Source organism: Anoplopoma fimbria, chromosome 14 (genome assembly GCF_027596085.1).
Source record: "Anoplopoma fimbria isolate UVic2021 breed Golden Eagle Sablefish chromosome 14, Afim_UVic_2022, whole genome shotgun sequence".
NCBI lineage: Eukaryota > Metazoa > Chordata > Actinopteri > Perciformes > Anoplopomatidae > Anoplopoma > Anoplopoma fimbria.
In genome coordinates this window covers 7062427-7639142 of record NC_072462.1, presented here as the reverse complement: position 1 = coordinate 7639142, position 576716 = coordinate 7062427, and the positions used below count along the sequence as shown (strand labels likewise).

The 576716-nt window shown below is 40.3% G+C and overlaps 6 protein-coding genes across 7 annotated transcripts; 4 read left to right on the top strand and 2 right to left on the bottom strand.

Moving 5' to 3' along the window:
* The first annotated feature begins 32386 nt into the window (after positions 1-32386).
* On the top strand, positions 32387-50257 carry phf24 (PHD finger protein 24). The gene is made up of 8 exons (XM_054613136.1): positions 32387-32800; positions 34648-34833; positions 40267-40345; positions 41852-42054; positions 43504-43670; positions 46390-46422; positions 48266-48343; positions 50161-50257. Exons 1-8 carry the CDS (start codon positions 32387-32389, stop codon positions 50255-50257), a joined length of 1257 nt encoding a protein of 418 aa, XP_054469111.1.
* A 10883-nt stretch (positions 50258-61140) lies between these two features.
* On the top strand, positions 61141-69352 carry prkab1a (protein kinase, AMP-activated, beta 1 non-catalytic subunit, a). 2 transcript variants are annotated; one of them, XM_054612202.1, is made up of 8 exons: positions 61141-61237; positions 63190-63372; positions 63475-63644; positions 64316-64409; positions 64809-64923; positions 65160-65293; positions 65650-65718; positions 67506-69352. In XM_054612202.1, the coding sequence occupies exons 2-8, from the start codon at positions 63223-63225 to the stop codon at positions 67581-67583; spliced, it is 810 nt and encodes a 269-aa protein (XP_054468177.1). In that variant the 5' UTR covers positions 61141-61237; positions 63190-63222; the 3' UTR covers positions 67584-69352. The 2 variants fall into 2 exon arrangements, with proteins under 2 accessions (XP_054468177.1, XP_054468176.1); XM_054612201.1 differs by having other exon boundaries at positions 63119-63372.
* Positions 69353-72839: 3487 nt separating this feature from the next.
* On the top strand, positions 72840-75541 carry LOC129102638 (phospholipase A2-like). Its single transcript, XM_054612871.1, has 4 exons — positions 72840-72908; positions 73023-73170; positions 73736-73869; positions 75223-75541. Exons 1-4 carry the CDS (start codon positions 72860-72862, stop codon positions 75339-75341), a joined length of 450 nt encoding a protein of 149 aa, XP_054468846.1. The 5' UTR covers positions 72840-72859; the 3' UTR covers positions 75342-75541.
* A 1353-nt stretch (positions 75542-76894) lies between these two features.
* LOC129102622 (phospholipase A2, minor isoenzyme-like) lies at positions 76895-78138 on the top strand. Its single transcript, XM_054612848.1, has 4 exons — positions 76895-77003; positions 77108-77255; positions 77367-77500; positions 77646-78138. Exons 1-4 carry the CDS (start codon positions 76955-76957, stop codon positions 77762-77764), a joined length of 450 nt encoding a protein of 149 aa, XP_054468823.1. The 5' UTR covers positions 76895-76954; the 3' UTR covers positions 77765-78138.
* A 3350-nt stretch (positions 78139-81488) lies between these two features.
* On the bottom strand, positions 81489-83009 carry ppp1r3c2a (protein phosphatase 1 regulatory subunit 3C2, duplicate a). The gene is given in 4 exon segments (XM_054613118.1): positions 81489-81690; positions 81693-82624; positions 82741-82802; positions 82927-83009. Coding segments are annotated over 3 exon segments (999 nt in total). The 5' UTR covers positions 82755-82802; positions 82927-83009; the 3' UTR covers positions 81489-81637.
* Positions 83010-223728: 140719 nt separating this feature from the next.
* Positions 223729-468523, bottom strand: LOC129102766 (leucine-rich repeat transmembrane neuronal protein 4). Its single transcript, XM_054613035.1, has 5 exons — positions 468431-468523; positions 467902-468135; positions 467491-467782; positions 318090-319651; positions 223729-224052 (listed from the first exon to the last, which is right to left on the bottom strand). The coding sequence occupies exons 1-5, from the start codon at positions 468521-468523 to the stop codon at positions 223729-223731; spliced, it is 2505 nt and encodes an 834-aa protein (XP_054469010.1).
* Positions 468524-576716: the final 108193 nt, after the last annotated feature.

Below are 576716 nucleotides of genomic sequence, written 5' to 3'. Positions count from 1 at the left end.
ATTTATTAGGCTCAATGTTTCGGGGTAAATTGGAATTACATAACTCATCAACCTGACACTCAGGAATTATCAGCCTCATATGAATGAATGGAAATGAAGATAAATGATGTAAAAAGTGTTTCTACTGACAGACAGACTCTCCAACTCTTTAACTCTCTCTCTGACTTTAACCCAGTCAGTCTGTGATCTGTCATCACTCTGGTATTAAACTCCAGTGATGATGATCTATATCAGATCAATACGATCGACTGCAGCGTCCAATCAGATAACAGATGAACAATGAGGGGGCGTGTCAGCCCTCACAACACTTCCTGAAAGGATGATCTCGTGCATCCTCGCTCATGGCTCCTCGGTTATCCCTCCTCGCTCCTCGCTCCGAAATAAGAGCTTTGGAACGGCTGGCAATATGGCGGCGCAGAACGACTTCCGGTTCAAGCGATTGAGGAGCGTGGATCGAGGAGCGAGGAAATGACAAATAAGAGACTTGGCATGTACCCTATGTCTGTGGTCTCCACGTTTTTTCAAAAACCTCTAGTGTGGACCAGGCTTCAGAGAGTAAAAGGATAAACCTGCAAGAGATACATGCATATCCATTTCCTAGGCGCAATGAGACAGCTTGCTATCATGTTATCTTTCATCTTCTTATTCTGAGTACAGGGCATTGAACAAAGGGAATAATACAAAGAAGTATGACTCATTATTAGCTGTTAGAGAAGGTATAACTCATTACTTTGCAATATGTCCCGTCTCATCTTCCAAAACAAAACAGAGAGGTGAAAAGAGACGAGCACATGACAAAAGCAGTCATTGGGGCATTGAAGGGATCGGCTATTGAGTGGAAAAGAACACATTAGTCTAATGGATGAAGCCAATGGACTGCTGTTCAACCCCCACAGCCTTCCAAACACCATCTACTACCTCTGTGCACTAATGTATCATCCCTTCAAGGCGTGCTGGACAATTGTTATCCTCCCTAAGAGAATAGACCTGTTCGGGATGCATTTTATAGATTATATGCATTTTGGAAGATAATACTTTCTTGACAGAGCTGCAGTCGGAGCTTTGAGAGCTGGGGACTGAAGCGTTCGTGGAAAAAAACTGTCAGTGGACACATCCAAACATCCAAAGAAAAATCTCAAACCACTGCTGCGGCATATTTTCTTTTGATCATTTTTGCCCATTAGTGCTTCTCATTTGTTACCATTACATTGAACATGACAATTGTCATGAAATGCTATTGGTCTAAAAATGTATTAGTTTCGTGCTGAGCAACAAAGATTTCCGCTTTCTTTGTGTCGCTTGGCAGGACTTCTTTTTCGGGACGACATTATGCTACGAAATGAAAGTTAGGTTCAGGCAACTAAACCTTCTAGTTAGGTTTAAAAAACAAAAACATCATGGTTTATACTGACATAACTACATAGAGTTAGGTTTAGGCAACAAAACCACTTCGTGAGGTTTAGGAAAACCGCCACGAATGCATCACTTTGTTGGTCATTAACCGGTCTCATGGTTGAAATTCCTGTGGTTTATTGAATCTGTCCACCTCCCCTCCTGCCCACAATAAGTTGTCTTTCTCGATATATAATACAACGTCATTAGTACTGAACGTTGCATGGTCACGTCGATGCGAATTTGCGTGTCCACAGCGAAAAAGGATCCTTATGGACTTTTAAATTGCCATTGTTTTTGTGAACAGCGAGCACACACAAAAACATGTTTTGTGGCAAAGTGGCCTGACAGTAGTCTGTGAAACAGATACTCTACCCAAGCAGTTTCTCTCTAAAGCTGTTAATTTAACCATGAAAGTGAATTCATGGATGGCAAACAACATTTGCAGCCAGACTTTGATGTGAGTTTTGTGTTATCTTCTTACTTCCTGTAAAATTCCCCTGACTTTGGCTAACCTGTTTGGGCAGCGGTGCCTAAAAGGATAACATCCACATTGGCATATAGAATCGATGATAATGCTCGTCAGCCTCTATTGATGATAGGGAGGGTGCACAATGTGTCCCACAGTTTGGATGTGAGTAATTAGCAAAGCCACAATTAGAAAGCATCACACTGGGCTTTTGTTGCCCAGCATGATTAAAGGCTGGCGTGTCTTTTGTCAACCTTCCAAGGACATGTCCCTCGTCCCGCTGGCATGTCGCTAGCAGTCAGGCTGTTTGGCTTTTAGAGTGATGCATGCCTTTAAGAACCACTGAATGCCTTACGCTTAAGAGTCAAAGGGTATATGGTTACCTGCTATCTTATTGTCGGTAAGCAAATTAGAGTATTTGATTTGCCCTCCCTATTTTAAGTGCTTCCAAGAAGTTGTAACTTTGACAAAAGAGCACAAAACAAATCTGAGCGCTACTGAGTCTGGAAGTCATCCTTTGAGAGTGCACAGAGCAAAAATTCAGACTAGGCTTAGCGCAAATGTGGGTTATTTTATGACATGTGGTCTGTACTGACTGCAATGTGAAAGCATAGGTATGAATATGCTGCACTCAGAGATAGGAACGTGGTATAAGAAGCAAGAAAAAGAAGAGGTGGATGGATCAAACAAACACAGGACTTTCAACCAGGAGACCGATATTCGTGTTCCAAAGTGTCATTGAGTTATTTGAGTATTTGAGTTATACTTTTTTCGATCTTATGTTACGCTGTTTAGGTTTCACTTAGTTTATGAACTTATTTTAAGCCCGACCATGATGTTTTTCCTGAACCTAACTCGGTGATTTTGTATATGACACGCCAATAGCCTAAAGCTGCTTAAAATATGCTACGCTCACAGAAGTTACAACCGAAAACCGGTGTCTGAGACAGGTGTCCCTAGTGTCGTTGTGTTTTTTTAAAGTTACGTCAGTGACGTGTTTTCTTGTTACTTTGTTTCTGTGAGTATTTTAATTCATTATTTGAATCCCAACTATGATATATTTTAGCCTAAAAATAACCCTGACCCTTTCACTGTAATCATAGGGCATAAAATGACACAAGTAAATGTCCAAAATGTTGTGCTGTAATACGCCTTCTATCAGATCAGGTCAAGGCGACAGTAAGGGGATCAGTTGGATCATCAGAAGTTGGATGAACTTCAATCTACAGTGCAGAACCACACACCAAAAAATAACTAAAATTATAGGGTAAAATAAAGGCATTAAAAGTAAAAGAATTTGTGGAAAGCAACCTCTTCCTGAGAAACTGCCAAAACAACTGGAGGAAATTAAAAGAGCAGACTCAGAAACAGGCATGCACATGATCTGTATTACACTCAAATCTGATTCTGTTCTTACATATCTATGCCTGTGCGCTCTCAAATGTTGACTGTCAGACTGAGTAGCGCCCATAGTTTGTTTCCAGCCCTCTCACATCTGTTGTCGTCAATATACTTTCATGTAGACAGAGTAGATCTTAGTCTCAGATGCCCTCGGGGGACTATAATCATAATAAAGTCCATCCATTGGGGAATGAGGCCAACGTGGCCAAGAGCGGTCCATCACATTCACATTATTGCTGCCGCTGTAAGCAGCCGACAGACAATACGGAAGGATGTAAAAGCAAAACAACATGGTGGAGGCTCTCTCACCTCAGCCACTTATTTCCAGATGGAAGGGAGATCAATACAGTTAGTGAGATTTACTACAGAGAAGAGAAGAGAGATCTTTTACACTGAGAGCAGGACAGTGTTTTAGTGTGTGTGTTTTTTTCTCTTTCAGTCAGTCTTGTTTCTACTCTGCTGGAAATATCTCTAATGGTTGTGAGCCAGAGAAAGCTTTTAACTTCTTTATTTCATCTTGTGATGACAATTAATGCTGCTGCTACTGTATTTTTGGCATTGATATTTTTAGCAGTTACTTTTTTAACATAATAGATCTGTAAATCTAAGTCACTTTTTGGGACTCAAGAAGAGACAATTCAATTCAATCAGGAGAGTCTAACTGAAATTACTGAAAGAGGGGCTAAATAGAAAAACTGAAGACATATATGAAGATATCGAACCACAATACTTTTTTGATACTGACAAGTGTTAGTTTGGTACCTAGACTGATTTACATGGATACGTTTAGTCAATGGATGAAAATATAGGATAGGATACTGTTTTTGTTAATTGATACTGTTTTTGTTAATTGATAACTAAAGAATATTTTAGTTGTGTTTTTATCAGTAACATTTTTATCTTATTTATGCATTTTAATAATAGTAATAATAATAGTAATAATAGTATTCAAAGAATGTCTTTAAACGGAACACAATTGATTTTAGACGTGGGGCGGTTGCATACAGAGTCAATGACAAGACAGTATTAGAGGTTAATTTGCCCTCAGCTGCTCAAATATACACAAAGATGCGAGTTGAAAACTTGAGCGATAAACTGTTCTTGTATCATGGGCCTTAATATGAATGTGCTTGATAAATGTACAGAGAGAAAAGAAAAAGGAACAATAAAAAAATTGTTACAATAACCATCTTGAAGAAGATTGAAATGTTGACAATCTGTATTAATCCTGGGTTTATTTCTACCAGTAGTTTACTCTATTAACATGAAAGATGAACAAACCAATTTAAAGTAATGTTTAGGCTTAATCCACGGCTCTAAATAATGTTTGGTTATAGCTTACCCTGCTTGCTTTTATGGATTTGCCTAGCAGTTTAGTTTAGGGATTCTGGAAGTATTTAGTTGTTACTTTTTCATTCCCTTCCATGTTATGTAACATTAGTCTACTGAAAGAGACATAACTGTATGGAAATGTAAGACGCTACTTACTAGTGGCACATGTTAAACAAATAAAAGTTATAGTTTTTCAGTGTTGTAGTCAAGACCAGCTTAACAGAGACTGAGTCAAGACCAAGACCAGACTGGTGTGAGTCGTTCACTGAATGACAGTCTCAAGATAAAATGTGATCCACATTCCCATAAAAACACCCACAGAAAACAAATCAAGGTTCTTCTTCTTTCACCTCTTTTATTGCCATATATACTGCATATGTGTGTGCATGAATAAGTGAACAACCTGAAATGCATTGATCAATTAATCAGAAGGCATGGCAGTGGTGAATATTATGTTTAGGAATTTTCCTTTGTTTTCTTTGTGCAATGACGTTAATGATGTTTACAAATAAAAAAGACAATACAGGGGAACTATATTAATACCCCTTAAGTTGTGGTCCAGACTTGTCTTGAAAATAAATCCAGAGTCCTCTTTGTCTGAGACCGAGACAAGACCAGGTAAAAAGTGGTCGATTCTGAGATGAAACCAACACGTTCCAAAAGCCAAGACCGATCTTGAGTACTACATCACTGCTGTGTTTTATTCCACATTAGCATGAAGGTCATTAAATACAACTTTACATTCAAACTGTGAAGTTATTTCTCCATTCTTCAGTCTATTTTCTATTTTTACTACTTTTGTATTGTAATGTCATAGTGTCCCTGGAATTAACCCTTCCCTCAGCAGTTTGTGATCCCATTAACAATTGTTGTCAAAACACTGTCACTCTTGTACTCTATTCAGCAATATCCAGACAAACAAACCTGTGTTCTGACCAGCTCGTTTAAGTTCCTCCACTATGCGGGCTGGCGAAAAAGCACTTTTAAATTTTAGTGTTAAAATGGTCGAAGATATATCCCTGATCATCTCCGGATGTGGTTTGGGCAACAGTATCCACTCTCAATGTGTCTTTATTGCATTTACTCCTTTTGGTACCAGAACACCCTAGGCCAAAAGGTCTATGATCGACTTTGTAGTTGTGTCATCAGACCTGCGGCCGTATGTCTTGGACACTCGGGTGAAGAGAGGAGCAGAGCTGTCAACTGATCACCACCTGGTGGTGAGTTGGATCAGGTGGCGGGGGAGGCTGCCGGACAGACCCGGTAAACCCAAACGTGTAGTGAGGGTGAACTGGGAACGTCTGGCTGAGGATCCTGTCCGCAAGGTCTTCAACTCCCACCTCCGGAACAATTTCTCGTGCATCCCGGGGAGGCTGGGGACATGGAATCCGAGTGGGCCATGTTCAAATCCTCCATTGTGGAAGCTGCTGCTAGGAGTTGTGGTCGGAAGGCGATCGGTGCCTGTCGTGGCGGCAATCCAAGAACCCGCTGGTGGACACCAGCGGTGAAGGAGGCCGTCAAGCTGAAGAAGGAGGCCTTTCGGGCTTGGTTGGCCGAGGGTCTCCTGAATCAGCAGGCAGGTACCGGTTGGCCAGAAGGGCTGCAGCTGCGGCGGTTGCTGAGGCAAAAACCCGGGTGTGGGAGGAGTTTGGCGAGGCCATGGAGAAGGACTTTCGAATGGCCTCAAGGAAGTTCTGGCAAACCGTGAGACGACTCAGAAAGGGGAAACAGGGCTTTTCTCAGGCTGTGCTCAGCAGGGGGAGAACTGCAGACCCGGACTGGGGATATTGTCGAGCGGTGGAAAGAACACTTTGAGGAACTCCTGAACCCGACCAACACGTCCTCTGTGGAAGAGGCAGAGTCTGAAGACTCAGGGGAAGTCTCGTCCATATGCCTGGCGGAGGTCGTTGAGGTAGTTAAAAAGCTCTTCAGCGGCAAAGCGCCAGGAGTGGATGAGATTCGACCGGAGATGCTAAAGGCTCTGGACATTGTTGGGCTGTCTTGGTTGACACGTCTCTTCACTGTCGCGTGGAAGTCGGGTACAGTGCCTGTGGAGTGGCAGACCGGGGTGGTGGTTCCCATTTTCAAAAGGGGGACCGGAGAGTGTGCTCCAATTATAGGGGTATCACACTGCTCAGCCTCCCCGGGAAAGTTTACTCCAGGGTGCTGGAAAGGAGGCTCCGTCCGATTGTCGAACCTCAGATTCAGGAGGAGCAATGCGGATTCCGTCCTGGACGTGGAACAGCGGACCAACTCTTTACCCTTGCAGGTCTGTTGGAGGGTGCATGGGAGTTTGCTCATCCAGTCTACATGTGTTTTGTGGACTTGGAGAAGGCCTTCGACCGTGTCCCTCGGGGAGTCCTGTGGGGGTACTGCGGGAATATGGGGTACCTGGTTCATTACTACGAGCCATTCGGTCCTTGTATGACCAAAGTGAGAGCTGTGTCCGGATACTCGGCACAAAGTCGAGCTTGTTCCCAGTGCGTGTTGGCCTCCGCCAGGGCTGCCCATTGTCACCAATCCTGTTTGTGATTTTCATGGACAGGATTTCAAGGCGCAGCCGGGGGAGGAGAGTTTCCGGTTTGGGGACCTCAGAATCGCATCCCTGCTTTTTGCAGATGATGTGGTTCTGTTGGCTTCTTCAGAACGTGACCTTCAGCACGCACTGGGGCGGTTCACAGCCGAGTGTGAAGCGGTCGGGATGAGAGTCAGTACCTCCAAGTCTGAGGCCATGGTTCTCTTCCGGAAAACGGTGGATTGCACCCTCTGGGTTGGGAGTGAGTCACTGCCCCAAGCGGGAGTTCAAGTATCTCGGGATCTTATTCACGAGTGAGGGTAAAATGGAGCGGGAGATGGACAGGCGGTTCGGTGCAGCGTCAGCAGTGATGCGGGCGTTGTACCGGACCGTTTTGGTGAAGAAGGAGCTGAGCCGAAAGGCAAAGCTCTCGATTTACCAGTCCATCTACGTTCCAACCCTCACCTATGGTCATGAGCTTTGGGTAGTGACCGAAAGAATGAGATCGCGAATACAAGCGGCCGAAATGAGCTTCCTTCGTAGGGTGGCTGGGCTCAGCCTTAGAGATAGGGTGAGGAGCTCAGACATCCGGAGGGAGCTCGGAGTAGAGCCACTGCTCCTTCGCGTCGAAAGGGGCCAGCTGAGGTGGCTCGGGCATCTGATCAGGATGCCTCCTGGACGCCTCCCTTTAGAGGTTTTCCAGGCACGTCCAACTGGTAAGAGGCCCCGGGGTAGACCCAGAACACGCTGGAGAGATTATATATCTCGTCTGGCCTGGGAACGCCTCAGGGTTCCCCAGGAGGAGCTGGAAAGTGTTGCTGGGGAGAAGGACGTCTGGAGGACCCTCCTTAGCTTGCTGCCCCCGCGACCCGGCCCCGGATAAGCGGAAGGAGATGGATGGATGGATGGACATCAACAACACACCTGTCTGGTCTGTTTGTGCCCTGGGTTTAGCCTCTAATGCTTTATACAGGATGCCTTGTCTACATTACAGGGGGAAGTTGTTGGGGCTTTATGACTATCAAGTATCTAGGTTTACATGTTATTGCTGTTCTATTATTAGGTTAAGCGCAATAACCAGTTTAATTAGAATTGGTTTAATTTAAATACATAGCAATGAGAAATATATACACATAATTATATATATATATATTCATATCTAAAAATGAAAAAAAAAAACAGGCGAATCTGGTCCTGCTGCTAAAAAACACTTTTGTTGCAGAATGCCACAGTGGACCTATTTTGTAACAGTTTTGCTATCTGAAAGTCACCAGTCAGGAGGAGAGAGCAGTGAATAACAATAAAAACATCAATGCTATGAAGAGTTGTAGCCCTGACTTTCATTACATTCCGGGAGACGAGCTGTCATTTTTTTTTGTCTAGGGACAGATTACATTTTTGGAAACACAATTTGCCGTTTGTACGGTTGCCAATAAATGACACAAACACAAGAACAGACAACAGCTGCCTTACTGTTTCTTTTCCATTTCTCTGCAACCGTGTGCCACACACAACAGTCTGAGGGACACTATAGAAAACTAACTAATAAATGAAAGTATGAGAAAAACTGTAGGTGTCTAACTTTTTTGATGCTACTGAGTTTTATTCAAGTAGCTGTCGGTCCAACTTGCCTCCACAATCCATTTTGCAGTGTTGCGTAGAGCTGGTGGGCACAGACGCTGACAGATTACGTGGAGTAGCAATAAAGCAGCTTCAATAAAGCATCAAATGAAGCACCAGTATGAAGCAGAGAAAAATGAACAGCTCTGTGCTGCTGTAGGATTTCTTAGCTCAGATGAGCAAGATATCCCAAAACCAAAATGCTATAGGTGGAAAGATAGACCCGTCTGTGCCTGATGGCAATTGAAAGCTGCGAACAATTTCAAGCACCATAGACACGCATCTGTCTTAAAAAAGCTTAAAACACCATGATGGAACATACTCTAAATCATCCACCAATCAAACGGAATGTGAATTTATGGATGTATGTGACAGGAATTTCTAGAAAGAAAGCATCACTCTGTCAGCTTTTATCATTTTTGCGTTTATTGCATGAATTAAGTGCATGAATCAAAACAGCATCTTGCTATAAAGTCTGACAGTAAATTGCTATAATAAAAAAATAATTTCACCTTGTGGCTCAGTGCAATAAGCACTTTTCCTTTTTCTACCAATGCATAAAACCATTCTGACACTAAAAAGAAAATACTGGATTTTAAACAGGCGGCAACCACCTTTTCTGGAAAGTGCCAATCAGTTGCATTCTTGCTATGGCCATTAGGGGGCAACGCCTCTGGATGCAAAAATAAGTCAGATTTTATAGAAGTCTATGACAAAATCACCCTACTTCTCCCTTGATTTATTAACTCCTTTAACATTGTAAACATGAGTTTATGGTCTCAATCTCTTGTTTCAAGACTTCTTCATTACAGCATGATAGTCATTAAGTTAATTATTGTCCCATTCAGGTCCCACCCTAATGGGGGCAGCCTTTTGATTGACAGGTCTCTACCAGAGCTGTATACTGCATTTCTACCACGGTGTTACACCTTCACCGTCCAAATCCGTCACCGTCACCGTCACTTCCGTTCACTGGTTGGAAAAAAAACAACAAGATGGCAACAGCCAAAATCCAAGATGGGAATGGCCAAAGTACCTCAAGGCTTCAACCAACAAGTGACTTCACGACTTTGTCTACTTATTATATAAGGATTATGATTTAAAGTTATGGATGCAAACTTGAAAGTAGTTCCTTCAAAAAATATTGTTCTTGTTTCCTTTCTTGAGCGATCCAGGTCAGATTGGGACGGAATGAGGATTGAGCCAAATCCTAGACCCTGCAACATGGTTGGTGCCTCACCCAGCGAGCACTCCTCTTAATCAAACAAGTGCTCAGATCATCTTCATATGACTTGATAGTCAGTCCTATTTATAAATCCACCCTCTTGACCTTTTGACCATGGTGTATCAATTTTGGCAACAGCCAGAGTGGCTTCCGACGAGAAACCAAGACATCCATAACAGTGCATCTGCGATAAGTGGCAGTCCATTTCCTTTCACATTAGGGCCCGGACAAAGGGAAAGGGTATCCTTATTTATTTATTTGTTTTCCGACTCTCATTGTTCACAACAGTATATCCGTCTTTCATCTAACCCAGTGACTCGATCAATTATGCATGCGAGCTAAGCACGCCTTTCTTTCTCAAGTACATGAGAGCATCACGGCTGATACAGCGAGGCGCCAAGGTGTTTTTGTATAATGACGGGGTGTCGTCGCAGTGCTTCATTTCTCTCCTGTTCGTGGTCAGACCTTCGACTTACTTTACGAGTGTCAAGATTAAACTTTTTCTTCTTTTCTCTAAATGTATTCAGTCATTTCCTACCAGAGGTGTAGTGATATATCAACTTGCAAATGTGTGCTAAAGTAGATTTGAGTGATCCTGCGCCCCTAAAAACCTGGTTGAAAAGGGGTTAGTGTGCCACCGTACATCCTGGCAGTAATGGTGACATTGAAACCTACTTTCTCAACCAGTAATGGGATTCTCTATGAACATTTTCTGCCAATGCTTTGCTCAGTTTTACTTATTTTGGCACTTACTTATTTAGTTTTTTTTTCTTCTGTCTTTTTTATAAACTTTTTTTTATCTTAAAAATGTGCCATTGTCTTTTTGCATCACGATACAGTGACACATAATATCTCACCACTAAATACCTGACAAACTCCTGAGGACACTTCACACGGAGCTCTAATTAGCCAGCCTGCTCAGCCGGGGACTCCTCTGTTTGTTTTTTCCGTTTGATGGAGTTGCAGCATGAGATATTTTACTTATTAACATACCCAGTGATTTGGGGAGGCAGCTGTACTGTAACTGTGGAGGATGTGCGGAAGAAAGTAATTAGATCATTGCAATGCTGTGTTTCGCTTGCAGCTGTCTGTTTTTCATCAGTTTTTTTTCCAAATGAGCTTGTCATATCCCTCCTTCTCTGTTTGCACAGAAGTCCAATTATGTTTTTATTTGTGCATGATAATTCAAGGAGAATGGTTGACGGCTGATTAATATGCATTGGATGTGGCAATGGGTTCTAAACAATGCCCATGGGTTGCTTTTGACATAGCTACTGATTGAGTATCTTTCTTTTGTGCTTTAAAACAACAAACCATAAAATGATTTACAGTTAGTTTGTATGTTTTCTTTGTTTCCGTTGCTGACATCCGGAATGTTGACCACATCCTGTCTATTGCGATCTTCCCCCATCATCAGGGGCGACTGAAACCCAGCGTTTCCATTATAGGAATGGGTCCTATCAAATATTAAATCGTGCTAAAATGCTCCGTTGGGTTGCTGCCATGGAAATATGGACTGTCATTTGTACTCCAAACATTATCTACTCCTAATTTCTGAATCATTATCTGCTCGCAAAAGAGGGGAAGGTGGTTCTCATATGCACGGCTAATGGCTTTTCCTTTCATTACTGCCTTCCTGCAAAGAAATGAACCTCCATATTTCAAAAAGATGAAGACGTCATGGGTGGAGGCGATTCGGATAGTTTCTCTGAATAAACCAAAGAGAGAGAACTTCACGAGGCCCTGTTCTCAGTTGAAATTTGGAGGCAGGACCTGACTCTCCGTCTCCGGTGGTCTCAGATGTTGTTTCCGTTTCTGTCACTTCATGTCTAATTAATTAACCCTGCCAGATCCTTTCAGAGCCCTCAGCAGCAGAAGCAGGTTACCTTGGTAGCCACAGATCACACTACATCTCAGCGTGTGCTGGAGCGAGCAGAGAGTAATCCAACATCTTCTCTACTGTGGGATTTATATAAAAACATTTGTTTCATATAAGTAAGCATCAGTATAATACACATAAGATATTTTCATGTACAGATACGGTTTATAATGAATAAATGTATGCACAATGGTTAAAAGATTAAATGTACATTGGCAATCACATTGACCTCTTTATCCACTTACAGCTGTCGTCTGTGTGATTATAGACTAAATGGCACCAACAAGCTTTTGATTTCGCACAACTTTGAGCAAATTAAACAGTATACGGCTTTCAAATGTAGGTTTTCACCCCAAATCCAGGCTCTAATAGATTGAGGACATGAGCAGAGGATGACTAATCACAACTGTTTATATAACCAAGCCTTCGTGGGAAAAAAAGGGTTAGGGTTAGCCTAACCCTAACAGTCAAATCATGCTACTTATTGCATTGCATGATATAAAACATTATCAGACATTATCAGAGAGTTCAATTTTTGATCGGAGACAAAAGCGCTCTCTGCTCCTGGATCTGCTAGGCTTATGTGTACTTTTCTCCGCATGGATTGATTATCGCTGCCAGATATTGAAGTTAATTTCATTGCAAATGCTCAGAAAAATCTAATATGGATCCGTATTGTCTCCCTCACATTTATTATGGCCTGAGCAGCTATCTAGTCCAATTTAAAGACATCACATATATGTTACATGGCTCTGTGGATTCTAGTTGTTTTTTTCTTAAATCACAAATATGACTCCAGGGTTCTAGTTTAAAAGGATGTTAAATCCATAAATGACGTTGTATTACAATATCATAATCTGGAGCAGACAGTCAACACTGCCATGTGTTTTTATATCAACTGTATCTTCTCTCTAACAATTCGTCTCACAACTCTGGCATACTGTTAAAGCTACAACTCCAAGTGCTCACGGTGGGAGATAGATGAGGCAATTATTCTTGCTGTGCTCGCAGGAGTCACGGCCCGTCCTTTATAACTGTGTCCAGGCCATAAATAGGCAGAAAAACCCTGTGACACATTTAATTAAATTCAAAAACTCAAGCTGTCAGACATTGTGTTCGGCCCTCCTAATGGATGCTTGTGGTCCGTAATGCCTAGGTGCAAGATCCACTATGTCAGCTCTGGAGAGTGATGCTGAATAATGGGGCTTTGTCAGATCTGGTAATGAATCTGCATAGTCAGACAAAGACTTTAAATTGTCCTGGGTAAAAAAGCACGTCTCCACAACATGAATCAACCCCCGAGGATTGAGGAAATAGCCATGAGGCCTCCATGTTTGAAATTCAATTTGGAAAAACATCCACGTGAGGGGAAATTTGCTCAACCAAGAGGTAAACCGGGCTCGGTCTGTCAGAACAAATCCTTTTGACGAGGAGGAGGACGGACAGTGGCCTTGATTGATGAAGGTTTGAGCAGCAGCAGTCTGCAGGCGGCATCTGGATAAAATCACACCGACTGAGCCTAGTTATGAGGTTGATGACTGATCTCCACGGTGTGACAAAGAGCAGCTGTTCTCCAGATGTGACGCCGCTACCCGATAAGTTGCTGTTCTTCTGCTCTGCTTTGTCACACCGTTCAGTAGTGATTGACAGGTAGATAAGAGATTAGCATTAGGCGGCGGTCTATCGGATTCCAGTGCGAGGATGGAAATCCAATTACCACTTCATTCTATCATATCATTGCAGGGGTGTGTGAGTGTGGGATAAGCTACTCCAGAGGAGAGGTAGTCTTAAAGGGGACAAATAGTCAATATAAAGCTACAATATGCGGTCATTTTTGACAATTAAATAACAATAAAAGGAATATTATAGAGCATCTTTAGCTTCGGTCATGTGATTTATTTTTTAATGAAACAAATGTGAACTGCGTGATGTAGCAAACTTGGAGTCTCTGGGAAACCACTGTGATTAAGAGCTGGATGGCAAACTATCCAAAACATAGCTGTCCTTTGTTAATGGTGGGGACTTTTTGTGAATGATGTGAAGGTTTTGCTTTTGCCCAACTGAAAGCTTGTTAAAGGTTTTGTAGATTGACTAAAAATAACACAGGAGTGGAAAGACATGTCGAAACTCTACGTTTCCTGTGAACATTGAAGTTTATTTTGATAAGACACTGAAGTGAAAACAAGGACACATCCAAATCTGACGCTAATGGGGGAAAATAGCACGTCATGGTTTGAAGCGTAGGACATCTGACCAACCAAATGATTACTAATCTTCACTCTCTCTTTCTTTTACTCTCTTTTAGCTTTTTATCTCTCCACTAACCACTAAGGGAAATATCAGGCTCTTTAGCAGCTAAATGCTCCACTATGTTCACACATGTTCAATCAAAAACATTTAATTTGCGAGGTATAAAACAGTTAGCTGGAAGATGATAAAATGCTCTGTAGAGCTGAGGGGCTTATTCTTTATGGCTTCTTCGCTTTGTGTTCCACCTTCCAAGTACATTAAATCAATCTTGATCCATAGTTTGTATAAAAATATTGATAACTGCGTCTTTAAGGCTTGAGGCCTTGGTGCACAAAGACATAGAAACCTCTCTAAAGAAAGAAAACTGCAATAAAAGAAAGTAGAACAAAGCTAAATGAGTCAGAGAAAGCCCAGTTGCAGAATCTAGATCAACATCATTACTGCTTCTATTTATCACAGACTTTCTGGCTTTGCTTTGTGCTTTTTCAGAACATCTGATGGCACAATGAATGCAGCTAGTTCAGATATACAGTTAGATGCCATATATCGTACATGATGTGGTGTCTTGAGCTGACCTGGCATGACTCAGAAAGTCCCAGCTGGAAGATTTGACAACATCTTCTGCCTAAAAGAAATGGATGTTTGTCCAGCTGACACCCTGCTTCTTGCCACAGATAATATTAATATTTAACAAATTATGGTAATGCTCTCTAGCTGGTTCACAGCAATCACCAATGGCACGTGCCACAGGGAATTATTATTTAGAATTTTATCTCTCCAGTTTTTCTTCACAAATATCTTTAAAGCATTAGAAAATTTGAATGCAGCGTTAAAAAAACAACTTGAACTTGCAATTTTATGCCTCCGCCAACTAGTCAAGTCCAAAATGTTTACACTTCATCATTGTATCCTATAAGACATTTGGATGATATAGTCATAATTAGGATGTGAATTCTTGAGATATGGCCAAGAAAGTGTCTTTTGATCAGTTCAACCTTTAGTCCAAGTGGACAAATTTGGAGAAATTCCCTCAAGATGCTTCTGAGATCGCGTTCACAAGAATGGGTACACATGAGCACACATTGACCTTTGACCACCAAAATCTAATCGCTACATTCTTAAGTCCAGTTGGACTTTGGTGCCAAATTGGAAGAAATTCCCTCCAGTTATTATTGAAATATTAGGTTCAGGAGAATTGATTGGACGGGCGGGTAAACAACCCAAAAACATAAAATCTCTGGCAATGGCTAGCATTAAAACAACCAAAAAACAAGTAGGTACCCAAAAGGAAGCCTGCAATCAGTGAATAAGCTGTATCCTTAATCTTGAGGATAAGAGCTAGATAATATGCATATTTTTCACGTGGAAGCATACGTGTATGGTGTATAGCATTCACAACTTCCTCCCCTCCGGATATTCAGGTACCCGCTCCAGCACTTATTGCTCATGTTGATGAACTGTCTACCTAGAAATGGTTTGTGGTTTGAGGTGTTTTTTTGAAGTTTGTCGCTTCACAGTAAGGTCTAATCTTACGGCTTCCCACAATTGTCAGGCTGGTGGTTAGAGTTTGACAGTGTACGATTCATGATGCACAGAAAGTTGTATGATAGCGGTTTAAGGTCAGAATTAGAAGCTGGTAATGCGTATACATTGTGATATTCAAATTAGGCTATTTTGAGTCAGAATATGAGCAAATAGCAAATGCTGTATAGTAAAGCACCACATTTTCAAAGGGATGCTAGACCATTATTTAAGAATGTAATTGCCCAAGGTCTCTGGTTATAATTTGTTCTATTTAAAAATATATATGACACAACAACAGGGAGGTTTAATTAATACAAACTAAATGTTTCTATGACAAAGTGTGAAGGCATGCTTGACTCAGTTTTATTCTCTGAGACACAAAGTTGTATAAAGACGCGTTGGTGTCTGAGGGGACTGATTGTGCATTTTCTAAAAACCCTAAACTCACACTTAACATTTTTGGAAACAGAAAATTGGCTGAATCTAAGTGAATCTAAATCAGTTGCAAAAGTGATCGGTTGCCTAGCAACAGTGTCTTTATTGGCATCAACAGTTTTTTTCCCCAGCCTAGAGTCTTTAAAGCCACGCTAAGGGAGGCTACACAACAAGATACAGCAGGGATTTCTGAATGAAAAATAAATATGCCCTATATAGTGAGGTTATTGGACACTAAATAAATAGAGGTACGATGCAGACAACACATTCTAAGCAAAACTATAATAAAGTTATGTTTCATTTTTAGAGACCATTTCTGAAACATCCGTCCATCTTTTTTCTTTTCTTATCCACATTGTGTTGAGATGGAAGGCTCAGTCATCTTTCAGTTTATCTGATCTTGCTGGAACTTCAAACAAAGCTTCAAGCACAGTCTGATCCTAAACTTCTCCAGTCCAGAGCTTTCTGTAAAATCTGGAATAAATGTTTAGATTATGTCACATAAAAGATTACTTGCCGTTCCCCAAAGCAAAGTCAACTTCACCTTAATTATTTTGCATTCACACTTCCTTTGGGCAATGAGCATGCTTGACCTCTTGTCTTTGACTTTCTGTTTGTTGATTTTTGTTCAGTTACGTGGGCTGAATGAAAATAGGATGTAGTCCAGAATTTAAAGTTGCTTGAACAAAAGAGATAAGGACTGCTTGAAATGAGGGACAAACATCTTGGTCTGACAAAAAATGATAATTAAAACAAAAGAGAGAGGAGAAAAAAAACCTTAGTTATAGATTTAATTGTTCTCGTATGACACAAGTGCATTTGACAATGATAACTGTGGCATATGTCATTCATAGTCATATTTTAAAACAACGAGTCTTTCATGTCAGATGGAAGTAGACTCTGCTAAAATGGCAACTGTTGCAAGCATATTTTATAAGCTGTCGGAAGGAAGCCAATTGAGCTAATATTAGTTGGTCGAATACGCTGTAAATGGATATATATTTAATATTTCCATCTGAGTTGTTTTAAAAGAAGAACTTCCTAAAAAGTTAGATAAGCACTTGGTGGCCACATCAATATCGTGCTCAAAAAGACTGAGGCTAAAGCTACATGTTCAAGGCAGAACAGATTCACCCTATCCAGGACATAGAAATAAAGATATAGCATGTTAGTGTAGAGCTAGCAGGTCCTAGTAATATCAGTATGCCCCCAAAAAATTTAAGATCTGTTTATTGTTTAATTCTAGCATAACACAATATTGTTGCTCAGCTTACATGCTGATGTAACAGAGTCAATTTTACTGTTAAAATGTTGTATTATAATTACACAAAATATATGTAAATAGTCATAACCTGACATGGTATACCTCAGATTTAATTCAGATTTAATAAGTGGAATGGTTGAGACTCCAGTGTTATTCCCCCAGTTTCTTTGGTCCCCCCTATGTATGCTATCTCCTGCCCTCACCTCTCCCCTTTGGTTGATATAATGCATTGGAGAGGTGAGTGATCTAGCTCTGCATTATTTTATTGTAATTCACAATCTAGATTTCACTTATTCATTGTGTATTTATGTTGTACTACTACATAACTACCACTTAGTATAGCTGTGGGCATAGACATTTCTTTGCTTTGTTTTTTTCTGTTTTTGTATTAAGTTACATTTACGAGTTTGCCTCCTAGCGTTAAATTTGTGTGGTAAGCTAATGCCTCGTGTTCTGTGCTTATTCAATTGTATAGGAGCTCAAGTGCCGTTTACAGCTACTGACCGTAGATCTGCCAGTGTGGCATAAAGACAATAAACGGAGACCGCCTCCAAAGGGTATCCAGGCTCAGGTCTCTTCCTTCTCAAACACAACACAACGTAGACAACACCGGTTACACTGAGACAAGCAGGTTAGATTTCTGTGTAAATGTTAGTATTTTCAAACGTAATGGTTTATTATACTGGAGTAAAGACTTTTAGGATCGGTACTAACCAATGTGCCTGGTGAACATTAAGCTATCTTGAGTAAAAAGTTTAGGGTGGGGTCGTCGACATGCAAACTCTCCGAAATCCGACAAAAAGAGCAGGGCAGAGCTGCTAACACTAGCTGCTAACATTCAGCTATGAACGTCCTACACACAGTGAGGAAATGCTATGGAGTGTTTTGTTATTCGTGAAAGCCGTCATGAACCTGTAATCCGACACAATTTTAGCTAGACTAATTAAATGTGCTCCTTGGCCTTGGAAGTAATGCTAGGTTAGGCAGTAAGCTAACTCCGCTAAGCTGGGCATGCTAATGGCTGCAGTTTACATTACAGCAGATACATCCTGATCCAGTCTTTAAGCTACTATTTTTCAAGCTAGCCTAGTTGGTCTCCTAGCTGTCTGTAACTTGCAAAACCTAATACAATACTATGTCTAATGATCTCTGGATATGTATGCACATGCAGCATCAATGTCATCTCCATTTTGTTTGTATTTTTTGGCAGTAACAATGTGTCAAGAGCAAGGGTGGAGTGTCCCTCATTCTGTGTCCAACTAAAGTGTCCAACTAAAAAGGAATACAACGGTGTTTGTCCCCTCAGAGTCTTTCATGTGAAAGGACAAGGTTGTGAACGTGTGAGCACCTAGCAACACATTGTATTGAAAATATCACCTGGAACGATGACGGAGGTCACTAGGATCGATTGACGTGACAACACTAAGAAGCTGCTTTTGTCGACTACATGTACAAACGACAAAAGCAGCTTCCTTGAATGCACAAGTCATCTGTGAAGAAGTAGCCTTCACCACAATACAGGAAGAATGCATTATACTATTGCATACAAACCCTTACTGGATGAAAACTGGGGAAAACAAAATGTCTTAACCTTTATATATTCAATAAGATTTTGCTTTTGGTTTCACAGGTTATTCACAGGTTATTCACAGGTTATTTTATAAGGTTAAACAAAAATAAGCTAAAATTGCAGCACGACTCCCTCTCTGGGGGCTTGTCCTCACCACTCTTGTAGCTTCATTTAGGATTTTAAATTAATACATCAATCCTGTGCAATCAGAAAAGTGTTTAGAAAGAGGAACATTTGTAATTAGGATGTTGTTAGTTCCGTAATGATTTCAGCGTGTTGCTGGTTGTTGCTGAAACAACACCTGGTTAAGTGCAATACTAAAACTATAAAGTCACTGTTGATGAATGACAAATAGTTTCCTTTCTTGCCAAGGTTTGGATGAGAAGAATCATACCACCATCAAAACAAAAACTATCATCATGTGATAATTCTGCTGCCTATAGGTCTTTGCTGAGCTATTAAGGGAATAACTTGGCGTTTTTAGGAAGTAGTTCAATCGCTTTCTTTTGCAAGAGTTAGATGAGAAAGATAGATACCACTCTCATTTGGTGTGAAAGTTTCTCTTTTTTTATTCATGCTTAAGTATACAGAAAGCATCGGCAAATTGCCGGATCTATGTTATTTCAATTTAAACACAAGTTTTCTTCAGCATAAATGTTTTCTTACTTTCAATTCATATGAATAATTTGGTAATGTATAAAGCTCTTTTCCATCACCATTGACTGCCTACGCAGCAGGCAGCATTGGTTTCATTAAACCCCCCCTCCCGCATGCAAAATGTTATGATTTCACCCTTCTACCATATCGGACCAAGATGATGATTAGAGGGAGATTAATCACGGGACAGTAAATTAATCAGGGGTCATTTATCTAATTGTTGCTCTCGCAGTGTAACTCCATCATCACAGGAACAAGTGACAGAATATAGAAAGGGAAAGGTGCAATTACTGGACCCTTCAACAGACCAATCATCAGGTTCCTTCAGGTCCATTGTTCTCATTCCACAGGGAAAGTAATTCAGGGCTGAAAAGGCAGTGATTGCATTGCTCCAAAATCCAACTCCAAATCCATGGGAATGCCATAATGATGAGAATGCAACCAGACTGTGAATGGACTACTAATAGTGACATATTGTGACCAATACAACTATTCTAAAAAAAGAACTGAGGTCATTGCTATTTGCTTTCCCAGCCTTTAAAAAAACACGTTCCAACCACTTACAGCTCATCCCTATAAAAAAATAAAAGTTTTAATCAACACATTTCCCCTCCTCTTAAAGACTTTGGCAGCGGTATGTTCCCCTCAAAGTGCACAATTGCAAAAACTAGGGAAATTGATTTTGGTCAAAATATTTCATGCTTTCAATGTTACACTCTCCTTTAATGTGTTAATCTCTACAAAAACAAGCCACAGAACCCATCACAATGAGGTCGACATGGGAAGAAAATCCATACCCTATTTGTTTTGTATAGCGCAGAGGTGACTACAGGGGAAAAAGTGTCCCAGGCAGGTATGTGAGGGGTCAGATTTCCCCTGTGACATACCGTATACCATTTCTTCCTCTTCCCTAAAGACCAGTGGGTCAGTGTGCACTTACGTCTTCATCAATAATGCATGGCCTTCCATTTGAACCAGCAGGCTGTGAAACAACACGGTGGGCACGTACCAGTTGTTCATACATCCACCATGTACACTGCTGTAGAAGGCACTCGAGGACCAGCTGGAAAAACACCTTTGCGACCTGTCACACCACAGATACACATACATTTATTTTTGCTTGGGTTTTTATTTATTATGTGTAAGGAGTATGCTGTAAAATCCTGTATGTATTGATGGACATCATTATATAATACTGACGCATAGATGGATTTTGAGTTTTAGCATTTTCCTTGAGGGGGAATACTGTTATTTTGCACAAACATGTCACTTTATGTGAATTAATTTCATGTGGGATGGATGCCGGAAGGAACAAGGTGTGTTGCAATGCTGAATATGTTGATCCAAAAAAATGTATATTGTAAACAACAACTAACCCCCTTGTATCTTAATATTACTGAGATAATATCTCATTTGGGTCGGACATTTTCACTTTTTTTGCATGATATTGTAGCAGCATTTGAGAACATACATCTATTACTGAAATTACGAGTTGTAACCCGCAGGATCGCCATCAATCCCAGCCGACAATACTGTCTCTAAGCTGCACTGGGCTCAGTCTTAAAGCTACATACTGGCATCATATGATCTTCATGACCCCCCCCCCCCCCCCCTTCCTCCAAAAATGTGACTCAAATGGGATTGAAACCTTGCAGCTGCACATACCCATTCTCCTAATGATGCTCTATTCAAATGCCTGTGTGACATAACTGGTAGCTGAGGAGGCCAACATCTTCAACGTCATTCATTTCGGGGACAAGCGCTCCTCCAGGTTGAGAGGAACCACCCCAACTTGTTGTTTACCCAAAAAAAATCACGAGTGACTGAAACTAAGCCAACCAACTCGGGATGGGGAGGGGAAAACGATGATTATAAATCCCTGACCGAACTTCAGCGGGGAGTCTACAGCAAAGGTCTCCTCCTCCTGCCTCCAACTGCACACCAAGCTGCGTGTCTCCTCAGATGCTGAGGGAGTAGCTCAGGAAGGAGGGCGGAGGAAGAGAGAGAGAGAGAGAGAGAGAGAGAGAGAGAGAGAGAGAAGAGAGAAATATTTCAGCACCGGAGCTGTCCGCGGCTCCTGGAGAAGTCTCTATTCCTGCCGAGGGGGCTAGAAGCAGCACTCCGCATTGTAAACGTCCTCTGCGGGACCGTGAGGAGGAAGGGGGGGATCATACACACTAAGCCGTTCGCTGCAATTCATCTCTGCTGCTGCTGGGGGGGGGGGGGGGGCTTCATCCGACGGGGCCAGTGATAACGGCGGCACGTTCTTCATTTCCAGCGGAGTCTTGCCATGCTGGACGGCCGGGCTTGAGACAGCAAGAGGTCTAAAAAAAAAAAAAAAAAAAAAGTGAAGTGAACGACAGCTCTTTTTTTCTACTCTTTACGGTGAGTACCACAATTAGCCACGCTCGGCTTTTCCCTCCTCTAAAAGGTTACATAAGAAACTGGAAGCTGCAAAGCAGGACGTTATGCTGGTCTAAATGATGTAGATGTTGCAAACATGGGGCTGTGACGGGACTCGTGCATAGGTGGGCTCGTTACGGATGCTTGGGATGCATGGGATGAATATTTAGGTCAGCATCCCACATGGGTGTGGATGCGTGTCGCGCGGTTTTCACATTACAGGAGTTCACACAGCAATGTCTTGTGTCCCATTTCGTTTAACATATTGTAAGAAAAATAAAGAATCTGCAGACGCTGTAGTGAAAAGAAAGGGAGTTCTTGGGAGTGCGTGTGCATGTACGTCATTGGAAGTATTGGAATAAGTGTTAAAGCACCAGGGTACTATTTTTTTCCCCTTTTTTTCTCCCTCCACCCTCTATGACCTTATATAGGAAGTTGTTGCACCCTGCCAATGAGAGAATGTGCAACTAATGGTATGATCATTCTGAATCCTGCAGCAGGCTTTACTTTGCTCCGTGCCCCGGTTGCTCTCTGTCCACTTTTCCCAGCACCGTCCCACAGGGGAGAGCTGCTGTCCATTAAGCCCTCCATCAGTCCATCACTGCTGTTTATGGGCCAACAAACAAGCCAGTTTCGGTGTAAAACCTCTGAGTGAGTCCTGTTTGCTCCTCGCTCTGTGACATGTCCCTGCCACCCCTGCTCAGTGGTTATTGTTGGATCCCTCTGAAGAGCATTCCGGGCTGGCACAGGCTCTGATGCCTGGCAGCGACTCAATGCCAACGTGATGCTTCCAGCCTAACGATGCATTGAGATTTAAATTCCTCCCCCCCATTCAGCCACAGCGAATTTTAAACCCCCGTGTGCATTTGTTGTCATGTTTTTTTTTTTGGTGGAGAACGTTGGTTGTTGCGCTCAGGTACAAGGATGGGAGAGGAGGCAACAGCGTGCCAGGAAGGAGAGTACCATGCACATAGCGGTGTTAATCCTTTCACAAGAAATGGATGCAGCTAGAGAACCATTCTCAAGCTCTTGCATTTCGTATGTTTTTTCCCAAGTGCATGTAAATCTGCGTGTTTTTAATGGCTGTTGATGATCCCACTTGCTCGCCATTACAGGAAACAGAGTGAACTCGTTAGCGTAATTAGTTCCAGGTCTCTGCCTCACTGGTCCGTGGGTGAGATCTCTAGGCTGAAGGGGGATTCGCTCCCATGAAAAGGCATGCTTTGTGGGGCTTCCATTGAAAAAAAACTCCCCCCCTTTTCTCTCTCTTCCCTTGAAACAAGGAATGAAAAGGAGGGCTGGTTGGGATTCTAATCAGCACACAACAGTGACATCCAACAGCTTTGGGAAAGGGGATTCATACAGTCAGAGGAACACTAACATGCGAGTGAAGCCAGATACAGCATCCCGTTTCACGCTTTTATGATGTGAAATGTATGTTGACTTAACGCTGTGTCGGACAAACATTGTCTTCTTTTTAATAATTGCTGTCTAGTTGGACAAAAATAACCTAATGCTTCAGTTTTAAATATGTTTGTCATGTAAAGCAGTGGTTGCCATCCTACCCCGGCAACACAAGGGGTCTTTAGGATAAACTTTAGGTGTCAGAAGAAGGTTGAGATGCAAAACAACGAAAAAAAACATTTCTGTTGCACATCCCTTCCTTGGTTTTTCTTGAAGTAAAGCACTGGATACATTTTTACTCCCAGGAGCTTAAAAATACAACCTCAGAAGGAAATAACACCCTCTGAGACCGCTAACAGCACATGTTCAAAGCTGAGGCTACAACCTGTGATGAACGATTGCAGAATGGCTTGGTTCTAAAAAGGGGTCACAAGCAGTAACCCTGGCAACCACTAATGTTACTGTGCTCATACAGATATTTGAAAAATAAATATTGTCTCATAAAATCGTAAAATATGTTACAGAGAAAACATCCACTGAAAGCAAATTATGTTCTTTCTGATTATTTTAGCAATGACATTTTACATGAACTTGGCTTTTGTTTGCATCATCATGGTGACCTTGTGGACCATGTTTAAGCCAATATCCTCTCTGGCACCTGGTTGACCAAAGGCACCCATAAAAAACAAAAAGCAAAAGATTCTAAAAGAAAGAATAATCTATTTCAGCGAAAGAACGAGTGAGAAAAGCTTTGACACTTATGTTTGTTAGCAGTGGTGGACTACTTTCCATAGACTGATATATGGCTGTTATATGAGCTCCAGCGGATCTCAATAACATCCCCACGGCGACACTTGGGCAGCAGAGGACTGAATACTAATAAAGACCTTAAGGTGTCCCTGTTGTCCTCTAATACACTGCTACTCACAGGAGGAAATGGAGTCCAATTCCAACTAAAGAGTGATTTCCTGTTTAAGCATGACATTCATGCCACCAGTCTATATGACAAAAAATAAAAATGGATTCACAAACATTTTTGCTGTCTAAGATGTATAACATTCAAAAAATGACTTCAGGTGGGTAATTAAGAATTTCACAAAGTTCCAGTGTGTTGGCTGCTGCTATTGTCGTTGTGAACTGCTATATAGTGGGATGATGTGTGTTTTGCCCGGACATGGTCTGGGCGCTGCGATAATGAGTGAAGATTGGATGGGGCTACGAAAGGATTGCCCAGAGGAGCAGAAAAAAAGATCACATAGATTTGAAGAGCACTTTGGTGCCACCTCCCTCAGAAATCATCAATATTTAATTAAACCGAGATGCTCCTGAGAGCTTCATCATCTGAGAGCTTGTCAAACTCAATTGCTGTCATGAATCAGATCTACTGTATATTGAACCTGAGAATGTTTCTTGGACGCTTTTGGGAAAAGCTACAGAAAGTGTCAAGAGGAAATGGGGAAACGAAATGAAGGATTCACTTCTTCTCCAGGTTTGTAATATGGATGAATATTAGTAAAATGTGTCCCATTTCATGCACAAAAAATGAGTGCTGCTATTCCTTGCCATCTCGAGATCATCCTGACGCAGTGCAGCTCGACAGAATAACATTTCCCCAGCCATATATGTCACGATCCGCCCCAAGGAGTGGCCCTGTTTTCCTTCCCTTCGTCCAGATCTTTTTTTATCCGGGGGCATTTAAATCATTCAGAGGGGTCTGGGAAGGAGAGCACAGCAGCAGAAGCAGCTGTTCGTGCAAGAGTCTACTGAGCGCCAAGCCCGAGGGAGTTTTTTTTTACCTCAGTTTTCTACTGCCCCTCAAATGTAATATTTGGGGTGGATTTTGGTGACTACTTGCTATATTAGGAACTTGAAGGAACATTTGCTGTTCATCACAAGTTGTGTCAGATTTTTTTTTGTGGTTTTCGCCATCATTTCTTTCTGATAGGCTAACATCGTAGGGACCAAGGTAATAACTGCGATCTGAGAATGTGGCTAAATCAGGTCAGTAAGGAAGAAACACGACAACTTTATCCAAACAACACAAAATGTCTGTTTTAATCCCTTATTGCACAGGAAAATTGTACGTGCACACAGGTCAAAGTTGATTTAGGAAGTCGACAGTGTTGGGCAAGGTCTGTTACTCATTAGGCTACAAATGAATAACTGAAAAAGTAATTACATTATCTTAATTACTGTAATGGTAATTTCCGGATCTTATGTATTCTTCCAGACCTTGTGACTTATCACTCAATGACCCAGCTGACTACATACTCTATTGTTGTTACAAGGCAGAACATGTGAGGAACCCATACGTTGTATCTCTCAGTAAAGAGGGAGATTTTATGTGCCTTTCTAAAATGTAAAAATTCAAACAAGACATCTTTGTCAAACACGCAAGCCAGTCTCCAGTTTGGAAGTAAACAAAGAAAAGCATTTCAGGGGATCTATATGCAGAAATGTAATATAATATATGAAATTATGTTTTCAATAATCAACTGAAAATAATAATCATTGTGATCTTGTTACCTTTGAATGAGCTGCTTAGATCTAAATACCGAGCAGGTCAAGAAATTTCTACGATAGCCCAGAATAAACAAACCAAACACTGGCTATATTCACGTTTTTGCATCAACCACCATAGTTCTCCTACACAAATATTGTCACACTAGGTTAGCTCCCTGCCATGAGCTAACGCAGGTACCGGACCAGTTTATCAACTGACTATAAACCAAACTGATGTCAACCTTTCAACAATCCCCCACAAGGCTACATACAAAGCAGTGAAAAGCTGAGCCCCAAATTGTCCAACTGATAAAGCATTACTTGGATAAGTAACTGTAATGGATTTACCTAATTTCAAATTATAAACCCTCGCACTACTAATAACTGAAGAAATACTGTTGAATGATATGTAATTGTGACGGCGGTACAGACAGATTAAATAATAATTTTACAGTTTGCCAACTGTGTCTTCCAAATAATTTGAAGTTTAAAACCTGTATGAACGTCCGACTCCTTGTGTTAATTGTCCACTTGGGCGCGTTTTTTAGTGTTCATGGCTTTCAGCCATTAACTTGGTGAGTACAATGATATGATTACTGATAGGAAGGATGGGAAAAACTACAAAAACAAGATTGTAATAAATAGTTTGATTGACACGGATACCTTTGGTACTCACTCGAGTGCTGCCATGCATGGAAAACAAATATATTGCCTCCCATTTTTTTGTAGTATAAAGTGCACACGGGACGTCAGACAGCAGGAATAAGGCTTGAGCTGTTTGACAGTCTTGTGGTCAAAGGCTTTAGGATCTCAGAATTGTGAGGCAACCAAGTGCCAGGTTACTCAGCACTATCTAATAAACTCAGGTATCAAAGCCAAGCACTGACCTATTTGTGTCAGAATAGACTCGTACAAGGAGGTAAAAAAAAAAAAACAAGCCCTTGTTTAAAATTCATGAAAATGACAAGGTCTTCTGTGTGCTCAGATATTCCCTCCTCAGCTGTGACTTCACTTCCAGCTCTGTTTGAGAAGTGCAAATTGTGAGAGGAACATGATTTTCTAGCATCGGGTCTTCATCTTTTCTTTGGCGTCATATAGTTCCCATCTACATCCATGAGTGTACATTTCAATACAAATATGTTATTGAATTGTTGTGAAAAAGGAGTTGGGGGCATGGTATTTATTAATAATGCAGGAAAATAGACACTATTGCCCCCTCTTTCCTTATTTGTATATATCTTTCTTGTTCAACAGTGGAGAAATTATATTTTGACCTAGAGTTATGAGTGCTTGACTTTCAAAAGGGTAATGACGGTGCTATTTACTGCATTGCATTACGGCATTGATTTGATAAAGTGTTCAAAGACCTTGGGGCTTGTACTAGCACTTAGTTTATTGTTATTGTTTCTTATTTTCCTGCTAGCTTTTTATGAAGCCTATTCACTTTGTTGGCCATTAAAGAACTATTTGTGTATTGTTGATTATGTCGTTTAAAATGGAACGGCCCATTGTCTGTGCTGCGCAGTAATTGAGGATCCAGCTGTATTGGCAGCCGCCTAACCAATATAACAACCATACCAATATTGTATGTCAAAGTTGCTTTTTTCCCCCCTTGGGTCGCTGTGAGAGAGTTTATAAATTGGCATCTCTGGCATCTAAAGGCTGTCGCTGTCTGTGCCAGCACTGCTCTGAGCCAGAGCGGGAAGGTCACTTCAGTGGATAATTAAGTCCCTATGATAATCAGTTTGCCATCCTGTAATGTGACCACCCACACAGCCTGTATTTACAGTGCATGCATGAGCTGTTTGGAAGAGATTTTTATATATCTAAGTTGTTCAAACTATATCCAAGCTAATGCTTTCTTCACCTTTTCACTAAGTTACTGTCTCGGCTCTATAGCCTGACTTAGCCTCTAGCTCCACCATGAGGTAGACATTTTTGTTTTTAATTGTGAGATTTTACTCCTGGATGGATTGCCATAACATTTGTGGATGCCTCTTATATATCTTCAATAGTTTAACATCACAGGCTCATTTCTTGCACAGGTTGCATATAGAGTGGTGTTTCTTTCATGACCAAAGAATTGAAATGAATTAAATCCTATCGTGTTAATTATCTAATTCTTTCAGGCTTGGCCCAGACCCTAAGGTTAAGAACCAATGGTTTTGGTTATGTGAATTCCATCCTTCTGTACAACATTGGTGTTCACGTACAAGGACATGGTAATACAGATAGCAATACAAAAATTTAATTTGAAACAATGAAGGCTAAATTGCCAAAGTGCATCATAAAAAGGTGCCGTACAACGTGCATTTGGAAGATTATTGTTTAATCTCAGCGTTTAGGGAGCAATACCTCACAGAAAGACATACTATTGGAGATAGATACTTTTTACAATGGACATCATGATCTGTATTTTCGCTTTACCCCGTTAACCCCAAACCAATCCAAACTACTCCCGTTTTAAAATAATAGAGCAGAACCTTTCAGCCTACAAGCTTGTCAATGCTAAACCCACTGAGCTGATTGTCATTCCTGCAGTTAGGTTAACAGCCCATCCAGTATCCCACAGTCTTGCATATATGTTCTTTAATCATTGTATATTCTTAGCACGTTGCTGTCATTTATTAGACGGCAGGAGATCTTTGTTATGAAGAAGACTGACCTTTTAAATTAAGTGGTTGTCCTTGAGGAAGACAGCCAGGCTTGACAGTTAGTATTAATCACCTAAACGCTGTTTTTTTTCTAAGTGTTTTTTTGGTTGTTTTCTTTTTTTGTCCAACTCTGACCACCTGTTCCATTTAAATATTGCACTGTGACACAACACAGTCCATCAACAACTCACTTGAGTGATTTTAGTAGGCATGTTGGCATTTTGGAGTGTACTTCATGTAGTCATTTTTTCCATTGTGGACAAACGTCATACCCAAAACGTGGTATAAATTTGTCTGATGACACACAGTTAATATATCCATGCCAGCTGCAGAAGTGCTGCGCTTCAGCTGACTCGACCTTTGACCTCCCTTTGGAGAGACGCCAGCCGCAATAGATATTCAATGCAGTAATCAATAAAGTATCACTTTGCCTCTTTTCTCTGCAGGGAAACAAATCAAACTAGAACAAGAAATCGAGAAGCTTTTGATATGATTTATTTGTGATGTCATTTCTGGATCATTTAAATGCATGAAACCAGAGCCAGTGCAGTGCAGTTCTGAAGTCTGTGCAATACAAATGAGTTTGTTTGTATCTTCTACAGTTTATGAAGCACCTGGAGTCCACCAGCAGCCTGAGAACATAAGGCTTTGGAGGCTATTAAGAGCCTCAGCCTGGGAGGAAGGGAGAGCGAATGACTCCCATTCACTTCAGATAAATGCGATTGAATTTCACAAAAGCACTTATGTGGAGCGTGGATGGATGGGATTGCATTTGAGAGCAAAGACACATGTACCATAAGTACCGTGTAATCAACTTGAATCCACGAGGCGCCTGTTTTTCAATAATGGAATTCACAGTTGCTTCTTACTTAAGTGGAAATGAGAACTAAGTCAAGTTTCTGCATTTCTTTCTATTTTTTGTTTTAACTTTACTGCACAGTGTACCACATCTGACAATGTATGATTTGTTCAGGAATTATGCAATCACTTGAAAACACTTGGGACAGAGTTTCTTACAAATGCAGTTTTTGCAGATTTCAGCACAATGAGGAAAGAAAGCAGTCATGCCGTGATGTTTCATGAAAAACAGCTTATTGCATTTATATGCTTTGACTTGATCGACCTCCGTCTTTTATTGCCAAATTGAAACAATAACCAAAACAATAACATGGTCAAAAGCGAATTATGTGCGTATAAGACAAATGCTCTGACAAATGCAGTCTAACCCAACAAAAAACAAATTGAAAACCTGCAGAGAGGGTGAAGTTAATTTTCTTCTCTGGGATCCATAAAAGCTTATCTTACTCTATCAGATCACGACATATTGCATCAGGTGAACAGTCTGAATAAAGAAGTGATATCAGACATTGAGGCTGGCTGAACTCAGCAAGTTGTGGTGATTGACGCTGTGTGTGAGCATTGAGCATGAGCATTGTTGGACCATTAAAAAAGAACACAGATATCATATACACACACACACACTGAAGGATAACTCCCCCCTCTCTGAAATGGGAGTAAACACTGGCCTCCTGACATAATTAGGAAGTTAACTGGCCCTCAGGTTGAAGAGGATAACCTTTGGTCTGCAGATCACACCAGAATGATTCCCCGGCCAATTTAGGAAATATAGTTGGGAAGATTGAATGGGAATCACCTCACTCAGCGTAAACCCAAGCTCCCTTGAGCAATATATGAATTTGAAACATTGCTGGAAAAAAGCATGTGTGCAAAATTAAAAACAGGAATGTTGGACATTTTCCATCTTTGGAGTTTTTGCTGCTAAAAGCATTGAAAATCTGTTTATGGTCACCAGTTTTCATAGGGACTATTTCTATTGGTAAAAAGTGTTTTTTATTTTCAAAAGTAAGTGGGGCATTGTTTCAGTAAAGACACAGGCTGGTCTTTTGTCAGTGCAACACAAACAAAATTCCATCCACCTGCACTGTATTAGGATGAAGGCAGGTATCTCTAAACCGAGACAAATAGACAAATACAGTAATTTGCGCTGTTTGGAGGTGAGGTGGGACCAAGTCATTGTTTTACAAGTCACAAGTAAGTCTCAAGTCTTGGCACTCAAGTCCCAGGTCAAGCCTAAATTTAAGTCTTAAGTCAGGACAGGCCACTCCCATGTCAAGTCGCAAGTCAAGACCAGCAAGTGCCAATTCAAGACGGGAATGTCCCAAATCAAGTCTTTAGTCAAGACAGGCAAGTCCCAAATCAAGTCCTAAGTTAAGACCAGAAAGTCCCAATCAAGACAGGTAAGTCCAAAATCAGGTCTTAAGTCAAAACAGGCGTGTCCCAAGTCAAGTACCAAGTCAAGACATGGAAGCCCCCAATCAAGTCCTAAATCAGGAAAGGCAAGTCCCATGTCAAGTCCCTTACCCAAAAGGATTTGTGCTAAAACCTTGCAAGTGTGTCTATTTGGAATTTGAAACTGATACCTGGTGTACAATACACACAAATATGTAATGTAGTGTTTTTTTCAGTGTGCTGTGAGTTGTGGGACCGACTTTCTTAGTGTATGCCTTTATGTTTGCCGGTTGAATCATTCAAGCAAAAGCCTAATCTCAGTCAATATCCACATCTTCATGGGTATGGAACAGCGAAATACTAGGAGTGAGTCACAGAAATGTGGGAGCAGGAGCAGATGGGCAGGGTTTATTACTAATAAGGAGAGGAGTTCAGGGACATTGTTGCTGATAGAAAGAGATTCGGGAGATTTGAAAGGGGCCGAGCTGTTCAGCGAGTATGGAGAGAGAAAGACACCTAGTAACTCTAAGATGCGATGTTCAAAGAGAGTAAATACTTTCATAGGATGATGATCTCATCTCTGTTTGACTGCTGCAAGCTCTCACCTTGTCCTTATTGGATTCTTTTACAGGAAACAAATGATTGCACCATGATTACTCATTCTTCTGTACTTGACCATGTATCTCTGTGACCTGTTTTCTCAGCTTCTTACTATTTGGGATTGTCTTTGTGTTTTTTACTTTTCTTACTGGATTTAAATGGGCAGACCTTAATTGGCAAATACTGACGTCATGCGCTTCCATGCACCAGTCACAATTCAGCAATTTTTTAATCAAAATTTGATTACAGCTGTGGGTTTGTTTGCTTTTGTTGCTGATCAAACAAGACACGAACCATCCTGGTGCACAAGGGAGTAATTTGCCTTCGGGGCTTTCTGCCAGAAATCTTCATCGGTTTAGGCAACAGGCTGTCTTGGTTGACTAAAAGATCATGGTATGGGTTGGAATAAACCCCTTCTGGCAGAAAGCCCTGAAGGCAAACATCTCCCATGTGCCAGCCCTGGATCCTAAAATTACGTTTTCCATACAACAAATCTGCGTTGTAAATTACGCTTTGACGGATTACAAATACTTTTCCAATCATAGTCCACAGAAATCCACGTAGGAAGGAGGTAAGGTTGGATATGATGGATCAAACAAACACAAGACTTTCACCTAGGAGACAGCAGTTTGTGACCAATGTAAAACAAAAAGTCAGTGTTGACTTATTTTAATTCATGTCAGAAACTTAAATGACATAAACCTACTTATCTTGAGCCAAACCATGATGTTCTAAAAAAAACCTACCCAAAAATGTTGGAGAAATGTAACTGTGTGGGTGTAACCCTGGTCCTGATGATTCATACTAGCTGACTTTTGAGAGTTGATTTCTTAATAAATTATATTTAGGTAAGTTGTCTAAACTTTCATTTCATTGTATATTTGTTAAATATTCATGATTTTTTTTTTTGAAAACACGTTTACAGGTAGTTTAACCTTGGGTTATAGCTGTACTGTTGTAATACACTGTTGTGATAAATTGTAAATGCAGCGTACTTGTGTAACTGTTCTCTCTCTCTCTTTCTCCATCCGTCTGCAGTCATGGGAGTGCTCATGTCAAAGAAGCATCAGGTGGAGAAGGTGCAGAAATGCAACGCCGTCGTCTCGGCCTTCCAGGCGGGCGTTAAGGAGCGTCCAGCTCCAGCCAAACAAGCAGACGGAGAAGTGGAGGAGGGCGAAGGCCCCGACGAATCCTCAGCCACTCCCGACGAGAAGAAGGCAGACGAAGCGGAGAAGGAAGAAACAGACAATAACGCAGGCCCGTCGACTTCGGCCCCAGCGAGGGACGAGTGTAAGGTCAACCAGGAAGCTTGGTCGAGGTTACGTGACGGGAAAGGGGTGGAGCCTGAAGATCTTGATAAGAGCCATCAGCTCACGCCGCCTGCTTTCGTTCGTCCAAAAAGGGAAGCCGATGATGACCAGCCTGTAGAGGTGGAGCTGCTAAAGAAAGAGCAGGTATGAAATAAAGGCCTAAATAGAGCAGCTTGATAGTTATTCATGGCCAGGGTGTTTTTTTAAATCAAGACTATAAAAAAACGTTACTTTGACATTTTACAGACATCTCTTTAATCCCACGACATGGGGATTTAGAGTGTGTGTGTGTTTTGTCAAAGCATCTCCATGGCAACAGTAGCACATTATCTCCTTTCCTCCCTCAAGTTGGCATTATGATGAAGCAGTTCAGCCAGGCTTTAAAGCGACTCTTAACTTTATCTAAACACCCTTGTTGATGGTGAGAAAGTATTAGTATAAAGTCACGGCTTTTTATTCCCACACTAGCGATGAGATGTGTTGTTGTTGTGCGTGAGAGCTCTTCACAGGGAGCATCTCGTGGGCGGCTGCTTTGGCTGTTGCTCAGAGAGGTGACCCTATTCAGGGCGTCGCTGACGAACGGGGGGATGGAGTTCACAGGTTCACTGACACCATCAGGTTTTTCTATTTTGCAAAGAGTAAACATTGCCTGACAACTTGCTGTACTGCCGATGCTGCACTTTAACAAGTAGCGCAGACATAAAGTGTCTACTTCGCAGTAATAATAGATATATACTTGGGGATTTGAATAGGCTGAAACTGAACGCAAATGGTATCTAGACCACAAAGAGTAAAGCAATATTATGGGATGGTTTTGCCGGTCTAATATGGCAGTAAATTGATCTTCCTTTCTCCTTTCATCTGTCACATTCAAAGTTCTGCATCTCCATTAGCAACTGCCTCCTTAATTTCTTGTGTCTTAAAAAATAAAGAAAAGGAAACACCTCTGTTCCACTTCCCCACAGCAAAGGACCCCAGTCACATGATACAATACTCAAACACCCACATTAACACACAATTTTCATTATTGACTGGCAAGAAACCTCAAGGTCCGATTTTGGGACCCATTTTATTCTCATATAAGATTCCTTTCCCGGGCTATCCAGTGCCACTTTTCAGTGTTATGCTGATGACACTAAGTTCTACGTCAGTGTGTTGATGTTAAAAATATCCTCACCTTAACATTAAACATTTAAAAATCTGAAATCCTTAAATTATGATTTTATAATGTAAGATTTTTATTGAAATTGATTGCTTGTAGGGTCACCTTTATTGTGATTCTTGATTTTTAGATAAAGTGCTCCAGTTTAGACATTGACAAATGTTATTGTCCCTGTTGGGAGCCCATCTCATTTTGACACGGACTATAATGCAGGGAGCTTGTTGATGCAAAAAGAGTCATCAGGTCAAGAGAGGTGGACCATAACTAGAAGATAAGCTGTGACTGAGTAAGTAAGACAAGGTCTCATCTGTGACGTGTCTGCAGGCGTGAAGCCAGTGCCGACGCGCTGAAATGGAGATAAAAAGAAACAAGTGTGGAAACTCTGACATTGTCTCTGACATGCTAAACCAATGAAGCATTCTGCAGTTATTTCCCCTGGCTCGACAGCTGGGTTTATCCTGGCTTTAAATGGAGCCCAAACAGAGGTTGGAGAATAACTGACATGAACACATGTTGGACAATGGCACAGTTATCTTTTCCATGTCAAAGGCAGTGTGGCCTTAATAATCTATCCAAGACCGTGAGCAAAGAACGCAAACTGCTAATACATTATTCAATACCCGTCCCACCATCAAACCACACTCCCATCAGTGATGGACTGATACCTTATCATTCCACCCAGCCTTCTTATTTGGAACTTTAATGGATGGCAATGCTTGTCTGTGTGTGTTTGCAATCCACATATCTGCTAACTTGAGATTGTAGATCAAGTTTCCAACTAAAAATCTTTCAGTAAATGACACAATCTGTCTTTATTTTTTTACCTCAGCCGCCAAACGATGAGATGTGTGATGTGTGTGAGGTGTGGACCGCCGACGACCTGTACCCCTGCAGGATCTGCACTCGGATGTTCCACGACGGCTGCCTGAGGGAGCTGGGCTACCTGAGAGCCGAGGCCCTGCAGGAGATGAGAGATACGGCCCACACCGTTACTGGCTGGAGCTGCTACTATTGTGTAAGTCTGCGAAGCTCACTGTCACCGTCACTTGCTGGACAACAAACAGTGTTGTGCAGTTTTCCGATATGCAGATGCATGGAGGTATACCAAAATATACACCCTGTCGGTTCGAGCGTTCACGTTTGGTTTTCCGGCCTTTGTTTCGTTAAGGAATTTTATTGGGCTAATTCTGGAGGATAATGAAATTTTTTTCCTCTATTTTCTAGAATTTGCAGCTCTTGTATGTGGTTCGCATTTCATCCCGTTTCTCATGCAGGACAACCTTGCTGGGGGGATTTTTGGCCACACGTGACACCCTATTCTAGTTTTTTGTTACTTTGTGTAAATACAGCGTCTTGAGTGATCCCATGAACAGGATTAACGCGCCCCGGGCTGGGACTTCCCAATGCTAGCAAGGTTTATTGAGTAATCTCACTTTAAGAATGTTAAGGTGGGCCTTGTGAAAAACAATTTGATAAAGATACCCAAGTGTGATTATTTTTTACAAGTTAAACTAGAGGGCTATGTTTGGGATTTACATGGTATTAAACAAAATATATAGAAAAGTACTACAAGAGTAGAATCAGATAAGATAACATTATCTCAAAGTCATCCTAGGGCTCTTATCTTAAATAAATCAGTTAATTAGAGGAAAGTCAACTCCTAAGTGAATTTACCAAGATTGGAACATGACATTCAGAAGTGGTATGCCATTTATTGATACAGGCTTGTTAGCCAGTTATGGTAACAAGGACAAACTGCTGTTGAATCCTATCTGACAAATGACACCTCATGTTAACAGCCCTATGCTGTAGCTGGTTGAGCTAACGTTAGCTTCACAGAGTGACTGCTGCCCCACAGCCTGAGCTCCAAGACATGTTATACTACGATGGGCATATAAAAGGTACAGACAACCACATATGGAGAACATAATAACCATACATCATACAATAAAAACTTTATTTTAAAGCATTTCATAATGTCATGGCGGGAAAAGCACAGGTGCGACTATTATCTTTAATGATAGTTTCCTCTCAGTGCCTCTCAGTACATTTGCCAGCGACAGTTTTCATAGTAGCTGCTGAAATGAACAGCTGCTGCCTTAATTAATTGCACTCTCTCAAATTGTGATTTGTCTTTTAAAATGTCAATGAATTGTTGTTATATGGACCATCCCTGTTGTGACAGACAACTGACCGGCGTATAGAATGAGCCTGTTCCAAAGTTTGTGGAAAGTCATGTTTCAAGCAACACACTCTCAGCCCAATGTGTGCCGCTCCACGTATCCATCTAGGTTCTGTTTTGCAAGTGTTAGTGACAGAATGGCAATATACGGTCATTACATGCATAGTGTCTTTTCACTATAAAATTCATTCTGCACAGGAAGTTAGGTTAAGGCAATACAACCACTTAGATAGGTTCGGGAGAAGAGCATGGTTGATATTAACTTGCCTGACTATCGACTCATGTGACTAGTGTGTGACAAACGAGTCAAGTAACAAGCGAATCACGCAACGTGACAAAATGTCAACTATGTCATCTCAGTTGTTCTGCCCTTATTTTTATATTTGACGCGGTATATAGCATTATATAGTCCGTTATATAGGCTAACTATGTTTTTCAGCAATGGTGAGTAAAGGACAATGAGCTCTTTGACGTGGCTTTATAGCAGTCATTGTTCCATGTATGACAGCAGCTGCTGCGCAAATGTAATTCTGTCATGTTTTTATTTGGAAATTAATTCAACTGGAGGTCAGATAAATATATATATATATTTTTTTTAAGAATAAAACATGGCTTCAGCTTTTCGTCAGGAATCCGTGGCCAATGCCAAAACCAATGACTCTCGGTTTTCGAGATGCACAATGCAATCTGCTTTAATTTTGAGCGTAAACAGCTGAAGAGAGGCTCTCACTGGAGGACCCTTCAGTGGAGTGGGGGCTTTCGCTGTCTCTCACCAGCCCATGAGAAGCGAAATCCCTTGCCAAAGTTGCGCTCATAGGGGGGACATTTTCACACAATCATAGAGAGGACAGCGAAAGGTCCTTTTTTCTCTGGCTTGGTCCTTCGGTGTGTGAGGAACGGGGGCGGAAGGAGACAATTCAGCGAGGGAAAGAGAGAGACCTGCCCTCCTAGCTAAAGAAACCAGCTTTTTTGTTAGCACATGTCAGTCAGCTATTATGAATCCCCCGCTTCCTTCTTTCCGTCGCACCCACATTCAATTTCACACATGGCACTGGATACTGCTGCGGGTGGATGGAGCTTCCTTGAAAGTGGATTTACAGTCAGCCTTCAAAGCAGACTGCTGCATGTCAGCCAATCACACGGAGGACGGCTTCATGAACGAGCTGACCCTTCTTTATAGCACCGTCCACCACGATGAGAAAGCTGTTGTTTCTAGCTAAAATGCAGGTTTATCAGAGCTTTTTTCACTAAAAACGTGCAGCTGGAAATTAGGTTGAGTGTAGTGTCTCAACAATGAGCTCAAAGTGAAATAAAAGATCCACATGCATGAGGGGAACTGCAGGGTCGGGCTCTTGTTTTCTGATCTGATTCATTGTTCACTTAGAAATACTGTTTCTTGGAGCTTTGAAATCAATAAGAAATTTTTTTCTCAACTTCCTGCTCTGGCAGTCTATTTAAAGCTGTTTGAACAGACAATCAATGCTGTCATTTTTTTTTCTAAAACAGGACCGTATTATATTACTATTTATGCAAGCTGCCAGTTTAAGATTAGAATGTGTTGCTATTATTATACTTTCTCTCCCCCATGGGGCCTTTTGTGTCCGTTTACCAGATGCTGTCAGTAGGTGTTGCATAAACCCTTAAATCACTTTTAATGTCTCTCTTCTTTGAATATAAGTTTAGATGGAAATCAGACAGACTTAACAAATATAATTATAGCATCCATAACGGATGGCCAGTTTCATTGTTTTGCAGGCGGTCCATGTTACTAAGGGTAACGCTTTATGAGCATAATAACTTTGTTCCTAGCCAGACATCGTTTCTAATCCGCAAACAAAGGAAGTAGCTTTTTTGATGACAGCATGATCAATTTGTTTTGTTGTTTGTTTTATTTATTCTCATCTCATTTGTAGAGTGACAGACACATACAGATAAATTGATTATTTACCCTTAATGAATTCTTGTGGGGATTTTAGACACTGAGGACTGTAATAAATATGATAATAAGAAACACGATAAAATAAAATCAATGATAGGCTAGATAAGAGCAGTAATGCAGAGGGACACGGCACATGGTTTTGAATATGATGCACCATCCACATGGTTAAGGACTGTAAGAGAAACACAAAACACTGGCCTCCCTCCATTTTCCTGGAGAGTGAAAGACACCAACCAACCAGTTTGCTGTCCAATCAGGAACGAGTGCCACTTTATCCTAGGTGGCATCAATCTCCCCCCTCAATTGAAGCCAATTTTGATACAAGTGCACTTTGACAAACAACATTAATCAAATGTACTCTCTCAAAATGCTAAATCAAAGCACACATATTGTTGGTAGAGTTAAGTAACAAGTCAACATTCCCTTTTTTTGGAACAGACTAACATTACAGAAGAAACTATTGCCCACAAAGACATTTTAAAGTTCTTTAGAGACTAAACACAAGTGAATAAGCATTTCTAACACATCAACAAGTTCACAGCTCAGTTAAATAAATTACATAATGGGATTGGAGAAAATAGGCCCCTGTGAACTGGTAGGGCTGGAGGGCTAGACACCACTGCAGTGTCCGGGCATTCTGATGCTGCATTGAGTGAATCCACTTCAGGGCTCGGTGGTCTCCATGACAGTATCTGTGTTGGGCTTTTGAATGGCTTGGGGTGATTGTACCAAACCTGCCAAACTGCAGAGAGCAGCCACTATAGAATGAGCACAAAACAATGTGGGAGAAAGCACGGAGGGTCTTTTGGTCCAGTGTGACAAACAACAACCCTCTGTTAGCTCTCAGTCAGCTTAGACACTTTAAACTAACAGTTCCACTCCGTTCAAATGATAATATAACGACATTTTAACAAGGACACAACGTCTCCATCTGCATCCCTACACTTTTAGTTCTGCAGACACAACAGTGAGCCTGTTATTCTGGTTCATTTTTACTTTTCCCTGACTATTGAATTGCCATTAGAGACGGAATTGTGTGGGTTAATCCTTCTTTAGCGAAAGCATAAATTAATAAACTAATGAAGGAAGGAAAGGACAATTATATGTGATTGAGTTTCTTCATGTGATTCCCGCATCCATTAAAACATCAACTTAGTTAAGCAGCACCACCCACTCGCAGCACCCAGACATAAGCAGGAAGGACTGGCAAGTATCAAAGGCTGTATAAATAAATAAATAAATAAATATGTGAATAATTAGCGACACATACAGTACACACACTCTTGATCTGTAAACGATGCAGACAGCGGGGCAGCGAGGCGTCGGCAGCTAATGTGATCTTGATGACATGCTGAAGAAATGCAGGAGGACGTCAGGCAGCCTGTTGCTCGGCTCTTGGCTCATATGATGAGGCCATGTTTGCCACAAACTTTGCCGGGCCGGGGGTAGGAGGCGGGGGGTGGGGATGCGAGGGCAAGTTATGATTGAGTGGTGTTTTAATCAGCTCCCTGAACTTCTTATCTGATTTTTTTTAATTTCATTTGTCTTTGAATGGTGGGCGGTGGCGCATTTCCATTTCGATTTGTGGATTTTATGAAATCCTGGCAGATTTTAACGGTGATTAAGGCCTATGTAAACAAACTGGAATTGACTTCCCTCAGTAATCCCGAAGGGATCATCAAAGTATATACAAATAATATACAGATATATCTCAGCCTCTCCTGTGATTTGCCTTGCCTGTGGATTTGCTGATGTCTGGGAAGAAATGTATATATTAGAAGACCTTTCATCGTGTTCATTTTCAATAACTCTGATTAAATGCCTGATAAGTTCATTTTTGGCAACATAATATTTTAATATACTCACATATATAATTGATATGTGTGCTTTGAGTATTAGTGAGCAGATTTACAATTAAAACACTGCCATTGGCTATTGAAATAGATAAAACATGATATGTAAAAGCAGGTACTAGCAAAGCTTATGACATACTTTTGCAATTAAATCAAAAATGTTTCATGATATGAAAGTGACTGAAATTTAAAGCCTCATGGTCATAGACTGTATATAAGAAATGGACGTAGTCATCGTGAAGTCACCCATTGGTTTGGTAATCGGACAACACCATAGCAGCAACCTGTCAATCACAAAGTAGCCCCACCCTAAAGCATTCCCTGCTTTATGATCTATTTGACTCTAAATGCATCATTTACTACTTAATTACAGGAGATCCATCTGGGACTAAGCCAATGGTATTACATCACACAATAAAACGTTTTTTTCTTTACAAGTCTAATTATCTGCCCTCATCTCACCCTTCTCTGCAGGATAATCTGAATCTACTCCTGACAGAGGAAGAGATGTACAGCCTCATGGAGACCTTCAAACAGTGCAAGATCATCCCAGGTGAGTCAGCTAATCAAGGTTAGATAACACATTATATATTTTGTTCAAGTGTGGCAGTATGTAGTGGTCATAATGTCCATCTTGTTTGATAGTTAGGAAATAATCTTTTTTTTTTTTTTAGGAATGGCAATGTTGGTTGTAGACTCTTAGTCTTGTTTTTATATATCCATAGGCCTAGTTGGGGAGGGGTCTGCTGGAAATTGTGAGGGGTCATTTCTTTCACGAAATTAAATAAATGTATTTAGCCATGCAACAGCCTCAGAAAGGTTAGTTAACCACACGAGGCTACTGTTTCTAAATCAAAGGATGTATTTTTTACTCAGACACGCTCATATAAGAATGTAGCACTAGCAGAGCGTTAAATATTTTTTAATATCATGAACGATTCTCTCTCGAATCAGCAGGGAGAGGCACAGATTATCTCTCTATCTCTTTACAACCACGGAAAGCAAGCAGGCTAAGAAACGGGAACAAAAAAATGCGTATGTCTATCTAGCGGTCTTGTCCTCTCCGTTTCAGCACTACAGACAGCGGCGTGCGACACACCCATCCTCGCCCCAACACATTCTCACCCCAATGCATCAAATACTGACGCATGGTCGGTGCTCCTAAGCTTCAAGCTATGACGCTCTAGGTATCCCTCTTAGAGTCAGTTTTGGACGGGGATGGGAAAGCTTGTCATTATACCCTTGTTTCTCGCATAGTTTATTTTCTAAATAAATTTCCGTCTTTGTAGGAAGTTAGTTTTAAGTAACAAAATCACTTATTAGATTTAGGAAAAGAATGTGGTTGATGATTACATGACTAACGATTGTGTTTACATTGGAGTTAGTCCAAAGCCCAGCAAGTCGTATACTGACACTAGATGGGGCTTCTGTGCATCGGTTTTAGATGCTGAGGAGCACAGACCAAGCCACGGAGTTTAACGCAGTGGGAGTGAGAACCGGCTGGCTCTACGGACAACAGACATAAAATGGGCAAATTGACCCATATCGTTTGGCTTGTTTAAAGTACAAGCTTTGAGGAATAACACCCAATTCAATAATTCAAGCATAAAGACTATTATATCATATACTATATAAAAAAAGAAAGAAAAAAGTGTGTCCAATTTGTTTTTCCAGTTAATCAAGACAGTGAGAGTGCTAGCCACTCTCAAAAAAAAAGATTTTAATGTCAAAACATATTTTTAAATAAACAAGCCACCTTAATCTAGAGACAGGTACCAGTACTGCTTCTTTTGCTTGCATAAATGACAACAATATAAAACACATTATTTGAACTGCACACACTCTTTTCTTTTATTGATTGAGTTATTACATTATCTGCCCTCATCCCCCGAGTCTAATCCGGAATGTGTGGCATCGATACTCACCTTGGATGGAGGGCAAACAGTGGGCGGTTGTCCTGCCTTTGGGGAGAGCGAGTCTTGATAGGTTACTTACATCTGAAAGACTGCTCGGTGACTGGTTAGGTCTGATGTGATGCATTGTTCCCTTGCCGCTGCAGAGTCATGCCTGGTGTCAGACGAGCTGCTGCAGTACCGCCACTTTGCATCCAAGCAGCTGTTCGATAAGGACCTGACTGATGAGCAGGAGGAGGAAGTCCTGGCTCAGTTTGCAGCAATGGATCCCGAGAAGAAGGGTCAAATCGAGTGGTCTGACTTCCTTTACTATGAGTCGCTGGTAGTGTTGAAGAAGTTTCGGACAGAGGTAAAGTGTTAAGATTAGGAAACAAGTTGAATATATTCACAACATCTAACTGCAAAGCAAGGAATCTCTGTCTGAGACTCTGAAGTCATAACTTATAACAATGACAATTTTCCTCATCCTAACTGTTTTACAAACTGTTTACATCTCTCCCTAGAGGAAAAAAAACAGCAATAGGGCACCGCATGTGCTCCAAACAGCCACACACTAAACAGACTCTGCTCTAGTAATTATACCACAAAATATACACTCCCTGATTTCACTACAGCATTCGATGACGCCCTGAAAATCCCTAAAAATACTCCTCCTCACTGTTGATTAAGAACAATAGAGCAAGATTAGGAGGCTTAGAACAACCTGACATAAAGCATTATCATCACCATTACAACCATGGAACGTAAAAACTCGGTGTGTTATCCTGCTTCTACCATTTGCTAACAAATTGCCATACGTTATCAAATAATATTTTTTATTTGTTTGTTTACTTATACAACAATCTTTTTCCTGGCTATTTAAAATATAATCATGAAATACAATTCCTGAGCCCGAGAATATATGGCGTTTGTGTTGCTAAGCGACGTCAAGTAATACAGGAAAAGGTTCACAGGGCTGAGCAGGGAGTTTTGAGAGAAAAATACTTCTCAAATCATGACATTAGTCAACCGACGAGAAATAGAGAATAACGCTCCAGACCATCTTTCCAGCAGAGATAACGTTATGTAACTCTCTCTCTCTCACACACATACACATACTCTGGCGGCCTCCCCCTCTCGTTGCATTTTCTCTCAGCTCCTCTCTCCTTTACCCAAATTTAATCCACACCTTCCAACCAATCAGAGAACAGAATTATCTGTGGCCGCGGTGTGACTCAAGCTAACTGTGTGAACACTCTTTCATTCACACTCTGACACAGCTCAACAGAGTGGTGAGAAGGTTTACTTTGTACTAGGCCTCAAAAAGCCAATGTTATGCTGTTTGCATTTTTTCGGTTACTGTGGCAGAGATCAGCAAAGAAACATGCATCAATACTTTCTAATCAGACTTGTAGAGAATGCAGAAACACAGGTCAAAGAATACTTTATGTAGAGGTTAGTTTGATCGAAAGGCCCTAAGTGAAATAGTACAAAACTGTTGGCTTCCATCCACCTCCCTGAGTTACTCATTTTCTTTATTTTCACTTCACAACTGTTTAAAATGTGTGCTTTAGTTTGGGAGCTTAAATATGAGAATTGATTATGGGTGAATGTGCGGGTAGCATGGGGTAAATCGGCACTAGCAGACAGTGTCAGACAATGCTAATGTGATTGATGTGATTAAGGCCAAAGATATCGGCCGTAAAATACCTTTTCCCAGGTTCCTAAATTACAGCAGCGTAAAAGGGGCAGGGGATTAATATGGGTAAATCAAAGCCACATATTCTCAGATGCTGTTCCGATTTTTTTTCTTTTATAGAACTCAATGGTGCGCCTGTTGACTGCCAAGGAGAGAAACAACGCCCGGTCAGTGTTCCTGGCTCTGGATCTGGATGAAGATGGTGTGATCACAAGAGCAGAATGCCGCCAGGCCCAGCAGTCCTGGTTCCACAAGCTCAACAAAGACTCGCAGTCTTGCAATGTGAGGTGAGCATACCAAAAGAGGGGTCAGTGTATCCCAACAGGACATAGTCAAATTGCAAAAACCAGAGCATTATAGTTTAAACCCTCGAGAAAATCATAAGTATTCCATGTCCAGACTCAGATAAAAGGCACTCGTCTGTGTTTAAGTCTGGCAGGAGTTTTTGGGGGATTGAGGATCTCATCTGTATGCCAACTGCAGCTGGCAGACGGAAAAAAAGGTTTGGCTGCTTAGGGAGTAGAGACAGAAAGAAGACTAGAAGCAAGATAACAAGCTGTGTTCATTCCTCATTACATATTCTTCCTTTGGTCGACATAATCCCAAGTAACAGTGTCCATTTTGATTTATCCTGCAAATTTCCCCGCTGCAGGACTAATAAAGGATTATCTTATTTTATCTTTTTCGCAGATGACACACATCTTTACTTGCATAATGAGGAAATCAGTCTTCTGTGTTTTCAACATCAGAGATGGACAAAAGAAAAGTCCAGTGCCAGTTCAGTGCTAAAACCTGAGCTTTACGGAACTTAATAGTTCATTTTAGCTCATTGTTTAGCTGTCTGGATGTGTAAATACGCAACTGTTAGCAACTTCAAATGTTGAGTATATGTCAATGGCGTGTTTGCGTGGTTTCCGCTGCCCGCAAGTAGCCAAAAAAACAGTTAAATTACCGTATTGCTTAAATGGAATGTTAAGCCGTCAGCATGCCATTTATTTTGTTGATCTACACTGACAAATTCTCTTTAAGGAGAAAGGCCTTAAATCACAACATGAACCAATTAACTAAAGTATTTGGACTAAGTGCTTAGACTCCCGATGAAGGGGATAATGTGTACTGTCAATACAGTAGCTTTTAGAATTTAACAATTATAAAGTAAATCTCATCTACATCTTCATGGATCAGGAACATTAAATCACCCAAGGTTTTATAGAGCTCAATTGCTACATCTGTTGACTCTGCTGTCTTTGTTTGCAAAACGGAAAACTTAGATTAGCTTTAGAGACCGAGGAGGAAAATTTAAGTGAAAACAGACATTCTTATTCCCACTGCACCATATGGTGATTACACCATTTGCATACCGTCACTCTTTTCTTCCAAGATGTCTAAAGGGAAGATAGTATCTTCGCATCAAAACAGAAATAAAAAACTAATAAATCACCCACCATTATACAGTCAGCAGAGATTATACATGAACTCAGAAAATTCAACAACCCTGTCCTTTAGTTTTAGCGCTGGTCGCATTTATAATTCAACACGGTCCTCTGGCTAGAATAGCTAATCAAAACCCACAGCTATGACCCTTCAAGCCTCTGGTTTGACTTCAATTTCCCCAAGGTCATGCAGCACAACACCTGACCTGTCTACCTCCCTCAGTGCTCTGCACAGAAACAAGACACAATGCTCTTTCTTTGTCCCTCTGCAGAGGAGCTTTTAGCTAATATGGCACATTGTCCATATTAGAATGCAATAAATGCTCACACCAGTGCAACGCTGACAGAGAAATTGAAAAGGGGATTATAAATCATGTGTAGATGTAAAGTTTCATTCACTAATGTATTCTGTGCTGCCACTCACATGTCGTTAGCAGGCATTTAGTTACCCGCTAGTTTGATGCTGAGTACGATGGAATTCCTGCTCCAATAAATTGTCAGAAATTAGATAGATGAAGCTGGTTGTTTCTTCCTGGAACTCACTTGAGCTGTGCTCTTTTGAAGGCTCCTGAAGCAGACTCAGTTCAAAGCTGTTTGCACTTTTGTTTTGGCTGGGATCGATTAAGCTTGGACCCCTGACAAGGCCACGGGTCTGGACACAATAAAACATACCCTGCAACTAATACTACCTTTTGTTGTGGATCAAAGGAGTGGCAAAATATGAGATGCATTTCCCAATATAACGCAATCTGGTGCAAGTACAGCCTTGAACACAAATCTACAGCTCTCTGAAAAAAATAAAAAAATAATTGAACATACTAATCTTCAAAAAAGCTTTCCTTGCTGGGTGATTATTGCACTGGATTGTGTCCATCCCTTGTAGTCTCAATTTGATTTGGTTATTATTATTATTTATGGCAGAAAATGCCAAAAAGAATTACACTTAATATTGTGCAATTTATGGGTTTTACACATACATATATATATATATATATATATATATATATATATATATATATATATATATATATATATATACGTACATACATATATACATATATGTATATCAGTTTTTATACTCACAGACAGACCTCATCAGAGTTGTAATTAAAGGTAAATAAGCTCTGATGAAGTCTGATGAGGCCACATTTGTTTGTACTCTGTGTGTGGGTGTGTGTGTGTATGTCAGTGGTTGAAAAAGTATTCCGTAGTCCTGCATTAAGTTAAAGTGCATAAGTATTACCTGAAAATGTTTTACTCAAGTATCAAAATGATTAGTACTCATAATGCATAATGAACCCTTTGTGGGTGTTACTGTTATTACTGCGTCATTTTTACTCATCCATTTGCAAATTATATAATATTCACTATTGAAATGCAGAAGGGTACAAGTAGACATATCACTAAATTAAAGTACATATTTGTACTGTAATAACTGGACTTTCCGCCGTTGTTGTGTGTGAACTGTGTGTGTGCACGTGCTTGTAATTGCTTATAACCTTCTTGAGCTGTCAAATCTCCTCTGCTGTACCATTTCCATCCCTTTCATTCAACATGCGGCATTCCCCCACAGACTCATGGGACTCTGCTCTCCTATGAATTGTGGGTGAGTGTGACTCAGCACTGCATGGCTTGCCTCCTTTTTCCTTACTTCAACACCCTTGAGCACCCCTGCAATCCTTAAGTATTCTCAGACGGCCCCCACCGTTTAGATTTCATTCAGAAGTTAACCACTCGCTCTTAAAAAGAATGAAAAAAGCGAGATTACATACATCAATCAAATATGGATGCATCCTTGAATGGAGTTTAACGAGCAGAGTTTGAGCCCTTCATATGATTAGGTCTTGTTATGCCGAGGCACAGATAAGATTCAGGCTGGCCTCTAATTATAGGGATCAAAAGAAAGCCTTTTGTTCTTGTCGGGGGAGCTTCACTTCAAAAGCCTCTCTTATCATCGTGAGAGGACACTGTGGACCAAAGGAGTGCGAGTGCGCGCTGTGCACAGCAGGGCCACGCATAACACTAAGATGCAACCTCATTGGTGCTCATTAGAAAGCAAATAAAAATAAAATTAGTCAGAAAACTCTGCTCCCTTTTGATCGCTGGATTATAGAGCTTAACAAGGTACAGTGTGAGTATGAAAAAAGTTTTCAAGGAGCAATCAGTCAGAAGGTTCATCAGAAGAAATTCGATCCAAGATCTAAAACTCATGATTCGTGAAGTTGTGAAAGACAAGTCGTCTCGGTTTCTAGTGAAATGGAAAGTGACGTTGGCTTGCTCCATATTGTTTTATATAACCTTCTGTGTTTGATTTGGCATCAGAAAGAAAATCCACTCAAATAATTCACATTGGGTGTGGAAATGTATTGTTGACTGGAAACAGTAGTTCAACTTGATGTTCACTTTCTATCTTAACATTGGCTCAAACGGAGCATTCAGGAGTTTTGTCCACTATCTTTTGTGGGTGGACAAAACAAGCCACTGCCTCATGAACTCTGACAAACTGTAATGGTCTTTTTTAATATTCTATATACTTTATATATCAACTTTATACAAATGAATCCAAAGATGAATTGATGGTTAACATAATTATAGAGTTTCAGCACTTATTGAGACTGAAAACAGTGCTGTTGTCACTTGATAATTTTTAAGGACTGGGCCTACAGACGAATCTGTTGGGGTAATTGCATTAAAACTAGAAGGAATTACTAAAAAACATTTTGACTCTTTTTGCCAAGGAAACGTAAAAGGGCACCAACAAGAAAAGGAAGAGATTGGCTCACCATTGAACCACTCTGTCTCTTCAGAGTGGTTCCTGCTCCATTCTTTGTCGGCATGCAGCTCAGAATGCCATCCAAATATGAGGATTTGATGGAGATTTATTGGAGTTATATTTATTTTTGGAGCAGAGACTTTTTACTTTCCAATTTCTACAAAGTTGAAGTTTACTGTTGGAGCAGCTGACGGCAGCACAGTCCAGACAATACTTCCCTCTGTCTGTTAAACCTGGACTGAATTTTGTTGATTTTTATGCCATCTGATGACTGAATTTGACGACTGGGCATATTCATTGGCAAAAGCACCCATAATGTAAAGTCCTTGAAACTTCAAACTTGAATCCTTTATTTGTTCAGCTCAGATTCGTCTAAATCTAATGAAGTACTGACTTACTCTTTGGATTCACCAAAGTCCCATCCAAATAAGTTTTAATGAACAAAGGTATTACGGATGTGGATCAGAAAATGTCCCTATATTTCACAAAAATCTCAATGGGTCTTCCCTTGTTCAAAAGTTTGCATGGTGAAATAATTTTCTGTGCATTTTCCTAACAACAAATGTAATTCTCTTGTTCCTCCCCTTTTTTCAGAGCAAGAAAAAGTATTTTATTTTCACTGGCAGATGTTGTAGCCTTTTTTTTCTAACTGGTACTTTTCTGTCTTTTGGTGCAGTATCAGTCATGTTGGCCCCATGAGCGAGAGCAGTCCTGCCAGCTCTGGCAGTGAACGGAGCAAGACTGATGACAGCAGGTTGGCCCTCTTATCGTGTTAGTGTGTTCATGAGTGTGTGTGATTCAGAGAATACAATTGTTAGAAAAATATTACAATATGACAGCCATAGACTGGGATTATGAAGTAGATGTAGTCATCATGGCGTCTTCCGTCGGGTTATTGACTACAGTTTTGAAGACTGGAGTTAGTCATTTTGAACGTTTTTTTAGACCAATGGTGACAAAAGAGGGTGGCACTAGGTACAATGAAATGCAGAACACAATATTTTTATGCGACCAAAATGTTACAATGAACTTTCATGAAAACACACTGTGAAAGGTTTAAAGTTCTAAGACAAAACCAGGTCACATCCGTGGCAGCCAAGCCCGAAAGCATATTCTGATTTATTATTTTATTCTGAATGGGACGATAATTTATGCAATGAACATCATGCTTTCTCATAGACTTCTATACAAACAGACATCATTTTGCAACCAGAGGAGTCACCCCCAATTGGCCAGTAGAAAGTATGCAGGTTGAAGGCACTTCCGTATTGGCTTCAATTTTCAGGCCACCAAATTTCCCCGCTGCGGGACTAATAAAGGATTATTTTATCTTATCTTATTACAGCTTTGCATTGAATACCAATTTGGTGAAGCTCTCCTCTCACAGCTCTTGCTTCTAACAGGCTCACAGGCCTGCTGTCTCCCTTCAGCAGTGACATTTACATAAACTTGTTAACCCTATTAGTATGGGCCTTTTCCCACCGGACCAGCCTAGAAAGGGCTGTGTGGTCTCCGCGCAGCAGTCCCTGCTGTTCAAGAGAGTAAGTATTTTGTGGGCAGCAAAAGCAGGATTGATTTTGAGCGAAAACTGCAGCACAGATAGGAGCGACCTTCCCGCTTAAGGCTTGGCCGTCCCTTCAAATGACCTGGAACTCAGATTCAGAGTAACCAGATAATGAAGACAAATCCCTTTTTGAGACTTTCTTCACACAACATAACAAAATTTGGCAATAATCGCAGTTGTTGCACGAGCACTTAAGGCTTCGACTACAGGGAACCGCAATTAAATAGAGAACCACACAAGAGAGTCATACTAAGATGAATACTAATTAGCAGAACATGCAGACAGAGGTCTGAGAAATTGTTTTTATTTTAATTTTCAACTCTGCATGAGGCAAATTACAGCAGAGCACAGGCCATATTCTAACCATTATGATGTTAACAAATCATTTTTTACTGCACAGTTACTGTATTGTATTGTAAAATGGTGTATGCTGGGTGGGGTAATACCTGCACATTTTTAGTGTCACGACAATTTAGACACGAAAATAAAGATCAGAATAAAATGTTTTCTATAGTGGCCAAGAAATGGCATGAAATCCCATGAAATGCGTTAGTCCCTCTCTTTCCTCCTTCTATACCACGTTGAATGATGTTAAGCATAAATATTTAAATATAAGTCACAGTTATTTATTTTCTTATTTAAAAAAAAAAGCTAACGTAATTTAAAACATCTGGGCATTGTAGTTTTCAGCAAATATTACTCAAACATAAGTAAATAATGCATTTGTAGGGGACTATTTTTACCAGCGGATTAATACATATTCAGCGCACTATATTGAGTTTTTAAGCCACCTTGATGGTGTATGGAATTGACTCAAAATAAACTACAGTGCCCATGTTCATTGTAGTGAGGGATCATGTCACCCTGTAAAACAGTGTCTCATTGATGTTTATTTTTATATAGTTTATGGGCAAAAACGGAGCCCTTTGACAGTTATTCTGATGTTGTTGTCCTGAAAACAGTGATTTTTGACTAATAGATGAATAAAAACTCTCTTCTTCCAACAGGCCAGTGACCTGGGCAGACTTTTTAAAGGAGAGTGCCATCTACATAGTGTCTGCGCGGCCCAATAGTTCTGCCATGCACATCCGTCTGCCTCTATAATCCAGGATCCTCCACTGCACCCCAGCAGAGAGAGAGAGAGAGAGAGAGAGAGAGAGAGAGAGAGATAGAGGGGGTACCCTATAGTCTTCAGGGGAGAAGAGGAAGATAGATGCTGTAACGTGATGACATGTGGAAGGCAACTGAGCGAACTGGATGAAGCACTGAGAGCCAGCGGATCAAGGCTTCGATGGAACCTCTCCCTCCTCTGCGTCAACCCCAACCCCACGAAACCTGACAACCCGCCCGCTGATTGACACGCCGACGATGTAAGCGACAGCAGCCGTCAAGACTCCAAGAAAATACTACCAACAAATGTGAGAGATAAGAGGACGGGCTGCACACACGGCTGCTAGTCGGTCGATTCCAAAAACGTCAAGTGTAGAGATCGCGCGAACAAATCAAATCTCCCAGGATGCTCGCACTCTATTAAATTATAAATATCACACACTCTTTAGCCCTCCAGCTGTATAACACAGATCTCCTTGCGGGTACGTCAGTGTGACAGGCTGTTACTATTTCAAGTATTTATTCCTTTGGGCCTCATCATGCCCTCATTACATGCTACTGTAATGGGATTGTGTTATTCACCATCAAAATTGTTAATCACACTACAAAAGAGGGCACGTGCAAATTCATTATTGGTACTGTTTGACAAGTGGATTGTCTTCTGGAGGTGGAGATTAGCCCCCCGCAGCTGCCATTCTCAGAACGTATACCAAAACGGGAATGAAAGCTGTCCGCGTACCTGATATTATATGAAGAACTGCTATTCACGCCGGTATAAATTATTATTATGCATCAAAATAAAGCTGTATTTATTCCTGTATCCTCCGATGTATCCTCTGTTTATCCCCAGCCTCATCCAAGAGTCTATGTTCTTCCGAAGTATTAACCGTGAAAATAAAGGGACGTGAACGTTAATGAAAGCTAACCCGGGTAAAAGAGAACCCGGGTACATATACTGCCATAAAGTACAGTTCGTTCCAGATGCGCTCAGAGCTGCACAAAGTGGAAACATCCGCCCTCTTCTTGTAGTGTTCTTATTTGCACTGTGGGAACGAGGATGTAGATTGACTGCTGTGGGACATAATCACTGTAATGAAAAATGCTGAAAGACAATGGGCGATCTAGTGTAAGCGTTTGTCCTTTGTTAATACAAGAAGCACTGTTAAAAAAAAATGATAAAGGAAAAACATGGTGGGGATTCTATAATGTTACAGGTTATACAACAATTTAAAATGCACATGAAAACTGCCTGTAGAATATCTGGAAATGTGCTGTAACCAGTAGACCTTCATGTAGTGTTTATGCCATGTAATGACGGGTCTATGTCCTCTTAATAAATAAAGTATGGTTATGACATGGATCTTGGTTGTCTGAAGGATATGTCACAGTGCTCAAATAAATGCATGGCATTTACTCTCATTGAGATTCTTGGGTTGGATTCTGTTCTCCCTTTTTTAAGCTCCAATGCGAACCAAAAAAAGAAATAGCAAACATTTTTCAGGGGTACCACAATACAAATAAGGATATTTTTCCAATAACAATAAGTGTGTGTAAGATGACATAAATTAATTTATGTTAAATTCAATAGCTAATTACTACGTGTATGGAATCATTTATTTGGACACAATTTGAATGAACTGAATTGAATTATTGCCCAGTATTTCCTAGATATTATACTTGTGATCTACACACAAGTTCAAATATACAGAGAATAAGATGTCGTTTTCAGACCATGACCTTTTAGTTTGTGTTGCCTGTTTCTCACAACAAACATGCCTTATTCCTTATTTGTTTGCTTTCATGTAGAAGGGAAATTTGCTACATCTGCTACTGATTAGCATTATAATAATATGGAAACCAAAGCTATTCTGTTTCTTTTTTCTTGTTATTCTGTTTATTATAAATAAAGGACAAGCCTTAATGGTCTCTACTAATTAAAACAACAAAAAAATATATTCTTATTTTTCCAACTTTGGTTCGAGACTTCTTTTGCAAATGCTAAAAAAAAGAACTAATCAGGCAAAAACTAGAGGTGTTCTTGTGATCGGATCACACCAGCCCCACCTTAAGTGTTTTCCTGACAGCATCTTGTATGGCTGTGGCCCTATCGCGTTGACAAAATCTGTCGACGGACAGAAAGAAACTCAAAACCACTTCTGTGGTTTCCGTTACAGGATCACATTTTGTCATGAACAGCTGGTGAATATAGATACAAATGGACAAGAAAAATAACAAAGACAATTGATTGTTTGCTAAAGCCATCCCTTTAGCAGTGATTGTTGGTGCTTTCAACTGCTGTTGTACGGTCTGATAGCAGCAGGTAACAAAGTATCGTCAGATTTGCAGATTAGTGTGATGATACGATGGCTGAATAAGCTGCCCATCTGCCACAGCATTTAGAAGAGGGGCTGTCAGGGATGGATGGGTTAGATCTTGAGACCTCCCATCTGCCTCCAAACCTTCCAGTTCAGTCACTTTAGCGACAGTCATGTTTGAAGCCATCATATGCATCGTTAAGATTAACAACGAAACTGAAACATTAAAAAGTCAGCGACACTTTACAACCAACTCACAAAGCTAGCCGCAGCTGATAAAATCTGCTGCCATCGGGCTCCATTTCAGTCATGAGGAAAGTTTTTTTTCATGCAAATATGCCAAAGAATTAAGAGAACGGTTTTAGGTTCCTGGGCATCAACATTACAGAGGACCTGTCACTGCCCTCACACATATTCCACTCTGGTAAAAAAAGGCAAAATCCCCATGCCAAGTTATTGTTAACTTTTGTAGAGGAGCAGTAGAAAGCATCCTGGCCGGAAACACAACAAATGTGGCGTGGGATGTATGCACAGCTCTGCAGCATGCGTTTAGAGACGCCCAGAACACCAATGGTACCCATCTACAGAGCACCAGTGATAGCGCTCAGATGAGCCCAAAGGATGCTTAAGTCCGATGCCTCTCCCATCCACAGCCTGTTCACCCGGCTGCCGTCTGGCAAGAGATACAGGAGTATCCTCTGCTGAACAGAATACAAAGCAGCTTCCGTCCTCAGGCTGCGAGTCTCCTCACATCCACCACGTCCTCTGCACACCATCATGAATTAATGTCTCTTCTCATAAACCTCAGCGCTGCATATCGCACATGTTCTATACATTGCACTGCATGGTTGGTCTTCCTTGTAAATATAATATTGTTTTTCTTTTTTATAACCCTTCAGTGCTACTTTTATACACTTGGTTCTAAGCTATTGCCTATTATATATATATATATATATATATATATATATATATATATTTTTATATATATATATATATATATATATATATATATATATATACACAGTATAGATATGCATAATTGTAGATATGTGCTGTGTTAGACTGGAAAGCTTGACAGAGGTAGCAATCATAACTGCCGGCTGTGGCGTAGTGGAGAGCAAGGTAGTTCTCCATTCAGAGGATCGGTGGTTCAATACCCGGCTTCGGCAGTCGATGTGTCCTTGGGCAAGACACTTAACCCCAAGTTGCTCCCGAAGGCTTGCCATCGGTGTGGACTGGATGTTGCATGAATGTTAGTTAGAGTCTGATGGTGGCACCTTACATGGTAGCCTGTCATCAGTGAATGATATGTAATATATACTACTGATTGTAAGTCGCTTTGGATAAAAGCGTCTGCTAAATGACTGTAATGTAATGTAATGTAACTGTGTGTATGTGTGGGGGTAGGGGTGGATTAGCTAACGGCCGATTACTGTGGCTATAAAGTAGCATTGTATTAAAAGTTGTTTAGAATTGAGCCAGTTATCAGCTCCCTATATGGGATTGCCCTCTGCTCATTATTCCAAGTGGATGAGGCTAAAAAACAGCATACAACTACTGCTGCATCCAGTGACATTGCACAAATATACATTCCATAGAGGGCACGGGGCTCACCTTACCCATACAATCGCAAAACGCATACAGTATGTTTGAGATTGAATGTCAGGAGGGTCGTAGCACAGGGACAGTCAGAAGTGGCACTAGTGGAGCAGGCAGGAGCTGATTGTTTGCTCAAGCTCACATCAAGAGGACAGCTCTTAGAGGCATCATGGCCACTGGACCTTACACCTGCCTACAATACAAATGAAAGAGGATCTCATACCGCGAGGAGGTCACCTTTTTACAAAGGGGGTTTGCCAGAGAAAGGTAGACAGAAACTGTGAGAGAGAATACAGAAACTTAACCAAAGCTTTTTTGGATCCATCGACTCAGGACTCAATGAGGACGTAGACTCCACGTTTTCTTTTTTCTCTGTTTACACACCTGCATCTTTACAGAATTCTGCAGGAAATAGTCCTTTAATGTGGAAATGAGTCAGCATTTTTGCACATTGTCTTAAAGTCAATGGGTTTTTTGAATGGGTATTTGGTTGGATGTTTGGAATAAGGTTAAGAGATTTTAAAGATTGATTATATTTATGCTTCATAAACCATAAAGTAGTCTTCCTTTCTGAAGATTATCTTGCTGAACAAAATGTGTAATTATCGTGTGTTTGCCGGAAGAACTTGTTTTTGGCAATATTCAAATAATCCAATGGAATAATCCCATTATCTTTTAGATGGTTTTTTTAGATGGAGCAAGTGCAATGCTAACTTGCGGGGTTGGCCTAAAGAAATACGTCATCCCTGCAGCACTCTACTACTAGTTCACACAAGGTGGAAGGAACGGAGGTAGATGGGTCAAGCAAACACAGGACTTTTGTCCAAAAGCCTGCTTTTTGTGTCCTGTGCAAAAATATTTTTTAAATTCCCAATACATTTTTAGTCAAGTCGTTTGTCACGTAAGTCATTGACGTCGTTAGCCATGTGCCTCACATGAGTTGCTAGTCACGTGACTGGTTTGTCCCTTGTTAGACATGTGAGGTATCGTCAAGTTACGTCAACCATGCTCTTTTCCTCAACCTAACTTTGTGGTTTTGCTGCCTAAACCTAAACTTCCTGTGAAGGTGAAAGTTTAATTTTGAAAATACATGTGTATGCGTGTAACAAGTGCAATTGACACACCTTCCCTGACACGTCCAAAATTTATGCTAAAGGGGTTCATAGAGCGTCATAGTTTGAGGCTTAGGAGCACTGAACAAGCTGGGGAATTTCACACATTGAGGTGAGAATATGTTGTCCATGTATGATGTATAAACGATACAAACATACATACATACATACATACATACATACATATATATATTCCTTGTAATCTCATGTCATGTTCCAGTCTTGTGTTTTCATCGTTTTTAATTAGTTTCACCTGTCATGTTATTATCCAGGTCCTGTGATCGCCTCCCATTGGTCGTGCTACTATATAGGCGAGGCCAAACCTGTGTTGTCTGTTTGTTATTAGCCCTCAGAAAAACCTAAAGTGGTTGAAATATATTGCCTTTTGATGATTTAGCCACTACGATAAAGGTTTATGTAATATTTCCTTCATCGTTGTTACTTGTTTTTATATTTTGGACTGCCTGGATGGCATTCCTGTTTCTCCTAAATTTGGTAGCAGTCAGACAATGGAGTTATAGCTTCTGCCTCGAAGCTTGTCTTACTATTTTATCTGTCAGTAAAACTAAAAATAGAATGTCAATAGCATCTCCGGAAATGTTAAACTGAAGGTTGCACAGTAAAAATAGGGGACAGAAAAACACACAAAGTAGAAATAGAAAGAAACACACAGAGATAAAACAGGAAAGAGAGATACAAAGAGACAAAAAATGTGAGAGAGTGTGTGTGGGAGAGAAATAATTTAGATGAGGATCTTATGTAATTGTTTCATAACAGATTCAATCATGGCGTTCTTGACCAGGCTAATTGCTGCATTAAATGCTGAGTCAAATGGGAAACTTGAGCTCTGAATTAGTCCAAGGTTGTCCCACCCAAATAGCCTCACAAATTACCGGGCTAATAAAAAAGATTGTTTAAAGCCCTGTGATGCAGCCGCCATGTCATTTAGGATCAAGTCTTTATGTCTAAAAAAAAAAAAAAAATGACATGCCACACTTAACAGGGTTGAAACAAAAGTTAAAAGGGTTTAAATAAAGCATAAGCATAAGCATAAATACTTGCTAGTTTGATTGAAGGCCAGGATCTAAGGTATTAAACAGGCCCTATAATGCTATTTTCTGGGTGCATATTTTTTATCTCAAGTTACAGCTACAACATGTTTACATGCGTTAATGCTCATAATCCGCCTTGATTGGTCAGCTAGCCCGCTCTGTTATTGGTCAACGTTTCACATTTCAAAAAACTCTTCCTCCGGAGCTCCAGCTCTGTCTCTCTCTTTTGTTGTTTGAGGGCGGGCCAAACTAGACGGAAGGAGTTTTACGTGACATCCATAACATTATGACCTCATAAAGTTACGGAAGTGAAGGAGAGAATTCAATGGAGCCGTTTCAGGCAGCTCAGGAGCAGTGTTTCTGAGAGGGAGGGTAACTCCTTTTAGGCGTTGACTTCAGGTTTTACACTCTACGGACCTTTTACATGTACAAAAATATATATAACACACCAAAGAAGAGGGAAAAAGTGGAAAATCATAATAGGGCCACTTTAAGACAACAGCATATAAAGATATTTTTTTCCAGTTTTAAACAAATTCATACATTTGCCAATGTTGTGAGGCAACTTTAAAATACAACCAATTGAAATCAACTTCTTTCAAGATTTTTAGAATCAACTCATTTTCAATATCTATGCTCGCCAAAAGAATCATCCGATCAGTCGTGTGAGGAAGTGTGCACCTCTGTGTCTGTCCACAGCTAATCTCGCATTCTGCTGCAGCAAACTGCTGAATATTTCCGCTGCCCAGTTATAGCTACATGTTCAAAGACCTCTCGTGGTTGCTGTGACTCACACTGCTGAGTACATCACCACTTGAAATGTCTTGACGATTGACTACATATATCACTGCTTGTTTTTGAGTTTGAATGGAGTGTTTTTTACAACTCCTTACAGCCTATTGGTGTCTAGGGGGTGTTGGTCCATTGTGGGTTGTATTAATTCAATCACACAATACAGCAGGGGTCATTGCAGAAAAACCTGGCAGAGATCCACATTCTACTGAGAGCACCTTTCTATTTTGTTTTGTTCCGAGATACAGACAGTTCTAAAAAGTTTTTTTTTTTACTGTGTATCATTAAATTCAGTTGCTTTTCTTTTACACAATCACTTTTATACTTGCGTGAACATGTTGTGACATGGTTTAACGACGACTCTTTCTTTGATAAAAGAGTTCAATTTAACCTTGGACAGCTTTATCCTTAGGGGTATTGATTGCATCAAAAGAGTAGACAGTTCTTCAATTGTGTACAACAGAGTTTTACACAGCTGCACTGGTGCATATGACTCAGTTTGATGGAGGTGTCAGTGGAACCATCCATTCAGCAAAGTTGTTTCAGTTAATTTAAACTTCTAGTAGACCATAGCGAATCCGGACAAGGTGTAAGACCAATTGACAAATCAAGCTTTCAAGCAAGAAGTGTGAAACTCATCGATAAAATGAAAGATATTTTGAAATTCCTGGCGTAATGTATATGCCTTGTTTTCAGGAGGGCTGAGGCTGGCAATATTCTGTATTTAGCTTATGGGGAACAAATCCCACTATGGACCAAAACCAACAAACAATTGATCCTAACAAGTATTAACTAAATTGTGATGTAGCGTAATCCTGTGTGCCATAGACCATAAACAAATCATTGATGCCCAGTGTTGCACTAACTGACCTGTTCCAGCATTACCATGAATGTAGGCACTGTAGTTTTTATATCAGTCAAACATACACCGCTTTGCTGCTTTAATTGCTCATGAGAGGGCTGAACGTGTATTAATCCGCCTCGAAAAAAATAGTTCACAAGTAATGTACAATTAACTATTGTTTAAATAAACGCTTCATAAAAACTGCAGTGCCAACAATTTTTTTAATTGACTGAACCGAAAAATATGAAATGACAATGTTTATTAAGGTTTATTTTGTAATGAACCAATGAGCCTTGGCTACAGACAGGAAAGGGAAGTCAAAAAGCATTGTTATTGGTTTTCATGGATTTTTTCCCTTTAAGCCCAGAAGGAAAGATTATTCTATTCCATAATATTCAAAATTGAGTGCTTTAAAAAACAAAAGGTTTTATTCATTGTTTCAAAAAAAACTGCATGAACACAGGTGTGTCAAGTGTGTTGCATCACGCAAATATTGTATGTCTGTAAGAGTGCCAAGGCAACAAGTGTGAGTTTGTGAGTCATCGCTCCCCCTCCCATGTATGATCCAGAGAAACTCAGTATAAAAGGTTATCTGGCTTGTCCTACAGAGAGTCTATCAGGGCCAGCTGCTGGCTGAGATGCTGTGACTGCTGCTGTGATGGCTTCACTCAGCAGGGATGAGTGGTGGTAAACAACATTGGCAGCGTGGTCATGGCTCTGGGGAAGCGGCGCCAGATAGGAGCCGCAACAAAATGTCAGCGCATCACTCACATCACGGAGTTCATCGGAAGGTCTGTTTGCCAATGCAGGATTTCTAATGAGCTATCCCAGTTTGGGATTTAGCTTTAGGCATTTTAGCTTTGGAGGGAAATTTTTATCAAAGCAGACATTCAAGGTGTTGGTATGAAGAAGGAAATACTCCTAAAATATCTTTTTTTTAATGATAATAAAATAGAAGTAGAAAAGACGGCTTTAAAAATCATTAGATGATCCGGGATCAGGGTTAACTCACTCCCACCTAATTCCTTATTTGCCAACTGATTTTCAACACACGAACAAACAACACGCCACACCATCTCTCCGATCCATTTTTAGATCCGCCTCTGCTTGCAAGCTAAGACATCACAGCCCACCTCCAACCAGCCAGGCTAACTTCTTCCTTGGAACCCACTCAGTCTCCTCACCTTTCATGGTGCCAATTACAGCCACAGCCGTCTGGTATCAGGACGGCCGTCTAAAAGGCCTGGATCTTTGTTTTTTAGGACTCATTATCTAAGAACTCTTGACCAAAATGGTCCAGTGGGGACCGAAACGTTAGAATAGTCAATAAATTGTGATGCTGAGCGAGAGCACTGTGCGGGACTCAAGTGATGCATTCCAACACACCTGCATCTGAGATACTTTGATGTGCGAATATCTCATCTCAAAAATTAAATTAATGAAATACTAAAGTGCTCTCATGTGGAACGAATCCTTCCTGTGCTCTATCTGCACTAAAACCTGCACGTGTCAATTCATTTCTTATTTTCATCACATAAGAACAGTCGTCTTGTTTTTACACGTCTCAATAATATTTCCTCGCAGATGAGAGGCCATCTGACAAGGAACTGACTAAATAAGCTGGTTATTACGAGGCATAAAGGCTGTGGAGGGGAAAATGTAATCCCTGTAATTGAACACCCGGCGTGGACTGACATCTGTGTACTGCATTCTACTGTGACCGTGTGCCCACAATTCGGGGCTGTGTCTGCTGCGACAGTGTAGATAATAGGGCCTTGTGACATGCAGATTCTTCTGTTTTTTAATGGTCCAGTGGAGTCTAACCTCCCTTCAGTTCACACATCTCTGCTGGACACTTTTTTAAAATCTATTTATTTAGCTCCTCAATTTGTGCCAAAAGCTCCCCTGTGTCTGGAGGATGTCGGATGCTGTTTAATTCATTAGTTCTGTTAAATCTGTGACAAAAGTTTGTGTGAAAGAGAATTTGTGCAGTTAGGTCATGGTGGTGAGGCGACAAAAACAAAGATGTTTTGGCTTGACACAGCTCAGCATGACTCTGCAAGAAAAAAATACTGTAAGAGAAGGTACTAAGCTGTATCCCAGTAAAAAGGACATACAAGACCAGCTACTGTTGAAAATGTTCAGCTTGTATTGCATGCGTTAGATAACCCCCACATTTTTTTTCAATGACAATGACAAACAGGGGACACTTTGGCACATTCTGGCACAACACCACTGCTCAGGGCAATTGTGACCACAGCAGCTGTGTGACGTTTGCCACTGATTTAGGATCAGATTGTGCTGTCTGATTTAAGAATTAGCGATGTGCTGCATCATCTCATCCCCTTAGAGTGAGATATTTTAGGCATCACAGAGCTCACAGGAAGAAAAGTGGGGCCTTGAAGTTTTGAAGGTAACCTTAAGAAAGACATTGTCACAGCTGGGCAATCATAGTTCAAAGGCCACTCGAAGACCTTTTGCATGAATGGAGAGTCGCTCTCACTCACCACACGTGATTCATTGCCAAACCAACTGGATGTAAATGTCAAGAATGGCACAAAGCTGTTGTGTTTGCTTTTTCTATAAGTAGCCTAGATTCAGCTTAAGGCACTGTTGCCATCATTAAGCAGTGGCATGACATAAGGAACAATAGATACTAATCTTCTGATCTTTATTTTGATATGCCTATATATCCTAATGGCTTAGTCTACCTGCATTGACAGTTTTCCTGACTAGATATATCTTAGTTGTTCAGAATTTTTAGAAATTAATTAAATTAAAATATACGCTATTTGTAGTTTTTAGACATATCTCTTAAACGACATCTATACATTTCAAGTAATCTACATTGGAAAGTAAGGCTCGCCCTTTTATCAGCTCACCACATGCATGCATATCAGTATTTGCATACTGTACATTGTCACTGTGCTCACGCTTCCATCTAGTGTCTAAAACACACAAATACATCACAGAGGGCTGTGGCCTTTGAAATATTATCATGACTTCAAAATACTAACATTGACACAGATATATATTATTAAAATAATAATAATTACATGTATGTGGGGGAATATTAGGCGATATTGTGTGACTATTTGGAAGTTCTTCATCAAGTGTACTCCATGTTGACGTCCGACCTACTGCGTTTGCGCGAACCGGCGGGTCTGTTTAGCATGACCAAATGTTTTGTTTTCTCCCCCCCCTAAAGAAATGGGTCAGATGAGCTAACGCGGACACCTACGACGGCAAACGCTTGTCAGGTAAGAAACAACACGGACGTCTGTATTTATAGTCAGTGCATTCATTATTGAAATTGCGATCACTTCAGGGAAGCTGCAAGTGACACCGTCTGGGTTCTGAGGAGTCCAGCCGGCTACGCAGCACCCTGAAGCTAGCTGCTAACCAGCGTTAGCTTCAGTAAACCGAGTGACGGTAGCGTTACCTGTTTGTTGCTACCCGTGGACTCTTGCGTCAGACGCTAAATACAGACTGTCCCGACTGTAACTCCACCAGGGTTATTAGCAATGGAGCTTATTTTCTTGCACATCAGGTTTATACACGAGCTTACGTAACGTTAGCCTGGTGGCTAATTTCAACATCATTTTGCACTTAAGGTCAGTCAATTTGACATGAAATCGCCCGAGTGCTGCTATGATAATAGCTGTTATTTATAAGCTGCATATTATTAAATCCGCTTCATGTTGTCATCTCACCAACGTATCTTTACAGAGCACCACACTCACAGCCGTGTGACTGTCATGCAGGTTATAGTACTCATCATCAACAGCAACAGCATGCAGGAAAAGCGAAACCCAGGAAAATCAACTTATATTGGTACCTACCTAAGTTATTGTAAATTCAAATCTCGCATTAAACTGCTTATACGTTTTGTTATGAGTATTATGACCATAATATATATATATATATATATATATATATATATATTATATATATTATATATACACAGTACCAGTCAAAAGTTTGGACACACCTTCTCATTCAATGGTTTTTCTTTATTTTTATTATTTTCTACATTGTAGATTAATATTGAAGACATTCAAACTATGAAGGAACACATATGGAATTATGTGGTAAACAAACAAATGCTCAACAAACCAGAATATGTTTTATATTTTAGATTCTTCAAAGTAGTTGAATGAGAAGATGTGTCCAAACGTTTGACTGGTACTGTATATATATATATTTTTTTTAATTTAATTTTAATTTTGTTTTGTATTTCACCAGAAGAAAATCGCATTTATACAATCGATCCCCAGCCCTCACATAAACCCTGACTCAAACACTAAATACTTTTTCTGTCACCTTAAACTGAGTTTATGTATTAGTGAAACATACCTTAATCACATTATATTAATTGAATTACCAAGGACTGTCTTCATAATAATAATGTAATATAATAGATTGTTACTTTTGAACTTAACACTGTGCAGTTTTGAACAACTTGGAACAACATGGCTGAGGTTTTCAATGTCACCTCTGTTAGTTGGTTTCATCTCGTTACACAGAGGCATATTAGGCATACTAAATTATCACTGACTTGAAACATGTTGGAGATAGGTTATCCATTGCTATAAAGCCAAATCAGCCAAGGTTACCTTACCATGGCTTGCTTAGGCAATCGGCATTGCAGATTACTTACTGTGAGTTGTAAATGTACTAATAGCAATGTAACAAATGTGACATGTCGTAAATAGGGTATCCAACAAAACATTGGCTGTTTAAAGAAAAGGTATCATGCTAAAACACCTGATATGTAAGGATAAGTTGTGCCCCCAGGTGTTGCATTAAAACAATGCTTGTCTAGGCCATTAAGTTCCCAGTTGCAGGGATTTCTTTATGTCTCTCTTTGAAATGGAGTAAATTATTAGCCTGTCATGTCCTGCTACATGGTTCTGACCCGCTGCCGCTTGGAATTTGCTGCAACTTTGAGTTAACTTATTCTACTGAAGCACATAGTAAATCATTCTAGATAGGAACGTTAGCACCTATGGTATAGTTCATTTTTTGTATCTTTCTTATTTTACTGATGAGGTCTTAAAAAGCTACTTTTGTCGCCAGCACTCCGGTAGCAGCTATTAATGATTAATTACCTTTTTTTTTTTTTTTTTTTTTTTTTAAAGAAAAAAGTCTTCTCAGCTCAGTCTTCTCTGAGCTGCTGGCTTTTTTTTTTTTTTTTTTTTTTTACTCACAGTGACCTTGTACCAGCCTTCACGAATACACAGCCATGGGGAATACAAGCAGTGAGAGGGCTGCCATGGGCCATGGGGAGAAGGGTCAGCGGAGGGACAGCCGAGGTACCAAGGATGGAGGGGGGCCAAAAATCCTGATGGACAGCCCTGAGGATGCAGATATTTTTCACGGTGAAGACATGAAAGTAAGTTGTGCTGCTGTCTCGGAGACATGTCATGTGTTTGAGCATTGTCATGTCCGTTTGTGACTATGTTAATTAATGGTGGTTACCTGACGTTTGTTTTAGGCTCCTCTGGAGAAAGAGGAGTTCCTTGCATGGCAGCAAGACTTGGAAGTAGATGACAAAGGGCCAACTCTAGACCGACCAACAGTCTTTCGCTGGACTGGAGATGGCAAGGAGGTCTACCTCTCTGGATCCTTCAACAACTGGGCCAACAAGATTCCTCTCATACGAAGGTGAGGGGGCGTCCTAAACTCTGTGTTTTTTTCATTGTTATACTTCTATATTAATGACTAGCTAATTTTTTCCATGTATTTATTTACCAGGATCAGTGCACATACATCAGCAATTCAGTTTACACCCCAATGTAAATGTGCCAGAGTTAGTAGAGAGCTAGTTTTCATAAGTAGTCCCTGGGCAGGTTATCACATATTATCTTATGGGCATACTATCAGTACAATGCAACAGCAAACACTATAGCACAACACTGTACAGCACAATATAACACAATGCAATTAAATACATCACAAAAACAATGAGTATGTAATGGCAGTTTGAGCCATCTCTTTAGTTTTTGTTTGAAGGTTAGGTAATTAATGCTTTCTCTAACTCAATAGGAAGACTGTTATGGAAAAATATTTGCCATTTCTCATTTATGCAAATAACATTCAAATGCAAAAATTTAAATTGCTTCTAGTGAGGCAGCTGGTTGTTTTATGAATGACACAGGTGAAATTATACCTAGGCATGGCAGTACATTTCTAAATCCTTGTTAATGAATTGTTCATTGTATCCCCTTTCATCAATAAGAGGGCATACATATTATGAATATTAATGAGGTTGAAAAGACGCGCTGTGTTAACTCACTTGTGTTCCAAATGTTTCCCCTTTGTCACGTGTTTCAAAGTCAGAACACCTTTGTGGCCATTGTTGATCTGCCAGAAGGGGAGCATCAGTACAAGTTCTATGTGGACGGCCAGTGGACCCACGACCCAGCTGAGGTCAGTATTACATTATGAATCATAATGGAATTATGAGGCAGTTGGTTCTAGTAATACCTGTAGTATATAACCGCAGCAAGTGTAGAAAGTTTTAAATTCCGCCTGCAGTAAGCTGAGGGAGACTGCATCTGTTATACAAAGTTAAATAACAAGTATTATTCTGTTTCACTGTAGAAATACAGTAACAAATATAAAAATATTTAACGCATGTCACTTTTTTTGGAGAAACAGAGTTGAAAGTCTTGCTTAAGCAACTATAAATCACCTGTAACCTACCTGTAAAATCCTTGTTAACCTAAAACAGTGGTCAGTATTATATGAATATATATATCATGCATCTGGCTGGTTTATATATCTGCGCTTCAGCTGTGAATTTCATTGTCTGACGTTTGCCTACAGCCAGTTGTGACCAGTCAGCTCGGGACGGTCAACAACATCATCCAGGTGAGGAAAACAGACTTCGAGGTGTTCGACGCTCTCATGGTGGACTCGCAGAAATGCTCCGACATGTCAGGTGAGTGCCGGACAACCCCTTTTTAAAAACACGGTAGAGAATTAAAATATCTGTTATTTTGAAATATTTGGTCACTCTGGTCACAATGTGAAAAACACTAATATTACACATTATTGAATTCAGTACCATGTTCTTCAAGTCAATTTAGAGGTTAATTATTAGTAGAATTTGATTGATGATTTAGTAACAGAACTGTGGGAATATTTTCGTTGCCTTTCCCCCCTCCCCCTCATTAGATCTCTCCAGCTCTCCTCCCGGGCCGTATCATCAGGACGCCTATGTGCCTAAACAGGAAGAGAAGATTAAGTCTCCCCCCATCCTCCCCCCTCACCTGCTACAGGTCATCCTCAACAAAGACACTGGGATTTCTGTAAGTAGCCGTGATGCTGTTAAACGAGGGTCATTAATTAGAATTATGTCCATTGTGGAATTTGCTGAAATAATAAACTTCTTGTTCTCTTTTTTGGTCCTTTGTGCTGAAATACATTAACTTGAAATATAGTTTTTGAGAAGCAAAAGTTACTGTCATAGACCATTTTTTACAAGCATTAAACAACGTCTCTACTGATTAATGATGAGTGATTAATAAAGTAAATATATAAAATAAGACATGCAATGTATCCAAAGATCTACATGATATAATAGGAACATGGAAATAAGAAACATAAATATTGCACATGCAAAGATAAACAAAGTCTCCTTTTTTCTCTTTCTTTTCTTATCCAGTGTGACCCTGCACTACTACCAGAACCCAACCATGTCATGCTCAACCACCTCTACGCTCTTTCCATAAAGGTAAACATTAAGCTGACTTAGTCACAAAAAAAGAAATAAAAAAAGTCTTGTCTATTTTTCTTGCACCACGTGGCTGCTGAAATGGGGTGGAACTTTGAAAAAGGACCAGCTTTGTTGATGTTTGGAGTAGAAACTGTGAACTGTTGCAGCTGTTAGCTAGATTACACATTCCTTGCGAAGCAGATTTTTAATATGGAAGGCCGACGATGATAACAAGCTGCTAAAAAAGAGCAGAAGGACGGACCCTTGTTCCCCACATTGCAACAGGGAAAACAAACTAAACGTGCATGTCAAGTTATAAATAGCAACAGCGGTGTTTCTCAATAGTGAATGAGTGTTCATTTTTCAATACAAGAACAACATCACTCTAAAAAAAGTGTAGCTTATCTTATTGACATATGAGGAGGTTTAAATTCCCCCCCCCCCCCCACACACACACACAGCTCCTAATTTAGCCCTCAGGCAAACACTGATAGCGCTTTTTTAGCACTTTAGCCTTCCATTGGTTTAATGGTTAAATACCTTTAAAAAGGAAAGGTTTGCACTTTCTCTAGTTGCTTTTAAAAACAATACTAACATCCTATATGTGCAGTGAAACTTTAATGTAAAGCAGCAGATGGCGTTTGGTTTACTTAAATAGTTGCTTTACAGCAATAAACTCGGATGAGTCTCTCTAAAGCCTGATTTATCCTTGTCCGTCCGTGCACATCTAACATTAGTGTAGTTATAGATGAGCTGCGCCTCACCTCGAAATTGGACGAGATGAGGTCAGACAGTTTCCAGCAGCCTTCAAAGAATACACAGGAAGTCACAGAACAGTTACATCCTGTTGGATCCGATCAGTGGGCTACTTGTAGGTTACAGACCACATTCGGATTATATTTATTTTTATGTCATTATTTACGTGGAAATGTGTGTGTATCTGGCATTGTATTCTATCCTTTATTCATTTCATTTCTGCCTTGTAAAGCACTGGTGTTAGTTTTTTTCATAATTTTTCTATGAATAACCTTTATTATTATCACCAACCACACCAGATATGCTTTGAGATTAAACCATCATTTCACAACACAAGACGAATAGCCAATAATCTAGTATAAAGGATCACAATTGCATGGAAAATACGAATTTTGTACAAAATGTAGTGTTTGTGCTCAAAACTAAGAGCCAATCAGCTCTTCTATCAGGCCAAAGCCAGGCGAATCCCATCGGAGGATGACATCAGTCGGAGGAGAGCAAAAGTCAGGATCAAGTCTGACTCGAATCTAACCCGCACGGATTGTGCTTCGATTGCCGGTGACCGATTCTGGGCAGGACTGGCTTTTTTCTAACTACTCAGACGCGAATGGGTGGAGACTTTGGGTTATTTTAATAATCTTTGAGTATGTCGGTTTGCCAGGAAGAGAAACCCGCTGGGAGTATAAAAAGATCCAAACGTTTCCTTGTGACGATACCACGTCTGCTCATGTACCATAACACCATCTTTGCAGAAAGTATAACGGCGGTTTAAGTCTGTCTTTGAAAACATAGCTGTGTTAGACATTACATTGCGTCGTTGTTGACGGGGATTATTGAGCGGAGCTGGTCGTAGAGATTAGTGGGTGGCCCTCCCGCTAATCTCCATGCTCTGCAGTGTGATGACAATGCACATGGTGATGACTGATAACATTGTCCCCCATCGGCCCACATGTCTCACAGCTGCAAGCATGTGTTTCATTGTTTAGAAGAGCTTTTAAGTTTCTTTTTTTTTTTTTTTTTTTTTTACATTTTTCTATTTCCTGTCACAGGATGGAGTGATGGTGCTCAGCGCGACACATCGCTACAAGAAGAAGTATGTCACCACGCTGCTATACAAGCCCATCTGATTGAAGACTTTTTTAATCCGGTCAGAGTGTGCAAACCTGTACACTGAATGTACAAAATATCAGCTCCACCGCAGGGCAATCCAGGACCTGGGTGAGAATCTCAGATTGAGCTAAAGCTAATAACAGCTCGGAGATTATATTTTGTACACTCCCTGTATATCTGGTTATTGTGCACATCTGTTGTGGATGATAAATGTTGCTCAGTCATTCCAATCCTACATAACCTGCCTTTATTTGTTCACTGATTGCCCTCTGTAGTGAAACAACACTATCTTTGCTTCGTTAGATAGGCAGTAAGTATGGAGGTTGGACATTATGGCTCGTCTGTGGTCAATACGAACAGAAATGTAATGAGGAGTAGGGCTGGGCCATATGGAGAAAAATCAAAACGTACAACAACATGAGATTTGAGACCAGTAATGTGGACGTAACCACTAACTAAGCAGAGGCAAACGTTTATGTTATGCAGCCTTTAAAACAAGCAAAAGGCAACACTTTCCCCACATATCTGGTCTCGTATCAGGATATTGAAAAAAATATCAATATATTGCTCAGCCCTAATGGTATGTTTCCTAATGCTTGGAAAATCTGACTGAAAGCCCTCAGATGCGTGAGGTTGCTACAGTGTTTCATTGAAAACACAACAGCAGTACAATCGAGAATGTGAATGTGGAGGTGAAAAGAAGGCGAGAATGCACTGCAGTAGTTCTCCACTGTTTTCTTTTGCCTGTTAATCTTGAGGACGTGTCAAGTTTTATTTACTGATGATAACAAAGCACACGTATTATCATTTGTGAAATATTCCGTAATGTTTTTTGTTTTCTACTTTGGTTGATGATGTGGTTTGTTTTGTTGTCAAAGAGTTTCTATAGTTTGTTGCAGTGTTGTGGTAAAGATTTAGACAAGAGCAGCTCTTTAGTTAGGATTAAGACAAACATAGTTTTGTTTAAACTTTATTAGCTTTGCACTATGAGAACAAAAGTTTATTTTTAATGTAGAATATGCATACAGTGTATGTACACTTGCAGCACGACAATGCATCAGAAGAATAACGCTGACTCTTTTTACTGGTCTTCACACTGAATCACATAATTTTCTTTTTATACAATTTAAATGCATTCCAGAAATGAACAGTCACTCCAGAAAGTTGTTCCCCTCTGGCTTACTCAGAATGGCTTCATCGCTTTGTGCCATGGAACATTGCCAATCTTTTAATAGCAGCTCCAGTTTTAGTTGAATTGAGGAAAAGAAAAGACATAACAGGAAACTAAATATTGAAGATAATTGACTGAAATAAGGGAAGGTACAAGACAGTCATGTGACCAACAGTACCTTATAGAATCCCGATGAAGGGACCAGAAAAGGATCATGTGACAGTCGTACTGTTAGTGAAGATTTTTTCACGTTTGTACTGTTAATGTATTTCGTGAAGTCCGAAGGACAAGAATGTGTTTTAAGTTAAAAAGCTAGTCGTATCTATTTACATCAATGTATCATTGTTATGATTGCAACGATGAAATGAGACCATGATGTTAATTATTTCTGTTCTGCAGGCCAGTGGAGGCTGACAATCTCCTCAGTAAAGATCTCATTGTTTGTATGCTGTTGTCTCAGACTGACATGGTAATAAGTTATTGATGGGAAAATGCTAGACGTTCAATAAATTGCATTATCAAAAAACAACATTGACCCTTTGAACCCTGCTGGTGTGTGAATTCATTTTTTCCATTTTGAGAGATATTTGTATTAAAGATGAAGATACAAATTCATATGTGTTTTTGGTTTTTTTGACCACACTGTGGCTCTTTAGGTCAGCCATAATTGACTGCTTTTGTGCGCGGTACTGATAATCCCAACATTTCAGCTGATTGGGAAGAAGCTGAGAACCAGCTCCTGACCATAAAATACAGAAATATTTACTTGGAGAAACAAATCAGTTGTGAAGTGCCTTAAAAAGAAATGTGTATAAAGAGGGTTTCAATTTATTTAAACAAATAAATTAAATCCTTATCATTAGACAAGCGCCAACTCTTTCACAAACAGCACATACAAAAGTGCTCTGAATCATACTCAATCATAAAAGTTAAGACAGCAAAGAAGTGAAAAGGGCCTGAAGACCAGAGTGTCTGGATTAATCTGCTAAAATAATGTTTTCATTACATCCAGGAACGTTAAGAATGCTCCTGGGTGAACAACTCTCCAGCTCTCTTAAGCCCTAAAGAAAGAGCACTGTCACACCCTGATTGGACAAGAGGAGAAATGCACCAAGCTGCTCTCAATTCTTAATTAGGAGTCAGACCACACAACCTGCACAACAGGTGTTCTGAATAACCGTCCAATCAACTCAGGAGAGATATGACGTTAGTAAAAGCAAGTACCAAATAACTATGGACTGCTACATGTTCATAACAGTCATGATAAAATATAAATAAGAAGATGTGTATGTTTGTGTCTTGTCTCTTTCAGACATGCTTTATGTATAGTCACAGATCTACAGGTTTTTTGATTGTAGTTACAGCATTAAAACCGCAAAGCCTTAAAGCTACATAGGCTATGGTGCTTAAAAGGGACAGTACACCCCCAAAAATAATAATAATAATACATATCTTTCCTATTACCTGTATTGCTATTTATCAGTTATGTTTGTTTTAGTGCGAGTTGCAGAGTTTTTTTAGAAATCGGCCATAGAGTTGTCTACTTTACCTCTATAATATGATGTTTATCATTATAATTATGTTTGATACACTTAAAGCTTGTTTTATAACAGTATTCTTGACCAAGAAATACTAAAAGCCATTCAGTTTGCATAATGCTTTAACTAGAAATGTACAACGTATAAATAATTGTTTTACATGTATTATTAGTGTATTGATTAACTTACGATAAATACAAGCAAAAAGTCAAAACAAAAAATACATATCTCTGTTATCAATTCCCAGATGTGCTGTGAAATGTGACGGATCTTCCTCCGTAGCTGATGTACAGAGCACATTCTGTTTGAACTCTTTGTCCCAGACCTCTGAGTGCTCATCATATCATCCCCACTCATATCACGGGTGCTCTTGAGGCCTGGGATTTTCCATGTCTCTGTACATATGGCAGAACATGTCTGCTTTGGGTCTCATGTTTATCTCTAGATTGGCAAGAGGGTATTTAACGTTGGTGTCCTGCTTTATGATAATTTCCCCACATAAAATAAGATAAGATAAGATAATCCTTTATTAGTCCCGCAGCGGGGAAATTTGCAGGCTTACAGCAGCATAGAGTTAAAGTGCACACAAGAGACATAGTAAAGAAAGACAAGATAAAAATAAAAATGAAAATATAAAAATAAAATAAAAAAACAAGTATTATAAATAAGCAATAAAAACAGTAGAAAAACACAATAACTGAAATATAATATTTACAGACAGAAAAAAAACCTATATTAACTATTATTGCACAGTGTTTTTATTGTCATGTGTCATGTGGTCTGCTGGGAGCAGAGCTGGTTGTGTAACCTGACAGCAGCAGGAAGGAAGGACCTGCGGTACCTCTCCTTCACACACCGGGGGTGAAGCAGCCGGTGGCTGAAGGAGCTGCACAGAGCTGCCAGGGCGTCCTGCATGGGGTGGGAGGTGTTGTTCATCAGGGATGACAGCTTGGCCATCACCCTCCTGTCTCCCACCACCTCCACCGTATCCAATGGACACCCCAGCACACTGCTGGCCTTCCTGACAATGGACAGTAAAGGTTAATAAGACATTCATGGAAAAGGCTGGAAGCACTATGAGAGTCATGTTCTTTGACTTCTCCAGTGCCTTCAACACCATCTAGCCTTTGCTTCTGAGGGACAAGCTGGAGCAGACCGGGGTGGACCACCACCTCGCTGCATGGATCCTGGACTACCTCACCAACCGTCCACAGTATGTGAGGATAGGGGAGTGTGAATCAGATCTGGTGTCCTGCAGCACGGGGGCCCCACAAGGAACCGTTCTGGCTCCATTCCTCTTCTCCATCTACACATCGGACTTCACATACAACTCTGCAAACTGCCACCTGCAAAAGTTCTCTGATGACTCTGCAATAGTCGGCCTCATCTCCGCCGATGACGACAGGGAATACAGAGAACATGACAATAATACACTAATACACTAATACATCAATACACTGTGCAATACAACATTTATAATAATTTCTGTCTGTATATATATTTTTACTGTGGATCTCTACTGTTCTTACTGTTTTTTACTGTTTTTATTGCTCATTTGCTTATTTATAATACTTATTTTGATCGTGTGTTTTTATTTTTATTTTATTTACTATGTCTCTTGTTTGCACTATCCTCTTTGCTGCTGTAATCCTGTAAATTTCCCTGCTGCGGGACTAATAAAGGATTATCTTATCTTATCTTATCTTATCTTATGGACACCATACCCAGTGGTGGGGGAATTATTCAGATCCTTTACTTAAGTAAAGGTACTAATACCATGCTATAACAGTACTCCATTACAAGAACAAGTCTTGCATTGAAATGCTACTTAATTATAAGTATGAAAGTATAATCAGGAAAATAGCCCCTTTGAAAATGTATTATTCATCGTTAATGTAAAAGCACGGTTGAGGTGGAGCTCATTTTTACAATTTTGTATAGGGCTGCAACTGATGATTATTTAATTTATGGATTAATCTGCTGAGTATTTCTATTTTAGTAACAGATTCATAGTTTGGTTTGTAGAAATTCTGAAAATAGTGGGAAATGGCATCACTGATACCCAGAGCCCAGGGTGACACCTTTTCATGTATCTTGTGTGAAAAACACTTTTGTTAAGTAAGTACTGACATTAAGTTGTCAAATAAATGCAGTGGTTGTTAGAAGCACAGTATTTACCTCTGAACTACAGTAGAGTGGAGGCATGAAGTGTCGAGAGAAGGAAATACTCAAGTACAAGTGCCTTGAATTTGTACATAATCGTACTTCAGTAAATGTACTTTTCACCTCTGATACATTATGTAGGGACTAGACAAATCACACAGAGCACCTAGAACTTAGGCTGAGGATATATTTCAAACCATTTAAACGAGTCTTTGTTCTAACTTGTAACCATATATGTATATCTTGTTCCACTCTAGTCTAGAGAGTGTGAGAATTCTACTTGCTTCTACATATGCTGGTTTGTGTGTGAGTCCATCCATTGTGTCACATGAACAGCTGGCAGATCCCAAGGTCCCATATATATAAAGAGTGCTCTGATATTCGAGAGAGAGCCTCTTGACTTGCCCTACTGACTTACAGGATGAATACCCTCCAGGCTCTGCTTCTCTTGGCCGCGGGCCTCTCTGTTGGTGAGTACAACTTTATAAAAAAATCTCTTCATCTGCACACATTGTCTATAATAGATGCATCTTCTAGTGGAGTGTAAATGGGAGTTCTGATTGTTCCTGCTTGTCTTGTTTAAGCCCACTCGTTGGACTACAAGGCTCTGAACCAGTTCAGAAAGATGATCCTGTGCCTGATGCCCGACAGCTGGCCTACTCTCGACTACACCGACTACGGCTGCTACTGTGGAAAGGGAGGCTCCGGCACACCTGTGGATGATCTGGATAGGTCATGATCCATTCTCTAAAAATAGTCTGGTTCAAAATTCACAGCCCATTCTCATTTTCAGTGCGTCAAATACCAATGCACAAGGCGCCCTTTAGCGTCTGTATGAGACTTACCAGGCTTTTAATAATTACCATGTAAACCCATCAGTTTCATTATAAGATGCTCAATGAAAATGTTCCCTGAGTGTGATGACGTAGTATAAAGACCGAAAAACTCAAACAAACACAGGACTTTCAATCAGGAGAACGACGTTTGTGTCCCAAAGTGTTGTTGAGTTATAATTAAGGTATACGTTTTCTGTTCTTATGTTACTTTGGTTACAATTTACTTAGTTTACTTTTTATTTTAAGGCCAACCGTGATGTTTTTCCTAAACCTATAGCTAAGAGATCTTGTTGCCTCGACCTAAGCAAGTGTTTTTTGTTTGAATTCACAACGTTAACCACGTGTTTACTGCTACCGTGTTCTGGGATACCCAGTGCGTTAGAAAGTGGTTTGACCAAGTGTCAGCATGTGACAAGTTGGGATGAGAACGTGTTGAATTTCACCTTGTTTTTTACCCTTAGGTGCTGCCAAGTGCATGACAAATGCTACAGCGATTCCATGCAGCACTCCGAGTGCTGGCCCATCTTCGACAACCCTTACACCGAGCTGTACAATTACAGCTGTGACGAGGAAAACAGGAAGGTCACCTGTGGCAGTGAGTACAGACAACGGGACCGTCCCGCTCACTTGAACGTATAAACTGCTTTACTTGCTCGTGAAATCTGCAGTCATATTGCTTCCATTTCATGGCTTTACTTTTTAAGTCATTGTTCGAGGTCGAAATATACAAATGTGGATGAGAATGAACTGTTACTGGTGTTGCCCTCCCGTTAGTGTATGATGGCGGGACGCACCAAATAACGACAGCAGACACCTTGAATACAGTTTAAACAAACGTTTTAATGAGGGTGCCTGTTCACTGCGTTACACAATTCTTCTGTATTCCTTTACTGTTCTTCTTCTGAGGAACTTGACACAGAAACATGAATACAATGCACAGACAACCCCCTTAGTGGTGAGATGTTGACATCTATGGGCCGTTTCTGATATTACACACATTACAATATAAAATGAGTTACTCATAAAAACTAAAGAAAAACAATGACTGTACAACCGTGTTCCTTCTAGATGAATGATGAATGTATATCCTTACAACCAATTAAACATATCAATCTCACACTGGGGTAAGGAATTCAAGACTATTCTCAGGGGCAAATTCACTAAAAGAAATGCGCGGCTTTTGCGGCCGCTGAACCTCCACAAAAGAGACAAAAAGTCAATTCTCAAAGCACCTGTGAGGCAAATAGCCTCATGGTGCTATTTGCACGAATTCAAACAAGGTAATATGCATATAAATTTGGCTGGGGAATTGGCACGATTCATTGCAAAACAAAGATCAGTTCTAGTAGCCGTATGCAGTTACAGTGAAATTATGAGCAACTTGTTTGAGCACATCCAGGCCAAACTGTAGATACGCCTTAAGTCTTATATTAAACGAATTTGCGGTAACTGAGGCGCATTCATAAAGGGTGTCACGCCAAGACTTTCCAGTGATCATTGCCACAGTGATTGTAGTCAGGCAAAGGCATTATCATGCCATCTTCTTTAACAGTCTGAAGGTGTGCCTATGAAAACACCAACGACTGACAAACCGGGATATTTAATCCCAAATATGATTCCCCTCTGTTCCGTTTAAAGTCCTTAGCTTAATTTTTGAAGAATACCTCTGCACCTCGTCAGTCACGACCCTTTTGGCCCTTTTTTGTTTTCTTTTTCTGTTCATGGTATAAAGGCAACATTTTTACTCTGCCACATGGATGACTGCAATCTGATGCAAAAAAAGTGTGCAAATTGCATTTAGCTGCAAAACTTCTGTCTTCTATGAATTTTAGACTCACAATTCAGCATGCTATCAGCAGCTGTAATCCATTCTTTCTTTAATTTATAGGAATGTTTGTCGGCCTTTTGTTAATCACAGAGTCTCTCTCTGCTTTACCTTCCCCCCCAGACAAAAACAACGAGTGTGAGATGTTCATCTGCGAGTGCGACAGGAAGGCCGCTGAGTGTTTTGCCAGAACGCCTTGGATCCCTGAGCACGAGCACCTGCCCAGTGACCGCTGTCACTAAACGACCAGACAACTGTATCAGAATAGGAATCCATGCTTCGGCACAAAATATTAAAAGATTTTTTTAGTTTTCACAAGTGACTGATGAATTTGCTAAGGATCTTAGGTGTATTAGACCGTGTAATCATCCAACACTCCATCCCTGTACTGAATAATTCGACCCCATGAAGCAATCCTGAGAATAAACTGATTTCGATTGGCTTCTCTCTCATGCTGTTTACTGTTATTAAAGGGTATACTCTGAACTCAAGTTACCACAGAGGGCACTCTTGTGATTTCACAGATGTTCTGGGAAATCTGACACTTACTACTCCACAGCTACTGTACAGCACACACGCCTTTGAACACTCTCAGTCTGGGATTTTCCGTGTCTCTGAACATACGGCGGACCATGAACTTACAGGCTGTATTTGCCCTCATGTTTATCTCTGTAATAGCATGGGGGTATTACATCATCATGAAAGCGTCTACAGCAAGGTGAACCAAATTAATTATAATACTACTGTATGATGATTAATGATATAAATCGCTGTCTACCTGATGATAATTTTCCCCTTCATGCATGGCATGTTGCTACATTTTGGACAAGACAAATGAAACAGTAGCAGCATTAAAAGGAGATTGTAATTAGACAAGGAGAACCGGCTGTGCCAATCCTCTCACCTGGCAACACCCTAATGAGCCGTCCCAACAGCTCTCACTGCTGCAGCTGAATGCCAATGGTGCTCACATCCAGCAAGATATTTATATGCTCAATCCCAATGTCCACACACATGGACTTTTCAGGCACATTCCCGCAAAGTCCTCAAGCACTTAGGGCTGTTACACAGTCAATTCATCATGTTCTTGGGGGCTCTCTAGCAGACATTTTGAGCCCTTTACGTAAAAACTTCCATAAACATTGCTTGAAAGACTTACCCACAATTCATAGCAATTGGACGTTTCAAACGGGGTGTTACATAAAAAGAAAAAAAGGTAAACAAAGAGGGCGGCACATGGGCCGTTCAACCTTGTGTGTTAAATTTACACAGAAACTTTAAGGATTTAAGACAGAAAATAAAAACACATAGTTAACCCTGTTAAAGGGTATTTTGAGGGGACTTTTTCCTGGAGAGTTTTTCCTGCACCGATTTGATGGTCCTTGGACCGAGGATGTCGTATGTGTGTACAGATTGTAAAGCCCTCTGAGGTGAATTTGTGATTTTGGGCTACACAAAATAAATTGAAATGAAAATTTTATTTCAAGAGCATGGTCAGACCTAATAGACTATGCAGAAAAAAGAAAACCACTGAGCACCTACCTCAACCAATGCCTTTTAATTGAGTTTTTAACATAATTAGTAACCATATTTCTATATCACACACTTGGATCCCTAACCACAAGCCTGTGCTACTCTAGTCCAGAAAGAAGTTCAAACATCAGGCTCAGGGTTCACAGTTTACAGAGTGTGGGAACTCTTCCCTGCTCTTACACATGCTGGTTTGTGTTTGGTGTGAGGTGTGTGACCCAGTGTAGTAGGACAAGCTGACAGTGCAGCTCCCAAGGTCTCGCTCTTGATATAAAAAGGGGGGCCTGATATTAGAGTGAGACTTGCTTTACTTGACCCTAACAGGATGAATACTCTCCAGGTTCTGCTTCTCTTGGCTGCGAGCCTCTCTGTTGGTGAGTACAACTACAATTTGCACACAAGGTGGATGTAAATAGAATCGTCTTCTAAATGGGAGTGTAAATGGGAGTTCTGATGGTTCCTGCTTGTCGTGCTTCAGCCCACTCGTTGGACTACAAGGCTCTGAACCAGTTCAGAACGATGATCCTGTGCCTGATGCCCGACAGCTGGCCTGCTCTCGACTACGCCGACTACGGCTGCTACTGTGGAAAGGGAGGCTCCGGCACACCTGTGGACGATCTGGATAGGTCATGATCCACTCACTCCGTTTCATTCTTTTAAAAAAATGATTATTTACCTTGTCCGGTCTTGTTTGACTTCTTTTTTTTTTTTTTTTTTTTTTTTTTTTTTACCTGTAGGTGCTGCGAAGTGCATGACCAGTGCTACAGCGACGCCATGCAGCACCCTGATTGCTGGCCCATCATAGACAATCCTTACATCAACTTCTACGACTACAGGTGTGACGAGAAAAACAGGAAGGTCACCTGTGGAAGTGAGTACACTGAGACACAGGGACTTTCCTTGGGTTCTTCTTATAATCAAGCTGATATTATACTCACTTTCTTCAATTTCTAGGATGTTTGTCAGCGTTTTGGTACTCACAGAGTCTCTCTCTCTCTCTGCTATATCTTCCTCAGACAACAACAAAGAGTGTGAGATGTTCATCTGTGAGTGTGACAGGAAGGCTTCAGAGTGTTTTGCCGTATCCCCTTGGATCCCCGAACACGAGCACCTGCCCAGCGACCGCTGTCAGTAAAGACAGCTGAAATGTAGTGATGGATCCTTTTTTCAATTATTTTTGAGGATCTTTGGCTTATTAGGATATTTCCACATGCACCTGATACATTCACAACCATTCATCATCCCCTTTATGTGCTGAAATACTCTTGTTGTCTGTAATAAACAGATCTTTCATCTTTCACTATATCTCACATGCTGCTTTAACCACAGAGGGCACTGCAGTATCTCTTTTTCTTTCCTCGTTTGCATAGACTTTTATGATTTGTCCTTGTCAGTGGTCCCGGTAGGGTTTCTGTAAAAGCCCTATTTATTGTATGCAATTGGTGCACTTTCTCAAATAATAAAAACAATAAATGATCATTTAATAATTTGCTTAAAAATAAAACTGCATATTTTGGATTGTTGTTCGACTCCTTTGTTCTAGATATTGTAGTGTTTTCTTTTTATATAAATCAGTCAGTGAGTGTGAAGGCACATACCTTCATTTCAGAGCTTGTTAACAGTTTGTAATATTACTGATCATGTATTTGTTTTGAAACCTCAGCAAGTTAATAATGGCCTTTTTGTTCAGTTTGGAGTGCATTTTTTGATACAATCAAACCTTGGACATTTAGAATTTCTGTATCGCAGAAAACATTTGCACGCTGCATCTAGTTTATTCTTAATTTGGCTTTCATAGATAGAAAAAAATAAACACTGAATAGGTAGACAACATTCATCTTGAAAATGTACTGAAATTTCACAGTTTCTCAACAACCACACCCTCTCAACAATTACTGAGCTCATCCTCTTGCCAGATGAATGTGCAGATATTATATTGTGTGTATTTACAGTAGGCAAAACAACCATCCAGTGGCTACTCTTGTGACCTCTGTAAAGGTCTCTCTAAACCGTGTATTAATTCTTCCAACGGCTACCATGAGCAACTTTTGGCAGCAGCAATACAAGCACAGTGCTGGGTAACAAGCCATTCATTTCCAGCTGCTTTTGTATTGCTGGCAGCTCTGATTATCTCTAGAAACCCCCCTCTCCTGAGCTGCTTCACACAACTGATGCTTGCAGGTGAGATTCTTGTTGCTTTTTCAGATCTCTTTGCACCAGAATAAAATCGTGGTCACTGCAGTGTTAGTGTCTCTGTGTCTGCTAGCCGCTGCCGTTTGCTCCCGGCAGGTCACTCTTTGTGATCCCAGCCACTGCCCACTGGATTAGTCTTCAGGCTATTGTGCAGACAGCACTAAGCATCAGCACTGTATAAGCACCAGCATTTGGTAGCTGGCTGCTGGCCGTGAGCCAGCTGTGGCTGCTGCTGGCTTACAGATAAAAATGAGAGAAACAACAAATGCTAGGAAGCATAATAGATACTGGACCCCATAAAACGCCTTTCTCAAACCTAATACCTTATGCAAGTATGTGCATTTCTTTTATTATGTAATTTGCTGTTGGTCTACATGTGTGGAGCCACGTTTGGAACTGATTAGTGTAACCTGCACCTTAGTGTCTAAACAGTGTTTGCACAGGAATATGGGTCGACTGTTTTCACAGTGTGGCACATTATAAAATGCAATACAGTCTACCAACATGAGGGCTTTCTGATGCTGGCATGTTAGCAATTAGCTGTTAGCAGTTAGCAGCGGTTGAAAATGTCCGTTCCAAAAATTGTTTTAGCAGTAGCACAAGAACACCATGCTACTTCCCCCTTTGATCCTCGCAACCGATGATGGTATTTCTCTTGATTGCAAAATTCGATCTTATGTTGATTCTAACAACCAAAAAAGAAGATGTGCATTTTTATTTCTTTGCTCAATTTCTTTTAACATCTCAAACGTGACGCTAATCCTCTGTACTCTCTTGAATAGACCAAATGCATTTAGGGATCATTATGTCATCACGTCCCTCCCACATTACAATGACAGAACGGAGCTGGAACAGATCTTGCTTCCACCTTACATAATTCAAATCAATAGTGGACATCATTTGCCACAATGCAATATAGTGTATTACTTAAGATAGCAATCACACTTCTTGGAATGGGAAATACTGGTTTATCCACCTTATTACTGCAATGAACTGCAAAACAAACTGATTGATCTGACAAACTGATTGATCTCAGTCGACTGTAATGATCTACTAGTCGTATGTTGCGGTTATGAGTCACGCCCATATTGATACTCCTTTGAATGATAGTTGTGATAGTTGTAATTGATGTGATGACTGCTGTGTGTGACTGAACTGTCGTTGTATGTATGTAATTAAGTCTCAGGTCTCCCCTGAGATCTTGATCTCCATGAGATGCCTGGAATAGATAAAGCTCTATTAACATTAGAATGGCAGGTCCTTTAACATGTGAATGGTGCATAATTTCACATGAGATTATGGGTTGCCATAGGTTTTGTAATTTATTATTGGGCACAATTAGCATACAGTTTAGGCTGTTCTCATACAGCGTTCGCAGCTATTCCTCAGAAAATGAATGAACTGTAATTCGTAGATATATCGTGGAATCATTCGTATGTATTTCACGTAATCATGAACCAGGAAGTCTGAAGAACAACGGTCGATGGGTCAAGTAAAACCCGCTCTTACAATCAGGGGACCGTTGTTCATGCAGCGTGTGAAAAGAGCTTGATTCGCTTGTTACCAAACATGTGTACTTAAGTAACACCACTGCCACGATCCATGAGAATTTCACCGTCTTTTCCCAAACCTAACTAAGTATTTCACGCTCTTTCCTAAACATAACCAAGTAACCTACAAAGTTGTTTCCAGGTGTTCCAAGAAAAACGAGGAATAACTTTTTTGTTAGATATCATAAGAACCATTGGATGAGGATAGGTTCTGCAGTTATATGAAAAAGTAGAACTGGATTAGTTTAGTTGTGCATGCTAACATGCCTGGTGCCATGGCAATGTTTAGTTTATCATTCCTTGGTTGTCAAGAAGGGAGAGAGAAGGGAGAGAGATCTATCGCCTGACACAGGCGTCATGAATAAATAAGTACTTCAGGGTACAAGGTGTGTAAACCTGCCCTATGTGCGACATTGCACCCGTCTGAGTGAAATGAAAGTGAAGGACAAAGAAACAAGTCTGACAGAGAGGTGACTAAGAAGGAGTCAGAAGCAGACAAGACACTTTCTCACTGCGGCTGCCACAGTATCTAATGATGACTCCACCCTTGGCGTGTATAAACACAGGCCCGATAATTATCCAGTGTACAAAGCGCGTGCCATCACGAACAGTGCAAAAACTAACAATTCCCAACGTGTTGTTCCACCTTGCACAGCTGGTAACAGCCGGGAGTGTCAAGGAGTTCTTTTCACTTTGCTGACATATTCCCTCTGGTATGCGCGACGTGAATCTGAGCCAAGAGAAATAATGACCGTGTGAAGGTACATCAGCTCTTTCAGTTATTCATTTGGAGGTCTAAGCTCTAAAGGTTCACACAATAACATTACCTCTCTTTGTGTACCGATACATGTGTTTTGGTCTCATGTTTTTGCTTTCCCTCCAGGGCACCCTGTGTCTTAATCAGGGCTTATATGTCATGCTACAATGCAAACACATAAAAACGTTTTTTACTTTTATACTTTAAGCCGAATTTCTATAAAATCACATGTGTTTTAATGTTTAAGATTTAACTCCTGCTATGGGAAGAAAAGAGAAAGAAAGAGAAAGAAAAGCTTCTTTAAAAAAATGCATTTATTCACAACATTGAAGTTGCATGTATAGTTCACATTTCGGCAGGGTAAAGCTTCAGACCATCCAACACTGGAGTCTTCAGAAAGCCAACACATCCTTAAAAGCCCTTACTCTTTCTTAAATATTTGTAAATTAACATAGTCACATTATTGTTCTCACAGTTCTGTTAAGAGGGTTGAGTTTCACTTGGGTGATCACTCTGCTCTGACTCGGCTTGATAAACTCCTCTGAAGGTGTTGCGAATCGGAGAGTTTTGCATGCTGGGGGACACCTGCAAAGGCTTCAACGGTGTCCGACGTTGTGAAAGTGTGGGGTAATAACGGTAAGCATCGCCTTGGTGACCATTTGATCCCCCTGTTTCCACGTACACCCTGTAATTCTGCCCCCTGTTGTCGTCCCAGTGTGTCGTTGCGCCGTGTCCAGGCCTGAAGGACACGTAGAACTCAACTCGCTCCGTCGGATCGATGTTCTTTGGTAAGCTTAAGTCAAAGGCGAAAAGGTCCACTTCAGAGCCCCCAAAGCGCTGCTGCTGCAGGAACGTGCAGGGAATCTCATGATGGCTCCGCCAGGAGTCGAAGGTCACCCTCACATGCACGGCCTTGTCCACGCTGACATGGTTGACCCGCACTTTGCCGCTCAAGGAGTGCTCCGAAATGCTGCAGCTCTGCAACTGCACCCACTCGACTCGCTGGCGTGCAAGGGAGGCTTGAGAGGCGAGCGTTGGCTGGGGGAAACCTAGGCGCAACCTTTGGCGCTGGAGTTTGTCTGAGGTTGACTGTTGGCTTTGCAGTCTGGTGAGGGAGGGTCTCATCGTCAGCGTAGTAGGCCAGTCAGAGGGCTCGGGGATAAACAGCCGCACAGCGGTGAGAGCCAATCCCTTGGTGTCAGCGAAAACAACTCGCTTCTTGCTTGGACTTCCCCATCCAACATCCCTACGGAAGCAACTCCGGGGCTCTGAGGTCACAGGGGACGAGGGCAGCGGTGGGGACAAGGAGCTGGAGGAAGAGGAGGAGGAGTGCGGAGTTTGAAGGCTGGTCGGCTGATGTTGCTGCGGTGTGGGCTTCAGAGGAGACATGGACAGCAGCTGGTAGAGAGGTTGACGCTGGCTGAGGCTCAGGCAAGCGGCCAGGTCAACAGGCATCACGGCCGGCTGGCGGTGACTCCCAAAGGCATGGAGGACTCTGAGTAGGAAGACGAGACGAGGTTTAAAACGAGTTCTAATTCACGAGGATATGTTTCACACAGATACACGGTGTAATTGCAATAAAAGTTGTTCAGTTAAAGCACAATAGCTTACCTTGCACAATTCATTTTCAGTCTGTCGTCTTTGCCAGAGGGCTGCAGCTATTTCTGAACCATCTATGAGCAGAAATGAGGATTAAAGAATAAGTAACACAGAATTACACAAAAATACAAATAGTTTGCAAACAAATGAAACAAACAAATGTTAAAAAGGTGATGTTCCAAAGCAAAATGTACTTACAGGCTGAAAACGATAATGTGTTTAATCAGATCAATGTTAGAGGAAAAAGACGACCGTGGTTCTTCTCTCTCTCTCTCTCTCTCTGTGGAGCTTATGTGTGGTTTTTGAAACGAGGCTGAACCTTGTGTGACACTACATTTACATATTTGTAGAGTTTAGCCAATGGAGTGCAGCTCCTTTGTTTATGTCCTGCCCCCAACAAGCTGCTTCATGGAAGGCAGATCCTCAGAGCTTTCCTTTCATGGAATTCTGCCCTCTTGATCTCGTTGAACTTTTGTCTTGTTCTACATGTAGTTAAAGGAGATAAATTATCGATTGGATCACAGTGACGCACGTGCACATTCTTTGGGATATACATGTTTACACATGGAGGCAAAAGCCTCCTGTGAGATTGAAAAATAATAACAACCTTCTCCTTTATGCAGTTTCGGATAAAGGGTGGCTGAAGTATATCCAAAATCAAATTAAATTCTAAAATAAGAATCAATCATTTTTTCTTTTTACCATTAATTATGTGAAATGATGAAGTTGAAATTAAACCCCAGAGGGAAGTAACCTGACCCGCCAGATGATTTACACAGACCCATCTGGGAAGCTGTTTGCATAATGGCAGACACTTTACTTGGCAGGCGATTAAATGAACCAAGTGTCGATCAAACTCTTGAGAAAATGTGTTAGGCATGAATGGAGAATGGTAGAAATCTTCTCTTCAAACTCTCAGCAAGATAGCTAATAATATATTGAAATTGACATTTTGGATTACATAAGTGTATTTCCCAAAATGCTAATTTATTCCTTTAACACATTAATTAAAGCAGATCCGAAATACTTAACATAAGCCAACAATATGAGACAATAACCTGCTTTATCCAGCTGTTTTAAGGAATGTCCTATAATGGTGCTGATTACATTTAAAGTCACTATTGTTATGATGTGTGATAGTACTTATGATATTAGCTCCACTAACCTCACAGGCCTTGTGGTATATTTCAGTATGGTCGATACTACTGATGTGTTATGTGGATATAATATAATGTTTCTACTGACCCATTGTTTAAAACAAAGAAAATCTTTTACAGGACATTATGTTTTCGACTGTGTGTGTGTGCAGTTGTGAGTGTGTCTTTGCGTCTGTCCGGTTGACTGTCCGTGGCTAATCTTGTATACTGGACCCATCAGACTGATCATTTTAGGGCTAATTTATGACTGTATGCTCAAGGACGGATCACAAATTGTTCCTCTTGATTTGTACACCAGGGTCCTGCCTTGTGTTTGGCTTACAGAGCTAACAGCTAACGGGGCTAATACAGCTAACTGTTAACAGAACTAAACCCACAGCAGGACTGACAGTTTCTGTTCAGAGGAAACGTCAATTAGTAAACACTAAGTGTTACACAGTGACCTTCAGTTAAGCTGCTCAAAGCTGGTGCAGACAGTTGTATGTATTCAATTGAGAGCTTACCCGTTGCTTGTTGTGAGTGCAAAAGAGTAGTCTAGACAGAGGTAATTGTAGTTTATATTCATTCAATCAAACATTAGATTAGTGGTCATTGGAGAGACACACTCTGCACACTATTGACTTTTCTAATTTAATGCATCAACATAGTGAATATCTAAATTGATTAACAAAAGCTCTGGTTAAGACCAGTCTGGGAGTTTTCACCATGCTGCACCCTGGGAGGATAACAGAACATTCCGATGTTGTAACATTGAACAATGTCCAGTAGGTGACTGAGAGAGACTTTTTTAGGAGCTGCAAAAGGCGGTTTTCAGAAACTGGTTTATTCATGACATGCTCAAACAATCATACATAGACATAGATCAGGCTCTTGTAAAGAGTTTTGGGGATCCGTCCAGAAACTGGGGCCCACCCTGTTCTTGGCTGTTGACTGCCAGCTGTTCCAACTAGAAAGGTTTATTTTGATACACGTGTTCAAGTAATCTGTTTGAGCAACACATTCAACAATCACACACTGCAGCACTATTTGAACCAGTAACCTTACTGTTTAATCTCCATTTCATCACCACATAATATTTTTATTTAAATTTATTCAGGCAAATCAGCAATATGTTCACCATAGCCAATGTTTTCGTATTTGTATTGTTTACAACTTACAAAGCACTGGACTTATACTGATAAAACCAATATGTTTTAATTGTAAAGTTTTTTAGAGTTGTACAGTTCTGTGTATGTGCACAAATACTTAACAAATAAAGAAGATTCTTATGATTTAAAATGTCAAAAAAGAACAAAACAAACTTTCAGTTATTATCACTCCAGTTATACAAGTACACTGGTTTGAAATGCTTTTGCTGGGAGGCTCTATAAAATAAATAAAATAAATAGTATAAATTGAGATTTAAATATAATACAATACATATAAACACAAAAATTTAAAATAAATAAATAATATCCATCGAAGACAAAACCAAACATACAACAAAGATGCTGCATGTTCAGAACATATGCACAGTACATTTTATGAACAAGGTGAATCTCAAGGTGCCTTTCCTTGAAGAAAAGCAAGTTTTTCACCTCTTCTCAGAGTGAGAAAGCAGAGCTAAGAGTCACGACATCAGCATGCTACAGTATAAACTCATGGATATACTTGGGTGCAGTGACCTGGTGTGCCCTCTCTGCAGACATTCATTGGATAGGTGAGGTCACCACAATAAAGCAGTAACGAAGGCGTTACACATTCCTTCAACCGCAGTCAGTGTGCATGTGTTCAGTCTCACTTTATTGTTCTGTCCGTCCTCCAGGTTCTCTAGTGGTAGAACATGCCAATCAGCTCCTGTTGTCAACACAATCAAATAACATTTGGCGTGTCTTCTTCTATGGTGGTGTTTAGTCTCGCTTGCTCTCAGGAGGTGTGTGTTGAATGCTTATTGAGGGTGTATTCTATAACCTACACACGCCTCAAAACATAGCTGTTTAAGGGATAAATCATGATTTTGAATTAAAAGATTTTGTCGGTATGAACAGTTTCTTTACTACTCTGACAAGTACTAACAAGTAAAAATAAACCATAGCCTATATAGTAAAATTATTAGTTTACAGTTTTTCTTAGTTAGGTTATAAACCAATTGAATTAAGGTTTGTTTCTCATACCGAGAGCGAGAGTGATTTTCCCCTTCGAAAGACCTCCTGCATGCAAGTTGTTAAAAGCTGCATTAAAACCGCCCAAGAAATCGTGTTAAATTCTGTTTCATTTGATTTATTAAGTATGAAGAATCAATTTGTTGCACATCTCTCTGAACTTTATGCTCTGCATTTAAATAATATATTCCACACTGTGGCCTTGTATCATATTAACCTAGAATTCCCCCAGAGTCCCATTACTTGTGTGCAGTGTTTAAGAAGTGCTTATACTGGAGTGTCAGATGGACACTTTCTTTTTCCACTTCAGTACATGCCAATCTAGCCTTTCATTTTGACAAGTCATTCCATTATCATCATCATTGTAAAAGAATGCACAGCTATATATTCTGCTATATATGGGCATCAATCAGACACGGTTCAGTAGTCATTCTTCACTGCTACACAGGTGGTTCTCTTACTGTCTGCTTTTTTTTTTTTACCTCACATGAACACATCTTGAATCCAGTACAGCACGCGATGAAATAAATTGATCCGTAATGACGTCTCCCAGCCGGTTTCTCACCCAAGCCTTTGAGAAAGTCATGATGCATACCAATTGGCTGATGTCTGCCGCATACAGATGTTCAATGAGCTCACAAAGTGTCATACGGCATGCATCATTAATCTCAGTTTATAGCTGTCTGTCTGTCTGTCTGTCTGTCTGTCTCGATTTCCTCTTGTGGCACATGTGTCATTAGGGGCTCAAATGGATTTAAAGAGGGCATTTGTATTTGTGCTGTTTGTGAACATTAGTGTTGTAAATTCACTGCAGCACACGTTACAGTACGCCTTCATGAACACCCCTCCTGTCACTAATGTCTCTGTAATACATGAGGAGTACGTGTTAGCTATGAGCTGAGCTGTCTGCTCTGGTACAACTGGAGCTGTCAGAGGTGAACTGTTTACGAAACAAACACAGGCCTCTGTTTGAATGATTTGAAAGACATATAAGAAAAAGAAATCTTAGGATGCAAACATTGTTGCTTATGCATGCAACAGTTATTGAAGTGGGGCAGTTTAGCCTTGTCTGTGTATGTTCGATTAAGAAGGGAAGACAGAGAGAATGAAGGAAAGAGAGACAGAAAGAAAGAGGGAAAAACATAAGGAGAAAGAGAGAGAAAGGGAGACAGACGGAAAGACAGAAATAAATAAATAAAGAAAGAAAAACGGAAAGAAAAATGGACGGAAACAGACACAGACAGAACAACAGACATCGGAAAAGATTGAAAGAAGACAGACAGAAAGAAAGAAAAAAAATAAGAAAGAGAGACAGCCTCTCATCATACAGGTGAATCATCAGTCTAGTGAAACACAGATATTCAGACTTTCACTGGTGAGCTCACTGCATTATCACCATCCACCAGTGGTGGAATGTAGCTAAGTACATTTACCCATCAACAATTTTGAAGTATTTTACTTAAAAAATGTAATTTCCTGCTACTTAATACTTCTACTCCACTGCATTGCTTTGCTCAAGGGGCACCTCGGCAGTGCCCAGGAAGCTCCCATGGACCTATAATACAAAAACATAATCAAGAAATAAATTATAATAGTTATCATTAAGACATTCTCTAACCCCACAGGGGGATTACACAAACCACCCAGAAGTATATAACGTTAAGTATGAACAAAATTTAAGTGATGAACCCAATAATTGATCAGTAATTATATCAGACTTACTTTTGGTATTTTGAGTATATTTTGATACTAATACTATGAAGTTTTACTTAATGAACATTTTCCATGCAGGACTTGTCACTGAGTATTTGTGCTCTGTGGTATTTACTTTTACTTGGGTTAAACGTCTTCCAGCACCCACACCTACGCATTTATGGCCGACTTCTTTGTTTCATTATTGTGTCTTTGTTACACTGTGTGCTTGAGGACACTGTTCCCTTCAAGCCTCGACATGAATGGGAACAGTTGATTTCCTAACAGCGTAATTACACCGCTCACAGCTGTCAAAACATCACCACTGAAATGTTTTTTTTTATCTATAAACCAAACCGACCAGCGAGCATTGAAAGAAGTACACAAACTGGCAGATTTGTCATGTTGCTGTGGTTTGTTACTTTCACAACTTCATTTCATGTTGCGATTGTGAACCTTTTGTTGGTATCAAGTTTTATTCTAATAAAACTGACGTCTCATGCTGTGTAAAGTAGTGCAGGAGGAGCAGTGTTGTGGGAGTCTATACGTGCAAATTTGTGCAGCATGTGTGCAGTAACCAATAATTTAGATTTCACCTTTACAAATGAATGTTTTTAGAGGAAATAGCCAGGAAAGGATTTCAAAGAAGGAAAGAGAGATATGGAAAGTTAAATAAAAAAGAGAAAGAGAGAGAGCGTGTAATGATAAAGATTGGGCTAATGTCCTTTAATTGTGGCTCTTGTTGATTTCATGACCATATTTTATGCCGAGCAAGCTCCTCCTGACTTACTCTTACTTATGGCACAACACTCATCATACATTAAATGCTTTTGAGTGTAATTGAGACTACTTAAAAGTTCTCTTAGTCAAATCTTGATGGATGAAATGTTTTTTTACACACCGTACTTCTATACTTAATAGAATTTGTTTCTGAAAATATAAATGAACTGTTGCAAACCACTTGGTGGATATTCTGCTTTAAACACTTCTGAAGTTTTCATTTTTAAAACTGAAACGCCTCAGACACTTTTTAAGACTCAAGTCCATTCTGGTGAAATAAATAAATAAATTGCAATAATAATAGTATCTTCAAAGCCAAAACTTAATTTCTTTAGAGGGGGGGGGGGGTGTAAATAACATCTTCAAAGCCCAAAACTGCATTTCTGCCGGCAGAACGATTAGGATTCCGCTTTTAAGAGGAACGAAGAGGGAGGCTGATGTAAGCTTGCAGGGGTAGAGCAGGAAATTGCACAGTGTAACCCCATTACCACCCTGCAGGACCTCCATCACCATTTGTGCTGACTCTCTATACAGCCAGGAGGGACGAGGGAGTAGCACCCTCCTGTGGGAGGAGAAGGGAGGACTCCTCTCAGCTGTGAGGGGCGGGCTCACTGCCCAGTTTATGTAATAGGACATGGCCTGTTTGTCTCTAATCTTAAAGTGCTGGTGGGGGGGGCGAACGGAAATTTTAATCCAAGCAGCAAAGTTACAGAGAACCTGTTATATTTCCCTGAACACAACCACTTTCAGTCTCTTTTCTTTCTTTATTGGGTTAGGAGCTGCACTTTTGGTTGCCAAGTCCACTTATGATTTATTAAATATCATGGTTTCTCCTGCAGAATCACTCAGTAAGTTGAATTTCATGTGAGACTCGTGAAACATCAATAACTGTAATTTAAAGAAAACATATGATGCACATTTGGGGTCATATCTTTAGTCATCAATACTGACTTACATATGGATGTTGCAATATTGCTGAAAAACAGCATAAACTCATCTGCAAATAAACCTTTTATCAATGTATTATGTCTAAATGTCCATTTATGCAAGCCTGTCAAAGTAAACAGGCTTGCATAGCCTTTTTTTTGTAAAATGTCAATAAAAGAGCGTTAGAAAAACAGATATGACCAGACTTTTACATTGATTGTAGAGAATAGAAGAAGAAAAAAACCACATTTCAATTAAAACATCCCCTCCACTGAAGGAAAGGCCTTTCATTTCCGGCTTTAACTGACATGAGGGCAAATTCTGTCTTTTCAATTCACAATAAGTAGCTTTCAGGAATGTTCTGATATTTAAACATTTCTACCTTGAATCCATTCAGCAATGCAGTGTTTTTTTGTACGTACTTTGGCACTTCTCACTTGTATGATAATATGACAAAAGACTGCCCTTTAATGTACTATACTCTGTCCTTTCTGCTTGGTTTGAAATAACTGAAACATCTTATATGTCTATGCACGAGCTCTTTCACTGTGTTGTTTTTTAAAATTCTAAATGGCATAGCATCACTGTGTCTGGTCTCTTTCTATAAATATTGGATTTTTTACAGTCCCAAAGGTTTCTAGTGGTGGGATCTTTTGTTTGGTTTGGGAACCAAGATTGTATGGGTAGAGTATTAAACGCACTACACAGTTTAAAATATAAAAATAAATAACCCACAATTCAACGCAAATACCAAATAGCTTGGGAAATTAAATGAAATGAAGCAATTCATCGTGTGGTTGGATCTGGAGACAAAAAAAAGGTTTTATTCAACTTCTTCTTCTCCTGTAAAGTGACTTTGTGTGTTTGTTTCAGACAGTGGTGGGAATTAACTTAAAACATTTACACAAACAATGAACTTAAGTACAATTCTAAGGTACTTTTACTTTACTTAAATATTTCCATTTTATCCAACTTTATACTTTCATAACAATTGTCTGAAAACTTCACTTACAGGTTGCTTTGTAGTTTCAGATATATAATACAACATGTTATCAATACATAGATTATGATTTATTAGCATTATAATTCAATATTTTTCCGACAGTACAAATATACTGCAAAAGTACAGTAATGTACACATTAATGCCTCAATAATTCTGCATAATGAGTACCTTTACTTTTTATACTGTAAGTATATTTGCTATAAATATTTAAGGTAGGTAAGTAAAAATTTCAAAAACTTTTTTTTTATTACTGTGTTATAACACATTACCTTTGTAGTCCAATCACTATCTGTGATTATGAGCGACTCTCATGATGTCATCAAGTATAAAGTGTGGAGCTGCTCCATCGACAATCAATGGGGGACTGATTTGGTCTGATTCTAATCATTAAAATATGACAGGGAGAATCATGTTACACTCAGCAGACTGAACGAAGCAGTGAATGCCAGCACATCTTTTTTTCAGCTGAACGAGGTTCAGAGAAATAAGATTAACCAGTGAGATTTGCACTATTGCCTTATCACAATAGACAAGTGGCCTTTTCTTAACTGTTAGTGAAATCAGAATCTTGAATATTACATTGATTTTGCAGCCGACTTTGTGGGGGTGTTGGAGCTGGAGATCTGAGTAGAGGTAAACTCAGCAGCGGGTCTTGCTCCTATCACCTCAGCATGGGTGGAGGCAGCAGCCGGGACACCTGGGTCTACCTCTGCTGTCGTGGAAGTCCCAAGCACTGATGGGATAACAGGACCATGGAGCCAAGCTGCTCGTCCTCCTTAATCTGGTACACTCGTTTCCAGTCCAGCTCTTCTATCATCCTCATGTCGCAGTCAGATCCCATCTGCTACGGTGGCCTATCTATTAATGAGGGTGTCATCCGCCACTGAACATCAAGCTTTGCATGCAGTAGGGTAACAAAGGGTAATGCATCAGCAACGGCAAGGTTAACAGACATATTTCTGCAGAAAGTGTCAAGCGTTTTTTTGGAGTCAGAATACATAATGGAAATCTCACGCCACTGCAACCCATCTGCGTTCGTCTAGAATCAATTTGTACAGATCAAATATATCTGAAATGCGAGGAGAAAAAAAAGCCTGCTGCCATGCATGGGCCACTTTATATTGTCTGTGACCTTCCACAAAGGAGCTCTTCACTTGCACAGAGATGAGCAAACAGCCCCGTGTTTGGAATAGCAGTTGAGCTAAAATGCAATATTTTTTGACACAAGTCAGAACGCTGTCACTGTTGGAGGAAATCCATAACAATTGAAATATTATGTGCATATAAAAATATAGTCAGGGGAGCACAAAAGGAAAGATGACAAATGTAACACCTGACAGCTGTGTTCTCCATAAAACTCTTTGTTTCCTTCTAAAATATATATGTAACAATGATTAAAGCAAAACTGATATGACACAAACCCTCTGAAGACACAGAAGCTGCAGTTAATTGTCTCGTGATAACTGATGTTAACATGTGAAAATTAAACATAAGACACATGTGACATCCCTGGAGACACTCATTGTACACTAATGTAGCCCAGAAACACATGATGATAATGAGTTTCTATGGAACCTTTGATGTTATTATGCGATCTTTTCTGCCTTTGTTCCAGTCACTCATATTATTACATATATGCTGCGCATTGCATAAGTGGAGCAGCGAAGACGTGCAAATGCGCTGCATGAAATGATAAACTCCCAAGAGGTGTAAGCGAGTGTATATGTGTGCATGATGGATAATGTATAGGATCATTATACCCACACTATTTTCACGACTGAAAACATGCCTTAATGCCGTACAATCCCATTGACGTATATTCAGTAATATACAGTGAGATTAATGCATTCAAAAGCTTTTCAGGAGATAAAAACTTTTTTAAAAAGTACATTTTCCTGTCTGTTATTCTACAGCACATATTTGGATAGTGCAAGAGAGAGAATTGGTCAGGGTAGCGCCTCTTCAAAAGTTATAATGACTTTTATTTTGATGCTACATACACACAACCTGGACCGGATTTGTCTCGGTGCACGTTGTATCCAAAGTATCACTCAGTTCTTGCACACTTTCCCTTTTTCTTCCTCATCCCAAAAGTGTCACCTTTAGATAAGCCTGGGGATTGAAAAGACTTGAGAAACTGACACTTGAGAAACTGACAGCACTGTCACGCTCCAGATCTTAAGGAAAATGGTGCATACTGAACATGCATCATAAAAAAAAGGTCTACGTTGGCTTTGAAAGGATGCACCTTTTTTTAAATCAATGCCAGTGAGATTATGCTCAGTGTTGAAGGTACAACATGCACTGGCTTGCACCATATTACCACCAACATCCATCTCCTCCTCTGCCACAAGCCTGGACAAGGATTTATTTTTGCTGATGCCACAGCCTCACCTTGCTATCCGTGCATCGCAACAGGTGGGAATTGTCAAAACAGGTAGCATATGTACTAAAAAACTATATTTGTTCCCTGCCGGGGGGCCAAATAGTTGCCTTGACTACCCTCCTGGCACACCAAAACAAAATGAATTTGCAGCGTACACTACTTCAAACCACAATATAAATTGGATGTCAATGTAACTGAACAAAAAATACATTTTATAAGTATATTTTTATATCAGCCTTGTGTCTTCTTTGCAGAAATAACCAATGCCATATGGTACACTTTGTGCAATGTATCCTCATATTCCAGCAACACGTCTCAATTTCTGCTCATTACATGCAAACAGCCTTTTAAATTAAACTTCCGTCTTCAAAGGAAACAACTTAGTTAGGTTGTGGCAACAAATTGGTTAGGTGAAGGAAAAGATTGCGAGTTATTTAGTTAGGTTAAGTAAGAGATGTAAGAGGCGTTAGCTTCTCATTTCACAGTGACCTTGAACAGCCTCCTGGGTGAAAAACTATTTTTATGTTTCAACCATTCACCTCCACTACCACGTCCTGTGTGGGATAACATAGGCGATGATTTTATAGAATGTCTACAAATTCGAGGGCATTCATCTTCGTTGAGGCAACAAAACTACTTGGTGAAGGTTAGAAAAAGCATCATGGTTGGTGTTTAAAATAAAAAAAGTACATGGATAAATAAACGTATAATTCCAACATTTTTCCCGGGCCCTCAGTTACACACTACGGGGCAGTGGTAATGACAATGTGACATAGCGACCCTTGACACACACACCTGAATATGTTTTTTGGCTTTTTGGGCCCCGACGTGCTGCCTCCTTCTCATTGTTCCTTAATGGCCTTTTTCATTTCTAAATTCCACTTGCCATAACTTACATAAGTGCCTTGTAATATGGTCTTTCATTGTGGTCACTTTTGTTGACACTACTTGTTGTTGTAGATTCCTCTATAAAGTAAAAACCAGTTTACCATCACCTGTTCATTGTGGGGGTGGGAATGTTGCTTTTTTTGCAATTAATGTGAACTGTGAAATTCAATAAAAAGAACTGGGATTATGAGCTCACTTACTGTACCCATAAAGCCATGTTATTATCTGAGGGAATTGAAAACCAGCATGGTCTTTAGCTGCTGCTCGTCTGGTTCTCTGTTTGATGAGTTGTGTATCGGGGTGACCTTGTGCTTATCACCATCCTAAGATGCCACTTGGACACCTGTGGATTTGCTGTAGCTCTGAACTGGTTTTCATCTTTCATGATACATTCAAAGCAGTGGAGGGTGTAAAAACAGCAGGCGTTAGAGTGCGTTTAGTGGAGAGTAGCCCTAGGTGAACAGGGTAAAAAAAATGACAAACTAATAAATAATGCCATTTAATTACTTACTTTAAGAGATGTCTTTTTTTGCATTAGAGGTTTTGTGAAAATTAATGATGAACGTGACTACAAAATGAAACAAGAATTTTGAACCTGGCTTTCTCTAACGATCAGATTTCTGTTCTGGAAATGTGTACATATTAGAGCATATCACATAAGATAATGCCTCATTTGCATATTTAGAGTCACAGGTTTTTAATCGAGGTAACTTTGGATCTATTTTCATCTCTACATAAATAAAAAATATATTGTCAACAGTCATACAAAAAAAAATATTTTTGTGAATTTATTTGGAACAAATATGTTCCATAAATCAGATTATGAATGCTGAATGAAATGCTTTAAAAAACCTTCAGAATATAAATAGGAATGAAACTATCAAGAGTATGAGGAAAAATAAAACTCTATTTTGATGAAACGGCCTTTATATATAACATCACATACATTTCACTACAGGCGTATATGGTGAAACAGTTAACTCATAGAGATCACCTTGAAACTTCCCCAGTTGATTACTGACGGACCCATTTTAACAGTAGATAGCTAAACAGAAAGAGTTGTTCATCTTGAGAACTTCAGTGCATTGTCAGAGGTCAGCCGTATTCCAAAACCAGATGTGTCCTAATTTACGGACTGCCGGACCATTTTGCCTAACAGCTGTGAGTACTGAGCCTTTCCTATTAGGTGTACATCCACAGCTGGGGAGGAAATGGACCGGTCAGGTGAATCCACGTGAAAGTTACTAACCTTTAAGGCTTTAACCTATTTCATCCAAATTAATCTTGATGGAATATATTAAAAGAAAGGGAAAGGGCAGATTTCTTCTTCAACAAATATCTGATTTTATACAAACAAATGGAAAAATCTGTACATACATACATGTAATAGTGATTGTAACATCACAAATTAGAGTGAACAATATGTTTACCCGTGCCTGATTTACCCAGAATTCACTTGTTTCAGCTGGAGTAAAAAGCTTGTCTCCATGCGCACACTCTGCGTGAAGTCTCTCGCGGCTCCACTTGATGGCAGTGGAGCATCAGTCGTGGCGATAAGCACAAGCCTCCTTTTCTAGTCTGCATCATTAAGACCCTGCACAAAACAAAAGCACAGCAAACAAAAAACCGGCGCTGCACCTTCCTCTCATTATGAACAGCACACCCACACTGGCCCGAGTGGCCCACAGGTGCGTTTTCTTGGCTCTGGCTTTGGCTCAATCAGCCTCATGAAATACTTTCCACAAACGCAAGCAACTTCTGTAACCTTGGACAGAATATATCAGCAAACGAGGTATGCTGTTGGGAACTTTAACAACGAGACCATAGGTCCTCTGCCAGGCACTTACTGCGCTTATTGCTTTCCTTTGGCACCACATATTAGTGACATTCTCAAAAATCGTCTCGATTTAAAGAAAGCATTCTGTTTTTCTTTTTGCAAGTTATGCCCCCAAGAGCACGTCTCATACATGCTAGCGAGGTAGTATGAAATGTAGGCCCTGGTCCTGGAGTAGAATGCACACAGTCTCAAGAGCATTTGTATCAAGCTCTGCGGCTGCTATACCACGGTAAAAATGCATAAACAGTATTTATTGCACGAGAGATAAGTTCCCATGCGATGGCTTACAGACGACTGCAAATAATTGATTCTTATCGAGCTCCACGAGAAACGCAAAAGTCCTGAATGCTATATGACTCATTTCGTCCCATTCTGCAGTCACATGGCAAAGTGCGTTGACCTTTCAGGGGGGCGAAATTGGGACTCCTGTTGTGATTCCAGTAAGCATCGCGTGGGGAGTCTTGTAGCGATTCCGGTGGATTTCTGCATTATTGAGAGGCCTGGAGTCTCAGACTGGAGGACGGTGAAGGCTGTTAATTAAACCACTGTGTTAACTCTCAGGAGCTTTACTATCAAAGGTTGGCACGCACAAAGAGCCATGGTGTCACTGTATATGTGAATACACATTTTGAATAGTAATCAAAGCACCTAAAACAAAGGCAAGACCAGCAGTTTTATTTAAAGAATGTGTTTTTAACCTGAAATAATAAAAATAATCCTGCAACCATCTCAAAACTGTATTTCTTGTAACATAACCCGAGGAAGAAAGGAAGGATGCTGCAGAACTCAACTGGGCAAGACGTATGTTCTGAGTCCGAATGGAATCAGCTGAGCTAACATATCTGATTTTACTGCTCTCCACGTCAGTGCGAGTAAGTCACCCTACTTCTTGAAAAGACACAGTCGGATTGGAGCAGCTCTCGGCTGAAAAGAGACGGGAGAGGGAATTAGCCACGCAAGTAGGCAGGACCGTATTAAAAATTCTCCCATCTACTTCCTCATTCCCTGTGATGTCGTTTGATCTCCCCCCTTTTATTTTCCATGCCCTCGTTTTTTACCCACCGTCACTCTCTCATTTCCTCTATATATCTAAAAAATAATAATAAATTCTCGAAACCCATGGAAGTATTGTGCAGTTTCAGGGTTCCCAAATGGACTTTAAATCATCCAAAGATCACATCTCAGGAGGAGAATTCCAGTCATATCTAGGCTCCTTTTGTTTGGTAATGGACAGGTAATTCATTCTGTGGATAAGATGGGAGAAAATGTAATTGCACTCTTGCCTGCCCTTTAGAATAAAATCAAGAAAGTGGTGATATTGCTGATATAGTACACTTACGATTTAATGAAATTATATTATCTAGATAACTAAGATTTGTGAAATTAAAGTGAGAGTCATAGAATGTTAAGATTTGACCATAGACAGAAGTTAGATAGTTATAAGAGTAACACTTTGTCTTCCATGTATTTCCTGAATACGCTGGCTCAAACTTAACTCCGGGGTGAAAAGATGTGTCTGCAGACAGTGTTCTCCACCTGGAGCTAAAGTGTTTTTATAAGATAGCACTGTTATTTCCTTAAAAAAAAAAAAAAAAAATGTTATGCCCGCCTTCATATCTGCTCAGTTCAGGAATATTAACTGTGAACACCTGCACTTCCTGCCTTCAAAGGATGAGTCATAACCACCTCTGTGTCTGGCTCTGGCCAACACAAGTATGAATTGATAAGTAAGGCAAATCGGAGATTGGAAAGTACAATGTTGATACTTCATTAACTCTGATGTAAAAAGAAGTAAATGTTTGATGAAGTGGCGTTTAACTCTTAGGTGGAAACCTTTTGACTTTGCAGCCTTGTTGCAAAAACTTCCACCTAAACCAAAGCCTAGGAGTAGCGCAACTCCAAATATAAAGTATTGGTAGAAATGCCTGAAACTTTGCTATTTCTTTCAGTATAAATGTTTATTCTTATCCTTGGGAACAGAAATTTGACAAAATATTATTAACTTGAGCCTTTAGCTCAGCTTATTTGTCCTATGCTTTCACAACATCGCATGGCCATCATCAATGAATGCAGATGACTCAGTCAAAATGGTGTTATTGTTTTCAGTTATTACCGACAGTTGTATTGTTTTCACCTTATGAGTCTCTTTGTGTGCGTCATCATGGCAGCATTTGGTCCTGGAGACATCCGCTGCAGCTTGGACTAGCACAGAAGAGGTTTTGGGAACAGTCTGTATTATGGAAATATTTTTTCAACTCAATACTTTTTAAAACTTAACATGTGTGTAGTTGAGATCAAAATGGAGGCTGGGTTTGTAGATGGGCGTGGTCTGAGCAAACATGACTGAGGTAAGGGTTGGGAAGTGGGGGAGTAGCCATGGCTCCAACCCCTCCCCCTTTACGCCTCAGGCATGATATGGTTACACAAAGATTCACAGGTGCGTAGTAGAGATCGAAATGAAGGCCACTTTCAAAGATGGATGTGGTCGAAACTATTGCACTGGAAGTAGGGGGGACAAAGTGGGTTTTTGGATTTCTATTTTTTGGCTGGTGTGATCCCATCACTAGATGGTCTATAGTTTTTGTTTCGTATCCCAGTCACTTGATCAATTTGAACACTTTCGCATTTTAGGAAATATGCATTGGTTTGGATTGATCATCTAACTCTTGCGAAGGAAGCTTATTGACAAAAATGTCAAACTAATGTGCATCTTTTACATAAGCCTACAGTTGAGTAAACATCTTAATAATCTAATCTTTTGGGTGTTCTGTGTCATATGGGATGTTTGAAAGAAAGCTTGGATGTCAGCTGGGGTTGGCTCTGTAGTGGCTCTGTATTTGAATAATTTAATGCTGAAACCAACCTTAACCTATTATCAACAGATTACATTGAATAATGTATAAAGGTCTGAGATGCATGTGGTTTAAGCTTGGTGATGGGCTAGATATAGGGTCAAGTTGAGGTTAACCAGTTAATGGTTAAGGGGTGTAGTCTTGAAGGATGTGGAAAATAGTCAAGAGACATCTTGCTGGATATCTTATATTAATATCTATGACTTGATGATTTACTATCAACACTGTAACATTGGCTAGGTTTACTTTTTCAACATTGATTCGTAAAAAAATAGCAATCTTGTCTGTTTGATAAACGTTTAAAGGACTCATAAATAATGTGAAATACTTTATCTTGTGCTACTCTGTGCAGGCTTGCTATAACAGAAAAAGGGCCAGCCTACAGGGGGCTTCTGCTGGATCACAAAAAGAAGTCTGAAAATCGTCACTTTTTTTTTTGTGGCATATTGGCGTAAGTTAATTCCATGCCTCCTTCTTTTCTCCATCTGAATTTCATTGTGTCAGCCTAATCAGCCAGAAGCAGAAATGATCTGCTAACATTTCATTTCTCCATGAATTTTTGATTGTCAAAAATTGCCCTAAGGGAATGAACTGCGCCCAAGGTTGGGTTTTGATTTGCGATTAAACTATCAAGAAATCAATTTCGTCTGCTTTGAATAATTCAGGGTTTAATGGAATGAGAAATGGCAAAAAAAGGGGGGCACTGGCTATGAGATGGTCTGAAGGGTGTGTGTAAGTGTGTGTGTGTGTGTGTGTGTGTGTGTGTGTGTGTGTGTGTGTGTGTGTGTGTGTGTGTGTGTGTGTGTGTGTGTGCGCTGGAGGGTGGTGGATGTGATGTGGGGGGTTACGCCACTCAAAATGAAAGCAGGGCCCTGCGATGTGGTGCAGAGCGGCCGGGGAGTTGCTGTCATTTCACCTGTGCTGCTGGCGCGGCATGTCAATAAGGTGTCTGCGCCAGTGATTTGTTGGTAGCAGAGAGTCCACTGGAAAATACGTGGGATTACTTATAAAGGCAGGAGTTACTACCCTCTCGACTTATCTCCTTTTCTTGTAGGATTCGAAATAGATCTTGTATAAAACGCAGAAGGAACATTTCCAGATTTGTGCCGTAATTGGTCTCAGAAAAGCTCTCACTGATCATTTTTTACTCCCCTCCATGAATCTTAAGTGGTGATGTTAGCCCCAAGTTTAGACGCTAATAAGGAAAACAAGATCGACAGAAATAGGGGAGCAAAAGATGATAGGAAAGGGGCTGAGTTACTTCAGCGACTGAAAGAGGTTATTCATAGAGAAAGGGCAAATTTAGCCCAACTCCCAAATGAGCTCCTGATGGCGAAGGTTCAGAAAGACCTTTTGATGCCATCTAGTTGCTCCAATTCCCTAGCAGCGTCCCACTGTGACATGCACAGATGTGTCATTGCCTGCTCTTCAATAAGAATGGCGGCTCTGGTGTTTTCCTTGACAAGACACAAATAAATGGAGCTGCACTGACTGCATGCCGCCCGACCTGACAGTTGTTGAATTAAAGAGGGGGCTGTGTTGTCGGAAGGCTCAGATGGCTGGTACCAAACTGGAGCCGGCAGCTTTACTGTAGCTCTGGTGGAGCTTGTCAAAAATGTTCTGCGTTTTATTTGAAAAAAAGTTAGCAAGCTAACTCCAACAGGCTAACTTTAGTTGCGTCAAGTGATCTTTTGCTTATCTTTTTTTATTTTTTCATTTACATCTCCAGGACTGCTGAGTTATTGTGATGTTGAATGATAGAGGACGCTTTGAGAGAAAGATTCCCAAAGCATCCTATTTTAGGGCTAATTACTTTCTAGCTAGGTAGCATCTCAACAGAAGTTGACATAGCCTGCTGAGATATTTTTGAAACATCCTCATTAGTGGGTTTCACTTGCGAAATATAGTTACAAGCTATAGTTGACTAGACAAGTTTGTTGACAGCGAGTAGGTCACAGTCACTATGTGTGTTTTATGATGTGGAGAGGTGGTGGTCATGCTGCTATCTGGATCAGGCTTGTAGAGGACTTGAGTCAAAACAGATGATGTCAAACTGTCCTTATAAAGCACTTAAGTGTCAAAGGAGGCTGGAGCAGTGGACAAAAGAATGGTGTAGACCAGGCGGCAAACTCTGGCTCTGTAGTAAAGCTAAGGCTGAAGTGCCTTTAACTTGCATTCTTTTTAATGGCCATTAGGAGGCGACTCAGACTGCAAAAAGAAAGCCATTTTTAAAAGAGATGTATGAGAAAATGACCCTACTTCTTACTTTATTACCTCAGTAAACATTGTAAACAATGCAAAATTGACCTTAAAGCAGGTTTATGCTTTAAGACTTAAGGCTACTTTGAGACTACCTTATAATTGGCAGGGAGCACCGGGGTTGTCTTTTCCTAAATCCGTATGAATACTTCTTCACATCTTTGACATGAAGTTTTCCATCGAGGTCAAAGAAAAGTGTTTAGGGAAAGATAAAAAGATATATTTTGGTCTTTTCGCTGGAAGGGCTTCAAAACCCCAAAATCAAGATGTCGACTGCCAACATGCGGAACTCAAGGCTTTAAAACGGCAGTTCCCAAACCAATGGGTGACATTACGGAGAAGACATCCATTTCTAATATACAGTCTGTTGCCTAGACTCAGCATTAACATGAAAAAAACACTGTGGTCAAGAGGAAGACAGTGAAAGTAAATATTCTCAATGAGTAGGCTAGACATTTTTTCAAGAATATTTTGTTCACAGTATTCACAGTAGATGCATGTAAATATATATTGACAAGCAAGTGGAGAGGAAATAAGAAAGTCTGCTATGAAGCTATAGTATATACCAAGTGGTCCCTTGAGCTAAATGCCAGCGTGCTATCATGAAGAAATGCAAGAGGTTCACCTAAGGGATTAGGATTAATTCTCAGGGAACCATTAATCCATCCAATAGTTTATAACATATCAAGTTTGGGCCAAAGTGGTGGACTGACATTGTAGAACAACGCCACAAATTGGCCTAATCCACTTCTGATGTGTCCTTGAGCAAGAAACTGACTCCTTATCTGCTGACAGTTTCACTACTCTGTTGCTGACCTCTGACCTCAATCCTCAAGAATGGCAAAATGCCCCCGCTACTAACTCAGTCAATAAAGTATCACAAAAAAGCTATTGCTCCTTTTCCAGTGACTACATTGTTAAGAAGTAAACCTTTCATAGTCACTTATGAGGGTTTTATCTTGATGACCATTCATTTCAGAGAAAATTATTTTGCTGTTTGACAGGAGCATTTCCTTCCTTCACCTGTAGATTATTTCCTTTTTCAGTGGTTTTATCCATGATTATTTCGGTCTCCAAAATATCTATCCTGCATTTAAATTCCTCTGCCTCCTAACCCTTCTTGTTAAGGTGCCTACGTATATGCATTGAAGTAGACCATTTGGAGCATTTGCCGTGGGAGGATAACTAGCAGAGAGTCTCATTTAAATTCACACTTTTGGAATATTTCATGACTCAACTTGTGACCTCTTGTCAACGTTTTTTTCCTCGCTCTTGATTGTCGAGGCTACAATGATTCAAATCGAGGAAGGAGTGCAAGCTTTTATGGATGCCGAGTATATGAATGCGAAAATTAGTGATGCAGCTCAAGAAGAGTTTGGGAAATAGGACTGACAAGGAGTGTACACATCATCAAACTGAGACTGACTGCTTGAATAATTGGTTTGTACCTAATTATATTAGAGTGCCCTCTTGGGTGTGTGTGTGTGTGTGTGTGTGTGTGTGTGTGTGTGTGTTTGTATGATTACTTGTGCAGAGCGGTGTCTGTGTGTGTGTGGGGGGCTTTGCTTCGAGAGAACCCGCGGATTCTCTTTCTAGTGGGAGCTTTCCATCGAATTCGTGGAGCAATTTTCCAGGAGCGCAATTACATTTTAAAAGTTTACAATCACGTTAGGGAGCTGTGGAGAAAGAGGGGAAGCGCTGGAAGGGCGACCTGGTGGCTTTTGTTCCGAGGCTGTGATAAGAATGCAGCCTCTAAGTGAGTTGAATGAGAAATAGCGTCGGCACAGCTGTTGTTCCATTAAAGGCACCCCAGAGGAGGCTTTGGAGGGGGTCCGAGAGGATCCGATATGGGCATTGTGCCAGCAGGCCTCGCCGCATCTGTTAGCGATTCTTCAATTGGTGACAGATCCTGTCATTTGGTGTTTGACCATGACCTATAAAGATTTGTTAACATCTTAAAAAGGTCACTCACGTGTGTATGTGGACATTCCAGCAGTGCATTCATTCATTCATTCATTCATTTGCTTTGGTGGCACTGGTTTCTTATTCTTCCAAGAATTTCTATGACAACAACACAGCTCTTTGTATTTCCCTGGACATGTACCACCTGAATAAGAAAGCAAGAAAAGTAATGGAACATTGTAAAAGAAGTGGAAAAAAAGAAAAAAGCAATATTTCTATCTAGCATGTGTTGCATTCAAGTGCAGGTGGATCTTGTTTACTAGCCTGTATGGAACTGTTGATCCTATATAAGTGCAAGCTCCCACAGGAAAATGGGGAGCTTTGCATAGCTCAGACGAGAGCTACGCGGCAGAATGTGACCTGAATGTAAATATTTAGTGTCATCCCCTACATAGTGCCTCAAATGTTGAATACTTAAAAGTGGCTACAATCATTATTAATATAATATCATTGGTTCAAATGACCATGTATAATGTAAAAGGAGACTCTCAGATGGGTATTATTAGATAAGTATCACCCAACGCTGTAGTTCCACTCAGTTCTATTTGGCAATTTAGTGTTTTTTTTGCTCATTATTTCGGTTTTTCAGCATCGTTGCTGATTTGCTTCCCCTCCACTGTTTCTGTGGTGTTTTCAGCCAGAAAACTCAGTTTGGCAGCTACAGAGACATTTTTTTCCAGCTTGTTCACGCTGACCCCCAGTGGCCAGCGTGGCCAAAAAAGTCAGATTAGTGCATCCCTACTTTGAACTGAAAAAGGTAGACATATTTTTTCTAAAAGGAGCAAAGCGGTTGAAATTGATTGTTTGAAAGCAATAATATGCAACCAAAAGTCCCAATGGAAACAAAGAAAACATAAGACTGTAAGAGGAAAAATGCTTCTGGTAATATACTGAAGAGAAAAAATGTTTAGAAAGTGTAAATTATTTGCTGATTCATCATCGAATTCCCCTGAATGAAAAACTTTAAATGCCTTAACTGATTACAAATACACATAAAACTCCAGAGAACAAAATCAATAATTATAATAATAAGCCCTCTGAATATTGCAGTATCTAAGTGCTAAACAGAATGTGAATGTTTTGAACAAGTTTCTCCTACTTTAGTTCTGTGTTCATGCAGAATAGCTCAGAGAAGAACTCAAATCCATTTCTTAGTCAGACTGCTAAAGACATCCATGTCAGGAGACACATTCATTTTTCCACACACACACATTCACTTCTTCAGCCCCTGCGACCATGTATCTGTTCCAGCATGTAACAGAGATCTCTTCCTATGAGTAATTTCTTTGTCGGCTACTTATCTTGATTTCCCCTCATGTCGGAACAAAACAGTGAGCCTAGCATGGAACATATCCTAAATGTGGAAATTAAATCTGACTTGGCTGCCTGAACTCAACTCACCCTTTTATCCTGAAGCCTATTTTTGAAAGTGATAACATTCGTTTTCTTCTTTTTTTCCCCTATTTCTGGTTCACTTTCATTATTTCAATTTTGCAATATTGAATCCAAAGTTAACAGGGATAAAATCCCTGTTGTGCCACATGAAAAATAAATAAATAAAAGTACACAGACGCAAAACTGAGTGAATTGTCTTGTCTGCATTGCTTTTAACAACACTATGGAATTTGGGTAAAATACTGCTTCATCTGCAGTGTCGTTTTACATGTTTACCGCCACAAGCTTGTCATGCATACTGTATTTTCTCTTTTTTTCCCCATAAGACTTTTATACACCAGGGCAAAATCCAATCCGGGAATGTTTGCATGGGTTCAGTGGAAATGAAATTACTCAGTCTAACCATAATGCCTCCCTGAGTGAGGAGCGTGTGGTGTGCACGGCAGGGGATTAGCGGTCGTAATGGGGTTTTTGAGGATGGTCAGGATTTCCGATCTGGAGCGATAGGGTGCCGCGGGTAAACACCAGGCAGGGGACTAGAGGATTTAGCCAGCAAAGGCTTCCCCTCCCTCCCTCCACATGGACCGAGTATCGCCATGTTTTTAAAGTACACCCATTTCCCACGGTCATTTACTCAAGCATCTCCGGTGGGGATTTGGTTATCCTCTCTGAAAGGGCACGGCAGTCTTATAATACTGCTCATACACGAGAGGGGGTGAGAGGGAGGGAGAATGGAATAATGATTCATTGGGAGAGAGAGATGGAGTCACAGAGAGTGCCAGATAAAAAAATAAAAATAAAAAAAAAAGATTGAGTCCTCATGTAACTGTCAGATTATAAAACCAGAGGTGGAAACCAGAATTCAAATGGGGAAGTTGTTTTTTCTTTGGTATTGTAATTTTATGGAGCTTCCACAAAATACAGAAATACCTACCTGTAAGTCTCACAAGTGCTTTCACAATTAAAAAAAATGCCCCCTTAGGCCTAATAATGAAAAAATAATGCCTTTTCAATTATAATAATACTAAGGAAACAAAAGCCTACGCAAAAGCTTCTTCGATAAGGAAATGTATAAAGAGGGTTTTGATGAAAATAAACCAATAAACAAAAATAAAGCCTGCAGGCGTTTTGGTGGTTATTGTTTGACTAGAAAATCTTTGCACAAATACCATTAAGGTTTACAAAAGTGTTCTGTAATATTCAGTCCAGCTGGGTCTCGAAAATGCTTCCCAATCGTAAAAGTTAAGACAGCAAAGAAGTCAAAAGGGCCTGAAGACCAGAGTGTCTGGATTAATCTGCTAAAATAATGTTTTCATTACATCCAGGAACGTTAAGAATGCTCCTGGGTGAACAACTCTCCAGCTCTCTTAAGCCCTAAAGAAAGAGCACTGTCACACCCTGATTGGACAAGAGGAGAAATGCACCAAGCTGCTCTCAATTCTTAATTAGGAGTCAGACCACACAACCTGCACAACAGGTGTTCTGAATCAACTCATCAGGGACTTCTACACCATATAACTATTATAATATACTTTTCTGTATATTTATATTTTAATATCACCTTCATAAACTTCAAAATATGTGTGACCCTATACATTTTAGACGATGCAACTCCACAGCGTCTTTTATTACAGTAAGGCTATCCCAGTCTCCTAAATGCCCACCTCTTTTAAACTCCACACTTTCTTCAGTGTGTAATTCAGGTTTTCTGTTAACAGCTAAAGCCCAAACCAATATATTTTTTCACACTTTGGGAATCTCACTTAAGAGCAGTCATTTTTCATGCATGTATACACACATATGTTTTTGGCATCAGCTCCTCACAATGTAATTTCTTGTTGCAAAAAATCTAAAATCGGGACTGCCAGAAACCAAGATGATATTGCATATAATAAGTGGAAACTGACGGACTGACCCCGCCAATTCCAAAACTGACAATAGAGGGGTACGTAGAGTGTCATAGTTTGAAGCGTAGGAGCACTGACCAAACTTGTTTTTTTGACCCACTGGTGTGAGAATTTGTTGACCTCCACACATCTGATATCAGTTCTTTGGGTTCAAGAGTGTTAACGCATCCCCATTGTTGGCTTTTACTCAGAGGAACCGAGTACTTCTTCCACCACTGTTTCTAATTGTAGTCCAATGTACAACACTGACCACTCTAGTCTCCTCAGCAGGGGGCACTCTCCTACCGTCCCGCCCTTGAGGAGTCGATGCTGCGTTTTATCCTCTGATTGGCTCAAGAGCACTAAAACCACAGATCCCTGTCACAGTGCAACGGCGATACAGCGGCTCACCAGGCGGACATGTTCGGAGACAGATGGAGTCAGAGAGTGTGTCGGGACTGTCTGAGATGAGCTTCACATCTGCCGCTCACAAGGAAATCAGGCCACAGACGGCCGGGGATTACACGGTGGAAAAAATGGAGTCAGTGAGAATCTGAGTTCAACTTTAACCCCAATGACCCGGAGGTAAAAGAGCGCCGGGCGGCGGGGCAGAGAAATGAAGGAGACAGGTCAGGCTGTGAAGTGAAGGAATGCAACCATGCAAGAACGGTGAGGTGAAATTTGACCTAGATGCAGATGAACGCAGTGGATGCTTCTCGAATTTAGGTAATCAAATTAGTAAAACACACTCAACCATTGTAAATGGCACACTTCTCCAACCACAGCCACCATAATTAAATTTAATCAACACAGTGTGCTTGATTAGGTGTTAAGTGTGGGGTTTTGTAAAGCGAAAACATTTGTGCACATTGTCTAGAATGTGCTCAGTGTTCATAGCAGTGATGTTAGACAGAATGAAAACAACACTTTTCTTTAATATCTTGGACTTTGAAAATCGCACCAACACGTAAGCAGAAGCTATTTTGAACAGGCATATTGGTGGGATGTTGGCAAATAAAACAGCCAATAGTCTATCACCACCACACATCCAACAAGACAGTTCAGGCTGATGTGATTCTTGAGGTTTATAGGGACTGCAAACAGCAAACAGGAACACATGCGTCTTGAATGTGGGAGCTGGGAGGGAAAATATATATATGGTGATACTGTGTCACTGTGCAGCATAGAAATGTATTTGACACAAGAATGTTAAGCAAGCCTGAGTTATGGAGTTTATATTTGGGGCACCTGTGATAAAAAATGAAAAGGAATTAATATTCTTCTTCTGCTTTGTTCAGCAGAACGTGACTCATTTCCCTTTGAGTTGTAAATTACCCCACATGCGGCACGTTTCCCTCAAAGCTATTTATGGTAAGCAACCAAAGCAGTCAACAGTCGGGCAGTATTGGTAGTTTGAAGAATGAACAGAGTAGCACCCGGCAGATTTTCACACCCAAACTCATCCGGCCAATCACTGCTGATAGAAAATGTAAAGCGGGGTGGGGGCTTCCCCACTACCTACCCCTCCTTACTCCTGGTGCCATAAACTGTATAGAAAAAGTGGAGGTAGTCATTGTGAAGTCACCCATTGGTTTGTGGACTACAGTTTTGAAGCTTCAAGTTAGGCGATTTGACCATCGCCATCTAGACCTTTTGCAAGTGGTGAACAGAAGTTACCATATTTGGAATGCGGAGGCGTGGCGTAGAGACGGTGTATACGGCTGTGGTAGTGACCTGTCAATCACAGTAAGCCCCGCCCTAAAGCATACCCTGATTTATGGTCTATTTGACTCTAAATGGACCATAATTTACTAAATGAACATCATGCTGTATTGAAGAAGACTAGAAACTACAGATTAAGGCCCAAAACTTATGTTAACAATGTTTATTGAGGTAATACATCAGGTGAGAAGTAGAGCCTTTTTTGTAACCAGAGAAGATGCCCCCTGAGGGCCAGTAGAGAGAATGCAAGTCAACACTTCAGTGTTCACCCGGAGTTCGCCACCTGCTCAGACCACACCCATCCTCAAACTCTGCCTTCATTTTGATCTCAACAACACACCTGGAAAGTCTTCTGATTGCATCTTGCACAGTTTTTATTCTATTGCAGTGAAAAAAATCTGTCCACAGTCAGAGATATAAACAGCTGGCATTGTACTCAAATGTACTCTGGGGCGGCTGTGGCTCAGTGGAGAGCAGGGTCGTCCTCCAATCAGAGGATCGGCGGTTCGATCCCTGGCTCCGGCAGTCCATGTCGATGTGTCCTTGGGCAAGACACTTAACCCTGAGTTGCTCCCGAAGGCTGTGCCATCGGTGTATGAATGGGTGTGAATGATTAGAGAGACCCTGATGGGCAGGTGGCACCTTGCATGGTAGCTCCTGTCATCAGTGTATGAATGGGTATGAAAGGGTGAATGATTAGTAATGTAAAAGCGCTTTGAGTGGTCGGAAGACTAGAAAAGCGCTATACAAGTACAGTCCATTTACCATTTACCATTTACTCAAAAACTTCTATGGTAGTTCCCAGTACAGTAGTCTCTCCAAGACCACGGTTCACCACGATGACTCACTCAAGCACACACAGACTCACAAAGTGAAAACAATACAGGCGTTGCTGTCATGGCTAGTAAACATTGGGAAGCATCCCCTCCCTGCATGCAGCAGCCTTCAGACACATCAAAGGTGATATTGCTCTAATCTGATGAGCGAGTGGTCAGGCTTGGAGTGTGACCGGCTCACAGTGTACTTTTAAGCAATATATGGAGACAGCGTCGCACAGCAAGAGAAAGTGATGGTGACACAAAAATACAACTGTACGAGATAAGATGGAGCAGTTTCAGGCCAAGTGTGGGCACCGAGAAATGAGGAAATGACATTATTCCATAGTCAACTGAGAAGTATAATGCTAAAACCTTTACACACTGTTCACTTGACTAGTCAGCCATTAATATGAATTAGTCCAGATTTTAACATTAGCAACACTTTATCTTCATTTATTTCTTGTGCTGTCCACCCACTTCTGTCTGTTTTTATTTAGCCGCTATTATGCACTAAGCTCTTGACCTTTTTGAACACAAATCTATTTACTTTGTAATGCTATTTGTCCTAATTAAAAAAGTAGAAAGAACAGAACAACCTTCTCTTGCATTTAATTGTAAAGTTTGTGCATGACAAATATTACCAAATTGAATTCTCAGAGACCTGATAAACTAATGAAAGTTCATTATAAATTTGGTTAGCATATTTTTAGCTGCACAACACCGTCAAATAAAGAAAAAGACAATGCATGTGTTCCTACTATGGTGTATTAGGGCCAATGTAGTTAAAAAAACAACAAGAAAAAACCCAATTATGGAGCAGGGGGAGGGGGGAGCAATTTTGGAGAAACAAAACCTGTGGAGATTAGTGTTGAGATGAGAAATGTGGATATCCTCAGGGATCATTTATGTGAAAAGAAGTCACAAACTTGTATAATTAAAAGCCATACGTTTTTGAGAAAAAAAGTAGTGGAGTGCAAAACCATGGTAACTCTAGCCGTCATAATTTCATTGCTCCTAACATAGTGCTATTACGGTAAGGATGGCTTTTTAATAAAGCAAAGGTCCAGAGAAGTTACATAGACATTTCTTTCATGTTTCTTCCTGTGTCACTTAATAACCTAAATAAATGGTAATATTGTTAAAGTTACAGGAAAGTAGAGACAAACACATAATATCTTTGATTACACAAATGTGTGTGTCTTTTATATGGATGGATGAAGGAGAGTCTGCAACAATTTTATTCATTCTGCACTCGGCAGCTTACGTTTCCATGGTGATTAACGGTGGCATCTGTGGTGTGATGATGTAGACCCAACCTTGCAAAGTAAAGATGATTTGTTCCATTTTAAATTTACTACTTTAAACTCAGAGAATATCCCATTTTGTTCCTAATATATTTATGCCTTTTATCCGTGAAATTTTGGAATATCACCCCCTCCCCCAATAATAATAATGAATATTGTTTACAAACAATGGCCATAATACGCCATCATATGTTCCATCTTTCTCTAGAAATCAACAGTTATTTTTTTCCAAACTGTATTTGCAGAGGTAAAAAAAAAAAAAAAAAAAAAGTATATAAAAACTGGATATGTCATATCCCAATTAAACTTTAAACAAATGTGGGCAATAGATACAAAGCAGAGTGAAGGTCACCTCTGTATATCACACCAGTGGCAGAAATAAATAAAATATAGAATAATAAGATACAAGCAGAACTAGCAGTCAGTGTATCCCTGAGCTCCCTATCCATATAATGTAACCCTTCTCATTACTGGCTTTGAAAGATCCTGATGGTTCATTAACAACAGCATTAATAAGTAGTTTGCAGGTCAAGTGTTTGATGCACTTCATCGTCTCAGAAAGTCCCCGGCTTTCAAGCTCAGAGCAGCTCATATGGATTGGTACACGCTGCCAGAGGAGCGTGTTCGAGACAACTAGCTACACCATGACCCTCCTCACCCCAGAGCTCCTGACCAGAGCCCCCCTAATTGTCAGCCCCCCCCCAGACCGTGTTGCCCATTCCAATTAGAGTCCAGCATTTGCATGCTGCTGAGCACAGCGGAGAGAGCTAAAGACGGATCGGCCAGAAATGAGGGGATCAGACATTGGAGTAAAGACATGAAGATAGATGGAGAGAGAAAGAGAGAGGGAGTGCATTTGCTCAGATCGACTGCTTTAGTATCAAAAGTTTTATTGTTTTATATGCTACTTTTACTACAGCTGCCTGGCAATTATACAACGTATAAATAGCATCTGCATTCTCATGCTACACTTCTGCTTTTATATCATATGATTGATAAATGGCACAAAAACATATTCCTCACCATCGTTAACGTAAACCTAGGTGATACATGAGACCCAAGGTATGCATTAAAGGTTAAAAGGGAAATATTGTACTTTTTCCTTCGCTGCATTTATTTGGTTCCTTGCATTAGTTACTTTGTAGAATATATAAAATATATATTTTGCATACAGAAACGAATGGACTTGTAAATTAGGCTGGGGTATTTTGGATGTTAAATGACCCAAACAATATGAAATAGTTACATGAAGCTCCTCCTCGCATGGAGGGTAGCGTTAGCTCAGGCAGAAAACTGAAGTCAGACTCGCATTGACAGGCATCAGCGGCTTGATTCGTTCTTCACCAGCTGCTTGGCTACCAGGATGACTAGTAACGTCCTATCATATCCATGCAGGTGCACAGCACAGACACATTAGCCTGCCAATTCAACACTTAATCTGTTGAGACACTCCTGCTGCCATTTGCAGCTGCAAATCTTATCTTCATGTATGTGTTAATCAAGGGGGGAATCGCTCCTTCCAGCAGAACTCTTGTTGCTGTTGGCTTCAAATGACTTGCATCTTGATGAAATCCAGAGGCAGTTCAACGAGCTGGTGTCACTCCCAGGGTGTCAAATAGAGATGGGCGGTGACCTGTGGTGTCTTGATACTGACGAACAAGGCACCCATAACTAACACCAATGTTAACCCATCCATAGACAGACATAGTATTAAGAGTGAGAATTTTGACCAGTGTGCGAAATACCCGGTTCCAATAAAGGGGTCTTACACAGACTGAATACTCTGCACAGCCTTCAAGATTTTGTGGCTGCAAGCCAATGTAATCAACTGGACTATTCACGCCTTGCACACACATCACCAAGGCTACTACTGTTGACAACAAAGCCACTCATACAGCTACACAACCATGCAATAACTATGTCCTGCAATAGAAACCCCACTGAACGCACTGACGCACACACTTGAACACAACACAAGAACACTTGTGTACTGCTGGACAACATATATATATATAGCGGATCTATAACATCTAAGTCACAGCAAAGAGACTAGAAATCAGAATATTCTATCAACCTTGAGAAAGAATGGACCACAGGGGCCTGATGTTAAAGTAGAAAATGAATTCAACTTCTCAGGTTGCACAAAGTTAATGTTAGTTTTTCTGAACTACACAATATTTGCATTGCAGACCCTTTGAAAACAGCAAGCAACCCGAAGAACTTATGTATTTCCCACACTTCTGAGGGCGTTATCTCGTTTGACATTCTGTCACGCCAGAGAGTCACATGACGTTATGTCCATGTTTCAAGCTTACTTATTTAAAGCAAAACAGTTATGATTTTTTTCTACCAATAATATGTGGTTTTGTTGCTTAAACCTTACCGCCACCACTTCACAATAGCGTTATCTATGACTGTTTCACAAAGTTGACCACACGCAAACCTTCAGAATCAATGTACCACGCAAAAGGCTGTAATATGCAAATCAGTCTCTAAATGAAAAGCAGCGGAGGCTTTTTTACTAACTGCGTAAATTGCAAGACGAAGAATTAGCACTTCAGTCAAGCATAACAGCAAAGTAAAGGCAAAACAGTTAGCAATAACAGCTAGATAACTGAAAACATCCATAAACTAATGCAAACCAAAGATGTCATTAGGCTACTTTTTTATTTGCTACTGACTTCATCATGTAGCCCTGGCATTGGGGTCCCTTGAGAGTCTTCCCAAACAATGCTTGCATTATCGGCTTGGAGACGGACTCATATACACGAGGCTGCAACCTCCAGTTCTGAAGAGTGAAGCCAATAAGGAAGTGTCTAAACCTTGCATTCTCTCTACTGACCAGCAGGGGGTGTTTCCTTTGGTTGCAAATAGAAGTCCGATTGTAAACATGAGTTTATGGTCTCAATCTCTAGTTTCAAGTCTTATTCAATACAGCATGATGTTCATTTCGTAAATTATGGTCCATTTAGAGTAAAAGAGGCCATAACGCAGGGTATGCTTTATGTCGAGGTTAACTTAAGAGTGACAGATACTGGGATCTGTCACTCTCTATGTCATTCCTCAGCCGTTCACATATGGTCACTTCCGTTCATTGGTTGCAAAAAAGCCAAGATGGCGTCAGCCAATACGCTGCACTACGCTGTCACGATGACTACGTCAACTTCCTATATACGGTCTATGGTTTACACCTATGCTTTTAAATTTAGCTAGAAAGTTGCCTGGGATGAAATCCAAACCTTAAAGCTTCTTGGTTGCATTTTCACTGGGCTTATTTTTTATATGATTCGCCTTACATGAAGTGCACATTAGTTTTGACATTTTACTCATATATTTTAGATACTTTTCTTGGAAAGCAGGACTTTTACATGTAAAGCAGTACATAGCTGTATTTCCTGTTTTTACTACGGTAATCATCTCCCAGTGGGAGACGGAGACAAGTGACACATGAGGGAGTGAAATAAAACATAGAGAATAACCAGGGGCTACGGAATCCATTCAGAGGTGAGCAACATCTGTCCCCCTAATAAAAAAAGTTGTGTGAAGAGAGAAATGAAGGACAAAGGTGGATGGGGGAGGGGAGCTGGAGAGCACCATAGAGAGACAGAGAGAGAGAGAGAATGGAGGGAGAGGGCAAATAAGAAATCTTAACACAGAAAGGGGAAGATGGAAGTGGTAATGAATAAGTGCGGGCAGTCAGTGAGTTGTCTGATCAGGAGGACGGGCTCCTATCACACACATGCTGTCAGCGCAGCAAGCGAAGACAGGCCTGATGGATTCGTATGATAGATGTGTGGACGCGTGGAGCCGCGGCCCCAGCTGCTGGGCTTAATGAAATGTGTCCCACTACAAGATAGAGCGCTCTGATTTAAACACATCCTGCCATGCTATCCCTCTTCTCCCTAATACAGCCAGAGAGAGCCACCGCCGCCGCAGCCGAAGACGACGAAGCCGCCACCGGGCCCTTCTCTCGGTTTTGCCTTCCTATTTGAAAGTCAGCTTTTTCATTTGGAACCAATCCGCTGCCTCCAGTCTCTGCTCCCGGAATGAATCACACTGCGATTCTGTGCACCTGTAGATCATTGACAAGTCAAACTTGATCTGAAATGTGCTTTGTTGTTTTTGTTTCAAGCCCCGAGCCTCATCTTCCGCTCCGGTGCACCTTCAGCATTTGTCAGGTTTAAAACCATTCGTTCTAAATCATTATTAGAATGGAATGCTAGACTGTATGAGATATGTATATATATATATTTATGTCGTTAGAACAAGAGAGAGAACAGAAGAAGAGAGCATTTTCTACTTTTATGGCCTCTAATTTTTTCTCCCTTGTTTTCCCTGTATTTCTCCTTCCCCATTTCACATCCTTTTCCTTCACTTCGCCCTCACTCTTCCTGCCTCTCTTCTTTCCCCCTGTGCATGTTTTTCCCCCCAGGGTTCGGTAGTCCTGTTTTTTCTGCAGGAGTTCAGGGCATAAGGCCAAGGAGAGTCCTCGTCAGCCAAGTGTTTATAAAGCTTTCTGCCATGTCGACAAGGACAAGCTGTTTCTCTCCCTCTCACTCTCCAGATCCCCAAATTCCAAACACGGCTGTCCACAATTTTCACTCGAAGGCCGGTCTGCGTCTCTACAATCAGTGTCCTTCCTCTGCCTTGTCCATGTGTACATGTCTCCGCTCCCACGCATACGCTTCGTTTGTGCGGACGGGCCGCGCCGAAAGCAACCCGCTTCCTCCCCGGAATAATTGATTTAACAAATTGCTGGCCATGTTTCATTCTGAGGATAGTGACAGGAGCAAAGCGGGGAGACGGAGCCGGGAGATTAATTAGGAAACAAAGTCATTTTTATGGAAATTAAATGCATCCTCTGATGATGGCCTTCCTTTCCCATCAGTCTGCCGGGTTTTCGTCCCCCCTAGCGCATACTAAAGGACTGGGAGGCCTCCAGAACCTCACAGAGATCACTGCTGGCGCCAGCCTTCCCACACACGCCCTTTAGCAATGCCGTCTTCCAGCTTCCCACTTTCATGGGTGATGTGTTTTGGGCCACATCATTGCAGAGCACTGAACCCAGAAAAAAACAGATGCTCCTGAAAACAATGCAGTATCCTCTTCCCATGCAGTAAAACGGAGGCCTGCATAAAAAACAATCTCATATCTTGCGCAGCTAGTTCCTGCATATGTGCATGGTTCTCTACGGAGCATTTGGTATAACAAGCTCAGCGCATCAACTGCATGAGTGCACATTGTAAAACTAGTAACGATTAAGTTTAATGCATACTTTCATATGACGCTGTGCACCTCTGATTGTAGCTGTGTGAATAACTCTGCTCGGCCCGAAGCTCTGCGACAACCTGTCATCCTGCTTGCTTGCAGCTGCACATCTAACCGCTTTTTTTTTTTTTTTTTTTTTTTTTTTTTTTGGTGATTGGATCAGAATTATGAATATGCATAACATACCTGACTGCTCTGTTTGACCACAATATCAGTCTGAGAACAAATTGAATATAATTAGTTAGAATTAAGAGACTCAACAACAACAACAACAACAACAACAACAACAACAACATTACCATCAGAAACCCCAGAGGACCGATCCATCAGTCTGAATGATCAGCAGGATGTCTGTTTTTATTCTTTCTCTCTCTCTCTCTCTCTCTCTCTTTTTTTTTCTCCCGTGACATGGTTTGACAACAGCAGTCATCTACCTCCTCTCAGATTCCACGACAGATGACTGGAGGTAGGCCGTTACCACAGACAAAATCAATAGACAATAGGGTAGATTCAGGCTTGCTTGTGTGTGTCATCAAGCTTTATTTGAGAGGAAGACCATTAGACACAGTCGAGTGCAACACATACGTCAAAAACGATATAAAGTCCACAGAAGATAACGGATACACTGACACCTCATCCTCATCCAACAACAGCAGGTTGCTTCCTTTTTTTGTCGAAAGTTCTTTGAACAAATCACTACACGAAGTACTACAAAAAGAAGAATTGTCGATTCTAGAGCTACTACGACGAACTTTCATTTTGGGCTGATTTTTTTCAGTAGCTGTGGACAGCAGCAGTAGCGTTTCAGAGAACCAGACTCCCTTTAAAAAAGCTCTCATTTTACTGCAGCAGGCTCTGACAGTCTACCCCGGTCAGTCCTGGTTCTGGTTCTCCCGTGCCTCCCTTCCCTGCAGCGGGCCCGGAAATACGGCCTGGGTCTTCAGCAGCATGGTCTCGGCTACCAGGTGGGGAGGACGGCAGCAAAAATCCGGATTTGGTTCTGTTAGATGCCAACTGGTCGCTACAGGATGCCCCAATCGAGTCTGAGCTGAAGGAGTTTCTGGCTAACCTGCATGATGTCATCTGATTTTGGCAGAATCCCACTTGGTGGCACAGAGGACAAGAATTAAGGACAACTATAAACAAACAGACAATCTTCTCGCTAATGGTCTCGATTACTTATGAAAGTTATATAGAGGCACCTGGATTAAACTGAGACTGTTTCATAACCAGTTAAAATTCCTTCTTTAAACAATGAAACATCATCAAATATGTTCGAGATATCCAATTTTTGATGTAAAATTACTCAGACACATTTTACCAGTCATGTTTTACCTAGGAGAAAACCCTGGTAGAATTGGTAATTGGAAATAAACAAGTTTAATAAATACAGAAACATCACTAAAGCTGATTGTTTCTAATAAAAAGTTTAAAAAATGTTATATGACCCTGGCTCTCACACTTAATGCCAAAGGCTGCGCTTACATATTTACAGTATCCAAAAAGAAAAAAAAGGAAATTAGAGATTGCTATTTAGTTTCATTAGAGTTTTCTCTTGAGAGACATTTTAACAGTGTATGACATCTGCACCTCAAGGGCGTGAGAGCCTACAGAATTATCAGTGCAAAGCGTCCCTTTATGTGTGCGTGTTAATGATCATTTCAATGTGGAGAAACAAATGGCCAATTAGAATAACCATCATTACGGCCTAATCATCTGGGGTTGCACACCGAGAAATGAAAATTAGGATGGTGCTGAGTTTGCCCATTCCCCGGGGGTCCTGGAGCATCTCTCTGCCTCCCAAGCTGTTTGTGTGTCTCACTGTGCCATTTCTGTCACCGGTTTTCTCCCCCCTGTTCCCTCTCTGTATCCATTTCATTTTTTTCCTCCTCCTCCTCTTTTTTTCTTTTTTAACCGTCCCCAGCCCATGAGCTCTTCTGTGGTTTCCTTGAGGGAAGATCTTTCAGGTGCAATTTCTCCCCTGGTAAATAAGTCTTGTGACAGGAGACATGTTGGAGAAATGCTCAAGCCCGATGAGTGGAGAGAAACAGCAAGTGTCCCTAGGGTTATTTTCCTCTGTGGCTGTGATATGATGTGTGTGGGTTTGTGTGTCCCACTGTTTTGCAACAGTCAAATAGCAGAATTCATAAAATGACTTTAATTGAAGAAATTATTCAATAACTAAATCAAAGTAGGATTTTTTTTGTAGAACTGAGTGCACATCTTACTAAAGTGCAGACAGAAAACACTGGTATTTTATCCTTTAAGTTATTTAAAAATAAAGTTAATTAAAAAATTAAGGTCTGAGACAATAGAAACATCTGTAGATACAGCATAAGAATGAAAATAATTTCTGATATGATATAATAATAATAAGTCAGTGCCAGGGAGTCGGGAAACTTAATGCTCTTATACATTTACCGCCGATCTCGAGTCCACGTTTTAAAGTTTGTTTGTAGGCGGTTCAACCCAAAGTGTAAGTAAGAGTAATGGTGTACTAAGATAACAAGGATAGCACAGTGAGTTGTTTGTCATAACTATTTATTTCATAACCCCTTAAATAAGTGCACTACATGGTACTCAATAATCATCAATTATACATATAATTAAATGTGCATTCACGATTAATGTTTTTTTGACATACTAACAATGAACTTAATGCATTAATGATATATTATTAGTGAAATAGAAAATATACTGAAATACACATTAATGCACTTGACTGTGCTAAGTATGCTTAAGTACCATTACTACTTTCTGTACTAATGGTCAGATTTTTTAGGATTTTTTCCTCCAATTAAGGGACAATGGCCAAAAATAAACATTTATAATATAAGATAGTTGTATAAAACAATTCCTAAAGGAAAGAAAAATGAGAAATTGATCTGAGTAACACAAAACTACATTTAAAGAGTGTCTACATTGATTCCCAAAAGTGTTTTTAAATACATTTAATGGTCAAAAATGACACAGTCAATTGCAGTTAAGTGTACATGCTTTCAAGATGTATTGTTGATATGAGTTGCATATGTCAGTAACACATCTGAAATGTAGTTTTAGTTATTTGTGTTCTACAAATATGTCTTAAGTACAACGAAAACCATGTAAATATATTCACATAACTGTGGTTATATCAAATAATAGAACCAGTACAATACTTCCTGCAACAAGAAATCAAACATTGTACAATTTAATCGAGTTTAGTGTGTCTGAATAAATGTGGTGTGTCTGATGTACTGCATACACTGATAATAATTTAGATAGACCATCAATGGGATTTCCTTGCACATTTAAGCCCCTGAGATATTCTACACAAGTTTGGCGGTCAGTCTGTTATCTCATGACGGACAATGTGCTCCTATACAAACACATGAGCGATGTCCTGCAGGACAGCACCTCACGGTTCCTTTTCAATCACAAAGTGTAAGACAACTTACACTTCCATTCACAGCCTCCGACATAAGCAACAGTTCTCCTTCTTTTCTAGTTCACGAGACCCCGTTACTGACCTAGATTCTCATCTCTCTACTGTTTCAGGTACAGTGTGTTTGACTGTGGCTGATGAATGCTCCTAACACAATCACATCATTCCCTGTGTTGATTAAGAAGGGTGGCTGGTCGTGTTAAAAATGCCTTCCTTCAGTTTTATTTCTCAGTTGTTTTTTTTATCGCTCTTTGTTGTTGCTATGTTAAATTGACCAAGTCTTAAGAACAGGACTTGGTCAGGGTCCAGGTGAAAGCTCAGAGGAAGAGCTCTTTTAACACGAGTCCAATCCTCTCTCCAGTCTTTCTTTAAGTCAAAATGCTAACGCCTCACTTGAGAGGGAAGCCCAGAACAAGAACAAGATAGCCATAAAATAAATAAAAAGAGCATTATGACGAAAAGACAACTTTTAGTGAACAACAGGCCGCTCCGATGCACATCTCAAACTTGCAAGCATCACCCGGGAGAGAGAGATGGGGAGATAGGGGGGAGATGGACAGATGCTGAACTAGAAACAAGCTAAATAAGTGATGAAATGGTCTGCTCTCGGAGAGGAGATGAAATGGAAAAATGTGTACAGCAGCAGCAGACTCCAGACTACACACTCACTGTGCAAAAGTAACATTCTGGTCAATAGTGTCCCTTTTCATTTACAACCAAAAGTCACTGACAGCTAATGCAGCCCGTTAGGCTCACAGTGAGCACGCTCTTTCATACTCAATAATTGACAAACACACCTAGGCATGCATATATTAGTTTGAATTGTAGATGCTTTATGTCCTCGGATCGAACGACTTTCTTTAGCTGGTGGATAATCTGACACTTGCTCTTGTCAGGATCAAACATCTCAGGACACAACTTTGAGCTTCATTTGATTGAGCTCAAAGCTGATTTTATAGCAATGAAGAGGAAACAACTGTTACATGTCAGCCCAGTGACATTCATTATTATATCTCCTTCTTCCTTCTCCTTTTGCTTTATTACACTAATCCCTCTTGATTTTTCTTACTCACGTTGACAGCAATTATATTCAAATGCCTTCAGAAATCAAACAGTACACTAGCGCTCGTAAAAATAGCGCCTCCAATGAACACCAGTGAAGCAACTGGTAGTCCAAAAATTCCTTCACATGTCAAGTTGTGAAGCAGTGGGGGGGAAGAAAAAATAAAATAATATAGCATTTGACATTGTCATGATGATTACTGCTTGATGCATTTAAGCCTGTCCCATTTTCACATTTCTATACCACTAGATCATTTAGCCAATTACATTTTGTTGGAAACAGGAAGCGCTACATTTACGTAAGGCACGTAGGTTGTAGGTCAGATTGGATGTGACGCATAGTTGATACTATTTATGGGCAGCACTTATTTCATTATTGGTAATGGTGGAGTCACCCACACGCACACTGGATCAGTTAGTCCTTAGGTGCATATGGGATTCACAGGAATAAATGCTTGGATTTAATCCATAATTACCATTCATTTCTGCAATGCAAACCCTACATTTAGCTGTTCTTAAATGTGAAGCAGTCAAAGAAGTTAGCGCTGATACCGATTGTTCACCAAAAAAGTCATTTTGGGGAATTTTTCCATCATCAAGATAACCAACTTTACTGTTGCCAACTGTTTGAAAGCAGATCGCTGGTTGCAATTATCTTGGACTGACTTCTTTACTAAAACAACATGAGTTTGTTTGGGATGCACTGCAAACAGACACAGTTGTATTTCTGACAAAGCAGCCGCTTGAGGTCCATTTGCGCTAGTTTTACTAGTTTTACCCTTGACGTTAGTGTGGCCGATCCCTGCGAAGGCAAAACATAACCATAAAACAAGTTTGCTAACCCTTTAATTGAAGCTATTGTAATGCAAGGGCAGATATTGTAGAAAAACAAAAGAAGCACGTTTTGGGAACTAAAGCTACAAGAGAAGATTGAGGTCATGGTTAAGGTCAGCAAAACTAGTTTTAAAGTGGATTTAAAAAGCAATAATAATTGAAAACGTCGTCACAATTCACATTTAATATGAAAGTAATTCTATTATTGGCAGTTGATCCTCCTTACTCCTCAGGAATTCAATAACTACCACACTAGGATCAATACGCTGTAATGCATCAGTGAGAGTCAGGTAAAGCAACTGTACTATTTAAAAATAACTTTTGGAAAAATAAAACGTGAACTTTTGGAGCAAAGGAAGTCCGATTACAGTTTTTTCCCATCCTTTCCTCTGCTAATGAAAATTCTGGAAGAAAGAATCTCTTCTATTAATTTCATCCCGCTCCTTCTTTATTGGTCCACCCTCAGCACCCAAATTAAATAACCCTGTCAGGTCTAATTCAAGTAAGACATTGCTCTCCCAGCGCTAAGGACACACACAGACACACACACTCATATGTTAACCGAGGTGTACCTCAGGAATAACCAATCGGGGCTTGTGCATGGCGTTTCTGCAAAGCTTCACAGTGCAAACCTTAGGATTTTGAAAAAATGAATTCAATCGGGATCGAGATTTTAGGTATTGAAGTATTGGTCAAAGCATGTAATCAAGAGGATCAGCGCTGCACCTAAATACACATGTTGTGATGGTGGATGGCTTACCCCTCAGTGTTCAACGCCTGCAATCTAAACACGTATGAGCTATCCGTTCCCCCGAGTCCACCATTCATTACTGGTGACCTTGACGTTAACACTGACCGCTTTAAAGCGTGCTTGTTTACCTGAATCTTTAAATGCGACATGACACATGCACTCATTTCTTTTCAAGATCAGGATTATTGATGCGTGTTTGCGGGGGCCGTGTGTGTGTGTTCAGGGATCCATTGGGGACCGAGTGGGAGCCGCGCCTTTCTCGCCCTTGGAATAAAACTAATCCATAGTGGTGAAAGCTAATGATGATTATAAGATGAATTTTTATTGGGCGGGCTCCACTGCGTGGAGGTGTGTGGCCTATGGGTCAGCTTCGCTTGAATACCACATCACGATTAAAGCCCAGTGATTACCAGATGACTGTAGTCCGTATTATCCCCCTTCTCCTCCTTCCTCCTACTGAGTCTTCAGACTGGAATGAGGGCAATCCTTATTATTGCTAGAAAAAGTGCAACCTCCTTTTGTAAAAAGCCCAAGGGTGGGTGCAAATCTCCGTCAGGCAGCTCTAGTGTGCCGCTGTGGCAGGACAGACAGGAGGATATGTGGTGAGGAAAAACTGGGTCAGATTTTGTAAAGAAAATGTTGGCTAAATCTTAAACAGGAATGATTTGCACACCAATATGTAGCTCTACGGTTGTCAACTATAACTTATTCTCCTTAATGTCACCCTTTTTATTACCCAAGACAATAAATTAGTTGCAACAAACTTGGCGGTTTGTAGTATCTGCCTACTTATTCTTCAAATTATCTGTAAATGAAGAAACAATTTACAGTACTTATTTTTATATTTCTAAATTTGCAAATTGAAAGGGTCACTCAAAGCCCAGCGAGAATCCACACCAAACTCTAGAGCTCTTTGGAGTTCTTAGCTGCTTTAAGATCATTGTTTGGCTCCAGCCATCAGTATTTACATATTTAATGTCCTCCATTCATACACTGATGTGTATGAATGTACGGAGGCTGCCGTCTAAGGTGCCAACCGCCCATCAGGATCCAAACTAATGCCCGTTCACACACACTCACACACCGATGGCGCTGATGGTACAGCCCTCAGGAGCAATTTGGGGTTCAGTTTCTTGCTCAAGGACACTTCGACATGCAAACAGGAGCCCAAATGCTCCCATTAAGCCACTCATATACACAACTGTAGACAGCTGTGGTCCCCTAACAAGTCAATCATCTATAGGAAGAGTTATGGAAACAAACTAGAGCTAAAAACTGAATGATTGTTAGATGTGACTTTGTCAGGTGTGCAGAAAGAGAGCTCAACTTAGTGGTCCATGGTGTTCTAATTCTGTTGCATGTGTAAAGCTTTCAAAATTGAAATGACATCATTATTTTTCTTTTTTCTCTCTATGTTTATTTCTCTCTATTTTTTAAGAGCAGTGTAATGTTTCCTCATTATGTTGCCAGGCCTTTGCTAATCCGATGTTAGTAGACTTTGGGGCAATGCTTTATTCTATGATGTGGTACCGGTGCGATGTTTCTGCAGACTTTTGCATGCAGTACTCCATAATTTGTGCTGGCTTAAGCTCCCCTCCCCCTCCCCACCTCTTTCACTCTCTGCAGTTTTTTTTTTTTTACATGCTCAGACCTCATTGTGCAAGCCTGGAGCTCCCTGGAGGAAGTGGCTGTGTTTGTGCAGCGGTCGGGAGCTGGCTGCCCTTGGAGTGCTTTCCCCCAGAGTCTTGAGTTTCTGGGGGTTTCAACTTGTGTTTTTTACGCGTCGTGCTGCATATGAACTCTGCAGGCCTGCTGCTGTGAAATGGGGGCTTGGAATTATGAGCACAGAGCACTCAAGCGGTTATAGCAACCCCGTAGTAACACAGAGCATGGCAGATAGCTATTCCTATATAGCTTTAAAGGCTCAAAGTCACTGAAAGCGATAATTGGTGCTCCTATGACGCACTGCAGGCATCAGGGCAAAAGGTTGCAATTCAGGCAAAACAATGTTGTGTATTACAGATACAACCTTGATGTTTGAACTAGATCGAAATAATGACGGGTCTGGTTCAAATATAAAGTGGATAAGACTTAATTATTGATATGATATAGATCAAGGATTAACTGGATAATGTGAAATTGACTCAAACAATCCGCTAGATGGAATACATATCACTATGTTGGAATTTTTGGGACTACAAAAACACTCAAATAGCAAAGCTTCTCTTACATCATAAACTATCTTTGGCAGAGTGCAGACACCGTCCTGCAAAGAGCACACCAACCCGACAACAAAATGTTATTCTGGTCTCCCATCAAGTTACAAATGAAAAGCCTATTGTCCCTTCCCTACTTCCCCCTTCCCCCCTCCTTCAATGAGCTGTGTGTTTTTCCTTCAATGTGATGCAGAGTCATAAACCAAGCAGGACATTTGTTGTTTCTCTAGCTAACATAATCTGGTAGCAGTTGTGAGTTGCCAGTTTTAGCTTGCAAGCTTCAGAGGCAGGGGGCATTTGATTGGCTGAAAAGTGAAAGGGCGGTAGTGCTGTAATGTAGAGTGACATTATGAAATATAAGTGGCACAAAATAAAGTAGTCTTATCGGGAAAATGAAGAATGGCATTTGAATAAGCACTTCTTTAAATTGAAAAATGTTTTATATATATATGAAGTCCTATAAAACTATGTTACTATGACAATTATCTTTAAAAAATACATGACCAATGGAATGCACATATTTCCTGCCTTCATAAGTTAACATGGACTCCTCCATTAATTATGCATTATGGAATACTTTTAGCTTCAAGAAAAAAAAATACACCAGCAGTGTTCTACAAATTCTAACAACAGAAGTATAGATTTCTCAGACGTGTTTGAAGCAGTCCTTGCAAACTGGACTTTTTAGGACATGTTTGGTCTAGAAACGCAAACTTTGGAGAATCCAACAATTGGGACACAGTGTCTCTCTATGGTCCTGAAACATTCAAACGCAATCTGTCTGTCTCTCTCCATGGTGCTAAAGTAGAGCCGATGCTGTGTCCCAATTCCATACTACAAGTGTGTATAGTCCATATAATGTATCCTAATCTTTGTAGTATACTGTAGTTCTCAAATACTGCACCTCGATCAAACTGTAACTCAATTCAATGCCATTGCCAATAACACATTACAATTTGCTTGAATAAATGTCCATCAACAGCACACTCTAAGTTTAGTTTTTTTTAGAATGCATACCCACCTTTTTTGAGTAGACTCAAAGTTTTTTTTGTGTGAACACAACACACTCAAACCCTGGAGCAGTCTCCCTTTTGCCTTTCCATGGTGCTAGAGTGTTCAAATATAGTCCTTATGTGTTTCCCAGGGCGAACCCAGTGGTGTCTCTGTCCATGATGCTGAAATGTTTTACCCAGTCCTTATGTGTTCCCAAGGCGAACCCAGTGGGTCTCTGTCCATGGTGCTGAAATGTTTTACGCAGTCCTATGTTTCCAGTGTGCTTAAATGCTCTAATCCTTTTTTAATACTTTACACTTTAATCAATCATAATGCAACCCTCCTTTGGTACTACCTCCGTGACCAATGTAAACATTTCCTTCAACCTATAGCAACCTAACAACTATTGAACATCCACATTTTTGCAATAGTTCAATTTGCTAAAAACATGATGCCTTTTTTAAAAAGTAATATTCCCCAATTAGATTGCTATTGCCTGTTCTTCTAGTTGCAGCTTAAGTGTGAAGCTAACCTGACCCGACAGATGGACTGTTACACAGACCCATCTGAGAAGCCGTCGCTTATAACTGTTTGCAAAAGGGCAGACACTTACTTGAAAAAAATACTTGGCAGGTGATTGGATGAACCATCTGTCTATCACAGTTCATGATGGGCTAACCTTTTGACATTTGTTTTCATCCAGAAAACTTTCTGTGTTGTTAAGAAATAAACAGTCACCCTTCAGTGTCGTCACACACACACACACACCTTAAAACACACCTGTAGCAGCCATTAGCTGATTGGTCCGTGGTTCAGATACAAAGATAATTTTTTGGTGTGATCTCGTGATAGCACAAAATCAAGACAAAACACTGTCTTTCTATTCTGACCTTTTCCTTGTCCCTTATTTTATGTTTCCTTTGCTGGACCCAATGGAACCAGAATTTAAATCATCCAGTACACTTTTGGGTAAATTCACAAGGTAAGCAAACTGAATTTAAGTGGTGCAATTGAATCGGTCCTGTGTTTAAAAATGAAAAGTATTGAAATTCCTCGACAAACGAATAAATAAAAAAACTATCCTTTATGCATTTTAACTGGATGCAAATGTGGATAATTGTCTGATGACTGGGAGTTGCTTCGTGTTGCTTTGCTATTTTAACAGCTATTGCATGAGCAAGATGAAGTGTATTTTTTAATGAGCAGAGCCACATGATAAGCCCTCTGGGTCCGGCAGCTCTGTGAACGCCTGCACTGGATATAAAACACTTTGGATGTAAAAACTTATCACCATGTTGAGTTAAAAAATGGGCAAAAGAAGGGAGGTCTGTTGATAATGGCAGCTGTATTGCCTCATTATGCATTAAGCGTCAACTTCAAAGATGTTCAGATTAGACTTTGATTGTAGTTTGTTGGAGATTGCTGCAAGTTCAATTTCCAACTAGATGTTAAACTCTGCTGGCTTTCATTAGACATTGCTCTGACTCAAAGGGCGAGATCAGTAAGGTTATTTGTAGAGATGCATGGATACTGATATTGTATATCGGTCCAAAACTGACTCAAACAGCTGAATTGGGTTCTCGAGCTGATCTTGTATTAGATACCATTATTTATTTTAATATAATATTATTTTATATTTCAATAAATAACATTCAGTACATTTATATCTATATATGTATTTCTTATAGTTTGTTTTACAAAGTTAGTGAAGCAATCTTTAAATCAAGTCTAATGTTGCTTTAATCATTTGGAAGAATGATCCCAGTCACTTCCAAACAGTCAGCCATACAGCTTATTAAATAAATACTTTTATCGGATCAGTACTCGGTATTGGCAGACACAAAATGCCCAGATATCAGTATCGGTACTGAAAAAGTTGGATTGTTACACCCTTAGTTCTTTTCTGTGTTTTTTCTACAATAAAGAAACAATTGTTTGGGTACATGATGCAATCTTGCAGACAGTATCTTGCCTAAAGTGCAGCTTCATGTGAAGAAACTTCATAAGTATAGCCTCCAAGTTATGCTTTTCAGATCGGAAAATGTTGTGGGCCCGCGCTGTAAGAGAGATTAAATTGGCTGAGGCAAAAAATAACAAACATGCCCGCCTGTGAGCTGTAGTCATCCTTGTACGTGGCAACCCCTGAAACCCTGCTTTTCATGCTGTAGGTACTTTTCACCTGCGGCGTCCCATTGTCCCCTATCAAACCATCAGGCGGTGCTCCAAACACCCCAGACGACTGCAGTCGAAGTCTTTTTTTAAGGGAACCTAGACGACTCCATTTTTGCATTCCGCTCAGGTGCGGTGCCCCACTGAACTGCCACTGGCAACTTGATAAATCATTCAGCAATCATTCAGCACAGACATTGGTGACACTGCCCTGCCTGCTACTCCGAGCACCAGTTTGAAATTACTTGCAGTGAGTCTGCTCTGCTGAAAAGCATCCTAGTATGGATTTGCTCCCTGGCCGGCTAGAAATGACGCCAGTTTTTTCTGTTCCTAACTCTGTTGTTGCTCTCACCTTTTCCAACAGCTCATCAGGATTTTTTTTCTCTGGTGAGTGGGCCTGAGACTAACACGTTTCCTTAAAGTGTACCTCATTTTCTCAGAACTTAACACACAGATCCAAAAACACACAAACAAACAGCATAACTAAGAAGTGTATTATATGACAACATCGAGCCTGTGGCTTGTATAAAGTTACATTGTCATTTGTTTTATAGTTTGAATGAAGTCAGTTTGACGACGCTCTACAGCATTGGTTGTATTCAATTCAATCACACATTACAGCACGTGGCGAAGATCTGCATTCTACTTAGTGGACCTTTCTAGTTTATATTAGAAGTGGTTTCGGCCCTAAAAGAAGACAAATGAAATGATTAAATCTAACGCTTAGTTGATGTCCCCACTGAGAATATTGTTGCAACCATTTGATTTAAAAATTTGTATTCCAGTATAGAAAAGCCTTAGTGACCTTAGATCATTATTTAACCCCAGCGGTGCTGCATTTGTGGTTTTGTCAAGCCTTTTTTTTTCTTTGGGCCCTCTGCAGTCAACTCAGTGGTCAGATTTAACAGGATTTAACTGTAATTTGTAGTGCTAACCCTATACTTACCCTCTATTTCTATTGTGATGTTTTAAGAACAGCTTTGCTCTTGATATTCTATCTTGTTATATGCATTGTTGTGCATTTTAAATCTGGACACATTTTGATATCAAGCGTCCAGCTTCTTTTATCAGTAATCAATTTATGATGATTTCATCTATTCTTATTGCGCTGTTGCTCAGAGGGATCTTTGTCTCTTTCTGCCCTTTCAATTGTCAGTCTGGATGAACCATTGTACAGCGTTTTGTGTACAAAACATTGCTTTTCTTTGCAAACATTTCATACCAAATAACATTTATCTTTTAAAGAGCACTCTCTACAACAGAAAAGTAAGAAAGACAATTCAAAAATATTGAGTTATCACCTCAGATATTTGACTGTAACTAGCTTTTGTGGCAGGCAATCCCAACTTTTGAACGGTAGTGTACTTTCCATTTACAGTACAATGGTCCACTTGCAATACTGTACTAATTGTGTACTGTGTTGATATGCAGTACTACAATACTGTTATGAGATCAAATGTCTTACCTTATCTACTGCTCAAGTTTAGTTGTACCCTTTGCCCAGCCTCCTCCTCCTCCCCGTCCTCCTCACCCACTCCTGATATGCCTCTCTCTCCAATGTTGCCATCAATTGCCCCAAAACATAAGTGCTCACCTGTGGGCCCTTTTAAAATGTATGTTTGGGATCTTGAATGGAATTGTTACATGTTAGCACAAGAGATTCTATTCAGTAAGATCAGGGGTCTGGAACATGAGCTACAGGTTGTGGTCATTGTGTTCCAAGTACCAGTTAGCTGGTACTTAATAACACATGCTCTACTGACATGAACTCTACTATCGAACACAAGTTTTATTTTGTTCTTTAGAAGAAATTTTGACCCTACACAAAAAAGAAAGAAACAAAACAATGCAAAAAGAAAACAAAGAAACAACATTTGTGCACTCAAGTAAAACTTTGCTTTAATGAAAAAAAATTCCAAAATTACATTTATCTTTTAACAGATCCCTTTAACTGCAGCTCTAAAGGCAGTGTTTGATTAATGTGTGCATGGTGTTTAATAATCACAAAACGTCAGGCAATTGTGATATAGAAGCAGCGCCTTCAATAAATCACACTGTTGTAGAGCAGAATCAACAATACAGAATTGAGTTTAATTCTTCCGAGGGACTTCATGTTTTAAAGTTTTGTCAGTGTTTAAGTGTGTCCCTCCGTGTGTGTGTGTGTGTGTGTGTGTGTGTGTGTGTGTGTGTGTGTGTGTGTGTGTGTGTGTGTGTGTGTGTGTGTGTGTGTGTGTGTGTGTGTGTGTGGTGATTGTTTGTGTGACTGAGACAAGCTAATTGGGAGAGGTGGCGGTGTCGTATCGGACTGCTTGATGCAGAAATGGCTTTTTAACCAAACACCAAAAAAGAGCAAAGAGCTGCATGAGGCAACCAAGCAGACAATTGCACCAGTTATTTTTTTCTCTCTCAGAAGTTAAAATAAAGCCCAATAATTTACTTCTTAAAGGTGCATTTCAACAAACAGTTAGTTCAATAAAAGTAAAACAATAGATATAAAAGACATTTCCAAGCAGCCTGAGCTTAAGTCCATGTCATTGTCAGGACCGGTTGATTAATATTGAAACTACAAAAGTGAAACACATTAAATGTGACGTATTAGTCATTAACACACCATAGGGTAATGAAAAGAATTGAGAACACTTATCAGGGCAGATCCTAATTTGGGCAGATCCTAATTTGGACTCACCATACATGGTAATAGCTGCAAACAAGGTGGAGGAAAGATATTACTGTGCAGCCTTTTTTTTTCTGCACAAGGTTTCTGAATGCCCGCTCAAAGTTTTTTACTGATCTCTGGATGGAGGTGATTCATCCTGTGTTAGTTAACATCAAACTTTTACACAGGAACAACATTGTTTATGTTTGCAACTGCTGGTTGTCAAGGTCAATTGTCATCATATTCACTTTACTCCATTGTGCACCTTTGAGGCAGTGGTGGAATGACCATCTGGCAGACCGGGGATTTTCCCGCAGGGCCGACACAGCTGTATTTTTTTAGTCCGACCGGCCTATAAAACAAGAAGATTGGCCTATTGCTTTTAGTTTTTTGTGTGTGAGTGCACTCAGTTGAGAGGTGGTGTCTCGCCCAAGAGAGACCTGAGAGTTGCCTTCAACATTTGATCCTCATGAGACATGTTACTCTGTAGAACACCGTCCACTGAAAGTGCAGTATTTTCCATTTATTGTGCTTAATGAATGAAAGTTATTATCTTGATTTACAACAACTATCATTGTGGCTCGACTTAAACCTTTCAGTGAAGGTGTCTATGAAAAAACTAATAAAGTCTAATGATTCTTAATTACAAAACTTGGTTTAACACTTAATAGCTAATTACAGACACAGGCCAAAATGCAAAAGAAGCCTAATTCTCCTTTAAAATAATTCTACATGTTGACAATCGTGTAGGTAATTTGCAGTAATTAAGATCAGTGTTTATGATGGAATAGTGGCACATTCTAATGTAACCTGACCAGCCAGAGAGTTTGTTGCACAGAACCATCTGGAAACTGCTCACACTGATAGGGCAGGCTCTTTCAAGAAATATTTGTGGGTGATTGGACGAACCATCTTTTTGAACAGCCCTGTTCATCAAAGTGGAGTATACAATCTCGCAACTCTACTTTTTGAAGGTATGTACCCTCTCTTTTACTCATTACACAGCTTCAGTGTTTTTATTGAGTGGCACGGAGTTTGAACACTGGCGGTGTGTGATCGATAGTGGTGAGCCGATCTGGGCAAAAATGGTCCGAGTCCAGCCTTGCTTTAAGGTCACAGAAGATGTGAAAAAAGCTCAAACTTTCACCATTAAAAATCTGGTTTGTCCTGTTCTCATTTTAATATAAAAAAAGCCTTTCATACCAAATTTCAGCCCCTTGTTGTGTTCATTAATTCAGTTCATCTTTCATGTAGTGCCCTCTCTGTGCCACTCTGAGGTCAATATTAAATATGACATAAGTGAGGGCGACAGAGGTCCATTCTCACTAACTGTGTTACAAAATCTTTGTCTTCTTGTAATTGGGAGGGTGAGTGCATGGTCAAACCCCCGTGTACTCTGTGTCACTCATTATGGGCCAATTTACAAGCCTGAAAAAATTCATTTCCACTTCAAAAGGGCTCGCATAATCCCTCAGAGTGTTAAGTGTTGAACCCTGTTCTCACATCGGCATTAATATGTCACCTCATGATTATCAAGATGACAATATACTACCTGCACCTTTAAAAACACTGGTGCTGGTGCTATGTCACTGTTACGAGATCACCGGTCCAGGTTCATATTTCCACTTCTATATCTGTTGGGTATTTTTCACCTCTTGAAATGGCCTTTAATGAGGAGTTAGACTTTTCATCCTTGCTAAATTCAAGCAGGAGCCTGCTTGAAGCTGTCTGGGGATATGTTCAAGATGTTAAAGTCTATCTCAAAGCCCCTTAAAAGCTGGTTTAAAATGTTAAGTATTTCTTTACAACGTTAAGAATCTGTGACGAAATCAGAAAAAATTAAACGTTAAAGTTAAGAGAAAACAACCTTGCAATTATTCAATAGAATTTCAAACCCTCTGAACGCCCACAGAGGTGTTTTTAGGTACTCCGGCTGATGAGACCTCTGCTCAGGTTAAAGGTGGGCCCGAGCTCTGATGGAAATTTATTAGCTGACAAATCTTCATCTACCAATAACAATGATGAAGGCTTAATTTGTCCCGCCCTAGCAGGTGCAACACAGCTAACGGGAGACTCAGGAAGATGTCAATCAATTACAGTCCACACACACCCACATACTACAGAGAAGAGGTCTAATCAGGCAGATTAACTGAAAACACCTGTGTGGGTGTTCAGAGCCTTTAACACCAAAAACCTGTTCTTTTCGGCTTCATCCGGAATGTGTGTTTTGGGTTTTTATCAGATGTTATTTAGAATGACCCAAACCACTGCAGTAGCACGTTTGTTCAAATGTTGCAAAACTGTGTGTGGTGGAAGTAAATGGTTGGTGCAAGTCATGCCCCAACAAACCAGTGAGAAAAGCAAGTACATTGTTTGGATGTAAACTCCATGGTTTCCAAGGCCTTTAATACTATATGTACTTTGTAACCATTTCTTTACTGCAATCGTCATATAATTACATTTTTATGGGAATGTGAGTATTGTATGAAGACCAACTTGAAAAAATCTGATTTTATGCTTTAACCAAAGATTCAGCCTCCGTATTGTTGGATTTGCTGGTAGGTTTCATCAGTGATCCTCTGAGAAAATGTTATTTAACTGTGTGAATTTTTTTCTCTCTTTTAGTGCACATTGAAGTGAACTTTGATATCAGTTTTATTTTGCGGTCAAGCAACTCGATCAAAAATCACCAAAACTCCCATTCTGATGTGTAGAATGGATTTTGGACCCAGAAGTAGAACTCAGACAGAGGTTTGCAAAAAAAAAAAAAAAAAAGAAGAAAACACAAGCGGCTTTATTTGAGAGGTGAGCCTGGTGAGAGGTTGGAGAGTTGAAAAGAGAGCAGAGCTGTAATCTGGACTGCAGGCTGGCGAGGGGCTGGGTGAGGCCTGGGTTATGTGAATAGACTTTGGCGATTAGACCCCTTCATAACATCACATGATTTAAGATGGTGATGAAGCTGTAAGTAATATAGGAGACACCCAGCATTAATGTGATTGGCTGATGAAGATTGATCTCTGATCAAAGATCTGATTGGTTTAACTGAAACAGTTAATGCCCATAATCACCATTTTAAGATATTGTGCGTTCCTATACCCATACTAACATGCTATGGTGTATGCCAGATATAATATGTCCCAATGCATATTATGCCTAATGCAATATGCTAAAAACACCTGGATGTTCTACGGAATCCGCATTTTGCAGTATTCTAGCCAGCATGCTTTTCTGGCTACTCTGAGCCCCAATCCTCTGCGCATCGGCTACATGAGCCAAAGGGGCAAAGTTCAAGGTGCAATGTTATTTCAAAGTAGTACGGCCCAATCTCAACATCGCCCCTAAGGCCTTGCTGAGTGTGAGAGGATGCAAGGGCTAGAAATGGTGTTAATCCGTCTGAAACAGCACTTTGCAGCATCATATCACCTTAATGACTCCACACATGTTATCTACAATTAAAGGTTCCTTTTTTACATATTTGTATTAGCTGATTTAAATGTCTTCTAAGATCTTGGCTAGTACACGAAAGGTAATAATCAAATAATCTATTTACTTTTTTTCTGTCAAAACAGTCTCATCAAGCTAAAAGAAGTTCAAAGGAATGGTTGAATGAACCAGGTGTGTACCATATAGTACATACTTGCATTTCTCTGATTTCATTTTTTCTTATGGATCATCTTGCCAGGCTGAACACCCACGTGCTGTTCCCTTTATTTATCTTTTTTTTTGTGTTATGCCTCCGGGCTTCACCTTGTAACCAGGTGTTAAACGTCACAACACTTTGGATGGCGGTTAATTCCCTCAGACTCTGCAGTAATGCGGATATAAGTAATGTGTGCATAAAGGCTGAACATTTCTGCAAGAGGCCCTCAAGCACTTGAGGATTTGACAGTGGGACAGCCACAAAATCCTTGTGGACTTTGCAGGAACCTCAATGTGAATGAGTTTAGACATTGGGATTGGGCCAATGCAAACTGCATTCAACAGTATGTACTTTGCAAGGGCAGCTGCAGCATGTAATAAAAGTAAAAAGAAAAAAAATATGCGATTTGGAACACAAGACAAACATGGGATCTAACAAGAAACACAAGGGGGAGGTAAACAACAGAAAACAGCTGGACCATGACATTGAACCCCTTTACCTACTGAGACAACAAGTAATACAATGAAAATACAAATGCAAAAAATTCTGTCATTCACATTAATGAATCAAACTAAAAATGTGAATACCATGCTGCAATAGCTTTTGTCAGCTCTGAGGTTATCGTGAGAATATAGAGACGGGTTGTGAAGATGGTGCACAGGCTATGAATGCGATAACATGAAGCGACAGGTCAGGGAGTTTATCTGCACATGTTAATGTTATCAACCTTGTGGGAGGCAGAAAGGAGAAAAAAGAAGCATCCACAACAAACTTCAGACCGTTTTGAATATCCTCACAGCAGCAGGGTTATATCGTAGTTATGTGTTTTGTTTATACTGTGCATCAACACAATTCCCGTCGTTAGCAGCCATGCATAGAAACAACAGTTCATAGAATCTCGAAGGTTGGAATAAATTAAATGAAGATAAAACACTTAATAAATCCAGGACTGCTCTGCAGAAATACAAAATGAATTGGTTAAAGCGGAGGGATTTTCTACACCAATTGCTTGAGATGACAGGAGACATTGTTTGTCCTTCATTACCATAATGACACAAACAATTTTAATCTTTGAACATAACATGCAAATCTCTGTGCATGTGGTAGGGGCTTCAAAGTGTGTGCGAGTGTGTGTGTGTTTGTGTGTGCGTGCTGAGGGCTGGAAAAGTGTGGTGGTGCAATAGACTTCAACTGTATTTATATTAAAATGTTGCAGATTATAGAAAATCCTAATGCTGTAGGATATTAAATAATTTACATGCAAGCATAAATTGCAAGTTGTTAAATGCTGTTAACATGCGAGACCGTCTATTCTTTTGATCTGATAACGTTTCAAATTACATTTATGGGATGAGAAAAATAAAGGAAAAAGTAACAAGCTCGAATATACACTAACTATTGAAAGGTTATTTTTAAAATGACACATATGCACAACTTGAATCTCCATAGATGTTCTTTAAAAAGTGTGACAACTCAAATGGCAGGCGCCACGGAGACGGGTTATAAGAATATTTCTGATGTGCTCTCCTAATTCAGAGGTGAACAGCGGCGTATCTTCATCTCAACTTCATCATGGCTCTTTCATCTGAGGAAAGTTCCCCTATGAGCTAAGTTTGCAAACTCAAAAGTGTAAGGACGAGAGAGGCCCAACGCAGAACAGTTTGTGTGTGTGTGTGTGTGTGTGTGGGGGGGGGGTTGGAGCAAGAAGAGGAGAAAGTGAGGGCCTTCCCTATTCAGAGATGTAGAGTGTCAGACACTAATGCCTCTAGATAGAAGCTCTACTCTAGGGTATTAACTCAAACATGGACGACTAATGCCACGGGATAAAGCGTTCAGCCTCACTTACAGGGGCACAGGCACTCCCACAGGATCACTGGGGCCTGGGCGGCAAGCATTAAATTACCACAGCCTTGCCTGTGTGCCTGTGCAAAAGGATAAACTGGAGGAGGGAGGTGCACAGCTAGAACCAGTAACCACAGCCTAGAGAGCCTTTTTGATTATAAGATATGTAGTACGGGCAAGGTGCCAATACAAATATATAACCGAGGAGAGAGAATACATTGAGTTAGAAGTGCAAATCTGAGAGTGAGCCAGATAATCACCAATTTTGTGTTTAGACAAATAACCAGGTGGGCTTCAATGAGCAGGGTTCCTTTTTGCCTCCAAAGCACCAGCAAGTTTTAACTTCTTAATTACAAAACATATATACAATACATATTTGATGACCTGTTTTGATTGCCTGTCAGTGGCTGCCATTGTGGTATGGAAATCTCATAGCAGACTGCAGACTTGCAAGGTTTTTGACGGAAAATCAAACCATTGAGATGAGCAGTCAGTAGGCAAATAGCCATTCGATGAAAAGAAAAACAAAGCCAACACCGGTTTAAGCTGCCATATATAGCCATTTGCGCGTATTCATGTAGATGCGTCCTGATTGGCTGGCTAGCTTATTCAAATTTTCAGCCAGTGAATGGTTGCTCCTGATTAGAGGGGAGTGTTTTCCATAGAGTCCATCAGAAGGCTGAGCCTCTGTGAGTTAGAACATTTTTACTGTTCAAAGAAGCCACTGATTTCCATTAATTTCCATTATGCTACGAAAATCACATAACTGAAACTTTTTCGAGTTCCATCAGTGTTACAATATCATTGCTTTATAAGAAGTTCACAGTTAGACCGGTATGTTTTTTTCCTTCTTCTTGCAGTCTACATATGACATGAAAAGGCCAAACTAGATCCTACTGAAGATGTAAACCTTTTAATAGTGGGTCATTGATATGTGTATGTGTGATATGTGTATATCTGTAAAATGCTCAGTAATTCCCTTCAATAGGTGGGCCCTGTAGTTTTTGATTTAATGTTACTCAAGGAGGTAATAGTGAATTTGTTGGGGACTATTTTATGTCATGGATTAATAAACATGAGGTGCCAAGTGGATGGTAAGTAAGACAAAAGTAGAACTAACTCAAAATAAAACACAGTAACCCATGTTCCTTGTAATGAAATAACATGTTACTTAGTGTGGCTAATTCATATGGTTAAATAGTTTATGGAAAAATCAACATGTATGTACATATTTTTTAAACCCTGCAACATGTCTTATCACTCATCAATCAAATCCTCCACAAGTCAAATTTTCACCAACTGTGGTCAGCTGCTTAGTGGAGTAGGAACTATAAACAAATTTAATCTAAGGTGCTTCCCCAAGCATTCTCCGTCAATTACACTCGATTTGAGTCACTGGGCATCCTTATGAATGATTAAATGACTCTGCTCTGCCCAGTGTCCCCGAAGATAAACCCCCACTGCTCCATCATGAAAACATTCATTATGTGTCTGAACTACTGGCTTTGATTAGGGGAAATCTGATAATATTTTAATCGTGAGGGACTTTTAACATCAATCCTTGCAGTTGACTAGTCATGCCTCTGATTTCAAAATCTTATTGAGCTTTTTTCTTTTTATCGTTTTTTATAGTTTATTCATAAACTTAACTTAGAATAGTATTGTCTGCGTTTGCTTTCCACTTTCGTCTTCTAAATTGTCCAACTGTTTCCAAATCTACTTCACTTCCTTGTATTGCCAAGAAGTTTGTTAAATCATTGAATGCCTGATTGTTTTTGATGCTCCACTTTGGAATCAAAACAAATATTAATAAATCAAGAAATGTACGCCTCTCATAGCCCGATGATAATACTTGGGTTGTTAAAGAGGGAATTTTGAAAAGCTGCATATAAATGCATGCCTGATAAACTCCAAAGTGTCATCCAATATTATGAATTACTTATTGCAGAAATGTCAGAAAGAGATTAAGGATGTGAGAGCGGCTTATTTCTGTGGATTATTTTAAAAAAGCCCTTGTCTGCTTTCTTTCTCTCCTTTTTTAAGCACTTAACTTATCTCCATGTCTTAAATGCTAAGTTTAATAATCAGAACACGATGAGAGATAGACTGGCTGCCCTGGTGACACTCACAGCATCAACTGGCAACAACAATGGGTGGAGCCAAAGTCAGCTTGTCGACCACAAAGTAATGCTTCTGTTGAGGTTAATTTGTTGTTCTATTAATATCAGAACTTCGCTTACCTGAAAAATACACATTAACCTGACACAAAGTAAAGAGGAACACTTGGTTGAAAGAGACTCTCCCCATCACTGGAGCAAGTACCCCAAAATGATATATATTGATATTCAAGCGACAACGCCCTAGGGGATGTAGTAATATTGATAGGAACAAGTGATGTGATGTAATTTTTAAGGAAAAGGTCAGCGTGGATGGATGGGTAAACAAATGTTGGAATTTAACACTGTGTTCTTTATATTAGCATGACCACAATCATCTCCTGACCTTGACCACTTGTTTCATATTGTTACCATGACGGCTCAGTCCCCAAAGCGTAACAAAGTTGTAATTTCAACCCAAACCACATTGTAGCATTTGCAATTCATGAAACATTTATTTTTTGAACAGTGATTTGTTACATTTTTGGAAAGCACCAAAGACTGTTTATAAGAAGTAAACTTAGCCCTGTGACTTTTTGAAGCTCTAAGTCATTTATTGGACGTCACCATCTTGGTTTTCCCGCTGTTGCCATCTTGTTTTTTGGATCCAAATGTGACATTAGTTGGAGCAAAGTACAACCAAACACTGAAAAGTAACCAAAATGTACAATTAACTTTCATGAACTAAAAACTCAGTGTGAAAGGGTACAAGTTCTAAAAAAAAAAAACACTGACAACTAGCAGAACAGACAACCCTGTGGTAGTGACTTGTTGATCACAAATTAGGCCCGCCCTAAAGCATTCCGTGTTTAATGGTCTATTTTACTCTAATTGGACCATAATCTACTAATCTACTGGTCGGACAAAATGTGAGTGCTTTTGAAGGAATGTTTTTAACAAGCAATGATCAATATTGGGCAAAATGCATCTTTGTGTGCAATGTTTTTATTATTCTGTCTCCACATCACAATGAGGTAGGTGTCATTTGATTAGATGTCCCTTCCTTTTAATATCATTCAAAACCATCACTTCCATCAATTTTTTTTTGTTTTTGTTCTGACAAAAAAAAGGTCAGATTTACTTTCTCTAGATGAAAGACTTCAGCTCTCTATGCCAGATCAAGGTGTTTTTTAATTTGTTTTGAGAAACTGAAATGGTGGCAAACACTGAGACCTTGGAGGAAATGGTAATTAACTAATATAGTGCACACTGTTCTGTTTCTGTACACCTTATCATCAAAGGATTGCAAAAACAAAGATGAAACACAGGAAGCCTGGCACAATGTTATGGTATGACTAGTAGTTTTTCAGGTCATCTTTTGTCTATAAGGTAGAACTGATGTGAGCAAAACTCATTTTCCATGTTTTATCCGTTTTGTACTTCCGCCAAACCTGCATTATGACGATCCAAAACAATCCAATAGACGGTAAATTATTGGTCAAAAGTCAATTTTCTGGTGGATCACATCTCAATCCATTGTTACCTAATAATACCTCAAGTTGCAGTTGCACCATAAAGCAAAGACTGCCCAATTCTAAAATAAAGTAAGGCTTTTTAAGATCCCTCTAAAGGACACATTTTCACTGGTTTCACAGTTCTCTGTCCAAAAGTATGTCTTCTGTCAACATTGGTATCTTCAGGGGACATTACACTACAGTACAGTACTGTAGTCCTGAAAAGCTCAGTTTTAGGCCTCTCTTATCCCAATGTACATGCCTTTACTACGATTTTCTCTAATCTACTACTTTTATTATGCTGAAAACGTGGTTATGTGCACCTATAAACCCTCAAGGCTCCAGCAGGCTCACGGCTCTGAGAAATTGCACCTCTGATAAAAAGGTAATGGATGTTGCATAGTTTCCTGCAACTACATGAAACCAAATCAAAAATAGCTTTCAAAGTATCCAACTCCATTCCATTGATTCGTCATAAATTTCTGTCTGCCAAAGTAAAGTCAGTAGCAATTAATGTAGGTGGGCTTTTTTCACGGCGACTTGAGCTTTGATGTTTTGCTGTTTTGGGTTGTCCCATGCTGTTTCATTTCAACTGTGGAATATTCCTAGACCGTTTTCCTGAAATGGTATGGAAAAGGTCATTGAGGCTTTGATTTCCTCTTCAACAGATGACTAAAATTCCTATTTCTGTCTCAACAAAAATGCAGCAGGAACTTAACAACATTCTGCACTTTATGACATTACTATCATTTTAACAAGATTTTTTTTGGTTTTGCTGCTGGGATTTTAAGAGATAAGCAGAAAACTCTGAGAAGGAACTAATGCAAATGACACGAAACAAAGATCCCATATGGCCACAATCAAACTGAGATATACGAGTACATAGTATGCATATTTGACCACTCAAGAGATAGCGTGGCTTTGGTTTGGAGACCTCAAAGCCTGGAGGCATTACGTTTGAAAGACATGCATGGTGGGTCTGAAGAAAGATACTATTTCCCAAAATGCTATATAAAGCATTTTGGGAAATACTGGATAACATATTCACATCCGAGAACACTTCAATTTTTGCTTGCCTATAATAAATAGGTGGTGCATTTGTGTTGAATTGGTACTCATCAGTCCCTTATGAAGAGTGATAGGGTGCTTTCCATAATCATTGAATATGTTTTTCTTTGCATTTTCTTACTTGATTGATGAGAGTGACATTAACAATTTTTTGATCAATAATAAAAACATTTTTTATTGCAAAACAGACCTTTACAGCTACAAAAAAAACCAGAGCAGGCGGACAGCTGTCTCTCTCTCTTGCTCTCTAACTTGCTCTCTGTCCTCCATAATTGTGCTTGCTCACACATTTGGTGATGTTGTGTTTTTATCCCATAGCTGTATGCAAAAGGGAAGTTTACAACCAGATTCTGAGGAATAAAGCAAGGGAGAATGGGCCAGGGGGCAGATGCAAATTACTAAATATGATGAACAGTTTAAAGAATGCAAAATAAGTGAAGATAATATGTATATATATATATATATACATACACACACACTTAAAAAAAAAGTTAGTTTCAGTTATTTCCAAACTTAGCACAGTTTACATTTTACGTATTCAATGTATTTTTAATCTGTGGTTGTTGCATTCATAGGGACTTGTAGGATTACTTTTGTGTAGGAGTAAATGCAGGTGTACAAACCCAAATCCCCTTTATCAAAATCAAACCCAGCTTATTCTCACATGCACACAAATGCTCACATATGAACGCACACACACACACACACACAACACACACACACACACACACACACACACACACACACACACACACACACACACACACACACACACACACACACACACTCTCATTCACATCTTGACACATCTTGACACATCTCACTTTTTCTTTCTTTCTTTTTTGTTGTTTATAATGTATTGTTATTATAAATCATATATTGTAAAAATGCTTTTTCAACAATATTTCATATCATAAGTATATTCTTTTTGTATTCGTTATAGTATTGTAACATTTTTACATTATATAGGTGGAGGCTTCAAATAAGCCCATTATTTATCTATGTTATGTTTTTTTTTATATTTTTCAATTGTACAAATAAAATAAACATAAACATACATTGACTCAGCTATTGCTATCATTGACATTAATAATAATTTATTGACTAGCTTGTTTTTGGTACGTTTCAGTGATAATTCTGTTCCAAAATTCACATTTTACATTCAGAGACTCATGCTGACTAAATTCGATTGATATTATAAATGATTTCTCAGAACTGACATTGTTTTAATGAATTTACCTTAAGCTCTTTGCTTAAATAACTAATTGTGTCATGATATATATGATATAAATATATATACATCATTGACTATTATGTTTTGTTTTTTTCTTATAGCACTGTTCATTTGTTATACGATTCCTTTAAAAAGCAAACACAATTTCATTGGTGCTATTGAGTATAAATAGTAACAATCATATCATCTCTTATTGTTTGCTTTTCTTCTGTCGACTGCTGAGAATCATCACAGAAGGAAGAGTGCAATTGTGGTTTAGTGGGGTTCATTCGAAAGGGCTTTCTATCTTTATTTTGTTGTATAGTATGTGTATTTATTGTCTGTGTCTGTGTAGTTGTATAGTATGTGTATTTATTGTCTGTGTCTGTGTAGTTGTATAGTATGTGTATTTATTGTCTGTGTCTGTGTAGTTGTATAGTATGTGTATTTATTGTCTGTGTCTGTGTAGTTGTATAGTATGTGTATTTATTGTCTGTGTCTGTGTAGTTGAGCTGCTGCAACACTTGAATTTCAATAAATCAATAAGATCAATAAAGGAATATAATAATGCTGTACATATACCACAAACACAGTGCCATGATGTACAAAATACATCATGGCAGCTGCAGTGTTAATCAACCCATGCTCTTCTGAGGCCCCTCAGTGATCAGATGATGATTCACGTCCAGGAAGTGACACTTAAATGCTACTTGAGAAACTTTGTGTTGCGCTCTCGTTATTATCTTTCCACTTCACTGCTCTCACCGACTTATGTCTGACACAGCCCTCGTCATATTTATACACATAGGAAGGAAGCAAGAACAATTTTGTTTACGCAGGATATGTTTTAAAAAGCTGGCCCTGACTTTTGTTGAACAAAACCATGGGGATCGGTTTAACCCCTTGGGTATACACACGTGGGATTTTCTGTGTTTTCTGCTTGAGTTTTTTTCTTTTTCTTTTGAAGGACAGTTGATTTCCAGGATGATTCACTTGAACAAAATAACCTGTTGGCTGTTATAGTGTTAAGCCTACGATAAAGATGCAGTTACTTTCATGACATCGCGTCTATCAAGACCCACTCGGTGACGTTGTGATTCACATTGTGAAAGTGACACTTCAATGCCACTCGACAAGCCTTTCCAATTGCTGTCTCGTTATTATTATGCTTCCACCCTACTGACGTCTGAGATGGTAAGACAGTAACCTGTGCAGACTAGAAAATAAAGGTTATTTTAAATAAAAGTCCCAAGAGAGTGTCCTCCTTTTATTACAGAATTTGAAATACAATAGATCCTGGTATATCAGTAATATTTCATGTCAGTGTCTACTGAATAAAAGTGTTATGATAAAGAGTGATCAAAGCTGTTCCTGTTCCTGTGGAAATGAGGAAAGAGGAAATAATTGAATTTTATAATGAATGTGTGTAATGTAAACCGAGTCTCTGTGTAGCGAAATAATATGGAGATTCTTACTGTTGACTATATATATATATTTTCACTGCATTAAAATGTCGATTTCACACTAAAATGTTCTCTTTTTCTTTCTCTCTCTCTCTCTCACTCTCTCTCACACACACACACACACACACACACACACACACACACACACACACACACACACACACACACACACACACACACACACACACACACACACACACACAAACAAATCACTGTTCTTATAACTTTTGAAAAAAATGCATTACCTCATCCCTCAACCTACCCTAAGTCATCACACATACATTCTTATCCCCAACCCTTACCCTAAACGTATTACCTAAACCTTATTCCAACCTGAACTTCAGAACCAAGTCCAAACCTTCAAACGGATGTCAGAATTTCGCCAAAATGTCTTCACTTTCCAAAAATGTCCTCACTTCCCAAAAATGTCCTCATTCTCTCTGTAACTCAAACCGGTTTTTATAAAAGACAGATGTACAAACCTCTCAAACTCCAGAGAGTCATTTGAGTCAGTGTGAAACATTGTTTCAAACATTGCATACTAACCTTTAAATATGTAGCCTCATATACAATGTTCAATTTATCCATCCATTACCTTCTGCTTATCCGGGGCCAGGTTGCTGGGGCAGCATGCTAAGGAGGTTGTTCCAGATGTCCCTCTTCCCAGCAATGCTTATCAGCTTCTCCTGGGGAGCCCCGAGGCGTTCCAAGGCCAGAGGAGATATGTAATTTCTCCAGCGTCTTCTTGGTCTAACCCTGGATGTGCTCGGAAAACCTCTTAAGGGAGGCGTCCAGGAGCCGTCAGCCGTCCGCTTTCGACGCGAAGGATCAGCGGCTCTAAATCAAGCTCTCTCCGGATGTCTGAGCTCCTCACCCTATCTCTAAGGCTGAGCCCAGTAACCCTACAAAGGAAGCTAATTTCGCCCGCTTGTATTTGCGATCTCATTCTTTCGTCCACTACCCAAAGCTCATGACCATAGGTGAGGGTTGAAATGCAGATGGACTGGTTAAATGAGAGTATCACCTCATGGCTCAGTTCATTCTTCACCACAACGGTCAAGCACAAAGCCTGCAACACTGCTGGCGCTGCACCAAACCGCCCATCCATCTTGCGCTCCATTTTACCCGCACTCGTGAACAAGACCCTGCGATACTTGAACTCCCTCGCTTGGGGCAGTGACTCACTCCCAACCCAGAGGGTACAATCCACCATTTTCTGGCAGAGAACCATGGCCTCAGACTTGGAGGAGGAATAAAACACAGTGGGGCATCACTTCTGCTCAGTGGAACTCTCTCTCTTGAGAAAACTTTATTGACACATGCCAATTACAGCACATCCTATAGGCTGTTTTCTTTTGCCATCACACAGTACCTGCATTAACTTAAGTCTGCATATGACAATACAAATAATCTTTCTCACAATTGAGAGCACATTTTTCATATATGTTAACAACAACCCTGGCAGAGGCCAACATGCACTGGAAACGTGTTTGATCTCACTTTGGTCAAACACGACCTCCACGCGACACTGAAGAGACATGTCAAGAAAGACAACCCAACAATGTCCATAGGCCTTCAGCATCTAATGCTCATCCACCCCTGCGACTTCCCACCGAGGAGTTTCTGACTGCCTTAACGATCTCTGCCAGGCATATGGATGAGTCTTCCCCAAAGTCTTCAAACTCTGCCTCCTCCTGTTAGGACGTGTTAGTCGGGTTCAGGAGTTCCTCGAAGTGTTCTTTCCACCTTTTGACAATATCCCCGGTCTGGGTCTGCAGTTCTCCTCCACTACTGAAAACAGCCTGACACAAGCCCTGCTTTCCCTTTCTCAGTCGTCTCACGGTTTGCAAGAACTTCCTTGAGGCAAATCGAAAGTCCTTCTCCAAGTAACCCCAAACTCCTCCCACACTGGAGTTTTTTCCTTGGCAACTGTCGCAGTTGCAGCCCTTCTGGCCAATCGGTACCTGTCTGCTGATTCCAGAAACCCCTGGGCCGGCCAAGTGCATAAGGCCTCCATCTTCAGCTTGACCACCTACTTCACTGCAGTTGTCCACAAGCGGGTTCTCAGGCTGCAGCTCTGCTCCTCTCTTTACCCAAGTGTCCAAGACATACTGCCGCAGATCTGATGATAGGACCATAAAGTTGATCATAAATCTTTGGCCTAGGGTGTTCTGGTACCAAGTACACTTATGAACCACCCTATGTTCTAATATGGTGTTTGTTATGGACAATCCATGACTAGCACAGAAGTCCAACAACAAAGCCCCACTTGGGTTTAGGCAGGCCATTTCTCCCAGTCAGCCCCCTCCAGGTTTCTCCATCATTGCCCACATAGGCATTGAAGTCTACCAGCAGAACTATGGAGTCCACAGTCAGCGCCCTTTCCAGAACACCACCCAAAGCCTCCAAGAGGGCTGAGTACTCTGAGTTGGTGTTCGGTGCATAGGCACAAACAACAGTCAGAGACTTCCCCTCAGCAACTTGCAGTCTCATAGAGGCATCCCTCTCGTTCCCTGCGGAAAACTCCAACACAGCGGTTCTCAGCCGTGGGTTTGTGAGTATCGCCACACCCGCCAGGCGCCTCTCACCCTGGGCAACTCCAGAAAAGAATAGAGTCCATCAAATCCATTTCCAGCCGATTCATAAAGGGTCAATTAATTGCTCTGGTCCCTCAACCTGATGTGACTTTGCCTTGGGAGTCCCTACCAGGAGGTACTGCCCCCGACAGCAAAGCTCTCAAAGTCACTGGGGCAGACAAACCCCTCCACCACGTTAAGGTGGCGATTCATTGGATGAGTATATTCAATGTTGAATTAAATTATTTTCTCTGGTAAAAGGGAGTATTCTGCACCCATTCCATTTTTCCTCTGTGTCAATTTGAGGTGATTATGAGAAAATCTATCTCCCTTGGGAACAGTAAGGTTGTGAGTGTTTATCTGCTTTAGATCTATGGACACAATTTAATAGAAAGATTTAGCAAATACTTATGTGACTTTAAATGCTGCATCATTTCCAAAGTTCTAAGTTAGGCAATATAACACCACAATTTTTCATGCATGCTGGACTCCCCCAAAACATGTAGCCTTCTGCTCCGTTAAACAGCTGCAGCCTCATTCTGTAATATGCACACCAGTGGTGGTGCTGGACAGGAAAACGTTTGTAAGTTTGTAAAAGAACCACCTACTGATAGACACTATTATGAAAATGAATACTTGTCAAGAATGACTGAGTACACAAAATTTTCTCTACAGGCAAAAACAATGTTTCTTTCATGCACTGAGTCAATTTAGAGATTTTCTAGGCATTTTTGCTTCCATCTTCTCTTGGACTGTGGAAAGAAAACATCCAAAATACACATTTAGATGTTTATTTTACTACTTTGTCCATTTGTGTCTGTAGATTTCTTTTGAATTCACCAAATATTAGCATTATACAATGACTGGTTTGCTTATTTAAACTTAACATTTCAGAAATCATGCAATATAATTGTCTTAATGTAAGTAATCAACTGGGGATGTCTCATGGTAAAATCTCTAAGTTGAATGTCATTGTGATGTCATTCTACAATTCCTATTTTTAAAGGCTGTTTTCTCGAAATGAGTCTTATTCATTCATTTATTCTCACCAAAATCTCCTCTTCAGTAGCACTTACATATAACAAACTTCCCAGTTTCATTACAATCTACTGTATATTCTGAAGGTTTTTATAGAGGGCTTTGTTCAAATATCATTCATAGCCTGATTTGAATGATATTTAATTCCTAAATTCATGGCAAAAATAGAAAGTGTATGGCTTTTGAGATATTTTCTAAATTATGGAGTGATATGAAGAGATATTTAAAATTCCCCTCAATAAATACCTTTGATACCTTTCAAAGTCAACAAAATGAAATAATTGAAAACCTGGCTTGATCTTATATCATATTTATTTTCTGTAAATGCATGCAAATCAGCACATAATTGATAAGACAATGCCCTTTTTGCATATTAAAAACGTGGTATTTCATGAAACTTGTCGAACAATAAATAATTGTTGAATTTAATCTATCAGCTGGGGAAGGTTATTTTTGTAATTTTTCTTTAACCCTATCCTGCTTGGTTGTCTGGCCTTGAAGCAGCTTTTGCCTCAGGCAATATTCCCTCAATATGGAAAGCTGTTCAGCAAGGTCCCTTTCACAATTGTGGTGACACTTGTTACCTTAACTGAAACTTATGCTGTCGTGTCTCCTTCGTGGTGTTAACACATGATATATTGCTCGTTTTTATTCCAAACAGGATGTAACGTCCACTGAGATACACTGTACAATCCTTTCATAGATTGGTATACTCAAGCGGAACTGTTCTAAACAACCATGTCAGAGATATCTCAAATGGTTTTGACATTGAAGATTGATATTTTATTCTCTCTCTTTATCCAGCAGTGAGAGAGGGTTGGCCCTGACTGCATGCCATAAGGGGCTGTGCAGACTGGAAACACCCGATGGAGCACAATCACGGGCAATCTGATACAAGGCGGCACCCTGCCTTGTCGGTAGCGGAGTGTAGCTACAGTGAGTCATGACAAAGAGACAGGTTCTCTCTCCGAAGGCCTGGGCCTTGCTTCTCTTCCGAGAACAGCCATTTCGGTTACTGCATAAATCACCTCTAAGTCGCCTTAAGTCCAAATCCTCATGAGCTTTGAATGGCGTCTAGCAGTAGGACTGTGGGATTTCTGAAAATTGAATTTTAGTTCTGCGGATTTACTTATTGTTGGGGGTAATCATTTATGATTTGGTTTGGTCTCAGTTGCTTCTTTTTATTTGTCGTCGAGATAGAGGGATTTTATATATGCGTGCCATTAGAGGGTTATAATGGGCCACCCAAGGCAGGTTTTCCCAAATTGGATGTGATTTGTATTGTGCATCAGAAGCATATCAATTCACGCGATGAGCGGTAAGGATGATTGTCAGTGATGGCCATTTGATTTGAATAATTCCAAGGGTCATTTGTTTATCCCACGAATTAAAGAGCGAACCTTGAGAAATAGGGGATGGCAGCGCTAATGTCTTCTGAGATGTGGTGAAATGCAACGTCGGAAAAATGCTCGGAAGTCACCTGATGATACATTTATAACATAAAATGATGATTTATCCCTGTGATCAAACGCCTACACGACAAAGCATGCAGTGATGGCGCGTCTCTCTGTGCACTACAGCACAAAACTAATTGCTATTAGCATAATATTAATTCAGTTAACTGTCATACTGGAGAAACAGGGAGGGGGGGTGCGTGTTGGCAGGTATCTGTCCATTGGCGAGGCCTCAGAACTGACTGGGGGCAGGGCAGCCATCAATAATTCAATGGGCGTGCCAGCACAAAGGTAAACAATGGCTGTAATTAGGGGAGGTCTGCACTGTGGACAGGGAGATTAATGAGAGGGCAGTCATTTCGGCTGGTGCCCAGAGACAATGGGAGTTCCACGGTGACAGACACGCTGCCAAACTAAGCCCAGCAATACTGTCAGGGGGCGAGTTTGCACATTGCGACAGTGAGGGTGCGCTCGTGTGCTGTTGCCTGTTTGTACCTGGATAAAAGAAACAAAGAGACAAAAGAAAGACTGAGAAAAAACGTCATGACAAACTCCTTTAGGTGAGTGTGGCTATAAAGCAACACTTTCGGGCAATATTTCTTTCTGTTATGTCAATACGGCATTGGTTTTCCGTTCTGCATTGAATAAAAGGTACACTCAGTGTTTCCACAATGGTTTGATTCCTTCAAGCACTTCAACCTTGAGGACTTTAAGTCGTTTTAGCACAGATTGTAATTCCTCTAATACCAAGGTGCTTGTTGTTAATAACAGAGACACAATGTCAGATTGTCATTCAGATTTTTACATGCAAGAATCACTGTGCCAAAAAGCAGGGCAATTTTACCTAGCAGTCGTGTGGGAAAGACGCTTGGTGGATTCAGAACCAAGGACAGCGACATCTGAAAGGCCTCAGTGTCTGCTCTGATCACCGTCAGGACTGAGCTGCACAAAGCAAATGAAAGACCTTCCAAGCTGTTACATCTTTTTGATTAAATAAAAAAAAAGACTTTTTTCATTCATTTATTTTTCATATTGCGTTTTCTTTCCACATGCAACTCCCCACAGTCTAATTTGATGTGAAACAACTGGCTTACACGACAGCGGGATTGTGTTCTTACTATTGTGCCTTCTGTGCTCCCATGTTTTGCAGAACTTTGAAACCCAATTTAAAAAGAACAGACATAAACACTTGGGAATCTTATAAGCAGTAGATACAAACTATATTAGGAGGATCATAGCTTACTGTAATATAAAGAAATGTTTAATGCTGCATGATTAACTATACTCAAATACACATAATAAGCTGTGAGTTCAGGCTGCTCTCATCCAGAATTAATAGCTATACCTTTAAAAAAGAATGCCAGTAAGTTATGGATATCCCACGAAATATTTTTGAATGTTATACATGTTATCTTGAACAAGGACATACAAAGGACGCTAAAGTACAAAAAGGACAGCAGTCACGGGCGGAGGATGGGTCCAACAAAAAGCAATCTTTCAGCCAGGAGACCAGTATTCACTCCCCATGTGACATGGGGAAATTGTTGATTTATTTTGTCACGTAACTTGTGTACTTCAGTAACAGCAGTAAGGTAGTTATTTTACCACAAATGACGATCCTTTGTTAAACATAACTTTGTAATTGTATTGCGGAAGTTCATTTTGAAAATACATGTGAAAGGAGCAGAAATGATCACGTGATGCTGGCTTTCGTAGGGAACACACAAGAAATTAGTACATTTTTGTTAGGTAGCATGTATGTATGACAGTATAATGATGTGCATTCCTTTAACCATGCCCCATGAATATCTCTCTTTCTATTTCTATATATATGTATATATATACATTAAATAATAAGTAATAAAATTAGCTAAATACATATAAATTAAATTGCATGAATTTCAAATTCCATTATCACTTGACTTTAACAATGTTTCAGATATATTTGGTTCTGTTGGATGATTTTGGTTTGAGCATCTCTGTTCCCATTTTTACAGATAGTGTGTATTGTCTAGGATGCTATATTTGTTTGTTGTTAACATGAAAGCAGATATTGATTTTTTTCTTTTTTTTTGGTCACCTCCCTTTCTTTTATTGTTTTTGTTGTTCTTTGTTGGACTCCTTTTGACTCTCCTGGGATTAAATCCCATGTTTCCCACATCCCCTGTGTAATACAGTGTGCTTAGCCGCTCAACTATCTTTAGTGCTGATGAACAGCTTAGGAGAGAAAGATACACAGAATAAAAGGAGCTATCTGCAGTCAAACTTTACCTTTGTGGATCTTTAGAGATGTCAGCATTCAAAGCACTTTTCTTTTTTTCCTTTTTTCAAATGTTTAATTCAAACAGAAGCTTGTTCTTGTTTGCCCTGCTGATTCACTCAGCGAGAACATCCTGAATATGACCTTGACTGTTTTCACTAAGACTTTCGTCAAACTGAAACACGGCTGACCAAGTAACCGTTTCAAGCAGCTCAGCTCAGTTCACTCCAGCAGAAATGTGTGCCTTCTGGGTGATTAAGTGATAGAGGAGCAACGGTGAAAAAAAGAACATTTAATAGTAGCATTTATGGGAAACTGTATTAATCCAGTCAATAGGGGCGTTAAAGATGTTAAGTAAAGAGTACATGGTAGCGCATTGATTGGAAGAATGCAGACTGATTAAATAATCTAGAAATGTGGAGTTACATTCTGGAACATTACGATCCACATGCTGTTCTCGTCTGAATGTCTATTTTATGTTTTCTGAGAGTCCTGTTGCAGAAAATCATGATACGTGGAAGGTTAGGGGACAAAAAGCAAAAGATTAGCTTCCAACCAAAAACGTATTCACATCTGCAAATGTCTGCTATCTTCTTCCTTCCTCCTCTTTCTCTTGCTCATGTCAGTATGTCATTGCCTTCACAGCAATGATGCATAGCATACAGTACTTAGCCATGATGAGCACAAGGAATCTTGATTGTATTTTTTTAAGGGTTTTTGTAGGCTTACACATTTATATATGAGTATGACCTTGCAGTGAAAGGTTTTTGCTTATATTACATCCATCTAAATCAGTTGAAATGTCTCTGATTTCTCTGTTGTTTTCCCTAGCTTTACACCAGCTTATATATATATATATATATATATATATATATATATATATATATATATATATATATAGAGAGAGAGAGAGAGAGAGAGAGAGAGAGAGAGACAAAGCTAGTTATTTTTTTTTTCAAAAGCAAGGTTTCCTGTTGCCAACAAAGTTCAGGTGCTTCAACATTAATTTGATTGTGGATTTACATCGCCTGTAGAACTTTTTGATGGCAGGCAAGAATTAATAATAACCAACACTGTATTATGTAAAGCTTAATTTGTGCTTGGATAAAAATAGATGTCACTCCGGTAAACATGTATCAACACAGTAACTCATGAAATGGAGAAAATGTATGGCCAGAAGTTATAACTCGCTGCATTTTTTCGTACTCAGTTTTTTATTTTATTTTTATTTTCATTTTTATTTTTATCTTGTCTTTCTTTACTATGTCTCTTGTGTGCACTTTAACTTTATGCTGCTGATGTCTCTATTCTAAGCATACAATGCTTCTACATTGCCATCTGTCTCATTTATGCTTATTATTTTTACATTACATGGTCAAGTAGCTCAAGAGGAACAACTGGGTCTCATGCAAGAAGCAAACAAACTGTTAAGTGGATTGTTTATGTAATTTAGGAAAACTTTCTGCATTCATCAATTTTGTCGTTTTTGTTATTTTCTCTTAGGTATGAACACAATTTGGGTATGGTCCAGACCTGTCTTAGGAGTCATTTAAAATAAGTCTGCTGTGATTACCCAAGCCTAGGTTTTTTTAGATTGCATATTTCATTTCATTGAAGCAAGTTTGCAAACCCTATATAAATTGCACTACATAATTAGCTTGACATTATCCTCTCTGATTCTACAACAATTCCAATTAAAGTATAATTATAAATGTGATCATATAGCCTAATAATATCACATTTGTACAATACCAAACTCGCATGAGGTCCAATGAATCCTTCGTCCCCTTCAGCAGCAAGGACGGTATCATCTCTACACAGACAGACGTGAGCACACGCTCACGATTCTGAGAGATAGATCTCATTTCTGTTTCACTCATAAGATGAGTTGTGTTGTTTGGTTCCTGATCAGGCTGTGTTTACAGATGTAAGGGCGGTGAACACTCCAGTTTAATCCCCAGCGGGGCCTGAGATATGCTGGTCCCACCTTTAAATCCCACAACAGAGACAGAAGCTGCCTCTCGAATGAAGATTCTGACGTCTGCGTGTGTTCACAGCAAGGCCGAGCACTACATCCATTCCTCCATACATATGTGAAACCCTGCTTTGTGTTGACAAGTGAAAACCTCAAGCGCTCTCCATTGTTTCATCCTCATAACTTGTGTTTGTGTGTGCATTGAACACGTGTGCATTTGGATTTCCTATGAGAGTAATTTATTTTAAGAGATAAACTGACCTTCACATGAGAGATTAGAGGCTATATCCATGTGGTTTCCGCTCAAGTTTTGCCAGAGCCACGCTAATCCCGTCACACTCGGCTAAGTCACTGAGAGCCATGTGTTGTACGTCCCTTTGTGTGTGCATGTGCCTCTGTGCTTAGGAAAGTCAGAAAGCACCGATTTAAGCTAGATTTCAAACATCAGATCTTTGCCTCTGAAATAAAAAAAACATAAAATAATGCGTTGTGAGCCACCACCTGTCAAACGCCATACTAGAGGGAGACCATCTAAAGACCTTGTGTTTGAGCTTGTGACTGCAGGGACAGAAGGAAAAAAAAAAGAGCCCTGTGAACAAAGCCAGCACATGTATATACCATGATTCCCTCATCACACAGAGCGACGGGGGTGGGGAGTGCACAGCTCATGTATCTCTGCTTTACACCAGCTTCCTGGAACAAGCATGGGGGGCACTGCATAATAAGCTGGTTCTCTTTTATGATCCAAAATACCTAATCTGCATTAACTTCATCGCAGCTGCTTTATCTTATCTCCCCTGAATTGATTCACTGTGAATCACCAAGATATGCGCCGCAGATCGGGTTCATGTTTACAAAATAAGCTATGGAACACAATGCCTGAAGTGAGACGTTCGGCGGATCGCAAGAGTAATTCGGCGGATTGTTTTAATGGGCGAAGCGTCTCCTGCCCACTGGAAGCATTTGTTTTGTAAAATCTTACTTTGCATATTTCATAGTCTAATATTTAGGTCACCTGCATTGATAGCATTTAAATGTGGATTTAGGATCTTTTTTTTATGCAACTGCCGCTGTATTGCTACAATAAACAGAGCAATCTAAATAATCCCTTATCTTAATAGTGTGGGAGCATATATTTTACATTTAAATTCAGACACTGCCGTTGGTTGCAGGATATTTAATGAAACCCGTTGGGTCTAGTTTGCACAGAAAAAAAGCTACATCCTATTACAGTAGTCTTAGTAGCGGAATGTGATATGAGGACAGGGCTTGGTGCGTTTATGACATCAGCCCAGGCTGGTTTAAGTTTGGACAGGGATGGTTTGTGTTGTTAGAAGTCGTGTAGTTATTTCCAGGAAGACTGATCTGCCTGCAATGAAAGACATGCCACTGACAACTCTTTCTATTATTTTGTTTTTGTTTATTGCTTTTCAACCGGTGCGTATTCTCAGCACTTTCATGCTGATGTGCTGCTTTAGGCAGAACTTTAAGACTTATCTTTATTATCAGTCTGGTCCTGTGCCACTTTGGTGTTTCTGTCGCTGCGGTATTTTAAGCCACATCCCACGTGAGCTGTTTCCTTTAAAGCGATGTGTCGGGCCTTATTCCCACACCCAGCAGGTTGTTGTTCTTCTTGATAGCTCAACCAACAGGCACATTACCGGGCCCCGGTTGTTATTGTCGCTGATGTGCAGCCCCAAGACATCTCCCTTCCTCTGTTCACAGCTCCTCAGAGTGTTATGTGTCATGTAATAAGAGTATATACACCTATTGTCCAAGCTGGGTCTGCCGGGACCCTGGAGGCAAGGGGGCGGGGGAGGTTTGGGGGGTGGGGGTTGGTGATGTGAGATTGAGGCGACGCGTCTTGTCGCCGTCCTCCGGGTTGACGAATGGGCCGTGGTCACCCCTCCACCGTCCCCAGACATCCCCAGATGTTCCCCCGGACCTCATGCGGCAGGAGTGGCTGACAGGCCCGAGAGACGCGGAGTCACAGCGTGATTAATCACCACACACACTGTAGCATGCAGCTCGGCTCCCGCTGGCCGGCTGCCCAATAACTGGCCGCCTCGCTGCAAAGCATCCTCCGCCTCAAAGAAAAAAAATATTGACTCATGAAAAGTACTTTACAAGTATCAAACAAATTAAATCTGCCAATGAGGTAGGTGAAGATTTCTTGAAACTGGCTAAATAATAGCAAGCAACACTTGAAATGAACTAATCTTTAAAAAAAATACTATTAAAGGTGCTTAAAACTAGATTTTTACTTTACATTCATCTCACCTCAAGAGTTCATACTGTGAGACTGTAACACCTGATGGCGAGGAGCGTCACCAGGAGAATGTTTCCTCCAACCCCTCGTCACACAGTCCAGCAACTAATGCAGCCAACAATTTAACACAGCCGTGTCCTGACCCTGAGCCATGAGTGTACTTCACTGCTAAATTACCCATGATGCAAGGCTCACTCAACTTGTTTCAAGAATGTTCTGTGATCAAAAGTGACCACTTCTTCTAGCCAGCAGACCGACCCACCTTACTGAACTACTACCACCCACAAGACAACCTTTTGTATATATGTTACTCACCGCTTGTTACCTTGAATTGGTGAAAGAAAACTCCACAGTGAACATAAAATCCCCCAAAACGGAGAAAAAGTCTTGATGAATTGAAGGAAACAGGCGCTCTTACCAAAAGCAAAACTATATCAAAACATCCGTTTATACAACTTGTGCAGTATAATCAAAGTCTCATTTAGCAGTTGTATGCTCACTATTTAACTAACACATGCATCTTTGCTTTACTTTACTAAGTTAAACAACAATTTCTCACTTGTAAAGGCGTGCTACTCATCCATGCCAGTCCAAATGATTCAAAAGCGCTTAAGACAGTATACTATTTTTACTGCTTTAACTTGCAATCACCAAAGGGTGCCTGAAGCCGTTATCAATGCTCTCTACAAAGCCACAATCTCCTTTGACAAAAAAAACTATTGTTTTACTTCGCAGAACATAGAAGTTGCTGGTCTACAGCTGCATTGCTCAGTTATATATTGTTAAACCCACCCTTTTAGGTTATCTAGAATTTGAAATCTTGATAATTCAAATATAAATATGTTTTACCTTATTGTCTTCTGTAACTATTCATGTTTTTTGGTGTATGTTTAACATATTTTGGTGGATGGAACAGCTTCAAAAGGGTATTAAAGGGGATATCAGTTTTCACTCACATTTTGGGTCCCCTTTTGACAAAGGGAGAATGAATAAGCTAATTAATTAATAAACCAAACTGACAATTTGAAACTCTTTTCCAATGTTAAATAAACCAACATACATAAACAAAACCATATATTTACAAGATAATTAAAGGTTAAACACACAATATTAGTCTAGCTAAATATTTACTTCTGTCACAGTTCTTCCTCCATACTGTCAGTAGTTCCATACTCACCTAATTGGCTCACTCTGTTCACCTGCCTGTCACTCTCTCTCAGTTCACTCTGGCCACTCCCAGTTCCACTTCCAGCTCACAGCCCAGCCCTCTCTCTCTCTCTTACCACACTCTCCCTCACTCACCTAATCAGCTTCATGCAGTGCACCTGTCTGCCACACCCACCTCATCAGCACAATCCCTCTCACCTGCTCACTCTGCTGCACCTGCACCCTGCAGTATTTAAACCCCAATCAGTCACACACTCGCTGCCAGATTGTTCGTTGCATTTATGTCAGACCTTCCAGCAATTTCCCGTGGACTGATTTCCCGTTGCCGACCCTGCCTGCCTGTCTGGACTTCCCTGCCTTGCCTGTGCCCCGGTCAACGACTCAGCCTTCTGTCCCCTACCACCGGATTCCCCTACCTTGCCTTTGCCTCGGTTAGCCACCTTAGCCTTCTGTCCCCGACCACGAGTTTAGCCTCCGCTTCCTCTGGTTTCCGTCTGCCTGATCCCCTGCCTGTTTCCCAATGTGAGTCTGACCCTGCCTGTCTGTCTGCTGTGTGCTCAGCTTTAAATAAAGCTCCAGAACTTTATCTGTCTCCTGGTCGTACTGCTTTTGGGTCCACACCACATCTGTGACAACTTTGTTTGTTAAGGTGGTTTCATTTGTTAGTTGGTTTGTTTGCCAGATCGTGGCCTACTCCAGGGGTACAGGTATAGGAAGTGATGGAAAAGAGGTGAGACTGTTTACGTTTCACAAATAGGGTTCAGATTCAAGTGAATGAAACAAATCCATCTGTGGAGCTCCAGTGGTACCAACACATTTAATCCAATCCACATTCAGATCTGCTTTATTTTCAGCTCTAGTTTGACAAACAATGGATTAAATATCTTGTTTAGTAAGGGTGTCAATAAATACAAACACATTTTTTGGGAGATAGGCCTGAACAGATACAAAATAACATCCCCTTCCTTTTCTCCTGCTGCCACAATTTACAACAACGGCAAAGCTGCTTCTTGTCAGAGTCATAACTCAAACCTTAACACACATTGCTCCAATGAGCAAAGAATCAGCTAGTTGTGCAGTAAAAAAAAAAAAAAAGCTTTTTACCTTGTGATCTGACATTAAGGGTAAGGACCAATTTTTATTTTTTTTTGTAAAGAGTTTTCTCATTCTCATTTCGAAATAGATTTATTTTCACTTGTATCTCCTCCGATTGTATGCAAAATCACCTTTTTATTAAAAATGTTTTTGTAATTGGGTCAAATGAGTAAAACCGCCCTGTTTTCGTAAATAGCTTTTACAACCTCGACAATTTTATAAATCATATTATTAAATAAGGAATAAGGTAACCATGTTTTTTTGCTGGGTTAATGTATGAGGATTATAAATGTCAGTAAGAAACTGCCATTGAACTGTAATTCAATGTCAAAATAATTAATCTTGTATGAGAAAAAAAAACACAAGATTCAACTTCCTTGAATAACCCTTTGTGCAGTGAACGCAGGGGCGGCTGTGGCGTAGTGGAGAGCAAGGTAGGTCTCCAATCAGAGGGTCGGTGGTTCGATACCCAGCTTCGGCAGTTGATGTGTCCTTGGGCAAGACACTTAACCCCAAGTTGCTCCCGAAGGCTTGCCATCAGTGTGGATGTTGCATGAATGTTAGAGTCTGATGGTGGCACCTTGCATGGTAGCCCTGTCATCAGTGTGTGAATGATATGTAAGTCGCTTTGGATAAAAGCGTCTGCTAAATGACTGTAATGTAATGTAATGTCACAGCAGATAGAGGTAACATGTAAGGGCACAACCCATTCTTTCTGATGGAAACATTGTGTACTGGTTAAATCCTGTTGTTTTGAACAGCACAGAAGAACAGCCTCACACTGAGACTTGTGCATTTGATGATAGAATCTGACAATGTCAAACACATTACACTTTTGTACTCACTCGATGCTGCTAGCTTTTCCCACATCCCCTTCAAACACGTGTGGGCGGTTTAAGCTGTCACTCCGTTTCGAGGGGCAGTCTGGGGTCACAGAGGAAAACCGAGCAGAACGGTATAGAAGACTCAAAGTGCGAGCACTCACGGGTGGCCTGACACCACTCGCCTACTCTGTTGGACGTTAATTAAGGCTCCGTAATCTAATGAGTTTCTTCCCCCTTATTGAACCTTGCTTGTTAGGACTACTGGCATTTACCAGGGCTCACTTACAGGGATCAGCTTAACACAAAAGCTAAAGACAGGAAAGTTTATTACCTGTGGTTTACTTATATTTTTCAAACCCTTTTTTTTTTTTTTTATAACAAAATGATGCTGATGGGCTTTTACATTTTTCTTAATCTGAATATTGACAATACTGCTATTTGTACACTGCAAAAATCTATTTGTCTGTATTTGAAATCTTGAAAGAAGAAAAATAACGATCTAGAGTATAGATCATAACCCACAATTGGCTAACCTCCCATCTAGGCCACAAGTGTATCATATGTGTTATATACTCACACATATCACACAACTGATAGGCTCATATCATTGGTACCCTACCAGGCGTAAGTAATATTGATGACGAGAGGTGCCTGCTAAGAGCTCAAAGAATAATTTCACGCTCCATCCTTCACCATGTGGTATAGTTTTTATTTTTTTCTGCAACTACACTACAACTACAAACTGCATTCCGCTACGCAAAACCTGTGATGTACATTGACACTAAATGAAACCTTGAAACATGTTTTGAGATGAATCACTACAACCACAAGAGGTCCTTTAGCATGCAGCCTTAACTAGCCACCCACAATATTATGCAGACATTTTGCCGCTACAGCCTTACTTGTTCTGGTATGACCAGTAGCATATGGTGGCTAGCGTTGGCAAACATTAGACAGATATTGCTTTTTCAGTGATATTACTTAGTGAGTTCACTTACTTCATGATTTGTTTTCTTTTAGTTACCAGAATTTCACTAGCCACCCAAAATAGTATGCAGTTTGCTGCAGCAGAATGAAGTATTATCTGTGGATAAACACAGAGGACTCATGCACCGAGACTCTCCTGGCAGACTTATTAAAACATTTTGCCGCTACAACCTTACTTGGTCTGGTATGACAAGTAGCTTTTGGTGGCTAACGTTTCTTTTAGTTACTAAATTTCACTGGTTATATCACAAAAGTTAACCAAGTAGTAAACACAGGTGACATGTTTGTTGCTTCCTGTGTGCTATCCCATATTATTAGGAGTCATGTCACCTAATGAGGGTGTCTTTAAAGAGACCGACTCCGGGGAAATGAAGGGAAATTGAATATGCGGCGTTCCTGTACTTGCCACTAGCAGCTCTAACGTGAAGCTCCTGTTTTCTTTGTGTCTGTGACATAAAACTAAGCACCATGACAGCATAAAGTACCACTTTTAGTGCCCCTTTACTTGTAATGTGGAAGCACTTCCCTTTACTTCAGCGAGAAAAGCTCCAGAGGCAGTACAGAAACTCAGTCATTACTTACATAATCCCTATTATCAGCCTTTCTGTACATACAGTACTCTGTAGAGGATGTCGAATGCCTTACGTATTGCGAAATGATGGCACATCAACTGACAAAACAAACAAGCGACAGAGAACATAACTGCACCTGTAATTGACAGTTCAGTGATGGCTCATTATCCCTTTATTGGGTTACATAAACGTTGGTGAGGAGAAGAGTTGAGCTGTAACGTGGGAGATTTCCATGCTTATTTATTCAACCAACTTCAGCCAGGATCATTCAAATGCAAATGTTTCTTTTAACACAAGATGGTGCTTTAAATCTGTTCTTTTCATCTTGAGAGGGAGATTCTGTCGCCCTGGAGTGAAACCTGGATGATGACCAATTTAAATGAAAAGTAGACTGGTGGCTTTTTTTTAAATTAAGCATATGTTTAATGTTTAGATCATTTTCCACCCAGATCAGACTTGGAACTAGACAAGGGAGGTATCAGCTGTCGCCCTGTAACTCTATTACATACTGAAGAGTGTGCTCTTTGTTGTTGAGGTTGAGGTCGACCTCCTTAACTCTTTTTTTTCATGCAGTTCTCAGATCCATCATCAAAGCTGGGCCTGAAATGAAAGGTGCTCACATCTTCAGTGACAGTGTCTTTTTCAGTATGATTTATTTTAAGTGTTGCAGATGAAACGAAGTGAATGTAGAGCAAACAAATTTAGCCCGTATCAGAAGAAGAAAAGTGCCAGTCGGCACAAAGCGTACTCCATCCCTGTCAGGTCACTTTGGTTATGTGCCTGACAGATAAAAGGTCAACCTGACCCAGTTCCCTGCCTGGGATGAGTCACTGGAAGAGGCACAGGTCACAGTCGGTGTGAAAATGAATGTGTCAGAGTGGAAGAGAGATAGAGGAGGAGACAAGGACGTAATATGTCCAACCCTTGAGCGAGCCAAGACCCAGACCCCGGCCCAAATCCGATTACCTCTTTTCAGATAGAGATGGCAGATTGTCTGTAAATATATTTTATTTTCAATTTGAACGATTTAGGAGGAGAATATCTTCGAGGAAGTTGAGAGCAGCTCTGACATGATGGCAGATATCCTTTCCCCCAAATGTTTAAACCCAACCAGAGGGAGAGATCGCTATCGGTTCAACCGTCTCAAAAGACAGATGCTATCTACAGTCTGGGCGACATCACTTAAAGAAAAAAATGATGAACCCAGAACTGGAAAAAATAGAAAGAAAGAAAAAAACATTCCTCGGGATATCCATTTTCTATTAGCAGTGGTTTTGTGTTTGCTTTTAGCAATGCTGTCTCCTTTCAATTTGACCCCTTGAGAGTCGATCTTATTGTGGCAAATAAGACTGAGAATAATAGTAACATGACTTTCATCAATTTAACATAGAAACAAGTGGAGGGACTCTCTCTTCTCCAGATTCTTTCAATTACTATGGCAATTTTGTCCGTCTGTCAATCAGAAGTATTTCATTTTTAACCCTACACTATTTTGTATTGTTTTGACAGAGATATAAGAATCAATTTTTGTGGAGGCTGAGGTTATTGTTTTTTCAACCAATCAGAGGCATTTGTACAAAGCCCCTACAGATGTGTTTGTCTTATTTTGCAATACTTTTTGGAGATATGTTAAATAGTGCATGGACACCTGTAACTTGCAGCTAATATTAGGTTAACCAATTAGCCCATGCCACAAACCAATCCTGTCTCCTACAAAATTATGGCCCCTATACAACTAAACTGCATTCTCATTTCACATGTTTGAAAGAAATATGCTTTCATTTTTAAATGTGTGGGAAACAATGCTAGCTTTAGGCCACAACACTACATGGTTATGTTTAGGCAACAAAACTACTTGGTATGACTTTATATGTATAATTCTTGGATGAGTTGGATCCAACAGTTGGATGATGATGCTTCATGGAAAGAATACTGGGCGGGAATGCAACAGTCTTGGTATTACACTGAATTATACCATAGTCTGGGTTAATACTCAAATCAGATTGGTTGTCCACTCATTCCTAATTCCACTTACTAAGTAGTAACTGTAGACTGTCTTTTCACCTTTCTAAATGAATGGTCTGGCTACATGAATTGAAAATTTTTTTATAATTTGAATATCTTACTCACAATAAGATAAGATAAGATAATCCTTTATTAGTCCCGCAGTGGGGAAATTTGCAGGCTTACAGCAGCATAGAGTAAAAAACAATGAGTGTAGTCCTTCAGTTCCTCATCCTCTGAACACTGACCCATCTGAACTTATACACACATATTATAAGCGATCCTCTCTCACATCCCATTTGATAAATCATAGTCAATGTTATTGGCTTTGGCTCTTGCTGGCATAACGCTAGATTTCTGACTCATAGTTTAACCAAAGTGTTCTATGAGCTGAGCAGACTAGAAATATCTCCCGTTGCCAACTCATATCTATGGTCCATCCTTTTTACTGAACCAGTTTCCATTGCTTAAGAACCTTATTGGATTGTAATGTTTTTCAAGGTATTAGCAAACCCTCAGGGTGACAAGGGAAACGTAGTGAATTACTTTTTTTTTTTAATGTATAGATTTTGGTTGCAAAATGCATAAAAATAAGAATTAATTTGGCAAGTGAGCTTTGTATAAGTGGGATAGCGGGGTGTCCATTATCAAGAATTAATGGACGACCTGAAGGCTAGAACCGTGCTGACGCATATAACGTGCGCGTTATCCCTTACTTATTACAGTCTAAAACCAGTGACTGTTCTGATATTGTGAGTGACAGTAAATATGCGTAGATGTCATAGTTCCCTGTATTCTTTGCCCAAAGAAGTTCAATAGTTTGTTAAATTCGCCAAATGATTTGTTACTTTTTTCGTGCTGAAATAAAGGATACCGTGTGTGTGGAGTTAATATAGTTTAATGGATGCTGAATGAAACAAAAATGTACGCATAGAAAAACAGCAAAACTCAATTTACCAAATTGACCCAGGGTCTAGCCAGTTTACAGACAGTTAACAAAATCTGATAAACGACACAAATGTATGTTTCATGACCTGGAGGCATCTTCACATAGCAGTCGTCCTCATTTCCTTCCCTTTCCTTTGAGACGCCACTCACACATACTGCGACATCTTTTCGAGGAGCTTGATCAATTTCACGGTAGTCTGCGGAGTTCCCAGCGAGGATGTGAGCTTGAGAGGCTGTGATAGCATAGGGCGTCCCCTTCCCTAACCCACGCTTGGGTTGTCTAATCGGCCCTCCAGCTGCATCCAGCCAGATGAAGGGAACCCTGTAGACTCCTAATCTGTGTCGCCCGTGATCCGTCCCCCACCTCGGCAGCACATGCGCTACTGGGCGCAGTAGAGAGAGGCGGGGAGTATTCGTTTGTTTTCTTCTTGTCATCGTGGAGGTTAATGGAAGTGGAGGCATGAACCGCTTGAGGAGGCAAAAGACAGAATGTTTGGTTTCACCGTGTGCGAGCACTCGTTTCCCCTGTCATCGCCTCCGCCTTCCTTTCCCTACAACCCTTGTTCTTATCTGTCTTTTTTTGTCTTCTCCGTTCGACTCCTGCATTTACATTTTTTATGTGTCTACCTTTGTTTCGTGCTCCTGCTGACAAAAAAAGGAAACAGGGTAAAGAAGTAAACAATGAATTTTTGATTGTACATAGCAATTTATTTCTGTACTAAACACATGATAGAATGATGAAAGAGCTACTTTGGGGAGAAGCTGAACTTTTGTGTGCTCCGTACAACTGGGCGGAATGTGAACTTGGACGTCTACGAGTGTGGGCGGCGACACTTATTTTAACAAAACATAATTATATGAATACGTCACAATCAGTTCCACTTAGCTGCACTAATTGACAAAGCATGTTTCCAATGTGTCACGGCGCTGTAATGAAAAGCTTGAGTTCCAAATTTTCCACCCTTGCTCCATGGAACATTCACTTTATCATAAATTAAGCACAAGGGTATGACATATAAGACATTAAAACACTTTAAAACATTATTTCGCCCGATGCTTTTTTTCCCCATCTGCACTCAGTTAACTCGTTGGCTGTGTATTCACGTGTTTATTTCCTCATTATTTTCTAATCTTGTGGTCTACATCCAATGCGACATGACTTTTATCTCCTATGGCACCATTTTCCACACTGTAGGACACTTAACAGAACCAAAACACTTTCCCGTTGCTTGGTCATTGTATAATTTATTTGATGAGAGAGCGCTGCACTATGACAGTAAATCATATCTAGCTATTAAAAGTTTGCAGGAGGGAACTTTGCAGGAGAAGCTTGACAAGAGCCTCCATGCCTCTGCAGGATCCTGAAAGAGCATCACATTGAAAATGGCACTTTAATCGACGCGTTTCGACCTCTACTCATCCATCACAAACCCATTATTCAGAAGATTTGCAAGCTAATTGACAAACACGTTTTTTAGAATTTTGAAATCACCTTGACTTTTGGACAGCCTGAGCAGAGGGAAAATAAGTGAAAATATGTTTCAGTCAAAAAGATTTGTTTAAAATTATACAACCGAATAAGACAAAGCCCCCTCAGTCAGGAACCAGAACTTCCCCTCACAGAGGCCTGACACTTCCACTGCTGACAAAGCTCATTAAATGTTAGAGCTCAACCTCTCTTCCTCCCCATCTCACTCAGCACCCTCCTTCTGGATCTATCTTTGTCTCACTTTGTCCCCAACGTACAATATCCTCCTCTTCTTCTGTGTTCTTTAAGAAAAAGCTGATGGGAAAATGTCCCATTACAATGTTTACGAGACCGAGGGGACGGAGTCCTGTAAGCACATCTTCAAACAAACTGAAGATAGAAAATGTATGAGGGAGAAAAAGCCTACAGTCGGAACAAATGCAGTTACATGAGGAGGTAGCGTGCAGCGGGTCGACTGGATTTCTGGATGACAGCCCCGCAGCCTGTGGCTCAAAGACCTCCACTTTGTTTGCAGATGTATTTCTGGAAATTATAAAAGATGAAACAACTGGAAACACATGTAGCAAAGTTATATGCCAGTAAATGCAAAATCTTTAATACTTTTATTTTGCTCAGTTTTCTATGAAGAAAGGCACAAATACTGTCTTACTCTGCTCTTTCATTTAAAACATTTATTGAATAACGACATCTCGTTTTTTACTTTTCAGTCCTTGTAGAACTCCATTGGAGCCTACATTCTTTGTTGAATAAAGTTGGACCATATAAAGATTCAGAACCTTGAACAGATTTCATTGAAGGACCAATATTAAAATGTTGCAGCTGAAGAAATTTGAGAAGTATTAGAACCCATCAATGACTGAATGTTGAATGAATGAAGTGTCCATTTTAGCTCATAGTTATTTTGTTAAAACTCTTAAGACTCAATCAGGAGGCAATCCCATACATTCCCTACAGGGGATCATATCTTATCCCAAAAACTACCCTAAAACATACAAGCAACCAACATAAAGTTGCTAAAATTGCAGCTATGGGCCATTTTTGATTGGATTGGTGAGAAGTTTTGCTGCAGCTGAAGTTGTTATAGGTTATACTGACTGAGATAGGAATAGAGTGAGTTAAAGCAATCCAATTGGGATGTGATAAAAGCATTGGTTACAGTATCCAAATGCTTTACAGATTAAAAAAAAATGAATTTTGGAAATGTTCAGAAGATGTAAGAAGTTGGATTCAACAATCAAGTTCAGTTGCGACAAAAATGAAGCTGTTATCAAATGCACATTTCTGCAGCGAGGCTTAAAGTTCCCTGAGTGTGATGAAAATATGAGTCCTAACCAATGATAATTCCTCATGATTTATTAGAGTTTAACTGAAGGACGTTTTGAGATATCTAGTGTTTAAATTCTGTAAGACAGTTGGCATGGTCCCATGATGATAAGTAATGCTTTTATTTACTAAATTTGACCCAAAGGTAACCTGTAGTGGGAATATACTAAAGGACCGAGCACTGATCCCTGTGGTACGCCATTGGGATTTTTAAGAATATCCTATATGCCTTCCCATTCTATATATAGAACTGTACATAATCTGCAAAGCGCTGATGTACACTTGAATCTGAGAAGTGCATACAGTACAAGGAGGACAAAAAAACTGTGGTGCACTCAAACAGTTCCCATGTTATGTTAACTGTTGGATTACATTTAGAATACAGTGCATAACAACATATATATATTGGAGGATGTAAATCTGTTTGACATGTATAAATGTAGACATGATAAAAAAACATGTTTGAGTAACTCATTTTCTCTTAAAGGGTGGATAATTTTCTAGCATTTAGAAATTAACATCAAGGAAAAACTGTAGACTGATAAAGTATTCCATATTATTCGGTTCTTTTGCTCTTTTCTTCTCTTTCTAAGATAAGCAAAGCAGTGTCTAAAACTTTTAAATTTTAAAGTTACCTTAATCCAGGCATGTCAAATGTCTGCCTTTGAATGACCAAATTCACACTTTCCTCTAAATTATTCTGCAGCAGTTCACGGTGGCAGTTATTGACAGTGGCATGGAATTGGTGTGCCAGTTTCCTGGCACAGGGAATTTGCTAAATGAAGATTCACAGCTCAACAACACAGAGCAAAAAAAACAAACACACACAACACTATCCCTGTCTCTCCTCAACATTCTTTGCCGACTGCGAGAGGCTATCAAAAAAGAAATTTGTCACGCTATGGCACTTAAGTATATTCTGTTGGAGTTCAGCAAAGACTACAGAGATCGGTCAGTTTCTTAGTTGTGTTGCCATCATAGCTCTATGACAGTTTACCTCTGATGAATCAGGGAGTGTTTTGTTAGCAGGATATGTAGCTCAATGATCCATGCATTTTAAACTATACTGGATGATATGTGGCCCTTAAGAGAAAGTGTTTGAATTCAGAGCTATATATCCAGGGGAAGTAGAAAGATGAATGTATCTCGCCGATTCAGTGAAATGGATTAGACAATAGAGAGGGATAGATGGTCATCAAAAACATTAATTTATATCACATTTAAGTGGATTCAATGCTCCTGCCTCTGTGTTTTATTCCTTCTGTACATGGGGATTCAAACTCGTGCTGTGTTTGGCTTATAGCAGACCTGCACGTGATTTTGCTCAAATCCTAAAAGCAGAAATTTGTGAGATTACGATCATCACATTTTCATATTGCTGATATAAAACCTGAGGTGTTTGTGAAACATTAAAAAAAAACTTCTAGTATTGTTGGTTTAGATCTAATGAAAATAGACATGGGAGTATAACACTGGTGCAAAGCAGTAGTCACACACTTCTTCTGGCTCCTGGCATGGGTTTTCTTATATAACTGCAACTCCTATTAATTTCTGATGTACTTGGTGGAATATTTAAATTCGCTGCAATGATGATACAGTGGAGTGACATGTGTTCTAGATGCATACAGCATTGCGTAGTTAAAATCCAAAGGCCAAATAAAATGGATAATCTGATCCCATCATAATTATGAGACGAATATTAGAGAAACAAATCGAATATAACAAAATAATGTTCATCCTCTTCATGCTTAAAGCAGCCTAATTTGTCAAAACTCACACCCAACTCATGCTTTTGAATACTATTCTTTTGGATGCATAATTAAGAAGGTGACATGCTTACCATCTCGAAATACCCATCACAGTAGAATGAAGTATAATTATTAACAGGTTACTTTCAAGTAGAAATCTTCAATTCAACACTATTGTTAATTATCTGTTGCTTCTCCTCTAACATGTTTAATATTGTTTTCTATAAATGTGAGCTAAATTTGGCAAGGTATTCAGTAATTCAAATGGAAAAATATACACTTTAGCTTGTGGGTTGAACAGATAACTTTGGCATCACAATATAATTAAGCTAAGTGTGAAAGTGTCTTTTTAACAACAATTAAGTAAGTATTTTATTTCTTTTTCAGCCTCCGTTTTCAACTGTAAAAAAGTGTTTTGATGTATAGATTGTAAGGTTACATGACAGTCATGATGTGTATACACGTTTTAATGGCACAGTGGGATGAACATAATACTGAGCACAGGGCAATTAATCATGGAAATAACTGGAGTGAGTAAACGATGGTCTATCACGCTTCGGGCTTGTTTTGTCTGGATAGCTGTGATCAACATTTGCACTGAGACAGGTGGACAGAAAATCAAACAAGTCTTTATTCAATTTATTGCCATTTGCAAACAGGATGGGTGTGTGATCAAAGTGGATATTGCTTGAACCAGAAACAAACACACAGAGTCATTTTTAAAGCAGTTTTTGTTGCATGAGTGTCAACATTCAGCTAATTAAATGTTTCACACTACATGTCTTTTAGGCTAAAATCTGCTTCGGGGGTAAAAGCACATTGAGATGCATCTAATGAGGTGAGTAGGACTACAGCATTATGTAATTATCTAGCTCATAAGTTTATCTCTGCTACTGTTAAATGCCTTTTATTAGCAAACAACTATCTCTCTGAATAGATGAACCATGTTCACCGTTATATTTCATGTTTCATTTTTATGTTTTCCTTTGGAGTTCTGTGTGAACATTTCAATCAGGAGAGACTTCAATAAAATGTAACAATAATTTATTACACATGCATAAGAATGAATAGTACAAAGTCTTTGGCTATTGGACTCCATGGCCAAGCCGTATAACAGAGGGGCCAAACGCTGAGATCAGCGGAGCACAATCCCCCTGGAGTCCAGACACTGGTGGTGGTGGTGATGAAGGGACTTCCTGCAATCCTAATGCTGCCTGTGCTGACGACTGGCGGTGACTGGGGTAGAGGAGGGTCACCGCAGAAGAGAGCATATTTTTAAAGTTTGACAGCAACGATGTGACTGGCTAAAGGAATCCGTGGCCGAAACTGGTCGGTCAACTTTACGTGAATGCCCCCCAATCACCTGATAGAGTAATCATTGGGACAGAGTAAATGAGTTTATGAATGAACAGGAGTGTAAAGCTAGTCTTCCTGACTGAACTTTCGCTAAGCTTCATATTAATATATATTAGGATTACCACCTCATGGTTGTTTTTCCTCTGTCAACCAGTCATGTTGCAGTCTCCATCCATATATGTCCAAGATGTCTTCACTTCATTATTTTATCCAATTAGACATTTGTGTGATGACAAATGTGTCACATTTGCATATTAATCCTTGAGCCAATGTGTTTTGTGAGGTCACAGTCACCTTTAAAAATCAAAATATAATCAGTTCATCCTAGAGTCAAGGTAGACATTTGTGCCAAATTTGAAGGAAATTCCCTCCACGGGTTACTGAGATATAACATTCACAAAAATGGACCGAACGGACATATGTCCGTATGGACAGATGGAAGACAACTCCAAAACACGATGCTACCCGGCCACTTCTGTAGCGGCGCCGGCATAAAAAGGCAAGAATGCAGATTAAAAGTCACACAATGAGGAAGCTGCAAATTTCTCCAACAAGAATGTGAAAGTTGGCAGCACAGCCGGGAAGTCACTGTATGCCCACAGTTTTTAATTAAGATGTGAGTGAGTGTGCAGTGATTGCCTTTGTGATATGGGCGTGCAGAAACATCATTTCCTTTGAGAAGCTCCTCAAAGACTCTGGTAACTCATGAATGGATTTTTGACAGGGCTCTTTTTCAATTCCTTCCCATTATACGCCCTTTTCAGATGTACTATAGCTGCAGCGGCAGTCACTCCTATAGGCAAACTACAGGGTGACTTTTGAACTGGGCTGCTCTCTAGGAATGGTATTATTTGGTTTTAATTTGTGCTTGAGTTTAGCCTTGGGTGTGAGCTATATGAAATATAAAAAAAGGAAAGAGGAAATCCCATGTTAGATATTCTATGAAATACAGAAACATGAGAAAAGAAGAGGGGTGAGGAGAAGAAAAAATCCATTTGTTGAAAGAGGGCAGAGCAGGATATCTGGGCAGGGAATCAATAGGATAAGAGGTTATTAGCTGAGAAATGTCACTTGAAACATCGATCATCATCTCCATCGACTGCAGGAACATGTAGACACACAGGGTCAAAGCAGCTTATCAGTCAGCACTGATGGGAAACTATACAGTGAGGAATATATGGATAGGTTTACAGAAACTCATGAAAACATGTACACACGAATGTGCTCGAATGGCAAGTCATCAAAATGGAATTCAGTTGCAATAATGAAAGAGATATTTTTAATTTTCCTTTAAAAAACTGTCAAATCCTGAGCTTAAAATAATTTACTCAAGGTCTTTGCGGTAAAATAATAAACCTGATAAGCAAAAAGTGAAAGGACTCACTATGACAAATAGTCCCTTAATATTATGTAATATTATCTTTTTCTTTTTTTTTTCATTAGCATCATGGTTAACATTTAATCAAGATTTTAGCAACTATATTTTTAAAATATATATGTATATATTCAGGTAAAAATAAATATACCTGCTATGTTAAAAATGACCTTTGTACAAAAAATTATGGTGAATGGTGTCCTTGCTCATTTACAACACTTGATGTGTTTACTTGTTCTTGAAAAGGGCATCTTGTTGCCCTGGAAATAATAACTCTTTCCTATCAAATGCAAAGATAGAAGTAGCATGACACTGCTTTAGCGCCACACACTTTAAAAGGATCTGTAAAGATTATGACCAAGGCACCAGAAATAGCTGTTTGCATCAACATTTGTTTATTTTCAAAAAGAACCCCAATCTTTTCAGACCCTCAGTTTATAGTTTTGGTCACCGAAACGTACTCTACTTAAAGCATAAAGGCGTTGCAGTGAAATTATTGTTTCGCAAGACAAATTACTTACAAATATATTTCCTGCAAAGTTTTATTACAGATACACATATTGAACCCATTGTGTACTAACTATACAGGTTCAATATGAATATGACTACTCATCATTTCTATATATGTTTTGCGTTGCCAAATTCTGGGAATATTCCAGTTGGAAACAAAACCAGGAATTAAACAGAAAAATAAGATGCTGATAGAAACAAACCATTTACGATGTCATAAGCAGACATAATACATTATTTTGCCAAATTAAACTATACATTTTTTTTCAAATACATTCAACGTGAAATGTGCCATGTAGTGAGTTAACAAACTAGTGGGTTAACTAATGTGGAAAGGTACCTTGAATAATTGGGAATACATGAATTAAAAATCCTCCAAGAGTGTGAAAGGGTTGTTAAGTTATGAAATTGTTCTTTGATTTAGGGTACTATCTGCTGGTTAACTGAAATAAAAGAAAATGAAATTATGATTAAAAACAATATATATTCACTCCGGTTATATAATTGTTCACTATCAAAAACACGTTTTTATATTGAAATTCTGCAAACACTAGATCTTCACTTTCTGCTCTTCATATAAAAGAAAATACATAGGGTAAATGTTTAGTTGGCTCATTTAAATTGTAACGGCAGTAAATTGATTTTCAAATGTTTTGATTACAAATTGGTATTTCAGCGGATTCATTAGCTTGCATAACCAGCGGTAATGACCATTAAAATGTACAAATTGAAGGAATACCAGCTATGTAACCATTAAATGAATACGTCCCCACTTGTCCTTTCACAGTCAATCAGCGCTGGAATTCACCCGCCAAGTTAAATAGTTGACAACCGGAGCTTTATTCGATGTTTCTTATCAAAAACAAAAGCAGCAACCTTTAATCAAATCTTAGATAAGTTGTTAGCAGTTTTTCTCACATGCGTGCCTTCGCCTGTGGTGAGGGGGAAATCTATACCTCATCCCATAAATGGAACTGGCATGTAGAATACATTGAGTAAGAGTTCGGTACCATCCTCCGGTTGTTCGGCTCGTCCATTCAACTAAGGGAGCTGAAGTGTGCACATTTCATTTATACGTTACTTAAATGAAAGAAGCGCATTTGATAAATGGAAGGAGCATGGGAGATAGTGATAAGAAGGAGACAAGCGGGGGGAATTTCTCGAGGATCATTTGCGGTAAGAAAGTGTATAGGGATTCATTAGCATGAGGCAAGTCTTGATAAATACTCCTGAGGAGTTAGCAGGAGAACAACGACTTTACGAGGGATGGAGGAAGATAGCCGAAACAAAACTTGTATTCTGTGGACAATTAAAAGTTTTTTACTTCTGCCACACTCACATTCACACACAAACAGAAAAAAAGGCACAGTAGACTACCAGAGGTCCTTCTCCAAGGCCCAGTCAATCCATCAGAGGCAGAAGTGTGCCATGGGACGGGGCAGTGCCAGTCACCTTGGACACGGGGAGTAGGCCGCTTTCACGGCACACTGGACATTAATGCTCCTCCCTCGCTAGAGGTCAATAACTCGGCACACTCAATCACACGCACGGGCGTGTCGGCATGCACGCGCCCGCACACAGTCATCGTCAAACCCCACCTTTGCATTCAGAGGCGGGAGCGAAGGAGCGATATGGATGGTCGGAGCAGGAAAATCACCTCTTAATGGGCAGCGGCGAGATTCTGTGTACAGTCCACATTTTAATCACGCTGCGTATAGGGCCACATCTCATTGTAATTTTCCCTATGAGCCCTGCTTCCCATGCACTGCAGTGGCTGCACCTTCGCTGTTGCTAAATATTGTGACCCACATCACTGCAATGTAATCCATTCTTAGATTATGATGTGCAAAGCCAGCCAAGCGGGGTGCTTTTAATCAAAGCAAGTGATCCATTTCCTGCACAATCCATCTGAACGCGCCAGCGAATCACGCTTCATCAATTCCCCCCCCAAAAAAACACGGCAAGGAATGTTAAATTTGACGGTGAAAAGAAGTAAACCGGGCATTCAGAAAGGTTTTCGGAAAACAATTTAGTGAGGACAATGTTTGGGCATTGCAACTCAGAGTTTGGCTTTTAGAGGCAGACAAACACTTCAGTTAGAGTTAAAACTCTGTTTTTACTAAGAATGAGTCAGTGGGAATGAGTAACAAAATGGTTTTCAAAATCATCTGCAACAGTGTAAAATGACCCTCTTGAGAAAACTAAATGAAAATCCATATTTGAAACAAGCACATTCCACAAAATATGCTTGAAAACATTATTGGGTGCTTGAGATCACCTCAGAGAGAAAAGTGCTCAACATCCAGTATTTGTTTGTTTCTCAAGGCCATAAGTAACCCACCAACATCCAAGCAACGTTAGATTCCTTTTGACTAAATGCACTGGTCCAAAATGCAGCACAGCTTAAGTGATATAAGCATGACATTTAGACAGGAAAAGGTTTTGAGATTTTCGAACTGTATTGGCAATCAGGATGTATTTTTGGCAACTATTCTCTTAGGTACTCCTACATGTTGGAGCCGAAAAGGGTCAGAACAGGCCAAATCACAAATAAGCGTATTGTTTATCCCTCGTGTTGTAAGTTTTACGTGCTGAGCTTTTACATCTAAACTACCATCTTCATACAGGAGTGGTAGATATCATTTTAACTACTCAGCTCTCAACATTTAAAACTCAACGCTTATGTTGGACTATTGTTTCTATAATTTCTGATTCAAAGTTGTTCGGTCTGGATCATCCACAGTGATAAGGACATTGCTTTGGGAAAGAAAAGTTGCTGCTGAGTTTCCCGGACATAATTGTTTCAATGATGTGAGCACATCACAAAGCTAATTCATGTATTGGGATGGCAACAGGAGTTTGAGAGGCAGCTATCTCCATAACACTTTACAATTTGGAACATTTGATTGAGAGTAGTGACTAAGGAGCAAGTGAGAGACTTGATATTAGATAATTGACGACCAAGAAGTAGCTCTTTAATAAATCGAAACCGCAGACTCATAATTAGAAGTTGCTAAGTAACACTGTTCACCAAATATCAGCAGAAATAAAGCTTAATCCCAGCACACCTCTGGTGGATTTAGTTCCAGTACCACATGTTGCCAACATACAAAAAGAAGTCAGATTGTATAGAAGTCTATGAGAGAATGACCCTGCTTCTGACTTGATTCATCCCCTCAGTAAACATTGTAAACATGAGTTTATGGTCTCAATCTCTAGTTTCAAGTCTTCTTGAGCATTTTTTTTATCTTTGTTTTCTTGTTGTTTATAATGTATTGTTATTATAAATCATATCTTGTAAAAATGCTTTTTCAACAGTATTTCATACCATATGTATTTTCTTTTTGTATTCGGTATTGTATTGTGATTTTTAAAATAAATATTATATAGGTGGAGGCTTCAAATAAGCCCAGTGGGCTTTCTGCCTCTTCCTGCACTGTAATATCATTTATCAGTGTTATGTTTTTTTTTTTTTAATTTCAATTGTGCAAATAAACTAAACTAAACTTCTTCAATACAGCATGATGTTCATTTAGTAAATTATGCTCCATTTAGAGTCAAATAGACCACAAAGCAGGATATGCTTTGATTTTCTTTTTTAGAACTTTAACAGTAAGTTTTCAGTTCATGAAAGTATATTGTAATATTTTGATCACCTAAAAAATGTCCTTATTCAGTGATTGGTTGTGTGTAGTTCCACTCCCTTAAGCCACTTACAAAAAGAGAAAACCATGGCAATGGCCAAACACCAAAAATGGAGATGGCCAAAATCCCAAATTTAAGGCTTTGAAACCGTCACTGTGTCGTCACTCAATTTGTTTGTGGGCTACTTAGTCCACTTCCTGTATACAGTCTATGGGGGTTACTTATAGTTTTTGGTATGATGCATCATAGTATGACTTTTCACTTTATATCTGTGAACTAATCATTACACAATGATTCCCTGAATATAGTATATACCAGTCTGTTCTCTTGTAACTCTTAATTATCTAGCATATACAATATTCCTCAATTCAGAGTTATTCAGGAAGTGGTAATACGACGATTCACAATTATATATCAGGTTGTTCCTGATTTGTTCTTCGCTCTCTCCTTAGTAACTGCTCACAGTTTGGTGTGCAGTATTGTAAACTGTTACTGATTGCTTATAACCTCCATATACTCATTCACTCAAGCATCCACCTCTTCCTCCACTCTTCATTCAAGCAACTACAAAAGCAGTGGCATACTTAACGTGAGTCGCATTGCCTCAGTGGGCTGGCATGAGCCTGTTGAGTGTCTCATCTCAAACAGCGAGGCATGCTCCTTATAGTTTTCCAATAGTGGATAAAGCCTATCCTTGTTCTGTTGTTCTCTCCAATAAAAGGCAGTAATCTATAATCCTGGTAGGCTGGATCCAGGAGAGGTGCCATCCTGAGACAGATTATATGGTGCTAACAGGATCGGCATGGGTGGATGAGACCAGGAAGGAAAATAATAAAGGAAAAAGGGGGCCTGCTATTGATTGTGCTCCTTTCCTTTCAAAGGGCTTCTTGAGTGCTTGGTCGTGATGCGTTTATATAAGGGCATCATGGATATCTGTCCGTCTATTTTTTAGTCTAAAGCAACAAATGTGGTTAGCTAGTCTATTCTTCTTATATTTCTTTGAGTCGCACCAAATTGTTGTGGGAAGATGTTTTTAAAATTCAATAAAAAAGCAGTAACCCCCAGAATTAAGTGCAAAATGTAAAACAAATTCCTATCATGCAGGAATTCCTGATGCCTTTTTGTCAAAAGCCCAAATAGTTTTGACAAACTCTGTCTCGACAGTACAAAGTACAAAGGTATACACTGTAATCTAATGTCTTTTGTAGACCATCAAGTTTGTATATTAGCCTTTCATTTAGGAAGCTTTTTGTGCATTGCAGAAATGAGAGAGCCATCCTTATGGCTTACTGTGTGTCATTTATTTTAGCTTTAGATATCCTGATTGACTACACAACAGAATGATCACTTCAGTATATAATGATACATTGTTATGGTTCAAAACTGTGAAAGCACTATGTTGCCATGGATGCACATAATTCTCCTCTCATAATCAAATACAGTATAGTTATTTTTTTTTTTTTTAAAACTAATGGCTCTAGCTAAGCCAATGTAGTCTTTAACAACTTTGGTTCACAAAATGTTCAGCGAAGATTGGATAGATTTTCCACAAAATGTTGTCCAGGTATTCATGATCCCCATTTCATCTTCTCTAGTCCTACCAGCTGCTTGACATTTGTGGCTTTGGTTGAAATGTCTCAACAATGGTCATTTCATTGCTCCTGTTTTATCAATTCATTGTCTCTATGATTTATTTATATTTATTTGTGTTGTATGGCTGTTTTGTGGGGAACCCAGCTGTAAGGGACCCAGCTCATGTTAGCATTTTCCATTTATAAAACAGCACAATTGATCATAAAATACAGCATAACATAAATTAAAAACTATGTACAGTTAATTTGCATTAGCAAATACATTTAGTAAGAAATGTAATGCCTTTATATTGATCTTGTTATACTGTTATATTGATTGTATCTGCAAACTGTTCATGGTCAATGCATTTAATTAGTATTAAGCATGATTCATATTTCTATGTTAATGCAAAACGGTGCACTTGGTTAGGGTGAGGTTATGACCATGGTCATAGTTAAATGCTGACAAAGTCTGAAAAGAAGCATGATGCATTCACCTTTTCCACTATTAACCATAGCCAAAATTTACCACACCACTTTATCTACCTCAAACACTGTCTGCCAGATCATCATATGTCTTTTTTTTGTTTGTTTTCACAAGAACATCAATAATGCATTTGTGTGATGAAGTTCAGGCAATCATAGGAAATGAACAAAATTTAAAAGATCAGGATCAGCAACCTTTTCACTTTCGTCTTTTACCGAATTTACCATGTTTATATATATTTTTTCAATGCTACACATCTGCTTTCAAAACAGAAAAAAATTTGTCTACACTACTTGAGCTTTTTGCAAAGTCATATTTTGATGGGGTGTTCTGTGTTCCAGTATCCTGAAAGGGTCTGCTTTTACATCTTTACACTAAGAGATAAAAAAAATGCAGTTTGAATGTCGCTTCCAGCTTCATGCAATAAGCAGCATATGGTTATTTTAGAGATGCAGCTAGAGTGGGTATTACTGTCTCTCTGTGATGGAGAAGTATTTAGTTTGTTTTATACATCGACCTACAGCAGCACAGAGTTCACTGTGCTCTTTGCACTGGGCTCTCAGCTTACCATCTTCGTCCAGCCGGGGCGCCAATGGGGTTCAAGCTGTGATACAAAGACCACCCTGGCTGCCTATGGAAGTGTAATCCCAGACACTTTCCAGCCCATTGCAACATTTTGAGCTGATACCAGGGAAAGATCTCACAAATCCACCTTTGGAAAAAAGCTGGGGGTTTTTTGGGAGTCAAAGACTCTTGGAGATACATGCAAATTAGGGGGGAAAAAACAATATACTAAAACTCTAGATAGAATAATCTCCAAGGGATCCACATTTCCTTCTGGATGTTGTTGTTTTTTATTGGCTCTTTGAGACCAAATGGAAATTATGGTTTTGAAGTAAGAAATGCTGTAAATGGATGTCGATGAAGTACTGGTAACTGGTAACTCTATTTGGATGTTTTCATAAGAACTAAGCCACTAGCTCAGGACAGGGACTTTGTTTTATCCCTTTGGTTTTGGCAAACATCACTCTTTTATCGACGCATTGCATAAACAAGTTGTCACTCAAGTCAGCAGTCATTGCTAATTAGATTCTCGCAGGCCTAATTTAATGTGTTGGACGCTTTATGGCCAGCTAAATTTCAATTCCCATCAGAGCCCTCTGAGGTGTCAAACCTAGAGAGAAACACTTTCTAAACTATTGGTATTTAAAGAGGACTGTACTTTTACAGACTGATTTAGCAAGATCTTGGATTTGAGGGGATTACTGTACACTCTGAGGATGACAATCAGCCAGAATAATTGAGCCCCGGTTACACAAGCTTTTTTTCTTTTCAAAGCTCACTGAAAAGGAATCCTACTGAGCTACTGTATATCTATGTGAGATTTTCAAAAAAGTGGAAAGATAAAAGTCATCGTCTGGCTGGTAATTCCTGCAAAATTCAGAGGCTGATCTTGATAATTGCTATGGAAACAAGAACTGGTATTTAAAAAAAAAAAGAAACCTCTTTTTACATCCTAGTTATGAAATGCTACAACCTTCTTGTTTGAAATATACTCCTCCACTTGTACCTGCAGGTCATGCAACTAGGTGCTCCACCACATGTAATTTGAGGAATCAGGCTTTTTTCTGTAACTGCTATTCATCTTTGAGTCAAACTGGAGAGACACCAAAGGTCTCAAAACGCCTGGATTGCCCACTATTTCTTTTCCCCACTGCATGCATCACTACGAAAATTGGAAAAGGAAATGTACTGTCTGTTAAAAAAGCAGCAAATCGCTTCAAGTATTTCCTGTCCGCTCCCCATATGCAGCCCACAGAAGATCTATTTGAGAAATGTATGGCAAGCAATTCAGAGGAAAGTGGTGTTTGATGGTTGGGTTTTCCACAGGCATCACCTAAGTTGGATTAAGGCCTCCTTTTTACCAACAACTTCTTCATTTATTTTTGGCAGGGAGGGAAGTCAGGTCAAGGTGTTCCATTACATGGTAGCAATTTAGAAAAGTGGATTGAGCCTGGCTTTCAGATGGCCCCCGTGGCAGGGAAGAGCTACAGGGAAAGTGGTTCAGACTGAGATACTTGCTCTGCAGGGGTCACCTTCGCCTCTCCACCTCATTGTAAAGAAAGAATGCTGCCAAAAAAAAAAAAACTTCTCTCAAGAGGACGGAGATGATTCATGCTCTAGAATCAGAGCGTTTTTGGTAAATAAATCTTTACCAAACTTCTTTTTCAAAGTTTCCTGGGAGTAGTTAATGAAAATTGTCATCACTTTGGCAATCACAGAGTTCTACTTTTTATACCAATATGAACTCAGCAAACCTTTAATATGGTGGTCTGTCAATAATATAGTTAATAATAATTTCACATTGTGGCAAGGACAAAGCAGTGAGCCCTCTGTGGTGAAAATTCAACTCTGGTTGTCTATTTCAGCGTATCCAAAACTGGTTTTAGGAACAGAAGCATCATTTAACTGAGGGGCTTGCTTCCAAACTTCTGCTACCCAGTCTCAAAAATCTATAGCCAAGAGGGGGATTATGGGGAATCAGACTCTGACTTTTTGATTTGTTTTGAACTTTTCCTCCTTGGTGTCCTCTTTGAAACATTTTCTATTGATTTCCTTTTTTCTGTTAGTGCCTCTTTGTGGCAAAATGTATTTTACGCATGATTTAGCAAAATTCACCCGGAGGCAATAGAAAAATGCACAAACATGAAGACAACAAGACATCAAGGATGGAGGACGCTGGGTACTTTTGATGTGAAAATAACCACTTCTCATTTTCTGAGAGCATAAGCATCACAGTGCAAGCATGTGAAGAGGACAAAAAAAAAAAAGCACAGAGTAATCAGCAACTTTTAAGCAGTGCCTGTCTTCTGAGGGTCAAAACCCAGAGATCCCCATTAAACTGAGGCAATTTCCAATTGAACCCTAACCCTAATGCAGACAAATACCTATGTGCAGCAGCTACAATGTGCTTCCTAGACAAAAAATGTTTTCAACAAAATATAATTAGAGCACTTGGTTTTGTCCAGGCTGACCTTTGAGAGCTTGTGAGGACAGAGCCAGAACAGGTTTTATATAGAACCCTGCACCAGCAGACAGACACTTTCAAAATGAACACAAAAAAAAGGACATTTGGAAATGTCATGACGGTCTCAACCAGATTGTTTACTGTTGTGATCTTAAAAGGCCAGACCTCAGTCATCCATCGTGTAAAATCCTTGATATAGAGGAGGCTATTGAATTAATTTTGTACAGTTAGAGTCCAGTTCTCCGTCCAATTAATTGAGACCTGTCAATAGAGATTTGATTAATCAGTGCCGTTGTGCACCACTGGAAGAGTGAGGATAAATCTAATTGTATAAGTGGGATTATAGAAGTCTAGGTAATATTGAAATCAATAAAAGAAACACCAACAAAGCAAAACAGTCTACAGGCTTGCATTGCTCCTTAGAAAATCCATTTAGGGACCTTGGGACACATAATAATTCAAAACTGGGGGGATTATTTCCTGCATGCTGTTCTGGCTGAGATATACAGTCCTGAGGCTGCGCATAGGTCAACATCGTTTTTTTTTTAACTACCATCTTGGGAGAGGACTGAGGCCATTGCAAAGCTTACAAGGTAGTCATTTTCGCCCTGCAGAGAAAGGTTGGGGCCATTTCCAGATAGCGGCTGCCATTTTTAGTATACAGGGAGGAAAATGTGCCTGAATACACAGCGGGCAAGATGGGATATCGTATTCAGCGCGGCTACATCTAGACTCATGCTAAAACGCCCGTGGTAAATGAATTCAGAATAAACACAGATTGGCCGCTTGAGTAATATCTCCATCACTGAATGGCCGGTGGATGGAGTTGGGCAGTTCATTGCTAGACTTCATATGCTCACCGACGGCGGCGTTCGCAGTTAATCACACCTCAGAATTAATGCAGAGGTAGGGGTTTATGATAAATAGGATAACCATGAGGCCTGCATGCATAAATGCTGTTTAAGTGTGTTTAGGGTCCGCGGATAAATTGCAGCACAGTAAATTGGAAGAGGCGCTGTGTCATGCTGAGAGGTTGCAGGCATACAGCAGCAGTGAATCCTCCTTCGCAGTGGATACGCACCTGCAATCTATCTGATTTAACGGTGGCTGACAGAGAGAGAGAGAGAGAGAGAGACAGAGAGAGACAGAGAGAGAGAGAGAGCAGAGGCAGGGCCTAGAATAAGGGAGCTGGGAGAGACACTGCGTACAAAAGAGAAGAAAAAAGAGTTAAGGGTGGGGTAGAGGTGGCAGATAGGCAGAGAGATAAAGGGAGATTGAGTGAAAGAGAGTCCTCCTGGAAGATGGCCGACAGCTTTCTTGTATAGGAGAGAGGAAGTCACTGAAGCGAAGGAGACACCGTCCCCTTTCCTGCTCCTCCTGGAGCTGACACCTCTACTCACATAAAGGTCATCCTCCTTCTTTTCCGCACTTTCCAAACTAACTGACTGTCACTCACAGATATCTTCTTTAACACCGCCTGTCTCTGTTGGACTGTATCCATTTCTTACTTTTATAGACATTGACAGTGACATCCCCTCATCCCCCATCACTGTGAGCACCAGTATGGCATACAATTATTCCCAACTTGATGCACCGTATGGCTCTATTAGAGTTCGGCAACCTGACCCGAAACCAATGGGACCTGACATAACGGTCCATTTTGTTGCATGAAGTAAACTTCTTGAGAGCTTGCTTTTTCTGCTGCTCTCTCTTTTCCTCTCTGTCTCCGACAGTCTTCTGCTTTGATGCATGCTATGACGCAAGTAGATGTAAAATGCCAACTGGGAAGCGTGAAAAGAGACAGGACGTGCGGTAGACCAGAAGATGAGGACGCTAAAACCATCTGCATTGGATGCAACTCTCTTTCTCCTCAAAGTATTGCCAGTAAGGCAGATCATTTATTATTTTGAGATGTGTTTCATGCTGGATGTTGGGTGCAAGGTGTGTATTGCAATTACACCTCTGGCTTATCGGCTAGTAGACTAGAAGATTGAAATGTTTTGTTGGGTCACTGTGCCATATTCTGTCTTGGTCTATAGCCATTCTCAGATTTGTTGCTTTGAATGTGTAAGTAAACCTTTCTAAAACAAGCATATAACACTGTCTTAAATGAAGAAATAATATAATTATAGCTTGGGTCAGGCCTGCAGAGGGCCTAGACTCCAACCGCATCCAACACTTTTGGATGAACTGAAACTCCAACTATGAGCCTCATCACCCCAACATCAGTGGGATCTCACGAATGCTCGTGGCGACAGTTCAAACATGTTTTAACCTTGATTTTTTTTAACGTGCCTACATTACTTTCTGACTGAACTCATGGAACTCAATGCTCTGCTATCAGTGGGAAAAAAAACCTCTCCTTTTTTTAACTCATTAAAAATCCGGCTGCCAGCTAAGAAACACGAATATCCCACTGATCCTCACATCCCTGCACAAGATACCTGTTGATTTTACCCATTACTATCAAATTCTGAAGGTACCTTGCCTGAGGATATGTTTCCCCTCGCTGCCAGAGATCCTCAGACATTTCTGCTGTCATTGTTCCAAGATCTGGACTTATATGCAAAGGTTATGGAACCTTTGCATTTAGAGCTTTTGATAACTTGCCTGAGGATCAGGGCTGCAAACTGTTTCCTCTCTTCTTAAATCACTTTTAACATTTGTAAAATTAGCTTATCACTGATTATGGAAAATATATATTTTTTAACTTATATGTTTTATTTTTTCAAATGTTTGTATGTGTAAATAAAATTGCATGGTGTGAACTGCAGACTTCAGTCGATGGGGAAACTAATCATTCACTCCGCTAATAATAATTAGAAGACTGATAGCTGGTGTATATATATAAGGGTCATATACCACACATCTAGGTCTGACATATTCTAAAAGTAAGAAACCTGCCAGAGAGTCATGAGTTAAACTCATTATGTGTTTTAATGGCGATGAATGTATGTCAAGGAGACGTGAGGAAATAATTTGAGAGTGTGTCAGCTTCATCAGCCTGGATGTTTTTCATGACAGCTTTTACATTAACTATTCAGATAGTAAATGTATGGTGTTCCCTTTGGCTAAATCATTTTGTACATAGGGAGACATGACCTGGAAGAAGCAGCAAGACATAAATAAACTGCATGTGATAATCATCCTGGATGCACATGAAAAGGAACGTTTGGCACCAATGGAAAGTAAAACTTAATTGCAGGAAAGCCAAGGAAGAGTCAAAGTATTTTACAAACTGTTTGGTGTTATGATTCACTTAAACTGACCAACAGGCACTGCAATATCGGTTATCTTGCTTGCAATATCAGTTATCTTGCTTGCAACAGATTATGTTGTAATGACATGCTGAGGTGCTAGAGGAAAACTCAGGGTTTCACGAAAGTCTGAACAAAATGGAGTACCAATCCACCATGTAGATGTAGATATTGTTAACTGGATAAGTGAAAACGTACACTTACAAATGGTACATGTGAAAAGGTTAACTAGCTCTCAGACATGCAATCTGCAACTTCACTGCTAGTGGCATGGAATCCACTTCCTACTCCTTCAAGCGAAAGAATTCCCAAATGAAATAAGAGTCATCCTCTGAGGACCACAAATATCTGTCGAAAATTTCCTGCCAATCCGTCTTATAGTTGTTGAGGGATTTAAGTCTTGAACAAAGTGGTGGACCACCCTACCGTCACTGCCATCCCTAAAGCCCTTAAAACAGATTTGTTCTACGGAACCAGCTAGGAACCAATTGCTCATTATATTATTTTGGCTTGTTTTGGAGGCTTGTTTTGAAGTGTTGTTTGCTTAAAGCGAGGACCATTTCATTAAAAATGTTATGCCACGCTACATTTAAATTGCACTTTGCTTGGAATTGAAATTTTTATGTTCCTAAGAGTGTATGTCAGTAATAACACTGACCAAAGCAAAAGTCTTAAGGCTTGTAATTAGTCACTTCATGCTTTCTACTACATTCATTCACGCTTGGGTCATGATTCTCATTTTTAAAAAAGTACTAAGACCTACTTCGATGTTGCACTGAGTGTGTGGTGGTAGCGGGCTGTAAGAGGTTATTTAATAACATCTAATTGCATTTTTTAAAATTACAACACAAGGTTTGTTGAGACAATTTGTCATCATGTTTTCCACATCGCAGAGCCAGATTCACCCACGAGCTCAGGCGGTCCACATGCTGGATCAGGCATGAGCAATCTGTTCAGTCACTGACAGAATGCTCGTCCTTGTATTCAAATTCACCTTGGAATCTGACATTAAATCTGTGAAATCTGGCACTTTGTTTATGGCTATACAAGTGTCTACAGGCCATTGGTAATGACAGCCCAGTTGGTCCAAATTAACTGACAACATTGAAATCACTTTGGGTTGCATTTTTGAGAAGGTTTTCTTTTCTTTTTTCTTTATAAAATGTGAGATGTTAATCTTTATCTTTTATTCAGCTAGCTGAGCCCCCCCTAAGAGCAGATCAAGTGCTCACAAATCCTCACAATCGGAAAATGTATTAGTTCAACATCAAAACCTTTTAAATGAAGCTGAATGAAAAGATTATCATCGTAATAAAAAAGAGGATGATTAGAACAGACCATGCTAAAGAGTTTACACCAGAGTGAGTCAAGGGGGCAACCCACACAATGAATTGAAACACACTGAATTGGCACCTGTGTAATACAAGTATTTATGTACCCCATATAAGTGAAATGGTTCACTGGTGTTTTGGCCGATCAAGGCCATTAAATCATGTACAGGTATTACAAATATTTATATGAATACTTCCATCACTACAGACGGCATTCGGTGACTGTTCATAAGGAATGCTTTTTGCACTGCCTTGAAACTTATTAAAGATGGGCATTAAACAGGACATTCAGCTCACCTTTATTTCATTTTGTTGTCAAACTTCCATAAAGCTTGGATGGTACAGTCCCAGTTCCTGTGCATTCAAGTCTTCCAGTAATTCTGTTGATATAGTTCTTGCTTTAACCTGCTTGGATCAGAAGAACAATATCCAGTGTTTCCCATGTGGTTTATACATCATTAAAACTTCAGATATTGATTCATAATCAACAAATGTAGACTTTTCCCCATGATAATGGTAGAAATCCTTGTGATTATAAATCAATTGTTACAGAACAAACATGAACTCACAATGCACCCAAATTTCTCATGAGACAAATTCTCCCAAAAAACAAAAACAACAACCTAAGGCTACAAACAGCTAACTTGCTGACTCCATGGCAAAATTAGATTTCCTGGTTGCGTCACCCGAGGTATGATGGCAACGCTCATGGAAAAAAAAGAACACATCAATCACAAATAGAAGTGAGAAAGTTCTATTAAGTAAGAACTTAAAAATAAGGGTGCTAACTAGAACAATACTGAGTTATTCAGCTTGTCCTCAAATGAGAATACTTTCTGGTTACTTTTATATAGCTTCCCCCCGGGACCCTTTTAGAAGGGTTCTACCTGGAGCTCAACATAAAAGATTTTACACAGAACCGTCTGTGAAAGGTTCTACCAAGAACCCCCAATGAGAGGTGCTATTCAAAACCTTTCGCCCATCAAAGGGGGCTGTTACAAACCCACCCATTGATGCCCTAGATTCTTTTTCACACTAGCCATGGTTTTAATAGGGTAACCTTGGGCTATGGTCACCATGTCCAGCAACTGTGGGCCTCGTGTGGCTCCTAAAGGGCCTACGGGGAAGGGATCTTGGTTCACAATCACAGTTTTTGGAGGTGTGTTTTCAAAGCACCCTTTCTTCCAAAAAGTGTTAATTTCATGAAAGGGGCTCTTAATTTAAGTCTTACTCACGAAGACTGACAAAGTCTTACAAGGAACTCTAGAATCTCCTATTTTTCAAAAAAGGAGCATATTTGTCTAGGTAGAACATTAGCCCCTTAGGAAGAACCCTTTTTTAACCCTTATTTCTAAGAGTTCTTATTTCCATGAAGCACTACGATTTTCATCGTCAAAGAAAAAAACTTTTTCTTTTCATAAAAAAGTGTCCTAGAACATGTATAGTACCACTTACATTAACTTAAATATTCTGGAAAAAAGTTGTATGTTCAGTTAGATGTGCCATTGGCATGGCAATAAAGGTAGTGGATGAGACATGAGACCAAAGGATAAAAGATTGTACTATGTCAGTCTTTTTCAATGCAAAAAGGAGTGTGTTTGCAGGGATAAACTGTAAAGGCATACGGGCATTTATAAATGTCTTCTTCTTTGGTTTGTGTCTTTAAAGCAATTGTGTTAGGCTAATTACACAGTTGGTTTTCAAATAAACCCCCTTTATTGTGCCATTATGTTTTATTTAAGTGGTTATTTAACTCTATGGGAGGCAGAGGAATTGTATGAGATTGCGTGATATTTTGCACGTGTTTCCTTTTCTCATGTCCTGCCCCTGTTTGTGTGCCCGAATGCGCAGCGTGCATATGTATTTGTCATAATGTGCTCGTGTGTTTGAGTGAATGCAAAAGCTGTTTTTGGACCCGTCAACCTACACCTTTCCCTCTCCCCGTCATCTCTTCGGGCGTGCAGGCGCTGGAGCGTGAAGGCGAGCACCGCTTTCCACTCCCCTCATTGAGGATTCCAGTCGTCTCCTCTGGTGTCCTGCAGGCACAGCGGCAGGCCGACAGATGCCAAGGAGAGGGGAGAGAGGAAGACACCGAACTTATAACAACAACAGCAGCAACAAATTTGAGAGGCGGGAGAACGCGACGGCCCATCGGAATCACTCCGTCACCTCCTTTAACAATGTTAAGGAAGGAGCTGTGTGCTTCAGTCTACATCAGAGGGAAAGATAGAGACAGGCAAAAAAAACATCCAAGACCAAAGAGAAAAAGGGTAAGCGAGGATGAGTTTAAAGTTAGTGCCAGTACCCACAGAGGGAAGAGGATTCCAGTGTTTCTCCCCTCCTCTTAATCATACTACTTCCTCCTTCGAGAGCCAGAATGACTAATAGAATTAGGCATGAATCTCAGGCTGATCTATTTGGTGTGATGAACCAGAAAAGAGAATCACAGTCGCAGTATGCACTTTGATAAGGAATCCAAAAGGAATAGTGAAGTTAAAAAAAATCTCCCCACTGCATAGAGGATACTTAACACACAGTTAGGAAAAAAATAAAACATGCATCATCTCTTTTTTTATGAGCCTGTAATTCATAGTTGAAATAAAAATACATCAAAGCGTGTGGCGAATGATAGGAGGAAAAGATTGCAAATTACAAGGGAATGTGCAGGATGCACATTAGGATGGAGAGACCCTGTTCTCCAAACTGTGTCAGAATGAGGGGGCATGACCCTGTCTCCACATACATAGCCGCTGTGGATGTCTTTTATAGATTTGAACAGCAACATTCGCCACACATTGATTTTAGCTTATGGAGGGCATACATGTGGGAAAGTCTTTTAAAAAACAGCAACAAGAAGATGAATATCAAACATGATTATGAATCCCTCTCTTCTAATTCAGCAATCCTCTCTCTTCACCCTCAATTTCCCTCTTTTGTGTATATTTGCCATCCGCCAGAGAAACTAGGGATAATGCCACTTCCCTGTCCACCAATAACAGCCAAAGGCTAATCAGATGCATGCATTATTTGGAGAGAGCATGCTTTTACTCTACTCCTCCAAGCCGACATTATCTCAAGTACGCAAAAGCCCAGACGAAGATAATAGCAGGAAGGGATTACATTTATTTCCCTGCTGCCAGATATCTAAGAGATATTTCCCAGAAGTTCTACTCCACATCCCGCTTCTCCCCTCTCAGCTCTTGGAGGGATCAGTGTAACATGCCAAAACAATGTTTCTGCAGCATCTTTGTTTTCTCACTTCGAGCTCTCAAGTCTCATTCCAAGATCTAAAAGCTTAGCAGTGTGGAGGAGCTGGGAGTTTACCTGGCGCAGGACTTTAATCACCATAAAACAGATTCAGATTCAGAGTCCATTTGTTTGAGACTGACTCAATCAGCCTAGCAGAGGTACACCTGACAAGGAAAGCGTTTTGTCATCCCTCCATGGTTTTGGCACTTAGAATAAGCAATGGAATGCAAGCTAATGGCTAGGTTGCATTAAAAAGGATTACATACAAAAATTGTTTAAATTAAAGGTTAAACCGTAAAAAGCTGTTGCACAATTAAATAGTAAACCTCAGTTGAATCTAAAACAAATTTAGGGGACACGCCCCCTCATTGTTCATCAGTTATGTGATTGAAGAAACCATAATCATATTCTGGATTATTTAATAATGACTTCACAATCCGAAATTCAAAACATACAGACGTTAATAATTAATAAATAAGACAAACGTATTTCGCCGGTAGAAAAGGACACAGAACACAGTATGAATACAAAGAACACAGTATAAATACACAGAACATAGTATAAATACACAGAACACAGTATGAATACACAGAACACAGTATAAATATTCAATACAGTTTGGTAACAGGGGCGGCTGTGGCGTAGTGGAGAGCAAGGTAGTTCTCCAATCAGAGGGTCGGTGGTTCGATACCCAGCTTCGGCAGTCGATGTGTCCTTGGGCAAGACACTTAACCCCAAGTTGCTCCCGAAGGCTTGCCATCGGTGTGGACTGGATGTTGCATGAATGTTAGTTAGAGTCTGATGGTGGCACCTTGCATGGTAGCCTGTCATCAGTGTGTGAATGGGTGAATGATATGTTATATAAACTACTGATTGTAAGTCGCTTTGGATAAAAACGTCTGCTAAATGACTGTAATGTAATGTAACAAGCTGCAGAGAGAAATACATTTCTACTCTGGCAGTGATGATTACTTTGTTTCATTATTAATATTAGTACAGTGATGATTACTTTGTTTCATTATTAATATTAGTACAGTGATGATTACTTTGTTTTATTATTAATATTAGAACAGTGATCATGTGTGCAGACATAAAATCAAAAGTCTCTCCAGCTGTTAAAGCTGACTGACAGCTGATCCAGCTGTGATCAACGGCCGCCATCATCAGAAACAGACGTCGCTTCACGTGACGCTACAGAGGAAAGTACGTCTCATGTTTCTTAAAACACATTTCCTCGTTTCCTCTCTCCTCGCATGGTTTCCTTGCGTCTCTCCATGCATCCCTGGTGGGCGGGACTAAAACGCAAGGAAGAGACGCAAGTGAGGAAAACAAGGACACAATTAAGAGACTTGGGATGTACCCCCGGTGATCTAGGGTTGGACTGATAGCTCCTACATACATAGTGTACTAGTAGTAAATGAAATCTTAATCTGATAATTTATTGACACCATATCACATTATATGTTCCTGATGGTGACACACATATTTTTGGATATAAGTAATATACTTAGATTAGTTAACCAGGTTTCAAATAAAGTATCCAACACAATGGAGAATAATCTTACATTACCATTGCTAAAACTAAAATATGCCTTGGTGGCAAGCAGGTGCCTAGTGAAAAGTAAACTCCATTTTGTAGCCTCATCCTGTTTGTGTTCCACCAATCACATTTGGTGTGTCTGAACCAGGATTGTCTGAAAATGATTATTGCTTGTTTCAAATCATCTTGTGGTATCCAAAATAAATTGACAAAAAAAGGGAAAAACGTCTGCTGATTTAGGCTGCTTTCCGTGACCGATTATACATGTAACATATTATAATATTATATAATTACAGTTATACAGTACACCAAATGTATGGAGGCAATCCTATGGAAAGCCCCACACAATCTTGAATGTTCTCTCTCATTTGACAGATTAGACTCAATTATACTGTACAGCAGTGAGGCTGGAGGGCCATGGATGTATAATCTACAATAAAAAAGTTAATTACATTCTCAGCTATTGTTTTGTTTTTAATATATGAAGGTTATTATTAATTTAAACGTTCGAACACAGACACAACAAGCCACACTTTAGTTATCTAATCTATATCTTGAAGTGCTACTCAACATTTTGACAAATTGCTATTTTTAAGGATGCATTTAGTAATTAATAGTGTTTGGATTTTTTTATAAATAGCTGAATTTGAAGTGAGGTTGAATTTAAGAAAATGTTCTGATTTGTAACTGAACGATGCTATGGATCAATCAGCTTGCAAACCTAATATAACTGAGCTATTTCCCAAAACCTCTACCTCCTTATGAAGGTGCTTTTTAAGTAAACCTGAAAGCTTAAAAACAGCAAAAATGCCTTTGTCATTGTGTAGAGTAAATATATTCCTATGTTAATAACAGTACTCAGTTATTGTGTTATTCTTAGAGACATGGGAGTCCTTAGTCCCTATTTAAACAATCTATAATCCATAGTGCAGGTTCATTTCGGGCATCTGCCACTTTTTTGCACATCATCTTGGGTGCAAATGGGTTGTATTTAGTTTCTTAATCAATCATAGCTGTGTTTTGGGCATAACATTAATCAAACCAATCATTAGTGCCATCTCCCATTCCCTGATAAAAGAACAAGGTGTGCCTACATCTGGCACATTGTTCTTTGAATTGCAGATTTGGCAAAGTGAGCAGTTTTCTACAGTGAAAATGTTTGTTTTTGAAAGGCTAAACGCCAACAAACAGAGATTGAAGTGGAATATTCTGTCACATGAAAACAAGTTTCAATACATTTTGACTTTTGGACTTAGAAATAGGACCACAAGTCTGTAGCAATCCCATGCAGCCATCACTGCAATCTAATTCTGTGGTATAATACTAGTAATATCAGTGTTGCCTGATCTTTACCGGCAACTGTGCAGAAAGGGCGGATTCAAACAGAATGAACAGACATGCACATTCAAATGTTTATTTAGAATTTGCATGTCAACGTGAAGGAAGCTTTCAAGCCTCCATCAATTTGGTGCAGTCTTAAAGTCTGAGCATGCCTTGTTTTAAGACCAACACGCCCATGAGCGCACAGATGGGCGCAAGTACTTTTGCTACTTACACAACAAGGGCGCTAGGCGTGAAAATGACAACTGCCTCTGTCTGAAACTGGCAAAATGACAGTGTAGGTGTTAGGGAATGTTTTGTTACTGATACAATGTTACAGTTAAACCTTATAAATAGCATTTAAATCTAACCACTGCTCTTGAACACAATTGAAAAATAGTGTCACTGAAAGCCAATTCAAATCTTTCAATTCCCCGTTTAGATTTTACATATCTGGGGTTAGTTTGCTTGCAGCCTTTGCAGGTTAGTCCTCATATGACCTTCGTCTCTACAGTGAATGTGTGTGTTGGCCGCAGCACAACGTCTCTGTGTGTGAACCTTTGTCTGTTTGTCTTTCTATGAATGTATGTTTACCGTTGTTTCGTTTTAATTTTGTTGTCATTGTTTTTTCTGAGTTTTACTCAAAGAATTGCTCCCTGGGCGATCAATATTAATATTGACATTGTTTGATAAAAGGATTGTTTTTTTCAAAGTAATTTCCATCTGCCCTTCAGCAGGCGAGAGAGCAAGCAGCCAACACGCTGGCTAATCCCCCCCCTCCACTCTCTGCTGAGTCCTGCTTGTTCAGGTGATGGTATTATTTAGGCCAGCTGACATGGCTTAAACAGTCTGCTTTCCAAACACTACACAACAACAACCAGGTCATTCCAAGGTGAGCAGGGGCCAATTCTGGGTGGCGTGAAAGGGCTCTGAGGGGAGGATACCACTGACCCCTGCGGCCCCATACCTTCGCTGGTTGCTATGGAGCGGCAGGGGCGTGCTTGCGCGTAGTCAATTCAGCTGTGTAGTCAATTTATTCACACAGCGCTTCATCAACTTTGACTTCGAGCGAACTGATCAATAATCAATCACAAAATTATGAACCCAAGTAAGACCGGTGTGTTAGCAGCGACATTGGAGCCTTACTGTAAAATTGGGAAAAAATAATTGGAAGAGACCTTGGGTTAGCTGTGGTTATCTCTCATCCTGTCAAGTTGGTTGTGTGTTCAGAAGGTCAGCAGTTTATCCTGGTTATCAGTCGTATATAGTGACTTTTGTGAAGCAAGGATATTTTGTCTATGGCTATAATTCAGTTTAGCTGGTTTCATATTATTTGCTTTCATATTCTTTTATCAAGTTATATCAGTATATTTTTGTTATGGTAAAATTATGTTTAAAACTGTGTTAATTGCTTTTAGGAAGCTAGTGGGCAGAAAAATCATGGTGACAAAGAAAAAGCCCCTACACATTACTATGTGAGGTTCTTGTGTATGCTACAGACCCATCTATCCTGACATATTTTTCATATATCAAAAGCAACTGTAGATTTATAGTTTTTGGTCGGAGCTTCACTGTTAGCCAGTCAGTGTATGGGTCCACCAGTTTTCAGTTATTTTGAGAATTATCTCATCATCAACTTGACGAACTGGCATAAAGATGAATACATCTGGGTTATGATTACGATTAGTCCTCATACCTTGGTGAGTCCCAAGTGGTTTATAAACAAATACTTGCACACTAATGACATTCCCATCAACCTCAGTGTTACTTTGTGCCTATTAGCAAATGCTATTATGCTAGAACGTAAACTAAATTGGTGAACATTGTAAACATTAGCATGTTAGCATAGCATTGACCTCAAAGCAGTGCTGTGCCTGAGTACAGTCTCATAAAGCCACAAGCATGGCTAAAGAGTCTTAGTCTTGTTAAATGTTTAACCATTATCAAGTTTATACTTACAAAAATAAATGTATGTTTTCGAATAAAGCAGAGACAATCTGGATTAATTTCTGTGCAACTGTAAATAAATTTCTCATTAAATCAGGTTCTTATAGTGCTGGGATAAAACAGATACAGAATAAAACAAAAAAAAACAACATGATGCAGCAGTGAGATGGGACTTCCAGGCCAAAACTGCACCTGCACCCACTGCCGGGTACAAACATTGCGTTGGAGCAGCATCTGAGACATACACACACAGCCAAGCCAACCCACACACAGAGCCACAAACACACTCCTACAAACAGCAGACATGGAGTTGATGTGTATGGGATGCTGCCTTCCACTGGGCTCAAAAACTGCTGGGGAGTTTTTTATTTTTATTTTCTCTTTACCAGTCGTCAATTCTACCCTCGTTCTAATTCTAGTTATTTATGGAAGAGGTGCTTTTTTCATTATTAATTTCGGCCCTCTCCCCCATTTATTTTCTCCCTGAATGTTTCAACATGGTCATGTGGGCGGCGGGGCTTTTCGTTGTGCTCCGCTGACTGCTCCGATTATTGCTATCCATCATTTGTTTATATTCCCATTTGGAAAAGGAGGGCGCTTCCGTTATTGCATTATAATTTCCTGCAGAGGTTACAGAAGGCCAGTGCCAACTTTAGTTTTGCTCCCCCCTCCACACACCCTGCAGCTCCTACTTCATAGCATAATGCTCATGGCTAAAAGTCCTCGACATTACATTACATTACGAGACGAGGGTGAGAAGAGGTGCTGCAGGACAGCCAGGATGAGAAAAACAAGGCGGATTATGAGCATTAACGCATGTAAACATGTTGTCACTGTAACTTGAGATAAAAATATGCACTTGGAAAATAGCATAATAAGGTTTTCACATGTTGCTTCAAAAACCATAAAGCTACTCTGAACACCAACTGTCGTGAAGAGCCCAAAGAATGGTTGGGGTCAGAGAAATACAATTACAGTACTTATTTAAAACAATATATTCCCTGTTGTTTTAATGCTACTTTCATGCCTATTGCCTTTTCTCACAGTCAAAGCTATTCTCAGTGTTATGGACGTGCCAGCCTATGACGTCACCAGTGAATTGTTTGACACGTAGCTGCTGTTCAATAAAATCGAGGTTAAACGCGACATACGCACCTTGCAGTTCTCAAGCTACTCAAGAGTAGCTCCCGGCCTTTCAGAGAGAGGAGTATTTCTCCAACCCAACACCCTGAAGGATACTGAAGCAGAATTATGATGCTCCGCGCAGCCCCGATACTGAGCAATAACATCACACACCTGTCACGGTGTATTCCAGAGGTGGCTATATGTCTCTTTGTGTTAACAACACAATAAATGGGATGCTAAGAGGGGGGGCATCATATTCTCAGACGAGGTGCGTATCCTCAGGAACTCTGCCTTAGCTGTGGAGTCATCTCGTGTTAAGTCAGCCTAACCGAGGCTACGGGGCTAACGTGTTGGATAAACGGCGGTGCCGGCTGGCTGGGAGGCAGAGCAGGGTCGTGACATTGTCTGGAGAGGCCCCGCGGCCATTGTCAACACATTCACTGCAGGCATTTTTTTTTGCTGGTCTGAGAACAGCAGGCTTTCAGGTGCTTCAATCCCTCCTCCCCGTTCTCTGTCCTCTCATTAAGCAGCCGCCGGGGACACGCTTCTGGGCAGCTCTACTCTGGCCCGCAATGTTATGTTGATCCTCTAGGCTTTCAGCCAAACCCAGGGAACTTGCTATACTTAGAAAGACCATCACAGGCATATCTGCAATAACATTATCAAGGCAGCAATGAAAAGTAAGGCTGGGCAAAGATTCTAGGGGTTATTCAAGCTTAGTGGAGTAGTTAGCATCTGCTGTCTGATCTGTCTTAGGGCAATATCATATCAGAATAATGAGGACAGATATATTCAAGCTTTGGAGACTCTGAAAAGCAATCTTTGAGCACATTTAGCATGTAATTCATTCAGCGGCTAGCTGGGGACAATTCCATATCTCCAAATCATAGGATGTCGGAGAGGAATTACTCATGTACAGTGAGCATACAGCACTGTTATATAATGACCAACTACTTGAAGTTAATCCACTCTTATAATTTGTTGAGACTCAAAGCGTTGAACAAAATAATTTATGGATTTGTTTCTGATCTTGGCCTTTGATGGATGTGACAGCAACAATTATTGAGAGGGGACTTACACTGTACATTAACAGAAAAAAAAGCTCTAACAGCCCAAGACGTATGCAGGAATTTGGGAAAAAAGTGCTGAGTAACCGTCTCCACTTTAATCAAAGGCAATTCTTTATATCTTTTCATGAAATAACTTTTTGAGGTTCTTTGTAAAAGACCATAAACCATGAATCTGGAAATGGACAGCACTTTTGAAGAGAATAGATTTATCTTTTTGTGTCATTTGTGCAATTTAACGAGTGGCTCTGGCAGAAATGTTCTGAGCACAAAAAAGGAATGCCAATAAGTTTTTTTTTTCTTTTCATCTCAAAGCAGAGTTGCTAAATTGACAAAATGATTGTAAAGTAAACATTGCATTACAAAATGACCTGGAAAACTAACAATAATCAGGACATTATTCTACGATTACGAGGTTTTATTTTAGCTTTTTCTTTTTAAAACGATGCTTGATGTTGAATCTAATAATGACCGAATATTGTGCATTGCCTTGCTTTTGTCTTCTCTGAGGTTGTCACAGTTTCTCTCAAATTAAATGTGAGGGTGTGTCTAATTGGCAAAAATATGTATTAATATACGCAGTTATCCATAAAACATGTTTCAAGGCACCAATATAGCGAACAAAATCCCATCCATCCACCATTCAAAGGACTGAAAATAGCTACAGGGACAGGTGCAGTAAATTAGTGTGGCTGCCACAGTACTCGGCTTTCACAGCGAATGCACAATCACAGCATTGTGTTTCTGGTAGAGGGCCATTATTTTGAGAAGAGAATTGGTTGCACCCTTCTAAATGGTTAAAAAAGCGAGTTAATATTATCCACAACATTTTTCACGGTTCATGGTTAAAAAAACCTTTAACATTTTCTTTCAGGTCCGTGTTATGACAAATACTCATGTGTACGATGTTTCAGAAGTTATAGGTTGTTGTAATTGTTCCTGTTCTCTAAACTGGCTGTGAAATCCTTTTCCGATTGGATTCCAACATAAGGGATGGGGAACACAATCCACAGTCCTTGTTCTGTGCAACTATGCATACCCTAAATTCGACTAAGGTTTAAATGGTCTTCTTTAAAATGTCTTCTGAGCTGGACTTAAAGTTTCTTCCCTTTGTTTTGCTATGCCTCTGCAACGGCTTAACAAGTGAAAAGCAGGGAATTACGTACTAATTACGAATTACTTTGGTAGATATCCATTTAATTTGTGTAAGTCTGCTGAAGCCTCAAATTAAAAACTTAAGAGTGCACTTTTGCATTAAAAGGAACGTTGATTTTGTCTTCCATTATTATTCAAGCTTACAGAATTGTTAATTCAATGAAAGAAAAAAACTTAAACAGGCCCTATTATGCTATTTTCCAGGTGCATATTTTTATCTCAAGTTACAGTTACAACATGTTTACATGCGTTAATGCTCATAATCCACCTTGTTTTTCTCATCCTGGCTGTCCTGCAGCACCTCTTCTCACCCTCTCTCTGAAATCCTCCGTTGTAGGGTTTGCTCCTCCCTCCAGAAAGCAAAATCTGCCCTGATTGGTCAGCTAGCCCGCTCTGTTGTGATTTGTCAACATTTCACATGTTGAGCGATGGCTCTCTTTTGTTGGGCCAAACTAGCCGGAGAGTTTTACATCACTTCTGTAACACTATGACCTCATAAAGTTACGGAAGTGAAGGACAGAATTCAATCGAGCCATTTCAGGCAGCTCAGGAGCAGTGTTTCTGAGGAGGAGGGTAACTCCTTTTAGGCGTGGACTTCAGGTTTTACACTCTACGTACCCTTTACATGTACACAAATATATATAACACACTAAAGAAGAGGGAAAAAGTGGAAAAGCACTTTAAATTCCATTTGGTTTCATAAGGAGCTAGATGTCGGAACAGATGGAGAAGCCATGCAGGTACCATAGGCATATAAACTCAACAACTACCGCTGAGGGACCCTTTTAGGCAAAGCCCCAGCTGCATCAGTAGAGCTGCTCAGTGTCCAACAGTGAATACTGCATCAGTGCAGGGCAGCTCTCAACCAATGTGTGTATCTGTATGAATGTTAAGCAAGGCATTGCTGTAAGTGAGCCTGCATGCTCAGCAAACCCTCCCTGAATAAATAAAGCCTAAAATAGAGAGAGGGAGACATGTGACGAAGGTCATGAGACAGATTCCATGATCTTGCAAGTTCACATTATGCACCTTTACGCCTGCCGGGACACCAAGGCAGCCCATTAGATAGAATTTAATATAAAGAAAGAAACAGTATTTCAGGGGCATAAGCCAAGGCTTTGGCAGGAAGGAGCCGCATTTCACAGAGTGCTGTGCAACTTTGTCAGGTAAACGTGACTGTTAGGGACAAGCGAAGATTGATGGAATCTTTTTTTTCCCCCTTGGCTCAGCAGTCTTTGATTTCCACAGCGCAAAGGAGGAGGACGGGGAGAGGGAAGGGAGGAGGAATGATAGATAGGAATTCATGTCATTTATATCTCTATAGGTCACTCTATCACACCACTGACTGAGAGAGAAAGAAAGCAAGAGAGAGAAGGTGAGACATGGATACAGTCTGGAAATAAAAAGAAAACATCTGTGTTTTTTAGCAACATCCTGTTAGAATATGGCAGTGACATGCGTATGGGTTAACAGATATTTCTCTGAGCATGAGTGCAGTGATTCACACTGTCTCAATTAGCATCTGGGCTCTTTGGTGTGATTGGGTTGAAAAAAAAAACAGTTTTAGAGTCCTTGAAGCATAACTGTGTAGTGCTTTTCAATTTCCACCTATTGCTGCCTTGCCAGTGCCACCTAACATTTACTGTTAGGCAATGCATGAGGATGATTTGGGCTTACAGCAGAAGTGCTTCTCCTTATAATGGCCTCTGCAGAGACATTGATTGATAAAAGCCTTCAGGGTCTCCAGGCCATTGAATGACAGGCTTTTACAAAAAACAGGGACATGGTGGCCATTGGAACACGTCAGTGCTTCTTACATTACATTTAGTTTTTTTGTTGGCTTTCACTATGAGACTTTAAGTGCTGGTGCTGGCATTTAGCAGGGGGCTTCTTTGCTGACCATTTGTCTACCATGTGCAGTATGTACATATGTAATTATCTGATGAATTTGAGCTTTTACAGTCATGTGTCTTGTTGTGGGCTCATGACCTACAGCTACTTTCACCCTTTCCTTTTTAAAAAATAACTTAGCTATTATCCAACATGAAAAGCATTGCTTTGAAATCAATCAAAAGATGTGGAAAGCACACGAGAGATAAGGTTTTTATCTCTTATCATTCAAACAACCATGTAGTCAATTTTTTTATATCCTATATCAACTAGTATTCAATATTCTTTTGAAAATATCTACCAATTTTTCTGCTTGTAATTTCTTTGCAAAACATTATTATCTACATCGCCGATATTATATCTTAAGATGTTTAAATGCAGGGTCTTCATTCTAAAGAAGTAAAATCAAATTTGATATAAGCTGTGTAACTAAAATCTTTGTAGAAATCATTGAAGGGTGCAAGATCCGAGATAGGGGAGCATTTCAACAGCTCTCAACGACATAGCAACCATGAGCTGGCTGCTCACTTTTTATGTTGACACTGGCCTGTGTTTCATCTTTCTGTTTCTAGATACATTTTTTGGTCTTCTGTTTGATTTCCGTTGTTTCATGTTTTTCCATTTAGGTTTAGGGTTTCCTACTTTTATTTTGGAGATTACTCCTCATGGTTTATGTCTTGTTTTACTTCCTGGATTTTTGTTGTTTTCCCCCTCTCGGTGATTGTCTGCCCCGCCCTCATAAGTTTGACTTGACTTTGGTCAGTCCTGTTGTCACCTGTTCCCACTTCTCCATTACTCAGTTGATATTTATACCAGCCCGGTTCTTTTGTTCTTCAGCTGTTTGTCTTCAATTATTTTTGGAGTTCCATACCAGTTTGCACGTGTCCTTGCCTGCTGTTTCCTGCCAGTTCTGTTGGACTCAAGCTTGTAAGTGTCTTTTAATCAAATCATTGTATTGTTTCTGCTGCCTCCTTATCTTGGTCTGGTGAGGGTCCAGACCAGTATTAATTAGATATACTTGGGCTCCCCACGCATAGTGCTGGTTTTGAGACCAAACTGATGGAGAGGCGCTGGAATCTTTTCCTTGTCTGAGTTGCCCAGGGGGACAGGCCGATGTGTAGATAGTCACAAGCCCCCGGCTGAGTGCTGCTGTGTTGGAGTTTGACCCAGGGAACAAGAGGGTCAACTCTATGCAACTGTGAGTCGCTGAGAGGAAGTCTCTGGCTGTTTGTGGTTATGCAACAAACAGCAGCTCTGGAAAAGGCTTACGACGGTTTCCTCCAGAAAGTCCTGTTGTGCGTACACCTCCAGCCTTCACCAAAGGGAGAGCTGTGTCCGTATACTTGTCACATCAAGTCAAGTCAAACACGTTTCCAGTGGGTGGCTTCTGCTATGGTTGTCCCTTGTCACCAATTCTTTTTTGTGATTTTCACCCTCACCTATGATCATGAGCTTTGGGTAGTGACCGAAACAGTAGGACTGCTGATATAAGCGGCAGAAAGGAGGAAATGGAAAACATATAAAGTTGTCTGCTGCCAAATTAATGTTTAGAATGTTTATTTCAGTTCCTTTAAAATGCCACCATGTTGTTGAATGTTATTTTCTTACAACAAAAAACGATTTCAATAGTTTGTTCTTGCATTAATCATAACTCAGATATCAGTTGCAGATAATATTGCACTGAAAAAACAACAAAATAAATTTTGCTCAGTTTATTTCAACTCAATTTCAAAGCAATTGTGTTAATCTAACTTGTTAACTACATTTGAGAAAAAAAAGTGTGTTACCAACTGAATCAATTCTGTAAGTCAGTTAACAATTTAGTTTTTTCAGTATCATTTTTCAATTTTTCATTTTTTTTTGTTAATGTTATTGTTATTTCTTATTATTTTGTTCTTATGCTGCTGATACTGTGCTGTAGTCTTAGCAGCCAGTCAAGTCTCTTTCTCTGTGTCACCTCTATCACTACATCCCCGACTCCCCTCTCTCTTCCATTTCTCTCTGTTCCCAGGTTTTAACTCTCTCAATTTAAACATTTTCCCCATTCTAACCCCTTGAAGCTGCTTTACTCCAAAATCAAGCGTGAGAGGAGAATCACTCAATTGCTTTTTTGTCTCCCCTCTAGCCTTATTCTCACACTCCCTTCCCACTCTCTCCTTCTCTCCCTTCTTTGTGCCCCCGTCTCTCTCTGTGCATAAACCTGCCTGACTTTCTCAGTTGAGTGACATACCTTTCAATCTCTGATGGATTTTCTTTGCCCTCTGTCCCTGTTTTTTGCCTCTGTCCTTCCCCCTATGCACACACACACACACCCACACACACACACACACACACACACACACACACACACACACACACACACACACACACACACACACACACACACACACACACACACACACTGTCCTAAAGGCTTCAATTGCACATCTTACTGTAGCCAGAAATTCCCTCCATGCTGTTACCCATTCATCCCATTCACTGTGCAAACACAGGACATGTGTGCCACCCATCCAATTAATTGACCATTTCCTCTGTGGTTTGTTCAAACAGATTTGCAGTTCAAAAATGAGAACGCTCAGGTTCATATTTACACAGGCAAACAATTACCACATTATGCCACAGCATGTTTAAATGACCTGTCACATGTGTATGTGCAGGAACATCCTATAGTACCAGAGCCAGGCTAATTCTATGTAAGCCCATCAATTGGATCCTAGTGAGGAGGAGAATCCATGAGCTATTCCTGCACGTGCCTCATCCACAAGACTCATTACTCATCTGAGCGATCATCCAAAGACTGTAGGCATCAAGCTTTCCCCATAAGTGAACAGTTTTTCATATGCAAATGTGTCTCTGCGAAACCCTTTATTATTTTGTATGTGCATGCTGCTCTTCATACCCCCCCCCAACCTGCCTCTCATCATACAAAACAAAGGTGTTTACACGATTCAGTGCAGAAACCGCTGCTAGATATTTGAGTCATTGCAGAGATGCAAATTAGACACCAGTGAAAATTCTGTATCCACTAATCCATTTTCTATGCATATTCACACTGTGCCGTCTCTTTCATAAATCTGAATAAAATGTCAAGACGTGATAAGGCCCTGGCAAACTCGTATGATTGCCTTAAGCACGACAAATGTCCATGAAAGGAACATCCAGCCATTAAATTCGCAAGTATGACGTTAATGGCAAGACAGGACATGACCAAACACATAAGTCATTTGCATTTTATCTTTAGACTTGCATAAGCTTTCTCTCTACAACATATCATCATGCAGTCTTGGACAACTGAAAAATATGTAAAGACAGACTTCGCCACATCTGTCACCAAAACATCTGCAATCTTTCTGCATATTAAAAAGATTCCCTTTTGTGTTGATGAACAATGTTGGCACTGTGAACAATGTTTTAATGTCCCTATTTAGTTGCTGCTGTTTAAATGTTCTAAAATGAAACAACAAAACTGAAGTTAAAAGGAAACACTTCCGGCATTTTTTCAAACAGGTTTTATTCAACAGAAGAGTAATATAACTTAATATGTATCAACTAAGGTTTACTGTATTTCTTTGTAATGCATTAACTTCACCAACGATGGGATTCAGAACATTTGTGCTAAATATTTAATGGAATGGAGAAATATGCTTGTTCCTGATCTGGAAAGTAATTTTATTTATCCTTTTATGTCAGTATCCAACATTCTGGCCCATTAAAATAAATGGACAGGCTTATTAAAATTCCTGCGACTGCCATTGTTACTGGATTTTCCTCTTTTTTTGTCACAGCATTTGATTCATTGACTGCTTTCAAAGATCATGAACAATGTTTTTGAAGATTACCGACCCTGGCTTTAAAGTGCCCTATGACTGATGTACTTTGCCACCTGCACCGAGAGTCCCACACACAGTTGGCTGTACACTCTGTATTCCATCTCTGGCGAAACGTGTGCTCTTATGTAAGCCTCTGAAGGACCGCGCCAGCCAACACACTCTTAATTAGCATAATGCGGTGATTGATTGGCCTAAATTACGCCTCAATTCTGCTGGTGACACATTTAGACTTCACGATGCATTTAACGGCCCTCAACAACTTGTGTATTTATTGACTGAGCAGAACATTCAGGCTGAGTGTTGCCAGTTTAAAACAACTGCTACCACTGAATTGTCTTTCGCACTAATCACTAAAATAATAATTGCGATGGGAGGGAATGATCTCATTGGGATTTATCCAAACCGTCAAGGAAAAAAAGAGTTTCTACGTTTAAATTCTCACCGTGTCCTCCTCAGCAGGTGCTGCTTGGCGTGTCAGAGCTACAGCTCCCCATCAGACAGCTGAAAGGGGAACGCTTGACAGAAAGAAAATATTCACTCCGCCAATTTTGTCATCCTCCTTGTTCCACTCATCCTGGGGACGAGGAAGGGAAGGGGTTTGCGAGGAGGGGGATATATCTTTGGAATATCTGTTTAACATCCTAATTGGAAATGACAAGCACAGTGGCGCGTTCAGCCCTGCAGGGGAGATCAAAGAGTCAGAGCTCCGTGAGACACCGCAGTATGGATCGGAACCAAACTGATCCCCCCCCCACCCTTGCCTTGGCTAATTAACACCTGGCTCCTACTAATTATCTAAATCCACTGGCATTCCAGAAACAGCACACAGAGAGAGAAGAAGAGGAAGAAGAAAAAAAAGAAAGGTATAAGATTTACAACCCGACGTTGGACCTCAGTTATGTCTCTGGAGCCTCTACCTGTCTGTAGGAGCAAATGGAGGAGCAGGTGTTCTCCTCCCTCTGCTGTACCACACAGAGCGGGAAGAAGAAACAAATCGAAGCTAGGTGTTTTGTATTGCTAATACTGACTTTTAAGTGGTCCCAGTGGTGTTTTACTCAGCCCGTGATGTGTACGACAGTTCTAGTCAGAAAGATATATAATTGCTCCAGCCTCAGCATCTCCTCACCTGAACAATAATTCCATCAAAACATGTTTACATTTTCCACCTTCAGCTTCGACAACCGAGTTCAGCCAGTATGAAAAGTCATCAGGAGTTCTGCCTCACCACGAGTTTGTGGTTATTGTTTGCCATAATACATAAAACCGGAGAGTTTCTTTTCTCACATTGTCATTCAAAATGAATTTACCTACTATTGAGTTAGCACTGATAATTCAGGGCAGCCTGACAAAAAAAAAAAAAAAGCCTCAAGGCTGTTTGGGCAGACAGAGTGAAGACTGTTGCAATAAAAAGCATCTCGGTTTGGCTGCCTTGGCAACAAGAAAGCAGTAATTATATTAAATGATATATCCTAGCGGGGTGCTCTCTGCTGGCACTGATAAATTTTGAGGTTGATCACCTCAGAGAAATTATTATTCCGCCAACAAGCGCTTGACAACGAGTAAAAAGCCAGTCATCATTTAACATACGGAGAGGGAAATTGCATTGGAAACTACTGGATTTGATCTATTGCCCTGCCCCACTTAAGGATAGTTACAAAAAAACAAAAAGTAAACCAGCAAAGGCCTATGCAGTGGGTTCTTCCAAAGAGGAAACAGCCTGCATCAAAGACATATTAAACCCAGCACATGCATTTTTGGCTTAACTCCTTGACAGTTCCTCACACCTTTCCCTCTTTTCCTCACAAGTGCTCTTTAACACAAGAGCCCATGTTTACCTCTCTGATGGAAATCGACTTAGCTTTCATTCGGCGTGTCTACAGAGGAGGACGCTTTGAAAAGTCCATTGCAGCGCTGATGCTTCACGTAATGAGCGAGAGGACAGTTATTCCGCCGGCTGATTACAGACAGTAATTAAGACACTGATCCTGTAATTAAGCGGCGGCAGGTATCTTGTGCTCGGAATACATCATCGTTCTCTTCCCAGCAGTCCGTTTTTACACCTCATTTTTCCTAAGGGAGGCTCTTACACCAATATTGGAACGAGGCACTCACCGCAGGGTTGACGTGTTTTGAAAACAACTCTCCCTCCCCCGTGCGCCGTGGCAAGATTATGAATTTTGGGCTGAGTCACTCTTACAGTCAGTGGCTTTCATCTGTCCCTCCATCCCCGGTCAATCTGTTGAGCTGTTTGTTTGTCTGTCTCAGTCTCATCAGCCTCATTCTTCATAATCCTCCTTTCCTCTCTCTCTCTCTGTTTTTCTCTCTTCGGGGGCTTTCTTTGCAGAGGCTCTTCTTCAAGTTCAGTCCTGTATTTTAGCGCAGAGCTAATTTCCCCCTGTCAAATATTTCAAATGATTTCTCAGCACTGCGGGGCCCAGAGCTCCATGCATCATGCCTCGGCTTAGTTGGAGCATAGAATGTGATGCTGTTAGACAAAACGGCTCTCTCAGCCCTGTTCTCTGACAGAAGCTCTGCGAGTTCTAAAAAGAAAAAAACAACAAACAAATGTTTTAGATAATTAATCGTAGGAGCTTTAGCTGAAGTGAAAGCTGTTTATGACATTTTATTAGTATGCAAAATGGTTGCTCTTAATGCGTGCAATGTGTAAGATAAAACTACTACAAAACTACCATTATCAACAGAATGTGAAAAGGTTTACACTGTTGACTATATGTCAAAGATGTATGTGCAGAGATGCTGAGGGACCATGCTAACCAGCTAGCCCTGGCCTGTCCTGTCTTACAATACCATGTGTACCTCAAGAGGCGATAGTGAGTCAGTGTAGCATCCAGTCTGTCCTTAGTCCAACATGAGAGGACAATGTCTTAAGCTGCCTCGAAGTATTGTCAATCACGTTGAAGTTCCAGATTTGTGTAAATTTGATTGTTTGTTGGATTAAATCCAATGTGGTAGAACCATCAGTTAGCTCAAATTCAGCCACCGGTGCAATACCCAGCACTGGGGTGTCTGATTCTAGTGAACTGCCCCATATACCAACCGCATCAGCAAACCACCACCGCTCCACCAGCCCACTGTTAATCCTGGCGCTGGGGGTTGTGCAGTCTAGAATTGTGCTGCTGCAGCCGCCGAATGGGGGGTCCATTTTCTGGAGTCGCCACATGCTGTCCTCCTGGTGGGGAGGACTCCTGATTTAGGCCAATAAACAAACATATCGAAATGTAAACGGACCATACAGCTCCCGCTTGGTGGCGCTGTGAACACAATATAAGCGGACGCTACAAATAAAAAATGTAATCTTGACCATCTCTAAGTGTCAGCAGTGCTGTTGGCCTCTTTTTGTATGGAACATGTGACTAGACATCAAACATTTATTTCAGTGAGGTTTGATTACAGTTATAGTTTGGGTAGTCTGGGGAGCACTAGATAAGTCCAGTAAAAGTACTCTGTGTGATGAGTAAACTGAACTTGAACCACTCTGCTCATTATGATAGTACAGCATTATTGTAAGCTGATTTTATTCTTATTTATTTGATGGAATGAAATAAGAGCTTGATGTTGGAACAGTATCCCTGTAATGAAGTAATACCATTGTTTTGTTAATGAGTGGATAACTTCAAACAGACTAATAAATCCGAGACAGCAGGGGATTTGTGTAATAATAAAAAATCAAGAGAATTAAGGAACAGTGGGTTACGCCACCAGCAGAGCATTCAATAAAATGTTTTTTTTTATACTGCTGCTGTGGCGTCAACGAGAGGATATTATGGATTTGGATCTATTGTACTGCTGGGTTCAAGTGTTGCTCATGGAGCGGCATTATTGCAGCAGTAAAAAGCGATAGACGAACGGTTCAGAGAGTCTATCTACAGAGAACGAGGTGTAGTATCTGCTTCCTCTATGAGCTCCTTACAACGTGCAGTTACAGTAAATTGAAAAGCTGATACATTTGAAATCTGCGGGGCTCACTACAACCCACAACAAAAAGCTTATTAATCAATTTAGCCTCTCTCGGTAGTGTGATATATTGAGATGTTATTTGCTTGGACTTCTGAAAGCTTGCGTGCAAAACCTGCATGCATCTTTTAAAAGACATCACAGATCCAGAGCTCTTTGCAAGTCAGGCTGTCCAAAAAAAAAGAGTCTCTCTTCCTCTCTCTTCCCCCTCTCTATTTGATAACGGTGTCGAGTTTGAGCTTTGCAACTGCTTAAATGGTGAACGTGATGAGAGCTGAATTCTACTTGTTACTCTCCGGAGGCATGATTCAGTTCTTTAGAAGTTAGCGGCCTTGATGCAAACAAGAGCTTTACTGAAAATAACACGCCACAAATTTTCAAAAAGCCAAAGTTTTTCTGTGTGTTTTTTTTCCAATTGAAGTTAAGATCTATTTCCTGCATTGAGGTCATACATTTTTAGATAATTTAAGTTTATTTGATGGCGAGAAAGACAGAGAGAAAGCGAGAGAGTGAAAGAGAGAGAGAGCACCATGGAGCTTTGTTGGCAAAGACAGATTCAGGACGATTCAGGATTTGTGCATTTGTAGTGTCTTTACTTCTGCGTTGTGAATGTATTTTCAAGACACACTTCAAATACATCTTTACAATTGTTTTTATTGTCTGTCCAGCAACAGCTAAACCGATAACAGGCTTTTCATAGTTTGTCTTCCACACTGACCTCCAGCATATACCTGCAATTGTGGAAACAAAACAATGTCTGGATGAAGTGGCTGTTTGCTCATCGCCTTCCCAAGGGAGTTCAAGGCAAAGGCCGTTTCTCAATACCAAGTATGGTCAAGTATGGACTTGCAAACTTGCAAGTTCATACTTGGATAGTCCGACTCGGGAGTACAAACTCCCGAGGATGGGAGGACGCAGTACGGTCATTTTGCAATTGGAACAGCAGCGAACTTGATGACGTCACCAACGTCACGACGTCACCAACTCAGCTCGTCGGTCCCGCCTACTCCGGTTATCTTCAGTCATATATATTGACAATAAAACGAAATATGATATAAAACACAACCCTGCCTTTTTTCATTTTCATTTAGAAAATATTAAAATATTAATATGTATATGTTTTGTGTTACATCTGCAACCACAACCACAGAGACACCGGAGCCAGCGGCACATCTGGAGGAGCCTTGCCGAGATCAGGCTGCTGTCAGCGGGCTGCATGAGCACCACCACCGGTCTCCTCTCTGGTCCTCTCATATCTCCGACAAACAGGCTCTATCTTGATAAATTGACCGCATATTTTAAGTCTTAACAACTACATTCTCGCTTAAAAAAATGTTAAAACTAAATTCCGTTACACAACAACAGCAGTATTTAGACAGTTATAACTGACAGTTGTGAGCCGTCTCCGCTACTGTCATCTCTTGTTTGCTGGTGAAATGCATTCTGGGATACTTGGCTGTCCAAAGTCCACACAAGTCTACTCCGATGCATCCTCGATATAATGGGCGGAGCGAGGACACATCCGGGTATCTGGACCGTACTTGGCTGAATGCGAACTTGTGTATTGGAACAGTACTTGGGCCGCGCTAGATGACGTTTCACAAGTTCACGAGGACACAAGTACAGAGAAGTTCACATATTGAGAAACGGCCAAAGAGGAACCCCACCCAATGAACATATATACATTAATTATCACTAAAACTAAATAAAGTAATTAACATAAATAAGATTAAATAAAGTAAATACAATACACTTTACATAGATTAAACAATCTAACGTACGTGTTGGACATTAAGAAAATAATACAACAAGACATACATAAACTCACATACCTGCAATTGTGGAAACAAAACAATGTCTGGATGAAGTGTTTGCTCATCGCCTGTACAATATACATAGCGTTACTTAGCTTTCAGCTAACAAACCCAATGTTCGCTAAGCATGCTAACAGTACCTATACGAGCAACACGCTACAGCAGACACACCTCTTCATCACATGCAGGTTTACACAAATACAATATTTGGCAACACAACAAACTAACATGAAATCATTAAAACAACATTATATAACATGTACACTAACTTCTGATGTTATTTACAACTTAAAACTAATAAAAGTCAGAAGAGCGATAAAAGTGCGTACCTTCCCAAGGGAGTTCAAGGCAAAGAGGAAGCCCACCCATGGAAGCGCGGGTAATGTCATTGTCAAAATAAAACTCCCACTCCACTTCCGCCAGTACTCGCCGACCCCCCCCTTCAAAATAACAGTGTCTACTTTAGTAGCTGCGGGAATTTACTGTTATTCAATACATATAGCGCAACAACAAAATACTACTACTACACATTCTTTTGTGCACTTGAAGATGACCACAAATGAGTTAGAGACTGTTGTCTGGAGTCTGGAAGGAGAGATCAGATGCACCTATTGCTTTAACTTTTTTAAAAAATTTTAACCACACATTCATGGAAACGTTTCCCCACAATGGATGCTGAGCATTTACACATCAATGAAATCTTATTTCACTTGCAGCTAAGGCCTAAATACCAGAGGAAGAACAGAACCCAACAGCTTTAAAAAGAGGGCCCATTGACATACTTTCAATCATCCATCAAAGGGGGGGTAAACGTGTATTAAAGGACACATCTAAATGCACCACTTCCCTCCTTTCTGGAGATTCTTGTATTTTCTGTATTGAGCGAGTTCTTTAATAAGAGAGAATACGACGACTCGGCTTGAGCTCCGCTCCAGTCTAGAGGTCAGGGGCTTTGCAGTGGCTTCCTCACGGGGTCCTTTTGACAATTTCCTCCCATCCGGCCATTAGACTCCCGCCAGCGCCTGCGCTGCCCTGTGGAGACCAATGTGCCTTGATAAATTTAGACCATTATTCAGATAAATTAGTGGCCTGTTACAGCTCTTCACTGCACTATTTTGGCTGGTGGAGATCAAGATGTCAATAACCTGCTTAAAAGCCATTCTATGAGCTTTTCTTCTTCTAACGGATCAAAGAAATACACAAAGGGAGGATGGAAAAGAAAAAAGATACAAGAAAGTTAATATTGACCCTCAGTATTGCATGGAGCAGAACAAGCCTTTGGATTCAACTACATGCACAGAGGCATTGTATTCATTTCATTATCTGACGTGCTCTCGGTGCGGGAGCTGCAGCATTTCAGCTTGATTACTATACAGAACTGCTGAGCTGTTTGTGAGATCTATTCATTCATCTTCTTACTCGACTTCTACCTAACCCGTCTGTCTTTATTGCCCCTTTGAGGAAAAATAGGATTGTGTAATAATGTCTGAGCTAGAAATGAAACGTTCAGTAAATAGAGCATAAATAAGGATTTTCCCTTTTTTTAATGGGCTGTTCTGCTGCTATTCAATATTCAGTATTTATCACATTATGCCTCAGAATTGCTCGCACAGGGCCACAGTACATATTATTCCAACAGATATTATCCCTGCAGGACCGAGAAAAGTATCAACAAATAAACATGCTCGGCTCCCGTGGAAGCATTTTTTCGTCAGTCACAACAACATTATTGTCTTTGTGCTCACATTCCGTTAATTTCGTGGCTGAAAATGAATGTGCTTGTGCGTGGGAGGGGAGAGAGCTGCAGCTCAGGTTGTGTTTATGCAGATGAGTGGAGTTCTGGTAATCGTTCTGGCATGAAACTGCACACACGAGAGAATGGAGCAGGTTTGTTTTAGTGGCTAACCCTTGTAACCCCTGGTTGAGGGTAATGGGTAATTTTGATGGTAGCAAAAGAAGTCTGTCCACTCAAAAGAAGGACCGTTATTTCAGCCTTAATAACATGTTTAGCATATGGACAGGTAGGATGACGGGGTGGATTGTTCTAAAAAGTACTGAAAGAACTTCCCCCAGGAGACCAATGTTTGTTTCCTATGTGAAATTAAGGCTCACATCAATGTATTTGTCTCTTAATTTCCATTTTGAAGGGATTTTACTTCCATAGTTATTTTAACCTAAAATAAAAGCTTATCCCAGACCTAACAACGTATTTCTGGTGTGGGAATATTAACGAAATATAATTAAATAAATAAAAATCTTGTACAAACCATTGTACAAGGATACATTAACCTTGGCAAACAATAATTATAGCTCTGTCACCCACTCATCTGCGCGGCGGCTGCGTCGCGTTAGAGGGTTGGGGTCTCGCCTACTTTTTTCCATGTGCAGCTTGCAGTGAAAATGATCTTTTAACAGTATATTTACATCTTAACAGCAATTTTACTGTACACCATTTCACAGAAATTAAATAAAGTTATTATTTATTTTGAACCCAACTCTTCCTACTTCATCATCAAAATAAAAGCTGTCTAGAATGTTGTTTCCCTTCCTTTGTAACACAAGACTTTTACTATAAAATATGTGGTAGAAAATGCAGTGACCTGTGCTGGCTTTTAATTGTGCATTGTTAATATTTACAAATGGGTACTCGTTCTATCATTTTTCTGTATAAGATAGCTATAAATTACATTTATTATGAAACATTCTGGCCATGGTGGAAGGTAAATCATGTAGAAAGAAGGCTGGCGGCGGCAGCAACTGTGTTTTGTGGTGACAAACAGCGCATGAGTCATTCTAGAGGGCATATAAACACAATTTTCCATCAAGTGGTTTCAGGTTGGTTTTTATTTACTAGGGTCAAAATTTCAGGCCCATGCAGTACTCTAGAACCAGCATAGTACACACATAATTATTAGCTTGACGCTCTTTTAGTAAATGTTTACATGTCTCCTTAGAAGCCAGACAGGAAGATCTAAAGTACAAAGCAGAAGGCATGATGTGTTGCCAGCCTCCTTGCATATTAATTGCCAGGACTACATTTATCTTACTGATCAGATAATTGCAAACAGTCTTGTCTGTCAGCTATGCTTTTAGAGTGTGCTGATCAAATTAAATCACATCCAATATATGGAATATTTCAACTCTCATTCAGAAAAACATTGCCCATAGGCTGATGAAGAGCCTTGTCACAATGAACACAGTAAAAACAGGGCAGGTAGGTTCAAAAGAAAGAAACCACACAAGTCAAATTTCTGTCAGGGAAGGAATGGAACTTGGATATGTATGTGAACTGAGGATGAGGCAATGAGATGCAGGTGGGGAGGTCAGCAGGTGGAGGCCAGGCAACTGCAGAGCAGATGAGGGAAGTGGGAACAGGTGTGTAGATGGGTGGGGAGTCAAATGATGGGGGGAGTTCTGTTAGGTTTTGGTTTGTTCCTTGTAAATGTATTTTGTTGGTGTTTCTCATCCCGCTCTCTCTTTCTGTGTTTCCCCGTTCCTGCAGGGCATGTGTGTGTGTGTGTGTGTGTGTGTGTGTGTGTGTGTGTGTGTGTGTGTGTGTGTGTGTGTGTGTGTGTGTGTGTGTGTGTGTGTGTGTGTGTGTGTGTGTGTGTGTGTGTGTGTGTGTGTGTGTGTGTGTGGCAGGAGGGCGTGGCTGGCTGCTTATCAGACACACCGGTTCTCAATCAACTCATCAGCCTGAGACTACATAAGCCTGGCTTCAACTCCACCTCAGTGCCACATAATTCCGTTTCCTTTCGGTAGAGCTGACATCTAGACTGTATAGTGGTGCCTTTGTGTGTTTTTTGAGATCTGGTTCTCACTCCTGCTTTTTGTGTTGGCAGGTTTTGGTGAGTCTCTCCACCTGCCCTTTTGTTTGCTCTGGTGCATCCATGTGCTCGCTCCTCTAGACCGGTGTGTTTGTTGCGAGCCAGCCAGCCTCCTGCTTCCACAGCCTCCTTTATGTTATTTTTTGGTAACTTTGTTAATGAACTCTGTGTGTATATATATACTCCGGCGTCCTGTCTCTGCTCTGGGATCCAAACCTGACCAGGCCGCCACAAGTCCGAGGGCATAGAGACAGACTTTGACAACCATAATTGCACTTTGCAAAACTTGAGACCGATTCAGTTCTCTATAGGATCATCATTCAGTGTAGCTCAGGGAAAGACCCAACCCAGACATGTTGTACAAGAGGCACTTAATACCTAGGATTTAACTGGAATAATCTGAATACAAACACCAGATAGGATTTCTCTTTAAATTCCCACTGAGAGGATCCAACTACATTCTGAAATGTAATTTTAAAATATTCAACCCCTCTCTTGGGGTCTGAGAGAATTTAGTTTGACACCAAGGTCATACATTTATCAAAAAACCACATCTAAATCGTGCAACGTTTCCTACATGTCATGCCACTCTCATCTCCTCTCTTCTCCTCACAGTCTTTAACCTTTATCAGTTTATTATGTAATGCAAGTTAAGTACCCTAAAGGCAACTTTTAACAAATAGATTTGATTTCAAAGTGTGTTGTAGAAGACAAGGAATTGAAAACAACAGCAACACACACACACACACACACACACAGCCAAGGAAGCTCATGAGCTCTGAGCAGAGTACCAATTTAAATGCCATCCATACTCTTCCTCTTCTCAGTTACACTGCCAAGACAGCACAGTCTGTCTGAACACACTGAACTCTGAAAAGACTAGACAGATATATAGTGAGAAATTTTATTTCACAGGGAATTTAATTATATGCCACTGCCAATTGGACACACTGTTTCCGTTACCTCAGATGGTTTAGTCTAGCCAAGTTGGAAATGTATTGCTGAAAACTAGAAGCTAGATGGATGAATGTGTTGAACAAATGTAATGAATGAAAAGTTAATCCTTTACCTTTTAATGTTAGGGACTGAGTATGGACAGTTCTATGCCTGTTAGAGTTCAGATGTTACTGGCTTCTAATATGACCATATGCAGCTTTAGTTATGTATTGTAACTTGGGATGCTATGTGTAAAGACCCAGCCATCTAAGAACTGTCACTGTGCACATGTGTAGTCGTGGAGCTTTTACAATGCAACTCATCTGGAGACAGCTTTATTGGACATTGTTGGATCCATGCCGCTAATATAGCTTTAATATGCTAGCATTAACCAGAGATGAAGAACAGGCTACAAAGGTCTTATAAGCTCACTTCTTTCTAAATCCACATTCACATTTTTTTTTGTATTTCTTGCTTTTCTAAATTCTAGTCTTAAATTGACTTCAGTGACATCACTTGAGGCAATGTTTCAGCTTTTACACAGATCCTAGACTATAGAGAACTTTTAGCCCATCCCTCACCGGCTTTTTTTATTTAATTGTACTTAATTAATTAATTTGTGTTTTATTCCTGTATTTCATTTGTGATATAAATTAAGTACATACTCTGGTACACAGAGTTTGTGTTGGGGACAATAAAGGATTAAAGTTTATTTGTGAAATTATTCAAGGAAATTGTATAAAAGGGACATGTAAATTCAACTTATTGTGGCATGGGTGGGATTGGTTACCTGGTTGGACCTGGTGTCAATTTAACATTTTTGTGTGATTACAGTTTAAGCCAATTGACTCATCTATCAACCCAACCTCTAATACCCATTTGCCCATCATGAGAACTGTCTGATGATATGTTTTCACTTAAAAATGTTCAGTTGATATCTATGTTTTTGTTACATATTCACAAATCCTTGCTTTTTTGGAGCTCCAGGGAAATCCCTTACTGCCACGTTCTTGTTCTAGCTGTCCATCCACCATATAGTAGCCCCACTGTTCTCAGATCTGCTCCACTTGCTTTGTTACTCTGTGATGACATCCGTTCCTCCCTTTCAAGACTAAAGGCCCTACCCAGTGGAGGGTATTAGTCCAGCCTTCCCTCAGTAGATTTTCAAATAATGCATGAGATGCGTGTGTGTGTGTGTGTGTGTGTGTATGTTTTTTTTCTGCCTTGGGAGACTCTGCATCAGGAAGAAGCACCAATTTAGACAAAAGTGGTTTAAGTCAGGGAAGAGAGGTCCAGATCTGTAGAGTGATTGCACCCCATGAGAGTGACTGAAACCGCCGCACGAGGGAGTTAAAGAAGGTTTGTTTGTGGGGGAAAAAAAGGCCAGACAGGTGGAAATCCCAGCAGACACATTGAAACCTCAGGCAAACTATCCACTCGTTCAAGCTCATGCAATGAAACAGTTGTCCTTTGCAACTACCTTGCCAACATGGGAAATATATTTTGTCCTCACTGTTATATTAATGCAAAGGACTTTCTGTCATTTTGCTCTGCACACATTTACAATTACTTTTTTAAAATTGGCATATGAGTTTGAAATACTGCAAAACTTGAACAGTCTACACAGCAAAAACAAAAGAAACAAGACAGATGATCAAATATCAGGTTTCTGTGATTAGACGATGCCTAAAACAAAAAGTCCAAATGATGAGACTCCAGTAGTTTTCCCTTTTTAGTTAAAATTAAATAAATACAAGTTGTTAGATCTTTTGAAATAAATAGCATTAAATGAGGCAAATCAAGCATATCTTTTGCTTCAACAAAAGTGAGACTTGATACCTTGGAATCTTAGTGTGTGATTCATTACAAAGCGAAGAAGTTCTGTTAACTTTCTGTTTTTCTGTTGAGTGCAGGGAAAGCAATTTTTACTGTTTACTTTATTCTTAGCTCTGTAAAATCTCATAATAGGTTTTATTATACAAACTTTTCTTTTTATTCAACTCAGTGAAGTTAGATAGAGGATTTGTCAGTGTCAAGTTTAAAACGTTTAATTATCATTTTCAGAATTTCTAATCTGGTGTTCGGTTGCCTAAATGTCAGGTTGATCCTTTACTTACTCAAATTACGTATTTTTAGAAGCACTGTAAATTCATGAGCGTAAACTTCCCAGCATGCATTGTTTTAAGGTGACAATTCTTCATAGAACTCTTGCCTACACTTCCTCTGAAAACCTCGTTCACATGCAAAACTGTGTAAAATACCAACACCATCTTTGACAGAGCCTTCCAAGTGTTTGCATCCTCAGCTGTTTGCATCCTCAGCGTGTCTTCCCAGTCATTGACACTGCAGGGGATCTACACCCAATTCCCACACTCTTATGAGAATTCTCTGTTCAGACTGCCTTGCAGATGTTTTTTGAAGAGACAGAGGGATTTGATAGTGATGCTCATTGGACTAGCCCTTCAGCAGCCCCCTTCAAAAACAGGGGCCTGTATGTTTGTGGTGCTCATGAGTACACTGCACAGGGACGGGAGAATCTGTGGCCAGGAGCATCAAAAGCCCGAAAAACCTGATAAGCTTTCTGCCTCCATTACAAAACTGTGCAAGGAGACAAAATCTTCCAAGAACTCCAGTCTCTGCAGCCATTGTGAGGAGGATTCAGGAGGAACATGATGGTGCCACATCCTGCCAAACACAGAACCACCATCTGCAGAGCCGATGAGGTTGTAGTATAATAATTCATGTTTCTGAGGAGTGACAGAGCCTGTCATGATGGACAGAAAAACCCAATATACATGCAAAGTGCAAAAAATACATATTGCATACAGTGAGACTCTGCCTCTTAGTCATTAATTGCCATGAAATGCCTGTTCAGACAGATGTTATTGAGTATGTTTATGTTTATGTTTCCCAGTTATGCCTGTTTATGATGCATTTCCTTATTTTGTTACATTTTAATAAAAAAATAAAGAAAAAAATCTGATTTGAACAAATTTAACATATGTGTTGTTTATATTTCTTGCAATTTGGTTGAAGTAACCATCTGGTGAGTATTTAAAAAAAAAAAAGCTTGAGCTCATTGCCCTCCCTTCAGGGGCCTGCATGGTGTCCCTGCTTTCCCTCCATTACACTCTGATGCTTTCTGCTGGAAGTAAACATCTGTCTGGTTAAAGCTTTGCGATTCTTGTCAGGGAAACCTTGGTGACCTTGATTGTGCATCTACAAATCTGTGACACGTCTGCAGCCAAACTTTGTTCTGCTCCGTCAAAAGGGGGATGGACTCTCCCTCTACTGAATCAGTGGGTTGCTGTAGTGGAAAACCCTGGCTTAAAGCTTCCCTGCTGGCATCCAACAGTCGGCTGTTGCCCATTTCTCTGTGTTTCTCTGAAAAATAAAAAATAGAGTTACAACAACAAAGTTTACGGATGTTATTTGAACACATTTAAAGATGTTGCACGGCAAGCACGGATTTTGGTCTGAAAGAAAATGTGCAAGTAAAATTATAAAAATGTTTTTTGTGCTATTCATTCAGATTCAACCTCTTAAAAGCACATGCATTGGGACCACCGAAACAATTAGACGTTGATTTAGTAAACAAAACTACTTATTTAAGGTTCAGGAAGAAACTTATGGTTAGGAATATAGACTAAGGTCTACGCAACAAACTGATTAAGTTATGTTTACAATACAATATGAGTCTCGTAGTTAAAAGTCCTGTTTATGTTTGACTTTTTATTCTGCATCTCTGTCTCTTAACATTGCCTATTCACATGGATGAGTTCCATTCCTGTTCATCCCAACAAAAGATCATTATTGACTTTCCATTGGCATTGTTTCGATGCTAATGACAATCGATTTTAACCAACGCAGAGGTGGACCTGTTGACAAGTCATGGTCATTCCACGTATTTCCTTTAGATAAGGTTGGAAATGTTTGAGAAGTGAAATATTCTCTTCCAATTGATGTCATCAAGGTGTAACTTCAGGTAGCTTGGTGCCAAAATTGGTGAATTTCTTAAAATCAGATTTGTTTCTCAACACCTTATAGTGTAAGAGAGACACATCAACAACTACAGTGAGAAAACAAATAAAGGACGATTTATGCTCTGGGATTATCCAGCTGCTGGGAGAGACAGCAATGTAGCTGATATGCACTTGCTAATGTTGCGTGTTGAACGCGGAACACAAAAATGCTGCATCCATTTTAATGTAACTTCAAAAAAGGTTAGCTCAGAATGGTACAGTTTGTCAATACAATTCTGAATTCTTTACAATTTTGGAGCTGTTTATTAATTTATTTTGAGGTGAACTTCACTAATCTTTGCTTTTACCTGCATGGTTGTAGATATTTTCCAATCTGTTGTGCACAGAGTGGTCATAAACACAGATAATTTTTTTTAATTTATTTATAAATCTGTGAATTTCCTAAAACACCTAAAAGAAAAGTCATTTATATTGGATAACGCTGGAATAAAAAGGCTGCATGAGAGCATTAAAACCAAAAAGAGAGCAAATACAACGAAAATGCAAACTATTTTTAAAACGCAGACTGCTCATTTCAGGTCAAGGGGAAGACGCAGTGTGTAAAAGGAAAGTGCCAAAGGGAACGGGAAAAGGGCTCTCTTTGGCTTTCTATAGAGGGCAACATTTGTGGGTGAAATTTACTTAAGGTTGCTCCAGACCGTTGAAAGCCAGTGTAGGCTGTATGAGGACAAGACATTTTATACATGCCCGAGGAGCTCCATTACTTTCAGTGGATGTAGGGCCAACAGTGCCATAGAAATATTTGCCTGGTTTGGTTTAAAAAAAAAGAAAAAGAGAGAGAGTTACAGTTGTGAAACATTGAGATACAACCTCAGAGTGTATAAAACCCGGGACTTGTACACTACCTTCGATTTGCGAGTTGCCCCCCCCCCCCCCCCCACACACACACACACCACCACCACGCTGCTTTAAAAGGTCACGGTGAATCAGACACTGCACACTTACCAAGCCACCTGACCTGGCCAATCAACTGCCAGCCACCAGCTTTTTTTTTTTTTTTTCGCGCCAAGTGAGATGAGGTGGGCTGTGTGCAATCAGCTGAAAGAGGCTGACCCCTCAGCCATGTCAGACCTTTTTTTTTAACCTTTCAGATAAGGCGTGCTATGCAGGGGAAAAGCTGGTACCCTTCCAAAAGCATAGCAATTTGGAATAAATTGATATGATGCTGCCTGCCCACAGCGTTTTAGTTCATCTTATCTCTAAGAAATATACACAGTTTCGGAGTGGAATATGTCTGCTCGGAAAGTTTTTCCTTTCACTAATGAAGGTATGTTCTAGAGCTATAATAACTGTGATCTGCAGCATGTATTAGCAGTTGGAAAAAGGTCACGACCGGTGTGTCACCTCACTGACGGTTACCTGGCTACAGGTCTGAATTCAATACATAAGCGCTGCTTATTTCTTGACGTCTGTGTTGACATTTCTCCAGAGGGTGTGCGACCATCAGGAGGAGAATGGTTAAAGATAGCAAGGACCTCATGTCCAGGAAACCGCTGTGAGCCGGCGTGAGAGCGAGCCTGTCATGTTCCTTACCGAGGCGGTGACGGCACAATGAACGCATCTGAAGTGACAGCATGTTTGGAGCAAACAGATCTCCCGTCGACGGAGCTCCTTTGGCTGAGGGAATTTTGGTTCACTGTGTGCTTGTATGACAGCGGAGTCTCCAGAAAGTTTATAAATAAAAACAAACTTTGAAATGTAGGTCATTTTCTTAAACAGGCCCTATTATGCTATTTTCTGGGTGCATATTTTTTATCTCAAGTTACAGTAACAACATGTTTACATGCGTTAATGCTCATAATCCGCCTTGTTTTTCTCATCCTGGCTGTCCTGCAGCACCTCTTCTCACCCTCTCTCTGAAATGCTCCGTTGTAGAGCTTGCTCCTCCCTCCAGAAAGCAAAGTCTGCTCTGATTGGTCAGCTAGCCTGCTCTGTTGTGATTGGTCAACGTTTCACATTTAAAAAAACTCTTCCTCCAGAGCTCCAGCTCCGTCGCTCTCTTTTGTTGTTTGAGGGTGGGCCAAACTAGCTGGAAAGAGTTTTATGTCACTTCTGTAACATTATGACCTCATAAAGTTACGGAAGTGAAGGAGATAATTCAGTGGAGCCATTTCAAGCAGCTCAGAAGCAGTGATTCTGAGGGGAGGGTAACTCCTTTTAGGCGTGGACTTCAGGTTTTACACTCTACCAACCTTTTACATGTAAACAAATATATATAACACAATAAAGAAGAGGGAAATAGTGGAAAAGCATAATAGGGCAACTTAAAGGTTTGAAACCTTGGTTGTGCCTATTCGGTATCAAGGTGACTCACAGTGTGCCTCGGATGGAGGAGAGGCACGGTTGCAGGAGCATCATTGGTGATACAGTTAAGCTACAATTTTAGTTTTGGTCCATCGACACTTTTCTGTTTGGAACAGGGCCCCCATTTTCCAAAAGCATTTTAAAGGAAAGCTCCACCAATTTTACATATCAAAGTCTGTTCACAGGCCTTGAGGAGTATTATTATGCTCCAGAGCATCAAGTGATGCCATTTCAGTGAGCTTACCAGACAGCTGTAGCCCACCACTTATCTCTGACGCAATGGTTGAATTGCATTGTGGGTAAGGTAGGCTGCTGCCCTGCTGCTCCAACTTTTATACTTTTTTCATTTTAAAGGCTGTGATGATGGGATGAGTGGAACTCAAAGTATCTTAGCAACAGGCTGAAAAGTAACCTTCTGCTCAGTGACATACTGCTCCAGTCCTCACAGGGAAACAACTGCTCTCTATTCTTTGTGAGTTACCTTGTGCTATGAACTCAGCATTCATTATTAAAGGGCCACCTCATGAATTACCAAATGCTATTGAATCATTTTTGCTCAGCTGCTGGTAATGCTCTTGTTTTGTCCACATAATCCTCATGGTGAAGAAGAACATGTCACTTTCCTTTCCTCACACCGCCTCATGAGCTGAGGAGGATCAACTGATTATCAAACAAAAGGTAATAATAATAATAATCAATCCTTTATTAGTCCCACAATGGGGAAATTATTTCTCTGCATTTAACCCATCCCGGAGGAGCAGTGGGCTGCAATGAAGCGCCCGGGGAGCAACTTGGGGTTAGGTGTCTCGCTCAAGGACACCTCGGCATGTTGCCGGTAGAGGGGTTTGAACCACCAACCTTGTGGTTATGGGACAAGCGCTCTACCTCATGTGCCACAGCCGCCCCAGAGGTGGCTGAGTTTCTGTAGGTTGCATCGGTCAATGTTAGGCCTCCAAAAATGATCCAGTTGAAATGTGGCACTGCTTGGATTCTTGTTGTGTTTGTTGCATGGATACTTGTTCCAACGCTCCAACTGGGTATTGGTATTGTCATGGTAACGATTGATACAAGTTGTCGTTTTTGTTGGTTGCCAAGCTACAAGAAGGTGGGTCTTGCATAAGAGGAGCCAGACTGATGAAAGAGGCATGAGAATGACGGGCTGCAGATGACAGCAAGAGTGATGGGTAATGAATGGTCTCACTATCCATTTGGGATTTGAGACCCAATTTATAAAGTAAATATCTCTGTTTTAATAAAAATTGCATACGTTTCACACCACAATTTTTTTCTAAACGTGTGATTTGATGTTGTCTGAAGCCTGAGCAACTGCAATCACAAGGCAGAAGTTGCAATTGTATACATTATTATCGTATAAGCCCTTCATCGAAACTGTACAACATGTAGCTTCTTGGCTTAAAATAAGCCTCTTGCATGCAGCATATCAGAGACATTAAGTATTTCATACACAAAACACTAAGACCTGAAGCCTACATTATAGTAGGCATCAAGTTATATAACAGTGTACTTGTATTTAAATTGGTCTGTTTGGACGGGAGACGTGCTGCAGCAGTAAATAAATCAATGCACATGATGAAATTATATAAACATTGTAAATTGGCATGAGACATCGTGAAGGTTGCCAATCCTGCTCTATGATCTATGCTTTGATAATTTCCCATCACCTCTAGAAACTTCATCAAACAAATGCATTATTGATGTGCTTATGAACACAAACGATGAATTTACATATGGCAGTGTTGCAGATCGTTGCTGCGGTGGCTCGTCGAATCCTGGGGGTCCTAGTGTGAAAAGAGCAATCAGGAATTTAGTCTTTTAACTTCATTAAGTTAAAAATAAAGTGATGAACACATTCAACTATTAGTCCAGAGTAGCTTCAGAAGAACTGAGTCACTTCCTATAATGATACCTGATAGCGTTGTATTATAATGCAGGATTACATCACTGGTAAGTTTCTTAGATGCCTGCTTCTTCAGAAGCACAGAAGATTAGAAAGCTCCTTCATAACCAAAGAAAACTCTATACTGTTATATTGACAATAAAAACTGTGTTAACAGAGTATTAAGTTATCCTTTAATGTGAGTTACATTCAAGTAAACAAGACATGGCAGCTCGCATCTTTAGATGTTTATTTCTGATATCATCATCAAAATTTTTACAAAACATTTTCTGACAATAATATACTCAAAGAAGAGCCATATTTTTGCGCTTGGACCAGGTCTCCACAAAAATGCTTTAGGTCTGAATACAGTAAAAAGAACAAAAATCCAAATAAGATAAAAAAAGAAACAAAAGAAACAAAACTCAACAACAAAACCAACTACCAAAAAAAACAATGCAGCACATATTTACATCTACAGAAAGCAATGCTCTCTGCAGGAGATGGATGAAAAAGGTGACAGCGGGGATCCCCTGGTTTTATGTGGAAAGCATTTAAGTGGCAGCGGAAAAAAAAAATAGATATAGGGAGAGTGCTTTGAACCTGCAAGGAAACAAAGACTAATTCTGATATTGCTCTCTATCTGCCTCTCTCTGCTGTGTCTCTAGCTGCACTCTCAAGCCGACTACACGAGTAGAACACAGCCCATTTGAATAAAAAAAAAAACGTCCTTTTCTTCGGTGCTCACATTAAATCCAATTAGGGCCGTAAACGGGGGACTTTGTCAAACGAACGAGAAAAGAAAGTGTGTTTCCCTGACAGAGGTTAATGATCATGCCTTTCCCTTTCTGTGTCCCCTCTGACACGAGCAATGGCAGAAAAACAGAGTCAGGACAAAGGGGGTCAGTAGGTTAAAGACTTCCTGCTAATGTGAATCATGGAACAATAACAATCAATGGGGACCGGGGCTGGCCTGAACATCGGTAATGATGACGTTGGTTCGGAGGAGGTAGAGGAGGAAGTGCTGCTATAGATACACAGTCACACACACACACACACACACACGGGCCATCTGGGTACATGCAGGGTAGCAAACTCACTAGCGATGCTCCCAGTCTCTGCCTTTTAGCATGACAAAGTTATTCATTTTCACCACTTTGCAGTCTGCACACACACACACTAATGACACAGTAACAAAAATAGAAACTCAAATTAGGAGTCTAGAAGTGGCAGATGGGGAGCATTAACTTCTTTTCTTTCTTTTTTCTTCTGCTTAGCCTCCCTTATCCGTGTGTATACGTGCTGACTGTCTGGAGTCATGACCGTGTGCTGTGTGGGTATGTCCTGGCGCTGCCTGTGGGTACGACGCAGATGTATGGTAGAAGGAGAAAGACAAAAAAAAAGCTGCCACTCCACGTCTGGCTGGGATTTAATTTTTCAAATCTATTTATCAGGTAATGGATTACAACCTACTGAACCGTAACAGATGGCCTTGGATGAGTTGAAATGGATGGGAGCGTCAAAACCTGCAGCACTTTATTATAATTTATCAAGGCATGTGTGTTGCCTGTGTTAGCATTTTTTTTAATATATATATTTATGCGTGATTGTTCTGCAGTTAAAGGCTAACAACAATAGAATGGTTCCTTGGTAACAAATGCGCAAATAAGGCTTTCAGACGTGTGAGTCTGTCTGTTTTCGCGTGTATGTGAGCATGCAGAATACACACATCGTTTAGAAGATGCCAGTTGATTAGAGTATGCCTATAGTTTTTGCCTGCATCTGCCATATGTAACTCCGCAAGAATACTTACGTGTGTGAAGATACATCAAGAGGCTGTCATTGCAACAGAAGGTGTCTTTTTCACTTACCCATCTGTCCCCCCATATCATCCCTATTGTACGGAGTGTCCGCCCCCCCTGAACACTGAAATATTGAACTTTCCCTACAATTCTTCAGACCTTTATTCACCCCTCCAGAAGCCCAAAAAAGAAAAGAGAAGAGAAATTTAAAAAAAGAAAAATGTTCCCAGTGGGGACTTGAGCCCAAACTCGAAAGTGAAGGGGGAGGGTGTTGTACAAAACCATAAACAAACAAAGCCGAGGAGGAAATAAAGCCTGCTGGCTTCATGGGGCAGGCCGCAGACGGTCCCGGAGTTCAGCTCAAACATGCATCATTAGCATGCGACGACTGTGCTTCCAGCTCTCCGATGGCGAAAAAAACAGAAACGGACAAAAGACAAAATAATTACTGGCAGCAGGATTCAAGCATTCCGCCGAACATATCCAATCTTATCAGGGAGGTAGTCACGATTAATCAATCGCTTATTAGTAGTTGATTTAATTGTGAACAGACAAAGATTTTAATAGCATCTTCTAATTACACATGAAGGGGCAAAGTAGCTTTGATCATTGTGTTTAGACCGAATTGAAGCATTATCGCTATCGGGGGAAAAAAATGGAGGTAATTACCACGTATGCGGTGCTGGGCTTTTTTTTGCAGGAGACTATTAAAGGGAAAGTCTTTCCCCAGAGTGAGTGCCCAGCGCAGGCCTATTTATGTGTTTAACAGCCTATGCAGTGCCAGGGAATTGTACTTTAGGCGAGACAGGTGCAGGGACGGGTCAGCAAACACGTTGCTTTAAAAAACGAAGGAAAAAAATGGTGAAGTTGTTGGTGACACGTGCTGCTGGTTCTAGGGCACTCCAGACAGGAAACATCTCCTGTACTGTTCGTCTCCGGTTCAGCACTCCTCCCTAACTGGACATAGTTTCCCAAAATATCAGCATGCGGACAGAAATAGAACATCATTAAACAGGTTCACCCGAGTCACCCGGAGGCAGACATGAAATTCAGGCCAAGGAGTTAGCAGGGGTGATATAGAGCAAGGCAAGACAATACATGGATAGAATTGAGAGAGCTCCCATTATAAAGACATCGGCACAGCTGCTATTACAAAGTAAACTCCACCAGCACTATTAAGCAACCGTACTGAGCGAATCAACTGCTTTTGTATGCGTTTATCCTGTACACGAAGGGGACCGAACCCCTCCTTGGTCATGAAACCATGAAGACTTTTTGGGTCACTTATTGTTTTGTGGCTGTTTTTTTTTTTTTCTTTTTTGGTAAAAACACAATAATGGCACATCAAAAAAAGAGCATCCTTCCCAAGTTAAACTCTTGATACAAAGAATAGCACACTTCTTCTCCCCGAGTAGACCTTGAAATGGCAGATAGAGATGGAATTCTTAAACATGGATTGGGATGTACCCCGACAACACACAGTACGGCCACCCTCTGCTAGATGATACATGTCTGAAGTCAGAACAAATAATGTGGATCTCTGTGAGGTTTGGACACTTGAAGTATATCTTAAAAACAGGACTCACAATCTTCCCCCTCTTCCTGTGACTCCTTAAAACAATTAGATTTGAGAAACAACCTCAGTAACATAATTTGTGTTCGATGGTAGAATAGTGGCGGGAGCAGATAGAAAAATATTTATCATTGAAACAACAGGAGCGGTACAGTACAGGACCTCTTCACCGAGTCATCTTGGTAACAGATTCCCACCAGAAAGTGAATAAGGCTCCTCTTCTGTTCACAAGCAGGTTTGTGTTTCAGAAGAAGTGTAGTTCATACTTTTTTTTTTTCTTCCTTCATCTTTAAAGATTCACTATGTACACGATAAATAAGTTCTATTCGATTTTGTCCTTTGATTAGTCTCATAGAATTTCTTGACATCATCTTTGAACACCTCAAAAAACTGTCTTTTTATGTTCCAAGACAAAAAGACAAAATAACAGACAAAAGAAAAAAAATACTTTTACTATTTTCTCTTATCTTGTGGATACGTCCGCTTTCGGGCGGGAAAATTTGGCCCCTCGCAATTTCATCTGTGGATCAACCAGTTGAGCCGTGGGAGGACCAAGCACAGGTTCCACAACTCCCGAGAGTACGGCTGCTGACATGTAGAAAACGACCCGGTGCACTGCTTGGATAAGCCGGGGATGACATTTGACAGGCCATCACAGCCGTGTCTCATTTCCTCATTAGCTCCACAAGTCGATGGGTAGCAGTGCTCAACATGGCGGACAAAGGGTTACCAAGTGCAATAAAGTCCAGCACTGCAGGCACGCTTTCTCGAAAAAAATTAACTAAAAATAAAGGATGATGTCAGGCAATATTCCCAGTGCAGTCCATGGGTTCATACGCAGGTTAAAGAGAAGTCAACGTGCCATTCAACATGCCTCCACTAGGCACTGTTGTTCTCTGCTGTGGAGGGAGTGGGGAGTGGGGAGTGGGGGGGAGCACATGGCCAAAGCTTTGCCAACCCTGCAAGATGGTGCTCTCCGAATTGTCCAGTGTGATAAAAGTCAAACATTGACTTGACGTTTTTTCAAATGACCGTTTGGGGCAGTGAGAGTGGTTTTACCATCAGTAAAGTGGACCTTTTTCGTAAGAATATGTACAATACTTTGCATTTAAATGTATTTATTTCACCACCATGAATTCCCCATGATGACCTCTTTAAAGCATAGTGAGTCATTCAGCTGGGATATAATCATATACAAAGACCGGCCATTCTGCTGCAAGAAGGGACCAACTGCATGTTTAAGGAATTTATGGTTTTGTTGCCATTTCTAAGCATCAACGGTTAAAATTGATGTTGGGAGGACCAGGCAATCATCATGATAAATATATTGAAACTTTCAGTTTCACTACCTCACTTGTATTTATAGTACAATTACTCTGCTTATCTGTTAAGATGAGCCCAGTCCGTCTGAAACCAACGGGGAGTTTTGGTTGTAAATGTGAGTTAGCAGAGGCAATTGTAGTAGACCAACTGGCATTTTAAGAATGCCCCCAGCTAAAGTAGCTTATGTGCATTAAAAATAATTAAAAAAAACATTTAAGTAAACTCTTTGGTTTGACATGCACATTAATGGAAATAAGCGTGAAGTCCCATAACTAAAGAAACAAAAGAAAGTAAGATCCAGAAATTCTATGAAATTGTCTTGAGAGAACGACTCATCTGTATGGAATACTGAGTCGATATTGTAATAATAATCACAGTAAGAAGCCCCTTCACATGATGTCCAGCTTCATCTCTTTTTGATGTTTTACGTAACTGCTCTCACATGATCGAGACCTTGTGTTTATTGCACTTCCCCTTTCACTCCTGACTCAGTGCACATGGACTGCTGTGAACAGGTGCCCCATGATGGGATATGGCAAAGACCAGATGTGGAAACAATGTAATGCTTATTTTTTTTTTTGTCATAATGCTGTATTACCTCCAATGATTCAGTAGATTTATATGAGGTGCTTTGGAAAAAGAAATTAAAATCATCTGCAAAGATGTCTCACCCTCTACTGTATATTAGTGAGACTGCGTGTTTCAGATGCCAAATCCCTCCAGGCAGAATTAGAAAAAATGTTTTGTCCTCTAGTTCACATACTCATGTTCTGAAAACAAGGCCCCACTGAATAACCAGCTCTTCTGCCCCTTCGTTACAAAGTCATGTCGAATCAGAGGCCCTTGGCCCACATCCAGGAACCGGACTCGGCCCGCTAGCGTCCGAATTTGAGTGTGCCGGTGCGTTCGGCGGTGGGGTAAGGACCGCCGCTGGGACCATCAGTCGGTGGTCTGAGGGGCGGCGGAGGAGATCGAGGTCCCGGCATGGGGGCACCTATGCTGGCAGTGGAGGGCACGGCCGGCAGCGCAACTGTCTGTATGGTGCCCCTATCGCACGGCCCCAAGTCCTCCAGGCCCTCTAGGCCCTGTGGGGGTCCCTCGTAGCCCATGTTGAGCCGCAGGGGTTGATGGGCCTGGCAGTAGTCCACGATAGGCTGCTCATAGCGGTAGAAGGTCAGCGCACCCAACTGGTGGGGGACCTGTTTAAGACAGACAGAGAGCAGAGAAGGAAAATACAGAGGGAGGATGTGGTGGAGAGGATGATGTTGGGGGAGTGGACAGGATTGTACAAGAGTGATTGAGAAAAGGAGACAAAAGGGGACAGAGAGAAAAAATTTAAAAACCATGAGCTATACAAAATCTCAGTCAACTGTGTTCTTCAGATTCATCAAAGCATATTGTTTTAAAATAGATATATTTGTTTTCTTCTGCAAGAAGAAAATGGATATGTATGATTGAAATGATTAGGCACCTGATTTAGTTAAGTTAAAAGAGAGGTTGATAGTAAAACCAAATAATACTTTTGACATGTAGAGATTTTTTGTAATCAGATTGTTATCCCTGCATAGATTTTTTAATTTTTTTTATTAGAATACCGCCACATCCGCACATCAGCGATGAAAAGGTAATTTGCAACACCAAAGTCCTATCATATTCAACAAATATACTGTATAAGAAATAGTCCACAAAAACAAACACTTTCCCAGTTTTTATTAGGACCATTTATTTAGTGGGGTGTAGTTCAAGTTATTTTGTGATCATGGTGAAGTGACCTTTTTCAATAAACTATGACTAATTACTTAATTAGAACAGCCAACCCTGATTGTACTGCAGCTTCAACAGTCACAGCTGTTTTTCTTTTCAAATACATTTTGCACATTTTCAAATGATGTTTCCTTTATTTTTCCAATGCAGTTAATTTGTCACACAACATTTAATTTTGCCTGTGTGACACCAAGCCTACAGCAGAGTTAGTTTGGCAGTTAACTGCTGCTGGCCCTCTGTAATCATCCTCGCATGGTGACCACCTGAGCCTGCAGCTTCCCCAAAAACCCATTTGCCGCAAAGTCCCTCCGAAATGTGGCCATGCGAAGCATCTGCGACAACTGCTTTTTTTTACAGAAGTGAGAAGCATTTCACTCCTACACTTCCTGCTCTCCAGGCTGACCGAATAAGAAGAGGTGCATTTGCATATGTATGAATGACACACTTCGACCTCTTTTGAGTTCAACCGTTTGTAGAAGAGCTGGAGGGGATCAGCCCGCGGCTCTCTCTCCGGTGCTATGTCACTTGTGCCTCTGCCAGGAGCACTCGTCACATCTGGCTATGTGTCTGGTCGCGTGCTCCCTCCCCAAAAATCTTAATATCGTGCCAAACCAAACAGATGAGACTCTTATGACACTCTGTCTGCCCAACTAAATCGCTATTTTTTTCGCTTTAAAAAAAAAAAGGAAAAAAAAGAAGCCAATTAAGAGATTTCTAACAGGCTGCGATAACAGCGGGGTAAGATGGCAGCTGACCTGGATTAAACGCCGCAGCGTGGCAGAGCGACAGATCATCAGGTCTATACACGCAGCCGACAACAAACGCATGACAACAGTGGGAGCTGCAGATATGACACCAACAAGGAAGACATGAATAATACAACCCCTGACACTCGAGGAGGCGTTGGAGGCAGAGCAAGTGTCAAAGCTGCTCCGTCTCCCTTGCACATCTATGAGGTTTTTTCCTTTTTAACCTTAACCACTGATGTTAACTAGATCTGGAGAAAGAAAAAAAACATATATATTCACAAGAGATATTCACTTTAAATCAGGTCACCCTATTTCCAAAAAGGACACATTTTTTCTACTAATCCCTGTTGGTTTCTTGGCATGTAGATAGTTTGTTTCTAAGTGCCAAGATTCTCTGGTTCTGAAAAGTCAAGTAAATGCAGAAGTGCCTTAAACTTGCATTCTCTCAAATGGCCATCAGTGGCATCCCCTTTGGTTGCAAAAATAAGACAGATTGTATAGAAGTCTGTGCGAAAAAGGACTCTACTTCTAACTTGATTTATTACCTCAGTAAACATTGTAAACGTGAGTTCATGGTCTCAATCTCTAGTTTCAAGTCTTCTTCATTACAGCATGATGATCTTTTAGTAAATTATGGTCCATTTAGAGTCAAATAGACCATAAAGCAGGGTACGCTTAAGCATGTGGCAACCTTGTGTTTGACAGGAGGCTACCAGTTAGTTGTAACGTTTTGATCACCTTAAAATATCTCGTCCAGAGTTTGGTTGTTTTGAGCCGTCTCCTGATATTTATGGCTCCCCGAAACCAAGATGGCCACGGCCAAAAAACAAGATGGCGACAGGATAAAATACCAAACTCAAGGCTTCGAAACCGTAGTCCACAAACCAATGGATGACATGAGTCTATGGCTGTCACTGAATTTCATTTGTACTTCTCCAAAGCATTGAAAAATGACATTCAAAAAGCTCTAGCGCAACAGATCCTCACAGAAACAATGGTCTATTTTACAGAAACAATGGTCAGGTTTCATTGAAGATTTATTCCAGATGCTGTGATCTCAAAACCTTGAAACTACGTACATCTAAACTAGCTGCCATGTAGCTACCACAGGTTAGAAAATGTCATTTTTTATTTGGTGAACTGATACTTTAACAGAAATCCCCAAGAAACTACAAATTATCTCACAGAAGAGCAAGGCAAAGTCAAAAAAGTGGGCTGAGGAATAAGAGAATCACCGCTACGTGCGACCCAGAAAACGTGTCACCAATATCCTTGTACATTTATTAAACTTATCATATAATGGCATTCGGAGTGGGGCAATCCTATTTGAGGGAACTTGAAAGAATTCATGCCAGGATTGTTTAAAAGAGGGCCGACTGTGTCAATGAAATGCAGATATATGCTGGCTGGGAAGGGGGGAATAGTGTTTGTGTGTGTGTGTGTGTGTGTGTGTGTGTGTGTGTGTGTGTGTGTGTGTGTGTGTGTGTGTGTGTGTGTGTGTGTGTGTGTGTGTGTGTGTATGTGAGCGAGCACAGATTTCAAAGTCAAATGGAAACAGTCTGAGCTAACGCAGCTCGGCGGTTCAGGAATTACCCAGAACCGCAGGGCTGAGATAAAGCCACTCTGAACACATTAACACCAGTTCTGTTTTAGATTAAACAAAACCAAAAAAAAGTGTTATTTGTTGCCTCCAGCTTTCTCTGCAACACGCTTCAATGATGCAGTGCTGCATTGCATTTCAGCAAAGTTGTAGTGGTGTATTCTACGTTAAAACAGCTGCTGAGAGCATGCTGGTCTGGTCTCGAGATAATGTACGAAACCAGAGTAAAGTTTCCACCTCCCAGTCCTCCAACCCAGCTTTTTCTTTCAGCTCCATCTACGCATCTCCAGAGCCACCGCCTTCCATCTTTTCATACCTCTCCCCCCTTAAATGGACTCCCATTAAGAGCAGCTGACTCATTACATTACAGGCACTCAGTGGATTACTCCCCTCATTCTCCTTTCAGTTTAAACCCTTTACCAACTCTTACGACACCACCACCACCACCACCACCACCACCACCTCAGCTCTGCTCACAGGTCCAATGGATTAATTAACCGATATTAAGTCCTGACCTTTTCATTGGATTCTATCACATCGTCAGGGCATAAACCTGGCCCATCATGCAGAGCGTGGTTTGAGTGTGTGATGCATATTTGTACATGGTCGCCTGAGAAAGTGAGAAGGAGCAGAGCGAGACAGAAAAAAAGAGAGAAAACATTTAGGATACTGCACGAGTTGTATGTACCAGTTTGACATTCCGCCTCCACGTTTCAACATTAGGTTCAGCTCTAGACAGAACATGCAACATCAAACGGCGCACGGATATCAGACAACCTGGCTCGGCTTGTAGGACAAAGTCATCGACGCAAAGCGCTCCTTAATGTCTGTTTCCGTGAACAAAAGGTGCTATTGATATTCACCAGCCATCCGTTTAGTTTCGAGGAACAGCTAGCTCATTAGGAATGCCATCGGCCTCTCTTTGTGCCTCTCAGCATTAGGAAATTATTAATTCCTCACACTGCATAGCCTGTTGACTGTGGAGACTGCCAAATATGTGAACGGATAACATCTGGCCAGACAAATATACAACATAGACACTTCAATTTATTTTCCAAATGTTCTAAAAATAATACGTGATCTGGGTGGGAATGGATGATGTGGGGGGGCTTTTATAACGGGACAAAAACTTGGGAGAAGTTCCTGCTGGTTTTTTTTTCGCAAAGTGAAAAAACATCAGAGATCTTTCAGTGTGTGGTCCGTCCATTACTATTCACTGAGGTAGTAATCTAGGCTCTTCTGACCCTTTATCTACCAATGACCAATGACATCCTCTTCTTGCAAGAATAATTTTAAGTGCCTACCATATGGGAAAAAAAAGGTGGATCTAAATTTTTATACTCCATCAATCAAACAGTTGATTTCTGGTCTCTGCCTCCAAAAGTTAAACTGAAAAACATGGTGGAAATAATTATTTTTTAGAAGCGGGATTTCATGCATAGCTGCAAAGCTCATAAGATTCTGTTCTGTTTTCAGCATCCTTACACCAGATAACTGCGACTCAGTAGTGAATTGAACATTTCAATGACCAGCACTCTTGTTTGGACACTTTATATTCATCTATTTTTGCACTGGTGAGCCCATGTGAGTGCACGCTGAGACCCCTTCGGCAGGAACCTTTCTGGCAGTCATAAGGTCTAGACGCTCCACCCTCGGTTCGAACATAAAGACACAATGACGCAGGCTGGCTCCCTCACTAAATCTGTGGCTTTCAGGCTTGTTTAGCACTGAGCACATCATTTGCATATTCAGCTCTGAATGGGCGCCTATCTACGTTGCCACTGCTTGGAAATAAAAGTAGGTGTGACATAGCATTTACTGGTGCTTGACAAATTGGTTCATCTTTCACTGGGTTGCCATGTCTTTAGGGAATGATTGCTTTATATGGTGTCTTTACTTTGCAATATCCAACATTACTTTAACTCCCCTATCTGTGTTGATCACGGGAAGAGCTGTGCAAGGTGTAGCATAGCGTGTTCACTGAAAACAGGTACTATGTCACTATGCAAAAGGTAGAAGGAAAGCATACATACATTTCAAAGGGAAAACAATGACCCCTGCATATTTATATATCAGTTTTAAGGGCCAGTGTGTAGGATTCGGCCGCAGAATGCAACCAATTGGAGCTTCTCACGTGTGCCAAGGAAGAACTAAAGTGGCCGAAGTTAAAACTCAGAACTCTAAATGGCCAATGTTTGGTTTGTCCCTTCTTGGTTACTGTAGAAACATGGCAATGCAACATAGTGGATTTCGTGAAGCAGACCAGCACCGTGCGTAGATATAAGAGGCTCATTCTGAGGTAACAGATTATTATTTTCAAGTGATTAAACACTAAAGAAATTACAATTCTGCTAGTAGATCCCCATAAATGCTACACACTGGCCCTTTAAGACAGTAGAAGGCTGCAGCAGTTACATTCCTTTTCAGAAAAAGACATCGATGAACCTTGCAGTCAAGAAGAGTTTAGTCACACAAATTCTTTCCCATTATTTTCCATGTACACTACAGCTGTCATCACGAGTATGCATTGAAAGGTCACCAGCAATCAAGGTGAAAGTTGAAATGGATTGACCTTTGGACACAATTCGAGCAGGGGAGCAAATTCTGAACTTAGCCCTACCCCGAGGTTTTACATCTCCACATGACAACAATGGCTCTCGAACAAAGCAAAATTCTGATCATGTATATCGTGTGTGATACTTAGTTAGTGCATGTGCATCCTATATGCTGTGTTGTTTAATGCAGCTTTGACCTTTAAGAAAGACAGAACAGGAAAAAAAATCAACTCCCAATGCTGCACCACTGGATGAGATTTTTGTTTCTTTGGATCTCTGCCACATGTACCTGGTTGTGCTCCGGCTGACAATGACTGGCATCCTACCTCTTTATCTCCAAATGCCTGAACACACTAGAGTAACCTCAGAGCCATTTTGTCCCTAAAGCATTGAAGCAACCTGCCAAAGGAGAATAACCCACCCAGGTCAGTGTCTTCTTTTAAATCTTTTTCTTAAACTGGTTATCTGACAGACTTTTTCTGCTTTTGATTTTTGTATGTTTAAATATCAGCTTTGTGATTTTGTTGCTGGTAGAATTTTATGGTATTGTTCAACTAAAATTGTTATTTTGCAGAATATTTTTTTGTTTAGTGACACCTATGTGTCCCATTGTGCACAAACACTGATTAACCAGAGATTAGAAAATTCTTCCATCTCTGGATATTTCTACATTACTTCCCAAGAGCAGCTCTAATTTGCAAGGGGAATCTCTTAAAAGGAGACTCAAATCCCATAAATTCTTTCTTTCACAGCGTTCCAGCGGCCCCTCTAAAAGTTGTGTTTCATTTTTGCATTCACGCTTTTATGAGCAGCTAAGGAGACACTTACTGTGCCACAGGCAGACCATGCTAATGCCTCCCCGGGCTTTAGGAGCATCACAGTTCAGAAGTCTGCCGCTCTCCCAGCCAAACACTTTGATCCTCTCAAGTCACCGTATTGTGGCACACAGCAGCATGACACAGTGAAGATGAGGTGAAACAGACTCCCACTAAAATATAAAGGAAAATGTTACTTTTCTTTCATTCTCATTAATGTTCAGTCTTTTATGTCTGTACGCCTGTGAATCAAGTATGGAATTCCCAGTTATCAAAGCATTTTGATTTTTTTTTGTAATGCCTCTGTGGAAATCACACTGTATGCCTATTTTTTTCTTACATTGTTAAATATCATTTTCTTTAAAGACTGTTATTCTTCTATAACATTGTTTTCAGCATGTATATTCTAATTTATATTGTGTCATTAAATATGAACACATTTGAAGGCATGCCCGTAATCTTTGGGGAATTATTGAAAAGAAGCAAGTTACTGGAAAGAACTGTCTCATTACTCTTTTCTTCATCTAATTCTCATCCCTCTTGTCCTCTTTGTAGAAGTCAAGAGATACATTACCATGAATTGCTTTTGTCCACTTATATTTAAAGTAGGCTGTGATGCATATTTGATGTAAAGGTCCAGTGTTTATGTTGTTGAAACTGTTTCAGTATCACCATGTTCCACAGAGCTGTGATGTTGTACAAAGTACTTGCTGCCACTGGGGATACAGCTCAGCTCCCACAGAGCTCTGGGTTTTGTTTTTTCCAAGCTTTTTCCACCCACTACAAAGTGATTTCCTTTTCCACTACTATCTCGTCTTCGCTTCTACTTGCATATGGCTTGATGAAATAACCAATTGGTAATTAATTTCCTTTGTAATAAATGTAAATTGAAAATGTGATCAGAAAGAAATGGTACAGCCTTTTAATACCAAACATTATTATATTCTGAAACATTTATATTAGTAGTATAGGTAATGATAGCGGTGGTGGTGGTGGTAGGAGTAGCATTACCGATAGTAGTGTATAAGTGGGAGTATTTGTTGTAGAGATGCTGGTGGTGGTATAGTATATGTGGTAGTAGATGTAGTAGTATTAGTGGTAATTGCTTAATGAACTTGCATTTATATAGCTCATTTTTGGTATTTTGAGCCAGGTTCACTAAATATTACATTACACCTTTGATATCACATATTTACATATTAATGTTAGAGGCTGCCATGTCAGGTGCAACTTTCGCTTTAGAATCAGAACTAATTCACACAAACTCACACACCGGAAGACCAGCTCCACCTGAGCCACAGCTTCCCAGATGTTGTGGTAGTAGCAGTACTGGTAGCGGTGGTAGAAGTAATAGTGGTGGAAGTGATAATGGTTGTAGTAATAGCGATCTACGGGACGTTGTCCCGGGCCCTGGACTGGCCCTGGAATGGGGGGGCCCATAACTGGACCCCCATGAAGTTGGGATTAATTATTGTATGTATACTTCAAAATGTGTTGATTTAGAGAAGAAAAGTGCTTTATTTGCATTCAATTAATGACTCCTAGATTGTTTGGACATCATTCCATTAGTGGTCAGTGCGAGTTGATTCAACATGCACAAGTCAGGAGCCCTGAAAAAAAGAAAGGCGAAAAAGAGAGGAAGAAGCCGAAAGCCTGAGGGGATCTCTTTATAAATATTTCAGAAAAGACTCAGGTGATGCTGCAGGTACCAGTAAAGGCAGCTGTGCAGCACAGCCAGGTAAGACACGGCCAAGTCAAGTAACACAGGCACAGGCGGCGTGTCAAACATATTAGCGCAGCACCACATGAGCAAGTCACACGGAGATCAATATCAGACAGACAGGGGGCATTGAATAATTTGATAACCACAACGGCTTTATTACACTGTGTTTCATACGCCTATATCTAATTGAATCTTAGAATATGGCAAATAGGCCCATGTATGTCCAAATCAAATGTTTCAGGCAGGCACGCGCTACTCCAATCAGGCTGAATTGATTTGAGAATCATTCCCAGTCAGCTGAATTACAGCCAGTGTAACGCGGCTCATGGTTTAAAATAAGCCAGTGGCATGGCAACATGTGAAATTGCCATTTAGATAGAGTTGGATGTAACGAATGGGTTATAAACGTGACGTTTTGGGGTAGTGTAACTTAGTTTCTGATTGGTTAACTTGAAACTCGCCAGATGAAGCCTTGTTCCCCAAACATTCTCTGGAAGTTCCGGACATAAACGCGGGTCTGGCGATAAATTACCCTTGACATGATTCCCCTTGGTCAAGTGTGGTCGATGAAATGTAGTTAATGAGCTCTAAGTGTAGCGTGAGTTTTATTGTGGTATGATTCTGAAAGTCAGTCCATATCCATAGTAAAGTTGTAAATAATCCTTTTGGTTTATCCGTAATAAATGGGCTTGTCATCCCGACGTATGTGTTTGGGAGCTGCACAAGGGAATTCTGTGGTTGTGTTTGCGTTTGACAATTTTGGGAACAAAAAAAACAACCTTAGATTTTTAAACTTTTGTAGTCTTTGGGATAGAGTTAGCCAAGATCAGTCTATTCTTTTCTGTGTTAAATCGTCAAATTAAGGGGTTTTCAATTTGTTCTTTTTTAAATGGTTCATTTTGACCCTGTTAATTTAGTGCCCTTTTAGAAATATGTTCACCTTTATAGGAGAGGCTAGAGAGGTGGTAGTAGTGGAAGAACAGGTACCAAACAGGTGGTGAAGAAGTAGCTACCAAAAGTGGTGGTGGTGGAAGTAGTACTGTAAGGAGTGGTAGAAAGAGTAGTGGAGGATGTGTTGGGACTAGTACTAGTAGTAGTAGTAGTAGTAGAACTGGTAGTGGTGGTTGCAGCAAAAGTAGCTGTGGGTGTATTTGTAGCAGTAGTAGTATTGTTAGTTGTGGTAAAAGTATTAGTGGTGGATTTGATGGTAGTAGTACTGGTAGCGGTGGTTGTCGCAATAGTTGTAGTGGTGGTAGTATTAGTAGTGGTGGAGATTGATGTAGTGGTGGCAGTAGTAGTACTGGTAGTGGTGATAGAAGCAATAGTGGTTGATGTGGTAATGGTATAAGTAAAAGTGGTCGTACCAGTGGTGGTGGTGATAGTAGTGGTAGTAGTAGTAGTAGTAGTAGTAGTAGTAGTAGTAGTAGTAGTAGAAGTGGTGGAGGTGGATGTGGTGGTGATAGTTGTAGTACTAGTAGTGGTGGTAGAAATAGTAGTGCATGATGCGTTGGTAGTATAAGTGGCAGTTCCGGTAGTAGTAGTAGTACTGCTAGTGGGGGTAGAAGTAGTAGCGGTGGATGTAAAAGAAAAGAACAGTCTTCCAGTTAACATTCAGTCTTCAGACACTGTTTCCGCTTTTAAATCCTGTCTTAAGACACATTTTTACCGACTTGCCTTTTTGCCTGACAATTGATTACATTTATTTATTTGTTCAATTGTTGATATTTCTCTGTTGTGTAACCAGTTGATTTTAAGTTTATTAAGCAGTTTCACCTGTCCTACCTTATGGTCTGAAATGATTAATCTGTAAATGTATTTTTAATGGTATTTTAATTGTGTGCTTATATTTTTATGTTTTAATTTTTTGAGATTTGGTAATTGTATTGACCTGCAGCCTATGGAAAGCTTTGTACTCCGAGTTTGAAATGTGCTATACAAATATTTTTAATTATTATTTTATTATTATTATTATTATTATTATTATTATTATTATTATTATTATTATTATGTGGTGGTGGTTAATTCCAACATGTAGTCATGTTAGGTACAAAACTCTGAAAAAAGAGATTTTAGAATACAGCATTGTTCAGTAGCCTTGTCAGCAGACTACTGTTCAGTGAAACAGGTGACACAGTGATCAATCATCCTAAACAACTACAGCTTACCAAATGTCATATGTTAATAGCGTATATGCAAGGTGTGTAAATATGTATGTACAGATGTCTCTTGCTCATCAAACGGTTCATTATGCTTTGTGAAATCATAAACCTACCAGTTAACTCCAATAATTAAAACAACTAAATCACATGTAGCGAGACTGGATGGACCTTGGTTGATCTAACACTGCAGAATTCTGATCTGACCCAGAGACATTGTTGCCAAATTATTGATTGTATTTTTATTATTCTCCTCTATTCAGAGGTGGTGCCCCATAAGTTTTAACGTAAGCAATATTTCAATTTTTAACGTAGTTTGATAAAACACGCTACACACACCTCCTCTGCAAACTGTGCGCCCTGTGTGTGCATGCATGAGACCGCGTGCATGTGGTTGTTTCGCACATGCGTGTGCAACGTCTATGCAAGTGTTGCCTTCTAAATGTATGCTGCTGTAGCATGCGGGGGAAGTCGGCACAGATGTTGCTAGGCGGGCATCATTGACACGGAGCCCACCAGTCAGGTTTTTCAGCAGAGCAGTGTGCGTGGACGTGTGTGAGGGGGTGTGAAGCTAAACACCATCGGTTTGTTTTCAGACAGCGCATCCCAAGAGGAAGACTTCCCAGCTGCGTGTGCAAGCGGGCGTGTGGATGTCCCCTCTTGTGTGTCGCATTTCCAAAAGTGCTGCCGCCGCGGTCGAAGTAGCTGCAATTGATTCACTCTTCCTCCTCCTTCAACGTCCTGACACAACAACAGCAGCGGATTGAGGAATCACTGTGTGCTGTACCGAGACTCGGTGCTCATTAATTAACGCCCACTTTTAAACGATTGAATCAAGCGCCCCAGCGATCCGATCAACACTTTCCTGAAATCATACCCTGCCCACATATTCCATTTCAGCCAGAAATAGATCACATTACTCTAACTGCTGCTTTATTGTGTCTCTAAGACAAACTTCTTCATGAGGCCTCCCAGGACTGCGCTAGCCGCAGAGCCATAAAGGGTTCAGTTAACTTCAGAGGCAGAATGTACAACCTTGACATTCCCCTCGTAGAGCTGTGTGTGAAAACGAGCCCACATGTCCACATTTTAAACTAATTGATTCTCTAAACAAGCCGTTAGCCTCCCACTAATTCCTTAATGACTGGAGGTCCCTTTATGTGCCGTGACTCTTGATTACAGGTCCCTGGCACACACACACACACACACACACACACACACACACACACACACACACACACACACACACACACACACACACACACACACAAACACATTTACACACACAGAGAGCTGGACACACTAGTAAATACATGCAGAACTCCACTCAGGGAGCCGTGGTTTTAAATGAGGGAAAGTGAGAGAGAACATTGGGGAAAGACAGAGAAGGAGAGAGCAAGGATGGAGAGGACCCCCCCCCCCCCCATGCACCATCAGGACCTCCTCCCATTTGACGGTACGTACAGTAGAGGAGCTTCTGCCGACCGCAGCAAATGGGCCGTGAAATGTTACTCAATGCTCGACACGTTGCTCAGCCCGGTTTACTTTAACACACACACAATCGGCACAACACACAATTACCGCAACTAATGAACGCGGGGGCCGAGAATCTGTGGGACAATGGGAGAGCTTGCAGCATAGGGTATATGCTTACTGTTATTTTTTTGTTTGTTTCCTCAGATTCTCATGTTGGCTCACTTCTGTCAGCACAGATTAGGGCTGCATCTAATGATTATTAGCACTGTTTATTATTTTCCCTCGCTTATAAGTTTACTTTATGTAAATGGCAGAAAAAAAACTTGAAACCCCTTTAGAAAATGAACTCAAACAGATTCCATTTATGATAAAATAAATCAGTAAAAAAAAACTGTAATTGATCAAATGTCAAACCAGGAACCAGGAAATGCCCTGCATGTTTCAGCACAAATACTGACAAATTGATTATCATAACTGTAGAATCTCTCAGCAATCAGTTTAACGAGCAGCAGCAAGTGATTGTCTGTCTTTTGTTGCCCTGGGTCTACCTCCCAGGCTACATACAGGCTGCCCTGGGTGTTTATTACCTGTAGGCACTACTTAGGGAAAAAAAGCAATTCACCTTCTCTACATGCAAAAATAAATCAACACTTTAGTTTTAAGGAATAGCACATATTGAGCATGCTAATCAGGAGAGATGAAACATTAAAGGACTCAACAATGATTTAATTTTTTATTTATTAGTTGCATCACTTCCATTAAATCTGGGTGGTGTAGAATAAATTAACCCCGTAGCATGCACCATGTGCAGCTAAAACCATCTATATCCTTTTTTTTTATGTTATCGATATACATGCAAATGATAAAAGTCAGGGCACGCTGAACAAACAAAATTTCAATTGCCTCCAGCTCCACTTATACAATAAATCTCCTTCACCCATTCCCTGGTGCCCAAACGCATATTAAGAAGGCAGAATGACGGTTGTGTCAAAGGAGAACAATTTGTAGTTCCATTTCTGCCATCCCACATTGAATTCAAAGTCCCCAAATCTCTCGGCTGGTTGGTTCTCTCGCATTATGTGCTGCTTCCAGTCGCGGCGGCACTGGCAGTGTGCTCTGAGTAATGAGCATGACCCAACACAAACGCTGTGTGGCCAACTTGGCTCGACAGTGGGAGCGTCAGTCGCACTTTAATCAGAGATATTGGGCACGAGTGTGCCCGGGAAGGCAACGCCGGGGCTTTTAAAGACCTGACTAATAAGACATGTCAAAGGTAGCTGGGAAGCAGCCAGAGCTGATACGCAGACCTTTTCCCTATCTGCTTTCCATCCTGACTTACCGCGCACCGCCCTCGACAGCATCCGGACACAGATGGCCCTTTTTTTTTTAACAAAGCTAGATATTCCCCCGTGGAAACAAACAACGCAAAGAGCATCTCAACGCAGCATGTGGCGTTCACGCTTAATCATTTTCTATCTCTCTCTTTCTTGGCTCTCTGCTGATTTTTAACCTCTTGCCTGACCGTTTTAAAAGTTGAGATGAGAATCAGGATAATTTGTAGTTCACCACAGCTTTGTCTCCTTGAATCAACACATTCCATTTCGGAATTATATGTGTGAAATGCCTGTTTGTTTTAATCATTGCTTGGTGAAACGCTCCTCGTCACCCATTCGTCTGCCTCTGGCACACAGCAGTGAGGCAGTGATTGAGCGGTGGGTAGCTCATTTGATTGGAGGGGAAGATGGAACGCAAAAGGAGGGGAGATTGAGAGGTATGGGGGGATGCATTGCATGGATGCATTCGACTGTTCTTCTCGGGTGCGTCTAGTAATGACACAGATAGGTCTACATTGGAGTTAGCTGAAACATACATCTCATACGGATGCAAAAAAGTTTTTTGTGCCTCAGCATCAAGAGGCCGAGGGGCACCGACCAAGCGTGGGTATATGATGCCCTGTTAGTGAGACTGGGCTGCAAGTCCTGGCTGGTTCATTTAGAGGTTTTTGTCAGTGACCTTTTCAAATATAATGCCATAACACATACAAAAAGGTTCCTCCTGCTATTTACAAAACATTAACATTATATATCTGCTTAACAAAAATTATATTTAGATGAATAGCTTGAATTTAGAATCATTAGAGCTGGCACTCAACAAAAAAACAAACACACTTTCAACTAGTAAAAGGTTACATTTTGTGTGTTTGCTTTTACTTTACTACGTGCACACACATGCATGGAGCAGCCACTAATTTAAATTAAAGCGATAACAACAACTTATTTGGCAGTAATTATGATAGATTGTGGAGTGTTGAATTAATGAGGAGGCGTATGTTTTCATCTGAAAAAGGTAATTAGCCATAGGGCTTAAGTAATCGCGGGAAAATTCAGGTCGCTGCAGGCGGTCCCTGAGGGGGCCAATTTTGCATATACGCCCATGGCAGATCAAATCCCCCCGAGACAGAACCTGTTCGCTGAGAAGCATTGACCAGACTGTTCCTTAGGGGCCACAACATCTCTAGTCTGAATTTCAATTAGAGGTTGTGCAAATGGAACTAAACCCCACAGCGGCTAAGCAATGCAGTCATGTGGAATTCAGAGAATCTATGGCAAATAACTTCTTTGATCATCTAAACAATTCCTTGACAAGAAGTGCAGTCCGTTTCATCGCTCTTCATTTACTTTGATACAAGAGATTTCATTTCACGGCTAAGACTATAAATCCATATTCATTGGTTTAAAATGAACTGCATATCACCTAAATAATGCTATTAGAATCGAATTGCATGCTCTTTATTGTATAACGGTATCCTGTTGGAAATACACAGCAGTGAAGACATCGTCAGTCACTCGTTTGCCCAAATAAATGATCTTGTGCCTGACTGACGAGTTGGCAGGAGTCACATCAATGCAACATTAAGAAATCACATAGTCTCAGCTCTGCTGCAGGTCGGCATATGTTGACAAATGTCTTTTTTGGATTCATGCTCAAGAAGGAAAGCATTTGCACAGCCAATAAGTCTGACTATTTAAGTTTTCAATATACCCACTTTCACAGCAAATGAGTCTATTTAATGTATTTGTATATAACATTAGCTGCAAGCCGCTGGCTCAGCCGTCTCCATGTTGAGAGCTGTCTGGAGGCAATCGTTATGCTCTGAATTCTGTATACAACATCTTTAAGACCAAGAGTCAAGAACTATTGCATAAAGCTTTGTGCAACGGATGCATTTAGATCTCTATCTTAAGTCTGACTTTGTCAAACTGTCCCCTGGACTTGACTTATGTGTGTTGTACAAAGCTGAATTATAGACTATTGTAAGTTAAGGAAAACCAAGCTCTTGGTTATGAAATTAGACTCATGAAAGTAAAAAAAAAGAAAAAAGTTTCCGCTGTTAGTTTACCATGTTCCTCATCTTGTAACGCACAGAGAGCAAAACATGTCGCTGCAAGCGGCGGAGACGAGCAAACAATGAGTGACAGGACTGACGGTGCCACAGTAAACCTTGCAATGCAAGATGCCTGTTTAGCAAATGGTAATTAAAACCGCCTGAATCCTCAAATCCCTGATAAATATTTCATCAGGTGGCTCTTGGTGATTGCTTTTGTAATGGAGCAACAGTATTCAAATTGCCTTTAGTAATATAACACACACCCCCCCCCCACACACACACACACACACACACACACACCTAGTCCCTGTCGCCCAGATGCCACTTGGAACACAAACCTGCATATGCATACAAGTACTGTACAGATACATGCATATAAACACGCTCGCTGTGAGTAATGGCACTTGTCATGCTCGTACACAATCACACATACATATTCACAGGGAGCTTCGGGCTGCTATTACACAAGCAAACAATCACACTTGTGCTATTTTTATCATAATTTCAGCAGTAGAACTTGAAATCATATGTAAACGCTCCAATAGGAAATAAACACTGCGTAGAATTGTAACAAGTTCTGCACAGTGAAAAAGCACAACAATATGTTTCTAAACAGCCCAATTTATTTTTCATGCAATTAAATGCAAAAAAAAGTGTTAAAAGGGAATGACTAACATTGCAGGTTCACATCCAGTTTGTGAAAACATAAACATCATTCATTCCTTGCTTATCACCCAATGCATGCTGGGACAAGTCTGTACTACTCCATGACCAGATAATAAATGAGTGTGTATGACAGATGAATGGATGGATGGATGGATGCATGTCACACCAATGTACAATATGAACGTGTCAATGGGAATAAAAAATATCGCTTCTCTGTTGTCAGTGACTGAAAGATCTATCCAAAGTCATTTTGAGTGATGTTCCTCTCGGACCCACAGAACTTTTTTTTTTTAATATTGCAGTTATACACACTCAGTTCCAAACCAGAAAATGACTCCTGTACCACCTGAGGAGTTTCGGGCAGAGGCACCGCAGGATTTCAAAGCACTTCTGTTAACATACGAGGTTACACAACTAGAATTGGGCTGTCCGGGCGGGGGGGTCCTGAAACCTGACAGAATTTTTTAACAGCAAAATACCCCAGTCTGCTGCACTTTGAACAGCAGTTGGTCCAAGCCCACAGCGAAGTGTTTCCATGCACCGCCGGCCGCCCTGTCACTGTCTATCGCCTACGAGCTGTTCTCTTATCTCATTTTATTGCTCTTTCACTCGTCTGTACATCATCTTCTCCTTTCTGACGCTCAGTTCAGGTTGCACAAATGATTCAGAAACACAGTAAAATATATATGCAGTATATATATGCAGAGCTTAAACTGCTAAGTATGTGGTCATCAGGTCGCCCAAATATGTCTGATTAAAACCAATCAAAATGAGTAATTTTTCAAGGCTTTGATTTGATTGTTAGAAATAATTTTAGATAACTTTGAAATTAAGCTATTTTTGGAATCAGATGGTTTCTCCTGTCATGTCCTTAACTTTTATTTTTTATGGCTGAAAAAATAAATGAATGGATTTATTAAATATAATGCTCAGGAACAACGAGCTGCTGATCCTTTGCTGTTTCAGAGTTCTGTTAATTCCAAATCAAACAAGCACTACCATACTGACAAGCAGCTGCAGAACATGAGTTACAGATGCTGGACACCTCAAGGGCCAGTTAGTAGCATTATATATATATATAATGCTCAATAGTCACACAAAGTCACTTTTATGAATTTAAAATGAAAAGCGATATTAGGTCAAACTGACTAAAGGAATAACAGCAACTGTAATGATGGCAGATAATTTGGCTGCAGAATGGGAGAACACGTGTTCTAACAGGAAGCTTTATGTTATGTTATGTAAACAAACCATGTCACCTATCGGCTATGAGCTCCAGATTAGAGACTTAACCATCCAAAAGATGGACGCGTAGTACTTCCAACGTTTGTACTTTTTAAACAAACACACATTTTATACTTTGGTATTTACTGGAAATGATATACAATTTTAGCCAACAGCAAGTAGGAAACAGCCAGCCAGCTGCAGCCTTATTATGTTTTTTTTTTATTATTATTGAAATGAGGATTTATCACATAGAACCCCAACTTCACAAAGCAGTCGCTCCTCGTCAATCGTGGGTCCAAAAAAGCGAATGACAGGAATGGAAAGAACAAGTGTGCAAGTTAGGTCGCGATGTCATGGACATAATGTGTAAAAATCAGTCTTGGCCAATTTTGACTGCCCTTCCAGATGCCACCAAAACCAACACACTGTCCCCCCAAGTACTTTAGTTAGGTTGTAACAAAGTTGGTCTTAATACTTAGTTTTCATTACATTTTGAACAATTATTTTGGGGGTGGTTGTGGCGTAGTGGAGAGCATTCGCATTTTTTTCACAGAATCCAAGTTAAGGTGTTATGTAATGCTCAAAAGCCCTAAACAGACACGATGAAGGGAACACATTTCCTCACACTTTTAAGTTTCAAGTCGACAACACTGCGGATGTTTTCATCTGGAGCTAAATCATTGTCATGATTTAATTTTCCCTGCTCAAATAAACGTTGAGAGGAGCCCGGCAGGCCTGTCCTCCAGTGACTAGCTGACTAATGAGCTGGCAGACTGCAGACCGCAGTAGACATATTGAAGAAGAATTTTATTTAAGAAACATCAGATACGGTAGTGACTCAAGTAAACACACTTTGGTAGGTGTCGTGTCTTTCGAAAAGATATTTCTTCTGCTCGGAGACAATAAATAGTCGAGCTGTGTCATTTTTACCACCTTCCTCCCAGCCAAGTCAAGTGTCAGCCCAAACGAGCACTGCAGAGTCCTTCTGGCTGATAGTGGCGGTCAGCTTGCCAGTGGCACAACTGACTGCTTTTTGCTGTCCTCGCAAGTTTGACAATCAATCGCTCACTAGGCCCAGCTGGACGCATATTTGGTCTTGTACACTCCTAGAACAGCTTGATATAATGTGCCTCGTCTTTTTCTGGTACCTTTTTTAAGGTTTTACATTTCCCTCCTCTGGACCAGACCTGTAACATTCCCCCTTTTAGTTCTAATCCAATTTCACTGATTGGCAGAACCCAACGACTGAAACACTCAATTTGTATCCTGGTATATACTTGGGCGGAATTTAAAGCTGACAGATGTAGAATAACTGGCCCTTCTCTGCCCTGACTGCTAAATCAAAGTGTGAATCTGTGGGAACGGCACTCACAATGGGCCGTGGATGGTGAGAGGTGACCAAGGACTAAGGACCTCGGGGATCCATCTTGTCCTCGGTAAAGTCAACCATCTTTTTTTTTTTCATTGGCATCACAGACATACCTTATGGAGAAATACAGATATTCATTTATAAAGCCAAACTGTCTCCGGGCATCTTCATACCGATCTGGAATACTAATACCTAGCTGCATACACTATTGAGACCTCGTCAGACTTTTAATAGAGCGTATTTTGGATGTCCTTGTCAGAACAGTTTGTGCTATCATGGTGATGAAAAAAATATATTCTTTTACTTGTTGTGTAATTGCGGCAGTATGAGGTGATCTGAGGATAATTTTGTTTTAGTTTTCGAGCTCATTCAGCACGTTAACTCTTTGTTTGGGTAATTGCACACCAGCTTGTGTCAGTAAGGGTATTTCTGGAAGTCTGACTAAAATGCTAGATAATTATAATAATTATTGCTCTAATATTTTTTTCCCTAAGTCTTCACTCGCTTTAGGGAGGCATAGTAACTACATATGAAAAAAATATACATCTGGCAGCAGCTGCTAAGCTTAAGCAAAAGGATGGTCAATCATAATAACATTTTTATTATAATAAGTTGAGTTGAATGAGTGAGTTGTCATAATGAATTCAGTCACTGTGTTTTAAAGTTGGTACATTTATATATTTTATACAATTGATTCATATGATTTGGGTACAATATTCCAGAAACAGATTTTATCCCTCCTATTGCAATTATTTAGCAATTCTTTGTTCTATTCATTTTTCATGTTTCTGGCACTATAGTCCAATCTTGTGACAGTACTGTATATACAGCAACATAAACCTAATTACTTTTAATACTGTAGAAAAATGTGACTACCAGGCCAGAACTGTAGTAATAAGGAGTGCCTTTTTTGGATGAAATTCAACTTGATTTACTGGTGATTTGCTTCATTGGACATCAGACAATGCTGTCACTATAAAGAGTAAGATGTGCTCATTTGAACAGGATGTGAATGATGTTTGTGTGCTCTAGTTTTAATCAGTACTGACACAAAGGTTTGTTGTTTGTTTTTATCCACACAAGACGCGTTAATCGGTTGCCAAGCGCATCTTCCTGCGGTAGCTTGCCAACGTGGCTTAGACGCTGATATGAATAGACTGCAGACTGAAGTGAAACACAGATACACAGCGAGAAGTTAGAAAGGTCCAGTCTGTGATGTGAAAGCTCCAAAGAACAAATCTGCTACAGAAAATATCATCAACTGGACAGGATGTGTCAGAAACTGCCTGCGGGTAGACGTATCTCTGTATTTGAATCAGCTCCTTATCAAATGCCAAATACTGGCTGCATTTGATGTGCAGCACACTGATATACATGACATGCAGTTCAACCGACGATGCTGCGAGAGTCTTATTACATCTAATGGCCTCAAAATGCGGCGCGTTGTTCTATATGCAAAAAAAAAAAAAAAAAAAATCAAAAAAAGGAATCAAAAGATTGAGGACACTTTCTTCAGTCTCAGTGATGTGGAACGCCGAGCCGTTGCTTCACTTCCCGTGTGTTGGAGTAGACATGAAAGCGGCCTGATGGCTCCAGACTTTTATTTTTTTCATTGCATTCCTCCCGGGGTAATTGCAGTTTCTTCCTTACTTTTAAAGCCCTGTCAGTCTGCCAGAGCTAAATGACAGCCTAGTGGTAACCGAATTACAGGGAGGAGAGGGAGCCAAAGAAGCACCTTCCTCCGACTCGCCGGCTAAGTGGTCTGATTGTGCAGTCATGTCCTGGGCATTAAGAGCGCCGTTTCCATGGCGACACCTCCAGACACGCATGAAAAAGTTCTTGCAAGTGTCTGATGCAAAGTCAACTCAATTAAAGCTCTGTATTTTGGGAACAATTGATTAGTTTCTCCACAGTGTCCCAGATGCAATGCCGACGTGCATTATCAGCCACTTTTTTTTTTTTCATTTTTATTTAATTTCAGGGAGGCTGGAAACTGCATGTTCTTGCAAAATATGTTGTCTTGTGAAGAAGAACAAATACACAAAATTGTTAAGAGGGTTTTCACTGCCATCTTAGTGTGAATATTTGTCTCATTTATGGCTGTGAAATGCTGTTTGAAATCACAGAATGCGGCACCCCGGAGTGGTTGTCATTATTACACTGTTTATGCATAGCAAGTCGTGTAAATGCTCAAATTTCTCCGCGCCGTGCTTCCACAGCTAAGGTTTTGTTGAATTTTAATATGAGACGTCAGGTCCTCATATTAGCAGAATGATTTGGCTTTGTGCTGCGCTCAGAGAGGCAGTTCAGATGAGAGCCACCACGTTCAGCATCAGGCTGTTAACTCAAAGGGACTTGAAACAAATGTTGCAGCTGTTTGATCATGATGAGACAATTCTCCTTATGACTTGTTACTAAGTGTGAGGGACATGGATCTGAGAAATTCAACGCAGCAATGTGATAAAACGTCAAGAGTTACCCCCCCCAAAAAAAAAAAACAACACATGCCTAAGAAATAGTGGTAAAGTCACCAGGCAATACTTAAATTGAATGATTACTTACAGTAGTGAAATACAAAAGAAAGTATGACTCATTTCAAACATTCAACAATTTGGAAGTTTTCAAAACCATCAAATGTAACAGTTTTTTTCGAGCTGTGGTCTGGGATGTTCCTCCATCCTATCAGCAGTGGACCACATGCCTGCCCTGGTATCCAATATTCAATGAAAGCAAGAAAAAAAACCAAGACAACCAGTCAAATATATTGGCAGCCTAACAATAGTCTAACTCACCAGATGTTTGACTCTAGATAATGCCTCCATTGGTTCCAGCAGGTTTTTGGCCGGCTCCATCTCCTTCTGCTCAGCACTCTGCGTTATCATTTTCAAAGCCCCCCCCCCGCCTGCAATCTGCAACAGCAGCAAAGCCACCAGCCCAGCTAGCAGCAGGATACTAGAACGATGAAGTTGGAAAACTACAACCAATGGTTTGATATTGCGATCATACAATTGTTAGCTTAATTACAGTAGAAGGACAATTTGCATGCCAGCATGCAAGTTCTATTTCCTTCTGACAGTGTTGTATTCGGATGGAGTGAATAGTGATTGTTTCATTTCCTTTTTTTTATTATTTCTTTGTTAAAATATTTTTTTTTCTGCCAGGTCTAAACTTAGTCCTGGTATAACCAAATCCAAAGTGGTGATAAAGGACTGGCTAACTGTAATTATGATGAGCTTTATTTGAATAAAGTGCTTTTTAAAACCAAGTCGCAAAGTGCTTTACAGACACATATCAAGATTGAAACACTCAAAAGACTAGGGGAGAATGCAAAACAGCCAAACAACAAGTTGATGAATTGCAAAAAATAACATGACAGATCGCATGGCAATCCATTGTTGAGACCTGTTGATAGCGCTAAAGAGGGTTCGTCCTCTGGGGATCATGAATGTCTGTGCAACAACTTATGAAAGTCTTTCCCACGATTGTTGAGATATGTCTGGACCAAAGTGGAGGAAGCCTAATGACGGACATTGCCGTCTCTCTAAACCATTAAAAAAAAAAAATCAACAGAGCCAAGATATATATCACAGAACAGTTAAGTAGAACTATGTACAGGTGGTTATACTGCACTCAGATTTTCTTCTGCATTTTGGTCATGCTCTTTGAAAGACAGCTACCATGACATATCACTTGAGCTTAGATGTGTCTTTGTGAAAGCCCAAGCTACATTTGAGCACCACACTGTCATGCCAACCATTGGTCCCTAATGCTCTAAAGTGTCAACAGTCTCTTTCGGCCTCCCACCTTGACTTCCCTGTCACTTCCATAGCTTACAGCAAAACATTTCGACAGCAGAAATGTCTCTAGTTTACTTTGCACCTTGTTAATATCTTATTTCTTTGTAAAGATTTCATGACACAGCACATATTTGACAAACCCTATGCAAAATTATACTAGAAAACCCTCAAAATGTAATGTTGGACGAGCAACAAAATTAAATTCAAACAGAAGTGGATCATTAACTCAATGGCTTTCAATTCAATTCAATTCAATTCAGTTTATTTTGTATAGCCCAGAATCACAAATTACAAATTTGCCTCAGAGGGCTTTACAATCTGTGCACAATCTGTGCACATTTCAAGCATCCTTCGCAATTATAAATAAGTGATCCCCATTTGCATGACGGCTGGAGCAGTCTTATCGGGCTGCAAGTTAACATAGGTCATATTAGCTTTGTTGTATAGTCCCCTAAATATACCACACATGCCCGTGCTTCGCTGAAAACCCATTCCAATATCACAACGCTGTCCTCGTTTTAAGACACAGTAAACCTTACTTGCTTTTATGCTCCATTTAACATGTAAAAGGTTTCTGGAAATGCGAATAGCAATGAGGACAAGCAGATTTGTGTGGGAGGAAACGATTGATATAACACATACTCGAGGCTGGAGATGGTGAGGTGGAAAAAAAAATAATAGTGAAGGAGGGAGAATACAGATAACTTGGAAACTCTAAAAGAGAAAAGGAGCAAGGGGAGGGAGGCCATGCAGACAGCGGGGGGGAGGGAGAGGACACATGAGAATACAGTCATGCGCCCACTGAGCCGTGGTGCTCATGGCTGGGCTGTGGCACTCATTATTGATGTAGTAGAAAATTTGCGCCGACAGGAAACGAAGCTGCCAGCTGTCCCCCCCATTATGACATTATCTCAGAAGGATGGCCGACAGCGGCAGTGTATCCCATCACCCGAGCTGCCCCCCCACTGGCATATCCAGAGGAGAGCTCGGTCCCACAGTGGACGTGCACGCTTACACATGTATGAACACGCGCGTGGAGGCAACAAACTGACACATCACACACAAAAACACACAAATGCACTGGCTCGAAAGCGATGCCATCTGACAGTATGAGCGGCGTCCCAACGTGGCCTGCGTGTGTCACCGCCAAACAAACAATACACTTTGAATTAGGACAAATTGCACTGTAATGTGGGACGTGACATGGAGATGATGCCGCTGTTAAAACAGTGGGCTGGATGAAAGCAGAAGCAAATATGCGGTACACAGCGAATTTGCTACGTCTAATATGCTTGCTCCGTAATGTTCCTCCAGTGTTCAATGGATATTGACTGTGAATTATGTGGTTAGAGAGAATAAGCCTGGGTATAGGACCCAAAATAAAGGATTGGTTCACCGAAATGACAAAATACATGTGACCAACCCTAACCCTAACCCTAAACTGTCTACAAAGTTTTGTGAGCTTTTGGTTTGCCAGATTTAAGCTAAGCCCCTTAGTTCAAATGAAGGGAAAACCTAATGCTACAACATATGATGACAATGAAATGTTTTTTGACGGGTCAGCCCGGCTATAAAAGGAGCTAGTCGAATATAAGAGCACTTATCGTATAAAAGATAACATTACAATAACTAGATAAATTAAAAAGATTAAAAGACAAGATACCTAAGATCACAACAAGTGATTGTAAGATATAAAGTGATAAAAATAATATAGAGTAAAATATCAACACATTCTCACACCACTGCGTCAAATGCCAAAACTTGGCCAGCACTCCTAAGCTTCAAACCCCTCTAGCGTCAGTTTAAGACATTTCAGGGACGGCGTGTCAATATAATCACATTAAATGCAAAGTGTCTTTTGAAAATGAACTTACATCTTCACAGGAAATTATGTTTAGGCAAAACACATGACTCACAGGATTAGCGACCCACTTGACTACCGTGTGAAAATGAGTCATGTTAATCATGACTAACGAGACAAACGTCTCAAGCGACCAAAGACTTGCATGACATAATGTCAACTTAACTTCAAGTTTTGCACGGGACATGAACAGCAGTCTCCTGGACAAAAGTCTTATGTTTGTTTGTTGGGATGAATTGGAACCCAAATGCAAGGATAACTGCCTGCACATTGTGTCCAAATTTGACGCCAGTGACCGTTTTCCACCTCCCATCTCCAACCAACTATCAATAATGATGACAACAACCTTTCCCTAACCTTGACCAAGCAATTTCAGTTGACTCAAATTGACCAAATCCATCGCTCGAATCTAAACAGCCTATTTCGTATTTTCGAGAAAAAGCAAAACTCCACATGGAGTCGGCACAAATTGTCACAGTACATCTAATGTTCTTAGTCGAAACTGTTCCTCTAGTGTTCAATAGATAATGACAGAGAATTACATGGTTGCAGCATTGTGGAACTATAAAAGACAAAAGTGAGAGAGAACAAGCTTGTCGCGAGGCGCAAAGTACACCCCATATTAAGGCATCCAAACAACCTCTGGCTCACTGTAAATATGCTGCCGTGATGTTCTTCAGATAAAGCGAAAAAACCCATAACCAGTTTCACAATGACAGTCTCATAAGGTGAAAGGAGTTACAGGCAGTAGGTTCACATATATGTTCACATATATTTAAATAGTATACATTGAATACATCGGAGAGCGAGGGAATGATATGCACATAATAACACCACTTTGGATCGAGGCACGGCATACCATTTTGTACACCTTGTGTTTTATGCACATACCAATGAGCTTCCTCGTGCCAAGGCAATGCAGGTGATGTGCCTGTTTATGGGTCCGGGCTCATTAAAATCAGAAAGAGAGCGGGCTTCTTTGGTTGCGCCTTGGCAGTGCACGTTACATTCCTGCACACCCTTATAGGTGTAGCTGACATTCCTGCTGAGGAGGAGCCGCCCCGGAAAAAAAATAAATATGCACCGCAACGGACAGAAATAGATGTGATCTCTGCCCGGCAACCAGCCGGCACTGCGGATCCCTGCGCCAAGTTGTGTGCCACGCTAGCGGGCAGACCCCCTCGGGGCCAGGAGGCTCCGCCGAGCGGGACAGACGGAACAGGGTGGGTGCGAATAAGACCTCCTCCGCACCAGCTTTCCACTTGAACTCTGAATGTGTCACAAAGATTAATGATTTTTTTTGGGGGGGAATTATTCTTGACTTTTCTCTTGTGCAATAAGGCCAACAAGGCTCATAATCAGTTTAATTGAACTGCTTCTACAGTTTCCTCAACAGTAGAATATGATTTTTGTTTTGACTGTCATCACCCAAGGAGATGAGGAAGCATTTTTTGTCTAATTAACACTTTTCGCTAGCCACATAGTCATGCAGTGGCTTGTAGTTTTCTTCGCTGAGCTGCCTGGCGAGACCTTAGTGTTATGCTCTTAAGTGCAAAACCTCGTCATCGCTGAACAAGTGAAAGTAGTCGCTGAACTCTGCAGTGTGAAACCCTCTGGTGCCCTACAAGGCTGTCATCCTTGGCTTACACCACAGGAAACACGGAGACAAACACTAAAATACCAGCACAAACACACACATATGGGTCCCACTCCTAAGAAGTGTGCAGGATGTTTGAAAATGTTTTACAGAAGTTTGGGACTTTTTCCAACTTTCACTAGCCTCAGTTTGGTCTTCCTGCCTCATCTTCTGATCTTGTTTCACTTTTATTGATGGAACTTGGCATTGAATACTGCTTAAATCCAAGGACGTTAAAAAAAACGATGCTTTGTGACGCCCCTCATCGTCCATACCAACGCACAGGGCACCCCTTAGCGTCTATATGTGCTTTCAAGTGACTAGAATGTAAAGTCATAGGCATCATTATTAGAGGCTAAAAAAATACTTGTGGAGTGAGATGACACATGATGGGAGGACGGGGAGGCAAATGGGTCAAACAAAGAAAGGACTATCAACCAGGAGGCCAGTGTTCATGTCACAAAGTACTTACTTTACTTTGTTTGCATTTTTCTTAGTTTACGTACTTGTTTAATGCCCAACCGTGATGTGTTTCCTAAACCTAACCAAGTTGCCTTAACTTTAACAATTGCTTTTGTTTGAATTCATAACATTAACCATGTATTTACTTCTTCCATGTGCTGGGCTACTGAGTGTGTTAAAAAGTAATGCAAAGGAGTATGAGAAAGTATGTAAATATGTGTCAAGTTTCAATGAGAACTTGTTGGGAAAATAAATAAATCTGTAATTCTGCAAAATCTGAATTCAGATACACCCAAGTCATTAAGAAAGTTAAGTCAGAGTCTGACAAGATCAAGAATGAATTGCTATCTTAATGTGGGACAATCAAGGCACCCAGTTAAGGTGCAGATACTTTTGGGAGAGCACCCATCTTTGCATTTAAAATCAAACCTTTCCTTCATTGCATCTGAATCAGTTCATGAGTGACGAGTGCTACATCAACTTCAGAATTGCTACATTTCACTTTTTAGCCATTCTTTATGGAACGGTATTGTCCGTCTGTGGCTACTGTGGTCTAGCATAAGGATTGCAATGGACTTTTGTACAGACATTCGTGGTCCCAAGAGGTTGAATCTTCATGAGTTTGTATAACCCATAAATGGATCGGTATGACATTTGGTACAGACATCCATGTCCCTTTCAGGATGAATTGTGAACTGCAGATGAATTATCGGTAAAAAGTGATAGTGATTCTTCCAATACTTTTTGTTTATACAACAAATACCTACAAAACTAATGACATTACTCTCAGCCTCTCTTGCTAATTAGCACATGTGAATATGCTTACATGCAAAACTAATATGTTGAACATGGCAAATATAAGACCTGCTAAACATGCTAACATGCTCACAACCAAACCTTACAGAGCTGCTGGCATGGCATTAGAGTTTTAGTCTTGTTGTGATGTGTTCCGCTGTCGAGAAAGAATGACGATGTGGGTGTTCTCTACTGCATGGCATCTCCGAGGTGGCACTGTTAAGTAAATTCACATTACTTTTCTGTAACCTGTTCCTCTCGTCTGCTATGCTGTAAATGCAGGATTCTTGGTTCTCCCCTCACTTCTTTTCAAGCTTATTAAGTGCTTTGTTTGGCATGAAATGATACATCAGTGTGTCGCACGTGCGCCGAATCCCAAGCACATTTCCCTTGCGCTGCAGTGTGTTTTCAGAGTGCAGACATATTTAAGTCTGTAAGTTACTGTATAGACCTGCAGCATCCAAAAAATAGTTTTTACTGGCAAACCGATTGGCTTAATGTTGACATATCCTCGTTCTTCATGATCACAAAGAGCAACACAAATAGACCACTAAAGCTAATTTTATGTGCTACAGTATGCCATTTGGATGTATGTGTTACTTTTGTTGTTTTAGGTAAATGCCACTAAATAAATGTACAGCAGAAGCTTGTAAAGGAAAAAAGAAAGGTGTACGGGGGTCTTGTGTTTGCTGAGTAAAAAGAAACACAATGCGCTCCCTGCATGAGTATTTACAGCATGGTTATAATGGAATTTTGCCGCAAAGAAGAAAAAAAAACGCAAGCAGATTGGCGGGGTTTCGAGCTCTCTTGTAAAAAGGAACATTTCTCACTTTTTTTTTTTTGCTGTCTGGGGAGTTTCACATGGACTGGTTTTTGACTCTCTTTCACCCCCACGTTGCACAAGAGTGCATTCGGGAGGTCCAATGAATAAAAATGCCATGTCAACGAGGAAAGAAGAAAGAAAAATCTCCACTCAGAGCTGTCAGTGATTTTCTCTTCTCGCCTTTACCATGGAAAGCAAGAGTAAAAAAGAAAAGATTTCACCTTCCTCACATAAATTGGCTGGGAGATTTATTTCTCCCCTGACATTCTCTCTGGAGATGCCACCGGGAAACCTGGGCATCTGCTCTTCGGAGGGGGATGACAGGGCTATTGTTAGGGGCGGCGGCGGTGGAAAGCTATTCTCTTGCCTCGTCCCCTTCTGTCCCTTTTTCAATTTCACTTCTCACTGTCTTCCCTCTCACCTTATGAAGCCTTTTTAGAAGGCGACGACTGTCAGCCACTTAAAAGGCAAAGGCAAAGGCCAAGGCTCACGTCTGTCTATTTCACCTTATTAATTTCAATATCTTTCCGGTTCATCATATGCAAAACCCCGCGAGACGCTCCGGCCGAATCATAGGTGTCAGGAAGGAATATGCATCATGACAGATGGCAAGTCTGATGTTCCCTTGGGTTTTAAAAATACTCTGAATGGTAATTATCTCGCTCCATCGCCACCACCCTTCTTGATCTCTAAGAAAAGTGATATATGGATCAAATATGAAAAGGGTAAAAAAAAAAAAGAATATTCAACAATCGCTCTATTATGGTTATAGTTTAGGAATGCAGAGAGATAAGTGCCAGGCATTCGGTGGCTATAAGCCGCTCATGCGATGCAATTGTACTGAGGAATTGGGCTGACTGGGTCAAATTGCTCCTCCAGGGCAGCCGAGGCCTCTGGGAAAGCGACGTGGATGTCAAGGCAACTGGGGCCCGCCGCACAGACGTCATTGGGGGGGGCAAGATTAGGGGAGTATGACAGGGCAGACCCCTAATCCATCATCTGGGAGATTACAGGAACATGACACAGCGCACCACGAAATCCCCTTTAATCATCCAAATGTTCCATTCTCAGCCAATGGCGCTGGAGGAAGAACAATAAGGGGCTCGGGGAGAGAGGGAGCTGTCGCAGAATATTTTCTCCCCCTGGGGGGCGGGGGGGCCTCGCTGGCTTGCTTCATGACACTCACAAGCAGCTTAGGTTTCTGTAATATGGAAGAGCGACTCCGGATGGGGCCGAGTCAATTAAGCCAGACCACTGTTTTTTTTTTATAAGAGGGGATGTTAAAGAGACGGGGGATATGGGGATGAGCAGACGCATGCTTGTCTTTGATGTCCCGTGGGTTCTTACAAATCCCTCCGTGGCGCAGTTGCAAGAAAGGGCAATTAGCAGTGATGAAGCGGGTGTGTCATCTGTGTCAATCTTATTACACACTGAGAAAACACAGTCTCAATCAGTTTCCTTCAAAAAAAAAAAGGAAAGATAAGGTTTTTGAGTTACTTTAAAGTCAGGGGAATGTGTTCCACATGATGAGATGAGCAAGTTTTCAAACACAAGACGATAAAATGGTGTAGGTAGTTCGTCTTCCAAAACCACTGTATGACTAAGCGTTTTGTGATCTGCAGCCACTATTAGTTAAGATGAGTTTAGGAAACTAAAACTTTCAAATACAGTTTAAAAGAAAGTAATATTGACTGTCGATATGAAACATAACCTAAAACTGTGCTCTCCTGTGTCAGTGTAACACAGATTGTACCATGCAGTTTTACTTCAACAATGTCACAAAGACTTTTGCTATGGGGGGACCAAATACCGGCACTGGCTGTATTCTATTTATTTCAATTATTTTGTTGTATCCTTTATTGAACCAGATAAGTCAATTGAGAACCAGTTCTCATTTACCATGACGAAATGGCAGCGACAGGGGGGAAAGTCGTTTCAAACTAATAAAACATGGATATCTTATCTCATTTTGCTACTCATTCCAGTCGGTTGGAGCTGCTAACTGGAATGCAGTTATAAAAGCAGAAAACAAATGAAGATGGGATATTCACACACATTCATATAAAGGAATAAATACATAAAAAACATATATGATGGTAAAATACAGGTAATTCCACAACATAGGCCCGCAATGCGTCAATGAAGTTGGTTACCTGCAGTGTTTATCTGCAGAGGTCAGGAAACATGTTTTAAGCATTCCAACAAATGATTAAGGAAGCCAATTTCCAGTATTGACAGCAGCAATGATGTATTATCCAAATACAGCAATTACAGTTACGTTCATTTTTAACAGCACAGCATGATGGGAGTGGGTCAAAGAGGGCCTTAAAAAACTTAAACCTAAGTCCAGTGTGTTTTTTGGTTTATAAAACAAAAGCACTCTGGTTAGGGTTCAGGAGAGATTTGGGTTTTTGGATAAATTGTTAATAAAGTTAACACATAGTGTTATCTTTCGGAGCAAGGTCAATCAAGTTGTACGAAACAGGTTGAGTTGAGATTATATTTATATCAACATATTTAACAACATGGTGGCTCTGTATTCGAAACCAAGATGGCAAACTTAATCAACCCCTTCTACCTTGAGGCGAGGAAGCGCCTACCGATGTGGACTTCTTTTCTTATCTTTCACAATAAAAGCCCCAAAACGTGTAATATTCACAGGCGAGAATTTCACATTTTTGTGTCGTTTATATGTTACCCCCGTGTTTAAAGGTCTTAATCATTTCTGAATGCCTGTACAATACCAGACATGAAGATTATCCAACCCGTTCTCTTTTCTATCTCGTCAGATACTGATTCTTGGTAAGGATCCTTGGTGTCACTTTCTAACTATCTACATTAACAGAATGAATGATACACCCATAGACGTTTTCCATACACCAAAGCCTTTCTGGGAGAATGCTTAGTTGCAAGGATATCGTGTTTAATTGCTTTAAAGTAACTCCAATGTTCCTCTTGCTGTATTTTGGGTTTTTTATGTGAAAAGTGATATTTATGGCCGCAAGCTAAACAGCTATCACAAAACTCTGGCCCAGGAGGACCCCTCCAACAATGGGCTTTTTCATCCACACTATCCACTCTCAATGGAAAAGGTGACTTGTACCCTCCAGCTACATAGAGAAAATGGTAATAAATATGGAATGAAATATGATCCTTATAACTTTCATGGAAATGCTACAGACTGTATAATCATCATTATTTAATTTCCACTTCATACGGTATTTTTTATTCATGTGCCAGTTCTATGGACTCTTTAATAGTTAACGTGCCTAGCTTCTTGAGAAATGAACTAAACCTGTATGTGTAAATACAATCAGCCTGCCCTAGATCTCCTGTTTGTTCTCTGTTTGTTAACGTTCTAATATTAGCAACCAGCATCTGTACAGCACTCTCTTCTCTGAGCGCTTCTGAGGATTAGACTGCTGTCATTTCTCTAGGATCTTACTCATTGACTATGGCATGACTCCACATGCATTGAACATGTGCTCTGCTCTTTCTGTTTCTCACTCTGAGTATTGATTGCTAGGAAGCAGAATTCCATAATAGCTGCTTCATTGGAAATGCAACTTGCATTTTCAGGATTTTTCAGTTCACTTCGGGTGGATGTTGTTATCACAATCCCTCCTTTTTGCACTTCACATTTGAACATAATTTCTCAGACACTCTGAATACAAGGTAACACAGAGTAAGACACAATAGCGTTTTTCAAACTTATCAAAAAGTGCCTGGGTTTTATTGATCTTCCAGCACTATTTCTGCAAACTTGCCGAATAATAAACTCTGTGCACAGCCTTTCATATTTCAAGCTCATCTCAAATTCGACACCCACAAGCCACTCAACTCTGCCACGAATGATATGAATCATGCATTTGTGGAGCTGTGAGGTACGGCACATGTCATAAGTTTAGCCAAATTAACAGCTAATGTTTGAATACCACTACTTGTGCGGATGTGGCGATAGGAATTCAGGCTCTTTTTAGTCAGGTTGTTAACAGCCTGAAAAAAGAATATATTTTAAACATTATTAAAATGGGTATGATTATTAAAATATGTATAAAAGACTAATGATTGCAGGTACTAGACTTAACACAAGGTATTGCTAAGAAGTGTTTTCATGAAGTGCTTTGTGTTGCGAGACAAATGAAGAAAGTGAATTTAAGTGAATCAGCTTATCAGATGCCATTTTGTTCTTTCAGTGGCGCAGATTGGTCAAACAACTTTGAAGAATGTGAAAGATCTTGCACAACTTTTAACATGTTTTAGAGTCAGGATATAAATGTGGTTGATACAGCGTGACGTTGCATATTCTCAATTTTAATGTGGGACAATTTCGGATGAAAAATACATATTTTTTAAACATTATAGCAGTGGGTGGTATTTTTACCCAAAGACAAATGTTTATGTTCATTACTCATCCACTGAATATGTGCATCCTTTTTTATTTATGTTTCACTGATTTGTACAGGCCTTGTCTGAAATCACAGTAACCATTCATAACAGTTGCCAGAGGTAACTTTATTCTCAGCTGGTTGGGAATCATGTTTCTGTTCTGGCTTTTTGTCAACATTGAAATAAACCTTTCTCAGAACTATACATCTATTGCTTTGAACAGATCCGGCTCCTTGGAATGCAGCTAACCGCCTGTTATGGGCTAAATTTGCTGCTGAGAAAATCATCTTGACAGTGCAAATTAATTCTGCATGAATTTTTAAACAGGGTGTCAAAAAGGAAATCAAAGACAGAAATTAGGCATTTATGTTCCTTGAAAAAATACATCATAGCTGACCTTGTGCTCAATGACGTAATGTAATTACCTTTTATTAATGATTTTATTGTTGTGAGATACTTCTAACATCAATAGGTTTTCCTTTATACTTGTCTACTCAGACACTATGTTATGTTATATAATCTACTCATAATAATAATGATAATTACTCAGACAGAAAACAGTGTAAGGTCTATTACACTTGGTTTCCCAGGTCTTTTGGGTTGTCTGATCTCGCTCTAGCTCATCCACAGAATTTTTTTTTTCAGCTTTGAAGCCAGAAGCACGCTGTAAGAAAATCCTTGTATTTTCTCTTTACGTGAAGTGTTTTGTTGTCCAGCAGCGAGTCAAACTGCCTTGATGTTTTTCTTTCCGACTGTCACCTGTTACCAACATGCTGCAGCTGCTTCCAGGAGACATGCAAAGAATGTACGTCGCATACATTTAAATTCCCAGCGGGATGATGCTCCCAGTTGTAGAACTACCAAATGAAATATCCATGTTAGGACCGTCATTTTTTTAATTTATATTTTTATAAAAATATATATTTTTTTGAGTTTAATTGGCTTATACCTTTTGCCAGCTATATTTAGAACAACGTGCTGCTATGTCTAAAAATATGCTCTTGAGATTATCTTGAAAAAAAGTGTGCCTCTTCACTTTGACTGCACAGCTCTCACCTGCAATGTGCCACAGCTGTTTCAAATGAAGCGTGTTATAGGATATTCTAGTTTATAAAAAAAAAAACATGAGGCTTATTTTGATGGAATTTGGCTGTGTTTTCTACAGGGTTTTGATAAAAATGCACTCTCCAAAGTAACTGCTGAGTTCTGGAAACACTTCTATCGCAGGTTGAACGCAAACGATGGCCAAAACTACTGAAATGGGACCCAAGTTGTAATTGTGAAATCATCCTTTTCAAGCCTGTATGAAATACATTTAGCCTGTGTTTCTGTTTTTGATATGCAATACTGTGATCGTGCCTCTGTTTTGAGCCAGCTGCAGACATGTAACAACATTTTGTTGAAACAAAAAAAGCTGCTAAGTGCGGTGGCAGCAGAGGTTACCCGACCTGTTAACAGGGCCGTGCACGCTCTGTCCTGATGGCAGCTGTGTCTGTACTACCTTGGTCGGGGGGGGCTTCGGACGATAATCGAGCTGAAACGCATCCCAAATACTAGTCATCGCCACCCCCCTCTACTCTCCTCACCTCACCTCACCTCTCTCCCCTGCTGTGTTTTAGCACAAGACAATGTAGTTGTGTTGGCACATGCGGGTGCATGGGTGTGTGTGTGTGTCTGAGAGAGAAACAGAGAGGGAGAAAGAGACAGGAGGGTGAGTGGAAGCATATCCACGCCTGAGGGTAGGATGTTTCCACACCTAAGGGGGGACAAGCTGCACATGCCTCGTAAGAGAAACAGCTAGGAAGAGCTACCGGAGTAGAGGATGTGTGTATATATATATCTATATAGATATAGATATATATATATATATCTATATAGATATAGATATATATGTCTATGTCAATGCCAGTATGTATAAATGGCCCGATAATGGGATAAGTAATGGAGAATGGCGTAGGTGGGCCCCTGTAGAGCCATGTGACAGGGGGACAATCTGCACACCTGTGCTCTCATCTGCTCCGCCGTGGGAGGACTGATATTAAGTCATTACTGCAGGCTCTGCCAGCACACTCAGATTACGCACATAGGGCGGGTGTGCTGCCATTGGATCATGCAGGCAACGTTCTTTTTTTTCTTTTTTTCCATCAGCCCCGGACTCCTAAACAGACAATAAAGAAAACAAAACTGCTGTCGCAGGGCACTTACGAAATGCACCAGCCCCCTTTTAGGTGGTTGAACAGGCAAAGAAAAAAGTGTAGGATGTCACATTCTGCTCACACTTTTTTTTCCTAACAGGAATGGGGACACCATAGGGATCGAGTAATTGGGAAGCGGGTGATAAGCGAGACTGAAGGAATTTTTGTAAATACATCCCAGCAGTGTTTTTTGACAAAAAAACAAAAACAACAACAGCTCATTACAATCATTTGACTCGAACCGACTGGCTAACCTTTCAACTGGACACTATCAGGATTATTATTCAAGTCATTATTTCAGAGCTACGAGAGCAGCACACGACATCCCACATTGCAGCAACTAACACACACACGGTGACATAAAAGGGAAAAAATATATATATATATATATTCCTACTCTCTAGCAATATGCTGTATGTTAACTGCACAAAACACGGGCCTGGAAGGCACACACCTCCTCTGCAGAAACACTGTTACACAGCAGGTAGCGTGCGCTGCCCCGAGGCTAAAGATTTCAAGGACCATGATGACACTGTGATGCCATACCTCTACTCTCGCAGATTGAACATTCCACCATGAGCCATGGAGAAAGCAAACATTTTCCACAAAAGGAACAATAGAAAAACACTAATGCTTCTCACTTCTCACTGGTAAAAAGCCACGAAAGCCACATTTTGTGAGCATTGAGCAAATTACATTTTAACGTGGGGGGAGTGTAAATGCAAGCATATACACACACACACACACACACACACACACACACACACACACACACACACGTACTGATGAAATCCCCCCCCATCATCCTTTTAGCGAGGTGTACCTGGAGTTTACAATAATTGTGTTTCCTGTTTCCAAGAATAAACCCTTTGGCCACTCTGTTGGTTTATTCATGAGACGGATTGTTGGGGGTGGGGGTGGTCGGGGATGAAAGACAGAACATGAGACACACGACGTAGGGAGAATTCCTAAATAGATGGGATGAAAAAGTAAACACAATCTCCTGCAATTTGCCTATCAATCAGGCCAGCGTGTCTCTGGGAGAAGGGGCCTAATTACGGCCCAAATTAACATTGACTGTTTTCTAATGGAATTATTCAGACAGCCTGTGTTTGTATATGCCAGTTCCTCATTTGCTATTCCCATTCATTAGGGCTGCACATTACACTTTGGTGGTCTTTGGCAAATCATTTTTTTTTCTTTTTCTTAAGTTCAGAAGCCAGATCATCCTTGGAGGAGAATTCGCTTCCCCGACTCGTTGTCTCCTCCCACCCTGCAGACTGAAAAAACCTCTGGGTGGCTTTGACAGCCCGATGAGTTGGGCAGAGGATTATGTATCCGTGGTGGGCCGGTAACCATGCATAAAGTAAAGGAAACATTTTGTAGATGAGTGGGTTTCCGCGACGCTGCACAGAGATGGGGCAACTGAGGGTAAAGAGAGACGGTGGGACATGCTAGTCCTACGGAGGTGGATTTAGGTGTGAGGAATGGGGACGGAAATAGGCGTGAGCAAGAGTCAGGGACGTGTTAGAGGGGGTCGTGGGGAGAGAAGCTGGAAACAGGAGCTATACTGTTTGAACATTAGCGAACAAAGGAAAAGGAGGACTTCTGCCGCCATCGCAGTGAAATTTTCTCAGAGCCAAACTTGGTAGAGAGAAGAAGACATGGGGGGGGGGGGGGGTAGCATGTTGTGCATGCGTGCACAGATGACAGAGAGAGGAGAAAGATGGGAGGGATTGAATCGTTATTTCCCAGGCCTCATTTGTGTTCTCGGAGTCCTTCGGGGCCATTGCTGCAGACTGAGCACATCCATTGTACTTACAGCAACTTCACTCTGCACAACGGGCCTCCATGGTAGCTATTTGAGGAGTGCCGGCACAGCTCAAGGTGGCTGGAGGGGCTGCGCAGTCTTTCAGGGAGCTACGCCTCCTCTAGTAGCAAGTTTATGGCTCTTTCAGTGGCAAATTCGGAGTGCTGGAGAGACATAGCACGGCGCTAACAAACACAGCATCAACGTTTGGAGTCGGCAGGGGCTCTGTGAAAGCGCCATGAAAGTCATCATTAAAGTTGCATAACACCTCTTGACTGCCAACGACAATAACTTATGACATCTGTCTCGGCGTTTCGTGTTGGCTGTCACAAGCAGTTACGAGCCGGTCCTGTTGTGGGAATCTGCGAGAAGATGGATTACTGGGGATTTTGGAAGCCACTCCTCCATTGTTTGCCGGCGTGTGGCAGGCAGATTTAAATGTTATGAATAGAGGGGTACCACTGTCAGCATAGCGAGGGTCTTATAATCGCTGCTTGTCCTAATGCATCTTTAAACACGCCATTCTCATCTCATGAAAAACGCACATTTTTGGTTTGTTCATGCTGCTTTCTTATGAAATAGAGGGATGTACACAATTTATTGGACCCAGATAGAACAACTAGGAAGGCCTTAGCGCTTAATAGTGTGGGAATACAAATGGAACCAAACTTAATGGCACAATTGAGATGCTAGATGGGGGGGCTGGTATTAACGCGACACCTTGAATCAATCTGCCCCCTAAGTTCACTCCCAAAGTGAGAAGAGGGAGTCAGATAGTTGAGGATGAAAGGCTTGATCGGGGAGCGAAAACATATGCAGAAAGGACTTTGCTATGGGGAAAGGTAAATCTATTTACAGCGGCAATGTCTTGGGAAAGGAAGGGAAGTGAGTGGGGTGAAAAAATTAAATGGGGGGGCTTCAGGGAAAGATTTCACCAATGTACAAGGCATACAAAACAAAACAAAGAAATGGAGCGAGACGCAGAGCTTCAAAGCTTGCAGGTTCCTTCTCAAAAAGAACTTCATGTCGACTGAAGGACATCTCTTTGAAAAAAAACCCAACACAGACATAGTTAAGCCAATTATAGCAATAGCAACGGTAATACAATTACCTTATACACCAATGATAATGATAATTAAACAGGAGCCGGGGAATCATACAGCTATCAGTGGGAATATGCTTGGCTTTAAAAAAAAAAAACAGAATTCATATGCGGATAAAGCACATGAGAGGCACTTAGTTAAATCATTAACACGAGATGAAGAAAAGGAGGCCCGTAGCTCATCGACCCAAATACAAATCATTCAGCCTCTCCTGGAAATAATTAAAGAGTGTCACATCCATGAAGACAAATGGTACGTGGCGATGTCATCGGGGCGCGAGGTGTGTGTGTGTGTGTGGGGGGGGGCTTCTCCATGTCTCCTCTCAGAATCTTGACCTCCTCGGCTACCCTCCGTGTTTTACAGGCCCTTATGTCTCATTTTAGCACCTGTCTAGATGTGTCGGTGCAAGTGTTGTGGATGTAGCAGAGCTGTCCTCTTGTGTTGGATACACATCCTCTTAACCCACATGCCTTGGTAAATTAGGAAGGGGGGGGTTAGCGCGGCGGTGTGCAATTTCGCTATGTTGCACCGATAAAAACCGGTACAATTGCAACTTCCTTGCGTTTTCCAATCTCGGAATCAAATAGCACCCGCTCTCCTGTGAAGAGCACCTAGGCGAGGAGTGGCTCTCGCATTCAGGCAGATGTCTTATTCAGAATCTATCAGCGAGTAATATCCCAAAGCAACTCCTGTATATCTGATAACTGACGGTGCACAACCCCTCACTTCCCCCTCCATTTCCTAAGAGGAAACCTTCAGAGGTAGCATTGCGCTGCAGATAAAACTCACACAGCTCCCTTTTAGATTGCCAGAGCAAAGAAGCGTCGTACGAGTCGGTGCGGCGGTGGGGTGCAAGATTTCTTTGCTCACCTGAGAGTGGACCGGCGCTGTTTTTTTTTTAACAGGCCAGGAGTGAAAATAATGGAAAATAACAGATCCATCCCACTGCCACCTGAGAGCAATGCATCTGAGAGTCAAACGCATGCATCGCAAAAAAACACTAGACGCGTGAACATCTTTTGTACCCAATGCTTTTAAGTTCAGAAGGCGGTGTGAACATTAGGAGAATTTAATATGCATCCACTTGAATTGCCACGGCTGCCTGCTGCTGTTAACCATTCTTTGAGAGAGAGAGAGAGGGAAAGAGAGAGAGGGAGAAAGGTTTCTCTCAGAATGGATGGCAGCCGTCCGGGTGCACAGTGCACAGGAACCAATTTTAGATGAAAACCCCACACAGGGCAGGGAGTTTTCTTCTTCTGCGCGCTACATTTCCCTTTTGACATCTTAAAAGCCATTAGTTCAGCAATGCACACCAATGCTTTACACAATAGGACCTGGAATGCCTGCCTTTTAGACATTATATGGGCACAAGCGACAGAGCGCTCGCATAGAAGGGATGCACAGAAAAAAGACTAAAGATGAGAGATACAGTATTTCAGACAGCAGCGATTCGGGAAGGGGCGGTGGGAGAGAGCAAAGAGCAGGGATGAAGACGAGTTAAAAAAAGAGCATCTTTGGAAACACAAAAGCCTTGGAGAGCTGCGCCAGCCGGCCAAATCCATTAAGTCTTAATAAAAAAAGACCATCGCAAGGGCAATAAACTTCATGCAGTCTGTAAACCTTGACATGACTCACTTTGTTTTTCTCTTTTTATGGTTTAACAAAGTACGTTCAGCTGCCCTCTAGATAATCTTTAGACTCATACTTTTAAATAAAAGATAATGATATATGAGAAATGTGTATACCGCTGGCCGCTCTCAGCCAACGGAGCTCACCTTCTACTGAACCTCTAACCTTAACAGACACATGTTAGAGAACAGATCCTTGTGTCTTCTTCGTGTCACACTGTCTGAATAAAATATAGAAGGGCTGATGTTGATCATTTGTAGGGATTGAGTCTCTGTTACCAATTTGCTAACATATGTTTCAAAGCAAGGTGTATGGATTAGCAGCCCTTTCTCCTTAAAATGACTTTCCCATGCAACAAAACTGAATTGTGAATTCTGTTTTTCGAGGGAACCATATTTTGGATTATGTTCGTTTTTGACGTATCACAATTACCTTTCTAATGTCAGTCTGCAGAAGTCCAGGTCGGGCTGGTGGGGGCTAAAAAACAAACAAAGGACTTTCACCCAGGCAATGTATCCTAATATATCGGTTTGTGTAATAGCTTACAAAAAAAGTTACTCCTAATTTTTCATACGTTTTCCTACAAAAGCCAGGCACACGTGTCAATTAACGCTACCGTTACAAGCAGACAGTCTTTTCAAAATAAACTTCCGTTTCCACAGGAAACTTCTCTGTTTGGTTAAGGCAACAAAACTACTTGGTTAAGTTTAGGAATGGATAGTGAAATATTAGTTAGGTTTAGGAAATAAAACTTTGGTTTAAATAATCACAAAAGTGCCGTAACTATATTATGCAAGTGGAAAATAAATCAACATTAATTCCTAGTTTCATATGAGGAACAACAACTTCAGGGCGAAAGATCTCTGGTTGTTGGGTTGGTTTCAATTTACAATGTTAACGACGTGTTTAATACTGTGACCTTAAACGGAAGTAATTCTGTATGAGACAAGGTTGGCCTGAGAAGTGAGACCATCAGCTACATATCTCACCATATCTATCATTAAAGTCAGTCAGATGTCACGGGTTCCTTTGTCTGACCTAGTTAGAAAACACACCATCAGTCTCTCTGAAGTATCCCGCACCTCGCTTAAAATTCACTCCCCTTTTGATGCTTCTTCTCCGTCTGCTCTCCGACTTTCAAATGAATCATTTTTGGGAATATCTTTCCCTCTTTCCCTCTCTCTCTCCAGTCTTTCTCATTCTCCCCGTCTCGTTTTTTTGTCTGTATGTAAATGGGTGCCCCAGATACATGTAGGATAGCATTTGTTGATCGGGTAAAGTCGATACAGCGCAGTGGAAACGGCTTCATTTTGGCAAACGGTTTCAAAATCCCCATTGTTGATGTCGAAACACCAACAATCAGGGAAGATTTAAACTGTTAAGTAAGTTGTCATGTGACAACTGTAACACAATTTGCATGTCAATGTGTACAGGATTTTTAAATCATCAGGATTTATCTTTCTTTTTTTTTTTTTTAGGCCATAAGCAGATTCATAAGGGGTCCAGAACCCAAGATTGTGGATCATACTGGATATTTGGTGGTAATAAAGTGGTAAAATAAAGTGGTAAAAAAGTGAACATATTTAAAGAAGCAAAGCAGCCCACTGCATGCTAAAGACAGGACAGACCACATTCAGCAATAGCAGAACATAGACACCCCCCCCCCCCCCCCAAAAAAAAAAAAGAAAAAAAGGTGGAAGAAGAACATAAATTGTGATCCTTGGGTTGGGATATCATTTGAATTCAAGGCATGCACATTAAAGTCAGCATTCGGCAACGTTCACCACCGCTGACCGGGCAGACTCATTTGATCAGCACTTAATGACACTTAGCACAATCGCTTCAAGACAGCCCCGCTCATTGAGAAACGGAACAGATGTTTTACCAAAGCGATGCTGTCGTTTTAATTAGCCATTGATAGTAAACGCTTTAGTGCCAGCGAGTAGCGCAGCGTGGCACGTGCCACAGAAGCTGAACCCCGTCGGAAAAAGTGTGAGTAAGGGCCGTGGAATCAAAAATGGGGACGAGTAAAAGGGAAACCATCGACCGTGGTTGTTAGGAGAGCTGAAATTGTAGGGATGCTGTCACAAACAGTGATTTGACCATTACTTGGTCTGTCATTTCATGGGGTGGGAGGGCTGGAGCCGCAGTTAAGAAGATTCATAGTCCGAATCTAAGGAGCCGGAACATCTGGTGGTTTATCTATGGAGTGGGTGAACATGCTGTGGCTTCAGAAGAACCTCTCTGGGAAGGAGGCGATCATCATTTCTTTCTCTCATATGACGCTCCTTAACAGCACAATATTGCGTCAGCCATTACTCATTCAAATAGGTGCCGCCCCGGTTCAAATCTCGAAGTACGGATGGCTGAGGTTGGGAGAATAAAACACAAGTATCATTAACTGCAGGATGGGAAAACCTATAGCTCCAAAAAAAAAAAGAAGAAAACTATTTGGGAAGCGCATGACACTGTGAGGCGCAACCCGCTCAAAACTATCAATTTAGAGTGGAGAATTATTGAACGCTCTTTTGCTTGACACCGGGACTTTATCCTTACCACAACGAACCCTGAGGGGATTTCCCAATGGATGTCTAGCTGAGGCTATAAAACCAGTCCAAAGCAATTCTTGACACTCGTACACAATTCCATTCTCTTACTGACCCCTTCTTTCCTCTTGTACAGGAGCGTGTGCATCATACACAACACACACACACAAACACAAACAATAGGGGGGAGGGGGGGTGATTGCCTTTTCTCCACCGCTGAAATGGCCGGCCACTTGGCTGCTGCTCACCTTCAATAGGGTCGATTATGGCCGCTGTGCACCCGTCCAGCTGCTTCTTTACACTAAAGACGCTGATCCGTCTGTCTGCCTCCGGCCAGTTCCCCCCCTCTTCACCCCGTGCTCTTACAGCCCTGATACCCCTTCACCTCTTGTTGGCCTGTCACGCCATGGAAAAAGGCCCCGGGGTTGTTTGCAAGCTCTAACCAACCTGCCTCTTCTCTGGACTCCTGCCTCCCCCGAGGCCACATCTTCTAGTAACATCACAACAATCCCTCTTCCGCTAAAGATCTTGGTGTCTGTAAATTATATACAGCCGGCGTGAACCGTTTTTTTTTCCCACTCCTGTTTTAATGGCGGCGGAAATTAATCCCCTGATAGAGATTGCGGCGGCATGTAACAGCCCTCGAGCGTCCCGGTTTAGAGGGTTTTAACAAGGTTAGAGGAGTGTGCTGGGATGGTTAGGAAACCTGGTGGGGAAGGACATGTGGGCAGAGTTTTCATGTCTGAATTTGTAAAAGCATGATGATGCGCCCTTTATGAACTCATAACAACCCCGGTCGAAACCACAGGCAGTAAAAGAACACCGACAGGGGAAACAACAGTAAATGCAACAGACTACAGGAAGGCGGCTGTCTCGGAATAAAGCAGCAGTAATGGAACGCGTCCCCACTTAGCCTATAATCTACCCAATCATTGCATTAAAACCAGCCTCCGCCATTTCCCATGCACACGACTAAATTTGCAGCACAAACTATACAAAAAGGCCGCAAAGTTCCTCCCCTACGGTTCACCCAACGGTCAACATCTCGGCCAACACCAGCTTTTTCTATTTTTTTCCCCTCCCAATGCTTACGAGGATTATGTTACTTAGACTTGATTGACAGAGGAGAAATCTGCGGATTTTGAATTTGCATTTCCTCATGTGGCGTAAATAGATACCTCGCCGTTCCTGCATGCTCTTTCTTTTTTTTCTCGTCTCTTCAGTTTTATGCACGAGTGGAAACACACACTTGCAGAGAGGTAGAGATACTGTTTTTACCATCTATTTTTGCACTTTCTTTAAACAAATCCCTGGGACACCCTAAAATATTTACAGTGTTTTCACAGTCCTTTCTTAGAAAACCACACTTATTCACACACTTACTTAAACGTCCCCGCAGTAGGATGAAATGGATTGCCCTCCTCTTGTATTCACACTGGCACTTCCTCTGAAGCCCAAATGTTTCTGAGCAGGAAAAAAAAAAATCTAGTAAATTAATAAAACATAATGGACTGAATTTGGTCAAGTGTGTTTGATTTTTACACGGTTTTCTCTTATAAGAATGAAAGAACCGTTATCCAAAGTCTACATGTCCACAGAGATACAGCCTTCCACTGAATTTAATTGTCTTAACAGCTGGATTGGATTGCATTTTGAGCTTTGGAGGTTCAATTTGCCTCTAGCAAAATTATTGGCTGGATATTATTTATTTGAGACGTTTTTTGCAGTGGCAGCATTGCAGCTGAAAGAGACTGCATTAGACATGCCAAAGGATATGGCCGGCAGGGAATCTCACGTGCAATGCATCCTGGTACATGTAGGCGCTGCCAGCACGGTTAATGTAGCACGCACTGAGGAATTTATTGCTTCAATCCACTCCATTTACCACCAACACTGATTGGACAGCCACATAAAAGGGTGCCGGATTTTCCCAATAAGTACCAACCAGTATAACAACAGGTTAAAACATAGCTGGAGCCTAGGTGTGTGTGAAGTGCGTTTGTGTTTTTCTCCACATGAGTGAAGCCAAATGGAGACTTCGACTGTGTGTATCTGTGTATCTGTGTGTGTGTGTGTGTGTGTGTGTGTGTGTGTGTGTGTGTGTGTGTGTGTGTGTGTGTGTGTGTGTGTGTGTGTGTGTGTTTGAAGGGGACTGTGATTGTATTTTCCTTTCTCCTGTCCCCTGAGGAGTTGACATGGTTGGTATTGTAATTCCACTCTCATTTCCTACGATGCAGCGGTGACTGCAGACTTGTCACTCAGGAGGAGCAGAGAATAGGCCTGTCAATCAGTCAAGGACCCATTACCTGGGCAACGCCTGAAAACGGCTGCAGTTTGCCCTGCTCCTGTTAGCATAACTAAATCTAACACGTTTTGTACACTAGCACAGCGATGATTAGCGGGATGGGTTTCTGCAGGAGAACAATCGTGAACAAAAACGATGTTAGAACAGAGACCCTAATGTAAAGAAACATCTTAAAAAAGCTACCATTAGATTACAATGTCTTTGTTGAAAGACAATAGTGAGCAGAGAGGAGTGTGGAGCTGCAGAAAAGCTTTAGGAAAAATAAAAAACCCCATGACAATGTTTACCGGAGGACACGATGTTATTACCTAGTGCTAAAACGATGACAGAAATGCAAATGCAGAAAGAATCCCAGCGCAAAGTATAAGACACTTATCGGCCGTCTGCAGCAGACAGATACACGGTAGAAGGACAAACAGTGCCAATGCAAAAAGTGAAAAGCCAACAAATGCATGGAGAGCCTGTGCAAGGTTGCTTTGGGGGGAAAAAAGAAAAGGAGATGCAGTAAGAGAAGAACCTAACACGGGGTGACGTGAGCAGGGTGCGGTGCGTGACAGGTGGAGTGGGAGGTGGCGGGTTGCCTCAGCCCCGCTGTGTGCCTTAAACAGAGCAGAGCTCTAACCGGAATACCATCCATCATGCAGTCAGTCACAAGTGTGACATGACAGGCGAGACCGTTTCCTGTCAAGGCAGAATAATAAAAAAAGAGAGCACGGGGCGACGGGGGGTGGGAGTTAAAACAAAAATAATAGAATATGAAAACAGGATAGACAGAGGCGATTACTTCAGACTGGAAGGATGTGTTTACGCTTGTGTAAGATTGGCGGAGTTGGAGAAAAATACATATTCTGTTTACTCAAAATGTGAAAAATAACTGAAATGCATATTCTGTCCAGTTTTTGAACCTGGATATTACAATAAGTCTTCATACGTACCCACATCCATTATTTATAATGGTCTACTGTACCTTATTCTCATAAAATAAAATAAAATATCTCTGCAGGTTTTTGCCTCTTAAGGTCCCGATCAGACAAAGTATGTTTTAACAGCCTGGGTCAGCTTTTTGTTATTGTTTTCAATTAGAGTAAAGCATATTGATCGCTGCTTTTGGGATGCTGAGCGCCTCACGTTTTCCTGCTCTGTGCAGGAGCGCTCACATTAATATTTTAGTTTTCTGTATAAACGCATGAATTTAGAGGCGGGCCTTCTCTGGTGGTGGTTGCTGGATAACTGGAGCTGAATGACTTGACAACACGTTCTCATCCCATCTTGTCACATACTGACGCTTGGTAGGAACCCTTGGCTTCACTTACTGATGCAAACAGTAAACGCGGGATAACAATAAACAAAAACGATTAGGTATAGGGAACAAAACCACTTAGTTAGGTTTAGGAAAAACATCATGATACGGTTTAAAATAACTATGCAAACTAAGTAAGTTTGCAGCAGTTTCTTTCAATACCAGGCTTCAAAAAAACAAACAAGTGCAGCTTTTTCAACCTGCACAATGCGCTCTGTGTCATGGGGACCTTAGAATAATGTTTTTGGTTTCATGGCAGATTAACTGTACAGTTCGGTCCAATCACACTGGACCTTGTCTCCAGCAAACAAACAAGGGTTTGATGGTGACTAAGCCAGACCTAAAAGGAGGTAGAATACTGGACTAAGACAAGCAAAGCATGGCCCTGAATGAATGCTTATGTTGCTTAATGCCAGCTGGATGTGTAGGTATTTGTTCGTTAACACATTAAATATTTATATAAGGGAACATTATGTCAGATGTGTGTGCTAAACGAAAATATTTTGTGTTAACTCTCCCTTAAGGGCGTCAGACTATGTCTGTCCTGTTTGGTTTGAGCCAGTGGCCAATATTTTCATCTATTTCAAGAGCGGCGCTCTGTTGGATACTACGTAGCATCTATTCTCGCATGAAATACTCCTGAAACGGCCAAAATCCATTTAACTGTGGGTGTTTGGAATCCCTGACATAACCCCTGGAGAGAGAGAGAGCGAGAGAGAGAGAGAGAGAGAGAGAAAAAGGGATCATTCAGCCTTGTTTCTTTAATATCTTTCTCTCGCATAAGAAAACTTGCTTTTTCTCTCCTGCCAGATCTCGTGTTGGAACAAAGCGTACCCGCGGAAAGTGTTTACTGTTTAAAAGGGCCGCAACGATTATGATTTCAACGCTAGCAATGATGAGCAAGACAAATGTTGCTTCTGTGAGCGCCGGACTGAATGAGGCCACATGAGTTATAAAAGTCCCAGTCTGTTGGTGCTGTAAAGTACAAACAAGCCGCTGTTGGGATGAAGAAAAAAAAAAGGAATCAAGTGTGCATCACCCGGGATCTTTGGTGTGGGGGTGGGGGGTATAGTACAAACTAGCCCTCTTGAGGAGAAGCCTCAGGAGCCATTAGGGTGAGGAACTGCAAACACTTAACCCTTTCATCAGCCGGACCTCATTCATCGCCTCCATTGGTTTTTGTATTCCGCTCCATCACTGCTTCTCTCCCCTCACATCATCTCTCTTGAGGGTTAGTCCCTCCTCTTTTTCCCCTTTATGTATGTTCCCCCCCCCCCCCCTCTCTCTTTCATTTTCCTCTCTTGTTCTCTTCCTCACTCTATCTCCCTGTCTTTCTATCTCCCATGCTGTCTCTGGCGCACAGAGCAGAGGGCTCCGCAGGGGACCAGTTATCGATTGAACTGAGTCAGCTATGTCCACTTTAATTCATTAAACCCCCACAGTCAATGCCCATTGGGCAATTCCAATAATGTAAAGGGACGACTCAGAGCCTACGTATGTTGGGGTTATACATAGGTGGATATATATAAGGTCCAAATGGAAGCAATAATTGAATGCATATAAACACAAAATTAAAAAAATAGGCACAGACCCTGCTGTCATCCATGGCCCTTGGTGGGAAAATGAAAATGAATAAATCAAGACGTGGAGGGCAAAACCAATATTTTCTTCCAACTTAAGGGGATGGCAATAATTGAATTGAAGTAATGCATATGATAATTCACAATGTTTCATACGCACCCCTGCATGCATGCATTCATGACACTCCAAACACTTGAGCTGAAATCAAATTATTCTTTGGTGTTTATTAGTTTCAGCACAGTTCCGATATCAGCTGCAAATGAGCTTTTAAAGAGAGAATAATTATCCGAGCTTATCAGTATTTTATGACAGACTTTACATATCATTTGGACTGGGGAAGAAGTACAGGGAAGAAAAAGTAGGGTTAGCAACAACAACATAAAGAGCAGATCGAAGCTAATCGTGTGGATTTATCTTCTATAAGGACGACGCTCTGTTTCATCTCTTCCTTGCTTCAAAAATAAAAAAGGCCGAGCGGTATCGCAAACCGCTCCGATCCCTGTCACGAGTCGTTCTCCCCGCCGCGTAGAAACAGAGCCGCGTGCTTGCAATCACATTACACACTTGTCAGCTTTAAAGGTCAACATATTAGTTTGGTTTGGAACTGCATTTGCAAGTCGCTGCATTCAAAGTCATCATGTTTCCACTCTTGTTTGAAAGAAATACAACAAATTACATAAAAATGTTCTGCATGTTCTTGCTGATAGCTTTTTTCAGTTTTTTATTATCGAAGCAGGAAAAACAAAAGGGATATGGTTTACTAGGCCGAACGTTCTTGCAGAGATGCATTATTACGCTATCTGATGCGTGATGTTGCCGAGAGTGAGGAGGGCGATGGCGGGAAAAAAATCCAATGAGTGCATTGCAGCCCAGCCACGGTCTCCCACTGCTTCGACGCCTGGGAATCTATCGCAGTAGCGGACTTAGAACGTGTGAACGCCGTATGCGACTCTTTGTTTTCATCAGCGCTGGTCAATACCAGGCAGCGCTCATTAATCTGCGTCACTCGCCGCTTCTGGACGCAACATATATTGCAGCCACAGTCGGCGGGCCCCTGGCGTTCTGCGAGCCCCGCCCCATGTTTTTTTCATCCGCTCCCACTCCTCATTGTCAGTGGGTTCTGCGTGCTCAACATGTGTGAAGCTCTCTTGCGTTCACACGGCCCACACTTGTACCGCTCTAGTATTGACAGTAATGGCATTACAATGTGGGCAGTGGTTTCCCCCTGGTCTCTGCCAGCCACTTAAGTCATCATTCATAGATTTGCTTTTGAGGATATTTTATATTCATAACACAGTCACCAGTGGACCTTTATATCTTTATAATATGTATACATGGAGTTTTTTTTCTCATAAATATATATATATATATATCTATATATATCTATATATATAGATATATATATATAGATATACATAGCATCGTTGTGTGTACACTAGCTAGCGCGTATTCACACCTACGCATGATTTGTGTATCTACCTCCCTCTGTGTACTTTGTGCGCTTGTGGCCGAAGATGAGTGTGTGTGTGTGTGTGTGTGCGTGTGAGTGTGTGTGTGCTTTCCCCGGGGGATGAAGCAGTGGTATTCAGCGGGCCTTATTAAAATGCCAGTCTGGCCTAACAGAGTTAGGGAAGGCACAGGCGGCTGTCCTTGGTTTTTCTCATCACCCTGAAACCCCAACACACACACACACACACACACACTCAGCCCCTCCTCCTCCTCTCCCCCCCCCCACACACACACACACACACACACACACACACACACACACACACACACACACACACACACACACACACACACACACACACACTTTGCAGTAGGCCAAGACATTATGAACTCTGTTGTTTTCTCTGTCCATCCCTCACTATCTCCCTTTCGCTCTCTTTGTCATTGTCTCTCCCTCAGAACAAAACAACAAGGTCAAAAGCTAGCAGGAGGGAATTAATGCATTCGCTTGGATGCATTATATATGTGATAGTTTAGTGGGATTCTTACATGCTTAATTCATAACTTAGGTATTACATTTAATAAAAATCCATCAGGGTGATGTTATCTATGAATGCTTGCACCACTTATCTGTAAAGAGACTGGTTCCTTCTACATTTTCATGCATGTATTTAAATTCTAATCAAGTGTTACCTGTATATCACAGACAGACACAATTGGACCAACAGAAAGCATGGTATGGGCACTCAGACCTAAATATAGTATGCTTTAAAAATGTCACCATTATCCTGGCCAAATTAACTAAGATTCACAACGTTATTTTTATAATGTCAAAATAACAATAAAACCTTCACAATTGCACTAAAACATATACCTGAATCCCTTTGCCTTACATTTTGTTAAGATACACATACTTTTGTTTTATCACAGATAGCAAACGGATGTTTCCAGGACGACAATATTTTAGCCAATATTTTCTAGCCGTATTGCCAGAATAATGCCCCAAAGGTTTTTTTGGGGCTTTTGAGTGGAGAAAACTAAGCATTATAAAATAATTTACCAATTTTGGGATACTACTTAAACATGACCTTGACTGCTGGCTGAAATCATTCAAAATGCATTACTGTCCTCATGCATACATAGTATGGCACATATTTTCAGCATACACAGGTAAGATTATGCAAAGAAAAAAGGGGAAAAAAAGGATCTTACCAAAGCTCTTAAGACATACACAGATGCCAGCATTCAAGTTAAGTCACACTCCATTGTCCTTTTGTGGCCTCGAAAGAATCACTTATATAAAACCTAATTCAGGTGACTCAACCCCAATTTTTCTCTGCCGACACCTAGATTCCAGCTCGGTCTGATGCTTGGAAGAAACAACCTGAAAGGACAAATACAAAGAAGCAGCAGCCTGGTATGGTGCACCGACACACATTACACAGAATCACAACCTTTGAACACAGTCACCGCCTCACATCAGCGGACTATGTCGTCACCAATACCACTGTTATCTTACTAAACTGTATTTGCAAGTCTGTTAAAGATTATAAAAAAGAGTTTAAAGATTCATAATGATGCTCCATCATTTTTGTTTTCAGCAAAGCAGTAATGTAACGGTAGGATTATTAGATTGATATGCAACCATATGTGGCAACTTAAGGTTGACATCAACGTCATACCAAGTCATTCTCTTCGCAGAGTTTCCATCATGACCGTCTGCTTGCATCTCTGTGAGGAAGTCAGGGTTACTGACCCATTGCTTGTTCTGCACATGACTCCCCGACAGCTGCCAAGACCACTTTTTGTACCATCGCGTCAGTATCTAAAACGTACTACTGAATTGTCATCTATAATAAGAAGTCAACCTCTTGTGATGTGTGGATAGTACATGCAAATAGCTTAGTATGAATGGATCCGTATGACAGCGCCGTTCATTGTGTTTCCGCAGTGCAGAGATCTAAGCATAAAGGCACGGCATACATTAAGTGAAACTCCTTCAGCGAGCGGGGGGAGCCTCCTCCACCTCTCGTTCTGTATTCACTTCTGACACTCCATCTCTATTTGTCATTCACTTATACAGCGGGAGCCAAGTGGCTCCAGAGCACCGCATCCTCTCGCAGAGCTCACCTTCAGAGCCTAATGAACATGTTGAAATTCAATGAATTTTAATTTGCCGTTTTATTAGGACAAGGGATAAAAGCGGGGGAATTTATTAGGAGGGAAATTGAAAAGAAAGACTTCTTGACTTCCTGCACATTCTTCATGAATAGAATAATAAAGAGAAGAAAAAAATAACATTTAGCTTTGAAACTATAATCTCCATCTTAATGGATGGAGTGGTACTTAAAGGGGAGTCTGTGAGCTTATCTTCCTGAGTCAGTTCTTCTCATGTCCTCTAATAACTCTCTGTTTGCCACAGAGTACGGTTCACACCAAACAGTGAGACAATAGAAAAGTAGACAGCAAGTTGATGACGTTTTGTTTTCTCTCCCGCAGGTTTCTCATCTTGAAATTATGTTTTGTTGGAGGAAAAATAAGGTCATGGAATGAATCTGCAAACAGCAACATTTGACAGGAACCTGTTTCCCCTCTCTCTTTTAAATCCCATAAGAAAAATATCTATAGGCTGTGGGATTTCTGTAGATGTGTCATTTATCTGCATCCTCCTGCAAGCCTTATCTAACATTCTGGTGCTAATGCTAATGCTAGTCCCTGGGAAAACCTGCAGGAAATACATTTCTGTATGTTTGGCATGATGCCGTTACACACATACATGAGGTGCACATGCAAACATGCACACAATATGTCTGTAGGCTAGACAGACAGCAACACACCATCCTCACCTTCACACACATATACATCGTGCTCAGAGGTGCCCTGATATGTTCTTGTGCAATGCACCTCGGTTATAATTAACAACTGGCCTAGTAATTCTTTGCTGCAGCTCATGGCGGTCACACTGCTCGTCCAACAGAAATGGAATCAAACAAGAGTTGTATCTATTGGAACGTTTTCATCCAACTCTGATTTCTAATTTTAAACGTCTGACCTGCTGATTCTGATTTCTTTCTTAAAACTCTAATGGACAGCAAGGCTTCAAATTTACTTGTTTCACCTTCTTAAATTCAAACGTCCTAAAGTCAGTGCCATCTGTCAGGACTTTTAAATGGAATCCTTTTACTTTGTTAATGTTACTGTCATCTATGGTGTTTTTTTGCATCAAAAAATACAATTCAAACGATAAATAAATGACTGTTTCTGTATTCAAATACTTGGTTTGATTAAAAAAAAACTTGTTGCTCGTTAGTTGTTTCAATGATTTTATTATAAGCTGCTGAAAGCTTGTGCTAGAAAGTTAAACAAATCATAACTACCTCTCTAAGATATATTATTAAAAAACACGAAGAAAGAACATGATGAAAGTGTGGAGGAGATTTAAATATCTCCTTCCAACATCTGTTTCTTCCAACACAACTTTCTCTCCAAAAACTACGTTTTACAAGATTAAATTAGAACTCATCACAACAACCTACGCCCACTACTCAGTTTTACTGCGTGTCAATGCAACCCCTGTTAACGTTAGCGGTTAGCATTGTTACAAGCAGAACTGTGCTAGAAAGAGACCTGCAATTACTTTGTGCATCATGCATGGGAATGAATTACAGTATAATAAATGTCTGATTAAGCTAGTTGTTCCAAATGTTTTTGAGGTTGTTCCTTTATCTCAGTCACGTTGAGAACTTAAACACCGCCAAATACTTTATCTGTGTGTGGCTGGGACGTTACCGTCTGTGCCGCCATTTACCAACATAAAACTATCTTACGGCGGAGCCACACGTGACGGAAAAAATCTTGAGTACGAGACAGATCTGCAGCAGATTTACTGTCACATCTGACCCGACTTTACCCCTACATGGTAGCACTTCACAATGGCATTGCTCTGCAGAATTGCTGGGATGTGGGACAAGTGATTTTTTTACACTGCACAGAATATACCGAACTGCAGTAGTCCGCCGGCCGCTATAAAGTATGGCGCTGTCATTGGGGTTGTCAGCATGAATTGTCACCTGTGAGCCACATCCATCATGCGGAACTATCAGCCAGAGTCAGTGTCTCATCTCCCTCTGTAGCCAACTTCCTGCTGCCCTACTGCTTTCTGAGGATCAAGAGCAAATCTAAATGCAGGTAAAATGCACCCATATTAGACAACTAGTAGTTGTCATAGATGTCATAGTTACAGCTCCATTAATTTGTTTTTTTATACACAGATAAACATAAAAAAGTTAACTAGTGAAGAAAGTGTGAAGTATAGAAGCTTAGAGCGAGATTTTGCGATAATAAAATCATGTGGATAGAAACTTCCCACAGGATGATCGCTAATTGCTTTGTGTCTGTTGGTTGCGTAGAATGGCATAATGTTGACAGTTATATGTCAGGGACTATTGTAAAGCAATACCACAGTACAGTATAATTTTAGTGGTCTGGTCACCTGGCACATTAATCTGCATCCTGCTTATTTTGTTAATCCTATAGCATCTCCAAAATATGACTGTGAAAGACAAAAAGTCTAATTAGAAACACACAAAAATGTCGTTGCCTCCCAAAATGAAAGCCAATCCTTTTCCTGATACTCATTTCAATGTGTATACACATTTTGAGGTCATGCTACAGCATTTTGCAGCATTTTTGGTTACTTGCAGCCACATATTGTCACTGTAAAAAAGAAAAGGAAAAAAAGGAAACCTGTACTAACTAAAAGCACGGATACTACAGGACATCAGCAGGTGCACTTATTTTGCTGCAAGAGAAATAAATTAAAACATGAGTGGAATTCGTACCCGCAGCTACACCTGCACTGTTTCTTTATACTCTTCATGCTTTGTCACTTAAAATGTGAATGGGTGATCATACGTGGGACGAACATTTGAAGAAAGTATCTCTGCATTCTATCAACACTCTCTACATAAAAATAAATAAATATAGATTTTCTTTCCTGCACATGTTGGAAACAAGCTGGGCAACACTGTTTAAAACAGCAACTAACGCCTGAAATAGCTCTCAGAGTGCGCAGGCTGTCATTTTTATTGCAACAGATACTGTGTATTGTCACTTAATATTATGCTATGCACACCAGGGGATTGTGGTGGCAAGAGAGAAAAAAAAAAATGAACTGTTTAATCTCTCGGCATAGCAACTCCACCAATGCATCAAATTGAACTATTAAAAGCTTCTGTGGCAGAGTAAAGGAAGGAGATTAAACAAAGAGTCAAAATACATAATGCACCAGGGGCTCGTGTGCAAATTAATCCTCAGTTTGTTTATGATGTTTAAAATGCCCAAAAAAAATGGGAAAAGGAGAAGTGGATGAAGAAATCTCAATGATAGAGGGGCTGACTGAGAAAGAGGGTAAAACACTATTAAGATTTACTGGAAGCAGCAGTTCTTCTTTCCTATCATCTGAGGTTAATTAGAAAAACTAAATAACCCACGTATTTCTAAGTTGAAAGCAGACAAATATAAATCTAATTAAATAATTTGATCACGTATGTGTATAAGGCTGAAATGTCACATCAAGAAGATAATAGCAGATAACTGAGTATAGGCTACTGAGAAATGAATAATACCCAAAGCAATTAATGGCCCCCTTGTGCCTTTAAACAACAATTGTTAGTCAAAGCTGTCTTTTTCTTTTTTTTCCCGCCAGCAGTAAAAATCCAGCACCGTTTCTGTGGCAACTGGATTTCAAAGCATCAGTGCTGAATGCCAGACATCATGGGCAAATGAAGATTATGTAAGTCTGAAGCCCCGGAAATCATTGCAAATTGAAGACTGGTGGGCAGAAAATAGAAACATTTCAGGGCAGGATGAATTGCAAAAAAAAATAGAAAAAAAGAAACAAAATAGTCCAATGGCATGATGGGGAAAAAAACGTAAAGGCGTGCTACGGCAGAAACGTCCGTGTGGATGTGACGCACACATAAAAGAAAGCGCGGCGTTCTATAACTTTGCACCCACATTTGATTTATCTCTGTGGGGGTTGTGCCTCGATGACATCAAACCCCTCCTCCTCCTCCTCCCTCCTCATCCCTCCTGTGGTCGGAGTGAGCCAGTCCTCCCACATATCACTCCTTCCCTCCCTCCCTCCCTCCTTCCACCGCCTCTGCCCTGTTTGCTCCTCACCCACTGGTAAACATTTCATCACTCCTCAAGGAGACCCATAAAACACAGTCACTGCTCAGCGGATGATGCACCAGGAACCCACCAGCACATCTTTTTTCGTTTTTCTTTCTTCTTTGCCTTTAAAAGGGAAAGCGTGAATAGATCGGCACACATTTAAAGTGCAAAGAAAAATATTCTACATGGGCCTTTAATTTATAAAGTAAGAAGGTGTTCCCAGGGGCGAAACGGATACAGAGTCAGAAAAAAGAAGGGAAATGTTATGTGGGTTTCTTGTTGCCTAGATACAGGGGAAAAAATGTGGTCACCTCATCTTATTATTAGGTATATCATGCTTAAATTGAAACGCTCATGCTTTTCACATTACAAACGTGATAATATATAGTATAGTATAATATAGTTAGATATGTGTGATTATATCCATGCATGTTAAACAAAGCCACACTACCGTACAGTTTCCTGAAGGCGTTTATCAAATTGGGTGCACTGTAAAGTTGCACACGCGGATTAGCGCAACTTCTTCAAACAAACAATCCAATCTTCCCCCCCAAGTCTCTGAATACTGAACATTTGAAGTGGGAGTGTTCTAGCGCGCCGCTCTCACTCGCGTGTGAAGTGCCGATTTTTTGCCGCCGAACCCAGGACGAGAGAAGAGCCCATTACAATCGCTGAAAGATTTACGAGCTATTATAGAACAACTCCAACTGTTAATTTACTCAGATGTGCTTTTATTTGTTTACTTCTGTATTAAAGCACGGATTAAGTGATTAAAATTTAACATAATGAAGGTTGTTGTTCCTCCCGGCGGGGGTGGGGGAGGACTGCTGTGTACCTCTGAACCTCGGCTCGCAAGGAGAAGCTGGAATGGGAAGCCGGCGCGACAGCTTTATGGTGGGAGTAAAGCTTTGCCGAGAATGGGAAATCGTGTGCTTAACTTTTAAATTTGCATCTAAAGTGGCCGGTCTTAATTTCCCGCTGTCAGGCGGAAATGTCGACAGTGATGAGGCGCGTGGAACCTCTCTGGAACCGACGTTTTACCTGACCCGCTTTGATTACCGAAGCATTTGTAAGAATTCATCTTCAGGCATCTGTTTTAGAAGCGGGGGTAAGGAATTAGGTTGTAATTTGTTGGTACAAAATGCGAGTTTTGATAAACTGCTTCTTTTGTGTCCAAGGGGATGTCCATTTTCATTTCCTGTAATTGTTTTTCAGTCATGTGTAAAGAAAAGCAACTTCTAACCGGTCTTGTGGGACACCTGATCAAGGACTCCGGCTGATTGGAGACATGTGCTTTTATAAAGAGGGTTCAGATCACAGAGGATGGATTTTGATGTGAAGAAAATGGGGGGGGGGGGGGAGCTTTCACAATTACTAACCTCTGCAGTATCCTGGAACAGAGGACATTACATTCCAATCATCTTGTCAAAATTAGATTCACTTCTGTGTATTATAATGTCGGGATGATGCAAAATTCAATTCAGTATCACATTAAACCCCATGAAGAAAAATACACTTTTGAAATTGATGGGTTTTTTTTAAGAGTGTGATGCTCAACCAGCTGTTGTTAGGGCCAAAAGGGGCCACCGGCTATCGTCTGATGAAGATTTAGCTTTTGATTGGTTTAAAATTAGCTTGTAAACTGGCTTCTTGTGAAACAATCTGGCTTATATGTTGTCTCTGTACTCCAACTCAATTCTCTCATCTCTAGTTGCTAAGTGGAATGCAACTTATGAGAAGCGCACGAAAAATGATGACCTGGCTCGGATATATGCTAGCTATGAAAGAAACCAATAAATATAGCCTGTTTGCCCCAAGAGGCTTATCCGTCATCAGCCTGACAGCCGATAGATTCTAACATTTTTAAATATGTAAACTGTCTTTAAAAAAAAACATCTAACATAGTGAAAGGGACTGAGGGGAAGGTTAATTAAAGGCACTAAATTCTGGGCAGAGGGCTCCACCCACTCCCAGAGGAGACCATTGGGATCAGGTGTGGGAAGAGACACACCTGGAGCTGATCTCATCAGGGAGGTGAACAAAGGACAATCAGGGAAGTTGATCTTGTGGCACATTCTGAGAGAGGAGCTCAGTCTCTTCTCCACAACATCTCCAGGATGTTGGTTATAGATGTCCAGTTCTATTTATGTGACATTGTTTAATTAAAGACCCTGGTAACAGCTGATCATACCTTAATTTTACTACGCCAGTTGCTCTAAAGGTCCAACACTGACGCAGATGGGTTCACATTGGAGCTGGTTGAAGCCCGGTGTCTCATACAAATGCTAAATTGCACTTTTGTGCGTTGGTTTTGGACGCCGAGGGGCACTGACCAGTTGAGAGAGAGAACGTGTTGAACTGGGATATATTTAAGTACAATTTATGTTGGTTGGTTCAATGGATGGATGAATAGATGGATAGATGGATGGATGGACAGCTGGATAAATGGAAATATATATACATAAACTTTATTTTCCCCAAGGGGAAATTTGTGTTGGGCCAAGTGCTACAGCTGAAGAAAATGGATAACATTATACTCATGCATAATTCTCATAGCACAGAGTACAATGCTACTAAGACCGGCAACAATGTAAGCTACAAGTATGAAAGAATCAAGTCTTAGGAACCCAAAGAACCCCCTATAATAAATTCAATGATGAGGAGTAAAACCAAATCACATTGGAAAAAGAAAGATGGAGAGGGTGGAAGATGGGTGGCGGTACGTAGGAGGAAGGAGCAAGAAAGGTAGTAAGGGTGGGTAGAGAGAAACGTCATAACTCAGACCTGCTCTCCGGGGTAAGGTCTCTAAATTACAGTGAGATGTGGACAGCTTGTCAATGCCGAGGCTCGAGCCAGAGCTGTGGAGCAACAGCACACACACGAACACAGGCCACTGCTTTCATAGCGTTAGACAGGGCCTCTATCTACCTACCTACCTACCTACCTATTTCAGTTCTTTACTCTCTTTGCTGAGTCTAAACTGAAGTCTCCATGCGTTACCGCCAAAGCGTGTCCTTCCACACGCACACCTAACACCCACAGACATCTACTGGAGCAGAAAATTGGATGGTCCATCCAAATTCCACACCGGCCACTTTCCCTTTTTTTGCAGAGGAGCATTCTCTGTGCATTAGCGTAGATCCTCCTGCCCCTCAACTCGGTAGTTACAATGACAAGTGGGTTGCATAAGAGTTGACTAGGACGTTTTTTTATGTTTCATCAAACCTTCACCTTAGCTATTAATCTTCCACAGCCACAGTTAAATCAAATGTATTAATTTGTCTTAAAGATTTCATAGTCGGGGTGTACAGAAACATAACAGTGACTGTGTCATCTCGCTAAATCAATTTCAAAAGCTCTGTGTGTGCGTTCAATGAATGGCATTTTTCCCATTGAGGCAGCTTACATTAAATCAATGGGATGACCTCAGTGCAGACATTGTGCATCTACTGCAAATTAAAATGGATATAAGCTGTGGAACAGATATTGTTTAACAGCATTGCTGAAGAGATATTTGAAATGGGTTGAAATTGCGTTTTAATTAACGTTGTTTAGGTCGGAAAGTTTGTTTTAGAGTTCTGCATGAGGAACAGAAAGGAGACATTTCTAAAGTAAGATGAAGAAATGAATCAACTTTTTGGGGGGAGATGTACATATGGTTACCACACAACTTAGCAGCCAAAGAGACCATTTAAAATATCAGGGCCCCTTGATTTTCGCTATGAAGAAAACATGGACGGAATCTTGGAATTTCGAGGTAATATTGGATTCAGCTGTGAAATGTGGAATATAATCTTATCAAATAGGCCCTCTGAAACAGCTATCATAGTTCTCACTGCATGACTTTGGCCCTGATTTTTCACTTGCTGATTTTTTTTTGTTTCCCAATGAAAGCCTCAGATCAGAGGCAAATTGGGGTTGGTTTGGTGTTCGCTGTTCAACGACACGAGGCGAAATGGATCACCTACTGAGCTACAGCCAAAACAGAGCGAAGGACACGTTTTGTTGAGAAACTTTGGGGAAGGGTTTGCCTCTTAGCCATTTAAAAAACTGAGAAAGTCGACACTAACAGCTACATTTAGAGCACTCTATTTGACAGAAATAGTAATGGAATCTATGTTTTATAACTGTATTGATGCACTTTCTTTGATAAAAATGACAAATAAAGACTAGTACAATGTTGTGTTCCATCAAATGCATTAATAAACATTCAATTTTGAATAATTTCTTGGGAATTGTTCACATTTTATTAATGCACCACATGGTGAAACAACCTGCTTTTATCATAAAACACCGAATTCTGAAAATTAAATTAATAAAATTGAATCCAGAAAAAACTAAAACAAATCTCCTAGGGCCCTTATAAAACATGGTATTTCGGTGTAATACTATGTTTAAGGCAAAAGTGGGCTTTTTTATTTGGCTGATGAAATGATGACCCATTTAATTTGTTTGTGACTTGGGCCTTTCAGTTACTGTCTTTTGTCTTGTCTTCTCAGAAGATTCTGTCTTTACTTCCAGTGCACGCGTAAACATGTTCTACATTTAATATCTATTATTTACCAATCATGGTCCTGTTAAAAAAATAATCTCCTAGTCCAATGCTGTACGCTGGAGCAAATAATTGGAACACATAATTTAACACATGAATGATTCTGCTGCTGTGTTCAAAAAGACCATCAGGCCCACTGTTTTTCGCTCGCAGGTATACATCTCTATTTGTTCAATAATTCAACTGCTGAAATTCTTTATTTAGTAGAACCCCTCGGCTTCGTCTAATTCTAATTTCTGCCTTTGGAGCGTGGAGACAGTGTTCATAACTGCAAAGAAAACGCCCCACACCCAGGGTGGCAGGGCTGGCAACAACTGCATCCCTATGTTTATGGAAAAAAGCAAAGTGAGAATTGGCGAGCCGAGTACATGCATCTCTGCCAAAAACGTTCCAGCAGTTACGATTCATCATTTCCAGGCTATCTGCAGAGAAAAAAAAAAAAAAAAAATGGCGGAGGGCTGCGGGGCCCTGCCGTTTCTTCTGAAGCCAGCCATCAACCAGCTGGAAGACAGTCAATTAGCCTGGCTCCCCCCCCTCTCAGCGGGCTGCTAGTTCCCTCAGTGTCAATCAATGTAGATAGCTGTCAGTCACAAAGCGAGTCAATGAGGAAAAAAAAGAAAGAGAGAGAAAGAAAAATCCCATAATGCCCCTGCTTCAGCCCAAGGCAGTGTGAATGATTGGATGTGTTGAATCGGAGCGTCTGGTCCGAGGCCTGTTGGCTCCATGCTCATTTACAGTCAGCTTGCATTGTTTTTATGTGATCAATTCGCTCCGGCCCCGCCACAGGCTTTTGCACCTCTGCCCGCTCGCTGTCCAGGCTCCCACAAGAGAGGAGGAGTTTGAGACGGATACCTGCTGAGTCGAGCAAATCCGCTCCGTCGCCGGCCTGATGCACCATAAAGGACCACGAAGGACGCCCAGAACCTATTAGTGGGGGGATCAGACTCTGTTGCTTTGACTAACTAGAGAGGACAGGATAGAGAAATTCAAAGTGTGAAGACTTGGAAACAGTCTTGCTTTGCGATGCTTTTCTTTGAAGAAGTTTTGAGCTTCAGGAAAAAAGGAGTTGGCAGATGAAAAGTGTTTGATCCTGTTGCATGGTGCAAGCTAGTTTTAGTCATGTTAGGAAAAAGTTATGAAAAAGGCGTTCAATTATTCAAAAAATAAAAAATAATAATACTGTGCCCATGGATGCACTTTGGCATTAATCTGAATGGGAAATAGGCCAATACATTTGAAAGGACATGCTTGTTATTTTCCAGCAGAACAGAGCTTGACTCCCCTGCAGTGCAAATATTTAAAGGACGTATGCTAATGCTATAGTGCAAGTGCTATAGACATCTGTTACATCTCCCTTATATCTACATATGCAGCGAACTCAAAAAATCAAAGTATATCATTATGCTGCTCGATTTGACTGTTCAAACTTTTCAAGTATGTGCACATACTTGAATGCAACAGTTTGCATTATGTTTTTCAAAGTTGAATTAGGTGAGGTGCATGCACAAACCGTAAGAAAACTTTAGGGTTTATGCTTTTAAAAAAAAGTTTTTGTACAATTGTACAATACAATAAGGTGAGTTGAAAGTTGAGCCAAAAAGCAACAAAAAAAGAAGGAAAGCAGGTGTAACTCTGCTGGCAGATTTGGGACAGGCAGGTGGCTGAGTTCCAATCTATGAAATTGCCAGTTAAACTGGAAAAAGTGTCAAACTAATCCTGACAAAGAGGAGCACGCAAGAAAATGGGACAGTGGTGTCCATGTTCTTGCTTGGACTTGTCGCGTTTTTCTTTCTGGAGAGTTCCAGGCTGGCTGTCCCAGACTTAGTGCCGGGTACCCTATTAATAATACATGGCTTCACCCAATATGTGGCGGGCAGAGGATTGGTGTTCACAGCGTCAGGCTGCATCCCAATTTGTGTGAGCTATGCTTTCATTGGGGCCACATGACCAAAGTGTCAGTGTATGAGCAAATCTACATTTACATTTTTTAGGCAAATAATAACAAGTAGAAAAAGGTCAACGTGATCTTACAAAAATACACAAAATGGCATATAATATATTATAAAAAACAAGAAACAATAAAACATTAAGTTTAAGTATCGTTAAATTAAGGAAAAACATCATGGTTCATACTTAAATAAGTATGTAAACAAATAACTAAATACGTACCCTTTAAGTTAGTGTGTAAATAAAAGAAATGCATATTAGTATTCCAATACTAGACAATAAGTCTGTTCCTCTCTCCACCCTCACTATTTTTTCTTTAAATAAATAAAACCCAAATTTCCCAGCCTGGCTTTCATTATGAAAATATGCAGGGATTTGTTCAGCTTAGCAACGATGGAACGTGGCAGGAAACCCAAACGAGCTTTTAGAGAAAGATGGGAGGCTGAGTGAGAGGAGGATGAGGGAGGGATGTGGGACAAACCGAGGGCGACAGAGGGAGTAGCAAACCCCCCACTCCACCCAAACTCCTCCAGGCGTTCAAGCACCCACTCCCCAGCAGAGGGGGGCTTAGCATCCCCTCCGTACAGTTACAAAGAAAACACCTGGGGAATAAGAGCGCTGGGAGACCCTGAGTGAGACTCTCCTCGCACAGGAGACGTGATGAGGAAGGAAGTAAGGAAGGATGCTGGGAAAAGGATGCTCGAGAAAGAGGGTCATACGCATATGCAAAATTCACACACAGCCAGGAAGGAAAGATGGAAGGAAAGTCGTTTGCTGTTCTGAATTATTCCAAAACTATATTCCATAGAAAGCATTTCATCATTATTCCCCAGTTTGTATGAATTAGTGTTTTCAATGGAAATTTGATTATGTCTTACCGAAGGGCAGTTAGGAAACGCTAACTACTGTGTTTGAAAATTAGCATAGTAAACATCATAGCATGCCAACAACAACAAAAATAAAAATAAATCACATATTGCCTTAAAATATGTGAGTTCTAAGAATTTGTGAGCGAAGGATTACTTTTTATCCTGTAAAAGTATTTATCCCACTCAAAACACATTTTGATTGACATCCTGGAGAATGTAACAAACTCTATTTATAATCTGTAAGAAGCCAGAGGATCGGTTAAGAAAAAATACAAGAAAAAAAATCCATGATCTGATATGTGGAATATTCCTACAGCAACCAAATTCTCTCCAGCAGGTTGAGGAGGGGTTGGCGTTCCTGTACAACGAGCGCAATTTACCAGGGGGCTCGTTAGACGCGCATCGAGTCTGAGCCTGTCATAACTGAGCAGTGTGCAGCTCCGCGGCGCTAGGGGCCCCGGGGCCTGTGCGCCGTTCACCTCACACCTCGCTAATGGCCATCTGCGGGCATTATAGCCCACCGATGAGTCATGCCCACGTTCCTGAATGCAGCCCCTGCTCCTCCAGGGTTTATCTACCGCCGCCGCTGTTGTTGCTTACACTGGCTGTTGTTATCAATGTTTGTTCTCACGATCTACCCCCTCAAACACACCACGCTGACCCACCGGTGCGCCTGCAGTCATGCAAGGTTGTTTATCTGCCAGCAAGATGGGAGAGACACACAAACACACACACATGCACGCCAAATATGGACTCTCTAATGGAGGATCCTCTCACGCTGTTTCTCCTTCGCAGAGTATATCCTTTTCATTCTGGTTCAATCCCCCCACGCTCTCGCTCCACATCGCTTCTATTCAGCTCCTTCAATCTCTCTCTGTCTCCCAGCCCGTCTCACCAGTATATCAGCCGGTGTCTGGACCCAGCTGCGGATTAGATCACTGTGGCTAAACCCGTAGTGGTGTTCCATCAGGCCAAAGAACGGTGGGCCGTTTCATCAAAAAACTCATTCCTCATGTGAGAGCTAATGCACTGTAGGCGAAGTGGCGGCTGTGCCGGGGCCCGGATATGCGGATTCAGCTACTGCTGCCCCCAGATAAAACCCCAGCAGCAAAATAAGAAAAGCACAACCCATAAAGGGATGTAGTGAGGAGGGTGGGGGGGTTAACGGTCTGCAGCCCGGGCCGACAGCGACTATATCTGTTTGCGTGCAGGTGCGGACAGCATTTCCACAACGTATGACTACATGCCCCGCAGTGTGAGCATGCATTTATATGAGTGTTTTTCCAAGCGCGTGTTGTGTGCATTGATGATGGCATCCGATCATGACTCAATAGCTGTGTGCGTGTGGATGCTTTTTTTTCTTTTCTCATCAAATTCTGGGTTTTAGTGTCCGGTCAATGAGGTCGTGAAAAGGGCGGCATGTCCTTCTCCTCCTCCCCACTAGTGGGCATCTCCCAGCAGGCTTTCCACAGAAACTACATACAATCCAGCCACTTCCCTGTGGCTTCAGTAATTACACCCATCGGGTGGCAAAGGGAGAGGAGGAATACCAATGAGCGAGGAGAGCGTGGAGAGCGAGGACGGCGGCGTGGACTCTCACTTAAATGTACGGGGACAAAGCCTCCGTCATGAGCGAGGAGCCAGTCCTGAGAGGATGAAGCCACTCACCGCCAATGGAATACAACAGCTACTCCATACAAATACAATTACGCACTATTCAGCTGTGGATGGTGGGCAAGGCAGAGAAGACCCCATGCGAGGAGAAAACTGGATGTCAAATTAAATTTGACAGACATGACTATTTTTTTTTTTTTTTAACTCATTTACCCCGTGCAGATTTCTCATTCCAGCTCCCAAATTGACAATTGTGGCATGTGGCCAATTTTTGGGGGCAGTTAAAGATACGGAGCGACGTTGCATGTGGAGGGGGGGGTTATGTGAGGATATATTATAGTCAGTCATTTCGGTTCAGAGAGGGAACTATCGTCTTATTTCGGTCGGGGGGGGAGGAAGAGCTAAAGAAGCCAGAGGAGAATGATGAGGCGGCAATCATACAGAGCGTCCATCTGGCTCTGCCAACTTCAAACGCCAAGGCCTTTTGGGAGAGTGACAGACTCAGCCGAAGTCCTCTCAGACGGGCCATTATCTGGACCAGTTTCCCTAACCTTCGGGGCCGGCGCTGTGATAGCTCCGTCCCGAGGGGTGGAGATATGGAAGATAGACAGAAACGGAGACGTATTAAACTCAGACAGAAACGAGAAATCTGCATCCCTCCTTTTGGCAGAGGCCGTGTGGAGAACGAGTCCTGTGTTTTCATTGATAAATGGCTGCGGAGTGAGCGAGTGGGCATTCTGCCTCGCTCTATCATCCGAACAACAGTATCTCTCTCAGGGAGTCCTTCCGCTTCCAAACCACCCCTACTGGCTTTGGCTGTGGACGGATCTGCCAAGCCTTCTCGCCCATAGCCGCCAAACACGGAATTATCCATTGCTTGCTTGCTCTCTCGCTCATTTCCTTCCCTGCTTCCCCTTTCCTATCTCTTCTCTCTTTCTCTCTCTCTCTCCTTTTCGGTGGAATGAAGCCACTGACAGGCAGATGGGCAGATGTGGATCGACAGTGTTCCCCGGGCCGAAAGCTAATTGGGAGAGACTGGGAAAGGATTTGGCGCTGCTGAATAGTCCTGACATGATGGGGAAATCAATGCACACTTCCAGTGTATTTGCATCACGCCCGAAGTGAGAGACCACAGCCTCGATGTCGTCCCTGCTGGGAGTCATTAAGAGTTTTGTCTCAACTCTGACCCCTCGAACAAGCTCCAGACTGATTGAAAGGAGCATGGCCGGTTGCGTGGGAGTCTGCAAGGAGCTACAACCGCAGTCTTCATGCATTTCTCATGACAGCCAAGTGCATGCACTTACTATGCTTACATCTCGACACACCAACTATAAGAAAAATGAACGTGGCCAGAACTTTGAAAGTCTTGGATGTACAATGTGCCGTCCAGAAGTCTACAGGCTGCAGCAAACTTGCAGCCAGTCCATCAAGCCTCTTTTTATGCATCAGAAGTTAATTCAATTAATTGAGTTGGACTAAAAGTATGAGGGTTACCTGGAATAGTCCGCTATTTGTAGAAACAAAATGATGCACTGAATGTCTGATTCAACATGGAATTGCTTGGTTTCTCTCGTTAAGTCATTACGTATAGCTTATTTTGGTATACATATCAGCCTATTAATAATTATATGTATATGAATATGAAAATAACGTGTGCTTTCAATCAAGTGAATAAATCAACATGTAGACTAAGTTGCACTTTCCAAATTTGCGGAACCATCAGGGCAGCATCTTGGCCTCAGAAAGGCTAAATAATAAAAGCATAAGGCTTCTGTTTCAAAATCAATGAACATGTTGATTAATCATAGCACCCATATAAGAACGTAGGACAGTTAAAGTGCTAAATATTAGTTTGAACATGTGAATAAATTCTCTAAAATCGTAGAAACAGTACGATGAAAAGCAAGCAGGCTGAAAAGGTGTCTATCTATCGATCCAGAACAAACACGCACACACACACAATACACTCAACAATTAGCTGCCCATTATTCTGAAGCTTCAATAATCCCATGCTTCACAGTCAATTACTATGTTGATACTATTCTCCTGGTAACACCATGATTCAATGATCAGTTCACGACAGGAAAGCCTTTACCAACAGATTTGACAATGTAAGTCGTAGTCGGTGACACAAAACGTATAGTTGTAATGTTTACACAGATGTTTCAAGTGTTTACATATTAGTAAATCTAAATGTTACAGGCAGCTTAGAGAATACCATACAATAAAACTGCTGCCGTTACTGCACACCTCTTGTTTTCTGATAAAGTCTATCAAAGTGTGGGGATCCGTTAATGCTGCTGAAAACACATCCGTCTTTATCTATGTTCTTCCAGGTAATTTTGTGACTCAGCCCAGAACCTGCGCTTGCTAGTTTCATACCTTTTGCCATTGCTGACATAAGAAAATGTGGGAAATATGGATTTTGTTATTTAGTTTTTTATTGATTTGTGTTAATGCTTAAGACGATCTTTTAATTTGATGGACCTCATATTTCAAGACGGATGGCATCCATGCACTCAATAATACTTACATTGTTATGTAACAAATCAATCGATGTGGTGCTGTTACTAAAAGAAGCAGATCAGCATGGACGTTCAAATTCCGTATAATCAATGAAGTGATATTCTTTCAAACTGAAATCCATGCATGTATTGATTAATAAAGAAACCGATCAACAAAGTGGCGACAGCAAAAAAAAAAGAGGGAAAAAAGGACAAAAATAGCAGATTGATTCTGGGAGTGAGTCATGCTTTGGCCTTATTTCAGCCTAAAATTGATTGGAATAGAAAAACTCTAAGATCCAAAGTTTCTTGGCAAAGAACGCCAGCCTTTAATTGGAAACACGGTTTCACCAGCACCAAGTCCTGCAATGTCAAACAAACAGTCTCCTCTTTTGTGTGTTTCCACGGACTCGATATGAATTAATCACATTTGCTGGACTGGATTTTTAGAGAGACTTAAAAAGAAGCCTGACATTTGCATAATTATAAGACTGCACTTTGTCAGAATCTTAATGAAGCTCTGTGGTCAAATTTTGGATCGCTGGTGATTATGAATGTGTGGCTCGGATGGGAATCAATATGTGGAATAGAAGTGCTTAGCTTCACTTCTTCAATTGTTCCAACCGTTGTTTTCCACAATGATTGGACCACGCCATTTAAATTCATGTCATTGGATTGCCTCATTATATATATATATATATATATATATATATATATATATATATATTTATATATATCCAAGAAATGCTTCTGAAACCAAAATGTATTATTGAGATATAGCACCTAATAATTCGCTTCAGTGGAGGTGAAATGGACCTCGATTATAACCGTTGACCTCAGTAAATACATCTTGAAACGGCGCAGTGCTACTTTAGGTCTTTCAGTACCATGGGGAGTGACTCAATGCCAGGAGGGGATGGGGAGTTAGAATCTTTGCTCTGGGTAAAGAAAAAGCAAAAAAAAAAGCCCACCTGCAGCTCCAATAATGAGAGATGGAGGAACATTACATAAAAGTACTGCCTTAAAATCAGTAAGCCTACAGGGGACTGTCTCTCCCTGCATGGGACAGATTGGCCCCATCATTTTCCAACTGCGTGACAATGGAAAAGTGGCCTCTGATTTTCCCGAACTCCTTTTCTTCTTCTTTCCACATCAGGTCTGATCGTGAGCAAGCCAACGACGACGGAACAATACAAAACAAAAAAAAAAACACTTTGTGCAGTGCTTTATGGGGGATCTTATTTGAATCAATGCCATCACTTACAGCTTACCCCCCTCCTCCACGGTAGAAATGCCTGACATAATTGTAGTGTTGGTTCACCCAAATTACAAAGGAAACATATTTTGATGCTTACCTCCAGTGGTATCTAAGAATGCAGGTAGGATTTATTTTATATGCTGAGTTATTGAGATATTGGGAGTGTTTTCCACAGCACTGTGAAATTACATTAGAACAATTCAACATTAATGTGTCTTTTCATAAACAGGTTGATGTCGATAATTTACTAGCTGTGAAGGCTTTTTCGCTTTTTCAACCACTTTTTACGGAAGAGAAAGTCCTCATGAACAATGTTAACAGTAGGGGTGCAGTGATTGTGAAATTCCTGGCCGATACTTCTGTTTTGGTTGTTGTTTTATTTGTTTTTGATGTAATTTATTCCCCTTTTGTGCCAGGAAGAAAAATACATCTTCATTATAATAAAAAAATATGAAAAAAACTGATCTGTTTTAAAGATATTAAGGAATTCATAACACCGTTTTTGTAAGCGCACAAATTCAATCATGCAAATTTATGAAGCAGCCTTTAATATAACCTTCTTTCTGATGAAGATAATACTAAGAAAAATAGAAGAAAAATAACTGCTTCAAACTGCTTCCCACTAAATGAGAAGAATGTTGCTGTACCTCCATAAACCAACAGATTTGTTAAACCAAAAAGAAATCTAACTAGAGTACATACAGACATTACTTGGGCAGGCCTACCATGTATATTAAATGCCGCCAAAGTATATTTGGTGACCCATTTAAGCTTTTTTTTCTTCTTTTATCTGACTGAGATTAACTAGAAGTCTGTTGGCGACAGAACACCACAGGGGAGCGGTTGGAAATCTCAGCTCTAGGAATTTAATTTGAAGGCCTGTGCATAGCTGGTCTAAAGTTGAGGGAGGCACCCTGACATGCTGAGTACCTATATGCTATCACTTTCTGCATATTGGTGAAAAATTTGCAGAATTAACAGGAATCCCAAATGAAGTGCAAACCTTTTTAATTTAAAAACAAATTGGTGAAAACTTCAAATGCCAGTATATTATCCGTATAGTATGATTGAATTGAATAGATCTGACCCTAATTGTCACCAATACCTGATCCAGCTATTTTGATTCAGTCTCGGCCCGATATTCCATATGCATGCGTCCCTAGTGCCGCTTCAGCCCTCACTGGATCGACAGGCTTCTAGTGAGACAATACTCAAACTTGGGGTTTAATTCTCATGCACACTTCAGTAATATTTTTAGGAAATCGTGTAAGCCATTTTTTAACTGTTTGATAAAACGCAACAGATAGATAACGGCCACTGCTTTAGGCGAATGTCATCTTATTCGCTGATTGGCCCATGGCAGGCAACAAGGCCAACATGGGACGCTACCAATGGTTTGGCTGATAAATTTCTGCAACCCAAAAATGACGGCGTGCTTTACACGTATTATCTTTAGATTAGGCACTGATTCTGATGCAGTGATTTAAAAAAGTATTTTGTAAAAGCAAAATGTTTTTATTTGTGACTGGTATGAGCAGACCCTTTACACACAAACACACTGTGGTGATAACTGAGCAGGGGTTTAGGATGTTCCCTTTTTTTTCCTCCTGCAACACTTATTAGACCACTCAGATGAACGGAGTCACTGCTGTGTGTCAGTATGCAGCACGGCCTTATCCTGGATCACAGTGCTGATGCATTACATCCTGGGGATTTCATGGATAGCACGGTAAACGTCCTAAACCATTGGGTTGTTGTTATCTTTATAGACAGTCATGGGGATCTTAACCTGTGCGTTCTTTGTTCTGTTGGACAAAGCAGTATATCCGGTGCCTCTTTTTTTCTTGTCTTCCCAAAACGGTAGCAAAACTTGGAGAGTACTTGAGTATCTGCGGATGGCAACTTGATTGTTTTGCCAAGATGTTAAACACAGATCTAAGACAAGTGTTAAATTCACCCTCATCGCCGGCTTGTGATGTAGAACAAGCAGAGCAACGATCAAAAGGCGCAGCTTGATGTGAGCAGGATTAAACAGCAGCACGGAGACAAAGATATGGAGAGCAATGTGACGACGAAAAGGGAGGAAGATGCAGCACTGTTCTCATGGAGTGGACATAACACATTTTTATTTAAGTTCTGTGTAAAAGTTAGAACGGCACTCTTTAAATACATCATTCAACAGCTGAACAGAAATCAGAAAAAAAGGTGATGGGAGGGGGTAGAGGGGTATTCCCAGTTGTCATGGAAACATCGTCCGTCCTGGTGACATTGCCCCTATTGTGACAGGCGCTTCCTTTACGACGACAGGTGAAATGAAAAACAGCCAATTCTCATTCTCTACCAGTCAACCATTATATATGAACCCTGCTCTCCCATTCTCTATCTCTCATCCATTTCCCCATCTCTTATTCGGCCGCTCCCATCTTAGGGAAGACAAACCTCTGTGTCTATCTCCCGTTTTCTCAAAGAAAGAAAAAAAACAAAACAACGCAAACTCTGAGAAGTTGTTTATAGTGCGCAGACAGCTTCCTCCTGGGGTGCTTGTGTCCCAGAAAGCCTTGCAAATGCAGTGGGAGATTAGCTTTCTGAGATGCTCACCCCCCCCCCCCCCCCTCCAAATACCGAAGAAATACATACAAATGTGTGAGTGCCGCTGAACATTTTCTATGAAGTTTGATACTATTTTCCTTTCCCATCTCTGTAGGGAACACATTATGGAGAACTGGTAGTACCCTGGAGGTATATGGAGAACAGCGCTCAGGTTGACAGGTGAAGCCCTTCACTGATGTTGTTTTGTAGGCCTATGCATTGAATACACTCTGCTTTTTTTCAGGCATACAATATGTGTGCCTATGTGTCTATATGTACATAATAGAGTGCTGCAGAAATCCCAGAAATGAGTCAGCTTTTTTGGCACTTTCCGGTTCCCTCTGCTTGAAGTCAGTGGGGTTTTTTTTAATGGGTTTTTGGTTAGACGGCTGAAATCAGGACTTCAACGTTCTACCAATAAAAAAAAATACATTAGTAGATACTCCCTTCCATGAGTTTTGAAGCTTGTAAGTGTCAAAAGGCAGTTGCCAACAAGTGGCTAAATGAGACTACAAAGAAGTCATCACGCCGGCTCTCATTAGCTTTTTACTTCTGACTATTGAATTCATGCTTCAAAAATGTGAAAAGTGATGTTGAGCTCAGTATCAGAAAATGTTGTTTGCCAAAGAGCTAATTGGAAAAATCCCATTGGCTTATTGTCAAAGGAACCAGTGTGATGCTAATTTATGGGGCAGGCCAAAACAAATACATCATTGCTGCACCACAATGAATTGTGTGCGCATGTGGCTGCATTTTAAATGTGTAAAAAAAAATCCCATGATTAGCTAGGAAACGCTGAAGAACTAATATCTTCTTATAATAACTTTTTGGATATGTTCTGAGGAATTCCAACTTTGTTATGAGCACAGTAGGAAACAAATTGACAAGCAGGAACAGATTCCCTCTCAAGTGAAAGAGACGCAGCTGTCATTTCTCGACTAGAGTCAGCTGTTGCACATCTGAAACTCAATTTGAAAGGGACCGTGACAGTTGGAAGTGATGGCGTCGCACTGACTGTTCAGGAACCTGGACGAACTGTACGTCAAAATAGAGTGTGTTCCTGTCTGCTGAAAATCCGTCTGTAGGATCAATAACCCTAATTTGAGCTGGTGCCTTGGAGTTTTTTAAATATTTATTGTTCCCTCTTTTCCTGTGGAGTACTTTGATAGATCTCCTACTGTGTCAGTCATGTAGTGTTAACATGCTCTTTGAATCAATCCTTACTACTACAAAAAGCATGTTTCATTATTCTCTGATGAGGTAACTCAGATTTCACATACTATGTGAGAGACTGAACTACTGAAATAAATGCAGATTATATATATATTCCTGCTAAGAATTTAATTAGTCTCATTTTTGTAATATGTGTCTGTCTTTCAGAGGGAAGTGAATTCCTTTGACCCTGCGGAGGTGTGCGATCGCTCGGTCAAGATCCGGAAGTATGGTCCAGCAGAAAAAAGACCCCACACACAGAAGAAATGGGCCACACTTTATCAGGCCCAAAACATTTTTTGCACCAAAAATCTGATATTCTCAAAGACGAGTTGCAAAGCTGGTGAATCACGGCATCAAATATACAAGAAATGTGGGAGAAAGGGAAAAAAAACGGCAAACTGGAGCAGACTAAACAGATTTACGCTCAGCGCTCAGGGACTGCGACGGTTAAGTCTGCAGACTGCAGTGTGAGCGGTGAGTCACTATGTGCACCAGTTAAAGAGTGCAGAAACCTTGAAAGCTCCCAGATCTCAGACCCACACAGCCGCGGCGTAACCTGGGATTACAGGCAGGGGTAAGGAGTTTTGAGACGAACTCGCCAAGCTGCTACACACTCCAGTCTACAGGAAGCTGACAACTCAGGCTTGTGTTTCTGGCCACGCTCGCTTCTTAGAAGGGATCACCGCGTCGATGGGTTTTCCCCTGGAGCTGAGCTGTATGAGTTACACAAAGCTACAGCACACTGCAGAAAAAAAACGTCTCAATTGTAAACCTTTCAAGTTTCCTCCTGACCCCCCCCCCCCCCAAAGAAAAAAAATACTATCTGAAACAATCTCAAAGATTCTTTTTCTTTTCTTTTTTTATCTCTTCTGAAAACCGAGTTCACTGCAAAATGCCACCAAAGCGTCATCTAATATGGTGGAAGGCAATCACGTCCAAGGTTTGACATTTGAAACATTATTACAGGGCCGCATGGGGATTTTCAGCTCCTGGAGTGTAAAATAAAACTTCTGGTCTCTATTTCAGACTGTCCTAACCCAGAAGTGAAAGTAAATATATATATAGTGAAGATGAAAGAGACACATATAGAATGAAAGAAAATAAACTGGCAAATGTTCTGTGGATATGCAGCAAGGATGTTAGATGACCTTGATACACAAATAGTTCATCTTAACAGGGGCTAAAAGTGGGGGAAAAAATATCCCTTAAGGTATTTATCAAATGATGGTCCATTGGCAGTATGGCAGACCTGTCTCAGGTAATTATCACCTTCTATTCTATCATATTTTTCATCGGCTTTTTTAATAAACATGATGGAGTAAAGGTGGCGTAGGAGCTTACTTTTAAGTTTGATGGGGTTTGATACCTCACATGCATCTTAACTCCATTAACTTCTTCCTAATAGGCTGTCTTTCAGATTACATTTTTTGGTTATTAATCATTTAATGGAAAGTCTAATGGTATTTCCAATGCAAAATAAATTGAGATTTAAAAAAAAGGAGTTAGATGAGAGGATGATGTCACTGATGAACAGGTTGCTGGTTAGACACATCTAAAGAACTTGCTGGAAACATTCCTCTCTCAGGTGATTGTGATCTGTATGATTGAGAGTAAATCTACTGCCGAGCTGGTCCTAATCGGAGCAGAGCTGGACGAGGCTGTCTGATACTTCCACACGGGGGAGAGAGTCTCATATATATCAGGAATTAAAAGTCATCAGGAAAACACAATTATCCTGGAAACTATTGTTTAGACAAAATACAAAAATACATACACACAAATTCAGGTTATGTGATGCACTTGTACTTATTCCAACAATATAATTTAAATTCCTGTTTAAGTTTTAACTACTTTGTTGCTACAAAACAAAAAAATAAGGTTCACAGTTTAATTCTAATTTCTTTTTATTTTAAAGATTTTTGACCAAGTTGCTGGTGTATTATTTATTATACTAATAATATATAACAATTACGTAAATGTATATGTATTTATGTGATGCATTTTGTTAAACAAAGCTAGGATAGCAGAGTTTAAGTCAAGACTGATGACAAGCTTGATAATTAAGGGTTGCTTTTGGATCAGTACTCGGTATTGGCCATTACCCAGAGCCCAGGTATCTGTATTGGGGCTTTAAAAAAGCCTTATCGATGCATTACCATTCATATGGAATCATGTTTCTGTCTGCCTGATGGATGCAAGTTGAATTTACCAATTAGATCTGGTTTATTCCTAGACCAACTTGTTAGAAATCTATCTAGCTGTTTAGCCACTACATGTGTTACCTGCTATCTTCCATTCTGTGACGTCCAGTTGGTTTATCAGAGTTGCCGAGTTAGTGGTTATCCTCCATGGGTTCATAACTACATTACTTGTTATTTTATCCAACTGAAAAAAAAGCTTCATGCAGACACACATCAATAATGTGTGTATACAATGGAAAAATAACCAGTATTTTCACTGCAAATAAATGGTTGAGGCACCTAATTTTTAATATTTCCAGTGTTACACTAATCACTAATAAACAAGGAACAGATTGCTTCGCTGCAACATCGAATTCTACGTTTGAAGTGGAGTATATTACTTTTCCCGCAAGAAAGATGAAGCAAACCCTGATGAGTTCATCATGCAGCTCATTATGGAGCCAGCGTGGTGCGTGAAAATGTCAACAGTTAGTCTTGATCAGTATCACAGTGCAGTCATTTTGAATGGCCACGGCCACAAGTGGAAATAACCGCCTCATTATTCTGGGCACAGAGTGAGAGGGCCAGGCGGTTAATGTCAGCATCTTTGAGCTCAACAGCCCAAAGATGCTGCCCTGGCCTGTTTTCCAGCCGAGCTGGAGGGATGCATTCAGCAGCTTTTCCCTGCGCCGGCGTCTGCAGATTACCGCCGCGATCTGAAGCAAAAGGAGGTGCAAGCACATCGAGGTGTCGCGCCATCCAGCCGCTTGCCGACCACCTGCATTGTGAGAAGCGCCCAAAACACAATGCGGCTAATCTCTGTCGCCTACATCTGGGTTTTTTTTTTGTCTGGTGGTCCTCTAGTGGAGACACACAGCACAGACAGCAACAGCTTTTGCCTGAGCTGCCCTGTGCAGCAGCAGGCGCCGTGTTTATCACCTCGGAACATATTGTCACTGTTCGGTCATGCCTGCAAAAAACATTGGCAGACCAGACAGAGCTGGAGTGGAAGAAAAAAAGAAACATAGAAATATAGATTGAGAAAAAAGAAGAGAGCACGTTTCAGGAAGACAGGAAGAGCAGAGGAGGGAAGGAAGGGCGAGCGTCAGAAGATTGCAGAGTGCGTCACGGACTGGGAGGGAGACTAATTGAGGAAGGCTGGATTAATTAGGCTTCCAGTGTGCCTGCCTCTCATACTCCCACTGAGCTTCATGCCAGCATACAGGCCCCGAACCAGCTCCCTGAAGCCAGCCCATCTATTGTTCCACAGATTTACCATTCATTCACTGGAATGTCTGTTTCCACTATCAACGCAGGCCACCGTGGGGTTTTAAAGCCACGCTGTAAATTCTGTAAATCACAGTACCTTTTAAAAAGGACAGACACAACCTCGTGCTTGACTGAGTGCATGCAATGTACTGCAAGCCACATGTGGTTAAAGATGTTTTAATATGCAATAAGGGGAAATGTTTAATAGTTGAGGCGCATTTTGCTTGTGATACCGTGCTCATGATGCTGCTCCCTCAGGCTGCACTACTGCAAATGTTTGCTTTTCAATATCTGACCATAATGGACTCTATCTTAAAATGAAATTATCTCCCAGTGCAGCTATATAATACTTATTTTGAGAGAACCAAACAAAAGATCTGAACGTTGTATTTAAAGGGCCTCGCAATTTTAATAATGCAACTTTTCAATCTAACAAAGATCTTATGGGAGAAGTTGTCTAATCACCATCGCAAAGCAGTTTGTAGAGACAAACACTTTCCTCACTCAGGTGTTTGGGATCTGCATGATTGAGAGTCAATCTACTCTCAAGTTGGCCAAATCAGAGCAGAACTGGACGACGCCGTCTGCTACTTCCACCTATGACACACTAAATGATAAAAAAAAAAGATAATTATTAAGCAAGCAAATATTAAATACACGGATAGTATAAAAATAGTTAAAATATGTTTATATAGAAACATTGTTAATAATAGTCATATATCATTGGCCAAAAGAAATAAAGAGTTGTAGTAGAAAAAAATATATAAAACTGTAATGGGATAATATATGAGATATGTTACAGTGTTTGGGGAGTATTTATGCCTTAGATGATGTTTTGATGTTTTGATCCAAGTTTTTGGATGTACACCCTGTTCACAAAATACTTCTTTCCAATATAAATAATTCAAGTATTTTCTAGAAATGACTGAAGTATTTAATATTGTGGTCGTATGTCTAGTTTGTTTCTCTTGACTAACTCCCCTGACAGCTTTTCCCTTTTTTAAAAGAAAAAAAAACTTTAATGAGTCAATTTTAGACTTTTGAGGCTTTCGCAGCGTGCATGTGGTTGAACTCCAAATTAATTAATATCTGGTATTTATGTCACATCTTGGCACAGTACGAAATAAAAATAAAGCTAGTGATCTCTCTTAAGTTACATCATCACCTTTGTTTGTCTTCCCACTCACCCATTTGTTGCTCGGAGTAAATTAATTCAATATCAGTGCATCATGTTGAAGAGACACAATAACACTTCAACACCGTATTATTTAACGCGGTGCTTTCAATGGTTCTGTCCTTCTTACGTGATCAAAATTGAATGACATGGCTTAGCAGGAGTGTGAGCCCTACTTTCAGTCTCGACAGACGCAGCCAAGGAGACAAGTGCCCCCTTTACCTAGCGTTCGAATTAAGATGGAAACTAAGCTGTCACAAAAGAGAGCAAAAGCTCACTTAGTCAATATTGGAATTATATGCAGGAGGGGAAGTGGGATTAAGTTGAAAAGGTGATAATTATTAATAGTATTAACAGCAATAAATCTACTATTAGTCATCATCCACTACGAGCAACCCAAGTTGCTATTCCAAATTGGTGTGTAACTGTGAGATGTTGGTTTCTTTTTTATCCATCTTTTAATATATTTTGGATAGAGGAGGAACATAAGAATTGCCTCTGTAGTTTTAGGCTCTTCGTAATATTAAAGTGGCCCTATTATGCTTTTCCACTTTTTCCCTCTTCTTTAGTGTGTTATATTTTTGTACATGTAAAGGGTACGTAGAGTGTTAAACCTGAAGTCCACGCCTAAAAGGAGTTACCCTCCCCTCAGAATCACTGCTTCTGAGCTGCTTGAAACGGCTCCATTGAATTATCTCCTTCACTTCCGTAACTTTATGAGGTCATAATGTTACAGAAGTGACGTAAAACTGCTTCCTGCTAGTTTGGCCCTACCTCAAACAACTAAAGAGAGAAACGAAGCTGGAGTTTCGGAGGAAGAGTTTTTTTTTAAATGGGAAACATTGACCAATCACAACAGAGTGGGCTAGCTGACCAATCAGGGCAGACTTTGCTTTCTGGAGGGAGGAGCAAGCTCTACAACGGAGCATTTCAGAGAGAGGGTGAGAAGAGGTGCTGCAGGACAGCCAGGATGAGAAAAACAAGGAGGATTATGAGCATTAACGCATTTAAACATGTTGTAACTGTAACTTGAGATAAAAATATGTACAGAATAGCATAATAGGGCCTGTTTAAGCAAGCAATCTCTGTATGTCTGTGTATACATCGCAAATCTCAAGAACCGTTCATCGGATCTCGAGATTTGCGTGTCCAAGTTGGTGCAATTTTGGCGCTCTGTGCAACAGTGTGGGTGGGGCGTCAGGGCTCTATATGACATCCGCAGCGGAACTTTACAGGCCACAGCTCATTGACGGCAGTTGACTGCTACTACCCAACCCATAATCCAACTCACTTTGCTTGAGTCAACAGGAGGTGAGCTGGTTCCTTGACAACTTTGCAAGCCGCACCAAGAATGGCTACATGTTCCCGATGGCAACGGCCTCAATATGGCCACACGCTATGAACTGGCACGACCCCATGACAATGCTACAAGCAGCAATGCCAGGTGCCAATCAATCCACCATTTTAGAGCAGGCACTCACTCCCAAAGGGCCATCCCCCAAACGGGTACTGCACTAGTATAATGAATCCAAAGCCTCACCTAAATAAAACCCCCACCTTCGCTATTGATGAGAGAGACACTCCACTCAAGCCCAGAATGCAATTCAAGCCTGCCTTTAGCTCTCCTTCACCTGATATCCTTAGCCCCCATGTAGGGTGCAATATGATGGGATGAATATTCATTGTGGGTTCCGGTTTTGATGAAAGGTTGGAGACAAGAAAAAACAAAACAAAGTGGGCTGAAAAAAAAGCTGGTGTCGCCATTTCTGGCCTGATTGACACTCCAGTTGCAGCAAGTAATTCATTCTGAGAGGGAGGCACAAGTGCCCCCTCTCCAACTCCCAGAGCAAGTTTATGATAATCCTAATAAATTATGATGCGCCGCACAGACATTAAAAACTCTGATTGGCACTAAATCAAACAGGCTGTGCCTCTCAGGTCAGAGAGAGCTGAGAGAGTGACTGTGTGTGCCACTCCAACTATCAATTTCTCTCTGTCCTCAAATCCCACATTACTCCGGTCCACCTGCCCATTTCTCTCTTCTCTCGCCTTTTGTCTACTCCTATCTTTTGGCTCAACTTGTAATTTTCCATTGCTTTGATGTGTCTTTTTCTCTACCACACCTTTTTTGATAAATATAGGTGACAGCGTAAAATGTTCCCCTCTGAAAAAAAGTCTGAGTTCCTCAGTACCTCGTGTTATTGTGCCTTTCTCTGTATTTGTCACGATGCCCTGCAAAGGATAACAAGACTGACACCCACCACTTTAATCTGTGCACCCATGCACACTTTGCAGGTTATTCTGCCATAATCAACTATAGCGGTCATAGGTCCAAACCATCAATTTGTTAACCCTTCTCTGGTTTGCCTGATGTTGATTACTGACCTGCACTGACCCTTATTATGAGGAGAAAAATTATGCCTTGATTAAAAAGAGTGGGCGAAAAAAAAAAAAGGCAGTTCATGTCTTTCAAAAATATGGGAATGCAAAATTGAATTATCAGTTTTCAAGTACACATCTACTTCAGTTGTGCTTTTCTGCCCCCAAAATAGCACCATGTTAAAAGTTGGAACCTCTCTTTAGACACAAAGGTTCGGTTATGTCATAGCATTAAAGCCCTATTGTCAAATCAGACACGCAGAAGTGAACATTTCAATTAATCAGAATAGAGTTGAAGGGCGGAGGAAATTAGATTGCTTAATATGCGTTGATTGTGATGCACTCTGGAATGCGTCCCGTTTTGAATGTCCCACATTACAAAGAGAGCAATCCTCCCGCTTGGTGAGAGCACCCAGTAAATCATACTCCCCGGTGAATGTTTTAATGCCGAGGGTAGTGACCCCATCCATTCACAGACAGACTGCTTGTTAATGGTTATAATCAGTGGCAAAATAGCAGTGGGGAATCATATCTCAAAGGACAGTATCAGGTAAGATGAATGGATGGAATGTCGGATACATTCGCCGATGAAACCAGCAGCCTCTTGATGGGTTGAAGGACAGACAGGTCGAAGAAGAACAGTTGGTGTATGAAAATGTAAAAAATGTGTGCAATAATAGGGGCTGCTATTTTTTCAGATCTTTTTTTTTTTTTTTTTTCCCGAGACAATTATATAAAACAAACCACACATTCGAGTCTTGTTTTTTTGTCTCAAATTTACAGCAATGAGCAGTTCCCCGAACATCAATTTGGTCGCACAAACAATAACTGCCCTTTTAGAGTGTGTGGAGCACACCAGTCATTCACTGTAGGAGTCATTACGAGGGTAACAGGAGGCAACGTGGCATTCATTATCCATCTTGGATCAATTTATTCTTTTATATGTACATTACACAACTGACTAAACCTCTAAGATGGTGCATGATTTACTGACAGCAACTGCACAAAATACAAGTAAGCTTTTAAGGAAAATATACTGTAACATAACCAAATATGTTACGTACACAAGGCTGCATTACCAACCAGACATAATTAATGAATCTGCCCCGGGGCCTATTCTTAAAAAAGAAAAAATATATCAATGCTAAACCAGAGATATTGTTCTTTTTTAATGCCTCTCATTCTTCTTCCATGTCAAAACCTTGGCACCTATATTATCCAAAAAGGATCTCCAGTTTGGTAGGATACTGGGTTTCATGCTTGTTGTAGCAAGGGCATTCAACAACTGGTGCGGTTCACATAGCAGACTTTTCTGTGGAACAGCTAGTAGCAGCTAATGTAGCCTCAATTCTACTTCACTCTGACTCCAAACACACACAATTTACAATCTTTCAGTCTTTAACCCTTAACGGGCTCAGGTGACATCACTTGAGTCAGTTCATCAGAGTTCACGCAGCTCCCTCTCGAGCCACAAAAGGCATTATACCAATGCTTTCCAAACTTTTGGTTTGGCGTAGATTGGCTTAGATGACATGAAAACATGTTTATGCCCTCAGTAGATGGAGGGTTGGTTTGACTCTAGTCTCATTCTCCATAGAGCATATGAAACATATTAGGGGGCGGCTGTGGCGTAGTGGAGAGCAAGGTAGTTCTCCAATCAGAGGGTCGGTGGTTCGATACCCGGTCGATGTCAAGTCGATGTGTCCTTGGGCAAGACACTTAACCCCAAGGTGCTCCCGAAGGCTTGCCATCGGTGTGGATGTTGCATGAATGTTAGTTAGAGTCTGATGGTGGCACCTTGCATGGTAGCCTGTCATCAGTGTGTGAATGATATGTAATATACTACTGATTGTAAGTCGCTTTGGATAAAAGCGTCTGCTAAATGACTGTAATGTAATGTAATATTAAAATGCTGACCTTGACAACAATTTGCAATTATGAGAATGTGGTCATTCTAAATGAATACTATCATTAGTGCATGCACTTGTAAAGATGTCCAAGGACTTTGTGGCGTAACAGATTTCATGGTTTATAACAGACACAGGGCTCAGGTGGGTTCCTGCACTCGTCCCCATTTCATCATTTTATGATCATCATTATCTGTGCTCTTCTTTTTCACGTTCCAAGAAGCAGTCGATGAATGCAGAGCGGGGTCCAGGTCCCTAAGTAGCCTCGCTAGCTTCATGGCACAATCAATCCACAACGTATCCATTGTCACTTTCATCAATACAGAGCTTTTATTACCTTGCTAATTCAATAAAAAGAAAAGAGGGACTGTTATATTTTATGGTGAAATATGGCCTCCAAATATATGACTTGTAACTTGGAGAGTGTTGCTTGAGTAAGTATATTAGAGAGCTATAGTACTGTCGTCTACCCCCTTATCTTTCCCCTTTTCAAAAAATGTCTTTCTGTTTGTGTTGGAACACCACAAATGACAAAAATATAGTGGACAACGGGTTGGGACTTATTCTGCAGGACAAGTGTTAATATTATGTTCCTCTCAGCTCGGACATGTGAGGCTGGAATACTGAAGTAAAGCTGTGGGAGAATAGAAGTCATCAATCATTAGAGCTGTGCATTTTCCTGCAGTGGAAGACAGCCAGAACTCCAGGCTGATGCAGCGAGGCCGCAGCGTGGGACGCTGGAGGTTGACAGAGACAGGTAATTAACTAAAAATAATATGTGCTCGACACAGCAGAGAGAAAAAAAATGGCTTAAAGGGGAATTGGAGACACAACGGAATGTAACCTCCGAGAATAGCCTACCGGAGAGAGAGATGAAGGTTGCTTTTGCATGCAGGTGCGAGTGGATGCGGGCACATGCAGTTCCAACACCTACACGCCTGGTGAAGGATCAAACTTGAAAGGCATGGGATATTTTCATTACATTTTCAACATCAATATATATCACTCATCCCCTTCATGTGAGTTCTTCATATACGCGGCATAAAAAGGCTGGCAGCACATCACAGCGGCGTCAGGGATCGCGATGTCTGATTGCTTCGCCTCCCACACTACGACTCGTGTTGGACTGGCGTAACTGGTAGAAATGCGTAGGGAGCGGCAACCTCTCGCAGTGTACAAGCGCTTTGATGTAAATAATGCACGTGACACGATTTGTTTGAAAGGGATGTGAAAATAAAGGAGCTTACTTGTGAATTCATTTGTATTGATTGAACCAGCAAAACAAATTTAATAAAAAATAAAGCAAAAGCTGGGAGTGGAAATCTATGTGTACATACAGCGGGTAAAATAAGTATTGAACACGTCACCATTTTTCTCAGTAAATATATTTCTAAAGGTGCTATTGACATGACATTTTCACCAGATGTCGGTAACAACCCAAGTAATCCATACATACAAAGAAAACCAAACAAATAAGTTGAGAAATTAAGTTTTGTGTAATAAAATGGAATGACACAGGGAAAACGTATTGACCACATAAAGAAAGGGAGGTGCAAAAAGTCATGGAAAGCCAAGACACCAGCTGAAATCTATCAGTAATTAGAAAGCAATCCTGCCCCTTGTCAGTGCAAATTAATATCAGCTGGTTCAGTCCCAACTGATGGCCTATAAAAAGGTGTCTCATTACCAAGGTGTCACACAAGAAACATCTCATGATGGGTAAAAGCAAAGAGCTCTCTCAAGACCTTCGCAACCTTATTGTTGCAAACATACTGATGGCATTGGTTACAGAAGGATTTCTAAACTTCTGAATGTTCCGGTGAGCACTATTGGTCCTATAATCCGGAAATGGAAAGAACATAATTTCACCATAAACCGGCCACGACCAGGTGCTCCTCACAAGATTTCTGACAGAGGAGTGAAAAGAATTATCAGAAGAGCCAAGGACCACTTGTGGAGAGCTTCAGAATGACCTGGAATTAGCAGGTACAATTGTTTCAAAGAAAACAATAAGTAATGCACTCAACCGCCGTGGCCTGTATGCACGCTCACCACGCAAGACTCCATTTCTGAAGAAAAAGCATGTTGAAGCTCGTTTAAAGTTTGCTGCACAACATTTAGACAAGCCTGTGAAATACTGGGAGAATATAGTCTGGTCAGATGAGACCAAAATTGAACTCTTTGGATGCCATAATACACACCATGTTTGGAGGTCAAATGGCACTGCACATCACCCCAAAAACACCATACCAACAGTGAAGTTTGGAGGTGGGAACATCATGGTGTGGGGCTGTTTTTCAGCATACTGTACTGGCAAACTTCATATAATTGAAGGAAGGATGAATGGAAAAATGTACCGAGACATTCTTGATAAAAATCTGCTGCCATCTACCAGGATGATGAAGATGAAACGAGGGTGGACATTTAAGCAAGACAATGATCCCAAACACACAGCCAAGGAAACTCAATTGGTTTCAGAGAAAGAAAATAAAGCTGCTAGAATGGCCCAACCAATCACCTGACTTGAATCCAATAGAAAATCCATGGAAAGAACTAAAGATCAGAGTTCATAGAAGAGGCCTACGGAACCTTCAAGATTTGAAGACTGTTTGTGTGGAACAATGGGCCAAAATCACACCTGAGCAATGCATGCGACTAGTTTCTCCATACAGGAGGCGTCTTGAAGCTGTCATTACCAACAAAGGCTTTTGTACGAAGTATTAAATAAATTTCAGTAAGCGTGTTCAATACTTTTTCCCTGTGTCATTCCATGTTATTACACAAAACTTAATTTCTGAACTTATTTGTTTGGTTTTGTATGTATGGATTACTCGGGTTGTTACCAACATATGGTGAAAATTTCATGTCAATAGCACCTTTAGAAATATATTTACTGAGAAAAATGGTGACGGGTTCAATACTTATTTTACCCGCTGTACATATACATATACACACATAGATTTCCAACTACTCAGACTATAACTGCAAGTCATTCCAAGGGCTGACATTTTTTTAATTATTGAAAAATCTCTTTAGAATTGCCACTGAGCATGCCATTGTGTATTTGTTGAGTTATTGCATGAAAATAAACCAATCTTGTACATAAATTATCCCATACAATGACACAAAAGTGATAACTGTCACAATTTCCTGAAACCCTAGAATGGTTGCATGGTCCAACCCAACAGTAAAAAACAAATATATTCAATCTGCATTTACTTTAATTGTTGTTGATTACATTTCAGTCTATCAACTCTACTCAATTAACCAAGTAATTGACTCAGCGATACAATAACAACTTAAATCTTATCTCTAATGTGTGCAGTACTGACAGGAAACAATGTGTTTATCTTGGCCTGTAGTGTAGAGTATCTTCCACAGTGTTACTGAAACAGTCTGGCACTTAATGCATTTGTACTTTTATATTTTCATCTCAGCTGTCATTTTGTTATTCCATTCCAATTGGCCTAATTAACCCAACAAGTTTGACACAATTTTGATCAAAAGTGCCCTTTTATTCTGAAACACACACACAAACCTTTACCATCGCCAGTACATATCAGTTTTGATGTGACCACTGAGGGAAAACATGCCAGTCCGCCTGGCCTTGCCTTCGACTTATTATCTTACTTCAAAAAAGCTTTGAGCCATCACCGATCAGAGGATGGACAGCTGTCTGCGGACAAAGGCCTGTGTGTCTGTGTGGACGGACGCCTGCCAATCTAGCTGTCGAGTCTGGACGACTGCCTGATTTATGCTGGCTTTCTAACTGCCTCTCCTGTCCGCCTGTCCACCGCTCCGTCCCGTTGAACGTGCTTCTCTGTTGGGTTGACTCGCCTACCTGTCTGACTCCACTTCAACCCTGAGCCGGTCTATCTCTTCCGCCTGTTGAATCTGCTGAACAGGATGACTTTGAATGCTGTCAGTACCAATAAGCGCACATGCGTCTTCTCATGTCTGGGGAAACTGGGGACATTTTCTTCATACAGATACATTATGTCTTGAGAGTGCATGTGTTGTAATAGTATATATATATATATTTTTTTTTCCATTTGTACAGTTTAAGCCAGTGGGTTCTTCCTTGTTCATCTTTTATTAAACGTGATATCTGGCCTATAGCAACCATAGACAGAATATAAGAAGTAGACATAGTCACCCATTGGTTCCTGGACAGTGTTTTTTTAAGCCTTGAGTTCAGCATTTTGGCCGTTGCCAAATTGGTTTTTAGCCATCACCGCGGACATTTTGATATGGGAACAAAATGTTACAGTTAACTTTCGTGAACTGAAAACACACAAATGACAGGGTTAAACGCTGTGGTAGCCACCTGTCAATCACAAAGTAGCCCCGCCCTGAAGCATACCCTGCTTAATAGGGTTAGTAGGGTCATTTTCTCAAAGCCTTCTATACTATTGGATTGCTGTTACCGTGTTATCATCTTTTTTTGTATCTTACGATATCACACTACTGTAGCCAGTCTGTAGTCACTACCAAACTACAGACTACCTTGATGCTGCCATGCAAACCCATTTGACCAGTAACATCAAAAACATTATCAGAGCAGGTTTATTGTATGTTTGGTGACCCCATGTCTACAAGTACGGTCACATCAAAGTCCATGAAAAGAGCCGATCAAGCTGTACATTTTCACATCCTAACAGGTACAAGAACTCCGACAGGAACAGAAGATTCAGAGAGATGCCAATCACTCGCAGTGTGTCCATGCCCACACAGTGCTGGAAGACGTGTAATCAGTTAAGTGGGAACAGCTGAGTGGGTGTGCCGAGGACACATTGCATCGGTGACCCCTACCAAGGGGTTCAGAGATGATTTCTGGGTTAGGAAGTACGAGAATTCTTCCACACAAAATAATGCCCTTTTTTTCTCTCTCCAATATGTGACTGGTTTCATCGGCAGAAATGAAAGCGCTATTGCAAGAGACATAAATGTCAGTTGAAAGACCATGTACTTTGTTCTTTAGCTGTAGGAACAGATACAAAAAAAGGCAGGCTGGATAACAGAAATCCAATGGAGACGCAGCTATGTGGTCTTTTAATACTCCACCCACAGAGAACAAGGCCTCTACCCTCTCTTTTTAGACTGTTTCTACTAATTAGAGTAGTTAATTAGGACAAGCTGTAGAACTGGATAAAGACTCTTCCTAGAAGCGATGAATTGAGGGTTGATTTCCTTGAAAGATGCAGCGTTTAATTCTAAGTAAGTTTCTTGACACTGGGCCCTGTGAAACGTATTAAATAGAAATAAGACCTAAAATTGAGTTTGGAAAGCTTTAATATTTTCATCTGACAGCGGCGTTATGCAAGGATGACAGGCTAATTACACTTGACTCTTTGTCAAATCATTAAATGGCACATCATTTTTCTGCAAAGAGTGAAAGAGTCTGCACAACTTCAGCAGAAGTGCGCTGAAGACAAAAATAAAGATGATTATAAACGCCCATCATAGGCATGGCTTGGTCGCCTTTTACATCTTCATTTTATTGTCACTTTAGGCCCGAACAGATGCACTGTTGCAGGTACTTAGCTGTGGACTCAGATGCAGGTCTATGAGTGACTCATCCTCCCTCATGCTTAAATGATATATAAGTATTTGAATTTTGAGACTAATGGGCAAAGTGATAGTAGGCTGTCCACCCTTCCTCAAAATGGTCCTTTAGTTAATGAGGAAAAATTAGTGCTCCATTGGGCTGGATCCACACTAATATCTAACCTTGCTTTCCTTCATTCCACACAGCTACTAGGCAATTATCATTACAAACAAGACAACATACAATCATACAATCAACTATGAAAAGAGTAAAATTGTTTTGTGAAATACTAGGTGATTTGTTTTTGGAGAAATGAGTTAAAATCTCAAATGTCAGCTGCAACTGCAGTAACCTGCTTCACCAAATCTTCATCTTTATCATCAAAAATAAGACTTAAAGTTGAATTTGGTATCTTCTTTAAAAAAAATAAACAATTGTAGAACATTTGCTGAAACCTTCACTATCCTGACAATACAACACAAGATGGATAAACTGTCCTCTGACTCTTTTTAGTGCTCCTAAAGGTATTTTCAAGATTCCACCCTGCCCAAAGGAAAAACAACCAATCAGAGCTGAGGAGTCTGTATAACGCAGCTGCCAATCACAGCGCGCAAAGCTCGTGAATTCTGACCAAACTGTAAAACTAAGAAGCGCTGAGCGAATATGAATCAAAATGCTGTAACTGTTTTGCCTATTTCTCTGCTCAAATGTTTTCAGAAACATGTTTTAGTGGACTGTTTAGCTAATGAGAACGTTTGCTACGGTCGATGGAAGTCTTGCAAATCTTTTTTGTGGATTCTTGCACTGAAATGTTGATCAGGCAAAATTGAAATTTTCTCATGTACTATACTCAGGAAAAGAAGACTTAGAAAATAAAATACACGTTTTTACTCTTTTTTCTGCAGCTTTAATCACTAATTTTAATCCAAATCGAATCCAAATCAACAACCTGCCTTATTAATTCTTGTTTTGATATAGAAAAGACATATATGTCGAAAATCCTCAAAGGAGATGATCCATGCTGGAAAAAGTGTGAAGGATTCATATTGAATTGTCATGTTGTTTTATAAAAACAAGGCTTTTAGGTCGGAATTTTCAGAGCCTGCTTGATGGAGATGACTGCTGCACAGTTTCTCTAACAGGGGGAGTTTGATATTACACGCTGCAATAAATGTAACATTCTAGTTTAGCAAATGTTCTGATTGCTGTCACTGTAACTAAGTGCAGTGTTAAAAAATGCAAAGACAGTAAACACGGATCACTCAGGGGCAAGCAAGAAGTGGCTCTAATGCGATATTACCCTTTCAGCATTTTTTCTTGTCAGTAATCTAGGCTTCTTTTAGTATACCAAATTTATAAAAACATTTTTTTACATGCAGTTACAATATGCAATTCTCGTATTCTGATCCAAGTGGGCTGCCGGAAAAGAATAAGCAGTGTTGAGCAGCCGTTCTTGTATCAGTAGGTAGTGAAACAAGTGGCAGTAAAAAATGGCAAGAGACCTGTGTGAAACAAATCATGCACAGCTTTTAAAAAATGGCTTTGAAAGTGAACAGACCGCCAGTAGGAAGAAAATAATAATAATTGCTGAGCGGGAAGGTAGAAAGCAAGCACATTGCATGGAAATTGTAAAAGAATTTGATATGAGCTTGGCTGACGAGCAGCGAGCCCAACAGAGGCAGCGCATCAGGAAGCTTAGCCTTAACGATGCACGTGGGTTGCGCGGTGGAAACTGGGGCGAAAAGAAAAGAGTCTTGCCTCTTTTCCAAGGTAATGTAATTGCTATATTGGTGATCTAACACCCTCATTAAGCATGGATCAAACGGCGGTGCAGAAAGCAGCGGCACGGAACGAGAGTGTGAAACAGACAGGATTAGCAGGATGAGAGAGATGTTCTCTCAAGCGCAGTGCATGTTTGAAGTCTCCCACATGGCTAATTGTCGACTGAAGACACTAGCATTGAGAAGTTCAGCCTCCCTACTGAATTACAGATAGCTCGCTTGCCCTTGGCTCGTCTCCCAGTGTTTGTGTTGATTTTTTTTCGGAGCAATTAACAATCTGACACCATGACCTTGCATTGTGGAAAGAAGGGAGACAGCAGGGAGATAGGGAGATACTGCCTCATACCTTAAGAAATAGCTCCCACCGTGCAGTGACACAGGACAAGTTAGTAACAGCACGGTTGACTTTTTTTTACATTTTTTGAACAACAATGTGTGCAATGTGTGCTTTTTGATTTCAGAGTGTTACATCATGGCCTTTGACTGACACATAAGCATCACATTTCAGTAGCAAAGCCTGCTATGAAAGGCATCCAACGAACCCTACAAAATGCTTTCTTATATCCTACATCTTTGACGGATCTGCGGAAAAATTATAATAACAAGCTAAAATCCGCACTGTGGATATAAATAGAGTAAGCAATTACAGTTTGTAAGTGCTGGTACATGCCTTCGTTTGAGGCACTCAACGGGCTCAATAGCACCATTTGCTTCCAGGATCAACAACACACAATTACGTGTTTGTTTCCTGATAAGCAACCTTGTGTCCTTGTGAATAACTGCTTTGATCAAGATGTACGAGAGACAAAAGTAGCATGATGTTATTCCGATACAAAAAGTCATAGGGAGGAGGTTGGGGTGGTCAGTTTTGCGTAAATAGCATTGTCAGTGTCACTAAACCATACCAAACACATCTAATACATTTTTTTTTAACTATGAAGGCAATCCTAGTTGTTTCTGTTGCAATTAGTTTGCCTAACATCTATATTGTATGTCACCTGACCCAGCAGATGGTTTTGTTACCCAGAACCAGGCGAAGGTAACGTTGTTCGAGAATTTTTGCTTGGTGGCATGTCATCAGCATGAGTACAAGCATTAGTGCTACTGCTAGCATGTAGTTAGCTATTCATAGTAGAATGGTATCTAGCATTCCCCATGTTTGATTATTCAATTATTAATATAATTGGTGATTGATTTTCTTTCGACCAACTTTTTGATCAATCTACAATTTGTTTAAACACAACAGATACAATTTGTTTTTTTTTTTTCCTTTTGAGGGATAACCCTGTAAAGGCCTTTACCCATAGCGGGCATGATGAATAAATAACACGAAAATGCTCATCAAAGCTAATCATACCGGCAGCTATGGGAATTTGCATCAGTTGTAAAAAGTTTTCAATAAAAGGTTTGAGTAGATTTGCGCTGGCAGAGGACCAACTACCAGATTCCTGTTGGTCCAGAGCAGCGTCTGGCAGTCTGTTTCCATTTTGTTGGACAACATAATCTACTTACTGAATAAGTCTGCTCCGCAAGTGATTGGTTGATATATAATAAGATCACGTTTTTACCACGTAATATATTCATATTCATGTCAAAATACATTGGAATTTTTTTTATTTTCGTTCAAATTAATTGTACTAAAAAAAAAAATGTTTGTCAAGGCTGTAAGAGCAAATGCAAGGTCAAAGTTCAGCACATGCTCCATGAATAATGTAGCATGGTTAGCAGGGAGGTGCAAGGTGTTTGAGTAATTTCTCTCTATGCTGTAGCAAGTAATAATTGTGACTGCTATGACAACAACATCAGCACTGTAAGACCTATTGAATAAGTTGGCTAAAGGGCAGCAGGAGAAGTAGGTGTCATACAATTTGTCTAGGTTACGCATCAGATGTCAGGGTTTCTCAAAAATAGGCACAACATTAATTAATTCAGAGCTGGCTTTATACAGTGTGACATTATAGCAAGTGAATGAGATTCTAGTTTGGAAAAGGTCGTCAGCAGTAACAAAGGAAGGGCTGAGGAGGTAGAGTCAAGAGAGGGAAAAAAGCATGTCCTGCCAGCAGAAATGAGTTTCGGGACTTTTCAGGACAAGGTGGGTAAGATGAGACGCTACTGAGTCATTTAAGGGTAGAACTGCTAGGAGACGCATGCCTGGCATATCACCAAAGCATTTTAAAAGAAGAAGATTCAGCAACTCTGTATCACTTACTGACTCGGGTTCAGAACACCAAAGGGTGCAGGATACAACAAATGAGCGGATCTGGATGGATGGTGCAGGAGGTCATAGGGTGATGATATGAGTTGACACATAGAAATTGCACAAAATGTATAAAAAAATGAGAGCAAGAAGAAAGGAATTGTGTAAAAAAAAATAAAAAATGGCAGCATGTGTTAACTAGTAGTGTGGCCAGGTTACAAGATGGAATTCAGAATTTTTTTGTTGCAAAGAATGGAAAAGTGATGTTCTGATACATGAAAAGGAGACATGAGTGGCACGGACTCAAGATCAGGTCAAATCCACTGGCCGCATCGAGAGCACGACCAGAAAGGAAAAAGATCAAAAGATGATGGCCGGCTGTGGCGTAGTGGAGAGCAAGGTAGTTCTCCAATCAGAGGATCAGTGGTTTGATACCCGGCTTCGGCAGTCGATGTGTCCTTGGGCAAGACACTTAACCCCCGAATGGTGTGGACTGGATGTTGCATGAATGTTACCTTGCATGGTAGCCTGTCATCAGTGTGTGAATGGGTGAATGATATGTAATATACTACTGATTGTAAGTCGCTTTGGATAAAAACGTCTGCTAAATGACTGTAATGTAATGTAATGTAATGATGGGAATGAAGTGATACAAATAATCCTCTCTGTGGGAATGTTGAAGTGACATAGGAAAATGAGGATTGGCAATTCACAAGAAAGGCTACAGAACATGCACCCATGTCAGAGGTTGGACCTGGGGGGCTCATAAAGGACAATCATGTGAAGAGGTCCACGGTGAAATGATAGAAAAGGTATGACTGATACACAGGAGGGGAATAAGCAATTCCCACTCAGAAGAGATGAACAGGCCCTGAGCCCCCACAGCCTCAAGCCTGAAGGAGAGGCAGCTGGGGGATTCGAGGTGGCAGAGAGCGCAAGTGCAGGTGCTGCTGCTCCTTCTTGCCGAGTGATTTATGTCCACACAAAAGCAACAGAATGTAAGAACAAGATCAGAGCACATTCTGAGATGAACTCAGGACTTTGTGGGCGGCTGACTGATAGTTCCCGTCTCTCCCCTCCACAATGTTTTAGGGACGAGTCAGAGGGACAGATAAGGCCGGAGAGAGAATGCATTTTCAAGGATATATCTCAAGACACAAAATGGAGGAGAGAAAAGGGAGAGAAAAGGAAGCTGGGCCTTCACTCGCTTCTCCTCCATATGTTCACACAAAAAGTTTAAACTCTTTACACGCAATATGGCTACATAAAGGCTGTAGCTGTACAGGACCGGAGGCCGACATGCTACAGTATTGACAGTTACAATCCCCTACAGGTGTATTGAATTAATTAGGAAATTGCAGAAAGCAGAGGAGGAGAGGCACACATAAGGTTGACAACTGGGAGCCCATACTTCTGATCTACTCCTCGTGTATGCCTTGCATAGGAATTTTAACTGGATGACAGGTCTGTCAATAACTTTACCATATGCTAAATCTAACACCGCCTGCTTAATTGTTAAAAATATAAAAGACATTAATGTTACTATTTTTAACAATGTATTTCTCTGTTGCAGTGTTAAAAAAGAAGACAAAAAAGGTGAAAATGTGGAATACTGCAATACAACACATGTTGGCAACACCGTAGTGCTCCCTATTGTATCTTGTTTTCCTGTTTTTCAGAAATTATTGATGCTTTGATTAGCTTTCTTCACATGCATTTTTATTGATATTTACAGAATGTTATCAACACACCCCACCTTCTTAAGACCTGATTTACATCACCTGTGTGTGCCAGCTTCCCTCCTGTAGGCATAGCTTAGAGAGATGGTAAATCAGAATTAATGAACCTACTGGAGATCATGTGATTTAACTGCTGTTCGTGAGACTGTGTCAGCTTTCTATTGGGAGCCTTACCATGTTGGCAATATATTTCTTCTTTACTATGTACTTTAGTATAGAGAATGGCTCACTTCACTCACTCTCCTCTTTATCAATTTCATTTAATAGCTTGGTCTATTCCAGTTTGCCGTTAATGATGTAACAAAAACTCTTTGCTTTCCTTCTGGCTCTTATTTTTTTGTTGCCAAATCCTATACACTTATAAATCACAGATATTTCCAGTACCTTCCTGATTTCTCGAGTTTTTACACTCTGCTGGTTCTGCGATGTTGATTTGGCCCTTGCCCCTCTTAGTATGGGTTAATTCCTGCTTTATTTTGCTCACAGATAAAAGATAAAGGAGCAAGCTAAATTGCCAAGTTCAATCAAGTCAAGTTAAAAGGCTAATGATAGACAAAATTATTTCAATGGTGAATTTGAGGCTTGCTTCTAGCTTACACTGATGGAGAGGCTGCAAGATAGTTGGTGTGGGATCCCTTAGAGAGAAAGTGGAATGGGGTTGGGAGGGTACCTTTTTATAGATACTGTTTATATGAGCAATATGAGTGTGAAATTATTCCGATCCAACGGGCAGGGGGCATTGGGAATGAAAATGAGTGTTGTGAATGACAATCGGCTATTTATCCCTTGTGACTTGACACAGAGGAAGGCTTTTTTGTTTGCCTTCACCAAGTTGGACACTATCCCCTCCTCCATATACGGATCCCAAGTGCAAAAGCTTTCAATGTCTGTCTAATATCATATAACCGTTAACATTAACATTTCTCTACCAAACAATGGTAACATATGCTTGATGATGTTTGTTTTTTTGAACACACTGTAATCCAGGAGTCCATATGAATTACTATTTTCAAACTTGTATTAATTACAACCATCCTCATCTATCAAAATATATCAATATTAAATCCTTTTTTAGTGGTTGAGAATGGTAATCTTTATTGCAACTCATTATGCCTTATTCATATGGATATGATTCCTTCTGGCAGCTGTATCCTACTGCGGACTTTGCAAAAAATTTACATTATAGGGGGTGGTCACAAAAATATGAACACCTGTACAAGCTTATTAAATCCAAACCACCCCAACAGCAAATATGTAGTATGGGAATCTCTATTTTTTTGCAGGGATTGCAATAAACAAAAAGTAAATACATCCTATTTTTGAGGCATATTTATACTGGATTATGCATATTTTACCGATCATATCTAGCCTCTATATATTTAATGCATATTGCTGTCAGACTGTGCTCTATGTTTCAATCTGAAAAAAATTGTACACATTTATTTTGGCTTGACAGCATGGCGTGTTGAGTAAAAGACTCAAAAGATGCGTCAAAATGTGTTAATGTGAAAAGCACATAATGCAAATTGATGGTTGCTTGTACAAGGTACAGCCGTTGAAAATTAACTGCAGCATCCCCCCCCCCCCCCTTTCATCCATCCTACATTCAGAAATTCACACTAAACATAAAACAGCACTGTAGGCTGAAAGGAGGCACTCAAAGCATATATGGGAGAGGGCAGGGCAAATAACAACAAAATGGCAGCTGTGATTGGTGGTCCCTCTTCACAGAGTGAGAAACCTGCAAGTATAACATATTACCAGGCGACCTGCCTCCAGGAAAGCCAGACGGTCAGAAACAGAAATGGAAAATAATGTGAGGGTTAGAGTCCTCCTCCACCTTGCTGTTTAAACCTCTGCATTTATAGACATTCCTCCAGGGAGAACCTGCCAGAAATTCATGCGATGGAAATGCAGAGAGAATCTTGGAACTAGACTTAGTATGAGTGGGCTGGTAATGTAAAAATACATGTAGAGCTTCACCAAAATATGTCTTATGTCGCTTGCGTTACAGCTTTTAGTGGTGGGCTACCTTATTATCCAGGTGGGTTGAGCCCTTCCTATGCTGCCTGTTACAACTGTGCCGGTTAATCATTGATGATTAATACATTCCTCAAGAAGCTTTGGTTAGATATAGCTTAGGAAACCTGGATAAACTCAGCAGTAGAATAAAATGTTTCACCAAAAATGGTGTAGCACTGTGTAGCAGCTGAAAGCAAAAGCAAAAAAAGAAAAGTAGTATTCCCACATTGCTCTAGTCTGTAAATACTGTTTTGAGGAAATTCACTTGCCAGGGTACAAAACATTTCAAAGGATTCCCACTCCTTTTGGGAATATCAAACGCTACTTCTTTCTGTGTGTGTGTATGTCACAAAATGTGCATTTCTTTTCTGTCTTTGTGTGAGTTAAAGTGTGGATGGCCAGTGAAAGTATGCATTTCAGTTTGTGTGACTAATCAATTAAGGCAGTGAGTAACTTCAGCAAGTCAGTGTGAAAAGGAAGGAAACATATCAGAAAAACATGTGCCGTTTGGGGACTATGGGCATTAAGTAATTTCCATGTGTCATGAGCCATAGCTATGTCAAGAAAAGTGTTAAATCATCAGCTCGGGGGAGGCTCTATGCAGTGAGTCTCTTTTAGCATTCACATCCAGTGTCCAGAAGTGAATCTAACCACCATTCAGCTGTTGTCCCTGCACAATACTGCTCATCAAAGATTGTATAGTAATAGAGCAGACACACAAAGCACAAAGCCTGTGATACCCAAGCAAAAAAACAAGCAAACAAGTCCCTAAACAAGCACAAATGTCTCATCACAAACAGCATTGTTGAGGCTCAAGATTATGCATAGTAGTAAATGTAATCAGTCTCATTTATCTGTATGTCTGTAGAGTTTTTTTGCGGCAAAACAAACTCAGCAGAGATTAAGGTTTAAGCGAATATGCAAACAAGCTTCTGAAAACAGCCGATATCTTGTTATACACAAAGAGAGGCTAAACCACTTCTGTAATAATCCATGGGTACACAGTGTTTACCTAACGTGCTGTGTAGGGCTAAGTAATCGAGTGGCAGATTTATCATCTATCAAAGCAGTGTAAATAATTACCTCTGGTCGCCGCGCTGTGGACAGAGTTTTGTTTAGGAGGAGTGGCGGTGGTGTGGGTCATACCTCGCATTCTCGGGAGCCTGAGATGGTATAGGTGCAGGGTCCGGTTCCATTCACAAGCACATCCATGGCCTCAGAGTTGGTGGGCTTGTAGTCCACATAGTACTCCTGAAGTGGAGAGCTCAGGGTGCGCTCCGTCTCTCTAGCCTTCTTGCGGCGTTTGCGGGCTGCTGCCGAATGCTCCTGCAGCTGCTTGACACTGCTAGGATAGCGCTTCCAAGACACGTAGATTACCAACAGGATCATCGCAACAGATAGAAAAAGGGCAACGCTACCAGCCACAATCTTGTGGAAGGACACAGGCTCCAAGTCTTGCTCTGGGGGAAGTGCCACAGGTGGGGTAACGGCTGACAATGTGGGACCCCTGATAGATCCCTCTCCTCTCTTTCCAGAACCAGTAGGTGAAGCCAGAATGGCCGGGTGGCGTTCAGTCTGAACTGGGACTCTAGATGAGGTTGGAGGGATACTCACAGTGAGCGTTGTCGCTTGGTTTGATTGACAAACACCAAAAGCTTCGACAGCATCCATTACTTTCTCACCCTGGGCTTTCTTGGGGGAGGCGCAGATCATCGTGGTCTCCTTTGCCCCTCTGAAGTTTCTCAGCCAGGCCACCAGAGGACAGATGGCAGGGCCACAGTCCCATACATTCCCAGCTAAGCTTATCGTAGTCAAAGAGATCCAGGCATCAACAACCTCCTGGGAGACATTGGTCAGCTTGTTGGAGTCCAGATTGAGGGTCTGCAGGTTAGGTAGGCATTGGTAAACAACAGCATCCACTTCCATCAGATCATTTCCGGACAGATCTAGTTTTTGGATGGAGGCCCAGGTCCAGGTTAGGCCCTGGTTCATTGAGCGAATTCGATTCCACTGCAAGTAAAGTGCCCGCAGATTATAGAGGCGAGGGAAGTGAGAGAAATTGATCTTTGAGAACTGGTTATGCTCCAAATGCAGCTCAGTGAGCTTGACTAGGCCTGAAAATGCATTCCGAGTGATACTGCGCAAGCGGTTGTAACCCAGATCCAGGAACTCAAGATTTCTGCAATCTTGGAACAGGCGCACTGGGACGGTTTTTAGAGAATTCGAGCGTATGTGAAGGCTGAGAAGCTTCCGTAGGCCTTGGAACTGCCCAGGCTGCAAGGCTTGCAGCTTGTTGTACGACAGGTCCAGATTACGCAAATTGGGGACAGGGTGGAATGTGGTGTTGTGGAGGGACGTGATCTTATTGGAACTCAGGATCAGCTCTTTGAGCCTGCGGACTCCCTGAAAAGCCATTCCATCCACAGTGGCAATGTAATTGTGGTCCAAGTAGAGCCAGATGAGGTGGTTGAGGCCCACAAACTGGCCTGCACGAAGACTGGCGAGGCTGTTGTACCGTAAAGACAGGCCTTCACAGCCTCCTGAGAGGTTCTTAGGGACATCGCGAAAGGCGCTTGACTCACAATAGACAATTTTTCCATCACAGCGACAGCTCTTCGGGCACGGGCGCTCACTCAAAGATGGATTTGCCGCCAGCCAGACCTGCATCAGGAGTTGGACCACTAGCCAGCGACGCCGCAAAGCAGAGCCTACAGGAAGGGGAAGGGGGAGAGGAAAATGGCAAAGGAGAAAAAAAAGTTAAGCAGATGAGAAAGCCTAAACTAGAATTTATCATTTTCTTTTGGTAAACAAAGACATGTATAAAACTGAATAGCTTTTTTCCCCCTGATGTTTTTTTTATCTCAGAATAAAATGAGGATATATTTTAATAATCCAGACCTAAAAAGAGCAAAACATTTGCACTTTTGCAAACTCCTAATCCAGACCTGACTTTTTGCCTGTGAAAACATGAGGCCCAGCAAACTTGGCAGTTTTGCTTACAACTTGTGAAGAGCAGAGGCAGCATCAAATATAATGTTCCTTAACATTTAGATGGGTTTATTTTTATAATCAAGTAACAATTTTGTGTTTTAGCTCAATGTGACAATTATTTGTCAAAAGCATAAAAAAGCAAGGAAAAGTCACAAAACAATATTACACTGAGGTGTCCAAGTCAAGAAAAATATAGATAAAAGCTGGATGTGATGGCAGCACTTAATATTTAATTATATACTCATTGAGTTTGTAGACCTTTTTAACTGATACACATTTGCACATACTTCAGTAAACATATATATTATGACAAATAGCTTTTGTTCCATACGTCATACTCATAATGTATTTTGTATTGTTGGTAGTAAATATTGGTTTATATTTATAGCCAACATATTCAGAAAGTTGTTTTAGCTTTTTATAAGCTCAGACCTTATTTACTTATTTTGAAAGTTGTTAGCTTCATTTTGGGGTAAATTAACTATCTTTTTGAAATCCACTTGTGTTTCCTCATGCTTTCCAGCTTTGCACCTCACATTACAGAAAATAAGACTCTTCCATATCCTGATTGATGTGGAGTAGCCAGAATTTAACAATGAGGTCCACTTTTCAGGGTCACTTTTCAGAATTTTTTATCTTAAAAAATGGTTGTCCGTTCAATAATTCCAGTGTTAATTTTTTCCTTTTCTTGGAAACCTCCTGCTTCCACTCAACTGTCAAAGCAACGTTGTAATTCCACCTGTGAAATGTTCAGTCTCCAAGGTTGTAACATACATTGTTAACACCTCCCCCCACACAGACCCTTGTTCACCATCCCTACAACAGAACTGCTGACACCGAAGTCCAGTCACATCGCATTCTACAACTGAGGAAAATGTCCTTTACAGTTAGTCATCAACCCTGGTGCCTTCCAACCACCAGTGTCTTCAGCTACAGATCTGTCTACAACTCTCCACAGTGCGACTTTTATGTAGGTTGGGGCAAAGGAAGAGTAGCCTAATAAATGGACACTTCCTTAGCTTCCGTAGATGTAAGGGGAATTGTCATCCATATTAACCAAAGTACATCTCACAAACTTAGTTTTTGCTCTGAAATTAAAGTCTGAAAAACTTCTAGAAAACATCTTGTGACTGTGAATGATGACCATTTGAATTATTCAAATCCATGGATTAGGATCTTAAAAGGAAGTAAGATTCTGCAAATTCTTTGCTTATTTTTCAACTACATTTCCAATATTTTTAGGGACAGATGCTATGAGTTTCCAGTTTCAACAATCTGAATCCAGGGATCATATGACAGCTCGGTAAGTTTTATATAGCAATCAAATAAGAATGTTATCTCTGATACGGCCTGCTTTCATGGTGAATCTTAAGGTCTGATGACTAGCGGGTAGTCTGAAGGGACAGCAGTTTATCTGACACCAATTTGTTCCAAATGACAGTGGAAAAAAACATTATCAAGAGTAGGCCTACAGCATGCCTTGTTTGGACTCCGAGGATTCATGACTTGTGTCTACATTACATAATTACTTTGTTTTTACATCCTTCATTTTAAAGCAGTAGGAGCTGTTGTATACAAATTGATATATATATATATATATATATATATATATATATATATATTTGATGAATTGACAATTCTATTTGGTCATTAAGTGAGGCAATTTAATTTATTTTTAATTAACAAAAACATGTTATATTCAAATGCAGAGCAAAGTCCACATTGTGTGGACGCATTACCTCAAATTACATGCTCTTAGCTGTTTCGATTGATGTCATTTGCCCCACATGTTTACAATGAATACACACTGACAAACAGCAAAGGCAAAGCAACTTGCAATTTGCTCAATCATATCTTTATCTGTGTTTGTATTCAGTCATCCCATAAGCCATCATTGCACCAATGGCAGAGGCAGATAAGTCGTGAAAGGCAGCGTGTACAGAGCAAATTAACAGTCAAGAGCTGGTGGTTGTGTATACAATCCCGGAGGCGTTTTCAATTCAAAGCTCCAGCCAATTCATGTATTACCAAAACCTGAGCAGCACAGGTTCAGCATGAATCATCGATTGTGCTTTCCACTGGTGCAGATATAAAAAAATCACAATAAACCCTATGGAATTACACAACTCATCTGTGCTGCAGAAAACAACTAACTGAATGCCAAAATATGTCCTCGGAGAAATACTACTTTTCTATGATGTTCATTTCTTAATTGTGTGGATGTGTGTGTGTGTGTGTGTGTGTGTGTGTGTGTGTGTGTGTGTGTGTGTGTGTGTGTGTGTGTGTGTGTGTGTGTGTGTGTGTGTGTGTGTGTGTGTGTGTTTTTCTTGTCTTGTGGGAAAAATGTTCTGGTTAGACAGTCACATTGTAGGGCTCGCATTGCTTTTGGGGATAAATTGCATTCCCATTACGTAAATCATTCCATTTTAGGTTGAAGACTTGCTTTAAGGTTAGGGTATGGTTAGGGTTGGGGTCAGGGTAGGGGCTAGGACAAAGCAGGTAGCCGTTATGGTTATGGTCAGGGTAAGTCTCAAGGAAATATGGAGGAAGTATGTAAGTCAATCTAAAAGTGTTCCCTAAAAGTCATGGAAACACGATTGTGCGTGTATGTGTGTGTGTGTGTGTATGTGTGTGTGTGTGTGTGTGTGTGTGTGTGTGTGTGTGTGTGTGTGTGTGTGTGTGGGCCACTCAGATTCAAATACTATTTGAAAAGTGAAGAACAGTGGTCTGTAGCTCCCTGTGATATCACTCCTTGTTCTGAGGTGAGATAGAGTTGTTTCCATTAAAATCGTTCCCCTTTACAGAGCCACTAATGATGTGTCATTAAGATACATTGATTTCCCCTTGAGGGAGTGGTATGGGGGGATTCACTACTTATGTGTGTTTCTCAAGGCAATATCATCAAGTGTGGACTTTATTACCACTATTGCAGTGATATAAGATTAATTTGTCACAATGGAAGAAGTCCACACTTTAATTAGCTTAGAAAATGTACAATGTGTTGGCACGTGCCATGATGAATTTATCAACAAAAATATATGTGTAGCATTGACGATGAGCTAAAAAAACATGGAATAACCGGTGCGGCTGATGCAATAAGCGTTATTTGAATTTCTTCTTGTGTTTTCCGTAATCTTTGCAGGATTTGTCAGAAATAATTCCCTGACAGAGTGGCTGAGAGGCATCATGGAACATATGCTATCTAACATAGCCATTCCGCTCCTTGCCAAGCATCTGCTGATCCCATATGGGTATTGACTGAGAGTGTGACTGAGAGAGAGAGAGACACACACTTACTGTTTGTTTTCAGAGGAATCTTTCATCATTCCTTACAAATGGAGGGAACCATGGAACTGTACAGATAATTTGTGCTGGCTATTGATTATACCAGCAGATACATCAATCACGTTTCTTCATCTTGGATTCCAACAATTGTGATACATTCCGGTGAACATTGCAGAGACAAACACGGCGTATATCAGAGTGCAGTTTTTTTTTTTTTTTACCTAGCAGGTTTCTGAATGTAGCTTAAACTAATTTGCCAGCAACACTAGAAGGGAAAAAAGGTAGAAACGGCAGACGAATGCCAATATAGAACAATGCCTGTGTGTAATGTTCCATGTGCATTTTAAGCAATTCTAATAGACTGGGGACCAGAATGTGTGGGTTGTTAAACATGAAAGCATGCCTTTTATAAATTTGTTTGTCTCGCGCGTCCCAGGAGGCCGCAGAAACAGACCCCTATTGCTTTTATTTCCCATGTGCATAATGGGCTTGCTTTATTAGAAGTGACTCCGCCATCTCTTTCAGATTGAGCCTGCCTCACAAGACACCTCTCCCCCCCTCACTGACACTGTATGTGGTTTAATGAGCGCTCCGTGTGCTAATGCCTCTGTAAGCCATATCCTTCCCTACTCTCCTCTAATCTTATTCACAAAGGGGCACAAGTCACCCTCTGAGCTGTCATTCGTGGGGTTTTTGTCTCTATTACCTCTTACCTGATGCACCTCTCACCATTACTGTTCTTATACAGGATCTACTTAGATGAATAATTTCTACCTCATTCTGTTATCTGTCCTTTTTAAAATATGGTAGTTATTCACGTCCTTGAACCACACAGCCGTCATGCTGTTGCTGTAATGTGAAGTCTATTCTTTATGCATGTAGAACCATCTCTGCGGCCCTTTCACTTCTCTTGCTGATTTCCATTTTCGCCCTCTAAACCTCTTTGTTCCTTGCTTTGATCAGATCCAGATTTTAGGACGAACACTTGTCTTAGATCTGTGATTCTCGTTTTTATTCGTCACCCTCTGCGGTTTATCCGTCTAGATCTAATAAGAATGGACAAGTCGTAGCTTAAGTTTGTCCAAAGGCATGTGCGTAACGCTTAGTTATGTAGCAGACAGCCCTGCTGTCCTCAGCACAGGAAGATAGCTGTTTTCTGCCTCTCAACCCTAACATACGGAGAGAGTGAGTGCACTTTACTGCTGACCTAAAATAAAACCAAATGTAGCTTAATAACTTGGCAAATGGACTCGCTAACTGGTGCACTTTGAGTGCACACAAGTGGCCCATTGCTATCTGCTGCTTGTCATTGACAAAACGGCTACCAGCCTCAGCCTTGCCTGCACATAAAGGCTGGACAAGAGCCGAACACACAGGGAAGGACGTCCCTGGACCAGCCTAAGCCATCCTATTAGTCTCCAATTATCTTTGAGATGATAGCAAGGCCTGCCAAGTTAGGCCCATTTCAGCAGTGGTTTGGAAACATTGTCCTGGTGTGCCCGTCTTGTATTTGTAGCACTGATGAGGGTAGAATATGGATAAGCACTGCAGGGAGTATTGTCATGAATACTGTGCACACACACATACACATATGGCCAACCGACCTTTACCCTTCACTGAACCGCGGTGGAGAAAGCCTCGTGCCCTTTCTGAACTCTGCTCTGGCTTCCACTTATCATTATGGTTACTGTGACAACGCATCATAATGCTACGTCTGCCAAAGTTACACAACTGAAATTACAGTGGGGACAATCTAGGCTTGTTTGGGTTGGCAATCAGACCGTATATTAATGATTTTTTTTCCTATGCCGATATTCGAGCGATTTTCACTAACTTACCATCTGACCTAAAGTAAATATCTATAATCTGCGCCATACTGTGCATAAAGAGATGTGTTTGCTGGAGCCCGCTGAGCGTCATTAATAAGCATGGGTGATAAGTTAATTTTAAAGCCTAAATTACAAACCAGTTTGCCGTCTCTTACCCATCGATCTCCATATGCCTGCTAACCAAAACTTTGCTCTGAGGTCCTTAAGAATAGTTTACGTTAGGGAAGTGATTTGGATTGAGATATTTAGATAATATAATGATGTTTTACGGAACAAGGACGTGGGACTATGCCCAGATGCCCAGGTTTTTAAAAAAGGAACTTGTTTTTATAATTGAGGAGACATTACTATTAAACTATTATTATTTTCAAAGTTTACATGTTTTACACCAATGTCCATACTCTTTTATTAATGTATATCTATATTATCTATAGGTACAGTACAATTTTGTAGGTCTAGTTCAATAAACACGGCCTCGGCCTTCGACTGGACTCAGTGGGTGAATGGGCGCTAGTGATTGGAGGAGAGGGCGGAGCCCTTGTGAGTTGGAACCATAGACTCTATATAAGAAGTGGACATAATTGCCATCGCCATCTTGATTTTAGTTGCAGTTAAGCATCATATTATTGAGTTAGGTTCAAGAAAAGATTGTGGTTTGGGTTAAATTATAAGTAACAATAAGTGGAAGTTACGTGACAAATAAATCAATGTTGACTTATCGTTCCACATGGGGCACGAACAGCTCTCCTGGATCAGGGACTGGTTTGGATTTTGCTCACCTTTAGCATCTAGGTAGAACCCATATTATCCCCAAACACAAGATGCTACATTGTTTTTGAAACAAAGACAGTCTTCCATGCTGGAATTTCACTGGAGTGCTGTGGCATAACACCCTCTCCTACTCCGCACCCTGGCAATTAGATTGGCTATTGGTGATTTAAGGTAACACAAATTGGATGATGTGAAAATAGAAATTATCACCCAACCCTTATACCATCCAGTTTGGAGAACAAAAGGTAAATGTACAGGTAAATAAACAGCAACCAGGCGACAGCTTTCCTCCTGCTCAGAGCTCAATACAAACAAGGTTTTAACCTCATATGTCACTGCAAAGGTTGTGCTTTGTTTTATTCTATCATGTCATCCTCTAATAGATAAGATACCTAGCAAAAACCAGTGTTAGGATAAGCATGTATATGGTAGATTATCAATGCTGGATCCAAAGCTCTTCACAAACTATTAATATTTTTTTCTTTCAAAATAAGCAAATGTAAATAACCAATAATGTTGATCTCCTCCCCTTGACCTGCTTCACCATGGCATTTCAACAATGCTACCTGTTGGATGCTCGGGGGCCAGCAGAAGGTCATCTGTTGCCTAGAACAAAGAATTCTGCGAGTTAGCAGACGAGCCACTGTCGCCACTGACACAACAGAAACATTGCATCTGTTTTATTTTTATTTTTTTATTATGCAGTCATTCATGTGGAATGTCATTCAGGCCTTTGCATTCATCCTAAAGCTGCCTCTCTGGCTGGGGCTTTTTTTTTTTTTTTTTTTTTTTTTTAAATCCTTACCCTACTGTTCTCCTCCTGCAAGGCAGATCTCTAATGATATGGCCCATGAAACATAAGTGCATTGCATGCTGCTAATGAAGAGCATCGCAGTCAGCAACACTGGCGGATGACGGAGATTACAGCGACGCATAATCATGAAATAATTGTGGGCAACAGCATGAGGGCCGTGCGGATGGTGAAAGTAGCGCTTTCGGGGGCTTGCCTGTGCACCTGGACATGAAATGCGTTTGGACACCATATCGCTGCACGCCAACTATGCAGTGTTTTTTTGTGTTTTTTTTCTCCCTTCTGACATGTCTCTGGTATTACATTAAGGAACGGGGCCCATAAACTAGACCCCTATGATCAACAATATATGCTTTCTTTGCAGCACACATAAATTACGTCTGAGCTCCCACCGGCCCGTACTGTATTATGGCTTTCTGCGCTTTTGTAGCTTATATTGATGTGGTGCAGTAACCCGCCGTGGGTCGATACATCATGCGGGTTCGCAATTAATGGCACAGCACCACCAGTGAACTTGGCCATCTGTATACCAGTTAAGGATGGCTGAGGAGATTAGGGGCTACCCCAGACAATGATATCCGACCGAGAGAAAAAAACAATGATGGATGAGAAACAGGACGGAGATAATAATGGTTAATTGTCATTATGTATAACTGCGAATAAGATGGGGGGGGGGGGGGGGGGGACACACACACACACACAGACGTGCAAACAACATGATGCATTGCTGAAGGAGTGGGTTGTTATACGCACACACACACACACACACACACACACACACACACACACACACACACACAACACACACACACACAGACGCAGAGTATGGATTTATGGATGGACGCGCAGTTTTCTGCTGGATTTTGGAGTCTCCTTTCTGTGCCAGGTGCAGAACAGGACGGCTTTCTCTGAATGAGAATCAGCCCCCCCCCCCCAAAAAAAAAAAAATGAAAAAAAAAAAACCTGCACGATCCCCCGCGCCGTCATCCCGCAAGAGTTTCGGGGGAGGTGTCAGTACCGTGTCTGAAGCTGGACAATGGGCTTCCGTGCGCACAGATTAAGCCCCAAATCAATGATTATGCAGGGCCACGCTTTATAAAGTTGACTGGCTTCCAGAATTCGCCGTGATTAGCATTTCAGTCCACGCCAATGAGCCAGCGACTCTAACTAGTCAAGAGGGGGTATTGGGGGGGGGGGAGGATGGGGGGAGATAGATCTCATTTAAGACAGACAGGCTTATTTGGTTTGCTTGCGATCTTTTGAACCAAATCTTTAAGCGCCCCACCCGTTGTGAAATACAAAATACAAGTATAGGCTCTAATAAACCATATACCGCCAAGAAATGGAGGATTAAAAAAAAAAAAAAAAAAAAAAAAAAAAACCCACATTGCAGCTCTGCGACTAACAGGCTACAGCACAGGCTTCAGCCACATCCTTCAAGCTCCCCGAACCACTTCACAAAAGATACCAAAAAACCCCCGTTGTAGACATTACAACAGTGCATTTAACAAAAAAAAAATGATACAAAATTGTTGATGCACCCAATCTGATTCAACCCAGGTTCCGCTCGGGAGAGACACATCGACGTCCTCCTGGTGTATTATGAGAAAAAGGAGGACAGCTAGAGAATTTTTTTTAAAAACACGCTATCTAAAAGATGGCAACATAAACAGAACTCACCCATATCCGCGTCTCTGTCAGCTCCAGCCTACAGGTTTTTTTTTTTTTTTTTTTTAATGGCTTCTGGTGCGCGACATCCGAGTCCGCATGACGCGCTCTCCCACAGACAGGTACCGTCCTAATCCACCAGACCCGGTCTCTCCGCGCAGCCGCCGACTTCCAAAGCGCACCTGCCCCTTTCTACTCTCCCGGAACCTGCTTGTGCTCAACGGTTTAAGTTGTGCATCTATAACCGTGCAGCCGGACCGGGGCGAATGTCATTTACTTTCCAACTCCAGATTTTAAAAAAAGGGGGTAACACAAATATATTTAAGGTTTCAAAACTCCCCCCATCCACGTCTTCGCAGCGGGAGAATCGCTCTCTCTTTCTTTTTTTTTTTTTTTTTTTTTTTTTTTTTTTTTTTTTTTTTTTTTTTTTTTTTTTTTTTTTTTTTCAAGTTACAGCCAAAAAGAGTGCTGCAGTAGGCGCAGACAATAACGGAGCCACGTCCAAGTGATGCATGTCAGTCTTACACGAAAAATCCGAGAAAATCCTGTGGCAAAAAAACTTCACAAATCGGGTGGCATGGTGCGCACACACACACACACACACACACACACACACACACACACACACACACACACACACACACACACAAAAAAACAAAAAAAACAATGAGACGTTATTTTCCAAAAGATGCAAGCAGCCCTTAGATTCCTCAACCGAGCGAACCCCCGGCGTCTCTTTCCTCGAGGATGCTCAGTCGGATCCGCGCATGGCGCACAGAGGGGGAAAGTAACGGTCGGCGCTGTCCACAAGTCTCTGCGAAACCGCCGTGAAAGGAGTCACGCTGAACAATTAAACATCCAAAATATCCATCATGTTCTTTGTCCAAATCCTCCTTTCGGTCTCGTCGCCGCCGCCGCTCGGTTCGGAATGCAGGCGCGTGACGCCGTGGGGTTTAATCGCGTCCGAGTGCCAACGCAACTTTGTCAGGCAGAATCGGAATGAATGCCCTCTTCTGGCGAGACCGCGACCCGTGAACTCGTCCGAGGGTGCCGTCGCGAGTTGCAATGTCGTGGGTGGCACGATATTTAGGGGGAGGGTGCTAGCCACGGACGACACCGACATGAATCCCCCCTCATCACAGGGGGAATATAAACCAAATATCACAAGAGAGCCCTTCATTATGAACTTATAAGTGGGTTTTTTTAAAATAAATGTTCCCAAAATCCAGTGTATGTGCATGTACGAAATTAATTTGTATATAATAAGGACTTAAGCTAAATTTCATATTCAGGAAATGATTACTAATTAAGTGTGTGCGTGCGTGCGTGCGTGCGTGTGCTCTTATATATTTGTGAGGATCATTTTCGGGTGTTAGATCTTCAGATTGATGTTTGTTTGAGGGTTGTGAAATAGGTTCAAGGTTAAATGAGGGTTTAGAAGGTTAGATTAAGGTTTTGTGGTTATTGTGGTTACGTTTGTGGGGTTAAAATCGATGACATGCAATGTGTTGTGAGGGTTCCTCACAAGTACAGACATGCATGGACCGGCGTGTGTGAGAAGGAGGTCCATTGTGAAGGTAACCCACATACTGTGAACCAATACAAACGACTGCAGGACGCTGTCCGTGGTGCTGAAATGGTGTGCTACTGAATACATGCTGATTCTGGGAACTGCCCAGGGATTCTGCTTCCTAGTTTCTAACAGTAACAGGTTCTAAGGGAGGACCGGAACCAGAAGCCGTAAACAGAATTCTACTTAACATTCAGTACCAGCCCGCATTGGAAATGCAAACGGTACTTAATCGACAGAGGCCTCTCTGCATCACCCCCAACTGCCTTTTTAGAGCTTGGGTGTATTTAAGGAAGGAACGGGCAGCTGAATTGTTAATGTGAATTGCATCTGCACTGGGTTACTGATCTATGTTGCCCTCTTCTTTCTGACTTGAACACAACTGGCCTCCTACTGGCATCCATGCATCCATATCATCTATAAATAACTCCTAAGAAAGGAATTATTTGATTACATTTGTTTTATATTTGTTTATTCTGGCAGATGTCCTGGTACTTCACTTTGGTTTTTAAATTTACATTTTTAATATAAGTTTCTTTTCCCCCCGGAGGAAAAAAAAAAAGGTACAACTGGGAGCCCCCCCCAAAAACTAGTGTCTAGTGTATCTCTCTCTCTCTCTCTCTCTCTCTCTCTCTCTCTCTCTCTCTCTCTACATATAGGCTTACTTGATATGAGATATATGTATTATCGAGTATATACTGTACATACAGAAGTTTAAACTCTCCGGAGAAAAAGAAAAAGTCAAACTGGGAGCCAACTTCAAAATGAAATGCCACTTACTGAAGTGATGATTTAATATTCTCAATGCACCAACAGTAACAAACGGAACTTGCTACTCCAGTATATTTTGCAGCTAATGCAGAAATGGAGTAGGAATGGAGTAGTTTTCCATCACAGTACTTATACTTCAGTAAATTATCTGAATACCACTTTCACCACAAACATTCTTGAAGCCCTTACTATGTAGAACATTCTGGGCGACGTATGTCTTTCACTGTGGAAGGTCGGACTATTTAAATGAAAATGTCCAGCGGCTTTTTAAGCTAGCACAGAGGTTCATACCCTGCAGCAACTGCCCACCAAATGCCCCTCTTCGCCTGATCTTATGGTATATAATACCCATGCATACTAATCAGCATTGTAGATCAGCGTCGGTAAGACATGTCGCATGAATGTCAATTCCATCTCTCAGCTCTATCACGTTTTTTTTTACAGTATTCCTGTCCTGATGAATTAGCAATTTCCCATTATACCGACTGGCCCCGCCCACTCATCTGCTCAGTTACCTGTTTTCAGTGCACCTCTCAAAAATGGAGCCAGACCATTCTCCGACACTGTCTTCAAATTCAACATCTTGCTCCGTGGCTCAGCCTCAGTATCAGCTCCCATGCAATTTGGCTGATGACTTTACTCCTGGATGTGGTTCAACAAGCAGAGGCCATTCTGCTGACGGCGCTGAAACAATTAATACGCTGTGAAGTTATGGAGACACAGACAGTGCCAGCCCACAGCAGTGATTTCTATCCTGAAGAAATATAACTGTGTAGTTTACCATCACCTTTTTTTTTTTTTTTACTCCACCAATGAATTGCCTCTGCTTGTTGGTTTAAGTGTCTGTCAGGTAGGCAGTATTCAACATTTGCACAGGGGGGAAAAAGAAGAGATTTAGAGGTCTTGAAAAGAAGACTCTCTTAAGCTCTGCTCTCATGTAAAATGTCTTTTTTTTTTGTTTTGACAATATTCAGCCGGCTGTAGCACGTCATGAAAAATTGTCTCCTCCTCCTCGAACAAAATATAGTTTTCAATGTGCAACGTGTTATGTCTAGCCACCTGCTCCAAAGAAATAGGGGGGGCAGTATTCTACATCTTCTACTAGGTCCATACAGTATACTGTACATTTACAGTCATTATTATTTAAAAAAGGAAGACAACTACACAAGAAAACAAAAACATTAAACAAATTGCTGAACCTCTAAGAGCTGGTCAAAATAACACTGCTAGCTCATAATCTGCCATTTTATCCCTCATCCAATGGTTCTCATAATATCTTATGAGAAATTACTCCTCATATGTGTTGTGTTTTCCTACAAATGTCCAAAGTGTCAATTTCCGCTCGTTACATGCATACAAAATAAACTTTTATCTTCATAGGAAATAAGTTATATCCAGGCAATAAAACTACTCGGTAAGTGTTAGGACAGAGAGTGCAATACTTGGTTAGATTTAGGAAAATAAAATGAAATATTTAGTTAGGTTTAGACCACAAAATGACTTAGTTAGCTTAAGGAAAAGTTATCTGAAATATTTACTTAGCTTTAGGCCACAAAACTACATCATCTTTAAATAACTACATAAGTACGTAAGTTACACTACATAAGTACGTAAGTTACACTTATCGTGTCACATGGAGCAATTACTGTTGTCCTGGGAGAAAAATCGGTTTTGACAATCTCACAAACTGCCCCTTTAAAGCCTATACTTTACCTAGACACTCTTCCCTGGTTGGAACTGTTTGTTGCCCGGCAACATTCTCATGTTTAACAATCTTCAAGATGTCAAATTTTGAGGCCTTCAGTGATTTCAATAGCACTTCTCCTTGAGCTCGCTAAGAGACCCAAGTATAGTACACAGTGACTGAAAATACAGGCAATCTTCTTCATTGCCTGGAAGCAATTCATAAACTCATAAGTAACGGTGCTGTGAACCAAAGAAAAGTGTGTGTGTATGGGCCCATCTATCATGCTTGCTGTCACTGACAAGCACCGTTTTGATCAATAAAAATAGCATATTAAGTGAATTTTTTTAAATAATAATAAAGATCCAAGTAAGATAAGAGAAAAAAATACTTGAGATAAAAGATAGATGGATGAATAGGGTGCAGGTGGTTCAAAGACTAACTGTAAAAATGTATGGCCCTTACTGATGCATGTGTTTTGTCTAAGTGATTCTGACAAAAGAAGATATTTTCAGGCTTTCTCCTTGGTGAAAGACAGCTCCGCTCTGTCCTTCTCGTGTTCACATTAGACGGGGACTTGTTCTCTCTAGTGTTCTTTTATTTTTCCATTTTCTCTGATCTTAAGCCTGGCAGAATCATCTTAACCTGCCTCAAGGCAATTTTCAACCTGACACCGAGTTTCCCGAGTTCACCTATGAATGTGAATCATCGAGCAAATATCCAGGGACAGCTTATACAGCCAACACTGCGCCAAACGAAAATAAAACTTCCCCTTTGCTGACATTTTTTTGGTCCTAAAGGAAGGTGTTTTTAGTCTAAAGAATGCCAAGGTTGCCACAGCAGATGCGGTAGTTGTAAATCTATGTTTTGCAGGTCGCTTCCATTAACCTTTACCTCAAGCTGGGTTCCAATCTGGAGGGCTGTGTTCCACACACTGCAGCTCAGGTTGGGGCCAAGGTGTTTGGGTTTAGATGCGCTTGAAACCAGACATATGTAAAGCGCTGGGAAAATGTTAAACAAACAGGGTAAAGCACACTATTTGTATAGATCTCAGAGGGGAGGAGAAGGATTAAGGTATGGTGTGAAAAGACTGCAACAGCATGTATGTTTGTATGTTTTAGCCCATATCCCACGTTTTACATTGTGGCAAACCAATTTGACAACCTTAGAAGGCTGTTTTAAAAATTGATATCGGGTCAAACACTTTAGGGATCAATTGGTTTCTGTCAATTTCTGTATAAAATGGGAACAAGCTTAGGTTGTTTAATCCATTGTTGTAAAGTCTGAATTTTATTTGTTAACTATTCTGGAACACATTATTTAATAACGCATTACAGTAGTGTGATTACTTTACGAGTAGGGTAACATTTTCTTCCTTTTTGGGGGTGGGTGGGCTTGTTTGCCAATTCTTGGGATTATATGGATGGTTGATATCAGTTTTGGTCTCTCTGAGTTCAGTGGAGAAACTGGACCTGGACTTGTTAGTTTAGCGCAGTAGCTGGAGCTTTAGGCGAGAAATCTGATGCCTGGTCTTCTTCGTTATAAGCTGGTAAGTAAGAATTGTCTGGTAACCATTAACCCGTTCTCTGACACGACACACAGAGAAGCACCGCAACTACATTACCTGGTAGTTTGCGATGTGAAAAAAAGTATTTGATAAATGTTTCCTGATGCAAACATTCCACAATGTTTTGCTTCCTCTAGTTCCCTTTGATTCTCATCGTAGGTTCCACTAGTCCATAGAAATGAAATAGTCACAAAATGCAATCAATTGGGACCACAAGTCCGGTGTTTCACACCAAGTTGTGGTTTTATGGTTGTTTTTTTGTTACCTAAACCAGATTACAAGGTTTTGTTTCCTAAACCTAACATTTGTTGTGTTGCCTAAACCTTACTGTACGTAGTTATTTATAGCCTAACCATGATGTTTTTTTATTATTGCCCCTGTACGTGATATCAATAGATTATATTTTTTGACTATTTCACGAATTGCCTTGAAACTGTGTTGATAGATCTGGCTGCCGGTGCATGGTCCAGTTGGGAGTTTACTTACTGAATGAATAGCTTGTTTTTCTATCATCAGACGACTCATTGCATTCCACACCTTCTACACATGGCTAGGAATTCAAAGAAACCATAAATATATGGTCTGGATAATATGTTGAAAATATAAAATAGCATAATTTGTCTTTGTGAATATTTCTTGGTCCAAATCTATGGCAATTATCACATTGTCTGTATTGCTACCCACTGTAGAACTTGTTATATTGCTGTTAATTCAACTGTGTATACTTAATCCGTTGCTCTTTTTGCATTTTTCTAAAGGGAGCACTGTGCAATAATGGAATTCAGGGGGAGCCGCCTACAAGCATTTAAAACCAGCCAAACTAAAACGGTAAAATAGATTTTTAAAGTTAAAAGTTGTAACATTGGTGTGGTTCTTTACGCACATTCTTTTAGTTTAATCATACATACATGAAGTTGATTCTTATTCTTAATATAATTCAACACTTATTTGTAGTTTGGAATTATTTCAAGCAGTATATCAGCATTAACAAGATAACACATACCTTAACACAAGATAATTGATAGCCTTGTGTGTTTGTGCCAGACATGACAACACTGAAGATGTATACCTATTTTGTTGATTAGACATACTCTATCTCTGTTGTGTAAGAGTGAGCCTATCTTCCCTCAGTGTTTCTCCCCATATTTTTGTTCCCTCAACTGCTTGATTCCATGCCTGCTTCATGTGTTTTGTCTTGGCAAAGATGTCAGAGATAAGAGGTGGGCATCTGTGTATGGCAGTGCCTTGCCATCTGTCAACTGCCCATGGGGTCTCTGTGGACATAAGCTCACATGGGTGGAACATGGTCAGGCAGATAGTTTCCAATTTGGTTCAGGGGATATTCAAATCCAATTATTTAGATTTGATTTGATTGTATTACAAGAATGACAAAAGAAAGTTGTTATGTACTCAAATCACCAAAGTTAAATCAGAAATGGTGAACTTCCATAGCTGATGTGATTTCATGTTGGCAATATGAAATAGAGAGAACACCATAAATAAACAGTCTTACAATATGCATTTAATTGCCACTATCACCTCTATAAGGAGGACCTTTTACAACCATATGGGGTCAAAAGTAATGACACAAGGGACGTCTGCTGATGCTCTTGCGAGACGAAATAATTTACATAATGTAAGATGATAAGGATCTATAAACCCAGCAGATCAATGAGGTCCAATTACAGGCCACTGGAGTTTCTTATCTGCTTCAGTTTAACTTTGTGCTGCCTGTGGTCCTCCACTTTCATTAAATCCCCAATGTGATTAGGCTGGCTGATTGGCACAAGTTGGAGATTATCACCGAACGCAATCGCTGTTTGCCTGCTTACTTTTTTGTTCAAAGACACAAGAAAAGCATCCTCAAGGACACACTTAATGTGGTTAGTGACAAAAACGTATTTTGTTTCTGCGGAGGCAATATCACCGGGCTATTATCATATCGTATCTCATTATTTTCTATAATTCCGGCAATGTTAATGGCTCTTTTACTTGTGACCTTCGCTAAATGAACACATGCTGTATCCATGAAAAACGGGGTCGTTGCTACGTTTTTTGTTTTCCCCTCATCTTGCAGTTTTTGGGGGGCCTTTGGGAGGGGCTGTGAGCGGTGGGGCTGCACCTTTGTTAAAGTGCATTCACCTATGAGAGAGTCAGAGCCATCCAAGGTTATTATATAGCCAGGAGGCGCAGGGGGGGCACTGTCTTTTTTACAAACAGGCACACACACAAATACACACCTGCACAGATTTCCTCAAGTGTATTTTTTCACATCTCTTTTTTATAGTAATTCATTATTTTACAGCATATTTACATGCAGATTTGTTTTATGTTTTCATCTGAGCTAAATTAACAGTATTTGACATTTGAGTAACATAAAGAAATCGGATTAAAAAAAAAAATTGTTGACTTGTGGATCACAGAGCAGCTCTTCTCTCAATGCCGAAGAGGAAGTGGAAAGAGATAACTGCACATAGTGTTTATGGTGTCATGGTGACACATTGGAGGCGCACAGATTAGCAAAGGATCTGATGAGCACTTCCATGTGACTCAGCATGTTTGGCCAATTACTCAGCATGCTACCCGCTCCCTTTTCCCCCCAGACACACCCACCTTGTGTCACATTCCAACAGGAGTGTTGGCTCGTCAGACTCCGTCCCCTCGTCCCGCTCGCAGCCCCTCATTCCTCTATTTTTGGCATCAGACATTCTGGGCACGTAGGCCTCAGCACAATGTAAATTATTCAGCCTGGCTTGCCAGAGGCTGGGAGCGAATCATAAATCGCAGATGGTCTCGGGCTATTTCACACGGGTGACCGTGGTTAAACACCAATGCACAGAATCATTTTGAAACCCCCACAAATATAAGGTTTCATTACTTTTGGCGAGAGAGTATTTGATTTTGAGCTTGTGCGATATGGCCTTTTTTGTTGTATTCAAGTGTGCACCATGTGCTTGCAGCATGTGGCATGGTCAGCTCTTCCGATTTCTGGCTGAGCTGCACAGAAGATTCCTGCAGAGGTTCATTAACTGTCGATGAACGGAGAATACTGTCTGTCAGGTTTTCTTTAAAAGCTTTGATATTGTCTGGCCATTAAGTGAAAAAGCACCTGAACAAGGGTGCTTACCAAAATGTAGTTACATGCTGTTTTCCTGCATCCATCCATCCATCCATCCATCCATCCATCTATCCATCTATCTATCTATCTATCTATCTATCTATCTATCTATCTATCTATCTATCTATCTATCTATCTATCTATCTATCTATCTATCTATCTATCTATCTATCATCCATATATCCATCCATCTATTAATCCAGATAACTATCTCTCCATTCATCCATCCATTCATCCAAATTACTATCCCTCCATTCATCCATCCATCCATCCAAATAAGTATTTCTCCATTCATCCATCCATCCATCTCTTTATCACCCCAACAATCTTTTAATCCATCCATCTATCTCTCGATCCATCATCCATCCATCGATGCAACTAACTTTTGATCCATCCATCCATCTAACTATCTCCATGCATCCATGCATCCAACTATCTCTCCATCCATCCATCAATCCGTCCATCGATCTATCATTCTTAGTGTTTAAAAAACACCAAGTAATTATAAAAATGCTTTTTGCAAGCGGATAAAAGCAAGTACAGCTCCACCACGCAAAATACAGGGAAACAAAAACAGTTACTCTGCAGGACCTCCAATATAGGAACCAAAACTTACAACGTACTATTATTCACACTTAAATTAGTGATGTAAAGAAATATAAAATGTGTGCAAATCTTTCCAGATTTCTCATTATCTGCCAGAAGTTGGCATTTAGCTCGGTTATTCTACGATAAAGGAGGGAACTGAGTGAATGCCTCTTCCTCTCTCAGTGCTGTTGTCTTTGACATTTCATGGCCTTTTTCCTTAAGAATATAAACCCCATCTTCAAAGTGTGCTCTTTGCTGTTATATAATAACTGCCACCTCAGTGTTGTGGGAGACCCAGTTTAATGAGGCTCTGTGAGATGTGTTAGTTTAAGTGAAACAAACTTTTCTTTGTGTTTTATACAGTTCCTGACTTATAACCTGTCAGGCTGACAACAATCACAAATTGGTGAGACTACTTTCTCCCTGGTTTTGCTTGTTGACTTCTTTGACAGAGTGAGGAGTGCCATGAAAAATGGGGGAAGGAAGCAGGTCTGGTGTCGGGCACAGATGCCAGAGCGAGGAGGTGCTCAGTAGGGCAGCGTCCATGTTTAGTGAGGCAGTTTGCTGTTTAATTACACACTGTGGGAGTCACCTTCCTCAGACCTCGGAGTTCACATGCTTAGGCCAAGGGCACAGCATTCTGGCTTCTCTGACCTAGATTTGGATGGTATGGGAATACACAGATGCGCAGACACACACACACACACACACACACACACACACACACACACACACACACACACACACACACACACACACACACACACACACACACACACACACACACACACACACACACACACACAAACAGTTTAGCATGCTTGAGAGCATACTTTATTGACTACGATTCAATAAAGTGGAGGCTACTTTAACATGTACCTATGCATAAACTTAACTTATACCTTAATTCCACAATGACTTATTTTTGGGGTCTCTTGGGGTCAGTTGAAACAGGCTCCTAACATAACCCTCACATAGCATTACCTATAAAGTTTTTAATGACAAATTGAAGCAAACAGTTCCTTATTTATAGATCCGGCATAATTGGAGCAACATTATCAATCTTTTGGAATTGTGAATATGTTCATCTGATAAATAAGCAATGAAATCGCTCTCTTTTAGCTCTGTTTTGATCTCGTCCCACTCATAAAGGATATATCTGGTGCTTTAGCAATTAAATGCCCACTAAGTTAAGTCACTTAATCTAAGTCACTCAGTTTATCTTCCTTTTGGTGCTGGGCAGCGTTGCTTTATCAGAGCATATTTGCTAAAAACAGCTGCCTGCTGACAGACAGTTAAGTCATATAGCAGTAAAACCAACATTGCAGAGGCAAAATACCTGAGCTAAAACACAGTAATGATCCATCCTTAATAAAAAAATGTTGATTCTAATTGCTTTGAGGTAAGTATGTACTATGTACTAGGGCTGACCCCGAATAGTAGATTATACGCCGATTCAATCTAATGAGCCTGATTCGACTGCCAATCTCACAGTCAAATAGTTACAGTGCCGGAAAAATGTGATAATGAAACAAAGGATACTTCCATTCAAGTAGACAAGGTTGGGCTATTTGAAGCAGCATCTTGGCGATAGCCTCAGAAACTTAATGCAACTGTTTGAAAATCAAAGAATACACTTAACTATTTGGAGCATTTGCGTAACAATTTAGCAGATAACTGTTATGTCGGGATATGATTTTCGTGCCATTTATATATACCTAAAATGAAATTTGTGTAAACAATAGGAGAGTGTTACCTAATCCAAATAAATATATAAATTATATCAGTTTGGTGATACTCTGTCAGTTTTAGACTTTGAAATGCTGTTCATAATATATGGACTTCTGTAAAAAAGCGTTGTCCCCAAATCTGGCCATAGACAGAAATTAACACACACACACACACACACTGACATTTGTATTTAAATCTTTTTTGGTGACAGTACATTGACTAACATGCATTTCCTGAAGCCTAACCCTAACCCTAACCCGAACCACTTACAAAACCCTAACCAATAACCAAATGGGGACATGGCTTCCCCAATCCAATAAGCCGTTCCTAATTAACTGATCTTTGGTCTGAAATGTGTCCCCAAAGCTAGCCTACGTTAGGAACACACACACACACACACACACACACACACACACACACACACACACACACACACACACACACACACACACACACACACACACACACACACACACACACACAGAGGGAAAGACGTCAGGAAGATTCACACTAGGCACACATAATGAAAATCATTTTCAAATTTCCACTAATGTCCACTCAGCATTAGAGAAATGTTTACCTCAATCCAGAATGGGCTGCTTTGTCCTTGGCCTCTCATGGTCACAAGCGACTAATTTGTCACAGAGAGTGACCATCTACTTTGTGACCACTGTTCACAATTTTTCTTTCTTCACACAGCATCAACACTCACACCATTCCCCCGTTATCTAGCTAATTTCCACTAATGATTAGTCAAGGATAGTGAAACGATGGGGCTTTTCACACGTTGCTAACAAGTCGAAGGCTCTCAACCCCACAAAGATTAAAGGCAGGCTCTTTTGTGCACTGCCGAGCGAAGACCAATAAATCCTCATTGATGCTCTCGCGGGGTAATTATCACAGGACCCAGAGACAGAGATCAAATCACTGCGTGGTATTGACAGTGTAGCTTGATACAAACAGGTATGTTAGATCAGGCCACAGGAGGAACCACTGTGTAGGGTTTATCAGTCTGACTTATCAGGGCTTGATAGCTTTAAATCTCACATTCCAATTTTATCCATCCCTGTAGGGTTTTAGCATATCTGGTGTGGCCAACTGGGAATAAGATAATGGTGCCGATAACAGTGCACATTGTGACACAGCAGGGAAATACAAATTGAATTAGGAAATGTTCTTTTAAAAATGTTTCCATTAAAATGACACATGTCAGTCATGACAAAGTAAAAGGTACACATGAGTAAGGACTGCTCCTGCATGATGTAACTCTTGACTTGCATGCTGCCATTGTAGGAATAATGTCCTGTCATTGAATTGTTTTCGGGAAAAAATATAATAATAATTTTTTTTTTTCACTGCACGCTTCGCTACTGCCGTGGAGCTACCTCAGCTATTTTCCTCTAATGCTATAGAATATTTGCAAAAACACGGCTGAGAGGTTTTTGAGTGACAGTTTTCCACACAAATCCCAGCTTGACTGGGTTTGCCGCCCTGGAAGTGGAGGAAAACAAGATAATCTCCGAATGGCGTGAAGTATTGAGGGGTAGGAGAGGCAGGGGAAGATAAACAGCCAGAGAAAAAGAGAAAGGGAGCCAGAGAGAAATAGACACAGGAAGAGGGTATTCAATTCTACCCTCCTCTCTTTCTCGGGGTGTGCGGTGCGTCTGCTCGGTATGCGATTCCGTGCCTTGCAGTAGGACCGGTGTTTGTGTGTGCACACACTGATGATTTTGACAGCCAGGCTGCATCAGCAAAAACAAGGCCTATAAATTGCAATGGTTTCAGATGCCTCATGCGAGTATTGACTGCTAATATCTTGGCTGGGCCTCTGTGGAATAGCACAACAAACCAGACACAAAGAAATATCTGTTAAACAACAACACTAACCCTACATGTGAACACGATGTACATATATACATTTTAATGCACACATGCATGCTCACATTTGCATCACACATACAACTATGCTCTACGTGTACAGCATGGGTTCATGCAAATTTACTGTATGCCTTGATGCTTGCACCTACTGTATGCGAATAAAAGTCTACCTCTTGCTGAATGCGACACTAAATATTCACCAATTCCGCAGATTCACCAAGGCTCCTCTGACTCTGCTGAAACAGGAAAACTTTAGGGAATGCTTAGTAATAAGCATGTTTTGTAGATCCGTTAAACCACTTATGCAGTGTTTTAAATGCACAACACAAAAAATCAATCAGAGTGAAAAGAGCAACTCAACAGCAGCTAAAGCGGGCGTTTGCAGTGGACTTATTTTATTTATGACAGACTGGGGATCATGTGCTATGAAGAATATATTCAAAAAGGGAACCAAAGAATGATAAACATGTTTGCCACTAACACAGCTTTTTGTTTTGTTAGTTAGTTAGTGATTTATTCAGTTTAGTGAAAAAAGATAGCAAATTATACTTTTGCAGTGGTGAGACATAACTTTCACACAGCATGACCAACAAATGTTCCATCAGAAAAATTGCCCTTAAATAATATAATGTGCCATACAATATGCAATCGTCTTCAGTCTAACATTAAAGGAATGCTTCATTTACAAAATGATGAACTACTTATCCCAGTGTTGCCTTGAATTCTTGAAGAATACTTTTTCTCTGCTGTACTTTATCAATTTATTGTTCACGTTATCTTGTTAAATCATTACTGATCTGTGCGTCATACCTTTTTTATTTGTGAACCAAAAAAATGAAATATTAGCAAAACATTTTCTGAATCTGTTCTTTTGATTAATATGATATGGGAAACATTTCCAAATGGATTAAATGTTCAGATGCAGACTGTGTTATCTAAAAATAATTATTTAACAATAGCAAGTTTTGCCTTAAACCTTTTGGGGCATATTGATAGTAATAATCATGGTCCAAAATGACATAGACTTGGTGTAGTTATGAAGTTAAAACCTTCATATTTATCAGAGAATGTAATTGTTTTTAACCCGCTGATACACACACCACAATGTGAATAAGCACCTGCCTGTTCCAAAGGCAAATAATTTATGTCCGACGTTTGGAGGTTTACATCACAGTTTCCCACTCAAGGCTAATACCCCCTAATATCTCAGCCCCAAATGGCAGGTGAATATTCTGAACCAGGACATGCCCAATATTTCTATAGTTTTGTATAAGTACAGAATCCCATGTCCTTACACATTTTGACGTTGTTCAACACATATATCAAGTTCTATCTGCTGAAATAACCAGAGCTTAATACTTAAAATGTGATACAAAATATAACCTAAATACTGACAACAATCTGAATGAAACATTAAAGATTAGATAGATTCACACTCTGCATTGAAACCAGCCAGTCCAGCACATCAACCTAATTCTAATCATAAAAATAATCTCACTGATAATGCCATGGAGCTTATTCATCATAAAGCAAACAACAAAAGAGTCAAACAACACACAGTGTATGACACATATATACTGACTGTCATTCCTCACTGGCCATGAAAGTGTCAGACTTGGTCTAACTCGGTTAAAATCAGCTGCGAGCCTGTGCAGCTCAAAGGTGATGAAGTCTCAAAGACAGTAAGTAAAATGTATCTACCTGCAAATCCAGTAAGTCCTAATCTTTGAGACTAGAGTCAGGTTAAGAGGCTGTAGATCCGATCCATGTTGCAGGGATCACGGCATTCCAAGACATCCATTAATACTCATTAATGGGATTCTCACAGGCTTATGGACAAGGCTGATCTCTTCTACGAGGTATTGCTTTCTCATCACATGCGGCTGGGCCAGCCGATGAGTAGATGATGAAGCAAGAATACAGCCAAGGTAGTTCATCAGAGGCTTGGCCAGGATCTGAAATTAGTTATTATTAGACAGAAATACATCCTGGAGTTCATTTCATCAAGTAAATTTGGAGTATTACCGAGGGGCTGTTTGATTTACTTCTGATAGTTTATTCTGCGTAGGGACACATTGGCACGGACTGCAAAAACATTGATAGGACTTTGTAAACTCCTAGTGCCCCCCATCTATCTGCATGTATCTATGTTTCTATCTATCGAAACTCATACCACGGCTGCTTTGCGAATCTGGGATCTTCGAGCAAAATACAGGGGCTGCCCTATTTGTGTGCACGGCCGTCCGAAAGCTGGTCATTCATTTTCATTAAGTGCTGTCAGTAAGGACCATTAACCAGGCTAGAGAATAATCACCTCCCCAGAGTGGTGACCCGTTTTGGGTGCAGGTAAGGGTTAACAGAAACAGCCCACCTTAGATGTACCAACACGGCGCATGCAGCGCAGAACACAGTAAGCATTCTGTAATGGAGCATTTTACATCAATAACACCAAAGGGTAAACTACGGTAAATTACTTCCATGAAAAGGGGTAAAAAGGGAAAAGATTAAGCCCACCATTTCGGTCGACATATGTTGAGGTTTAAAACTTTCTTTATCAGACAAATGAAAGGATTTATGCCCCACTCATCAACGGTTATTATGTTTAGAGTTTTGCTTTTCAGTGACACTATTTGCATTGGATAAACGCGGCAATGTTTGAATACCCAGTTTAACATGTTGGCACATGTTAAAGCCTATAGTCTTACCTTAATCTACTGGATAAGAGCATTATCGCCAGTATTTCACACCACAGCAGTGATCTCTGTGATTATCAGTAGAATTATGTGAGCATTACATATCAAATGCATCTATTGAGATTAAATGTGTTTATTCAGTGATGCTTTGAAGGGGGTGGAGGCTGTCTTTTTTTATCAGCATCATATGTGAAGTTGGCTTAATCCCCTAGATCCCCTAGTTCTGTACTAGAACATCAACAGCAGTGTTTTTTCTACATTATTATCATAACTATGGTTAAAGTTTGCTGAGGTTTAGGCACAAAGACAGGTTGGGTCTGGGGAAATGGTTTGGATTAAAGCATGTACTTAGTTAAGGTTAGGGAAAGATTGTAGTTGAACTATCTTCAGTAATCTTCAGAACCAAAAAAAGAAAAACAACACAACAAAACAAAATCAAACAAAATCAGCCACAGTAGTACATGGGGTGAGGCATGACCTTTTTTTAATATTTTTTTTTATTGACATTTGGTCCCCTGATTTTATAACTAGTTTGTTTGAATAATACTCCTAAATAATCAGACAATTATAATAATTTTTTCGAGAGGATTGGTCAGCCTGTCTGCAAACCAATCTATGGAAACGTGGCTCACGTTGGTAATGATGACAGGATGTAGATATGCCATGTATAGTTCTTTGGTGTTACCTATCAAATGTATGCATACTATGTGACAAAAACACAAATCATGGTTCGGACTTTTGGTCCGAGATGAAGTAGCCCAGGTACTTGTATAACAGTCAAAATTGAATACTGTGTACAGTAGATGCATGCAGTATATTTGAATAATAGAAATATAAACAAGGCATTCCTGATGTTGTATCATCTTGTCATTCAAATATCTGCCTGCATAATGTCAGCTGTAGTGGCTTCTATTAGTATGACATAATACCCCTATAAACTTTAATCTTTGTATAAAAATAATCTTGCTGCTTCTCATCTGTGTGGAATGGCCGTGATGACTGTGTAAATATTTATCTGGTGGGTTTGAAACCCCCGATAATCTCCTGATGAGGTCATGGAAAACCAAGAGAGACCGGCAGGGAGAAGAAAAGGTCAGGTCCCAGAGAAAATAAAGAGTGGCATTTCCCACTCACACTCTTAGAAAAACAATAAAGGTGAATTGAAAAACCCACGCCTTTCAAACAACCCTTGACAACCCCAACATCGAAACTGCATCATCAATTATGTATCCAAGGAAACATATTTTCTTTTGGTGGCAGTTTTAGAGACATGGTTTAGGTTGTGAATTGAAACAAATCTACTTAGCTAGGTTTAGGCTACAGCACTTCTTGGTTAGATTTAGTAAAAGAACGTAACTTTCAGCAAACCAGTATACTCCGACGTCACGAGTTTTCCTTCAATTGAAACAGAGGAAATTAGCGTAAGATCAGTTTGCAGATGCTATTGCGATTTATTTTTTTTAAAAGGTAGATTGCAGTTTTGAAGAAAGATTGGCAAAACACTACAGCCTGGTTAATTTCGATCCATCTTTCAAAAGGTAAAAGTATTTAAAGAGTGGTTTAATATTGTGTCCAAAACACTGCTATAACTGTGGTTAAAGGCTCGGAAAATAACTTTTAAAATTGTGTTTCTGAGTGAAACCATACTAAAGAAATGTGGATGACAGGATTTCATCAGGCACACCAACAAGTCCTTGAGCTTCAACACAAATAATACAAGTCCTCATACTGTATGTCAGTATAGGTTACTGGACATTAAAAGCATCTATTGTAGATGTGCACACCCCCTAAGATTGACTCTGATATAAGCAGTTGTTTTTCAGTTGTTAGCACTGCATTCAAATCCTGCAACAGTAATGATAGGCTTTTTTGAAATCACTCCAAAACTGACAGCACCCAGAACAGCAAATTTCACAACAGTAGTGAGAAATAGGGTGACAGCAAGACATACAGAGACATTCTTATGGTATTTACAGGGTTTTCACAAGTACAACTACTATTCTAAAAGGTTTCATAAAGGACTTTTCCACATGGTGCAAACCTTTATTGACTGTACCGGCTCTCTGGACCTCAGTGATAAGTATTCAGCAACAACACTAAGGCTCATGATAGACGCACGCTGGATACAAAGAACTGATTGAGGCACAAAATGTACTGTAGGTTGAATTAACAATCGATGCAGTGTCCCTCATCAATGAATACAGGAAATTAATGCGCAGCACGCACTCATTCTTCGAGGCACATTATGAGCAATCGACCATTACCACGCCGGGCCTGAACTGTGACAAGCTTCTTCATAAACTCTTTGAAAAACAGTCAGAGCGCGAGAGAGAGGGAGAGAGAGCAAGGAAAGCTCAAGAAGCCAGTGGGAGCTAGCAGCAGATGTTTCACACCCAAGAGGGTAAACAGCATTTGTAGGGCATGAAATTGATTCAAAGCTTTTTGATGGGGAAAGAGGGGAAAGGAAGAGGAAAGAAACATTTAGGTACAAAAAAGGGAATCAGCTTTAAGTTCATTTCAGGCTAATGGAAGAAAGAAAATGGGAATGATATGGAAAACGTATTTGTCTTTATTTGCACTAGAAGGGTTATTTCACCCTGAATATTCAGCTCACTGAGCTCAGTCGAGTGCAGTGATGTAAGGAGATCCCAGCAGGTATCTCACCTCTCAGAGTCTGAAGACCTGAGGCGAGCTCTGTGACACACATATTGTGCATTTTACTTCTCTTTTTGTAAAACGCCTTTGGTTTGAGGGGAGGTGACATCTTCCTAGAGTAACATTGAGCTGTCAGGCCTGGGGCTGTGTGAGAATGGGTGCTACATCTGTTTCAATGCCTTTTTTCCCCCAGAATCCTTTTAATGGAACTGAAAAACAGGACCGTTTATTTGGCAGAGCAGGTGCTTTTCTTTTTTTTCCTCTCTCTCACTAAAAATTGAATACTGATTTAAGATAAACGATTAGATTAATCACCAGAATAAAAACATACGATTAAATTCAAAATGGTGTGATGTGGTGTTACATTAATTCATGTAACCAAATATTTAAATATTCCACGCAATCGCTAATTTAAAACTGACTGTATTCTTGATTTCTTAAACCAGTCCAAAGCAGTTTTTCTCAATATTCCTACCACTTAAATTCAACCTATTTTCAATATTTTCAGTGGATTTAGCAACAGCATTGACTTCAGAGGCCTGGACCACCTCAGGCTGCACCACAAGCTCTCCCCGGCTCTCCCCAACACTTAGTTCTCTCCTCAGCAGTCACAGTGTAATCCCAGATCAAAGGTCTCAGCAAATCAGGACAGATTCTCTTGGGTAACAGCCACAAGATTGATACGAAGCTTCTTTTTTTATCTGGCTCCCGCAGGTTAGCTTCTTGGTAATCTCTATAAACAGATTCTGCATTCTCATCCCAAATTAAATCAAGTCATGAACTGATGTAGGTTTCAAAAAGAAAGAAAAAAAAGGTACTGAACTTCAAATTCTCCAAGAACACTGAGTTCCCTCGCTGCCTGGGTTGCATGCAGGTTAACAGTCTATGTGGAGTGCAAGAAACTACAGAAATATAGACCCTTGTCATTTTTTTTTCATGTCTTTTCTTTTTGGTGTATAGATAGATGAATATACAGTTATATATAATACATTTAGTTACTCAATCACAAAGTCAATACGATATAAGCAAATCTACACATTAACTTTGCATATTGATGTATTGTAGAAAAGATGACAAGACCATTTTACATAGGTTCATAATGACAATGTTAACAAGCTAATGTCAAGCTGGTGTAATGTTTACCATGTTCACCAGAATTCATCATGAGAAGAACATGACTCTCTTAACCACTCGTGACATTGTATTTTAACAATTTTTAACCTAGAGGAAAAGACTAGATTATTGGAAGTCTGTAACGGCGTGACTGGTGGACCCGAATGCAGCACAGAGAGACGGGGAGGCAGAGAGTGGGGGTATGATGTTTATTGCTGGTTAGCAGGGCCTGCGTTGCAGGAAGGACGAGGGGATCAGGTGGGGCGAAGCCAGGGAGCCAGGACAGGAGCTGGAGTTGAGCAGGGAACAGGGCTGGAGATCAAGGCAGGTTCAGGCAGGGGGAAGCTGAGGGAACAGGAAAACAGGAATTACAAAAGGATTACTGAAAATGTGCTAGAGAGCTAGAACGGAACTAACTGTGTAACAGAGTCTACGATCTGGCAGTGTGGAGGAGTCAGGACCGAGCTTTTAAGGCAAGGCTGATTGGGATGAGAGCCAGCTGGTGGCCTGGCTCCTGTACACATGTCTCCACCCCTGCAATCAGACACACACACACACACACACACACACACACACACACACACACACACACACACACACACACACACACACACACACACACACACACACACACAGGGAAAAGGGGGGTGGCTGCAGGCTAAGCAGAGGTAGAGGCCATGACAAAGTCATTAGAAGTCATCCCCAGGGGACCATGAGTGTGATTCCTTTTTATTTTTTTTAATCCAATTAATAGTTGTTGAGATAGTTCAGTCAATCGGAAACATTTAATCTGCTAAAGGTGGTAGAGTTATAGACAGGGGATCACAAAAGTCAGCAGTATTCATCCTCTGGAGAACATAAATGTCTCTACCAAATTTGGCCTGTCACCATATTTCTGACCCTAATCATGTCAGTCATATCTTTGACCTCTCATTTATGTGTGTTTCGAGTATTTGCATATCAAATCTAGCCGCTCCACCAACTGCAAAGTCGGCCTGATTTTGATTTACATTCCGTTTAAGGTTTGGATTGGATGGTACAAACAGTTAACAGTTTGTCGACAGTTGAAAGATGTAAATGTGTGTGAGCGGTGGCTGAGCAGACAGCTTCATTTTGGTTTCTCACTGGGTCCCTCTGTGGCTCTGAGCAGATGTGCGGTGCAGGAGCTGTATTTCTTAACTCAGGAAAAGTAATGTGACATCCTGCAGAGAAAAATCCTGAGCTTGCCAAACACACACACACACACACACACACACACACACACACACACACACACACACACACACACACACACACACACACACACACACACACACACACACACACACACACACACACACACACACACACACACACACATAGCACCAACCTACCACCAAAGCTTGTTGTGTTGTAAATCATTGCCCTCTCGCTGGTCTATTAAGATATGGAAAGCTCCACATGGGATTTATACAGTCAATCTATTTTACTGGTCTTTGGTCTCAGTGCTTCCATCAGGTTTGTTCCTTAAGTGCCTTATCAGTTAAATGCAGCTGTGATGGACCATGTGTTCAACTGCAAATGTGACTGTGACTTTAGCATGAATAGAGAGCTACAGTATATTTACTGCATATACTGTATGAGTGCATATGTAGAATAAATATGCCAACATTAATTCTTGAGTAACTTGTGCAAATAAATTGACATATTGGTTATCTAATCTGGACGATCATTATGAAACAATATTCTTTAACAAATTTGGGAAAAGTTTTTCTTAATTTGTTGGCTGTAAAACATTAAACAATGTTCATATTTGTGCAACCTCTGGCCTTTCATCAAGGAAAAGAGGGATCTTGATTTGTGGGATGACTGAGAACGACAATTGCTATCATAGACACAGACATTTACGTGTACGTAATGTGATATACAATTGTCATCCTCTCATACACAGAGATTGATTTAAGAACACGTTCATGTCCGGGGAGTCAATACGAATGTTTACTTCAATGAAAGAATGTAAAGCGTCACCAAGAATACAGTCAGAAGCAAATAATTTCACCTTTCTTCTTCTTCTGTGAGAGAGCTGATATTTTCCACACTGTGTCACACTGTGGCTGCAGCAATAAAGATTACACCAGGGCCTGGGCGAAAAGCCTATTACACTCTGCTGTGCATTATTGAAATATACAATAAGAGTGAAGAAAAAGGTACCAAATCTTATTTCTTGAAAGGGTGTTGCCTCACTGGATTGTGTATTTGCAGTGCTTCCAAATTAACTGAATAAATCCAATAGAGCAGAAGCTCCCACGGATAGTTATTTTATTTTAAATAGATTTAAACACCTGGCCATGATTACGAAGTTAAAGTATCTGACTTCACAGAATTATGAACCTCCATGTCTTTACCAGCAACAGAATGAGTAAAAGTATAGGACCAAAGCCCATTTTACTCATTGGAGGAATCATTATGCTTTAACTGTTGCAACTGCATGGTTTAGGGAGAGAACTCAGTGTTATTGGTTAGTTAGAAGTACAGTACTTTTTTTGTTTTGTTTAGAAACCTATATCAGTTTATGTATCGATTCAATTTGGGGTGAGAATGCAATTATAAGCCACCATCGACTTTTTAAGGCGTCTATCAATACAGTGCATTCTGAAGGTGAACGTTTCACAAAATTTTACAGAGATCACTGATTCAACAAATGAGGTCAGCTGTACACTGAAGCATGACATTACTGTCTCTCACACACACACACACACACACACACACACACACACACACACACACACACACACACACACACACACACACACACACACACACACACACACACACACACACACACACACACACACACACACACACACACACACACACACACACACACGTATTCATTACCAACAGTGGACTATCACATTACTCCAACCAAGTGAGGACTTCTGCTTCTGGTCATTTTGATGAAACAAAAATATAATAGAATGTTTTACTTTAAGTTCCTTTTCCAGAGCATTACTGCAAATGTGCATTTGGTCATTTTTATGTGGAATGCATGAATTTTAAAGAAGCTCCTTTATTGTGTAGATTATATCTTGCTCTCAATAACTTAATTGGATGCAGGAGAATTTATTTTTTAATCATAGGCAGGTTTTGAATCACACCTTGACTACACTTTGTCGTGGCTGTTTGGGCATCGCCAGGGCATTCATTTCAAACTCATTCATGAAAAAAGCCAGGTCAGATTAAACATACTGGTTAAATATTTTTTAGAAGGATAATTAGGATAATTTGTTGTGCTGATTTGCTTCTTATTCATCCATGATTGCATATTCTGTTCACTCTTAACAGAGAAGGGACCTTCTAATCAAATCTCACTAGTATATAGTATAAATGCTGCACACAGACGGACATGCATGTTGCTTACAAGCTTTGCCTATTTCAAAATGTCTGCAGGCAGGTAACCAATTCACTGAAGGTTCTCTGGCAAATAATTTATTTCTATCTGCAGACACAGAGAAGTACATATTGTATTTACAATAGCCAAAACTGGTCAAACACACAGATTTTGTGACAACTTTGTCACAAAACAACATTTAGTCTTTTTCTGTACGAGTGTAAATGAGTGTGAGCGTCACATACAGAAAAAGCCTTCAGAAAAAAAATCAGATCAATGACAGTTTAGATCAAGCCTTTTTGCATATTTCAAGATTTCTGCATGCAAGTTTATGATTCACTAAATGTTCACTGGCAAATTATGTATTACTCTCCGTAGAGACAGAACAGTTAACAATATCCTCACAAAAGCAAAATGTAAAAAAAAAGATCAAACACTTTTTGTTAAATGTTGTCCCATATCAAAACAAAGATAGTATGTTTCTGTACTTGTGTATAGTACAGTAAAAAAACACAATCAGCTCTGGGATTGCTCAGTGCTTTTTGGACATCTTCCTCATTTTCATCACATTATTTAAACACGTCTTGAAATCGGCATGATTTGCATTCGAGATATTCCTTTTTTTATGCGACTCTTTCAGTTCAAGTGCACGAACATGGTTGCCAGGAGAAACTAAGCACTTACCTGTATTACTGTGTGTGTTATGTAACTATATTAAACAAGCTGTGAAGGCTTACATAAACTCTGCTTCAATCTCCAAGATTAGAGGATTGTGGCCAGCTAATCCATATCAAGGTATATTATATATATATATATAACAACAATGACATTATCCATTCACCACACACTATTCTACCATTTGCAGTATGGATAACCTTTATGGACTGCTCCTTTAGTACTGTGAAAATGAACATGTTCATGTAATATATATTTATCAATATATACAGTAATACAAAAAACTTGCAAAATACAAGGTTTTCAAGTGGATTAGTATTAAAGGGTTTGCAAACAAAAACCCGTTGTCTATGATATAAGGGAGCCCATCTCTGTAGGGTAAAATTAAAGTTTCATTTGGAGGGGAATTTCTATGGGAGTGTGAGAGTACCACTATGAATTGAAGAGTAAGTCCAGACATTCCAGTTTCAGTCATACTATCGGGCTATGTACTAGATCGGTATAGGTCACATGAATAAAAAGGAAATTCAAAAGATGAAACGGACAGTAAAGGGTATAAGGAACAAAGAAGAGGGCAAAAGTCATGCTGCATGAGGACATGTAGGACAGAAAAAACGAAGGCAAAAAACCCCACAAAGAGTAAGGCAGCAGCAGTCAGTGAAGGACAGGACACAGTCAAATGGGATATGACCAACTGAAATGGGACAGAGCCTTGGGCACAAAGAGAACCCAAACGGCTACAAATAGTGTTCATATACCACTCATTCATATTGGCTAATAAGTTTTGAAAGATATGTAACATCATGCAAATTGCGTTGGTTGCAGTTTTTAATGGCAATGTTATTTTTGCAGGTTTTAGTGTGACATTACTAGTTAAAGGGATGCAATGCCAGATTGAACTGTTAATCAAACTACCAATAGACATGCAATGAACTATGGATTTATGGAGCCCTTGTTGGTCAGTTGCCTGCTGTGCTCAGTTATTAATCTTGTCATGGAGGTATTGATGGCTTTCAAGTCAGTTCTGCTTTTTACATTTTGGGTGAAATTATTTGTATTTTATAGTTAACAGCAGAGAGAGACTGAAAACATGTGGATTGACATGCAATCAATTCAGGCATTGTTCCCTCCAAAATGGTTTGCTTATTTAAATTATTTGTGTATGAACATAATTCACAGGAGACAAGGTTGGCACACTACAAAAACTTCAGTCAGATTCATTAACGCTTTTGCACAGTGCTGGCAAGGTGTGTTCACTGCATTTGCATTTAAGGGAGGTTTGTGCGAATATTAAATGTCAGCAGAAGCTATCCTGCTGGATTTACTTGAGCTGCAAATAATCAATATTTAACATCAATATATGAATAGCTCATACAAACAGACTCACATATAATTAGCATATAAGTTTGGAGTCAACTGATATATGTTTTCCTTCCAACAGTTATATTATTTTATTTCAGACCAAAACATGTATAATTCAGACACCAAATGCTTAGTTAACATCTGAAAAAAAACTTGTGTTTAGTCAATGTCCTCCACAGTGTTACATTTCAGGTGAGAATAATGTTCTAACCATTTTCCCCAAAATACCTTTTAGATTTTTAATTTGTTTTCCAGTTCAGAAAAACCTTAGTGACCTGAGATCATTATTGAACTGCAAAGGTGCTTGCATTTGTGCTCGAAATATTTGGGTAAGCCGTTTCTCTTTGGGCCCTCTGCAGTTTACTCAGTGGTTGGATTGAACAGGATTAAACTTTATTTTTTATTCCATAGTATTTTCACCTAATTTGCTGTGACTCAATTAGTTAGTGGTGCTAACTATCCACTAACCTTCTATGTATATTGTGACATTTTAGGAATAGCTTTGCTATAGCAACACATCTGTTAATATTCCAGCTTGGTATAGGCATTGTTGTGCACTCAACACTGAAACAGAACCTGTTCATATTTAAATCTGGACATATTTTGACGTTAAGCTTTCATTTTCTTCTATCAATGAATGATGATTTCTTCTATTCAACTGTTGCTCAGAGGGATCTTTGTCTCTTTCTGCCCTCTGCCCTTTGAGTCAGTCTGGCTGAACCATTGAACACTGTTTTGTTCTCTGTGCACAAAACATTGCTTTTTTTGCAAAGCCTTAGAATATCTATTTTTAAAGAGGACTACAAGCTAAATGCAAGAACATTTCAAACATAGTAGTCCTTATAGATGTTTGATCAAAACGAATGAAGCTAGCTAAATATATATATATATATATATATATATATGTTTGTGTTTGTGTGTGTGTGTGCGCGCGTGCCTGCAAAGAAAAAAAAAAAAAAATAAATCGAACAAACAATAGAGCAATGGTTCTTTGACAGCAAATGAATAGTGAACAAATTGTCTTCATTAAACCTGAATTTGAAGTTCAGTGAGCTGAGGAATCACTTCGGCTTAGCAACTGCACTCTTCTTTCTTTTGACTTTTACAGTTAACATTTGTATTTCACTCAGTATTGACATCAGCCATGTCAACCCCCTCGCCACCTAAATTTAATCATGTCAGCTGTTCGTTTTTTTTTATTTATTCTGGACTGTCTCTACATCTACCTCTTTGTTGATCTGTAAACTGACATCAGTATTAAGTGTATCCGACTGCCTTCTTACTTGTCTGCTAGTAAGGTAACCTAAAGTAATGATAAGCCCACAAACTTCAATCACAATCAAAAAAAAAACAAGGATGGAGAAGCACCTTTGTCTGTGGACAACTGTTTGGAAATATGTATTATAAAGAGTGAATCAATAGAGCAGAGTGGAATTCAAATGAAATCACAAACATCCCTGAGCAAACAGCATGCCATGTTGGAGCCATTGATCACAGTCCACCCCATGCTATGAGGTAAAACTTGAGCAAGTTTCCGTTCCTGTTTTCTCCTCAGATGATAAACTGATCTAAGGACAAACAGGAAAGAGGGTGAATCGATACCTCCATTTACAACATGAAAATTACCAGTGAGGGAAAAAACAAGCCAATAATCTTCCCACTGTCATTCCCCTTGTGCAAGGGGAAATCAATCACTTGTTGAATTTCAAACAATGTGCACCTTGGAAATCACAATCATTCATCACAAAAGGTACATCCCGGTAGTGGAGCATGATGGTAAACATACAAACAGCGACGGCGCACGCACAAGGACTTTCTTTTTGTTTAGTTGCTCTTTATTGACTTTCGGAAATGTGACATTTTCGGAGAGCACAGAAACCAAACTGAGAAACTCCCACACAAAAACTTTTTGGTGTCATATTTTGATTATAAAAAGGCATTCAATTTCAACTTAATGAAAGACGATAGAGATTTTTATTTTGGGATTTGAAGATGCAGCAGTGGGAATTTAATTGTGTTTCTTTAATTAGGCAACAATCTAATAAAAGCAGCATCGATTAAGAAATGAAAGTGACATTTGGATTTCAACATTAGAGTTTGTGACTATCAGGATGAAATATTTGAAGCTGATTTGTATTCTCTCTACATTGTTTTATCATAATTTTCTTTTACCGGCAGATTTGGCAATAAATTGTAGTTGTTTACAGTTAATGGACATAAAATCCTCACGAAAATTGGTTTACTGTATTCATATAAAATGGGTTTATTAAAACTGTGTATGCATCTTTCCCTGAAATGCAAGCCACTAATTGTGTTTTTGGGAGTGTTTTTGAGTATATATTTGTGTGTCTTTGTGTGTGTGTGTGTGTTTCACAATAACATGCAAATCTAGGAAAGTCAAATGGAATTGACAAAAAGGTCAAGACACATTAATGCATGTTATTATTGGCTTTAGACCTTTAAGACATTTCAATTGACGTGTTTTAAAAGTACAATTAAGTTAAGCCATGCACACACTGTGCATTTGTATTAATCACTTATATTGTGATAACTCTGCACATTCACTGACATTTGGCTAAGTCCCGCCCTTGCACACCTCTAAGGTCAATCATAGTGTAGCATCGGCCAGTTTTGACCAGGGTCCAACAGCTATCCGGCTGTTTTTCCATAGACTCGCATGCAATTGTTTCAGATTTTCTTATCTTTCAGGCTGGTTTAGTGGATTTAATAGTAATACTTGTTACCTGGAAAAGTTGGAAGGGTATATGCATTTCTAAAATGTTATGTTTTTACATAAAAACCCCATGGAGCTATCATTAAGTAGTACGTTGTCTACTCGGCTTTACAGGAATAATGTTGATCCTTCATTTCATTGTTTTAAATTTAAATGAAAATGATTGCTTAATACACCACAACAAGGAGGACAACAAAGATTCAAACCAGCTTGATATAAACTGCATGGGTAGGACTGACATTATGAATTACATTCTACTCATCTTCAGCATCTCGGCCCTCCCTACTGTGACATTGGCAAAGAAGACCATCTCTTTGTCAGCTCTTACTTTCTTCAATAAACCTGGGACATTCAGTTCAAAGATTTTGGAAATAGGGGCTATGAATGGTGCATTACCCAAGTCAGTACAACAATTATATTTATATGTATTTAAAAGCCTTGGCACTGATGGAGTAGGCTGTAAATGTTTACGTAAAGTTAATAAAATAATTTCTGCGTATATTCAAAACATCGTATTGCAATCATGCCCTTTTTGGTTGTAATATATATATGGTACATGCCAGAGGTTCCAATGCTAAATCAAAGAGTACATGGAGAATGGACGACCCTGGCAGGTAGAGCAGGTAAGGCAAAACAAATTTCACAGATGACATGGCGCCATAATGATTCGACCAATTTCACCATTTCCTTCCTGCCGTTCAACCAATGTAGATCTGTTTGTGAATATAATAATCACTGTTTCCTGCACTTCATCATCCTTTCAACCTGTTATCATCCAGCCTCTGATGGAGGTACCTAGAGCCTCTGTCAGATTGATCAAGAGGTGTCACGGATGTGGTGTGGACCCAAAAGCAGTACGACCAGGAGACAGATAAAGTTCTGGAGCTTTATTTAAAGCTGAGCACACAGCAGACAGACAGGCAGGGTCAGACTCACATTGGGAAACAGGCAGGGGATCAGGCAGACGGAAACCAGAGGCTAAACTCGTGGTTGGGGACAGAAGGCTAAGGTGGCTAACCGAGGCAAAGGCAAGGTAGGGGAATCCGGTGGTAGGGGACAGAAGGCTGAGTCATTGACCGGGGCACAGGCAAGGCAGGGAAGTCCAGACAGGCAGGCAGGGTCGGCAACGGGAAATCAGTCCACGGGAAATTGCTGGAAGGTCTGACATAAATGCAACGAACGATCTGGCAGCGAGTGTGTGACTGATTGGGGTTTAAATACTGCAGGGTGTAGGTGCAGCAGAGTGAGCAGGTGAGAGGGATTGTGCTGATGAGGTGGGTGTGGCAGACAGGTGCACTGCATGAGGCTGATTAGGTGAGTGAGGGAGAGTGTGGTGAGAGAGAGAGAGAGGGCTGGGCTGTGAGCTAAGAGTGGAACTGGGAGTGGCCGGAGTGAACTGAGAGAGAGAGTGACAGGCAGGTGAACAGAGTGAGCCAATTAGGTGAGTGAGACAGAGTGACAGTGAGTATGGAGCTACTGACAGTATGGAAGAAGAACTGTGACAAGAGGCAATGTAAAATATTGAAAAAAAAATATATATATGGTTTTTTTTTTCTTCAGATTTTTAGTGAATCATTTACATGCAGACATTTTGAAATGGGCAAAAATGATAAACTAAAATATTGTATATATATATATTTTTTTCTTCAGATTTTTAGTGAATATTTACATGCAGACATTTTGAAATGGGCAAAAATGATAACATATATATATAGGGCTACAATCTGTGTCAAAAAGATTTACATTTATTGGTGAATAGAGATAAGGTGTAACATATCTGAAGGCTGTGTAATGGTGCAGCATGGCTATTATGGAACTGATAGTTTGCATAAAGGGAAAGGCACACAACTGATGCTGCGTTCATTACACATTGATACTGAGCAGCAGTTAGTCTTTATGGGTAATTAAATCCCAATATTGTCAACTGAAATTTCTCTCCAGCATTTACTGTTTAACTTGTATTGAAAAGGGGAATTGTAATATTCAGTGTAGTGATGGAGTTAACAACAGCCTCTCTAAGAACAAGCACAACAGAATGCAGAGCTATAATGAAGGCTACATGTGTAGAATTTTCATTTGAGCATTTAAGGCGGAAAGTTGGTCCTAAATTGAATTGTACAGAATGACTGTAGTCCCCTCTTTACATGGACAAACTTACACCGTTCCCTTGTTAGATCGTATGCACACAAACTCGTGCATGGATGTATATATTAGGCCAGAAAAAAAAAAAAAAGTGTGTGTTATGTAGTAGTTGTGACATCAATGTGACAAAGTTTGAATAAAAAGATTGGTGCAGTTCCATTGCAGTATATGTAGGTCCCCTCTTTGTTCAGTAGACATTGCTCAAGGACACAGGTCCTTCTTGGTTATTTAAAAAAATAAAATAATAATTAGGAGGCAAAGTTGCAGCATAATTCTGTGAAAACTCCTTAGAAGCTAGTTTTCCATCCTATTTTTGTATTTTCAAAATGTCAAGTAACAGATGTCCTCACTTGACTGGAATAGCATAGTCCACTGTGGGTGATATCGAAATGTGTATGTGTGTTTGTGAGACAGTGAGGAAATAGAGATCTCATCTCACTGTGGCCCGGTGCCCCATGACTCAGAGACATCCAGTATCAAGACTTTGCCTTTGGGACCAATGTCATGCAGAGCCAGAAGAATAGATGTGGCACTCCAGCATCATGTACCTCCCACTCATCATGCTTCACTGCTATCTCATCATAGTTTCCCCTACGGATAATGACCATGCTCCTGTCTGGTCCACATATGTATGTACATGTGTAAGTGCCCACACGCATAGAAAGAGACAGAGGGAAAGTGAGATGGATATTCCTTGGAATGTGCGCTGTTTCTTCAAGCAGTGGTCAGATCAAGGAGACGGCGAGATAAAAGAGAAGCACTGCGTGTTAAAAGTTTGAGAATTTGAAAAAACAAAACATTAAAAAAACAGATTCTTCAATTTCAGTTTACTATTTATTTATATAAAATTGGTTAAAGCGTTCATTGCTGGGGGCAAGGCAGAAACAGCTGTAAAATAAACATGAAAAATAATAATGCAAATAATCACAGCTCCAAAAACTTCTTCTAGAAACTGTATGCATGACTTCCAGGGCACTAGAGGTGCTCATTGGACAAACCATTAATTAATGACATGGTCTGAATAAACTCACAGAGAGCAACAAATAATGCTCTCAGACCACCAAAGCCAGTTTATTGATTTATGACTCTTTATTGTTAAGGACCCTGATATGTGATACTGGACTCAAAAGGTAAACACTGTTCATTTATGGAAACAGAAAGAAACTCATTTTGCCATTTACAATGTACATTCATTATTATGCTGTATTTAACGAACCATTTGAAAAGTACTGCAGTTATGCTTCACATGTTATCACAACTAGAAATCAGAGAAACAATACAAACCTACTGACTGGAGTTTTCTGACCCGCGTTTTATGACACCTATCCTGCATTCCTCTATTGTGGCTCTAAAAGGCACACAATAACAGAAAGAAACACCCAAATGTAAATTACATCCTAAAATATTTTTAACGCCATGGCAAAAGTCTGCCAATGATGTAATCCTCCTACCATTAAAGCTGTTGACTGTTCCTATTTACTTGAAGAGTCTGTATGTACAAGCTGAAGATGTCATACAAAAGTGCAAATGTTCTGATGTCTTACAAGTTGTGACATGAGTTGGCTTTTCAAAAATGTCAAATTCATATTTTCAATAATCTTGTCCTGAGTCTTCCCTCACAAAAAGAACGACAGCCCTCAGTTGTTTGAGGAACTGCCCCCCAAAAACACGTGTTAACCTTCAAGTGACAAACCGCTTCCAGACTCTGCTGTTTTTAAAGCATGGCTACGAAATTTCCATAACCTTTACCACGTTTATTACTGTTACCATGACAACAAAGCTTCTATGAAAACTTTACTTTTGAAGTCGGTTTATGCTATTTATGGATCTGCGTTCTGCCACTTTGTTGTGACCACGCTGAATTGTCCACAAGTGGTAGCATAGCGATCTACTTTGAATGCGTGGAGCTTGTCCTCCAAGAAGACTGTCCACAGATGTCCTTGTAGTCGTCGGCTTGGTTGGGAACCAAGGCTTTAAACTAAACAACTTTGTTGTTCTAACACAACCCACAATGTTCCCATATTGTAGCAAACCCAAACCATATGTTGATTGCAAATGATGCCGTCCTGATTGACTGAGGTATCGGATCAGAAAATGCCTCCAAGAGAGAGAATCTATGTGCCTCGTTCCAACCTTTTCCTTTCCTCCTGCTTCACACACTGCCAGCGTCACCTCTGCACAAACACAGGATTTCTCACTGATGGTATTTGCTGAACAAACACAGTGGCTCCGACACTCAGCCTTTCTGTGGCCTGCCTTCTATTTTGTGTTTAACAAGGCAAGTTTGAGATATCCGCTCCCCGCTGCGCCCGGAGAATCTGGGCTGAGGAAACGGTTCACAGAGGCTCAGGAAGATAAGATGACACACGGGATGGCAAAAAAAAAAGATGACAACTCAGATAGGACGCGGTGTGACGATGAATAATTGCATACAAAGGGATGTCAGAGCCTTCACAAATCTTGGTTGCTTTCGCCTGCTGTTAAGGGATAATTTTATCAACAAGGTCATTTTGTATATGAAGAAGATGATTATGTTCTTATTGTCACTGTTTTGTTTTTTTCCCTTCAAATGCACTTCATGACAAATCAATTATATAGCACCCAAAACATATATCTGCCTTAATATTTAGAATGACATTTAAAGTTACTATTACATAATTAAACCGTATGTTATATTTCATTCCCTTTAGAATTACAAATCAACAGCAGTGCAGAGCTATGGAATCATTCCTACTGATTTATTGGATGTATTTGTAATTCCAGTGAAATAAATATTCTAATGAATCCAATTCTCCGTATTCCATTTGTATGTAGGGTTGTTGTCAATTTGTCAGAATTCTTCCCGAAAATTGTCATAATTTGGCTTTATACGTTGTTCCAGGGATTAGCTTGTTGCTAAGCAAGCCTTGTTCCTAGCAACAGATGTAATCTGTTAGTGACAAATAGATGAAGAAAGGTTCCCTGTGGAGTTTTTGACAGCTAAGGGGCTGCTTTTCTGTGTGGGTCACCGTTTTGTTTTGTCAAGTGTGTCATGAGGACACACTTGTATAAGCGGAGGCATGCGCATGATGGAATACACAGGCCTGCCAATGGTTTCACACCAGGCTGCCAACTTTTTAATTTAGTTTTGGAGTCAGTTAGTAATATTACTGCAGATTTAACAGGTCAGGGTCATCAATTTTCAGCAACATTTATTTATTTTATTTAAAGAGAATTTAAAAATATGGACAACTCATGTGTGAGCTGACTATCCTTGTACAGTAATTTACAGTGAAACTACTTATGGTAATAGGCAGCAACATTATGAGAAGTAATCCATTGCACAGCCAACCTATTATGGAAACTGTTTTGAATAACTAGGACTTATTTGAAAAGCATGTCTTTCTCCTTCCTTTTTGTCAGCTTCAAGTAGTGGTACTGTAACAGCTTGAATATAAGTGGCGGCTGGCTTTGTTGCAAACAATGTTGGATTTAAAATATTTGGCTTTTGCAAAGGTTTTATGAGGAAAGAAAAGCTATGCACATGTTTTTTTCTAAATGAAAAGATTCACACAGTGATAATATGTTACCTACAAAATAACACAAATTTCAACAGTCTGAACACTCAAAATGATGGGCAAGTAGGCTCGACATTTTTGGAGCCACCCTGTAAGCTCACAGACAGTGAGTGCTTTGACATATAAAACCCAGGATACTGATGTGTTATTGCTCTAATTAAATGTCCTTAGAAGCCAGCCTGGTCTCCTAAAAATGACTGACCTATCCAACTAAACAACACTGTAAATTGCATTTTGTGGGAAGTATTTTCACCAGAATAATGTTTATCTTTGACTTATGACAAAGTACCTTATGACAAGTACCTTTCATTTGCTCCGACCACTGGGTTACAGTAGCCCAAATGGATCCCCCCTAGATACAGACTCACAATGGTGTATTTGATATATGGTCAGACTATGTGCAGACTGATATGTTTGCTTGTTATCCCTACACTTAGCCCATCCCTCCATTTACTATGTATTTATATCATTCACAAAATCCAACATTTCAAATATGTTTTAACACTAATACCACTTATTTTATGAACATAATTCATAAATACAACCACTGTGGCACAGAACTAAACTCTCCATTCCTGCACAGTTCACATTTCATCTACTATTCATCACGCCCATTAAGTCTTTTTTTTTTTTTTTTTTTTTTTTTTTTTCACCTGGAGTTCCCGTTGAACTGACTTCAAATGTCAAACAGTGTAAACTCTCCTTTAGAATGAGCAGAACTTCCTTGAGAGTGACAGTAGAGAAAGCCTTTTGAAAGTGAGGGAAGCTAAATGTCATGATGAATACATAAATACAGCCTGACTGCCTTCATCGCTCTATCAATCTCCCGTTCCTTTGATTTGCATCGAACAGCCCTTGTCAAAACGATAATCCTTTTATGTTTGTTCTCCTCATTGCAGTGCCATATGCAGCTTGTCATATTACCTTCGAGTAATGCTTTGCTCACTTTTTTTTTCTTCTTGTTTTATGCGAGGTGTAATGAAAAGATGTCAGCCTAGGAGTTTTCATGTGTGACAAAACGATTATTCATAGTGTTTTGCTTTCATCAGCATAGTTAAATGAACATATTTTTACTTATGTTAAGTTACCATTTTATGTGCCATTTTCTTGCTTTGTCATGTGCTACTTGCCATGAATCAATGTGCCGTATTTGTTTTTAACCCTTGTGAACAATCTTTTAAAACTGTCTTTTCCTTTTTAGAGTGGAGTACATTTAATTTTTTTCCCCTTGTGATCAAAACGTATTGAACTTATATTGAGCTTTATGCGCCAGCCATTACCTCATTGGATCTGCTAGCCGTGCTGGACAGTGGTCACAGTGAGAGCTGACACAAATCATCTTTACAGTCTCCTGTAACTCGTCTGAGTTTGCAGGATGCCAGGTAGCCGCTTAAGAGATGTTTGGTGCCATACACTGAAATTTGAATTACAAATATGCTTGCTTGCACTTACGCCTCAATTTGTAATGTCGTATACAGCCAAGCTGCTACCCCGCTGTTGTACTTAGACCATCTGAAGACTTTTAAAGCTGATTGTGAAGTTGATCATGATTATTAAGTCTGCTTGGCTTCATGGGCAGAATCGTGCTCCGCTGCAGCCTACAGGAATGGTGTGGCGTGAAGCTGAGTAGATGTGAAATGTGGGCACAAGCTGTGGGCGAGATCCACTTCCTCCGTCTCCATGGAGATGACAGGGAGACAGGAAGGCCTCGCGCACGCCAGGCCGTCACTAATTCAAGATGGCAGCCATAGTCAGAGGAGCTGGCATCTAATGATAATGTGTCTGAGGAGGTCATTGCTGGTGACAACAGAGCAATACATCTGTTTGTAGCGGCTATGTGAAATACCTTGTACCATTTTCTGCTTGATAGAACTTTGTCCGCCGCCATCTGCCTGCAATGTAACATTTATCAGTGACAGAGATTTGCAAAAAATGGACCATCTGCTTATGAGAGAAGGTCATTTGCCTCTATTTGTTCTGTATGACAATGGTGTCTCACTTCATTTTGTCTACTGAAACTGTCCTTGTCACACAACACCCTGGCCTCCTAAAATTAGCTTTGTTTGCAATTCGGCTAAGGGTGGCCGTGCAATAGGACCAAAAGCTCCTAAACTAATGGCCAATTATTTTCTCAAAATCTGTTTACATTTTAATTAGGCCCAAATCCTGTGGTCATGAAAATAATGACTGTGTGTCTCAGTGGTAAAAGAGGAAGTATAATTCTCTGTCAGATCATCAAACTGTCAGAAACTACCTACTTTCCAGTGTTGGAGTAGGGCGGCTGTGTACGCCAATTTTTGTAATTTTTTAAAACCATTAGCAGTTCACTTCTCCCTGCTGAAAGTTTGTTTGGTGGCTTGTTCAACAAGCTGGGGTGCAAGACAAGAGCTGTAAGTTCACGTTTTGTAAGGGAGATAAGAAGGAGACTAGAAAGCTAATGTGGTTGATGTTCAAAGCCACAGTTCAAAGGGGCTCTTGTGTTGATAGAATAAATTGTGTCCCTTTTGGTTTCTGCTTTTTTCTCTCAAAAAATACCACTGGACAAATGATTTTAAGAGCAGATATGCATGCTATAGCAGGCAGAAGATAGTGAAGGTTAAGTTGGACTTGAAACAAAGCTGGATACAGATGCTGAAATGAGAAAATATCATTAGTAGCCTAAACTTTAAAGCCTCCTCGTCTATGAACTGAAATTTTCGACCACCCACTGGTAGACTCTGTGATGGACAATACACTCGATACAAGAACCCCACTCTCACCAATTGGCATATGAATGACACAACAATTTTAAATGATTTTGCGTTCAATAAGAACGACATTTTTGCTTTTAACCTTTTTTTTTATACGTCATGCAGTTTGTACTGACTGCAATATGAAAATATCTGTATAACTATAACAAGTGACCTAGTATAAAATGTCAAAGAGACAGCTCATGGTGTAAGAGTGGGGAGGTGAGTTTACGTTATTGACCTTTGTTACATGTTTTCCATACTTATGTTATTTTGTGTATGTAGGTAATTTAATTAGTTCATGTAGGTATTTTAAGCTCAACCATGATGTTTTTCTTAAACCTAACTAAGTGGTCTGGTGGTGCTGCGGATGTTACAATTTTTTTGTTGCCTGAACACAACTGTGCCTGTTTCATGGTAAAGGTCTGCGCCAGTGTGCAAAATACCCGGTGGAACCTACACGGACTCAATGCACAATATACACAATACAACTCACATAAAGCTACACAGCAACAAATACACCATGCAAAATCATATGCACAGCTTACTTGCCTCGCGCAAGCTAATCGGACACACATGCGCACACTCCCCCTTAATGCACAGACCTTGACTCCGCTTTTACGTGTTGCCGTCCTGGTATCCAAGAAGAGGAGAGACAATGTCCTGCATTAATCCAGGTTTTCATGAAAGGGAATGGATCAAATTTTCCTAAGGGGGTCCATCCAGGTCCACTAACAGACTTGAAGACAGTCTCACTTCGGGCAACCTATTGCGCCTCCTGCTGGCTGTGTGATCTATGGCGGAAAGTCGTCTTGCGATGTTGTTTTTTTTTGCGAAGTTTGAATAATGAAAACTGCTGGACATTAGTAAGTGTCTGTAATACATTTTGGTCACAATTGCGTGTGACAAATAATTGTCTTATGAGTTTAGAGATCCCCCCCCCCCCCCCCCCACCCACATTTTTGTAAACCCCTAGTCCTGTAAAAGACACGCTAAAAGCCTAAAATGCATTCCATGAAATGTGGAATGGTCAGGTAATCTCTTGCTAATCATATGACAAACATATGACAGTCATTGACCTGGCAACACCAAAAGAGCAACACATAGACTGCACCGATTCACACGTTGATTTATCATGAATCATTGTTAAGATGCTAATATGGGCCGCTTTGAAAGCCACTGACAAAAAAACAAAACAGTGCAGATCTAATGCGCTGTAACCTGGATGGAGTTTAATCCATAAGAAAGGTTATGCAGTATAAAGTCTACATCTCTGAACTGCAGGTCTGTGAAAATCATGTAGATACTGACTAGGATTGGAACGAATTCAGTAAATGTGAGAAGCAAGATTCAATCACATTGACGCTGTTTGACTCAGAGGGGGAAAAGTGCAACGTTCAAGAGCCGCACACCCTGCTGTGAACCTGGCTCATCACCGACCTGTGTTGGATGATTGGCCGATGTGCTTTGATAAATGGGCTTTTCCACTTTCACATGTGCACTGCCAACTGTTCTCCCTAAGCTCTGCTAGTCTTTGTCTCCTGACATCAAAAGGGTACAGTTTGCTCAATGAGACAACCGCAGTCATTGTACGAGTTGCTTTGATCTCTATGTGAATCAAGCAGGGAGTAAAGCCTGGCCCTCACGATGCCTATCACCATGTCAGAGAAGTGTATATTTATGTGCTTGACCTTAATAGCTGTGATTGGCTAACCTCCATTTAGCCCTCTTCCAGCATCCTGTCGATAAGTCAGGAGTGAAAAAGATAATGGTTTGGCTGTTTGGCTCATCTAAAGAGACCCACCACTGGGGGATAGAGAAATGGAAACGCTCTGTGAGTGACACATCTTTTACCAATCCCTTTAGTCAAAAAAGCGCTTTGACATGAGTCACCAGAGTGCGTGACGGGCTCAGTCGATACAGAGCCAACATCGTTCACCTATAACTGGTGGAACCATGTTTTGTGATGTTGCTCTTGCGAGGAGGCACACGGTAGGTACGGAAGAGATCATGGAATGAGAGAGGACAGGAAACAACAAAGATGGAGAAAAGATTGCGAGGAAAAGTAGGGAAGAAAGTCAGATAGAGACACAGGGGAGCGGCAGATAATATCTTCTATTAATCTAATAAGAAGAGAGAAAAAATAGAACAGACAATCTTGGATATAACCAACTCCTCATTTATATCACAAACCAAATCAAGGCTGAGTGTCTCCTATTCCCTTTCATTTAAAGATAAACTCAACGCTGTGAATTTAATTAACTTCTTAAATGCGTTGTAGGTCTCACGAACAAAATATATAAGAGCTTCAACAGATGTTTAATGCTACCATGCCATTTCTTTCCTTGTTCCATCTTCATTATCTGGTTGAAATAGTTTGTACTCAATTTGCGACAAATGTTTTTTCACAAACTGAAAAGATTTCGTAATCTTGAGTGACTTGGGCAACACATTTGATGTGTGCGTTTCACTCCCAGGGCGTCAAACCTGTCACTTTATCTCAGGGGACTGGCGTTTTTGTCCCATGTGAAACCAAGCGGCAAAATATGATGAGGAGGGATGAGATAAAGCTGGTGAGTGACAGTTTTACCCACTCACTAGCAAACACAAAGCCGGACTCATTTCTTACTGATGTTTCTCACATGCATTTCATAAACATACCTTTTTTCTGTTAGAGGTGAGGCTACTCAATGTCTGTTGCCATAGCAATTTTGCAACTTCGATCTGTGTTTGTGTGACTTCTTCAGGTCATTTTCAGTTTTTACGTAGACTTCTTATTTCAATTTGCATAAAACACAGACAACTATGTCTCACAGTTGGACAGAGACGCCAAACATACATTAACAATAATCGTCTTAAAATATGTTTTGAAGCTTCAGACAATTTTCATAACATAATGTATACCTATATTAAACTGATTTGGCAAAAAAATATAGAGTAAAATAAAATTTTGTTGAAGCAATGTATATCAGACAACTGCATCTCACTGACTTCGATTCATTAGACAAATAAAGGAAAACCTGCAAAAGATGTTCTGAATGAAATTGCAACAGGTAAATGTAAAGTGGACAACATTAGGACACATGGAGGTTGCATTTGATAATCCTGAAGGCAAAGCTGATGTTCACCAGTTTATTAAGCACAAACCCTCCCTGTCTAAAACAGTAATCAAGAGAAACTGAAAAGGTGTATTTCTTTTTACACACTCTGGTATCTTTTCATGGCCTTGTCATTACTATGCCAATTCAAATGTTTCAAACATCCCAACCATGAAAAGACAAAATAACTCCAACCAAAGAGCTTTTGTTAAATGAATGCGGTCGTCTGAAAAAATGAGGCGTTGCTGATGTTGAGGCCTTTGAATTCCCGAGTGTAACCATGGAAATATAAGGTTCACTGTCATTTGAATTCCATTACTGCCGCATGCTGTGACCAGACTTTGTTGAAAATATTGTTTGGGAAAATTGGAAATGCAATTTAATGTCAGGTACCAGAATCGCAGATGTGCTCCTCAATGTTTATGAGCAACAGGAGCTGCAAGAGAAAGAGACTGAGCGAGCGTGTCCCACAAGGATAGCCTCTCTGTTCTCTCTTCCTTTGTCTCTGTCTTCTATTCCTGCGCTCTCCATCTTTCTCCCAAATAGCGGTACCCTCCTTTGCTCCACGGAGAAGAATGAAGTAGCGAAGCACAGCGAGGAGGCCACACAGCCACATTTTTATCGGTGTTGTGCTGACTCGGCTGAACCCTCCCTCTGAGAGGCTGATGAGGAGGAATGGCCTTCTGGAGGAGCCAACCGGGTGCATCCATAGCTGTCATCATCATCTGAATCCAGGACTGCTGAATCTGCAGCTTTGGCCTCCTACATGGTTGGGAAATGACCTGTCTTTGGGTGCCTGACACCCTCTCTGTCTACAGCGAAACTGCTCGCGCTTCGTCCAGAACAACACTACCCAGATCAACCCTGTCAGCGCGGGTCAACAAGTTATTTCTTTAATGTAAGGACTGACGTGGTTCCAGCCTTGAACCTGTGTCTTCATTTCTCATCCATGCCTGTGCTTGGGGCAGAGCCTTTATTCTTTAAGTTTAGAGGAACATAGGTCTTCTTTTTCATTTTTCACTGGTTCATTTTCCTCTTCTGAGAACCTTTCCTATCCCTACAAGCTTGACAGCAGTAGATGAGTATTTTTTCTGATATGGATATTTATGTTTTGTTTATTCCAATGCTGAAAGCCAGAGAGCCAGGAACATAAATCATTTGTAGGCATATACACCTTAGAAGACAGATGGGGAAGAAAAGCAACATTCTGCCGCTAGTAATGTACATCTGTCTGTGCAGTCCAGTAAAACTATAAGCACTTGGACAATACTCATACTGGTGAAGAAATCAGCATTCTCCGTGACGGACAGCCTGCCACACAGTGCAAAGCATGGATTGCTTTAGGTCCCCTCCATGTTAAAACCTCTAACCAGCTTAGAGATTAAGCCTCTCACCTGGCTTTTAGCCTATAAGCTCTTTAGTCCGCCTAATGATCCAAAACAGAACCACATACCTGGCATTAAAACCTAATCAGCAAGAACTGTCACAATTTTGAGCTACAGTATGAAAGACATTTTTAAACATAGCCATACAGAAATGACATAATATTAAACACGGCTTGAACACAATGCTATCTTTGATATTGAGTTAGTGTAGCAGTATCTCACTGATTAGTCCACCATTATATACACTGCATCACATAATGATTCACATTTGGAAATCATGGCAGGCTGACTGCAGTGCAGCCGTGAGTAAGATTTGCCTTGTCAGCTCCCAGCAGCTCTGGTTGTCACCACTCTGGGGAGGGGTGCTACAACTTCCGGACCACATTGGACATAATAAAGATCATCCTCCCAGTCTGCAGATCTGCATTACAGTAAAAAATAAAGTCACTGTCCTGTCAGATGTAGCCCGAGCATCGATTCTGGAAACAGGGCAGTGAGCGAGATCAGTCCGTAGAAAAAAAAAGAAATGGCCCAGAACCCAAACCAGATTTCTAGAATTACAGTTATACACCTACAAAACCATTTTTTTCAGCGTTTTGAAAAAAAACGAAAAAAATAAAAGGCGTAAAACCAAGTCATTGGATGTTGACTGTGTCCTACACACGGCTATGTTGAGCCAACAAAAACACTTTTGTTGAGGTAAGGGAAAGATCATAGTTTTCCTTAAATGTTAATACAGTACTGTTTGTCCTTTGTCGTACTTAATTTTTTCAACCTATTGTGTGTGCTTAAACATCACACTAAAAACTTTAAATTATGCTTGAGTTGCTAAGAGTGAATGTTGTATTGCAAGAGGGGATAGTGTAGCAAAACAAATGCATGAACACTTTGATGGTACATTCATTATTATCAATAACCTCTTGCGACTCATTAAAACCATTCTTTGTATTGTTGAAAAAAACCGTAATCCAGATGCCCTTACAATTCTTTGTATTCTTTCAAATGTGCCTGCCTTGCCAATTAGTTCATTTAATTAGTTCACATCTCCAGACATTGGAGATTCATTAAATGTCCTCAGCAGAACTTGTTTGCACATTTAAAGATATCATAATGTCTGGTGATATTCAATATTTGTCTTATTTTTCAACAATTCTTCTTTGGAAAATAAAACCAACAGTGAATACTTCCTACTATTTGCCTACAGCCAAAACCTGATATATCCTTTTCAATTGTATCAAAAATACATCAATAAGCAACAATGTTACACTGGGGGCCCCTTCATTACCACAAACACAGGCTGTGTAGTTAATTTCATTAGTTCCATTTAAACAACAACAGCGCTGCAAAAAGTCACTAATGTGCCAATACAGCAGCTGAAAATAGTGCACAACAAATGACTTAGTTACTCCTGTTTGAGTAATGTTTAATACAAACTACAGTGTCCAGCTGAGTTAGGAGTCTATTTAACCTTTATATTGATAGACACTACTACATCTACAGACCTGTTGGAGGAGTCGACATGTGTTGAGAGAAGGACTAACACACTGGTTGTTTTAGCTTTTTCAAAAGCTTTCTTGTCAACAAAAAAGTTAGAATAACACCAAACTTATCAAAAACATTAGCCACAAGTGTTTGCTGTAGCCTTTGGACATTGTACCTCTCCATTAACCTGATGAGCCGGGCTGAGTGTGCAGTCACTACCGCAAACATGTCTGGTTTATATTTTCTCAACATGTTCTTCGTGCAGTTGCCAGCACCTCCAGCTCTGAAGTGCATGCTGTTTACAAAGCTTTCCACTTGTCACTGAGGTATTTAGCACACTGCTTGTCTGCTCTGAAGCCTCCCCGCTCCATTGTTGCAAAGCTCAAGGGTTACACACAGGGGAATTCATTGTTTTCTCCTCATTACTCAAAGATCATACTGGTGCTTTTGAATACTTTGTCTTGTTTACTACATCTGATTTGAAAAGCATGCTACAGGCTGCTTTGCCACAAGCTGACATTGCTTGGGTGCTGCGGTGCGTTCATTTGCTCTTTAGAACAACTGGTTTCTGGGACTTGAGGGTTGGGTGCTGAATGGCAACTTTTTAAATTCAGGAAGCCAAGATGTGTTGTTTTTTTTATGACATGACAATGAGTTATGCATATTGTTTCCCAAGTTTTACTTTCCTACCACAGAAGCCAACAATTAACTTTCAAATACCTGAATTATATCACCAGGGCTTTGCTTTGGATCTAAATCTTAGAATGGAAAGCTCAGCCGAGGCCCACACATTGATTTTTTGAAAACACTTCATTTTATTTGTCTGCTCTTGCAAAGGTATCTCCAAACATCTGCTTTTTATAAACCCAGTTGGACTGAGCGTGTGGAAGCCCTAGGTTCCATCTGCTGTGGTCCACCAAGCTGGCTGCTACTTGAGATCCGTGGGGAAGCAGGAGGTAGAAGAGTAAGGTGGCTGCTTACTCACCTTTATGAATGTGTTTCTTTGTGTGTGTGTGTGTATGCATATCTGCAGTAATATTCTGCATTTTTGTTTTTTTCAAAATGACCTGAAGCAGAGGTCACCACTTGGTTGGTGTCACTTTATAGTCCACTGTTGGTAATATAGGAGTGTATGTGTGTGTGTGTGTGTGTGTGTGTGTGTGTGTGTGTGTGTGTGTGTGTGTGTGTGTGTGTGTGTGTGTGTGTGTGTGTGTGTGTTTAAAAAGCAGACATATGCATGTATTGGTATCCATGAATATGTATGTGCTTGGGTTATGACATAATAGTTTATTCTGTTAAAAATGAAAAGTATTGAATTTAAACACACTCAAACACACACTTTCTAAACTGCAGATAAAAGCTACAGATTAAAGCTCAGAGCATTTCAGGTGGGCCCCTTCTGAAAGAAGTGGAACTAAAATTCCATGAGAGGTCTTGCAAATACACAGTGCACATATGTATTGACAGCAGAAAAAATAAAAATCTATGATTTGTGAATTCTTTGATTGCAGTTTGAGTGCGCTCTCCATATTTATGGGTTGCTGTCAGCACTCCCTGCCTTCAGTATTTTCTGCAGAACTGTAAATCAAATCCTGTCATGTTGGAGCTCTTTGACAGAATGCTAAGTAAGTGAAAGGCTCTACGTTGCATTGAACTGTGCTTCAATGATTGCACATATTATAAATGTAAGAACAGAGTCAGCAATGTGCCCTTTGAAAGCCACCAAAGTATCATAACTGAGTAACCATATCATGTTTTCTTCAATGTCACTCAAAGGTAACTAATATATCATTCAGAAAAAAGTATTTTTCCGTTTCTTAGTTTGTTTTAGTGATGCAACTCTACCAAACAATAGAGATTTGCTTTATGGTAATTGTCTTATTACAGTAAAAGTACACTTCTAACAAATTGCATGAATGTTTCTCCCTAAAATTGAAATTAAATATATGTTTTCCTTAATTACACATGTCTTTGAATGGACAAGATAAATATTTTTTTGAGGAACCAGACAAGACCTGGTCATCTGTGCTGTGAGCCACCAGCTCAACAGTCTTTGGAACATAGGAAATTAATCAATAAAATACAGCCTTTGGCCAGGATTAGCACCACACCCAGTGATCACAGTGGGATTAGTAAATGCTTTGAACACTCATTGTGCTTAAATTTGACTTTGTTTCATCATTTTAACAATCTTGCCAGTATCACCTTTGATTTACCTGATGACTAACTGTATTTCTATTGAAATTGTATAAAAGAAGTCGGGTATTATAACTTCAACAAATACCGTGTATGATGACATAACATTATATTTATTATTGCTCATACTAAAACAACTTGGTAATCAATGGCAATATTCAATTATTGTAGAAAGTTTGTTACAGCATTAATGGACATTTTCTATCTGTAGAGCACTTACATTTTTATTATAATTACAAAGTCATCAGATTTTTTTAGCAGTTATTCATTTTCAACATTGAGATCGATCAATACTGTAAAATTAAATAAAACAATATGATTACAACCATATAATTATGGCCTGTTTGTGGCCTCCACCAAAAACAGGCCACATACTGCAACCTGAAGGGAAGCCTAATTGTTAGAATAAGTTATATCAAAACCGGAAAGGATCTCTTCATTGAAAAAAGCTGGCGAATATTGTTTTGAAAGTGCCTGCACTTTCCCAAACAACTTCCAATAATGGCTTCTCAGATGACTCTGGTAGCGTAATGAGTAACAAACCATCTGGTCTGTCAGGTTAACGTGTGTCAGCAGAAATGGAAAAGAGTGACAAATTGACACCAGAGAAGAAGAAGAATATACTTTAATACACTCTAATTCTCTAACTGTCTCTCTTTTATTGTTAAGACATGCCATGACTTTCCCAAATTAGTCTTCCGGATCCAAATTTAATTTTAATAATATTAGTTAAGGAGGTCTGGAACTCCATTCATACTTCAAAATCATGTTGTACACATTGTACCTATACAATTTCTTATTTTGCCCTTTGCTTCCACCTCACACTTAACGTGTATATTTATTTTACTACAATACAGTGTTATGAGTACCATGGAGAATTTTTTTTATATTAATTAAACATAACCCAAATATTACCAGAGATTTCCTGTCTTCACTAAGTTTTATTCCTATTCCTTACAATAGATCGATTAACAATTAAGATAAATTATTCAGAGCTTTGCTTTAAGGAATAATTGCAGTGCTGGAAATGAGCTGGAAATTATATTGATCTCCGACTTCCACCATTAATCCTTATCAATCCCTTCAATTACTCAGCAAATCCTTTCATAGCTGAAACAGGCCCTGTGTCATCATGTGCAAAATATGATTTGGGCTTAAAAGAAGAGAGGTTTTATGCAAATAGCGAATTTGGACTAAGTCAAATCATTAAAACATGAATATTCAATTGCTGTTTTCTTATACCCACTGCAGTTTAACTTTTTTAATAACACAGGCTCAATCACAACATACAAAGTACAATGGATTATGAAGAGTTCAACTGTTCATAAGTTTGACATTTGATGTGTACAGGTATGTATTATTAAAAGCCAGGCTGTGGTTGATATGGTAATTAACCGTAGAATTTTGTACTTTTTTTTAAATCCTTGTGTTTTCTCCCACAAACCTTATCCCGACAACGCTCTACTGTTTACATCCTCAAGAAAAAGAAAAAAATGTTTTGACTGGGGACATAATGACAAACTTTTGAGTCACCAAGCCTGCTTTTTAAAAGTTTTATTTTTTAATTTCCACACAGTTATCACCAAAGTCTCAGAGTGCCATTTCAATCTTTTACAAATGTGGCTTTGATGAAATTTGTAGCTGCGGCAGATAGCCCAAAAAGGAACGGAGCCTTTGCCCTGGTTCCTCCTGAAAGAGAGATAAAGGATTTGTCATTGTTTGTGTTACATTCACACACACACACAATATGCCAAGGCGCATCCGCAGCTACAACGTCAAGGAAGTATGTACCTATTGCTCCTGACAAAACATATACAAGCGAGGGCTGAGCAGCGGGGCAGATGCTGGGGAGGCATCACCTCAGATGTATGACGAAAAATAAAAAACATGACAGCCTAGCCTCGGAGAACCCGGCGTAGAAGCACAGCCAGCGAGCCCTCATCAGTTTCTATTATTGTGCTGTGCTTGCTGCGTGTTGTCACCAGTGTTTGGATCCAGCTGCAGGGTAATTAATGGCTCAGGTCAGAAAGGAGCAGATGAAAGGCCAGCCAGATGAATGAAGGTGAGGGATTGGCTCTCTGGCGCTGCCAGATCGAACTGGCTTAAACGGTTATCAGCCTGCAGATATTGATATATTTCACCTGGGTACAGCTGACGTGAGATGCTTCACTGAGAACTGCGGGCAGACAGCGATTGTATGTCAGTGTAGCTTTACGGACCACAGCACTAAAGATCTCAGAAGATTAACAATACATGTGTGTCCCTAAAGCATAAGAATGGAAGTGTTTGGATATTTTCATCATGTTTTAAAGTGGCATTATACGGCATTCAGAGAATGTCTAGGATTCCGGATGTTAGCTGGGTATGTCTCCACATGGCTGTCAACTTAATGATGGCTGAGCCGACGGCTTGTGGCTAGCAGCGCAAACAGTGTTAACAATGGCAACTGTGCTAATAGAGCTAAAAGTTAGGGGAAACTAGATGCTAAATTACAAATACTTCAATGGCTCAGGCATGACCTGCCTCTGATTGGTTACCTCGAATGGGTTGGTTAGGAATTAAAGCCTTCACTCACGATAAATTTAAAAACACATAAAAATATGTTTTTTCAAAAGGTTGTGTTTGTCAAGAGTACTGTCACGCAGCATGAGAATAAGACATGTCAAAAAATCCACATTTATTTTTTTTGAACAAAATGATTCATCCTTTCAACCTGGACAAAGGCACTACACACAAAATCCACTCGTCTGTTTTTTTACCTTTCGCACTCAAAGGACCATACATATACACTGCTGATCATACACCAGAGAGAACTCAAATTCACTCAGAGTATTTTGCTGAAAAGAAACTCAATAAAAAACTTACAGTAGATTAGGCTATACAACAATTTACGCTGAGACAGACTGCCAGACGCTGCTCTGGGTCAATAGGAATCCAGTACTTGGTCCTCTGCCTGCACAAATCTATTTGAACCTTTTCAAGAAAAGTTTAGCAAATGTTACAAATTAGCATCACTTCTGGTAGGTGTAATTTAAATGCAAAAACTCAAAGAGGGAGAAAGCTTCATTCCCTGCTCAGGACCCCATTATTCCGCTATATATTTATATAGCAAATAGTTGTTTGCTGCTATACTGTTGTTCCAAATGTCATTCAATCTTTAATGCATCATTAAATGGAGGTCATAACATGCTCTCAGTAATTTTAAGTTAAATACCATTAATGAAAAAAAAAAATCTTAACTATTTTCTGTTCAGTTATCAAGATTTGTGCCACACATTCTTACGAGGGCCAGCTTGCAAACTCAAAGTTTGTTCACTTGTAAATATGACTCACTTTACTGTGTTTGGCAACAATAGTATATTGAAGGAGCTGTTGTGAATGATCTGATGTCAGTTAGAGTAGTGCTTCAGGACAGAACACTGTAAACAAGTGGACACATGGTTGCTTATGATAAATGACAATCATAAACGCTGGACCTTTCTCTGGACTCTCTATATAAGTAAGCAAAATAATTCTAATTATGGCTCCTAAATACATCATTAGCTCCATTTAAATGCATATTAGACAATTGTTTTTTTGTTTTGTTTAGTTTATTGCCACCCACAATGTTACTGTTTATGTATACTAATAAGTTATAAGTTGTGTCCTTCAATACATGTGTAATGTGACCTTAGCTGGTCCAGTCAGTTAGGGATGATCATCCAGAATGGTAGCCATGAATGGCTGTATTTTAGTAGAGTTATAAATTAGTAAATTACTGAATTTAGTATCAGTTGAATTACCCAGAGCACATTGCTACTTGCTGCTTACATGTTGCTATATAACACAGTGATTGGTTTGTCGACTGTGAAATTGTGTTTTGGTCATTGAGAAAAATGATGTTTAGACATTGCTTCAATATTTTTAAAGGAAAGATACACAATTCCTTTAAGTACATCTTAAGACAATATCCAGTTACCACTTTGAACATTGCAACAGGTTTTGCTTGCTGTAATTATTCCATCTTTCAGCATAAGTCATGGGGGAGAAAAGCCTGCTCCCTTATTTAATCCAAAAGAAACCTGTAGATTTCAACCCCAATCACGTACATTAGAAGAAAGTTAGGAAGGGATCACTTAAGACGAGAATATGTTTATTTTGACAAAACATTTCAGTATAGTAGCAAATGCTAAAATGTAGTGTAACACTGTCAGTAAAGAAATAAGTAAAGAAGAAACACGAGGCAAATTGATTAAATAATTGCCTTAGTGTAACAACAACAGTATAGTGTTTCCTAACATTAGTCACCATATACAACCTGTTCATTCCAGATCAAGTGTGGTAAAAACACTTTCAAAAGTATAACCAGGAGCAATAATTATACCAGCAAAAACTGTTCATATTGGCAATGTAGACATGGACACATGACTATTGTTTTAAGTAAGAAAAAAAATTGTAAACCTATGCTTTTTTTCAAGGGAATTCATTATCAAATTGTTAAACCTTGATACCTGCTGGGATCCCAATGCTGTATAAGTAAGGATATTAAAATTCAACCGTTTTAATAAAATAGACCACCTCAGGCCAGTCCCACTGACACTATCTTTATTTCACTTGAATGTACTCACTGGCTGGAAATGAACAATATGATTAATAAATGAATGCCGACTATTAAGCGGACGGACCATTTTGTCAGCTTTGCTTCTTTTATCCCCTTCTTTATCACAGAAAATGATGTGAGAGAAAGAGAAAGTGTGTTTGGAGGATTGGGATTTTAAGGGAACAAAAAGATACAAAGAAACAGGTTGGCTATGACAGATGCAGAAAGAACAAAGTTTTTATTTTTTATCAGAAGTACATTTTGCACAACTGATTTTTTCTGACTGTGAATACTGTTCTCCCTCCTGTAAACGTGGGAGGGAGTCTAGCAGGGGTGGCCAGAGCTGTGATGGTGGGAGGACGCAGCGGAGAAAGGAGAGGAGAGGAGCAGATGGTAAAGAATTCTCGGTTTATTTCAGGAGAGTTCTGCCTTTACGGCTCATATACTGACTTAATTATAAGACAGAGGGGAGAGTGAACCCCTGGAAAAGGATTTAAAGATGCAGGGAAATCTTCATTAAGCCCACAAGGAGAGAGCAGCACACTGAAATGCCTTTACCATCTCTTCAACACCGCTAACAAGGGCAAAAGATGTATTAGTAGTAGAAGGAGTTGTAGTAGTATTAGTAGTTGGAGTACTTTAATTCAGTGGAATTGTATTTTTGTATGCTAAAAGATGTAAAAATAACATCTTTATACTAATGTGAAACATTTCACACGGAAAAAGTACAAATTAGCTAAACATTATTCCATATTTGAAGCTTGAATATTAATTTTACAGTGCTGTATTTTTCCTGAAAGATCCCAAATACAGGCACTCGATTTTGGTTTTGACAGTCATTTGGCAGGATTTGGATTATGTGCTTGCATCAGAACTGTGCTTTTAGAGTAGAATACAATTCAGACATACCTACAAAAGAGAAATCAAAGTACAAGCAGAAGAATTCAAAAATGAAAGTGTACAAAAGAAACATACAGCAGGAAAAATAAAACTGTGGAGATCTATTTAATCTGAAATACTTAATAACCGTTTTATTTAATTCTTACATTCATCCATCTGCACTGCACTGGATGCTGAACACAATCACACAAAGGAGGAGAGTCCAGAAGCTTTTATAAGTACTAGGCAAAATGGAGGCAGCTAAGTAACAGCACTGCAACATTGGACCATCTGTGATACGAAGAGTCAAAGGTTGATATATGTGTAAGAGCAGAAGAATTTGATTAAACTGTTAAAAGAAAACATCCAATAAACATGTCATGTTTCACCAGGAACTTCAGGCGGGATGCCAAAAAGCCAGCAACCTGATTTTATCCAATGTAGACTCATGCTTTAAGAGATGAATCCCATGCAATTTAATCATTTCTTTAACCTGTATGGGCAGAAGGATTGAAGTCTGGGACAGTGGCAGATGCTGGAGGCTGCCCAAACTTTGCGCTCTCTTGAACCCTGTCAAATGCAGTTATCGCCTCAGATGGGCAATTTGATTATCATCACCGGGTCCTCCTGTTCTACTCATGATAACAGCTCATCCTTTATAATCTCTTCCAGAGAAGATACTGTTTGGTCACTCGGAAAGAAGGGAAGAGGCAACCATGCTTCATAGACGGCATCTGCAATTTGATAATGGCACAGCTGCTTTGCAACTTTTGGTTTGTTACCAGATGATTGAACATCTAACAGAGCTTGACTTGGAAAGACTGACTTGTTGGCCACCATTGCTCTTACAAAGATTTGGTCCAGGCCAAATGCTGATGGAAATTAAAAATATGCATTAACCAGCAATACTGGTTATCTGTAACATAAACAGAAGTGTAGGGCCTGACCCGAATATTCAACAATTTGGATATTTCTTGGTTGGGTTGTTAGGGGCAAGATAAAAAAAACAAGCAATGTCACTTTACACTAGTTGGCTACTTATCTCTGCTTTCTTTTGCTCAGCAAAAAATGATGCAGTAAAAAAAATTCTTACAAGATTTCTTAAAAAAAATATTTGAAATTAGTCTTGCATGTACGTAATATGTCACTAGAAGCCTTTCAGTTTAACAAGGGTTAAGCTTAGTACTGCAGTCCTACACCAGTCCATATAAGTACAGAAAACACAACTCATCAACACTTTGCACACCAGTTCCCAAAACCGGTTTCCTGGTTGAAAGTCCTGTGGTTGTTTAAATCATCCACCTCGCCTACCCTTTTGGAGTTCTACGGATGGGCTTACATTGTAGGAGCAGGAGCATTTTGGGGTTAATAAAACCACTTAACCTCTCAGTCGCCCCCTTAAAGTACTTGTTGGTCTTTCTAACTGAAATACAATAAACTTTCAGAAAACCACTACACCCGCATCTCCTCCTCGTCCTCTCTCATCACCCAGGCTTCTCTGCGCTGAACATGCCGTCCTGGGATTTGTCCCTTGGCTGTCAGTGCCTCTTTCCAGATGTCTTGAATCATGACCTTTGTCCTCCAGGAGATGACAGCCTCTCCTTGCGTCTCTATCCCTTGAGTTCATGGTGTCCTTGTCTCTCTCCCCCTCTCTGTGTTGTTTTTTGTCTTTCACTTATCTCTGTGAATGGCCTACTTGAGCTTCGCCTCTTTTGTGATTGTGCCGTCAGTCTTCTTCCCAGGTCTCCATGGTGGACAGGAGGTGGTGTGGCTCATGTCCTATCTATTTTGCAGCACCAAGGTTGCAAGATTGTCCTCCAAAATCCACATTATTTGTACAATTTATCTATAACTGGTCATTCTGAATGTCTATACTGTCATTTTACAATGTTTGTCAATTTCTTTCCATGTTAAAGGTTATTTTCCCTCATCTGACTCATTTTACAGGAAGACATATGGTTACAAAATAGTTAGGTTTAGTAAAAAATAACTCATGGTTGGGCTTATATTAACTGCGGCCAGTAAGGTTTTATGAAACACAACCACTTAGTTAAGAAAACTGTCAAGAATGGTAGGTTTATGCAACAAACCCACAACAAGACAAGGTCTTAAACAATGGTCTCATTGTTAAAAGGCCTTTTTTTTGCATTATTGTTGTACAATTTCGAAACGGTTACTGGATTTTTAATTCAATTCAATTCAATTCAATTCAATTCAATTAAGTTTATTTTGTATAGCCCAGAATCACAAATTACAAATTTGCCTCAGAGGGCTTTACAATCTGTGCACATGCGACATCCTCTGTCCTTCCCTCACATCGGCACAGGAAAAACTCCCCTAAAAAACCCCTTTAACAGGGAGAAAAAAGGAAGAAACCTATGGGAGAACGACAGAGGAGGGATCCTTCTCCCAGGATGGACAGAATGCAATAGATGTCATGTGTACAGAATGAGCAGCATAACAGTTCTTAGATACAACACATTCAATGTATATGACATAAATGATTCATATAATAAGACTACTTATAATAACAGCAGCAATTATTACAGTAGAATTATAGCCATGAAAATAGGGATAGTAATGTGACTAATAATAATAATCGAAGTAGCAGTGGGTGTCAGTCGGCTCACAGCAGGAGGCACGACTACGGTCCAGGTACCACAACGATTCATGGAAACCTGCAGAACGAGAAAGCAAAAGGGCTTCAGGGTGGAAGTAAAGCTAAAATGCTTAATGGTACAGGTAATAGTAATAGTAATGTGACTAGTAATAATAATAATGGTGGTAGCAGTCGGTGTCAGCAGGGCCGTAGCAGGATGCACATCCACGGTCCAGGTACAGCCAGATTCATTTTCTGTCTTAAATCACTAAGAATCAAATAAAATATTAAAAGAATAGATAAAGTTGGTTTCTGGTGCTCTGAGTAGTTGCATATACTGCACGTAAAGGCCATGTTGCAAGAAGTGACATCGTGCCTTTGAACTCATTGTGAAGGTTGTTATTTGCTATCCTTGTTCAATATTCTGCAAGGCTGATAGTCACAGAAGTGCCAGCAGGTCTCTGGGTTACGCAAACACTTCACAGGTTCAAGGAGGCTTGGGTCAAGGGCCCACGGGGCAACAGAAGACCAATATCGATGCAAGCAAACAACGAGAAGATGTGGGAGGCGCTGAAGGAGAGGGACACAAGCCAGCATGCATAATGCTGAACAAGGGTTGTGCAAGCAGTGAGGATTGGCATGCTGTTTGCGAGCTGCTTGGCCTGGTTCTGCTGTTTAAAGCCCTCTACACACACTCAGCGGCAGCATCACTTTGCTCTGGCTGTTGTTTTCAGAAGGAGAAAGTGAGGACGCCAAACCTTGCTGTAATGTTCCTTGGTCTTTGTGCACTAGTCTGATTTTACACCTGTCTACACCAGTTTTATATCTGGTATTATTTTGCATTGGGAATAGAGCTGACGGTAATGTAACCTGAGTGTAATGGACAAAAGTTGTTCACTTCCACCTTCTGATTATATAATGGTCTTGGTAGGATGACAAGATTATAATCAACGCTAGAGCATGATCAGCTGGCAACCTCCGGTTCTGAAAAGTAAAGCGAATGCAGAAGGACCTCAATGGCAATCAGGGGGCGACTCCTCTGGTTGCAAAGTCAAATTGTAAAGTAGTCCATGAGAAAATGACCCTACTTTTCACTTCATTTTTTTTCTAAGCTGAGTAAACATTGTAAACATGAGTTAATGGTTTCATTCACTCCTTTCAAGTTTTCTTAAATACAGCATAATGTTCATTTTGCAAATCATGGTCCCTTTAAGAGGCTGATAATCCCTCATCAAGGGAGTAAAATTGTGCCTGGTGGTGACCTCTACTGAAAGGTCAAAAACTTGGTCAATCTCTGCTTGAGTCTTCATGATTCCTGAGTCCTATTTTAACCAGAGTAAAACTTGGACCCAAGTACAGAGGGTCCACAGAGACAGACTGTTAGTTCAAAAAAATATTTACTGAAGGCCACACAGCAGGCTATATAGGGAAAACAACAAACACTATTGCCAATGCAAGACTAATCATGGCTCTGCGGAACTGTCACACAAGATGGAGCAAAAACAACCAACCAGTCACTGACCTAACTACACATAAATGGACATTTACAGAGGAAGGGATCAGTCAAGGTCAAGCCTTTTGTGGTTGGATTTTTTGCATTTCTTTGAATTTGTTCCAAAACTGAGCACAGGCTGTTTAATAAGGGGCATAGCTTTTGCCAACATCAGCTGGCGACATACCCTAATAACAAAAACTATTGAATTGAATGCATGCAATCAGAATCCGTAAGAAGCTTTGATTATAAAGGAGGCATCAACTCTCACCAGTGGTAAAACAAAATGTCAAGGTAAACAGCAATCCAAACAGATGAGGTAGCCTTGGGAAATGTATAAACTACTTAGATGATACATAATACAGTCCAATTTAAAAGAAGTGCAGTGACACTCTCAAGTTTTGATGCAAGAGCATATATTCAGCACATCCAGCTGGAGCTCAAGCCTAATAAGCATTGCTGTTTAGTAAATGACGTATACAGCAAATTCGATTTATTTATCAAAAACAAAACAAGCTGATTTGTCTATGTGAATGTATTTAATTGTAGTTGTGTCCATTTGAATGCATGGAGGCTTTGTTGTTTTGCTTGATGTGCAAATTAACTGATTATTTTGTGTGTAGTGTCAAGGTGGTCTTGCTTGAAGCTCAATGTGATTTGAAAGTAACTGAACTACTGTCTAGTATTACATATTTTGTGAATAATTTAGAGTGACTTTCAGCTTAGTATAAGTAAGCCACCTCATTGCCTTAAGGTAACCCTGTTCCTGACACTATGTATTTATTTATTTATTTCCCTCAGTCACTGACTCACAACTGCTGTTAATATAAAATAATATGCTATATTTTGTATGCCAGCAGGCACAATCAGTGATGGTACACAGAAGATCCTTAAACCCCCCCCCCCCCCTTCATACTGAAGTGCACATAGCCTCTGGTCTCTCTCGCATCTCCAGTCTATGTCAGATAGCTCCCCAAAAGTGCTGAGCCTGGGACAATTACTGTAAGTTAACAATGAAAAGGAATGGCTGCCTAAAGGAAATGCAGATGATGTGCTGAAGGACAGAAGAAATGAAAAAAGATAGCAAGGGAGAGGAGAAAGATAAAAATAGGACTTGTTGGGTAGATAGAATAATTCATAGTACTACTCATGGAGAAGTACTTTAATTCCGAAGTGACGGATACAGGGTCAAACTGTGATTAAAAAAAATAAAGCGCAGCAGTCTGGGAACCATTATTATTTTGATCGACAGGTACAAACACAGGTATTCTACTAATCTCACCTTTGGAAGCAAAGTTTAAAATTGATTATGTTTACGTTAAAGGCTTTAATCACAAATTTACAATGTTTAGTTTGCCTCATGCTCCACTCATCATTTTGTTTTTTTCATTTATTGAAGCATGATTAATTGTCTGCCTGTAAAATTCAGAAAATTGTCACTCAACACTGCTGCTCCTTAGTGCTATTAAGCCGGTTATAGCCATACAATGTAGTTTTAAAAGTGGATGGAGTCATGGCAACGTGGTTTCTGCACTGCAGTTTTGAAGCCTTGAGTTCAGCGTTTTGGCCGTTGCCACCTTGTCTTTTTGGAACCAGTGAACGGAAGTGACCATATTTTAAATGCGTTTGGAAGGAGTGACATAGAGATGCCATAGAGATCCCAGATACTGTCAATCACAGTAGCACAAAGACCCAGCAGTGCTAATACTCCTTTGTCTTCACTTTTATACTTATACTTTTTTTTCACATTAAACTTAATTTCAATCCTCACCTACATATATACAGGTACTTACAGGAAATTTGTCCTATGCATTTACCCATCCTAAGCTACATATTACTCCAAAACACAATGAGATGATTAACTCTATAGTCTTTATATTCAAGGTTGGCATAAGAATAGTGCACAGTATTTCCCAGTTTTTAAATCATCTGGACATGGATGGATCACAATGGATAAACAGTGAAAATGATATATACTGTATATATACAGTGGATATAAAAAGTCTACACACCCCTGTTAAAATGCCATGTTTTTGTGATGTAAATAAATGAGACCAAGTTAAATCATGTCAGAACTTTTTCCACCATTAATGTGACCTATAACGTGAACAATTCAATTGAAAAACAAACTGAAATCTTTTAGGGGGAAAAATAAAAAATAAAAAAGTAAAATAATGTGGTTGCATAAGTGTGCGCACCCTCTTATAACTGGGGATGTGGATGTGTTCAGAATTAACCAATCACATTCAAACTCATGTTAAATAGTAGTCAGTACACACCTGCCATAATTTAAAGTGACTCTGATTAATCCCAAATAAAGTTCAGCTGTTCTAGTAGGATTTTCCTGACATTTTCTTAGTTGCATCTTACAGCAAAAGCCATGGTCCGCAGAGAGCTTCCAAAGCATCAGAGGGATCTCATTGTTGAAAGGTATCAGTCAGGAGAATGGTACAAAAGAATTTCCAAGGCATTAGATATACCATGGAACACAGTGAAGACAGTCATCATCAAGTGGAGAAAATATGGCACAACAGTGACATTACCAAGAACTGAACGTCCCTCCAAAATTGATGAAAAGATGAGAAGAAAACTGGTCAGGGAGGCTTCCAAGAGGCCTACAGCAACATTAAAGGAGCTGCAGGAATTCTGGCAAGTACTGGCTGTGTACTACATCTGACAACAATCTCCCGTATTCTTCATATGTTTGGGCTATGGGGTAGGGTGGCAAGACGGAAGCCTTTTCTTACGAAGAAAAACATCCAAGCCCGGCTAAATTTTGCCAAAACTTACATGAAGTCTCCCAAAAGCATATGGGAAAATGTGCTATGGTCTGATGAAACCAAGGTTGAACTTTTTGGCCATAATTCCAAAAGGTATGTTTGGCGCAAAAACAACACTGCACATCACCCAAAGAACACCATACCCATAGTGAAGCATGGTGGTGGCAGCATCATGCTTCGGGGCTGCTTTTCTTCAGCTGGAACCGGGGCCTTAGTCAGGGTGGAGGGAATTATGAACAGTTACCAGTCAATTTTGGCACAAAACCTTCAGGCTTCCGTTAGAAAGCTGAAGATGAAGAGGAATTTCACCTTTCAGCACGACAATGACCCAAAGCATACATCCAAATCAACAAAAGCATGGCTTCACCAGAAGAAGATTAAAGTTTTGGAATGGCCCAGCCAGAGCCCAGACCTGAATCCAATTGAACATCTGTGGGGTGATCTGCAGAGGGCTGTGAACAGGAGATGCCCTCGCAATCTGACAGATTTGGAGCTCTTTTGCAAAGAAGAGTGGGCAAATATTGCCAAGTCAAGATGTGCCATGCTAATAGACTCCTACCCAAAAAAACTGAGTGCTGTAATAAAATCAAAAGGTGCTTCAACAAAGTATTAGTTGAAGGGTGTTCATATTCATGCAACCAGGTTATTGTAAGTTTTTTATTTTTTATTTTTCCCCCTAAAAGATTTCAGTTTGTTTTTCCAATAGAATTGTTCACGTTATAGGTCACATTAAAGGTGGAAAAAGTTCGGACATGATTTATCTTTGTCTCGTTTTTTTACATCACAAAAAACCTGGCATTTTAACAGGGGTGTGTAGACTTTTTATATCCACTGTATATAGTTATTCCTATTATTCTATGCTCTTTTTAAAGATGTTAATGAGCGTGATATTTTCATTTTTGCAATAGAGGAGATTGATTTTTGATTATATTTGACATCAATGGATATCTATTCTTGGATGTATTAATAATTAAATCATTGTATAATGCAGCCTTTAAAGTGTCACATAATTTGCATAGTTCACTCTCATTGTTGATTTATTTTGATCATGAATTATCGTAATTGTTCATTTGAAAGTTGTTTTTTACTGTTAACGTCAGTGTGTGAAGTGATGTGCTTTGCTGGCATATTTAACAGGTGCTGAAGAAATTACAGAGCGAATCAATTTCACAGAGACAATTATGTCAGAAAGATGAAAAGTCAGCGACTGTAAAGCTGCCCCTGCTTTTCCCACGCATGCATTCAGTTGAAAAGTATAATTAATTGTGTAAAAGACTGCAGCATCAATATTGAATTGAATCTGCATCAGTCAGAAAAATCAGCTTAGCTCAAGTTGATTATGTTCCACTGTATTACCTAAATTCAAAGTGAAATGTAATTACGTCCAAAATGCTATAGATCCCTTGTAATTTCTTAATTACACTAAAATATTCACGGCCCCCATTTAACAGTTTACAGCTTCCTTAATAATTTATTTCCTAACTGTCCTTTACAAGTGTCATAATTGCTTTTAATTAAACTAATTTAATCATAAACTGGAAGTTAATTTAAATCTGTTTTAGAAGAAAATCTGAGTGTTTTCTCCAATTTGTTTGTCTGCCCTTAAACTGTTTTGCCACTTCACCAAAACCAGCCGTAACAGGTCGTAGCTGCAGCGGGGCAAGTGTATCCAAGACCTGCAACTGATATATAACCCCGGACATCCAGCATGAGCGTATTATACATAATACTATTGTGAATGGATGGGGGTGTCTTATCAAGTCGCAGCTATGGCTCTCTATTCCTCTGCAGTTGATTCACAATGGAGGTCAGTAGAGAAATCATCCAAAACAAACACACTAAGAGTGTCTTCATACAAACAGAACAGCATGAGAGAGAGAGAAAGAAGCCATTTGTTTCCTCAAGAACTGGACTCAGATAATATGTATTATGTGAAGCTGAGATTCCACACTGTGCTGGATTTACTTCTCTCTGAGGAATTCAACAAGACGTATGGGGGGAGCGCTTTGTTAGCAGAAGAGAACTTTAGAGAAGATTTAATATCAGCCAAAAGCGCTTCTTACAGTCCTTGTAGTACAATTAGGGTGCTCCAAATTCTGAACTCTTCACATTAAAATGGATTGTCATTTTGTAGTTATATATAAAGATAAATACAACATAAATTGTTGAATAAAATCACTCCTTTACATGAGGCAGATTTGTGTTTTATTAAAATAGCAGGCTACTTTGAGAATAACTTCATGGTATTATGTACAGTATATTCTGATGCAACTTTGTTGCACTTGTAACTGTCCAGGCTATCCCAGAGAAATAATACAAAATGTTCAATAATGAGAAATGCAAAAGATGCAATGTAGCGATGGAGAAAGGTCATCTCTGAGACACTGACGATCCACAAATTCAGACACCTGGAGAGAAAGAGATACCAGGAGCAAGTGCGCTGCCCTTATCTGTAGGAGCTCAAATTCTGCTCCATTATTTATCAAGCTCAGCACACAAAACGGTTACTCACCAAGATATGTCAGGTCACTGCTCTCTTTAACTTCAGACCCAATGCCCTTCAACATGGCTCGCTGTCTGTCAGGACTAGAGTGGACCCGCAACTATTTCTCTCTCTCTCTCTATGTCCATGTCTCTCGCTTGTGCATTCTGCGGCATCTGCATGCATGCTCTCATTGATATACCGTAGTGATAAGCAAATACAACAAAGTCTGTTTTACCTCAAATCTTAGAGGCAGCTGTCTCAACCTTCAGTATAAAAAATCCCGCAGTGCGATAGAAACTGCCCACAGCATGCTCCCGATAACAAATTTCATCATTGCTGCCACACGTTATCGTGGGGTCAAAGGATCTAGGTTAACAATGAAAAGCTTTCTCTGCCCCGAATGCTTGCGCTCTGATTTTACATTCAGTTTGACAAGATAAGTGTTCACGCTCAACACAAGGTATTCCACCATTACATTTTATTCTTTCTGATGGTGAGGCCTGAAGATTGCTCTGTCATTATGGGTCCACGGCGTGATATTCTGGCTGCTACTGGTCAGATTGCCCTGGCATTTAATAATCATGCTTCCCATCTCTCTGTTAATTACACAGGTAGCTTGATGTTGAGAACGTGCATGATGCACAAAGGATAAAATCATCTGTTTTCAGTTATGAGGCTCCAGAGGATGAACACTAGTAAAGCAATAGTCAGGTTACCAACTCACTGAGCACTTGCCTCCTAAAGAGCCCTCTCAATGATTATAAGTGTATTGGTCATGTCAGCATATATTGACTTGACTTCTGTGTGTTCGCTGTCGCCCTTTCTGGATTACGGTCATCGGCATTTTGACTTTTTGCAACCAGTGAACGTAAGTGACCATATTTAGAAATCGGTGGAGGGATGAGCGGTGTACAGCTCATTTAGTAAAATCAACATGTCAATCATAAGGTAGCCCTGCCCATAAGCATACCCTAGCGATTGTACTTCTATACAATCAGACACATTTTTGCAACCAAAGGAGTAACCCCCTGATGTTCATTAAGAAACTCTTGCATTGGCTTTACTCTTTGGACCCGGAGATGGCGGCCTGGTCATAACTGACGTTTGGTCAGGCCCCCCTCGGTGCACCCGGTCACCCTTCAGCTTCTGTATGAGACACACATGGATTTCAAGTAAATACAATACCTATCCATGTTATTATTCACACTTAGAGAAAATGGTCAGTGGTGACGTAGTATGAAGACAATGTGCAGTCAGGACGATGATGTTCTTGTCACAAAGTTACGTTAGCAAGGCTTGTGATGCGTTTGCCTTACTTATGTTACGTTGTTATGCATAAAAAAGTGTTGTATATTTGCGCTCAAGTGACAAAGCCCTCTAGCGGCTGCAATGAGGGAGTAGTGTGAGATTATCAGTCGGCTTTCAACATAGCTGTTGGTTTCCCATTTCCTAACGAGAGTCAATGCTTCCCTAACTTTAACCCAAACCATGATCTTTCCTCATCCTCAGCCAAGTTGTTTTTGTGCCTAAACTTAACCAAACCTCAATAACAGCGTTGGTTTTTAACAACCAATCACGTAATTTGCTCATTTTCCATCAGGGCAAACTTTGCACATTAAGCCCAAGTAGGAGAAGTTGAACATTGCAGCCAGTAGATGACATTAGTATGGCTTTTCTTAACAATAGATTCATCAAAAATTATATCTCCTTTGGCATGGCATACTCTCATTGCCATTTGGGTACTATCACATACATCTTACTCCAAGACAGAAGTTTGTGTCGGGAAAAAAAAATCACGAGAGTACCTCTAATAAGTGATGGATCGTTCTGACCTTATTTCTCCTGGAACAAGGAGAAAATGTTCATGGTAACAATACATTATCTGATGTCCTGCTATCAGTTATCTTAAACTTGAACAAAACGCCGCCCTACAGAAAAGGTGTGTGTGTGTGTGTGTGTGTGTGTGTGTGTGTGTGTGTGTGTGTGTGTGTGCCACTAAATGACAGAGTAGGCCAGACAGAGATAATATAAATTTGCATGACTCTTCATCCCAAGATAATACATTTTATTACATGGATTGCTTTATTTGTCTATTGACAAGTGCACTCATTTGGTTGGTATTTAGAATTGAAACGACTTTCACTCTGGTCTATTACCCCTGAATTGATATGGACCGAGTAAGCTGGGCAGAGTCATTAAATAAGGAAAAAGTCATTAAGCAAAATTAGCTGGCTGCTGTAAATATAATCAAATGAAATGCCACAGCGGGGGTACCTCTCACGCTAAATAAATATGCCAGATAATGACTGGGTTAATGTTTTGCTGCACATGCAACTCATACATTCTTAACTAATGACATTTGCTCACCATAGAGTGATTAGCAACATCTATTGCAATGAAGCGTTTGTTATGTTTGTGTTTCTTCTTTTTGTCACAATAACTGCATGGCATTATAAAGACCAAAGCCTCTCCTTTGTGTGTGTGCACATTAGCGGGGAGGAAATTTCCACTCTAAATGGTAGTTTGATAAGTTGCAGAGGTGAACCCTGCAGTCCAACTGTGGATGAATCAACACAATTAAAGCGAGACACGGATGGTTGGGGCGCACTTCCTGTGAAAGGCGAGTTGTTCAGACTCTTTAGTAATGCATGCTTTTAACTCGAGACATTTGGACACCTCTTAATGCAAGTGTGGCATACTTATTACCCAGGTAGCTTTTGTTCAAGCAGAAAACGCCTATCTAAGTGAACTTGATTTGCACTTAGTCAGGATAATCAAGTTGCCGCTCTCTGTGGCAACACTAAAAGATGCATGTTAACTGCATTGGGGCTAATGGATGTTAGGGAAAAAAATATATTTTACTTTCTTGATTTGTTACCATTTTTGCCCAGCCAATGGTTGCATATAATTTAGTTTAATACTGGGTACTTTCCCTTACCTAAACCCAATCTCTGGAAACAGCAGAATCCATAGGAACTGAAAATGTTTTTGGTATCGGAAGTACATTGGTTTCCATTTTAAGCCAGAGTAGTACCGACCAATCGCGTTCAAGCAGGCTTTGGATAAATGCAGGTAAACAGAGATAAAGAGGACGAACAAACTGGCAGAAATGCAATCTCCCAACTGACCGTCTATCGGCTTGCGATGATTTCGCTTTTTATTAACTTAAAATTAGCTTGTTAACTGGCTACTTGTCAAAAAATCCTGATGTAAACATTGTCTCTAAAGTCAAACTCAAGCTATATATATCAAGTTGCTTATCTGACTGTTAACAATGAATAGCGCAAAAGGGGAAGTCTTGGCCCTGGTATCTGCTGCTACAGTCGGTACCATGAAACTGTTGTGGTTTATGTTTAGGCAAAGAAACAAACCAGTTAGGTTGCGGGAAAACATTGAGGTTGGGCTTGAAGTAAAACACCTACATAACAAATGTAACATGAGTACGGAAAACACATCCAAAACATCACTGACATGACTACAAAAAAACTAGTCTCGAAACATTGGTCTTCTGGTTACTAGTCTTATGTTTTTATGACCCATCCGTCTCCACCGCCCACCATAGGTGGTCTCTCTCACAATTTATACTACATCACTTTTTGAGATTGTATCATAGTTATGCGGATGCGTTTGCATTGCAGCCAGTACAGACTACATGGCGTAAATGACAGTTCTAATCACACGCTAAATGACTTAAAAATTGTCATGTCATCCAGATGCCATTTGGTGAGAGCTGGCTGTTGAACCGGAACCCGAGAAATAAAACCCTCCGCCCCCAGAAGTTTATCTTTGGTCAGACCGATCAGCAACAGTGGATGATTTCAGGACAGCAGATCTAAACAATACAATGCACTGGTTCACGGTTGGAGAGATCTGATGGCATTCACTGACATTCTCCAACCCTGTTCATCATGCCCCTTCTAATTACTTATCTTTCACTCACCATTCACTGGAGGTACACAAAGAAAGCTGCATTTCTTGTGGGTGTTTTTAGTCATAAAATGAGCAGACAGAATAATGACGGTCAAGAGGCCACATTGAAACAGTTTGTTATTCAGCGCTGTGCCAGAGCTCGAATATGTGTCTTGTCTGTGTTAACAACCTGAATACTAACTAATAAGTTGTTCTTGCAATTCTTTTAATGTTTGCGCTGTTCATACCAAAGCTTTTGTTATCTTAACTTTAGTTAAATGGTCATATTTGTAACTATTTTATCATTATCACTAATTTTTATTATTGAACATTAAATTGGCACATTAGCAAGTAATTTTACTGAATATTACAAAAGCCATAAACCATTTCAATTCTTTATTCATATCGTTGAATGTGTAAGATGGCTTATGATTGACAAAACTATGTGTAAATATTATACAGTTGGGTGTGCTACAGTTTACCACACACACAATGCGATTTGTGAAATATATATAATTTTTTTTTCCTGTAATCTGTTTGAGATTTGGTGAAGTGCGGAACACTGATTGCAATGAATCAATCATTCCGGTATTTTCACCTATGTTTAATAACAGCTGCTCCTTCCAAGTGCCATAGACTCAAACGAGGATCTGTAATGTCACCATAGCAACCATCTGTTTCACTCCAATGTCTCTTTGTTATAATGCAGAAGGGGGGGAGGATTAAAACTAGAGTGACTCCAGGCGGGCATGACTTCTTTTGTTCAGGTCTCACCACATTATGCACAAAAGGGTGCCATCTTTGTTCGCTTTAACCTTGTAGACATTCTATGACAAATCTTGTAGAGAACAGACTGTGACATCAACCTGGCAGTTCCCACTGTGGGTTGGGTATTTAGTAACTCATCATGCAGTCAAAATATGGCACCACGATAGATCACATCATATAAGTTTGTATCTAGTTGCTCTCGTGGTGCATTATCAGTTATGCATTATTGTGGAATAAAGTTGTAGAGGAAAAATTATCATTTAATGTTGTAACGGGTGGTGTGTGGACCCAAGTGCAGTACGACCAGGAGACAGGGTAAAGTTCTGGAGCTTTATTCAAAGCGGAACACACAGCAGACAGATAGGCAGGAGATAACTCACGGGGAATATTCCACTTGAGAGAGCGCTGATCCGTCAGCGGAGCAGGCAGACAGAAACCAAAAGGAGCAAAGGCTAATCTCGTGGTCGGGGACAGAAGGCTGAGTCGGTTAACCGGGGCAGAGGCAAGGTAGGAATACCGTAGTCTGGGACGGAAGGCTGAGTCAGTTACCGGGGCAGAGGCAAGGCAGAGAAGTCCAAACAAGCGGGGTCGGCAACGGGAAATCAGTCCGGGGAATAACGCTGGAAGGTCTGGCATAATGTGGAGAACGATCTGGCAGTGAGTGTGTGTGAGACTGGGGTTTAAATACTGCAGGGTGTAGGTGCAGCAGAGTGAGCAGGTGAGAGGGATTGTGCTGACGAGGTGGGTGTGGCAGACAGGTGCACTGCATGAGGCTGATTAGGTGAGTGAGGCAGAGTGAGGTAAGAGAGCGGGGGCTGGGCTGTGAGCTGAGAGAAATAGCCAGAGTGCAGGAAGAGTGAACAGGCGTGACTGTGACAAATGTATGACCTTTGTATTAAGAATGACTCTCTGTGTTATACTGTTTTTATGGCCTGGCATGACCACCAGATATTTGAACCCCTGATGTCTGGCTTTCTTTCCTTTTTGAACTGTACTTGCTTTTAATGAACTGTCCTTGTTAATACAATGCTTGACCTGTACACCACTCTGAGTGTCAAATGATGGAAGATTGAAATATAGCCTAGCCTGCACATTAACCGTTTCATGTGTGTCTGAGACAAGAGTGTGCCTTCATTTGGGAAATTTCATGTTCTTTACTAAGTGATGTCTCTTTGTTCTATATTAAGTATGTCCATCCCTTCATTGAATGTAACTATTGACTCTTTGTTCTTATGCATATAAAACCCTGGTGAAGATGTACTCTGTACCGATTCCTCGGCAGTCAGTAGCTGACTGTCACTTTGTTGGTTTCGGTCCTTTTGCGCAAAAGTTTTATAAAATATATAGAAAGACAAATTTCTCTTTGTTGGTCCCCCTTATTCGGTCAAAACTTCCACCACACTGAGCTAATGCAATGCTGGTTATTGGTCCCTGTGGACAAAAAAATGGTGTTTCCGAGCACCAGAGGCCCTCTCATTTTAACTGCAGCAGGGTCCGGACACAGCAATGCGGCCCTGGACCTCCAGCAGCATGGTGTCGGTGTTGTCTCACAGTGAGGCGACACTCCCTTCCTGGCTGGTGGTGGAGCAGCTGCCGTCAGGAGCAGAGCTCTCCACCTGCCGCTCTCCGAGCTTCCAACCGGCAGCGAAGCCAGATCCGGTTGTTATACTATATGCCGCTCTCATCTCTAAAATGAGTGTTACTCATGATCTTCAGGTGAAAGTCTCATCAATATTTCAACGGTTTAATAGCTCCAATGGCAATTGCCAAAGAATATTGGTGATGTGATCTACATATTGACAGCAACCTCTGAAGAAGTTTGAGAGGGTCAGGGTCATACTGTATGCGTCAATCAGCCATTGGCATGTTTGACCATCTGACCTACTCACCAAACAGAATGTTGATGAGAAGAAGGATGCTTTTGATTTGTTTCTTCTTACTTTGGAATGGCTAATACAGAATGTATATGTTTTGGGCTTTAAAAACAGAAGAAAAGGTTAAATGCTAAATAGTAAAAGGCACCACTGATGGTTGGTCACATCACCAACTTAAACTTAAAAGCCATTATCTTTCACCTGGCTGGATAGACATTAGAGTAGTTCATAAATTGTTAAAACAATGAATACAAATTGCATCTTGCAGAATTTTCCAATGTGCAATTACCTGAAAGGTAGAAACTATCTGGATCAAGAGCCTATCTTGAGGCGAATCATATCTCGCATTTAGAAAACTGGCTACATGGAGCAACATGAGCACCCGCCAACAAATACACCCTCCTCTGTGGAGTCAAATGGCACTATCTTGAGGGGGAACATACTTGAGTTGAAACTCAAGGAGGCAGACAAGTCTTATGGTAAACCTAAATAAAGAAAAGGTTCATGTTGGGTCTGTTTCTCTGACAGTCTGCCGGGACAGGCCTGGCTGATGGCTCTCGATCTCATCCTTCACTGGGGGGTATGTGACAGGAGAGAAGAGAGGGGGAAACAGACAGCCCTCAGAGGCAGGTCTCTCCGCGGCGTTCTTCTAGAAAGGTCACTTGTGCTTTGAGATAAATAAAACAACACCTGGCTCTTAGAGGAGCTGCCGGCTCCATGCCAATTCCTGTGGAGAGACAGGGGTCCCAGGTGCCAAGCACAGCAACCACTTTGAGCTGCCTGAGGCTGAACATTACACCCTTTATCCTTAGGATGTGCTCACTCCACACACACACAGACACACCTGACAATAGCTTTTCTTAGTGAAAGCATACAATAAACACCACCCCAAAAAACACTTTGTTTGTGCATGTTGGTGTATGCCATTTTATTGAAGAAAAAGGTATGCACTCATATTATCACCTCTAGATCTTTTTCTCAATGCAAAATATGAGAGAGAAAAGAAAACATGCTTGACTCTGATGTTTGTCCTTGGAAAGCTATATATCAAGCACATCACCAATGGTATAACACATTCTCCATAATTGAAAGGAATTCTTTCAGCTGACAAAATTATTGAAATATCGCTCTGAAAATGGACAGATCCAAAAAAACATAGGGAGACAGGAAAAATGAAAAAGAGCATTCGACCCATTAGTCCTGTTTTCTTCAGTGTCAAGTGTGGTTATAGGGATTGCCTTCTCTCTCATAGTTTGACAATGTCTATATGATGTCCTTAATGACACCGCAGAGGTCCGTGTCTGGCCACCTCTGCCTAATCACCTCACCTGGGCAAGTCATGCAGAACCTGACAGACTGCAGTCTGTGAAGGTAAGTCACAGCAGGACCACGATGACCTGACCTGACACTGCGACCAACTTGAGAGACATGCTGTAAATGTAGTCTGGAGCTGACTAAAAAGAACAGGCGTGCTACAAGGGAGTCGATGATCAATCTTTTTTGTTTCATTAATCAATTATTTTATTTATTTTTTAAATAGCTGACTTCTTGTTGGAGAGGTTTTTTTTCTTTCTAAGTTTTCTCCCTAACCAATCAGTATGAAGAGATGTATCCATCCCACCAACGTCATATCAGCTCTGGCTAGCTAATATGACACGCATTCTATTGAGAAACAGTATGTTAGTTAGGCATAGGACCATATGAAAATTTCACGTCACAATTAAGTCATCCCCAAAAAAATATCATTGTTTTAATTGTTATAAATGAGAAATTTATGAGACAAGAACAGGGGATAAAAGGTGAAAAGGGTCTATTTTGCAATTTGTGTGAGGTCATGCCGTATAGTGCCTTAACTTTAAGTTTTGGTTTACAGTTCCAATGCATTCACCAGTGTATGAGGTAACTGCTGCATGGTGCAGAAAAACAAAATCCCAAAACGCTACAAAGGTTTTTTATTCTTTTGGACTTGTTCAAAGAACCAGTTAAAAAACTTGCAACATTCCAAAACATACAGCCACTGGCCTACCTCAGGTAGCACAAAGCTTCAAATCCTTATATAATGTTCAACTGCTTTTAAACCTTTCGAAGAATGCCTCTGATTAGCTTTTCTTTGAGTCCATCCTTTCCAGTTCAGATGCAATCTCCATCACCAAGCAAGGAGGCGCACAAGGCCGGGGTGCAGTTGCCCTGGCAACAGCCCATTTGCTCTCTTTGTGTGAGCTGCCCCTCCGCCAGACCCGTCCGCAGGTTTCTGCTTACCGATTACAGCAATAAACAGAGAGAGTTGTGTTTAACATTCAACCTTCAATAGCATTCCACCGGGTGTCCGAACACCGGGAAAAGAGAAAAAACACACCGGAAACCAACTCCTTACCCCAGCTGCTTTCAAGCAGCCTTTCGATGCACAAGCTTTACAGGATGAAACAATTACAGAAATAATTGGCATTGACATTGGCATAAAGTCAAGGTGGAACTATTAAAAGCACTCCCCCTCATGCACAAGTTTCATTTTTCTATTCAGCACTTTCAATTTCATAGCATTTCCTTCTGGGAAAGCTTTTGTTCAGTGTTTGTACATTGTAACAGAGAAGTGTTTGAATTGTCTCTTTTGTTTCTAATGAAAATTGTTTACCAAAGTTGCCAGTGGGCTACTCCAGTTCCCCGGCAGGAGGATTGTGTCTGCCTTTGACACTTGCACCTATGGCGTATTAGTGAAGCTTGTTGGCGTGCAGTCCGAATGAGCAAACAGCTTCTTGGGAACCATTGATATTTTACATCCACTAGACATTTATTATTCATGCCTCTATTATGTGTTCAGGTTTTCCTGACTAACTGGAATGACATTTCTTACCTTGCTTTATAGAAAAGTTATTGCTGGGATATTGTCACTAAGGATTACTTCCAAAATGTCAGGTCCTCAGTTATAGTTCTGGGGATGGATGATTTTCAGAGTAAGAGCGGGCTTTCCCCCGATCAGAAGATCAACGGATCGATCCCCGGCTCCTCCAGTTCACACGTCGAAGTGTCCTTCGGCAAGATACTGCTTCTTAAGGCTGTACCATCGGCGTGAGTGTGCATGAATGTGAATTAGTTTAGAACCTGATAGGCAGTTGGCCTCTGCCATGTGTGTGTGTAAATGTTTACATGTAGTGTACGTCGCTTTGAGTGGTTGGAAGACTAGACAGGAGTTAAATAAATACAATCCATTTACCATTACAAATTCAAAATATAATACCGACAACAGGAGCAAATAAAAAGTCACTAAATTAGTCAGTTGTAGTAGGTTATACATTGTATGGGACGGCAATTTTGTTTACATTTTTACAGGCCTTGTTTCATTTGAGGTGCTTACTGTGAGACAAACTGAGGCATTACAAAATACGCAGGAAAGAAAAAAAAGGTAGAGAGCGAACGAGGATCGGGGAGCTGCAGAGAACAAGATCAGACACATGAATTCAATTCTGCTGGTCTGTCAACCCCGTCATTGGAGCCGCCATGCATGCAGAGGCATCGTTCCTTCGTGCACAATCATTATTCTGGACAAGGCAAAACGCATTCAGGTAAAAGAAAATCAACAGCGTGCGATGCAATGAATGGAGAACATGAAACAAAAGCCAATAATAGCAAGCAGAGGGTGACCCGGCAGAATGGATCATGAAGGACAGCATGTGTGTGTGTTTGTAGAGGGGATTGTGTGTGGATGTGAAGGAGTGTGTGTGAGTGTGATGTAACCGCAAATTATGATTTGCATGTAAATAAGGTTTAACATTTATATGATGAGGCTGGGTGTTGTAAAAAGAGCTCCAGGCGTTTTTCTTTTAAGATTACCTGAAATTAAATGGTGATGTTTTTTCTTTTGGCTTTATGGTAAATGATTTTTGATTTTACCATAGCTATGAAATAATTAAATGATATTTTGGACATAACACATGTTTAAAAGCAAGTGCAAAAGCCGAAGATAGCGAAGAAAGTCAAGGACGACGAAGAGGGAAATGTTTCATTCTATGAGCCAGGCTCTACACAGAACATTTGAGCCTTTGGCAGGGCAGAGATCTGCCGAGAAGTTAACAATGTCTTTGTAAACCGATAGCCGCATAAACACACACACCTCAGAGCCATTACACCTTCTGCTATCTTGGTAGACCTTCAGATTTTACATGGCGGGAGATGAGAGGAGGAACCTGCTCCCTGAACTGTCGGGTGGGCAGCACCTCCCTCACATGCTTTATTTTCTTCCTGTGCAACGGGTTTATTAGATGCACTGAGCTACATCCAATACAACCGGGCTGCAATAAATCCTGCTTTCATGAGGCTTATCATATCCAGTTCTTTTGTTGACACTGTGTCATGGAGGTGTTGATACAATTCTGTGGTGGACTCTGCGGAGGCTGTTGACCGATGTGGTGGACGGTTTGTTTTCTGAGAAAGCTTATGAAATCGCATGAGGGATGAACAACAAACAATATCAATATACATACTGACACAGGGGCATAAAGCTGTGCAGACATGCTAAAGATAGAAATGTGTCCTGTGTCAACAGCAGGGGCACATCTGGTCTGAACTTAACTAGTCTACAGTCACAGTGGAAACTTGAAGGGGTTAAAAGAGGCAAACAGTATGAAGAGACAAGTTCCTTCAAAGCACACAGTGGGGTTTTAAACCAATTCTGAAATGCACCGGAGGCCATTTAAGAAATGGGCAACAGTAACAGGGATAAACAGTCTCTTTATTTATTGGTTGCAACTGGACAGAGTTAAAAAAGACTTGATATACCCAAACTTTGCTGAGTTTTCATTCACATGTTTTACATGCATTGCAAGGTATTTGCATTAGAAAAGCTGCATGGAAAATATGCTTCCTCAATTGCAGTTTTTTACGCTAGCTTTTGGTGTTTTTTGCAAAATGAGAAGCACCATATATATTCTGACATAGCGAACATTTGACTCAGATGACAGTATAGCTGTTTCTGCTGTCCTACTCTCTGGACAGCATGAAACAGGACCAATACAAACTGACAGGCAACAATTAAAAGATGAACCAGATCCTCTCGCATTTTTCTCTCGTCAATGAGTTAGATGGCCAAGCCGACTTTTGTTTTCAGTTTACAAGCTCTACTTCTTCTTCTACTCTCTTTACTGTCAGATTATAGCCATGCGTAGTATATAGCAGCAACTTCTGTCCAAACTACACTGAAAACAAGTTAGTATGGAAACACGCCTAGATCGCCTTTCATTTTGAGATTTCAAAAGTTTGCTCAAAATATGCTTTATAATGAAATGGAAACACAGGTATTAAGGTGGTCATGGACAACCAAGCTTTGATGTGTTTGACACAGAGCACATGTTTTAAAAAAAAAAAGAAATAATAAAAATAATAAGAAATAAAGAAAAAAACTGGGTTTGGCAAAAGAAAGTGAGGTAGGTGTCTGGATATGTTGGAAATTACTAAGTGCAACAACATTTTATTTTGTCAACTACATGACTTCCTCTTCCTTTCCTCAGAACTAGTTGCAATCAAAAATGCTGGAAACACACTTGTCTTCAAGGGTTTCTAATTGCAACAGAAACTACCGCTGCTGCTGTTAATTAGTCTCATTGGACTGAACCAAGTGTGCAGAATGTGAAGGGGGCGAGGCCACTGGTTGTTTGTGGAGTCTCTTTTAGTTTTTTGATATCATCAGTTGACTTTACCTGAGTGCCTATGGAACGGTGAGCCTCTGTAATTGATTGAAACACCCCTGTAGGTGAATGAGACACTAAAGTCTATTTAAGCTCAAACTTGGATTAGCGAATGGCTTCCTAACATGTCCCCTGTTTGCTTTGTTGATGCATTGCAATCACTGCACACTGAAGAAATGTCAGTAAATCGAAGCAGTTTAAATATTGACATGGTATGTTGCTGTTACATCATAAGCCTAGGTTTGCATGTATCCAAACGTGTGATATAATTAATTTCCTCAGTGCAAGATAAGGGATCTGACTGAAATAAAATGGAGAAATGTATTTTAAACATTATTTGATATGTATAATGACAGGGAGCCTTCAACTCATAGGTATGTTCTTCATTCTTTATTTCCACCATGTCTCACAGTTCACAGTCACATTTTTAATTGTATTTTATTCAGTTATGATGGAATGAGATGTCAAATTAAAGATTTTAATCTGAAATTGCTGTGGAGCAAGCCCTTGCTGTAAAGGTTAGTTTTTGATTCCGACAGGTTATCCATGTAATGCATTCAGTGTTAGCGATGGCGCACGGTTCTCCTCTTTCTGAGAAATAATAGTGAAAAACTCAGGTGAATGGCTGACGGAGTAAAAACAGTGCTCCATCTTATCGAGCCCTGCCGCATGACATAACATCACACTGTAACTCCGGCCCAGTCCTGGTGAATAAAAAAAACCCCAAAAAACAGCCACAGCAGCTGCAAGAGAAACAGAAGAAGCAGTAATAGGTAAGTCAATGAGTTCATAGTCCCAGCTGGTTCACTTGGGATCCAGCACGTTGTTGTGGAGAGCATTTTCACCGATATGTGGAAAACAGCACTAACATATTGTGAGACATTTCTTTTATATTATTTTCCAAAAAAGACAAAAATCCCTTAAGATGATGCATTTGCGACATGCAAGGTTTGCATTTGGGCCATGGAAGGCTAAAACCAACACAAGCAGTGTAATTGGGACGGTTTTATTTCAATTTGCCTGCTTTGATAGATGGTGCACACATAATGTCTCTTGTACCGTGCTGTGGTTTCTGAAGAGAGAAAAAATAATAACTAGGTGTTGAAATGATCACACCCTGTGGTTTATTAACATATACTGTATCACCGAAAGGATTGCTTCATAAATAATGCAGATGAATTTTAACTATATGCAACTTTTAGCCATTGCCTTTCAGTTGTTTCTGATTTATGGCGGGATCCAACACCGGGGCCTCGGCCCCTGCTGAAAAACATAAGCTTTAATATAATAACTCACATGGAACTTAACAGAGATCTACGATGCTAAGGGACACTAATGCTACTCCAAGGTACAGACTCGCTCTCTACCAGTGCTGCAGGTGTTACAAATTGTCATGCCATAAACAACACTTTGTTGGTCCAACCACTCATAAAAAATGTACTGCGATTGGGTAAAGGAAGATACAGAGATAATCTGACTTCTGAATTCTCTAAGCTGCCAGACTTAGAATTCCAACACTAATTGGAGTCCCACATGTCCGCCGTTTGCCTAGATCTTATGCGTTGTGGTTGCATAGTTTGAAGTTTGGCTGCAGAGTCGCCCTACAAGTATTAAGAGGATGAGATGAAGCAGCACATGTTGTTTGGGGAATAACTTCTGTTTGAGTTTGCCATGTGACCTTTTTTTCTAAACAGCCTTCATATGCTTTGTTTCCTTTCATCACTGCATTATGCACCTATTTTCCGCCATAGCATATTGGCAATATGTGAGAAGCGAGAGTTCACTGTAGTCTCAGATGGAGATGCTGCTCTTGATTGACAGTGATTGGGTACATTAAAGATCTTTCCAAATCCCATATAACTTGTTTACTCTGTCAGTTTATTGTTAGGAACATTATGCCTAATTTTAACGTGCCAGTGTGTGTGTTGATAGGAACGCTGCACTTAACAATATGTATTTGCTTTACATGTCTTCATCCTGTGGGACTAATTCTGGAACAAATATGGAAGATGGAAGAGGAAACAGTAGCCACAGGCAGATGAGAGCACTACATGAGGCTGGTCCACACACAGCAGAGGGAGAGTAGACTTTCACTCTTTTATACACTTTTAACCCACTTAAAATAGGCAATAGACTCCTTTCCCATTGAGAGTAGACAAGTATGCATTTCTTTTATTTATTTTTTCTTACGCTATTGTATATGTTCCATGTCACAACCCTGCCAGAAAACAGCAAAACTATGAAAATGTGATGAGTTTCATTTAGTTTCTGTCGAGTTGTTTTACGATGATCAACAAAGTAAAGTTTCTGTCAATGGAGTCTTGTAGATTTCAGGAGCGCATATATATATATATATATATATATATATATATATATATGTTCTTTTTCAGATCTCACTCTACAAAACATGGGTTTATTTCGACCAAACAGGAGTTGGTTATTGTTGGAACAGCAGAAAGACTAACCAATGGTGTTAGTTTTATTTTGGTTCTGTTAAGATTGAAAGAATTGTGTTTTACGACAATAAGTGAGGTAAAGTGTTGTCTGACTGGAGTCTGGTTGCCTTGACGAGGGCATATTAATTGTCTGTGTTTTTTAAGGTTAATTAATTTTATTAATTGTCCAAATGCCTGCTTATTTTATGTATTAATGTATGTATTCACTAAATGTGCTTCATATAGCATCACTTGTTTCCAATCGTTGCCGATCGGGAATGAATGCAGATGGTGACCTTTCAAATTAAAACCAAAAACCAAATATCAGTGTGAGATAGTTGAAGTGGGCTTCATGCAGTATGCTGCACACTTCAGACTGAAGGGTTGAGTGCATGGAACAATGAGAGCTTTCTCTGGGATTGCTGTGTGTGATTTTAGGTGCAGGTGACCAGCTGAGGCTGGACAGATGAGGCCAGTCTAAGCATCTGCTTTTGAACAAAGCAACTCAGTAGCTAGGCAACACTGGATTACATGCAAAAGCTGTTGTCTCACATTAAACACCATCGTGTCCGATACTGTAATGACCCTCCCTAGTTTGAAACAGCAAAGTATAAGTAAAGACATATTTGTGTCAGTGAGGTCAATACTAAGGCTATTTACTGAGCGTCTTATTTGTTTTGTGCCTCAAAACAGTTTGGTCAACAAGCCAATGATTTAGATATCCTGGTTCAGACTATGTAGTTTAAAGTGTTGTACATTTAAAAATAAATAAAAACAGAAAATGCTCTATGCCTCTGAGCTAAAAGTAAATGAACTATGCCTCGGAGTTCAAAGTGTGTGCACAGTTATTGAAAAATCATTACAAGAGAGAAAATGGACACAAATCACTGTATTTGCTCAATACCAAACTGAGTAGCAGTAAAGAGTATTTGAAATTTAGTTTAAGGAATATCCAAATCATGAACCATGGTGTCCAGTGTCAAAGTAAAATGCACGCAACACCAAACCTTCCATTACTTTTTTCTAAGAGCCAGTTTTTTTAATCACATTTTATATAAGCAAAATGTCGATTTGCTGACATCACTTCCACCTCCTTCTAGTACATGCAGGACAAACAAATCCATTAGGAGTTTTCTGTTGGTGGTGCAGAGGCACATCACACAGAGCGCATCAATCAACTCAAGCTTTCTGAATCAAACAGTGACTTCATATTTCATATCATGGGCGAATCTCTGTATTCTGCATCCGCAGTGACTTCTGTGATTTCCCCTGACAATCCACAATGCAGAGTGGAAACCATGTGATTAGCAAAGACATGGAGGTTGAACCTCATTTGGAGGAAGAGAAGGTGGAGAAGGCAAAGGAGTTTTTCTTGTTTGCGTGTGTCTATGTACTTTTTTCGATTTGCAAAAATGTTCTAATCAAACAACTGTAATTTATGCTTGGCTATTTCTGGATTGCGGCGTACGTGTGTACATGCTGGCAGTGTGTTGTTTTTTTTGCAGCAGCAGATATTAAGTATTGTGTGGAGGCTGAGATGAGAATTGTTTAATCAAACATTGTTGTGATGGAGCACAAAAACATTCTGATTAACCACCGTGAGAGGAGCTCAGATTTCTGTTAACAACACTATTTGTTAATAATATCTGATGATTACAAGCCATGTCACTGGCCAGTCATGAACCCAGCACTGAGTATGAAATAAAATTATGAAAACTGAGCCTTAGATTGAAGTAAAATGAAGAGTTCTCGTTGTCCAAAGGTGAGATGCAAGGGATTTCTACGGATATATGAAATTGACAATGAGAGATGGGGGTTCTGTTTGGGGCCGAGGGTCAGGGGTTTCTTCTCAGGGGTTTGGGACAGGGATCAGGGGTCATGTAGCGTTATGCCGGCTATGTTGGACTGGGTCAGCACGGAGATAAAGCGTTTTTCTTTGTTCGTACAGGACAGTGCAGTCCATCTATGAAGTTTTATTGTGTGCCTCCTGAGGGAGCCCCAGTGGAGCAGAGCTGTGTTCAGGGCCCCTTGGCAGATATCCCGAAAGTTTCTGCATGGTTGATATAGGGCCAGGCTATCTGCTGTGACAACTTCTTATTAAATTCTAATGCGTTTGTCCTTTTTTTTCCCCCTACCCTCATCTTTTCCCATTTTTCCCCTCCGTTCTCTCCCTCCGCCTCGACTACATGGGAGTTGGGGAACTGGAAGAGGACATAAATTCAGTGAGCCGCCCCCAGGCAAGGTCTTCATCAGAGGCTCATTTCTCATAATTTTACCTAAAGTCAGCAGTCTGCCTGTGTAATTACGCCAGGTTTTAGTGAATGTATCTCAAGGAACCCCCCTGTGCCCCGCTCTCCATTGTCAAGTTATTTTGCACAATAAGTGGTTTCGGGGGAAAAGAATCACTCGGTTGATCTGTGACAGAGGAACGGGCGCTGCAGAGAATGAGAGCGAGAAGAAAAACGGTCTCCACTGCATTAAACATGAAATAGTGTCATTATGTTAAATTGTAATAAATTATTAAAGCGGCATATACATCTTCTGTGTGAAACACGCTTTAAATACTGCATGTCCCACAAAATCCACGCATTTGTCTCTACAGGGCGACACACCTTTTGTTGTTATCTTTCAAAGAGAAGACACTTATGTGTTTGACACTTTTTATTGACAAATTGGAAATAAAATGTATTTTCATGAGAATGAAATTGAAATGCTTGCATGAGTTTCCCCTCCCTCTGGAGTTGATGACTTTGCTCTCGCCCTTTGTCCTTGTTTCATTAGTAATTACACAGCCACTGAAATATCAATTCAGTATTTTTAACTAGCAGCCATGGGTTATAATGTTCCGTCGAGGAGGTCAAATCAATTGAACAAATACTAATGGTGACCAAGACGGTGGTAAATACAGTGTGTTTGACTGAATCTGCCCTTGCTATAAAGCGCGTGTGTGTGTTGAGGTGTGACTTTGCAGTGATTAATGTCCTGCATCCCCTCTCTGTGAGAGAGAGATAATACTGGAGGTTGTGGCCTTTGTGTTCTCAGTTTGTGTTAATGCCTGCACCGATCAGGAGATTTTAAAAGGGCCTGGAAAATCACGTTAGCCGGGCTCTGTTCATGGATTGGCAGTTATTTACCCACCTATGTGTATTTGTTGTCTTTGAAATCATATTTGGCAGTTATTTTATGTATATATCATAAAAACATGTATGCATTAGTCTTCTTTCTATCTCACATCCTCTTTAATGTCCTGTTACTGTGTCTGTGGTGTTGTGCAAAGGTGATCCTGCTGCTAACCGAATTTCCCTCTTAGGAAAGATGAAGGTCAACTTGACTCTCAATCGTGACTCTTGTGCAGATAATTTCAACTTTATTATGGAGAAGCTGTTATATCCTACCTCTGCATATTCGTCCATTTACTGCGGTCAAGTGCATTTCCCCAAGTGCAGCACAGGTGCCGCCAAATGCAAATCGATAACATAAGTTTAATTCCACTGGACAAGACAAATTAATGGGAATATTTGCCACTAATTATTTTTCATGGACAAATCTACACTAGCGTTTTTTTTTTGATTAGTGAAAGACAAAGCAAAGTTTCTTCTCTCAGACTTTGTCCAACAGTGCAGAAAAAAATAAAATAATATATCTCCAAAGACCAGCCTGGCTTGAGAAGTGGGCGTGTTTTTTTTTTTTTTTTTATTCTGGTTGTAAATTTCTTAGCACTTCCACCTACTGAAAGCAAGCATTTCTGCTTGCCTGACAAATGTGCAAGAGAGGAAGGCAAAAAACAGGCATTGTACACTACACAGCAACACAATGCACATCAACAAAACAGAACACCTCCCCAGCCTCCCCACAGGAGTAGGAGAGGAGAAACCAAACTTTATCTATGACACACTCTCTCTGTATTTTCACCAACACTCACTCTAGTAAACTAGAGCTGTAGCTCTAGAGCATATTGTCATGCAATTCCTATGAATATGCTCTATTAAGTAAGGCTGTAAATCTGTTTTGTAACAAAAAGAAGTCAAACTTTTATATAATAAATCCACCGCACTTGCTTTGCCCCTTGTAAGTCAGTGCAGGCACTATTAGTATTATTTCTAATTTTGAAATACAGTCCACAATTTATATTTTAAAGTGGAATTCCTTAAAACTTAATTTGTGTTTGATTTGGTGACATCCTGTGTACTGGTGGTCACAGCAAAAGGACAACGAATCCACATACAACGGTTCATATGATATCTTGTGAGAAGCTTCTACAAATTATTTGTGCTTTTTTTTCTTTCCGAAAGCCAGTAATACGTGTCAATAGTCTCTTGTTGCAGTCTTTCGTCTTCACAGGAACTAACTTAGTTAAGTTTAGAACAAAACTTCTTGGTGAGGTTTAGAAAAGGTCGTCACTTGTGTTAAAATAACTACAGAAGTGGTTTTACTGAAGTACACAAGTTTTGGGACAAATAAATCAACTTTGACATCTCGTTTCACACAGGGGAAAACAAAGATCCAGATTGCGGTCTTTGTACATCCTTTTTCGTGAATACGTGGGTAAAACACAAAATAATTTAATGGGCTATCTACAAATTACAGCACATTCTTTTTTGAAGGTATAGCTACAAATGTTTGATGAAACCAGCATGAACAAGTTTAATACTACAGGTTCCAGAACACTGGTTGCACCACAACATACTTATGTCGTTGGAATAAACAAGTCTATTATTTGCCATTTATCATCATTCAAGCAATCTCGGTTTGATATATGCTGCACACGGTCAGTCGCTGTTTACGTGCTGAGAAGCTGAAGCTGGAGGTGTGCACCGTCACCTGCAGCTGATCAGCTGTCAAACAATGACGAAAACTGAATGTCAGGTGTCAAGCTCACTGATAAAAACCTTGCATTTCCTGTGTTTACTTGAATGAAAAAGTCAAATGCGGGACTGCAGCAGGAGGAAATTTGCATCAACTGTGACTAATTACAGCATATACTGCGAATACAACTTTGCAATACTTTCATCAGCTAGCCACAGGCTCAATTGCCATTGTGTTACCTCATCTCCTCGATGATGATTTAACAGACATTTGTTTGAACAAAAATCTTAGATTACCAAGATTACCATTTCAATAACATGGGCTTTTCTTAATCAATCACTTGGCTTTTCAACGTGGCCTTGGACCAAGTCAACATGCAGCATCTGGCTCAAAGTCAACCAGACAGCCCTCAAACGTGCTGATTTCACAGAGGAACAGTCCCGTCTGTAAGAGCTCACATTGGAATAGGCAACAAAGGTGGTGGGGAAATAAAAGTGAAGAAGGAAGAAAGGACAGCGAAAGAGACCAAAAAAAAAGAGAAAAAGGAGCAAATAATGAAGGTGATAATGCCAAAGGATGAAAAAAGATTCTTAAGTTAGAAAGTTAAGGTGTAAGAACTGCAATTATTTCTCAATTCAGACTGAGGAGAGGAAAATGGCTGAATGTTGAATGTCTCAGTACAGAAAGGGAAAATGAAGTTCCCTCCCCAAGGCTTCGGTCTCAGTGGTGAGCCAGTGTGTTCAACACAGAAAAGTACTTTCCCTTTTCATTTCTGAATACTCTGTTTGGGTGAATGCAGTATAGTGCGTTTCTGCAAAGCTGAACTATGTCAGCACACAATGACTACTCTGAACACTCAATTCAGTTCGTTCATTACTGAAGGAGATCTGTTGACGTGGTTAATAAAGTGAGAAATCGAGATTATGAACGGTAACTGACTTGTTGTTCATAGAGTTCAGCTTAACTCTAATATTTATGTATCACAGGAGAGATCATTTTAACTGTAAATGAGAAACAACTATGGTGATACATTTTAATTTTGCACTAAATCACAAAAAAATGAGCATAATTAAATGTATTCATTTCATTCTAATTGTCTCTTCTGCTGTGTTGATTGCAATTTTGGTTTATCTGGTGCCACACTCATGTGACCGACAATAAATCCGGCTGGTTGCTGATGAGTGTAATATTTGCAGTGTCATTCCACAATTTCACCTGAAAAAAAAAAGAACTGCCAAGACATTTTGAGCTCCTAGTCCTTGCTGCTTAAAACAAGGAATCATTGATGGAGCTGATGTGGACTGGTTGAGGTTTCAACATGGTGAAATTCAGAAGAAGGTCTAGTTTCATTGTGGCCTGAAGTGCCTCCTAATCTCCATAAAACCCACATTCTGCACATACTGTGCAAAAGTTTAACCTCTTAGCTCTCTGCCTGTGATATCTGAACTGGCATTATAATTAAATATAATTATCCTTAACAAGCTCTAATCAACCAAGAAAGACCTGCCACTCCTATAACTTATCCGGCCCGCTGAACAGTTGGAGTGTATGGTGGGACACAATGCTCTGATACAAGCCTGACCGACTGTTAGCTAGATTTAAACAAGTGTCCCAATAGTCTGGGCATGTTCCAATTCCAACAGAGTTGATATATGTCTGTTTTTTTTTTTTTTTACATCTGCCATGCTTTTACTCAAATAAGTAAAAGTCACAAAATTGGTAATGTAGTTATTATTAGTTTCATGGAACTTTTTTTTTTTAATATAATTGATTTTGAAAGCACAGCATATGAGAGCATTATTCTGAATAAAAAACACGCTAAGATTTTGACCAATGACAATAAAGACAAAATACAGAGTCACTTACATACACCTCTTGTCCATTCAAAGCTCAAAGACAGTTTCATATTTTTAAATAATCATTCCAGAATTGGTATAGGTGAGGGTAACACCAGTTATTTCAGTCAGCCAACATGGAACAGAATTATTTTAATTTTAAATTTGGCATCTAGGGTTTGGCTTTGTTGCTACTTGCTAGTATGCACCAAGCTCAGCACAATGGAGAATTGTTAACACAAAAACAACAAAAAATAACTAGGCCTTTCTCAGAAGGTGTTTAGCTGTGTATTTTAGTAATTTGTCTCACACAAACAAATGAACTGACAAGCTCCTATTTAATCAATCAAACTGTCTACATAGGCCCGCATTTCGCTCTCACTATACACCAGTAACTTTGTCTTCTGTTAACCACACTGTTGAGCTCTGAGTGCTGCCAAAAGGGTGACCCACTCTAATGGGCCTGAACGCATCCTGCATTGACACAGATTGAGCACTGAAGCTGCTGCTCTGCTGACGATACGCGTCTCGTATGCATGGCATAGGAATGAAAGGCTACAGGTAGATGCTGGTGTGGAGGTGGGTCTATATGAGAAGAAGGACTATATGGAAAGGCAACACATTCTCAGTCCCAACTATATAAATATCGACACATGGTCGGTGCTGCTGAGCTTCAAATGATGATGCTCCACGTACTCCTTTAGCGTTGGTTTTTCGATGTGTGAGGAATACCGTGTGAATACATGCTATTTTCCAAAGGAAACTTCCATCTTCATAGGAAGTTAGGTTAAGGAAGAAAATCACTAAATTAGGTTTAGGAAAAAAGCGTGGTTGAAGTTAACATGACTGACTAGTGACCTGACTTGTTTGTGACGAACAGGGGTCATCCTGGAGACACAGGACTGGCAGGATCAAACAGACAAACGGGACTTTGTTTGACCCATCCACTATTTATACTACATCAGTTGCTCTGAAAATTTACTGATGACGCAGTTGGGATTACAATTGAGTAACTTCAAAGCCGGAGTGCGTCGGTATCAGACGCCGAGGGGCACTGACAGTCTTTAATGAGTTGGGAGTGAGACAGGCTTGGCAAAGGAGCAATGCAGAAGCAGCAGCATGGCAGTCAGAGTGTAAGAGTTGGTAGAGCATTACAGCTAGTTAAGGAGGTGTGCCAACTGACATCTGCAGCATCATATTGCATGAGCACAACCAAAAGAAAAAAGATGTAAAAGGCTACATGTAGCTTCATTTAATACCTTGACATCCGAACACCAGCAACAAATGTTGGCTGTAATAAAGTGTATTCCACAGTTTTAAAGCCTGACTGTCAACAAACATTGCAGCATAGATGAGACACAACTGAGAAATTACTGTAACCAGCACAAGCAGAAAATACATTTGCTGAAGCAAAGCAAGGATCTCTGGCAGGTTTTCTTGATTCCCAGAAAACACATACACCCACACAGGAAACACACAGGAAAACTCAAGCTTCAGCCTCAAAATGGAGATTGCTACAGACAGGTGATAATAGCTGACAAACTGAGTCCTAGAATGCTGGCGTTGACCATGGAAACACATGCAAACACGATCAACTTGATGGCAGGTGCCTTGCTTATGTCATTTGCAAATAAAAAGAAGCAGCAGTAGCATTGCAGGACGACCACAGAGCGGGGAAAGACAAAATAGTTTGAAAAATGTCCGCTTCAGCTTGAATGCGAGAGCACCAATCATCAGCTTGAACAGAGATGACAGAAATAGAAAAAAAAAAAGGCGTTTCTCTGTTTTCCATAGCTGCAATTCATCTATTGTACTGCCAGGGTGTAATTTGGTCACACGTGAGAATTCGCCATCTGTAATCATTTCAATTTGTTGGAAAAAATGAAGAAATCACTTAGGTTGGGTTACACGAACATGACATCTGACTAGGATGGATTTATCTATTTTCTGATTTGAATGAGGCTTCGGCCGAATGTGGTGTTTCCTTGTGGCTTCAATGGGGCTGATGGAATATCACACAATAGCAGTGGGGACGACGACAAAAAGTGAAATCGTGTGAGAGGTAGGCCACGGATACACTGAGAAAAGGGAGAGTGAGTAGGAGGGGATGAAAAAAAAGACCAAAGGAGGATCTGTTGTGGAAGATGCTAATAGAATCTCACATTGTGAATGAGCAGAGGGGACAGTAACCGAATGAGAATTCCTGCGTTGACCCTGACACACAAAGCCCTTGTGGGACAAGAGACAGAGGGAGAAATATAACTCGATACAAAAAAGGAGGAAATTAAAAAGTCATTCTCGCAGGGCTGTGAAAGGCGAGGTTTATAAACCCTTGTCACGTACTCCCAATAGGCATAACCCCATTTTCATGTTCAACTAATTTAATCAAGGTGACTTCTCCTTCCCGCCTCTCCCAGGATAAAGGCGGGGGTTCGCCGTTCCCTCGTGCCCACAAGCCAACATATGCTAAGATTTGTGTCTGCGGTTCATCCTCCATCGAAGCTTGGAGCGGCACAATCTAATCTGCGCCGTGGATAGCCTCTCCTCGCCCATATTCTCCTGAGGAGCCATGTTGTTTTTAATGACTGCCCCAAAAGTTTTCCTCTGCCATGTCCAATATTTCCTTTTCTTTTGAAGGTCAGTAAATTACTTTGGGGTTGGACTGAATCTCTCTCTTGCTATTATAGCAGTAAGATAGAGGAATTATTGTTAAAAATAACTATTGATGTCAAAATTTTTATTATTTTTGAAGACAACATTTTTGTCATTGCCTGGCTTATACATTGTGTGAAACAATTCTGAAAATCAGAGAATTCATTGTTAAATTTCCTTTTTTTTCTCTTTCATATCTCCAATTGAAATAATTGCAATGATACATGGACCAACACAGAAAGAGATTTTTCTTCCTTGTCTCAAAATCAAGCTATATCATCCATATTAACAATCAAAAACCATGCATAAATCATCTATCACTCCATCCGTTCATCAGATTTTCATGTTGTGGTTCCCGTTCAGATCTTCAAAGGACTATTTTAAGATACAAATAAGCTGTGACAGAGGCAACCATGTGACGGAGAAGAAAGAGAGCAAAAGCGAAAATCAAAGTCTGCGGCGGTGTTAGTGATGCCGTGCTGGGGTTTGTGGTTTTGCACAATTGGCTTGGTAAACAGCTGCTCCGTACACATCAAAGAGCCTAGCAGCACCAGGGTAAAGAATGCTTTAGTGAAGAAGTGCGAGGATCTGTTCTTTTATCCCGAACTTACCCTGCCGGTGGTGGGAAAACTAATGCAAAAGTTATGGAAGATTTATAAGCCAGCAACCGATGCCCTTCTACACGATAAGTATGAGCATCTATATTGATTTATTCTCTGCCGCTTGGGTGGAAATCAAAATGGATTCCTGAATTGGTGCGACATTCAAGCCCAGATATAGAGGATTTTGATTTATGAAGCTGATGTCAGGTAACTGGGGTAACATGTCTCTGCAGTCCAACATAATAACAAATTGGTATCTGTACGTATTTAGCATTGCTACGGATAGCAATGTTGGTCGTATTTGTCCAATAATCTGGTTTACAATTTAGTACTTGACAAAACTAATGCGTTTTCTATCAGCCTCAGCTGTAGTATGTGTTGATTGCTAATTACAGTAGTACATTTTAGCATGCTAACATGCTATACAACAATGGTGGTCATGGGTAACAGTTTAACTGCTAAACATCAGTACGAAGCATTGTCATTATGAGATTTTAGCATTTAGCTTTTAGCATTGGTTTGTAGACTACAGTTTTGAAGCCCCAAGCTAGGCATTTGGCTGTCGCCATTTATTTTTTTAGTACGACCAACTGCTGAACAAGACATTTTAAAACTGAAAACACACTGTGAAAGCGTTTAATTTGAAAGAGAAAAAGGACTAATTTCAGACCGGACAACGATGTGGAAGCGAGCTATCAATCACCAGGTTGAAACGCCCTAAAGCATACCCTGTTTATGTCTATTTGACTCTAAATGCAACCCTAATTTACTGAATGAACACTATGCGGGTTGGAAGAAGACTTTAAAACTAGAGATTGAGACCATAAACTTGTTTACAAGGTTACCTAGGTAATTAATCAAGTGAGAGGTAGGGTCATTTTCTCATAGACTTGTTTTTGCAACCAGAGGAGTTGCCCCCTGCTGAACATTAGAAAGAATGCAAGTTTAAATTACATCCACACCTCTTTCCAGAACCGGAGTTTGCAGTCTGGTGCCTATACAGCCTCACAGAGCTGCTAGCATGGCTGTAGATTCTTAATACTGTGTAGCCCTTCGGTGAAAGGCCACATTATAAATTGTAACATCACCTTAGTTCTCACTCTTATGAGAGGACACTACCACAATGCATTGCTCCGTGTCAAAATGTTGAAAAGGTTAACAATGAAATGACTCCCTTACATTTGTAAAGACATTCAAGGGTGAGACTTTTTATTCCACCGGAAAGGTTACTTTTTTATTCGAGAAGAAAGAAAATGGCTCAGTGGAAGATCTGTCTCTGAGGGACAATTTTTTTTTCGTCTGCCAGACCTCATGAATATTAACCGTGGGTTAATTGGCACAAAAACAGAGTAGTAGCTTCTTTAGTTTCTTTCAAACCCTAGAACCTTTACTACTTCAGCTCGGTATGTCTAAGTAGCTTGATACTACATACACGCATATTATACAGCTGCACAGAGAGACAGCTCGAAAACACAGGTCTCATGGGAGATTTATCTGTAGGAAGTGCAGAGACCAACCATAAGAGGGCCGGTATGGATATGTGACACATTTATGAATTCAAAGGCTAAACTGTACACATGTACTGAACCACATTCATTTTAATTGTCCATTGCAAGTGTTACCCTCATGTTTGCAGTGTGACAGATCTTTCATTGAAGGCAAAAAAAAAAGCAACTATAATATGTTTTGCTCTCTTTCATGAAAAGATCAGTGTTTTATCCTTAGATGACGGAACACGATGAAATGCATTGCAGTGGGCATAAAATAAAAGGAGTGCTGGAGAGCACTTCCCAAGAAACAGTACATTTTCAAGGAATTTGGATAAAGAGTTAAGGTCATTGTGAGTTTGGATTTCACGTCAACAAAAAAAGCACCATGGAGTAACCTTTATTTTTATTTATTTTTAGCATTTTCGCACCATTTTTCTCCTGTATTTAGTGGTGTATGTCAAACATATGATCGAGGGTTCATTCGTTTTCAAATGACTTTTTATAAAAGTGTCAGTACATTGAGAGCCAACCTGCTCCCATGGTCAACTCGTCTCTAGTCCCTTAGCGACACTTTGTCAGATACAATGACACACAGGGATTGACAGCCAGCCAGGAAGGTAGACTGATGGATGGATTTGATAGAAATTAATAAATGATGTGCATGGAATCACAGGCCCGACCAGTCTTTACTCTTTATGCTTCCTCCCAGAGGAAGGTGGAGGACGAGTTGCGATTTCAAATTTTGAGCTTCTGACACGGCGATGTAGTTTCACCTCAAGGGACCTTATTAGTAGATGGGTCACTACACACTGCACCCCTAACAAAACACACTCCTGTGCCCGTGCCAGAGCTTGTCTTGATTAATTAACAACAGAGGCCACATCCAGCTGCCACGGGCAGGGAGAGAGATAGAGGGAGAGAAAGAGAACATAACTACTGCTGTTAATGCTGCTGTTTGTATAGCGCCTCTCAAAAAACAATGTTATAAATAGCTCAACATAAAAAAAAACATTTAAATGCCAAAGAAGCTATTCAGTTTGATGTGCATTTATTCAAATAGTCTCAATGCAAATGAAAATCATTTCTCCCTGTTTGAACTTAAATCTGCTCCTGTCTCTCTATCTAGGTTTGACCCTCGATCTCTCTCTCAGTCCGAACCCTGGGCACGATCCTGTGACCCCCCTGTCTGTACCGAGGCTGTCCCCCCTCCGACCTTTCCCTGCAGTCAGGTCCTTTTAGTCACAGTGTCCCTGATCCGGAGACTGTATCTGCCTCTCAGACAGGGACGTCGGAGCATAAACTACTTCACCCCCTCGCACCGTTATGTAACTCAAAAATAGTAGGCTGCTGCACCACTGACATTATGCCAGAGGTGGCTGCGTTTGTGAGTCTGACCTTGCTATTGAAGAGGCTTGAGAGCTGCAAGCTGCAAACAGCTGTTTCAGCGCGCCTCCCTTTGCAGATTTTGAATGATTTTTGTGACTGCTGTGATAAATGTATCCTTTAAACAGACGCCTTATGTTCTAATTATTTCGATTTTCTGAGCATTTTCATCCTGGAGCCGGGGCCTGTATTTGTCAGGACTATATGTGCTTTGAGAGAGCTAACAAGGGAGCTATCCAGCACCTTGGAGAGCGCCGCGGTGCACAGTCCTGACAGTAGTATCGCTGTCAGAATGCAGTGGGGATAAATGGATAAAGCCCCTCTCTGCGTTATGGGAAATAATATTCTTTTGGAGTTTCGTAGCGTGATGGGGATTTACTGAAATGGTTTCAGGTGGGTTCTATTTTCCATCTCGTGTCACATTAATTGTGGCATTCGATCCTGTCGATAGCACCCCCACTGACTGCCAACATCTCGGCTCTCACACTGAGCCTGTCACTTTACTACCAGAGCGATAAGCACCAGGCAAAGCAATCCCAGCCATATCCCAGGACTAGTGGTTCTCCGGTTGGGGGGGGGAGGCCTTGTACGAGATGGATGGGCCTTCTCTGTGTGAACACCAGGAGAGCCCTGACTCCCCCATTCAGCAGTCTGCTTCCCCAGGTGGAGCTGCTGACCCAGCTTGACATCCTCTTTGCCTCAGGCTGTGCTGTCATCTTCCTTCAATCCCTCCCTCTAACTCTGCCTCATGATCGGACCTTCTGCTCTCTCTATATATCGCTGATGATAAGTGACTCCATTGCCAGAAACATTATGGCTAAATCAGCTGTCACATATGGTTTTCCATCAATCGCTATTTCACTGAATTCTTCCTTTTGAGACTGTTACATTATTGTTCATGTTGGCATGAATGGTACATCGAACAGAACCGCTATGGTAATGAAAATATATTCGTTATTAACGTGAAACTGTACTTTTATATTTTTATACATTATATATTTGATTTGATTTTTCATTTTAAAATAGGCTGACCTTATTTTTAAAGTCTTGTTTTAAGTGACATTTGGGAACGTACTAAAATAAAGTGAATTTCTGCCCGCACATCATGCTACAGGACACTTTAACAGTGACCTGATGCAAGTTATGCTCATGCAACGAATAAGTTACTCCTCAATTTGGGTGGTCATTTTCTGCTCATTACACACGTACAGTCTTTTTCTAAATAAACTTCTGTATTCACAGGAAACAACTTAGTTAGGTTTAGTAAACAAAACTCCTTACCCAGGTTGAGGAAAAGTTCATGGTTTTGGTTATAATTACTACATAATTGCTACGACTTGACTGTGGAAGTTACGTGATAAGTAAATAAGCGTTGACTTATCATTTTGCAAGGGGCCCATCCACCTCATGTGTGAGTTTTAGGGGTCTTTATACTTCCTGGTTCATAATTACATGAATTATATAGAAATTGATTTTGTGGGATTATCTATAAATTACTGCACATCTGTAGCAACAGCTACCAACACTGTATGAAAACAGCCCAGCTGAAATGAGCCACCCAGAATGTGGTGCAAAGACAAGGTTGAAAGTTGTATACCATGAAAAACTAAAACTTTTGAATTCCAGTATATTTCACTACAGTGTCTCTAGACAAACCCACTTGATTCTGACTTCTTTCTCTATTTCAGGCATACCAACATACTTCTCCTCAGAGACTATAACAAAACCGTGGATGAATTTTGCCGCATCACCTCTGTGATCAGGCCTTGACTATGCAGCAGGCTTTTTCATCCAACACTTTTCATCCCAAAATAAAAGCTCTAGCAATATATTGTTAGGAAAGACAGCAGGCTACAATATGACCATGTCTATTGTTATGCTTGAAATAAAAAACTCCTGCATTCTCTCCAGAACCAGCATAAGACACACCATCAAATATTGAAGGAGCAGCAGATCTACAAAAAGGTCAATAACATCAATTTTCCAAAAGAGTCCTGAGGCCCTTCTGTCCAGGAGCAACTGTATTCAGATGTTTTGATGCAAGCACAGCATGAGTTGTTTCCAATCCAGCTGTAATAGGTGATGTTTACTTTGACGGCATGTTAGAAGTATGCTGGTGGTGTTGATGTGTATCACACTTGTTTGTTTTTTTCCTTTTTGACGTCCAGCAGTTGTATTGAGTGTGTATATGTTGCACAGCTGGTGGTCTCCAAGCCCACGAAACCGAGCTCACTCTAAGAATTTATGTGATTTTCTTCTTTTCTTTTTTAAAGTTATTGAGATGTGATTTTAAAGAAAGCACGGACAAGCCAGAGTTTCCGAAGGACAAGACTTCACTGTTACATTCAAAGACAACGATTTATTTCATCTTCATTGTATAGAGACCTGAAGAAAAGGGGATGGAGACTGCAGTCAGCGCTGACACTTTTATAGATACAGCCTTGATAGCATGAAAGGCTTATCAGAAAGGCTTATCTTGATTGGCTAAGCACTTATATTCAGATTCTGAGTGGATGTGTAAAGATTAGCCTATCTATAGGGCTCCTTTAGAGTGTGTGAAATTAAAATGGTGAAACACATTTTATCTCCTTTGTACTTCTGCAAAAAAGATCTGAACTTTTTGGAGGAAGCTCGGTGTGAAAAGTATGCATCGCTGCTCTTTTTATACTGCACAGGAATGGGGACTACAAACGGGGTGCAGAACTTGAACTTCTTTGCAAGCTACATAGCTGTGCTGCATCGAAATTGGCTAAACGCTCCATTGGATTTCCTCTGAGAGCTTTGCTTTGCTTATGGCAGCATATAGTTATGCTTTTTTTCTTTTCCCAAAACGTTTTTATTTTATTTTCCCAAAAGTATTGTCATCTACAATGAAGTATTTTATCCCACAAGACACAATTGCCAGTCAAACAGGAGCCATTATGTGCTGATGTTGCTTATATGTGCACCCTGTGTGCATGCTTAGATAGAGCCTGACCTAAGCCATTACCTTCGTCTCCGGAGGATAGCTCTGCGAGATAGAGGCTGGCTGATGCTAAAGTAGGTCTGAATTAAATTGGAGGCTCTGAGACACGCCGTGACAGACTGGACAGTCTCCATCAGGTGAAATTGTGGGAAGCATCCTCCAGGACCCACACAGCTGCCTCAGGCAATAAAAAGATTAATAATTGAATAAATATACATGCATAATAGAAAGGCCATTAGTTTCAATAGAAGTGAGATTAAATTATTCACAAGAAACAGTGGGGAAGAAAAGGCAAGAATTGAAGTAAACTATCTTAAGAAGTCCTAGTTATATAGTTTGTAAGGTCAACAAAACACAGCTGTGTTTACATTAGTATAGTGGGAACTTACAGTAGACTCCTTTGGAATTTTAAAGGGTGCATTGGTAAATCCAGTGTGATGCTCTACAGTAATGAAGGCAATGGTCTGTGAAGACACTGATTGTTCTTGTTCTATATGAATTATCTAACGGGTCCCAAGTTAAATGGATGAAAGAAAACTTTCCGAGAATACACTTTTCCTAGTTATAATGCAAAAGCATTAGCACCTCTTGTGCAAGAGATTTTCTTCAGTGAGGACAATATTACTTACTGTGAGACTTGAGACTGTAACTATATGCCTATGAAAATAAGTTAGAAAACGTAGGCCGTAGCTAACGTTAGTAGTTAGTGAAAATGTAGCTCAGCGATACAATTTATCAAATAGCATGGAAAACAACAAACTTTTACACATTCATAGTGCTTGGCTGCTCAGTCTTCTCAAAGTGACAACATACAACAAACCAAACAAACACTGATCTTTCACCCAGGAGACCACTGTTCATTCCCTATTTGAAACCAGAAGTCAACGTCGATTTATTTGTGAGGTAACTTACTCAACCCAAACAACAATATTTAGTTACTCAGTAGTTTTGTTACCTAAACCTTACTAAGTATTTCACAATTTATTCCTTAACATAACCGAGTAGTTTTATTGCGTTAACCTAACTTAGTATTTTATGATCTATTCCAAAACCTAATTACTTATTTCCCAATCTATTCCTAACCTTTACCAAATAGTTTGTTGCCTTAACCTACATTTTTCATGATCTATTCCTTAAACTTAGCAAAGTAGTTTTGTTGCCTTAACCTAACTAGGTATTTCACGTTCTTATCCTAAACCCCCAAAATAGATTTGTGCCTAAACCTAACTGAGTTGTTTCCTGTGAAGACAAGTTCTTTTTAAAAGATTGTATGCATTTACTAAGAAGAATTGAACACCTGCCGCTGGCTTCAGTAGGAAAACACACAACAAATGAGGATAAACTTTTTGTAAGATATCATACAAACCATTGTATGAGGATACATTGCACTTCTCATAACTATTAGATTTTTTTCTTTTACATGCATTGTTCACATCTATTTTTACAGCGCCTCTACTATCCTCTGTGCCGCAGCATTTTTCACATTACAAACACAAACTGTAAAGCAGTAGAAAGGCCTGAAAAACATCGACAGCGATGTGTTGTCGCACAAATAGATTTATGCATACACCACGGTAGAGACGTCTTCATTTTTCACCCTCTCTACCCATCTGAGGGTATTATTCTATATAATACTATTTATTATTCTTTGATTTAGTAATATAATAAGACTGTATGTAGTTGAATTAGCTGTTTTCTTGTGGGAAATGTAGACAAATTAGTAGCTTCTCTACATGTAGCGTCGCTACTCAATGCTGGACGTTCAACAGAGACGTAATGTCCTCCGCCTCCTAATTTCACTCTCATAGGCTGATGTCTAGACGGCATCTAGACTCAGGGGGGTACTTGTTCTCTCTTCCATTTTTATGTCGGCCCACGCTAAATGAAATGCTTGACATCTGTGGGGAGCGATTACCAATGTCTGTCGCTAACCTCAGTAGACCTAGTAGTTCTCTTGAATACCTATGTTGAATACACTTCCTGTAAGTCGCTTTGGATAAAAGCGTCTGCTAAATGACTGTAATGTAATGTAATGTAATGTAGACATTGTTATGCGCTTTCACTGACCTCCCCTTATTGAAAAGCACTTTCTTTGGTCTCCAAAAAGGAGGAGAGCCTTCATAGACACTGCTTTTATTTCATCTCCTCTGTGAAACATTTTTGGAATGTAAACTGTAAAAAATAAACATATATATATTTCATATTCAGCTCAAGGATTGTTATCTCTATTCATGTGCAAAATGTAAACGCTTCTTGTTCATTTAAATGCGGAATGAGGACATTTGTTTGGAGCCTCTCTAATTTATCACTTATGTATTAATCACTCACTAAAATAAGAAGCCGTGGGGATTCCTAGAGGCGAGGTTACTAATCAAATGGTTGGGACTAACTAAGGGAACCAGTTCAGTCAGCGTAATGATTTGCTCTGCTGTGCTGTTGTGACTTACCTTTAACTGTCTGCCTATAATTAGCTACCCATGGTGTACCTCACCATCTCATACTCTCTCAGTGGCTCTCCTCTTTACGGTATCGAACCGGCAACAACACTCCTGGCAAATGTGTAGAATCATTCATGGGCTGCATCACAATCAATGAGAGTAAATGATGTAGTTGCAGGGCAGCACTAAAATTAGCAGTCTGTCACACACATGTAGTTACATTACATTACATTACATTACAGTCATTTAGCAGACGCTTTTATCCAAAGCGACTTACAGGAAGTGTATTCAACATAGGTATTCAAGAGAACTACTAGTCACCAGAAGTCATAAGTGCATCTCCTTTCTTAAACAAGCATCTCAAAGCATAAGCCAGAGCAAAAGTATAGTGCAGAGGCAAGTTACTACGAAAACAATAATTGCAACAGACTAATCCGAATATAGTAAGTGCTACAAACTACTACGAATAGGATAAGTGCAGTAAACAAATACAAATTCAATAAGTGCAGCGAACTGATACGAATACAGTAAGTGCAACAACTAATACGAGTGCAATAAGTGCTACGAGGAAGGCTCAGGGTAGTACTTCTTGAAGAGGTGAGTTTTCAGCCTGCGCCTAAAGATGGGCAGCGACTCTGCTGTCCTGACGTCGGTGGGGAGTTCATTCCACCACTGAGGGGCCAGGACAGAAAAAAGCTGTGACCGGGTGGATCGGCCACAGGCACCTCTGAGCGACGGGGCAACCAATCGCCCGAGGCAGCAGAGCGAAGTGGTCGGGCAGGGGTGTAGGGCTTGACCAAGGCCTGGAGATAGGAAGGAGCTGTTCCTTTCACTGCCCTGTAGGCTAGCACCAGAGTCTTAAACTGGATGCGAGCTCTTACAGGGAGCCAGTGTAGAGAACGGAGAAGGGAAGTTGTGTGAGAGAACTTGGGGCGATTGAACACCAGACGTGCTGCAGCTTTCTGGACAAGCTCCAGAGGTCTGATGGCCGACGCCGGGGCTCCGGCAAGTAGTGAGTTGCAGTAGTCCAGGCGGGAGATGACCAGAGCCTGGATGAGCACCTGCGCCGTCTCCTCAGTGAGGAAGGGGCGAATCCTCCTGATGTTGTAGAGGAGATAATCTGCAGGAGCGTGTGACCGATGCAATGTTTGCTGAGAATGACAGTTGGTCGTCCAGGGTCACACCCAGATTCCTCACAGTCCGAGTTGGCGTCACCACGGCATCATCAATGGTGATGGACAGGTCTCGGTGCGGGCAACCCTTCCCCGGGAGGAAGAGTAGCTCGGTTTTGTCCAGGTTCAGCTTCAGGTGGTGTGTCGCCATCCACTTCGAGATGTCAGCCAAGCACGCAGCAATGCGTGCCTCCACTTGGGTGTCACCGGGAGGAAATGACAAGACCAGCTGGGTGTCATCGGCATAACAATGGTAAGAGAAGTCATGCGAGCGAATAACAGAACCCAGAGATGTTGTGTAGAGCGAGAAGAGAAGGGGGCCCAGAACTGAGCCTTGTGGAACCCCCGTAGTCAGCGTGCGTGGTTCTGACACGGCCCCCCTCCATGTCACCTGGTAGGTTCGGCCTGTCAGGTAGGATGCAAGCAGGGAGAGTGCAGAGCCTGAGACGCCCATCCCCTTGAGGGTGGAGAGGAGGATCTGGTGGTTCACCGTGTCAAACGCCGCAACTGTGAGTTGGATACAACTGTGACGGCTGCAGAGCTTCGAAAGCTGTAAAATACTCATGGGTTTCCAACACAGCACCTTGAGTGAATCGCTCATCCCAAACAAATCCGCCCCAGGAAGCAAAATGGTAGAAGAGAATCTTGCCCTCATGGGCGCCACCCGCTGAGTAACCATTAGGGCAACATAGCCTCCCGAGGTCAGGCTCCAGTAGGGAGCTGCCTGCGAGGGCGAGAGCCAAGTCATCAGAGACTCCAAGTGTGGGTGCACAGTGGGAAAGTTCAGAGGCATCCAATGTGTGCTCCCGAGGGTGGTGGACGAGAGAGGTCTTGAGGGAGAGATTCTCCGCGCAGTGTTCAGTGTGTATGATCTCAGCGGGGAGACCTTGTACAAACACGTGTCTGTCTGCGGGGGTGGTGGGGGAGGCAGGCGGGGAGGACGGGGGAAAACAGCAGATGCAAACCCATCATTATGCTAAGAGTGGCGTATGGTTATGAGGAACGGAGACAAAAGAGCCGGCGACGATCCGGACCACCCAAGCTCGTCATATTTCAATGCGGGCCCTCCTCTGGGCAGTGATGGGACCCTGGGACAGTCTGGTAAAAGGCAACATAATCAATCAAAGCAGGCAGCCTGACATTCAACATAGCAGAGCATTTCAAAGGGGAAATCACAGCCATAGCAGTTTTTTCTTTTCTTTTTGGTCTCTGGTGTGCACCAGTGCACAGCAAGCTCACCGGCCACTTCAGTACCCCCCAAAAAACTGCATGTAAAGTTTATTTTCTTTGGTGAAGAGGTCATGGTAAATGCTGCATCCGTGTCACTTGTGTGCTGCAATATGTTATCCTTCAGTTTGACGTCAATGGCTTTCACGTAAATGCCCATGTCGTGCTTACAAACAACCTTTATGAAAGCTCAGATTCATCCCACGTATGGAATGACTAAAACACGGATAGCTCACGTCGTGAGTCAGAGCACAGGGAGCGCAGTTGAGTTCACAAGGGGTGTTTTTCATAGCGTCCTTGGCCAACGTGCATCCAATGTACAAGCAAATAAACTGATCTCAGAGCTTGGGTACATGTGATATTAGATTTTTTATTTCCATTGTTTATTTAGAATTTTGATTCTTTTTTGGCCCTTTTGTCTTTAATTCATAGTTGAAAATGGATAATAAACACTTTGCGATAGTGTGTTGGAATGAAACCAGGGTCTGCTGCTATTATGCTGTATGTGACAGTAGGTTAAAAATGTGCCATGTTACCTGTTGTTGTCCACTGCCACACCACCACATTGTACCGAACTACTTTTAAATGCCAAAGCAAGAAATGAGGTGACATCAACCTTAACCATGGCGACAACATACCCTTGACCTCCAACCAAGTGTTTTAGTAAAGAAAACCTAACAGTACATTTACCATGTAGGCAGCAGATCAGAAAAAAACACACCAATATGAGTCATTTTCAAAGGCTTTCAAAAAAATGACCTTGTAGGACAAATAATAGAATAAACACCAACTCATAAGTATAGTAAACATGCGTTTCCACCTGCATTGTGCTGGATTGCTGGAGGGAAGCACACATGCTCTGTCTGTAAAACAGCTGTGCTGTGTTACTTTCAGTATATATATATATAACATGCATACAGCGTTGAGTTAAAGGAATTACATTTCTAGTGTTTATTATGATAAATAATGCAATTTACTTGCTAAATCAGTGGAATTAAAATAAATAATGTTTGAGTCATGGAGACTGAGAAACGTACCCAGAGCTTTTGGCAGAGTAACTGCTCCTTGCGAGAGAGAAAGGGCAAGAAAACCAAAACCTATATTTCATCCTCTTCATCCCCCAAAGTGCTATACTCAAAACCTTTTGAAAAGATAGAAGAAGGGAGCAGGATGAAAGAAAACTATTAAATGTTCTTAATGTATTACATCCCCAAAAGGAATTCATGGACCTGTCCTGATTGTGTGAATAGCCATTACACGTCGATTTATAGACCTTCCTGTTCATCGTAGTTTCTTTAGCTGCTCCCAAATGACCCCTTCAAGGCCGCTTCACGGCATCGTCACCTGTACCACTGACTCTTTATTGGTACCACAGGACACAAACTGAATACTAAACTACAACTAGTTAAATACCTGCCTTCTATCTTTGAAATGATCCACTCTTAAAACATCTTTATTGGTATAGTATTGTTCCAAACATGAGGAAATAACAACTCAGGGATAAATTCACGATCTTGCAGGTGTATCGCCAAACAAATATTACATTAAGTGAATAAAGCAGATGTTTCGAACTGCTACTTTTTCTCAGCTAAGTTAGAAAATAAACAGGTTTGTTTGTTCCATTGTTTGTGTGTAAACCCGGAGCTCCCCCTCGCTCTGTCCTCAGATCGACTGACAGCTGTTCGGCCCAGCAGGTCCCCGAGGCAGAACACGAGCCTCCGTCTGATGTCAGTTTGTCTGGTGTCAGCAGGGCAAGGCGCTTTGTTTCACCCATCAACACCCTCACCTCTGGTCCGATGGGGGCATCTTCAGCGGTAATGAGACATCTACTGCACGGTGAGAGTCGTGCATGGCAACTTGTAACGAGTCCATCAAGACAGGCGCACAAGTCCTCACCGTCCCCATGAGGGAAATTGCCATTGACTGCTAGGATTAATGAGTCCCTCTTTACAGAAAGAGTGGGTATGACACTGTCCAGGCAGTAAGTGTTCCTGTCAAGGGACACACATTTCTGCCACATACCTCAGCCTTCAATTACATAGCCTGAGCTTTCCTCAACATGGGGGTTCGTTCAAATTGAAGAGTGTGTGTTAAAACTGATCTAGAAATCGAAGACAGCGTGACAGGAAAGTGTGACAGCTTGAGGTCATGATTAGAATAGTTGTGTCCACAGTGAGTGTGGTCTGTTGCTCTGATCTTACAACATGTGATGTACCCCTACAAGGGTTGTGGTTGATAGTAATCATATACAGTGGGTACGGAAAGTATTCAGACCCCTTTAAATTTTTCACCCTTTGTTTCATTGCAGCCATTTGCTAAAATCGAAAAAGTTCATTTTTTTTTCGCATTAATGTACACAGAAAAAAACAGAAATGTAGAAATTTTTGCAAATTTATTAAAAAAGAAAAACTGAAATATCACATGGTCATAAGTATTCAGACCCTTTGCTCAGTATTGAGCAGAAGCACCCTTTTGAGCTAGTACAGCCATGAGTCTTCTTGGGAATGATGCAACAAGTTTCTCACACCTGGATTTGGGGATCCTCTGCTATTCTTCCTTGCAGATCCTCTCCAGTTCTGTCAGGTTGGATGGTGAACGTTGGTGGACAGCCATTTTCAGGTCTCTCCAGAGATGCTCAATTGGGTTTAGGTCAGGGCTCTGGCTGGGCCAGTCAAGAATGGTCACAGACTTGTTCCGAAGCCACTCCTTTGTTATTTTAGCTGTGTGCTTCGGGTCATTGTCTTGTTGGAAGGTGAACCTTCGGCCCAGTCTGAGGTCCTGAGCACTCTGGAGGAGGTTTTCTTCCAGGATATCTCTGTACTTGGCCGCATTCATCTTTCCTTCAATTGCAACCAGTCGTCCTGTCCCTGCAGCTGAAAAACACCCCCATAGCATGATGCTGCCACCACCATGTTTCACTGTTGGGATTGTATTGGGCAGGTGATGAGCAGTGCCTGGTTTTCTCCACACATACTGCTTAGAATTAATGCCAAAAAGTTCAATCTTGGTCTCATCAGACCAGAGAATCTTATTTCTCATAGTTTGGGAGTCCTCCATGTGTTTTTTGGCAAACTCTATGCGGGCTTTCATATGTCTTGCACTGAGGAGAGGCTTCCGTCGGGCCACTCTGCCATAAAGCCCCGACTGGTGGAGGGCTGCAGTGATAGTTGACTTTGTGGAACTTTCTCCCATCTCCCTACTGCATCTCTGGAGCTCAGCCACAGTGATCTTTGGGTTCTTCTTTACCTCTCTCACCAAGGCTCTTCTCCCACGATTGCTCAGTTTGGCTGGACGGCCAGGTCTAGGAAGAGTTCTGGTCATCCCATACTTCTTCCATTTAAGGATTATGGAGGCCACTGTGCTCTTAGGAACCTTGAGTGCTGCAGAAATTCTTTTGTAACCTTGGCCAGATCTGTGCCTTGCCACAATTCTGTCTCTGAGCTCCTTAGGCAGTTCCTTCGACCTCATGATTCTCATTTGTTCTGACATGCACTGTGAGCTGTAAGGTCTTATATAGACAGGTGTGTGCCTTTCCTAATCAAGTCCAATCAGTTTAATTAAACACAGCTGGACTCCAATGAAGGAGTAGAACCATCTCAAGGAGGATCAGAAGAAATGGACAGCATGTGAGTTAAATATGAGTGTCACAGCAAAGGGTCTGAATACTTATGACCATGTGATATTTCAGTTTTTCTTTTTTAATAAATTTGCAAAAATTTCTACATTTCTGTTTTTTTCTGTCAAGATGGGTTGCTGAGTGTACATTAATGCAAAAAAAAAGATTTCGATTTTAGCAAATGGCTGCAATGAAACAAAGGGTGAAAAATTTAAAGGGGTCTGAATACTTTCCGTACCCACTGTAGCTTAATGTAGGCGGGTCAGTTTGTATTGTATGGATTGACTCAGTTCTGACACTTCAATCTATTTACTACACACGCCCCAATCTACCAGAATACAAGCCTTGCAGTACAACACTGAGGTTAGTTGGGTTTGCTTTGAATCCCCATGCTGCAGTGCATGGATATGCCATCATCCATTCTTGTCAGGGACTGCTCATGTAAGGTGGGTACACTTTGGAAGTATTCCTAAATACCCGACCGATGTAAATTAAAAAGGGGGCTAGGTTTCAAAATCTAAGGCCAAAACCAAAAGTGTACTAAAGGCTTCACTAGCAAGTAAGCTACTACTCTCGATAGGCCTCATACTCAGGCTATATAAAAAATATTCAAAAAAGGGACATTACAAATAGAATGGATAATTAAATGACGTATGCCCTTTCCATTTGCCAATTTATGTGTGCTGTTAGCAAAGTCTTAGCTTAAGTGAGATCCAGTGGCTGTTAAAGACATTTAGACAATTGGGTAATTTAATTAATGGCAAAGGTGTTTTTCTTCTGGAAAATGACTTACCCTTACCCTCCAGAATATGTTTCAGCTGCGAAGGAGTCCTGTGGGAATTAAAGCTAAATGTAGTTATACCAGCTGTTTTTTATTTGGATTGCAGTCATTTTAATATCAAATACATTTTACCATTTCATTTCATCAATTAATTATGGCCTGATTATACTGAGTAAAATAAGGCTCTTGTTTTTATTTTATTTTTACTTTTATTCTGGTTTGAAATGATCCTTTGTAGTTTTTAACCACTCAATGCACATGTCCAAAGGTAAAAATTGTGAACGAAATGCAATTTAGTTGCCAGTGTCTGGTGGATAGAGATTAAGATGGATACCATTTAGTGCGTTTACTATGACCGTGACATTGGACTCCAGCTGGGTACCTTTGTTGGGGGGGGGCAGCTTATTTACTGTGATGTTGAGGTAGCGTGTTCTCAAGATGTTGGAGGCTGGGACTTAAAGGAAAAGAAGGGAAAAGAGATTACTTTAAACTGTCTTTGTGCACTTGTTATTGATGACTTGATTGCAGTAAGTACTTGGTGAAATAGGTCATAATGACTTTGTATTTATAATGGCAGAAATGTACATAATCTTTAACAAGTGTCTGAACAAAGACATGCTGTACTCAGTATTTGAAAACATCTTGTAAATGACACATAAAACAACAATATATAGCATAAAAAAGAAGATATGTATTCATCATTGTCAATGAAATTCATCATCTGTGTATTTCCAACTAATCTGTAAATGATTTTAATTTACTTTTACTTATTGACTGTTAGACTGTTATTCTTTTTTGAGCAGTGCACTGGATCCCGATAACCAAGTTCACAGATATTGTGCCTGGAGCAAGGATAACGCTGTTTTTTTATTAGAAACCCCGACACAAATCCCTCGTCCCTTTTGAAGTTGCAGACCCTCTCTCATTTTGGCCGCTTTTCTTCGAAAAGCTGCAGGTGTTTGGTCATGATACCGCCACAGGGATATCTAAAAAAAAAAGATACGGTTAAGAGAATTTATGACAACTTTCATCTTGTAGCCTGGTCGAACTGTTAGATTCAATAAGCATCCATTTTAATGTTGTTCGTGTTCGGGATATTCTTGGTTGTCACTGCCTTTACTGCCTTCAAATGTTATTTATTGTTTGCAGCACTTACAGCTAAATATTTCAAATACCTTAATGTAAAGTTAATTTAAAGTGATGGTTGGAAATCGTTTTAATTAACACGTTTTGTTTGTTCTTGTTAGATTTAACAACATTTAGAGCTAGTGCTGTTAGCTGCTTTCATTGGGATGTGTATGCAACAGTGGGCTGGGTCCTGTGGTTTGATAATTATTTTAAAAAGTAGTGTACTCTCACTGGTTTCTCAAGATTATCAACCCCTAGCTTTGAGCTAATGCAAATTAACTTTAAAGACACCGTAAAGATTGGCAATGAATTCAGTAGGATCCAGGGATTCAAGTACAATTTATTGTCATAATGCAATACAGGGTTGCACAACAAAATGCTGTTGTAACCCATCTTCTACACAAGAAAAACATGACGAACAAAACAGTAGTGCAATCCTGTGTATTTTTGGAATTTGCATCAGGAAGAATGTAAAAAGCGGCGAGGTCCGGCTTGGTGGTCGACCGTTGGCGGTGATCATCTCAAGGTGCGTTCCCCTCGAATGAATCCATCCCCAAGCTTCCTTCTCCTACATTGATGAGTGTATTATGTCTAATACCATAAGTGACCCAGTGACCTCGAAAATGACAACAAACTTAGACAAAAATGTAGAAAAATGAATGGGAGCTACGTGCCGCAACACCTACATGCCATGCGCGGCAATTGCAAAATGTTAGGAGGGACATAACTGCACGGACACCAGCAACAATGTCTCTTGGCACACTTAAAGTTCCAAACCCTCAAAAAGGATGATGTCTACATCGAGAGAAATGGTTCTGGATCACAGAATTTTGCAAATGCCAACACCATTGTTTCCCCCCCTCTAAAGCATCCCTTTCCCTGTGAACATTCAAACTATAGGAGAAAGCAGCATTACGCCGTATGCAATTTTGCTTTTATGATATATAAAAATGCGTCTTTGTGTTGTGCTGAGAATAAAAAGGAGCCATTACCAAGAGGATCACAGAATGTGGCCACTGCTGTCTGGTTTCTTTCTCCTTAATGTCCCCGGCACAGCCATTAAAGTCCACGCAGCAACTCAGCTCAGGCTGTATCTTCCGGCTCTGATGGCTCCTCTGTGGTCGTTTATCAGTCAGCTAGTGTTAGAGCCAGAAAATAGAAGGGACAACTCTGAGCAGAGGTGGCAAAACAATTTTTATCCCTCCGCAAAACTTTGAAAACAAGAAACTCTGCTCAGAAAGTGTGTCAAGGCCGGCCCATATATATTGCAAACCCTCCCTGAGACTATTCTCGTGAATTGATATATGTATTTTATAGCTTGCCCAACAGGAATAACGAGAGCAGATCTGATCAGCTAAGCAGCACGTTTTAAAATACCCAAATCTTGTTTTTCTAGGCTCTCTGCCTTTAGTTGTTTTACAAAGACAGTATAGATGCTTCTGGACATGATCAACCCTGACCAGTTGGCCGAGGAGCTGCCTGTTTTTAACATTCGCTGAAAGTGTGATGTCAAAGCAATTGCAGGAATATTACAGAATAGAGGCGGACACATTGAACCCAGTTTTCGTTTTATCAGAAAAAAATCTCAATATAAATGGACTTTTTGATCCATCGTTTGAATTGTTAATAACGATAATTAACAATTAGTGCTCCCAATTCAGTTACATTCATCCCCAGTCACTTGTCACTCCGTTGATTCATTTGTTGAATGGCTCATTACTCTTTGGTTTGAGTGTGAAATATGTTTCAGTGTGCATCTTTAGCGGCATGGTGAGAAATGTTGTCTTCCTGCAAATCAGCATACTAGCAGAAGGTTTTCTAAACCATGTGGTGTGTGCTCTTCATTAAACTTAAATGCATAGTTTGCATTACACCTCTATATTCTTGGGGAGTACTGTGTACGCTTTGTTTTGTAATGTAAAGGATGATTATATATTCCTCCCTATGCTGGCGAATTGTACATTTCATGTTCCTTATTACGCTAATTAGGTCCACCATTGGGAATATGCTGTGTTGCACCGCCCTCAACCGTAAAGCTCTACAGTGGGTGGTGAAAACTGCTCAGCACATAACCAGCACTGAGCTGCATCCATGTACAGGAGGAGGACGTCTATACCCAGTGGTGCAGGAAGAAGGCCTTCAGGATTATCAGAGACCTAAATCACCCCAGACACAAACTTTTGTGCCTATATATATATATATAGATATATATATATATATATATATATATATATATATATATATATATATATATATATATATATATATATATATATATATATATATATATATATATATATATACCAGTCAAAAGTTTGGACACACCTTCTCATTCAATGTTTTTTTTTTCTTTTTTCTACATTGTAGATTAATATTGAAGACATTCAAACTATGAAGGAACACATATGGAATTATGTGGTAAACAAACAAATGCTCAACAAACCAGAATATGTTTTATATTTTAGATTCTTCAAAGTATGAATGAGAAGGTGTGTCCAAACTTTTGACTGGTACTGTATATATATATATATATATATATATATATATATATATATATATATATATATATATATATATTATATACTAAAAAAAGATATATAGATATAGATCAATAAATATATATATATAAACATATATAAGTATGTGCATTTACATATATATATAAGTATGTGCATTTACTACATTGTTTGCAATCAGTTTATTCATATTAATTTGCAATTATTTTACCAAAAATACTCAACAATACTAAAATTTTATTTTATTTGATGTGTTTAATCACTGTATTTTACCTTGCAATATTTGATATCAATGATTCTCTGTAATTGTGATGCATATGATGAATAAAGTAAACCTAAAACCTAAATGTTACTGGGTATGTGTTGAATACATTTCCTTTCTCATTACAAATGTATTTGCGAGTTTTCTGGGAAATGTTGGAACCTGCATTGTTTACACCCATGTTTGCTTGCTTGCAGTGCTCTCCTCATAGGTGGGTTCCTTTGCGCGTCACTGCCACTTGTAGATCAATAGAATGGAGTATCACTTTACCATCATCATTGGCATGCACAAGAGTAAACCAACTTCAAAAAGTGCTCTATATTGCAAAAAAATAAAACCCCACAGGGTAGCTTTCGCTTTAACTTTTTTTAAAAGATTGTACCAAAAATAATGAGAAGATCTTTTTCGCTCTCACTGAAGGTTTAAGTTGTATTCTCTTATCTGTGTCATTCTTCAAGTCATTTGGGTCTACTTCGGCTTTTGATCATAAAACAATCGGGGCAGAAACCAGGTGCAGATGGCACCTCAGGGCTTTCTCAACTGAATATGTCCCAAATTTTAAAAGAACGACCAGCGTACTACAGGTTTGATTCATTTCCAAGGCAAAATAACCTCACCGTGTGAGGCTGGCCGCTGCCAAACAATCCCTGCCCCAAGCCGGATGATACAAAACGAATGCACCTGTGTACCGGCTGCCCAGAAATCAAGGTTCTCCATTTCTTCCCCCTCTGTTATACCTACCTGCTGGAATTAGATAATACAGATCATGTATTTGCCTCTCTGTGTGCCCGTAGTGTCACTGTCACCTTCAGTTCCTCAAGGCCAGCGTACCCACGCAGAGAGGATATGCATACATTTACTGTGGGAGCTCGCTGAAAAGGTTAGTGTGCTTGCTGGCTCGTGTTCAAACATTGCAGGAGTGGTGTAGGTGGCAACAGTTGTGTTTGGTGTTGAGTGGGAGTGAAGGAGGTCTCTTAGTGTCAGATATCACTGAAACATCTGCTACCATACCCCGATATCTGCACACTTGATGGCTGATGAGTAATGTCACCTTTATGATGGCCCTGCAGATGTGTGATGGTGCTTCCAACAACGAGACAGTTTACATTAGCACGTTAGTCTTTCTAATTAAGTCAATGTTGTATCCTACCAGGTGAGCTCAATTTTTTTTCCCTCATGCTCTCCTTTAGGACAAAATATAATCTTTGACACCATGGCCTTATGTTGAGCAGCAACTGCATTATAACAAGCCCTAAAGAAGCCATGGTGAACTGGATAAACTTGTACTGACTTTCAAAGGCTACATTTGTATTTAGTTTTTTTACTTCAACACGTTTACATGCTTTAATGTCCCAAAAACTGTCTCAGTCTTTTTCTCATCCTGTGCGTTTTTATATACCTGTATTCATCCTCTTTATGAAATGCTTCGTTTTTGCGCTTGTCTCTTTAATACAAAGATCACCATGATGATGTGTTTGGGTTTTTATAATGCAAATAACCAAAAAAAAACAACCGACTTTCAGGCCGCAACTTTCCCTTAATGTGTTTTTTTGATGTTGTCTGAAGCATAGATGCTAATGAAATACAAGATCTCTGGGCATATATTTGTCTGACAGCCACCCACAGTCACCATATAATACATTACTACCATATAATAAAAAATGTTATTCTCATGTAATTCAATCGCGCAATGCGTTTGAGATCAGAGCAGCCACAGTCAGGAACACAGACTGATTGGTTGACACACTCAATCTAATGCAAAAAAAATTGCTAATGGTTGGCTTACAACAACAATACCTGTTTTCAACACAAACAAATGGATAAATGATCACAGAAAACAATCAGTGTTGGATTTATAATTATGTATTTAATTTACAAAGTTCAAGGCTGGATTACAAAGTTTGTGAAAGGGATACGATTGCGCAAGAACACTCATTAACGGTTAACTCCTTGGCTAAAAGGAGCAGCTCAGAGATATTAAATTGATTTTGTAAAGGACATAGTGTGATCTGAACCCTTATATAGTAGCCTATGAGTTAAAAGTTGTATTTCAGCATTGTAAAACGAATTGTTCCATTTCAACAACAACATAGTTTCCAAGGTAAATGTAGTTTTGTTTAATGAAGTAAGCTTTTTTCTAAAAGACAATACTGCATTAAATGCAGTATTATATACTATATTCAAATCGTATTTGGATGCAGCCTGACCAAGGTTGAGATGAGACGTGCAAAATCTGCCCTTTCAATTCTATTCATTCAGGGTTGTTGTTGAGGGCGATCACCTCAGCTAGGGCCCTCATGTGAACAAACAGCCTCACTAAGGGCAGCGCACAGACAAAAATAAGCCAGAGCACATGAAAGCAGTGAAAGCCCATAATATCCTACTTGTTGTGCACGTTAGCAAGGCTCCATTTTGTTTCCTTTTCAGCAGCTTCATGGTTCAATGGCGTCATCAATTTTCATCCGTCTCGTTTCAGCCCTGGTGGTCCGCGGCGTCTCCGCTGCTCCTGTTCTGTAAACACCCCAACGAATATGGGAAGAACAAGTTAGGTTCTATCATTACCATCCCCGACAATGTCATACGGAGCTGTGGTTTGCCTCTGCTAGACCATTAGCAGTAAATCAAATGGAACATAAGCGCACTAATGAACGGAACTGTGAACACTATTCATACAGAATATCTGGCATAGGCTTGATATGGTGCACTGATTTAACACGGTGACTGAATGCTTCTCAATATTATTTTGGAACACCATTTCAGCGTACGTTCAGCACACTAGTAACCCTTCTGCAGTGGAGACTCATGGTATACAAATGTTACATACAGTGCATTGATGTTTTTGTTTTTTCTCTGTCCTCTCAGATTATATATTATATATTAAAAAAAAGGCCCTTTGGAGTTAAGGCATCAGCCGGAGAGTTCAAATACATTAAATTTTGAACAAAGACGGACCACCTTTGCCCTCACTGTATCCCTGCTGGAGCTTGCCTCAGCTCTCCCTTAATCTGACAAAAAGATCCCAACAGCCAAGCACTTTTCTTGGGGTTAATTGTATGTGACATCCATAATGCCGCTCTGGTCAATGCTTATCTTCACTTGGGTCGGAGAGCAAGTTGTTTCACTCCTGTTATAAGTTCCCGAAAGGTGAACCTCCCTTCTCAAAGTAAAATCTCATCATTATGCAATTGTTCTAAGAAAAGTTCACATGCCTAATTAATTAAACACTGGAAAATTGATTATTTTGACCTTTTTGGAAACTGGTTACAATCTCAAGGTACAATGACTTGCCATGAACACCATCGGGATTGACGCTGATAAGAGATATTTACCATAAAGGAATGGTAATATGATTTGACATTAACTTGTTATCTTGGGGGGGGGGGTGCTTAAAAAGAAAGGAAAAACAGCAGCAAATGGTTTCTTTAAATATATTAGCACCACGTTTCACTCTTTTAATAACAATAGAAATGTGAAGAAAGCCAATGTGATTGGTTCAATTGAAACAAAAAGCTGATGAGAGGGCTTTGGTCTCCACATTGTGCTGCTCGGCTGAGCTGCTGCACTAATGATGAGACTCCGGGAAGGCGAACTCCCATGGCTATCTGTGTCCCTTTTATTAAGACGGAGTGTGGGGGGAGACGAATTCAGTGGGGAGAGGAACCGATGGGTTAAGCATCTTCCTCCAGAGAAATGTTATCTGCATCTCAAAGCCATTGTTGTAAATTTTAATTAAACAGGCGACAATATAAGCACTCACCTGTTTTGTATCTATCTCTTTTTATATATATATATATATATATATATATATATATAATAAAACCAAAAGGATCATGTGTGCCGTTTCCGGATTAAGTTTTTCTTCTCAAAGCATTAATGTAATTGGGTCTTGGTCACTGTGGCTGCTCTGTAAACCTGAAGCATTACTCCCATTATCTGCAGTTCTGTTCCCTTGGGCCATGGGGGGGCTGTTGGTGGTGGGTGGGGTGGGGTGGGGGGGGACACATAGAAGGTAATTACAGAACATAATGTTATTAATTACTCAGAGCGCTCACACAACTGCCGGAGCCTGAACCCCTCAGCAGATGAGGTTCTCAAAGCTGGGCGGGCCACAGAACAATGCCCCGGGTTAAGTGACCCGCTCGTCTCTGTCGCTGGACGCGGGGCTTTGTCACAACTCCCCTGTTTGTCGGCAGATTTCTCAGTACTGAGTCTGTTTTTCCCCGCTGCTGTCTGTAGCCACCGCGCTAAAAAAAGGAAACAAGAAGAACGTATCCCCAGCGATCGCCTGCAGTCATCTGTGTCCTCACAAAGCACATAGAGGGGGTTGAAAAAAAAATATCACCAAGACAGACGCAAGTGGTCAGATGTCATTATGAGCTTCCACTTCAAGGAAAGAAAGGACACTGGTTAGAATGGCCCTATTATTATAAGTATTATTATTATTATTATTATTATGGACTGATTTGTCCTGGTGGGTAATGAGACTCCCCTTGCATTTCAATGTTGTCACTAAGCTGACTGCATCCCGATTACGGGTGTGAATTTTCCCACCTCCAGCATGATGTCCTCCTACATGTGGAGTGTATATATAACGTGATTTAATCCCATTACCATATGCATCTCCGTAATGATGAAAATACAAAAGTAGGTGTTATTTGTTGGCACCGTGCAATATGGGGACTCAGAAGCTCAAACTAATTGGGAAAAGCCTCAAGCTGTCTAAAGCTTGGTAATATTATATATATATATATATATATATATATATATATATATATATATATATATATATATATATATATATATATACATGATAATGATAAGGTAATATTTTTGTTTGTAATATTTAGTTTGTTAGTTTTATTATGTCTAACTTTTACTCTTAATACCCTTTCCAACTTGACAAAAATAAAAACAAACAAACACCCACTAACATCTGGCTTTTGTTTTCGGTGGAAAAGGTTAAATGACAAATGGTGACAAATGACTCAGCAGTAGTTTTTAGTAGGTATTTATCAGGTCCAGCTCCAATCAGCAGTGATGGAAAAATTATACCCTGGCGGACACACAATTTTTTGCCATTTCTCCGGCGCTTTCTTTGTCACCTCAGACAAAAAGTCATTGTTCAAAATTAAAGTAAGGTCACAAATACAGTAACAGTCAAAGGTTTGGACACACCTTCTCATTCAATGGTTTTTCTTTATTTTTTATTTTTTTTAAATTCTACATTGTAGATTAATATTGAAGACATCCAAACTGTGAAGGAACACATGTGGAATTATGTGGTAAACAAACAAATGCTCAACAAACCAGAATATGTTTTATATTTTAGATTCTTCAAAGTAGTTGAATGAGAAGGTGTGTCCAAACTTATAAAAAAATAAGTAACCACAAAAACATTTTCACTGGTCACTGTTTTCCAGCATGTTGGTAAAGGTGAACATCACACCGCAGAAAAGAAAAAAAAGAAAATATGAAGAATAAATATGAAAAATATTGAAATTTGTATCACACATTTACAAGGGTTTATATGGTTTCTAAACCATATACACTCTCATTTTGTAAGAGAAAAAAGTTTGGTGAAATGAAGCAATGGCACAGCTGCGAATGAAAAATTAACAGATTCATACAATACAACGGATAACCAAAAGTAATATTCTTCCAGTAGAATCAAAAGCTTGATGAGAATATGAAGCCATAACATTACAGTTCCTTAGAAAATTAATGATTGTATTAATGCATAGCATTAGCTTTAATATCTCTGCAAATGACCCTGCTTGATTCCATGCATAGAGTAAGTGGAGAATATGGGTCATATTTCTACATTATAGACTCCATGGTGTATCAGCAGTTTCAGTGAATAGGCTCATTCCAATCTGTACAATAATCAATAGCTCTCTCTCTGACTTGAAATATTAATAAACCATGGACACATTTTACATGCTTGAACTGCTAAATATGTGCTTTTTTAGGCAAGTCCTCATCCATTGGATTTCACTGGATATAAGGAGTCAGTCACATTCTTTTAGTAAATACTTAATGAATGTTGCTTGATCATCTATCTATCTATCATGCTTGTAAAATATCACAAGTTCGGAAAATGCAGAGTTTTAGCACCAGAAAATCATTCATCTTAACGTTGCCGAGGAGCTGCGAGGAGCACAGCTTCGGGGACAACTTTAGAATTAGTCGGATTTAAGCTACACTTATATCATATTCAAGTCTGATCAAACAGAAATACACATTGAACAGCTCATCAATGCACCCTGTATTGGTCTAGAAAGAAAAGAAAAAGACAGTATGCTAACAAAGCCTGTGAAGGTCCTCTAGGAGGGAGGAGTGATACCTCCCTTTATTCTCCCGGGACTCTTTGGCAGTTATGATACATTTACTTACTTAACTGAACAGGAATCATTTTCTTTCATCTCTGTTCATGCCTTACAGAGGATCAGTGAGATACATCTCTTACCCCGTTTGAAGTACTGTTACCTGGAGACACGCTGCCGGGGCCCGCCGCGCTGAGCTTATTTGATATACTGAATTTCTTGTCAACTGTGGCCATCCACTCTATGCATCATGTCTAGTTTGGAGAGCTGGGAGAGGATATGAGGACGTGATAGTGCTATTTCTTAAAGCTACGGCGGCTGGCCCGCCTTGTCGTTGATGTATTGTTATAGAGGTGGTTTTACTGTACGAACAGTACGGGCAGGGGACCTAAGGGGGAGATAAGGTTCACATTAGATAGTCATCACTCAAAGCGTCATTGCATTACGACCGCCGCTATCAGCTCCATCTGACCATCAAAACAGAATCAAGTACTTCTTATCGCCTACGCAGACATTTGCAAGTACAATATGAAGAAGCAGGGACTGGAAAACATGGGTTGACATTTAACAGTTATTGTGACTATTTAGCAATTTGTGTATCCAAATCCAAATGTCTAAATCACATAGGTTCTCTTCAGGCAATATGGGTTCTGTTTGTTTTTGCCTCTCTGGCTACATACAGGCTGCACCAAACCTCTGATTGATGGAGCTTGTTGGGGCTATAAGGAGGCTGACATGAAGTTCTACAGACATTACTCATGGATGAAAAAAAATGGACTGTCCTTTTTTCAATAAAGAATCTTCAAATATACATTTGCATTTACAGAAAATATTTTGCAAATTTAATATTCACTCACGGCTTTTGATTTGAAGACATCAAAGACATTGTTTTTGAGACAATAATTGCTATTTGTTGACTTAAGTATAAAACTATATTTCAGTCCCAAAATAGTTCATGCTTTATTGCTTTTTACTTTAGTTTTGAAATAGAGTTGGATGAGGTACAATGTGTATGTTTCCCTCTCAAGGCGATTAAATATTTACTAATTACATAGCAATATTGCAATACGAACCGATTCACCCTTCGATTCAATCCGGTTGAGTTTCACTATATTGTACATATATATACATACAAATATATTTCTACTGTAAGTCATTTTGAAAATCCTCCCCACTGAAAGCAATCCTATGTCCTCGGGTAAAAAACACAAAGTATCCTGAATCCCATGTGAGTATTGGTGCCAAGTGTTTAATTACAAATTTGTGTATTTTCCCATGAATGAGATGTCCGTCCCCTCGAGAAAAACATTGAGGACGTTATAACACAACAATCGGGCTTGTCAGTGTTCTTTCCACCAATAGCTGCTAGTGGTTATGAGCAGGTGTAATGTGTGATAGTAGCCTTTTATTCTAGTGCAATCAAAGTGACACAATTATTGTCTAATGTGTTTGCAAACATTGTTCTAGTGCATGGCTACCCGATGGCAGAGCATTGTTCCCTGTTGGCACGTTGTGTACCACCTTCGCACAGGAGTTTAATAGTGTGAAGAAAAAAAAAAGGAAGGATGAAAGACAACCGTGGAGATGATTGTGATGCGATGGCAAATGGAGGGTCCTTAAATTGGGTCCTTAAGAGAGTTCCTCTGTCAGTAAATTATGTTTTACACAGTTTCCCTCCAGGCTCCTGAAGAATAACAGTGTCAGAAATCTTATTTTGATGAAATCGCAAGGCTGCAAGGTCAGCCAGGCAATTAAAGGAAGCTGTTAAGGCGCTCCATCTCATTTCCATTTTGTTACATAATGTGGCCCATCTCACACCTCGTCATGGATCTTATGTGTCAATATTGTCTGCATATTTGTAAAATAAAAGCTTGCCGCTGCCATCCTCGCAGCTATTATTGGCGTCGCAGGTCCGCTCGAAGGAAGCGGAGAGTCTCCAAAGGTCAGTCTGCTCTTGAGCTTAGCACCCTACTCCCTGGCAGGTTTATTCTCTAACAAAGGGCCGAGGGGGGAGAGTGGAGCGCTCCCTGTGTGAGCCAATTAGAGCTTGTTTATTTTCCTCCGCTGTCTAATAAACGTCACTTTCTAGTTTTAATGGCTCGAAGAGAGAGTGTGATTACCGACCTGGGGCCCGTAGGTGTGACCAAACGTGAACGGAGGCCGCGTCTTCTGCAGAGACCCTTCATCATGTAGAATGGCTCTCGGCACAGCTTCATTACTGGGGTAAGGGGGGGGTTATGATAATAGAAGTAGTTATAACACCCTCCTGACCTCTGTGTACAAATACAACGGCCGCCACGAGGTCATGAGAATACAAGCAGAGAAAACAAACACAACACCCCCAGGAGTTCATACACTGCATGCATTGTTTATTTAAAAAGGTATGTATCCAAAAAGTTAATTTTTTAAAAATTGTTTCACAACTTGCCTCTCCCAGCTGAAGTTCCTTCAGACTGCCTCATATTGAAATTTACAACCAACTGCTTTTTTCCCCTCATTGACCAAATACAACAAAAATTGTAAAAACGATGAGATGTAATAATTATACAAGACTTAGGATTGTAATAACGGCAGATATTAAAAAAAACTAATTATATATTTTACTGACCACTCAGGCTCAGAAATTCACCTGCACTTAATATGTCTCATATATATTTCTCCTCTTTCTTTCCAACGGTGCTCCCGCGTAAAGCGTTGCTTTCCAGTCTAATTATAATTTTTGACGTTCCTTTTCAGCTGTGACATTTTAAAAATGTCAATAGAATACACTGCACCTGAAACATATGATAATTAAGCAGATGATTGGCTCACGGCTCAAAGCATAGCTCAGCAGTTTATTTCATCCTGTTGTTTTGACTGACTTGCATTCCAGAAAATCCATACACTCAGCAGATGAAGAGGAGGCTTCTATAAATAAAATAAAGTCCTTTTTTTACTCTTTATGATATGATCTTCTTTATAAGTGGGTTAACAATCCTTCAATGGCTTTGTTGAAATTAAACTCGAGCTTCCAAGCTTTGAAATATTGAAGAAAAAGTGTCAAAATAGTTTCAGTTATTAAAGTACCTTCATAAACATTTTCATAGAGAAGTGAGACAAAATCATTGTTTTGTAAATCATGGCCATGCAGTAAAGTCCCAAGTCATGTCTAGTCATTAAAGTCCTGAACAAGAAAACAAATTGACGTGACATGTCAGACATCAGCAGCTTGTCACGTGACTAGTTTTTCCCTCGCTAGTTAATTGAGTTTTAAGTCAGTCAAGTTAACGTCAATCGCGCTCTTTTCTACTCGGTGTTTTTTTCATTGACACGTAGTCCCTGACACATCTAAAAGTGAAGCTTGAGGGGTAAGTAGAGATTCATAGTTTGAAGTTTAGGACCACTGACCAAGAGTTGGAAGTTGACAGGTTGGAGTGAGAATCTGACATCACCCATTGGTTTGTGAATTGTCATTTATAAGCTCTAGTTAGGCGATTTTGCAGTCGCTACCTTGAATAATGACCGTCACTGTGTTGTTTTTTTGCAACCAATGAATGGAAGTCACCATATTTGGAATGCCATGGCATACATGGCTCTGGTAGCAGCAGCGACCTGTCAATCACAAGGTAGCCCCGCCCTAAAGCATACTCTGCTTTGTGGTCTATTTTACTATAAATTACCATCATTTACTTAAAGAAACATCATGTTGGATGTAAGGAGACTTGAAACTAGGTATTGAGACCATAAAGTCATTTTCTTATAGACTTTTTTTTGAGTCAGTCAAGTTCACGTTAACCATGCTTTATTCCTAAACTTAACTAAGTGGTTTTGTTGCCTTAATCTAACTTCCTGTGGAGAGGGAAGTGTAATTTGAAAAGACACTAGGCCTGTATCAGGGATATATTGCCCCGCTGTCACTATGAACCAAGAGCGTCATAGTTTTAAGCTAATGGATACTGAGTTTTAAGATAGTGTCTGACTGAACTGTACCTCACACAAACAGATTAAATTGTCCCCATGTTCCATGGCTTTATTCATTTGTCTCACTATGTCTGAACCTGTACAGATGAACAAGTAAAAATAAAAAGTAAATAAAGATAATAGTGACAAATGGAATGCAGAAGCACATTGATACATGTTTTTTGTGTATGATTAAACCAAGTCAAGGTAGGCTTGTTTCACCAGAGCCCATACTGAGAGGGCCCAATTACCCTTCTTTTCAGTCTGGACACAGGAAAGCCTAACAACCCTCGAACAACAATCCCCCGCTGTGATTTTGGGTATAAAAAAGGCCAGAGATACAACACCTACAGGGATATAGCCATCCCTTTAGGTGATCAGTTAGATTTTGACATCAGCTCCAATATTTGCTTGCAACCGGCGTCCCATGGAAAAGCTAGAAAAAGCTGTGATATGGTCAAGTCTATTAGATTGAGATAAAAGCCGAGCCTAGATAATGTGAATTGTTTAATTTCTGTGATTAAACGAGCCTCGCTAAAACAGTTTTCCACGAGCTGCTATCCATAACAATGAGCTGGTGATGTACTATCTGCAAAAATTAAATCATGGTATTGTAAAGCCGGAGCGAAAATGACCTCAAAGTCAGAGTGAGAGCACCGCCGAATGCTTAATTAGGCAGTTAGTGTTGGCAAGCTCGCTGGCTAAATAATGGCGATGGTGTGGATCCAAATCAGAAGCAAACATTTTGCAGAGCATTCAGCTGTAAAACTTGCCGGGGCTGCCAAAGGGCTCTCTGTCCCAAACAGTCTAACTGCTGGATACTGCACCTCCCCCATACTGACTAACGATCTCTCTCTAGCTTTATCTCTCCCTCACATCAAACCGATTCTATAAAGCTAAACTGGCATGGTGTTTTCATTAAAAAGAACTGTTGAAAAAGCAAATACAGATGAATTCATGACACACGGAAGGCGACGAGAATAAATGAGTGGAGAAACATATTTCATATAGGGCACGAAAGGTCTGAGCATGAAAATGATATGATTTATATGTTAAGCCTGTATGATAAAGGATGTTCAACTCAGTTTGGCTATCTCTGGGTCACCTGGCTTTACTTAACCTAACTTTAGCCATCACCAAGCCGGTCCATCAGTTGGCTCAGTTAACTCTGGGTCTTCTGAACCAGCTATGAGCAAAAATAGGCAGACTTCTGAGTTATCAACAACAGCATCAGAACTGTAAAGCAGGTAATTAAACTCCACTTGAAGTATGCAGGAGCTTCATTGTTCGATGAATGCCTTAATCAGAATCACCATGAAACACATTACAAAGAACATTTAAATCATGTTTAAAAAATCACACAAAAAAACACACAAACATCAGCCTATGGGCCAAAAGGGCTCGGTACATGGTTATGTGGCTTCATGTTAATCCCATGCCCAGACTAGCAGAGAGTTGATGGGAGTGCCCTGTAAAGGTCATGGGTGACACCATATTTGGTGCATAAACATGATAAGTGCATCATATAAGTGGCAGGAATCAGACTTGTGCAAGAGGAGGTCTTAACACAAATTTGATATATATATTAATGTCTTAAAAAAATTAAAAGCTAAGACAGACTATGATAAAACATTTTTTTTTAAATAGATAAAAGAATTCGGTTAAAAAGAATTACAAACACCTAAAACACCTCTATAAAACGTTTATTAGTGCATTTGTTGGCTAAACCTGACTTCCTGTGGAGACGGCAGTTTATTTGGTAAAGACACTATTCATGTAACGAGTGGAATCTGACCCACCGTCGCTGATGTATCTAAACTGATTCTAGCTGGGTACTTAAAGAGTCAGAGTTTTAAGCTTAGGGGCACTGAACTAGCGGTTGTTATTTATGTGTTGGAATAGAAAGGGAAACCATAGAATTGTGTGCAAGAACAGGTGAGGTCTATCTGACAGCTCTATCCGAGTGTGGATGGCTTTTTTCAGCAAAAGGCAACAATGGGTTTATCATTTCCAATTATCATCTTGTTGACTCTGGTAAATATGTGTTACTTACAGAGCTTACAAAGAGTGTAAAAGCATCTACATTGTTAGGAATCCAGTCTAGAATAAAATAAATAAATGGCAAATAAATAACAGAAATCCAGCACAATAAATGCCATAAACATACAACGCCAGTGCCCTTCTCTGTGAATGGTATGATAAGTGAATTAAAAATACCTTGACACAGAAACAAATTTAAACATGAAGATGTTCTACGGTCTTTGAATAGAATAAATATTGAGGAAGAGACCTGTTTATCCTCAGTGGAAACCAGCTCCTATGAACTGATGCGGACAAACTGTGAATCCTGCCACATGCAAAATATTTACATATAGAAGTAAACTTATAGCCAGGTTGGTGCGAGATTATACATACCCTATATGTGTGCGAATTTCTTCATATCTTCTCACAGCCCCATGCTCTGTAGGGAGCACTCTTCAATATGTTTTTAGTGAGCCGCTGTCAGCTGGCTGGAGCCTCCAGATAAGGGCTGTTATGTGTTGTGTAGTTAGTGTTTAAGTATTGCTGTTCTCTACAGCTCCCCGTGTCACAGTGTTATCTGAAGGGTCCCAGCGAGCTCCTTGGGCTCGCCTCTCCGGGTCGCAGTAATGAGAGAGGATAATTACTGCTCACACTTTGCAAATGGAACAGCAGGACGATAGAGGGCGTCTAATGAAGCCCTCCTCTCCCACCGCATCGTATACGCACTCACAGACACGTACTGTTAAGAGCGTGATAATGAGTGACACTGATACAGCTACATGTCTCCCTGGACCTTAGCGAACAGGAAATATGTATTCCATAACGCTCCGAGACTCGACGTTTGACGTAGACTTCAATTTTGTTTTGTAATTGTGTAAACAAAAACCAGGAAGATTGGAAAGCAGCAGCCATTATAGAAAAAGAAAGAAAATACATTGACGATAAACATTTTGCAGATACGTTAAGTATTTTTGTCATTATTCCTACCAGCTATGATAACATTTAAATTAATAGATACTAGCTGAGCTGTAAAATAACGGGATTCCATTAAAAAAGGTATATGTAATTTTTTCACATATGAATTTACACAAATACATGACTGGTCGTTTCTAACAGCTTTATTTATTTCCACAAGACTTTTGTATAACAGAAAAAAATACACAATCCCTTTTTTGCAGCGCCCCAAATTGTTTATGTTCAAGTAACAAATTATGTGTAGTTCTCATACACTGAAGTCTACAGAAGTGGACGTAGTCATCGTGATGTCACCCATTGGTTAGTAGACTGCATTTTTGAAGCTTCGAGTTCGGCAATTTGGCCGTTGCCATCTTGGATTACGGCCGTCCCAATCTTGAATTTTTGCGACCAATGAACATAAGTGACCATATTTGGACGCCGGAGGAGCTACGCCACATACCGCTCTGGTAGAAACCTGTCAATCACAAGTTAGCCCCGCCCTGAAGCATACCCTGCTTTATGGTTTATTTAACTCTAAAGGGGAACATAATTTACAAAATAAACACCATGCTGTATTGAAGAAGACTTGAAACTAGAGATTGAGACCATAAACTCATGTTTACAATGTTTACTGAGCTAATAAATAAAGTGAGAAGTAGAGGCATTTTCTCTTAGACTTCCATCTAATCAGACTTCTTTTTGCAACCAGAGAAGTCGCCGCCTGCTGCTCAGTAGAGAGAAAGCAAGTTCAAGACACTTCCGCATCGGCTTCACTCTTCAGAACTGGAGGTTGCAGCCTGGTAGTTATAATCGAAGCGAAGGAAAAAGTTTATTGTAGATCGACAGAGAAGGAGAAATTCAGAGTGGATTAATGAGTTGACAGTCTTTCAGGACCCCTGGCAGAGACAGGACCACTGGGGGTCCCTGGGACCCCACTTTGAGAATCATTGATGTAAAAGTCTTGTTGCATTTGATTTACCTAATTAATTGCTGGGACTTCACTTAGCCAGAAACAAATATATTTGTTTTAATACGTCCTGGGTTATTATTTTTGTAGTTTTGATCATCATTCATGGAGTTGCGAGTCAAAATCAAATTGTGAATCACAACCAGAAGTGAACACATATTGAAAACAGTTTATTCCAATGATTTAAACCATAATGTAAGCTAAGACTTTCAACAATATTTCCGTATATTACAAGTACTCTCATGAATAATGTTTGCGATGCCCCATGGACTCTGTTGTGTAGCTCTCTTAACCGAAGACATTATGTCCAAAACTGTGGAAATAACTTTGGCCATCAACCAAGTATATAAAAAAAAAACTGAATTTAACTCTAGGGATTAATTTCAAATATTGGACTATTTTTCAAGCAGAACTCCCAGGAGCCCCATGTCCAAGTAATTAAGTTGGTGAGCATAATATCATCACAGCCAAAACTCCAATAATAAGGTCAAGGTTGTAAAAAAAAAAAAGAAAAATGGAATTCCTCTCAACGAAGCCTCGTCTCATCTCATTTAATTGATGATAAGGAATGCGCTTGAATAACCGCCTCTTTGACCTTGAGCTCGAATCAAACCTGCACCCCGTCCTCCTTCTCCTCCACCTGTAGGTTGAGGACAAACATTGTAGCGAGCCAGAAGAAGAAGAAAAAAGGCAGAGAGGAGACGGAGCACTTTGTCAGATCAGCTAATTGAGTATTTGGCCCAAAGCGGCGTCCATTTATAAGACCCCTCCTCCCTCCAGGCCTGCCCAACTTACTCCCTTTCCTCTGCCCCCTCCACCACCCCCGTCCAGCTGTGTGCTGCTGTGACACGGGGCTCTGTCACCCCTGTTCCTGAACCCCCCCCCCCCCCGTCTCTTCCTCATTCATCACAGCAGAGTGATTCCTGGGAAAGTGATAAAGATGTTTGCAGGCCCCTCTGTGGACACAGCAGGACCCCTCCAGGCTAAAGTGCCCTGATCAATCAAAATCCCTTCTGGGTCAAACTGCCCTTCTGGTTTCGCGCTCAAGGAAACAGCACCACAACTTGACAAAAAAACAAAAACACTAAAAGCCACAAGACATAACCCTGCACTCTTGACACTCGCTGATTCACACAAAACCATTTTCAGCCCTCCAGTTTTGTTACTAATCTCAGCTGTTGTGCCCATTTTGGCCAGCTCAACTCTTTTATTATGTTTTTTGTGCAGTGGGAAGCTACTTCATCTTTGTTGAGGATGACAATTAGAGGGGCCACCAATGTGTAATCAGAGTGAGTGTCCCAGAATCATAATAAGAGTCTACGCTGTCTCCCACTCTCTTCCATTTGAACAGCTGTGACTCCAGCAGTGCTCTTGGCAGGCTCCATCCCCGGCTGCCTCATTTACTTGCAGCCTCTGAAGTATTAGTTTGGAACAGTGCGTACCTCAAACAACTGCAGATATTCATGGTGTTGTTTTTAAACTGGCTTCTGGATTTTTTCATGTTAATACTTATTAATATTTTTACATTACTTGTCCCCAGGTTTTCTTTCAGCTACAGTAGTATTACTTCTCAAGGCGTGGACACAATACTGCAAATACTTACTCCTATTCAATTTAGTCAAAAACTGTGTGAGAATACTTGATTCCTAAACCACATGACCAAGACCTTTTTATGTTGATATGATGGGATACGTTATGTTGATGTGATGGGATACATTATGTTGATATGATGGGATACATTATGTTGATATGATGGGATACTTTATGTTGATGTGATGAGATACTTCATGTTGATATGATGGGATTTTTAACTGTTCCCTGAAACAAAATTCTATTTTTCTAATTGAATTCATTGGCATACTGGGGATACGGTTGCCAACTCGTCGTTATTAGTGATCACAAACACGCAACACGTGAAGCAATCTTGTACAAACTCCTTGTGGTTTTAAATTAGTATTCCTATGTAGGAGAGGAGAAGTGATCAGCGAGATGATTTAACTTAACAAAACAAAAGGCACACTGGAAATCATTTACTATTCATTTGGCACGTGTCAATTCCCTCCCCTGCCTCATTTGTCCTCTGTGTTTCCCACCTTCAGCCATCAGCTGACTCCCAATCCCACCTGCACACCTGTTTCCAATCCTGTAATCAGCTCCCCAACATATAAACAGGTGACTTTGCCTCTCTTCCCCACCATGGGTTCTTGCTCTGCAGTCTTTCTTAAGGGCTGAGCACACAACAGAAATGGTTGTTTGTCTGTATTTCTGCAAATGCTTTGCCTAGTGGACGCATTAAGGGCTAGTTGTAAACTACTGTACTCAACTGCTACTCACCCTAGCATGGTGTTCTCAGGATCATCCACTGTTTATCATGATAATATAAAATGTTTTACACAGTAGCTGTCAGATAGCTTGGTGCTAACAAGAAAATAAGTGTAACTCTTTTAATAATGGTGTCACCAGGATTTTAGTGTTATTTTTGATTTCATGTAATCATATATAATCTGGCTTCTTTTGACTCATGTTCTTGATTAACTTCTTGCCTTTACATAATACCTCACGCAGCAGCAATGTGATTTTCGTCTTTACTACCGTTTCAGAAATCATCATAGATACCAGTGTGAGCGCATTTAATGAAAACATTTAATTACACTTGATACAATCTAGTACTGTTAAAGCAACAAAGCAAATTGATTTAACTGTGAATTTCTGCTGTCAATGCCATTACAAACTATTTTTCATTGATATTTTTGCATAGAACAAAGTCACTAGTGAGGTCTCTGAAAAGACAAGCTCAAAAAAAGGAATTTGGAACCTTGTCCACACCAGTTAAAGGTGATCCAGTCCCCTTCTCCATTTCCCCACTTATTATCTATCTTCCTCTTCACTGCGGGCAAAGTAACTGTTACTATTCGAAGTTTTTCAATTTAATATGAAGAAACTATAATGGATTGCCAATTATTGTATCCCCCAACCAAGCAATTATGATTATGTAATTTAAAGCAAAGAAAAAACACCTTGTTTCATTTAATTACATTAACCAGTCATGCTAAACTCATTCCCCAGTGGCAATAATAGCTTTTGAAAAACATCTTTTTGGGGGGGGTTCTAGGCCCTCAGTCCATTTCACAGGACAAATCTCATCTGGCAAAATAAGTCAGTTATATCAGCCGGGAGATGCAGTGAGAATCCAGATGAGACAGTGGCAGTGTTTCCATTCACATATTTTTATGCGATTGTTAAGTATCACATTAGAAAAGCTGTATGAATACAGCAACATTTGATAAAACCTAAAAAGATTTTTCCGATGTTTTCTTCCCGTTGAAAAAAAGTTGATGTGCTAAATGCATCATGGAAAGACTTTTGCTGAATAAATTGAAAACACTTAACTCACGTGACTGTTACGGTTTGTTTTCTGTCAGCTTCTCACTAATTCCCAAAACGTGAGAATGCTTGTCTTTGTATGCTTGTCATAAAACACGGCCAATACATCCTGACATGAAAGAACAATTAAAAAATTGGAAACAAATTCATGAAAACCTCTCTCATTTTATCTCTCTTAGATGGTTAGATGTCCAAGCCAACTCTTTTGTTTTTAAACTCTTGTGTATAGCGGCAACTATTGACCAAACTACGCGGTAGCAGAGTTTTATCGCTCCAAACAAGTTAGTAGAAACGTGCCTAATTCCCATTTAATTATTCAGGACATTTCAATCGTTAAAATCACTTGGCAATTGACTGGAAACCCCTGATAGCTCATTGTGTCCCCTCCACTGTGCAGCCTTTGGTTTATAAAGCATTGCTAGTGCCTGTAATCTGCTTCTGCCATAAAAACAGCGTGGAGGCTACTCTGCTTCATTTTCAGTTAAGGAGACTCAAAAAACTCTAATTCGAATTATGTTGTGATATTTAGCTTTACATTTTGTGTTGAACCTAAAATGGTTTTGTTAACTTTTGGCACCCAGTGGGAATGTGCCCTCGCCTTTCACCTGCAATGCAGTTTGCACCGCTTCTCTCTAATATGAATATTGTTTTGAATGCACTGGATCTCTGTGGTTCTATCGGCCCAATGCCAGGATCAAGAGTTTGGTCCACAGAGTCAGTATGCTGAAAATTCCACATTCACTTAAATAAATAAAAGAATGAATGGATATAGCCTATTTGACAATATTTGGGATAACAGCCTGGAAAAGTCAGACAACTGTGTCGAATAGTATTGCAGTTGGGGAAAGAAACAACTGACAATTTTTTGAAAAATACTGAGCTATTTCCAAAAGTTTTATTTATCCAATCAATAATGTAGGTCGTTGTATAATCATATGCTAAACGTTTCAGATAGAGAGCTGTGTGGCTCTGCAGGGAACCAATAACTGCTTTCGACGGACTAAATGCCAAACCTTTTCAGCTGAACTTGACCTTTTTATGACCTGACCTCGCTACAGTATATTGACACTAGTCTCCAGTAATTCTCCGATAACAAAAATAAACATCCACTAAGGCCAAAAGGACAGAGCACTGCACAAACTGAAGTTTGAAGCTCGTCCTATGAAACACATTAATTTGCTTCTCATTTACACCGGCACCTGACATCTGTGATTTTCTGCGAAATCTCTGCTGTTGACTCACTGCTGAGCCCAACGTCCATCTGCAGAGAGAAGGCAGCCATATTTTCTAATCTCATTAATGGTTACTTTAGCGCATGTCTTTGCAGGCCCACAACAGAGCGGCTGCAAGGGAGTGTGCCTGTGAAAGAAGAAAAGGCCTCTTCTCCTCGAGAGCCCAGAGGACTTCCCGTCAAATGAAATGCTGTCAAGGTCCAGTGAGCTGAGCTGCCCGAAGAAAGCTTCACAATGGAGAAAAAGCCAGACAACCAACACAAAGCGAGAGAGGCAGATAGCAACCCCAACTGCTCATACACTTATTACATTGTGGGAGCCACTCGGGCAGATAACGACGGGAAGCCGCCTCGCTCACACAAACAGAAATCTGTTGCTTCTTTTCGACCAGACACATTATTTACTGTAACCCCAACCACTGACAACACTAATTAATTTAGATAAAGTAACTATCCCTACTGCTGATTTTTTTTTCTCTTGCAAATTATTGTAGTGCAGCAGAGAATATGATCCCAAAGGACTTAACACCATTTAGTTGAAGTTTTGCAGTATACGCTCATAGAACGTTTTGCAATGGAATTCTAATTTAGCTATCCTCTGCGATTGCCATTCATATACAGATTACTTTAAAACCAATAGATGTGCAACAGTGTTGCAAATCTGCACTGTAAATACGGGTAGTCCCAGGCATCTGTTACTTCTAATGGAAGAGAATGAACGCACTATAGTATATGTCATACTTCTCTAGGAGTCTTATTTTTAGAGAGCTGGGTGCTCTGGCTATCTGGATAAATGAAACCATTCAAACAAGCCGCCTTTCGAACGGAAGCAAGAGAGATGTATTTCATGAGCTTGGCGCCTCACGCTGACTTTTTTTCCAGCTAATTAAACAAGAAGCCGAGACAGACAGTGAAAGATGAAGACTGCAATGGGGGAGCCAACCTGCAGCTGGTGTAACAGAAAAAAAAAAGAAAAGGATTACTCTGTCATAAAAGAGAGAGGGGGAAAGATAAGGTGCTGTTATTTATAACCGCCGCTTTAATCTGTTGCTATTGTAAGGCAGCGTTTTCATTCTCATTAAAGAGAAGCTTTACACTGAGACGGCCAAGGCCACTGCTGTAGCTGGTTTGTTTTTCTGACAGCGAGGAAGCATCACCCCCAGCCGTCACCTCCGCGTCCCCGAGACTATCAGTTGTTTCTGCCGTCGTGTTTTTCTGTTTCAGGTCTGAGCAGATTAGAGAATAGCGCAGTGTGAGGGGCCTGCGGTGCAATCAGTTTCATGGTGGGCCAGCAGAAATGGCACCGATGGGGGCACACATAAAAGCAGTTTGTTGTTGTTTCATAGAAGTCTATCAGAAAATGGCTTTACTCCTCGCTTGATGTATTACCTCAGTAAACATTGTACACATGAGTTCATGGTCACAATCGCTGGTTTCTAACCTTGTTCAATACAGCATGATGTTCATTTAATAAATTATGGTCCCATTTAGAGTCAAATAAAGGATAGAGCTGGGTATGCTTTTGGGCGTGGCTACATTGAGACTGAAAGCTTACGAGCAGTCCTTATTTTAGTCTTAGAACATAACCCTTTCATTTTGGAAGGTGTGTCCAAACTTTTGACTGGTACTGTATATATATATACAGCGGGTAAAATAAGTATTGAACACTTGAAATTTCCACCAGATGTCGGTAACAACCCAAGTAATCCATACATACAAAGAAAACAAAACAAATAAGTTCAGAAATTAAGTTATGTGTAATAAATGACACAGGGAAAAAGTATTGTACACGCTTACTGAAATTTATTTAATACTTCGTACAAAAGCCTTTGTTGGTAATGACAGCTTCAAGACGCCTCCTGTATGGAGAAACTAGTCGCATGCATTGCTCAGGTGTGATTTTGGCCCATTCTTCCACACAAATAGTCTTCAAATCTTGAAGGTTCCGTAGGCCTCTTCTATGAACTCTGATCTTTAGTTCTTTCCATAGATTTTCTATTGAATTCAAGTCAGGTGATTGGCTGGGCCATTCTAGCAGCTTTATTTTCTTTCTCTGAAACCAATTGAGAGTTTCCTTGGCTGTGTGTTTGGGATCATTGTCTTGCTGAAATGTCCACCCTCGTTTCATCTTCATCATCCTGGTAGATGGCAGCAGATTTTTATCAAGAATGTCTCGGTACATTTTTTCATTCATCCTTCCTTCAATTATATGAAGTTTGCCAGTGCAGTATGCTGAAAAACTGCCCCACACCATGATGTTCCCACCTCCAAACTTCACTGTTGGTATGGTGTTTTTGGGGTGATGTGCAGTGCCATTTGACCTCCAAACATGGTGTGTATTATGGCATCCAAAGATTTCAATTTTGGTCTCATCTGACCAGACTATATTCTCCCAGTATTTCACAGGCTTGTCTAAATGTTGTGCAGTAAACTTTAAACGAGCTTCAACATGCTTTTTCTTCAGAAATGGAGTCTTGCGTGGTGAGCGTGCATACAGGCCACGGCGGTTGAGTGCATTACTTATTGTTTTCTTTGAAACAATTGTACCTGCTAATTCCAGGTCATTCTGAAGCTCTCCACAAGTGGTCCTTGACTCTGTCAGAAATCTTGCGAGGAGCACCTGGTCGTGGCCGGTTTATGGTGAAATGATGTTCTTTCCACTTCCGGATTATGGCCCCAACAGTGCTCACTGGAACATTCAAAAGTTTAGAAATCCTTCTGTAACCAATGCCATCAGTATGTTTTGCAACAATAAGGTTGCGAAGATCTTGAGAGAGCTCTTTGCTTTTACACATCATGAGATGTTTCTTGTGTGACACCTTGGTAATGAGACACCTTTTTATAGGCCATCAGTTGGGACTGAACCAGCTGATATTAATTTGCACTGACAAGGGGCAGGATTGCTTTCTAATTACTGATAGATTTCAGCTGGTGTCTTGGCTTTCCATGCCTTTTTGCACCTCCTGTTCAATACTTTTTCCCTGTGTCATTCCATTTTATTACACATAACTTAATTTCTGAACTTATTTTTTTAATTTTTTTTGTATGTATGGATTACTTGGGTTGTTACCGACATCTGGTGAAAATTTCATGTCAAAGCACCTTTAGAAATATATTTACTGAGAAAAATGGTGACATGTTCAATACTTATTTTACCCGCTGTGTGTATATATATATATATATATATATATATATATATATATATATATATATATATATATATATATATATAACATAAAATGCCATACATCATGACTTATTGGGAGACACCAAGCTACTCTATGTATAATCAGACATTCAGCACCCCAGTATAGCCCGAATAGAACGATCCAGTGTTTGATAACCACGTTTTCAAAAACTGCACAGTAGTTAAAAAAAATGATTTGTGCAATAAACAAAAGCACAAGGCTTATTATTTAAAATTAAGTCATCAGACCTTGTTCTCATGTTTATTTTTCTGCCATGGCAAAGGCATGACTTGCCCGGATATTAACCTAGCTTTAGCATAGCAATAAGCAACAAGAGGCAGAGTGTTGGGTCCTGCTTTCACCATGGCAGGAAAACAAATATCAGGAAGGTCTGTTGAAGTCATTTTGCATGGAAATTTGATATGTGCTCCTGTTTGTTACACAGAGAATGTATTGTAGTAGCAATGGGCTATGAGATATGGTTCAATCATTTACCTTATTATTTCTTTTTCTTGGACAACTCATTTGGATTGCATTAAAAGAGGGTCAACATTCCTTTTTACAACTGAGAGTTTGTTGACAAGATAACCGCAGAGTATTGGGGACCTTAAACATCAGGATCTATCAATTACATATCATCAAGTAGGCCTTAGAAAAGCAATGTATGGGAATGGACAGTTGGTGGAGAACTATTTTTTAATTAGTGATGATTTATTTTTTCTCTTTCATTGCTACATTCAAAAGAACTGCCATGGGCATTGCCAGTCGGCGTAATACACGTTTATTAGATTATATAGGTTGAATTATGATGGAATAGATTGTGTCAGTAAAATAATTGGTCCGACTAAACTCGACCAGAAATACAAAATTACATCAAGTTCAAAGCCTGGAAATGACAAGCATGGGACATGTTGTCAAGTCCTGTGATTAAGACTGCAAAGCCGAACCCCGGAGGAGCGGATGAGAAGTGTGTTTGGTTTTCTTCATCTTACAGTCGTCTTCGTTAGCTGGATTGTCTGGTCCAGTGCATGGGATGATTACAGCTCTCATTAAGGATGGACTCGGACTGTGTAAATCCCAGAGCAGCCTTGTGAACAAGTAGGAGGACTGACAGAGCATGCTGCCATGATACATACCGTCTGTACTCTCTGTCTCTAGAGATTACTGCCATGTTGAAGACGCACTCTGGTGAAACAGCTTCATTCCACTACCTTTGCATAAACGTGTGTTTCAACGTGAGTTTTTCTACCAAACTGAAAATAAAATTCAGTCAAATTATTTCTAACCCGTAGCGCAGTATGATTGTTGGCTTTTATTACTATATTAAAGTATAGTTTATCTGTCAATACACTGTAGGAGTTGACCGTCAGCACAAGGTATTGACATTCATAGCAAATGGTTAAACCTTGTGGCAGAAAACGCTCTGGTCATAAAATAATGCAGACAATGATTCCGCTGGTCGAACTCACTTCTTTTTTAAATAAGCATACTTGTACATCCAATCTTAGTTGAATCAGCAAGAGGATTGTCAGGTTATAATGGCCGCACCGTTCACCTGCATGAATATGATCGAACATTACCGGTCAACCGTTGGCTCACAACAGTGAATGAGCCGGTGAATCTAAGGTATGACTTAAACATAGAAGTGAACACAGAAATGCTACAACTTAACTTAATATATCCCAAATATTAAATGTAAAAATACTGCTGGCTCGTCCTGCCTGTCTCCCACTAGGGTTTTCTGGTTGTGTTGCCTTGGGGCAATAATGAATAATAATGAGTAAACTGATGACGTTTTATGACTTGTATTATAATTATTATGGTGATTTTATTTATTTAAAGCATTTTAATCATTGCATGACATCATGTCGCTGAATAGTAACAAAACATTATATTGTATTTAGTGATGGTGATTCTCACCATTTTCATATTAACATTGTAGTGTTGTTGTTATTAGTAGTAGTAGTAGTTGTTGTGGTAGTAGTAATTTGAAACATTACCAATATGTCTTTTTCTCTCTGCCACACATCCCATAGATTACTCCACACACAAACCTTCCCAGGATCAACATGGCTAGATATCATTACTCTAATACAAACATACAAACGCACACACCTACATATACCGACACACACCCTACTTAATACAATCCTATCTCTACTCCCAGACTTTTATCATACATCAAATAATTACTTTATGCTATTGTCTGTATGTAGGTTCATTGCATTCTTCTTTAATATATATATCGTTATACATAAACCGTATAATTGCTGACTTGAAAACTCTCTGCCCAGGTTGTACTCTGTTTTGAAATCAAACCTCCCTGCCCGTTCCACCATGAGAGATAATCTGATAGAAATGGGAATTCAAGTATATCTTGGAAGAACTGTGTCTGGCCCATCTCCACACCCGGCCCCGCTGAGTCAGAGAGGACACGCTATGCTGCCCTCACGGTGACAGTCCATCTGTCCATCAGATCTCATTAACAGTTCAATTGTCTGCAGGGAGTCACTGGTAGTCAGGGAGAGGCTCGCTGGTTGGAATGACAATTAGCATACAAAGCAAAACACTGTGCAAACAGAAGTAGCCTTGGCAAAAGAGTCAAGAAGAATGCAAGTCACTGCAAACAATATAACATTATTACAGCGAACAGAACATCAATACAAGGATGCACAGAAGGTGTCTTGGAACGGACAGATGATGTAAAAAATACATCTGTTTTAGTATTTCCATGTTTACCTTGACAAAGTTACCTCAATCATGGTCAAGTCATTTTATCATTTAAGCTGATAAAAAGCTACAATCAAAGCTTATATTTAAAGTGTTTATAGTATCCGTATTAAAAGACTAAATAAAGCTAGAATGAATAAAATAAAATATGTCAAATGTGTGAATTTAAACAAACCAAAAGCCAGACAAAAATTTACTCAAGATCCAAAACAACTCATATAATTAGTCTCCGTGGGGAGGAATTCGCTGAATGTAGGCTTGTTTGCCTGCATTTGACGTCCATTCCTCAACTTGAATGGCTCATTGCTATTTCACAGGGCCAAGGCTTCTCGAGCAACTGCGAACTCAGCCTGCAAACCCTCTGGCTCGGATCAGTCTGGCTGGATCTAAACACAGCGACCGACAGAGCTGGACATCGCAGTGATGGATGAACCAATGCTTGACAGGAGGGGGCTGTCTGCAGGGTTTCAGGACCACAGGGTAAAGGACATAACCAGCTATCAACAAGCTCTCAATTTACAGACAGAGAGGGTTGGAAAAGGTTCCTCACACAAGTTCACAGGTGGAATGTATTATTCAACAGACAAGCTTTCAAGGCAGCAAGGGATGGTGTATCGCTCTAAGCATTAATACATAAACACCTATGAGTACCAAATAAGTCAATTGAACACAAAAATAAAAGTTATTTTTACCCTAATCTCAAGAACATTTCGCAGTACGTTTGTGTTTACACGGCCAAACTAAATTTATCCATTCTATAAACAACATATGTTGCATTGATATCAATATGTTCTCTGCTTTCTCCAGCAATCCGGTAAATTTCTGTCATGTGCATCTGCAGTTCAAGTCAGCCCGTTCTCTTGCTCAATCATCAAATAAAGATGCTTTGTCCTGCCCCTCAGGATCTGATACTGAAGCATCAGGTGCCCTTCAGCATCTGTATGAGATGCAACTAGCTTTCAAGTAACTATAATACAGTCGTATAATGCATAAACTTAGTATAAAGACCAAAAAAAAAAGGGGGGAGGGGATGTGGATAGTTGTGATGAGAACATGTTAAATGCTGACAGTCAAGCTTAGCCTGTCAAAGAAAAGGAAAAAGAAAAAGAACATCTAATTTGTCAATTGAGGTGAATTAGAGTACAGCTGAGAGATGTACGTTGTGACGTGGCCCTGAGAGTTAATGCAATTAAGTTCCTTCTGGAGGATTCTAAAGCACATACGGCTTGGCAATTACTGAACAACACCTGACCCCCTCTTATCCCTCCATTACTTTTAGTAGAAAATTACCAACTCTGCTGCAGACGGCACAGATAAAGCTTGTGGAGGAGTTGCTGTTAATGTTCTTGCGCAAATAATATCACAAACTGTTACTGCATCTGACACTAAATATAGTTTTAGATGCAAGTTTCAAACTGACATGCATAATGCACGCCCAGGATGGAAATGTTATGCACATCGAGGATGAAATATGTTAAGGCAAAGTAAATAAATTTACAAGAGGGAACTCGCGGAGAGGATGTAGCAACACCAATGAAGTGTACTTCAAGATATTGCATATACGGCTGCAAGTGGGATTTTAAGAATTCCCTCATGGTAGTGGGGAGTCTTAACAGGATAATTTGCTGTAATGGGCATCAAGGGTGCTCCAAGGGAAGAAGGGGAAGTCTTAACCATATCATAGGGTCTTAACATTACTCTGACTTCAAAGTGATATGGTCCCATCGCTTAAGATTCATACAACTATAATCAGTTGAAGAGAATTCAAAGTGGGTTTTACACCAAAGGCTTTTGAACAAATTAAAACTTTTTGTCCTTGCATATCATATGCTCTGCTAGGGTTCACAAAGGCTGCAGTTTAAGTTCTCTTTTTTTTTCCATTTCTAATGGCCTGACTTATTATTGTGTAATGTCAGGCCCATCTGCTGGAATAATATATAGATTTAAAGGCATTATTCGTCATCTGATGTATTATGACACCATGGATTCTTTTCACAAAGTTCCTAAAACATGTTGGGCAATGGTAGTTTTTTTTCATTATTTTAAATGTTTCAATAATAACACATTTGCTGAGGGGGAAATCTGAAATCAGATACAAAGACAGAAGACGTAAAAAATCTTAAAAGATGATGTCCTTTAAATCAAAGATAACCTAACTTTTTTGTTTTTTTTAGGTCCAACCAAAATCACATTAAGTTATCCTTTTTTCATATAGAAAAAATTATATGTATCGCTAATAGTTTTTATGATTAAAAGAAAGTGAAAAGGTCTTCGGGGCTGCCAAAGCGCCAGTGTTACACCATAGAGGAGAGACGGAGTAAACAAACTTACCTGTAGCCTCTCAGCAAATTATGGACAGCATGTAGTTATAGTGTTGAAGTGTAAGTACCACACCAGCATCTTAAGCCTGAGCAAAGTGACATTTGCATATACATTTACATGCTGTTTAATATGCTGCAGCTGAGCAGCAAATTATCTTTGCAGCCTGCAAAATAATAATAATAAAATAATAGTCATAAAATGACGTTAACAGTGCACTTTACCTTGTCAAATGTGTGTTTGACTGCTTTTTCAACAAGCTAAGGTGCTGGAAATGATGTGTGTTCATGTTAGTTAGATGGATAGATAGTAAATGCTTATGTGGGTTGTTGTTCAGGATAGTGATATGATATGATATGATATGATATGATATGATATGATATGATATGATATGATACTGGATCAGCATTCCTTGGAATTAGGGGCATCATGAAACCATAACATATATTTTTTGGTTTTAAGATTTTATTTCTCAAACAACACAATACAAGTGATTTGCAGAGCAGATATGTATGCTGTAGCTGCCAAAAAATAAATAAAGCAATTTAACTGGAATTGGACTTTCACCATCAAAGGCACTAATTACATTGATACTGTACTAAGAGTTATGTGATCAGGTCTCACTTCTGACCCTCAGTTAATTTCAAATGAGGGTAAAATCCAATTAATTGGATTCTGGCTTCAGGGTCAGCAGTCATGCAGTAGCTGCTTTCTGGTGAAAATTACACCTCCGAGGATAATAGCTGAATCTATTTCAGGAGGATATCACAACCGAGGCTTCGCATTTCGGTTTACTTCAGTTAATTGCCACCTATTCTATTTATATTCTAAAGCAAACGCTTGGTAAAGTTTGACCTCTTAAAGCTACACTAACGGCAACGGCTACTTCCACTAAGTGAAACCAACCCAAAAGGAATTATTCTTGTTCTTGGAAATCAGCCATTAGCCCTTCATTTGTCAGCTTTTTTTTACAAAAAAGGAAATTGATTAGATAGTTTCCATGTATAATTGCTTTCTCGCCCATAGTCAACCTGGAATCTAGATGTAAACTTTAATCAATTTCCTACTGTTCAATTAAGTGAGAGATTTCAATCATCCCGTCTCACATTGTGGTGAATCTTTCTTTTATTAAAAAGGTTAAGGACTATCATCACCCCGTACATTTTACTTCCAATCACCTTGACAGATGTACTTAAAAAGAAGAAATATCAAGTGCAATGGCTCATTGTTATATAGAACTTCAACAAAATACAGGAGTGACTCAAGGACTGTTTTTCCAACTCTCGGTTTATCTCTTAGAGCAACTTATTTACAGAGTTGAAGTGCATAGTGAATAGGCAGTAATTGTCTGTGCTGATGTCATTGCACAGTTGTTTCACACTGAGTGCAAGGAAGTGATTTCAAGGTTTGGTTATGTGCAATGGGGCATACACAGACATTTTTTCTTCTCATGCTAAATCTGGTCGTGATAGGATTAATGTGGCTGTCTTAGCTTCTATACACCTTACAAAGTTCTTAAGTAATAAAGAATGTTACATTAAGTTGTATGAATTCATTATTCTGGGAATCCAATCCTTTATTCGTCAAGGCTCACCTTTCAAGGAAAATAAAAGATGTTTATTCAGAATTAAATGTAGAAAAAAGTTATACAATACAATCAGTTTTTCTTTGGAGGTAATGCATGCTCTGAGATAAAGCATTCAGAAGTGAAGAAGACTTTGGATGTAATGTTCAAATATCAATTTGAATTTTTTTTTTAACTGCAGCGGCCTGCTGTGCGCGACAAGTTCGACTCACTCCGCTGAGCTGTAAAGCCCCAGCCCCCCCTGCTGCACACAGCGCAAATCGCTTGTTTATTAAAACTTTATTGATATTGAATGTGTTGAATGTCCAAATTGGGCCAACTTTGACATTGCAGCCCAATCACACATATGGACAGACAGATTCCTTGCTTTATAGTTAGATGGATAAATATCAGTAGGTCATTTTCACAATATTACTCTTTCCATACTTCCAGTTTAAATGTCCCCACTATCAACTTTGATTGTCTGCTACAATGGCATACATTCACACTTAGTTATACAATAGCATACTCTTAAAAAACAATAGTCTGCAGCCATACAAGCACCATGCGAGGGCGCACTTTAGGTGCTTTAAACTACAAGCTAACATCAGTGTGCTAGCATGTCCAATGAAATTGCTTACATGCTGATGTTTACCATGTTGACCATCTTCGTTATGCCAGTAAGCTTGCTAACAATCGCTAATTAGCACTAAACACAAGGTACAGCTGAGGCTGGTGGGAATTTTACTGGTTTTGTAGGGATTTAGTAAATTCAATTCTGAACTGATACACCGCTACATGAAAGGTCAGGGATCACCAAACCTGTGGAGGACATGAACGTCATGGCAATCTGTGTAATATACCTTGAGCCTTTTATTCATTCATAGAGCCATGCAGGCTGAAAATGTAACCTAATTTGTGTGGATAAACTCGTATATCCCTAGTGTAACAATATGCATCATTTTGTAACTTTTTAATTTCTGGCTTGCCGTGAAACGGTACGGTAGGATTTTAATTGGCTCTGTATATCCGGCATGGCTACAAAAGAAAAAGGAAAAGAAAGTCAAAACCATCAGCCTTCCAGAGATATCAAATCATGTTCTCATTTGAGGCCAATAATAATCCTAAAATAAGAGTCCTGAAATTTGGCTCCATGATATTTTTGGCATTGCTCCCCTGTACTTCATCAAGAGTAACTCTTCATGCATGAATAGCTGCAGGAAATTAGCATATAGCAAAGACGAGGGGGGTGCCACGAGAGAGGATGAGCTGTATTTCATTAACGGCTGATCCCTCTGTTTGGGTTCAAAGTGGTGTTGGCTGACCCTAATTCATGTTGATGGAGGAGCAGACGTTTTTCATAATTTTTGGAGTTTGCACAAGAATTATATCCGTAAAATAAGCATCTCCTTTTATCTGAATGTAGTAGTCAGCTGGTAACTGCTGTACTGCCTTTTAATAAATTGAATTGAAATATAATTACAATGGCTTTAGCTCGTAACCCACAACTAATTCTATTTCCATCACTAGGTGAGAGTTATCAAGCATCTCTGCAGCTCTCATCTTCTCTCAATCAATCCCCAAACAAGCTCTGATAAGCCCAATGAATGTGCCACCAAACACCAAATAGAAGATACAGTAAGTGACTAGCTGGTGGAAAAAGTCCAACATTTCTCAGTAGTTGGTGGAGACTAAAATTGGGACTTAAAGGTCATGAACTCAGAACAGTGATTCCAAATGGATGTTATGATAATACTATGATAATCTAATGATAAATGATGAATGTATGAAGGCTTAATGCAACTCATAGTTGATTCATGACTATGAGGACAGTAAAATGTGTCTTCCTGTGAAGAGTCATCTGCATTGGTTCGCATGGTTTTTAGGGCCTGGCTCACCCAGCTCAGGCGTCTTTTGTCTCACCCCTCTACCAGTCATCTGATGGTGTGTCATGTCAAGTAGATACAAAAGAGTCACCACTTTGGTGTATTTTCTCAAACTGAAGGGTAGCACAAGACATCTCACCCTGGCACACCCCTCCTCAAGGACGGCCCCCTTGCTTCAACAGTCAACCGGCAGGTCAGAGATCAGGAAACCCCTCTGCCGCTGCTAAACGACAGGGAGGTGCCAGAATATTTTGACATCTTCACTGGGGGCGTAACTGCAAAAAAAATTGTCATGTTGGGCTTGGCATCGCGCATGTTAACGCCCCAACATTGCCATCTGAGACTGACATTTTGGATCACGGCATCGGTTTCTGGCAGAGAGGGCTTAAATGTTGAATGTCAAACCAGCTTATTAATTAGCACTGAACATCTCAATATAAACATTTCCTATATGTGGGTCTTTATATCTTTGTTAATTATTGGCAGTTTACATACCAACCCACACAAAGATGAACCGACTGAATGAAGTATGATGCAGAGCAGGTGGTTAGACTGCAGTCGGAGACAAATTAAACTGGTACATTCCCCGAAGAAGTGATGATGGGTGGAAAAGTGGAGGTACAGGCGTTAATTTACCTGGTGAGAAGGGTCACTTGTCCTTTCCTGTGCTCCACTAATGTCCACTGAGAGGTTGAAAATTAAGCATACCCTCTCACCCAAATGATGCAGCGTATCGATTGGCCTGAAGGAAGGTTGTTCTTCAATGTGTTCGTCCTGAGCCGACCTTGCTGTGAGTTTGACGGCATCTTGCCACAGGCAGCCACATCACACAGAGGTAATTTCAACTGCAAGTTTACACAGGGGGCTTACACCACACACCACCAACCACTCCCCTTACCATGCACAAGTCATAACTCTCCGTGTGGTTAGTTCTTGAGTTGTACTGTAGACCTACTGATGGCGAATTGAAAGATAACTGTGGCTATTCCTGCCTTCTCTTGTCTGACTTTTTGACTTGAGAATGATGAGAATTTACTTTAGAGCTTGTTGCAGCTTCAGATTGCTGGATGCTTTGCTATCTCAATACCTGGAAAAATGCTGCAATATGACATCCAAACGCCTTTCTCTTGTGAGGTTAAGTAATCCTCACTGTAATATATATATATATATATATATATTTATATATAGAGAACTATATAAATCATTACACCTTTCACTTGCTTTGAACTAGTTGGCAAGTGTTCTGTTCATGCTAGATAAATATTTGAGGTAACGTATCTGCCAGCCACAGATCAAAAAGTTATAATGTCAACTCCATAACAGTAATCCTGGAGGGAAGAGATAAAGTTGGACAATTTCTGCTTTCTAATAACTAAGAGTTGAAAGCTGAGGCTATAGTTAAACAGATGTACAAGCTCACAATGAAAATTTGAGAATGTTAGTATGCTAAAATGTTCTAATTAGCACTTAGCACAAAATAATAGATGAGGCAGATGGGAATTGCATTAGTTCTAATGGCCATGATGAAAAATAGTAAAGGTTTGGATGAATTAAAATTTTGACCTAATGATCGTTCTTATTTAATATCTAGGAGTTCAACAAATGTATTACAATCAATCCAACATTTAAAGACAAGCCATCCAGTAGCTGTCGAGACATTTAAATATCATTCCCCCCAAAAAAGTAGACCTCATAATCGTACTAGAGGGCAAGTCAGGGGATCAAAGTGTTATAATTAATTGTCTGGGAACTAGACATCGATGCCTGTATCAAATTGTTTGCCAAATCCGTCAAGAAAATGCTGAGATTTTTCAATGGATAATTGAAACCATTAACCTCCTGGTAGTCCAACAGTTCAGGCCACCAAAGTAAGTCAACCTCTGGGGAGCTTGAATATCTGTACAAGATTCCGTGACAATCCATTGAACAGTAAATAATTTTAGTCTGAAGTGATGGACCAATGGACTGCCTTAGCCATCCCTAGTGCTAATTTAGCCTTTAATCAAGATCCCAAGTAACAATATTTGCTTGATATCGTATCAGACACTGTAGTTTAAATCCTACACAGCATTACGTTAAGCACATTGTATTCCTCAATATAGCATGTTCCCCCTAACATTAAATCCATCAAAGAAACCTCATGGTTAAACTATTAAACATGATCTGGAAATGTTAACCTTGACATACTGTTGCTAGCTGACTAGCTAGAGCAAAGGCTGCTGTACCCCAAGTCCAGATATTGTAATACGACACACATGCATACATTCAATGGGTGGAGATGGTGTAAGAGTCTGTTTTATTTTTCCTCATCTCACAAGATGATATGGTTCATAAGGCTTGTTTGTTGCTTTTAATAAAATGAAAACACAGCATATTACCGTCCTGTTATATGCAAGTGCAAACACCAGGACCTACTCGGAGAAAAAGATGAGTTTAATGTACTGTAAATAACATTCAATTTCTGCCCGCTTTCTATATCATATTCTGAATAATTTAGTTCAACTGAAAAGCGATGATGATGACACAGTACCCTAACATTCAAGGACTGGGCTTTTCACAATAAAACTGCATGTATGTACAAAGATACAGATATGTTTTGTCAGAGATGCACTAACCAATAAAGGATTTCAAAGTAAATGTGGACAGTGACCATTACATTTACATTACAGTCATTTAGCAGACGCTTTTATCCAAAGCGACTTACAATAAGTGTATTCAACATACAGTACCAGTCAAAAGTTTGGACACACCTTCTCATTCAATGGTTTTTCTTTATTTATTTTTTTATTTTTTTCTACATTGTAGATTAATATTGAAGACATCCAAACTATGAAGGAACACATATGGAATTATGTGGTAAACAAACAAATGCTCAACAAACCAGAATATGTTTTATATTTTAGATTCTTCAAAGTATGAATGAGAAGGTGTGTCCAAACCTTTGACTGGTACTGTAGGTATTCAAGAGAACTACTAGTCACCACAAGTCATAAGTGCATCTCCTTTCTTAAACAAGCATCTAAGAGCATAAACCAGAGTAAAAGTACAGTGCAGAAACAAACTAATACGAATACAATAAGTGCAACAAACTAATACGAATACAATAAGTGCTAAGTGGACCACGAAAAAAAATGGGACGAAAAGGTCAACCTGATTCCATGGTGTCATCAAGAAAAGCCAGTGATATAAGCTAGCGGAAGACTTCACTCTGAGAAAACATAATTAGAAAGTTGTTTGATTAAATGAAATATCCTCATCAAATTAAAGGCAGCAACAATGTTGTCCTGTTTGTACTTTGTTCCCTTTTAATTTGTAGCCACCAAATGAATCTTCACACACGCACAATTAGTAATAGAAACTGCAGTGTGTGTGTGTGTGTGTGTGTGTGTGTGTGTGTGTGTGTGTGTGTGTGTGTGTGTGTGTGTGTGTGTGTGTGTGTGTGTGTGTGTGTGTGTGTGTGTTTGTAAAGCAAATTGGAGAGGAGCAAAAAAAAAAGAAAACCACACAAACTCTGGTTCTGATAATATCATACACATCCCCGGATCAATTTCACCCTACGTCACGTTCCCCTCTTCTCTGGAATCGCTTTCATTCTGTGCAGTCCAGATAACTGGAACTCATTAAACCGCTGGATAAAACACAAGCAAGGGAGGTCACGGTTTGTCTCACCAAAACGATTATCAGAGGCAGACCACCCTAGTGTGACTTATCACAGTCAGAATACCTTTCTACAAAAATTGCAAAACAAACAGTCAGAGCAAAATCCAGCAGCGCAGCCAGGCATAGCACTTTAATGTCCTGATGTAATTCGTTTCTGAGCACAGAGGCTGTGGCTTTGATAAGCGCCCAAGCAAAATTACATCTAATTAGATATGCTACCGGCATGGCCTCTCAGTAGTCATAACTGTATCGCCAGTAAAGAACAACAAAATGTTGTCATTGTGGTATTACACAGAATGGACACAGGCCCTCAGGAGTGCAGCAAATTATACTCTCATTTGAAACACACAACTAATGCTAATGACACAATGTATTACTCTCTGCACCAAGAAGTTAGTGTTGTTTGCGCCCTGGGATTATCTATTGTTTTAATTAAGAATGAGGGCACCAATACAGTTCCCTTTGGACATTGTAATGAGCCCATTGAGAGCGGCCATGGCGCTCCTGAGCTTTGTCACCTTGCATCATTCAGTAGCCATTGGGTTAAACATACAAGCAGTGTCATGCAACGCTTGTATCAACTGACCAAAAGTAAATTAAAAAAATTACAAACACATTAGATTTTAGAGCCCTCTCTCAGTTGAATTATTTATTTATTTTAGTTATGTGTCTCTTTTATCTGCAGAAACGTTAATATTTATCTTTATAAACCATCTTTCTTGAACATCTCATTCTGAAATCAATACTCAAAATATTATTTGTTAGTAGTGTTGGAAAAGGTATTATAATCATTTACTTAAGAACTACAACATCAATGGGAAGATACTCCATTGCAATTAATATAATAAAAAAACCTACTGAAGTAAAAGTACAGAAGTAAAATCAGCTAAATGTACTGTAAGGTATCAAAACTAATTGTTCTTCAGAAAACAATAGGCCCTGCATATGTACATCATTATCAGAATATTAATATTTATTGTTTGAGCAGCATTTTACCAATGATGTAGCTATTTTTAAGTACTGTAACTTCTTTATATACTGTTAGGTGTTTTCCTCCAGTGGTTCCCAACCTAGAGGATAAGCTGGTGAAATGATTAATGGGGTAGGAAAGAACAAAAACAAAGTTCTGCTACACAATGCTCTTTGGTAGAACTGCTGACAACTTCTAGACATACAAGACAAGCCCAAGTAGAAACAGTTTTTTTTTATAAATCGTCACAATATAAAAAGATTCGGAACTGCATTTTTAATCTCGAACAGTGTAGTTGTGTTGCCTGAACCCAACTTTAAATAGTTTAACCGAAGGACATAGTTGTGTTGCATACACATGTTTAACTGTTTAACCCAAGGACGTAGTTGTGTTACTTAAACGTATAGTTTAATTGTTCAACCTAACGAAGTAAATGTGTTGCCTCAACCTAAAATCGTTCTTTGTGTTGCCTAAACCGAACATTTCGTTGTTTAACCTAATGACATAGTTGTTTCCTACAGAATATTTTAAATTGTTTAACCGAAGGGGTTCAGTGGTGTTGCCTGAGTCAAACTTTGAACTGTTTAATCTAATGACATAGTTATGTTGGCTAAACCTAACTTTAAATTGATTAACCTAAGGATGGAGTTGTGTTGACTTACCCTTAAATTGTTTAACCTCAAAACATAGTTGCGCTGCCTAAATCTAAGGGGAAATTGTTTCAGGTAAAAAGTTTTGTTGCATACACCTAATGTTAAGTAGTTAAAAGTAGGACTTTGTTGTGTTGCCTGAACCCAACTTTTAATTGTTTCAGTTGTGGCGGCATAACATTTGAGCCACCACAGTAACTATTACTAAAAAAAAAAACGATGTAAATAATCATCATAATCAAATGGGACCACAAAAATGCACAGACTATATTCTTTCTGCACATTTACATTCACAGCATTGCAATGAAGGAAATTGCACCTGAACAGAACTCCCACAAAACTTTGTAAAAATGTAACGAGTGGAAAAATGTGTCTCACAGTATTATTTGATGAATGCCTAAAGCATGACCTTGGCGACTGTTCACAAAGGAAACAGTAAGGTTAACCTTTTTTTTTTTTCTGTGCACAATGGCGCAAAAGGCTGAGAAGGTCAGATGGATTGGATAGAGGAACCCATTATGAAATGATGGTGAATATGTGTGTAAAGCACCATGCCATCAATTTAATACCTTGTAAAAATAAATCCAACCTGTGTAAACACATACACAATACAGCACTTACAAACAATGTGTTAAATAATTGTTCAAGTGTATAACACATCCTTATAAATATGCAAGCAAATATGACAAATAACAGAAGAACAAAAAATTTAATTTTCAAAATATGTTTTGACAAATCTACACTTTCCAAATTTCTCATGATAAAAAAATCCATATTTAAATAGATAATGTGAAAAAGTTTGGTTAGAGATGCTCATTCCCAAGATAAAGTTTGGATTATTCACATCCCATAGGTGTCACGGATGTGGTGTGGACCCAAAAGCAGTACGACCAGGAGACAGATAAAGTTCTGGAGCTTTATTTAAAGCTGAGCACACAGCAGACAGATAGTACTCCTCCGAGGCCGCAGAGTCCGGAACTTCAGTCGGGTGGGTGGAGGGGTTCTGGAGGAAGGGTTCCTCGGGCCTGGACGACGAGGCCTCACTGTCTGACTCGGGAGCCTCTTGAGTGTTTCTGGCAGGGGTCTTTCTCCTGGAGGGCTGGTCCGGGTGCTGTTGATAAATGTGACGAGCAGGAACCCATGACCTCTCCTCAGGACCGTATCCTTCCCAGTCCACCAGGTATTGAATGCCCCGGCCCCAGCGGCGAGAATGAAGCAGGCGATGGATGGTGTAGACAGGTCCTCCTTCGATGAGGCGGTGGAGGAGGAGCAGCCGGCATCAAGGGGCTCTCCCGGACTGGTTTCACCCTGGAGACGTGGAACGTGGGATGGATGCGCATGGGTTTGGGGAGCTTGAGCCTCACTGCCGCCGGGTTGATGACCTTCTCAACCTCAAAGGGACCGATGAACTTGGGTCCCAACTTCTTGGATTCTACCCGCAGGGGTAGATCTCGGGTCGACAACCACACCTTATCCCCCACTTGGTAGACGGGGGCTGGAGTGCGGGGTCGGTTGGCGGCAGTTGAGTATCTGTCAGCCGACCGGAGCAAGGCTGCTCGGGCCTTCGTCCAGGTCTGGCGGCAGCGGCGGATGAAGGTCTGGACCGAAGGGCAGGAAACCTCCTTCTCCAGTGCGGGGAACAAAGGAGGTTGGAAGCCGTAAGCACACTGGAAGGGAGACAGGCCGGTGGCGGAACTGCGCGTATTCCACCCAGCTGTCGGGACCAGGAAGTAGGGTTCCGAGAAACCAGACATCGGAGTGCGGTCTCCATTTCCTGATTCTTTCTTTCAGTCTGGCCGTTGGATTGCGGGTGGAAACCAGAAGACAGGCTTACGGTGGCTCCCAACAATGTGCAGAACTCCCTCCAAAATATGGAGGCGAACTGGGGACGACCGGGATCCCATGTAGGTGGAAAACATGGACGGTGATGAGTTCGGCTGTCTCTTTGGCCGAGTGGAGTTTAGGCAGGGGGATGAAGTGAGCCATCTTGCTGAACCGGTCAACCACCGTCAGGATGGTGGTGTTGCCTTCGGATGTGGGCAACCCGGTGACAAAGTCCAGGGATATGTGTGACCATGGACGATGGGGTACCGGAAGAGGATGCAGGAGGCCCGGCGGAGCCTGATGAGAGGGCTTGTGTTGGTTGCAGGTCGGTCAGGCGTTGACAAACTCCCTGGTGTCCTCGGGAAGTGAGGATCACCAGAAGGGCTGTCGCAGGGTGTCTTGGGTTCGCAGGATGCCCGGATGGCAGGTAGGTTTGGAGGAGTGAACCCACTGGAGAACGTCGGACCTAAGAGTTTGAGGGACGAACAGGCGGTTCGGGGGACAGGCGCTGGGACCGGGTTGACCCTCAGTCGCGGCCCTCACTGATTCCTCGATCTCCCAGGTGAGGACCGCGACTTGGCAGGAGTCCGGAAGAATGGGGAGAGGACCCGGGGTTGGTTCCTCCACCTCCTGGAACTGGCGGGAGAGGGCATCGGGTTTGATGTTGCGAGAACTGGGGCGATAGGATCGAGTGAAGTGGAACCTCGTGAAAAAGAGAGACCACCTGGCCTGTTCGGAGTTCAGTCTCTTGGCGGTGCGGATGTATTCTAGGTTTTTATGATCAGTCCACACCAAGAATGGAAGTTTGGTTCCCTCCAGCCAGTGGCGCCACTCCTCTAGGGCGAGCTTCACTGCTAGTAATTCTCGGTTCACAATGTCGTAGTTTCTCTCAGCGGGGGAAAGCCGACGGAGAAAAAAAGCGCAGGGATGCAGCTTCTGGTCGGTAGCCGAGCACTGGGACAGGACGTCCCCAACTCCTACGTCGGAGGCATCTACCTCCACCACGAACTGTCGGTCTGGGTCAGGAACTTGGAGGATGGGTGCTGAGGTGAACCTGGTCTTGAGTGTTTGGAAAGCTTCTTCGGCTGCAGGATTCCAGTGAAAAGGGATCTTGGAGGATGTGAGGGCGGTGAGAGAGGAGGCGACCGAGCTGTAATTCCGGATGAACCTCCAGTAGAAGTTGGCAAACCCCAGGAAGTTTGTGGGAATCAGGAGAAGACCAGGACGTGACAGTGGCGACCTTTGCGGGGTCCATCTTGATGTTACCGCCGGACACAATGTAACCCAGGAAAGAAACGGTGGACACGTGGAACTCACATTTCTCAGCCTTAACGAATAGAGAGTTCTCCAGAAGACGTTGCAGGACAGACTGGACGTGGTGAATGTGTTCCTCCTTGGTTTTGGAGACGATAAGGATGTCGTCCAGGTACACTAAGACATGTCGGTCCAACATGTCCCGGAGAATGTCATTGACCAAGGTCTGGAAGACGGCGGGGTCATTAGTCAAACCGAAGGGCATCACTAGGTATTTGTAGTGCCCCTTCGGTGTGTTGAAGGCTGTCTTCCATTCATCTCCCTCTCGGATCCGAACCAGGTGATAGGCGTTGCGGAGGTCGAGCTTAGAGAATATGGTGGCGCCTTGGAGGGGCTCGAATGCAGTATTGATGAGAGGTAACGGGTAGCGGTTCTTAATGGTGATTTCATTCAGGCCACGGTAGTCTATGCATGGTCTGAGGGTCTTGTCCTTCTTCCCCACGAAGAAGAACCCTGCCCCTGCAGGAGATGATGAGGGGCGGATGAGTCCAGCTGCGAGAGAGTCGTTTATATATTTATCCATCGCCTCCCTTTCAGGCGTGGACAGGGAGAATAGACGACCCTTGGGAGGAAAAGTGCCCGGATGGAGGTCGATGGCGCAGTCATATGGACGGTGAGGAGGTAGGGACATAGCTTTGGATTTATTGAAGGCCTCCTTGAAGTCGTAGTACTCGGTCGGGACCCCCGTGAGTTCAGGCGTGGAGTTTACGGTGGCAGGAACTTGAGGGGCGGCGGCTTGCTTCAGGCAAATAAGGTGGCAGGAAGAGCTCCAGCCTCGGAAAGCCCCTGTAGCCCAGTCAATGTGGGGGTTATGTCGACGTAACCATGGATACCCCAGGATGAGTGGAATCCGGGGAGACTACAGGATGTGGAAGGAGATGGTCTCATGATGGTTGCCGGACAGAAGCATGTGGATTGGGATGGTTTGATGCGTGACGGTCCCCAGGAGATGACAGTTGAGAGCGCTGGCAGGGACCGAGCGAGGAAGAGGGATCAGGTCAATCCCCAGCTGTAGAGCGAGTCCCTCGTCCATGATGGACGCATCTGCTCCGGAGTCCAGGAAGGTGGAGATAGTCTGGGGACCCCTGGGAGGGGCCTCTGACAGAAGGAGGGTTGGGAAACGGCTCGGCTCACCAGCACCTCCTTAACTACTGGCGAGCCTGGGTTTTTACCGGACAGTCTGGAACAAAAATGGCCAGCCTGACCACAGTACATGCACAGGTTGTGCCTGCGGCACCGGTCACGCTCCTCAGTCGAGAGTCTGGTGCGTCCCACTTGCATGGGCTCGGTCTCTCGATGAGGCGGAATGGTTGGCGGATGATGCTGGGTTGTGGCGTGCATAACGTTGGGGAATGAATCGTGGCTGGAACCCTGGCGTCTCACCAGCCGTCGGGCCTGGATGCGGCGGTCCAGTCGAGAGGTCACCTCGATCAGACCGTCCAAAGAGGTGGGCAGCTCGAAGGAGATAAGTTCATCCTTGATATAATCCGCCAAGCCGAGCATGTAAGCGTCGCACTGAGCGGCCATATTCCACGAGCTTAGCCGCGCCTTGGTTCGGAAGTCTACACAGCACACAGCAGACAGACAGGCAGGGTCAGACTAACATTGGGAAACAGGCAGGGGATCAGGCAGACGGAAACCAGAGGAAGCGGAGGCTAAACTCGTGGTCGGGGACAGAAGGCTAAGGTGGCTAACCGAGGAAAAGGCAAGGTAGGGGAATCCGGTGGTAGGGGACAGAAGGCTGAGTCGTTGACCGGGGCACAGGCAAGGCAGGGAAGTCCAGACAGGCAGACAGGGTCGGTCTCCATTTCCTGATTCTTTCTTTCAGTCTGGCCGTTGGATTGTGGGTGGAAACCAGAAGACAGGCTTACGGTGGCTCCCAACAATGTGCAATTGGGTTCGCAGGATGCCCGGATGGCAGGTAGGTTTGGAGGAGTGAGCCCACTGGAGAACGTCGGACCTAAGAGTTTGAGGGACGAACGCGGTTCGGGGGACAGGCGCTGGGACCGGGTTGACCCTCAGTCGCGGCCCTCACTGATTCCTCGATCTCCCAGGTGAGGACCGCGACTTGGCAGGAGTCCGGAAGAATGGGGAGAGGACCCGGGGTTGGTTCCTCCACCTCCTGGAACTGGCGGGAGAGGGCATCGGGTTTGATGTTGCGAGAACTGGGGCGATAGGATCGAGTGAAGTGGAACCTCGTGAAAAAGAGAGACCACCTGGCCTGTTCGGAGTTCAGTCTCTTGGCGGTGCGGATGTATTCTAGGTTTTTATGATCAGTCCACACCAAGAATGGAAGTTTGGTTCCCTCCAGCCAGTGGCGCCACTCCTCTAGGGCGAGCTTCACTGCTAGTAATTCTCGGTTCACAATGTCGTAGTTTCTCTCAGCGGGGGAAAGCCGACGGAGAAAAAAAGCGCAGGGATGCAGCTTCTGGTCGGTAGCCGAGCACTGGGACAGGACGTCCCCAACTCCTACGTCGGAGGCATCTACCTCCACCACGAACTGTCGGTCTGGGTCAGGAACTAAGTCCAGACAGGCAGGCAGGGTCGGCAACGGGAAATCAGTCCACGGGAAATTGCTGGAAGGTCTGCCATAAATGCAACGATCTGGCAGTGAGTGTGTGTGCGACTGGGGTATTTATACTGAGGTGAGTAGTGCAGCAGAGTGAGCAGGTGAGAGGGATTGTGTTAACGAGGTGGGTGTGGCAGACAGGTGCACTGCATGAGGCTGATTAGGTGAGTGAGGCAGAGTGAGGTAAGAGAGCGGGGGCTGGGCTGTGAGCTGAGAGAAATAGACAGAGTGCAGGAAGAGTGAACAGGCGTGACTGTGACAATAGGAGCACGTTTACGACCCATATGTCCTTCAGTTCCAATTAGTTCAATTTTTTCATCTTCCTTTAATATCCTAAGACCAGTTTGCTGTTCAAACAGCATCTGTCTAGCAGAGCATTTGTCTCCTCAAGGCTTAAGCCCATTTCTAATTAATCTGTCCCTCTAACAAAGAGAGTGGAGGTCACAAAACAGGCTGAAGGTGACTTGGATTGGGTCTAGGTCTATTTTCACATGAAACATATTTCATCCAGAGAGGGAAATTATATTTTGATACAGTTAATCTAAAATTGACATTGTAATCCCTCTTTTCATTTAGCTGTGTTGTGCCTGAGTGTCCTGTACATATCAACACTGACAACTCTTTTCTAGATACTTACAGGACATTGGTATTGCTCAATATCTTACATTTACTCGAAATTCACTGTCCTCGGTATTTACAATCAGTTAACACAAAAGTATCGCTTGCGAAATGAAATGCTGGAGGTAGAGTGAAAGCATAACTGATTCTAATCTCCTTCAGCGATTTTCGGCTTGATACTGCAGGATCACTCACTAGCTACTCGTTTGGTATGGATTCCTTTAAAAACATATTGATGATAAAATTATATAAATTTGAAACGTGCGCGGCTGCACCACTTCCAAACCTTTTTAGTACTTTCTTCATAATGTTTGTGCCGAACCAGTCCATATATAATTAGCCGGTCGGTGTCACATGACACAAACCAACATGATATTACAACCTAGCGCACAGCAAGGCACAGTCCAACACTTCAGAACCAAACATTTCAGAGAATGGCAGAAAGGAAACATAGCATGGCGTTGTGCTATTTTTCAACTGTAGATAGAAATAGAGCAAGATGCTTTATTTGTGACAAGAATGTGACACACATCGCAACTGAGTCACCTTTTCAAACATTTAAAGTGGCCCTATTATGCTTTTCCACTTTTACTTTACCTTTTACATGTAAATATATATATTTTACATATATATATATATATATATATATATATATATATATATATATATATATATATATATTTACATGTAAAAGGTCTGTAGAGTGTAAAACCTGAAGTCCACGCCTAAAAGGAGCCCTGGTGGGCGGGACTAAGACGCAAGGAAGAGACGCAAGTGAGGGAAACAAGGATACAATTAACAGACTTGGTATGTACCCAGAGAGAGAGCTGAAGCTCTGCGAGTGGAAATGTCCTTTGTTTGGACTTCCGAAGGCAAATTAAATGAAAAAAATGGCTATATTTCATTTTGTAACACTTTGCCAGAGCAGTACAATGAAAACTTAATGTTGTCTTCGCTGCATTTTGCTGAGGACAGCTTCAACAGTGTTTTGGACCACTCTGGAAGACGGGGCTGGATTCTGGTTGTAAGGGGCAGGACATTTCCGACGCATGCGAAACGTTGACCAATCACAACAGAGCGGGCTAGCTGACCAATCAGAGCAGACTTTGCTTTCTGGGGGGGAGGAGCAAGCGCTACAATGGAGCGTTTCAGAGAGAGGGTGAGAAGAGGTGCTGCAGGACAGCCAGGATGAGAAAAACAAGGAGGATTATGAGCATTAACGCATGTAAACATGTTGTAACTGTAACTTGAGATAAAAATATGCACCCAGAAAATAGCATAATAGGGCCTGTTTAAAATCAACACAACCTGAAATTTAATTTATATTCATAGTATTTCTGTAAAATACATCATGATTTTGATGTTTTTAAGCCCAAACTTTCTTTTTAACTTGTATTCATATTTTATTTTGAAATAAATGTGTTATAAATGGCCGGTATGCATAATATGATTTGCCTTTAAGTGTAATGATTAATTTGTAATGCTTGCTTTTTTTTCTGAAAATTCCTATTATTTATAATCATGTACCTATTTAAGAAACTAGTATATGTATCGTTAAAATTATAACAAAAAGGTATTGTATTGAATTTAAAAAGTTTTCCTTTTTTTTCCTCAAATTCCCTTTGCTTGTTGAGATATTTTTAAAATGAATATAAGAAAGCTGGTGACTATGAGAACTGGAGCCAGCCAATTATAGTGAATGCCATTCATGAACCCCAAGAAGAGATATGTGGAAAATACTAATATCATGTGTGACGACCCCTCCTTTCCAGTAGGGGTCTGTGTCCTGTTTGCTGGTTCTTTGTCTTTCAGGTTGTTGATTACTGCTGATGAGCCACACCTGAGCATCGTAGAGTCCCAGTCATAAAGACTCAGCACCTGAACAGGGAGGGCAGCGCTCTCCTCCTGGGGCTTTTCCTTGGCTGACTCAGCTGCTGTTTTGTTTGCTTTGTTTAGTTAATGTGATTTGTTAATAGTCTTTGTTAAATAAATGTATATATTTATTAGATTTAAACCCGTCTTGTCTCCTTCATGTTGCAGCCTCAGAGCTGGGTTGTAATGCACGTTAAAACTCAATCTAGAGTTTGCAACCAATGTTTTTATGGCTCTTGCAAGATTGGCCCTTCACATACTTTAGGGAACAGGCAGGAATACAATAAAACAAGCATGGCTTCAATTAGGACTATGTGTGTTTGTGTGGAAATACTAAGTAACCAATCAAGACATAAAAATAACACAACTAGTCTAATTTGCCTAGACTTGTTGCTCATATATTAGACTATGGAAGCGGCAGCATCAGTCCATTATTTTTTTTTACTTTGAGAATTCATATTTTTATCATGAGGCCTTAAGTACTGTGATTAAGTTACATTTTTGGAGGTATTTTGCAATTCATTCAACATATTTTTAACCAACAACAATTCAATGATTTTACTCACAAAACATACAACAACTTATAACACATGAGTAAATTTTGTTCATGATACTTTTGTACTTTTTCCTGCTTAGTTTTTTGAATGAAAATATTTTACTTGTAGTGGAGAATTTTTACAATATTGTAATGCTACTGCTACTTAAGTGAAATGATCTGAGTACATCTTTAACAACTGGTTAAATCAAAAGAAGGAAATCAAAGCATGAATATAAACTTTCTGATATTTTCAGTTCTAGCAAACCATGTTGACAAGCACTTGAAACCCAGCTGCAGCACTGGTGAGCCAATGGCAGTGGAGCCAACAGTATGATGAGGTACTTGAAGTGGCCACTGAGGGTGCTGAATGTGATAGATCACATTTGGTAAGAACGTCTCCATCCTGAAAAACCTCAAACTGAGGAAATGAGAGGGGAATGCAAGTGGCTCTCGGTTGTGATTCTATTAAACCACGAGTGGTCAGTGCCAGCACAGCTTGCCTCTTGAGGACGATCCCTGAGAGGTTCTAAGCACAGTCCCATCGTCTTTGCGGAGTTCCTTAAGCATGTACCTCCTCAAAATATAAATTGAAAAAGCATTGACGAGGCTCTTATAAAGTAGCACTGACGCTGGAACAGGGGAATCAATTAGACTTTTTGTCCATCCACTTTCAAGTGGGTAGACATAGAACAGTCATAAAACAACTAAGGAGGCCAACATGTTGGACCTTTTATTAAATCACAATCAACCATTGTGTATTTCAAATGAAATCAAAGGGATGCGGCTAAGCCAGATTGCAGTCAGGTGCACCCTGCCAAGACAGTGCCAGACACACTTTGGTGGCGAGGTTCATTTGGCACACCTGTGGCACACCTGTGGCACAATTAGGCACTGGGTGGGACCTGAAAGAACACATTAATATAGGTAGGTTAATGAAAGGCTGTGACAATCATGACCAATCAAATTAACAACTGTCATTACCCTCTCTTCCCGTCATGACACACTAAAGCTTTTGGAAACATTCCTCATTGGAAACGTATTGTTGTCTGGGACTTGGGACATACATTGTTTTGAACCAAACAATCTCTACCACAACATGTTGCTCGTTACAGCCACATATCTACCTGTATTATTATAAAAATGACTGTGACCTCCAGCAGACATTTTTGCCAGCCTGTTTACAGCACAAACTCAGTTAAAGCATGCAGTAACTTCACCACATTACGCCATCAGATGATACCTACATTTATGGCCACAACGTTTAACCCAAGTTTGGGCCTATGTTTAGAGAAGAAAAATGATGCTGACCAAGCAGACCCCAAATGGTGACCATGGCAACAACTGATCCTGTCCATTGGTCTGTGTGAAGACCGCGCTTCACCAACCATGGATGTTTAAGGATGAGGGTATGTCAGGTAAATCACTGTGGTGTGACCGTAGGAGTAACCCAGGACAGTTGTGTAACATACACATCTTTGATCCTAGGCTTTGTCCTCTGTAGGAATCTCAAGACAGAGAGTGAATATGTGTGATGGTCCAAGACATTGCTAATGACCCATTCCTCAGAGACAGAATCAAAATGCACCAGGGGGATGACACTTGTTAGTTTTGTAAGGGTTGCAACCATAGGAAATATTGACTGATCTGATGTGGAAGATTCTGAAACTAATGTTCTTTAGGGGTTCCAGTGATTTCTCAGTGTCAGTGATGGAGCAATGGATAAGGGAACTGGATGAGGAGAGCAGCTGGAACAGAGGTAGAGCTTTCAACAAAGGTATGTCTATGTCTAGGTATTGTGATGACCCCTTCTCTCCTTCTAAGAAAACTGCCAACACAGATTGACAAAGCAATGGTTTCATTTAAACCATGTAGAAAGGCACTTATTCACTGATCGCCCAAACCGCGAATAACTTGGCACTTGGCAGAAATCGTCCTGGTCACCTCTCTCGCAGAGACTGTCTGATCGGAGACCTTCATCACCTCGGCTGTAAACAAGAGGTAATTAACACACAGCTAAGCTGGCTGCTCCCGAACAGACGTGGCCCTGGTGAGCACTTAACCTGACAGCAGAGTGATAATGTAGGCTGTACAGGGGTCCTGATGGTGGCCTTTCCTGTGCCTGATCAAGATAAATTGTAGGATTAATTTGGTGCTGATCATAATGTTGGCTGTGTCAAAAATGCCTCAATCTTTCTCTCATTTACTATTCCCTACTACCCAACGTTCGTCTCTATAGTGTGGAGTAAATTTACATTTTTGACAATGATAAATCAAAATAGTATTGTACCGTCACTGTTGTGTTGCTTAATATTAATTTGTCATAGAGCAGAGACGGTTTCAGGCTGTGTGAGGGGGAGGGACGTAAAAGTAAAGATACATGCGATGACGGACCTGAATGCAAAAAAAACATAGAGGCCTCACATGAGGACACATTATTTCACTTTATCATGGGCACATTGGGCCAATTTAGCAGGCACTTTATCATGTTTTATCTACAATAGGGGCATCCAAGAGGGCACCATTGCTACATTTTTTTATTGTTCAAGGGTTAGGGTCAGGGTTGTTTTAACATTGCTCAGAAACCATCTGTTGCATTACTTTTTATCCATTACCACAGAATTTTACATCAATTTGTGAATATTGAGAAGTGTTTGGTAAATATCAAATCAAATTGTTGATTTAATTTCACTTCTTAAGGTGTGTCACTTATTTAGATAACATATATTACCTGGGGCATTCTATCATGTTTTCTTCACTGGAAGGGAGGGAACCCTAGAGGGCACTTCATCACATTTTCTGCAATGGAGGGGCACCATAGATATTCATGATGTTTCCCCGACTGGAAGAGCACCCTGGAGGGCAATGTATCATGCTCCATCATGTTTTCTCCACTGGAGGAGCAACGTATAGGGTACAGCATCATGAGAGAGAGAGAGAGAGAGAGAGAGAGAGAGAGAGAGAGAGAGAGAGAGAGAGAGAGAGAGAGAGAGAGAGAGAGAAAGAGAACACCATATGTTGTTAAATGCATTTTGAGTCTGGAAATAATGAGAAATTATATTTAAAAAAAATATAAAGTAGTGTACAAGACATGAAAACAGAATCATTACTTTAAAAAAATATCTAAAAGTAACAGAAACATTATTAGAAATAACAGATCAGATTATTAGAAAGACAAGTCGAAGTTTAGCCCAAAAATTATCAGTTTATTTTAGAATTATCAATTCTAAATAGATTCTAAATGCTCTTTGGGGATTGATTTCAAGTGAAACATGTTATTTAACTACTGTTTGATGACTCTTTATTAAGTTATCTGCAGTAGCTAAAAACTACGTATCATACAGGATCATTAATACAGCATGGTAAATGTATTAAATAATTCAAAAGAATTGGGGATGAAATCAAAATAAATAAATTTTATATAAAAATTGCAATTAAAAAATGTACCTCTGATCTGAGGTAAGTTGTTCTATAACCAGCAAGCAGCACCAGACTATTTCATTGACTCGCCTTTTGGGGAAATGCTCTGAGTGGACTTGAGTTCCCTCTACTAAACATTTACGCAATGTATATGTCTATGGCTTTTATTGTGAAAGGTAAGAACAGAAGGAGTGGATCTGGTCTGCCCTGCCTTTGTCAAGGTTGAAAGGACAATATATTGCTGTCTTGGTTTGGACTATGGAGCCTCTGTGTTGTTGTTCATGACAGTGTACATTTTGAATATGAGTGCTCTGCAAAAACATGATTGGTTGAAGCCTTTATTCGCAGTGTGAAGGGCAGATTTACCAACCTGTTCAGCTAAATTTTTTGCCGCATAATATTCACGTCCTTTGTCAAAATATTTATGAAAAAAAAAATATATATATATATATTGACCTGTAAATGCATCCTGGAGTACATTAGTTTTGTGATTGTGGTGATTCTGTAGATTACATCTCTTTCACTCATGACCAAAATAAAGAGTGCCCTCTTGGGTATCACACTGCTGTGAGGAATCCCACCCGCATAGTTTGCATTGTAAATGGGACCACTGCCTGTTATCTTTTTTAGACATTGTGATCACTCATTACCGAAATCTCGCACCGGACTCGAAACCTGCATATGAAAACCTTGCATTAATATGGATGCCATGTTAATCCTCTCGAGAGTAACAATACCGCTCCGTGGCGAGGATACATACATAGAGATGTGGTGAAGTCTCCCTCATTATATATTGTAGGCGAGTTGAACAGTATAATTGCTAAAACCAAGGGAGCAATAGCCAACTCCTGTCACTAAGTGTTCATCCACTCATATGAAATGTAACGGCTCGATGGCAACCGCTGCCATCCTTTCAATTCTAATTTGTGCTATTAATATTGCTCAAGGCCAACTCCGGGGAACTTCATGACAAAGAGTGGAATGGACTTTTCGCTCAAACAAAACTGTGGCTGAGGAATATTGATTAGGTCTGTATCATCTAATCACGTGCAGAATAACAATCAAACATTTTTTGATTCTTTATTTATTTTTTGCTGCCTCCCTCCACGCTTGATTGAATGTGCGTTTCCTCCAGAATCCCAGATAATAACTTGACTATGCCTTTCGATCAAGCCATTTTGAAAGAGAAAATGAAATTATCTAATAAAACAATGATCTCCCCTCTTTGAAGTCTGAGTGCTGAGATATTGGAGAGCTTTGGCTGAAGATCACAGTGTTTTAGAAAAAATCTCCTGAGTGGAACACAGCAACCTCTATTGATTCCAGCAACACGGGAACTCTCTTTAAATCAAAACCTCAGACCTGTGAACCACCTCGTACATGAGCAATATTACAACAGTTATCATAAATATCCTTAAAGACATAAAGCCTCTACCTCTCTCTCTTACAGTTTTATATTTCAATACCTACACATGCATTAAGAACATTTTCCAATAGACATTATCAGCTACTATGAACAAGGCTGGTACATTAGGAAAAGTTCTGATGTCCCAATCAATCCACCCAGATTTGAGTTCCTTTAATATTGAGTATCCATTTCTGTACCTCAATTCAATATTCCAATATATTTACCTTAATGTGGATTACATATCTATCCGGCCAACTTATTTTACAGGAGCTGTTTGATCCAAATACTGAAGGTCCTGGTTAAAAACTATTAGATTAATAAACTCACATTTTTGATCTGCTATGTAGAAGAAAGTTCAACTGGGTGAATGCCACTCGTGAACATTACGGGGCATGATCAGCTGTTGGAAAAATGGATTGCTGAACATTTTGTAAACTGCTCCTTGCTAATTTGAAAGATAACAGATTTGTTTTTGTGTGGGAGTTTAGTGGATCTGTTCGCCCAAATAATTGGTCACATTCACACACTCTTATTTCCACTTGAAAATGAGGCGAAATGCTCTTGCAGCGCTAAAAAAACGGCAGGCTGAGGTGACCAAATCACAGCAGAGTACAGTAAAGAAACTTAAGGATCTGCAATATTTTAGCCAATAGAGTCTATTAAAATTTCCTTGATCAGCTCGGATACCAAACCTTACTAACGTGTAATTTGTTATGTTATGATGGGCTTGTAATGTAAAAAGCCTCAAAATATGTTTTTATTCAATTTAAATAAGATGTTAAACAACAGATTTTTTAATATAGACATACCTGACAATCACTACTTTGTTACTGTTTTATACTTTTTTTTCTCCATTGTAATATACTATGAACCAATCAGATTGCTTAATTTGAGCTACCCATTTTATGATGTGTGATACACATCAAATTGTTTGAAGATTAGCAGCCTTGATTATTCATGAACTATAAATGTGTCCGTCAACTTCAACCTGTTTTCAATGCTTCACTTCACTTGAGGATCATGCAGTCTGCTGACAAATAATCAGTGATAAATGATGCATATAAAACAGTTGACAATTGAGGACGCAAATTGAAATTTTTGCATGACTTGAAATACATTAATAAAAGTAAACTCAAGAACAATTTTTTTCTTTAAAGGAAAGTGTAGATAACACCCAAAATATTTGCATCAGTAGACTGACTTTTTCCAAAGGAGCCATCAACCAAAGGACTGCTGTTTGAGTCTGCAAAAAGCGAGGACGCGTGGAAGGAAGATGAGTCATGGATAGATTACAGGGTTCAGACACAGGCGGGAAGTAACCATGTATTGAAAGGGCACATTAAGAGCAACCACTAGAACAGCTGCAAGGGAGGAAACCTTTACATCTAGTTACTGCAGACGGAGAGTCATATTCGTTAAATATGGCCCGGTGATGATCGATACCAAGTCATGAAGAAATACTGAGCTGTTGAATATCAGTGCGTCTTTCAATGAAACTCAGCAGAAGGGTTTCAGGAAGAGAACTATCAATCATCTGCAGAGAAGTCACAGCCCACTCCCAGACTACGCTTTTAACTTGTAGCATCTGTCACTTTTAGCTCCAAAGCCAACTGGAAAACATTTCACAGCTGACTGAGACACTATTAAAGGAAGTGACTCAAGAACCAATATATCAATTTGAGTTGGAACATAAGTTCTAGCAGGGAGACTCAACTCGCACTACAGTTCCCTGTCGCCATTAGACTGCAGCTAATTATTATTTAACACAGCTTAAACTCATACTGCTGTTCATGGCCTCTTGTCATTAAAGGACATGCCACTTCCACCCCCCCACCAAGACTCCCAGGAGGCTGCATTACAAAAGTCTCTATCCAACGAAACTGGCCTTTCCTTTTCCAAGAAGTATATCCCTGTAAAGCCACAGGGGTTGCTCTTTTTTTGTCTGAGATGATACCACTTTGGCCTGTAGAAAAGATGTTGCAGCGCAATAGGATACAACATGTAGTGGTCTTCTGGGTGCACGTTTTTCTGAGACTCAGACCCAAGAAAAACAACAATTGGCCAAAGGCAGTACATCCACATAGAATATTGTCTCTTGTGATTCACTTCCTGGTCAAAAGTCAACATTTATTTTAACCATGACGTCGATCATTCCCTAACATTTACCTAGTAGACATTCAATTCTATAAATAAAAAAACTATAATATTTCATATTGGTGTCTGTTGCAAAACCATAAAACCTTTATAAACTGTGATTTGTATCAGTTTGGGGTTTGGAAGGCACTTGGAAGTTATGTTGTATTTGCGGAATCAGATTAGAAGACACTTGTTCACACGTAGTTCTGTAGAGCAATCCTCTTCAATCACTATACAATATGTACCATATACTCCAGTCATTTTTACAATTAACTTATTTTTGTATATCAGGTTTGATTTTTGACAATATTTAATACACTTTCTGTTGTGTGTTCCATGAGCTGTTTTACCAAGATCTACAATGTATTTTTAACATACATTTTGTGTATTTTGTATGCACATTCACTTTAGTAAAGGGAAACTATTTATTTTAGCTTTTTTACCAAGAAAGTGAACAAGCACATTTCCCAAAAATGTCAAACTATTCCTTAAATTTTACCACTATTTCAGCAAGAATGCAGTATGAAGTCAAACAATGCTTTTGAGTATGCATGTGTTAGTTTAACAGTGACTTTTTTTACAATCACAATATACTTTGGTTGTTTTATTCCACCATCACAATTGATAAGAGCTGAAAGTGTTCAGCTACAGTTCTACTCATATCGCAACACCAGAGTAATGAAAATATATTCTGAATTTATACAGACAAATGTACAGATGGACATGAAGGAAAAACTAACCCTTTTTCCCTGCGAGGCTTGTGTTAAAAACACAAAAATTTGTGAAATAGTTCAGCTGAGACCAAGTGCTAGCAGGGGGACATGGAAGTTTTGTTTTTCAAACTATAATGAATACACAAAGGACTGACACAGCCAGTAGCAAGGCAAATGAGACACCTTGTGGTGATACGCCCTACCGTGTTTCTTCAAAAGCACAGACATATAGTAGGAGGCAAAGACATTTGGCTTTATAGAGAGTAAAGCAGTGTAACTGAGCATCAGGCTGAGAAACAGAAACTGTTGTTGAGAGAATGTCACACTCTGGTGATTTACACAAAGATAAAACTTGTTTTCTTGACACAAGTTATATGAGGACAGATGCATGGATGTGAGCTGTTATAAGCAATTGTATCAGACCGACTCAAAAAGAGCAGACGCTACTCAGGGTGTAGTGAACAGGGCCACTTTCGAATATGGTGACATCATAATTACTTTCTTTTTACAAGACTAGCTCCAGATTCTCAAGTGTTCTGTCAGAACAGAAGGGTAAAAATTAACAAGGCATGAAATCAAAAAGGGACCTCAAAAGTTTAAAACTAAATCAAGTACCTGTTCTCAGGTCTGAGACAGACCAAACAAGTGTGAAGCTGCAAAAGGTACCTGCAGTTACAAGCCTATAAAGCCATGCTAGCCACTTCATGAGGCTGTACTTGAGCACAGAGGTGCTTTTGGCTGAGTGCTAACATCACCATGCTAAGATGCTAACTATGAAAACGCAGGTGTATAGCAGGTGTATAGCAGATATGTAAATCTGCTAGATTTAGCATGTTGGCATGGTAACAATTTCTGATACTGCTAAACATAGAGTTCGGCTGAGGCTGATTACATTTTTATTTGGTTTATTCCTTTACATGCCTAATTTTGGCGATAGGTCGTTGAACTCTCTCTATCCTCATTGATTGTCAGGACTGGCTCCTTGCGTTCACCTTCAGTGACAATGATTAAAAGCATTTGCAGAGCGGCAACATTTGTTTTGTTTATCGTGTAATTAATTCGCAAATCCCCCCCAAAAATTTCAAACTGTCCTTTTTTGACATGAAAACTTTCACACAAAAGGCTAATATTAAAATATTATGCAGGGAAAAAAGAGACACTTTACCAGAATGAGGCAGATTTTTCAGAGCTTTAGGCATTTTACTAATAAATAATAAAAATGCTGGCGTGCTGGTGATGAAAGGCTACATGAATTGGAGGAGTCACCAAAATGATTGTAATCCATCGCATAAAGAGCTTAAATGTCGGCAGCAGATTTCCCAACCTGTTTTCACTCCCAACTCAAATACCGCTGCTTAGTCAGTGCCCATCGGCCTCACAGGCCCTCTTTAAAGACTGTTTAGTAGTGGCTTTCCAATAACACTAATGTAAACCATACCGTACCATACCATACCATCAGTGGAAGGTGACAGTAATTTAAAGTCTGCTCAGGATGGATGTGAGGGGAGGATGAATGGTCAAACAAAGACAGGACTTTCATCCAGGAGACCGTTTTTTGTGTCCCTTTCTAAGCTAAAAGATAAAGTTGATATTTTCTCACCTCAGTTGTTAGTGACATGAGTCGCTTTTGTCATTAGTCAGGGAAGTTGTTAGTCACTTGGTGGTTACTCAGTCAAGTAAACGTAAACGACTCTCTTTTACCAACTAAGAAGACGGGAGTTTATTTTGAAACGACACCATGCATGTAACAAATATATATTGAAACTCCTAGATGCTAGAGGGTTGCCTAGTGTGCCGACTTCCAATGCCAAGGGGCACTCACCAAGCAGCGCTAATTTACAAGTTGTGATTAAAATTGCGTTGGATTTCATAGCCATCCTTCAACAGTTGTTGAGAAATTTTACTCAAAACTGGCACTAGAGGAGATCTCCAGTCCTTAGGACTCATCTTCTAGGAATCATGAATGTCTGTGGAGAATGTTGTGTGGATACATCCAGGAAATGTTGGGCTATGCTGTTGCTGCTGGTGACACTACGGGAAAGGCCATTTGTGTTTGTATCATTTCTAACCATTTGTATTAAGCTATGTGAAGCCATGTGAATTATGGCTCAATGGTTTACCACGCTGTTAGTACCTGTGGTGTTCTGTTTTATTGCCATAGTAACCATGTGTGCCAAAGCAGCATGTTCCATTTCATGTTGTGCATGGAAATTACTAGGGACCGTTCGACCTATCCAAATTCCATTTTGCAACATAATGTAGCAGTATCACCTGCGTTGGCACTGAACAAAGGCATTGGATGTTTATATTGGAGCTGCGGAATAGTCCAAGATGGTTTGAATGTTGATTGAGTTATGCACTCTAACAAGAGCTCCACCCTCGAAATGTTCAGTAATGAGCAGCGAGGAAGTGGCGCTGTATGGCCCCTAAGCCAAAAAAACAACACACAGAAATCCGAAATTGTAAAGAGGGGTTCACCATCCTCCAGCCCCGAAACAGTAAGCTTCCTTTGTGAATTGAAATGCTGCGCTGTTGTGTTCCTCTACATGCTGGCATCTCCCTGACATCAAAAAGACTGGCAGCCTTCCCACACTTCTCATGGTGCTCATCACGTCGTCAAACACCTCAGTGAGCAAAGAGGGAGAAAAAAGGCTGCATGAAATCATCAGTGTGGCAGGTTATGATCCAGACTCGGGGGAAAAAAGGGAAGAGGAGGTTTTGTCTCGGCTGAACCCGGAGTACCTTATTATGCGCTTTATGGAGAGGGATTTGGACTGCATTACTAATATGCACTTTACTTTACAGCATATTCCAAAGCCACTTTCACATGATGCTGCCCACAGGATGTAAACTCTGTTGTGGTAAGAGAAGCTGCCAATATGCAAACCAAATGAAAGCAAACAATTGGTTTCTGTTATTTTTTTTCTTCTTTTAAGCTTTGATGTCTCTGCATTTAGCCACGGCCACCTTACACATAGCCTCAGTCCATCTACATATTTTGAGCATTGCCTGCCCTCAATTAACCACACTGAATAATTTAAATTTGAATTCTGAGGGACCCGATTTGCTCAAGAGGAGGTGCATAATGGTGGATTTTAGGAGTAAAAAGTTAGTACTTGGGTCCTTTGCATTTCTCATTTAAACACACACATATGCAGGCTACCTATATCAAAACTTGTGCATGTGCACAAAAGTGAAGAATTCAATGTTCTATTTTGTATAGGCTCCTCCCTCTAAGAGCTGATTTCATAAGGCTCCTCCCCTTGTGCAAGAGCATTCATAACGATTTTCTTTCGCATCATTTTAAACTTTACAGTTGCCTTTTTCAGGTCCTTATATATGGTATAAAAAACTCTCAGGACCTTCTGTCTTCCAGTTTTTTTCTTTAGCAAATAGCATTCAACAAGTGAAAACAAGAAAATTAAAAAGTATTAATACTACTTGAACTACATCCTTGTCTATAACTACTGCTTCTTCTGTAACTATAGCCATCCGGCTGATTTGGACCAAAGTTTTCTATACAAAGTTTGCGATGTTGAACTTGATGAACACATCATCTCAAGGCTGAAAGGATGAAGTCAAATTTGGACAATAGCAACAGATTCTCTTTAGCTGCAGTGCTAGGATACTTTCATGGACAACCGCCAGAAATAGCAAGTCTTAAACCATTTATGACTCGCCATCATTACGGCGACACTAATTCTAGAGATTTGAAGGGTCTATTCATCTCAGTCCCACATTTTTCTGTCCATTTTCTGTTGTTCTCTCCCGTCTCTTTTTCCTTTCTTGCTGTGTTACTTTCTCTCATCCTTCACCCTAACTATGCCTTCACCAGAGAATCTGTCTCAAGCCAAAGAGAAACACAACACTGCTCTATCTGAGGAGACAGCAAGAGGAACATGTCCAGGGAAAATGGGTGCAATTAGTGTCCCAAAGAAGGTACAACTGCTGCAAGACAGCAGCATTCCTCAGACTTGTCCCCCAAAGCCTAAATGCCATGACTCTAAAACGCAATGTGGAAAGTATTAACTAGCAGTTCAATTGTTACCTATACAATTTCACTGGGATTATATGGTGGATAGCAGTGATAAACATCAGCTCAGGCACCTCTCTCGGTGTGAGAAATGAAGTCAACACTCTGTGTGACAGAATCCATTCCGTGTAGTTTGTAAGGAGGGAAATAGTAGGTGAACTTGTGGCTTCGCAGACAGCAGGGAGACAGAAAATACAATGAATTGTGAGACACAGCTTGAAATTCGAACGTAAATGTGAGCTACCCTGGCCTGGAAATGATCTCCGATGAAACAAAAAATACACACTTCAAATAGAATTTAAGATTCATTCAAGATTTAAGGATTTTAGAATGCATGAAACATTCAATTGTAACATATCAGATGTTTGCTGCATATAATTCTAAGCTCACAATCGATCAATGGACTGTAATTAAAAAAAATACACATGTCAAAGTGAAGATAATAAGATTTCAAGTGAGTCGTGAAACCTAAGGGGTTTTTGCGTTTCACTTTTCACACACGCAGTTATTATGTGGCTTGCTAATTATAGATTAATGTTTCTATATATATTACATATTCCATTGATATTTCCCCATCATTTCAAATGCTTGAGGTCCAACCCCGCTCACAGAAGTCAGCTCAAAGGATCCTTTGGGTGGAATAGAAAATGTTTCCCGACGCCTGATGTAGTGAGAAAGCTTCCGACCATTCCCCCCCACACCAGCATGATGGGGATCGTATTCGAAAGCCAAGAAAAGCATTCTGTTTTTTCCTTGAAATACGGAGCTGAGTAGCCTCAATCTCGCCTCTCCCTCTGTTCAATGGCATCGGATATTCCGACACAAGGGGCCCTGGTGTTGAAAGCTCCTAAAAATCAGCTAAGAATGCTGTAGAATATCATATCATAAATAGTTTTATAGCTGTGCTACAGGAAGAATCTGTATTTTCTTCCGCTATTTTCAGCAATGAGAAAAGCAATGATCATGTCTGCTACTTTATTAACTCATCTATTAACTGAAAGCTAATTGTCCCATTTTCTGTTTCAATTACTGATACAATAGCAGCCTCCCTCAGGACTACTGTAATGCCTAATTTAGACCATACTTGCACCGTTATTTTTTTACATAATGTATTTGAATCTAATCAATTTCATGACTATTGATATACAGTTTCAGTATTGAAGATGCTTGTTTGGGTTTTGTGGCATTTGTGATGAGAGAAAACATCTAAATGTAACATCTTGCAAAACGATGCTGTAAATGATTGAAGCCTTTTCAGTAGAAAACTACATTTACAATATGATCAAGTTTGACAAATGTGAGAGCAGTTAATTTAGTAAACACACTGTTATTCAGGCCTTAGCCAGGACCATATCAACAACAGGACTTATTCTATCATCATGCCTTCGCCACAGAAGAAAATGGGTCCTCAGTTTTACAAGGGTTCTAAATCACCGCACAGGGTATATTAGCCTGCAGGCAACCATGTCTTTGAAAAAATGCTGAAGATTTTCTCTATGTTGAACAGAAGAGCAGTATGGATAACTGCTGTCATGAAATGAAAGCGTGCTTGTTAACAAGTAGATGGCAACACCAAAGATTGATCTGACCTTTAAGCAGATGTGTGATGGAGGATCAACAAAGAGCTCTGAGTAAATTTCAGGAAAGAAAGTCTACCCTGCTGCCTCAATCAAACATGCTGCTTCTCCGTTTTAACACCTACGATGTAGTATAGTGATCTGGTACTGTGAATTGCAGGATAGGGTTTTATTGTTGGGTTTTTCTGCAGAATGAAATGGATTCCACTGGTCTTACTTGGTATTGTGTGAAACCACATGTGAAGTTACATTTTAGGGAGTTGATAAAAGACAGCATTGGCCTGAAAAAAAAAAAATAGTTCTTACTTTCTCTGACATCGAAGTTGTGAGATGAATCTTGCAGGCCAGAGCACTGCAGGTAAGTGAGACGCAGTGCAGCACAATGGTAAACAACAATGACATTGATGGAGTAGCAGCTTTGACTGAGTTGATGACACTGTACAGTGGGCGATCTGACAAATTTCCCCATTCAGCTGTCCTACCTCAGCAGGCAAATGATAGAGATGCAATCGAGACAAGTGTGACAAATGCAACTGGAATATTGATACAATCACTGGGTGCTCTTATGCGGGCGTACATCCTTAATAATTTCTCACCCCTGACTCGCCAAATACCGGGCAACAGAGGGCACACATTAGTGTCTGTATGAGACCCACTGGGTTTTCTACTAACTCCAATGTAAACCAACCTATGTCATTAATAGACGGTCACAGCAACTGATGTAGTATAAAGAGCAAGAAAGTCTGCATTTTGTAGGAAGATTGTTGGATCGGTCAAACAAAAACAGGATCTTTACCAAGAAGACTGCTGTTCCTGTCCTGTGTTAAACAAAAAGTAAAAGTTTACTTTTATTGTCACATCAGTCGTTAGTGATTGTTAGTATCATTAGTTTAGTCGCTTGTCATGAGAGTCGTTCGTCACTAAAGTTAACGTCAACCACAATCTTTTCCTAACCCTTACTAATTAGTTTGTCGCCTATACCTAACTTACTGTGCAGAAGGAAGGTTATTTTGAAAATTGCTCTGACACGTTAAAAACTGACACTAGGTGGAACCTAAAAGTCCTAAATTGAAACTGAGGCACAGTGACCAAGTGTAACCATTTGACGAGTTGGAATTGAAAGAGAAACTCATGACTTGTGACTTGTTGGGAGTCTGTTGTTAGTCAAGCTAACTTCAACCACGCTCCTTTCCTTAACCTAACTAAGTATTTTTTTTACCGAAACCTAACTTCCTATTAAGTAGCAAGTTTATTTTGAAGGATACCTGCCTGTAATGAGCGCATATTGATGGGCCGCCCCAAAACGTAGAAAAACTGACTTAAGACGGGTACCTAGTGAGTCAATCTCAGATTCCAAGGGGCGTTGACTGAGCCACAGAATCATTACAAACGGTTTATTTGTTTGTACATTACATTACAGTCATTTAGCAGACGCTTTTATCCAAAGCGACTTACAATCAGTAGTATATATTACATATCATTCACTGATGACAGGCTACCATGCAAGGTGCCACCATCAGACTCTAACTAACATTCATGCAACATCCAGTCCACACCGATGGCAAGCCTTTGGGAGCACCTTGGGGTCAAGTGTCTTGCCCAAGGACACATCGACTGCCGAAGCCGGGTATCGAACCACCGATCCTCTGATTGGAGTTTGTGGTCAATTTGTAGTGGTTTTGTGGTTGTTTTGTAATCCTTTGGGGTAATCTTGTGCATCTCACTTTGTGTTCCTTTTACATACCTTTGAGTTCAGTTTGCATCATTCTTATGCTATTTTGTGTCTCTTTCTAGCTGTTTTGCATCACAGTGTATTTTGTCTCTTTCTTTTGTGGGCTGTGCTGCTCCCGAAATCGACTCTAACCCTTCTTCTGACTAGCGTTCATTCATCGCTGTCTTGATTTAGGTTGACCCTTGCACAGAGAGGGCTACTACTATTCCATCCCTTGCTGTTGTGTACTTGCTGTGATCCCTTAGGGGATTGAGGAAAGGTGGCTCTGGCAGTGGAGTTGTGCATATTTTTCTACAGTTGTTGGGGACTGTCAGCTGCAGGGGGCAAAATGAGCACTACATCTCATGAATATTTTCTACAGTACAGTGAGCCAAAAGAACATGTGCATAATGTTTTCATAGGTATGAGTGAATATTCGCAGTTGGGCAGGAATAAGATCAATGGGAGAAGCTGCCATCGACACTCACTGTGTAAATCCACCAAGCGTCCGCTGAGCGGCTGTGGCTCAGTGGAGAGCAGGGTCGTCCTCCAATCGGAGGATCAGCGGTTCGATCACTGGCTCCAGCAGTCCATGTCAATGTGTCCTTGGGCAAGACACTTAACCCAAAATTGCTCCCGCAGGCTGTTCCTGCGGTGTATGAATGTTAGTTAGGGTCCTGATGTGCAGGTGGCACCTTGCATGGTAGCTCCTGTCATCAGTGTATGAATGGGTGTGAATGGGTGAATGATTAGTAATGTAAAAGCGCTTTGAGTGGTCGGAAGACTAGAAAAGCGCTATACGAGTACAGTCCATTTACCATTACTATTTACATTTACCATACCGTAATTCAGGTTTCTAAATCGAAAAGGTTATGCATATAAGTTAAATTACATTCAGATACTACTAAACGGTTTAGCCAGTTAGGTTTTGTAGGAAACATAATTAAATGGCCTGCACCAATATTCATTGGCCTCTAGTTCGGCAGGTCGGCTCTGGTTTTTGCGGCATACAAAACACAGAAAACCTTTCAAAAATGAAGAGTAGAAGAAAATTTGAAACGAATCACAAAGAAGAAAGTCCTCTTACAGGGCACAAAACACTAGAGTAAACAAAAACATGAGTCTCTAAAAATATGTCAACAGAATAATTTGGATATTAAATACAGAACAGTGAATGCTAGTGGTAATGTTGAGTGATTCTAAGCATCCATTTGGCTACTGGCCACATTGTGAACATGCCAGGATAATTTGGAAAACCAAATGATATCTGTAACAATTGGGTCAATTTGTTTTTGTTGGCAAGAATTATACCCTCACAACCCAATGGTGCACATCATTACAGCAAAGAAAGTCAGCAAAATTGTTGTGTTGCTAGAAATGTTTTTACAGTAATAACAAAACACTATTTTCTTTTACATTTTGTTTGCGCTGTTGCCCTCATAAGAAAACATGTTGTATGAAACGGATGGTCTCCAATACCAAGAGAGTATTGTTTCTACAAAATACCAGGCTGCTGAAACTCACACTGCAGGCCAGAAATGCCCAAAGGCATCAGACCTGCCTGCGGTAAACTAAAATGAATGCTACATGCACTGTAGGATCAAAACAAACAATGATATAACACCACATACTGTGTATTCTGATTTATAGAAAATATACTTTTTTATTGTTTCCACAAAACTTTTTTACTTTATTTAAATAAATACAAAATCATTAACAATGCATTAAATAACAAATAATAAAACTTGTTGACATTACAAAGAATCAGAGAGACCTCCAAGCACCGTCTCATCATTAAAAACATTGAGGCCTTTGTCCTGTGATTCTCCTCCTGAGTTTCAAGTTTTTCGCTTCCTCCTGCACAGTGTGTCTCCCTGCATGTCCAGATTGTTGCTGCAGCTCCCGGGCTGCTCGGTTTTTGGCGAGGCTGTGCCGTCTGGTTCTTTATCGTCCCCATGCCTCTGTCTGTGTCCTCCAGGACCCCGGTGCTCTCTGTCTCTCAGGTGTCCTTCCCTCTTCCCAAAAAAGTTGTCTTGCTTCTCCACTGTCATATTCTGGCTAAGTCTGCCAACCTCTATGTGGACCCGGTCTCTATCTCTATCCCATACTACATACTAATTCAAAGCAGAGTTTGTGATGCTAGTAATGTGAAAAAAATAAATGACGCTAACGTCTCTAAATTGGCTAGAATTTTTAAGGGTGAGACGGATGACATGCAAACCAGTGCCGTTGACCAATAGCGAGCTGTCTTGACATTGCCGACCTTTGTTGGAAGGGAGAGCCAGAGAGTCAAAAATAGAGAAAGCTATCATTACTCGTAAGCTGTGTTGACCCATCCACTTTTATTTAACGTCTTTGTCAGAGTAAAAAACTAATTACAAAAAAAGCAATGGTTTGCTGGAGTCAATGAGTCAGCTGCGTGTAAATAAACTATGTGATCAGATTGTCACAGTAGCAACCAAGCTAAGCTAACAAGTGAGCTAACAAATACCGTGCCAAAAAAACTGACCGTTATATCTAAAATTATGTTTCATTGAGGAGGGGGGGGGAATGGTGCACAATGGTTAACAAAATGTCAGGGAAAAGTAAACTTAACACTAGAGAGAAAGCAGAGAGGAGCTCCAGGATCTATTGTGACGCCGCCAAAGGTTAGCTTGCCAGCTACAGCGGTTCATCACGAACTCTGGAAGTCTTTCTCCTGGCTTTTGGCCCCCACTTATCCCACTTAGATGAGCAAAAGTCACTTTGGGGGGTGGTGACAGCATTAACAGTGATCCAGCATGCTCAATGCCAGGATACCAAAACGGACGCAGCGACATACGATTCAGCCACTATTAATATAATTATTTGCATGTCTATTGTCATAAAAAGCAAATGTCAGAGAAACTAATGACATTAAAAAAAATCAGGTAGTGGTGGGGCAGATTTGTTTTTACCTTTTTTACCTTTTTATTTAATTTATATGATACCATTTTAACAAAACAGAACTGTCTCTGAGATAAAGAAAAGACAAAGAATATGGTACAAATAATAGCAGAAATAGCAATAGTTATAATAATTTGACAGGTAGTGAATACATACATAGTTACATGTACAAAACAATACTAGTAACAGTATTAACAAAACCTAGTAAATACTTCACTTGCTGCATACTATTGGTATGAAGCTCAACTGTTGCTGGTTTCCCAATCAGCCATATGCCCTGCTGCCTGCCTCACCAGCTGTGCCTCATCAGCCCATTAAGTCCATGCATAGTCTATATAGAGCCCTTCTGATTTTTGTTAAATTGTCCCAGTACATTTGTCTGTCTCTGCCTGCCTACCTGCTTTCTGTCCCTAGAAAGCAGGTAGGCACTGGTTTCCACAGTAAAGTTAATATTTTTCTAGTGTCCTTGGTGTTTATTCTGCTACCAAACGTGTGAAGGTAAATGCAAACAACTGCAACTCCAGCCGAGTTGTTTTTATTGATGCATTAAAAAATACAATATAGGACCTAATCCATTAGTTAGGTCGGACTGTAAAACACGGCATCTCTTAATTGCAATAAACAACAAATTATGAATTTATTTATTGTAAACTTCTTAAAGCACACATGCAGTACAACATGATCTAAAATCTTATGATAAAGGAAAAAAAATATGTGCATGGTTTCCCTATAGAAATATTCAGTAACCTTCGGGTGGAAAAAGCCCTAAGAATGTCTTGTGTTAAAGTGTCATTTGTTCGGCTTCCTTCAGTAGTAATAGCTGCACTGCTCCCTGTATAGTGACAACCTGATTTATCAGCCTTAGAGCACAAAGAAGAAAGTGATTACATCATAGGCCAATGAAGATAACACAAAGACATTGATGGGTCTGATATTGAGAAGTGATTACTGGCAGCATTAGTCAGTCACAGTCAGACCTGTGAAGAAGGTTTTTCTTTTTTGTATCAGTTCATTAGACTCATGTCCCCCGCAGCTCCCTCACTTTAATTTGAAAAAAAGGAATAATCAATCTGAGGCAGTCTTTGGTCTTTTCTTATTATATGTGAGCACAATGAAATATGGATTGAGCTTCATCCAATGCAGAATTCGTAGAATATGTGAAAACCATTAAGCACTATTTTTCAGCCCCATCAGAGCCAATGTACCAAATGCACCAAATTAAAGAATCTTTGAAATATTGTCTTTCAAATTTGTGAATTTGCAGAGGAGGTTATGTTTTTTTGTCAGAAGGGCTTCTGAAAACCAATCTTATTTTGAGCCAAATTCTTGTGCCTGTGCAACTGGATTTTTGATGACACACTTAGATACCATATAAACAATATCTAATTTCAGCTGCATTTTTTTGTAGTTGGAATGACAACCCTGGCAACAAATATAATACCTTTTTTAGATGGTGCCATTTGGTTTAAAGTGATGCTGCAGTATGATACAGCGGGGGAAATAATTATTTGATCCCTTGCCGATTTTGTAAGTTTGCCCACTGACAAAGAAATTAACGATCTATAATTGTTATGGTAGGTTTATTTTAACAGTGAGAGACAGAATATAAAAAAAATAATCCAGAAAATCACATTATATAAAAGTTATAAATTGATTTGCATTTGATCGAGTGAAATAAGTATTTGAGCCCCTACCAACCAGCATACCGGTTAGATTAGTCCTTTCACTTTAAGAAAGTACTCTGAATCTCAACTCGTTACCTGTATGAAAGACATCTGTCTCATTTCATTACCTATATAAAAGACACCTGTCCACAGAATCAATCAATCAGATTCCAACTTCTCCACCATGGGCAAGACCAAAGAGCTGTCTAAGGACGTCGGGGCAAAGATTGTAGACCTGCACAAGGCTGGAATGGGCTACAAGACCATCGGAAAGCAGCTTGGTGAGAAGGAGACAACTGTTGGTGCGATTATTCGGAAATGGAAGAAACACAAAATGACCATCAATCGCCCTCGGTCTGGGGCTCCACGCAAGATCTCGCCTCGTGGGGTATCGATGATCATGAGAAAGGTTAGGGATCAGCCCAGAACTACACGGGAGGAACTTGTTAATGATCTCAAGACAGCTGGGACCACACCAAGAAAACCATTGGTAACACACTACGCCGTAATGGATTAAAATCCTGCAGCGCCTGCAAGGTCCCCCTGCTCAAGAAGGCACATGTACAGGCCCGTCTGAAGTTTGCCAATGAACAACTGAATGATTCAGAGAAGGCTTGGGAGAAGGTAATGTGGTCAGATGAGACCAAAATCGAGCTATTTGGCATCAACTCAACTCGCCATGTTTGGAGGAAGAGAATTGCTGATTATAACCCCAAGAACACCATCCCCACCGTCAAGCATGGAGGTGGAATCATTATGCTTTGGGGGTGTTTCTCTGCTAAGGGGACAGGACGACTTCACCGCATCGAGGGGAGGATGGACGGGGCCATGTACCGTGAAATCTTGGGCGACAACCTCCTTACCTCAGCCAGGACACTGAAAATGGGTCGTGGTTGGGTCTTCCAGCACGACAATGACCCAAAACATACGGCCAAGGCAACAAAGGAGTGGCTCAAGAAGAAGCACATTAAGGTCATGGAGTGGCCTAGCCAGTCTCCAGACCTTAATCCCATAGAAAATCTGTGGAGGGAGCTGAAGCTTAGAGTTGCCAAGCGACAGCCTCGAAACCTTCAGGATTTGGAGAAGATCTGCAAAGAGGAGTGGACCAAAATCCCTCCTGAGATGTGCGCAAACCTGGTGACCAACTACAAGAAGCGTCTGACCTCTGTGCTTGCCAACAACGGTTTCTCCACCAAGTACTGAGTCATGTTTTGTTAGGGGATCAAATACTTATTTCCCCCACTTATAACTTTTATATAATGTGATTTTCTGGATTTTTTTTTTGATATTCTGTCTCCCAATGTTAAAATAAACCTACCATAACAATTATAGATCGTTCATTTCTTTGTCAGTGGGCAAACTTACAAAATCGGCAAGGGATCAAATAATTATTTCCCCCACTGTGTATATATTGTCCAAATCTCAGAGATCATGATTCTCAATTACTTTGCATTTTGTTTTTTAATCCTCACAAAGTAAGCGCTAATGTTCAAACACAGTCCAGACCTGTGCAGCCTTGGTGAAGAGTACTCTAAACGTACTCTCAGGATTCCAGGTTTTGATAAAAAATTTTAAATGAAATAGCATTCATTGTTGTTGTGAAAGTTAAGGATTTATGGGTGCTGTTGAAATTATAGATCATTCTTAGACATTTGTTTATATATTTGTGAATAGGTCCTTTTTTCAATGAAATAAATGTCATTATTTTGAATTCCACCATTTCATTTCATTCTGCAAAAAAACCTTTATATTTAAGTTGGTTTTGATAAGGTTATTGTTTTCTTTTTCTTTTTCAAACTGAAAGCACCTATCCGTTGTGAAAGCATAAATCATTTTGAAAAATAATGTTTGCATGTCTGGTCTATGATGCCCAACCACAAAAGCGAGAAGGAACAGCTGTGCCTGTTACTCTATTAATTCCAGAGATTGCTTGTGCAAACGGTGTGAAGAAATATGTTAAAAAGGCTATTACAGCAGTGTTTTCAAACTTATCAAAATGGCAGGAAATGATTGAATATTAGCCCATTCAAGTGAGTCCCTTTGTTCAGTCGTGTGCACTGGTGTACAGCTTTGTCTGACTTATTAGCTTTTTAATACTGTGCATGAATCCATTCACAGAGTCTGTGCATGTATGGTGTGTGTGTGTGTGTGTGTGTGTGTGTGTGTGTGTGTGTGTGTGTGTGTGTGTGTGTGTGTGTGTGTGTGTGTGTGTGTGTGTGTGTGTGAGCAACTCCTTCACCTTTGCTAGGCCTGCAGAGTGTGAGGTGACAGAGCATAAAAGATCCAAAGTTACAATATGTATTGAATAAATACACCTGAGTCAGCTGTCTCAAAAATGTGTTAATCCAGCCAAGTATTGTGTTCATATCGGACAATTTACAAGTCATGTGCCAACATGAAATGCCATTTCAGGAAGTAAGTATGCCCAGGAAGCTTATAGTTAAAGGTGTAGAGGTCCTTTTTGCAAGATACTTGAGTTTGCGTCTCATCACAGACCTTTATGACCCTAACCTAATTCTAATTATTTAGTTGCCTAACCTTCAACTAAACGAATAATTTAAGTACATAACCATAAGCATAGTTTTTCTGTCATAATCATAATTTCTTTCTGACCATTTATAGCCTCGCCGTAGCCATGGACATGCATTGTAGAATCAAGACTGACAGTCTACAGCCACGCTAGCAGCTCTGTGAAGCTGTACTTAGACAGTGATTTGAGCTAAATGCTAACTTCAGCATAGTAACATGCTCACAATGACAATGACGGTCATGTTTCTGTTTAGTAGGCATAAAAAAACGTATGACAGTTTAGTAATAGTAGGATTCATGAACCTAAAGGTGCTAAATATGAGATTTGGAGTGTATCTATTCCAGTTCAACTGATTTCAACATGGTGACGGTTGAGCTAGCGGCTCACAGCTTTCAGTGAGAACCACGGCTAAATGAAAAGTAAGGGGATAACCAAAGACCAAAAGTTCTAATTCATCCTGAGGGGATGGAATGACATAATCTCATCCTGGGTTTATGGCAGTCCATCCAATAGTATAGTTGAGACATTTCCCTCACACAAATCAGTCAGCTTCTCACCAAATTCAGATTCATCCTATCTGCACCATGGACATCTATATCATGTTGCATGGTAATCCATATAGCCATTGAGATTTGAGATAAGTAAAGGACCAACATACCAATTTTGATAATGATGTGTCTGTCCGTTCTCAAAAAGCCAAGCTTAAATGTATCCAATGAGCGTTCATGACGAATTAAAATACGAGACGCTTTCTAGCCAGATGTTGAAAAGGTGTAAATCCATCCAGCTACCAGGGACGCATGGACAATCTTTACTTCTCCCATGGTGTTACTGTCTCAATACATCATTGTCAGATTCCTCTGTCCTTGTGATAATGGCCGCTAATGGTACACTATAGTATTCCATCTCTTAAACGCAACAAGGAAAAAACAGCTCCAGCATTTTCTATACATACAATCAAATACAAGGCGCTCTGTGAGCTGTTGTAGTGTTTATCTGATGCGACGGAATACAATCATGTTTGTGATATTTCTCAAAGGCAGGCATGTGTCAAAGGCAGGCAATGTGTCTTAAATCTCATCAAAAACGGATAAGAAACATTTTGTGTAAATATATAAATCAAAAGGAATCAAGTACTTAACTAGATTGCAGATAAGAGGGATTGTTTTTAATCATTTTCACATTTCCCACAATAACTGATTAGTTAAATTAATTTAATGATGTGAATGCCTGTGTTTATAAATCTGAGTAAAGTAATTGTGATTATTATTAATATGAATGGGAACTCAATAGATAAGTGTGCTGAATTGTGACTGCTGCAACCTTTCCATCTGGCAATAACCATATTCTATTAACTGAATCTTTGTAGAGATGATATTTGTTTCTGTATTATTAGTCAAAATGAGAGAGAGAGAGAGAGAGAGAGAGAGAGAGAGAGAGGGAGAGATACTTTAACTTATTGACAATGTCTAGACCATAATTTTCCAGCCTACTGCTGAGACATTAAAACCCATGACAGCCTGAATTGAGGGACTAACCGTGGGATTAATAAGATGTGATGTGGGCTGCTTTTTTACATCGTTGAGTAGCTAACAATCTGCTCAGCAGACCAGAATCAGAGTGTCACAAGTCCCCTCCTCCTGCTGTTTACCTATTCAAGATTCTCGCATGTTAACAGCGGTTGTGAGATATTTCCTGACTCACTGGTTTCAGAGCATGCAGCCTCAGTGGAAAACTAGGCCTCGTAACTGGGCCAACTCCGTCAGCTTCTACACCCAGGGCTGTTAGGGATCTCAGCTCTGCTACTCTCCAGGTTAAGTTGCAACTGGATCTCAATAAATTAATTGTTTGGATTTAAATAAGATGGCTTTGAATTCAAAAAATGAATTACTATGAACTATGAACTATGAATTCAAAAAATGTTAATCTCAATTTCTGGGAAACAGACTGTGGTAATTTATGAATAGTGCAGTCACATTTTAAATATTAAAGTGTAATACTAAATACAAAAATAATTAAATGAGCTTAAAGTTACATGTATATCTTTCTTTTTGCCATTGGTGAAGCTCTACTAGAATCGCCAGCTTTTGAACTGCAGAACAATATGGGGAAGAGGGAGTTAAGCCTGAAAAGTGTGGCTCTAGCTTTACCAACTGATGTACATTCCGACCTAAAAATAGCAACAAAAAAAAATCCTCCGCAGCGTGTCTGGAGCTCACCCTCAGGGACAGGGCGAGGAGCTCAGACGTCCGGAGGGAGCTCCGGAGGGAGCTCCGAATTGAACCGCTGCTCCCTTTGTGCTGCTAGGAGACAGATGAGGCTATTCGAGATGCCTCCTGGAAGTCTTCCTATAGATGTATTTCAGGCATGTCCAACTGGGAACAAACCCCAGGGCAGACTCGGAACAAGCTCGAGGGATTATGCTGTTTCTGGCCCGGGAACGCCTTGGGATTCCCCAGGGCTGGGGTGAAAGACAATTGCTTAGCCTGATGCCCTCATGACCTGGATCCTAAAAAACAATAGTACTTTTATAAAGTAACATTTACTTGTAATGATGATTAATAATAAATAATAAAAATACATCTATTTGAGCTCACTACTGTAAGTAATTAAGAAACACATTTATAAATATTTCAATTAAAAACAACCTTTTGCTGGAACAAAGCAACGACTGACCTGTGACCAGATGTCACAGCCATAGATCATGTTTATGAAGTTGTTGTGTTGCCGTCACCTTGAATTTGGGATGATCACAGCTCCAGCTGGTGTCATGTCACACTGTGACACTCTTGATTAGGGAGTTAATTGTTAATGTCAAGTTCAAAATGTTAACATCCTGTGAGCAAGAAATGACTCACTCTACAGCGATGATATTCTTTCATTTCGGGGTCTTTCACTTCCACCAGATGACGTGTGTGCATGTGTTGAAGGGTGAGCTGCTTAACAGTCTATACCTGTAAAATGAGAACAGTTCCTTCTGATTCAACAGATCATCATTCCCTTAGTGATTTGATTATTCAACAGGATTTGTCATCTGTTGATAAGGTTGATCTTTTGTTTATTTGTATTAATCCTGGACCATATCAAAAGTGTTGATGAATGCGATTGAACAGCTGGGTTTCTCCCCCTGGCTCCCTAAATGACACATTTTGGAGATATCAACACTGCTAAAGCACATCCAAGTGTCAGTCCCTTTCTTCTGCACAACCGCTCGCTGCTTTCTCCGCCTTCCTCTCTCATGAGAGGCAGCTATCTGGGCCATGCCTGGGCACCTCTGGGAGAGATATCTCTCCCACAGCACCCAAGCCATGTGTGTGGGTATTTATGTTGCAGTGGCCTTTTCATCTCCGGCCCCCGTGGGCACGTCCTCCCGGCTGGGACGGATTGGTGGCTGCGAGGGTTGACAAACCTTATCACCTTTTCCTATCTCCTGCCCCGCCGTTGACTGTTGGCCCCTTGATGGATTTTTATCAGAAGTGGTGCCACTGCAGCGTGCTCACGGAGCAGATGTCTGAGAAAAGCTTTTTTTCTGAGAGTAGACTTTGTGATAATGCCAATGGGTACAAAGTGCAAATGTGTATGAATACACATTTTGTGGTCATGTAAACAATGTCCTGACCTAACCTAAGGTTAGGATAAGATAAAAGAAGATTAAACTTTAATAATCTGGAAGAAAGTTTTTGTGACAGGAATCGATCAAAGACATCGACAACAGACTAAATATATAAGTATAAAAGCAATAGACTTATTAATTGGTTCCTCTGAACCAATCAGAGATGTGGGCAGCCAATCAGTCATTTAAATCAGTCTTTTTTCCCTCTTCTTTAGTGTGTTATATATATATTTCTACATGTAATAGGTCTGTAAAGTGTAAAACCTGAAGTCCACGCCTAAAGGAGTTACCCTCCCCCTCAGAATCACTGCTCACAGAGCTGCCTGAAACGGCTCCATTGAATTATCTCCTTAATTTCCGTAACTTTATGAGGTCATAATGTTACGGAAGTGACGTTAAATTGCTTCAGGCTAGTTTGGCCCTCAAACAACAAAAGAGAGAGACGGAGCTGAATCTCCGGAGGAAGAGTTTTTTGAAATGATAAAAACGTTGACCGATCACAACACAGCGGGCTAGCTGACCAATAAGGGCAGACTTTGCTTTCTGGATGGAGGAGCAAACGCTACAACAAAGCCTTTCAGAGAGAGGGTGAGAAGAGGTGCTGCAGGACAGCCAGGATGAGAAAAACAAGGAGGATTATGAGCATGTGCGTACATGTTGTGACTGTAACTTGAGATAAAAAATATGCACCCGGAAAATAGCATAATAGGGCCTGTTAAATGGAGAAAGTGTTGACCAATAAGAGTTTTGTATGCAAGAATAAGTATGGAGACATCATCTCCTACAGAGGTACTTCCCTAGGGAGCTACATCCTTGAATTACAACGACGAATGTGGTCGAGATTGATGTGGCTGTACAGGTAATCGGAGGTCAACTAACATAAATTGGAATTATGTGCAAACAGGCTCATTGATACTGGCCGGCAGGGCTGTACAGTGTGACATATATGTGGCACAAGCAAAAAATAAAAACAGTCCATGCGATGAATGACATGGGCTGCTTGTACGTTTCAATGTGTGTGTGTGTGTGTGTGTGTGTGTGTGTGTGTGTGTGTGTGTGTGTGCGCGTGTGTTTTACAAAATGCACAGCCATTGCATACACAAGACATAACACAATGATTACCCGCCAATGCACATGCACATTCAACCTTGGCTGGAGCCATTCACATGAGTGGGCCGTCACTCTGTTTGTCAGCACTACAAGAAAATCCAGTATGCAGATCTATTTTATAATCAATAGCCATAACCAAATGGCACATCTTATTATACAAATTGCCCACAGTGTGTGCGGTAATGGCAGGTACCTTATGTTCTATATAGCTTAGAGGACAGTACTCTCTCAAGGGGTGTGTCCGACCGTCAATAACTTGAATTCATTGGGACACCTGAAAAAATATGTACAATAACTAACGGATAAAAACAAAGCAAATATTTATTTCCCATCACAAGTACCTGTGTACTACACATTTAGCCTGTATCCAGGTCAGAAAGGGGAAAAACGCTATAGTTTTACCACTGAGTTTACTTTTTTTTTTCATCGGTCTATATAATACCTGCCTTTAGGAGGTGCCGCAGCCCCCTCAGCATTCTTAAGCCTCACATCTATGTTATTGCATAAATGATAATGAATAGATACATAGGCCCCTGTTCTAAACAATGACTGCATTATGACAGTAATATAATCCTTTTAAGGGTGAAGAAAACATAACTTTTTAAACCTTTTTTTTCGTATGGTCTACCTACCTAACCTAACATAGAGTTTAATAGTCACAAACTATACCAAAACGTTCAACCTCTTTAGCGCTAATGCTATGTGCAAGCAGATTTTACAGATAGCCCTGCTGGCCGAAAAGGGGAACATTGAGTGCATTTAAATTTTGGCCTCTCAATCCTTATTATTCCAGGTCAGCTTGTTGTAAAACTGTACACCAAAACACCAAAGGAAGTTTGTAGTTCAAGCTCTTGTTTACTTTAGTCAGTACAGCACGGTCCCCACTATGATGTCTCCACAGGTAAGTGTGTGACAGGTTGTAGATTCAGTAAAGCTGTTGGGGGGTAGAACAGAGGAGCTCACCTGCACACCTTTGATGTAGCACCAGTGAGGTCCACCCACAGAGCGAGCTACACACCATATGATGTATTATTTCTTTCCCGTCCCTCTTATTTCCCCGACTATTAGTTTGTTTTGACAGGCGGATGATGTTGTACAGGGCAGCATCCAGATCTACGTGGAACAAATAACCAAAAAAAAGCCTGCCTGACAAAGACCATCTGGCATCCCATCATTATTCAGAGCAACCCCCAGACCCTCAGGACAGAGCCTGCCTGTCTTGTAACACTGAGTGGTTTAAATTCCTATGGCAGACCCATGCTATGTACCTTAGCTAATGAGAACAATGATACCCATTAGTACTACAAACCACAGCGATCCTGATTAAAATGTCCCATTAAATGGAGATAAGCACAAGTTTCTTCTTTTTTTTTTACGTTCAGCCAACACATTTTCCAGCTACCAAAAAGAACATGGCAATCTTCATGGATAAAATCAGAGGAGGTGACGATACTAGAGCTCGAGGGATTCCAGCACCCCACATCAATGAAAAAAGCTGATTTTGAATTAGTCATTATCCAGCTCTTGCAGCAGTGCTCTGTGCATGTAGATATCATGTATGAGATATCCTCAGTTTCACCATAATCCTCACCAATAGCTCCCATCACTAATGAGCTTTTTTCTGTCCCTTTTTTTATTCTCAACATTGTCCCCGTTTAATTCAGGTTAGCAAGCTAATATTAGTCTAGATGGTGCTTTGCACTTTGATGTCAAAAAACTTCTGTTGCATAGCAACAAGAATGACCTAACGCCGCTTGCTTTCTTTGATTTTCTTGCTCTCTCATTTCCTGGCAACATTTGCAGCTGTGCTTTGGATTTTAGCTGGAGAAAAAAAAAAAGCCCATACCATCACAGCCTAATGGTCGACACCTTGATAAAACAGAAAAACAAAAAATTCCATTTGATGGCACCATGTTCCCATCATTATCCGGTGTAATCTGCGGGGAGAGGTCAGGTTGTGAACAGTGATACATAAGGAAAGTTTGTTGTGAGGCGATTTGCCAACTGCCATCTGTTATTGGAGGTTGCTATGTAAATTTTGAGGGACATTCAAGTTTATATCACCTGACCTGCTTTTCACATTCAGACTTTTATTCCAGGGCATGCAGCCATGCGGTAAAAGCACAGCGTGTGTTTTAACAACCAGATTGATGCTGAAACCGATGGAAACCTATCAATTCAATTAGGCCAACTGCTAGGATGCAAGTTGCAAGTGAGAGATTAAAGCACAATCGATGGTCTCCTTCCTGTGTCCTTTTTACACAGACAGGCTAATGGTGTTCTGAGGGAGACTTTAGCATTAGTCCCCCTTGTTAAAGACTGACCCGCACTGATTTATCTGGAGCGAGTGAGGTTGACAAAGCAGCGAGATTTGGAAAAAGGATAAATCACTCCCAAATCTTAGGCATCCCCGAGAACCTTGCTCTGGGATGCATATGTGACATAACTTTCTTCAATTGTTCTCTTCTTCCAGCCATACAGGACCCGATGTGGTTTGTGTTTAACACATTTGAAGCAAACATTGTCTATACCGAGTTAATAATGTACATTTCTTAAAAGAAAAAACTGCAGTCTAGACACAATTGAATGCAGTTTTTTTTTCAGTTTGGCATACAGGGTGTTCTTGTGTTACTTGAGTGCCATTCAAAATCATTGAGAAGCTGTAACCTTTAGACTGAGAGGCAGGGAAATGACATGATTGCACTTAATTAGGACAGGTGCAATGGTGTCCCAGTTCTTAGTGTGAATGGCAGAGATTCACAAAGAGCAGAGGAGCCAGAGATGAAATCTCAAAGTCTCATACTTTGATCAGGAAACACAGACGTTCTGTAGCGGGCCAGACGTTCGTTTCACCAACCGTCTTTTTTTTTTTTTTATCGCTGCCATGCGTGGCAAGAAGAAAGGTTTGCTTGAACCTACTGTTGAGAGACATGAATGTCAAAAACATACTAGATAATTTCTCAAAGATGAAGCCGGCATAATATCACAACACAGGCACCAATAGCAGATTAGATGTTTGTAATTTGACAATTAGTTGGTCTTTAAAGCTGCCTTAATCCATAGTTTTATGTTAACAATGGATCAAGACACTATGCGTTATGTGGAAGGGGTGCTCAAAGTGATCAACTCTGAGAATTATCATCATAAATTACAGTTCCCTTCAGCTTCATTGGGAGTTTAAATGTCTATGCTGATTGTTTTGGTTTTATGGCCGACACTTCAACCATTCTGGTTCAGTCCCACCACTCTCATCAACCTCATTTCGAACCGCAGCAGGCAGCTGTTTTTCAGGGAAAAAGGTCCCTCTATGGTACCTGCCCAGCAGCCAATAGCAAACAGACAGAGTTAGCAATTAGCTGGTGAACATAGTGGAGCATTAAGCAGATAGAGAGACAGATATTTCCCTCAGTAGTTAGTTATAGAGCTAAAGAGAGAGTGAATGTCAGATTTATTTTTGCAACTTGTCCAGAAACATGGCTGCAAAATAAATGGTTATGTTGGCATCTCATTGCTAACAGTCAAGCTATATCAACTTTATTTGTTAGTGGGGAAATGGGCCATTGAGTACTTTTACTTTTGGTACTCAAAGTTCATTCTAATACCTTTGTACTTTTACTTGAGTATTATTTTGAATTGCAGGACTTTTACTTGTAGCAGAGTGTATTACACTGTAGTATTTCTACTTATTTTTAAGTAAGGAAGGACTGTATGTTAACATCCTTTCCTTTTGCAGTCTGTCTTTCTGTCTCTTTCTCTTTACAAAGTGTGTTTCTGCACAGAGGTTTCACCTGTAGTAAAATCAGTCATCTACCGTTTCAGTTTGTTTTGGAGCCATGCCGCAGCGTTAAGTAGCCTTAAGTTATGCAAGCTGAGGTTGGTAAATAAAATAAAACAGCACCTTCTCTTTTGGAAAAAATGCAAAAAAGCATTTTTTCTTCTTTATTTTTTTTTGTCTTGACCTGTATTTCTACTCTTCCCACTGTGAGTCTCTCAGTGCTCACTGTGCACACAAACAGTTGGTTTAGTGACCTGCATATACCTTGCCTTTGACCGTTGGTCCGGTTAGGAAGACTATTACACCGTTTCTCACAATACATTTTTGTCGAGCTTCACAGCATTTAAAATAAGGCAATATTTGAGGTTAAATTCAAAACATTCGTAGCCCCTAGCAAAAGAACCTGGCAACAACCCCGGGCCCAATTTATCCTCTCTCTCTTTTTGCCAAACTTAGATCTCAACAACTCCTGAGGAAAATAAAAGTCTCTTTAGCTGCTAGGTGTAACGCTTTCTTCACCAGCTTGTTGCTAGCTTTGTCTACTGTTTGGTGCTAAACAGGTAGCATACAGACCTTAACCAACAGTTGTGAGACCTTGAGAAATAAGACCAAACCATTCTGTTAATGCATGCTTAAAGAAGCTAAAAGCTTTGTGGAGCTTCAGTTTGGTAACCGTTATCTGTAGGTTCATCATCATGGTAAGATGATGTTAGCTTTATATCACATTTTTTCATTTGATTCCTTGTTAATTAAAAACATTTTATCATCCTAGAAAAAAGTGCATTAGCCTACAGTGTCTAGTATATATATATATATATATATATATTCTTCCATTGTATATATATATATATATATATATATATATATACAGTGGGGCAAAAAAGTGGGGCAAAAATTTAGTCAGCCACTAATTGTGCAAACAAAGGGTATATAACAAAGTATTGAGATGAACTTTTGTTATTGACCAAATACTTATTTTCCACCATAATTTGCAAATATATTCTTTAAAAATCAGACAATGTGATTTTCAGGATTTTTTTTTCTCATTTTGTCTCTCATAGTTTAGGTATACAGGCCTCTCTCATCTTTTTAAGTGGGAGAACTTGCACAATTGGTGGCTGACTAAATACTTTTTTGCCCCACTGTATATACCTACTTCATAACATACAGCTCAAAAACTCACAGCATAACATGAAACATGAAGTGCATCCAACCACCATCCAACCCATTCATCAACAGTTAAAACATCATCATCTCACATGACCGTTAACCTGTCAATTTTTATAGGAAAAAAAAATGGCTCATCATCAGCTGCATGAAAGAGAAAGCAATCCCTGACCTTCTCACCCTATGAAGCTCCAGCTCTCCGGAGATGAAGAGGACACTCAGAAATATTTTAAAACCTGTGCAATAATTCACTTGGTTATAATGTGAGGCAGCACAGGCAGTTTAACACCGATGTTCCTACTGGCCTCTTTTACTGTTACGCAACATGTTCTTTTCACCCGTCGAAAGGTTTCCAAACCATGTAATAATAAAAAAGTAATAGTTTCGTCTACAAGGGAGCTGTTAAGTGTTACTTTTAACCTCTCAAGTCAAAGTAGGAGTATTGAGCTTCCTTCTGAAATGTGCACTTGGGTATTTAGTTTATATTACATTAGGTTGTAAGAATAAATAAATAAAATGCAAATCAATATAAATAAAAATAACCTACTGCAAATACAGAATCTGGCTCCAGAAATAACATGTTTGCATTTACATCTCATCCATGAATTTTTTTTATTAAAACTGATCAGTAATGATTTACTCTTCCGTCTATACCATTGGGCTTCAAACCACAGTGGCAAATATTTTCTTACCATAGATGTGTGCCTCTTCTCAAAACACACTTTCACTTTCTTTCTTTTCCCGGTATTGGCCTAAACCCAAAAAGCCAAGTGTAAGTATAAAGTTTGTGGAGGTAAAAAGTCACTTCTATGGAAAGTTGGCTGAATGCATGAAATATCTCCAGTCACAACGTCCAGCCCCACCTGCCCCTTTCTCCACTTGGGTAACTAAGCAGGTGTTCCTGAGTGAGGGAAAATGGGGTTGCCCTGTCCTCGACCCGGTGCTGTGAATGATGGATGTTTTAAAAGAGAGGGTAAAGTTCAATGCTGAAGCAGGTCACCAAGATGATCAAAGTCGTTCTGGTTAACCGCACAGGTTTGCTCTTCATCATTTCACTCTCTTCAACCCACTCTCTCCAACTGAAATATGAGGCTTTTCCTTGATAAGATTTTTCCCTCTTTCCCTCTTTCCTTCCACTCTCTCTCACAATCCTTCTCACATACTTGCTCTTACAAGACTGGTCTCATAAATGTTTTCAAGAAAGTCCAATATATCTGTTCTCTATCCAGGGTAAGAGAGGGCTTTGGGTCACAACACCTGCCCATTGTCGATCACATGCCTGCCATTACGCACATCTTCAGCATCTTTCAAATACATTTTTAAGTAAAAAGAAAAATTGACATTGGTTAACATTTATGCTACAGGTAGTTGAGGTGAATTCTGGGTATTGTATTTATTCTGCTGTTACAACCCACATCTTCCAGTCCCTGTCCTTTACGGTCCCTGTTTCTTTTGTATTAGTTATTGCGAGAAGCCCAACCTTTCCAGATGGTTGCGTATAATATTTTGTATAGTATTCTGTAGTAATTTGTCTGTTTGGATCTGTTGTTACTGGGGGTTTTGAACCAGATTCAAAAGAAGTTTGAAGATATTGAAGTTAAAATGCCACTTTCAACCAAACAGCTGTGGTTTTGTCATTAGTAACATCACATTGGCTGACGTATAGTCGTTTTCACCCTGCATGTTGTTTGGCTGACGTGTGATGGGCATTTTCACAATGTTGGAAGGGCAGTTTTGGGGTTTTTTCACATATAACGTATATGTGTAACTGTAATGCTGTGGTTTGATGAGTTTTGTGAATCTTGCATACTCACTCACTCACTCACTCACTATCTCAGACTCTTAACTCAGTTTTTTTTGTTGTTGTTTTTTTTACATGAAAATGCTTGACACATCTGCAGCATCAGGCTTTTTTAATAGGCTATTGCAACAACTGAAAACACAACTGATGAACACCAACATAGAAAATGTCTATTACTCCGCCATCTGCAGACTCTTCTGCTGGAGGACTGGCAGGCTCTCTCTTCTTCTTCCACATTCTGTACATCTTCAAAGGGCTGCTCTGGGGGTTCTCCTCTGGCTGGATAAGATTTTTTTCAGCTGGGCTCATAACCCCCCAAAACAGCAGGGTCTCATAAAGTTTCCTTAGTAAATACACAAGCAACACCAACACCTCATGCATGATGGACAGCAGCGCGATGCCATCAGGATTCTACTTACATGGAAGAACCATAGTCCTTCATCTTTGAAAAACACCTGCCTTATCCACAAGACCAAATGGCACAACATCTGCATTGAGTCAAGTACCCTTGTGTTGGTGATGTCATGTTTTCAAAGAATCATATATGCACATGAGAACAAACTGCTCTTAACTGCAAATCTTTATGAGCATATCTCGGCCTGCATGTTACTCAAACAATACAGACATCCTCTGAGGTTGCCATGCCTCTCCTATATCCCCCTGGGTCCTAAGTCCCTACATGTAAGGCTTCTTATTGTCATCAATCAAGGTAAAATATAAGGCGCCTTTCAAGAAAAGGGCAAGTAGTTCACTCAGAGATTAAAAAAAACACAAAGACTGTCCAGACTCAATAAGTCTTCATCTGGGTATACCCTGATACCGATAAGATGTCTCCATCAGGGTACCATGAGGAAACCTTCTTGAGATGAAACGTGTTGGTTATTGATGCATCAATAATGACTTTTAACTTACAATTAGAGTGCCTCGGATGCTTTCAAACTGCTAGCCAATAGCATGGGCATTCCATCTTGTTCGCCAGATCCTCCATGCGCCCCAGGAAGAATAAGGTTCTGGACATGAGGGCACTGTTCAACCTGGGGTGCGCCTGCCCAAACGTCACTGTCACCCCAGTGACAGGATGACTGAAGGGGGCACACAAAGTCCACGCCTTGTCCTGCTAATGTTCCAAGGCTATGTATACATCCTAGTTCGGAAAACACAGCAGCCTCAGTTGAAGGAACATTTTATTAAATTGTTACCTATTACATCCACCCATCATCATTTCAATGTTTGTCAATATTACTTATTTTAATTCTTAATCAATGCTAATTGATCCAAGATATGTAGTAGAAGGATAAAAAACACGTTGTTACAAAAAAGGAGAGACGCGGGGTGCATGTAACCAAAGTTAGATATACACACAAGAAAATCTGAAATTCCAATGCTTTAATGTAATGCATTCCTTTCACTCATTTACTGTACATCAATGATGTGTTAAACCCAGTTCATGTGGGCCTGTAGATTTCTACAACTTTGATTGCATAAGTACAAACCGGCACACATTCATTCATACTGACTCAGAACTCTGCGAGCCACACATTGAATAAGCTGCCCATATGTCTTTCCGGCTGTAAAACATCAAGGATCGATACGGTCCAATCGTTTAAAAAGAGGAGTTCAGTTTGTCCTCTCATCAGCAGAACGCATTCAGTTGTACAACAGCAGAGGCTGTAAAAAGCCTAAATTTTGAGTGGTTTCTTTTTGTTGAGGGGGAGGACAGCTTTATGGTGTACATGTGTTAAGTTATGCATCACTGTCTTTAAGGAACTGACTTGACCACAGACACACTGAGCAGTATTTTGTCTTCCTGTGTTGCGAACTCTCATCACAAAGTCATCAGGTCCTGAAGCCTGTGACCTACATATAACTGCATCATGAAGCTCACATCCTAATTCATATCAGCACTGCCACGTCAGTGAGCAATGAAGACTGTAGGACCGATGTGACAACCCTTGTCATTCTTACTCCGTACAGGCACGTCTTTCTGACAAAGCTGTCAGGTCAGATTGGTATGTTCTTGTTTTTTGTTTTCCTTTGGACAAATATGACCAACTATCAAATCAACTTTGATATAAACATACTTTTTGAATGCCACATAGTTTGACTGTAGAATAAAAGCTCCAGAGTTTAAAAAAAGATTGATGTGTCGTCAATTGAAAATGAAAAAAGGAAAGATTACTTATAGCTGTTGACAAAATGAATTAAAGTGTCTCACAGTGGTGCCAGTTGCCAGGCAATAAACAATAGAGAGGGACAGTAGAGACAGTGTGTGTCACGGCTGCACACTCTGCTTGTACAACTGCTCTCGATGTTCCATCTCTCTTGAGATTTACAGACTCCAGCTCCACTCTTAATGAGAGTGCTAATCATCCAATGCACTGGACCAGTCAGACAATACTTTATCTGTCCTCGGGGTACAGACGTGAAAATAATGATTCATTAACTCAGGTGAAGAAGGCTGTGCGACTAAATCAATATTTTTATTAGACCACACTCCTTCTGAACCCACTATTCTCATCCTTGTCATTGAGTATTATTATTATTATTGATAGGTCAAATAGAAAATTGCCCTTTCATAGAATCTTGTATTTAAACTACTTTACTCTTTCATTGCAGATGTTGCAATGGTAACATGTACTGTCAAAAATAAACCCTTTTCAGACATTGAATACATAACACTTCTGGCTTGTGCCATATTGGGCAACATGGTGTGTGAGTGGAGCGCTGGCACTGCTGGAGAACAGTTTCAAGCTGCCTATTAGAAAGAATATTCTCCGTTCTCTCACAGGCTGCATCAGTGATGGCTTTTCAAACTTATCGTGCAGCTTAATGACCATCACGAGCACTTTCCACTTCTCAATAACTGGTCCCCTTATAAATACCACCTTGAATTTTATCATGTACTAGATAGACCATGAAAATTGGCTGCCTATTTAACATGGCCTAAGAGTGTTCAAGCATTGCTAAAAATTGGAAATATGTTGGGGTTGTGATTCTCATTTGATCAACTTTGTCCTCAAACTTTGTCCTGATTGAGAAAGCTTTTTCCTAATGTGGTGAATAAAAAGATTCCTGATGGATTTAAAGGACTGCTTATTGATAACTCTAATTGTTGAAATGTGTTTAGCCATGCTAGCAGCAGGCTGTCTGTTCTGTCAGTCCATAAATGTGGTTCCATTAAACTGACGTTGATGTTGTTGATCCCCTGCCTTTGTATCTAGTGCCATTGTTGTATTTAGTGCTAATGGGCTGATGTTAGCATGCTAAAACACTAAACCAAGGTGGTTAACATATCCCACCAATGTACCTGCTAAACAGCATGTTAGCCTCGTCTTTGTGAGCATGTTAGCAGCTAGCTCAATGCACTTTTGTATAGTGCGCCTCTGAGTATGGTGGTAGACTTTTTTTCATCCTCTTTTACCCTGAACCACGAAGCGGGGGAATGGAAACACATTTTAGATCAGATACAGATATGACAAAACTGCTCAAACTTAACAGTATTACATGGTTTATTAAACACATTTTATATTCTTTGTGCATAAGAAAACGATATTCGCATGACATAGTTATTACTGTTCACGAAACAGAAAAGGACTTGAATTTATTATCTCACTGCATATTTAACCTTGTCTGTGTCTTTTCATTATTTGGAATATATTGAAGTCAGAAATATGTCTGAGTGTTACAGAAATGCTTCAAAGGTATTTGCCATTGTGACTTTTACAGAAAAGTTACACAAAGGCAAACATGCAACTCTCAAGTTACCATTTAGAAACATAAAAGCAGGGGAAAGATTGCAGCCCTCAGGACAGCAACATGGATGAGTGACAAATTTTATGAGGATGTATATGTGAGACTGTCGCTCCCTGCGGTGGAATAACTTAGTGACTCGATGGGAGGCCGTCAGTGAATGACACAATGACGAGGACACAGGAGGGACCCCGTCCACTCCATCACACCTTGGCAAAGCAAACAATCCTGACAGAAGCTTCTCTTGGCTGCTTCAGCGGGTTTTGAAGGGTATTTGTCTTGGGGAAGAAGGATTCTCAAGAGCGAAATCAAGGAGCCGGATATAAAACGTCTCCAGCTTTGAAGACGGCGTAACTTATCGAGACCTGGAAGCTTAACTGTATGTGATAGATATCTGCAACCACTTCCTACCTCATGTCACAAGCTCCTCGAGCCAACACGCTAATCAAAGGGGGACTCTCATGCCAAGGGCTTTTCATGTGGTTGTGTTTAGACCTGTTAATATGCATTTGAGAAGAGAGAAACATCAATGGGGGGAATTCATCATTTTGATTGGCCTTGCCCTCGGCCCTTGATGTCTCAGGTAGATGGAAGAGCGTATGAGCTTACGGGAGGCATGGATCTATCAGTCCTACTGCCATTCTTCCCGGGCATCTGATTAACTAAATAAGGAACACAGTTAATTTTCATTATCTCAATGGACCAATTCTCAGAGATTAAAGGAACACTTCAGCAAGAGAAAAATAGCCCTTGACTACAAATAAAGAAAAAAAAATGACACCATACTTTATTGATCCCTGTTGGGTAATTGTCTCTCTGCTTCTTCCTCGGTGAACTACACAGAGGTAAGAATCAGCAGCAGAGCAGGGCTTCTGCAGCTGCTAAGGATTCGGTGTCTTGCTCAAGGACACCTGGATGGTTTCTGAGGGAGAATTTTTTTTAGGCTTTGATTCTCCTTACTTACTGCTCCGTCCTGCTACCCTGATCTCTTGGTGTGATGGTTTACTATTAAGTGCTGTGAAAGTTTTCACCTTTCAAAAGTCCCTGGGCACAAGGTGCCACTTCTGAAGCATCACACTGAGAGTCGTATAACAGCTGAATAGGTACGCTGGCGCTTGGCTCTGTAAAGGGCATCCTTTAAGAATCACCAGACGTAGCATTTGTCGCCACACTTACTACGCATTACAGTGTCTCCCGCAGAAGAATGAGAGTCACCTCATGATTATATATGCAGCAATATGTTTTGGAGAAATCAATTATGTTCACTCTGCCTATATTGGTGTCATACTGTTGAGTGGTATTGGAAAGGTATATTTTACAGACTTCACTTTCAGTCTATACACAAAAAAAACAAGTATTCAAGTTTGGAAGGTTAATTAGCTTTTCCTATTTTCAAGTAATTTTAAGCCACGGAATCCGCGTTCAGTGCACTAGGGATGACATGTCAAGTCAGTTAACAACTTTTGTCCAGATTTATTATACTTTAATAACTATTGGATGGATTTACATGACATTTGTGCTGATATTTATGGTCCCCAGAGGATGGATCTTGTTGACTTTGGAAAATCTTAGTCAATGACATGTCTCAAAAACTGTAAGATGGATTGCTATTACATTTGGAACATGCCATTTTGTTCCTATAAGAATTAATTGCAATAACCAGGGTCTGACAAGGAACTGGCGCTGGGATAGACATTGTAGTGGAGAGGGCTCTATCGCCCTGGATAGTCTTTAGTGTCATGGAGAGTGCCAACCACTAACCTTTCCAAAAAGCTCCCGTTAAGCAGCCAGGCCCAAAGCTTCTGGCTTATCTTCGGTAGGTGAAGGGTCACACCGTCCAGCTGTGACTGTGCATCTTTGCGCCATGTGAACTGGCACGGTTTCCCTGCAGCAGCTGCAACATGGTCGGTAATCATGACACAATCTTGCTTTGGAAATGCAAACGGTGAGCTCCAGGCCACAATCAATGAGACAATACAACTGCGCATTTTGCATTCTCTACTGAAGCGAAAAGATATACCTTCATCCCCAGCCTGTCCTACATCATCTGGAGAAGCATCAGACTCAGTTTCCACTCATTGTGGAATGGACCCTGCAAGATAGTAAGTCTGCAGCGGGGTACGGTTCTTCAGTTGTACACCCCTCTGAGGGAGTAGGTGTTTTTGAGACCACAGCAGAAGGCTCAGAGCTATAACTACTAGCTGCACTCTGCCCTGATGGATGATGTATGCTGCCGCTGCTGTTGTCTGTTGCTACCATGACATGTCTGACAGCTCAAGACACTTAATATGGAGAAATTGCTGATTTTTCCATTTCCCACCCACCACTGGGACATTTTGTTTGCAACCAACTTGTGGCCTTCTCCGTCACTGAGTGGAGCAAGTGCTCACTTACTAAAGATCGGAAGGCTGCCTGAAAAAGGACATGTGCTGGCTGTGGTGTTGACAGTGCATGACAGCGTCCATCACTGAATCTAAAAACTAGGCCTGACAGTGGTGATGCTGGAATATTACCACTGACCTGCCCCGATGGGTGGCAGGTGGTAGGTTTGTCTTAAATTAAGGGGCCTTAATCGAAGGTGTATTGGAAATTAGTGCAGCTACTATGAAGGCAATCGAGAAAAAGGGCAGGTGAAAACATGACTATGCAGGGGTGCAGCAATAAACCCAATAGCGACAACTTTCAGAGGCCAAAGCATCATTAGCTTTATTAGCATTCAGCTCAAAGTACACCTCTACCCAAGTAGCTGGCTAGGGGCGTTGTCGATGAGGTATTGTTTCCTGTATAAGTAAGTGTATAAGTACTAATACGCTTGAAAAATCATAAAGTGAAGATTCCAGTATGAAAGTGTAATTTTCGTTATTCTAGTACACCAATCCTCCCTATTCTGTTTTATTTAATGATACTAACACCCAATTCAATCACATTAAAAAAGTTGTACTGCAAGGAGATTGAAATAAAAATGCTGCATTGGCAGATATTTTCATTTATTTTATGAAACAAAATTTTAGGACTCAATAAAAGACAACTTATATTTATCAGATGATGTATCCCACTGAGTTTGATCAATCTCTGCAATGAATTTGAGTAGAATTTTGCAATATTAATTTGATTATATACTGCACATTCTCTGTCTTGGTGCCCTGCCAAACCACAGATATACAAATAAGGGAAAATAAAACTCCTTCTCAACAAAAACATTTATTCAGACAACTTGTCATTAACTGTGCGTGAAGGGCCTTGGTGAGACACATAAGTGAAAGCCTACTGGATCAGTGTCAGAGATTCTCTGCAGAGATGACAAAACCTTACAGAAGGACTGTCCTCTCTGCAGCACTCCATCCATCATGCCCTTATGGACAGTGGCTAGACGGAAGCCGCTTGCCGTATGACAGCTTGTCTGGACTTTGCCAAATGGCACCTAAAGGACTACAACCGTGTGAGGAATAAACATTCTCTATTCTTCTGAGACAAAACAAATGGATTCAATAACTTGAATGCCAAGCGCTACATCTAGCAAAATAGGGAAGCACTTATAGCATACTTAATGTCATCCCTTTGACTTATTGTGGCAGCAACATGCAATGGAGTTGGAGAAGTTTTAAGGATTAAGGGGAATGATAAACAGAATGAATGATGCTTGACAAAAATTGCTGCTTTCACCAAACCGTGACAATTTCTGTGCAGCTTAGGAATGAGTCTCTAATGTCCTTGACTTCCAACAAAAGATCCCATTGACAACTGTGTGATCTGATTCTATTTATGGAACTTCTCATCCAATCGAAGAGCCCAAGAGGATTTCAAAGAAAAGTTAGATTAAGTACAAATTTGCAAAGTATGTTAAAGCTGACAAACTACAAAATACTTGAAGTTTAACATGACTTTCTATAAAGTCTGGAAAGGAGGGTCTGAATATATTTTTTAAAAAATACAGAAAAGGTATTTTTATTCAGAACACAGCGACGCTACTACCAAGTTACTGAAAAATACTACTACTGCCCAATACTGACTATACTGTCTATTTTATTCAGTGATGGTTATTTATGCAGGCTAACTTTGAACTTTCAATGCCACTTTGTTTAAATGAATGATTCCTTTGAATCGCAGCATTTTCTGTGAGTCAACAACATACTTACTGAAAGGTTATGGATAGGTTTTCTTAACAAAGAAAAATATACTGTATATACTGGGAAATAATTGGTACAAAACAGTCCCTTGGCACTATTGTCTTCATTTGGATCTCTCTGTTTGTCCTCATTTCTCTTTGCTTAATACATATTCCTCCACATCAAATGTAATACTGTGCAGTGGTACATAAAATTAAACAAATTTGGAACAAGTTGAGAATTAAGACTTGTTTTCTCTAGGTATTATCTAGTCTAGTGCATGCATAATGCATTTGTGTTTTAATAAATCCCATGGAGAAGGTGGCTTTCTGCAGAATCTTTCCCACCTGGCACATCTTAATACAAACATTGTTGCTTAAAATTAGGGAAATCAGTGCCATCCACCCTGTGTGTCAAAGCAATTTTACATCTGGTTAGCATTTAGGAATATTTCAAAGACAAAAGCATTAGGAAATGCAACATCATTTAGTTGTTAAAGGCTACAGTTATTTCAGTAAATTGAAAAAGGAATATTCCCCTGCTCTCTCTTAATTAGTTCAGAACTGTGTAAATGTGCACTGATAGCATTTGCTAAATTGAACACCACATCCTTGATGGTGCTTACTTGGGGTAACATTTCCCTCATGGGTGCACGCCTTGTAGTATAAATACTGAAACAACAAAAAAAATCAGCAATCAGTGAACTTACAACATAAATTTGATTCAAGCAGCTCAGTGCTAGTTTCTTTAGGGACATCTTGAGAGATTTGGGCCATCCCTGTTATTATGAATATGCTGCAGAACTAAACTTATACCACTATTTAATATATTCAGCTTTGATGACAGAAGAAAGTGGGAAACAGCTTGTGAGGAATTTCTTTAGTGAAAAAGAAAGTGCTAACATGCCAATGTTTGCGCATTAACAAAGAGGTAAATAATGGGGTGGGTTATCTGTTCCAGTTTTGGGAAAGGCAGCGTTTTTCTCCAGATGCAGCAGGTTGTTTCCTATTCTGCTCTGAGCTGATTTCACTGTTAATTGGCTGCAAATGGCCTCAAGAATGTTGGTGTGGCTGTGTTCATTAAGCCGAACAGATAAGCTCATCATAATATACATGTTGAATGGGGGCCTTTTCGTGTTTCCTCATTTATATTACAGTCTGCATGATAGCACTTCAGGTCATTTGGTTCAAAACAAAATAAACAATCATGACAATAACAGCAGCCTTCAGCAGCCCAGGCAAAATGGTATTTTGTTAAGCGGTATCAGATTAGTGAACAACCCATAATACAAATGTGAACCTGATCTCAACACCAAAAGCCTGGAAAATAGGTGAGCCTCTCCGAATATCAATTAAGGAAAGACACCAAAGTTAAAATTGGGTAATAATTTAAGCTAATACATATTCATTAAACTGCCCAAGCTGATTAATTACATTAGGTCAATTTTTTTTTGGTATGCCAAGTTTTGTTTTTTTTGTCCGAGAAATCTATGCCAATTAGCACACATTTATTGAAATAATGCCTCATATTTAACCTGAGTATCGGATAAAGCCAGGTTCAAAATCCTTGTTTCATTTTGTTGACTGACATTTTTTTAGAGTACATTTACTTTACTTCTTTGCACAACTCCATAAATCAGTTTTCAGAGTGTTTTAGGAATAACATCTATATTATCTATATATATTATAATATATCTATATTTGAACAAACTCCATCTTCAGAATGAAACTGGAATGCTTGGTTAAAGTAAGTGCTACTGAAGTGGAGATTTCTGGATAAGAGTATGAGAAAAGACTCATTTTGAGAAAGCAGCCTTTAAATATATATTTTGTGAAAAGGGTGAAATATTTAACTAATAGATACACAACTGTTATTTTGGGTTACAAGTTTTCTGAAATTGTATGTTCAAATATATAAATCAGTCATTATCTAATGCTCACATCTGGTGGATTTAGGAGAAATCTGCAGACACAAAAGTAGTAGAGTAAGCACGGAAAAGTGTATTTTGAATGTTTCTTTCCACTAGTCTTAATGAGACATGTCCATCCATCCATCTCCTTCTGCTTATCCGGGGCCGGGTCGCGGGGGCAGCAAGCTAAGGAGGGTCCTCCAGACATCCTTCTCCCCAGCAACACTTTCCAGCTCCTCCTGGGGAACCCCGAGGCGTTCCCAGGCCAGACGAGATATATAATCTCTCCAGCGTGTTCTGGGTCTACCCCGGGGCCTCTTACCAGTTGGACGTGCCTGGAAAACCTCTAAAGGGAGGCGTCCAGGAGGCATCCTGATCAGATGCCCGAGCCACCTCAGCTGGCCCCTTTCGATGCGAAGGAGCAGCGGCTCTACTCCGAGCTCCCTCCGGATGTCTGAGCTCCTCACCCTATCTCTAAGGCTGAGCCCAGCCACCCTACGAAGGAAGCTCATTTCGGCCGCTTGTATTCGCGATCTCATTCTTTCGGTCACTACCCAAAGCTCATGACCATAGGTGAGGGTTGGAACGTAGATGGACTGGTAAATCGAGAGCTTTGCCTTTCGGCTCAGCTCCTTCTTCACCAAAACGGTCCGGTACAACGCCTGCATCACTGCTGACGCTGCACCGAACCGCCTGTCCATCTCCCGCTCCATTTTACCCTCACTCGTGAATAAGATCCCGAGATACTTGAACTCCCTCGCTTGGGGCAGTGACTCACTCCCAACCCAGAGGGTGCAATCCACCGTTTTCCGGAAGAGAACCATGGCCTCAGACTTGGAGGTACTGACTCTCATCCCGACCGCTTCACACTCGGCTGTGAACCGCCCCAGTGTGTGCTGAAGGTCACGTTCTGAAGAAGCCAACAGAACCACATCATCTGCAAAAAGCAGGGATGCGATTCTGAGGTCCCCAAACCGGAAACTCTCCTCCCCCCCGGCTGCGCCTTGAAATCCTGTCCATGAAAATCACAAACAGGATTGGTGACAATGGGCAGCCCTGGCGGAGGCCAACACGCACTGGGAACAAGCTCGACTTTGTGCCGAGTATCCGGACACAGCTCTCACTTTGGTCATACAAGGACCGAATGGCTCGTAGTAACGAACCAGGTACCCCATATTCCCGCAGTACCCCCCACAGGACTTCCCAAGGGACACGGTCGAAGGCCTTCTCCAAGTCCACAAAACACATGTAGACTGGATGAGCAAACTCCCATGCACCCTCCAACAGACCTGCAAGGGTAAAGAGTTGGTCCGCTGTTCCGCGTCCAGGACGGAATCCGCATTGCTCCTCCTGATTCCGAGGTTCGACAATCGGACGGAGCCTCCTTTCCAGCACCCTGGAGTAAACTTTCCCGGGGAGGCTGAGCAGTGTGATACCCCTATAATTGGAGCACACTCTCCGGTCCCCCTTTTGAAAATGGGAACCACCACCCCGGTCTGCCACTCCACAGGCACTGTACCCGACTTCCACGCGACAGTGAAGAGACGTGTCAACCAAGACAGCCCAACAATGTCCAGAGCCTTTAGCATCTCCGGTCGAATCTCATCCACTCCTGGCGCTTTGCCGCTGAAGAGCTTTTTAACTACCTCAACGACCTCCGCCAGGCATATGGACGAGTCTTCCCCTGAGTCTTCAGACTCTGCCTCTTCCACAGAGGACGTGTTGGTCGGGTTCAGGAGTTCCTCAAAGTGTTCTTTCCACCGCTCGACAATATCCCCAGTCCGGGTCTGCAGTTCTCCCCCTGCTGAGCACAGCCTGAGAAAAGCCCTGTTTCCCCTTTCTGAGTCGTCTCACGGTTTGCCAGAACTTCCTTGAGGCCATTCGAAAGTCCTTCTCCATGGCCTCGCCGAACTCCTCCCACACCCGGGTTTTTGCCTCAGCAACCGCCGCAGATGCAGCCCTTCTGGCCAACCGGTACCTGCCTGCTGATTCAGGAGACCCTCGGCCAACCAAGCCCGAAAGGCCTCCTTCTTCAGCTTGACGGCCTCTTTCACCGCTGGTGTCCACCAGCGGGTTCTTGGATTGCCGCCACGACAGGCACCGATCGCCTTCCGACCACAACTCCTAGCAGCAGCTTCCACAATGGAGGATTTGAACATGGCCCACTCGGATTCCATGTCCCCAGCCTCCCCGGGATGCACGAGAAATTATTCCGGAGGTGGGAGTTGAAGACCTTGCGGACAGGATCCTCAGCCAGACGTTCCCAGTTCACCCTCACTACACGTTTGGGTTTACCGGGTCTGTCCGGCAGCCTCCCCCGCCACCTGATCCAACTCACCACCAGGTGGTGATCAGTTGACAGCTCTGCTCCTCTCTTCACCCGAGTGTCCAAGACATACGGCCACAGGTCTGATGACACAACTACAAAGTCGATCATAGACCTTTGGCCTAGGGTGTTCTGGTACCAAGTACACTTATGAACCTCCCTATGCTCAAACATGGTGTTTGTTACGGACAGTCCATGACTAGCACAGAAGTCCAACAACAAAGCACCACTCGGGTTCAGATCGGGCAGGCCGTTCCTCCCAATCACACCCCTCCAGGTTTCCCCATCGTTACCCACGTGAGCGTTGAAGTCTCCCAGAAGAACTATGGAGTCCCCAGTCGGCGCCCTTTCCAGAACACCACCCAAGGACTCCAAGAAGGCCGCGTACTCCGAACTGCCGTTTGGTGCATAGGCACAAACAACAGTCAGACACTTTCCTCCTGCGATTCCCAGTCGCAGAGAGGCGACCCTCTCGTTCTCCGGGGAGAACTCCAGAACAGCGGCGCTCAGCCGGGGGCTTGTGAGTATCCCCACACCCGCCCGGCGCCTCTCACCCTGGGCAACTCCGGAAAAGGAAAAAGTCCAGCCCCTCTCCAGGAGTTTGGTTCCAGAACCGGTGCTATGCGTGGAGTTGAGCCCAACTATATCTAGTTGGTAGCGTTCCACCTCCCGCACCAGCTCCGGTTCCTTCCCCGCCAGAGAGGTGACATTCCACGTCCCTAGAGCTAGTCTGTGATGCCGGGGGTCAGCACGCCCAGGTTTCCGCCCCAGCCTGCCGCCCAGCTCACATTGCACCCGACCTCAATGCCTATCCCTGCGGGTGGTGGGCCCACAGGGTGGCGGCACGATGTAGCTTTTTCGGGCTGGGCCCGGCCGGGCCCCATGTGCCAAGGCCCGGCCACCAGACGCTCGCCGGCGAGCTCCCCTACCAGGTCTGGCTCCAGGAGGGTGCCCCGGTTTCCCTATTCCGGGCGAGGTGCCACAACCTTGTATCGTCCGATTCATTGAGGTTTTGTGAATCGCTCTTAGTCTGACCCCTCCCCCGAGACCACTTTGCCTTGGGAGACCCTACCAGGAGCTATTGCCCCCGACAACACAGATCTCAGGATCACTGGGGCACACAAACCCCTCCACCACGATAAGGTGGCGATTCATTGAGACATGTTATGGAAGCTAAAAAGTCTAAAATATCTTAATTGACCAGTAAATGAAAAAACATTTTTGCTCGTAGTGTCTCGCCTGGAGGACATCTCTTTCGTCCCCGCCCATCCTCCTCCACAGTGGGCATAACTGTTAGCTGTGAAGTAATTAAAAAGTGGCACAGACATACGAAACCCTTACTAATGACTCCTCAACCTTTCATTATAGGACTATCAGCTGCTCACCCAAGTGGAAGGAGCTCATTGTGCCATACTGTGAGCTCAAGAGCTTGTGAGACGGTCATACCACTGCCCAGGGGACAGGAAGGGGATTATAAACTGTAAACTGAGCCATTCAAAACAGTAATGGAGTGCTGTGAGGATGAAACTATATATTTCAGCCTTTTTCTGTCAAATCTCAAGCAGTTCTTTAACTACAAATATCTTAAAATTACAAAGTATGCATACATGATGGAAATTGATTATGACCAATAACAATTCTTAAAATTGCCCCTTGCCTTTTCTCTGTCCTAAGGCGACATATGTCTGTTTCACCATAGACCATAGAGTCTTTACATATATATTAACTGTCTGACTGCATTTTTTGTGGGTTGCAACAGCCTATTTAGCAAATATTTTACCTTTGGTTATTTGATGCATTCATAAAGCGTTGTTAAGTTATCTCAATACAGGAAAAAAGTCTGCAGGGGAACATGATTTTAGTAGTAGTGGCACCTAATCAAAACTCTTTGGACATGGGTACCTTAGAACATCATAAACTCACCCATTAAAACCTTTTAATTTGCATGCACTTGCCCCCCACATGGTCAGGTACAGGCCCTATATTAAGCAGGCTACGGTGACTGGAGTCTAGGTTCAAGTTATCTGGTAAGTGAAGTATCTTCAATCTGCTGCTTCTGCATTCCTCGTGTCGGCAAGCCAGTAGTTTACTGTACCCCCATGATTGGCTTCATTAATGATTTTACTTCAGAGTTGTTAGTTTTAATGGGGCATGTGATGAGTTGACAGGAGTGCAAATTTGTCTGGTCAGCAATCGTCTCAAATTATTCGCTGCCAAAGAATTCGGAGAAGTACAGCATGTCAGGGAAGGAAAGAGCTTACGTGATCCAGTGGAGGTACTTAGAGTAGCAGTGGACCGGTGATTAAAATCAATTTTCTTCAAGAAAATAGAAAATCCATAATGTAGAAAAGGTATCTTGTGTGTGTCCACTTCCCCTATTGGTTGACTTTACTACTGCTGAAATGTAATATTATATTGACACCTGCGTTAGTGTGCAAAACACACGCCAGAACATTTCTGGGGATCTTTAAACAACTACCAAAATTACCAATGTATGCAGCAATGATAAGTTTAAAAAGTCACTTTTTAGCTCTCTCTCTCTCTCTCTCTCTCTCTCTCTCTCTCTCCTTTTTGGCATCTTGCCTCTATTCGAGGGTTGACAGTAGAGGTAGACAACATGGGAAGTTAGGGAAGGTCGCTGGCTGGAATGATATCGCAGCTACAGTTATATGAATCTCGCACCTTGTCATCAGCCGTGTAACCAAAGCAGCATGTGAGCTGCAGCCCATTAGCAGCAGCTGCAGTTCTCCATCAGTGTCCACACCAAGCGCATTTAGGCACGGGGCTGCTGTGAAATGGGTTTTAGCAGCTGCAGTGGCGGAAAATGAAGTGTATTTGCTTGAGCACTGTACTTAAGTACAATTTTGATGTACTTGTACTTTACTTGAGTATTTCCATGTTAAGCTGAATTATATTTCTAGAGAGAAATATTTGACTTCTCACTTCACTTCATTTATTTAAGACTTAGTTACTTTTCGATTCAATATTTTACAACATATGATCAGTTTAGAAAGTATTATCTATTGTAACACATAAACCAACAAAATAAAGTAGAAAAGTAGTCCACATTGGCCCCAATTTAACCAAATACAACATTCGTAGTAGTGCTTAGATATTAATACAACAATATTAATGATCAAATAATATAAAATTACAAACTCTGCATATTGAATACTTCTATTTTTTACACTTAAAAGGTGCTAAACACAAGATTCCGAGTATTTTGATTGCCCCTCAATGCCTCTCGATATTGCTATGGCTAAGCCGGCGTTTTGCAGCTAACAGGGTTAACAGTGACTTTATTCTCTGCTCAGGCAGACATTACTCGTTTACATCTATACATATAGAAAAATATATCAATATTAATATATATTAATGCTCTGAATGTGGTACGTTGGTCCTTTAAGTAAGTTTTAATGCAAATTTGTCTGTACCTGAACTGAAAAAAATGTATTTGAATGTAGGAATTTTCTTGCATAGTAGTATTTTAATACCATAGTATTGCTACTTAAGTAAATTATTATTGCCAAATATACCATCAATGTACTTGCATGCACAAGTGATAAGAAAATACACTTTAAAGAATAGTTAAGGTGTTAAAGCCCTGAGCACCAAGGACTCTCGGGGTGTAACACATTAAAGAAAATGAGAAAATCTTCTTCCATACAGGGCACGCAGAGGTAAATGAATGGTTTGATTCGTGTGAGAATTATAGGAATTATATGTTATGACTGTCACAGCCGGCATATCTCAATGAAATGCATAACGCTCTCCACCAACTTTATCAAAAAAACGATAGGGAATTAATTGTTTAGAAGAATATCGTGCGATCCCTTACAGCAGAGCGGCATGCCAAACGATGGTACAAGAGATGTTTTAGAGAGACATGCGAGACAAATGCAATGTATTCATTCACATATTGCCTAAAATGATTTAGAGCCTATTGTGCAGAATGTCAGAAATGCCACTACAGTAGACTGTATTATGAGCTGTGCATGCAACTAATCCATAGGGAGTGAATGAAAAACAATGTCTTGTGTGATACTGGTCTTGCCATTGTGTTTGCTCTCGCAGGAGTGATCCCTATTTCACAGTTGTAATTCAGCTAGGCTCTTTGATCCATAATTCCGGGATTGATCACGGCACTGTAACCCACGGGGCCCCGCTGTGTCCTTAATCGACCCCGCAGCCATCTCCATCACATTCTCTTAAACTGAGGGGTCCTCTCAGTGTGAAAAAATGGAAGAGTGTCAAAGGGAAGAGAGAGGCAGCCCCTCTGCCACTGTGCTGCACACAGTGCACAGGAGTGGGAGTAAGCTGCAATGGATGAAAGAGGAGCAGATATTTTACAGAGAGGAGACACATTACTGCTGGTGTTATGACTTAACCAGTTCATCAGTGAAATGGCTTTCTTTTTTCAGGTATCTTCCATCGTGCTTTGTTTTGCTGAAGTGGCAGAACGCCACCTGTTGCGTGTTGTTTGTTTTACATCCTCTGCTGCAAAAACGCATTATATTTCATCAAAAAGTGTTAAGTGTGTTTTGGCCCTGTGAAACGAAGAGGAATAATAGTTCTGCATCAAAGGCATGCTAATAGAGATGTGTATGCTGAAAGGAAGGACACTAAATTACAAAAGAAAATGATTGTGGTCTGTGCTCAACAAACAGTGGATTGAATAAACTGTCTGAATAACTCTCTGTAGGGCTGAGGAGTGCAAATCTCTTTTAACATGAATTTAAGAAGTTTTTTTTATGTTGTTGCTTGAAGCAATATTCCTGTAGTTCACAAACTCAGTTGCTTCCATGGCTGCGCTCAATACAATTAGTTTGTAGCATGTTATGTAAGCTCAACAGACAGATGCAGAATCATCTTTCCCTCAATACGATCTTTCCATCAAGACCTTGAATAATTCTATGCATACCAATCACAGCCTCAACCTGTACGCCTTTTGTTAGACGTTACTCATTTTAAAGGCAATTTGAAGCTTTTAGTTTTAGGGTTAAGATGAACAACGCTAAAGATTGGGGAAAAATATATTTAAAATCTTATCTTGTGAGCTCATTATACTGATTTCTAAGTCACAAACTCATATACTGGGTGGGTACTCTGAGAGGTTTGATAGGCCGGTGAAGCTATTCAGAAGTTCTTTGATTCAGCTTTCTACTGCTGCTGCTGGAAAGGTGAAGGAATTATTTTTGTCATTATAGGCAACCCAGAGCTTGGCAGGCCACAAAAGGGCTTCCTTAGATCCTAGTGGATTTAATATCCCTTTTGATTATTATATTCCCTCCTTTTTTTCCCACAAAGTGATCTGGACAGCAAAAGACGTGGGTGCCCTTGTAAAGAAGATCTTTTTCTGTCAGGACAAACAAGTATTCTCCTCTGGGCTGCTATATTCAGCTCTCAGAGTTGGCACCAACCTATGGGACAAGGGTAATGTGGGGGGGGGGGGTTAAAGTGATTCACAAAGCCTTTTCAATCATGCCTCAACTCAAGTTGTGGATTGTGTAAAAAAAAGACTCCCCTCCTTAGCAGAAGTCGCTTTATATTACTTATGATTTGGAGGCCCTTACCTCTCTTTACAATATGCCACATTAACATTGTGTTAATAGAGAGCAACAAAGCGTTAATGGAGTGCCTTCCTCATCAATAAACACAATAAATAATCAATAATCATCATTATAAGACAGTTAGGGTTAGGCTGTACCGTATAGTTGGAAGCCTCATATATAACGTTGAGAAAAATAATAATATCCAAAATTCACACAAAGCCTTTTCAATCATGCCTCAACTCAAGTTGTGGAAAAAAAAAAAAAAAAGTATTCTAATTAAATTTCTGCTTCAATAACACTTTTGTGGGTGTTTAGCCTTTCAAAAACAACTTTCATTGTGGTAAAAAAAATGTTTGCTCTCCCACTTATCAAAAACTCCTCAGTGTACTTGTATCCAAGTAGTTTAGTTGCCTCAACCTGATCAAACCTTTGCCATAGTCTTAGCAGATCACAAAATGTTTGCAACAATCATATGCAGTGTTGAAGACAATAAACAATGTTGGCCTGCATATTGGGCTTCAACATCGTGTGTGGTTCGAAGCCAATGACATACCAATATGTTGTTCTTTAGGTTGGATGACATGTTGAAATTCATTGAATTTGATTTGGTGTCTAATCTCTATCTTCTTTGCATTTTGGTCAAAATCTTTGTTTGAACCTCCATCATTTGTTTGTTCCACAGCTAGGTTTCGAAATTGTGATTGATGAGGCCTGACCCTTGTTCATTGAGCACGTTTGTCATCTTGCATCTGCGTGGTCGAACTCCAAATGAAAAAATTATCCATAACCCTACTTTGAAAATGTACAAATGTTTTCATTCATAGTTTTCGCTTTTATTCCTGGACTTGCAAACCACATTGATGCACTGACAGCAATCCTCCCACTAATGTTTTTCACACTTCACTCTCCAGGAAGAGGAGGGTGTAAAGAAAAGATGTGACAAGTGAAAATACAAGATCTCTGAATGGAGTGCTGGACAGAGATTTTCTTAATGTCTCTTTCTTTTTTCTTTTTTTTCTGCCTGTTTACGCTGTTCTTTTATGTTAGTACAGTCTAAAGTTTCCTCTTAACTGCTTTATGCAGTTTGTCAGACAGTGTATTCCCATAAGAAGGGCCCTCTTGTATGATAATGACGCATCCGTTATCCAAGGACCATACTCACATTCTAGGAAAGGAGCCAAGATGATGTTGTAAAACGAAAGTGCCATTTAGGCACTCTTTCTTGCTTATCATTTCACTTGGACAATCGAAATACCCCCTGTTAGATGTGTTAGATGAAATGTTGATGCCCCTCTATTGTTGCGCTGTCCCACAGGGAATCTTATACCGTTAGCAGCATGTTCACAGAGGGTGCAAGCCAGCAGCCCACTGCCAGTAACACTTACTTATTCTGGGTTTTTTTGTTCCGGCGCTCAACAAGTGGATGCGGGCAAATTGAGTGTTCTTCATGGACACATATAACTACATAACGGCTGCTTTGAGAGCTGTTACCATGGTAATATTGCTTCACACCAAGGCTCCTGCCAGGAGCACTTGGGCATGGAGTAGGAGATGTGATATCACATACTGTATTCAACAAATGTGAAAATTGGGTTTACATCATTTTGGCGTTCTATCGAAGATTGCAAAAAAATTGATAAAAAGGTCCATTAATCAGGCAAAAAGCCAAAGCTTGGCAGATATGTTACATTCCTGATAAGGTTTGGACAATATTTATATATATTTAAATCATGAGATACTTCATTTAGAGTGGAACAATAATTTATTACACATGCACAATGAGCTGAATTTGGCAATGGGCGATGTAGTATTAAAAGGCGTTAATGATGCTTTGGCTAGATCAGGAATATTCTCACTGGAGTCTAGACACTTGTTGTGGTGGTGCTTGTGAAGGGACTTGCTAGAGATCCAATGATGGGATGAGGAGCAGGATTCCTGAGTGAATGTCTGCTAAGCTTCACAAATTCCAAAGTGGTTGGATGGTAAGCGTCTGCTAAATGACTGTAATGTAATGTAATGTAATGTAATGGGTAAAAGAAACCAAACTTTCGTCCAGGAGACAGCTGTCCGTGCCCCGTGCAATACTAAAAGTAAAGTTAATGTTTGTCAAGTCAGTTTAGTCACACGAGTTGCTAGTCACGTGGTCAATCAAGTCAACCACGCTCTTCAAGCTAAACTAACATACACGAACCAGCTCAGCTTACTCGTTTAAAAGACTGTTTCTCAATTTGTTCAGATGATCACGCACGTAAAAGTTTTGCATGCGTGTGTTTCACAAGCTCAAGGATTTGAAACATTTAAAAGTTATTGGAAACATTACCTTGAGAGCAGCCAGTGTTAAGAGTCAATAGGGAAGACAAATGGACCCAATTTGTCTTTGAATGTTTTATTCAGCCCACTCATTGTCTTCAATTAATTTTATTAGCGGAATCCCTTATTCATTCTCTAGTTTGTGAATTATCTCTCACACAAGATGTCTCCTTGGCACTTTGCACTTTATTACGCTCAGAGATTTGTTGAGGGCCCGATGCTTCTCTCCCTCTCTCTCTTAAATTAATTTCAAAAAGAATGTTGCTTTCTGATTGATATAACAGGTTACTTGTGACAGAGAAGGCCAACAAAAAAAGAAGCATTTAGCTACAGAGCTTGGAGATAGTGGTATAACCAATACCAATGACCTATAGAAGAACAGTTAAGTATCTGCTCAATGAGCTTCTTCTATTCTATTATTTGACATTATTTTGTCACCATGCCTTAAGGTCATCACTGTTATGATATTTTGCTACTGGTTAGCAGCTCAAATCTGAATATTTATCAAGGTGAAACTGAGGCGAGTGCTCCAGGCTGATTTACTTCACTGCTGTAAGTGTATATTGATAGCAACTATTCCATTCAGTAGGCATGGATTATGTGTGAAATTTGCAGTCCTAATTGTGTTTCACCCCAATTTTGACTGAACAATAGACTTAGCTGAAGCCTTTAAAAACAAAACATCACTTTCCATTGTTGTCAAAGAAACGCACATTTTTGAGTCAACCTTGTCTACGAAACAGCCTTTGAGACGGAGGGCTGTCTATCCCACTGCTGTGATAGGGGTAATTGTCATTACTGAGACCCACCCCTAAGGAGGTCCCTGGGTCCCTTCAGATAACACTGTTACAGGTGAGGCAGAAGAGAACAACAATACCCAACCACCAACTACACAATACACACACTCTGGAGCCCAGTACACTACACATCTGCAATACACCTAACAGTCCTTATCAGGATGCTCCAGCCAGCCCTCAGAGGCTTGCTAAACATATCGCGGAATACTCCCAATCGAGTTAGTACACATGGGGCTACACACACATGTGTGCAAACTTACCAACACCACAATTGTACATTTGTGCGGTGGAGGTTTTCCAATTTGCATTTAGATTTTGAATATTACGAATGCCCCAGTTCTCTTATTTTCTCCCAGCTACCGAGTCCTCATGCCCCATCAGCTCTTTTTAGACTGCTCCCTCGCACACTGGAGCGAAGTTTGACCCAGCAGGGACCCGGGTAATGCCAGGTGATGCCAGACAGTTTCAGCACATAATTGCACATGATCCCCTAGAGTTAAACCCTGACCAAACCATGACTTGGTCTCCAATCCACACAAGAGCGTTTAAAAGTCACACAAAAAAAAGTTCCCTCGAGCAGCTACAGTGTTTCTGCAACTGATAAGTAATGATGAAAGGCCATTACAGTATGAAAAAAAACACACATTCAATAAAAATAACAAATTAAATGTGAATTTACTTCATAATGGAAATTACATAGAACAATTTAAACCAAGCTATAAATAAACCTATGAAACCAGCAATTGCAAACAAATGGATCATTTCTCCTGTAATAAATTGAAAGAATAATATTGCGGTCTACCGATGTGTTACTGACAGCAGATATTAATAACTCGCCAAAATGAGATCCCACCTCACGCACTTTACCTCTGTGAATTCTTGCACAAAAAACAAAGAAGTTGCAAGCTGCAATTTGTTTTGGTTTTGTAGAATTACCGCATACGGGGTTTCTCATAGCAGAACGTACAGTATGCATTATTGCATCAGCTTACATTTTGGGCTTTTAGTGATATGTCTTGACTCATAACCTTTGGAAGAATTGCCATAAAATATTCTAGAGATACCAATGCTTCCGAGAGGATGAATCCTAATGACTTTGGTTATCCCTTTACTTTTTATATAGCGCCACCATAAGGTCAAAATTTACCTGCAAAACAAATGACAACCTGGTCAGCGTTAGCTTTAGTTTATGTTTAGTGCTATTAAGCAATTATTAGCACTAATAATTGCTTAATATGCTAATAATTGCTTATGCAACACAGCTAAACAAAGATTGTTTCAGTGATAATTATTATATCTGCTAAACATTATCATCTTAACATTTGCATTTTGAGCATGTTAGCATGCCAATTTTTAACATGTACATGCTCTTGTTTATGCCTATGCATAAGCAGAGAGGTTTCATTTAGCCAAGCTATGTTTCAAGTCACAGACTTTGAAATAAGAGGAAATCCACCTTATGCAACACAGCTAAGCTATTGTAAAGTTATTTACAAATATGTATATAAATGCATATTATATCCCAACAGTTCATTCGTGTTTAACAGCTCTTGCAAACAAATGAATGGCTCCGGTGTAGTCAGCACTTGATTCAGTTGGTCAATTGAAAAAAAAGTTCCCTCTAGCAGCTACAGTGTTTCTGCAAGTGATAAGTAATGATGAAAGGCCATTAAACTATGGAAAAAAACCACATTCAATAAAAATAACAACTTAAATGTGAATTCACTTCATAATGGAAATGACATAGAACATACCTAGGCGTGCAAATCAAGGAAGGATGGTCCAAATGAATGCAGTTGTTGATCATTTGCATCCCCTACCAACTGGTTAAGTAGAGTGAGAAGTCAGCAGTCATTGCAATATTAAACTGTCTATGAAGTATGTTGTGTTGATGTGTGAATCACTGAGCATTAGGTCATGAGTACGAAAAAATGATTAGGCTGATGGGTCCCACAGTATGCAAAATTAGCTTTGGACAGACAAACACAGAGATGAAAAAACACACAGGACAGAATACATAATCTCCTGGCAGAAATACTTAATGATAATATCGCTCTGTGTCTGTGTGCTTAATATGTAATCCGGAAATGTATAAAAAACAGCTCTGTAACAACGTCATACCTTCAAAATGTGTAACATTGTCGTGGAGTTCTTCTGCCCCCCTGGTCCCCAAGTCAAAATAGATGAAAATGCAGCTTAAAATAAACCAAATCATAATTGAAAGGATGATTCAGTGTTCCTCATAAAAATATTTGGAGCTCCTTCAATCTGCATACAGCAAGGCTGAGCTCTGCACCCCACTGCCGCACTGCTGCTTGCCATCGAACATTAAAATCCTTCCACCTCCCCTGCATACGTGAATTTTCAGTGCACAAAAATATTTTGCCGCAATAGAACATTTTGATGGGAGTGTTAAAAATATTCCTGACAGTAAATCTCACGGACTCAAATAACTATCCAGCTTGTGTAGCAGAGACCCAAGTCTGTCCGCAGATAGACAGAACAGTTCCACAGATCCATGCCTGCAGGCTGGGATAATGCCAGCGCCGATTGAAATCTTTCACTCGATTCCCGGCCCTGTTTGAAGTTGCATGCCCCCTCGCTGTGCTCACATTTTCTCCGGGTTGCAGGTGTCTGGTCATGATACGGCCCCGGGAACGCGAACACAGATAAAATGAACTATTACTGACAATTTGATTGAACTGTCAACTCCAGCACTCTCTTTTTTTTCTTTTTTTTTGACAAACTTGACAGTGTTGCATCCCTTTCAGTCCATTCTATGTTCCAACAATATACTCTTTCTGTAATAGCCTCAGGAAAATAATGAAAACAAGGTTGATTCCGGTGTCATCTATTATCTATTCATTATAAAGAACATGATTGAGGAGCCTTGCTGTTCGTCTGTAGTGATAATATCGGTCTTTTGTTGTAACCCTTTGGAAACAAGTAAAGCCAGTGGATCAAAACTTGCTTCAATGCCTGAAGTGTTATCATTTTTCAAAGAAGGAATATTGCGTAAGATTAATTGGTGAAAATATTTAACAGAATTTTAAAAAATACTATCAAGCATAGATCTGATGAGGTTTGAAGGGACAACGCCAAAAGCAAATGAAAGCTGTGATGAACACGAAAGAGGATTATGAGACTACACTTACAATTCTCTCCCCAGCAAGTTGTTCGCATTGAAGCAAAACCTCAAACTCAACGTTTTATGTATGTGTGTGCTGTGTGGTGTTTAGGCAATTTAGTTCAAAGATCTAGTTTCCTCACAGTTGAGATTCGATGTTCCATTAGGTCCATCTTTAGCGCTGCAAGCAAAAGACTTCCTCCAACATGAAAAAACCTCCGTACAGAGTTTTGACCCTCTGGACACTTGGAATCAATCGATGTTCTAGTTTGCAGGTATTTGCTCTGTTTTGGTTCCCCGCAGCAGGTAAGTGTGCTTCAGCGCTGGTATTAGTGTGTGTGTCTGTACTCAAACAGCTCCTTTTGGATAACACTCCATAAGGCATAGTAGTTGGGGTTACATACACTTAGAAACTGTGTCTGCTGCAGACAGATCTATTCATCTTTATTCTGAATTCAGAGCCTGTTTTTCCATCCTTTCATTTGTAAACATCACAGTAAATATGGAACCCCCCTGTGAGAGAATTGATTTTTTTTTCTTACAATCTCTGCAGCATGTAGCAGCCTCCAAAGAACAAAGTGAAATTGCTCAACCATTAGTAATTTATTCCATGTCACACACACGTGCAAGGAATGTCATGCTTTTGCAGCTTGTGGAGTTTTTTTATCCAAGAATGCCTAACAACATCAGGGTAAAAGACTAACGATCTTGTTCTGGTACATTTACATTTGTTTGAATGTTGATTAATGTACACTGCCCTTTTCAAATCAAAAAATTTATTAAATAAAATGCTGCTTGCCGTACAGGCTGAAATTCAGTCACCACGTGATAGTGAAATTCTTTTATTGGCATTTGATATTTCGAAACAAGGTGAAAATATGTCCTAACTTGGAGTTCATTGCTCCAAAAACTGTAATGATTGTAGAAGCAAGGAAACAGGAAGAATCAGATCATTGCAATACAGATTTGTAAACTTCTCCGCAAGAAGGAGAACACTTGACTCAATTTACAAAAATAAAGCACCACCTCAAGCATAATTGAAATCCACTTGAGTGCCACAGAGCAATATATAATATATATACTTGTGTGTTTCTGCAGATGTCTTACAGCAGTTCTTAGGTCCGGAGTTTGATGTTAGTTCATACCACTGTAGAAATCTCTTTCATTAAAAGCAAAGTTTTTTTCTGTCTTCTGTCTTTGATATCATTTTCATGGCTGTCAAAAACAGAGGTCTGTCATCCATGTTTCTGTGGATGTTCTCTCGCCGATTGTCAATCAAAGGTCTTAGTCCTCCCTATTCTCTTGGAGCATGCACTCATCTTTAATTACATATTTTATTGTAAAATGTATAAGGGCCAATAGACACCTGTTGAGTATACTCTCCCAAGCCCTCACGAAGCTCTCATTGTCCATACCAGAAGGTGCTTTCTGAATGTGTAAGCCACTTGAGATAATCTTATTTCTGATCTATTCGAGAAAGTAATAGCCTGCCATCTGTTATGAATCTTATGCAGCTCTTGTCAGTTCTCCATAGAGTTCATGGCCCTTTATGCATATCATGTTTATAATATAGAGGAATTGAAATATTGAAGTAATGTTTGTGTATAGTGGATTCTGAACATTTTTAATAGTAAAGTTCTGGCTTTTATCTTCCATGTGGGTCTGTTTACATCTGCATCAGATTAACAGTACCCTTCTAGATATAGGTCATAGGAAATAATTAGTTAAAAGGATAAGTTTGGTGACACTATGCTGTTGCAAACAAATCCCATAGAAAGATCCAAAAAGTTCCACAGCCTTTTCTTCTACTTGCTTTAATTAGTGTAATCAACGTTAAAAATAAAAATGGTTCATATCCTCTATTTGCACCCCACCAGGACGGCAGTGACTCAAAGCTGACTCTGAGCATCAAGACGAGCACAACATGTGCGACATAATGCAAAATGTATTTACACAAAGCACACCGTGATGACATGTCACTCGTGTACTATGTAGACACAGATACATAGACACACACACACACACATACACAAACCTTGTTCATTGTGCTCATCTCTTGTTCATTTTTGTAAATTTCTGTTTCTAAACACTATAAATAAACATAAATAGAGGTTACTTTCATTACAAATTCTTATGACTCATTTGGCTTGATTTTAAATGAGCGGGTCAATATGACCCTGAACAGAAGAGGTGTCTCATCTCTATTTATCTACATCACCCCATGAAAAAAAGAAAGTTTAGAAATGTACCAAAAATCTCCAAAAAAATACATGTTATGGTAGACTAATGCAATTTATATCTAGGTATTTCCAATGTACCTAAAAAATGGTTTGAACATGTATTTTTCATGATGATTAAACATGCATCACATCGACCCAGGAACATCATTGCTGTTCCTGAAAAACGAACATAACAGGTGGGTTAAGGGTGCTTTCTAATGCTAGTTTACTCATTAAAACGCATAGGATTGATTGAGGAATGGCAGCAATGAATTATTATTTTCATTATTGAAGTGACTTCCAATATTCTTTTAATTAGTTGTTTAGACTTTGAAATGTCAGAGATAAACTGAAAGTAAATCAGAAAAAGTTTCAAGGGAGTATCTGTTAAAATCAGAAAATAAACATAAATTGGGGCCACATGACTGACTTGGCAAATCAAGAACACTCCATTGTGCTGTCCTCTTTGCTCTGCATGCTTGGGATCAATGTCCATTGTCCTAAAGTTGGTGAACTAGGCTTTCAAAGTGCTGTGAGTCACACATTGTTCCCCTGATATGGATGTATACACCCTGAGTCAGCTAACTTTTATTACAAACACAATGTGCTGAAACAATGAGAAATATGTTATAGGCATACTTCTTTCTGGCACTGTAATTAATATTGCACTTTGTAATAAAATTATATTCAGACGCATTGTCAGTAAGTGTATTAACATATTTCCATATACATATAGATATATATGTATATATGTTTGTACTCTTGTGATTTCTGATTTCTTGATCATCTCATCAATGCAGGGCCGAAACAATATCTTATTGACTTGCAGAACTTCCAATCCAAATCTAATCAGTCTGTGGAATCCTGCCGAGTCACTTAAAGCTATACATAAGGACCCAATACACTGGGAATTTTAGATAAGCAGCAACCAACATCCCCGGCTTATTGTAAGCAAAGTCTCCTTTACTCCTCTTAGACTTGGGGCTAATCCCCACTGGAGCTTTGCCTAAACCCCCCTGCTCTAATAGAAACAGAGCTCCGACTGTCACAGGGGACTGACCAACTCTTCGCAAAGTTAATTAAATGCTACAATTATAATACCACCGTGCTCAACCTCTCCCCCCAACAAACATACAGCTGCACGCTGGCATTAACTGGTTATAATTAAGGATACACACGTACATGATTCTAATTGCTTACAAGTATCTACACAGAAGCAGCATCGCATAACCACTTGGTGATTTACACATGTGCCAATCTGCTGGCCATGAAATAAACTTCTGCTCTCAGAGAGTTCTGAGGTGAAACGTTCCCATGGCTGTGTTTAATAAGTTAGGGAAAATCAAGAGGAATGTGCCTGAGGGTGGAAAGTCCGATTTCCTTATTCAGAGAGGGGATTTTATCAAACTTGTCAATACTAGCAATATGAGTTGTAATTGGTTTCAAGATACAAACAAACTCCAAATACATCTCCTGGAGAGAGAAGAGGTCTTCACAGAACTAACTTGTTAAGTATGTCCAGAGGGTGTATCCAAATCCAGCAACCATCCAATAATGTTTCTGCTGGATATGGTGATGGCTGTATGAAATGCAGTGTATCAAATACTTGCATGAACTATTTTTCAGTGTTGCTCTGATTGGACATGCTGCACATGTAGACCCTGATAAAGAACAGTATAGTAGTCTGTCGAGAAAAGTTGGTGTAAAATAAAAGTTATTATTTTCAATAAGTCTAGTGGAATTGCTGTGATATGGTGATATATATATATATATTTTATATATATATATATATATATATATATATATATATATATATATATATATATATATATATTTATAGAAAACAATGCCCTACGGCCCAAATAATAAATACATTTTGCATTATGCCGTAGGATATGTGAATATCTCATAGGACGTAATGCCCGGGTCGTTAGGTGCCATAGATGTGCACTTTATTGAGAAAACAATGAACTAAAAGACCAAAAACAAATAATAAATGTAACTCATGCCGCTGAGGCTATGATATGTATGAACCGGCTGCACAGACTGCAGTTCGACACACACCCACATGCCCACACACATACACACACACGCAGGGGTGTTAGGGGGTTTCTAACTAGCCGCTGTACACAATGTATTGCACGTACGCCTGATTTATGGTTCCAAAGCATTTATTCACTTTTGTCATAAGACCTTAGGCTGAACCACTATCAGTGCACACACATTCCACCCCTTCACACAGGCTCTGTTCACAGACACAGGTCTCTGTTAAGAAGTGTAGGTTTTCTTGTTTTTATGTTTTACCATTATAAGTTTTGGTTTGCCAAAGAGTACATATATCGAAGTTTACTCAGAGATTTACTTATGCTGGGCAAAATGTGTATTTTGATACTATGTTTTCTATATTTGTGATATATATCATGTACCAATGTATCCCGTTGAGAACACACGATGTATCCTTGATATACTGCGTGTTGCGATCAAAAACCATGAGCAAGTGTGCCATATTTCTTAAGTGTCGGTAGAGGTCGATGTAGAGTCGACGCTCACTAAGTTCAGTGGGTTCATCAAGTTCATTGTTTCAAGGAAGGGGGGTTAGCCAGGTGTCTTGGCCCAAGCCGGGAAGTCCCTCGATGGCATGCCAAAGGGGGGTAAAGTGCCCCCTTCTGTGGGGGCTGGACCTTCTCTGGTTTTGCGGAGCTGGCTATAAAAACCCTTGATTTTTGGACCTTGAGGTCTTGGTCTTAGTCTTAGTCGTAGTCCTTGTCATTTTTAGCAGTAGTTGAGATTAATTTTTGGATTTATCAAAATCTCCGCACTTTTGGATATAACACCTGCTGGATTAAGGGTTTTTTATTCCTTTTCTCGTTTTTGAAACTTTCTGCGGATTACCCTTTTTCTCTGTATTGGAATTAAAAGGAATAATTTCTGATTGGGATTTAATAAAATCGATTGGATCTATATCTTTTTATTCTTCATTTTTTCTTTTTGACGGAATAATCAGAATCCGAACAGAGGGTTTTTCCTCTCAGGAGGGGACCAGCCCCTGAGGTGAGTTGCAGGATATCCGCACTACGGCAACACAACTGATTTATAAAAATCACATACATTCACATTAAGAGAGAGACCTAGAGGGGGATTCCCCACTCCGAGTACGGCGACAATGAGCTGTTCCGGTTATGTTTATGCCATAGAGATCTTTTGGCAGGCTTGACTACCCTCAAAGGTTTTTTCTCTCAAAGCGGAGGTTTACGAGGTGTAATTGGTTGAGGCGCCAAAAAAGCGCGCCCTTCCGAGGAGTCTCGTTCATCGCTGCGAAAACTTTAGAACGCGACGGGAAGCACCGGGAGCGACCGCGCGTGACAATATATATATAAATATATGTGGGCAATAACACATTTTGAATACAAAAAAACTTTCATTTTGCTGCCAAACGCAGCCTTCTCATAGTGGATCCAACAGAGACATTTACATTTGGCTTCTTGCTGCTTGATACATGACTTTTTTGGGTCATAGTGAATATTCAAAACTTGTAACCAACACTGTTGTATGGTTTAAAACATATGTTAACTCCTCCCAGCCCATTGATCTAATCTTAGTCCAAATGTGGGATGCAGCATGTGTGGATTCACATATTTCACCCTCCTGCTCATTAGTTATTCGCCCCCCGCTGAGCGCTGCTGGCGGCTCTATTGTTTGTTTAGCATTTTCCTCTGTTACTTCTGCTTCTGCCTAGAAATAAACCGGAGCTCCAAGACTAAGTCGTACAGCAACTGAACTCGGTAGATAGCTTTTATTTCTCCCTCTCCACTCAGCTGGAAAGGCAATGCAAAAACTCAACAAAAGACAAACTTCCATTATCAAGGTTAAAAGTGAAATTCCACACTCAAAACGGCTGGTAGAGGTAATGTGTCAACAAACAGCAATTTGCCAACAAACACAATGGAAGAAGACTGCCCGCTGGCAAAAATGGACAAAAAAATATCTTGAAGGAAATACATTCATACCATTTGTTAGGCCTTAAGGATATACATAATGCATTCTGGGAGAAACATTGAATGTAAACATAACTGCCTATTTACAAGACAACGCCATTGGGTACCTTTTACGTAAGATGACATCCAAGCATGTTTTGTACCTATTGAGTTTCCTATGTTTTCTTTCAGTCATTAGGACAGAAGCTGTGAACACGTTTTGTAGGGAAGAATGGCAGGATGGGTTCAGGGAATCAGCGGGGAATTGGCAATCGTAAAAGCGACAATTTGTGTGCCGGAGAACCTCTCCTGGGAATGATGTTTCATTATTGCAATCATCGGGGTATCATGATGTGATCTTGTCTTGCGGCTTTGTCGAAGCTGGGGATGGGACTGCGCGGAGACTTCCAACTGGGGAATTAAGTTAGGCCCAAACTTGGCTGCGTGAGACGAAAGCATAAAGAGGTAGACAGTCGGTCTTACAGCAACTGCTGAAAAAGCTATGTACGGCTGTACTGATACGTGCCATAGCCGGAGAGCAAGTCAGGACATCACTGATGCTAACTCATTTGAGAATATGATCAGCAGCCAATAGTTTTTTTGGTGAGGCAACAATCGATCAATCTTTAGACAGTATGTGAAGAGAAAGACACCTCCAGGATACCTGCTTACAGCCATCAGTCACATAGAAGTCTACCCTCAGGATCTAGACCTGCAGGCATCCACAGGTCATTTACAAAGGCACAGAGCATCTGTTCGTTCATAATACTGAAGGCAGCAGAACATAAGGATCAAGAAGTTAACTCAATAGTTTTAAGTGGTATTGGTGTTTGTGGATTTTTGGTAATAAAGAAAATTAAATTTAATAGACCAAATAAATAAAGTAACGGTCAACTTTTATAGATCAGTCCGCCAACTTCGCCTCCCTGACACTGGGATCCTTTCTGTTTGATCCATACAAGAGCTTATTAAGAAGTTCACCTGGGTGTCTTATCCTCCTCCCCTCCTACAAAGTCAGAGTAATCTTGGTGTCTCTCTTCCTCTTAAGTCAGAGCCAAGTCAGAGATCTATAATAATTTGTGTAGGACAGAAAAGGGACTCACTAACATGAGAGCCGACCTGCACTCTCAGAGGAAGATAAAACAGATATTTAAATGTTTGTATTTAAAATATAGGACAACACAGATATAAGCAGTAAATACACACTTAATGCCATAATTTCTTCCGAAAGGTTTCAAACTCAAGATTTTTGTTTTTGTGTTTTAAATTGTTGGGGATGGGATGAGAGTTCAATTAAGATTGTGTTAAATACATCTCGAACAAACATCAGAAAAACAGTGTAAGCAGCCTGAGGTTGCCAGGGCCTGGCATGGCAGTAGTTTTATATGGTTCACAATAAAGGTGGTCGAGGTAATGTGCCAACAAACAGCAATTTCCTGAGGCATTTCTCACAGAATGGCAATGTAAGTCTCTGGTCTGGTCAGTCAGTCAACCACTTATTTTCAAAGTAGACTTTTGTAGATACATTTGTGGTGCCCAGAGTATGAATCCCAATAACCTTGGTGATCCCTTAGCTTGTTTGAACTAGCCATCACAAAAACAATCACTTGAGAAAAGTGAAATCAGAGGCGTCATCCCCCTGGTTAGAAAGAATGCAAGTTTCTGAGAACTTCAGCATTGGCTTCACTTTTTATACTAGGATGTTGCCGTCTAGTACAGATATGGTATTTGTGAACGCTTTGGTTATTCGTTATGTGTTATTTTTTACAATGAGCATTGCAGCCTCACGGAGCTGCTTGTGGGCAGCACATTTTTAAGTATTTTATATTATTTGAATGAAGCTTTATTGCCTTGTTTAGGTTATATTTCAAATACTTTCAGTTATAGCTGAGTTAGGGTATAGATCATGCTTAAAAAGGGAAATATAGACGACTTGACTTTAGATCAGTCGTCATCTGTGGAAGAAAAAGGAAGTCTTCTCTAATGATTGACTCCATAATTCCAACTATGGCTTTTGAATTATGCAGTCAAAGCAGATGCACATAGATCAGATATTGCTTCCTTGAAAAGAGAAGGTTGTTTGAATTTTTTGGAAGAGAAACATAACATAACTGGTGTGAAATAGATGATGCACTGCCTGTAACATCAGCGAGGAAATCCTCTGACAAGGCTGATTTGTTATTTTCATTGCCTGGAGCTTGTTCAATTGATTCAAACAGGTTGGGAAAAGAAAACTGAGAAAGCCAAAGGAAGAGGAAACATTGTCATAAATAAATGCAAAACCAAATGGAGGTCGACATTGTAGTAAAATGGTGCTGAACATTGTGTGCTGTCTGTGGTGTAAACATGTTATGACATTGAAATTGTAATTGTAATGTATGCTCATTACATTTTCCGGAGCTGTAACTTTACTCTTTAAATTGGAGAAGTGATAGTGACTTCTTCCAAAAGACAAATTCACAGGTGAGCAAGCAAAGCAATTCACTCCCACAGATACAGAATGGTCAGCTGTCATATAATACGAGAAGAGAAACTTTCAAGTTTTCTAATGACATGAACTATGTAGTCGTCCTTGATCTCCAATCATGAAGGAATTAATCTTCTTTTTCATAGGTTTTCTAGTGCTCTAAGGCCAGGATTCTCAGAGGGACAAAAGTTATCTTTCATGTGATTGAATGTTGATCAGTATGTTTTATTTATTTCTTCATTCAAACTAAAATGTATTAACTGCAACACATTGCTAGTTATAATTGTTCCTTTTTAAGTTATGAACCACTGTACTCTCCCATACAACAAAATCATTCCTCCACTTTTAGCAGGCAAAGGTTTCTATATCTACAGAAATGCTGCTGCTTTCAAGGCCAGAAGGTGTTGCAGCAGCAGGAGCCAGCAGATGCAGTCTTATAAAACAGCGTTCCAGACCTCTAACCCATATTGCACATGTGGGTCCAGACCTCTCCATGCTGTGAATTGTCCATGGGGGTCATAGGTTACAGCACAACCCTTTTACACTGACAACCATTCTGCATCCCAAGCGGGCACAGAGCTTGGTATGAAGAGAGACAGTCAAGGCAATCAGACAATTCAAAGCATATGAGCCTTCTTTTGAGTAGTTTTGTATTTGCAGGGTATTCAAGGTTATTCATTACATTACATTACATTACATTACAGTCATTTAGCAGACGCTTTTATCCAAAGCGACTCACAAGAAGTGTATTCAACATAGGTATTCAAGAGAACTACTAGTCACCAGAAGTCATAAGTGCATCTCCTTTCTTAAACAAGCATCTAAAAGCATAAACCAGAGCAAAAGTATAGTGCAGAAGCAAATTACTACGAAAACAATAATTGCAACAAACTAATACGAATACAATAAGTGCTACAAACTAATACGAATAGGATAAGTGCAGTAAACTAATACGAACACAATTAGTGCAATGAACTGATACGAATACAATAAGTGCTACGAGGAAGGCTCAGGGTAGTACTTCATGAAGAGGTGAGTTTTCAGCCTGCGCCTAAAGATGGGCAGCGACTCTGCTGTCCTGACGTCGGTGGGGAGTTCATTCCACCACTGAGGGGCCAGGACAGAAAAAAGCTGTGACCGGGTCGATCGGCCGCAGGGACCTCTGAGCGACGGGGCAACCAAGTGGTCGGGCGGGGGTGTAGGGCTTGACCATGGCCTGGAGATAGGAAGGAGCTGTTCCTTTCACTGCCCTGTAGGCTAGCACCAGAGTCTTAAACTGGATGCGAGCTCTTACAGGGAGCCAGTGTAGATAACGGAGAAGGGAAGTTGTGTGGGAGAACTTGGGGCGATTGAACACCAGACGTGCTGCAGCTTTCTGGACAAGCTCCAGAGGTCTGATGGCCGACGCCGGGGCTCCGGCAAGTAGTGAGTTGCAGAGATGACCAGAGCCTGGATGAGCACCTGCGCCGTCTCCTCAGTGAGGAAGAGGCGAATCCTCCTGATGTTGTAGAGGAGGAATCTGCAGGAGCGTGTGACCGATGCAATGTTTGCTGAGAACGACAGTTGGCGTCACCACGGCATCATCAATGGTGATGGACAGGTCTCGGTGCGGGCAACCCTTCCCCGGGAGGAACAGTAGCTCGGTTTAGTCCAGGTTGAGCTTCAGGTGGTGTGTCGCCATCCACTTCGAGATGTCAGCCAAGCACGCAGCAATGCGTGCCTCCACTTGGCCGTAATTTAGCAATATGACCATTATTTCCCAACCTATATCAATATAATATCAGTTTGGAATTAGTACTCTTTCTCGTGTCTCACCCTGGAGAAGTATACACAATTAGCTCTTCTGCTGCTTAAAGAAACTTGGTGACATGATGATAAATGTCACAGTATTTGTTGCAATTAGTTAATTGCGTAGCAAGCACATCAGGATGCAAGTATTCACAGGTGAGAATTAAGTGCATCAGGGATGCTGCAAGTGCAATTGGTATTCAGTTTGTATAGTTATTAATCCAATGAGGAATACCAATCATGCTGTCCTCCTCTTAGGGCCGACTTCTGTGACAGGGTTCATGTAAAAGCTGGTTAATAGACTTTGATTGATACGATTGTCTTTAAATCCATTCTTAATGGACTTAGATACAACTGAGACAAGCAAGTACCCATTTTTACTTTTTAAAATACATTTACATGAAGTCTGTCTCTTTTGTTTCAGTATTTCTACTTTGATTTCTTCTGCAGATGAAGTCGTAGATACCAGATACGTCTGTTTCACTCAGATTGACTGCAGCTGACACAGCTCATTGGGCCATAACATTTTGTCATTTTGTGCCAGCGTCTCTGCCAACATGAAGACTACTTTAATGGAGGAATTTGCATTCCGAGGCATAACTTGTCACACTGAATGTTTTCTCATTACAAACAAAAGCAAATGTGACAAGAGAGAAGTTACAGTTAAGGAACTAAGTACGAGATATAGCACCTCTGATGTGACAAAATGCGGATATATGAAATAAAGAACATTGACAGTGTTTGCAATAAATTTAATAAAGGTGTGTTAATCTGTATTGTATTTTTCCCTGAATACATGCTAAATTCCTTTAGTGAGTGGTGATAATCACGTGACAGCTGCAAGATGTTTATTCATTTCAACGGGTTGAACCAATGAATTGAAACAAAACATTGCATTGTAGGTGTGCAGGGATGACAAAGTCAGCAAAGTCTGTTTGGCTGCACACCTCTGTTGCCGTTTAATACACACACTATCAACCAGCCATTACTGTGAACTCACCTCACCTTTAACCCCCAAATGACCCTGCATCACCATGGTTACCTTTGTTCTCTTAAAGGGAACATGTCACCTTTACCTTTGTTATATCCCAGTGCTTCTACCTTGACATTACACATGGTGAATTATGTGCTTGCCCACATGACAAGTCCACTACAGCATCTTACTTTAAATTATATTTTCTACAGCTTGTTATATGTTTATGTCTAAAGGTCTACAGCATACATCATTCATGACTCCCGCTTAATCATCAACAACAATACTCACAAACATACCAACGCAGGGTTCGGCAAAGCAGCATTTAAATGCACAAACCCATAAGGCGCAGTCGTGGCAGATTTCTCACATCAGTACAATGCTGTTTTTATGTGGAGTCTGCCTGTATTGCTGGGAGAAAAAAAAATGCTGACACTGTTTCAAAGGCTAAATAGCTACACAATGCACAATGCAGTTCAGCGTGAGGCTCCGCTCACTGTTTGAGCCGCGCAACGTGTTATTTCCTTGTGGCACGCCGTGTTGTTCGATCCTTAGCTCTGCTGTGAGCACAGGAAGAGATGCAAACTGCTTTGTTTGTGAATACCTTTTATTAACAAGTGTAAAAGGTGCCGTAAATGTCATGTTTTCCATGATGGATTTGCCCCAAAAGCAAAGAAAAAAACATTAAGACCTTCCCAGAAGGTTAGACTTTCCACAGAGAGGGGCCTGAAGGAGGAATCAAATTCCAGGATACTGAATCCCAAAGGCCCCGTGGAGACTGTCACCTACTGATTAGTTCTCGTCTCTCCGTCCTCAGCGTCAGACAATAGCCTCCCTGCTGTGAATAATTAAGGTTTGCGGGCACTCTGCTCCCTTATTCCCAGTGCAGGTTCACTAGACGTGTCTACGAAGACGAGCCTCTTCGCAGGTTTTACTCGTTGAGAGCAGACATGTTGAGAGGCGTCGGGATAAAAAAACAACTACCTTAGCCACCATGCTGACTTTACTGCAATGCTACTGAACCTTCACTTAGCAGATTTGGCAGAGGTCTGAGGTGTCATACCTCCCCATCTGAGCTAGGGAGTGTTATGCTGCTCTGACTGACAGGATGAACAGACGGAGCAAAGCAAACACAGCGAAAACTTATAACACATCATTTTAAAGTTTACTTTGTCCTTGCTACAATAAAAACACCTTCAGAAACCTAGTTTAGGATTAATGTAGGAAAAATGACCCTTGTGGATTCTTATATTTGAAATTGTGCTTTTCTAATGTACTTGCTATTTATGGTACGGAATCTATATTTTGTAATTTTGTAATCATGAAATTACACTAGGTTTTCGCTCCAGAACACCATCAGTTATGATACAGCATGTTTTACTGTACTTAATATGCTGCAATTGCCGGACAACGCCACACCAGATCACAAATGCTTGTTAGTCCGAAACCCCTTAGTTAATCTTCCATTTATCAACAGGGTACCAACATGTGACGTAGCGCTGGGTGACCAGTGACCAAGTCCGGCGTGTGTAAATGGCCAATCAAAGCACATTAGTAATATCCATTCACAGCACGAGACTTGGCTACTTAGTTGGAAAACACCTAAGTGATGGAAAAAAAGAAAACAGACTACAGCGTAAAGAGATGAGCTGTTTATTTATGAGTTGGTATACATAACTTTTGCCGACTCAAACACATCTTTATTCTCAAAAAAACCTTTGAGTTTATGTGATTGTTCTTCTTCCAGCAAAGCTATCATAGACTGTAAATAAGGAATGGCCATGACGTCACCAACTGATTTTTGAACTACAATTTGAAGCCTTGAGTTCAACATTTTGCCTGTTGCCATTAGTTTTTTTACAACCAGAAGTTACACTAGGGGGTGGAGCTAAGTACAACCGAATTTAGAAAAAACATTGTTAGCCAACCAAAATGTTACAATTAACTTTGATGAACTGAAAACACACTGTGAAAGGGTTAAAGTTGTAAGATGGAAACAGGGACAACTCCCAGACCAAAAATGTAGCAACCTGTCAATCACAAGGTGGCCCCGCCCTAAAGCTTACCCTGCTTCATGGTCTATTTGACTCTAAATGGGACCGTCATTTATTAAATGAACATCATGCTGTATTAAAGAAGACTTGAAAATAGAGATTGAGACCATAAACTCATGTTTACAATGTTTACTGAGGGAATAAATCAAGAGAGAAGTAGAGTCATTTTCGCATAGACTTCTATACAATCTGTCTTATTTTTGCAACCAGAGGAGTCGCGTACTGATGGCCATTAGAAAGAATGCAAGTGTAAGGCATTTCTGCATTGACTTCACTTTTCAGACCAGGAAGTTTCCGCCTGTAAAATAGACAGTTTTCTAACTGATGCGATGGAGGCATTAACTGAAATTTCTGTTGGAAATCTCTCCGGAAAGGAACCAGACCCATATGCCAGAGCAAATAAAGCATAAGCTTGCAGATTCATCTTGTTCCCAGTCAAAAGCTGAAAAACTTTATGACCTTGAATTGGGCTGCTAGGTGGTGTACGGATATGGGGACATATAAAGGCTCAGTCTACACCCTGAGCATCTCCACCTTTTATCGGCTCTGTGCACCTTGCATTTTCGGGAGAAAAGCCCTTAGCACTCTGTGTTTAAAAATGTACAATTCAGAGCAGACAGATGTCTTACACATTGCACCTTTTTTCCTTGGGAAACAGCAGTGAGATGAGGCCTTACTAGTCTCAGATTTGTGCGACACATTTAAAGTGGAAGACAAGTTGGTGATGGTGGCAATTTACTAACCAGTTTCTTCACCGATGGAGAAAAAATAGATGCTAAATATGAACAGCTTTGACAGAAATAGATGAAGTTTTACTGTATTTATCTTGTAAACAATATTAGTAAGCTCATTTTACCTTAGGAGTTTACTTTGTTGTTGCCTGGTGATGGTAAAGCATCATAGTCTCCAGCATTTCTGTCTGTGTTATCTTTTCTAAATAATGGCAGAGTAGGCCCACTCCCATATCCACCGAAAATCCACTGGTGTAAGTCTTCAGATCCTTTATTTCAGTTAATATGCCAATTGTACAATGAAAATATGATATGTTACAGATAAAAGCCAAGCATTTACAACGTACAAAAATGTGAGTATTATCAGCTAAACGTACTAGAGGTAAAAAAAAATAAAAAAGGGCTGGAATAATATTTAATCAAATGGAGATTTTCAAGACCTCCTGTCTCTAAATCATCTAAAAAATGAATTGGCCTTCTTTGTATAACCCCTAGACATGTAAATAGTGCTTTTATCAGTTAACTATTTGTCAAAATCACGTGATAATTTTGCCTCGTACCGGCTTCACTACGGCAAGTATAAACTAATCTTTAACCTTTTTTTGATTTCTCTCGTTGGCCTTCAAAAGTTTTGTGTTTAATGAATTGGAGTAAACAGTACAATATTTCCTCTGAAATGTCATGGAGGAGAAATTTTAATGAGTTAAACAAAAGTTCCTCAAAATTGTACTTAAGCACAGTAGCTACTAGATAGATTCCGGTGCAGGGACTGAGACCAACCCACTGACGGTGGATGCATTGATCCAAGATAACAAAAATGTGTTAAATATGATGGTACAAATGCATGTTATAATTGCTCTGTCAAGAAAAGCACATTGAAGTAAGATTCATAAGGTCAGAATTGTCTCGGCAGCAGCATTTTGTAGAACTTAAAATAGATTTAAGGAAAGCTGATTACTTTTATTCTTCTTTTTTTCATGGTCCTGGGTTTATAATTAGTCTGTTTCCTGTTTTCTTGTGTCATGTCTGGTTTTACTTCCTGTCTTGGTTGTTGTTTCCCGCCTTTGTGATTGTCTGCCTCACCATGATTTATTCCACCTGTTACTAATCAACCTGCTCTCCTTGTGTATTTAGTGCTTCCCCTCTTTCAGTGTCTTTTAAGGTTGTCTGGTCTTCCTCATGTCATATGTTTGTTTTTTGGTGTTTTTCCTTTGTACTTTGTATTTCTTGAGCCTGCTCCCTCAGTTTCTGTTTCCTGTTAAAGCTAGCCCTTTGTTCATTTTACCTGCCTGTCTGGTGTCTTATGTTTTGAACTGAAAACACTTTTCCCCGGAATGAACTCAATAGAAAAGTTATAAATCGTTAACTTCAAAGGCAAATTGGAGGCCAGTTATTAGTGGCATGTCTCAAATAACAAACAGTACTTTAATTTTGGTCAAATAAATGCTACGGCTTTTAAAGCCATAATCAGAGGACTGTATTATAGTAAATATGTTTTCACATATACAGTCTTGGTCATAAACTTACTATAGGGCATTGCATCACAGACAATTCAGATGTAAAATGCCTCTGATTTCTAAGACCAGTGCACTTTTTCAAGTTAGCATTTGTGCATTAATGATCCGGATTAAAAATAAAAAAGGGGCTTCTTGTGTGATTGACAGAAGTTGTTATCAGTACATTTGATGAAACTGAAGCTATTTAAGAAATGAATGAATGAAAAGCCCTTAAATGGTAATAGATAGAGTGGTGTCCAATCAAAAGTCTAAATCAGATCACAAGCCAGTCAGAACAAGTCTCTCAGGTCTTTGAATACCTATCAACAAGGAAAAAATATTCTCCTTTCAAAGCTGTGATAAAAGTATTTTTACCCAAATGTAACCAAGTTCTGACAAGCATGATAGGCAAATATGCAAACAGGCAAAGTAAATCCTCAAATAGATTAAATCTCTCAAGGTCCTCATTTTCTGCAATTTAAATCTGACTCTAGTCCAATAAAGTTATTTTGTATTTTGTAGATTGTTCTGTATCTCTAAACACGGGTCTCTTACAGTTACCTATATATCAACAGCATTCTTGCTCACATCTGTCGCTGTTAAAAACAGCAATGAATTCCATTTTTCCTTTGCTCACCAGACTCAGTTAAATCAGTCTTTTTATTTTTTTAAAGGGGTGGAGCCACTCCCCCCCCCAAACCTTCAAAGGTTTTTGGGATGTGGAAGTATAAGACATGAGTCAGAAGGGGAGAATTAAAGTGTGCTGTCCGTAAAAGCCTTTACGTGTCTTGTTTCGATTACAGTAGAACACAGCTGCTCCCTCAGACATCAAAAGGCCAGAAATGCCGCAGTGAATTATGCTACAATGAGGATGAGTAGGGGTTTGTTTCTTACCCCGAGACCGAACAGAGGAGAGGGGCTGGTGAAGTCACAGGATATTTACAAGCCGGAGTTCACTGCTCTTAAAGGGGATGCATGGGGAAGTGGGCTTAATGATTTATTACCTCATGCCCCGGTGGAAATCAGAATGGATTTTAGAATCTGCTCAAGTCTTAAATCCAGACCTGGAAGAATGTGATTTATGAAAGTGACATCGGGAGCCCCACGAGTTCCACTGGGCCTCTTAGTGAGCATGTATGAGGCGTCATCTTGGCCTCATTAAGCACATTCAGGTTATTTACAGTGCAGTGCTTTTTTTTTTTTTGTATGCGATTGTTTCATAAAATGCTGTTATATGCCTATCTCATAATGCAGTTTAACAAGGACAAATCACATGGCAGAGCATAACGAAGATGAAGACAGTAAAAAGGTTAAAGGTCATGGATGGTTCTGCTTATTGTGTTTCTTATATGAACATGTTTTTTATAATCAGATCGGGTGTTTTTGACTGACTAATTTGCAATATTTAAGTTTAAACTATTAAATTAATAAGAAAAACTGTCATATTTCTTAAAGTGTAACTCAGTGATGTCATCTGCGTGGGGCTGAAGTGTGGAAATGTGGATTTTCTTTCAATCCACCCTTTGAAGTAAACATCCTCCCGCTGGTGTTCAGACGCTCGCTTCAAAACAAAAATTCAGGAATGAAATTGTTTCTGTGATTCTGTTTCTCTCAGCACACAGTCAAGTGTTGGTTCAGTCCCTCTTATTGATCAAAAACCTCCGTCGACCCCCTGCAGATATATATTGCTGTCTTCTTGATTCCAGTGGAATTGAAGCTGTAATTTTACATCAAAGGCCCCACAGCCTCGTGGTCCCCCCCACCCACACACACACACACACACACACACACACACACACACACACACACACACACACACACACACACACACACACACACACACACACACACATATTTTCACTTATTCCGTCTGATAAGTGCTATTCTTCCTGCTTCCATCGCAATTCGTTACGGTTGAGCAATTTACGCCTTCATCATTCTTAATGGTACATGCAGTTTATAATCCCCCACTGCATTGCTCCGCCCATTTTCAACCTGGGAGGAGATCTAATCAGCCAGGGTGAAAACACCTGTGCAAGTTTGCCGGGCATTTCATTTGATAATGCATCTGCCGAGATTGGTCTTACTGCCGCCACATTGGGATCATTGGTTTACCTAGGACAGGAACGCCAAGTAACAACTGATTTTCTTTATTTCTTTTTTTGCCAAGTGACTTTATTGTTCTGTTCGTGTCAATCAAAGTTTCTATGCATTCCGTTCAAGTATAATTTAACTTACTTTTTGTCAAATTCTATTCATGTTATTGTTATTTGTGACTTTGATGAAAAAAGATGGGCAAACTTAGCTAATGAATTGCTTGCAAAAGTAATTTGTAAACACAGGACTTTCAACAGGTGTTAGGGCGGCTGTGGCGTAGTGGAGAGCAAGGTAGTTCTCCAATCAGAGGGTCAGTGGTTCGATACCCGGTCGATGTGTCCTTGGGCAAGACACTTAACCCCAAGTTGCTCCCGAAGGCTTGCCATCGGTGTGGACTGGATGTTGCATGAATGTTAGTTAGAGTCTGATGGTGGCACCTTGCATGGTAGCCTGTCATCAGTGAATGATATGTAATATATACTACTGATTGTAAGTCGCTTTGGATAAAAGCGTCTGCTAAATGACTGTAATGTAATGTAATAGTAAAGTTATGTTTCTGCTATCTGTGATGCGTTAATGTTTTTACTTCGTTTACCTACAAATTTTAAGACCATCCATCATTGTTTTACAAAACCTGTGGTTAATTTTTTTGAGTTAACCTAAAATTGTGAACGGCCTATCATTTTACACATTATGTGCTGCCACTATGTAATGCGCTGTTAAGAGCATGTGATAATTTAGCGAATTTGTGTGTGAACACATTGGTTATACAGACAATATGTGCATCAAAGAGAAGAAAAAAGTTGCATCATTAAATTGTATTCAGTATTTACATGTGTTGTGTGTGTGTCTACAAAAAAAACATAATAAATACCACAAAAAATGGAAAATAATAAGGTATATTTTCTGTTTCTGTGAAAATAATAAATAAATACAATATAATTAAATAATTAAAGACAAAGATTGACCAAATGGCCTATGTGTTTGATTACAACCTGTCCAAAGAAGAGTACACTTTTCAACTTTTACTTTTACTTTCTATGTAAAATTTTGACAAAGATGTCCAGGACACGAGGAAAAACATAACATAATGAACACATTATTGTAAAGACTGAGAGCACCTAACAAGATTGCATAACCTAGCTGGTCTGGGAGCGCATGAAGATTCCTCCAGCTGGGGGTCGTTGCTGGGAAACAGCCGTACATGCTGCTGCACTGCCACAACAACCCTGTCCCTGATAATGCATCTGGATGGATGAATGGTCAAATAAGCAGTGTAATGGGTGATCGACATGTACTGTACATAACATTTATGGTGGTGTAAATAAAAGTTGTGTGGTTTAAAATTGATGTATCGGTTTGATTTAAATACTAATAGCTCAGTGTCCTACTAGAACTTGGATGTACAAACAATATAACATAATACAAACGAATAAATAAAATTTGAGAGCACCAGTATAAGTTGCGCCGCCGGCCAGTATTGCATCCAGTCATCCAGTAAGTGGGAGAAAGACTTTATTAAGCATCAGGCAACAGCCTCAAACTTTATGGAGTGGTTTATTCAGTCTCATTAGCCCCTCAAAATGGCTACAACAAAACAATACCAGTGTTCCTTTTTATTTGCTGATTGTACATGCAGCTTCAAACCGTGGAGGACGAGGCATGACTGTTAACAGATCCAGCTGCCATCCACCCGGACCCCATCCGCTCTGTCATCAACTCCACCTACCCTGCCATCCGTCATCTCACAGGAAATGTAATGTACCTGATGAGGCCATTTGTTGTGTGAGAATTCCCCTCCGATCTCCTGGATTCCAGGGGGGGAATGCCACATGCTGTAACAATATGCTCATCATATGCAATTACCTGCGCACTTTACTCAAAATAAATGACACTTAACTATAGCCGTCCTCACGACATAAAGAAGCTCATGAGCAAAAATTGGATGCTGAGGGAAACATCAGCTTGTGATTCATTTCTTTATTTCCCCATTTGTTTTTTTCGGCAGAATGAGCAGAGGGAGATCTTATGTAATTCCGGCAATGTTTATACAGCAGTTATGCGTTGTAGCTAAGTAATTCAGCCAGTGTTTATGTAGGGCAACAGGAACATGTCTGTGTTTGGTAACACTGCAGCTGTGTTTATGTAGACAGAATGAACAGATGATGTTTGGAACTAAAGCATCTGGTTATGACCAGAAAAATATCGGATGGATTATGTGAGATAATGCAAGTATATCAGATACAATCAATTATTTAAATGACGCAAATATCAGTTAATATAAATGTCAGTTGCTTGTCACAACAAAGAAGCCATCAAGACATTAATAGTGAACATGACTTGTGGTAATATCACAATTTGTTTTTGCTTTGGTGTTTTAACATTATAAATCCTTTCGTCCATGACAATGGTTTAACTTTCATACAATGCAAACACACTCCAAAAAATACTGGTTGCCAGTAGCACATATTCAATTAATAACCACTTTTTAGCTTTTTTCCTCTTGTTAATCAAAAGCTCTGGTAAAACACTGGTTTGTGTCTCCTGAGTTAATTTTATAAAACATTTAAAGATATATTTTTTTCCAAACTAATAATTCCAAGACTGAGGATGACCTTTCAAATGATGTGTACAAAAACAGCATTAAAAGCAACGGAAATGCTGTGTAAATTAAAAGACATGAAATGTTATTTTATGACTTCTTTCGTCCCTTTCAAAGTAAAAAAATTAAAAAGCTAATACTGAAGCTACACCCACAGTATTTTCTCGCAGGTAAGAGACTAAGACACTTGAAGGTCAGCCAAATGTGGCGCTTCACTCACAAGCCCACCTTCTGTCAGTAAAGGCTTTTTAGGCACCTTGGATCTTTGTGCAGAGGAATAAAGGAGGAGACGAGGAGGATGTTTATTCTTAGTATAATGGGAAACATGATGCAGGTTAACTGCAAAACAAAAAATCCATTTGCAAATTATTGAAGTTTCCACAGAGATACTGCAGAAAAACAATACAAACAGATTATTGTAAGGTCTGCAGCAAACAGCTCATCCACATCAGAGAATTGGGACTTGAACACACCTCCGGAGTCAGATATTATCCCCACCCATCACTACATGTGAATCTGTGTCTTGCACCTCCCACTTATCAGACATAAGCATGATAAGTAGGTTGAAGCGCTGGACCTTGATGCTAAGAGTAATTTGCTTCTTCACAATGGAAAGTGAGGGTCATAAAGTTTGTCTTCCATTGACAGAAAAATGTCAAACTACTCCGGTGGACTCCAAACGCTGTACTACAATGGGGCGCGCTGTAATAGTGGCCAGCTTGTAAAGTGCACCCAATGCACCAGTTTATTATGAACGTGACAGTTATTGTTCGGTATGTGCACTACAGCAGAGGAGGTTTTCAATGAGAAAAGTATCATAAACGCAATATCCTTTTCATTTCAGTCACGGGACATGCATACAATACTAATGACAAAGAAATATAAGTTACTGTGGGAATATAAAAAAATATTATATTGAGGTTACTATGTCAACATGTTTAGCTCAGTGTTTAGTCACCAAACCCTGACAGATATTTTAAAGGACAAGAACATTTATAGGGTTTACTACTACTACCAATTAAAAAAGTATGTAAAAAAAAAAAAAAAAAAGTATATTTAGAATACTTGTCAAAAAGTAGTTATAGGATAGAAGGATCTGGCATTAATGGACTCGTCTCTGTTTTTGTGTTCCACATAATTAAGAATTCCACGGACAGGAATTCAGACTGCAGGCTACATTAACTCGTTCTGCACCACGTACTCCATTTGTACCTCCCCGCATCCATAATTTACTCGTTTTTCCTACAGACTGTTCTTGTGTTGCCGCAGGCACTTATATCCACTCACAGGTGTACGACTGTGTGCACGCTCACACATTAGCCCGCACAGATGCACATGCTCTGGCTATGTCCTTGTTTTTCTTTTTTATATTTATATATTATTTATTTATTTCTGCTGTGTTTTGCCCCCTTATCTCTGCGAAATACTTTGAGACAAATGGGTTAAATTGTCTTATTTTCTTTCCGCCTTTCACCTCGGGCTGAACTCTCCCAAACACCGTCTCGACATCGACATTGTGATCTAACCTCTGGGGACCTTATTAGTTACTCTGCCACTTCCAAAAACAGAATGGATTAATAATAACATGAAATCATTTAAGAGGTCGATCACGTAAGAAAGAAAGAGAGAGAAACAGAGATCAAGGAGGAAAGAAAGGAGACTTTTGTGGGAGAAGGGAAGTGTCCCGTTGTTTGGGTTTATTGAGATCATTAAAGGCTGTGATGAAGGTGCAGATTTAAATCAAAAGAGTTGAAAAATTGCAAACAGATTTTCTGATTTTAGACAAAGCCAAAAGATTTCGTAAAGTAACTTGTGAAAAACATTTCACATGTGCACTATGTTTTTGGTTTATTTTTGGTAAATGAAAAAAGGGTTTTGGTTAAAAATATGCCTCTATTCCTCAAGATAAATCCTTAAATATTGCTCTGGTTTTGCATGCTTTAATCCATATTCTTTTATCTCTCAAAAAGAGGCAGAAAATGAATTAAAAAAACGTCCCTTGTTAGTGGATTCAGGGCAACCCCCACCTTCATTAGAGTTAAAAAATAAGGGTTCCACATCACATTTGCATAGGGGGTCTATCCGGACTACCTCGTTGCAGCCCTCAAATACAAAGAGTAAACAAAGTTTAATTCACGGACTCCATTAGTAAACAAGCCAACCTGGATGCCATCTGGCTCCCTGCTTACCACTAGCTACAAACTCCTATCAGCCGATTCCCAGGAAGGGGAAATGAATGGCTGGTTACATATAGTTGAGCAGATGCCAGTGAGCACTAAGCCTACAGATATCCTGCAAGGGCAGATCAGCAACTACAAGCAGCTGCGGGAAGCTACATACGTCGGACAACGGCAACAAACAATAGGATTTGCTGCAGGGACCGAGCAATATTCAGCTGACAGCACAATTACACACAGAGTATACACAGAGTATACACGAATCAAGCCGAACGGCAAATACAAGGTGCGGCAGAAACTCTGAGAACAGCTGATCCCAGCAGCTGTCTTAATTAGCCTTTAACTAAACTCATGATTGGATTAGAGTAAATGGGAGCAGGAAATAACTCATGGTGGCATTCAAGAAACACAAAAGAGGTAGTTTTGCATATGTTTGTGCTTTTTGATACAACAAAAAGAAACACCTTAAGTCAGCTGACACGCACCTTCTAGGACACGGGTGGTGCAGAATCTATTAGTTAGCAAAATGTTAGTGGAACAGTAAAAGTCAGAGGCAACATTTTGTTATTCCAGTGCTAACAGTCGCATATTTATTTCCAATTTTAGTGAAAGATGAAGGCTCATCGAAACCCCTCGGCGGAACCCATTCTTTACCCTTTACTGTATGAGATCGAGTGACTCACTGTAGCATCTTAGAGGGTATAAAGTCTAAACATTTTATGCTACTGAGTATACGCAAGTTGAGGCTAAAGAGGCCAAATGCTGTGACATGATCTGCCTCCTTTTGCTTCTTCGGCGGTAACAGAAACAAGCTGGATGTTAACACTGACATTGTATAGCACAAGGTGTACTCTTTTAAGGCTCTTAAATTGCAACTTAAAGTTTAAGTGTATTATTGACATAGTCAGAACAATTACAGATAAGCAGTGGTTGGCAATGAAAATCTTTAATCTCAGGGTGCCTCCAACAATGCTTTTTTATTATGTATAAAAAGATCACCCAGGTCAATTTAATGGGATATAAAAAAGTGCTGAAGTTAAACTAATGGGATAAATCCACACAAATTAAATATAAGATATAATAACATAAATTATGGTAAACTGAATGTAAAAAAATAGTGTAGTAAACATATTGCAGCTTCTGCTTTGCCTCCCTCCCTGCTGATTTTAGATAAACATATCTAGTGCACTGACAGGGCTAGGTATTTATATGAATGCTCTGATCAATAAGTGTGTTCTTTGATTTTGAAGCAGTAGTCATTAGCCTTTCTAAGGCTATCTCCAAGATATTGCTCCCGCAAATTCGGAAAGTGCTTAGTTTACATGGTGATATAAGAATAAGGATTGAAAACACATAAGATATTATACAGCTTTATCGATGAAAGTCTAATTGTTAACTAAAATAGGTTATATATCATGATTTATTAGGAGAAACCAAGCAACAAGCATCTTTGTGCTCTATGTGCGACTATACAATTTCACACTTTATGGGTGTATTCCTACAACCCAAGGACGTGCAGTGTCGAAAGATGGTGCATTTTGAAATGCGACAATACTAATACACTTCGAACAAGTGATAGGATGACGGAACGACCCATCCTTCTTTTATATATGTCTTTGGTTAAAGCAATCGGGCCGCTGCTACTGATAGCCAAGCAACAGGACTATTCCAAATAGGGTACGTGCCCCAAACATCCATACCCCAAATGGACTCTGCACTAGTCTGCTCATAAGCTTCCACCCTTGAGCTAGGTCACAAAATACATACAATACCTCTTGAGTTCATGCACTGTAAAAGGCTTCAGTTGACAAAATGAAAACCTTGTTCTATGATAACATAAGACTCACATTGCACAGTACTTCTTCTCATGGCATTTTGTAGCACAACCAGCACTCTGGTTGCAAGCGCTAAATTACAACACAAGGGCCATTACAGGATATCATCTCCGATCACCGAATGGGAACAAGGGACATTAATCACCACAAAATGCTATATAACACACATACGGACGCACAACTGCATGCAGATGTGAACGCAAAAGGTGTGCGCATGCAGTCATGAAAATGTGAAAATGCTCGGTAGTCCTCTGCTGTGTCTGCACGAAAATGACAAATGTTGCACTTATCCATTTACACATACCCCCAAAAGCCATTGTATCTGAACATGTATTTCATTTATTATGACTTATAGTATTGACCTTCGTGCCTGTGCATTGTAACTGAAGATTAACTAATGACTACTTGTTAAATATCCCCCAATTTTTCTTGGCAGGATAATTAATGAAGTAATTAGGCACACAGTAGTGCAGAATCATCACAAAAAGAAAAAAAGGTCCAGATATTTTTCACTCGTCTCTTTCTCTGTCCCTTCCCTTATTGTCTCTTTCTCTGTTTCTCATCACACATTATTTCTACCGTGTTAGCACTGAGCTCACACTCACCGATCGTGTTTTTGCTGTCCAACAAACAAATTAATTTTGAGAAACAAAAACAAATAAAAAACAATCCAGCACAAACCAGCTTTTAAACCTGCCTATAAAACACATAAAAAATACATAATATCATCCTCTCTCCTGCAGTTTTGCAACAATTTAAAAATGACCTTAGGGCATTTGCCTGAGGTGAGACAAAGCCCTACTTCACTACAAGCATCCACTGCTGAACTGCATGAAGCAGACATCTCTGCCGCTATCTCGTCTATGACAAACACACACACACATAGTATGATTTTTATCCGATTAAATGTAAGGTTAGGAAACAGGAAAACCTTCAGGCTTGTGTGAGGTCACATTTGAACAGCTTTTTTTTTTTTAGATTATCCATCTCATATCTGAACCACATTCAATGGGATTTGCAACAGGGCGCTGATGTATTTGCATTAGAGATGAATATCGAGAGCATTGTTTACAAGTACTGTATGAAAACTACGTATCCTTTCGAAAGACTGAGGAGTGTGTTTAGCTATAAACAAGATGAATACCCCATTTACATCTGGCATTAAAAAGTAACCTGTATCTGGATGAATGCATGTTTATACCAGTTGTTAGTGCAAGCAGAACACATTAGGATCAGAATGCCATCAGAACCAGGCAGACGTGCCTGGATCTCAGCCAGGTGTAATGCTTGAAGAAAAAGGTTCACCAAGTTGAAAGGTCACATTACTCTGCCTCCTCCTGCAAGCTTAGGCAAACCTGGCAAAAGCTATAGGTATTACCTTATTGTCTGTTACATGTCATCTCTATATTTCATACAATGTAAGCAATGGCTGTTAATTTACAGCCAATTTCCAACACTAATCTACTATTTATGTAATACGGTTTTGTACTGTAGTTGGCAATGCATTGTGTGCTGGCCCATTTGAAGCAACAGCACAGAGGCCCTAAACAGTATCCTAATGTTTTTAATTACAGTACACTACAGTATTTTTGGGAGGACGCACTTGAGAGGACATGTGCTACACATCAACAAGAAGACCTGCTTCATCGGTACAGGTAACGTAGCATTACCAAAAATAAGGTTTGAAATCAAACTGATGCTCAGCAAGCTGTCTAGCCAGCCAGTGTATGATTTTAAAATGTTACTTACCAATGAGGTTTGAGATTTAAACAGCTCAAACATTTATATTTACGTGCATTTTAGATTCACCGCCTTCAATCAAATGCTAACGATTTATCATGTGAGAATGCTCTTAAGATTTGTAGCAGTGGTTGCTAGCTAGCTAGCTGATTTCTTTTTGCACCTTGTTAATAGTTTCCAATGTCACAAAAATACACTAAATAAACTTGAAGGTGGGAATGGTGTGGGGATTATAGCAGTAATATCACCATGAGTTTTACAAAACCGAAACTACCCATTTAAGACTACAAAGTGTTCCTAATAGTTTTTCATTCAGTCTTTGATCTTAGACTATTGTGATTTTTGACGCTTCATTGGTATTAATCCAGAAAGAGGAACAAAGGACAAAGTTGTCTCCAAGAAGACGGTGTGGTTGTCCAGAAGAAGTTTATCACCGTCAATACACACGTATCCACACTACTGAAGAACCTCCTTCATTTTAAATGGGACTTCATATAGGTAAAAGAACTCTCTCTCACTCCATATGTTGTTTTGACAGACAGACGTTGCCACATTGAGCCACAAGAGACTTGAACACCAACCAGCAAGGTGATGGTCATTTCTATCTGACCCAGAAGAATCCTCTTGGAATTAGGACTCTCCACTAACAACCAGACACAAACAGAATTTAAAGTAATCCAACCCCTAACCAGAATGTTACAGTAAATTCATATAATCACAGAAATATACTGCATTCATTTTTACTGTAATAGACTGTGAAATTGTTCAACAGTATGACTACTGTAGAATTACAGTATATTTCTGGCGTCTCTGCTGCCAGTATTTTACTGTAGATTGAAAAAATACAGAAATATACTGTATCGTACTTTACAGTAATAGGCTGTTATTTATTTCACAGTATGAGTACTGTAGAATCACAGTAAGTTGCTGGCGTCCCTGCAAAATCTTTACAGTGTAGGCTATACTTACTGTATGCCTATTTACCAAAATATGTGCAAGAACCTGTTCATTGGAAATGATGGGCCTGCTGTTTGTGGACGTATGCGTGATTTATGATTTATTGGTTGAGTAATAGCAATAAGGCTAGCCATGTTAAAGATGTAAAATAAGTAATAAAATACCCTTTTCATAAATGTGCCTTGGGTCCGACTTTGCTCTTTGGAAACACTATAACTACTGCCATCACAGCAGAGAATATAGCAGATATTACCATATGTGGAAAGAATAAATAGATAGCTGCTATCCTGCACTTATGCCATTGGAGGAAAAAAAGTATGTATATAGTATGTATTTGCATATTTTAAAAATACATCTTAAAATGAAAAAGAATATATATACATTATATATGAATTACTCTTTCCATTTAATCCAATAATGTTGCTGGAATAATCATAATTAGTGTTAGATGAGGCCTCTGTTCTTGACTTTCGCCATATTGATAAACAGAATGGCTGATGGATTTCTTATTTTAATAAATAATGATTGCAGCAGTTGCCTCTGCATTTTTCACTGTGTACAAAGTGCCTTACTTCTACTTCCTATGCTTCTGCTCCACCAAAATGCAAGCCTGACAAGTCAGGTATCCTAATGTTGTGGGATGCATTATGGCAACTTCACTGGCTTTTTTAGCGGTCTCATATCGGAATCAACCTCATTTTACCTGGTCTCGTCTCAAAAAGAGGACTCAGGATTTTATTTCAAGACAAGTCAAGAACACATTTGTAGGGATATCACAACATTTCCTGTTGGTGCACTTGGTCATTGGCACACATTGGCAGCCACTTTTTTAAGGTTTTAATGTTGTTTATCTAACATGATACCTATATTTGCTGCCTTTTTGTAAACCTGAACCAAGGAGTTGTTAGTAAAGTTAATCATTACTGTTGTTAGTTGTTATTTTGAAAAGACAATATGCACGTCATGAGCGTATATCGACACGCCTTTCCTGCCAAATCCAAAACTAATGTGAGAGGGGAATGTAAAGCGTTTCAGCTAGGAGCTCAGGAGCACTGACCAAGCTACAGCCAATGAAAGTGAGAATGTGTTTGATTCACACATTACCGAAGTCATTATTAACTCTATTAACTTTTAGTAAATCGCAAGTTTGCAATAGCTAGTGGTTATTAAGAACATGGATGGACTTCACGCACAAACTGTGAATTTGAATTCACGAATAACTGGTGCAACCAATCCTGAAGAGACAAATTCAGTCTTTAAATAAAGCAAACGTCATATTAAGTGGGAAACAGCAAGGAAATGCCATAACATATAAGAGTTACTGGTACTTGATTAATTATTTAAACTGGTCACATCCTCTTAAGTATCTTTGCATAATTCATATGGTCTATTTGCTACAGTGGATGGATTTGCATGTCATTGTATTATGCTAATTTTTAGAAAAGTGCATACAACTTCCTCCAAAAATGTGGTTGTAAACACCACAGGTAGCCTACGTTTATTTTTTGAATTCTGTACATACACACAAACCCTAATATCTGACCCATCCCACTAAACGGCTGTCCAACAAACTACTTAAATGAGGCTGAGGTGTTTGGAGTGGAACGACTTCAATAAATCATCTCTATTATTGGTGTACACAAAGACATTTGTCTGTTGTGATGCACCCCTTGACTCCTCCATAGACATTTGCGATTAGCTCATCGATCATCAGGGAGTTATCAGTCTTTGTATTAATACTTTTTTTCTCATTAAACACCACCCTCTAGTCCCAGAGATATTCCCACTTGTTTCAGTGACATTTTTGAGGCTATCAACCCCAGCTTGCTCTCTGTAAAAAGTTCACTCTTCTCTGTTGGAGCAAAAAAAAAGAATTTTTATAACATTAAAAGATTGGCAATTAATAAAAATTACAAATGAAAACCTTATAGGTGGAAATCAAATTTAGAATTTTTTCAGGGAAAATAAAAAAAGTGTTAAGATGTTTACATATGATACATTTGGCAGATTATAGGGCCTGCTATATCAACCTGTTGTCACTCCCAGCTCGTCAAATAGAGACTCTTGGTCGGTAGCCCTCTGGGTCTAATACCTACGCATGGAGGCATGAGCTGTGTGAGACACAACAGCCTTTCAGCTAACACCAATGTAAACAAACCAGTGTCAGGATTAGACGATCAGAGCAACTGACATAGAATAAAGAGCAAGAACGTATTACTAGGGAGGTTTGTCAGGGTGGGTGGATTGGTCAAACAGGACAAACAAGTGGTAGAATGCTGTTAGTGTACCCTGAAACCTAGTCATGTTGACTTATTTTACCTTGTTTTAGTTACTTAACTCACATTCTTAACTAATGTTTCATATGTAAATAATGTAACAAACATACGTATTTTACGTAACAACGTCTCATCTGGTCTGGGAAGGTCTTAGGGTCCTACAGTTAGATATGGATAACATTGTTGGGGAGAGGGACATCTGGAGAACCATGCTAAGTCTGCTGCCCCTGTGAGACCCGGCCCCAGATAGGCTGATGATAATGGATGAACAATCTTTTCCTCATCCTTACAGGTGAATTGAAAACTATGTAAGTTATTTTTTAAATGACACCGTATGCATGTAACAAGTGGACATGTGTAAAACTGAAACCAGAGCATCATAGTTTGAAGCGTGGGGCAACTGTCCAAAGGTCGGTGTTGGACGAGATAGGAAAGGTAATGTGTTGGCTACATTGAAATGTGGACATTTTTAATGGAGCAGAAAACATATATAGACATACAGCAGTTTGAAAAAAAACTGCTACATGTAACCCATGACTTATAACTACACTTGTTTTTTAACTTGGAAATCAATAAAAAACAAGATTACTGGATGAGGAAACTCAAATCCCACATACTTTTTCCTCTGGGTGCACTATATGCAGACAAGTAGTTTATTATATTTTATCATTACTGAAGTCAAGACAGTGAAACAAGTGGGTGTTGAGCTGTGCGGTAAAAGGAGTATGAGTCATGGAATCCTCTGAGTGGGCAAAATATGAGCATTTCTAGTAGGCTGGATTGCAACAGATAGTATTATATCTATAATGCAATTTTGCCCAATTGTTAAGGATATGTTTTTGTATAGTTTTAGCAAATCCAGTGTGCTGCTGGTGAAGGATTTTGATACTTTTCCTTTCCATCTGATCAGACAGATCACCATTTTATGAGACATCTAAGGGTTTATAGATTATAATATATCTGCTGGTGTTTGTGTGTTTATGTATTTATTAACTATTTTGCATCCTATCTTAGTGCTTATATATCATAATCTCACTCATAGTGTCACTTCAAAAAATTGGGAGAGCTCAATTCCAAGCAAAAAGTGGAATGACTGATTTCTATGTGTTTAATCCACACTGCATCTTTCCTCTGCGCACACACACACACACACACACACACACACACACACACACACACACACACACACACACACACACACACACACACACACACACACACACACACACACACACACACACACACACACACTTGCTTACATCCAATCCCTGTCTGGCAGACCTCCCTGGTTAACTGGGCTTGTAAATCATTTGCACAACATCAATGGAGAAACATTTGTCACCTCCAACGCCCGCCTGACTCAGCGTCTCTTTAACTGTCCTCAAGGAACAAGGCGCGGCTGGGCACACGGGACGTCGAAGGGGTCAACGGGTGAATTTTTAACGAGGATGATCAAACTAGCAAATCTGCTGCTTGTCAGATGGGACATTGTTTGAAGAGAGGTGAGTTGTAATGTCAAGATAAGAAAGAGAATGCTTGTTTTTTGTTTGTTTTTTGTTTTTCAGTTAGAAATAGCCCCCTAACCCATATTTTTTTTAAATATGATTGTTTTCTAATCTGATTTTCACTCAAATTTTGTGTCCACAACACATACACAGAAGGGCCACTGATTGCCACATGGCTAACAAGGACCTCCTGCTGGGCTAATGACTCAGAATCAAATTGTTTACACCAATAGAAAGCATAAGAAAAATTGCAGAGAGAATGCATATGATATTAGATCTAAGTTAATAACATTATGTGATTTAACTACAGTGTGGTTTTCCGAAATGTTTTTTTGTTTTTGTTTTCTCAAATAAAAAATTCATATCTTTTACGTATTTCTATCACATATATTTATATATTTATATCAGTGACCATTATGAACAAATGCATTTCTTTAATTAATTTTTATTTTTTTTTAAAGCCAGTGACTAATGGATCACAACAATACCACCCACATGGTTATGTTCATCTGTAAGGGCCCTGTCAGGGCCACGTATATTGTGCTGTCAAATCTATTGTTGACAATCTAAATGTGCAGGAGAAAGGCTCACTAGCAAGGGTGAAACCATTTGTTTGTGCAAGTGCTCCCAAGCGGCTTGTTTTCTGGGTCCAATGGCAGGAACCTGAGATAAAATTAGTTCAACTTTGAACGCTACATGGTGCACTGCATGTCATGTGAGGAGTAACAACCAATCAGTGTTGGCAGATATCTTTTCTTTCTTCTGTAAATATCAGTCTACAGTAAATTAATGGAGGGAAAGATCATTTTAGTGCAGGGATACCCAGAGCTTTACGATTTACGATATTTTTTTTACCCACATCCGGTTAAAAGGTTAGCCAAACTGACACAGACGAATAGAAGTGAAAGCTACTGTGAGGGATTCACAGTGCTGGAAGTCCATATATCGATTCTGACTAGTTTTAGTTAGTGAGGCTTACCACTTAATTACTGCATCGTCATCATCATCATCCTAGGAAACAGGTTCTGGTTTCATAGCGACAGAAGCGACAAGAGCGCTACCTCCAAAATACCCTTGATAAAAGGATGCACACATGTGAACAGTCCGTTACCCAGACTGATGAGCCAAGCAGCTCTAAGAAAATATATCCTCTCTGACCCAACAGTCATTCCCCATGATGAATTTGTAGGTGCCCTCCTTCATGCCTGTGAAATTATCCTGTGTCACTTTGCCCTGGGCATTCCGAAAATTTAGCCCGCTCAGATCGAAGGCAAATTGTCCATATTAAGCACATGCTGTCTCAAAGCCCATGAAAACCACTTTTAAATCCCATGACGCCAATATAGATGAGCTGCCTGGGATGGAGGTTGTCTGCCTGTAATAAAAGATAGGCAATGATGTGGAAAATGACCATGAGTAAATAATAGTCAGGCTGAGTAATGAAGCTTGGTGAAAGATTTAAAATGATAAAATCGCCACATGCCATTGTAAGTGGATTCCCTATAAAAGCAGTACAGCTGTGATGACATTAGATGAAAATATATTGATCACCATATTAACATATACCAATTAATAGATTTTTACAGTTTCTGCATGAGTTTCTGATTCAGTACATGAAGATAATGAGCTGTGACGTCCCAAAAAGAATAAAAGAAACATGGGAAATTAAAACTTTGTGACTCCAGTTATACTTGTGAGTGCTTTTTGTCAGGGAATAAAATAACTAGAAAAAAGGCAAAATCGTGTTAAGAAAATGTGTGTTTTTGTGTGTGCATGCTCAACATTTGAAACTGTTTCATGTGGGGTCTGATAAAAATGTCTAGCAGTAATTGCTAAAATTGAAGATGTTAAAGGGGAAACCCATCGTAATTAAGAATACCAGTATATTATATCCACGGCCTAAGAAAGTCTAATCACTACCTGTGAACATGAGAGACTCTCTCTCTCAAAGCCAGAAACCCAGATAGGCTCAAACTTGTGATGTCATCAAGTATAACGTTTAGATTGTCTCCAGGGACAATTAATGGGATTGTAGTTGGATGTCTGTTCTGAAGCAGAAAAAAATTGAATCTATTACGTCTCTCTAAATTATTCGTCTATGGAGCAGTTCCACACTTTATACTTGATGACATCACATTTAGCACGCAATGTAATGGATATGGGAGGGAGTTGTTCATGTTTACTTATATTTGTGGACTCTCTTAGACCGTAGCAATTATGTGTGTGAATTTTGAAAACGGGCATAATTTCTATTTAAAGACAGGACACAAAGTTTATGCAAGGAACAAAACTAAATTATTTAAAGAGCAATACATTCAAATGTATTTTACTGTGCAAAGAAGTAACAATACAATACAAAGTACAATTAAATAAGTGCACAGAAAATGCAAAACGACCGCATCCTCAGTCATTTTTCTCCACAGAATTGTACTAAAAAAGCCACATTTAAATGTCACATGTGTTCATGTTAAAGCAGTGTGACAGACGAAAAACTAGAACATGTTAACACAGGTGAAGTTTCACACTTGTTTTGGCTCCGATGCAGTATTTCGCTACAAGGCTTTCTTCATCCCATAGACTGGACAGCCCTGTCAGACTCTTGGTTTTATTCTAATAAATAATGCATTCAAGCTGAAAAGAGTTTGCTGCCTCACATCTTTTTTTAATATTTTTCATTTGCTTTCGTGCAATTCAGCAGCAACTCACCATGCAGGTGTGCATGCTCACCTCGCTGTTTTCCCAGAGAGAATTCACTGCCATCATGTGGCTCCTGAGATCATCTGCGCAAGGAGGTCATGTGCCCCCACCAGTTCTACCTGGCTCTGCCCACACATTGTTTATCTGGGATGTTCAGTCTCCGTTTGGTCCCCTCCCTCCCCCTATCTGTCTGACTGAGAGCAGTGTCAGGAGCTACTAGGGTGGGACGTCCCTAATTAAACAAGGGTAATGATGAGAGTGTGTAAGAGGAGAGGGGGCACTCTCATTACACCAACAACAGATGCTCTTACCAACCCCTGCCAGCCTGCCTTGATGCCAACCGAACACATACATACAGATCTCTTGTCTCTCTCCTGCTTTTAAGCTCAGTGCTCAACGCCAAGGCAGCCCACACTTGGCTGCGACATGTTAATTTTTCCTCTCACATTCTTAATAAAATCACCGTTTCTAAGGTTTTGTATATTAAAAAGAAAAAAAAAACGATCAGAAGTCTGTCTTCCCTCTCACACTGCGTCTCTCACACATAATTATTCCACACAATATTCGATGCCAGCCCACACTTGGTCATGGTACCTTCTCCTTTTTTTCAGAGTCACACCCACATTGTGTTGTGCTTGAGTATTCAAATATGAGATTTGAAAGCTGCCGATGTTTTGAAGTGGAGCAGGGCATCAGCAGTCAATAACAAAATAAGGTCAGGTTGAATATGAAAATTAATTCAAGTCAGTAGAAGTGTACCAGAGTCCTCAGAATAGGTGAGCGGCTGAGTCATATTGAATGTGGACTGAAAATATCTTTAAAGTAATACTAGAATCTCTGGTCTAACTGTTTGTGCAACAGTTCTTGGATTAAGTTTTTTTTAAATAATTATTTAGAGCATTATTCTGGTTTATTACAACTTGGGTATTATTTTTCAAGCCATCATTTCTATCAGTTATGGTGATGCACAAAGGAGATGCAGTAGCTGATAAATTGAATTAAATTGTAATTAATTAAACTCAAAGTCATAGATTTTTTTGGACATCCAACATTGCCCGCTTTTTATAATTTCCCGTTTCTATAAACAGCTAAAATATGATGATTTTTGTATGCTAACGACTTAAACAGTCTGCTGTGATGTTGCATGTTGATACTGTTAAAATGTGAATACATTTTGTGAAATATCAACTGATAAACTGTCTTTGAAAATAGATTCAGTAAGTAAGTACGTAGCATCGGTGTCCACCTCAGCCCATGCAGTAGGAGCTGCACATGGTGCTCTTATTGTCTCCTGTGTTGCTTGCATTATAAATTCCCACAGTTAGCATCTAAGCTTTAATTTATAGCATAATGTTGTCATCAAGGGGCCAAGGTCTCACAGGTCTCTACCATCAATCTGATGGCCGGCAGGTAATGGCCAAGTTGCATATTGTCACAATTCCAATACATTATTTACTGTGAGACATTAAAAAGTAATGCGTATTAATAAATAGGCCCAAGGCCAGAGGGCATAAGCACATTCAGTCCAGTCGTATTTCTCCTTGATCTCCATCAAGGAGACACTTAATAATAAATGTATGGCCAAACCAACACTTAGGGGCCTTTTTATCTCACCAACCCTACTCTTGTGACTTACTATAGTGGGCCCTGTAAACATATTTCATACTGAATAATAATTTAATTATTCCTTTTACTCATACAGCAAGTTTTTTTAGATATGCCATTGCCAAAATGTCTATCCCTTACAAACAGCTTTCCCACACATTTCCAGTTTCCTACCTTTATCTTCGTAACTTAATTTACACTGAAAAGTGAAGCCAATGCGGAAGTGCCTTAAACCTGTATTCTCTCTAATTGCCATAGGGAGGCGCCTCTTCTGATTAAAAAAAGAAGTCTGATTGCAAAGAAGTCTATGAGAAAATCACACTACTTCTTTCTGATTTATTCTGTTGCTTATTATATTTGCATGTTGTTAATTTCGAAAATTATGGTCCCATTTTTAGTAAAATAGAACATGAAGCTGGCTACCTTGTTAATGACAGGTCATCCCAACGGTGTCGTCCGGTCTGGGAGTTGTCCGTGTCTTCATCCTAGAACTTCAACCCTTTCACAGTGTGTTTTCAGTTAATGAAAGTAAAATTTGGTCAACAAAAACTATCTTATTCTGTTGATCGTCTTAGCTCCAGTCTTTGGTTCACTCCTGCATGCAATAAACTGAGATGGCAAAATTACGAACTTGAGGCTTCAAAACCGTAGTCCAGATACCACTAGGTGAGGTCACAGTGACTACATCCACTTCTTTTATACAATCTATGGTTTAACCCTTTAACCTGGTCGGATTGTAGTCATCATCACAACACTATCGATGAAAAATTGATTAAACAAAACATGCATGTAATCCTGACTCTGCATGTTGCAACACAAAAAGCCAAAGCGTAAGGAAACACCAGCATATAGCACAGCCCTTGCAAATAAAATCTTAAAAACAATATATAACTATAAATACTCTCAACTCTGATAATTCTGTTCTTAGTTTCACAGTTGTGGATTTTCAAAGGCTACTCTTGACATTAGCAATACAGAAATACAGAAATTTTAATTTAAGTTACAGCTAAACATTTGAACTTGTTCTAAAACCAGCACATTAATATGCTTCAGATATCATTCGGAATAACAAATACAATTTGGGATCGCATAATGGTAAGAACATAATTGTCTAATTTGGATTTGGTGTGAAAAGCAAGCGACTGCCTTGTATGTACATTTTACACCTATCTTTACATGCAGGATGCGTGGAAATATTCATCATTAAAACTAGACGTCGGACAACAAGGAGCAAACAGATAAGCAGATGCTTTCTTCCTTTAAAAAGGAGCCATCTGTGCCCTTACTACCCTCTGCTTTACGTCATTTTTATGCAGGGCATGTGCTGTAAGTGCTCCCACATCTGCTGCAGTTTATATAAGATGCAGATGCATCATCTGCTGAGGGAGAGACCCCCATGGCAGAGTTAAGTCCTCTCATCATTGATACATGCTCCTGGGGGAAGCAGACAAATTGGAACCCATGCTTCTGTAAAATGACCTTATGGATCTGTCTATGTGGGGAGGAGAGGTGGGTCAAAGCCCGAGCTCACAGTCAAGTCTGTGGAGGATCAAGTCTCGCTCACGAACGGGGCTCAGTCAGGCAGAATCATTGGGTCTGGGTAAAGAAACATGAACAAACGCATGTTAATGCTCACAGTGTATAGTATTTTAGTCAAGGGAATTCTTTTAGCTTTTCATTTTTTTCTAAGTCAAACAACAAAAACATAGAAACAGTTTATGTTAGCAATTGTCTGGAAGAGCTATCTGATTTAAAAATGTTTAGTGAAAAGTCTACACATTCTAAAGGCAAGTTTCTCCAGATGTGCAGCCAACAATCAGCTATTTACAACATGGGATAATTTCCTCTTTTTAGTTTTAGTTTATTTTTTTTATTTGAACATATTTCACCAATCAAACTGCTGTGCAGGACTTGAAAACGTATCCACAATTTTCAAATTACAATAATATTTCCATGTTCCTGATCACCTCAGGTGTTGCAAGCAGTACCGCCACATCTCAACAAAGACGACTACACCAAATCCAGATGAATAGCTATAATTTACCACCTCACCTGTGATGAAGACACAACGTTTTTAACCTCCAAGCCCTGAGAAGCGTTTGGAAGAGGGAGCTAAAATTGTAAGTCAGAAATGAAATGGTGTACCGGAGGATATAGCAGCGTAGCCAATTGGGAATACACCACACCGCAAAACAGGGCAGGCAAAAAAGAAAAAAAGAGATTATACAAACGATACAACAACCAAATGATGTGCGAAACAATAAAATGTTCCAGCACACTGTATGTTAATAAAGGAGGTCAGGATGAGTTCAGAAGTTGATCAGAAGTTATTAAATTCCAACATGGAAAAAAGAAACAGGCATATGAGTGCTGCCGTTCTCTGCCTCTCACTGTGCTGAAAATATGAAATATGCAATATAAAACGTTTGTTCAAAAACCCTGCGAGGATGTATTTATCAATCTGCCCTAAAATCCTCTCTCTTTCTTTAGCCTCCATTTTAAGTTATTTCCCGCCGTCTCCGGAGGATAAATTCCTGAGCTTAATGCCGAGGCCTTCTGAAGAAGCCGGAGTGAAATGTGTCGGTTACTGGCTTTCACTTGGAGTCGAGTTCTGACTGACGTTGAAGAAGCGACAGCTGAGGTTGCAGAGGTTATCCAGAGGGGGTGGGGGGTTCGGGATGGTGGCTGGTGATGCGTGGCTGCAGTTCCAGCGCAGGTGAGTGCGTCTGGGCGCTCTGTGGAGTGTGACGCACCTTGCCTCCAGGGCGATGCAGGGAAGATAGGAGAGGGTGAGGGGGTGGAGGGGGGCGGTGAGGATGGAGCAGCTACGCCTTCTGGCTTGTCACACACCGCTGCACTGCTGCGCACAGTCAGTATGACGGTCCCTTCATGTATGGACCATTTAAGGAGTTAAAAGTGTTTCCATTGCATGAATTATTCATAATTTAGTCTTGGCGGAAAACGGGTGCATACAAATAGTAGTCTGAAGACACAATAGTAGAATGCTTTTGCTTCTAAAAACTTTAATTGTGGAAGGGTAATGGTCAGGTAGCTAATGAGCGGCTCTTCCTGCCACGCGGTCGTCTGGGAGACTTGTCTTGTGACAGCGAGTGGAGGTCCCCGGCGACTTCCTGTCCACTGATGTGTTTGCTGCGAGCATCATGAGTAACGGCGCTCAATTTCCATGTTTTGACATAAGAGGGGACATTTGATAAATAGTTGGAGGACCTGAGCACATAAATGAGGCATAAATAATGCATAAATTAAGTGCCATTTTATGGAGGGATGTCAGTGAGTTTCTCCAATAACGGGAAGATTAATGACCTGACTGCGGAGGGTGTGTGTGTGTGTGTGTGTGGGGGGGGGGTACTGCATAGAAGAGTGGCAGAGAGATCAAGGGATGAGTCCTCACTCTGACTGTTTTCAATCAATATACCCGTGTATTTACAGAGAATGGATGGATGATGCAAGCAGAGCAAACCTCAGCTGAAGTTTCTGGGAGGGAGAAAAGGTAGGCAATTTAGTATGACGACTTATTCAGGAGAAAATCCATCTTCCTCTCCATAGGCAATAGGTATTTTTAAAGGTTTTTAGACTTTATAGTCCTGATGTTTTTCCTCATATTGCCTCTTTAAAGTTGTACTTTAACACCCTGTGACTAAAATGCCAACAGCCAACATGCATGTACATACAAGTTATTCTGTTCAGTTTTCAAATAAGCAATCCATTACAAGAGCATCACAGTGGAATTCAAATGGAGGGGTAAGCTGTGAAAAACTGCACTCAGTAGGTAACGCCGTAACATTTCAAGTTACTTTTTAACGGTAGTAACAATGTAATGCAACAAGTTACTTTTAAAAGAAACATAACCCAACACTGCTTGGAATTCAAATTTATTTTTTCTTTAGCTGGCAGTACAGGGTTTTGATTTGCTTTGCACTGGCGTTGTTAGCAGTACTCCTTTGCTTGTACATGAACAAAAGAATGGTCGAAGGCAAAAAAAAGGGAGAAACCGCACTAGATGGGTAAAATCTTTAATTCCAGAGGATGAACAGACAGTCAGAGAGCACCAGCTGCTCACCCGCTGCCAAAGCCACAGATTCCACCACACATGGCTCAATGGTGCTCTAAGGTGCCCAATAGTGCACAGAAAGGATTTCTCCTAAAAAACGGTTATAAACGACACATCTGTAAAACTGTTAGAGGCTCTAGGGATGGAAAAGTTGGTCGGTTCACCACTTTAGTCCAGACTGAAAATTTCAACAACTATTGATTGAATCCTTATGACTTTCCATGTAGTGCCACCAGCATGTCAATATTTTCACTTTAATTTTTGGGTTAAAAATTCTCAACATCTACTTGGTACAAAATATGGTGTTGAATCCCCATTAGTTTGACATGTGTGATTTGTGTGAACAACTGTTGGATGGATTGCCATGACATTGGGATGGGATTAATTGGGACAACTCTGATTATCTTTTGACTTTTCATTTAGAGCCATCTTTGGGTCAAAATTCTTATTTGTCCAATAATCTGGTTAACGATTTATAGCTGCAAAAATAATGACATTCCCATCATCCTCAGCGGTGTTTTTGTGTTTAGTGCTAATTAGCAAATGTTAGCATACTTATACGCTCAACTAAGACAGTGAACGTGAGAAACGCTAAACCAAAATTGGCATCAGCATGTTAGCATTGTCCTCAAGCTGCTCAGGAAGAGAGTGTTGTGTATCAATCAGTGCACAGCCCAGCACCGTACCTGTGGGCTTGGATCTCATCATGGCATAATATGTGCATGGTTAGTGAATCCCATCTACCACTGCAGACTCATCACCGTCCCGAGGCCCCGGTCGCCTTGCGTGTCTGCACCACCTACCTGTAGTTCAGTATCATTTCCTTCCCTGACATGGAGATGCATGTCCGCGCGACTCTGAAGGTGGCGAGAGTATCACTCATACTAATGCCGGTGGACAGCTATGTGCGGGGTCTCTTAGCCATTTCCTGTGTGCCGGGGCATTCAGACATCGGCAGCTGTCCGCTTCGGTTTCTGTCCCTGGAGCTCGGAGAGGACCTGACACTGTGCCTCCCTGACACAGAAACCTCCTGCACCCTTGGGCCGCTCTCTGGCCCAGAAAAGGGAAAAAAAATAAAAATAAAGTGGAAGGTCAGGAAGAATACCCCCACCATCACTCAGAGCTGATCTAATGTTCACTGTGGCATAACTGATGACTGATGTAATTGACATTGCATAACTAATCTTACATATTCCACTGAGGCGGATGATAGCTTCCCTCCTCCCCCCCTCCCCCAGATGAGCTAAAGACTTTAAAAAGTCTGAACAGTGGAAAAGGTGACCCGCGGCTCATCTAATCTAAATCGGGGAATGACACTTAAAATTCATGGGGACATTCTCTGCAGTCTTGTTCATTTGGAGTCCTCTCTAATTCGCCAAGGAGAAAGGGGACGGTGGCAAATTGAAAATAATTGCGGTGATTATGGCAACATCTGTAATGTTCGATAAATGTAGGTCAAGGGCGAATACCATCATCATTGGAGGGAAACTATCTTTGCCGCCGCCATCTTTCCCCATTAACCTAAAGTTTTTACTCATCGGGGTGTCTGAGCACCTTTCAAACTGACTTAGCAGTGTAATCCATACCAGGTTAAATCATTTGAGGAAAAGAAAACAGTTAATAAGATTGAAATCTTCTCACATTTATGTGGGGCATGCAGGAAGTTTTCTTTTTTATTGATTCCCCCAAAACATTAGAATTTATGACACCTCACAGTTTTTCTTTTCTTTTTATTGATATTTTTTTTTCCCAATTGTAAATGGTAAAATTTCTGCTCTTTATAATGATCAATATACAGCTTACCAGTTGACTTGCCCAATGACAGGGTGACTAATGTTTTTCAACAGAAATGTAATTCCTAGTGCTAAACAGCAGAAAACTAAAGGAAGAAAAACGATGAGTCACATATTGTAATTTGGAGTGTATTCGCATGGACATCTGACCAGCACATGCATGTGTGCAAAAATACATTTGGAGCATATTCATTTTAATTCATATTTAATCTTCTCTTTGTATAGTTACAGTATAGTACATTAGTTTAAAATACCCCAAATAGCACTTATAGAAAGTAATATTTTTAGACCGAAATATCACTGTATATATCTGACAGGTTATCGGAAAATATCTATCTTGATGTCATATATTCAGTAACATAGATTTATTGCCATTGATCGGTTTTCAGATTTGTAGTGATTCAATTAACCGAGTTATTATTATACATGTAAAACAATTCAATGAAATCGTAAAACATGATTCCATGTCTTTAATGAACTGTGTCAACATTATTTTTTCAACAATTTACTTTAGTAGAGATAAGTGCTAAAACATTTTTACACCTTTTGTACCTGGTCTTTTCAAGAATATCCAGATCCACTTAAAGACTACATCCATGACTTGATTAAGGAGCTGAGGGTAATGAGAAATAGAGGGGGATCTATCCATCTATCTGCTCACATATTTCCTACTTTGTCTATCATTATAAAAAACTTGTTGGAAAGAACAAGCTATTTCCTTCACATAGATGTTTCCACTTTCAAAACCACTTTCAGCTGCCACCATCAACTTGTGCATGCATTCACACTCACTAGGACGACCTCACAAACACTTGATGTTGATGAGAACATTTTTAAAAGAAAGACTGCTGAGACCAATGATGCTCCCACAAGAGTCCACAACAAACGGCCCATGAGTTTGGCCAGAATACATAAGCCATTTGGAAGTTATGCACCTTTTTTGTCATAGGCCACTGTCACTATCACCACACCCCATTAATGCAAATTGACATGAAGCCAAAGAGTGGAGAGATTTTTTAAGCATATTCTGTAAGATCTCTCGCCAAGATGTCAGGCAAACATTAGACTTCAATGTCCAAGTCATTCCCCTCTACTCATGTCTTTTACCCGTTTCAGTGTCATAGACTGTATATTAGAAGTGGATGAAGACACCATGAAATCACCCATCGGTTTGTGGAATATGGTTTTGAAGCCCAGGTCTCTGCATTTTAGCAGTTGTCATCTTTGTATTTTTGGCCTTCGCCATCTTGTTTTTTGTTAACGAGAGGGTGGAGCACTGCTGAACGCTCAATAAGACAATTTCAGGGCAACTTAATGTTACAATTAATGTTCATGAACTATCAATACACTGTAAAAGGTTTAAAGTTCTGAGACAAAAAACACAAACAAATCCCAGACTGGACAACGCCCTAAAGCATTCCCTCTTTATGGTCTATTTGACTCTAAATAGACCACAATTTACTAAATGAACATCATGCTGAATTGAAAAAAACTAACGCTTACAATGTTTACTGAGGTAATAAATCAAGTGAGAAGTAGGGTCATTTTCTCATAAACTTTTATACAATCACACTTCTTTTTGCAACCTGAGGCGATGCCCCCTGTCGGTCTTTAGAAAGAATGCAAGATTAGGGCACTTCAGCTTTATTCTTCAGAACCGGTTCATATCAACAAATGCCCATGCAGGCAGTCTGTGTTTTGGTTCACTTTCTGTTATTGGGTTGGATTATGTTCTGACTTCAATCGAACCACACTAGAGTTGACTTCGAAAGACCACGCCTGGTTGACCTTCACCAGAATCCTAGTGAAATAAAATAAATGTTGGCTGGTGAGAACGCCCTAAGACCACTCTCACCTCTCTGGTACAAGCGGCGAGACGAGAAGCAGAGAGCGAGAACTGTCACTTACGAGTCTGACACCGAAGCAAAGGCCATTCCGGTCCATTAAGTAGGAAGACGGCTGCCTGTTACTCAGGGATGACTGTGTCAGATTTGTGACTGACAAAGTTGGCACGTTGATCAGTGATGCCATTCGGCGGCGTGAAAACCTTCAAACGTGTTCAACAAGGAGTGCCACTCAGTGCTTTAAAACATTGCATTATGTGGGCTTTGTCCACTGTTTCCTGCTTCTGAACTGAAACAGTTGACAACATGAGGGTTTGATATATGTTTCTTTCTTTTTTTTTTGCTGCTGGCGTGATTCTTGCAGTGTAGACCACATGTAGGAAGGCAAAACTTTAAAGATGCACAGCCATCTTTTTAATGAAAGCTACTCTAATGGGCTACATTTGGAGGTCTTCTTTGATGACTTCAAAAAATCTTTGATACAGCATCATAATAGCTCAGAGCTTCTTTTCAGGAGCTTTTTTTTTTTCTTTCTAAGGCCTCACGCTGAATACGAGATTTCATCACCAACACCGAGACCCGCCGAAACCCCCTGAGAGTGTTGTGCCTTTTTGCAGCATTTAGGCTACAATGGACCCTTCCCCATTTGAAGCTAAAATGTGAGTAACATCCAGATATAGCTCTGCCCTAACCTCTCCCCTACCAAGTCGAGGCTTTTACAGATCATTTGCGAACGCGATGTTTGCAGCATTTTACACTATTTAAAGTGTAAATTGGAGCAGCTGTTTGAATACCCAGAGCGAGGAGGAGCTCATTTTCGCTGCTGCAAAGTGTCATCGCACTATTGAGTGTGGCGCGTGGAAAGAATTGAGCTGCTGCTGCAAGTGGCTGAGGGGACAATGCATTGTTTTGAACACCTCAATTGCAGGGGCGGATATTGGTCATTATTGGTTTCTACTCATCTGTTTGCACTGAAATAGTGAGCGGAGGATGTTGTTGAGAGATCACCTCAGACTTTATGCTAATATGACAAAAAAATAATCTATTCAGCATGCAGTTTGTAGTGTACGATATAATGTAATAAA

Bases quoted from the DNA above. Each gene is read 5' to 3' on its own strand.
- phf24 (XM_054613136.1), top strand. From the start codon at position 32,387: ATGGGAGTGCTCATGTCAAAGAAGCATCAGGTGGAGAAGGTGCAGAAA. The intron at 40,346-41,851 runs GTGAGTCAGCTA...TTGCCGCTGCAG, and splicing joins ACAGTGCAAGATCATCCCAG to AGTCATGCCTGGTGTCAGAC. The intron at 48,344-50,160 runs GTTGGCCCTCTT...TTCTTCCAACAG, and splicing joins AGCAAGACTGATGACAGCAG to GCCAGTGACCTGGGCAGACT.
- prkab1a (XM_054612202.1), top strand. From the start codon at position 63,223: ATGGGGAATACAAGCAGTGAGAGGGCTGCCATGGGCCATGGGGAGAAG. The intron at 63,645-64,315 runs GTGAGGGGGCGT...CGTGTTTCAAAG, and splicing joins AAGATTCCTCTCATACGAAG to TCAGAACACCTTTGTGGCCA. The intron at 65,294-65,649 runs GTAAGTAGCCGT...TTTCTTATCCAG, and splicing joins ACAAAGACACTGGGATTTCT to TGTGACCCTGCACTACTACC.
- LOC129102638 (XM_054612871.1), top strand. From the start codon at position 72,860: ATGAATACCCTCCAGGCTCTGCTTCTCTTGGCCGCGGGCCTCTCTGTT. The intron at 73,171-73,735 runs GTCATGATCCAT...TTTTACCCTTAG, and splicing joins CCTGTGGATGATCTGGATAG to GTGCTGCCAAGTGCATGACA. The intron at 73,870-75,222 runs GTGAGTACAGAC...CTTCCCCCCCAG, and splicing joins CAGGAAGGTCACCTGTGGCA to ACAAAAACAACGAGTGTGAG.
- LOC129102622 (XM_054612848.1), top strand. From the start codon at position 76,955: ATGAATACTCTCCAGGTTCTGCTTCTCTTGGCTGCGAGCCTCTCTGTT. The intron at 77,004-77,107 runs GTGAGTACAACT...GTCGTGCTTCAG, and splicing joins GGCTGCGAGCCTCTCTGTTG to CCCACTCGTTGGACTACAAG. The intron at 77,256-77,366 runs GTCATGATCCAC...TTTTACCTGTAG, and splicing joins CCTGTGGACGATCTGGATAG to GTGCTGCGAAGTGCATGACC.
- LOC129102766 (XM_054613035.1), bottom strand. From the start codon at position 468,523: ATGGCTCACTTCATCCCCCTGCCTAAACTCCACTCGGCCAAAGAGACA. The intron at 467,783-467,901 runs GTGAGGCTCAAG...GCCTCATCGAAG, and splicing joins AGGTCATCAACCCGGCGGCA to GAGGACCTGTCTACACCATC. The intron at 224,053-318,089 runs GTATGACCCACA...TGTCTTAAACAG, and splicing joins CAGGCTCCCGAGAATGCGAG to GTCCCCCACCAGTTGGGTGC.